The 515434-nt window shown below is 45.3% G+C and overlaps 3 protein-coding genes and 2 pseudogenes across 3 annotated transcripts; 3 read left to right on the top strand and 2 right to left on the bottom strand.

Moving 5' to 3' along the window:
* The first annotated feature begins 29319 nt into the window (after nucleotides 1–29319).
* Nucleotides 29320–283281, top strand: Wdfy3 (WD repeat and FYVE domain containing 3). Its single transcript, XM_028867282.2, is given in 69 exon segments — nucleotides 29320–29334; nucleotides 57274–57361; nucleotides 95365–95463; nucleotides 123031–123243; nucleotides 133998–134121; nucleotides 141621–141730; nucleotides 146261–146422; nucleotides 150708–150900; nucleotides 151977–152163; nucleotides 154719–154885; nucleotides 158771–159238; nucleotides 160050–160151; nucleotides 162555–162748; nucleotides 169840–170297; nucleotides 171662–171745; nucleotides 177547–177724; nucleotides 178615–178829; nucleotides 181545–181657; nucleotides 183545–183776; nucleotides 184798–184811; nucleotides 184814–184897; nucleotides 185018–185236; nucleotides 188595–188776; nucleotides 190095–190326; nucleotides 191848–192008; nucleotides 194094–194205; nucleotides 197102–197292; nucleotides 198547–198699; nucleotides 201494–201567; nucleotides 201649–201810; nucleotides 203065–203159; nucleotides 206604–206724; nucleotides 207095–207312; nucleotides 209409–209644; nucleotides 211041–211175; nucleotides 212659–212838; nucleotides 214391–214624; nucleotides 218049–218148; nucleotides 219803–219963; nucleotides 221776–222005; nucleotides 223077–223186; nucleotides 225415–225597; nucleotides 226160–226317; nucleotides 227070–227147; nucleotides 227417–227644; nucleotides 234202–234255; nucleotides 236054–236222; nucleotides 238923–239086; nucleotides 242363–242511; nucleotides 244252–244372; nucleotides 244835–244920; nucleotides 247183–247263; nucleotides 249783–249837; nucleotides 250076–250195; nucleotides 252407–252524; nucleotides 253380–253486; nucleotides 254931–255084; nucleotides 258605–258696; nucleotides 258898–259110; nucleotides 262366–262513; nucleotides 262597–262751; nucleotides 263564–263722; nucleotides 265606–265785; nucleotides 268277–268459; nucleotides 269860–269956; nucleotides 271870–272205; nucleotides 272466–272577; nucleotides 272925–273122; nucleotides 279938–283281. Coding segments are annotated over 66 exon segments (10599 nt in total). The 5' UTR covers nucleotides 29320–29334; nucleotides 57274–57361; nucleotides 95365–95463; nucleotides 123031–123063; the 3' UTR covers nucleotides 280068–283281.
* Nucleotides 283282–297008: 13727 nt separating this feature from the next.
* Nucleotides 297009–363128, bottom strand: Cds1 (CDP-diacylglycerol synthase 1). Its single transcript, XM_028867281.2, is given in 14 exon segments — nucleotides 297009–297557; nucleotides 301169–301272; nucleotides 302714–302833; nucleotides 304722–304874; nucleotides 308010–308078; nucleotides 310402–310489; nucleotides 311707–311789; nucleotides 313652–313710; nucleotides 324683–324822; nucleotides 326246–326343; nucleotides 331540–331636; nucleotides 346321–346448; nucleotides 362902–362930; nucleotides 362933–363128. Coding segments are annotated over 14 exon segments (1383 nt in total). The 5' UTR covers nucleotides 363018–363128; the 3' UTR covers nucleotides 297009–297427.
* A 54304-nt stretch (nucleotides 363129–417432) lies between these two features.
* Nucleotides 417433–417812, top strand: LOC114691854 (annotated as a pseudogene).
* Nucleotides 417813–433396: 15584 nt separating this feature from the next.
* Nucleotides 433397–433757, bottom strand: LOC114691867 (annotated as a pseudogene).
* A 22435-nt stretch (nucleotides 433758–456192) lies between these two features.
* Nucleotides 456193–462400, top strand: Nkx6-1 (NK6 homeobox 1). The gene is given in 4 exon segments (XM_028867449.2): nucleotides 456193–456664; nucleotides 456667–456876; nucleotides 458529–458701; nucleotides 460776–462400. Coding segments are annotated over 4 exon segments (1107 nt in total). The 3' UTR covers nucleotides 461028–462400.
* Nucleotides 462401–515434: the final 53034 nt, after the last annotated feature.

Genomic DNA, 515434 nt, shown 5'->3' with positions numbered 1-515434 from the left:
ATTTGGGGGATGGGAGACATGGGCATTCAAGCCATAGCTTAATACCAGTCATTTTAAGAAAGTTGTTAGAGGAAAACTGTATCAGACAGATGGTAAAGCCATGACAGAACAAACATGGACTATTAAGAAAAAACTAAGTGAGAAACTTTAGTAGGAGGAGGGCCAATGTGCCACCACCAGAACAAGGTGACAAAACCTGACCAAATAGTTCTAGCACTCGGGAGGGGGGGCAGAGGTAGGTGGATCTCTATGAGTTCAAAGCCAGCCTGACCTACATAGCAAGTTCCAGGACAGCCAGGGCCACATAGAAACAAAATAAAACAAAACAAAAACATGACCAATGATGAAAATTGTCGATCCATGCTGTGAGCCATTAGGAGCATGCAGTATGGAAAACATCACACTGATATTTCATCAAGTTAAAAGGTAAAAATGGTGTCTAAATAAAGCTTTCAATGTGTTCTAGGTAAGAAATGGAGAGGAAGACGGGTCAGAGGGGGACAGGTGGGGGGCGGGGGGGACAGGTGTGGGGGACAAGTTAAACAGAACTCCATGGAAACAACTGGACAACAGTACTGTCAGATATTTCTGAAGATGCATGACCCAGTTTTTCTAATAACTCAATGCTAAATTTAAAAAGAAGAGAAATGAGACTATTTAGACTAAATGAGAGCACATAATGTAAGTGTGAATTTCTCATGCACCCTATCAGCATGTCATGTGTGAATTTTGTTTGCCTCCTGATTCAAATAAACAGCCATGAAAAGACATTTTTTTGTACAATTGGGGGAAATTTAAATGTAGGTTATCTATTAAATGATATTAAGGAAATAATTATATTTTATATAATAATGACTATGTTTATATTAAAAGAAATGCTTGCTTCTTAGTGGTATAAAACTATTTGTGGACAAAATGACCTAACAGGAGAAGAATCTTTAGTGTATATGGAGAAGGCAGGAGACAGCCTGGCTGGTAGGTGCAGCACTTGCTTTAGGACCTGAGTTTGAATCCTGAGTGACAGGCGCCCCTGAAAAACCAGGCATGACTGCACATGTGCGCTGTTGGAGGTCAGAGCAAAGCAGATCTTGGAATCTCATTGGTCAGCCAGCCAACGAAAACATGACCTTCTGGATCAGCAAAAGACCTTGTCTCTAGAGAATAAGGCAGAGACAGACAGACAGACAGAGACAGAGACAGACAGATAGAGACAAAGAGACAGAGAAACAGACAGACAGAAGGAGTTGGAGGGAGAGAAAGAAAAGGTGGGGGACAGACAGAAAGAGGGAGAGAAAGAGACTGCACTTCCTCTGAGCTCCACACATGCTGGCATGAGCATACATACACCTATGGTGATATTTTATTTGTACTGAAATGTGATTTTATTTGTATGTTAATAAATAAAGTTGCCTTGAGGGTCAGAGCTAATAGTAAACCATAGCGGAGCTGGGCGTTCGTGGTGCACGCCTTTAATCCCAGCACTTGGTAGGCAGAGCTAGGTGGATCTCTGTGTGGTCAAGGATACAGCCAGCATGGAGACACACGCCTTTAATCTCAATACCAACCACAGCAGACAGGCAGTGACGAGGCGGTCATGTGGTTGGGTTTACAACCAATGAGAAGGCAGAACAGAAAGTCTAAACACACAGGAAGTAGGTTTCTCTTGGCTGAAGAGAATCGCTGAAGCAGGAAGGGTAAGGCTCTTAGCTCTGACCTCTTGGGCTTTTATCTTTACATTGGCTCTGTGTTTCTTATTTAATAAGACAGTTACTTCTACATACGCCACATACACACATGCCCCATTTTTAAAAAAAAAATAGAGAAAGAAGGAAGAAAGTAAGAGTAAAGGGTATGAACAACAGTGACAAACATTGATAAATCTTGTTGAATGGACAATGGAGCTTCCCTCCACAATCCCTGCCACCACAGGGCTTTACCACTTAGCAATAAAGTGTCCTGTGCAGAGGATAAGGAAGGGAGAGAGAAAGACCTGGAAATGTTACCTTTGGTGCTTACACTGTGTTCTAGTCTGCCTTCCTTACTCAGATGTGGCTTGGAACAGGGGTTGGAAAACTGATAAAGTGCCAGATGCAGCCAACTGTCTGTTTCTGCCATGATGTTTTGCTGGACACAGCCAGCTCAGCTCTTCTTTCATTTTATGAGGCTGTTTTTATGGTGCGGTGGCAGAAGTGAGTACTGTTATCATACCTGTGGACGTTCTTTGAATAAGTACAGCACCCTGAAGTATTTGCATTTCAATTATATGCATGACAACAAAATATACTTCAAGATAAATGGTATATTTGAGAACATATGCTGGATGTCGGTTATTAAGCATACTTTTTTTTAACTTATAGTATGTCAGTCCACTGAGGCTGCTATAACAACAAGCAAACGAAACACTTCTGTAAATGGATGCTTTTTTGTCCTGCCTGGCCACTTTTAAAATAATCACTCATGCCAGGCAGTGGTGGCGCACGCCTTTAATCCCAGCACTCAGGAGGCAGAGCCAGGTGGATCTCTGTGAGTTCGAGGCCAGCCTGGGCTGCAGAGTGAGTTCCAAAGCTACACAGAGAAACCCTGTCTCAAAAAACCAAACAAAAAAATAAAATAATCACTGAGAGGCTTAATATTCATTACAAACCATTTGGCCTGTTGTTCAGGCTTATTACTAACTAGCTCTTACAACTTAAATTAACTCATTTCTATTCATCTATATTTTGCCACGTGGCTTCATGGAGTTACCTGTTCTCTAGTACATCTTGTTGTTCCAGCTGCTCGCTAGCATCTCTCTGACTCTGCCCTTCTTCTCCCTGTATCTCTGCTTGGATTTCTTGCCTGGCTCTATCTTGCCTTGCATTAGTCAAAGCAGTTTCTTTATTAACCAATGGCAATAAAGCATATTCACAGCATGCAGAGGGGTTATTCCACAGCAATCAGATTAGGTGTTATTAGGTGTTGTTTTTTCTCTTTACTGTTTTGGGGGGCCCACCACTCACCTCCCAAATAAATACACAGAGGCTTATTATTACTTATAAATACCCGGCCTTAGCTTGGCTTGTTTCTTGCCCGATTTTCCTAACTTAAATTATCCCATCTACCTTTTGCCTCTGGGCTTTTTCCTTTTCTTACTTCTGTGTAATTTACTTTCACTCTTACTCCATGGCTGGCTGTATGGCTAGGTGGCTGGCCCCTGGAGTCCTCTTTCTCTGGCTACTTCTTTTCTTTCCTCCCAGATTTTTTCTTCTTCTATATATTCACTCTACTGGCCAGCCCTGCCTATCCTTTCTCCTGCCTTGCTATTGGCTGTTCAGATCTTTATTAGACCATCAGATGTTTTAAACAGGCACAGTAACACAGCTTCACAGAGTTAAACAAATGCAACATAAACAAAAGTAGCACACCTTAAAATAATATTTCACAACAATTAGGTGAATTTCAAACATGAGAGATTTATATTGCACATGCCCAGAAACCCAGATCCATGTACTGTCAGTGACTGTGACCTGGTTCAACGGTCTTTTATGCTGTGTCCTCAGATGAAGGCAGGGAATAAAGTGCTCTAGGCTCTCTTTCAGAAGCTCACCGATCCTGGTCATGGGTGTTCCATCCTCATGCCATGATCACCTCCCAAGGGGTTGCCTCAAATTCTCAAACTTTGGGAATCATGTTTCCTAATCTGAAGGATACAAACCCTGGCACACGGCAGCAGTAGTTAAATTTTTTTGGTGAGAGCAACAGTTCTGGAAAGACCTTCATGACTATTTTTTTTTCCTGATCTCTTTTTTTTTTTTTTTGTGATATATATTTTTTATTTTACAATTCCATTCAGTTCTACATATCAGCCATGGGTTCCCCTATTCTCCCCCCTCCCACGCCCTCCCCATACCCCCAGCCCACCCTCCATTCCCTCCTCCTCCAGGACAAGTTCTCCCCCGAGGACTGTGATCAACTTGGTAGACTCAGTCCAGGGAGGTCCAGTCCCTTCCTCCCAGACTAAGCCAAGTGTCTCTGCATAAGTTCCAGGTTTCAAACAGCCAACTCATGCAATGAGCACAGGACTTGGTCCCACTGCCTAGATGTCTCCCAAACTGATCAAGCCAATCAACTGTCTCACCTATTCAGAGGGCCTGATCCAGCTGGGAGCCCCTCAGCCTTTGGTTCATAGTTCATGTGTTTCCATTCATTTGGCTATTTTTTTTTTCAATAATTGAGTAAAACTGAAATTTGTTATATGCCACAGTCGTCCTAGGGACCTCCATGCTATATATATAGCCTCTATGGTTCTATGGGTTACTTCATGACTATTTTATTCTAATATTTTTTAACATAGTAACCTGGCAATTTTGATCTAATTTCATTTTATCCAGCTACTTAGATACACTTTCTATCTGAAGAATGTACAGCACCTTCCAATGCATCTTAATACAAAAACTACATCATTAACTACTTGCTAGAATAATTTCAGTTTAATCTACTCTTTAGAGAAGAAATTGTTGAAATTGGGAGTTCATTTTGAGCTTTGTGGTTTTAATTTTAAAATACCTTAGTAATCTCTTATTAATTTTTATAGGGTTTTTTTTTTTTTTTTTTTTTATAAATTAGTTCAAAGTCACTGGAACTCTTCAGATGGAACACTTTTAAGCAAGTTAAGAAAATCCATTTCCAAAGGTTTAAGTGCACAGAATTGTATAAGGTGATATGTTTTGCAACTTAAATTTTCAGAAGGTAGATGTTGTGTTTATTGGAAAGATGTGTTTCGGGGACCAAAGTCTGTAAAGAAGGTGGAAATGAGTGGAAAAGGGAAAAAGAAGCAGAAGGGTGTTGGGCCAGTGATGGCAGACTACCTTCCTCCAGTCTGGAGCGAGTGTGTCTCTGGCCAAGAAGGGCTGAGGCTTATACAGCCTTGCATCCCAGGAACACCTTGCTTCAATGGAGGGGCACAAACGCTGCAGCTCAGGTGACCCAGAAGGAGCTGACAGCAGGATGTTGACCTTGGTCCCCACAGCTGAGCAGCAAATGCTTCCTGGCCTGGGTATCTTCACATGCATCACACACAGATGGGATGTTCCCACATACTTTGTTTTGTGGTATTAGTGGTTAAAACCAGGACTTTGCACATGAGGCAAACAGTTTACCTCTGAGCTACATCCTCAGCACCCAGACATCTATGTATTTCCATGTCCTCTTCAAATTTCACTTCCTTAAAATCTGGGATTGATGGAGCATACCTAGAACTCCAGCACTTGGGAGACAGAAGCAGAAGAATCAGGATTATAAGGTCATCCGTGGCTACATATAATGAATTTGGGGCCAGCTTGGGCTACATGAGACCCTACTTCAAAATAACAACAAAATCATCTCCTTGAAAATGTGCATACTTCCTTTCTGTAGTAGAATATTTTAAAGTGTGTTACTTTTGTTTATGTTGTATTTGTTTAACTCTGTGAATCTGTGTTACTGTGCCTGTCTAAAACACCTGATGGTCTAATAAAGAACTGAACAGGCCAATGGCAAGGCAGGAGAAAGGATAGGCGGGGCTGGCAGGCAAAGAGAATATATAGAAGGAGAAATCTGGGAGGAGAAGGAGCAAGAAGGAGCCAGAAAAGAGGACTCTGGGGGCCAGCCACCCAGCTACACAGCCAGCAAGCCACGGAGTAAGATTTACAAAAGAGAATGGGAAAAGCCCGGAGGCAAAATGTAGATGGCATAATTTAAGATAAGGAGAGTTGGCTAGAAACCAAGCCAAGCTAAGGCCAGGCATTCATAAATAATAATAAGACTCTGTGTGTATTTGGGAGCTGGGTAGGGGGCCTTCCAGAAAAGAGTAAAAAACCCCAACAACACCTTTCTTATTGTTGAAAAACACGTTGAATGAGTAGATTAAACACACGTTTAAGTTTGTACTATCCGACAGGCTGTGGGGATGTCTGAGACCACCACACTCAGCAGAGTGTTGATCCACTTGAGACAAGATGGAAGTCCAGTTCAACACAATTCAGTAGCTAATAGTCAAACTTTGATAGTCAGATGCCAAGTAGTTTTTTTTAGTCATATTTAAGCAAAAAGTTTCTTGGTAATATTAATGTGCAAAATAAAGCTTAAGCCATGACTACATTGAAACTCTTTGTAAAGTACATGTGGCATCTTCCATAAAGATGGGTCCTGTACTTTGACACGCTCATGATAAGGGTCTGGGGGAGGATCCAGTGTGGTCTCATCACCAGGCAGTTATCCACATCTGCCTCCAGGCCTCTAGGCAAAAGACAGGTTACACATTCCTCCTCTTGAAGAGACAATTCTGTGTGTTTAACATTCCTGGTACCCCTAGTACTTAGCTGTGCGCACAAGAATCTCCCTGCTTCCCACAACCACAACAGGTAGCAATTAATGAGACATATTAATAGGAAGTTGCATTTGTTATATTGTTAATTTGACAGGAAAAGGCATTTTGTCCTTCTTTTGAAGGAAAATGGGTATCAGTTGCTGAGGTTGGGATCTTGAGTGTCCTCTGAGGATCTTGTGTCACTGGTGTTACTGTCAAGTACCCTGGAGCTCTTAGGGGGGGCCCATGGGTCACTGAGGAAGGATCTGTGGGACCCCAGCCCTCTTCTGTGTCCTCCTGGCCCTGAGGTGAGCCATCTTCCTCTGCCCAATGCCCCCCAGCTGATATGTCACCTCACTATAGGCCCCAAAGCAATGAGCCAACCTATCGTGGATTGGAACCTCCGAAGCTGTAAGCCCAAATCAGCTCGAGTCATTATAAGCTGATTTTCTCCGACTCTTTATGACAGTGATCAACATCTAGTCTACAAGTTCAGTGCTCTTGAAGTCTAGTACCATCAGTCTCACACTCTGAGAGATTTCACGTGTATTTTAATACTTACAGCTTTACTAGAAATTTTAATTTTTGTTACGGTAACCATGCTAGTGACATCTTCTAGCACTTTGTTTTGTAGGGCTTGGTGCTTGCTTGCTTGCTTGGTTGGTTAGTATTTTCCCGGAGTCAAAACTCAAGGCCTCATGTATTTGAGGCAAGCATGCCGTCACCGAGCTACACATACTCCTGGCCCTAATCATTATGCATTTTGTACACACATGACTTCAGCCTTGCTTTTGTGTTGATGAAGGATAGAATAGATGAATTGGAGTTATGTTGTTGCTAAAATCCATCTTTGACTTTTTTTTTTTTAACTCTAGGCAGTTCAACTTGGATAATACACAAAATTTTTCTATGAAATATTGTTTTAATTAAGAAGTTATATGTTTTTGAAAGACATGTTATCTGGGCTCATATTCTTTAATTCTTTATTATCATTATTGCTATTACTGTTGTTGTTGTTGTTGTTATTGGTATTTTGAAATAGGTTTTCATATAGTACAAGCTGACCTCAGACTTACTGTATACCAAAGACTGGCCTCGAACTCCTGATCTTACTGTCTCTGCCTGCTGACCACTGGGATTATAGGCATGAGCCATGCTCAGCCCTGACTTACATTCTTTTTTTTCCTGTGTGATTTATTTATTCTTATTATGAGCGTGTATATAGTCCTGGTGCCTGTGTATCCTGAAGAGGGCACCAGATCCCCTGGAACTGGAGTTATAGGCAGTTATGAATTCCTGGGGGAAGGGATACAGGGAACTCCACCCAAGCCCTCTGAAAGAGGCCCAATGCTGTTAACCACTGAGCCATCTCTACAGCCTATGTTCCATTTTTTTTTTAAACTGCAACTACTGTTTTTTCTTTAGTCTTAAAGTCATTCTCATATGTATACATAATATACACATAAATATATATATAATGATTAGTTTATATTTTATTTTGAATTCTGTTCCTATTCTATATTCCACTTATCCATGTAGTAATCTAGTCTAAAAATCACAATGGAGTAACCAATTTTAGACTGTAGACTCCCTAAACTGCCTTTCTAAACCAAACACACCACTTGCGTTTGCCACATGGAGGTTTAAATTCATGTGTATGTGATCTATTTTTAACAATGCTAACCCCTCCAAATGTGCATGCAGGGATTCCTGTTCAGAAAAGTCCATGGACCAGAAAGACCTAGGCCAGCAAATAAGGATGTGACACATGATCCATTTCTCCTGCTGGAGTGTAAGAATCTAACCGATGATTTTATAAAAACGCGTGGAAAAGTACGAGGGGCGGAGTCAGACAAATGCAGCAAGATTCGCCCTGGGTGAAAACACGGATGCTTCCCGCAGGTCCCAGACAGGAAGTGTGTTCTAAGGAACGGCTCTCGGGGCCTCAGGAACGTCCACATCATTTAACGCCCCTGCCGGTGGGTTCACAGCTATAGTAGGTGTTATGACAGCCGGTTTAATGTGAACTTGCCACAAATGAGAACCACCTGAGCAGAGAGTCTCGCCTGCAGAACTGTCCTGATTACCTTGATCAGTGGGGGAAGGCGCCTCCTCATGTGGGTGGCAGCCCAGATGGAAGGGCTAGGACAGGAGGAAGATCGCCTCACCTTCTGATTGCTTGCGTCCCTCCTGCTGCCCTGTTCATATGCCCTGCAGCTGCTGCCGGCTCCTTGGCTGGTGTCAAAACCAGCATTTCTGAGCTTTCATGGAATAGGGGCCAGTGATTCCGGGAGTTTTCTGGGCTTCCAGTGCCAGACTGGGACCACCGAGGCCCCTGCCATATGGACTGGTTGTTGTCCAGCTGCTGTGGAGGACCCACCTCCAGTACCCGGTTGGGGACTGTCCGCATCTCAAGTGCGACTAGGATCTCAGTATTTTAAAGATAATATATATTTCCTTAATTCTGTTCCTCTAGAGAACCTGACTAAAACAGGTGTATCATTTCAGCCATTTCGTTGGCAAGATAAATAGTCATTGCTTTCTATGACTAAATCAGAAATGCTAAATAAGATGCTCATTAATTTTATTCACTTTTAGGGAAACCTTGTGAAATCCGGAGGTGAATGTGTCTTCAAACATTGCGGGAGTAATGGTAACATGTGTCTTCATTTGTGTTCTAGATACTTAGTTGTAAAATGGCATTCTGTATTTAGCCAGTGTCTTAAGGCAGAATGTTCAATTCCCACTCTGTTATAATGCGAATCAATATCTTAGTTTCTCTATAGACTAAATTAGGCCACCTCACCTTCTATTTCCATGCATTTTGTAACATTATCAATTAAATTCTTACACTCCGGCGGGAGAAATGGATCATGTATTACGTCCTTATTTGCTGGCCAAGGTCTTTCTGTTCCATGACTTTTCTGCACTTGATCTTAGCCAAAAGGCCGAGAAGCGATCCATGGCCTTTTCTGAACACAAATCCCTGCATGCACATTTTGAGGGGGTTAGCTTTGTTAAAAATAGATCTCATATACAAGAGTTTAAAGCTCCATGCAGCAAACACAAAAGTGGAGTATCTTTGCACATTTAGTTTAGAAAGACAATTTAGGGAGTCTGCAATCTAAAATTGGTTACTCTGTTGTGATTTTTAGGCTAGATTGCTATATGGATATGTGGAATATAGACTAGGAACAGAATTCAAAAGAAACTATAAATTCAGCATTTATACATGTGAAGATTCATAATTGAAAATATCAAGCAAAAACAGTACTTGAGGTTTTACAAAACATGGAACAGAGGCTGGAGAGACAGACTGTCAGACCCAAGCATGGGAGACACACAGCTGTCATCTAAGCACTGCACAAGCAGAGGCCAGAGGATCAGGAGTTCAAGGTCATCCTTGGCTACATCATGACCTTGAGGACAGCCTAGGTGACCTGAGGCCCCGTCTCAAAAACAATTGACAAACCAGCAGACTTTCTACACTAACTAGACCATCTAATGTATGAGTTCTTATCACTGGGCATGTGCACTGAGGGTGAGAAGGCCAGAGACGCCCCTGGGAAGTTGCCTGCATCGTGATGCTCTCATAGGACCTCTGAACTAAACAGGGCGAGGCGCTTGACACCTGACCTAGAGACTGTTCTGCATTTGTTGACTTTCCACCTAACAGGGTCTAGGGTCATCTAGGAGACAAACCTTCAGGCAGGTTTATAAAGAAGCTTCTAGACCGGGTTAGTTGAAGGCGGAAAAACCCACAGTGATCGTGGGTGGCACCATTCCATGGACTGGGGTCTCAGAAGAAATAAAGGGGAGAACGGCAACTGAGAAGCAGCATTCTCGCTCTCTGCCTCCTCCCAGCTGTGGCTACAGGATGCAGCCGCTTCACAGCTGTGGCTTGCCATGCCTTCCCCACATGATGGACTGCGTCCCTTCAAACCATGAGACACAACAAATGCTTTCACAACAGCAAGAAAAGTAATTAACACAGAGGGTTCATCGGTAGGTTCAATATCAGTGAACTTAGCATCCGTCTTATTTTTAAATTTCAAATATAAAAGTGGGAGCTGAGTAGGTAACTCGGTTGGTAGAGTGCTCACCCAGCATGCGGAGAGTCCTGGGTTCCATCCTCAGCACCACATAAAGTCAGGCTTGGCAGTGCATGCCTGCAATCCCAGCCTCAGGGGATGGCGGCTGCACAGTAGAAATCACAGTCTTCTTCACCTACTCGGAAAGTCCGAGTCCAGCGTGGGGTGCACACAACCTGTTCTCAAAAACAGTAACAATTTCATAAATGACTAGTTTCTCACAACACGTAAGTTTCTTTGTGAATTCCTGTATTCCACTAGCAAGTCCTGTAGTTCTTTAAAGATCTGCTTTTATTTGTGTGTGTGTGTGTGTGTGTCTGTGTGTCTGTCTGTCTGTCTGTCTGTGTGTGGTGTATGTAATATGTGTGATGTGTGTGCATGCATGTGATGGATGCATGTGTAATGTATGTGGGTATTATATGTATGTGGTCTGTGTGTCATGTGTGGGAGTGATGTGCATGTGTGTGATGTGTGTATGTGTATGATGTGTGTGTGTTGGGGTGATGTGTATGAGTGATGTGTATATGTGTGTGTGATATGTGTGTGCATGCATGTGATGTGTGTGTGTAATGTATGTGGTGTATGTGTGATGTGTGTGAGTATGCATGTGTCTGTATGTACATATTATAGCTGTGTGTGTGTGTATGTGTGTGTGTGTACTGCATGTGTGAGGGTGCCTATGGGTACTAGAAGAGAGTATGGGATCTCCTGGACCTGGAATTATGGGCAGTTGTGAGCAGCCCAACATAGGTTCTGGGAACCAAACCAGGGTCCTCTGGAAGAGTACTAAGTGCTCTTCATTCCTGAGCCATTTCTCCAGCCAACCTGTCAGCTTTTTAATGTTTTAAAATTTTCTTATATGTAACTGAATTGCTCAACCTCTCTGAGCTTCATTTTACTCACCTTTAAGATGGCAATCGTAATAATGTGTGTCACACCAACAGATTTGCTATGATCATCAACTGGGTGCTATGTAAAAGAACATCATTAAACATTCTTTAACTGTTAGTTAATCAGAATAAACACTTGAGCAGGGTTCAGAAACCTCAGGGTACTGAGATAGAAGATGAGTGAAGAACTGTATGAGATGATCTGTGTGATGCCATTTGTGTAGAAATCTTAGTTTTTAAGACTTTAAAAAATAGACAGTAGCCAGATGTAGTGGGGCACACCTTTAATCCTAGTACTCAGGAGGCAGATACAGACGGATCTCTGTGAGTTCAAGGCCAGCCTGGTCTACAGAGGGAGTTCCAGGACAGCCAGGGCTACTAAACAGACAAAACTTGTCTCTTGATGGCAGATGCAAGGCTGAGGGATGTCTTTCTGCATGCTGTGAATGTGTTGCTCTGATTGGTTAATAAATAAAGTGCTGATTGGCCAGTATCCAGGCAGGAAGTATAGTATAGGTGGGATAAGCAGACAGGAGAATTCTGGGAAGTGGAAGGCTAAGTCAGGAGATGCTGCCTACCGCTGCCACTATGAGAAGTAAGATGTAAAGTACCGGTAAGCTACGAGCCATGTGGTAACTTATAGATGAATAGAAATGGGTTAATTTAAGATATAAGAACTAGATAGCAAGAAGCCTGCCACGGCCATACAGTTTATAAGTAATATAAGTCTCTGTGTGTTTACTTAGGTCTGACTGGTTGTGGGCCCTGGCAGGACTGGAGAAATCTACAGCTACAATGCGAGGTGACCAGCCACCTCAAGCTCCTGCAGCTGACTTTTCTCCACCATGTGGGACTGTGGACAGAAATAGGCCCTTTCTCTCTGAAGTTACATTTGTCAGTAATTTGAATTAGAGCAACAGGAAAAGTCACTAACATACACTATGAGGGAGGCATAAAATAGGACTAATGTTGGGGAATATTATTTTAAGGTGTGTTACTTTTGTTTATGTTGCATATGTTTAACTCCATGAACCTGTATTACTGTGCCTGTCTAAAACATCTGATTGATCTAATAAAGAGCTGCATGGCCAATAGCAAGGCAAGAGAATGGATATGAGGGGCTGGCAGGCAGAGAGAATATATAGAAGGAGAAATCTGGAAAGAGGAAGGAGTAGCCAGAGAAGGAGGAGGACCCAAGGACCAGGCCCCCAGCTACACAGCAAGTCATGGAGTAAGAGTAGAATTTACAGAAGTAAGAGGATGGGAAAAGCCCAGGGGCAAGAGGCAGATGATGGGGCTCATTTAAAGTTAAGGAAAGCTGGCAAGAAACAAGCCAATCTAAGGCCAGGTATTCATAATTAAGAATAAACCTCTTCGTGTGATTTATTTGGGAGCTGGGTGGTGGGCCCCACAAAAGAGTCAAACAGTGAAAAACAATCAACAGACTAATGAACACATAAAATCAGCTAAGGACTCTTGTAGTTTGAATTCACTCCACCCATGACCTTGGGTATCTGGCCTGACAGAAGTGGTGCTTCTTATCTGCCTAAATGACTGCTGAAAAGGGAGGAGAAAGGGAGTCGAGCTGTTGGGTGGTGAAGACGGGATCAGGTGGTGTGAAGCAGCGTGTGACCGGTCCCCAGCTTTCCAAGGACTCTGCAACTGGATTTACCTTATCCGTATCAGTGAGTCTATTTCACCCATAGAACCCCTTAATAAAACTATATATATATATATATATATATATATATATATATATATATATATATATATATATATATATATATAGAGAGAGAGAGAGAGAGATTTACAGACTCTGATTTATTTTTTTCCTAAAATTTAAGAGGAATGTCCCATATTTTGAGTATGAAAATCTACTTTGTCAACCATCAAGCCAAGAGGAAGGATGGGAGCTAACTGGCTACAGCTAAGAAAGATAAAACACATCAAAGTGGACAGAGATTTCACATCATAATTTAAACATTGTTACAACTCATCTATCAATTTATGGACCAGCAACTGGCTCTCCCATAGATGCTACTGTTTCTTCTGGGTTTGACCCCTTATGCCCTGATGAGCCCAGCAGTATCTAGTCTTTAATGTATTTGTAACCACTATGAGGAGTTGGGATCAGGATACAAGGTGTATCATTGATCCAATGGGCACTTGTTCTGCTCTTTGACCAAGATATTAATTTCAAAAACAATTACAAAAATTATCGGAAGTAGAATAATGGATGTTGCAAACCTGAGTAGTGTTTATGATTTAGTTGGTGGTGATCTATCATTTGTTACATTTGTAAGCCCATGGAAACAATCTAACAAGATAAAACTGTTTTCTCAGTTTGCCATACACACATTTATCTGCTCCTTGCTTGTGCTTGCGGGAAGACACACTTCTCATGATTTTTTAAGTAGAGTCAGTAACCCTTTTGTATTATGTAGAAGAAAACAATGATCGATATTCAGAGAGTAAGTGCAATATGTCCATACCAATAATGAAGGAGGAAATCAGAGACTGAGAAAGGACAAGAGGAGAAGCAGATGCAGAATAAGAACAGGTGTTTCACAGTGGCCCAAAGGAAACAGGAATGGAAGCAGACACAGAGATACATAAGCATCGTTTAGATGTGGGAGCCAGGCACAGGGATCCACACATGAAGAGAATGTTGCAGAAGGACGGGGATTGATGAGGCACCAGAGTACAGGGAAAGGCTCACATCCAGCGGCTGGGGAAATGGGTGGTGAGGAGAATGGCCCACAAATGCTGCAAACAGGTAAAGAGTCTTCTCCCAGTACTCCCCAAGGAGAAAGACACAGTTGCTATGCTTACTCACCTGAAGCAGCTACATAATTCTATCCCTGGAGCCTTATGAGGAGTTTCCGCCAACCATACGCTGTACACAATGAGCTATAAATATTTAGCTCTGTGCCTCAGGGAGTCCATAGCTCAGTAAGATGAACGATCCATGTTCACGTGAAAAAAAAAAATGTTCAGTGCCTCATAGTGCTCAAGTTCATTGTATAGAAGTTTCTATGTACTCCATTTACTGCTGCTTAATATTTGGCAACAATTTTATCTCTATTTTAGATTTTGTTTCTTGAGACAAAGACAAACTTTGGTGGTGGTGGTGGTGGTGGTGGTGGTGGTGGTGGTGGTGGTGGTGGTGGTGGTGGTGGTTCTGCAGATTGAACCAAGGACCTTGTATATTCTAGGCAAGTACTCCTCCACTGAGCTATAGCCCCAGCCTAGACTGATCATTTCTCCATGAGGATAACTAGAAAAGAAAGAAGGGGAGGCGAATAATCCAGGGGCCAGCTATAGACAATAGTCACTGGATTTGGTGGCGCACACTGTAATCTTTTGTCTTAGTCTGTTGTTCTCTTACTGTGCTCAAACATTGAACAAAAGCAGCTCGGGGAAGGAAAGGAGTTGCATGAGTTTCTAAATGTCTTTTAATAATAAAAAAAAAACTGAACCAGATATTGGGGTAAATGCTGAAAGATCAGAGAGACAAAGGAACAAGCCACTGCCACGTCTCACCTCACCAACTCCACAAATCCTCTGACTGAATGTGTCTGAGTCCTTAGTCAAAAAACCTCACTAGCCTAACCAAAAGGGCTTCCTCAACCGAAAAGCTCTATTTCCTGTCTCCACACGCCTTATACACCTTTCTCTACCCAGCCATCACTTCCTTCCTAGTGCTGGGATTAATGGCATGTGAGTTTCCCAAACACTGGGATTAAAGGTGTGTGCCACCACTGTCTGGCTGTTTCTCTCCTAGACTGAGTTAATCTCAGATAATCCAGGGTGGCTTTGAACTCAAAGAGATCCATACAGATTTCTGCCTTCCAAGTGCTATGATTAAAGGTGTGTGCCACCACTGCCTGGCATCTATGTTTAATCTAGTGGGTTGTTCTGTTCCTTGATCTTCAGGCAAATTTTATTAGGGTACACAATCTATCACCACATTTTACCCTTTTTGTCTAAAATAATAAAGGAAAGTTATAACTAATATAAGAAAAACTATATACAATAAGTACAATAAGTATATACAATATATACAGTCAAAAATTACTTAACAATGTCCAGTCCATTAACACTTGAAGATTCAGAGAAAATACTACATGATTTACCCAATTTTGGTGAATCCAAAGTGTTGTACCTAATTTACTTTCTATCCTAACTTGCATTACCAACTGGAAACTACTTTTTGATGTCTTTCAAACTTATACACTTTAAGCCTCTTTAGTGAACTTCTTTTCTGAATTTGTTAACAAGGAAAACTATAACTATCTAGTCTTTGACTCCCTCAGAGACCCGAGAAGGAAATAATATTAACTAAGTAAGCAGAAAGTGCAAACAAGCAAATTCCAAAAAATTTGAGAAATGACAGAAACAGCTGGCTGCCTGGACAGTTACCCAAGGTTCCTCTGCAACATTGGGGCATCCATCTTCGAGCTACAGGCCTAGCATATCTGAGAGACTTATCTGTGAAGCAGGATTTTCTGAAGGGCCTTCCTACTTGGTGTTGGCAAGGTTCAGCAGTCCTTTCTATTGTTTCCTGCTTGTCCACTTTGGACAGCATACTGTCAGCAGTTGAGGCAAAAGCATTTTCTTGTCCTGTGGCTAACTTTCCATAAAGAAAGTAAACTCCATATGGAGTTTCTTCAATGCTCATGATTTTCTCTGTAGTAGATTGGTGCTGCCAAGAACAGACATGTCTCATTGCTATAAAAATAATCTATGCCGGGCGGTGGTGGTGCACGCCTTTAACCCCAGCACTTGGGAGGCAGAGGCAGGCAGATCTCTGTGAGTTCGAGGCCAGGCTGGGCTACAGAGTGAGTTCCAGGACAGGCTCCAAAGCTACACAGAGAAACCCTGTCTCAAAAAACCAAAAAAAAAAAAAAAAAAAAAAAAAAAAAAAAACACCTATGTTATTAAAACATCTTAAATGCCATATTCTGTAGATCTCTGAAGTGTTTGAAGGTGACCTGTTTTTCTAAAATGTATCTGTTTGACTTTGAAAACATACCTAACTGGACTACAAGTTTGATTGTAATGACAAACTACTAACTTGCATTTCTTTATATCCTAATTAGTTTGTAATAACATTCAATGACTAGCAATTTGCATTGCATTGTTAGATGAACTGTATAGGTACAATATCTTGAACAATATTAGAAATATATGTACAGTATATTCTAACAAAATTAGCCTCAAATTTGTATCAATATACAAAATTTGTACACAATATACAAAAATCCAATCCAATGTAAAATATTTAAAACTAGGAGTTGCTTTTTAAAAGTAGATTCAATAATCTACCTTTTATCTTACCATATCCACATTCTCCCTTTTTCCTTCTCAGAATAGATTCAATAATCTGCCCTTTTATCCTATCATTTCTATATAATACATTTCTATATCATATCTCCCTTTCTTCTTTTAAAAAGAGATTGACTTGCCGGGCGGTGGTGGCGCACGCCTTTAATCCCAGCACTCGGGAGGCAGAGCCAGGCAGATCTCTGTGAGTTTGAGGCCAGCCTGGGCTACCAAGTGAGTCCCAGGAAAGGCACAAAGCTACACAGAGAAACCTTGTCTCGAAAAAAAAAACCAAAAAAAAAAAGAGATTGACTATGACCAGTAACAATTTTTAACCAACCCCTAAACAAAGATAAACATCAATAATCCATTTTTGGGATGAATGTGGGTGTAGTTTTCTAAGCTACTTCCTGCTGATTGGGGCCACTGGTAGTCTTATGGGGACACAAAGAAAATTTAGGATTATGGTCAAGTCCTGATTGGAGTAGTCTATGTATCATCTCAGCTAGCCATCTCGATGTTGTCCTGAGCAATTTGTAATCCAAAACCGATCTTTGGGTGGAGTTTGTCTGTTGATGTAACCAACCGTCTTATTAAATAAGAAACACAGAAACAATGTAAAAGAGAAAGTCGAGAGGTCAGAGCTCAGAGCTAAATCTCACCCTTCCTTCTGCTGTCCCAGCTTCGCGAAAAGAGATCTACTTCCTGTCGGTTAGTTTTTTTAAAGTATGTTGTTCTGCCTTCTCATTGGTTGTAAACCCAAACACATGACTGCCTCATCACTGTCTGAATGTACAGCCCCCTAGGTCTTAAAGGCATATGTCTCCAATGCTGACTGTATCCCTGAACACACAGAGATCTTATGGGATTAAAGGCGTGTGCCACCACCGCCACACTCTTGCTATGGCTCTAATAGCTCTGACCCTGAACACACAGAGATATGCTGCAGCCGCCGCAATGACCAGAGACGCTGCAGCCACCGCAATGACCAGAGAGGCTGCAGCCGCCGCCATGACCAGCAGCCTGTGAAGACGCCGATAAGCCACCAGCCACGTGGCGAGGTATAGATTTGTAGAAATGGATTAATTTAAGATAAAGGAACAGTTAGCAAGAAGCCTGCCACGGCCATACAGTTTGAAAGCAAAATAAGTCTCTGTGTTTACTTGGTTGGGTCTGAGCGGCTGTGGGACTGACTGGCGGGTGGCAGAGATTTGTCCTGAATGTGGGCAAGGCAGAGAAGACTCTCAAGCTACATTTGTCGGCTTAGAGGTGTTATCATTGTCCTGACGGAATTGTCATGGTGGGGTCTCATCATCTTTTTGGAGACTTCAGAGATTTAATTAGGTAAGATTATTCCTTTTCTTGGTAATTTTTTCAGGGTAGTTCTCCCTTGTTCTTTGGATGCTTACCTGTCCAAAGGTCTTTAAATTCCTGAAGATGGTTTTTCTTTTCCTGGAATGGCAAAAACAAAGCCCTTTCCCAAACCCTAAGTTTGGAGAGTTTCCAAATCTAATCTTTGTCAATTTTGATTTGTGGTTTCTCTTTAAATTTTTATTTTATTTTCTAAAGGTGTTCTATCTTCCAGAACAGTATGGTTTTGTTGTTGTTGTTTGTTTGTTTGTTTTTTGTTTTGTTTTTTTTACAATAGGCATTTGTTTATTTAATTGCTATGGGAAGGGGTTTCTTCTATGATGTCAGGAGAGGACTGAACTGAATTTGCCATGGGGGCCTATGAGAGGCCCCTCTGAGAGTTTTCCTGATGGCAAAGGCAAAGGATTACCTTGTCTGTCCCTTGTTGATCTACATTCATTAGTCCAATTTCTGTTTATACCATACCTTCTTCATATTCCAGAAGTGAGGGTTGTTCTGTTAAGATTATTCCTTCAAAAACTATTGTTTCTAGGAATGCCCTGTTCACAGTCCCTTTTTTAAGTGACCTTGTTTACTACAATTGAAACATTTGACATTATTATTTTTCTTCAAACCTCTGAAAATCACCTCTCCTATTCAAGTATTATCATGGTAATGAGATTCAATATTTATTGTATCTTGGATCTATTCTTCCAAGGGTGCTGATTGTGCCTTTAATGGCCTAATTACCTTTTTGCATTGTGCATTAGCATTTTCAAAAGCCAGAGATTCAATTACTATCTGCCTAGCTTCTGAATTTGGTATCATTCTATTTACTGCTGAAGTCAATCTTTGTAAGGAATCAGTGAAGGTTTCTTTGGAGCCCTGTGTAACTTTTGTAAATGACTCATTTTTTCCCCCTACTTCTTCAATTCTCTCTCAAGTATTCAAGGCTGCCATTTAACATAAAGCTACGGTGTGATCATCAAATAAAGATTGTCTTTGTATACCAGCACAATCACCTTCTCCAAGAAGTTGATCCTGGGAAATTTCCATACCTCTAGTCCTACTTCCTTGTTCAATGATCTTAAACTCATTCTTCCACCAGGTCCTCCATTGTAATTGGGGACCAACCTCTAAGACCACTGTAACCAAATCTCTCCAGTATTGAGGGATAATTCTATTACAAGTTGACCATGGTTTAACATCTGCTTCCCAAAAGGTGATTGCATACCATATGAGACTATTGCTTCCTTGAATCTCCTCAACTCTAACATTTCCACAGGAGTCCATTCCGCTCTTACAAAGTCTTAGGGATATCTATCATTTGGCAGTTCCTGTAAGGTTACTGGATTAAGGTTGGCTTTTTGAAAGCCTTAGGCTGTTTCTCTGTACCCTTATAATGCAATATTGAGATTGGTTCTCTCTTAAATTCTTCTGTTTTGGTCTGAATATCTCTATGATCTGTTTTAACAGGTTTTTCTAGAACTTTTATCTTGGCCCTCATACTAACCAACTTTTTAAATGATAAAACAGAAATGATCAAACAAATAATATTTATAATTGACATTACATAAATCCCATCAACATTAATTATCCTCTCACTTAGTCATTCCATTTTCAGACCATCTATCATCATCGTATTATCAAAGGGGAGACCAAACTCTCTGCATTGTAAAAATGTTTCCCATTTTTAATGTGGGAAAAAAACTTTCTCTTAACTGATTCCTCCCTTTAAGAAATCTTAACTGACCCGAGTCTGCTGGCAATGACATAAAGGGATTGTTTGGCTCACAGGTTACAGCCCATCCCTGAGGGATCCACGGTGGGAATTCCAAGCAGGGACTGAAGCAGAAACCATGGAAGAACACTATTTACTGGCACGCTCTCCAGGGTTCATTGTTTGCTTTTTTTATACAACCCAGACCATCTGTCAGATGGAGACACTGCCCACAGTGGGCAGGGCCCTCTCGCATCAATCATTCATTAATCAAGAAGATGCCCCATAGACACGCCCTCCGGCTGACCTGACAGAGGCAATTCCGCAGCTGAAGTTTCTTTCCCCAGATGACACTAGTTTGTGTAAGGTTAACAAAACTAACCCATGCATCCTAGTACCTGAGAAGCGAAGGCAGAGGATTGCCGTTAGTTTGAGGCCCGTCTGCACCACACAGTAAGTTCCAGGTCCACCTGGCCTACAGAGCCAGGCATTATTAAGAGTCAGGAGGCAGGCAGGGGGGCTCTTCTGCATCCACACCTAGAGAAAGGATCACAAATGGGGGCTTTTGCAACACTGTGAACACTGTGGCACAGCTGTAAGAAGGAAATGTGCACAGAACCTACAGCCAATAAATCCTGTTCATGTCCGACAAGAATGCTCCTTATGCAGGCCAAGATCCTCCACGTTGTTTTACCTCCTGAAATGTGGAAGGAGCTACAACATGACTTTGGCCTTGACATCATTGCCTAGGGAGTACAGTTTTTATTCACAGTGTCCCTAAGCCGGAACATTCCACTCTTCCATTGCTCAGTTTGCTCACTGAAGACAGACATGCACACATATATCCATGTTTGGGCTTTCCTTTCTTCCTAATTTCATGTGTTGTATTATGCCTCAACCATCCTCACTTCTTATGTACCCAACTCATCTTTCAGGACTGAACTCAGCTAGACATAGTGGTGCACACCTGTAATCCCATCACTCAGTGGACTCAGGCACCCTGATTGTGAGTTTGAGATTAGCCTGGGCTACATAGTAGAAACTGCCTCAAAAAAAAAAAAAAAAAAAAAAAAAAAAAAAAAAAAAAGTCTAGAAAATCTGTGAACCAAAGTGATTTGACATTTCACAAACAGTACATATTTATATACTTCACTTGAAAAACACCTACTACCTTTAAATATTTCCTTTGCACATGTTTGTTATTTGTTATCCATGTGTCTGTGTGCCTATACACACATGAGTGTATACAGGTTCCTGTGGAAGCCAGAGGAAGACACTGGCTCCTTTAGAGCCTCCTGATGTGGGTGCCGGGAATTGAACTTGGGTCCTTTGCAAGAACAGCAAGCCATCTGAACTGCTGAGCCCTCTCTCCACCCACCCCCCTTTAGTATTTTATATTGCCATCATGAATCATTTGCATTTTGAAATGTAATTATCTCGATTTGTCTGTCTCCCCAACCAGATCTGAAGATCTCAAAGTCTGTATAATGCAAGCTGGAGGTGAGCTGTGGTCTCTGTACTCTCCTGGCAGCTGTATTAATATTTCATTTCTACCTCTGCACACATCTGTACTGATGGTTGTGGTTTCATGCTATGGTAGGCAAGCAAAAGTGGAAGTTTTCAATGTCTCCTTTTTATTTCTAGAGTAGTTTAAACTGTGCTGTTAGCTCATCACCTGAGCAATCTGCACCCCCCCCATCCCCGCTTCTCCTTCAATTTCCCATCAGAGTGGAAGAGACAAGCAAAGGCACTAAGTCTTTAGTTTTAGAAGACAAAGGCCTGAGTCTAGAAACCCAAACAAGAAATGCGTCGACAGTGTGGCGTCTCCCTCCAACTGCATCCCTGGCACCTCACTTCTGTGCAGACAGCTTCTGTGTGTCCTCAGAGGTGAAGACTAGGAGGCGGTGGCAGGATGTCTGAGGTGACAAGCCATCGCCTTCCTATGGTGACCCTGTCTGTTGCAGCAGCGCAGTATTGAGAATACAGGAGATGTGGGTTCAGGTTTGGGTACCCCTGGCCGGAACACCATGAGGATTTTCGTTCTTCTTTTGTGGTTGTTATTGTTGTTTGGTTTTGTTTGTTTGTTTGTTTGTTTGAGACAGGGTTTCTCTGTGTAGCTTTGGAGCCTTTTCTGGAACTCACTCTGTAGCCCAAGCTGGCCCCGAACTCACAGAGATCCACCTGCCTCTGCCTCCCCGAGTGTTGGGGTTAAAGGCTTGTGCCACCACCGACCACCCAGTGGATTTTCATTCTTAAAGCAAACTTGATGCAGAGTGCCAGCGCTGAGACAGGCACCATGGGTGAGAACAGGTTAAGAAGAAGAGGATACCGGTTTTTAAGAGCTGAGGAGGAGCTGGGCGTGGTGGTGCACGCCTTTAATCCCAGCACTCGGGAGGCAGAGGCAGGTGGATCTCTGTGAGTTCGAGGCCAGTCTGGGCTACCAAGTGAGTTCCAGGAAAGGCGCAAAGCTACACAGAGAAACCCTGTCTCGAAAAAACCAAAAAAAAAAAAGAGCTGAGGAGGAAGCATCCAGAAGACAGCAGACTCTAAGCTGAAGGTCTGGATTATCGGATTATTGGTCCCGATTTGTACCATCTGTGTAGCCTGGGATTCACAGGACTTCTGCAAAGAGCAGTAGGGTGGCAGCATCATCTTAGCAAGCAGGGACTTGGGGTTAGGGGAGGTAACAGCCTTGGTGAAGGAGGCATAACCAGAGAGCATGCAGGAGAGGAACCAGGAAGGGGCAGTGTCACCTATATGAGGGAACAGAGGACCCCCTGGTGTGGTGGGAGATGTTATCTTATATTACACTTATTAGCTCATTGATGATGTTGTTGTTGTGGAATATTAGTTAAAGATGTGCTGCATTTGTCTGTGCTGTGGAACCTTTGTTTAATGATGCGAAGGTGTGTTGCATTCTTTTATGTTGCAGTTGTTTAACTCTGTAAAGCTATGTTACTGTGCCTGCCTAAACACCTGATTGATCTAATAAAGAGTTGAATGGCCAATAGCAAGGCAGGAGAGAGGAATATGTGGGGCTGGCAGGCAGAGAGAATAAATAGGAGGAGAAATCTGGGGCAAAAAGATCAAGGGGCAAGAGGAGGAGAGAGGATACCAGGGGCCAGCTACCCAGATACACATCAAGCCACAGAGTAAGAAGTAAAGAAAGGTATATAGAAATAGAGAAAGATAAAAGACAAGAGGTAAAAGGTAGACAGGATAAGTTAAAAGCTGGCAATAAACAAACCAAGCTAAGGCCAGGCATTCATAAGAAAGAATAAGCCTCCGTGCATTTATTTGGGAGCTGGGTGGCAGCCCCTTCCCCCAAAGAACAAAGAGAAAAAAATGACACTTTGGTGAGAGTTCCAACAGAGGAAAAGCCAGAAGTCAGTGACAGAATTGTAGAAGATATTGGAAAGGGGGGTGGTGTACATCTAGACCCTTAGAACTCTGCTGAGGCCGGAAGTCCCAAGTGCCAAACCAGGATGGCTCACATAGCAAGTCTGTGTTAAAAAAATACAGACACCCAGGAGTTATATGTAGTTATAGTCAGAGTTGAGTGTCATAGGTTTATTAGCGGGGGGCCCTGCAGAGATGGGGTGGGCCTATTTGAATGTCAGTCCCATCAGAAACACTCTCACAGGCAGGGCAAAATCATTTTTAACCAAATGTCTGGGTAATCTATGGTCCAGGGAAGCTGACACATAAAATTAGTCCTCACAGTCATTGAATTGAATTTAGATTTATTTGAAAAATATTTGGCATAGTGTGTGTAATGTAATTGATTTTTGCAGAACTTTAAATTGAATATAGAATTTAATTTCTCAACAAGGCAAGAAATCAGAACCCTTTCTATTGATGAATGAGTCTGTGTAGAAGCCAAAATGACTGGGGGAAAAGTTAAAAACACAGAGCTAGGCACAGGGTGGCGGGGTGGTAGGGATGGAAGGTATGCTCACCTGTAATGCCAGCACCTGGGCAGTAGAGGCAGGACTGTGAACCTGACGCCAGCTGGGGTTACATAAGAAGACTGTCCTGGCCTGCATCGTAGCGTGACTGAGTTCAAGGATGGACTGGTCAACATAGCAGCGTTCAGGCCAGTGAGGGCCGCATCGTGAAATCTTGTCTCAAGAGGAACGGGGACAGAAGCAATGGCCTAGAGGTTAGGAATGTTTGCTCCTCTCTCAGAGGACCCATGGCTAAGTTCCATACCCACATGGCAGCTCACAATGTGTTACTCCAGTTCCAACGGGTATGGCGTCCCCTTGTGGCCTCCGAGAGCACCAGGCACATGGGGCCCAGACATGCATGTAGGCAAGCACATGTGCACATAACATAAAAAGAGAGAGAGAAACCTGAGGCAAAGAAAGGGTGGGTTGTGTTTCTGGTTGTTTTATGTCATCGGGTCATTCTACTTCTCACTTTGTGGAAGTTTCAAAGGTTCCATGAAAAGGAAACTTTATTTTTAAAGGTAACAGATGCCCTGGCGAAAGGAAGAACAAACGATGAAACACCAAATATCAGCCATAGATCCAGAAAACAGCTAGGTCAGCATCTCACAGAAGCTTCCCAAATACGATACCATCCTAAAGACAGATTGCTTCCAAATTAGTGGGTGCCGTGATTTGCATAGCTGAGCCCAGGAGGCAGTTAGGAAGAAAACAAGTATGTTTTCTAGTCTTAGCACAACATATAGGAAAGAAATATGAACAAATAATTAACTGTGTGAATATTTGAATATTCCAACAACAGAGAGTAGCCTGTATTTAAGATCATCAATAATTCAGGATGTTCTATCCATTCATTAAACTAATGTATTTCATTAAGCTGTGATAATTTCTAATTGCTTGTCAACATTTTTCTGCTATGAGCAAGAGGTCTTTATAATGTAAAGTAGTGCTATCCAAACAGGAACAATGGAAGCTGGGCAGTGGGAGTGCACGCCTTTAACTCCGACACTCCGGAGGCAGAGGCAGAGGCAGAGGCAGGCAAATCTGCGCCTGGTCTACAGAGTGAGTTCTAGGACAGCCAAGGCTACAGAGAAACCCTGTCTCAAAACAACAACAAATGTAGGAAGTCAAACTGACTTGGTAATGGATTCCATGGAGAGTATGAGAGAAACCTGAAGTGTCTCGGGTGTTGCCTCCTGAGGTTTTTGAGTGAAGCAGTAACTCAAGAAAACCTGGAAGGAGAGATTGGAACACACACTTCGGAGACAGGCCTGGGCATCGTTTATGATTGTTACAGCAGGACTTTAATTGTGCACCTGTTGACAGTGCTCCACATGCACGGTTGGGGTAGAGCTGAGTATTCTGGTATCATCTACCTGGTGCTGGTGTGCCATTTAATAGTCCGGAATGTGAATACAAGAAGTGCATTAACTCTCTTCTTAGCATGATTAGTAGATATTGAGCAGGCGGGAGCTATGGCTAACTTGGTAGTGTTTGCCTAGCATGGGGAGGCTTGCTTGAAACAGGTGCAACCTGTAATCTCAGCTCCTTGCAGGCTGAGACAGGTGGACTGTGAAAATTTCAAGCCAACTAGGGCTACCTATGGAGACCCTTGTTTTAAAAAAAAAAGACAGAATGAATTCCTCGGGTTTTGTTTTGTTTTCCCTTGCTTTGAGATGTCTGAGTGGCCTTTTCATTCTGGCCAGCAGGTGGCAGTATTTTATCTTGTTTAAGTATGTGTAATCAGAGCTTTTGTTTTGAGTCCTCCAGGAAAAAACAAGGGCTTTAAGAGTTCGCCTCACATTCTTTGACCCCCAAACTCCCTCAGTTTACCTTTTACTTGTTTGTTGCAAATATTTGTTGTGAGTTTTGTAAATAGGAGGCCCTACTTCATTCTTTTCTTTTTTTTCTCAAAGTGACACCGTGAGGCTCAGGTTGGCTTCCAGTTCTCACCACCACGTTTATCCTCTTTATTCCTTAACATTTTTTTTTTCTAAAAAAGTCAATGATTATCAGAAATTCTGAAAAAATGCAGCTTCATGTATTTCATTGCAGAGGACAGAGTTAAAGATTTGACTGGTTTCCCCTTCCCACCAGAAAGATGAACCCCTTCATCTTTGTCTCTGAAGTCTCTGGATACTGTCTCACTCGATGGTGCATTGTCTATCGATGGCCTTTGATAAATTTCTTCCCTATATTTGTTTGATGCGTGAACTAAACCCAGTGCACGTACTGCTATCTTGCACCTGTGGAAACATCCCAAAAATGGTGGTTCTGAAATTCTAAACTCTTCGGAACTCCATACAGGAATATAAAGAAATGGAAAATCAACATACAGGTGGAGGAGCCAATTCTCAGCCTGTCCTGGCCCACATAGTAATCATCTCAGAACCATAAACAAGGACAAAATATGGAGACACTTCAACTGTATGCAGAACTGGGATTCCTTTCCATGACATCACGATATCCCATTTCCATTATCATCATGATCATAATGATAAGCAAGAGCAAAAGTGTGGTGGTTCAGTTCCCTCCTGTGGTCTTGTTACTCGGAAGCTTACAGAAGCTTCATTTGTATTATCTGCTAAGTATAAACAACATACCAACCTACAAGTCCCCCAAACAAAAGGAATGCTCCAGTACCTCCTTTGAATGTATGCACAGGAACACCAGAAAATGCCTCTAATTGGAACTTTCCAGAAGCATTTCTCCCCAATTAGAGTCAGTAATGACTCTAAATGGCACTGTCTTGGGGACAGCTCATCAGTTAATTATAAGGAGTCCTCTAAATTGAGGAGGGGAGAATGATACTTGGTTTTGATCGGTGCAGATAAATAAGGCTTGTCATTATTATTCACTTGATACTCTAGACAGTTCGTCAGAGGAAAACAAGGAACAGAAATAATTGTCTCTTACAAAGAACAGAGATTATGAGAATAAAGCTGAGTGTTTCTTAACTCTTGTCTGGGGTATGTTTTTCACAAATATACCAGCCACAAGATCCCCAGAGACTCCCATTTGCTTGCCCAGTTTCTCTTCCATCTGGTTCTTCTCAACAAGGGGAAACAAAATGGTAATTCCATTGTTGTCGCTAATAGCGACAATGGAATTACATTTTAAATATAATACTGACACAATTTAGCATATAAGTAAAATTTGAATGTGTCAAAGGTTAAAATCTGGGTAATTTTTGTCTTCTAGAATCTGTAGCACTCTATGTTCCAGTAACTTCTTAAAATTCTAGAATTTACTTGAATATATATGTGTATCTATATCTATATCTGTATACACACACACACACACACACACACACACACACACACACATATATATATATATATATATATATATATACATATTATCCCATTGGCTAAAGTTTAAATTAATCCTCCCGTTTTATAAATGTAACATGAAAGAAGCAACCGTTAAAGTAGCAGTTTTTCAGCGTACTCTTTATCTGAAGAGTTTTCAGAATTCTCATTTAAAACGTTCATTCTGCTCAGGTATTTTTCGTGGTTATTCTTTCTCCATCTTCTTCCACTCCTGGGTTTCTTGTTTGTGCCCCGAGTTTTCAGTCACCTTGGACGTGTGGCTTTCGCCTGCTGTCAGGCAAGGCCCCTCCGTCGCTATTGTCTACAGTCACCTCCTTAGTGAATGGAAGTTAGGAAGCAGGCTCCTGATGCAGAACTGTTTGGAAATGGCCCTTCAGCTTCCCCTATCCCCAGAGGAGTTTGCCGCACATGCCTAGAACCCCTTCCATCTGGCCTCCGCACAAAGGGCTGATCCCACTCTAACACGTCTTTGTTTTATGAGGGGTGTGAGTTCATCTGAGTGAACACATAGGACACAACAGTCATGTTGCTGGAGAACCTGCTCTGACCAGTATTTTTTTGTTTTGTTTTTTAATACTTAAACTCAAGACGACAGAAACCTCATTTGGCCGGCAACAAAGACCAAGGAAGGTAAGAGCTCTTGATGATGACAGCGTGGGCAGAGCTGGGATAAAGCAACTGGAAAGTCTCCTTTCCTGGCCATTCTTACAATGCCACACGATATTTGTGTGGCTTCAGTCGTGCAAGGGGAGGTGGCTCCATGTATGTCTGTGCACTAGAGTAAAATCCTCTGTGAGATGCTGTCTATAGGACACCAACAAGGAAGCTGCCACATTTGCAGACTGATGCACCCCAGAACTTTATCACAATGTTTTGTTTTTTTTTTCAACAGAAAAACGTTTATAATTAATGAACTAATGACTTAAATTTCATATATTTTCTTCTTTCAGTGTAAACCCAATTTCAATGACAAGGATTCAGAAACCTCATATGTAAGTTGAAAATCAATACTTGGTGGTCTCTGTCTGGACTCAACTGAATTTTCTCATCCTATGTATTCACACCATCCAATAGTTCTTTTCACCACATTCCCGGTCTTAAGAATCAAGGATTCTGTGGTGCTTTTGTCTAATAATAGACTGGAGAAACAAAAATCTAAAGGATAACCATCAAAGGGTCACAAAGGGAAGAGCATCCACAAGGAAATATAAGCCGGCACACCCCTCCCCCACACAGCGACTTGACTTTTAATGATTCATTTAAAACTGTGTTGTAGAACGCTACAGCAAAGACGATTTGGGTTTGAGAGTTCTGGAGATGGCGTGCCCCCCCCCCCTCTCCAGAAGACACCAATCTTGTTATTAAAGTGGGCTAAAAAAAGGGGAGGGATGTTCTGGCATATTCTTCTCAGAACTTAGTAACATCTAAATTTTTATTCTGTTGCCTGCTCCCTCTCTCCCCTCCCTGCCTCCCTCATCTCCCCCAGCCTCATCCCGCAGCAGCCCTAGCCTGGGCCTTTCAGGCATGGCTCTCCACCCCTGGCTAAGGAGCTGTCCCTGGCCCGCGGGTGCCCACAAGCAGCAGGAACTCTGGCCCCCACGGATAAAGCCTGGGTTTGCCAGGAGTGCTGAGTCTTGTAGCAAACAGCGAGTAAATCATTACAACTGGATCCAATTCCAAACACAAACCGGCTTTAAAAAAAAAAAAAAAAGGAAACAGCAAGTCCAAATTGCTTCGTTTTTCTTAGAGGAAATCCTGAAACTGCTGTAGATTGCAGCGTTGGAAAAAACAAGCTCATGTTTCCAGTTTCTGTAAAGTACCACTTCCCCACTCCGAGCTGTTTAAAGGAGTTCGAGCATTCATGCTGACTCAGTTTGTCCCCGTTGCCAGAACAGAAGTATGACCCAAGCGGTCTGCTGGGTTGACTAGGCACAGAGACAAGCGGATGCCCGCTTAGCTGTTTAGGTTTACCAGTGCATACTTACTAGGTCCAAACACTGTGTTGCTCACAACTATGGAGGTATAAATAATGTATCTTTCCAGAAAGGGCAAACCTAAAACCTCAGTTGATGGTCTCAAGGTCACTGACCCAGGACAACCCCGGAGGCTGGGCGCGTAACTCCTGGGTCCTGAGACCCCCCCCCCCACTCCCCGCCCCAAGAAGGTGGGGGGTTCGAGGCTGCGTCGTGGAAGAGCTAGCGTGGGCAGTTCTTTTGTACTCCAGCTGGAGTAACATGAACGCCGGCTTGCGTGTTGTCATCGCTGGTGACAGCATCCAGCGATGGGTGACGGGTTCAGGGGCGCGCAGCCGTCCTTTCTCAGCCGAGTCCCCCGAGAACCCCGCGGAGAGGGTGAGCACGGCGGGCGCCAGGGGACCCAGGAGCCCCGCAGCCGGGGACGAGGGGGACGCGGACCCCTGCGCGTGCGGAGGCTCCGGCCGGCCGAGGGTGCGGGGAAGCGGGAGCCGCGCGGGGAGGGAAGGAAGTAGGAAAGGGGAAGGAAAGGCGGGCGGGCGAGCAGGCGGGAGGGGCCGGCCCGGGCGGCTGCAATTTCTGCGGCCGGCCTGGTGGGAGGAGCGGGAGGAGCGGGAGGAGCGGGAGGAGGATCCCGAGCAGTCCGTCAGCAGGCGCGGGAGGTGGGGAGAGCGGGAGGAGGAGGAGGATTAAAGATGGCCACCAGCAGCTGCGGGAGACGGCCACCAGCCCTCACTTTCCGGGATGGTCCCCGCGGCCCGGCCCGGCTTTGATGGAGAGGAGCAGCAGCCCGTGCAGCGCCGAGGCTGAGGCGGCGGCGGCGGGGACCCGGCGAGGGGGAAGACGCGGCGGAGCAGGGACCCGGGCCGGAGGAGGAGCAGGAGCAGGAGGTGGAGGAGGAGGAGGGAGCAGCAGCAGCGGCGGCGTCGTCGCTGCCCCGGCCGCCTAGCGCGCCTGTCGCCCGGCGGCCCCGCAGCTCGCGGACTGCAGCCGGCGCTCGGCCCCGGCCCCGGCCTGGGGGTGCTCCCGGGCCCCTGCACCCAGGCTCGCCCGTCCGCGGTGAGTGCTGCTCGCCCGCTCGCCTTGCCCGCCCGCCCGCGGGGCGCTTTGTTCCTGCGGGGCGGAGGCGCTGTCCGCGCGGCCCCGCGCTCGCCGCCGCCGCCGCCGCCGGGGACAGGCCGCGGCCCAGCCGCTCCCCCGCCCGCGTCCTCCGCCGGGCCTGGAGAGGGCGCCGTCGGCGTCGGGTCCCGGGGAGGCTGGCGGAGGGGCGTGCGGGGGGCCTCGGGGACCGGGAGGGGGAGGCGGCGGCCGCCGTGCGGGGCAGGCGGGGGCGTAACCTGGCGGCGTCCGGGGATGGGGGTGGGGGTGGGGATGGGGGTCAGGCGGGTCCCCTCGGGCGGACCCTCCGGGTGGCCGTTCCCCGGATCCACTCCCCTCCCCTCCCCTCGCCAGGGCGCCGCGGAGCACGGCCTCCATCCCTCGGGCGCCGTCTCCAGGGCCGCAGGTCTCTCCTGGCTCATCCCTCTGCGCGCTGAGCTGGAAACCCTTCCCTGTGGAAAGGACCTGGGATGCTTCTTCGGTCCTGCATCGGGGATGTGGTGGCATCACCAACACTCCCGGTTATGGCGGGGTTTGAAAGGCAGCGGTGACCTTTCCGGCCGGTTGCATCGGAGGTGCTGCGATCCATTGATTTTTTTTTTTTTCCTTTTGATGATTTGAGTCCGAGAGACAGACTATGAGGCCTTCCTTCGTAGACATAATAGGATAAAATCAGATCTAACATGTTTACCATATGCATGGATTTCCAGTACCTCAACCGTGGCTAAGTGTTTTCTGTGGGAAAATGGTGCTTATGCATATGAAAAACTATTTTTGTTCACTAATAGGCATGGCCGGTCAATACCAAGTGGTTATTATGTTGTCTGAAAACCCAACAAAAAAGAAAAACAAAACCTTGCGCGTCGAGACAGCATATTTCCTGGCTGGTATCTATTAGGCAGATTTAGCTCAGTTAGTTTTCACTATCAAGATGTTTAACAAGTAAAAATAACAAAATAACCAAGAAATGCTGATATACAGAAAAACTGGATGTGGTGTTAGTGTATAGGTCTAGTAAAAATAAATCTTTAAAAAAATGAAAATAAAAACTTAGCTCATGGGACCCCGCAGTGTAAGAATTAGCTCGACATGCTTTTATGTTTAAAAATTCCGTTTTGCATTAGGTTTGAGAACTCAACAGTATTTGAAGCCAGTATTGTGTGTAATAATACTTGGGGCAGTTCTGTCTCAAGCAACTAGAAATACAGGTTTTTAAATAGTTTCTTTTCCTTAGTTGAGATCCATTCATGTAAAAATAGGCTTCTAACAAAATTTCTGCACAAATGTAATATGAGTTAGAAAACATGAGGCTCTGAAGTTACTTGAAAAATATGAAAGAAGGTTAAATGATAGTGTAATGTTCCCGTGTCAGGTTCTCCACTCGGAGGATCCTGAACTTGGCAAGCCTTAACTGTTTACATCCGGCACTCTTGATGTTGCTAATGTGGTTCGTTCAGTGGGGTCTTGGGATTTCCAGAAATTATCCTCAGAATGTAGCATTTGTTAGTGCCCCCTCCCTGTTTAAATGGGACCACAAAAATAATGAACAACTGGACACAGTAGTTAAGGACTATCCTGCCTGGGTGTGGTGGTTCACACCTGTTGTCCTAGTTCTTGGGCTACTGAGGCAAGAGAAGTAAAGTAGCTAAGCTTGGTTGTTTCAAGCAGGTCTGAGCAGCACATGTGACACCATTGCAAAAAAAATTAACTTTTGTACTTTCCAGCTGATTGTGTCTAATGTCTGTGATCGAGAGTGTGGCCGTCTGGCACAGTTTTTCATGCATTCTCATTCAAACGTTGGGAAAATGTTGATCCCATTGTACACATGGGGAATTAGGCAATTTTGAACTTTAGGGGACCCAAATGGTCTAACTTTAGAGCCAGTGATGACAGTTGGTAGATGTTAAGATGAGTAACTGATGTTTTAGGGCATCAATTACAAGTGAAAATGTATTGGAAAATTGTCCTAACATGGTATTTTGAGCCATAGGCTTGCTGTAGAGAGGGCTCAGTGGTAGGGACTGGGTGGCCCAGGTATGTGCACTGCCCTGTGACTACTCCCAATCCCAAAGCTGTTCCTCCAGCATCCTCCCCAGGATCAGGCACCCTCTGGCTTTAGTGTTGTCTGTGATTACTAATTCACCTTTCCCCTACATTTCACGTCCATTTCTGTCGTGTATAGATCTGCTAATCTGGTGTTCGCACTGAGTCCCAACCTCCTTCTGTATCTCTGATACATTTCTTGTCTAGAACATAATTCACAAATTAATGACATCTTTAGTTTTTTCAGGTAGGGTTCACTTAGGCATCGTCTCCGTGCAGTGAGGTCTTACCTCCACGTAGAGCTGGACGTTCTCTACTACAGATAAGCAGGACATTCATACCACCCCAGAAAGGCCTCCCATGCCTCTTTGCTGTTAGTCCTCAGCCCTTGGCAACCATTGATGTCTCCCCTCGCGCACTATCAAGATGCATTGTACAGAATGATGCCTTTCTTGTCTTCGGGCATTTGGCGTAGCCTGTGTCGTAGAGCAGTGGTACATGGAGGAAACGCTACCAACCTACTCTCCCAAACAAAACAAAACAAAAAACAGACCAGCCCTTGGCTTGTAACATTTGGGAATGACTGTAGTGTATTAGTCGCCGTGGCCTATATTAAGCCTCATACACCAACGTGGAAGAGTTCTGAAAACTCAACCCAGGCTCTGTTTAGCTGGTACCAGCCAGCTCCAGCATCCACTGAGTTTCCTTTTTCCCCTGAGTGCCATGAGTTTTTAGCATGGTCCCACATTTTGTCCATGATTGATAGACATTTGAGTTCTCGTTTTGGTTAATTATGCATAAAGGTATTTTGAACTTTGGTGTGCAAGTCTAGTTTTCTTGACTTAATCTACAGACAGGACTCCTAGGACGTATCCTGAGTACCAGTGTACTCTTATCAAACTGCCCAATTGTTTTCCACAACGGCCAGACCTTTTGCTCGCCTAGCAGCGATGTAGTACACTTTTGTCAACCCTTGTTTTTGCTAATAATGCTTTATCCGTTTATTGTATGTATATCATGTGCTTATATGCTCTTTATATTTTTTAGTTCTTAGTGCTTATTTTCAGTAGTATTTGAGACAACAGGAAGTTTAGGACAGACATTTCACAAAACACATTTTTGTCTTAGTTGTCAGCCATGATCTCACTTTGATGACCATAACTTAATTATAAAGGATGTTTCTTGGTGACTTAGTCTATACTTACCTTTAATGTTGTGAAATTAGCTTTTAGTAAAGAGGTCACTAATCTTAATTTTCAACTTTTACTCAGACTTGACAAAAAATTCCAAGTTGCTGTACTGCTTGGGTTCAGTTCAGCGTTGGCCTGAAGAGATTTCACTGAGGTTCTTATAAAGCTCACTGGACCAATTTCTTACAGTTCTAAAGCTGAAGCTAGGTGTGATCTCGGCACTTGGGAGCTAGAGGCAGGAGGACCAGGAGTTTCAGGCTAGCCTTGGCTAAGTGGCAAGTTCAAGGGCAGTGCTGTAGTTCTAGTGGAAGAGGTAAAGGGTCCAGTTGAATTATATGTGTTCATTATAAACATTTACAATTTTAAAACACTTATTTAAATTTAATTGTGTGTGTGTGTGTGTATGTATGTGTGTATGTGTGTATACACATGTGTGCAGGTGCCCCTAGAGGTCAGAGGCATGGGACCCCCTTGAGTTGGCATTCTAGGCGGTTGTGAGACTCATGTGGGTGCTGAGAATTGAACTCAGGTCCTCTGAAAAGCAATATGAACCCCTTACCTGCTGAGCCACCTCTCCAGCCCCCGAGCATTTAATTTTTAATAGTAAGACACATTTTTTATTTTTAGAAAACTATATTATCAATTAGGAATGGATTATAAGATACAATAGTTAGAACTTTACATATAAGTAGTTTTACTAGATTACAAGGAGAATAATCATACTCATAGTTTGAGTGCCTGCCATGAAAGACATGCTGTGTAACCTCATCTGTATGGTCATTGATTCATACCTTAGTTACACTCATAACAAACATCTTGTGCATGTTGCTTGCAAAATACTTGTCAAGGCAGAGCTTAGAGTCGAGTGAAAGAGACCATTGGACAGGGCCTTGGCGCCCAACATGGGGCAGGGCCTTGCCTAAATGTTGTCCTGGTGCATGTGAGGTGGGGAGCACCAAGAACTTGGACTTCAGCATGCTTAGGACTTCCTACAAGAGCCAGTGTCTTCCTGGAGATACTCAGGGTATAAGCAGGTGACTTTGGGGTGTCAGCAGACGTGCAGACACCCACAATGGAGGAAGTCTGAGTAGTGATGCTATTTTCAAGTAACTTGTCCTGCACACATTGCTCAATCTCACCTGTACTTAGGATGGCCAATAGAAGTACTTGAGAAGGGAGGCAAGGCGGGAGGGAGGGATGGAAGGAGGGAAGGGGAGAGAGAGAGAGAAGTACTTGAGAAAACACCAAAGAGCAAATGTGTACTCTTTTATTGAGTTGTTGTTTCGATAGTTTGCTGTCATAGGGGGCATCTGTAGACCGGATACATTTAATTATGTAGAGTTTGATCTTACCATCAGATTTTATAGAAAATATTAGTGTAGAAATAACTATGGCATTACTTTTTACATATTCTTGGTTAAGTATATTTGTTATTTATTGTTATCATCTTTTATCATTTATCATGTTTTCTGTTATGCACTATTTATCAACACGTAAAGTTATGATTTTGTGCTGATATAAGATGATATTTAGTTCTTCTTATGGAGCGACATATCTGATGCCGAGGCATTGACTTATGATTTTGAAATAGTATATGTGTGTGATTTTTTTTCCCCTCCTTTTGAGACATGGTCTCTCCCTAGAATTCCTGGGCTCAAGTGGTTCCTCCTGTATCCTCCTCCTGGTAGCCAGGATTCCAGTCAGGTAGCACTGTTTTTCCTTAATGTTCAGTCTCTTACTGTCATTTAAAGAAAACAAAGCAAAACCAGCCCACAGCATGCCGCTGAGTTCTAGATCTGCGCATTGGTATCCACCTGCTGGTCCATGCGTAGCCAGTGAGAGGGTGCTCAGGCCTGCCCTCCTCGGCGTGTCTGAAACTTCCCTGAAGTGTATCCACGTGCCTGCCCTTCTAGCTTTAAATGCTTCAGCTCCTGTGCTGTCACCAGATTGAGACCCCCAGATCTTCACCCATTCCTCAGTATCCCTCAGGTCCACATTCACAGACGCCCCAAATCTGATCACTTTCATCATCTAAGTAGTTCTCCTCATCAGCCTCTTCCTTATCCTCCAAAGCTGATTTTCAGTCCCCTGTTAGTTTGCTGAAGTGTTACAGAGATCTTGTTGTGGTCTGCTCTCCATCCCACCCCTTCCCATAGATACCTCTATATCTTGCACCTTTCCTTAGATCCTCTCCGTGATGAATTCTGTCTCTGTAAACTTTTAAAAACTGTGAAATTGCAGGCTCTCGGGTTGACTCTCCAGAGTTGGGGTCACATTGCTGTGATAGCAGTTGGGCCTGGTGAAGGCAAAGGTCCCTGTGACCCCTGGGACCTGGCCCCAGCTTCTCCGGTCCTATCTCTGTAGGACCGCGTGGCGTGGCTGCTGTCTGTCTGTTGTGCGCATGGCAAGGTGGTCGAGCGCTCTGACTCAGCTCACATGGTCTACGGAGGTGCTGGTAACAAGTGCCTCCTGGTGTCAGGTACATGGATAGTGACTTAATCCTGGATTCTGTTACAGTCTTCAGTAGAGCTGTCCCCATTCACCCGGAGTGCTGTGAGTGCCATGGAGGAACGGGCAGGGTTCAAAGGGTAAAGGCAGGACTGGGGTCTCTGCGGGTGGAATTGCCCTTTATGGAGGGCTGTGTGGGAAAGTCTCTCTGGACGAGAAGAAATCTGGAGCGCTCGGGGAGAGGAAAGCTGTACATCTGAGAGGAGATCTTGTGGCGAGGCTTGACCCAGGAGGATGTGTGCAGGGAAGGAAAGGGCTGGCTGCAGACTCCAGAGGGGATCAATCAGCAGTCCCTGACCTTGTGTAGGGACTTTGAGTTCTAGGCTCAGGAAGCTTTGGCCCAGGTTGCGTTCTCTGCACAGACAGAGATGCAGTCCTGGCTTCCACCTGGAGGTTCAAAGGCCAGTCCACCCCCACTGGCCCCTTGCGCCCCCTGAGCACCCATGTTACACTACTATCATTCATAGGTCATTGACTTTGGTGGAGAGGAGGAGGGCTAGATTTCTTTTTTTCCGGTGTCTGAGTGCCTGTTTCAGTGGTTTAGTGTTTGTGAAATCGTGAAGTTGCTGAAGATGGCATTTGTTGTTGATCACTGGGTAGTAGATACCCAGGCACGTTGTAGTGACTCATAACTCCTATGGATCTGGCATGTGCCGCACACCGAGGATTTGATGCTCGGGGTGGTGGGTGAGCTGTGTGCATAGGTGCTCAGTAAATACATGGTGAACAGTCAAGTGCATGTTCATGTGACAACTCTGTTTTCCTCTGCTCCCCTCAAGCGACATTCCGCAAATCCTGCACTGTATTTTACCACTGCCTTATTCCTACACTGAAGCCACTCTCAAGAAATGCCACACACTGGGGTAGGTGACCCTTATTAGTAAAGGAACACTGTGGCAAAGAAACAGAGAATTAACTACAAGCCAGATCCAGGGGTTCGTTACAGAGGCCGTGGCTCATTCATTCTCTTCTTAGCCTTTCTTTAGCGGGGATTTTTTGAAGTTAATTTTTTATAGCCTCATTTGTCTTTATTTGCAAACATTGATAGGTCTAGAATATAAATTCTGTATACAACTACAAACACTGGTCTTGCAGAATTTTAAATATCTGGCAACATGTTTTGCACCCAGTGGTGTTTCTTACTGTTTCATTTGGCTGAACACAGGGTTGTCCTGTAGTTTATTCACTCATCCCTGCTGGGTTAGGATTTTTGAGTCTAGATGTCTCAGATTCCAGCAGAGACCTTTCAACTCTGGGGCATTTTCGAGACACCCTGGACATTGAACTGTTTGCTACCTGTAATTCTAAGCCGCCTAATCCTTAATCCTCAGATTTCCAAAACTCTGAAGTGCCTGCTTGTGTTTGAACCTCCTGGGGAAGGACACTGGCGGGGGTGGGGGGACCTAAGGACTGGCTCTGTAGAGGCTGTAAGCCTGGAAAAACACCGGAAGTAAGGTCTGTTAGTAATTTGAGTCTTTCTTCCCATTATCATCTAACCAAAGACATCATGGCCAGTGGGTTGAGCGCAATAGCTCATAAATATTGGATTATTGATCTTCTGTAATGTGTTATATTTTGACCACCTAAGCTATAGATCTTGCTATCGGCTCCAGTACTGTTGTTTTGAGTGTGGATGGCGTCTTGACTTTATTTCCCTATCAGAGTGATCATATGTGAACGTGAGGGTTTTCAATAAAGATGTGATTTATTTGTTCTTTTTCAGTTTAATCTTTAGCCCCCTAGAATTTTTTCTAGCTTTGCTCCTGTTTGTGTACTAGTGTGTTGGTGGATGCTGTGCAGTTTTACACAATGCTACGGCTCTAGTCATTTCTAGATCATTCTTCTGGGATGTCCCACAAAGGAGCATTGTGTTGGTCAGAAGCTGCCATCCCCCAGCAAGCTCAGGACTTACACTGATTTCCAGCCTGGGGGGAGCTGGCCTCGTCAGGACCGCAGTTCCACATCTGGTGAGATCGCGGGCTGAGATTAGAAACTTTAATCAGCTAGATATTCGGGAAGCCACATAGATTTAGAGAGTGGTTCCTGTCATTTGGGTGTAAGAGGACCTTCGAAATGACTGAGCGTTGTCCAAAGGCGTTGCAGCTGCCCGACCCTCCTCTGTGGTCTGGCCTCTCAAGCATTCTTCTGTTACTACTGTGCCGCGTCCGTGCCGAAGCCCAGCTGAGGCTCCTGGCTCTGCCCTGTCTGTCCACAGAGCTGCGTTCCCATGTCCAGGTCTCCTCACCTGTCCAGCCTCCGCCAATCCTTCCCATTCCAGGCTCTCCACTTAATACTGATGGTTGAGCTCTTCCACATTGTCCCGCAGTGAACTTTCCTCAGTTTCGTAAGCCTTTGGTGCTTAGGCGTAAGTGGAGATCACATGACAAGGTAGTTTCTGACACATCAATAGGTATGTGGTCAACACGTAATGATCTGCACATGCTTGGTACCAGCCTGGCCCAGCTTCCTCTTCCTGCATGATGTTTCCTCTTGGCCTTTCCCCTAAGTTCCTCAGCCAGTTTGGACTCTGAGGAAGCCTACCATTTAAATAGGAACTTACGTGGCTTTTATTTGATCCCTCAGGAAGGTGGGGTCAACTGCTCTGTGTCGCCTGTTTTCCCCTGCTCTCACTAAAGGTCCGTGTATGGGAATCACATTTCATGAGCTGTGGATTGGGGAGTGTTACAAGAATTCCTGCAACTGTATTTTCTCCAGCTATGAAAATGACTTAGTATAGTTTAAGCACAAGTTTGGACAAACACTTTACCTGTTTTAATTTCACTGAACCTGTATTAAAACTGTATTCACTACCTCATTGATTGTTTTGAAGTATTTACAAGTGGGGGAGGGAGGGAGGGAGGGAGGGAGAGAGAGAGAGAGAGAGAGAGAGAGAGAGAGAGAGAGAGAGAGAGAGCGAGCAGTCTGTTGGTCCTGTCACTTGCCACCAGCCACATGCAGTTGGAGTAAGCAACTTGTATTTTATTATTAAAAGCATCTGGTCTCTTCTCTTGTAAAAGGCTGATGAGTACAGGAATGCTGATGTTTCATCCTCTGGGTCTCCCTTCTGCAGACAGCCCCCCAAAGGGGTTTCTTTCCTACCTTTTCGACAGAAAGGATGACAGTTACCCGGGCAAGCAGCTGGTTATTTTCAGCTTGATAAATCTGTTGCAGCCATGGACACTAGTCATGTAAAACTTTAATTACATGGCATTTCTTCCTAATTCTACTTTGTTAAGACTTCCTCTTTTAATAAGTACTAAATTGGCTTACTGGGTACTTTCATTTCTAACACCTAAAAGAGTACAGAGGAAGAAATAGTCATCAGTCAGGGATACTTAGTGTCTGTATATGCTTAGTATAGAGCTTTTGGGGGGAAGGAAGAACATTAATAGTACATTTAGATGAATTGATAAAGAACACTGTCACATAGGACGGGTCAGCACAACGTTGGTTTGTAAACGCCACATAGGCACAAAGTTGGTTTTCATTAAATAGTTGAGTAAAATGTACATACTATCACCATACAGTGTTCTAAGTCTTAGGAAAATACATGTTAAAGGCTTGAGATTGAGCCCACTCGGTAGAATCCTTGTGTAGCATGCACAAGGCCCAGGGGTACAGCCTCCTGCACACAGGGCATGCTGTTCCTCGCCCCAATTCCAGCCTGCGGGAGGTTGAGATGGGAGGCTCAGAAGTTCAAGATCATCCTCTGCTCCATTAGCTAGTTCAAGGCCAGCCTGGGCTTCCTGAGACCCGGTCTCAAAAGGATGAAATGCAATAAAATAAAAAATAGTTTATTGTCGCTCCCAGGGATTCTGCAGCTTCACTTGGGGGCGTGTTTTACATGTTTCTTTTTTCTGTTCCTCTTAGAAATCTCTAGGCAGATTCATAATCAGATTCCTTTGACTGAAGTCTCTATGACTTTTAATTCTAAATTTGTTCTTTATGATAATTGCTTTCAGAACACAGGATTAGGTGATTTAGATGCCAGATGTCGTATTTGTTTCATGAGGCGGGGTCTTGCTCTGTAGCACAAACTGTCCTTGAACTAGAAATCATCCTGCCTCAGCCTTAGGAGGGCCGGTATATGTAGACTTCACCACTGTGCCTGGCTGAGATGGTAAATGTCATATTTAAGTAAACAAGTGTGAAAATAAAAATAAACTTTATTTTTTTAATAATTGCTGTGCATAGATTGCCTGATAATTTTGCATAGCTTGATTTATTTTTGTAACGTGTAGTGACTAAATTAAAAGCAAAAGGGATTATCCTTGCTGCCTAGGACTCAATTGATACCACAATCCTTAACAGTAAATTCTATGATTCTTCCTAAATGTTCATCAACAGTGATGTCAGGACATAGTTATGCCACCCATACTTTTAGAGCACAGTGGAGATAAGAGAGTAAATATTTGCCAGGTGTGTGCAGAAGTTCTGTGGACACTTCCTGAGTTGAGAGGCAATCAGTGATGTGATTAGGAGAACCCTAATCATGATATTTGGTCTGAATGACAGAGGAGTGAAAGAATTTCCTTGGTAAAAACTGTAACATTGGGCTGGAGAGATGGCTTGGTGGTTAAGAGCACTGACTGCTCTTCCAAAGGTCCCGAGTTCAATTCCCAGCAACCACATGGTGGCTCACAACCACCTGTAATGAGATCTGGTGCCCTCCTCTGGTCTGCAGGGACACATGCAGGCAGAATGCTGTATACATAATAAATAAATCTTAAAAAAAAATTACTTATTCCAGGATTATAGAATTTAGAAGTTGTTTGGTTTTAGTCTCTGATTCAGGAGAGGCTTGGGGAGGGTACCCTAAAAATTAAGGAACAGAAATGAAGTAATATGCTTGGAAGAAAGATTGTTTTTACCATACAAACCTTACTTTTGCTTTTGAAACATTTTATAACTAGGTCATCATAAGATTATACTAAGTATTACTTCCCTAGCATGGATTCCTTTTTAAAAATAATTTTATTATACGTAAGGCATATACATGTTGTTACAAGAAGCACACATATTAAAATAGTTACTGTATGAAACCGTGTTACCATCTCGCATAGTTAGCCATTTTGTTTTTGTTTTTAACATTTTGTTTTTTTATTTAAAAATTTTATGTATCTGGTACTGTTTGTGGGTGTGTATGTGTGTGCAGATACATGTGCACAGAGATGGAAGTTCATGTACAGGCCTGAGGTCAACACTGCATATCTTCCTCAATTGCTCTCCACCTTATGCTTTGAGCTCTCCGATTCAGCTAGACTGCTGACTAGCAAGCCCAGACTCTCCATCTCTACCTCCCCAGCACTGAGTACAGAATCCAGTGGGTCCTGGGGATTGAGCAGGGGGACCCATGCTTGAATGGCCAGTACCTTACTGATGCAGTCATGTCCCCAGATCTTTTGTTTTATTTTTATGACAGTGAAGAGTAACTGAAATCTATTCATTTAGCAAGACTCTCCTATGCAGTGTCATTTTATTCCTTGGGTTCCTTATGTACATGAGAATCCTGGCCTTCATTGTGATCTGTTTCTTGGATCCTTTGGCCTGCGTCTTTCTGTCCACCCCTCCATCCTATAGTTGCCGTTTAAATTCCACCTGTGTGTTTAATCGTTGCTTTTTGAGATTCCACGTGCAAATGAAATCCTGCTATTTCTATTCTTTCTCCTTCTGTGTCTGGTTGGTTTACATAGAATAATGCCCATCAGCTTTATCCATGCTGTGACAAATGGCAAGATTCCTCTTTTAGGGCTGAATGATGTATGTGTAGATAGATAGGTAGTTGGCTTCTGTAGATGGTTTTTTAATTTACTCAGGCATCAACAGACATCTCGAGCCTTTCTTATCTGTGGTAATGTTGCAGTGAACATAACCACACCTTTGTGATGTCATTCATGGCTTTGGTAACCTTGCAGTGAATATACAGACAACCTTTGTGATGTCGTTCATGTCTGTGGTAACATTGTGAGGTCACCTCAGTTCTTTATATTTCAGAAGGATTGTTGGCTCATAAATAATCCTGATTTTAATTTCTTTTAGAAATATTTTTTTATTTATGCATATATGTATGTGCTTCTGTGCATGTCTTTGTGAATGTATGTCATGTACATGCGTGCCTATGGAAAGCCAGAAGAGGCATCTGTTTCCCTGGAGCTGGAGTTACGGGCACTTGTGAGCTGCCCAGTGTTGGTGATGGGAACTGAACCTGGATACTCTGCAAGAGCGGAAAGTGCTCTTACCTGCTGAGCATCTCCCCGGCACAGCCCTGGTGTTAGTTCTTAAGGAGCATCACACACTATTTCAGGATGACCACCTTAGTCTCTGCATTTCCTCAGGATCTGCTGAGGGTTAGCTCCAGGACTTCATGGATATAAAAATCTGAGGGTGCTCTAATTCTTTATAAAATGGTATAGTATTTGCATTTAACTTGCACACAGCTATAGATAAAATACCTAAAATAAAATACACAATACCACAGAAACACTAAGTGAATGCTCCTTGTACTATAGTGTTTAGGAGAGTATTACAAGAAAACAAAGTTTTTACATGTTCAGTGTAGATACATTGTGTATTTCGTGGCACCAGACATTGAATCCACGGTCTTGTATGTCTAGGGAGGCTCTCTGCCATAAAAGCATGTGCTGAGCAGTCTTATTCCCACCCTTTCAGGCTTTCCATCCAAGCTTGGTTGAATCCATGGATACGGAACCCACAGATATGTATTCTCAGGCTATACCTTTTAAGATAATGTAGTCTATTTGATAAATGATAGATATGTTTTCAGTATTTCATTTAATTTGTCAACCTACAGAATGAATGAGATGACTTGTGTCTCTGGCCAAAATGAAAATTGATATATTGCTGGATTTTTTTTTCTTTTTAATTTCTGAAGTTCCAGTGTGTAGAGTATTTTTATTTCTTTTAAGTAGAGTAGTACTGAGAGAATTTGAGGACTTTGTGGAATGTAGAGTTGCTGAGGTGACTGTCCGTGGTCCGCTTGAATGTCCCAGGGGAAAAAGCAAGGATGGTGTTGGGGGGGGTGGTGGCAGGTGACAGGAGGCGGGGAGGGCAGATGCATTCTTCCTGGGCTGCCACTCCAGCAGATGCCAGCGGGTACCTAGTCTAGCCTGAAGCGTATCCTCCAAACCTATGAAGACCAGAAATCTTTGGAGTTGTATTAGTTGTGCAACAGATGTTAGTGGGAATTGTACCATAATACCGACTGAGTTCCCCACCTCCTTCTCCACAGAGACCCAGATTAACATCTGACTCACCCGAGTAAATAAGCCGGGTGTCGCCCAGCTTGTCTGAGGTTGCATAAGCGTACATGGGCTGGCATAGGTGTCCATACTCTCTCAGAAGGAGGTGGGGAAGCCAGCGAGTCATGGCAGCTGCTGAAACTATGCTTCAGGGCCATGGCAGCCACTGGCATGCACCTGTGTGCCTGGGGCAGGAATAGGGGCGAAGCTACCCATTGCAGTTCCATGAAGATGCTGCATGGCTCTGTACCCACCAGCTTGGATTGGAGACGCGTGGCGTATCTTTTTAAGGAAGGCGCTGACTTGATGTACGTTTTTGTATATTTTGAGTTTTTCTCATCTTGACTGATTCTCTCTTCTCTTCCCTCTGCGGGGATCAGCCCTAAGGCTTGACACATGGGAGGGAAGCCCCAAAATGAATGAATGAATGTTCTTTTCCAACATTACGATGGTTTTGCAGTCCCTGGTATTGGGAATGGTTAGAAAGGAGCCCTGTCCTCCAGCCTCAGCTCTTAGCAGTGTTGTTGATACCCGGGTTAGCTAGAGTTGACCCCAGAGTGTAATTGTGGCTTTGTGCAGTGAGTCACCTGACTGAGAATGAAGAGTTCCTTTAAGAAGCACAATTTGAACAGAAAACACTGTTTGCACTCCACCGTCTAATTGTTACTTAGGTGTTCTTAGTGCTGATCGTGGCTTACAGTTAATAATAATCTTGAGTTTTGGTAAAGCTTGGGAATCTTCTTACATAGTCTGGTGTGTAAGTTGATGGCCCCGTTTATGCCGCCTCCTTTTTGACTTCCTTCTTGTACTGGTTGGCTTTTTTAAAACCAATTTGACGTGCACGGGAATCTCCTGGGAGGAAGGACCTCAACGGAGGAACTGCGCCTGTGGACAAGCCTGAGGGACATTTTGATTAGTGATTGATGTGAAAGGCCCAGCCCACTGAGTGTGTTGGCACCTTTGAGCAGGTGGTCCTGAGCTGCGTGAGAAACTGGGCTGAGCAAGCCATGGAGAGCAAGCCAGTGAGCAGCACTCCTGATCGAAAGGTCTCTGCTTCAGTCCCTGTCCTGGCTTCCCTCGGTGAGGTCCTAGTCAAACAACTAAGTGGTAAAGTAGACGACAGGGAAACTTTAAACAGTGTTAGATGGTGGAAAATGCCGAGGACAGTGTAACTTGGTCCTGGAAACCTGACTGGGGTGACGACGGAATAAAGAAATGAGAGACACCATAGAAAGGAGAGACGCGTGTGTGGAAAAGCTGGGACTGGGTGGGTTGTGTCTGCACTCATGGAGGACACACACTATGCAGCTGGATAGCGAGTCTCTGTTGGGGACCAGGCTCAAACTGTGAACACTGGGGGAAGAGGAAGCTGAGGTGGAGGCTTCCCGCCTACACTGCCAGCATGGGTCAGCATTTGTGCTTGGGCCAGGGGAAGGTCCTGCCATTTCCCGGGAACCTGACCCAGGAAGGCCCTGGGGTCCTGGGCGTGGCTGTGCTCATGCCAGATACTAAACATTCACTCAGGACTTGATCTGCTCTCCATAGGAAAGCATTATAGGAATGTAAAATTAAATGACAGATAATGACTTGACAAGAGTGTGGACTGTGCAAGTCTGTGCTGTGAGGTGCATTTTGCAGGGAACTGCTTTGGTGGGGTCCCGTCTTGGAGCTCACTCCACACAGCGCTTCTGAGCCCAGGTTCCTCCCAGTGGTTAGTTGTGTTTTAGGATGAGTGAGGCACCATGACTACCGCCTCAATCCTTTCTCCCCGAGCACGTGTTTATTAAGCGCCCACTTCGTGTGCTGAAAAATATGAGGTTGGTGAGATGCTGTTTCTTTACTAGTAGGCTCGTGTCTGCTCGTTTCCGTTATGAAGAATTAGCTGTGCGGCAGTACCTGCTCCCAAGTGTCCTTGGCTTCCTGCCTCGCTGGTGTGTGGCATTCCCGATTCAGCCTGTTACACTTGTTGTCTTGTGTGCTTCTTTCCTCCCTGGATCTTGGCTGCGTGGTGTTTCTTGCTTATACAGAAGAGGACCTCATTTGCTGTTTGTTCTTTGGATGGGTATCAAACTTATAAAGAAAGCCAGAAACTAGAAACAACATCATCGGCATGGTACTCATGAGAAAACAGAATTTTGATGAAGTTGTAGGAATCCCATTTGAAGGCTCTAATGGACTTAGAAGTCTTTACTTACTTTTTTTTTCTTTCTTTTTTTTTTTTTTTTGATACACAGTCTCATTATGTAGCCTGACTGGCCTGGATGGAATTCTGTATGAGGACCAGGCTGGCCTCAGACTCACAGAAACCCACCTGCCTCTGCCTCCAGAGTGCTGCGATTAAAGACGTGCTCCATCCTGCTGGACTTTCAGCACTGGTTGCAAGAGACATTTATTTATGTGGTCAAATGTATACATTATTCTATTGTTCCATTTTACCCTGTCTGTTCTGTATTAAGATTTCCGCTAAAACTTGAGAACCAGATGGTCATCTCAATATTCTGTAGAAGAATCATTTTACAAAATGTAATTCAGTCATTCAAATTCTCTCTCTTTCTCTCTCTCTCTCCCTCTCTCTCTCCTCTCTCTCTCTCCCTCCCTCTCTCTCTCTCTCCCTCCCTCTCTCTCTCTACACACACACACACACACAAAACCACTGTTTTTCTCTATATTTACAAATTGTAGTCTGGTGATTGAAAAATAAAACTTGGCACAGAAATATCCAGCAACCCTTCCTGTATTATGTTATTGTTTTCATCACACAGTATTTCAGTTTCATACCATTTAGATTTTTTTCTTTTTCTTTTTATGTTTGCATGTTTACTATTTGTCAGCTTTTATTAAAGCTTCATTGTTATTTGCTATTGGCCAGAACACAGGAAGTTTCAGAGCTGGGGAGATGGCTAGTGTTAGACTGGATGGGCTAGACTGAGGCAGAGAGCTGCAGCCCGTCTAATGAGTACAGGGGCTGAGGAGCTTTGGAGGCCAGGCCAGGGGCAGGATAGCTGGAGCCCTGCGCCCAGCTTCTTGTTCTTGAGAATTCAGGTGAAGACACACATGGAATCTGCAGTAGGGATGTGTGGATCCCTAAACACGAACAGATGCATAACTGTGTACATGGGCCTGTGTGGGTGGCCACTAGCTAGCTCTCTCTGACGGCCCTGGGTGGTCCTGGGGTCCTGGGCTCTGGATAATGGCTTGCCACCACTCTTTGGGATTGGGAGTGGTGATTGAAAGTAGGTCCGGTATTAGGAAGGGTCTAGACAGGGACCAGACTAGGGACCTCCAAAAACATAAAAACAGAACTTTACTTATCAAAACTTAGCTATGAACAGGGCTGGGGTAGCGAAAGAGGAACGGACAGCAGCCGTATAACAGAAAGATCTAGAAAACCCTGGTCATCCACCCTGGGGAGTATGGGGGAGAAACAGGGTTAGTTTGACAGCCTGTCCTGCAAAATGCCCTTTCAGGGTAAAAATCCGTCCCAGGGTTAATGAGTAACCGTGGGCCTGCCCTGTTGGCCCGGGTTCAACATCACGAGAGCGCTGAGAACTGCTGACGCTTCCCATTGCGCTCCTCGATGGGGAACTGGTGCTCCCAGACCCAGGGAGCTCTGCAGGGAATGTGCTCCCTTGCAGACTCAGAGGATGTGAGAAAGCACTTCAGGCCTGAGGTCCTCATGTCACCTTTCTGGAGGCGGACCTGCAGCTTGGCGTGACAGGAAGCAAGGGGAAGGCCTGGTGGTTAGGGCACTCCACGTTGAGTGTGGGCTTCCCAGCGCAAGGTTTGGAGGGACCACGTGGGAAGGTTGGTAGCAAACCCGGGGGGCTTAAGTGGCAGGAGCAAGAGCTGCTCTTGGGTCTTATTAGCAGGAGTTACTTATTCTTTGTTGAGATCTCACTCTGTGGTCCGGGCTGGTGTTGGGAGTTACGACCCTCCTGCCTCAGCCTCCCAAGGCTGTGGTTACAGGCCTGTGCCTCCAGGCTGGGCTGGGCAGCAGGTCTTAGACATAGCTTTTGAGTCCCCTGCCGTTAAGGTTGCTTAAGACTGGATTAGATCAGCCCTGCTCAGATCAGATATTGGTCCCTCCCAGAATAGGGATACAGAGATGTGATATAAGTCAGTAGCCTCGAGGTTCTTTCTTTGTGCATCGAGGGCCATTCCCAGCGAAGCAGAAATCAAAAGCTACACACCCTTCCTAGAAATGGTTGGAACATCTCTTTGGTAAGCCTTTTTTGTTTGTTGTTTGTTCCGATCCTGCTTACACTTAAAAAGAGAGCGATAACCCTGCCAGAGCAGCTTTCCTGTTTGTTTGGTTCATGGTTATTTCAAACGAGACTTTGCTGTCTAGCCCAGCCTGGCCTGGGACTCCTGGCGGCGCTCCTGCCTCAGCAGCGTGCACCAGAGCCCCTGGTGCTAAGTCGGGTGCAGCTAGTTGAGGTGCCCAAGCCAGAGGCCGAGCCGCAGTGCAAACAGATTCTGGGCACTGAGCATTCCAGTTCTCTTATGATTGTTTGTTGGTATTTTAGAGCTTAAACTGCGCCAGCTTGTTTCTGCTCGATGGAGGAGAGGGATGTGTGTTTAGAAAGGTGAGAGGTCCTTGATCTCCAGCGACCAGGAAGGAAACGGTGGCTGAGATCCTGCTGTTGCTCTCTGCACAGATCCCAGCCCGGGTCACCGCACCCTCTAGAGCTTGCTTTCTGCTACTGTTTGGCTCACGAGGGCCATGTTCCTCGCAGGCCAGCTCGGTTCTTCAGTCTCCTCCACCCCAGGCCTCTTTCTGGTCTTCCGGGACTCCAGGTGCAGTGGCGGCTCTCCCTGAATATCGGGAAGGCCGCCCAGCCTCCTCATGGGCGTGTTTCCTTTCCTCGCTTTGTCTGTGTTGGCATTTCCTTCCTCTTAAAACTGGAGATGGTGCCGGGCAGCTGGGGGCGCACGCCTTTAATCCCAGCACTTGGGAGGCAGAGGCAGGCGGATCTCTGTGAGTTCGAGGCCAGCCTGGTCTACAGAGCGAGATCCAGGAAAGGCACAAAGCTACACAGAGAAACCCTGTCTTGAAAAGAACCAAAAAAAATAAACAAACAAACAAATAAATAAAAATAGGGGTTGGGGATTTAGCTCAGTGGTAGAGCGCTTGTCTAGCAAGCACAAGGCCTTGGATTTGGTCCTCAGCTCTGAAAAAAAAATAAAAATTAAAAAAAATTGGCGATGGCTCCCTTGGTAAAGTGCCCGCTGTGTGGGCATGAGGGCCTTGGTTTGGGTCCCTAGCACCTGTGTAAAAGACCAGGCACTGCAACTTGGGCAATAATCCCAGTATTGGGTAGGCAAAGGCAGGAGGATCCCCGGGGCAGGCTGGGCAGCTAGTCCACCTCCATCGGTGAGCTCCAGCTTCAGTGGGAGATCTGTTTCAAATGAATGAATGAATGATTGAATGAATGATTGAATGAGTGAAGTAGGTGGAGAAACAGCTGGGAAGGCACCCACTCATAGCTGACCTCTGGTCTCTGCAGGCACCCATGTGCATACCACAACAGTTGCTGTGCGCTTACACACCAAACACAGGCTTGTCTGCTTTCTTCCTTTTAAATTGAGTTGGTGTTTTGTTATAGATGTTGAACACAGCTTGTTACGTGGTTGACAAATGCTTCCTCCCAGTTTATGGCTTCTTCTCAGTTATGGAAGTGCCTTTTAAAGAGTAGAAGTTCACTTTGGTGAAGTCAGGCACGGTGACCAGAGTGTGCGGGAGCCGGCCGCACCGCAGGTACAGTCCGGCCCAGAGAGATTCATTAGGGGGCCGGATTCTCCTTCCCCCCTTTTTATTTGGTCCAGGACCTGGCCCCTGGCATGGTGCCACCAATGTTCAGGATGATTTTCCCCCGACTCCATCAAACCAATCTGGGAACAGCCTCAGGGGCACACCTAGAGGTGTCTTTTCACGGTGATTCCAGATGCAGCCACAACAGCAGTGAGCATTAACCTTCACAGCCCGGCCACCTGCCAACCTGACACCTGAATGTGACGCTTTATATCCTGACGTTACAACCTGGCCACCAAAGTTTCTGTTCTGTCTCAGGATGTAACATGCGTTCAGCCCACCTCTAAAGTCCCCCCTCCCCAGTCTCTGCCAGTCCTAGTACTGTTCAAAACTCCTTTCTGAAGCTCTTAATTCTGATCTCTTAATTGTGAGTCCCTATTAAAAATGAACGAACAGGCAACACACTTCTAATACACACCAGCACAGAGTAAACATTCCCATTTCAAAAGCTGTGTAATGGGAGGATAGCGAGGGAGCATTGGGCCAAAGCAAAGCCTAAGCACACTATGGGCAGACACCAAACTGTCCCGCTCCATAGCGGGCTGCCGTAGCGGGCTGCCATAGCGGGCTGCCATAGTAGGCAGCCGAGGCAGTTGTCCGTCCGAGTGCCGGTGGCTGCAGGCCGCCCTGCCTTCCAGCCAGGCCACCTGCTGCTGTCAGGAGCATCTCTGTCAAACTGATTCCTGCAGCTTTCTGGGAGGATGTGCTATGGCTGTGGAGTCTTCTTAGATACACCCAGATTAACAATCACATCTGTGATCCACTGGGTGTTGGTTTGGCTGGTTTTTTTTTTGGAGACAGGCTGTCATTCTGTCGTCCAGGCTGCATAGTTGTATTGTGTGTTGGGTTTTTGCTATCATTGTTGAGATTGGTGATTTCATTTTCTCTTATGGTTTATACTTCTAAGTGTATATTGTGAGTTCTGGGTTGCTAACATTTTGTTGAATGTTCGGGCGGTGGTGGTGCACATCTTTAATCCTAGCACTAAGGAGGCAGAGGCAGGTGGATCTCTGTGAGTTTGAGGCCAGCCTGGGCTACAGATCGAGTTCCAGGACAGCTAGGACTATTGCACAGAGAAACCTTGTCTCAGGAAATAAAGCAAAACACTGTTTTGTTAAAAGTTCTTGGTGTGTGAGTCTGCGGGGCAGTGAGTTCCCCGTCAGCCCTTGCTGCTTGGCTTTGCAGTCATCCATTGCTGCTGTGTCAGGTGATTTACAACGACCTCCAGACTGCACAGCAGCATGAACGAGCGTCCTGAGATGTAGACAGGAGCGTGTTTCCTTGTAGGAGGAGAAGGGAAACAAAAGTGTGCACACATCAGCTTGAGTTTATCGGAAGACGGCACAGGCAGGGATGGGTCAGGGGCTTATGGAAGGGACTTGAAGGTTACACCTTTTTCTATAGTTGAAACTTTTCCAAGCCTGTTACTTTTCATATTTAGAGGAGAACGGGAGTTGGAAAAATCCTAAATTGCTAAGACAGGTGAACTAGATTATATTTTAAATTAGTACTGTGTTCGCATTAAAAAAATAAGTTACTTATTTACACAGTGCTTGAGCATTTACCCTCAGCTTGAGTGGAGGTCGGGGGACATAAAAATCCTCAATTCTTTCTATTATGTTTACTTTTTGCATTTATGTGGACAAAATATTTTAGGGACATTAAAGATTGAGTTTTGAAACTGTTGGAATAAAGGTTTCCTTGAGAAAGGAGAGATATACATATATGGGATAGGAGAAGGCAAAATTAAAATCTTTTGGGGGATGGATTGGAGTTGAAAGCACCAGATTAATCCATTATTTTTAAAACCAGTATATATTCATGCGTGAATATGTTGTAAAACATTAAAAATGGAATCTGTGGGACTGGAGAGATGATCAGTTCACAAATGCCTCTAACCCCAGCTCCAGGGGTCTGGCACCCTCTTCTGACCTCTACAGGCATCCACACACGACATACTCTCACAAGGACACACACATATACATATAAATAAAAGTTAAAATAAGCATTTAAATTAACAAAATAAGAATCCATACCATAATAAACTGATTGATAAGCAAATAAATGGGATGGGGCTCTGCTTACAGTAGAATTCAGATTCAGGAGCTGGAAGTCATCGCTTTGTACCCAGTTTGCATGGCTAGTGATGATTAGGAACGTGAAGGATCAAAACAAAACTGGGGGACACCGACCAGGGAAAGGTAATCCCATGGGCTTACAGCATTTCCTCACAGACTGTATTAGCTGCAAGGAATGAAATAGCCATTATACGTTGGTAGGATCCAGGAACAATATGGAACAGATGGTCACCGTGTGACTGCAGTTATGACACCCTGAAGGGACACATCCTCATCTCTTCCCAAAGTGGCATGACCTCAGATTAGGAGGAACCACCAGGCAAACCCTAAATCAAGAATGTTATAATTTTTTTAAAAAAAGGAGCAGCATGGAGAGAGGGCGTACTTTATGCATAAGTTAGTTCTGTAAATGATTACGACTGTAGAAGGAGCCTTATTCACATTAACGGCTATGAGATAAGCATGGATTGGCAGTGCGGTGCTCGTTTTACATTGGGTGCCTGATTGAGAGAAAGTGCTGGAAAGGACGTCAACGGATCAGCTGAGCAATTTGACTGCAAGACTGAGGGACAGATAGAGAAAGGTGTTATAACAACTTAGCTTAGCTCCAGTTCATGGCCAGGCTTTGAAGCAAAGGGCGGTGATGCAGGTGGCGCCTGAGATTTATCCTGGGGAAGGTGGGGTGGGTAAGAACAGATGGGCACAGATTAAAATAAAACAGGTAACTAGGGATAGGTGAACCTGGCTACTATTGTGGTTTTTTGTGTTATTAAACAGCTCTTGTAACTTTTCTGTAAGTTTAAAATTATTTCCAAGCAAATCATTTAAAACATTAAAAAAAAAGTCTGCCTTTTAATTTAGACCGTTCTTCTCTTTTTACAAAGACCTTGTTTCTTTGTCTGGAGTCGGGGTTTGGAATGAGCATTTTTACAGTATTTCCCTGTTTTGGTGGTGTGCCTCAGCAAACCGCCCATTGTCAGATGTGGCAGCAGTTAGTAGAAAATAAGCCATTCTGTGGCTCGCAGCCTCAGTTTGGGGGAGTGTTTTTCTACTGTGACTAAGGGCATGCCTGCTGTGTCAACTGCTGGCCTCAAGATTATCTTATATTTTAAAGGGATTTTGGAGCGATTAATTTACATCTTAAAAGTTCCACAATCACTGGGCAGTGGTGGCGCATGCCTTTAATCCTAGCACTCTGGAGGCAGAGCCAGGCGGATCTCTGTGAGTTTGAGGCCAGCCTGGGCTACCAAGTGAGTTCCAGGAAAGGTGCAAAGCTACACAGAGAAACCCTGTCTTAAAAAACCAAAAAAAAAAAAAAAAGTTCCACGATCATTTAGATGATCTTGTTTTTATAAAATTTGGCCTTTGTATTGCCCTAATAGTTATGCATTTGCTTATTAGCTGCCTGCCCTGGCTATCCTCTCTCCTGTCCTGGGTGTTGAAGATGTAATACCAAACAAAACAAATTTCTGCTGTCATGGATTTTGCTTTTTATGTCTGTGTGGGAAGGGGAAGTTAGGAAAAGCAGGAGCAGAAGTTAGCTCGTCATGTTGGAGAAAAATCAGGAGTGAGGGAACCGAGGGCAGACTTGGACAGACTGCCCGGGAGACATATGAGCAATGACCGGAAGATGGGAAGTCCTACGCAGAAATAATGTCTCATGAGGACGCTCATAGACAGCAGCCAGTGAAGGCCTGGAGGCAGGATGTGCCAGGTCCACAAAGTGTAAGAAAGTGGTGGAAAGTGACGGCAGAAGCAGGGGAGGTCACATTGACTCTTTTATGACAGTGTAGGTTCTTACTGAGGGCAACGAGAACTCCCCGTGAGATAGGGGTGTTCTACACTGTATGCTGTAGGCCAGGTGGTCTGACCATCCTCATTACTTTCATGAGAAAGGACTGGAATACGGCTGGTGCAGAGATCAGTAGGTCAGATCCCAAACTTGAGCGGCCATGGACTTTGACCAGCATAGGTACTGTGTGCGTGAAGAGATTCTGAGTGTACTTTGGGAACTGTCAGTAGTATCTGCTGACGGAGTGAAGGGAGGGGAAGAACTAGATGTTTAGAGAGAGGGATCAGTCAAGGAGGTGGGAAGGGGGTTGCCAGCGAATGGGATCAAACTAAGAGAGTGAGCAAGGGAAGGGAGGGGGTCAGCGGGTCAGCGTGCAGGAGTCATGCAGGCTGCCCATAGCTCAGGGAAGGTCGGTAGATGACCTTTAAGTTTCAGTGGTGTGGTGCTGGGGAGAAGTCTCATAGGAGTGTGCTCGGTTTGAATGGGAGGGTCCTAGCAGCAGAAACGACATGGATGTTAAAGGATGTTAAGGGAAAGCGTTGCTTATCTTCTAGTGATTGGAGAGCTGTTTGCCAGTCGTTGTTTTATTGGGAGGAGACAGCAGTGGGACTTACCAGCACTGCCCTGCTTAGCAGCAGGCTGGCATCTGTCGTGACAGAGGCTTAGACCCCATATGTGACCCTGAAACCTACACAGTGCGAGTGGGGTACCATTTGCTTCTGCAGTCCTCTCCTGATGGCTCATGGGCTCGGGCCAGCATGCAGAGGGCCACAGATTTCATGCGGGCTTTTGTTTGTTTCCTTGGTGCTTTTCATTACATGATCTGGCAGGTGTCCCAGAAGAGCCACAGTAGGCTATAAAATTGCTTATTAAAAGTTTCTTTCAGAAAATGAGCATTTTGTTATTATTTAATGGTTCACTTTGTTTAAACTCAGAGACCCCTGAAAATTGCTAAAGACTGAGAAACAGTATTTTTTTTCATTGATCTACAAACTACAAAGAGTTAATTGATTCTAAGCCCCTTAGACTTTACTGAGATCAAGGCATAGCTAACATTTAGCTAAATCTGGAGTCCGGGCGACTGCTTCTAATTTATATAACATAGTTTTGAAATTCAGATTTTATGTATGAACATTTGTGCATTTAAAAATACTCAACCCTTTGACACTGTACCAGATGTATTCTAAATCAGAGGTGAGCAAAGCATGAAATAAAAATATGTAAACTATAAGAGCTCAGTGGAAATACTGTCTAAATTGTGGCCTGTTGAAAACTTGACATCTACAAGTGGAATGCACTGACATCATTTCCTAAGCATTTCTTTTTTTCTGGCTGAACTTCTATTGAAATGAAAGCTTAGAAATCTCCATCAGCTGGATAGTATTTTATGTCTGTGCTTCACAGTGTCTGTGGATTGCATGCTGCTCAGAAGCATGGAGTCAGGAAAACACTGGCACAGAGCTTGCTCTCTCCAGTTGTCTGGCTTCCTGCTTCTACTTTATCTGATACCTGTTTGGGCCTGGCCACTCAGAACTGGCAAAACCAGATAATCAGCATGTGTAAAGTGGAGAGGAAACAACCCAGGAAGAAAGAGAGCAAAAGACAGAGACAGGCCTTTCACCAAAGAGAAGGCATGAGTTAGCCAATGAGAAAGGTGAACTATGCAGCATCATTAACGAGCAAGAAGATGCAAATTAAGATTGTAGTTGAATGCCATTTTATGTCCTAAAATTAAGGGAGCGAGAGGCTGTAACTAAACATGAACCATGATTGCGCCTGAGAGTGTCATTGCTAAGCACATTGTAGGGAAGAAACTTGGTATCATCATGAAAATTGAATGGATGAGTCTTGGAAATGTAATATTGGATAGAAACATGAAGTCCTACAAGACCAGAGCTGTTTGATGTCATTTTTATGGATTTACAAAGAAACTAGAATATCATCTTGTTGAAAGATACATCAATATATGATGTACTTAAAATAATGATGAAGGCAGAATCGACACGTGCAGTTACAGAGGGCAGGAGCTGAAAGTGGGGCCTAGGAGTAACTTACATTTGGTTCTGGAGTTGGGTGACCGTTACCTAGATGTTCTGTCTTTGTATCAGAGGGGCTCATGGAGCCCATGCTAAGCCTGCAACTTCCTATGTGGCTGAGGATGGCCTTGAAGTCTTGTTCTGGCCTCCACCTCCCGAAGTGCTGTTGCCTGTGGATATGGTTCATTGGCTTTTTCAGTTCAGAATGATACCGACCCCAAAGTACTTACTAATTCTTTTGTTAAAAATACCATGTTTTTGTTTTGTTTTGCTATTATACACATATATGCTAGGAAAGTTCTGGTGCTTATCTCCTGTTCCATATGTTAAAATTTCTCTGAAATATATACCTACAGATTAAGGAGAATGTGTATATTCAATTTTTGTTTGATGAGATTTAGAGGCATGAGCCTGGTGAATTTCATGTTATTAATTTGCTTTGAATTTAACTGAACACTTGCAAATAATTGTTGTAGGTATCAAATAATATATTTAAAATATAATTAAGCTCAGGTATAGTTCTGTTAGTAGAACATTTGTCTAGCATTTCTGAATGTTGGAAATGTAATATGGAATGAGAACATTAAGCCGTATAAGACAAGAGCTGTTTGGTATCATTTTTATGGATTTGTTTATGGGATCCCCAGCATTCTATAACGAGCCATGGTGACTCACTTCTATAAGCCTAGCACTTGGAAGGTGGATGCTGGAGGATTGGCTGCATAGCAAGTTCAAGACCAGCCTATGCTACATAAGACACAGTTAAGTCATACTCCGAAGTCACATTCAGGACACGTCTTCACTGTCTTTTTTTTTTTTTTTTCCCTCTACTTGCATTTGAATTCTTCATAGTTCTGTTAAGTTGCTGGTTTCAAGGTTTCTTCCCCAGGGAGCTTGTGTGTGTGTCTACCATCTGATACATCACACAACTAAGGCTTGTTGAAGGTGCAATATGAGGATTTTTAAAAGCGACATTTATTTATTATTTGTGTCTGTCTGTGGGGGGTGGGGTACCTGTGTGCATGGCGTGCTCATGGAAGTCAGAGCACAGCTTGCAGGAATCGGCTCTCTCCCTCCACCATGTGGGTCCCAGGGCTCCAATTCAGATCATCAGGTTTAGGTGCAAGGTACCTTACCTGATGAGCTGTCTTATGGGCTCATTAAGAAATAGCTTCCAATTTTTGAAGAGTATTTTTTTTTTTGTTCCAACTTTACCTTCTGATTAAGCACTAACCAGCCCAGCTTGTTTGGCATGGTGGTGTGTGCCTATAATCCCAGCACTTAGGAGTTTAAGGCTAGCCTGGGTTATAAGAGACCCAGTCTCAACGAATAAATAAATAAGCACAAATAAAAACAATTAACAACAATAAAAAGAAACAGCCAAGAAGTGAGATACTCATCATAACTAGATTATCTTTGAGTAACCGATTTTGTTTGAATTATTGTACTATGATTAGAGAGATTAAACCAGTAGTGAGCAGGAAAGCAGAATGTTACAACACGGAAACTTCCATATGCACAGAATGCTGGCCAAGAACGAGTGCGGCTTCAGAAGGCCTGTCGGTATTAGTGCAGGGGACTCATTTTTGTATTTCTTGAGACCAGGGAAGTAGGTGGCTAGGACCATGGGGAGTTTTCAGAGCAGAGTTGATGAAGTCCAGAGCCTGGACCATATCCGTATGCGAGGGTTCTCCTACTGAGATAGGGACTCACAGATAAGAGAGACATTTAAGTCACGTGTGTGCCGTGGCAAGTAACTTGAGGCCGGAGTGCGACCTGCGAGGAAGGATGGGGGTTTCCTTAATTTAAATTTGCACAAATCCATTTAGCGCTCCCGTCCATGTCTCTTCTGATGCTGGACGAGGACACCTCGGGAAATACTGGGTTGTTTGCTTGTTTGTTTCTCTCTGAAGGGGCGACAGTGTGTTCTGTGTTATGCAAGTGAGTACTAGCCCCAAAGGGGTAGAGCTGGCTTCACGGTCTGGCCCTGCCTCGAACCATGGTGTTGGCCCTTTGTCTTTATGTAAGTTCTTGGGGTCTCAGTTTCCTCACCAGCTAACAAAGCCAAACTGGGTGATCTGTGGCCAATACTTCAAGGAATCTAGTTTCCATGGATTTTAAGAAAAACTGCCAGCTCTATTTCCTTTTGACAGGCTTATTTTTACATTTTATTTACTTATTGTGTGTGTGTGTGTCTGCACACACATGCGCCATGCCAACCCCGTGGAGGTCAGAGAGAAGCCTGTAGGAAGCGGTTCTCTCCATCCACCACGTGGGTTGCAGGGATCACTCAGGCTGTGGTGGTCAGGGTTGGTGGCCAGCACCTGTACCCACTGAGCCGTCTTGCCAGTCCCCTTCAGGGGTGTTTAAAGGCAGGGTGTACCTGCCTTGAGTGGCGTGCTCACAGGTGTTAAAGGAAGGTGACAGGTAGAGGTAGCCGAAGATGCTGGGGCAGCTGGTCTTCCCAACAGGAGCTGAGCCTCTTCCTTCCTTCCTCACAGGTGTGATACTCTCGACATCCGCTTCCGGAAGAAAGTGCCTGCCCTTCCTGTCTCTCCAGGTTCATGCCAGCCCCGCACACAGAATCAGGTCGGTCTGGGGACTTCATTCGGCTGTTGATAAGGGAGCCTGGGACGGAATCCTTGAGTCTCCTGGGCTGGGATTCCCAAGACCAAGGTTTCGATCCCGCTTCATCCCTGACAGCTGGGTAAACTAGGGAAAGCCATTTTCTCTCCATTCTCACCCAAACCAGGTATGGTGGGATTCACTACCTTCAGCTACAGTTCTGGCTTCAAATACATCAGTATTTCTGTTGTTGGTACCTGTACATTGGACACAATCATGTGTTAGAGGCATTTCCTTTATCTCCTTCCTGGAAAGTATCATTGAGTTTGGATGAACTAACACATCATAAAGTGAAACTGTATTAGATTGTTAGTGCCCTCACCACGCACGTGGAGCGTCGTGGCCAGCAGTACAACGCACGGCAGAGCATCAGCCACCCCTTCGCTGCACTGACTGCCACTCTGACCGAGTGTGTTAGACAGTCAGACTGTTACACCGTCACTGGCCCCAGGAAAGGTCAAAATTCAGAACTGAAAGCAAGGTTTCTAGGAGATGTCCACTGTTCATGACACCGTAAAGTCCGCAGCAGTGAGCTGGGACAGTCTGCCGTCACTTCGGAGCACAGGTCTCTTTAATCAGTCCTGTTGTCCCCACGGTGAGTGACCAGTTTAAGTGATAAAATAACATGGCAAGGAGCGTGTGAATCCCGGGACTCCGTAGTGTTCCAGTTTGACTGTGGGGTTTTGAAATGCTTACCTTTTCACGGGCTGTCGGTCCTTCAGCGGTGTTCTTCACTTTAGAGATGGCGCCCGCCTTTGGGCCACGTTCTCAGCTGCTGAAAATCCCTCAACTGAACTTAGCTTGAGTTTTATGGGAACTCTGCCACGATATGACCCCAGACTTCCGTCCCACTGTACTTAACCCAAAAGGGACAGGTGTCAGGCCTTTGGGAGTTTTCCAGGAGACACGGATCCAAGGGCAGAAACACAGCCAGGCTGCACAATGGCAGCCCGGGGGCCTAAGCACTCCAGTTCCTAGCCAGCGCTCAGCAAAGTGCCTGTCTTCTGGACGCACGCACACACGCACGCACGCACTGTCCTCTGCACACATGTACATTTCTCTGTCCTCTGGACGCACGCACGCACGCACGCACGCACTGTCCTCTGCACACGCATACATTTCCCTGTCCTCTGGATGCACGCAAGGTTCTCTGTCTTCTGCACACATGTGCATTTCCCTGTCCTCTGCACACACACACTTTTCCCTGTCCTCTGCACACACATTCTTTTCCCTGTCTTTGTGCACACACACACACTTATCCCTGTCTCCTGGACGCATGCACGTTTTCTTGTCTTCAGCCCATCCTTTGTGATGGAAGCATGCCTAGCCACTCCTCCCCAGCTGTTAGTGGTTAGTTAGTCTAGACTCCCCTGGCAGGCTCTTCTACACCAGACTACATTTCCCAGAGTGCATTGTTCCTCACGCAGCTCCAGATAAGCTTAGAAGAGGGGCATTTAAAACCTCACATTGGCCTTTTGTTCAAAGCCTGTTCTCTAAAAAACATCTGACTTCTTCCTACTAAGATGCCAGTTATGATCGCCTGCCAATGCCCCTTCCAGAGCGTGCTCAGAAAGTCGGTGGTGCGGTACAGATTTAGCGTCGCCCCCAGTACCAAATGAGGGAACCAAAACCTCCAGGGAAGGAACTCAAGATGGTACAGGGGAATTTGTGAGTACAGATGTTGACCGAAGCTGAAAATGCCCAGTGTAAAAAGTTCTCATAATTAGAAAAAAAAAAAAAAAAAAAAAAAAAAAATATATATATATATATATATATATATATATATATATATATAAAATAGCATTGCTAATGCTTTAGGATTTTAAATTATGATTTATTTTTCTTTAATTTTAAGAAATGGTGGTTAAAATGTAGGACCCAGGAGGACTGGGTGTGTCTCACACAGTGGTAGAGCCCTGGCCTGGCATGCTGAAGGCCCTGAGTCTGGGCTTCATCACTGTAGGTGAACTAAGAAGTCACTAAGTAGGCAAATAATTTAGGACCCAGGAACGTTGAAAATTTTCATCACAACTTTATCTCTTGCTGTGGAAACTTGGTCATTTTCCTTTTTCAGTAGACTTCTGGCTTATTGAACAAAACCTAGGATTTGCATGTCCGCCTCACGGAACTGAGTTTTAAATCCTTAGTATCCTTAGTGGGTGCTTATTTGCTATCTTCATCCAAAGGGCAATTCCAAACAAACAAAACAACCCCTGTAGACTTTCCCAAGTGGTTTAAGAGTGAAGACCTGCCAGCCCCAGACACACGGCTCCTGTCAACTGTCTGTCTGTGTGGATTTCCCGAGCTGGTCTCATTTTCCCATCAGAAAAACGGCTCTGCTGCTGGTTCTCAATAGAAGTGTCGACTGTGATGACCCTTGCTCCTAGAGGCAGTGTGGTGCAGTGGGAGGCGTGTCTCTGCCCGACGCAGGGAAAGCAGCAGGAGGGGTGTGCATGTCCCCGTGGTCCCAAGGAGAGTGCTGGTCGTTTTCCCTGTGAACTGTTCTACCAAGATCTCTGCTAAAGACACTTGCTTAGGGGCCTCCTGAGGAGCTCATCTTTGAGAAAATGGATCTGTGTAAGTAAATAGCAGGGAGGAACTTGGCAGGAAGTCTCCCACACCCAAACACTTTGGCCTGATTCGATCAGGCATCAGACGTGTGCCCAAGCACATTGTTTTGTTTTCTTCTCCAGAAGTGGCTGGCACCCTTGTAATCTCAGCACCCGGAGGCCACAGTGAGGGGACAGAGTGTGGGTCAGCCTGGGCTACAGAGGGAGCCCTGTCAGGAAGGAAAAAAAGAACACAAATGAGTGTAATGGAAGTGCTTGGCGATGTCAGTGATAGAGAAGACAGACAGGAAGCGGAAGTCTCTGGAACACAAGCTCTCAGGCTGTTTGTTAGTTCTACCTCAAAGAAACTGGCCTAGACTCATCTTCAAAAGCCCAGGTTCAGGACTGAGACTACATGGATGCTGCCACAGGAGCAATCTGATTTCAAGAGAATTTCATACTGAGAAAGGCACAGAGTACTTTTTAAAACATTTCTTAGCTAATATTTTTGTTTTTTTCATATAAAAATTAGGATATCTCATTACGTAGCTCAGTAGATGCTGCTAAGAGCCTCACAGGTATGAATACTCCCCTCTGCCCCAGTTTTGATTTAGAAGTTACAATTTTAAAGAGCAGAGTTAAGATTTGGTTTAGTTACAAAGCATCAGTAGATAAGCCTTGTGTTTTTCTGTATTTGAGGATAGAATATTCAGGAACAAGGGTGGTGGTGGTGGTGGTGGTGGTGGTGGTGGTGGTGGTGGGTATGTGTGTGTTTCTTTGAAGGAAAACTGCTCAATGTTTTCAGAAAGCAAGCTATCCCACCTGAAAGAACGCCTCATGCCAGGCTGGGGGAGGGCGCAGGGGTGAAGTGCTCTGACACAAGCCTGATGACCTGTGTCTCAGCGAGACAGGATGGTGAGTGTTTGGGATCGCAGAGCTGCAGATTTGGAGACAGAGACTGTCTCAGAGAAGATAGAAAGCCAGGTGCTCTACCCAGGGCTGTCTTCTGACCTCCACATGCATGCTGTGACACACACACACACACACACACACACACACACACACACACACACACACGGGGTAGGGGGAGGTTTAAAAAACAGAACGCATCACGCCTGGATGTGAAGGTCCTCCCACACACTCAGGTTGTCTAGAAATCGGTGATTATGTTTTTTTGTGGGCTTATCTTGATCTCCTGTGCTTCTTGGATTATGCTTTTCAATGTTTTTCATTTCTTGCACCTGCTGAAGAATGGCCTGTTCAAAGAATTTTGTTTGATAATGTCACATTTATATTTGAAATCCACCCACTTCATCTGAATAATAGCTAATGGTAATAAAAACAGTATTATTAGTAGGTAGCATTTACTGTTTCCTGGGTTTTCTTTTCTCTTCCATATATTCCTTCATTTATTCTTTCTAACAAGTAGATTCCATTATTGTCACTCTAATTTTCTGCTGGGGTGATGACAGGCCCAGAGTTCCTGGCTGGCTCCAGTGCTCCTTCTGTAGCTGCTTGGGGATTATAGGAAGAACGTCTCACTTCTTCCTTTTTTGACCCTAAGAGGGCATGAAACATTTTGACTATGTGTGTATTTGGATTTAGTATACGAACACGATACCCTATGGGTGGCCATTTGTACCTGACTTCTCTTTTAGGCCACTCACCAGCTCCCATATCATGACACGGAGACTTAGTATTAGTTGTGAATGCTTGACCTAGCTTGGGCACATTTCTGGCTAGCTCTTTTAACTTAGATTAACCTGTTTCTCTTTATTTACCTTTTGCCTTGGGGCTTTTTACCTTTCTTACTTCTGTGTATCTTACTATCACTGCTTCTCTGTGTCTGTCTGTCTGTCTGTCTGTCGTCTGCCTGGCTTCTTGCCCCAGGCTTGTCCCTAGTTCTCTCCTCCTTCTTCTCTCATTCTTCTTCTCTCCCCTCTTGAGCCTAGATTTCTCCTCCTATTTTTTTGCTCTCTGCCCGCCAGCCCTGCCTATCCTTTCTCCTGCCCAGCTCTTGGCCATTCGGCTCTTTATTAGACCAGTCAGGTGCCTTAGGTAAGCAAAGTGAGACAAACTAGTATAAACAAAAGTAACACATCTTTGCCTAGTTAAGATAATATTTCACAACAGTCATTGTATTAAACACAAATTTCAACATCTTATTCTGTTGGTGAGAAAAATACAAATCTCCCTGGTAGGGAGGTGTTTGGGGCAGAGAGTTTCTTCCTGCTCAGAGCCTGGGTGGAAGTAAAATTCTATTTGGGGAAAAACCTACTGACTTGAAACTGAATCTCAAGCACTGCTAGATCTCACCATATTGTTGGTATTTAATGTGCTCATTAGTTTACTTGGGAACTCTCTATCTGTTTAGGTAGATGCCCATATTTCTCTTTCTCTGTAGACAGTGTGTGTATGAGACAGGATCTCACTTTGTAGTCCTTGCAGGTTTCAAACTTGCGATCCTCCCGAGTGCTGGGATTACAGGCACGTGCCTCCACACCTGGCTTTGAAGACTTATTTTGAAACCATTATCCTGGTGCCATAGACTGCAGAAGTCAAGTACAGGAAGAGCAGCCGGGCCGCCGAAGACGTGAATGTCTCTAGGCGCCTGGGCCTCTCTTTCTTTCCTAGAGTTGCCTGTGCTCTGGTTTTTGTTTCTCTGTGCTGATTGCTCAGCTGTCTTGGCATGTTCACGGTCCACCCCAGGACGAAGGCTAACTACATAGGTATCTTGTTGTTGTCCACTCAGTAAGGGGAAGAGGCCATGGGCCCTTTCTGAGGGGTATCTAGTGCCATTCTCAGAGGAGCACACTTGGGAGGAGAGAGGAGCCATGGCCCCATTCTGGAGGATGTCCCACAGACCTTCTCAGAAGGGTCCAGTTTAATGTTCCTATGAGAGTTTCCCACCCAGACCCGGGGAGGGGGAGGCTTCTCTGTGATGCTGTGGCGAGAAGAGTGTGACTATGTTTACTGTGGTAACTGAAAGGGAAAGTGAGAAACTTGTCCTTGAAAAACACATATGAAGTGTAAGCGTGAGTTTCAAGGTTCTTAATTTGGAGTACCTCATACGGTTTCCTGCATCTGTGGCTACTGGGTTTTGTGCTCGACTTTATTCCTATAGCTCTTTATGAGTCTGAATGAGAGTGTATATTCTACATCTCCTGGTGGAAACAGGTATCCACCCGAGTGCTCCAGCCATGCCTTAGAACTCTGTGAAAGAAGCAGTGGTCCTCACACCGCTCAAACCTGTCCTGTCTGAAGTGAATGGCAAAGCTGTGTGGTAACCTTTGGCGTCTTTTTTACTTTCGCTCCCAATTGGATATACCATTCCTTTTTTTTTTTTTTTAAAGCTTTATTTATTTTATTTTATTTTCTCAGACAATCCCGGAACTCACTATGTAGGCCAGGCTAGTCTTGAACTCACAGAGGCACACCTGCCCCCCGCCTCATGAGTGGTAGGGTTAAAGTTTACTTTTTATAACGTTCGCTCATTTGGTGTGCAAATGTACGTCCATGCGCTTACACAACATTGCAAGTGTGGAAGCCACGGGATGACTTTCAGGTGTTGGTTCTCTCTTGGCACCGCGTGGAGCCTGAAGGTGGAGCTCAGGTCATCAGGTTTATAGCAAGTGCATTTGCTCTCTGAGTCATCCTGCCAGGCCTGTACTCCTCCCTGCATGCTTTACCCGAGTCCTGGGTCTCAGCATGTTTGGGCTTTTTTTTTTTGGTTTCTCGAGACAGGGTTTCTCTGTGTAGCTTTGCGCCTTTCCTGAAACTTATTCTGTAGCCCAGGCTGGCCTCGAACTCACAGAGATCTGCCTGCCTCTGCCTCTCGAGTGCTGAGATTAAAGGTGTGCACCACCATCGCCTGGCACATATTTGGATTTTTTAAGAATTGGAAAACTGCTCAACAGGCATTGTCCATAGACAGTGTATGAGGCATTATAAGTAATTCACAAGTTTATAAAGACGCAGTTTAGTCCTCTAATTTTTGGTTTCCCTTGATGATACACTCCAGTGAACGTTGCTTTAAGGGGAGATGTGTGCAGTTCAGCCATGGTCTTCACCACTGTGACAGACGGTTCCGTGGCTCTGTGATTCTAGACTTGGTGCTGGCTGAGTCTTGTGCGTTTGTTTCCACGAGGAAAAGAGGAAGCAGTCACACTCTTGGACTCTTGTCGTTTACCCTGCCTGCAGTGGCCGTCCATTCTCAGAGTCAGCGGTGAGCACTCGGCTGGAAACTTACCTCTGCTCTGCCATGCGCACTAGAAATTCAGTCCAGGGATGTGGCTCAGCAACAGCATTTGCTTAGCATAGGTGAGTTTTGTTTCCAGGGATGCCAGAATCCCTCAAGTAAACAAAAAGCCAAAACCAAACTGGAGTCCTAGAAATCTAAAACCAAACAGAGAAGAATATCTGATTGTATAACTCCCCTCTCACTTTTTTTTTTTACTTTTTAGGACAGTCTTGCTGTGTGGCCAAGTCTGCATTAAGCTCACGATCCTTCTGTCTCAGGTCCCCTGCCCCACCCGCCACACACATACGCAGTCCCAGGATTGGAGGCATGCCATGCAACCATGACCAGCTGGCCTTCTTCCATTTATGACTACTCAAATAGTTCCAACTGATATTCTTAAAGAAATCCATATTCTTTCTCTGTTTCTTCCTGGAGTCTGCCTCTTGACATGGGAAAATATTCCTGTCATAGGAGCAGGAAGTCACGTGATATTGGGGCTGTAGTGAGCCCGGATCAGCATCATTTTCACTGGGAAGGCAGAAGAAGTTGTGTGCATTAGACATTTTGTCAGTTTGTCAAAAGTTAAAGGTAAAATTAATATTTTGCACTGCTTCTTGAGTTTTTTCAAATACATGTTTGGCACCGCGCTCTCACATGGGGCTGCGTCTCTGTGCTTGGCTGCGACGCCACAGGAGTGGGGTGCGACTCAGAGCAAATCCTGGTTGTCATCCGGTTTCTGTCTGCGCTGGGTCAGCAGCTCTGCTCGGGGCTTGAGCCTCTTGCCACTTCTTCTTTGTGGGGAGGAAGCAGCTAGCGCGGGGAAAGGGGCAGAGACGGCAGCCAGCAGACTGTCCTAAAATCCGCTTCCTCCGGGCGCTGGGGCAGGACCTGCCCATCTTCTCTGTCAACTCAGTAAATTAGTCAAGTGTTTCCGGTTCCTAAGACTGAAGGGGGCTTCACGGCTGGGGCTGCACATCAAAATCAATAGAAACAGGACTGATAACAGCTACATCACTTGATAATGGTTAGGGTTAAGGAGACCGTTTGTGAAAGATGCTAAACGTGGGCCTGAAATATGGCAGCTACGTGGGTCAAGCTAAATGGTGAAATAAATGTGAAATCCATTTGCCGAGAATACAGTCCCGTACAGAGAGACTTTTGCCCGAGAAATAAAATGTGGGTATGAGCCCGCCGGCATTGCAGAAATCTCTGAGTGATGGCGTCCTGAGAGAAAGAAACGGTAAATGCTACAAAGTAACATTTCTTTCTAGAAATCCATGGAAGAAAGCAGAGTGTATACTTAAATACACAACACGGAGAGTGTGTGTGTGTGTGTGTGTGTGTGTGTGTGTGTGTGTGTGTAGAATAATGATTCCTTTGATCTCTCAGGGTGGAATGCTGAAGTTGGAGAGCCTGTGTGACTGTATTTATAGTCTCAGTGCATTCCTTTTGATGTTGCTGAGAGGAAATTTGTTTTATTTTTAAACATTTTTGTACAAACAAAATAAGCCTGTCACAGAGCTTGCAGTTTGGTGGTACAGATGGATGTAATGCCTGGTTCCCAGGGTAAAGGACCATTGTCTTATCCAATTGGAATTTTAATTTTTGAAGCTTAGACCCAGCTGTGAAGAATATCCGTTCGTTTCATGAATTGGGAAGAACTTTACTAAAATCTGCCTTTTCCCTTGTAAGGAGACGAAATTCCAGCTCCGTCTTCCTCTGGCCGTGGCCGCTCCCGGTGTTGGTTTCCGTTGCTGTGGACACGGGGAAGGGAGCAACCTGAGGGGCCGACTGACTTTGCCCCTGAGGTTTTCTTCCGGGAACCGCTGCTCTGCTGCTCTGGGCTGTGCTGAGGGGACATCATGGCCGAAGGCATGGCGGAGCAGGTCTTGCTTTCTGGCAACCAGCAAGCAGAGAGCACTGGGATAGCAGGAAGGGGGCAGGTGTCCCGCCTCTCCAGCCAGGCTTCCCCTCCTCCCCTGTTTCACCTCTTTTCAATAGTGTCCCCAGCTGGAGACTTAGCCCATCACACCCGTGCCTGCGGGGGATGGGGGGCATTTGATATTAAAGTCATAACATGTTGCATGGTGCAGGAAATAAGGAGAAATTTCAGAAGGAAATAAGGGAACAAACAAACAAACAAAACCCAGCAGGAGCAGAACGTTTACATGATGAACTGAACAGAGTATTCAGGGGAGAGAATTGGATGAGACAAGGTGGCTTGCTTCTCTGGGGGAGGTGACTGGGGAGGGGTGTGGCTGGGACAAGGGCAGGGTCGCGTCTCTTGTCTAGGCTGGTTTCCCTTGTTTGTGATCATGCCTGGTTCTTCCGGCACAGACGGAACATTGTCCACACGTGGACTTTGTTCTCTGTGTTTAGCCAGACATGGCGGCTCACACCTGTAATCATAGTATTTCAGAAGTTGAGGCAGGAGGATTGCTGTAAGTTCAGGTCCAGCCTGGTCTACTGTGGTGGTTTGAATAGTCTCATATATTTGAATGCTTAGTCATCAGGGAGCGGCATTCTATGAGAAGGATTAGGGGACGTGGCCTTGTTGCAGTCGGAGTGGCCTTGTTGGAGGAAGTGTGTCTGTAGGGAGGGCTTTTAGGTTTCCAAAAGCCCACATCATGCCCAGTGTTCTCTTCCTCTCGGCCTGTGGATCAGAGTGTAGCTCTCAGCTTCTGCTGCAGCACCAGTGTGTACCACCATGCTGCCCCATCCTCACCATGGTGATGATGGACTAAACCTCTGAAACTGTACGCAAGCTCCCAGTTAAACGCTCTCTTTCATAAGAGCTGTCCTGGTCACGCTGCTTCTTCACAGCAACAGGACAGTGACTAAGCTAACTACATAGTGAGTTCCACGCCAGCCCGGGCTACAGAAAGGAGCCTATCTCAACCCGTCAATAAACGAGTCAGTAGAAAGAGAAACAGCATGAAAAAGTAATGTGCTTACTCTTTTACAAATGCCTTTAAACTTAGTCACCATGTCGGAGTGGTGCATTTTGAGTGACTTGTTTTTAACGTCCTTACCCCAAAAGACCAATGTGATTTCTCTCTCCCCCAAGAGGAGAGGCCTAACGAGGCAGGTGTTCTCAACAGCTTCCTAGCTGATTGGAAGCTGATCAAATGCGTCCACTTTGCGCTGCCTTTTAGTTCTTTAAGCGGTCTGAATGAAGAGCAAATTAAATGACTTGGCTGCATATAAAATTCTGGATTTTTGTTGTTGTTTTAAATCAGACACATTTACATGCTCAGACCTATAGAAATCCAAGCAAGAGCTGAACTAGAACTGAACAGATCTTGGATCCTTCTCTCTCTCCTTCCTTCTCCCTCCTTCCCTCCCCCCTCCCTCCCTCTTCCTCCCTCCCTCCCTCCCTCTCTGTCGTCATATACTATTTAAGTTAAAGGTTGAAAATCATCTGTTGTCCTATGAAAATACTCCCCAAAGGCAGGAGTTACTCCTGAGCGAGGTCCTGCTGCTGGTTGTGGGATCGTCATCCTTCCACGCAGCTCTCCAGCTTCTCCTTGTGTGAACTGGAGAAGATCTACCCCTGTCCCGAGGAGCTGAGACTCTGGATCTCAGCATTGGTCCTGTTTCACATTCTTAGTATGGAACGTCAGGGAAATATTCATGCTTATGAAATATTCCGAAAGTTCCTCATAGAAGTTATTTGAACCTGTTATCCAAAATCGGGGTCCTAGAAGTGAGATGTAGGCATGTTGTCCAACTTCGGGATATAATGGGCACAGGTTTATGTGTTTGTAGTTTTACTCATGTATAGTTGTGGTTGATTCCTTGAACTGGAAAACTATAAAACTATAAAATGAAACCGGTAGAAACCGCTCTGTGCTTATGTCCCAGCAGTTTCATTTCTCACAGAACATGTCGATAGGACCGTCCTGTGTCACTTCTGAGGTTCCGGAGAGTGATAGATAAGTGGCTGTTCGGAGTCAGCCGTGATGGTGCACGTCTCTGATGCCAGCGTTACCATGAGACTGACACAAGGAGTCTGTAAGTCTAGGCTAGCCTGTGCTACCTGGTAAATTCGAAGCCAGGTGTGCTACCTAGTGAGACCAGCAAGACAAGGATTGGTCTCCCTGACTGCGTTCAGTTGGCTCGTACGTCGGGTGACTGAAAGGGCAGTCAGTTCTCAGGATGCGCCGTGGTAAGGAGACTGGCGTCTGCGGCTGTGGAAGCCGACAGAACAGACCTGCCTCGTGGCCTTTGTCTCCGTTACCTTTTCCTTCCCTGCGCTGGTTGTCTCTACACCCTCCACTTCCCTTCCTTTCCTTTCCCAGAGTTCTCTCCCATGTAGTTTGTGAAGGAAGCCCTTCACAAACAGTAGTTGCCTTTAGAGTGGTTCCCAGAGGGCCGGCAAGATGGCTCAGCACGGAAAGCTATTGCCACCAAGTCTGACAAACTGAGCTCAGTCCCTGGAATCCACGTGGTGGAGGGAGAGGACCAACTCCTGCAAGCTGTCCTCGACCTGCATGTACACACACACACACACACACGCACACGCACACGCACGCGCGCACACACACGTGCACACACACATACATGCGCGCGCGCGCGCGCGCATACACACACACACACACTCAGTTCTAACTGTAAAGGCTTCTGCGGTTGTCTCCTGACTGAGTTTACACACTCCCTGGACAGGACTTTTGGGAAATTACAAAAGTCCCTGGGTGATAATTTTTACATATTTCTCAAGATCCTGAAGGAGGAAGAAAGACCCAAAAATATCTCTGTAATGTGTTTTGTCAGTGTTGTGACTTTTAAATTCATGAAGTAAGTTCTTTCCTGCCTAATTCACGACCTGTTAAGCAATCTAGAGAGGACCATGGTCAGCTCTGACCGCGGGATGGAACTCTGTAGCGGGCCCTATGCGGGGATTCTAGCAGCGTGCCGGTAGCTCGGCCACAACGAGGAGGGGACAGTAGTCCATCAGATACACAGTGCTCAGATCCTGGGCCACCTATCATGGAGAAAAGTGACAGCGGTCAGCATTCCCTGAGCGTGCTGCTTTGCATGTGGGACTTGAAGGCCAGGGAGGGAAAGTGAAAGCATTGTGCAATTTAGGTCAAGTGGCAGCTTTCTAGCTCGGTGATTGGTAGCTGTTGGCCCTGACACTGTGGGAATTAGAGGGACAGGTCTCAGTTTCTGAGGCTGTCCCTCAGAAATAATTTCAAACTTTTTATAGAAAAGTTGCAAAAAATTCTATAGAGAACACCATGAATCTTTTATCTAGATTTGCCTATTGCTGCCCTTGTCTTGCAGGGGATTTATTACTCATTTGCATATATGACTGCTTCTGTGTATATGTAAACACACACACACACAGCATGTAAGAGTTCTGTCAATATATGATAGCCCTTTTGCCATGAGTCCCTCAATATAGATTCCAAGAATGTAGATACTCTCATGTCAAGAGCTGATATGTCTGTGTACTCAACTTTGTTACATTAATCTACTGTTCTACCTTTTTGTAGCAGTTCGGATGTTCTGCGCAGCACTTTGCTGGTCTTCTGATGCATGAGCACGTCTATGATGCTGTGTTGATCCAGATGTTGTATTAAGTTGCCTTTGCTTAGCTGTGATCAACACTCTAAGAAAGAACTTAAGGAGGAAGGACATATTGGCTCAGGGTTTCAGCGGTGTCATCCCATGATTGGTTGGTCCCATTGCTTGGGCAGAACATCATGGAGGAAGAAGTGTGGCAGAGGCTCACAGGAAGCAGAAGAGGTAAGGGAGACCAGCCATCAAAGGCACACTTTGGTGACTGCCTTCTTCAAGCTAGGGACTAAACATTTAACGTATGAACCTGTTGGGAACATTTCACACTCAGACCATAACAAGTCCCAAGCATCCCTTCCTCTAGAATAGTTGTTGACAATTTCTTTGTCTTTTGTTACATGAACGTTTTAAGGGTGTGCACGTATCCTACCTTTTCCTCTTGTTTAATTATGGCTGTGTTGTCTACCTGCTGTGATTTTGAGTAAGCGTCCTGGGGTAGAATATTATATAAGGAACGTATCTTTATGTGTGTTTTGCCCATTATTTGAGGTACAGATTTCGACCACTTGTTTCGCTGTCTGATTTCCTTACTGTGTGGCCACCGTAATTCCCTGGCAGCTAGTGCAAAATCTGTGGGGAAGGAGGCACTCTAAGACAATTAAATGCAGTTAGTTCCTCATGTTTCATCTCCTGTGTGTACATGTGTTGGTGATGCTTGTTGGGATTATTCTATTTATAATTGGTTTGAATTCACAGTTTCCTCCCCCATGATTAATGGTTCACTATCTCTCTGCATTTTGGTTCTCAGACTGCTCCATGTCTCACTGTACTCTTCTGTCCTTTTATGTCCGAACAATTTTTTCTAATGAGCATGTCATTATTTTTACCCTTTATAAGAAGGCTTACCATGAACCTCAGTGCTTGGAGTTAGTCCTTGCCCTGAGTGGCTCTGGTTTCTCCTCACAAGAAGAAATCAAGATACAGACCTTGACATGTATGATAGTGATGGGTGCTGAGTTTCTAGGCTCCATCAGGAACACAGCTAAGTTCCTGATACATATACAGTAAGTATATGTATCTTTATACATAAAAACACATATGCATATGTATGTGCATAGGTATCATTTGTGTGTATATATGCTCCTGTTACATAGATAAATGCATAAACAGTTATGTGTGGTGGTGGTTTGTTCTTTTGAGACAAGGTCTTCTGTAGCCTCAAACTCATTATGTAGCCAAGGATGACCTGGACCTCCTGATTACAGGGGATTGGACTCAGCTGTGTTTTGAAATACGTGTTCAAGTTGATACTTCATTTGGCCCTTCCTATAGTGAGAGCATGATACCCACCAATACCAACATTTTTACTTATTTGTGCAAACTGAATATAAATAGGAATTTTTAATATTACTAATATTAATATTACTCCATTGTCTCACGATTTCCTTATTTCAGCTGTTCAACCCATTGTATATTAGTAGAGCCAGTCTGTAATATACATTGTCTATGTTTTCTTATTTGGCTTTTGACATTGCTTATAGTAGATTTTTGCCACTCAGGGATTTAAAATTTCTGTGTAATCCTATTTGTTAATGACTCTGTTATTACTCTAACTTTTTACATACTAGAAAACATAATAAATTTAAATGAAAGTGACTGTATAAAACAGGAAAGAAATTAAGTAGTTGTTTTCTAGAGAAATAGGAATAATTTACAATGCTGTCAGTATGCCATAGTCTTACATGTTAATGCTGATCCTAAACAAAAGTTATTTCAGTTACAGAATGAACTTACTTGACTTTAAACTTCTCCGTTATCTATCCTGTAGCTTCAGTAACCATCCCTTCTTTGAAAACCACCAGTCCACGTGACCTAGACCCCAGCTCTCAGTTACTCTGAAAAGGAGTTTGAGCTCCACAGATAGGCCTTGGTCTGCTGGTCTCACTGAGTCCCAGCCTCTCTTCATGTTCTCAGTACAGCCCTCCTCACCTCCTTCCCTCACCTCCTTCCTCCATGTCCATCCATGTCATCTGAATAAGACTGAAATTTCTAGAAAAGAGTTGACAGAGATCAGTGCAGCAATTCCAATGGCTTGTTAGATTAGAGCATTAAAATGATGTGACTTTGGCTGGGCATGGCGGTGCACTCCTTTAGTCCTGGCGGTTGGGAGGTAGGGACGAGGTGATCTTTGTGAGTTTGAGGACTGCCTGGTCTACATAGTGAGTCCAGGACAGTCAAGACTACATAGAGAGATCTTGTGTCAAACAAGCCCCAAATAAGTAAAATCAAATTGTATGTCTAATTTCAGGTCACGGTAAATGGGATTTTCCGGGGCGTAGGGAGGGAGGGAAGTTCTGAGTGAACGTGTGCTGTTGATGTGGACTCCCATGCCTCAGCCCTGTGGCGGTGGCAGAGCCTTCCCCCGGTGAAGCTCAGGGGTGGCAGGGCCTTCCTCGGGTCCAGGTGCGAATGACAGTGTGTGTCTGTGTGTCGAGGATGTCCTCCATAGCTTTCTCTTTCCAGATGTGAACGGCCAGAGAGAGACTGTGTCTGCCTAGAGCCGCTGACCTGCCTCCTTGTCTGTCCGCAGGGCACAGCCCCTCGCCCTTGTCAGTTGTGGGTAATAAGCACTGCTTCCAGGGTGCCGAGTTCCTCCATCAGAGAGCTTGGCCCCTGGATCCCGGCATTTCTGTCCGTCTGTCTGTCTGTTAGTTGTTCTCTGTGCTCTTGCCACCCCAGTTAGGCCCTGGAGCCATGTAAGGATGTCGCCTTGCACTTTGTTTTTGGTTTCGGTCAATAAATGGATCGATATTGTTAAAGTAGAACTATCAGCATCACTTATCTGGTGAGTCTTAAGAAGACAGTTTATAGACATTTGACAGCCAGAATCCAAATCCACAAGGTAGAGTTCTCAAACATTCCAATTTGCTCAATTTCCTTTGCCTATCATTTTTAGATTGTAGTCAAATCATTTGCTAACTTTCATAGGAATTATTTTAACTCTGTATATTCGTTTTTGTTTATCAAGAATCTGATTAATTTGTAAGATGAGAGATCACAAGAGCTCTGTTTTTCTCCCTTTTTTTGTTACTGATTTTGTTATTTGATAATCTCAAATATATGTACAGTGTACTCTGATTTCTCTTTCCTCACACCCTCTTACCTCCCTTCCATCCCTTCCCCAGGCTCGTGACTGATTTGTTTTGTTTTTGTGACTGGTGTGATTTAACTGGGGCCATCTGTGGGACCATTGAGTTGAGACTATCAACTGGAGCCTGGAGGTGTCATTAGCGGGTATAGAACTGAGGGCAGCGCTTCTCCATCCCCTTGAATCTGTCAGTAGCTAACGGTCCAGCAGTGAGGGTAAGGGGCCCCTGAAGCCCTCTTCCATCCAGGCCAGCCCGTCAGGGGCCCTTTGGGGCCAGATCCAGTGCAGGCATCCACAGCAGCTATGCATGTGTGACGGCAGTGGCTGTGTCATGCCGGGAAATGACATTTCGGAGCCCTTCTCCCTGTCCTCTGGCTCCCAGATTCTTTGTGTGCGCTCTTAGGCAGTGTTCCCTGAGCCTTAGTGGGTGGTCTTGTTGAGGGCTGAGCACACACCCATCACTGATTCTCAGCCATGAGTCTCTGTGTTTGCACTCTTTGCTGGAAAGAGGCTTCTCTGATGAAGGCCGAGAGTAGCCTACGTTAGTGGATGTAAACATAAATATTTAGAAGGCAGCTTGACATCATGTCAATTTACTAAGCTACAGTATGCAGCATCGCTGTTCCCAGGGGTCTACAATTTCCCCTCCCGTGGGTTTTGACCAGGCTTACGTACATGGGTGAATCCCTTCTGTGGAGTAGGTGTCAAATCGGTTCAGATAGCAGCTGGTTACCCCCATAGCAGTGGTGCCATTATTGTGTAAGTGGGCTTGTCTTGACTGAGGTTGGTCTCACAGATGTAGGAGTCACATCTGGGTTAACTGATGTTTCTCTGGTCCATTCACTGCCCCAATTTCTGGGACAGTGGAAACCATGTGGCAGGGAGGGGCGTCCAGCCCAGCCCTGGCTCCATCTCTCTCTATCACGTACCCAAGGTGTGTGGTGTTTTCAGCCATCGGGCCTTACCTAATTCCGACGGGCAACCAGGAAGCATTTCTGGAGCCTGTATGGCTTGGGACCTTTGGGGACCTACCTGGACAGTAACTCATAAGGAGGTTTCCCACACCTGCCACTGGGGCTTCTGGGAGCTTTTTTTTTTTTTTAGCCATGTAAGGTATCTCTCCTCAAACTCTACTTTTAACTATCATTCTAGCTCTGTTTTTTATTGTTGGGGTCTTGTTGTTGTTGTTGAAGACAGGGTCTCACTATGTAGCTCTGCCTGGCTGGAACTCACTATGTAGACCAGGCTGGCCTTGAATTCATAGATCCATCGCCTCTGCCTCCCCAGTGCTGGGTTTTAAGGCAGGGATCACGTCCAGGCTGTATTTTTAAAGTTTGAGTGTAAGACAGTTGTTTGCATAGTTTTTGCATTTCCCTTGTTTTAGTTAACTCTTCCCCTGCTCTCAGCTCCCCGTTCTCTCCTGTTCTCATCAGCACCCCCGCTTCACTTCTGTATTAGCTCTCTTCTCCTGGCCCCTCCCTCAATGCATCCCTCTTACAGTGACCTTTTTCTGGTTTCTGGCTTCCATAGGTGCTCAGAATCAAACACACAGAATTTGAGATTTGAAACTGGGAGTCGCAGAAAAGAGAGAGCATGTGGCTTTTGATTTCCATGACTGAGCAACATTCAGTATCATTTTCCTAGTTCTGTACATTTACTGTTGTATTTACATACCACATTTTCAGTGTCCATTCCTCAGTGATGGACATCCAGGCTGATAACGTGTCTCTTGTGAATAGAACAACAAGGCACATGAATGGTCCCTTGGCAGCACATTCTGGATACACTGAAGTGCCGGCCGAGTTCTGCTTTAGAGTTGTAGCCGCTTTCCTCTCCTGCTTAAGAAGCAGATTGCTTGCTGATAATCCTTGCTGTGACTCTGGAATTCTTCAGGGTTGGGAAAGAAGCTATTAGTGATTCACCTCATGCCGATAGATAAATCATTTGTACAAGTGAGTCGCACAGCTGGTCCCTCCTCACCGAGAAGACCATGACAGCACAGATGCCGGACAGGATGGAGTCGTCATGAGGTGCAGCTGCAGGGCCTTGGATCTGTTTTCCTGCGGCCATCCCTTGTGACTGCCCATTGGGACTAGTGTTACCTTTCCCTTCCAGTTCTTGACCTGTTGTCTGGGTTTTCTCATTTTAGTTTATGATGTTATTTACTCCTTCTCTGAAATTTCAGACTGCCCACAAAACAGATGGTTTTCTTAGAGCTAGCCAGACTGATAATAAAGCATGAACTTTTTGTAATGAGCAGTTACCCTTAGATGCACGGCAGGGCTCTAGTTTTTATGGTTAAGAACATCAGCTGTAATTCAGGATTAGTGGATTATGAAACGAGCTCTTGATTAGTTTGTGAAGAACACCAGCACTCGTGAGTAGAAAATAGCACAGAGGGCAGTTTGACTTGGCACCAGGCGCCAGACTCGTGGGACTCGGGGGTGTGTTTCTGTATAGCCAAGCCTTTTATTAGTCTACTGCCCCTTCACTGAGGCTTGCACACTTACTGTTTGTACTGTAACCCATGGGTTGTACAGGTTTGGGCAGTTTTCTTTTATTGTACACCCCCATTGTTAAATATTTGAGTGTGCAGACTTTCTCTTGGGGATCCTAGTTTTAGGCTAGTATAAGGAGAGAATTTGAGATGTGGAAATAGTAACGAAGTAAAAATAGAGGACTAGAGACCTCCAGCCTTCACTGACCTTTGCTCCTGTTGGTGTGCAGTGTCCGAGTTTCCCTTGTGGTTTGAAGACCAAGTTTGTGCTATCAAAGCAGGCTTTTCTGGGCCCATGTGGGGGTTTCCTTTAACATGGCCTAAGAATTGGGTACTCTATTTTAATGTCAATATTTACTTTCAACTTTATCAGTTCATGTTGGTTTAGAATTTTGTTGTGACAGGCTTTAGATTTGTTCAAATTCTGTGAATAATATTGTAATAAATGTATTTTTTATTGTGGTAGATTATGCATAATGTAGATGTAATTCTAAACAGTCTTAATAAATAAGAAACACAGAGCCAAATAAAGAGTTAAAAGCCCAGAGATCAGAGCAGTAGCCGAGAGCTAAGACCACCTTATCTTACCACTTGCTTCTGTCCTTCCCCTGAGAGAGAGACCTTCTTCCTGTGTCCTGTCTTTTTATTGCTTTTCTGTTCTGCCTTCTCATTGGTTCTAAACCCAACCACATGACTTCCCCATCACTGCCCGTCTATACAGACCTTCAGGTCTCTATGGTTCATACTGAGATTAAAGGTTCAGGTCACCACTTGGCTGTGTCCTTGAACACATAGAGATTCGGCCTGCCATGTGATCGGGATTAAGGGCGTGTGCCACCACTACCAGACTTCTGCTTAATGGCTTGCTCTTAGCTCTGATCCCCAGGCAACTTTATTAACATACAAATAAAATCACATTTTAGCACAAATAAAATATCACCATAGCATGATCTAAAAAGTGCCATTTAATTATACTTAGCTGTGATTTGTGATACATTATGCATTCAGAATGTTTTGAAATCATCACTTCCGTTTCCAGAACTTTCCATTATTTCAGATAGACTCTGCTGATTGGGCAGTGATTCTCTACTCCTCCATCATGGTCCTTGGTAACCTCTGTTCTACTTCTCATCTCTCTGTGTCTGCCTGTCTCAGAGATTTCATGTGTGATCTGAAACTATTTCCCCTTTATATATGGCTTTTTCACTTACAGTGTTTTCAAGGTTCATCCATGTTACTTCATGTATTGAACTTCGGTTTTTTAGGATAGAACAATACTTTATCATGAGAATATGCCACATTTTGTTGTACATTTCCTCCTTGATAGATAATTGAGTTATATCTACTTTTTACTATTGCGAAAGCCGCTATTGAGGATCTCAGACTCCGTCTGTGTTCAGTGCTTTTGAAAAGCACCAGCCTTTTGAGGAACCACTGACATTACTTTCCACATGACTACATGAGTGTTCCATTCCACAGTGTGCTGGGCAGCAATAAACAAACAAACAAACAAACAAATAATTCATGTATTCACTTCTTTGGCTATTTCAAGATTGTGTTCCGTTCTTGTCAGTGAGTTATAAGACATCTCTGTGTGCCCTGAATATTAAACCCTCATGAAATGTATCAGTTCTAAAGGTTTTCTTGTGTTCTACCTTTTTGCTTTGTTGGCGGGATTCTTTGATACACTGAAATATTGAATTTTGCTGAAGATCTGTGTTTCTAGTATATCTTTTGTTTTCTTGCTGTTTAAAACAAAACATTCCCAAATTCAAGATCATGAGGATCTATCCTCGTTTGCTTGTTTGAGTTTCATGGTTTCATCTTAAAAATTTACCTTTGTAGTGTGTTAGAAGTTAACTTTTATGCTGTTTCCATTTTTCAGAGTATGTTTTTGTTTTTTTAATTTCATCAGATTGTCCTTTTCCTGTTAAATTGTCATAGTTTCCCTGTTGAAAATCATTGGCTGTATATTGAAGTGTTTTTCCTGGGCTTCATGTACTGTTTTACTGGTGTGTGTGTCCATCATTGTGCCAATATTAACATTATTTTGCTGTAGGTCACTTCCTTTACTTCGAGTGTGTTCATTCATGTGAATGAATGTAGGCACCTCAGTTGTCCGATCCCACGTTCATTGTTTTTTGCTGTATGCACTGGGGCAGTGGCCCATGAGTTCTGTGGATTCAGCTGCCCATAACTCTCATCTCCCCATAGAAGACTAGGTGGGACTAAAGACACTCCTGTTATTCATCTGATCCACAAAGATACCCCCACAAAAGACTGCTGGCAGTGGTCGAGAGACAGCCGGGACTGACCTACTCTGGTGATGGGATGGCCAAACACCCTAATAGTTGTGCCAAAAACCCCATCCAAGGACTGAGGAATCTGGATGCAGACATCCACGGCTAGGCCCCCCGGTGGAGCTCTGGGAGTCTAATTAGTGAGAAAGAGGAGGGTTTATTTGATCGAGAATTGTTGAAACCAAGGTTGGATAAAGCACAGGGACAAATAACCAAACGAATGGAAACACATGAACTATGAACCAAAGGCTGAGGGGCCCCCAACTGGATCAGGCCCTCTGAATAGGTGAAACAGTCGGTTGGCTTGATCTGTTTGGGAGGCATCTAGGCAGTGGTACCAGGTCCTGGGCTCGTTGCATGAGTTAGCTGTTTGAAACCTGGGACTTATGCAGGGACGCTTGGCTCACTCTGGGAGGAGGGGACTGGATCTTATACGAGTTCTAATATTGTTCCACTGAGCCAATTCTCCAGCCACTGGAGAATTGTACTTAATATGTACTTTAAAAAGTATTTCTATTTCTAAGGTTTAGGATGTACTTCAGTGGGAGAGAGCTTGCCTAGCATGTGTGAGGACTAGATTAGATTCCCTGGGACCACACAGGCACACACACATAGAGACAGAGATACACACACAGAGAGACAGATACAGACACACACACAGACCCACGCACAGAAATACAGACACACACACACAGAGACGCAGACATAGACACACACACAGATACAGACACACATACACAGACACACACACACAGATACAGACACATAGAGAGCCAGCCAGCCAGACACACACACACACACACAAACACACACACACTCAGAAATACAGACACACACACACACACACACACACACACACACACACACACACACTCTTAATAGATTTATTTCTTAAATCACTCTCCTCGGGATCACTGAGCTCCAGTCCTGACTACTGGGGTTGCAGGCATGTCCACAAGTCCAGCTTAAGGTGTGCCTTCAGTACCATTTATTTTGTGGAGCTTCAGAAAGAACTCCAAGTATCATCATTATTCCAAATTCTGATGAGTGCCCTTTGAGGAAAATTAATGCCTGGCCCAGCAAATGCTTGGTTATTCAGCTGGTGCTGTGCTTCCTATGGAAGCTGATATTTAGAGCAGCATGGGGACAGTAAGCGATTGCTCCGTCCTCGGTACATGGTTACATAAAGAGCACAGGAATGAGAGACACTAACCATTTACATGACTAGTAACTGATACTGTGAAGTTAGTGCTTTGGTTTTGCTTTATTTGAGACAGATCTGTTTGCTTTATTTTTCATGCCTTTGAACCTTTTTATTTTTTCTGCATATGTCTGTGGTGTTTACTTGTGTCTCCATATGTGCTGTGTGTGTGCAGGAGCATCTGTGTGCAGGAACATCTGTGTGCAGGTGTATCTGTGCGCAGGTGCATCTGTGTGCAGGTGCATCTGTGTGCAGGAGCATCTGTGTGCAGGAGCATCTGTGTGCAGGTGCATCTGTGTGCAGGTGTACATTGCATGTTGAGGCCTGAGATCGATGTTGTCTTCCTTGGTTGTCTTCCCACCTTCTGTATTGAGTCAGGGTCTCTGCATGAACACAGATCTCTTACCATTTCTGATTCTCTGTCTCCGCCTCTGTAGCAGGAATCTTAAAAGTTCTTATTAATAAAATCAAACCTGAGGCGAGTTATTGGGGTCCATGCTGGTAGATCAGAGAGACAGAACAAGCCACAGCTATCTCACCTTGCCAATTCCTCAGCTGGTCTTGTCTCCTCAGACTGGAAGCCTCTGAGTCCTCATCCGGAATGAATCTCAGCTGAACTGTGTTGCTCCAAAGCCTGAAAGCTTAACCAGCCACATGCTTAACCAGGACAAAATCTTCTAGTTTCTGGTCCTCACGCCTTATATATCTTTCTGTTTTCTATCACCACTCCCTGGGATTAAAGGCTGGCTTTCTGGGATTAAAGGCGTGTGTCACCATGCTTGGCTTTTTCCAATGTGGCCTTGAACTCACAGAGATCCAGAGGGATTTCTATCTCTGGAATGCTAGGATTAAAGGTGTGAGTGCCACCATTTTCTAGCCTTTGTATCTAGTGGCTGTCTGTTCTCTGACCCCAGATAAATTTATTAAGGTACACAATATTTTGGGGAACACAATACCACCACATCTCCTCTCTTTTTGTCTAAAATTAAAGAAAGCTTATAACTAATATAAGAAAAACTATCTAATAAGTATATACAATATATACAGACAAAAATTACATTAATGATGTCTAGTCCATTAACATTTGACAGATTCAGATAAAAACTCCATTATATATATTAACAATGTCCAGTCCAGTAACATCTGATAAACTCAGACCAAAAAATTTTCATTACTTATCTTATTTAAAACAAGTAGTTCCTTTTTAAAAGTAGATTCCATAATCTCCCTTTTTATCTTATCATATCCATATTTTCTCTTTTTTCTTTTCATAATAGATTCAGTAGTCTACCTTTTATCATTTTTATATCTTCCCCTTTTTCTTCAGTGTAGATTCAGTGATCTACCTATTTATCCTATTATTTCTTTACCTTTTTTCTCAGAGTAGATTCAATGTCCTATCTCATATCTATATTCTCTTTTTCTTTTTGCTTTCTAGGGGTGAAGATATCTTTAGGGAATCTTGAGAAGAAAATTTTGGGGTTAATCATCAAGTCCTGTATCGTTTGTCCAGTCTCTGGATAATAGGAAAGTTTAGGGCTTGTTTTAAGTCCTTGTTTGAGTAGTCTGTCAGGCTGGATCATCTTAACTAGTCCTCTCAAAATTGTTCTGACTAGTTTGTAGTCCAAAGTCGATTTTTCCATGGTGTTAATCGGCCTAATGGCTTTATCATAGTCCATGTGGAATCATCGTTGTAGGATCCTGTCATCTTTTTGAATATTTCAAAGTCACTGTTAGGCATGGTCATGGTTTCCTGCAGACTTTTTTTTTTTGTGCCTCCTCTGTGGTTTGGAGCAATCACAGTCTGATAAATGTCTGTCTCTCGGAACCATGAACATTCTTCCCTAGAACAGAAAATCTTCACAACAATTTCTCCCCACCATTTTTCTTGCCAAACTTTTCCAAACTGACCTTTGCCGATGCTTTCTTGTAACACGATGGTCCTGGCAATTCTTCTCTGAACCAGCAGCAGTAAACCCTTCGTCCCAGGTAGCAGCATCACCGCAGTCACCAACATGATGAGAAGGAGCTGGCAACGTGGAGCAGTAGCCACTGCTTCCATGGTCCCACCACTGTTTGTGGTTCAGTCTGGGCTAAAGCTTCTCCCAAGCCTCCTAGGCCGGCCTCAAACTCGGGATCCTACTGCCTCTGTCTCCTTCAGCAAATCCTACCGGCGTGTGCCACCACCACCACGGGCTGAGTGTAGCTTGGGCCTGAGCTGGGGCTCACAAGGCCACAGGCAAACAGCTTTTTCATGAATTCGTAACACGAACGTTGGGCGCCAGATGTAGCAGGAATCTTAAAAGTTCTTATTAATAAAATCAAACCTGAGGCGAGTTATTGGGGTCCATGCTGGTGGATCAGAGAGACAGAACAAGCCACATCTATCTCACCTCGCCGGATCCTCAGCTGGTCTTGTCTCCTCAGACTGGAAGCCTCTGAGTCCTCATCCAGAATGAATCTCAGCTGAACTGTGTTGCTCCAAAGCCTGAAAGCTTAACCAGCCACATGCTTAACCAGGCCAAAATCTTCTAGTTTCTGGTCCTCACGCCTTATACGCCTCCCTGGAACCGGGATAATTGACAGGCAGCCGTGCGCACCTGGCATTTATGTGGGGTCTGGGGATCCAAACTCTGGTTGTCATGTGCTTTAACCATGGTGGCATCTCCCCAGCCCCCAACTTGAACTTCTGACCTTCCTGCCTCAACCTTTTGAGTGCTGGGATCAGGCATGGGCCACCAACCAAGGTTTCTGCCAGATGCTTCTGGAGATGAGCCCACGGCCTCCTGTTTGGAAGAGAAACACCTGTACCAACCGCCTGAGTTTTGTGCTTAGTGTCAGACAGTCTTCTGGGTCCAGATGCAGTCTGCCTGCTGCAGCCCTGAAGGGTGTAATTGGTATTCAGTGTTGCTGTCTAGTCAGGAACTGGCAGAGGCCCACTCCTAAGATGAATCTGAGCGATTGTGTTTAATTCTTTATCTGATCAATAACTAATTGTTTTTGTGTATTTCAGACTACAGAAAGGCTTAGGAAATTAGGAGAAGATCAGATTCCCCTCTCTTATTGTACTGGTGCACACTTTTATTTTTATCACGTATTCCAGAGTAAGTTTGAACCGTTTGTTATAAGGGAATATTTGGGTACTGGGACATAAGCCCAGTGACAGAGTGCTTGTCCAGCTGTGTGAGGCCCTGAGTTCAGTGCTGAGGAAGAAACGGAGGAAGGACCAGTAATTTCCCCAATACTTTTACCATAGTCTAGGGCAGTGGTTCTCACCTTTCCTAATGCTGTGAATCTTTATTGTTGTGGTGACCCCCAGCTATAACATTTTGTTGCTACTTCATTACTGTAATTTTGCTACTTCTGTGAATGGTAATGTGAATATCAGGTATGCAACCCACAGGTCTAGGGAGTTTGACATTTTTTATTCTATATGTTCATCTCATTTTACGTATAGGAGCGTTTTGTCTGCCTGTATGTATATGCAGCTGTGGCTATGGAAGCCAGAGGAGGGCATCCGATCCCTGGACCTGGACTTCCAGAGGGTTGCGATCCATCAGGCGGGTGCTGAGAATCAAACCCTGGGCCTCTCTTTGCAGAAGCAACAAGAACTCTTAACTACTGAGCTTCCTCTCCAGCCCCCAGCCAAGAGAATTTTTGGCGTTTTTAAAATTAAATATTTTGTAGCAAAAACAATGGGGTAATTTACAAGTCTCTCAGAAACTATAATTATATTTTAAGTTTTGAATTCATTTATTCCAGCCTGTGAATAAAATAGATGGCTCCCTTAATTCTCGTTTAAATTGCTTTTCCCTGATACAGTTTAGAAGTCTTACAACATTGCTTCATGCCCATTCTCGGTTTGCTTGTCTTTTTTTTGTTGTTGTTGTTTTGTTTTGTTTTTTGAGACAGGGTTTCTCTGTGCAGCTTTGTGCCTTTCCTGGATCTCGCTCTGTAGACCAGGCTGGCCTCGAACTCACAAAAATCCGCCTGGCTCTGCCTCCCGAGTGCTGGGATTAAAGGCGTGCGCCACCACCGCCTGCTTGTCTTCTTTGTGCCTGTGTTTGTGCTCGTTTTCTCTACTGCGTTGTTCTGAAATGAATAATAACAGTTCGGTATTTCAGAAGGTGTGCGCGTGCGTGCGTGCGCGCGTGCACAGTACTGACATGCTACAGTGTAGCGTGAGCTTGTAACTGCATTTGAATTGTTGCAGTGGAGCAGTTGTATCGAACTCAGTGATGGGATGGAAAACTGGGCACGTGACCTCTGACCTGTGACCTGTGACCTGCAGGGCTCAGGGAAGCCCCGCAGAGCGGAGGGTAGCAGTAACGGGACTCTCAGCTGTGACCTCACTCAGGTAGTCAAGGGGGCCTCTCCCGTGTAAAGAAAGACGAACCGTACTTGATAACCAGCAGTGAGATCACTCGGTGTTAGGATGTATAAATACCAAGTCTGTGGGCAGTGAGGACGGCTGAGGTTTGCAGCAGGCGGGTTAGAGGGACGCGGAGCACTCTAGGACCCAGGTCGTACTGAATTCAGAGAATTTACCTTCCATGTTTTGGACAATGTGATTTAAAGTTTGTATATTTAGGATAGGTTGTTGATTTTTTTTGAGATTACAAGTTATACTATAAATGAATACTATTTTCTTTCATTCTGAATATTGTCCTGTCAAGGGTTTTCAGAGTTCTTGAGACACTGGGGCGTGTAACTCAGCATCAGCGCCGTCTGTGCCTTCTGCCCGGGGTTGCTTCCCCACGCTGGCGCTGGCGTCGTCCGACGTGCCGGCTCTGCTGCCCGCGTGAGCGGTGCCTCTGTGGGCCTCTCCTGGGCGTCCCTGGGAGCCTTCCGGTGGACTGCAGAGCACACTCTGTGTTTGACATTCCGTGTGCTCCTGTCACCTCCGGCTAAAGCCCCGAGGACGGTGAACAGGAGCTTTCCTAACCCACAGAATGCTGTCCCCACCTCGGTCACACCCCACCCCCCCACCCCTGTCTCTTCCCTCTACTCTCCTTCCGGGGCAGCCTCTCTCCTCCCCCATCCTCTGGAACTTTATATTGTGTCCTCATTATTTTAGGAAAGATTTTATTACATTTGTTTATTTTGTTTTATTTATGTATTCATTATTATTATGGTTTATTTGGGAAAAGATCATGTTATGTAGTCTTGGTTGGCCTGGTACTTACCATGTCGTCTAGAATGGCCTCAGACTTACGGCAGGCCTCAACTAGGCCTTCCAAGTCCTGAGAGTTTAGGTGTGAGCCACCATACCTGGCATTTATCTATGTATTTTTAGAGCACTTTCACAGTGATGGTTCTTTCCCTCTGGGATAGTGTCTTAAGTTCCTACTGTTTCTATAGGATGTAACGGTGGAGAGCAGGACAGAGGAGGTGCAGGCCAGCAGTTACTAAATGAATAAATGTGTGTTAGTCATCTAATGATGTTACTCAAACTTGCCAGCTTAGAAAGATACACATTTATTATCCCAGGTCCTGTGGGCCGGGCTTTCAGGACGGGGCTAGCTGCGTGGGTCTGGTTCAGAGGTCTCAAGAGGTTATCTAAAGCTGTGACCCAGGTGGGGACTTTTCCTGGGTGGCTCATACCCATGGCATTGGCAGAGGCCTCAGTTTCTTGCCCTGTCTTCAGGAAGCCTGTTGTCTGCTCACATGGTCCCTCCAGAGTGTTGCTTGTGTGTCTGCACAGCATGGAAGCTGGCTCCCTTCAGAACAAATGGTGCATGATGGAGAGCCAGAGGAAGCCGCTCTTCATGAGCTAGCCGCACATTGCCACTTCTGCTGCGTTCTGTTCCCTAGACACATGCCCCTGTGTGGGTGTGAGCCACAAGTAAGGAGAGGGTCATTAGACTCTGAAGGAAGTGTAGGGAGTCGGTGTGTCAGTGTGTGTATTTTATAACCAACCCAGAACAGACAGTCATTTATACTGTTGTTTTGGACCTGACCACAAGGAATCATTTTCTTGATATTAAAAACAATGGTCCAGATAGAAATTAGTTTAGAAATTTGAAAGAACGATTTTATTAAAATATTTTGCTTGCTCTTGCATGATGCACAGTAGCCAGGCTACATATAAATATAATTAATTGGGTTGTTACCTAAATTTTATCATTTTGTTTCAGTTTTTTCACTGAGATTCTGGAAATTTGAAAGTCAACTGTGTTAAAGGAGAACGGTGCAAAATCTACAGAATGTTCAAGATGAACACTTCTGTCTGTGAGATGCATTTATGCATTTTATGGGAAAAAAAGTATAGTCTTTAGACTTTGTAGAATGGTTTAAAATAAACAAAAATTAAAGCCCTTTAAACCTTAGTTTCTTGCACATTCAGAAAATTCGGCTCCCTTACTGTATGTCAGGCATTTTACTAGGCACAACGTATTGGTGATAAGACAGGTGTACTCTGGAGTTCCTGATCTGGTAGGGAGCTGACTAATGCACAGGTATTTACCAATATTGATAAGTGTGTCCTGTGGAAAGACACAGGAAGACGAGGTGACCGCAGACGGGGGAGAGGTACACCTGCATTGTCAGAAGCCCCAGCAGTGAAGGGGACCTTAAAGCTGAGAGCTGGAAGAGTTCCGTGTGCCAGGAAGGCCCTGTGGTGTGAACAGCTGGTGTGTGAGGACTTGAAAGGATGCTGGGAGATGTCCAGCCAGAGAGTGGAGTGCAGTTGGAGAGGTTGGAAGGGATCAGATTGAGTCATGATAAGGAGTGTGGAATTTATTCAGTGCTCTGCAAGCCATTGGCAGATTTAAATGTACCAGTTAGAGGTTCTGTCTAACCAGAGGAACCTTGCTGCAAAAGCGAGAAATGACGGGCAGGAGAGGGGTTGGAAACAGGAAGGAGGCCTTCGTGGTCCAGAGAAAGGATGATGTAGCAGTGATGAGCAAAGGAGGAAGGATGGAGCTGACGTCAGCTCGTCGGTGGAGCTGAGGAGACTTAACTAACACAACATGAAGGAGACAAGAAGGGTGATTCCTGGGTTTATGGCTAGAGCAGATGGATGAATGGTGCTATCTCTAAGTGAGACTGGAGGTTGGGAGAGGGAAATCGTGAGTTTATTTTTGAACATGTTGATTCAGTGCAGTCTGCCTATCTGGAGAGAAGTCACTCAGTCCTAGAATTCAGGGGCTTGGGAAGAGACATGGATGTTTAAAGTTCTGGATGGGTCATACTGGCCCCAGGTATTGCAGCTTTGAGTGTGCATGAACGAGCCATGTTCTCACTTACTTTATGAACAATGAGAAAGGGCAGCATGGAAAGCTTGCTTGGTGCATGCATACACATATACAGAAGTGTGTGAGTTTATTTTCCTATTGCTCTGATACAATAACCCTACAGAAGCAACTTCAGGGAGAGGGTTTACATGACCTAGAAGTTGAGGTGTATAGTGCATCACCACAGAGTCATTTCACGTTGGTGCAATGACCACTCAGAAGCACCAGTACACATGCGTTAAAGTGTGTGTGTGCGTGCTAGTGCTTGGCTTGTTTTCTATGCATGTACACATTAGAATCTCCTTCCTAGGGAATGGTGCCACCCAAAGTGGGTAAGTTTCCCCACTCAATGAACATAACCCCCCATCCCCCAATACTGGTCACACATCAACCTAGTCTAGACCCTCACTAAAACTCCCCAGGGGATTCTAGCCAGTGCCAAGTTGACAATTAAAAACTATGTCACAATATGATGTGAATTTTTTTTCTTTTTAAAATTTTTGTTAATTGTGTAGTACATGAGAGAGATTTAAATGTTCCCACTGGCCTGTTGAGTGATCAGGTAGAAAAGCCACTTCCTAGTTGTATGACTTCATAATGTTATCATTGAGCCTCACTTTGTGTCCTAAAGACAGCAAGCATTTGTTTGTCAGGTTCAAGTGTGTAGGTCAGCCTGTTCATAGTAAACATAAAATATTCTTTTCTTTTCCCACTCTTTGCTCTCACTTTGTTGATGTGTCTGCATCAGATGTCATATCATTCAATACTCATTGTCTCCCTAGTCTCATGTGACTTATATTTGTTGTTTGTTTGTCTCTGAAACCTTGGCTGGCCTGGAACACACTGTGTAGCCCAGGCTGCCCTCAAATTCAAAAAGATCTGTCTCTCTCTGCGTTCTGAGTGCTGGGATTAAAGGTGTGTCCCACCATAGCCTGACCTCACATGTGTTTTTAGGTAGCAGGTATGGAGATAGGTTTTGTATATGAAATGTATGAAACTGTTCCTGAAATGTTCATTTGTAATTTTCCTCATGATTTTATCTGCCTGTAATAACTCTGATGCAGTGACTTTCAAGGCTATTACTTAAATAACAAAAGTCTTAAAGGCTTGTTTTGAAATATTTTTGAAGTCTGATGAGTAGGACAAATTAAAACATTATCATCAAGTTAGTTTTACATCTCTGTGTTAAGTTTTTAATAATTATTAATGTAAGACTCAATGTCGTATTATGTGTCCTGTGACAGATAAGTTGGACAGCGGTGTGTAGATAAGATGCTTGATGTGCTTCTAATGTCTTTCCTTTTTTTTCCCCACCATCCTTCACATCTCTTTCTTACATCTTAAATAGAAGGAGTCAGTTCGAACTGCCCTCACTGTAGAAAGAGCCCTAGTCTCTAGTAACTGTCCACAACCTGGAACCCTTCACTTTCTATTAGCAGCCCTTGGTTCTAATAGCTGTGAAGACAGTGTCAGAGGAAAACCCTTCACCCCGGTCTACCCACTCTAGAATGAAGTAGGAAATCGTGCTCAGTGACTCTATCATAACCTGCTTACATCATTTCAGAGTGATGTGGACTATCGTTACTTCTGGGACATACATCTTTTGATCACAATTTTAGAATTTTGGAAATAGAACACATTTTATCTTATTTATTTAGTCACTTAGAGACTGTTTTTTCCTCCCGCTTCTTCTTCTTGAGTGCTGTGATTATAAGTGTGCATCACTATACCCTGTTTATCATACATCTTCAAGCAAATATGATTGTTGTGTCATTTTTGAATTGACATTGCCTTTCATAGTGCATAAATAACAAAGTCTAACATTTGGTGAGGTCTTTGATGAAATATGGTAGCTCTCAAACTGTGCTTCTCTATACATGAGATCTGAGTCAATGTATGTTAAAGTAAGGGTATAGTTTTAATGGCCATGCCATGCTTTCCTGCTTGTTTTCTCCTTGTCCTTGGTAGGTGTGACTCAGTTTTCTTATAAAAGACTGTACTTAGTCTGTTTGGGCTGCACTAACAAAACCACCACAGATTGGGAGGGTTATAAACATCAGAAACATCTCATGATTCCCCAGGCTGGGCCTGTCAATCATCTGGCTAAGAGTCCACCCTCCAGGAAAGCTGACCCACCTGAAGACTTGCTAAGGAGATGGGGGAATAATTATCCCCCTAACAAAACAATATACTTATTGTTTCTAGAAGCCCCTCCCCCATGCAGAGGCATACAGAGCCTCCATCGTGTGGCCTGCTGACTTTTAGTGCACCTTTTCCTCCTTCCAGACACTGGCTTGGGCATGTTTCCTGCGATGCTCTGTGATTCCTCACTGATTTTCTGAAGCTCCCCCCCACACACACACATACATACACTTCCTCGAGTCCATTGTCACCCTTGTGGCTCCATTGCTTTGGGGACCCTTAACCAAAAGGCACACCTTTCTCTTCCTCTCGGGCACCTTCTCTTGGCACGTGCTGAGGTTTATTTCAAACTCAATAAAATTGTCTTCTAGCTTTCTTCTGAGTCTGGTTCTAAACTATTTTATAAAATTAGTAACCTAAAAGAGCAAACCCCAAATTCCTAGACAACAGTAGTTTATTCTATTCAGTCCTGTGCCTTAATTGTCAGGGTTGCAATCAAATTACTGTATTTGAACCTAAGAGGTGACATAATGAAGTTAGATGTGGTGATATATTGTGTGCCCTAATAAAATTTGCTTGAAGATCAGAGAGACAAAGGAACAAGCCACTGCCATGGCTCACCTTGCCAATTCCACAAATCCTCTGACTGAACGCCTCCGAGTCCTCAGCTGAAAGTTCTCCAGCTGAAAAGCTCTAGTTCCTGTCTCCTCACGCCTTATGTACCTTTGTCCACCCAGCCATCACTTCCTTCCTAGTGCTGAGATTAATGGCGTGTGTGCTTCCCCAATACTGGGATTAAAGGTGTGAGATCTCAAGTGCTGGGATTAAAGGCATGTGACTCCCAAGTATTGGGATTAAAGATATGTGTCACCACTGCCTGGTTCTGTTTCTCTCCTACACCGAGTCAATCTCATGTAGTCCAGGGTGGCTTTGAACTCACAGTGCTAAGATTAAAGGTGTGTGCCACCACTGCCTGGCCTTTATGTCTAATCTAGTGGCTGGCCCTGTCCTCTGGTCTTCAGGCAGATTTTATTAGGGCACACAATACGTCGCCCCAATTAGATGTAAAGAGCACTGTTGTGGGGGCCAAGGAGCCTGGCTTATGTTCTACACTTGCTGGTCACCTGACATGGGGCTAATTGCTTTACTACTTACTGTCTTAGCGGTTTTTCCTCTGCTGTACCAGGTACCTGGAACAGCATAACTTATAAATGATCCATGTTTATCTAGCTGAAAAGTCCAAGATGTTAGCAATGCCCTGGCAAGGGCTTCCATGTTGTGCCATCAGGCGGCAAAGGGCATCCCGGGCAGAACAACAAAAGCCTGTCCTGTGGTTACTTTAACCTATTCACAAGGATAGAGCCCTTGTGGCCACCTCCTCTCTTCATAACGTTATAGTGGAAACTAGATTTCAATATGATGCATACAGATGTATTTGCTAGTGAAAGTGTAAAATCCACTGTGAAGCCCAGTTAATTTGGGTCCAGTTAATTTCGATGCATGATGTTTTTTATTTTAAAATCCTCCAGAACATTCACTCTACGAACAGAGGAAAGAGGTGGATGTGGTCACAGAATCATGTTTACTTTATGATATGATAAATAATTCACATAACGTAGATTAAATTATAAAAACAGCTTGGATTGGCATCTTTTCATGTTTTGCTGATTTAGCAAATTTTGATTCTGCCATATACGGGTAAGAGGTAGAATTTTAACCAATACTTGTTTTTTTGAGTTTCCTCCCTTACCTTTTCATACTTTCTTTCTTCCATCAATCCAGATCATGTAGCCCAGGCTAAACGCAAAGTTATTTAGTCACAGATAAACCTGACCCCTACATCTTCCTACCTCTGCCTCCCAAGCGCTGGAGTCCAGGCCTGAGCTAACATGCCCAGCCAGTGTTTCTGGAGTCTCTTAAGAATAGGAACTTAGAAGCTTTGCTTAGCTACATGAGAATGATTTAATTTCTTCTTTATTCAGGTACCTTTAAACACAGTGATTACCTCAGGCTTCATTTTAAAATAACCCCATGCACAAGAGACTCAAACTCATTAGTGGGATATTAGGATGAAATCAAAGCCCATGGTCCCCAAAAGAAAAGAGAAGCTGATACAAACTTGGATGAAGGTTGTCTGTACCTCCGTCCATGGAATTTCTGTTTCAAAGCCCTTACGGTCTTTGTAGGCTTTGAGGAAGAGCACAGCCGCTAGCCCTCCATTCAGTCTGATGGAATCTGCCTCATACATGGTCAGTTCGTTGACATGCTTTCCAGGGTGATTTCCAGAACTGTCATGATCACTGCAATGTCAGCCTTTGTGTCCCCTTGTAGATCACACACCTGCACAACAAGCCAACTCTCCCTGAAGAGTCTGAGAGCCTGGTATATCAATCGGGAACTTTTACTAGTGTCCTCATCTGTGAATTCTGTAAGAGTAGGCAAGAGATACTTTCCCTTTAACTATAGTTTAGATTTGGGGATCCAGGCATCGTTTATGTGGCTAGCATGATGAATTTCAGCAAGCTGGTGAGCTTGCCTGAAAATGGCAGGTAGCAGCCCTGGGCTGGAGTGTTTCTCCCTGCACATCTCGTCGTCCATGACAAGGTACAGTCAGAGTTCTTCTGTCACCGTAAGTTCCCAGGACCACATCATCCGTGCTGTTACCCACATACCAGGTGATGAACTTACTCTGTTCCCCACTGTGAATGGAGTTCACAGGGTTAATCTAAGGTCCGCTTGCTCCCTTGCTGAGGGCCCGTGATGAGGCAGAGAGCATCATGGTCCAAGAGGGGCGGAGCAAAGCTGCTCATCTCCAGGCAACCAGGATGCAGAGTGTTGACTGACACTTTTTAACTAATTGGGGAACCATCAAGTGACTGATGCTCTGGCCGCTCTGACTCACAGAACGCCAGTTGGAGTGAACTCCGTCTAATCCCGAGTCTCCATTCTTTGTGAAATGGGTTGATTTCTGCAGTGCGTACCTTTCATTCAACAGCATAAGTAGATTTTTTTACTTTCAAATTCTGAGAACATTTCTTCAGAGAGAACGAGGGCTAAAAGGAGTTTCTTAGAAGCGGCTTATCATACTTACAATATTCTGGTGTCAAGGAAAAAACTTCCCATATGTTGTTTCTAATCTCAGTCATAAACCTGAAAGGAGAAGTAAAAGGCAGGGTTGGATGTGGACTCATTGATTGCCCGCTTTCCGAAGTCACACAGTGTCGGTCTCAACAATTCTTTATTAGGACCGCCTTGAGCAGCTGTCCTTTTAAAGGTAGGGGTGTGGGTTATTTGCTGACACTTTTAATCATCACAAATGGGCTGGGGACTCCTGGGTATACTTCTGTCACAGTGGGAATTTCATTCTGCCCTTTGATGCAGATGTAAATGATTTACCAAAGGTTAGTAGTCTCTGAGCTGTTATCTTCCGGGTTTTAGCCGTAGATGGGTTCTGTATACAGGAAGGAAGTGCCTGTAGAGGGTTTCTGTATACAGGAAGGAAGTGCCTGTAGAGGGTTTCTGTATACAGGAAGGAAGTGCCTGTGATGGGTTCTGTATACAAGAAGGAAGTGCCTGTAGAGGGTTTCTGTATACAGGAAGGAAGTGCCTGTAAATGAGTTCTGTATACAGGAAGGAAGTGCCTGTAGAGGGTTTCTGTATACAGGAAGGAAGTGCCTGTAGAGGGTTTCTGTATACAGGAAGGAAGTGCCTGTAGAGGGTTTCTGTATACATGAAGGAAGTGCTTGTAGAGGGTTTCTGTATGCAGGAAAGAAGTGCCTGTAGAGGGTTTCTGTATACAGGAAGGAAGTGCCTGTAGAGGGTTTCTGTATACAGGAAGGAAGTGCCTGTAAATGAGTTCTGTATACAGGAAGGAAGTGCCTGTAGAGGGTTTCTGTATACAGAAGGAAGTGCCTGTAGAGGGTTTCTGTATACAGGAAGGAAGTGCCTGTAGATGGGTTCTCTATACAGGAAGGAAGTGCCTGTAGATGGGTTCTCTATACAGGAAGGAAGTGCCTGTAGATGGGTTCTCTATACAGGAAGGAAGTGCCTGTAGATGGGTTCTCTATACAGGAAGGAAGTGCCTGTAGATGGGTTCTCTATACAGGAAGGAAGTGCCTGTGATGGGTTCTGTATACAGGAAGGAAGTGCCTGTTCTGACTAGTTTGCTTTTATGGAGCTCATTGTTTTCATGATTTTCAAAACTTCTTTCATTGGATTTATAAAATATATAACAATTTGTAAGTTCCTTTTAGTGTGTATATGTGTAGTGTGTAAGAGGTTTGCATGTATGTTGTGCACATGTCTATGAGTGTATACGTGTATGTATGTATGTATGAATGTATGTATGTATATGGAGACCCGAGGCTATGCTGAAAGTCTTCCTTGAGCCGTCTTCGGTCTCTGGCTTGCTCATTCTGATTGGCTCACTGACTCTGGGGATCCTTTGGCTCTGCTTCCCAAAGTGCCAGGATGATGGATGGGCCATCACACCCCCCTCACACTTCTGTGCTGGGGATCTGAAGTCTGGTCCTCAGGCTTATAGAGCAGTTTCCTGTTGTCAGAGCACCCCCCATCCCACCCCATGTTGCTTTTATGATAGAGTGTCGGTGCAGGTGGAGTGAAATGCTAACTCTGTTAACAGCTTGGGGATGGGAAAGAGCTGTCTGTGTGGGAAGGACTGAAGACCCCTGGGAACCACCCCTGTGTTGACAGCTGGTCTTCAGAATAGAAGGAAGGTACTCGGAGGTAACATGAATCCCAGTATCTCCAAGTGATGCATCGTGTGTGACAGGGAATGTGAACCACACTCAGATTTCATGCTCGCCCTTAGCTACCAACCTATCAAACTGCAGAAAAACCAAAGAAAAATTAGCCTAAGTTATTGATTTAATGCCCTGCAGTGAGTCAAAGATAACACCAGGAATGAAATCCTAGAGTGTGGAGACTCAAACTATACTTTCTATTCTGATTTTCCTGGGAAATTACTCAAATTCTCTGTCTAGAACTTAGCCTTCATTTTTTTGACTTATCTGCTCTGTTTTCCATGGATCACCTCTAGAATTCAGGTATTGAAACTCCGGGGCATTGGTGGCTGCAGGAGGTGATTAGGCAGAGCTCACCGACAAAGCTCTTACGAGAGTCTTCACAGTTCATCTCCCCCTCTTCCTCCTGCCCCGTGTGAGGACACTGTCCCTCCTCAGAGGGTGTGCTCAGGCACCGTCCTGGCAGCGGAGGCAGCCCTTGTCATCAGTGACGACTCCTCTGCGGCTGACACACGGAGCAGCCAGATGTTTGTTTTGGTTCTCAGACCCAGATGTTTTCAGTGTGGAAGCCAAAGCTGGAATGGCCGTGTCTATCCACAGCAGTAGCTCATCTTGTTGATGACGTCCTTTGCACAAGGTCCTGACGGTGACTTCAGTTTGAAGTCTTCCTGAAGAAAGACTTGGAAGGTTGTGGTTACATTTGACATGAAGAGCAGTTTGGGAACACCGACAGCTGATGATGCTGGGGTTGATGAGTGAAGCAAAGGAGGCCTGCTGGTTCGAGTCATTGTTACTTGTTTTTCACGTCCAGGACTGTGAAGGCATCAGGGCAGGGGAGGAGCAATTCTAGGAGGCCCGGTCCTGCTTGTCTGGGGGTCAGAGGCTGTAGTCTCGGGTACGAAGTCACTGTTGGTAGAATTTCATTTGCTTGTAACTTTGAAAAGCAATATCTTTCCTGGTTCCTGTTGACTTGGTATAGAGGATTGGAGCATTGTCCTGACAGCTTAATATAATTAATCTTCTTTGAACACTGATTAAAAGTCATAGACCGTTTTCCTAGAATATATTGACAAATCAGAATGAAGTTATTCCCAAGCTAACACTACCCCGTGTGACTTGCTTAATCACTGAAATGCCCTGCATGGTTTTATGTAATGGGATTGTCTCCAGCTGCATTTCACTCATGAAACTGAGGAAGTGGACTTCTTTTTTTTTTTTTTTTTTTTTTTTTGGTTTTTCGAGACAGGGTTTCTCTGTGTAGCTTTGCGCCTTTCCTGGGACTCACTTGGTAGCCCAGGCTGGCCTCGAACTCACAGAGATCCGCCTGCCTCTGCCTCCCGAGTGCTGGGATTAAAGGCGTGCGCCACCACCGCCCGGCTGGAAGTGGACTTCTTACCTAAGATATTGAAATTAATATGAGCTTAAGCCACATGTAGCTGGTGGCGGCCATATTGGACGATACAGACTTAATCCCTCCCAAGTCCTGAGGGTGACAATCCCTATAAAATAGATCTGTGGAGCTGGGCGGTGGTGGCGCACGCCTTTAATCCCAGCACTCAGGAGGTAGAGGCAGGTGGATCTCTGTGAGTTCAAGGCCAGCCTGGGCTACCGAGTGAGTTCCAGGAAAGGCGCAAAGCTACACAGAGAAACCCTGTCTTGAAAAACCAAAAAAAGAAAGAAAAGAAAAGAAAAAGAGGTGTGTGTGTGGAACTGATTTAGAATTTCATTGTTCACCTCACTTCTGAATATTGCAGCCAATCATAGTCCGACTACCTCACTGTTTAAGGAACTTGTGATATAGCTTTGTTTGGTGCTGTGTATGGGACCTCTTTGTCATTCAAGATTTAAAGGTGTTTTAGTGTTTGGTTCTGTCTCTCCTAGACTGCTGTGTCTGGGGTGGGCTTGTCGCAGGCTGTTATGTTTGTTAAGGTAATTTGAGGAGAACAGCTATAGAATGCTGTACTGGAATCTCGTCTGTCATTGTGTCTGTCCCCTGCTAGGAACACTGATGATTTGGAGTCCTTGTTTGCCCAAGTATTTTTAAAGTGCGGTTCCTAAACGTGAACATTACTTAGTAATAAGATTACAACTTCAGGAGCGATCTTCATAAAATCTGATGTTTTATCTCTGGCAATGGTTCTCAACCCTGGTGCGCTGAGAGGCAAGGAAGGAAGAAACTCTTACGCCCACCACTGCTCTAGCCCCAGGCTTCCTGGCTTGGGCAGAAAAGGGTGTGCACAGCACAGTGTTGAGCCGTTCTTAGGACTGGAGTAATTAGTAGGCCTGAGGCAATTAGCGGATGTGGCTTTCTATGTGGAGGGAAATATTCTGAATTAGAAACTAATTCATGATCTCCTTCCCCTTTCTAGTTGGAGCCCAGGTTTCAAGTCCCGAGTAGAGTGCCACCTGGGGATGGGCCCCACTGCGCTCACACACTCAGAAGGAGCTGTCCAAGGAATGCGTTAAAGGTCAGTGCCTGGAAGACAGATTAGAGGGCTTAGGTTTAATCTTTACTAACGTTGAATTTATAAGTAAATTGTGGTGATGAATTTACGTGTGAGTAGAAATGGCTTTTTAAATTGATTTGATTAATAGTTCTATCTTTATACATTTGATTATTGAACTATCTTAGGAACTATAAAAAGTCTTGGAATTACACTTGAACAGGCTATTTAAAGGAAGATGCAGAGTGCATGTTCACCCATGTGCTTATAGATGTGTAACGTGTGCAAGGATATTCAAGAAATTGGTGGCGGCGGCTCTGGGGAGGAGAAACGAGGCGTGCGGGGCTTCTTTTCACTCTGTACTTTTGTATTAGTACAATCTTTTAAAACCTATGGTTATGGTAAATTCCAGAACAAAAACAAACAAAACCTGTGCCTGAAAACTTTCTCATTTTTAGCAGTAGTTTTACAGTTTTTCCTACTAGGAAAATATAAAACAGCCGTGTTTTCATTGGAGTTGATGCCCCTGCTGATGTGGTTTGGATGTGCAGTTTAGGGGTTCTTCCACTTCCTTCTCCTGAACTTAGGACCTGGGGTTTCGTTTTTCTGTGCATCTTCTTATGTTCCATTTAATTCACCATGGCCAGGTCTGTCCCTTTAGATCTTTAACACTAATTCTTAGAGTGGGCTCTTGGTCTGGTTCAGTTCCTGGTTCTAGCGTTCTTCCAGCCACACAGCTGGGTGGCCGAGTCTTCTGCATCTGTCCTCTGATCCGGAAGGGCTGCCCGTCCCCAGGTTGATCCCATGTTGACCGCATCACTTGTCTCATTCGTACCCCACCTTTGTCAATTAAGCAGCATTAAACCATCCACCGAACACCAGGCGCTATGTTCAGAAATTATTGTTACTGCACACATAAGCCATTAATGATCGGTCTGTGTCTGCCTTCCTATGCAGGTCTCATCCCATCCTCCCCTCAGGTTCACCCCGTGTTCTAACTGTGCCCAGGAGTCAGTATGTGGTCTCTATTTTGAGTCTGACTCATAGGAGACAACTGTAGAAATAATGACATTTAGGAGATGATTTGGGCACCGGATATTAAGGTTGTCTTAGTTAGGGTTACTATTTCTGCGATGAAACACCATGACCAAAAAGCTAGTTGGGGAGGAAAGGGTTTATTTGGCTTACACTTCAGCATTGTTGTTCATCACTGAAGGAAGTCAGGACAGGAACTCAAACAGGGCAGGATCTAGGAAGCAGGAGCTGATGTAGAGGCCATGGAGGGCAGCTGCTTACTGCCTTGCTTCTCATGGCTTGCTCAGCCCTTCTTATAGAACCCAGGACCAGCAGCCCAGGGATGGCACCACCCACCATGGGCTGGGCCCTCCCCCATTGATCACTAAATGAGAAAATGCCTTACAGCTGGGTTTCAAGGAAGCATTTCTTCAGCTGAGGCTCCTTCCTCTTCACTCTAGCTTGTGTCAAGTTCACACAAAACCACCCAGTAATTTAGGGATCAAAGCTTTTCCTATTTTTATCATGATGCTCAGCCCGGGAGATCCTTGGGGATCTGATGGCTCCTGTGCAAACCCGAGATGACGCTGCCTAGGCATGCTGCTTAGCAGATCAGTGATCTGTAAGGGCTTCAAACTTTTATAGTCCCCTTTCCCCCTTCTCTGTATGTCTCTATTTCTCTATCACATCTTACAATGTAGCCCAGGCTACCCTCAAACCATAATCCTCAGCCTCAGCTTTCTGAGTGCTGGAGTCATAGGAATGTCTGTAGGCAGAATTTCTCTGTGTCCTGGCAGTCTCTCCCAAATAACCACCCAGAGGCTTATCATTTATTATAAATGCTCAGCCAATAGCTCAGGCTTGTTACTAGCTAACTCTTACAACATAGATGTAGCGAGCACATACCCCAGTTACAGGGGAGGAATAATCACTCTTGATTCAGACTTGGTATAACACTCATTTATTCACACAGTAAGATTACAAGCAATATTTATCCCGTCTTCCAAATGGAAGCAGGAATACCTCTCTGAGTGTAGAAGTCCAGACTTGCCACGTCTGTTCCTCTGGATCTTGGGTCAGCCTTCCTCAGATCAGCCACGTCTGCACTGGGGACAGGATCTCACGTCTCTGGCAGAGGAGAGTCGTCTCGCATGAGGGCCTGACGAGCTCTGTTGGTCGGGTCTGAGGCTTCATCTTTTATATTCTTTCCTGGCTGGGTTTCTAGTCTTATCCCTACTTCCACACATAGCTTATAGCTTATCACTACTCCATTCGTGGTTTACTTACGTCATTCTATTGCTTATCACTCCTGACCAGGGTTGTTCACCCTAGGCCTTACATGTTCCTTACAATAGATTAATCCATTTATATTAATCTACATTCTGCCACATGGCATTACCTGTCTTTCATCTTGAACCTCCTGTTTCCTCTCTGTGTCTCACTGGTGACTCTTCTGACTCCGTCCTGCTTCTTCCCGGTGTCCTCTGTGTCTGGCTGTCCTGCCTGTGCCTCCTACCTAACTGCCGGCCAATCAGCTCTTTTATTAAACCAATCAGAAGGTGCCTTGGCGAAGATACATCTTCACATGATACAATAAGATTATTCCATAACAAATGTCCCCTACTACTAACTGCCATATTTCATTTTTAAAGGTTATCGTCATTCCCAATGAATTTATAATAGACTATTTACAGTGTATTCCTTAAGTATAATGCCAAAACAAGATTTTGCTTGAGAAGAAGTACACATATATGTGTTGAACTTTGAACTGCAGAAGTAGTGCCCATTCCAGTCAGTTTAAACAGGAATGTTCTTACTAGAGTGTTAGTGGAATATAGACTCATGGAGCAGAGGGATCAGCTGTCCTGTGCCATGGAAAGACCTTTAAGGACAATTTTTAAAGTTTTATTTTCATTAGTGAATATGTGTATTTAGCCTGAGCATGTGTGCCCAGTGCCCAAAGATCCAGAAGAGGGTGTTGGATCCCCTTGAACTGGAGTTACAGACAGTTGTGAGCTGTCATGTGGGTGCTGGGAACCAAACCTCAGTCCTCTGCAAGAGCAGCAAGTTCTCCTAACAGCTGAGCCATCTCTCCGCCTCCCATTAAGGATGCTTTATGTATGATGGGGCAGGAAATCTGTAGGTGTGGCCAACTCAAAGTTGTAGTCCAGTTTTGACCTGTGACTTGTTTATGTGTTACTCGAACTGTGATTAGATTGTCATTTTTAAATATTCAAAAAATTAAAAAACAACAACAACAATGATTTGTGGTCCCAGTATCCATATATAAACTGTACTGGACCACACTTATTGCGTGTGACTGCTCTCACCCCACAATGGCAGTGTTAAGCAGTTATAACGAAAACTGCCTGGCAAAGTAGTTATTATCTGGCCCTAGGGGAAAAGGTTTGCCAGTCCTTGTTCTAGGATACACTCTAGGCCAACTCAGGAAGCTGCAGTTGTTGCCAGCCAAAGAGATGTGACAGGCCCTGGAATTCTAGTCCCACAGCTGAAAATATTCACAATGCAGTCTCTGCTCTCTTCTGGCCCTGAAAGCTTATGCAAGTAAGTTTGATCGGCTCATTCTAAATTGCAACCAGAACCTGTGTGTAGCCTGGGACCCCTCCCTTAGCCTGTGTGGAATATGAAGGCACACTACAGAAGCAGGGTAGAAGGGGTGGTGGGCTTCAGTCCCTACCACGTTTATCATACTGTGGGTATGACTTGGAAATACAGCATCCCTGTGGTCATTAAAAAGATAACTTCCACTGGGCGTGGTGGCTCATGGCTCCTTCTGAGGAGGCACTGGAGGAGGGTCTCAAGGGTGAGGCCCATGTGGGCTGCTCAGCAAGATCCTGTATCAAAGTTTAAAAGGAGAATAGGGGATGAGGACGTGGCTGATGTGTGCGGTGCTTGCTTAACATCCGTAGGTCTTGGGTTTGATGCCAACACCACAAAAAGCAGCAATGATAAGGGATCAATTTTTCACAAACTCTAAATCACACATTGATTAGCTATAATTACGATTATGTTCTAATTAGACACTGATTACCCACTGTGTGAGAGTCTGCTGTGGGATGTCTTTCTGCATGCTGTGAATATGTGTTGTTCTGATTGGTTGGTACATAAAGCTGCATTGGCCTATGGCAGGGCAGGATGGAGCCAGGTGAGAAAATCCAAGGGAGATTGTGAAAGGAGAGTGGGGGGTGGGGAGTCAGGGGGAGACGCCAAACTGCCGTCCCAGGAGCAACCTGTAATGGGACGCAGGTAAAGCCACGGAACATGTGGTGATAACATAGATTAATAGCAATGGGTTGATTTAAGATGAAAGAGCTAGCTAGCAAGAAGCCTCCCATAAGCCATACAGTTGGTAATTAATATAAGCCCCTGAGTGATTATTTTATAAGTGGCTGTGGGACCTCAGAGCTGAGCGGGACACAGGAAAACTTCCAGCTACAACAGTCCCAGGCATGTGTTGTGGTATTCTGTTCTCCTATACTGTCAAATATACTGAGGGAATTATCTGATTTAACTAACACTGAGCAAGGTGTGGTCTAGGGTGAGTTGATGACTTTTCCTTGTATTCTTTACTCTAGCTCTAATTACCAATAGTCTCAGCTCCAAGGGATCACGTGCCGTCCACAGCCACCACCACCCCAACCCCCCACATATGTAAAAATATCCCCAGAGTGCTCCAGCAGAGATGCTGTTGGTAAAGCGGCAGGCTGGGCTGATCAGACCAATAGGATCCAGGATCCATCTCATACGTGAATAGTTTTAATTTGTTTAGTTATAATCTCTGAACTTTTTAAAGCTAAATCTAAATCATTTCAAGGCCAGGCCTTTAAAAAAATTAAATTGGGGACTGAAGAGATGGCTCAGGGCTTCAGAGCACTGTCTACAGGTCCTCCAGAGGTAGAGAGTTCAGTTACCAGCAGCCACATGGTGGCTCACAACTCTCTGTAGTGGGATCTGATGCCCTCTTCTGGTATAAAGTTGTACGTGCAGATAGAGCACTCATACATTAAAATAAATATACAAATTAAAAAAAAAAACAAAATAATAAAAATCAAGGAGGGAGGGAGGGAGGCAGGCTGATCAGAGTGGGGACTGAGCTCGGTGCTGGATGACACTGGCCCGGGGATAGGGGCGGAATGGATCCCTGACTGTTGGCTGTAAGCCTCCTCCTCGGTGGATTCCCAGCAGCTGCTGCCTGGACTCTGCTCGTTCAGCTGTTCCCTTTGCAGCTTGTATGGTTGATTTGATCGGGACCAGCAGGTCAAGGTTAGGAGCCTCATGGACCAAAGAGCTGTCTGGGTTTCTACTTATGTTGGATATTTAGGGAAAATATTTCGTGAAACCTGAGTTTCATTTTTAAATCAAAGTGATTATTTAAAATAATAAGGAAAATAGTTATTGTTGCTGGGTTCAATTTTTTCCCCTTGAAGTTTTAAATCTCATTTTCTTATTCATGAAGAAATTAGTAAGAACTTTTAAAATGATATCATATATCCTGTTATATAACATATATAAATTATGTATAAATATAATAATTATGTTTAACTGCCAATAGGGTCTTTTTATTTGTAGTTCCCCCTCAGTGGATTCTGCTAGGGAATTGTTTCCTTAATATTCTGAGTGTTATTTATATTTGGGTTCAGGATGTGGTGCTTACAATCAGGGAAAACTAACTAAGAGAACGGAAACTCTCATGAGAGAAGAAAACGTAGCCAGGTGTGTAAAACACTTCCTGAATGTCAGCTGTGTCTGGAGATTAGAATTCTCTGGCAAGATTGTCCTCAGGACACAGTTCTTGTTTGTTACCAGTCTGGTTATAGCCTTGGTGGAACTCACAGAGTGAACAGACGGTCAGTTGGTCTCCCCTCCCTGTTCCCTCCCTCTCTCCCCCCCAACCCCGTTTGTAAAATCTTCTTTTTATATAAAAATACTTGATGTAATGACTTTATCTTAATGTTAAAGGAGGAACAAATCATACTGTCATTGCTAGGAATAGCTAGAAAATAAAGATCACTGTCTTTGAATAAATAATTATTTCCTGGGCTGAAGAGATGATTTGGAGGGTAAAATTTGCTGTGCCAGCATGAAGGCCTGAGTTCAGACCCCCAACACCCATGTAAAAGCCAGCTGGAGCCACGTGACCTGCAACCCCAATACTTGGGGACAAGTCTTGTCAGTCAGCCTAGCCAATCCGTGAACCCTGGGTTCAGTCAAAGACTGTCCAAGACTAAGGTGAAGAGTGTCTGAGGGAAATAACCTGTGTTAACCCCTTGTGTGTGTGTGCACTTGCTCTCTCTCTCACACACACACCCTGTTCCTGAGTTAGCTTCCAATTAATAGTCCAAGACGGGATCTGGAGTTCTCTATCTTTACATTTTAGCTATGACCGGGTTTTCAGTCTTTTTGGCAAGTTCCTGTAACCGTGTGTTTTTTCATCTGTCGTTTGTGGCGACACATCAGTCCCTTTCTGTGAAAGTACCTTGGACTGTGCGGTGGAGTCACTGGGTGACCCAGGACCTTAGGCTGCACTTCCTAAGTGAAAACTGACTCGGAGGCAGGAAGCAAGAGCTCCCTGGGGACCAACACCCGCCCTGGCTACTGAGTCCCTTTAGACTCCTAAAATGGCTCAAGGGCAGAAAAGCTGGTGTTTTCCACTTGGGCAGACTGGTTACCAGCTGGTGAGTGGAAAAGATTGGGTTTGAGTAGTTAACATAGGCGGTAGAGCTGCAGAAACCTGACAGGCTGGACTGGTCTGAGGGCAGGCCAGGGAAGACCGCTGGTTTCTTCCTGAAGGCCTGGTAAACATGTGCATAACCCTGTCTGACACGCTTTCACCCACAGCCCTGCAGCCGGGCAAGGTCCCCTGGCTCCACTTTCCCTTAGTTCTTGCCTCTCCGCTGTACAGTACTCACCACCATATCCCAGGGACCTACCTACCCAGGGAATGGTTTACATCCTGTAAATATGACTCTAGATCTAGTAGTGTAAGCCATCATTGAGAGCCACAATTCTTATAACACGGCCACAGGAGAATATGCTCAAGTGTGTGGTGACTCCCAAATACAAACAGGAAGTTGTTAAAGCCAAATTGGGGTCATTGAGTACTGCAGAGTCTGCTTGGTCTGTTGTTGGAGACCATGGGTAGGCCTGTGCTGGGAGGCCAGGATCAGATGGATTGTGTCACTAAGGTTTGCACAGTTTGTCCAGGTGCCACTTTAAAATAGAGTCCTAGTCCCCTTTCATCATCTGGTGAGAATCTTCCTGGAGTGGAGGGAGCCTGCCGGTCCTGCCACTCCCCCCTCTGGGGTCCTGAGCCAAACCTGTTTCCCTGGAGACAGACACTGCAGAGTTGTCCTTGCTGGCTGAATCCATCCCCCTTCCCCAGAGAGAGAGAAGCCTATCAGGAATTTATTTTTGTTTACATGATTCTAATGGCTACAAACATTTTAAAAAAACAAAACAAAAAACCTACTTCCAGCTAAGTATTTCTGCAGATGTAATATTTTTCTTGTTACTTTCTGAGCAGATAAATTATATTTTACTCAAGTATGTTTTGTTGTATTTTTTTTCTTTTTAGTTCTAGAATACTAAAAGGAATAAAAGGCTCACTGAAAGTACCTGAGAATCAGTTTAGACAAAAGTGTATGAATCCACCTCATTTTAGTATGGTTTAGTTGAGACTAACCTAAGAGATAAATTGGTGTTTAAGTATTTAGTTTTAGGTGTTAATCTGTTCTTTTAAAAACAGTATTTTATGTGGGTGTGTCTCTTAGCTGCCTGTATGTCTGTGTACCACATGCATGCCTGGTGCCCTTGAAGGCCAGAAGAGGGCATCGGATCCCCTCAGACTGGAATGAGCTGCCATGTGATTCCTGGGACTAGAACCCAGGTCCTCTGGAAAGGCAGCTAGTGTTCTTGACCAGTGAACTCTCTCCAGCCTCCATAAATAAATTCTTCATAAAGCTCATGTGTTGAGCCATGCCTAACTAAATTCAAAAGTATTACAAAGTAATTATTTCCTTTAAAAAGCTGTATTTTTAAAAAGGATTTCTTGTAAATTATGTGTGCATGTTTATGTCTGGGGCGGTGGCGGCGAGGTGGTGGTGGTGGTGGTGGTGGTGGTGGTGGTGGTGGTGGTGGTGGTGGTGGTGGTGGTGGTGGTGGATGTGCATGTCTGTGTTGAGTACTCAGCGCGGCCAGAAGATGGTGAGCCCCGCGGTGTGGCTGGGCACTGAACCTGTTCCTCTGCAGGAGCAGCCGGGGCTTTGGACTACTGTTGCTCAGTCTCTTCTGTCTCTACTTTTAGTTCTTTTAACAGTGGACAAGCACAGCTATTCCAAAGCGGGTGGTGTCAGCTGCTATTATTACTATGTATGTTTTTGAAAGTGTATTATGGGTGTGTTTTCTATTTCTAAAAACTAATATTATAATATATATCTCACCGTCTTCCTTAGTTCTTTTTACCTATCACTATATCCTTCCAGGATTCACATTACAAATGATGTGAATTATATCATTTTAAATGGCTCTGTGTGGTCGTGTATTATCTTGTTTTGTCTTTATTTGCTATTGAAAATTTTTGTTTTACCTTTTATTGTGTGTATGTATGAGTGTGTGTACATGCGTGTGTTCATGTGTGTATGTGTGTGTGTGTGTGTGTGTGTGTGTGCAGGAGAGAAGATGAGTGCACGTGGGTTCTTTCCTTTGGCTGTGGGTCCCAGATATCAAACTCAGGTCAGACTTGGCGCAGACCCCCTCCCCCGCTGAGCAGTCCCCCCGCCCTACCTATTCATTTTCCCAATGTGATGGCCTTGAGTAGCCTCCAAGGCCCCGCACCAGAAAGAGAGCACAGACCTTCTTGTGTAAGCGCTACACTGTGAGCATCTCTGGGTGCAGAGCTGGGGGAGAGGTCTTGAGGATGCAGGCGTGCCCTGGGAGTCCTCTGCCAGTGTGTCCTCGGTCTGTGGTGCCTGTCCACATAGACACTCATCTCCGAGGCATTGTGTGCACTTCCTTGTATAATCTGCTCCTCCTGGTGGCTGCTTCATTGAGGCATCCTGGTGTGTCTCGGTTTGCCTTTCTTCATTAGGATTGTTGTATCTCCCTGACTGGGGAATTTGTAAATTCTGGTAACTAACTGTCCAGTTCAGATCATTCAGATATCTCGTTCTGTCCAGTTCCCTCTCTTTGCAGTGGGTTCACAATATTCTTTCTACCTTACTTCATTTCAAATCCTTATTTTTCCAGAAAATAAAGTTTAATGTTTAAAAATGAAAAAAAAAAATCAGGGACTGGAAGGCAGGTAAATTTCATTTCAGTTGTTCTTTGATTTATTATCAGGCCATGTACACAAACAAACGAACAACAAAACAGTAAACTGGAAACTCTGTGAATACCAAAAGCAAAATATTGGTAACCTGCCGAGAATCACACCTCGGCATCGCGCTGTGCCAACGCCGCGCACCAGCGTCTCCTTTGTTTGGTGGTTGACGGGGAAGTGTGGCTTGCAGCCTCTGCCTGGAACAGAGACAGCACCGCATATGGCTAGCCCTAGAAACGCTCAGATCGACAGTCTGTCGTACAGTGTCTCCGGAACGCATCTCACTGTTGTGTCATGATACAGTTGTAGAATTGTAACTCAAACCACCCCGAGTTGCAGATCATCTGGGCAGTGATTTAAGTTTCATTACGTTGTATTTACTTGTGTGCGTGTGTAGGTCAGAGGACCACCTCTGGGAGCCGGTGCCTTCCTTCTCCCGTGTTGGTCCCAGGGGTTGAGTTCGCCTCATCAGATGTGTTCACCTGCTTAGGCGTCTGTGTATTTCAAGAAACCGATTAGAATACTAGATCACACCATTTTTATATTTAAACCAATGAAGAAATCTAATGCAATTACATTTAAATATTACATCATTGTACTTACTGACATGAATCAAGTTATTTCCGGTATATATGTTAAAAGAGTCGTAGTGGCTGCTAGAAGGTTAAACCCTTGTCCGTGCCCTCGAGGTAGCTCGGAAGGAACAGTGCTCAGAGGACCGGACAGTTGATTTAGGTTAAGTCTCAGACTGAAAACAGCCCCTGCCAAACCATGGTAATCAAACCAGACTGATACAAGAAGACGCCAGCCAAGGAGCAGGAGAGAGTTCACAGGACACAGGCACCAGGGTCGGTCCTTGAGGAACTAACACCACCGAGGAGACAGCGGCATGAAGCTGCAGCCTGGTGGCGGTCCATGAACTAGAGACCCAGATACGAGGGGAAAGGCTCAGCCCAGTTTGTCATTTCCGCAATGTATTTTTAATATGTATTTAACATGAGAGACTCCAAACATACATAAATATTGTGATCATGGAAATAGTATGTTCCCTGTGTTCCTGAGAGAAATTACATGATGAAATGAGCAGTCCTTTCCTCCACAGCCTGTGTTTTCTGTTTCAGCCTTTAGAATCACAAGCCCAGACATTAAATATGCAGTAGATTATTATTTTATTTTAGGTGTCAAATGCTGACTACCAGCCATGTTTAGCCTGTGTTTCAGTTGTACTTGTCTTTGCCCTTTTCCTCAACTCTGTCTGAGCTGTCCTCAGTAGGAGAAGAGACCAGCAAGGCTCGCCTCACCCTTTATTCCGGGAGCCGGTTTTGTATTTTATTGCCTGGCACTATTCCTTCTGAGAGGAAGATGGCCACTAGAAGAAAATAGAGTGAACTGACCCATGTGCTGCTGCACAGACTAACTTCCCCTACAAGTTAGAAGGGCAACGCACTTCAAGTGGTGTCGGTGTGTCACATGGGTTTTGAAAACACACTCTAGTGGATGGATGAAATTACCTTCGAAAGCAAGGCATGCTTGTGCTCTTCTTTAATCCCAGCACTCAGGAGGCAGAGGCAGGAGGATCTCTGTGAGTTCGAGGCCAGCCTGGTCTACATAATTAGTTCTGGGACAACTAGGGCCACATAGTGAGAACCTGTCTCAAAATTTAAAAAAGAGGAGGAGGAAGAAGAGAAATGGATGTGTGTGTGTGTGTGTGTGTGTGTGTGTGTGTGTGTGTGTGTGTGTGTTCCCTCTCCGTCTTCCCCAAAGGTGGTTTTTGAAATGAGCCCCATGTGACCCACAGTGAAGGGACGTGACTAGGACATGACTGTTTATGGTGGCCAGTCTTACATTTCCATAGTGTCGCAAGGGTCAGAGACACAGCTTCTCACTCATGCCCCCTTGGCCCTGCTCTGCTTCCAGTCCCCATCCCTCAGTCGTGTGAATGACACTGGTCCTCCCTCCCCAAACTCGAGACTGAAAATGTATTTTCCATTTGTGGAATATTGTATAGATCCTTTTGCTGAAACAGAGAAGAATTAATAGCTCTCTGATGTGGTGATATTAGTATTCTAGGAAATAAAGCTTGCCTGAAGATCAGAGGTCAGAGCCAGCCACAGAGTTAAACATAGAGGTCAGGCAGTGGTGGCATACATACCTTTAATCCTAGCACTCGGGAGGCAGAGATCCATCTAGATCTCTGTGAGTTCACGGCCACACTGGGCTATGTGAGATTGATCCGGTCGAGAGAGAAACAGAGCCAGGCAGTGGTGGCACACACCATTAACCCCAGTATTTGGGAAGCACACACGCCATTGATCCCAGCACTAGGAAGATTGAGATCAGAAGTGAAATGGCTGGGTGGAGAAAGACACATAAGATGTGAGGAGACAGGAACTAGAGAGCCTTTTTGGCTGAGGACTCAGGACATTAGTCTGAGGATTAGTGGAGTTGGTGAGGTGAGACGTGGCAGTGGCCTGTTCCTTTGTCTCTCTGATCTTTCAGCATTTGCCTCAATATCTGGCTCCGGGTTTTTATTATAAGACCATTTAGGATTCGTGCAACACTCGGATGCACAGTCTGATCCAGTAACGCGGGCCTTTTGTGTCTGATGTATCATTAGTAATGCCGCTTATATTTTAAAGAGTGTTTCTTTGAGGCTTTCATAGTACCCAGCCTTTCCCATTCACTCGTCCTTGCTGAATGGCTAAATAGTATACGTCTTCAAAATAATCGTGGTGGAAGATTTACAGAAAAAGTTTACTGTCAGCAAGAATGTCCTTTGCCTCATTCTTTCATGCAGCCCTGGTCTGTCACGTGCCTGTTAAGATGATGTGTTCAGTGCTAGGGAGCTGGCTTAATCAGTGGGGTGCTTATTGCTCAGGCATGAGAACCTGAGTTCAGTCCCCAGGACCTTGTACATGCTGGGCACTGCAGCATACACCCCCAGAAACCCAGTGCTGGAGAGGCAGATCCCAGGGGCTGGAGAGCCAGCCAGCCTAGCTGAAATGGAGCTTGAGGTTCACTTAAGGACCCCGTCTCAAGTCGAATGGCTCATGACTGAGAAAGACAACCAACGTTAGCCTCCAGCCTCTGCCCCTGTGCTCACCGGCACACGCACACACAGCATCCTTGGCGTGTAAGATACTGTGATGTCAACAACAGCAACAACAACAACCGAGCGCACTGGTCACTGATCTGACATGAAGTGTATTTTAAAGCAATTGTTGTAGTCACGTGTGCACTGGAAATCCCCTTCATAAACCCTGATGCTTTACTGCCCTAGTAGGTTGAGAAACGGCCTCATGGGTCAGACTAGGTCATGGACTGTTGGCCGCCAGCACATCCTGATGGAAGGGCTTGGTGTGGGCCGCCCCGTGCTCTTTAACAGGTAAGGAGCAGTGTCTGGATTCCAGCTAAGTGGGTGTGAGGTGATGGACGGCAGGCCCGCGGGTAGGATGCAGAAACGGGCGTCTTTCGAGCAGAGCTGTCGGAAGGCTGAATTCAGCTCTCATCCATGCTACCTAGCAAGGATTCCAGCTCCTGAAGCAGCTTTTCCCAGTTAGAGCTTCGCAGATTGCATGGAGCACTGTGTTCTGTGCTTTGTTCTGTAATTACAAAGTTGCTGTACATGCAGAGAGAGAGAGAGAGAGAGAGAGAGAGAGAGAGAGAGAGAGAGAGAGAGAGAGAGAGAGAGAGAAGCTGATAAACTGGTCTTAAGAGTTTTAGTAAGAGTTCAATAAAACTGCTCCATGGAAACAGATGACACTTGGATTTACCCACTCATCGTAAACGAGGTACGATGTGACAGGCTGAGAAAGAGGCTCGCTGTGTAGACAGATATTTGCCCTAGATGTCCTTTCTTCCTTGCAAGGTACTTCAGGAATAACTGTGTTCTTTATGTCTGAGATAAACCAAGGATATCCTTTTTCTAATAGTTTTAAGAAAAGATAATTTTTTCCTTTTATTTTATTTTACAATACCATTCAGTTCTACATATCAGCCACGGATTCCCTTGTTCTCCCCCCCCCTGCCCCCCCTCCCCTTCCCCCCAGCCGACCCCCTATTCCCACCTCCTCCAGGGCAAAGCCTCCCTCGAGGACTGAGATCAACCTGGTAGACTCAGTCCAGGCAGGTCCAGTCCCCTCCTCCCAGACTGAGCCAAGCGTCCCTGCATAAGCCCCAGGTTTCAAACAGCCAACTCATGCAATGAGCACAGGACCCAGTACCACTGCCTAGATGCCTCCCAAACAGATCAAGCCAATCAACTGTCTCACCTATTCAGAGGGCCTGATCCAGTTGGGGGCCCCTCAGCCTTTGGTTCATAGTTCATGTGTTTCTATTCGTTTGGCTATTTGTCCCTGTGCTTTATCCAACCTTGGTTTCAACAATTCTCGCTCATATAAACCCTCCTCTTTCTCACTAATTAGACTCCCGGAGCTCCACCCGGGCCCAGCCGTGGATCTCTGCATCCAGATCCCTCAGTCATTGGACGGGGTTTCTGGCACGACTGTTAGGGTATTTGGCCATCCCATCACCAGAGTAGGTCAGTTCTGGCTGTCTCTCGACCATTGCCAGCAGTCTATTGTGGGGGTGTCTTTGTGGATTTCTGTGGGCCTCTCTAGCACTTTGTCCCTAAGAAAAGATAATTTGCTATCAAACAAACACCAATGAATTCTTTGATCCCCTGTGACCTGCGAGTGAGGGGAGTGTCCACAGACTGAGAAAGGCGGGGGCCAGTAAAGTGACTCACGCAACATGTAGCCACTGATGTGTGTGATGCAAAAGTTTTCAAGATTTATAAGCAGCAAAGTCTGTTTCATGATATGAAAACATGGACGTGAGACTGAATTGGGAAAACAGAAAACACCCCCACCCAACAGTACTAGTGCTGTCCCTGTGCGATTCCGAAGCTGGGCTGCCTGCCTCCTGGGAGCTACCCAGACTCTCTGCCTCTTCCTCCCTGGCTTTGTGTGTGTAGGAGAATATGGACCACATAGAACAAGGTACATTGTAGCATCACACGGTCCCACAAAACAGTGTATTAGTACGGATGTGCATGTAGGGGGGGTCTGGTTTTGTTCTGAAGTTTTATTTCAAAAAGTGGTATTATGTAGCGTGTTATGTTTTTCTACATTTTAACTCCTGAAATGAACCCAGACTGTTCCGTCTAGTTTGTTGGCTTCCATTAGTAAGTAAATCACAGATTCTCTGCTCTGGATGGACACTTCTGCCAGATCACCAGTTCAGACTATGTCCGATCTCCACACATCCTGCACACATGCAAGAGTGTATCTGGGCGAGTGCCTGGGAGTAGAGCTGCTGGATGAGATGGCATGTACATGTTCAGTGCCGCTAGCTAAGGCTAGACCACTTTAATGTCACGCTGAACCTGTAGCATTGTGTTCTTCCCCCACTGTTGTGGAATTACCATGATCTTAAGTAGCAAATGGCAACACAAGTTGTTATCTTTTGGCCCTGGAGGTCAGAAGTCTGAAATTGATCTAACAGTGCAAAAATGCTGGTGTCCAGAGCTGTGTTCCTCCTGAAGGCGTCAGGGGCTAACCCCACCCCACCCCCTCCACCTTTGTCAGCTTCTGGGCCACCACGTTCCTGGCTCACGGCTGCACCTCCTGGCCTGCTCCCACAGCCACATCCAGTCTGGCTCTCGTACTCCTCCCTCTGCCTTTGTGATCGCACACAACGCTCTTCTATCCCAGCGTCCTTGACTTCGGCATATCTGCAGGGCCCTTTTTATTGATTTATGTTTTGAGGCAGATCTCACTATGCAGGCCTTGCCGGGTGGATTTAGTTGTGTAGACCAGGCTGGCCTGAAACTCACAGAGATGTGCCTGCTGAGATCAAATGCATGTGCTGGAAAGATGTCTCAGCAGTTAAGAAAGAGCTCTTGCTCACAGCTGTCTATAACTTCGGTTCCAGGGATCTCCGGCACCCTCTTCTGGCCCCCAAGGGTACTGCACACACATGGTGCACTTACATGCAGGCAAACCACTCATACACATAAAGTAAAAATAATACAAAATCTTAAAAAACAAACACTTGCTACCACATCTGTCCTTGCAAAGTCCCTTCCACCTGGGAAGCTACCAGGCATCCTAGGGATGACAGTACAGATACCTTGGCTGAGGCCTTACCTGCTTTATGTCAATGTGAAGCTCTTTTAGTTTCGTGGAGAAATATTTATTTTGGCTCACTGTAAACTTGTAGGTGTCACAGGTTGTTACCCCCTCCCCAGTTTGGGATATGTGTGTTATTAGTTTACTTTTCTTTTGTTGATTTGGATGTATAGTGGCTTTAATTTTGACAAAGCTGATTCTGTGTGTGTGTGTGTGTGTGTGTTAGTTTTGTTGAACTTTTTTTTTTTTTTACACTGAGCATAGGGAATGTTTTTCATCTTTGTTGTTGCCCACCCCGCAACACTCAGGAGATTGTGTGAGGCAGGAGGATCATGAGTTCGAGTCCAGTCTGGCCTACATAGCGATGCTCTTCAAAAACAAGCTTTATTTCCCATTAGTGTGTAATGCTGTGGTGGTGAAAGCAGAGAGGAGTGAATGGCTGCAGCTGCTCTTGTGGAGAGTCAGAGATAGAGAATGGGTTGACATGGATCTTGGAGTTAGTAACTCAAATTGCCTTAGGATTCAGAAGAATCAGGTATCCGTGATAAATTGTCAGGCAGTTAAAAATGTTGAGTTTTCATTTCAAGCAAAAGAAAGCCCCAGGTTGCAACATGCATATAGGTTCAGAGAGCTGCGTGCGTGCGTTCATCCAGATGTTGAGGACTTCTCTCTCTGCTTACAGTGGTCTGGCCCATCCAGATGTTGAGGACCATTCTCCTGGTTTATGGTGGTTTGGTCCATCCAGATGTTGAGGACTGCTCTCTTAGCTTATGGTGGTTTGGTCCATCCAGATGTTAAGGACTTCTCTCTTTGATTATAGTGGTCTGGCCCATCCAGATGTTGAGGACCACTCTCCTGGCTTATGGTGGTTTGGTCCATCCAGATGTTAAGGACTGCTCTCTTAGCTTATGGTGGTCTGATTCCTCACCTTTAAGACCAGTATGCATTGATAGTTTGGAACTTTGGGAAAAGGCATGTTGTTACACCGTGGATGGAGTGAAGCCTAGAGCTGGTGTTTCTGTGATGTTTTATACATAGCAGACACTCTAGGAATTCAATTTCAGCAAAGCCGTTATGGCTGGAAGTCAACAGTACTGACTGCAGTACATTGTGTCGACTTTAATGGAACTCTGTGCTTAATGGGCAGACACATTTTGAGGAAGTCTGGAACAAAGTCCCGTGAGCAACCTGGGCAATTCCAGTTTTGCTAAAGTAGACATAATGACATTGATATTCGCATGGAGTTTACATACACGCTGACAGCAATTTAGGTGAGAAGCAGGGACTCAGACAAGCTCTGTACCCAGGTGCAGCTTTAACTTTACTATGTAGTACAGCCTGGCCTTGAACTCACATTTCTTCTGTCTCCACCCACAGAGGGGGTGGAGCACCATTGTCTTTGCAAGGGTCTTAGACATACTAGGCAAATGCTCAGCTACTGCCCTATATCCCCAAGCTTCCAAATTTATTCTTCCTTGTTTTGATTTTTGAAATGGGGTCTTACCTTATCTCAGTCTGGCTGGATCTTACAATCCTCCTGCCTCAGACTCTTGAGTGCCAACATTACAGATCTACCAGGGTCTTGTAATGTAGCCCAAGCTGGTCTCCAATTTGAGATCTCCTTGCCTCTGCTTCCTGAGCTCTGAGATCACAGGTGTGTGTTACTGACTCACTCTAAATCACCCTCACTTGTCTTTGTCTCGAGATACCTTTAGTTTATTCATCTCAACTAGACTGATCATCTTTTACTTATGCATTAAACAGTCTGTCTGTCTCTCTGACAGGGTCTCACTATGTAGTCCTGCAACTAGCTCTGTAGACCACGGGGGTTGTGGAGGATTTTCATTTGGTAAGAAGTAGGGTACAAAAATTACAAGTTTAAAAAAATTACAGACTATAGTATTGAGCTTTTTTGTAAAATAATGAATGAATCTGGCCTGCCCAGAGAGTAGAATAACTTGAGGGAAAAAATCTTGTTTTCCCACTTAGTAAGCAAGTGATGTTTGTTTATTTTTTAACGTATTTGCCCATCCCAGACTGAACCTGAGTAAGATTTGGTTCCCACTGCTGAAGAAATTATTAGATTAGTGAGAGCAAACCCATTCATTAGTAAATATATCTTAAACAGATAATGATGATGAGGAGGATAATAATAGTAATAATTGTTGCTTGCTCTCTACTCCTGCCTATGACAGTTTATCCTGGAGCCACATATGAGTGACCGTAGCCTGGGAATACAGATTCCAGTTTCTCCAAATTCCGTATTCCAAAGTGGTAGCATAGTAACAGACATAACAGCACAAAGAGCCCTGTAAGCCGGGCGCTTAGAGAGCATTCCTGTCAACTCAGGCGGGAGCTCCAGGGAGAGGAGGGATCCCAGCAGCAGCCTCGGGGGCTGTCTGATGGCATTCTGAGCCTTTTGATTGGTGCAGTTAGTGGCCTGTACATTCCAGAGATTTACCTGATATGGCTAGTAAGGGCAGAGATAGCCCAAGATAGTTTGTAATTAAACCTTGCAACATAGCGACCTCTCCACAATCACTGAAGGTACAGTCATCCTGTGGTCAAGCGGGTGTGTCTTTTTTCCAGGAATTTTGGTCTACACTAAAGACAGAGTATTCTAAGTCCTACTATAAGCAGAAAGTCCCTGTGGATAAAGCTGCCTGGACACTTGGGGACCACTAAGCCCCGAGAAGGTGACCTCAAGGCCGAGTACTTTGCTGGTAGGCAAAGCTGAGGAGGGTGCATTCTTGGGAGAGATAACAGCAGTGCACTGAAAGTATGGCCAAGGCTAGGGTGGGGGCTTCCTTCCTGGGGAGTTTGGACATCTCCTGAGAGGCGAGGCGGTGGGGTACACGAGGCCAGGGAGTCTGAGAACTCAGATATTAGAGTTGTTTTAATGTATTCTCAGGAATAGACACGCAAATGTTGTGATGTCTGCTTTGCTATTCACAAGGTAATTCCAGAGTGGTGGGGGACACTGTTAAGACGGGGTACCAGTCCTGTAGTGTGAGATACAACTTAATTTTATCAGTCAGTTCAAAGAGCTAGGTTTTTGCTTGCCCGCCCACCCACCTGCCCTCCTTCTTTCCCTCCCTCCCTCTCTCCCTCCCTCCCTTCCTCCCTCCCTCCTCCCCCTCTCTATCTCTTTCTTTCTTTCTTTCTTTTCTTTCTTTCTTTCTTTCTTTCTTTCTTTCTTTCTTTCTTTCTTTCTTTCTTTCTTTCTTTCTTTCTTTCTTTCTTTCTTTCTTTCTTTCTTTCTTTCTTTCTTTCTTCCTTCCTTCCTTCCTTCCTTCCTTCCTTCCTTCCTTCCTTCCTTCCTTCCTTCCTTCTTCCTTCCTTCCTTTCTCTCTCTCTTTCTGTTTTTGCTGTTCATTTGTTTTTGTTTTTTTGAGACAGGATCTTATCACATAGCCCAGGCTGACCTAGGACCTGTGTTCAACCTCAGGAGTGCTAGACTTTCAGGTACAAACCACTGTGCCCAACTTTCTGTTTGGTTTTGGCTTTGGAGACAGGGTCTAGCCTCAAACTATGCAGTAGAAGGTGACTTGAGCTGAATCTTCTTGCCACTCAGTTCTAAGGGCTGGGATTACAGGTGTGTGACTACAAGTGTAGTCTTTGGGTTTACTGCATCTGGTCTTAACCTTGCATGGCCTGTGTTTGTTGCCCAGCGTGAGGTGTGCCCTGGTGGATGTTTTGTGTGAACTGAGAAGAAGGCATGTTGTTGAAGAGACTGTTCCATAAATATCAGCAATGGTCCCATTTGCTTGCTAGTACTGTTCAGGTGACCTGTGTCTTTACTGACTTCTGGTGCATGTCTTTTGAGATGTGGAGCAAATTCAGGGCCTTGTGGATGCTGGGCAAGTGTTCCACTACCCTGCAAGCCAGCTTGAAATTTCTCTCCTTAATTCTTGACTGTGCCACCACCACTGGAATGCTGGGATTAAAGGCTTGCACCAAGAGAAAATAAAGGTAAATCCTAGAGGGTTGATCTACCCAGTACCGTCTAAGGACTTCAGGTTCCCAACCGTCTCTGTCATCTCATTCTGTTAGTCCTGTGGAGCCTGCCTCATGGATTGGTAACTTTCACTCGGTCCCCTTTCCTCCTGACATTTTCTCCTGGTTCTAATGAAGACAGTGTAAGAAATTTATCTAGTTTTTCCATTTTTCCTTTTGATTGGAGTTCACATGGTATGCCTTTTCCATCTCTTGTTGTTGTTTGTTGGTTGGTTTTGGTTTTTAAAGTCAGAGTCTCACTGTGTAGCTCTTGCTACCTGTATCCAATGTATGGATCAGGGTGGCCTCTAGCTCTCTGGGGTTCCCCCTGCCCCTGCCCCTCAGTTCTGAGATTATAGGCAAGTGTCTTTACAACTGTGGGGCTTTTGCATCATGGCTTGTTATTGATCAGGATACAGTGATTCCAGCTATTACAGCTGTGCCGTTGTGGTGACATTAGTGTCTTCTGTGTTTGTAACTTTTCTCTGTTGCCGTTATCTCTGCCCCACACATGCACGCACGCACCCTTCTCTTCTCCTGTATTAACTCAGCACTCTGAATTTACCTTTCTTCAAAGCCCAGGGGCACGGTGACATGGTTGGGGACCGGCCCTTCCCTCAGGCCACAGAAGGCTCGGAGGAAGGCTTTCTCCTGGAGAGCTGGCCTTCCTGTGGGCAGGATTCTGGGTGGGACCTTTTCTTACTGAAAGTCTTCCCACCCTTTGCCAAAGGCAAACCCCAGGATCTCCCGTTCTGTCTCCAGAGTGAGACTCCTGGCTTGAAGCCTGGGCAGTTTTTGTTTGCCAGTCCTGAGACCACACACCTGGACCTTCCCTTTCCTGCTGGCTGCTCCTCCCTGCAGCCCCCTCTGTCACAGCAGCTCATCACAGTGAGGTTCTCACCAGCTCATGGCTCCACAGGCTTCCGATGGGAAGCAGATTTCACCCGCCATCCGAGTCCCAGAGTCTTTCCTGTTACTCAATGGTTTCTGCTGTAAAGGCAAGGATCTCACTTAAGATTTTTTTTTTTTTTTTTTTTTTTTGGCTTTTCGAGACAGGGTTTCTCTGTGTAGCTTTGCGCCTTTCCTGGAGCTCACTTGGTAGCCCAGGCTGGCCTCGAACTCACAGAGATCCGCCTGGCTCTGCCTCCGGAGTGCTGGGATTAAAGGCGTGCGCCACCAACGCCCGGCAAGATTTTTTGTTATGTTATGATATGTTATGGTTTTTTTGTTGTTGTTGTTATGATAAACTTTAGTTTTGCTTTCTTTGCAAATTTTTTCTGTCACTAGTTCTGCACACTAGTAACAACTGTAAGTTACGGTATTGGGCACACCACACCGTACTGTTACAAACCACTCACTCCACATGGTGGTGTGTGCCTATAAGCTGAGTCCTCACTAGCCTGGGCTGTAACGGTGGCGGCCCTACTAAAAGTCATGATAACCCAAAGGTCATAAAAACATGCTACACCTTGGATGGTACCTTTAGTACCATCTGAGAAACTAACCATGGGACTCTCATGTGGTGGTATTGTGTTCCCCAAAATATTGTGCACCCTAATAAACTTATCTGGGGTCAGAGACAGAACAGCCACAATGTTAAACATGAGGATAGGCAGTGGTAGCACACGCCTTTAATCCTAGAATTCCAGAGGCAGAAACCCATGTGTTCAAGGATACAGCCAAGCATGGTGACTCACGCCTTTAATCCCAAAAAGCAAGCCTTTAATCCTAGGGAGTGAGGCAGAAAGAGAAAGATATATAAGGCGTGAAGACCAGAAACTAGAAGCATTTGGCTGGTTAATCTTTCAGGCTTCCTAGCAGCATTTCAGCTGAGACCCATTCTGGATGAGGACTCAGAGGCTTCCAGTCTGAGGAAACAGGACCAGCTGAGGAACTGGTGAGGTGAGGAAGCTGTGGTTTGTTCTGTCTCTCTGATCTTCCAGTATTCACCCCAATAACTGGCCTCAGGTTTGATTTTATTAATAAGACTCTCTGAGATTCCTGCTACACTCTCAGATTGCTCTAACCAAGACAGTTGGCTTAAATTTTAATCAGTAATGTTTGCAAGTCTCCATTTTTGCTGTTCTAAGTATATTTATTTAGTTTTTATATTTATTATTTTAGTTTATTATTTAGTTTTGTCAAATTGATGAGCAATATTTGTTCTTTATTTGCATTTCTGATGTTCTTAATACCTGTGTAATGATGTATTCTTTTTACCTGCAATGGTTTGTTATTTTAATTAGTTGATTTGTAGTTTCCATTGAGATAGGTTCTCACTCTGAAGCCCAGGCTTGTCTTAATTCTCATGCCTCCTGGGTGCTGGGATTATGGATGTGAGCCACAAGGCTTGGCTGGTTTTTATTTCAGGCATATGTTGGTCTAGGGTGTTCATTTTTTTTTGGTTTTTTGTGAGTTTTGTTGTTGTTGTTGTTTGTCTGAGACAGGGTTACTCTGTGTAACAGCCCTGGCTATCCTGGAACTCACTCTGTAGACTAGGCTGGCCTCAAATTCACAGAGATCCTCCTGTCTCTGCCTCCGTAGTGCTGGGATTAAAGGCATGCACCACCACCTCCCTGTTTAGGTCTAGGGATTTTAATTAAAATTCCATAGATATTCTAGTTACTAAGACTTGATTAGACAATCTAAAGTATTTAAAAATACTTTAAATCTAAACTATTTAAAAATACTTTAAATCTAAACTATTTATTTTTTATTTGCTCATTTCTTTCTTCATTTTTTATTTACATTTCTCTTAGGACTGCTCCTGCTTGTTTTGTATGTCATAACTCTGTGGTATTTTTACTCATAAATTTGTCTTTTTTTAAAAAACATAATTTACTATAAGCTATAATCATTTCTTTCTGTACTTGCTACCAATATTTTGTTTACATTTATACCTTTGTTTAGAAGTATTATTTTTATTTATAAATAGAAAGAAGAAGAAATCACAACAACCCCTTTTTGGTTTTTGAGACAGGTTCTCTCTATGTAACCCTGGCAAGCCTGAAACTCTCCATGTAGCCGAGGCTGACTTCACAGAAATCTGCCTGCTTCTGCCTCCTGCAGTGTGGTGCCTGTCACACCCATTATAATTTGTGCAGTGTGAAGAGCTGTAGAATTTTCTCTACCTTAGCCCACAGCAGAAATTAGAAATGGGGAAATAGTGTGGTTGAGCTCATCCAGGTATGAATTCCAAAGAATTGTCTAAGATGAGAATGCAGAAGGGTTACAGCTGGACACACTGACCTGAACTTCAGCAGAAACATTTAGAATGCAAAATTTGTCAGGCAGCCAGGGTTACAGAAGCACTGAGCTGTAAAAAATTCTTTGGAAGTCCTTTATACGATATAAAAACTTGCTTTCAGAAAATGCTAGTAATTGTAGGTCTGACAAGAATTTATTTAATAGTGTAATCAAATTATACTAAGTAATACCAGCTAACCTTCATCAAGGTAATGTTCCTCTGTGGTGTCCATCAGTAATGGTTATCCTGACAGCAGAATATCAGTTGGAGCCCTAGCTGGAGGTGGTTGAGGATGCTAACCTAGAGATGCCTGCATATCTGCTCAGAGCTGTCTGTCATTTCTGAGTGTTCTGGGTGGTTCTGAGTTTCTCTGATATGTTTTCTCCTCTGAAAAGATGTTTAAAGAATTGAACGCATGATGAGTTTAGCTTGGGGAATGTTAGGGAATAGGTCTTAAAATATTTTCCTATAAAGGAGATGGATGGTTTTAGAACATCTCACATTGAGCTAAACTCTGATGACTGTCATTGAAAGGCAAAAAGTTGTCTTCAGAAGGTAGGAATTTGATTTATTATTGTTGTTGTTGTTACTACTACTACTATTGAGTGGGTCTCACTATGTAGCCCTTGATATCCTGGGTAGCCTTGAACTCACAGAGATCCACCTGCTTCTGCCTCCAGAATGCTAGGACTCAAGGTGTGGCCACCACACCCTTAAGAATTTAAGCTGCTCTGAACAAGTGACAGTGGCCCCTGGATCTCTTCCATGCTGGGGACTGATGCAGAATTTTAACTGTGGTTCTGCTGTATCTGTAGTTGTTTCCTGATTCACATGTTGAATCGCAAGCTTGCATGAAGCTTGTAGCACCCTTCTTGTAGTGTAAGAAAAATATGGATTTTTTTTTTCTTAGAAAACTTAGGAGGAAGCGCACGAGGAACTGCAGTTCTTGATGAAGCTGTTTCTTTTTCTCCTAAGATCGTCACTTAGCAAAGCTGTTGGAAGTTTTTAGACTGGCCTCTGGGAAGCAGCTGGTGACTGCACAAGTATATTAAAGGGCAGATTATTCACTTGGTCCTTGTGCTTCTGTGATGAATGATGAAAATCCTTTTAAAGGATTTTGTAAGGGAAGTGTAAAGTGGTTTTCAGGCATTAACATAAAAGGTTAGATTAAGGAATGCTGTCTGGATTAAGGAACATTATCCCACTGATATTTAAATACCCTCCTGTTGGCAGTACAAACACTTTTTCTTGTGGGAAAAAAAAATTATGATTTCTGTTAGAAAGCCTATTAAACACAATCTTCATAATAAAAAACTCTGTTAATATTCCTCCCCAAATATAATTCCATAGTTTATCCTCCCACTGTGCATCCTGCATATTTCTCTAATCTCTTGCTTTGTAATTCTGTTCTTTAGTTGGGCTTGGTTGCACAGGCCTATGGCCTCAGCTCTTAGGCGGCTCAGGCCGGAGGCTTGTCATGAATTTAGTGTGAGGCAAGCCTGAGGTCATACAGTAGCAAGACCCTGTATCCAAAAGCTAAACCAAACATGTACACGGATACAGCCTTGCACACTGTCGGTAGTCATGAACACTGATACAGCCTTGCACACCGTCGGTAGACATGCACACTGATACAGCCTTGCACACAATTGGTAGGCATGTATGCTGATACAGCCTTGTACACTATCTGTAAGCATGTACACTGATACAACCTTGCACACCATTGGTAGGCGTGTATGCTGATACAGCCTTGTACACTATCTGTAAGCACGTACGCTGATACAGCCTTGCACACTGTTGGTATACACTTACGCTGATACAGCCATTACAGAAAACAGTGTAGAGGCTCCTTAAAACCACCAGAATTAAAACTGTGCAATGATCCAGCAATTCTCTTCTAGATATTGACATGAAATTGATTTCAGGGGCCTGGAGAGATGGCTCAGAGGTTAAGAGCACTGGTTGCTCTTCCAAAGGTCCTGAGTTCAATTCCCAGCAACCACATGGTGGCTCACAAACATCTGTAATGAGATCTGGTGCCCTCTTCTGGCATGCAGGCATACATGGAGGCAGAACACTGTACATAATAAATTTGAAAAAAAATCTTAAAAAGGAAAGAAAAGAAATTGATCTCAGATACCTCCATTCCCATGCTTGCCTTAGAGTTGTTTACAATGGCCAAGATGTAGATGTAGAAACAACCTACATGCTTCTTGATGTGGTTTGAATGAGAATGGCCCCCATAGGCTCATATATATGAATATTTGATTCTTAGTTGGTGGATGCTTAGGAAGTATAAAGAAGTGTGACCTTGTTGGAGGCAGTGTATCATTGGGAGTGGGCCTTGAGGTTTGAAAAGCCCATCCCGGGCCCAGTCATTCTCTGTCTCTCTCTGTCTCTCTATCACTCTCTCTCCATCTTGTGGATAAGACACAAGCTCTTAGCGGCTGGTCCAGTGCTACCCCTGCCTGTTGTTGTGCTCCCCGTTATGGTGATCATGGACTAACACTTTCTTACGTGAAACTGCACGCAAGCCCCCAGGTAATGCTTTCTTTGATAAGTTGCCTCAGTCATGTTGTCCCTTCAAAGCCATAGAACAGTAACTAAGACGATATATAAATGGATTAAAAAGTGATAAGAGTATATATACCCAGTGGAATAGTATTCTGCCTTAGAGAACACAAACACCCTTTTATTTGCAAACAGTATGGATGAGCCTCGAGTATATTATGTTGCGTATGAATTGAGGTGTCTTTGCAAGTACAGACACTGCATGTTGCCACTTACATGACAGAGCAGCACAGTAGGGTGGTGGTTGTCTCGCCAGAGCTGGTGGGAAATGGAGGAGCTGTTGGTCAAGGGTGCAAAGTTCTGGACATCTAATACGCAGCATTGGGACTATGGTGGCAACGTGGAATTGTACAGTCAACATGTGCTGAAAGGGTAGATGTACAAAAGCCTCACTTTTTGTTTTTTTGGTTTTTTACAAGATTTTTATCTTGCTGTGTATGTGTCTGTACTCCTATGTGATTTTATGTGCACCACATGTGTGCAGGTGCCCACAGAGGCCAGAAGAGGGCATCCGAACCCCTGGAACTGGAGTTGGAAGCAGTTATAAGTGGCATGCCCCGTGTGCATGCTTACTGACCACTTCCAATCTTACGTTTCACTTAGAGATTTTTCAGGACTGTAAAATACCAGCACAGTAGTAGGCCTCTTGAATATATTTGCTGAAATCCTTTTATTAACATTTGGCAGACTTAAGTTGTGTTTCCCCAAAATGAATATATTGGACAGCCTTGAGCTGGGCTCATTTTTGTTTGTTACTGTGCGGTTAAATGTTTTCGTCCCTTTGCCTATATGTCCACGCACTCTTTGCTGCAGTGGGGCTCTTGAGGATATATGATCACAGTAGTCACTCCACAGAGCCAGCACCGCCAGATGCAGAGTTTGAGGCCGCCTGGCTGCCCCTCATCTGGGGGGCACCCCTCATCTGGGGGGGCACCCCTCATCTGGGAGGCACCCCTCGCCTGGGAGATGCCCCTCGTCTGGGAGGCGCCCCTCGTCTGGGAGGCGCCCCTCGTCTGGGAGGCACCCCTCGTCTGGGAGGCACCCCTCGTCTGGGAGGCACCTCTCGTCTGGGAGGCACCTCTCGTCTGGGGGGCACCCCTCGTCTGGGAGGCACCCCTCATCTTGGGGGTGCCCCTCAGGCCTTCTTGCCTTAGGGGAAGTAGAATGTTCAGGTGTAAGCTTGCACAGAATCCTCCAGGGCGAAATGCTTCAGATCCTTGTTCTCAAAGTTTCAAAATGTCAGTGAGATGTAGCAGGTGAGATCCTGCTTTCACGTGGCCTTTCACTTCTTGAGGTAGTACACTAGTTCATGTAACCACATAGCAGAAATAAAAGCAGGCCATGGCTACTTTTTTACAGACTGAAAACAAACTGCTTTTCATCCAGATTGTCCTTATCCATAATGTTCTCCCAGCCTTCCTGGTGCCTTTGTTAGATTTCCTGTTTTTGTGTCTGAGATAGGCTAGTTCCCGGCACAGTCTGAGTAACCGAACGGCTGTTGGTGCTGTCTGAACCTGGGGTTGATTCCCATTGCTTAGTTCACTGACTGCGGGTCCAGTGAGGGATGCACTTTACATAACTGCACAGTATGCACTCAGACTTCCTCACCTAAAATAGGCGACATCGGCCAGTAGCCATCCTTAGCACATCCAGCCCACTGGTTTCTTTGCGGCTTCTTTTAAAAAATGTCCGTCACTGTGATGAATTAACAAGACTTGACAGATGTTTCCAACCACAGTTTAAGAAAGTGGTCTTTAGTTCTATGATCAATCTTTTTATATTTATAACACATAAGGGATAGCATTCCATTTATGTATTTTTCAGACTAACAAATTGTTCATCACATCTCAAAATTCTTCATATCAAAGCATTTTAAAATTAAAACTAGTAAAGTTTTGGACTATGCTTCCTTTTGGCTTTTTTTTTTTTTTTTTTTTTTTTTTTTATGTTTTGAGGTTAGGGCTCACTTTCCGACTTCATTCCTTTTACATATGCTTGACTGTTAAGCCTCGTAGTGGTGAGGTTTGTGGTCCCTTCCTATGATTTGAACCTGATGTTAAATGAATGGCAAGCATTTCCTACTTGCCCCATTACATCCTGTGTAAATTGGGAACCAGTAGGAGGCTGAGGTTGAATGGTCCGTGGGGCTGTTCTGGGAAGTTTATCAGCCGCAGCTCTGCATTTACAGCCTCAGATGTCGGACCGTCCTAGGACTGTTCAAGTTCTCCGAGGCTTGCTTGGCGGAGGCACGGCGGGCACGTGCTGACTGTTCCTGTCTTGACATTTCCCTACAGAATCAGCAGCAGTGTGCTTCACCACCAGCCAAGATGAACATGGTGAAGAGGATCATGGGGCGGCCTCGGCAGGAGGAGTGCAGTCCGCAGGACAACGCCTTGGGCCTCATGCATCTCCGCCGGCTCTTCACGGAGCTCTGCCATCCTCCGAGGCACATGACCCAGAAAGAGCAGGAAGAGAAGCTGTACATGATGCTGCCGGTGTTTAACAGGGTGAGTCCACCTGGCTGAACAGCCCTTCCGGGACTGTTGGCCACCACGGAAACCTCAGTCAGGGTGGTGGGACGTCACCGGGAGATGACAGCATGGGCCTTGCTTTGTTTTTTTTAATTTGCTGTAAGCCAGATGGGCACACAGCTGTAGTTACCGCCCCTGGGAGACTGAGCAGATTGCAGGTTGGAGGCTAGCCTGGGCTAGCGTGATACCCACATCTCCATTTCTACAGCGAGAGGGGTGAAAGCTGGCAGAGTGCACTGTGCCGGCTTGGCCTCTTCAGCCTGGTGTGGGAATGGAAAGCACTCGCTCGGTTTTAGAAGAGGGGAGACTGTCACTTGTCTCCGTGTTATTCTGCCGCGCGATTGCTCAAGTCCTCACACGTGGGCACGGTAGTACGACCTTTAACCCCGGCATCCAGGGGGCAGAGGCAGGTGGATCTCTGTGGGTTCCAGGCCAGCCCGGTCTGCAGAGTGAGTTCCTGTCAGGCCGCCAGGGCTACATCATGAGACCGTCTCAGAGAAAAAAGGCATCACAGTTAGCGCTGGCCAGCCGGCTTTCTGACCTGTAAGCAGATAGTTACTGGCTACGGTGACTGTAAGGAGACTGTGACCGCCACTGAATCTGCTGCCGTCCACCAAATGTGACCGACTGCCACTGAAGAAGCTCTTAACTCAGCTTTTCTACTCCTTCCCCAATGTGTCCTTCTAATCGACCTCCCACTAAGCAATGTGGGAATTTGCTTCCAGCCACCACATGGGCAATCCCCCTGCCTCACACACTCTACTCTCCCCATCTCCATGTAGTTGTTCTGTTCTCAGTGCCTGGCCGCTGACTAAGGGTCCGTGTAATGCAAAGGTGCATCTTGGGGTCTGTCACCTTTTGCTCCTGATACCATAATCTGCTTAGTTTCTGACTCCTCCTCCGTCCTCACCCCCACCCCCCACCCCCTTCTCACTCCTTTCTCCCCCTTGTCTGTCTCTCCCTGTTTCTGGATTTCTCCCTTTTCTCTCCCACTGCTCTCCCCATTCCTTCTTCCTCCCGACTCCATCTCTCTGTGCCCCCATCCCTCTAACACACGCCCCCCATCTCTCCTCCCCCCTCCCTCCCCGCCGAGGTTCTGACTCACTAATCTTTCCTCGTCTCTGTATCATTCTGTCTGGGGCTTATCTTCTGGAAATTGTCCGGGCTCTTCTTTTCTCCTAATTGTCTGTGCTGATATTTAAGGATGAGATATTGAAAATAACCCTGGAAATTACGGGTGTGGAAAAGTGGGGCTTTTCTGTGGTAAGATGATGTGGCAGCGTCACCTAGCTTGCGTAGTTGAGATCCTGCCCAGGTGTAGTATCCACAGGGCTTATTTCCTGAACCTTCTGCTCTCTCAGGAGAATGGGGTCTTGATAAGCTTGACAGCGAGCGTTTTCTTAAAGCCACGCTGTGGAATGAGGCTGACAGTTCATATTCAGTCCGTAGACTTCCACCTGACCTGTCGGTTTCCCACACCACTGCCTGGTCCTCGGTCTGCGCTGGAGTCAGAACTTTAGTTGTTTACATCATCTGCATTTTCCGGGCTGTAAAATAAAAAATATATATATATATATATATATACATGCACATGTATATATATATATGTGTATATATATACATATATATGTGTGTGTGTGTATGTATATATATATTTTACCTGTAGTTACTTTTCTTATTACTGTGATAACATTCCAGATCAAGGTAACTCAGGGAAATCTTAAGGTTCATTTTGGGTCACAGTTTGAAGTCACAGGCTGTCATGGTGAGGAAGGCATGATGTCAGGAAATCCATCTGCAGTCAGGAGGCAGAGGGTGATGAATGCTCAATGCTCAGGTCGCTTTCCCATGTGCCACTCCGTTAAAGTGAGTCTTCTTACCTCAGTTAATATAAACTAGATGCCCAGAGGTCAACCTAACCAGACAGCCCTCACAGATGTGCCCAGAGACTAAACCAGCCAGCCAGCCCTCACAGGTGTGCCCAGAGGTCAACCTAACCAGCCAGCCCTCACAGGTGTGCACAGAGGCTAAACCAACCAGCCAGCCCTCACAGGTGTGCCCAGAGGCCAACCTAACCAGACTGCTTTCACAGATGTGCCCAGAGGTCAACCTAACCAGCCAGCCCTCACAGGTGTGCCCAGAGGCTAAACCAGCCAGCCAGCCCTCACAGGTGTGCCCAGAGGCCAACCTAACCAGACAGCCCCCACAGGTGTGCCCAGAGGCCAACCTAACCAGACAGCCCTCACAGGTCAACCTAAATGGGCTGTTACTTTTTTAGAATAATATTGTGGAGAAGGAGAAGTAGTAACGATTGATCAGCGTTGAGAGCGTGGGGGAGGTGGGAGGTGACGACACAGAACTGGGTCTTGTCCAGATTGCTGTGGTGATACATTTTGTACCCTAGTAAAATTTACCTGAAGATCAGAGAGATAAGAAACAGGCCACCTCTTACCTTTCGGACTCCTCCAGCTGAAAGGGACGCTTCTGCTGAAAAGCCTTTAGTTCCTGTCTCCTCATGTCTTATATACCTTTCTCCGCCCAGCCATCACTTCCTGGGATTAAATGTGTGTGTGCTTCCCAGTACTGGGATTAAAGGTGTGTACCACCACTGCCTGGCATCTATGTTAAATCTAGTGGTTTATTCTGTCCTCTGATTTTCAGGTGAATTTTATTAGGGTACACAATATATATCACCACAGATTGCCCTGCTGTGGGAAGTAGGAGCTGCCTTGTGTCTGAGGATTTGCTGGATGGTCAAGAATAGCTGGAGTGGAAGGTGCATGGGAAGGGTTAGCGCACACACCGTCTATTGGGTTGTGCTTGATAGAATACGGAGAATGAAAATGTCAATGCATTCAGAAAATAAACATTCACGTTTTTTGCTTTCTGCCAAGAATAATGCGAGAGGAGATGATAGAATAAGCCCATGAGGGAAGGGGGGAAAATGTTTAAAACGGGAGCTGAGGTTGGCTGTGAGCAGGGCACCGGGTCAAGCCCTGCTCCCACAGGTCATTGATTTTATTGGAACCGGTTGTAGAAGGCTCTTGCTGTTTTTCTGCTTTTTTAAAAAAAATTCGTGATAAGCTATTGGCTACCGATTAGTTTAAGGTAATTCCTTTCCCTCAGACTGCGAACATTTCCAAGGAACGGGGATTGTAAAACAGTCGCAAGAACTTCCTTCAGCTTTTCTCCTGCAGTTCCTTGGGTTGGAACTCAGAGCCTGCTGTGTGCTAGGCAAGCGGTCTACCCTGAGCTACCTGCCCAGCTGGCTTCTCAGCTCTCAATGTGAACTCTTAAGTGATACCTGACATAGGTCTCTGTTGCCTCCCCACCCCCAAAACTCTCTCCCTCTCTCTGTCTCTCTTCCTGTCTCTCTCTCCATCAGTTAGGCTTCTGTAGTCACTGGAGTCTGGGACAATGAATCTTAGAAGTATTTGCATTTGTGTGTGTGTGTGTCTATGTATGTGTGTGCTTGCTTGCTTGCTTGCTTGTTTTCAAAATGGATCCAAGACAGGTTATCCTCTGTTCATACTGATTGGTTTAATTTTCTCATGCCTGTGTTATTGTAAAGAAGTATCATCAACTAGCTATTAAATTTTCTTCACATTGAAAGTTTTTAATTAGCTGATTAGAAGTGCTGGTATATGCAGTCCCATAACCTCCTTATAATGAATTATTTGACCATCAGAAGTTTAGTACTCTCTGTCTCTCTCTCTCTGTCTCTCCGTCTCTCTCTCTCTCTCTCTCTCTCTCTCTCTCTCTCTCTCTCTCTCTCTCTCGTGTGTGTGTGTGTGTGTGTGTGTGTGCGTGCGTGCGTGCGTGCGTGCGTGCGTGTGTGTGTGTGTGTTGGTAGAACTTAAATCTGGTGTGGGCTCCACCACTGAGCTATATCCCCACCCTTGGTTCAGTACCCACCACCCACCCCGTGTTTTGAGTCTTTCTCTATCCCACCTGCCTGCTCCCAAATAACCACCCAGGGACTTCTTATTAAGTGTGAAAGCTCTGCCAATAGCTTAGGCTTCTTTCTAACCAGCTCTAATAACTTAAACCATCTCTATTACTTTACTTGATACCATGTGACTCATGGCTTTTCACCTCATCTCCTACATGCCATGCTTCCTCCATGTCGGGGCGGCGACTCTTCTTCCCAGCGTTCTCTCTGCCTGGAAATCTTGCCTAGCTATCGGCCTTTTGGATCTTTATCAAACCAGTCAGAGTGACATATCTTTACACAGTATAAAGGAATATTCCACAACAACCCCGCGTGTGTGTGACTGTAGTTGTGGGAGTTCTCCAGTGTGGGCTCCACTGAGCTCCATACCGACCCCTGTTTAGTGAACTGATTGTGTGTGCTGTTGGCTTGTTTTGCGTGTGTGTTGTGGGCAGGCTTCTTACCTTCCTGGGAAATTCCCAAGTCATGGAAAGAGTGGGTGTTATTTCTATACTGTTGTGACCAATTAAAATATATACAAATTATACTCACCGTGTGAACACTAACAAGCAAAAATTACCATTTCCATTAAAACCACAAATTGATAATTGTTTAATAACGTTTGGCCACGTGCGTGAACATTCTCCGCTAACGAGAAATACTTTTGGTGAATGAACGGCTTAGTATGGCCAACCAGTTCCCACAATGTTTGCTGAAAATGAGTTGATTTTTGTGACTTTGCTTAATGTGTACTGCATGCCGAGCAAAGCTTCTCCAGTTTGCTTGGAAGTGTTATTCCAGTGTGTGAGTGTTGACTTCTGGATACATGGGTTGGTATTGACCTGTGCTGAGTACATTCTTCTGGGCCTGGCTTCATGCACAGTCTTGAGATGCCGCCCATGGGTTTTATCATAGTCCTGCAGGGCGGCTGCTGTTACCCATCTCAGACCACAGATCATGGGGCGCCTGAGAAGAGAGGAATAAACTTACTCAGCATTCCAAAAAAATAATCTTTATGTCCAAGAACAAAATCTCACAGAGGAAACACTTGGGATTAAACTTTGTGAAATGAATAGGTTTTCATTTCATGTGTGAAATTTCATAAAATGCCATTATTAATAATTATACTATATCTTACTTTTATTTTGAAATTAATATTTATGAACTTGATCCTTAAGAATTTCTCTTACTTTTTTTTTTTTTTTTTGGTTTTTTGAGACAGGGTTTCTCTGTGTAGCTTTGCGCCTTTCCTGGAACTCACTCTGTAGACCAGGCTGGCCTTGAACTCACAGAGATCCACCTGCTTCTGCCTCCCAAGTGCTGGGATTAAAGGTGTGTGCCACCACTGCCCAGCAAGAATTTCTCTTACTTTTGAAATTATTTCCAATTTATATTTGAGAAGTGTCCAAGTTGAAGACAATGTCCAAATCCCTCAAGTGACCTTTGTTTTTAAAATTATTGGCTTTAGACAGGGGCACACATGTTAAGAACCAGGTACAAGAAAGATCAAATCAAACAGAGTCTGTTTTGTTGCATTTTATATCCATAGCAACTCATTTAAGGACTAATAGTGGAGAGTATTATAACAATTTTAGATGGTGACATATTTAAGAATCAAAAGATCCTGGTGGAAGATTTTGTAAACATCCTAACTTCTTTTATTAGTCATATCTTTTTATATTTAATATAATATTTAATAACAAATATAGACTGGGCTCCTACTTTATGCACATCATTAAATAGCACCATTAAATTCTTTTCTCTGAATATGCCAAAAATATTTAGTTCAAGTGCTAGGTAATTTTCAATATTAGGTGGATATTAAAAATTAGCTTTAAGGGGCCTTAGGGAGTAGCATCTCCCTCACATGTGTGAGACCCTGGGTTTGATTCACAACACTGCTAAAATTAGAAGATGATTAACCCATAAAAATAACCCTTTTAATAACAAGTCAAGTTCTGTTCCTCCCCTCTAAGGTGTACAGTATGCAGAGTTGCAGGAGTAGGCTCTGACAAAATTTAATTGAGAAAATTATACTGAATGCTTCTCGGAATCAGACTGGCCTCATTTCAGTCTTGTGCTCTTACCTAGTGGCAAAGGTTAACTTCACTGACCCTAGTTCCCTTAACTATAAGAAGAGGATGCTAACAGCATCTGTTCTGTAAGAGTTTAATGAGACATTAGTGATGCTAGAAACACTGCAAGTCCTTGTTGTTTCTAAGTATTGTTATTATTGACTGTGTTACAAGCGCTTTTGTTCCTCAGACCTATCGTACAACCATCCTTTTTTGAGTTGAGTGCTAAGTGTGTCTCCCTTGATGGGTGGAGAATTGTAGGCAGACTTTTCTATCCCACTAGCTGTTCCCCAAATAACCACACAGAGACTTATTATTAATTATAAATGCCTGGCCGATAGCTTAGGCTTGTCTCCAGCCAGCTCTTGCAACCTAAATTAACCCGTTTCTATTAATGTGCATGCTGCTCCAAGGCTTGTTTACCTCATCTATGAACTTCCCATGTTGCTTCTTCATCTGGCTTGCAACTCTTGGGACTCCCTGACTCTCTGCCTTTCTCCCCAGCATTCTCTCTGACCAGAAGGTCTTGCCTAGTCATCAGCCAATTAGCTTTTTATTAACAATGAGAACCCAACATCCTGTACAGAAGGATTATTCCAAAGGAGGGAATCACATGGAGGGAGGGGGGAGGGAATACGGGGGAGAGACAGAAACAGAGACAGACAGACAGACAGACAGACAGAGACAGGGAGAGAGAGAACCCAAATCTCCTGCCTTGAAGCTCCATGCTCTGTCCCAAAGACATTTGCATGGTGGAACTTTGGTTGAAGGTGGCAAAGCGTACCTCGTGTTTACAGATGAAGTTATTGCTGTCAGTTACAAAGAACACACTTCCTTCTGTGGCCCCTTATCTTTGTTTTCAGACGGAGGTTTTACTTGCTGTGGTCCAGGCTGCCTGGCCTCTTCACCCTGTACCACCGTGATGGCATTTGCCCTTCTGAGGTTTTTGTGAAGCTCTGCTCTCTCTGCAGCATCATCCAGGGCCATCCTTAGGGTCTGTAACATCCTCAGACAGGCCCGTAGAGATCCTTCCTCCACACTAGACCTACCTTTTCACTCTTCATAGCATGTGGTTATCTTCCTTTTAAAGATTGTATTTGTTCATTTAAAACAGGATCTCACTGAGTAGCTCTGACTGTCCTGGAGCTCACTGGTAGACCAGATTGACCTCGGACTCAGGGAGATCCACTTACCTCTGTCTCCCAAGCATTGAGGTTAAAGGTGTATGCTGCCATGCCTGGCTCTATTTTTAACTATGTGTATATATTCTTGAACAGAGGAGGGCATCAGATCCCCTGGTGCTGGAGTTATGGTGTTGGTGAGCTTCCTAACATGGGTGCTAGGATTGGAACTTGGGTCCTCTGCAAGCACAGCAAGTGCTCTTAATTGGTAGACCCATCTCTCTAGCCCCTTAAATTAATTTTCATTTCAATATTTTTATTTTTAATTATTTTTGGTGCTAGAGATAGAACTCAGGAATTCATACATTCTAAGTGCATGCCCTGTCACTGAGCTGAACCCTTAATTTTAATATTTTGGATTTTGGAACAGGATCTCTCTGGAGTTGTGAGCCTCTGGGGCCATAGGATTATAGGCATAAATTATAAAACTATAGATTGTAAAATTATAGTCTGTGCTGTGTGTGTGTGTGTGTATGGTATTAGGGAGTGAACTGGGTCATTAGAATTTTTAAGTTAATTTGCTTAACATTTGTCATCTAGATTAAAATATGAGCTTTGTCAACATTAGAATTTAGTCTTCATTTACCCATGAGTTCGCAACTCTGATACCTCTGCTTGTCACGTAGTAGGAAGTCAGGAAGTCTTTGTGAATGAATAAATGGGGGAAGAATCAGCAGTGTGGTTTCATTAGGCTAAGTATCACTTATGTAGAAGAAGCCATGCTTGTTCATTTCGGAGAAGCACCCAGAGCACAATTCTCTTTATCTTGAGAGGATCTCATGATAGAAATAAAGCAGTCAAATTCAAGTTTGTATAAGTTGGATGTGTTTTACTTGCCTGGTCTGAGGACCGCCTGAGTCACCCATTCTCATACTATCGAAGAAACAGCTGTTTATTTTATAAACTTTCTTCAGCTCTCACATATAAAACAATTCTTACAAGCAGAGTATAGTTTACGTCAATGTAATCTGTGTCTCAGGAAAATTTATCGACACCTTCATTTTAAAATTACATATTTATCCCTGAGTAGAGGTAAACAAGTGCTACTGCATCATTAGTCGGTGTCTGAATTTTTATCTTTTTTTAAAATTTGTTGAGGAATATTGGGTCGTGCTGGTGATACAGCCCAGCTGCTAAGAGTTACTGCCAGGCCTGCTTGAAGCCCTGGATTCAGACCCAAATGTCACACACACACACACACACACACACACACACACACACCAAAAAAAAAAAAAATACCAGAGCTATGGATCTTATTTAACAGGTGAAAGATTTAATTGAAAGTTCATTTTTATCAAAGAGTCATAGCGGCGGGGTGGAGTGGGGTGGGGGTGGGGGGAACAGGACTGGAGAGGTGGCTCAGTGGTTAAGAGCACAGGCCGCTCTTGCAGAGAACCCAGGTTCAGTTCCCAGCCCCACAAGGTGGCAAACAACAGACCATAACTCCGCTCCAGGGCATCTGGTGCAGTCTGCTGGCCTCACAGGCCCCAGGCAAACATGCATGGACACAATGCATGTATAGAAATACAGGCAAAACACTCATGAATAAATTAATTTTTTAAGTTTAAGAAACTGCAGGAAAGAATTGGGGAATTCTTTAAAAACAGTTTGTTCTTTGAAAGCGTAAAGATTCCTCCTGTGAAGTTGATGGAACAGATTATTCCTTGACCAGAGCAACCTTTGCAAAATGGTTTTTACTAGTTTCAACTTAATTTGAAACAGTATATTGTAGAGTTTACTACATATTTTACTAGGATCTGTGGAATAAAGTCTTTTATTATTGTACTGAGATGTTCAAATGCATATAGCGTACATGTATGACAGATGCTGAGTAGTCCACATGAATACATGTATGACAGATGCTTAACAAGTCTACATGCTTACAACATACATGTATGATAGATACTGAGAAGTCAGCATGCATGCAGCATACATGAGGGACAGATACTGAGAAATCCACATGCGTACAGCATACGTGTATGACAGATACTGGGAAGTCCACATGCATACAGCATATGCGTATGACAGATACTGGGAAGTCCACATGCATACAGCATATGCGTATGACAGATACTGAGAAGTCCACATGCACACAGCATACATGTATGGCAGATGCAGAGAAGTCTACTTTGTACATGTCTGACAGATACGAAGAAGTCTACATGCGTACAGCATATGTGTATGACGAACGTGTCTTAGGGAAACTGGATGGCCAACTAGGTGTGCTATTGACTAGGTTTTTGTCTTTCAAGTAATTGGTCCAAACTTTGTGGTCAAAATATGGGAAAACACGGAGTTCTTTGGGGAGTTTGAGTTTGCAGTTCTGTTGTGTTGCTCTGGTTTTTATTTGCTGGTTATTGGTGAAATTATTAAGGCCACTCCATGTAGTTAAAAGGGAGGTTTATTTTGTGGGGTAACTTACAAGTGAAGGGATAGGTAACAGGGTCTTGGAAAGGTGTAGCGCAGTCCGGTGGTGTTCTCTGGAGAACTCTGCTCGGTCTACCTCCAGCGTCCAGGGTCCAGGAACCAAGAGAGCTGGCCCATCCAGAACTCGGGTCTTCAGGGCCCTCTCTCGGCCCCGCCTTGTAGGCTGACAGTTACCGAAGCCTCAGTGGGGATTGGAACTTCCAGATCAAAGCTGGAATGGCTGCCCACTACAGCTGGTTGCTTTTTGTTTGGCTTTTGTTGTGAGACAGTGTCTTACTGTATGGCTCCTGAGCTGTTGTCCAGTTGTGTGTACCCGTTCTTCCGTTAGCCTTCCTGTTCCTTCACTAGTCTCCAGGTAGTGTGTGCTTACAGGAACAGTGTGCACATAAACAACCAGCCTTACTAGGGAGCGTCCCTGCAAATGCCTAGTGTGATGTTAGCTTGGGAAAGAATGTGAAAGTGGGCAAACTGTGTTTGCTCTATTTATAGCAGCCATTTGAATAGTAATAATATGAATATTGTATTATAAATGGGAAGTGTTATGACAGCTCAAAAGACAGACTTCCCTTTCAGCTGTAGAGAACAGTCTAAAAAAATTAAATCTGTCTATGTAGCTACTAAAATACTCTCTCTTCTCTTACGATGGTCCATCCTGTTTCATCCCTCCTCTGCTGAGCCCACACCAGTTTGTAAGAATTATTTATTACAAAGTTCATTTGTCCTAAATTTTTACGAAAGCCAGTTTGTCTATGAGTCTTCTGTTCATTCTTTTGTCTCCATCATTTTCATGGCAGCCGAATTTAGAAATGATTGTGGTTAGAATTTAGAAACTTCTGAAATATCACATAAAGGGAATGAATCCTCTGCTCAGCGTAGGTCAGTGTCTGCGTCTTCCCATAGGGCGTCTGACTCCATCAAAGGACCTTCCCCTCTCATGGCTTTTCTCTAAGTTTTCAAGTTAGATTCCCTCACAGAATGGTTACGTTTTCTGCTGGTTCTTTTTTTGCTAGGGACACTTTTCAGCTTTACCTAGTTAATTGTATCCTTAGCGCATTCGTATGTAAAAGGACACGTGGCCAGATGTGCTCTTTCAGTAAACACTTCTCTCCTTTACAGGTGTTTGGAAACGCTCCACCAAATACAATGACAGAAAAATTTTCTGACCTTCTGCAGTTTACAACGCAAGTCTCGCGACTCATGGTGACCGAGATCCGGAGGAGAGCATCAAACAAATCCACAGGTATTGACAGAAGCCGGCCAGGGGCAGGCCTAGGCAGGGGACCGCAGCTCTCTAAACATGTTGCTGGATGTCAGAGGAGGCAGCCCCACCGCGGGCCTGTGGATCTCAGCTGCAGCCCCTCCCGCCTCAGTCACGGCCACTGCAGTCTCGGCCACTGCAGTCTCGGCCCCTGCAGTCACGGCCACTGCAGTCACAGCCACTGCAGTCACAGCCCCACACACAGGCATCTCAGCTGCAGCAGCCCCCTCCCACCGCAGTCACAGTCCTCTGCTGCTTGGAGCATGGACTATCTGGAGCAGTTCCGCCCGAAGTGCCCCCGCAGGGCTGCTGGCCCCTCCACCCTGGCATCACTGCCAGCCTCAATGCAAATCCTTGAACCACAGGGTGATGCACAGAGCCGGTCTGTAATCTGGCCACATGTGTGCTCCTCTTCATTCTTGGTTCCCGTTCTCTGTTTTGATCAGAAAGAGCTATTGCAGGCTGCAGAGCTGACTCTGCTTCTGTTTCTGCACTTGGTATGTTCCTCCCGGAGGACAGTCCTCACCTCAGTTTGTCTAAATCTCCGCCTGGATTAAGTCTCAGTACCTTGATGAAAAAATTGTTCATAATTTCTGTAATCAAAACATTTTTTATTCTTTCAAACTACTTTTTTGTTTCTCATCCTCATGAGTGGTGCGTGCGTGCGTGTGCGTGTGCGTGCGTGTGCGTGTGCGTGTGTGTGTGTGTGTGTGCATATGTTATATAAGCAACTGAAGGGCTGTGCTGGTTAGTTGTTTTAATTTGACAAAGCTACTGTCATTTGAGAAGAAGAGCCTCAGTTGAGAAATGCCCTCACTAAAGTGACCTGTGGGGCATTTTCTTGATTAATGATTGATGTGGGAAGGCTCAACCCACGGGTCGCATTATCACCCCTGGACCCATGGTCTTGGATAGTATAAGAAAGCAGGCTGAGCAGACCAGTCAAGAGCATTCCCCCATGGCTTCTGCTTCAGTTCCCTGCCTTGAGTTCCTGCCCTGACTTCCCGCAGTGGTGGACTGTTACCTGGAAGTGCAGGATAAAATAAATCCTTTCCTCTACAAGTTGCTTCTGGTCATGATGTTTCATCCTGCAATAGAAACCCTAAGTCAGGGGTCTTTGTAATTTTGGGTAGTTGTTAGGCCAGCGAGGTGGTCTGCGGGAGCCCAGGGTGAGGAGGCAGGGTCATCTGGGACAATCTTGTAGCATGAATTGCATCAACCCTCCTAGTTTTGAGTGGAACTTGGTACTTTGAGTTCAGAGGAAGGTAGTCTTGTTGAGTCATTTTCGGGGTGCTTTGTCTTTTAATCAAAGGAGGATTTCCCAGAGAATTATTCAGACTTTTCTTAGAAGACATGATCTCAGACTTGGCATTTTGGAAGCCAGCATCAGGGAAAGGAGGAAGGTTGGGAACCTTCATTACATACACTTCTTCTTCATTCCTGTGTGCTGGTGGGTTTTCTCACGGCTTTCTCACCGTGCACTCAAAAGGGAGAGAGAAAGCTAGCCAGCCCTCAGGACTTCTCTACTGTGTGTCCTCACCCCGTTGTGAGGGACTACCCTCAGGACCCGATTCAACCCTGGTTCCTTCCCAGATGCCCCATCTGTGTGCAGCCTCGCAGTGAGCCTGCAGCTCAGACCACAACAGTGGCATTTCAGCAAATAGAGTTAAGTACACGATCTGAGATGTCTGTCTTAACCCTAGCCCATTGTGCAGTCTTTGGAATAATTAGAATGTCTTTAATTGAGGATTAAATCCATGCATTTGAAATGGGACAATAGGTAAATTGATGTGTGCATTTAAAACAGAGGTGACTTTGATTATGTTTGTACCTGAAAAATGTCTAATGAAAGGTCAGTTAACGTTTTGGCCTCATTCCCTCTCCTGTGCCCAGGGTGGGATCGACCCCTCTTTTAGTGCACACTCCTGATCCAGTTAATTTTGTGGAAGTGAAAATTTGTTATGTGAGGTTTATGTGGCTTTAGACAGATGGCAGGAAGGGAAATTTCTGTACACATTTGCCCCGTCATTGCGTTTTCTTTCTTGAATGACACCTGAGATTAGAACATAATCTCAAGACTTGATCTCACTGGCTTCACTTTCATCGCTGTTGCTGTCCTTTGAACACCTGAACCGTCTATGGAAGGACGTTCTGCTACACTTCAGATTTCTTTCCCAAACTCCCTTGAAGCTTTTATACCCATAAGACAGATCTTTTTCGTGAGATGACGGATGTCTTAAAAAGAGTGTGTCTCACTCTTAATTACAGTAGCAGTTACGCAAATATTTTACGTTTTAATTTTGAAGTATTCATAGCGTCGTGGGACATTGCAAGAATAATCCAGAGCATCTCCAGATGCCCTTCATGTGTCTCCCCCATTACTGGCATCTTCTTATTAAGGGATTTTTTGGTATATAGTGATGCTATTTTGTAAGTCCATATAAGTTTGAGATTTAACATTCTCAAGCTTATCTGGAGTTTCTAAGATTTCACATTCGTGTCTTGCCTCGCTTGTGCACAGTAATCTCTTCAGTTTGTTGCAGATGACTGTGCTGTGTATGAGAGGCTGCAGCTGGACCCCATAGAGTAGTTGTGAGTGCACCATGCCAGCGATAGAGAGGCTGGTGATGGCCGCAGTCCCCCAGTGGCAGCTTAGTGACTGCGGTGAAACCCTCATTAGACAACCCAGCCTTTCTTTCCAAACAGAAAAACAGTGTGCTGTGCTGTTCCCCAAGGATTTCAGAGCCACAACACCTTCAGGTAATTCCGTCCCCAAGGTGTGCACATGTGGTAGATATAAAAAAAAAAAAAAAGCAAGCAGAGAGGCTGTGACTTCTAATACCGTTTCCCAGCTAACTTTACAGGTGGCTTGTTTTTGAGGGCCAGGGCTACGCAGGGCTCTTCATTAATAGAACGAATGTAATACTGTGACTAACACGATTCCTGCTGCCATCCTGAAGCAGAGCTGGGCATGGCGCATGCTTTCAGCGGGCTTCACCTTTGTCATTGACATGTTGCATGTCCAGTTGCTCTAAATGTTGTCTTCTGGAACCCACTTGTAGTTTTTCTGTGTGACAGGAACTTACATCTGTCTTAAGGCTGTGTCCATCCTCTGCCTGTTTGATCTGAATCAAGCTCTACTACCTCCATGCATCTTTTTCCTTCAAGTGTTTATCTTGCTCTGCAGTGGAAAAGTTGAGACTTCCATCACAACTAACATGTGTCTTCATTCACTCTAGAACCTTTCAGTCACTATCAAACTTACATTTGTTAAACGTTCCTGAAATTAAAAGATCCTGACACATGTTTGTGACTAGAAGTAAGGGGTTTGATTTTCCACTGAGCGACATCCTCAGTCTAGACAAAAAGTCTTAGAGATGCCGCAAATGAAGTATATCTCTCCACGAGCTACTTCCTCACTTAAATACAAAGTGGAGGGTCTCTTTGCTTGATTGTCGATGACTGTATTGAAATCGGAAGGTGAAAGTCAATGATTCTTCTGCATTTATTTGTGGCATGAGGATGTAATTCATTGTTGTTGTTTAAGATTTATTGTTTTTAATTATGTGTGTGGGTGTGGGGGAGTATGTACATGTGAGTACGGATGCCTTTAGAGACCAGAAGAAGCATCTAAATAAACCCCTTCAACTGGAGTCGCAGGTAGTTGTGAGCCATTTGAACTGGGTGTTGTGACTTGAACCCAAGTCCTACAAGAGCACTGTACACAATTAACTGCCAAGATCTCTCTCTCCAGCCCTGATGATCCATTTAGCAGCAAAGTTTGGGACTTCCCCATATTAGCCAGCCACAAATGTGTCTAGACCTTTTAATCTGATTAAGTATATAGTTCAAAGCCAGGCACCAGTTAGCCCATACTGTCCATACTTAGGTCTTTTCTGTCTCAGAAAGTGAGCGTTAAACAAAGGTGCTCGAAGGACCCAGGGAAGGGTTCTACTGACTTCTCTCTTTTCGGTTTATTTTCACTTTTTACTTATTTGGCATACTGACCCACAGAGCATGGAATCGTGTTTACTAGGACAATGCCTGTCCCGTTGACCCTCACCCTTTTAAATGATGAAGACTGTCTTCATGTCCTCTGTCAGACAGAATATATAAGAAACACACCATTGCCAGGCATGGCAGAGGGGTCAAAGCAGAAGGATAAGGTGAGGCAGGCTAGTCTGGGCTGCATGAGAACCTGTCTCAAAGACAAAACAAAGATGGCCAACAAGATAGCTTGATTGGTAAGAGCCTGATGATGTAAGTTCAGTGTGCGGAACCTGTGGTGGAGGAGAAAACCAGCTCCGCAATGTTACCCTCCAGCTTCTTGTTCATGCTGTGTATGCCTGTGCACGCTTGCACCTACACACATCATAATCATAACGATGGCAATAATAATAAAGACAAAACAAACTGTACACCCCTTTCAAGTACAAATGCTTATCATTGTACAGATAAATAGAAACCAAAAGTATTCATAGTTTAAAATCAAAAGTACATTTTTGATGTGTTGGTTTAGCACCCTGTATTAATATCTGACAATCTTGAATAGTAGCAAAAAAAATATTTTTACCATTTTCTTTTAAAGCTAATACTGTTCATCCCAAATATATTCAAAGTCTGTGCCTATCTGTTGATTTTGGTCCTCTCTGCCAGGAAAATGATAATGCTTTGAGTTTTAAAGTTGATTGAGTTCTTTAAAAATGTTTTCCTTTCTCCTCTGTGAGTAATATAGGAGACATTAGCAAATCTTTTCATAAGTAGTGTTGTTACTAGGTAGTAATATGTTACTGTATTAGGTAACTAGACATGATCAGTATGAAAAGTAAAAGTCGTGTCCTAAAGATGTTGCATTAGGAAACTGGAGATGCACGGTTGAACATAAAGGCTGCCCAGTTATGAATGAGACATTTGGCCTGCTTTGGTCAAGAGTTTCAGCTCCCCGGAGGCGTGTGTGCTGTGTATCTGTTTGATTCTTCTCAGGGAAAGGGGTGTATAGTTCTCCTCCCTGGGAGTCGGCTTCTCCGCAGCCTTGCAGGAAACTTTCAGTTCAAGTTACACCTGTGCTCTCGGACTGCGGTTGCTAAAGTAGATTGATGAGTGGTATTCTTCCTTTTTCGTTTGTTCCCCTTGTGTGTAAGAAGATTGTCACACACTTGCAAGTACGCACATCCTGGTCACGTTACTCCCCTTCCCTAAATGTTACAGAATCCCTGCTGCCCAAGGTAAGCTGCATCTCGGTCACACTGTGTGCCGTCTTGCTATGCCCTGGTCTGGCTGCCCCTCGGGTGGGTACTTACTGAGTGCACACTTGCTGTCACACCCTGCCTGGTCAGTGACCAGGAGGACAGGGGCACAGGCTTCGCAGGGAATCTGTCCCTGTGATGCTTGTTCTCTGGAGAGGGCCAGAGTCTGTCAGTTAGTAAGTCAGGCACACCGTCCCAGGCCTCCTGTGGCATCTCAGCTAGCAGGTTTCTCTCGGCTGCTCGGGTTTTGCTGTTTGTGCACACACGTGTGGGGACAAGAGGCCAACCTGGGCTTGTTCTTCGGGTATTGCTCACTTTTTTTTTTTTTTTTTTTTGGACAAGGACTCTCAGTCTCTCACTGTCCTGGATCTCACCCACAGGCTGGATTGGCTAGTGACCCCCCCGAGAACCTGCCTGTCTCCACTTTCCCAGTGCTGAGATCGCAAGCCCAGCTTTTGTCCTTTTTAATTCTTTGACAGTCTTACTTGTACGTAATGAATTTTAGTCTTCTCCCTCCCCACCCTCCCCTCTCCTCTCACTGAACCCCTCCTTCCCTCTCTCCTCTCACTGAACCCCTCCTTTCCAGCCACCCCTCCCTGCTTTCTTGCCTCTTGTGTCTGGCCTGCTGAGTTTAACTAGGAATGCTGGCTTGAGCACAGGGAGGGGTCGTTTTCTAGCCAATAGGCAGGTTGGCAGTGTGTTTGCTGGAGAAGAAAGTGATGCCCTCAGCCCAGCCACCACCATGGTCTCCTAGGTAACGGTCGGGTCTCTTCCCCATAAATGTTGAAGGCCCACAGGTACCTGCTGCTGTCTTAGTTAGGTTCATGAGCCCAGCTTCGTGTACAGAGGACAGCTTCACACACACTCTGATTGTTTTTTTCACATGGATTCTGGAGGTCACGCTCAGGACCTTAAGCTTGCGTGAGTGACTGACCAGCTGAACTCTCCAGCTATCTCTCTCTCTCTCTCTCTCTCTCTCTCTCTCTCTCTCTCTCTCTCTCTCTCTCTCTCTCTCTAATATTTCTCCTTATTTCTCACAGACTAGACAGCTTGGATTTAAATATGAGCTCACTGTTGTCAAATTACTTATCTTCTCCATATTTTAAATTTTTACCAGAGGGGCTTATTAATAGGAAATAACTCATCCAGTTCTATGAAAACTGAATAAACTAAAACATGGGTACTGAAAACACTGCTGATACAGTTCAGACTCGGTAAAAAACAAATGATTGAATGTTTCCCGTTAAAATATTTCTTCAAGTGCAAGTGCATTAAGGTGAAATGTGTCCAGAACAGCGTCGTCTATAAAGTTGGCACTGAGTTATCTAAGCAAACACATTGGGCCGCGTTACACCGCAGAATAACAGCACACCTCAGAGCGGCCACGACCTCGTCTGCTTCCTGCTTCCTCATGAAGTGCTGGGTGCGCTCGCTCTGCTGTCTTGCCCAGCTCAGCAGGAGCCACTGGGAACTTCTGACAGTTTCTATTCGTACCAGATCTTAAAATTGGCAAACTGCTGATAAAATTCAGTGGATGTCTAGAGATTTCTCCACTTTCATTTCTCTCTTAAAATTCTTTAAAATTTATTCAGTTATTGTGATGTATTATGCATGTGCCTATAGTACCCGGGTAGACATTAGGGGACAGCTTGTGGGGGTCATTTATCTCCTTCCACCACGTGGGTCCTGCTGATTGAATCTGGGTCATCATGTTTATCAACAGACACGTTCACGTGCTGAGCCTCTTGGTTGTACCATTTTCACTTGGCTAAAGTCATAATCAACTAAATTGACTTTCAGATGTTCTTCTAACTCTACCCTTCTGTGAATGATGCTCATACGCCTTACTGTTTCTCTGTCCCCAGACTAGCCTCTCAAGTAGTCTCTGTGGGAGTCATGGACCCAGGCAGTGTCTTTTATCTTCTTACCACCGTTCTCTCTGGACTTGTAGAATGTCACACAGTGCTACTTCGTTGATAGTCTGAAAGTAGTATTTTCTACTTTGTCTCCTCTTACCCAGATCAACTACAGCCCTTAACTTGCCTTCCTTCATAATTGTGTGCATATATATATATTCTTTAAAAGATTGCATTTTAATTTTCTCATAGAGTACAAAATAATAATACTGCTATAAAATGTGTGCTTAGGAAATGACCCTTTCCCTGGTATGTTTTGTGGATTTTTAAGCTTATAAGTGATTCCCCTCCGTTTATTGATGTCCCTTTGGCTTTACAGAGGCTGCAAGTCGGGCCATCGTCCAGTTCCTGGAGATCAACCAGAGTGAAGAAGCCAGTAGAGGCTGGATGCTCCTGACAACGATTAACCTGCTGGCATCCTCTGGTCAGGTGAGTGCGCAGTGTTCGCGTTTGGTAACCGAACCCCTCAGTGTCCCGAGACTTCGATGCCGCAGTCATCGTTTCTGCCCTGCAGATTCTGCGTCCATGCCTCTCAGCTCTGTGAGCTGCCGCTTCTTGTTCCCAGATTTCTCATGAGGAAATACATGGCTCAAGTAGCATTTCCGTCTTCATCAGTCATAATACACATAAATACACCATCATGGAGCATAGTAGGCAACAAGATGGGCCACTGGTGGCCAGGGAGAACTAGCAGTGTATGCCTGCAGTGGGCATACCCAACACAGGTGTGACTCACACTGGAAAAATTCTGGCGTGTCAAATGTACCCATGTAATACCTTGAGCTAATGAATAAATGACATAGAATATTTACATTATTTCTGATTTTTACAAAAAATATGGAATAGTAACATCTTGGGTTTCAGAACAATGAATGTTTTCACCTGATTTATTCTTGAGACTGCTCTTTATTTCTCCTGACTCAGCTTTAAGTATCTGAGCTGAGACATGTCGAACAGACTCAATGAATGAGCCGTTTGGACACCTTACTTTTGTCCTTTGACATTGTTGGGATGTGAAGGTTTTCTCAGTTTTCTCTGTCTGGAGTATATTACCTATTAGAAGGAAAACCGATGCTGGGTATCTGTTGTCTAAACTCAGTGGACTTAGAGGATCCCAGCATCCTTAGCGATAGCGCTTCCAGAGTCACTGCAGAAACAGTGAGTGCCTCCAGCCACTGCAGTCTTAAGGCACTCAGCAGCCTGAGCGCTATAAAGGTCCAACTCAGCGCTTGGACCTTTTCCTCGGAACAGCCCGTGTTCTCTGTAGCTTGCTGGTTTGTCTGCACTCACTCATGACGCTTGGAGAACCTGCCAGACCCACTTATCCTGATTTTCAGAACTTGAGCTCTTTACATTTCAGCTTAGAAAGTGTTGCATCCCAACATCCCCCGAGTCCCAGGCCAGTCACCTAAATAACCTTCAGATAGTCCTAGCACAGACCACTGTTTCAGGGTCTGTGGCTGTACTAGAGACTAGCAGAATTCCCAGTTCCGTCTGCCATTGGTGACACCTGTAAATGCCCCTATACCTCAGTACCAAAATTCGATTTAAAGTACCATATCATTATATACTATCTAAATGTTACCATTTAAATGAAATAATTGCCATCAACACTTCCTATGTGTTAAGTTTGAATTGAAGTGTTCTGAATGTTACTAATACATTTTATAAATGCTTACGATCTCCTTATCGTAAGTGGACTGCACTACGGTAACACCTAACACAATAGAAGCTTGATAAATGTAGATGAACTTAAAACTCCATGAATGGGTAGGCAGCGTTTCAACTAAGAAGAGAGCCTGGCATGGTGGTCCGCACCTATAATCAGGAGGTAGAGGCAGGAAGATGGAAAGGGTGAGGCCAGCCTAGGCTGGACAGTGAGTTAGAGGCCAGTCTGGGCTATGTAATGAAACCGAGTCTCAAAGAAAGAAAAAGAATCCAATGGCGCCTTAATCACTTAAAACGATGACAAATGCGAGATACGTTTTGGCTGCCAAGTCATACTTTAAATCTACCAGTAATAAGATGAAAATGAAAAACCATATCGCTTTGCATAATGGGAAGGGAAAGCTGGTGGTAATTTGATTGGAAAATGGTGCATTTAAAAAGCAAATGCAGTGTTCTGCCTTGAGCTGCTGTTTGGGTTCGAGTGCCATTTTCTGCTGGCACCAGCATGAAACCAAGATGACTGTCGTCCTGACTCAACATACAGGAGACGAAGATACAATATAGCATTGCGAAACACAGCGATGAACCATGTGTAGCCCCTCAGCTACAGAAGTGCCAGAGTTAACATCCTGGGGTTGAGGGTTAGAGGAAGGAATGGGCTTTGGGGAATTGGGGACTGACAAAGACTTTCACTATGGACTATGCATGGTGGCACAGGGTGCTGAGAAGCCGTAAGCCGAGGCTGAGTAGAGCAGAGGCTTTGCAGGGAATGAGGATGTCTGGGTAGAAGTGGGCCAGACCTCGAAGGCATTGTTCTTGAAGCTTTCCCTCTCCTCCACAACTGTATCTGATCTGTTCATCTCTCCTGTGGCTTTCTGGATTAGTTTCCTTATTTCCTCGCCTCTGGCTGTCTCTGCTAGTTTATGAACTGTGCTGCTTCAGGCTAATGATCTGAATTCAGCTTCTCTTCTGTTTTGTTGGTAATACTTCATTGGGTGTCAGCCACCAGTTTAAAAAAAACAAAACTCAAGCTAGAGTGTGAGGCCATTTTCATGGACTATTGAGCACACACACTCAACTAGCTCTCCCACGTAAAGCAGGGTATGTCAATGATGAGTCTCGATGGTTCTCTTTGTGAGGACCGAACAGTGTTGAATCTGAGGGGTAAATGACATACCCCATGTACCTTTTGTTCATAGAACACTAATTAGAAAGTGGTCGTTATTGTGGCTTTCAGGCATCTGCCATTTTGGACTCTGTAGTGTAGCAGGAATCTTAGAAGGTCTTATTAATAAAATCAAACCTGAAGCCAGTTATTGGGGTGAACCCTGGAAGATCAGAGAAGCAGCGACCTCACCTCACCAGTTCCTCAGCTGACTGTTTTCTCAGACTGGAAGCTTCTGAATCCTCATTCAAATGGATGTCAGCTGAACTGTTGCTCAAAAGCCTAAATGTTTAACCAGCCAAATGCTTCTAGTACCTGGTCCTCACACCTTATATATCTTTCTGCCTTCTACCATCACTCCCTGGGATTAAAGGCGTGAGTCACCATGCTTGGCTGTTTCCTTGAACACACAGAGATCCACAGATGGATTTCTGCCTCTGGAATGCTAGGATTAAAGACGTGTGCTACCACTGCCTATCCTCTATGTTTAATATTGTGGCTGTTCTCTGACCCCAGATAAGTTTACTAGTGTGCACAATATTTTGGGGAACACAATACCACCACACTATAGTTCTTCATGTATGCCACCACGTGGTCTAGCATCCCAAGTGTCTTCAGGTGGTGTTCCCCCTACTTACTTTAATTATTCATAATTATCTGTTTCATTCCAGACATTGTTGATCATTCCCATTCATATTAAGTTGCATGTACTGCCATTGTCAGAGTTTAAATTAGAGCTGCTCATAGGTCTGTTAATGGTTATACCTTTTGGTCCTTCAAAAGGGAGGGTTTCTAGTCTTGGCATGCAGCTTTCCATGTACCATCTCACATAACCCCCCCCCCAGCCCAGTGGTTCTCAACCTTCCCAGTGCTGTGCCTCTCTAATTCAGTTCCTCATGTTGTGCTGACCCCAACCACAAAATTATTTTCTTTGCTACTTCATTACAGTAACTTTGCTACTGTTATGAATCGTAATGTAAATATCTGTGTTTTCTGATGGTCTCAGATGGCGACCCTGAGAAAGGATCATTCAACCTCCGAAGGGGTTATGACCCATAGATTGAGAATCTCTGCCCTAGGTGCTCAATAAATATGCTTGATAAGAAAGTAAATAAGTGAATTGAAAGATATTGCCAATTCCTATTATAGTATAACTTTATACCACACTGCACCATGGGCTTTTTGATAATTATATCATACTTCTTAGCAATACTGAAATGATTCATAAAAGATTGTCTATAATTTCTTCTTGTAAATCTTTGAAAATGATATAGAGTGTCATTTGTGTCTCTCGGATGTCCTTTCCATCCAAGAACATCCAAAAGAAATACAAATAGCCATTATAACAAAACATGTTAATACACAGTGTAGTGGCTAGTGAGTCTATTTGTTGATTGATTGATTCATCTATTTCTTTGGTATTGGATGGGACTCTTGCCCTCCAGGAGAGAATTCTACCCCAGGGTTATCTCCAGCCCTTGTTCTAGTTGGTCTTTTGAGAGATAGACTCTCAGTAAGTTGACCAGCCTGGCCTCAAGGTTACCTAGTTGTGCAGATAAACTTTGACCTTGGGATCCTCCTGTCTCTGCCTCCTAGGTAGCCAGGATTGCAGCCTGTGCCACCAAGCTTGACTTTTTTGTATTTATTGTTATTTTAGCTATCATATTTATCCAGAGATGTATGCATAGTTCTTGCTATTCATTGAGAGAGAGAGAGAGAGAGAGAGAGAGAGAGAGAGAGAGAGAGAGAGAGAGAGAGAGAAGAGAGAAAGAGAGAGAATGCACCCAGGAGACTAAGTAGTTTCACCATTTGTGATAATTAAGTGTGTGTTTCTTAAATTCCTAAAGTTCATGTTCTGTGAAACAAGCTGCTTAATAAATAAATATCATATTTAATAAGTAACTTACTGCATGGCCAGCAAACCAGTCTCAACATTTGATTAAAGCAAATTTGCCCAGATGGCAGACTGACTGTTTCTCAGTCTGAAGTCGGTTTGTAAGTCTTTCCTGCGTTCAGGGTGAGCTTGGTGTGTCTGTGACCCTCCAGCCTCGGCGTCGTCGCGATACTTTGGCTGTCCCGGCCAGTCATCCCATCTGTCTACTCACTTCGGTTGGTTTGTTTTCCAGAAAACCGTGGACTGCATGACAACGATGTCAGTGCCTTCCACCCTGGTTAAATGTCTGTATCTGTTCTTTGACCTTCCACATGTGCCTGAGGCAGGGGGAGGTGCGCAGAATGAGCTACCTCTAGCAGAGCGCCGAGGACTCCTCCAGAAAGTTTTTGTACAGGTAAGGGGGCGACTCCTGTTGCATTGTTGGTTCTGTAGCTGTCCCTACAGGGAACTCGGGCAGTTCTTGTGCAGACGGCTGTCTGCTCTCTTCTCTCTGGTTCTCCTTGTTTTAACACGGCTTTTCACTGGAGGCTCGGCTGACCTCGACCCCTAGCCTCCCGTCTCAACCCCACAAGCGCTGGATTGTAGGAATACACCCCCGTACTCGGGTCCTTGTTTTCCCTCTTCATAGCATTCTGTTCTGTTTGTTACGCTGTGGCAGAAGGAATATGGAAAAACTTTTCCGGGGTGTTTGAATGGGTGTTAGTGCATTTGTTTCTACCAACAGGTCGTGCTGTAAAAATTACATTTGAGATATCAATAATGTCTCTAAACTTAAATTGCTAAGGAAATGGTTTTTTTCTGAGTTTATCATATTGAGATTTGGGAACTATGTCTTAGAATGACAAGAAAGTCTGTAATTTTAATTGATATATAGGATTTGCCAAGCTTGTAAATATTAACTTAGAAAACATAGTCAATTATACTGTCTGTCCGCTCTGCTGTCCACTGTCCCCTCTGCTGTCCACTGTCCCCTCTGCTGTCCACTGTCCCCTCTACTGTCCACTGTCCCCTCTACTGTCCACTGTCACCTCTGCTGTCCACTGTCACCTCTACTGTCCACTGTCCCCTCTGCTGTCCACTGTCCCCTCTACTGTCCACTGTCCCCTCTACTGTCCACTGTCACCTCTGCTGTCCACTGTCACCTCTACTGTCCACTGTCCCCTCTACTGTCCACTGTCCCCTCTATTGTCCCCTCTACTGTACACTGTCTCCTCTGCTGTCCACTGTCACCTCTGCTGTCTGCTGTCACCTCCTGCACTGTGGAAATCCCTTCCCACCACTGCCGCTGTTCTTTTACAGCACTTGAGTAAACAGAGGTAAAAGGCCTTTTTAAAGCCTCCTCACACGGTCCCCTGTACGGTGTCTTCTGTGGGAGAAAATTCTTCAAACAAGCGGCCTACAAACATGTAGAAAGAATATAGTCTGTCCATGGACCTAATACAATTAGAAACTAAAACAAACAACACTTTGACCTCAAAGAGACAAACACTGAGTGATTGCACCTTTGTGAGGCATCAACAGTCTTCAGAGAATGAGAACACGTGGAGCGTGAGAGGGAAAGCGTGGAGGGAAGGGGTTGCTCTTCACTGGGTTCCAGGGGTCAGGTTCCCACGTTGTCAGGTGAGAACGAACATTCTAGAGGTACGGTACACATAGCTAACACTGCCGCCATCCCTCGCTGTGCTAAAGACGCTGAATTTGATAAGGTTTCTGAAGACTTCAACAACTAGTACATTAGTGATACCTTGGAATCTAAGTTTCTGAAGTTCTGTAAGTGATACAGATTTCTCACCTCCAAAGTGCAAAGAGTGTGTGTGTGTGTCTAAAGGTCTGAGTTTTGAGCTGTAGTTCTCTGCTTAGCACAGACTCGACCTTACATAGCAACCTACTGCTGCTGCCACAGGAGCAGGGAGAGGCCAGAGAGGACAGTGAGTCTATGCAGGATGAGGTGGCAGGGGTGGAGATGACAGTGGCCTGTGTGCCTCAGGTGCAGGTCTTCACTGCAAGAATGGCTGCCTTGAAAAGTTGCTGCCGCACCAGGAACGGAGATTTGGACACCAAGACCAATTAGAAGAGACGTGGATCACAAAACCAAACACTGTCTCTATGAATCTTTGGGGGCCTGCAGATGTAGCTCAGTTGACCAAGTGCTTGTCTAGCAGGTCGGAAGTCCTGGGTCAGTCCCCAGAACTGCATTAGCTAGGTGGTGCACACCGGTGATCCTAGAATGAAGGAGGGGTAGGATGAGGTCTTCAAGATCACGCACGCTGCAGGTGAGTTCAAAGCCATCTTAGGCTACGTGGAACCCTACATGACAAAAAAAAAAGTAATTTTTGAGCACTTCAGCTGTCACATATTTTTGTACCAAACTTTAACATTTCATCCCATGTCGCTTGAAGAACAGTGTTTAACCTCAGAGCTTTTGTTTTTCAACAAAGTGAATATATTGACAATTGGCAGATTGTAGTGATTAAGTGAAGGAATGCATCACATAGGAATTAAAGATTCTGTGAGACCTTGCTGATGAGTGGAGTGGGTTAATCTTGACAATTAGAGCAGTGATACCATTTCAGTGACACCTTTTATTATTAAGCAGTAAGGGGAAGCTGGTCTCCTAATTCTAGGCTCTAAGCAAGCACAGTGCTGTTTCTTTAAGAAGCTGACACCCAGTGTTTGAAAGGGATGGATGCTGACTTTAAAACAGTGGGGGCTCTTTCTTGTTAATGTACTGCAGTGGCTGAACTCTAAGGGGCAAAGGAAAGCATAGCTTCAGACTCCCCCTTTGCATTGTGGGAACTGACGTCATGTGGGAACATGACCCACTGCGAGCACTGTGGCAAGGGCCTCGTCCTGTCCCAGCCTGGTGCTCCTTCACTCCTTCAGTTCCCTTGTTTTCCTGCTTCATCCCAGGCTGCACACCCTATCTATCATTGTGTTCAGGAAACAAATCGAGATGAGCTTATTAACTGTTCCAGTTACGTGAGATCTCCGCGTTTGTATTCCACGGCAGAGGGTTTCCTGGGACCTCAGCCTTGGTGCTGCTTCCCACAGGCATTCGCTGTCTGGTAGATATGAACGGTTCTTCCTCGGCCACACCTGGTTGGCCTTAGTCAAGCTTCCCTATGAGAAGAAGCACTGTAGGGGAGAAGAGAGAGGAACAGTAGATGCACTTCCGGCACTGGGGAAAGGATCCGGCTAAGTGATTTGCAAGAGTCATTTTGGCAGTAAAGTTGAAAGCCAGTTATCTTAGGGTTCAGCAGTGACGGAATCATTAGATCTAGTCGACTCCGTGAGCAGGGATTTGGTTCAGATTTTATTTTCTAGTTTTTACTATTTTGGTTTGTTTTCTGTTATGAATTAGAGAAATGGCATCTGTTCTAATCTCATAAGGCAGCATCACAAGCAGAATCAAACAGAGCTGACAGCGTCCTCCTTAGCAGCTTAGCCTGGCTGTGTTTGCTTGTGCAAAAGACACGCACGCGTCAGTGGGTGCCCTGCACCCAGAAGTTCCTCCAGGCCTTTTGCAGAGAAGGTGCCTGTGTTGACTAACCATAGGAGCCTTTCACCTCAGTCCTCAGGGTAGGCAGGCATGAACTAAGAAGCCTTTGTTATTTAAGAGAGTTTGGGCTTTGAGGAGGACAAGGAGGACCTCGCTTTGCAGGTAGGGGGTGCTGTTTCATGTTCTCTGTTTCTTTAGTTCATCTAGCAGTGTTCTTACTGGCTTTAAGACACTCACAGTTTATGAAGAAGGTTTTTAAGTAAAGACATGATTCTGTGGTATCTTATAGCTCATAAAATATCTAGGTGCAGGAGTTCAGCACAGAAAAGTTGACTGTTCCTGACACTGAACTTGATCCGAAGGGAGAGACCATTGAGGGCAAAGTCTACTTGGACTTCCCTTGTGGGGCAGGTCCCACAGCAGCAAAGCACCGAGCTAGGGTGGGCCTGCAGGTCGCAGTTAGCTCTTCATCCTGGAGCTGACACAGTCTAGAGTCTCCATGGAAAGCCAGACTTGAGGAAGTTTCTGTCAGTTAGATGTAATTAAGAGATATTTTCAAATTATGGTGATTTATACTATTCAGACATTTCCTCCTACCTGTATATAAAATGGAAACAATTTAAAACTCACTTCACTTTTAACTGTCTCATTTGTCAGTTAAGCTATGCTTTTTAAAGAAGAAAATGATATTTCACCAGTGCAAATAAAGAGCCGAAGAACTCAATTCTAAAGTCAAAATGGCCAGTTGTGGTGGCGTACACCTTTAATTCTAGCACTGGGCAGGCAGAGGCAGGAGGATCTCCATGAGTTCCAGGCCAGCTAGGGCTACTACATAGAGAACCCTTGGCTCAACACCCCCACACAAAGGAAGTGAAAATTGGAGAATTAAAGTACTAACCCTGAAAGGCAGTACAGCAAGGCTGCTTTATCCCGTTTCAAGCTGAATTCTTCACAGATAGAAGGAAGAATGGACAGTGAATAGGTTTTTAAGTAAACCGTCTTTAACACATACCTAACCCCTAGATGTCTTTTTAACGCTCCTAAGAGCAGTAGTCTCGTGATTCACTGACTCCCCGGTACCCGCTTGGAAGCTTGAGCGAAGGTGGTCTTGTTGTTGGCTAGTCCCGCTTCCCGCCACCGTCTGTGTATTACACACTCTCTCGTTTCCTTTCACGTCTAGATCTTAGTAAAGCTCTGCAGTTTCGTTTCTCCGGCGGAGGAGCTGGCCCAGAAGGATGACCTGCAGCTCCTGTTCAGTGCAATAACCTCTTGGTGCCCCCCCTATAACCTGCCCTGGAGGAAGAGCGCGGGGGAGGTCCTCATGACCATCTCCCGCCATGGGCTGAGTGTCAACGTGGTGAAGTATATTCACGGTGAGGAGCCTGTTGTCTCCCCCTCTCCTGTCATCTCCGAGTTGTCCAAAGATTGGCCGTTAAACTAATGTGTGCATTTTGACCGGGAGATGGGATTCAAGGCCCATCCCAGCTACAAAGTGAATTTCTGTTGTGCGAATGTTTATTCTTCATTCAGTGTGGGTTATGTCGTCTAATTGTTTTTCTAATGAAAAAAGCAAGTGTTTTTAAGTGCTGTAGTTGCCAGGTGTTTCTGAAGATAGTTCACAAATACCCTGGTAGTCTTTCTCATACAGAATAAGTGGATTTTTTAAATAAGCGTTAGAGAGAATTCTCTGCCTAATATATAAACTGTATCTTCCGTCCTTTGAGGTGCTGATGTGATTGGTAATTCCTGCAGCCTCTCAAGTGGTTCACTTATTTTGTATGGATACACATATATGCTAAAGTGTCCTGAAATTCACGCAACTATTTTTTCGTGTGTGTGTGTGTGTGTGTGTGTGTGTGTGTGTGTGTGTGTGTGTGCATGCGTGCGCGCGTGGCCTAACACCCTGTCCTGAATTAGCTGCTGGTGTCTTCCTATTGCTCCTGTGTTAATCTTAGCTTCTGTTGTAGGATGTTGGTTGGGACCTCAGGGTTGCTGATGGGGTGTGACTGTTTTAAACTGGCAGTTTGTACTGTAAACGTAATTTTTAACATTTGGTCTCTTTAGTTACGCAAGTATTCAGTTGGTCTATATTTGCACTTTGAATACTTGATTTCTCTTCCTTCTTAATTTTTTAATCTTGTTACAATTATGTATCAGTATAAATGATCAAAAACCATTTGGCAGTGGGTAGTGATTTAGATTTTGTTTAATACTGATATCAAAGTGTGAGAAGTATGGTAAACATCAACTCGTTCTCAGCATGCTCCTATGTCTCCCTTTGTTACTGCTTAGGGTACCTTCCCATGAATCTGAAGCCTCGTTTCCCCTTAGAGAAACCACCATTACTGTGCACCGTGATACACGTACATTAAAATGTGATGCTTCATTAAACACCTTTTTCTTAAGCAATGGAGAGAAACAGTTCATACTTAATTATTCTTTCTCACAGAAAAAGAATGTTTGTCTACGTGTGTTCAGAATATGCAGCAGTCTGACGACCTGTCTCCCCTCGAAATTGTTGAAATGTTTGCGGGGCTTTCTTGTTTCCTCAAAGACTCCAGTGACGTTTCTCAAACTCTCCTGGATGATTTTCGGATATGGCAAGGATATAATTTTCTTTGCGACCTCTTGCTCAGGTAAACCCTACAACTTAAGACATTTTAAATGTCAGTGGAAACAGTGGGATCATCAGAAGCAATCAGGGAAATGTTTGCTTACTTAATGTATTCATGGGTGTCTTCTTGGCTTTACTCCCCTTTTACTCCTGGTTTCCATCTGAGGACAGATGGGGAATGTTGAGTGAGCCCGTCAAAGGCAGAGCAGGACATCGAATCGGGGCTTCGACAGGAAGGTGGAGCTGCCTCTTCCCTGTAACCACAGAAGAGGCTGGAGAGCCAGTTAGCGTGGCTCACGAGTATAAACTCTTCCCGCTCAGTTATGGTTTTGCTTTTCCTGCTGGTGTGTGTGTGTGAGTGTGTGTGTGTGTGTGTGTGTGTGTGTGTGTGTGTGTGAGAGAGAGAGAGAGAGAGAGAGAGAGAGAGAGAGAGAGAAATTAAAAGTTTAAATTGTTTTTTAGTTTTATTCTTGAGATTTCATTCATGAATACTGCATTTGCATCTTCTCCCTCTCCCTCTCTTCCCTCCATTCTTTCCATATCTCCCTTACTCCTCCCAAGTTCATGCTTTTTATTTTTGAATTATAGTTACTCACACAGCTTCTGGTTATTTTTATTGAGGTAATGGTAAGAACACCTACATAGATTGAGACTTTGCAAGTGTGTATATAAGACAGACTCGCCATTGCTAAGTGTTGTGCTCCCTCGCCACCCCCAGGGCCACACACAGAAAGTGGCCGGGTACACGTTTTCCGGGAACTGTGTCGCCCTCCCCATTAGCTTCCTTGGGCGCTCATTGTCTTCAGAATATTCGCTGGATCACGAGACGGCACGGTTTTGTAAATTCATTGTCTGCATTGACAGCTGATCAAGCAGTTTATTCTACTTACGATTGGCTAATATTAGGTGACCCCAAGAAAGTGTCTCTGCACCTATGTCCCCATCCATAAGAGGGGACATGTGACCGTCACCACTGGATAGTCATTGGTGCATCCCTTCACATCTTGAGACTCGGGCACAGTCTGTTATCTGTGTGAGAGGACGGGATTCGAAAGATGGAGGAAGTTCATTAGCATGTTAGCTGCCAAAGCCATGTCTGGCTTGAGTGACATCAGAAGCATGTTTCCGGAGGACACCTTATGCTGACGTGGAAGGCATGTGTAACGGTTGATGAGAAAGAAAAGGGGGCTGTACAGTTGTGAACATGGTGCGGAAGTGATCAACAGAGGCTGACTTTAGATGGAAAACACTGAAAGTCCACAGAGGCAGGCGCCAGTGGACGGCCTGAACTGTGCGTGTACAGGCGGTACTAAGTAGACGCTGGGTTAAGAAAGAGAACACAGGAGGCTGGAATGGAAACGTGGTTGGTGGTGTGGAAGGACTTGATCACGCACGTAGATCTATGAAAATCTCAAACAATACTTGAGAAGCACAGTGGAGCATGAAGCTGGTCATCTGTGTCACGACACTGATCAGATCTTTCCTCCTTCTCGAGTTTATATCGATGACAGTTAGTAATTTCTATCATAAGGAAAGTCCCAGCGTGTCTTTGTCTTCATGAGAATGAGATTCTTTTAAGCATCTTGTGTTGTCAGTAAGGCCATAGTAAGTCGGCGTCCTTATGACCTCAGACGGGCGCTCATGACCTCAGGCAGCGGCTCTTAGGGAGTCAGGTCAGCTCCAGGGTTTGCTTTGGGCTCTGAGAGCTTTCCCTGGCAGTCACCCCTCCACAGACCCCTGCATCACACACACACAACTCTGAGAGCTTTCCCTGACAGTCTCCCCTCCACAGACCCCTGCATCACACACACACACACACACACACACACAACTCTGAGAGCTTTCCCTGACAGTCTCCCCTCCACAGACCCCTGCATCACACACACATACAACTCTGAGAGCTCTTCCCAGAAATTTCATTTTTAAACATTGTTTACAGGGAAAAACATTAGGAAGAGTGATCTGAGGCAGGAGAGTCTCTGTGAGACTCTCATAGATTTTCATAGGTCCATGTGTATGCACTGTACACACAGCAGACCCTGTGTGATTAAAAAACAAAAAACAAAACAAAAAAAAAACCATAGTTGTCAAATGCAGAGCTTCAGGCCAGCCAGGGCTGCAGCGGGAAGCTGTCTTTTAAAAACAGTAAATCAAAAAACAAACAAAAAAACCCCAAAACTTTGAAATACATCATAATGTAGCATAATAAAATCTTTTAGATTTTTAAAAAATATATATATATGAGAAAAATGTAAAATACTTTGTAAGTACTTTATACATTTACTTCCTGAATCTGAAATTGACAAGTAATGCTATATTAATTAATTATAAGAACATTAACAAGGGCGGTGGTGGCGCACGCCTTTAATCCCAGCACTAGGGAGGCAGAGCCAGGCAGATCTCTGTGAGTTCGAGGCCAGCCTGGGCTACCAAGTGAGTTCCAGGAAAGGTGCAAAGCTACACAGAGAAACCCTGTCTCGAAAAACAAAAAAAAAAACAAAAAAACAAAACAAACAAACAAACAAAAAAAAGAACATTAACAAAAGAGAAAAAAATTCTAAATCTGACTTTTTCTAGATTGGAACAAGCTAAAGAGGCGGAATGCAGAGACGCCTTGAAGGACCTGGTGAATCTGGTAACTTCCCTGACCACCTATGGGGTCAGTGAGCTGAAGCCGGCTGGTGTCACCACAGGGGCCCCCTTTTTGTTGCCTGGATTTGCAGTACCTCAGCCTGCAGGCAAAGGTGAGTTCTGACTGAGTGCTCTGAGTGGAGGAGGGATGGGTTTGTCTCCTCAGGGGAGGTAGCTCCTGGTGGGGGTTACCAGTGTGAAAGTGGTTGCCCTTTTCCTGAGAGTCCTCTGCCCAGGGTTCAGCTGCAGGATGGTTCCCCAGTCTTAGTCTGATAGACAGAGTTGGAGACAGTGCTGTAGCACTAAATCAAAGTAGTTCATTTGAACTACTTTGTCTTCCGGATCTGCTTCTTAAGGTTGGCTCCTGTGCATGCCTTCCATGTGTGGAGAGAGGTCCAGCACACTCCTTTCTCCACACCTGCTGCTGCTGGTAGGGCTTCTAGATACACATGGAAAGCATGAGGTGTGAGTGTTTTTACTTCTTTTAAAGCCATACAAACCTGAGACATGATTTCATTTAGGTCAGAGAGTAAGTGTTCATAGGCTATGTTTTTCTAACATTTTGATCCTTGGGTGGTACTTTTTTTTTTTTTTTTTTTTTTTTGGTTTTTCAAGACAGGGTTTCCCTGTGTAGCTTTGCGCCTTTCCTGGAACTCTCTCTAGCCCAGGCTGGCCTCGAACTCATAGTGATCTGCCTGGTTCTGCCTCCCGAGTGCTGGGATTAAAGGCGTGCGCCACCACCGCCCAGCATGTAGTATTTTTTTTTTTAACTCAGTAAAACTTACAGCATAATTAAGAACATCTAATTATGAATCAAGTGTATCCATATCTACAATCCCAGCACTGGGAGATGGAGGCAGGGCGATGAAGAACTCAGAGATAATCTCAACTGCACAGCATGTTTGAGGCCAGCTAGGATTACATGAGACCCTGTCTCAAAATAAATGAACAATTATATAAAAATGTCAGCTATATTGGTGGGTTTTTTTAATACATAATAGCCAATCTCCAAAATTTAAACTTAGAGGTTTCTAATAGTTTCTTTCTGTATTTGGCTCTTTCTAAATATTAAATAGGATCATGATATACCCACGTAAAATTTAACTGATCAGAAATATCAACATGCCACGTTGTTTAAATTTCACAAATGTACTCATTCTTATGAAATCAAAGCTCTTTTAGCAAATGTGAGTGAATGGAGAATGGAACTCACTGATGTGCCTTAGAGCACAGGTTAAGCTTTGAAAAGAACCTCTGAAATCAATGTAGGTTCTCTTGTATTCAAAGCTCCATATTATGGAACACATAGTAGTCTCTCAAAAATCCAATTTAAAAACCTGTGTATTCCAGTGAACTATTTCTATGAGCTGATACAAAAATAGCTCAGCAGAAGCCAGCAAAATGGTTTACTGGGTGAACGATACCTGACATGCAAGTCTAGCAACCTGAGTTTGATCCCTAGGACCCATTCAAGGTGAAAAGAGAGAATCCACTCCCCAAAGTGGTCCTCTGACCTCCGTACTCATACTGTGGCACACACACTCAAGTGTATGTTCATGCACACACACACACACACACACTAGAAAGGATGTCGTTGCATGTGTTTTTATGTTGTATAGCAAGAAATCATAGAAGTCTCTGTTCTCAGCAGCAGAGGAGGCTGGGGTGGACTGTGTACCCTGTGGAAGTCAGAAGACACATTGTGAGAACTGGGATTCCTGATCCCAGGAATCAAACTGAGGTCATCAGGATTGGCATCAAGCACATTACCCATGACCCATCTCGCCAGCCCCTCAATTCTTCTTTTTAATGTATTCTTTAAAAACAACAACAACAACTCTTTCCCTTATGTTAGAACATAAACGTTTTCACATACTGTGTACCACTGATCTTCATTCTCAGTTGCCCCTCCATCACTCTGTCCCACTCACTCCAGTCCCTGTGCTGGTCCCCCTTTCTCCAAACAGAGCGCCTGCTTTCATGTGACATTTCATTTCCCTCTCACACCCCTCCTCTTCCTCTCATGAATGAGTATATGTACATGTGCAATACGTATGCACCCCTCCATATGTATATCTATAAATTTAAAGCTGCAGGCTCCACATGAGCGCAGTAGCATGCCATGTTCATCATGCTGAATCTGGTGTAGTTCATTTAACACAGTGAGCCCCAATGCCGTCCATTTTCCTACTGATGTCATCATTCCATTCTTATGAATGACATTCTGCTGTGTGCACCACACTTTCTTTGCCCATCTATTAAGGGACATCCATGTTTCTTCCATATCTTGGCTACTGAAAATAATGTAGCAGTAAGCATGAGTGGGCAAGAACCTCTGTCGAATGCAGACTTAGACTCCTTCAGACATTAATTCACGAGTAGTAGCTGGGTCATATGATAGTTCTAGTGTTTTGATTCCCAGGGTTGTGTACACCAGTTTCTATTCTTACCAACAGTGTTCAGCATTCCTCTTTCCCCACAAACTCATCAGCGTTTGTTGCTATTCATTGTCTTTTTCTTTTTTTCTTTCCTTTTGTGTATTTGTGACGGTTTCACTGTGTATCCCTGGCCCTTCTGGAGCTTGCTTATGTAGAGCCTCTAACTCACAGAGTTCTGCCTGCCTCTGCCTCCTAAGTTCTGGGATGCTACACCTGTCCCATTTGTTGTCTTGATGATAGTAATAAATATTTCTCAAAGAAAGACGTATAAACGACCAATAAATATTTGAAGTGGTGGTCAACGTCCTTAGCTACCAGAGAAATGCTAGCAGCTGCTGCTGAGAGACCCCAACTCACTCTAGCTCATCACTGTCTTTTTAGTAGGAGACCTACGCCGGCTCTTGCCGGTCCTATAATGTTCCCGTCATTTAGATGCACAGGATTGGGTAAGTTGGTTTTTAACCCAATGTGATGCTTTTCTCTCACAGACTATCAGGCCCTTACATTTGTATTGCCATAGGTCTGTCTGTCTAAGCTTGGGTTTTGGCTGACTATAGATAATAAAGTATGTTCTCAAGAGAAAAGCCACACTGGTAGAAAGTATTGAATATGAACATGTTTGGTTATTTTTTCATCCACAGGATAAGTTTGTGTTTTGTAGATGAACTGAAGTAATACATGTACTGTAGACTGGGGAACCTTTAGAAGTTATTCAGAAGTGTTCATGCTGACTAGTATTTCTGAGCGACTTTCTGGCCATTGTATGCTTTTCTAGTTTGTGTTTTACTTTTTCTAAAATCTTGTTTGTTATGTAAAGATTGATGTTAATTTTGTCACTCTTGCCAGTACTATATATTACTAATTATTACTACTAATTGTGAACACAGGGATAAGTTTTTTAGGAAAACACTTATTCTAATGTCCTTCAAATACAACTTTCTGTATAACTGTCATCATTAACTTCTATCACAGGAGCTATGTGAAAAGGCGCTTGACTTTTGCATTTGAAAATCAAGTTTAAAGTATCACTACTGGCCATAGGTTGCTTTAGTAAATATGTTCATATAAAGAAATTCCGATTTCAGCTTGAGAACAGAGCAAATTCCCAAATTAAAATTTATGAAAACCCCTGTGTTGCTAGAGTAGAATGTGGGAGAGCGCCCCTCCTGTCCCCTGCGGTCCCCCCTTCACACTTCCCTGTTGCCCTCACAGCTGTGTCTACCTGCCTGGTCCTCAGTCACACTCAGCCTACACTTACATCTAGTGGACTATTTCCACGTCAGAGGCCTGAGTGTGTGCAACAGGCTTTCCTTCTCTCTCAAGCAGTAAGTTCTCAAAATGAGCTCTTCCTAAAATGGATGCATTAAATGTTTGATAGGTTCTGTTTCTTTTTAATTAAGTATTTGTACTTGATGAGGGAAAATAAGGCCTTTTATGAAAACAGGACATTGTCTTGGAAAATACTTGTAATGGTGAATTTCATGATGTGTTGACACAGAATCTTTTACCATGATTAAAACATCACATAGCACCCACTTGTGTTTTTCTTTTCTATTTTAGGTCACAGTGTGAGAAACGTCCAGGCCTTTGCCGTTCTTCAGAATGCATTCTTAAAAGCAAAAACCAACTTCCTTGCCCAAATCATCCTGGATGCTATCACAAATATTTACATGGCTGACAACGCCAATTACTTCATCCTAGAGTCACAGCACACCCTGTCGCAGTTCGCAGAGAAGATCTCTAAACTCCCGGAAGTACAAAACAAATACTTTGAAATGCTGGAGTTTGTTGTTTTTAGCTTAAATTATATCCCTTGTAAAGAACTCATTAGTGTCAGCATCCTGTTAAAATCTAGCTCTTCTTACCGCTGTAGCATTATTGCCATGAAGACCCTGCTTAAGTTTACAAGACACGACTACATATTTAAAGATGTCTTCAGAGAGGTGGGCCTTCTGGAGGTGATGGTGAACCTTTTGCATAAGTATGCTGCCCTCCTGAAGGATCCAGCTCAGGCTCTCAGTGAGCAAGGTAAGCACCTCCCTGGTTGCCGCCTTTGGGAGAGGGGCCAGGGAGATGTCACTGTCTTTCATTGGAGGGTTGATATGAACAGTTTCCTGTTGTCTGTGATGGCGGTGTCCCGGTGAGGGTTTCCCAACATCAGCTTTTGCTTCACCTTTTGTTAGGAAATTGGGTAAGGGGAGCCTAGAATTATGTTGCAGTAGTAGGAGGGAGTTCAAAGTAGACATGTATGGTCTTCATGATCTGTGTTTATTACTTTCTCTGAGAGATTTTTTTTTTAATTTCTAGAAATAATTGAAATTTTTATTAATTACAACTAATTAAATACAATTAAATGGGTATCTCAAAATATTTTCATTCTGTGGAACAAATACGTCTATTTAGTGATGTTTCATAAACATTGTATGCGTTTTTAGTAAATATGATAAAGTACTGATGTATCTAGCAATTGACAAGTTTTAATTGTGATTTAATACATGTTGAATAGATAGGTGAATCATAAGTATCTTTCTTTTTGTATGTGATAATTCTCCTGTTGGCCTCGCTGATTAGAATCTCCATGAGAAAGCTATAGTTACTTTGTTTGGTCTTTTCATTTTCAGTATTTGTCATATAACTAATTCCTCCCCTGCTAAAATCTGTTATTTGGGGTTATTTTCGACAGGTGCTGGACACGTGTTATTTTAAGGGGTGTATTACTAGCAGTTGGGTTAGTGGGGAAAGTGAATGTTAAAGGCATAATAAAAGGAATTAATTATTCGAGTAAAACTGGCTCAAAATACCCCTTTTTGTGATTTGGACCTTTGAACTTATTTTCTAGGGGACTCAAGAAATAACAGTTCAGCTGAAGACCAAGAACACTTGGCTCTGTTGGTGATGGAGGCCCTGACCCTGCTGCTTCAAGGCTCCAACACAAACGCAGGTAACAGAGAGCACAGCGCGTGTCGGGAGGGGGTCTGCTGTCTCCCAAGCTCCTGTCATTCAGTGGAGAAACGCGGCTTCGGTAATGGCACAGTCCAGCCCTGCCAAATGAGACCACTTTGCCCGGTTCAAACACTGCCCCGACAAAACCTGTGCTGCTGTGACTGTCTTGAAATATTTTCTGCTTTTTATGGTATCCTTTCTGTTTGGCTCTTCTTTCTTTTTCCCTTTTTTTTTAAAGTTTTATTGCGTGCTCTTGTTCAAGTGATTGCCTTATTAAATTATTTCTGAAGTACTTCTTCATAACTGTGGTTCATAGGTGTAGTAGAGCAAGATTTTAATCCTAGCACCCAGAAGGTAGAGGCAGGCATATCTCTGTGAGTTTGAGGCCAGCCTGGTCTACAGAGGAAGTAAAGGCCAGCCACGGTTACATAATGAGACCCTGCCTAAAAAAACCCAAAATTCTAAGACCATATGTTCAGTACAACTCGAGAGGACTCCATGAGCAGAAGTGGACTCAGGTTTGTGGGCAGGCTCCCATCATGGAGAACCTTCTTAGGAATGTGCAAGAGCTCAGACTGGATTGTGGGTGTATGGGGAAACACCATGGATGAGTGAACGAATGAATGAATGAATGAATGAATGAATGAATGAATGAATGAATGAATATTATATAAAATGCATGACTGTTAGGGGGAGCACAGAGAAACTCTACATTCGACATATTTAAATGTATTGTGTCCCAGCCCACATACTAACCCAGAGTGATGAAAAGGTAATTCTTTCCCCAGGAGAACAGCCAAACTGAGAGAGATGTAACACATAATTATATAAGTAATTGTTTAAATACAATTTGGTAAGTGCTGAGGCAAAGCTGAATAATAAATTTAGTAGGTAACTGAAACTATAAGCCTGATGGCATTTCCTGGGCTCTGTAGGATCATTTGTCTATTGTATAATGCATAATATGCTTATTGCCACTAACTAGATTTAGTTGACTGAGATACAGACACAATAAATAATGAAAAACAAGAGTTTGTCAAATTAACTTTCTGTAGTGTCGTGGGAAGTTGCACAGGCTGGGACCAGGCCATTCTACTCTTACAGACTAGAGACTTCCCCAGTCATTGACTTGGCACCTCCCAGGCACGGGCATGTCCATGTGTTCTTTAGTGTCTTTTCCTTGTTGGGTAAGATATTACAACCCTTGTAATCTGAGGCTCTGCTGTGTCCACAGAAAGTATTCTTCAGCCGCCAGCCATTGTGAACACATCAGCCATCAATGTCATCTCTTTTTTTTTCTTTTCTTTTCCTTTTGTTTTTTTGAGACAGGGTTTCTCTGTGTAGCTTTGGAGCCTGTCCTGGATCTTGCTCTGTAGACCATGCTGGTCTTGAACTCACAGAGATCTGCCTACCTCTGCCTCCCAGGTGCTGGGATTAAAGGCGTGTGCCACCACTGCCCGGCTCAGTGTCATCTCTTAAGTACATGACTTAACAATCACTTCAAGGTTTTATAATTCCTATAAAGTTGCAAATGGAAAGCCACTTAAATTGAGGTGACAGCGGTCACCAAGACAAAATACAGTGTTATTCAACTGACATATTTTCACTGAAACAAAATGAGAAGAAAATCCAAGCTTTGTGGGTGATCCAATATGTAAATAATGAGACTGATAAAATTATAATGGAACTATGAGATATTTTATAAAGAATGATTATAAGAACTACTTACAAGAAATACAAATTGGTGAATTCCATGACTTGATCTGGTTTGTTTAAAGGTTAGGGGCAGCACTTGATCTGAGAACAGGATCATCAGTGAGTGGGAACTGGGTTGTGGTGCTGTGGGTAAACATCAACCCTGCTGTCACTGACCAGCTGTGACTTTGGATTAAATAATACAGAGGGCAGGCTTGGGAGCTGTTCCCATGACTGATGTTTTCTGTTGTAGGTTTTGCCTTTTTGGTTGTTGTGGTTTGCCTTATTTCCTTATAATTTTCCCATGGTATTTTATGCTGTTCTTTCCCTGCACTGTTTTGAAAGCCCCTTCAGGGCAAATCTCTATGATGGAGTATCGTTCATCTGAAAACCTGTCGGGATATTCCTTTCAGTGCAGGATCTCCTGGTGCCTACCTGTACAATTTTCAAATGTTCTAGAAATGGACATGGTGACTCTATCAGGGCATTAATCTTACATTAAGAAATCTAGAGAAAGGGTATATGTATGTTTCTGACATCCCACAGTACAATTTTTATATTGTAATATAAAAAGTAAAATAGGTATGTCAGCTTTATACACATTTGTTTAAATTATGTTCCTACAGAAGCAGTTGAATGTTAATTCACTTGATTTGCCCTGAATGTCCTAAGTTCCTCCACATTGTCCTTTTTCTCCTTCCTTTAGGAATATTCCGAGAGTTTGGAGGGGCGAGATGTGCGCACAATATAGTGAGGTACCCGCAGTGCCGGCAGCATGCCCTGATGACCATACAGCAGCTGGTGCTCTCTCCAAATGGGGATGATGACATGGGCACACTCCTGGGGCTGATGCACTCAGCTCCGCCCACAGAACTGCAGCTGAAGACTGACATCTTAAGGGTACAGTCGATAAATCTACGTCTGCTTTCTTACTGTTAAAATCTAGGGGCCTGCTGAAATTAAATGTCCTTAGTTTCATCAGGGAGCTTCTTTAAAGAGATTTATTATGTATTCCTTTTTAAAATTATGTGTTCAGGTGTATATCTATGTGTAAGTGTGTGTCTTGACTGTGGGTGCCAGTGAAGGCCAGAGGCGTAAGAACCCATGGAGCTGGAATTGGGGGGGGTGGGGGGCACATGTGATGCCAGGAATTAAACTCAGGTCATTTACAAGAACAATACACATACTTTTAACCACCGAACCTATAGCCTAAAAGAGAAATTTTAGAAATCCAAAATAGCAAAACCTCCACAAATTATATATACTAGGGATTTGGGAAAACTCAGCTGTGCCTTTCAGTGTATGTGGTCCTTCTGCTGATTGACGTTTGGAACAGTTATCCTGCCTTATTAGAATCATCTGAAATTAGTAAAAGCTAAATACATATATTATCTATTCAGTTCCAGTCGTCGAATGCTGTGCATGTGTGAAACATGTAATACTGTATGTACACATTTGTGTGCTCCCGTCTGTAATGGTCTAGTAACTATCCAGCAGTCCCCTTGGAGTTTCATGTATACATTGATCATTTCGTGTCTCAGCAAGCCTGCAAAGCAGCTAGCACACCGATCTGCAGAGGAGATGGGAGCTTGGCATGTTTCCCTGTGCAGGGCCTTGGCACACGTCCTCCTGCCAGACAGTATGCCTCACCAGGGTTTATGCGCACAGATTTTCTCACTAGCGTCGCCATGTAAGAAAACCTTAGAACTAACTAAAATTAAACATTTTCCCTTTAATTTGTTTACATGGAAGTTCAGAGACTCCAAGCAAGGTATAGCAGATAAGCAAAGAATATAAAGTGGCATATGAAACCATTTTTCTAAGTACCAGAAAAACATCTTAATTATAACAGCAGCTAGCGCTGTTTGCGGTGTGGTAATACTGTTCTGTACATTCCTGTGCATCCACTTACATAAGCCTCTTCGTAAAGATAGATGCTATTAGTGTCCCTGTGCCATTTTACTTAGTTTGACTTATTTTCTGGCAGTTCCTTGGGCATGTTGGACCAGCCTCTGCCCCCGAGACCCTCCCTCTTTTATATACTGTGAACTGAAACACACCTTCATTCAGCAGCCTGAAGTGGGAGCCCAGTGGGTAGAGGAGCCAAGGTCACAGGTAGCTAGTCTCCACAGAACTGAGGAACAGTTTTAATGAAGAGACTTAATGATTTTTTACTAGAAACTTCTTTTTGCATTTAAGTAACATTTGCATAAATTAGAAGAGACATTAAAATTCTTATGTTTTCATTAATTTATTGATCGATGATTTCTGAATACCATTTCCATTGTAAGCCAGCAGGTTCCTTGGAGAAATGGGGATTATATAGCTGAGGCAGATAAAGAAACCAACTGAGCCCAAACCACTTTATTTAGCCAGAGAGTAGGGGAGAGAGGAAAGTAATAAATGAGGATGTGAACACAAGCAAGCAAAGCGGGACAGCTCGTACTTGCTGTCCAAAGGTGTAGAGAACACGGTTTGCATCCTTTCCTCGCTAACAGCTGGGTCATCGCAAAGCCAGCACCGGTGGCTGAGGCCCCTGCACCGGTGGGAACGTGCCACGGGCTCGGATTCAGGGCCTGCTCCTCAGTGCTGGGAGGCAGTCCGGCAGGATGTGGGCTCTCCACTTCAATTTCCGTTTCACTGCATTCAAAACTGCCGCCCTCCCTGAGCCTCCAACTGCGTCGAGTACATGTCTGCTCATTTACCTTGCAGTTACTTATGCACAAACCTGAAATCCTGTGTTTTCATAATCCTGCTGACACACACATTGAATTATATGTATTATTTATGCCAAGTAAGTGATACATGGTGAAATTTTCTCTAGTTAGCTCCTGGGATCCAGATCTCATCATAACAGTATTATTCACGCTCATTATCATTTATTGGTTTGAGCAAGAAGTTGCTGCCCTGGCACACGAAAGTTTCCCAATATTCACTGTACTGTGGCACGCTGGTGTGGATGAAGGAGGAGACAAACGTGTCCGAGAATGATGACTCTTAGACTAAGAAGTTATAGTCACTGTTTTCTTACCCTGTCCAAATTCTAACTAAGTATGAATATTTTTCCTAACTCTGAAGTCACCCATCGTCATCTGTAAAATTGTAGTCATATTAACAGGGCTCAAAGGTCCTGGCACTGTTTTCATTGCACCTTTCCTATGTTTAGATGTGTTCAGACACACAAGGGTTTCGCTGTCTACAGGACTCAGAATGGTAAGATACGTGGAATCTGAAAGAATCTATCATACCTAGCCTTAGAGTATGATAGACTGTGCGCAGGGGAGTGACAGTACAGTGTTCACGGTGTACACCCACTTCAGTGTGTTCTAGGCTGTGTCCACAGGCTGTGACAGTACAGTGCTCACAGTGTACACCCACTTCAGTGTGTTCTAGGCTGTGTCCACAGGCTGTGACAGTACAGTGTTCACAGTGTACACCCACTTCAGTGTGTTCTAGGCTGTGTCCACAGGCTGTGACAGTACAGTGTTCACAGTGTACACGCACTTCAGTGTGTTCTAGGCTGTGTCCCCAGGCTGTGACAGTACCGTGTTCACATGTACACTCACTTCAGTGTGTTCTAGGCTGTGTCCACAGGCTGTGACAGTAGAGTGTTCACGGTGTACACTCACTTCAGTGTGTTCTAGGCTGTGTCCAGGACTGTGACAGTACAGTGCTCACAGTGTACACTCACTTCAGTGTGTTCTAGGCTGTGCCCATAGGCTGTGACAGTACAGTCCTCACATGTACACTCACTTCAGTGTGTTCTAGGATGTGCCCCCAGGACTGTGACAGTACAGTGTTCACAGTGTACACCCACTTCAGTGTGTTCTAGGCTGTGTCCGCAGGACTGTGACAGTACAGTGTTCACGGTGTACACTCACTTCAGTGTGTTTTAGGCTGTGTCCAGGCTGTGACACTACAGTGCTCACAGTGTACACCCACTTCAGTGTGTTCTAGGCTGTGTCCGCAGGCTGTGACAGTACAGTGCTCACATGTACACTCACTTCAATGTGTTCTAGGATGTGCCCCCAGGACTGTGACAGTACAGTGTTCACGGTGTACACCCACTTCAGTATGTTCTAGGCTGTGTCCCCAGGCTGTGACAGTACAGTGTTCATGGTGTACACTCACTTCAGTGTGTTCTAGGCTGTGTCCAGGCTGTGACAGTAGAGTGTTCACAGTGTACACGCATTTCAGTGTGTTCTAGGCTGTGTCCCCAGGACTGTGACAGTACAGTGCTCACAGACAATGTACACTCACTTCAGTGTGTTCTAGGCTGTGTCCAGGCTGTGACAGTACAGTGTTCACATGTACACTCACTTCACTGTGTTCTAGGCTGTGTCCCCAGGACTGTGACAGTACAGTGTTCACAGTGTACACTCACTTCAGTGTGTTCTAGGCTGTGTCCAGGCTGTGACAGTACAGTCCTCACAGTGTACACTCACTTCAGTGTGTTCTAGGCTGTGTCCCCAGGACTGTGACAGTACAGTGTTCACATGTACACTCACTTCAGTGTGTTCTAGGCTGTGTCCCCAGGCTGTGACAGTACAGTGTTCACAGTGTACACGCACTTCAGTGTGTTCTAGGCTGTGTCCACAGGCTGTGACAGTACAGTGCTCACGGTGTACACTCACTTCAGTGTGTTCTAGGCTGTGTCCACAGGCTGTGACAGTAGAGTGTTCACGGTGTACACTCACTTCATTGTGTTCTAGGCTGTGTCCGCAGGCTGTGACAGTACAGTGTTCACAGTGTACACTCACTTCACTGTGTTCTAGGCTGTGTCCGCAGGCTGTGACAGTACAGTGCTCACAGTGTACACTCACTTCAGTGTGTTCTAGGCTGTGTCCAGGCTGTGACACTACAGTGTTCACATGTACACTCACTTCAGTGTGTTCTAGGCTGTGTCCAGGCTGTGACAGTACAGTCCTCACAGTGTACACTCACTTCAGTGTGTTCTAGGCTGTGTCCGCAGGACTGTGACAGTACAGTGTTCATGGTGTACACTCACTTCAGTGTGTTTTAGGCTGTGTCCAGGCTGTGACAGTACAGTGTTCACAGTGTACACTCACTTCAGTGTGTTCTAGGCTGTGTCCGCAGGCTGTGACAGTACAGTGTTCACAGTGTACACTCACTTCAGTGTGTTCTAGGCTGTGTCTGCAGGGCTGTGACAGTACAGTGTTCACGGTGTACACTCACTTCAGTGTGTTCTAGGCTGTGTCCAGGCTGTGACACTACAGTGTTCACATGTACACTCACTTCAGTGTGTTCTAGGCTGTGTCCCCAGGACTGTGACAGTACAGTGTTCACGGTGTACACTCACTTCAGTGTGTTCTAGGCTGTGTCCAGGCTGTGACACTACAGTGTTCACATGTACACTCACTTCAGTGTGTTCTAGGCTGTGTCCAGGCTGTGACAGTACAGTCCTCACAGTGTACACTCACTTCAGTGTGTTCTAGGCTGTGTCCGCAGGACTGTGACAGTACAGTGTTCACAGTGTACACTCACTTCAGTGTGTTCTAGGCTGTGTCCGCAGGACTGTGACAGTACAGTGTTCACGGTGTACACTCACTTCAGTGTGTTTTAGGCTGTGTCCAGGCTGTGACAGTACAGTGTTCACATGTACACTCACTTCAGTGTGTTCTAGGCTGTGTCCAGGCTGTGACAGTACAGTGCTCACAGACAATGTACACTCACTTCAGTGTGTTCTAGGCTGTGTCCAGGCTGTGACAGTACAGTCTTCACAGTAGGGTCAGTTTCATCTCTCGTCCTTGTTAAAGTTACGCATGACGTGTACTTGCTGTGTTTTTCCCCTAGTGTTTTCAAAGAGTGATAGGTTTATGTGCCAGCCACTTTACAGACCAGTAAATTTTGGTTGGATTCTTGTGAGGTATCATTGTCTCCACTTGACTTTATTGAACACCGTGGCACAAAAAGCTGACGTAATCAGTGTGATAAAGCGATTGGCTGTCAGAGCCAGAACTAGAATCCAGGCATTCTGGTTCTGTGGTCTGCACTACTCTCCAGGATAACTTTAAGATTTTTAAAACACTGAATTTTCTTAACATGCATTATAATTGTTACGAATAAATATAATTTATTAAACTTGATATTGTGGAAGTGATATTGGTACAAAATTTTTTTTTTTTCTTTTTGGTTTTTCGAGGCAGGGTTTCTCTGTGTAGCTTTGCGCATTTCCTGAAACTCACTTGGTAGCCCAGGCTGGCCTTGAACTCACAGAGATCCGCCTGGCTCTGCCTCCCGAGTGCTGGGATTAAAGGCATGTGCCACCACCGCCCGGCTTAGGTACAAAAAATTTTTAAGTGGAAATTAATCCCAAGCAAAAGAATGGAAGGGATATACTATGTTTTTATGTTTTAGTAACATACACAGATTATTTTCTTTTAAAATAACAAGTCACAGTATACACAATGAAACCCTCATCACCCCTGAAGCAGTGTGTTTCAGAAGGGTGGTCACATAGTGTATGTAGCTATATCCTATGGTAGCCCATAGACTTCCATTCTCTGGCTGCCCTTAGAAACGTGAAATAGTTTAAGAAGATGGCCTTCTGAAATGTGATGACTGCTAAGATGAAAATGTGTCTGAAGTGAGGGTAGACACTGACCTACCGTGTTACAAGAACTGAAACGGAGGAAGCGCCCATTGCATGTCACCAGATGTCTGACCACAGTTCAGGACAGTATAATAACATGGTAGATGTATTTGGGGAACTAGAATTTCCTGGGTGTAAATCCTACCTTTGCTGTTTACTTAATATAGTGTAGAGTCTTTGATCATTGTTTTTACCATGCCATATTTTATTCATCATCCAATAAGAATAATAATATAGGTTGAACTTCCCTGTTTTGAAAATCTAAAATAAAATTAAAAAAAAAATACAAATTCTAAAACTTAAAAAAAAAATTAGGGTTTGCCTTCATGTATGCTTGTGCCCATGGTACCCATGGAGGCCCAAAGACTCAGATGCCCCGGAACTGCGGTTACAGCTGCCATATGAGGCCCCCCACCCCCCCAGTGCTGGGAGCTGAAGTACCCTTGCAAGGGCATCCAGTGCTCATGATTGTTGAATCATTGTGCCATTCTCAAATTCTAGAACTTCCTGCTACGATGCCCGTGTTGAAAATCCCCTACAGTAGAGCTTTGTTTCATACATGCAATTTTTAAAATTGTTCAGGCTGTCTCCCTAAACCACATGTGAAAAACACAAGCAGATTTTCTATTCAGACTTGACTCCCATACCCATGGTATGCCATCCAGTGTGTGTGTGTGTGTGTGTGTGCGTTCTGAAAACAGTCCACAAAGTTCCTGGACCTAAGCCTTTTGGATAAAAGGCACTCACTTTACATACGTAGCACACAACACTGTTGAGCAGTTAGAGAAGGCAGTTAGGAAGGTCCTTACTACCTCGTATAGTTAAATGGCTGATTACTCTTAGGTGATGAGTCAGGATGACGGGATGATTCATGCTTCCTTTGGTTGTCAGATCATATGGCTGACCTTGGACAGCACCTTTTACTGGTCTTCAGGTCTAATTCATTTTCTAAGTCTTCTACACCTGAGAAACTATGTGTATGAATCAAGGCCCTCAGTTCTTGGCTGCTCCTCCTCCTAGAATAATTTATCTTTGATACACTTACACAGTCCCAAGTTTTCAGGCGCATGTGATGTTAGACTGCGTATTTTACTTATTTAATACAATCATTCTGTTAAGTAATTGAATTCATCGATAGCTTTATAAGTTAAACAAGGTAAGGCTTTTAGCCATTGTTTGGATCCATCAGGAAACATGTGGCAGTAATAACCTGAAATCATATTCTGCTGCTCTGTGACGTGCTTTATAGAACTATTTATTGGTTAAATGACAAAAGCACTCATATCAAATAGTCACAGAATGACGTTCCCCTTTGATACTCCTGCATGGCAGGTTTCAGTTTTGAAGGTGAATTAATTTGTTTTCTTTTCTCCTGCAGGCCCTCCTGTCAGTCCTCCGAGAAAGCCACCGTTCAAGAACAGTTTTCAGGAAAGTTGGAGGCTTCGTGTACATCACATCCTTGCTCGTAGCTATGGAGAGGTCTTTGAGCTCTCCTCCCAAGAACGGCTGGGAGAAAGTGAACCAGAACCAAGTGTTTGAGCTCCTCCACACCGTGTTCTGCACACTGACGGCAGCCCTGCGCTACGAGCCCGCCAACTCCCATTTCTTCAAGACAGAGATTCAGTATGAAAAGCTGGCAGATGCTGTGCGATTTCTTGGCTGCTTCTCGGACCTTAGGAAAATAAGTGCCATGAATGTCTTCCCCTCAAACACACAGCCTTTCCAGAGACTGCTTGAGGAAGAGGCGGTCTCCGTGGACTCGGTGTCTCCCACTTTGCGGCACTGCAGTAAACTCTTCATCTATCTCTACAAAGTAGCCACCGATTCTTTCGACAGGTACGGGCCTGCTTCACCTCCTGATGGGCAGGGTGTGCGCCACGCAAGGTCAGCATTCAGACTTGAGTTAACTGGAAAGAAAGTGAAAACCAATAAATCTTCTGTGTGCTTGAGGTCGGTCCCTCTACTCAGGACCGTTACTATTGCCCGGATGTTGAGTTTGTAGTGCAGGAGCCCGTGTTTGTCAGTAAATGAAGGTTCAGTTAGTTTCTGTTGCACTTCATGAAACAGCTTCTACGCCATTTCCTTTCCTGGCATGTGTATTGTTCTTTCCTCTGAAAAATCACTAGGTGCATTGCATGTGGACATGTTCATACTGGTTATCAGCTGGAGAAACGGTTATTATGATTCCTATTTCCAGGCTGATAGCAGATAGCCTGTCATGCTTCATATTTCATAGTCTAGGGAAATAGCATGGCTCCCTAAAGAGACACACGGTGTCTGGAACCATTCCTGTCAGGAGCCCGTCAGAATCATTGCCTCACTCCTTCAGTAAACAAATGCTTGGTGGAGACCTGCTACATGCCAGGTCACTGTCCGTCCAGGCACTGTGACTTGAGCTCGGCCACTTGAGCTCGGCCACCTGCTCGCTGATAACGTACACACATAAATGTTTGCAGCGTTCAGTGATGCATAATGCTCTGGGAAAACCCAGGGTCCCGCACAGAAACACAGGAGAACAACTTTACCCAGCATCATTCATTTTCATCGCTTTGACTGTGTTTTCAGTTAACTTCCCACTTTAAAAATAATGTAGTCACGCTCTGACATCTCTAGTTTAAGCATTATCATTTTAATAGTGTCTCGTTTTCTTTCATATAATAAAAGTGAACTTTCCATTTCAGCCATAAATAGACCAAGTAACCAGGGATTCTCATACGATTTATATTTTTTGTTCTTGGAGTATCTACCTTTAAACATATACTGAGATGTTTCCTGCTTCTTAACAATATTTCTTAGTTATTACTAGGTTTAGAACTCCAGGTACTATAGATTGTTTCTCATCTTGCGGTTAATTATTAACTGAGGACGCAGGACGTGGTGTATCCCTGGAGGCAGGAGCTGTGTTTAAAAGTGTATAGACTCTGTGCTCTCTTCTCCTCCTTGCTGCTGAGCCCAGTTCTTACCCCGGAGTTAGTGGCCTCTGTTTAACAAGATCCGCCTTAACACGGGGAGGCGCAGCCTCTGCCTCCAGCAGCTTTCCTGTTCTCGTCGGTCTGTGTCGTGCTCCTCCTGGTCCTCGCTCCTGCAGAATATGAAGCTGCCTCTCCTGACTCTGACCCTGCATCTGTTGTGAAACTAACTGGCTGCCGGCGCCGGCGGCGCTCTCCTCACCTCTAACCCATCTGTTTTGTCGTCTGTAGTCGCACAGAGCAGATCCCTCCTTGCCTGACAAGCGAGTCTTCTCTCCCCTCTCCTTGGGGAACGCCAGCTTTGTCCAGGAAAAGGTACGGGCCTTACCCGAGAAGTCCATCTGGAATGCTGGGGGTTTCCTGTGCTTACTTATGCGTTGATGTTTGTGCTTTGTAACGTAAGGTTCTTGTTTCGTTTAGGCTTGCTTTGGGGGGCGTAAAAAAGTACTTTTCAGGTTTTCAGATTATTAGATTCCCTTGAGTATGTTGATGAAAATAAAATGTGTTTTGTCTAGAAAAGTACGGGGGACATGTAGTACAGTTTTCACTGTTACTGTGATCTGTAGAGCAGGCATACCGTCTATTGAGAATATCGTCCTTGGGCTGGGGAGACGGATGGCTCAGTGGGTGACGGGCTTGCAGCATGAGCCTGATGGCTGGAGTTCGGATCCCAGAACTCCTGGGAAAGCAGGTGTCTGTAATCCCAGTGTTAGAAGGGGAGATGCGAGGCCGTAACAAGAGACTCTCCAGAAAGTTCATGGGTCAGCTAGCTTGGCAGGCACAGTGTAAACAAGAGAGACTGTCTCAAACAAGGGGGGTGCAAGGACTGGTACCTGAGGCTGGACTTGACCCCCCCACACACACATGCATCATGCAGATGTGTGCTGTGTTCCTTCAACAAGGGGGTGTGTGTGTGTGTGTGTGTGCAAGGACTGGTACCTGAGGCTTGACCTCCCCCCCCACACACACACACATGCATCATGCAGATGCGTGCTGTGTTCCTTCAACAAGGAAGGGGTGTGTGCAAGGACTGGTACCTGAGGCTTGACTCCCCTCCCCCCCACACACACATGCATCATGCAGATGCGTGCTGTGTTCCTTCAACAAGGGTGTGTGTGTGTGTGTGTGTGTGTGTGTGTGTGTGCAAGGACTGGTACCTGAGGCTTGACCCCCCCCACACACACACATGCATCATGCAGATGCGTGCTGTGTTCCTTCAACAAGGAGGGGGTGTGTGCAAGGACTGGTACCTGAGGCTGGGCTTGACCCCCCCCCCACACACACACACATTCATCATGCAGATGCGTGCTGTGTTCCTTCATACCGCCTCTTCCACCCTCCTCACACAGCATGCATGCCACCAGGAAGCTGTGCATAGAGATGCTTACCCTAACCATGGACCATCTCGCCATGCTGCAGGGGCACTTGTGCTGACTCCTGCTCTCCTGCAGTGTTCTCTCTTAAAGACAGAAGATCACTGTGGGCTAATGCTCCTTTAAGTAGGCTGCTCCCCTTTCTCATGAGGGATTGCTGCAGACATTCGGGTTTTACTGGTATTACAAAGTGAACCTCATAGCCCTCGAAGGAAATGTGTATTTTCTCAGTCAGGTTCAACTGGTTGAAATATGAAGCTGTAACAGAGACAAAGCTAAATTTTGAAAAGGGGGAGGAAAAAAAAACCTAAGTTTTTACTTTCATATTTCCCGTGAAAATGTATAAGCTGGTCCATTTTATTGCACATTTAAATGTTATGAATTAAAGAAAAAAGAGCAAAAGAGCAGGTGATGAGCCGAGAAGAGTTGAGATCCGTGTGAGAGTCTGTGAGCAGCTACCTGAATCTGATCAGCCTGTGCGGTTGGCGGCACGCATGCTTACTTCCTCCTCTGCTGACCTCACAGGCTGCTGCCGCTCCTCGGCTCCTGGAGGAACATCTCCAACTGGGGTGTATGACAATGAATCTGAGAGTCTGTCTTATTAATGACAGTTGTTCAGATTACAAAACAAATATAATTGTGGATGAGGGATCAAAAATAGCACACATTCTGTATTTTTTTTTCTCCGTGCCAGTAAGTTCAGTCAACAGATTGGAATTTTGGTTTTTATTGAATGCACATGAGCTTTTTTCTTCTTATTCCATGAGCAATATAGTCCAAGAACTAGTATTGAATATGATAAATAATCTAGGTAAGAGAACGTGCCTAGATTACAAGCACATGTTACCCATTTATATGTAAACTTTGAACATGCATGGAGTCGGCTCACCAGAGGGTCTACTTCTAATCCCCTGGGATAAGCAGGGCCAATTAAATCCCTATTGAAATATCCATTAGGGAGGTGAGCATACCATTTTAGTTTTTGTCTTAAATTTATACTGGGGCTTGTGTCCCATTACAATTAATCATGAATAGTTTTAAATAAATGTTGCTTGTTCAATATATTTGTACCCTCAAATGTCTTTTTCTTGTTTGTGTGGTACTATGAGTAAATAGGGCTTTATGCATGCCAAATTATTTTCTCTTCAAGAATTGATCTTAATTCAAGAAGACATGCATTAGATAAAATTGAGTTAATTCAGTACAGCTTTCTGTTGCAAAGTTAAAAATATTTAAGTTTGAACATTAATGTGTTCATGATCTCAAAAACTAGTAAATATTAGAGAAAGAATTATATTTATGAGGTAGAATGAAATTTTTAGTTTTAGTTTTCATATGAAATTACTATAACTCCTGATTTTAAAATGACTATATTATAAATGATAAAGACCTATAATTTGCTATGTTCTAAAATATTTAGTCCTAATATGTATTCGCTGAAACTCACAGAGTAGAAATTGACAGTCTAAAGAATATATTTCTTTTAAAAAAATCTGGAAGTGTGTGTTATTTAAATGACAGTTGACAAAGAGAAATGCTTCTGTCTAGAGTTCCATGTGGCTTTACATCAGAGTACGTTTTCATTGTTTGCAGTGCAGCTCTCTAGACATACGGGGACCTAAGGGAGAGCTGTCACTCAGGCAGCAGAGTGTGTGTGAAGAGCCCTAGTCATGTGCATTCTCCATCAGTCTTACAAACCGCTGCCACCTGACGCTCTTCATGCCAAAGTCAATGTAGCCCCGCCCCCACCGCTGCCCCGCCCCCACCACTGGGGATGAATCATGGCCACTTACACATGCCAGGAAAGCTTTCTCCCACTGAGCTGCATCCCAGCCCCCATGCCAACAGTTTCAGGGTGCTATTTAGGTCAGGTTGTCCCCTCTTGAGTTATAATCACAAGCAAATACTACAATATATTTATTCACACATCCAAATATAGTACATCTTGAAATTAGAATAGTCATTTGTTCACATTATTTCTAGAACTCCTCAACAAATTACATCAGCCCATGGGCATCTCTTCCTTTTGGCCTCACATGTTGAGTTTGTTGGCAAAGGACAGACCAGCCTTGTACTGTGTTTTCCTGATCAGCAGAACATCCCAACACTAAAGAAGTTTGAACTTCTGATCCTTGTCCTGCATGAAAAACCTGGGGGTTGTCTCTACCTTTAAAATACGAAGAACTAGTCAGCCTCGTGTTTGAGGAACTAACACATGTGACTTTCTCATTACAATAAGAGAAATAGTAGGACAAAGTTATAGTTGAGCAGTGTTGAGAGTTAGAGGAAGCAAAACACAAAATAGTCAAAACTATTCAAAACAGATCTGTGGGGAAGGTTGCAGCCATTAGTTACTGTACAGATACGTGTACCTTCAAATACCTGGTAAAAGCCAGATAGACTTTGAATATTTGACTACCAAAACAGGCTCACAAAACTTAATTGAATGGGAATTTAAGTTGGAGTATTAAGTAGCAATTTCTAGTAGTTAAAAGTTATTACAACATTCATATTAGTTGATGTTTGAAATATCATTTTATCCCCTTTGCAAACAGGTCTTGCTTGTGAATTAACTATTTAATAAACTTACCATAATCCATAATTAAAGATTGGTCATACCTATTATTTGGTAAGAATTGTTACTATATTTACAGCCCTATAAAACACACATAACTTTACTGAATTAAAAAAAACACATTTTAGGTTTTTAACAATGTTTGCAGTGTTTTCTGCTTATGACAAATATTGTCATATATGGTCTGTGAAGTTTGCTGCTGTAATACTTATCCATTAGTGAAGAGTTTAATTTCTAAAGACAAAAGGTATCTTTGTGAGTATGGCCATGATTTAAGTTCAAATTTGAATCAAACTATTAATTCAGAAAAACATTTCAAAGGAAAGCCTATATGTAAGATATACAACTGAAATCTTTGTTTTCATCAAACTCGATTTTTCTTTATAATGAAAATACTTTTTATGATTTTTTAAAATTTCAGTGGATAGGGGGATCTCTGTTACACTGTAGAGAAAGTGTAATCTTTTTTTTTTCTAGATAGATAAAAGTATTTTTTTTCTGGTTTTTCGAGACAGGGTTTCTCTGTGTAGCTTTGCGCCTTTCCTGGGACTCACTTGGTAGTCCAGGCTGGCCTCGAACTCACAGAGATCCGCCTGCCTCTGCCTCCCAAGTGCTGGGATTAAAGGCGTGCGCCACCACCGCCCGGCTAGATAAAAGTATTTTTTTTTTTAAAGATTTATTTATTATGTATACAGCATGTATGACTGCAGGCCAGAAGAGGGCACCAGATCTCGCTACAGATAGTTGTGAGCCACCATGTGGTTGCTGGGAATTGAACTCAGGACCTCTGGAGGAGCAGTCAGTGCTCTTAACCTCTGAGCCATCTCTCCAGCCCCCGATAAAAATATTTTTAGGAATAAAGAGAACAAATACGAGACAGTTACCTGTTAGTAAGATACACTTAGAAATCTTAGCTCTTCCTCTTTTAGAAGTATTTTTACTTTATGTGTGTGAGTGTTTTGTTTACATGTGTGTGGGTACACTGTCTGCTGTGCCTGGTGCCCGCAGAGGCCAGAAGAGGGTGACAGACCCCCGGAACTGGAGTTACAGACAGTTGAGAGCTGCCCTGTGGCTGCTGGGACTGAACTGGAGGCCTCTGCAAAAGCAGCAAGCACGCTTAACCTCTCGGCCGTCTCTCCAGCCCAGAAATCTTTCTTGATAAGTTAGAAGTTACATTTTTCTGAATGTATCCAGCCTAATCCGGGGAGTAGAACCATGAATGGGTCCAGGATTGCTGACTTAAACAAAGGGAACACGTGCGCAGCTGATGCTTTCCTAGAATTTCTGTAAAAAGAGAATAGTACGTTTTTTTGAAAACGTGGCAGTGCCAGTTCTTTTTTACGAAGTCACCGAAGTGAGGCATCTGTTTCCCAAGCTGCTCCTGAGCTGGAGAGCTGGGACAGCATGCCTCTGAGTGACAGAGCTCTCTGCCTTAGATTAGGCTGAGACACACCCATTGGAACTAGAGCGCCCACAGGCCATGGCTGGTCCCAGGTGCTGGACAGCAGAAACGTGCACTTCCATGAATTGTAGATGAGTAGAGTAAGAGGTGGAAGGCGGAGTCAGGGAATGGCTTGACTGTCCATCTGAACGAAGCGTGTTGTATAAAAGACACCTGCTCGGTTCATAAAGACTGAGTGTTTTCAGTAACAGTGGAGAGACACACAACTGTGAAGGTAGCTCCAGGTAAGCCCAAGACTTCTCAGCTGAGCCAGCACTCACTCGGCTGCCTCGGCTAGAGCAGGCCACTTACATTGTGGGCTCACGGGTCTGTTGCCCTTGAGTCAAGGGAAGATTCGCACCACACAGGTAGTTTCAAAAGACTCTCATTGGGTGACGCAGTTTAGTTAGAGATCATCCAAACGGTTGTCTTCTTAGACTTGTGACCCTTTCACCTGCCGTGATTTAGAACTATCTTCTGGTGCGGGTGCCACTGTTGAATGGAGTAACCAAAGAGTAGATGGTGCAGACAGTATCAGCCAAGAATCGATAATTTGCCTCCATAACTCAGTGAGGTGGTGATACGTTGCCCACTCATCGGGTCTTTTCTGACTCCCTGAATGGCAAGGCTTTCTGCTTATCAATGATTGAAAATGATAGGACAAGAGGAACATGAACCAGGCGTGTGACTTTAAGCGGATTCTCAACCAGCCTTACTTTTTTTGTAGGCATGCATTTCATTGCGTTTCGACTCCTCCTGTGTATCCTGCGAAAGGTGTCACCGACCTGAAACTTGATGTGACAAGTTCACCGCTACAGAGTTCCGACGCCGTCATCATCCACCCTGGAGCCATGTTGGCCATGCTGGACCTCCTGGCCTCTGTGGGCTCAGTGACACAGCCAGAAGTAAGCTGGGTTATGGTAGTTCTTTCCATGTTTAGTGAATTGAAGGAAAGTGTGTTTTTACGTGAGAAATAAGGACCAGGAAGAGCATGGAATACAGCTGACCCATCACATCCTCAACAGGAAACCCCTGTTTGAGCCATGCTTTCCAGATATTGGCTATGTTTTTGAATAGTTCATTTGGTACCGGTAGAACCCAGATGGTTGCTTCTGGTATAAGAGCCTCTCTGTTTCCCCTTGTAAATCTTGATCAGTGGTGCCAATGGCTAAGGGGTAACACAGAAGGAAAAACTGCCTGCCTACAGGTACCACAGGAGCCTGTTTATCTCTTCTGTCTTGTAGCACTCAAAAGTTTGGGTGGTTTGCAGTTGGGGTGATTATTTTTGCTAAAATGTTATATGGATACTAAGCCCCAAAGTGTCACAAATGTGAATGACAAACTTTCTTTAAGCTACTTACCTACTACCATGAAAAAGACTTCATGCCCCAGACACTCGAAAGGCAAAGGCCAGCCAGTTTCTGAGTGCTCAGCCAGCGTGTTCTAATTAAGTTCCTGGCTACACAGTGATACCCTGCCTTAAAGAAAAGACAAGGAGACTTTACACCTGTTTCTATGGAAACAGAGCTACTATTATTGCATAATTGTGTTCAAAAAATGTCAAGGAGAACAGAGTTCAGTCAAGTATGCATGGAGCGAAATCAAAATGAGATTTCTGCTTGACCTTAGTCTTCCATTGCTGTATTTATTGCTTTGAGCTAGTTTCCTAATTTATGTGAGTATGTTTTCAAGTAAATAAAATGAGAGATTACAAGTGGAGCTTCATGTAGAAGGAACTGCCCCCTCCATGTCACTAAGGATACCCTGATGGCATGCATCTTTTTGTACACTTCAGCATGCTTTGGACCTTCAACTGGCTGTGGCCAATATTTTACAATCACTGGTGCACACAGAGAGAAACCAGCAGGTCATGTGTGAAGCTGGTCTTCATGCACGGCTGCTACAGAGGTGCAGCGCTGCGCTGGCTGACGAGGACCACTCGCTGCACCCACCCCTCCAGCGCATGTTTGAACGCTTAGCCTCCCAGGCCTTGGAGCCCATGGTGCTGAGGTGAGTGAACCCTTTTTCGTATTTACCCGTTTGTAAAGGCAGTTCTTGGAGTCTTGGCATTTGAGGTGAGGGTCCTGTGCCCTATTCTGACCCTGTGGTGCAGGCCTGCAATCTCAGACACTCAGGAAGCTGGAACAAGATGGGGAGGTGGGTCCCAAACAAAAGCCCTGACTGTTGGTGATAGCCTGGGGACCTGAGTGCCATGTTGTCTCACAGGGAAACATGAATGAAGTCTGAGGATGTACTCAGTGGTAGAGTGCTCACTTAGCATGCAGAAGTCTTAGGTCCAATGCCCAGTACCACAAAAAATAAAATGTTTCCTTTCATGGACGTAATTAAACAAAATATGGACAAACTACAAAATGAACTAACTCTTTAGAAGTGGTAGGACTCCATTTCTGGCACTTATGAGTCTGGGGCAGGAGGATTGTGAGTTATGGCCAGACTGGCTACCATGGTGACACCTTGTCTCCAACATTAAAGAAATAAATGGGCTGTGTGTGCTTTATGTCATGCACATGCTCTTATCCTCCCCATCCCTAATCTGTGGACACCACTACTCTGTACTCTAGCACCATAATTGTGTCAGCTTGCACACACACACTATAGAATATGTGACATTTATAGATTGATCATTTTTATTTATAGTGTTCATGAGACACATGCAAGTTTTTAATGTATATCATTAATTAGTTACTTTCTATTTATTGTTAAATAATATCCTGTGGTGTGAACATACTACAGTTTGTGACTCACTCAAAATTGTATGCGTGTATTTGTTTGTGAGTGTATGTATATGCGCATGCACACATGTGGGGGGGGCAGGAGAGGGGTAATGCTGACAACAGCCGAGGGCCTCATGCATGCTGGACAAGCACTCTGCTTCTGAGCTGTATCGCTAGCTCAAGAAGAATGTATGTTTCAATTCAAGAGGGGTCAGTTTTTAAACTTGTCTGGGGCTAGTGAGATGGCTCAGCAGTTGAGAGCATTGGTTGCTGTTACAAGAGACTCCAGTGTGATTCCCAGAACCCGCATGGGGACTTAGAACCCCTCTGTAACTCCAGGTCCAGGGGATCCAAAACCCTCTTCTGGCCTCTCTGGCACCGAGTGCACATGTGGTGCACAACAATACACAGAGGCAAAATTCCCATACTCATAAAATTAATATAGGTAAATCTTTTTTAAAAACATGTTTTTCCTGTTTTCTTTGAACTATAGCCAAATAGATCTGGTAATACATTACCTTGTTCCTTTATTTTTACAAATGTAACTATAGTTTATCGTTCTGAGACTGTATACTGCTCTGTGATTATTTCTGTCTTGTGTCAAAGTACTGTTATCATGAAACTTGAAAAGCTTTTCAAAATCATGGCTGAGATGTTATATGTAATTTTTGAAGCACATTGCAAAATTACTGTTAAGAAAACCACTTGACGTAAACATGTCAAACAGCATTGTGTCGGGTACATGACCCCTCCATGACAAGGTTCTGAAGGACTGCTACTGTGTGTGATGCCTGGACGCGATGCTGGATGTGTGCACACAGCCAGGGGGACATGCTCCACAGATCATCTCCTAGCCCTTTGCAGTATTCTACACTCCTTCTGGTACTAAAATAAGAACAAGAAGTTAGCCTGATTTGTAACTGTTACAGGGATGAGATCTTATACCTATTATTACATGCTATTATTTGAACCCTTACTCTATGTGAGATATAAGGAAAACATTGGTAACCAGATAATGGAAAGAGCTTTATCTGAAAAAAATGTACAGCCTAGGAGAGGAATATAGTCACATAAGCAGGAAATTAAAATACTGTGTAGAAAATTCTGTAATAGCAGTGTTATAGAATATACTTAAAGGCAACTTACCCAAAAATTTTAGGGAGGGTGGCACAGAGCCAGCTGGCTTTTTAAAGGATGGCAATTTAGAAATAGAATACGGAAGGCAACCAGATGAAATCCAGGGGCAATGCCCTTCGCAGTGAGAGAGACAGACGTGATGGTCCAGTGCAGTGCAGCACTCCTGTGATATGATGACCGAGCTAGATTTGTGGGTGGAGAGAAAGAGGGTGCCACGAAGCCCAAGCGGAAGGCAGACATCATGTCACCTGTGGTGTTCCATGCCAGCCTTTGGGGAGTTGGGGCTTTCACCTGCTCAGAAGGAACAGCCATTGAAGTGTTAGCAAGGCAGAGACAGTCTGTAGGCTTGAATTTTGAAGGACAGTAATGAGTAGGTTGTGTTAGGACGAGGTGGGAGTCACAGGACATAATGAAGACTGCTTCTAGAATACAAAAACAGGGTGGTTGGTCTGGGTAATAGTAGAGGACTGGGAAGGAAGGAGCAGATTAGGGACAGTTTGGGAAAGTAGGATTAGCATGATTTCGGGATTTTATGAATGTAGAAAGCAAAGTAAATGAGAAGAATCCAAACACACTTCAATGATGTTTGGGTAGAAGGTGATGTAGGGAAGTGGGACACACTCCGGAACCTTTTTTAGGTTGCGAAAAATGTACGTTAGGAAATGCATGGTAGATGTACAGGCATATAGTGGTTACAATATGAAGTCAGCATCACCTGCTGCATCATAGCAACTCTCTCTTGTGTTGTAACCGCTCTATTATAACTCCGTATGCCCCACCTCCACCCCTTGACGTGATGTGGTGTTCTGTAACACTCTCAGCCAAGGAGTGACTTTGCCTTTCTCTTCTTCAGGGAGTTCTTACGCTTGGCAAGCCCTTTGAATTGTGGTGCCTGGGACAAAAAGCTGCTGAAACAATACAGGGTTCACAAGCCAAGTTCACTGAGCTACGAGCCGGAGATGAGAAGTAAGCTGAGTTTTGGAACTCCTTGTCTTGGTTTATTTTGTTAAGGAAATCCATCATGGGTATTTGTGATAATTTTCAGAAACAGAAGAGTTTGTTGCTGTTTGAGCAGCGACACAAGAGAGCAGTTGAGGTTGTCTTGATGTGAGGGGTAAGGAGCGATGGGTAGTGCGAGGATACAGGCAGAGTGGCCCCTGGTGCGGAAGAGGGAGGACCCCCATCTCAGAGGAGGTACGCTCGCTTTCCCAAGTAGCCCATGCTGTCCAGACTGGAGATTGGATCGTTTAAATGGAGCAGTATGTTTGCAGGACAGCTGAAGCATGGGAAATTAGAACTCAACAAATACAACACCTGGACTGTGAGGGAAAGAGGGGATCAGACGGCTTCTGGAGGAAGGTGGTCCTGTGGGTCATTTACGGGAACCAGTCAGCTCACCCGCTAAATAGCTTGAATGAGCGCAGGCAAGCTAGAATGGAATCAACAGAGGAGCGAGGAAGTCCTGAGGAGATGTGGTCTCCTAGACAACTGTAGTAGATTTGCTGATAGCCTCCAGGGAGATGCCATGCTGAGCGGAGGAGCAGAATGTAGGCACTGCCCACTAGCCTGTCGGTGTCATGGGACGCCAACAGACACCATCCACCCAAAACTGGTGAGAAATAGCTCAGTGGAGCCCAGCTGCACCGGATTCCATCCTGTGGTTTTTGGATTTCCTTCCATGGTTAATTCTGTGGTTTTGTGCATTTTTTCCTTTACGATTCCTTCTGGATCATTGCTGGCCATGGTGGTCCAGCAGGTAAGGAGGACTTAGAATGACCATTAAGTAGACAATGCCAGTGCAGAGACGGTCCTTAGGAAGCTGGAGTGACTCCTTTTCCTTGGCTTTTGATGGCCGGGGATTAACCCTGTGCTGGCAGCTGCTCTGTCCCTGTCTCCCTATGCACTGCAGCTGCTTTGAGCATATACATCAGGATCATTCCCTTCAGTTCTGAGGTGAGACTTCTGAAGTTAGATTATCAACCTGCCACCATTGTTCCCTGCCACCAGTCACCGCCACTGTTACTGCTGTGTTATGGAAACTTAAGACCTTTTGAGTTCCAGCCTGGTTTCATGGGAAGGCAGGATATATTACAGTTTTTCATGCCCATTAATATACATCCCCTTTATGTATTTTTGTTTCTTTTTGTGTTTTACACAGTTCTTTAAAATTGAGTTGTAATTTCCTTTCTTACAATAGAGATAAAAGTAGTCCCTAAAGAAGTATTAAAACATGATCATGGTTGACCTTGCACCGGACACACTGAAGATACCACATAGTTCATCTTCAGAGGGAACGCTTTCTTTGTTGCATTTGAGATGTTCCCTGGAAGAACAGGACTGTTTATCAGCACTTGTGTACACATAGGGATCCTTAAACTCAGTGTTTTTATGATCAAATCCCGATAGATCTGAGGATACAAAAGATGGGGAAGACAGAATAGAGTGTTGCTCTTCATCTCTGAGATCCTCGGTTTTTTTCTGTGACGGTGCTCTTGAGCAAAACTGTTTTCCTTTCAAAGAGAGATGATGAGAAGCGATGTTGTGAATAGAGTGGCGCACACCCCTCACCTGAGATGTAGTTCGTTGTGGGGGGTGGGGGTGGGGGTGGGCTTGAGCGCTGACCGCGGGCACTCAGATCCTTTTTAATTCTCACTGTCTGGTGTGTCTGCAGTGTGCGTGCTGCCTTGATGGTAAGGGAAAGAAGGAGAGCAAGCTCTTTTAGTCTGAAAGGGAATATACAACATTGCAACTATAATTGGTCCTTGGTATCAACCAAGAAAATTCTAGGGTGTGACATTAACTCATCTGGTAAAGTTGCTTTGAAATTCAGCATGTTTTCCCGCTGCCTTGCAGGCAGTATGGTCACCTCCCTGGAAGGTCTGGGCTCTGACAACGTTTTCAGTTTACATGAAGATAACCATTACAGGATAAGCAAAAGTCTAGTAAAGTCTGCAGAAGGAAGCACTGTGCCCTTGACCAGGGTAAAGTGTCTCGTCTCCATGACAACCCCTCATGACATCAGACTGCACGGCTCATCTGTTACGCCAGCGTTTGTTGAATTTGACACATCCCTTGAAGGCTATGGGTAAGGAAACTGCAAAGCAGCCGGACCTGGCTCTTAGGGCCTTGCTCTGGCATCGTGAGCCTCGTTGAGATCTTTGCAAACAGACTGGATTTAAACTGCTGGGTTAAACTATGCTGTGATACATTCTGGACTGCGTGTTTTCAAGTGATTCCAGTTCTTGGAGCATACTGTTTCTAGGTTCACCTTTCTGAATTATTTATCATATTAACTATATTGGTATAATAATGGAGTTCATAATTGAGGGCCATGGTTGAATAAGGTTTTCTAAGTGTGATTGTGGATGAAATTGCCTTATTGGGTCACATTCAGCTCATTCATGTATTTTCTCTGAGTGGCAGAATTGTCTCATCTTAGATGGAAGCTGCTGGAATAGAGGAAGTGTCTTATCGGGCCCCTTCCAGAGAGTTAGCCAACTCCTGGTTTAATAAGTATGAGCTGTAGATAATAGATAAACTTAGATGGAAAGCTCTGATTGGGTCTATCATCTTGTCTCAAACTTACGTAGGATAATGTATGAGTGCATGATTGATAATGTCAGCTGTCTATCTGTCTACTCAGTGACATCAGTGATATCAGATGAGTAACTAAATATCCTGAGACTGTTACAGTTACAAAAGCAGAAATAAGATTCTATAGTGAACCTCCAAATTTGTGAAGTCCACTGGCCTCAGAGTATCCACAAACATGTCCAGTTGCTGAATTATGATGAAGCATTGCAGGAAGTTTTTTTTTTTTCTGCGATAATGAAATTACTGAGTGTTTGATTGAGATTGTATGTTTGTTTTACATATGCAAATTTAACCATAATTGTAAGTAATTTAAATTTTACACAGTACTGCCAGGGGTTTGAAAGCCCATCATTTGATGTTCTCACGTTATTGAAAGGCAGGAAGGGCTCTGGTCGCCTCAGGTGTATCTCACACTCTCTAATCTCCAGCTACAGTTACATACTTGTTTTGCAAGTTTTACACTTGTGTAAAAACAGAGTGGATCTCTCACTCGGGTGTGTTTTCTTCACCAGCTGCCTGTTTCTGCCAGCTTGGCTCCCCATAACGCCCCGACCAATAACGCTGTCACGACGGGGCTCACTGATGGGGCCGTGGTCAGTGGCATTGGGTCCGGTAAGTGGTGTTCCTTTCTCAGGAGATACTTTGACTAACAGCTCCTGTGCTATTCCTGCCTCCTGAGAATGTAAACGGGAGCCACCAAGCCCCTTCGTTCTTTCTCTCCTCTGGCTCTAGGTGAGAGGTTCTTCCCGCCTCCTTCTGGCCTAAGCTATTCCTGCTGGTTCTGCATTGAACGCTTCAGTTCTCCTCCAAATAACCACCCTGTCAGGCTCCTCACGGTTGTGCGGCGGGCGAATTCCTCTGAGCAGCATTATGTGTGCCTGGCCATAGTTCTGTCTGCCAAAGACCGGTCCTTGATCGTTTCCACGAAGGAGGAGCTACTCCAAAATTACGGTTGGTGTCAGCTTCTTTCTGTTCATGATTCTACAAGAGAAAAATCCACCTTAATTAATATTGGTTTGTAAGTTCAAAGTGATCATCCTCATCTGGCTTCATTAGGCTAGTGTAGAGCAGGTTATGTGGATTCTTGCATATATATTCTTGGAGAATTTCCTACATGTATGCTGTGTCTTTTGGTCCTAAGTACACCCCGCTTAAGGCACTTTGAAAAGTGAGTTAGAAACCACCAGAGGCTGAGCCTGACTGAGGGTGCATCCCTCGTACTGGTGCTCAGGATTCTGCTGGGGCAGCTCTTGGTGTTCGCGCTGTTTGGCTGAAATGATGATTGACTGAGTGTGCTGGGTGAGTGGTACTCATAGAGCACCGGGGTACTTAGGGGCAGCTCTGTGCTTCTGTGCTGCACATCTCTGTCACTTCCCCGATCATTGACCTTGAGGCTTGCATTTTTATAATTCTGAATTCCCCCAACATGCAGTCTCTGACTCTGGTGTGCAGCGGAACTTCAAACTCAAGGCATTCGTGAAGATCTTCCTTCTTAAAAAATAGAAATTACATTATAAACATAAACCCCAGACTACTCAGTTTTCTTTGTTCTAAATATAAAAATTAAAAACACAAGAAATTTTATCATCTAACTTTTGTTCTTTTAACCAAAATATTTCATTGATTGATGTAGTTATAACAAATATTAATGGAATATGCATGTTAACTTTTAAGTATAATTATGAGGTTTCTTAGTGTCTTCATGATGTCTTACACAGCACTGAGAATCAGTGTAATTAATTTCAAAATTCTTATCGTCAGCACTGAGGATGATTTCTGAAGTGGAAGCCGTCCATGAGCTTCATGCCAGCGTAACAGTAAACAGTTAAATACGAAACTCATTGTCGCACGTCATTTGCCCTCGGTGGCGTGGGTTGTTGGCTTCTTCCTCACAAAGCTTGGTCTGGTCTGATCTGATGTTGTGGGGTGCCCATTTCAGCCCCTCACTGTGTTCTCCACCCTTCCTCACACTCCCCTGGATCAGTTTCCCTTGCCTCTTCCCTTCAAAATTAATATTCTTTGGTCAGTCTGCTCTCCTGCGGGGAGAAGGGGTCATCATTTCTGTTTGCTTAAGGCTACTTTACCCCAGGAGCCATGAAATCATTAAGAAAAAAAGTCTATCTATGTCCTCCACTTAGTGTTTGAATTCCACAGGCCTAGCGGACATTGCATTTAAAGACTTGAGTATTCTTCTGTGCAGGCCCTTGCCATTTATTATAAAACCTACCTCTCCCCTGTTTCTTGTCTTGATGACTGATGACCCATAGCTAATTAGCCATATGAAGCCTCGAGTAACCCTCCATAACTGTCATGCTTTGCCTGTCCTGCTGTGGAGCACATCCACCTTCCTCCCCAAAAGTGAAACTCTCACACCGTTGCTGTTGGTTCGCTTCTGAGATGAAATCTCACTGTTAGCCCAGGCTAGACTGGAATTCCTGATCCTCCTGCCTCTGTCCCTGGTGCTGTGATTACAAGCATGCACTGCCATGTGCAGTGTTAGGATTGAGTCCAGGCTTTCATGCATGACCAGCAAGTACTCTAGGAACTGACCTATCAGCCCCCCCCCTACACACACACATCTTAGTTAGGTTTTCTATTGCTGTGAAGAGATACCATGACCATGGCAACTCGTATAAAGGAAAAATATTTAATTGGGGTGGCTCACTTACAGTTCAGAGGTTTAGCCCATTATCGTCATGGTGGGACATGGTGGCATGTAGGCAGATGTGGCGCTAGAGCGGTAGCTGAGACTTCTACATCTTGCATAGGCAATAGGAAGTAAGCTCTCATTGGGCATGGCTTGTACATATATGAGACCTCAAAGCCCACCTCCACAGTGACACACTTCCTCCAGCAAGCCCACACCTATTCCAACAAGGCCACACCTCCTAATATTGCCACTCCCTTTGGGGACCATTTTCTTTCAAACCACCACACACCCCATAGAATTTTTTAGTAATATCATCTCCAGTACTGGAGAATACTTACTGTTTCATACTAGGGAAGAGGAAGCACAAAATTTCTCTCTGGTGTGCCTCTCCGGGGTGTGCAGGGGAGGTGTCTGTGCCACTATAAATGTACACAAGTCAGTGCAGTAGTTAGTTCCACATGTGTCCTGGGGGTCAAACTCAGGTCATCAGGCTCAGTAGCAAGTGCCTTTACCCAAGCACCTTCTTACAGAGCTGTTTGTGTGTGTGTGTGTGTGTGTGTGTGTGTGTGTGTGTGTGTGTGTGTGTGTGTATGTATGTATGTATGTTACTGTGATCTCCTGAGACCCTCTCCACTTTCCATGTGGTCTCTCGGTTCTGCTCCTATTGTACATCACCCAGTGGATCGGCAGCTGTGGTATCTTAACTCCTCAAGGAATTCTCATTCTAACATACAATCTGATGTTTCACTGTAATAGCTATGTTCATAGGCCAGAGTAAAACTTGGCGTTTTGTTTGTATTTATTTCATATAATTGCAACTTGACTCTTAAATGTATTTATTTGTGTGTTCTTTCTTGTCTGCTTTAAGTTGTGTGGTTATGGGTTATGTTAGCTCCTTCCTACCCCCTTTCAAATGTGGTTTTAACCTTCTCCCTGATGTCTGCCCCCCTACAAATAGTAAGAAAAGGTAGGATTGAGTTATAGTTCAGGGGAAGACTATGTGTTGACACGTGTCCTGCTCTGGATTTGACTCCTCGCATCATAAAGAAGAACAAACAAAACAAAAGACAGTATGTTAATTTTCAATTAGATGAACATTAAAATAAAATTCATATAAACCCATTGTTTCTTTTTATTCTTACAGTTGATCAAATTTATTCTGAACAGTTTATTGGGAATGGAGACGGCAAGGGCCCGGGAGGGGTTGGGGAAGGAGAAAGGGAAGGGAGTACTGTCGTAATTACATTACAACCTTGAGAAGAACGTTCTCACTGGCCTGTGATCTTACTGTTTACATATGAGTAAGCCTGCTGTTTCTTAGCACAGTGTGGCTACTGCTACTTATCAGGCAGAAGTGGGCAGAGTTAGCCAGGGAAGCCGGCAGGAGAGGATAGCTGCAGCACCGAGTTCTCCCGGCAGGCAAGAGCATGGACCAGTGGATGCTCTCCACACTGTGCCACGCAGCGCCTCTTCCTGCCGCTGCTGTCCTCAGGTTCTGAGCGGGCAGGACGATCACAGACCAGCAACGGGTCTGTGGGATGGGCAGCGTGCCTTCCTCTGAGTCAAGGACAAACTGTCAAAATGCGCTGGTGTAGAGATGCAGATTACAGAACAGGGGCCGTGTGGACAAGTGCTCTGACTCTCTCCCTCCTGCATTAGTTGATGATTTCAGTGAAGAATCCTCCTTCTATGAGATCCTCCCATGCTGCGCCCGCTTCCGATGTGGAGAGCTGATCGTGGAGGGACAGTGGCATCATCTGGTCTTGCTGATGAGCAAAGGCATGCTGAAGAACAGCACTGCGGCCCTCTATATCGATGGGCAGCTCGTCAGCACTGTCAAGGTGAGCATTCTGCACCAGGAAACAGCTGTGCTCAAAACAGCTCCAGAGAGAAGATGGTGGGGGATGGGCGTGCGCATGCAGCTGTGTGGGACGTTTGAAGTGAGTCTGTGGACTCTCCAGTAGGGTGCTTCTTATTAATATTATTGAAAATTAAAAACGTCAGCTTTTAGGATTGAGGGGTACACAGCATTATGTGTATATGTGCACACACAAACACACACACACAGATATGCACATACACTATATATAATCAGGGGCTAGTGTAGCTGGAGTTTTTCTGTGTCCCGCCTGGCCTGCGGTCAGGACAAATCTCTCACCCACAGTCCTGAAGCCTTTTATAAAATAGTCACACAGAGGCTTAATATTATTTATAACTGCTCGGCCTTTAGCTCAGGCCTACCACTGACTAGCTCGTACATTTAAACTCAGCCAATCTATATGTCGCCATGTGTTCAGTGGCTTTACCTCTGTGCCATTACATGCTGCTTCCTGGACGGCAGACTAGCATCTCCTGACTCAGTCTTCTTCTTCTGAGAATTCTCCTCTCTGCTTATTGTGCCTATACTTCCTGCCTGGCTACTGGCCAATCAGCATTTTACTAAACTGGTATACAAAATTATTATCCCACAACAGGTTAGTATGAACATGCGGGTCTTCACCCACATGCTTGTGAACACGCCAGGACCATTATTTAATATACATAGAATGACAGATGTGATTTGAAGTTGGCTGATGTTATGAAAAAACAAGTCATCGGAAATGTCCCTCACCTGTGACAGAAGCCACCTTTACAGGCAGCATCTCAGTTCCTCATCTCTTACACTCTACCTAAATATATATTTATTTAAAATGAGTTGATTGATAATTAAGATGTCTCATCAGTAAACAAAAGCATTTTCAACTCTAAGAATGTCAATCAACCATGCCCATCCCCTGTGATAATATATGTGCATATAAATTATAGATTCTATTTTTTTAAAATAGTAAGATACTTTTAGTCAGTAATTTTAATGAGGCTCAAAAGCAGTTTTAATTGTAGAACTGTGAACACTACATTTTCAGAGAAGCACCATTAATTTGATAATCAGACCACAGGCAGTGAGCGATAGTATCCCTATATTTAATTGTTGCTGTTTATCTAATTTACTTGCTGAGAATTTGATGGCAGATTTCATAGTACTGCATTGAATGCCCAGTTGCAGACCCTAGAGTCTTGCCCTCTCAACTCTGGAACGCCGTGTGGCCGGCCTTGAGATGCGAACGCGGGTATTCCTGGTTGAGAGGTTGTCTACGTCTCCCGCGTCTGTCTTCCTTGCAGCTGCACTATGTCCACAGCGCCCCTGGGGGCTCAGGCTCTGCAAACCCTCCAGTGCTGAGCACAGTCTACGCCTACATCGGTACTCCGCCTGCACAACGCCAGACCGCATCCCTGGTCTGGCGCCTGGGACCCACTCATTTCCTAGAGGAAGTTCTACCCCCTTCCAGTGTCACCACTATCTATGAACTTGGACCAAATTACGTCGGGAGTTTCCAGGCTGTCTGCGTGCCGTGTGAGTAACTTACCCTGTCGGCACATAACTTCTGCACCATAGATTCATGGATGTGTAGGACCAGTATATGTTTGCCTGGGAAAGTGCTTTTCCCACTTAGCTTCTTCAGGATAATTTTATTGATCACTCCTGTTAAAAATGTTCTCCTCAAGCTGAGGCTATAGCTCAGGGTTAGAGTGCTTTGCTAACATGTCTGGGCCTTGAGTTCAATCCCCCCCCCCCACTGCAAATAAGGAGATAGAGTAAAAAATATATAATGCTCCTTCCCACAATCGCACTGTACTTTTCTTTTCTGACAGGGTTTCTCTGTGTAGATTTAGTACCTGTCCTGGCTCTGTAGACGAGGCTAGCCTCGAACCCACAGAGATCCACCTAGCTCTGCCTCCCGAGTGCTGGGAATAAAGGCGTGTGCCACCACTGCCTGACAACACTGTACTTTTCTGATTCATTATCTACTCACTAATTAATTTTCCCGGTTTTCTTCTTGGAATAAAGATGAGGGTATTTACCCTGTTAGAGGCCAACCTCAACCCTGTGTATTTTTTCTGTTACTTCTATTACATGAAGCAATTTAAATGTTAAAACAGGAACAAGTGAACAAAAACATATTCTCAAGATTAAAGCTGTCCTTCCTAATAGTCCATTTTTTGAAATCCCTTTTCCCAAAAGAAATATAGAATAAAAGAAAGTGATGTTTGACTGCAGTTTATTTTTGGCACCCAGATGTGTTACATCTGCCTTTTTCTAGTTCTGATTCCACTCATGGTCTCAGAGAAGTTACAGCAAATAAATTCCAAATGTTCACTAGCTTGATGATGATTGAGTACTTCATATGCTTGCTCAGCATTGATTTACAGTGTCTAATAAGAGCTGACCCTGGGAACTTCCCATGTGCCACGTCCGTTAATATACCCAAAAGGCATTTGTGTTCACTGCTCCTCCTCGTGTGTATTTACTATCTCAAAACAGTGTGTTAGCTCCTACCATTAACACTTTCATCAATGAAGAAACTGAGGCAGAGACAGACAAATAGATTTACCATGTAGATTTACTAAGTAGTAAAGCAAGATTCCAAAATGTGTGTTTTTTCCCCCACTCTGCCATGCGGTCCTGTCCTGAGAGGTGTGGGAGGTGTGGGAGGTGTGGGCGAGCGTGCTTGACAAGCAGAGACCCGAGTCCCACTAAGCTGGAGACACTCATGCGTTCTCACGCCTTTCCGTGTAGAATGAAGTGTCTGGTGGTTGTTAGGTAACGGTTAACACTCTTCGGCCTGCTCTGCAGTAGCCCTATGGAAGGTGCTGTAGGAGTAAAAGAGTGTAGAAGTGTGTGTCTGCCAAGTCCTCTCCTATACTGTCCTCGGAGAAGCAGACCAGAGCTAACAAAGTAAAATGGCTTTGGAGTCTGGCTGCCTTTACTAAATATTGAAATCTGCCCAGGCAAACATGGCAGTCGGCATGAGCACTGTTCTGAGGGTGTGGAAGACTGCTGGCCGTTGTGAAAAGAATCCTTCTTCTTTTAAAGGTAAAGATGCCAAGTCTGAAGGTGTCGTCCCTTCGCCGGTGTCCCTGGTTGCAGAGGAGAAGGTGTCCTTCGGCCTCTATGCCCTCTCCGTGTCCTCCCTAACGGTGGCGAGAATTCGGAAAGTCTACAACAAGTTAGACAGTAAAGCCATTGCCAAACAGGTAAGTTGAATGCTCTCCTGGTGAGCATGGCGGCTCTCACTGGGAGGGGAGTCCCGATGGGCGCAACTGAGTCACAAAGGTCCCTCGGAGGTGAGGACCAATGTCGTAGAGTGGGATGCAAACTGGGGCCATGGGCCATCAAATGCGGGCGGGAAGAAAGTGGGTTGTTGGCCACACGCGGTACAACCCTGCCAAGGCCTTCGTTTTAGGCAGTCAGGACCATGTTTTACATCAGATCTTCAGAACTAAGAAAAAGTTAATGCTGTCATTGACTTGGTGGTAATTTGGTAAAGCAGCCATGAGGTTGCTGTGGTCTTCCTGCCTTTAGGGCAGCTTTGCTGGATGTCATCCTCTGCAATGATGGGGATTCTCATTCAGTCCTTCGCTGTTCATTTCCTGTTGGGGCATCTTTCTGTTGCCGACACAGCACTTTGACCAAAAGCAGCTTATGGCAGGAAAAGGTTTATCTCTTCTTTCAGGCTTCAGTCCATCATTGAATCAGGGCAGGAAGTGGAGGACACTGCATGTTGGCTCCCTCACAGATTCATGCTTAGCTAGCTTATTTATATAGCTCGAGATGACCTGCCTAGGGGTGGTACCACCCACAGTGGGCTAGCCCCACCTGCGTTGGTTAGTATGACCTGCCTAGGGGTGGTGCCACCCACAGTGGGCTAGCCCCACCTGCATCAGTGGGTACAGACAGTTCCCCACAGACGTGGCCACAGGCCAGTCTGATCCAGACCACTCTGTTGGAGGCTTTCCTTTCAGATGGTTCTAGGCTGTGTCAAGTTGACAGTTCAGTCACACCACAATACTTCCTTTGCTGTATTGTTGTCTAATTTCTACAGACCTGAAGTGACTGTTCTCTGTGTGCTTTCATTTTTTAAAATATTTGATCTCTAGAAATTCAAATGTGATATACCTAGACTTTGAAAAACTTGTTCCCTGATTGGGTTCATTGACTCGCTTGAACTATAAATTCACATCTTTCACTAACTTTCAATAATTATATTTGCAAATACCTTTCTGCTGCATTTTCTTAGTTTTATTCTGGGATTCTAATTAGCATATTTCCTATTTTTTTTTCATATTGCCACCCTCGTGCCATTTATATTTGGTACATTTTGCTCCTAATTTAGGCCAAACATATTTAAATATTTAGCTTAATTGGGAAAGTGGGAATATCTTGCTGAGCATCAAAGTTTCTGTTGACAATTTAGATTTCAGCCATGCATGTAGCTCAGCCTTAGAACATTTACCTGGCACACAGTAAGGCCCCAGGTGTGTCCCAAGCTCCACAAAGTTAAGAAGTTGAACCTTATGACAGTAAAGAACACAATTTCTGGTTTGGTAAGTGATTTGGTTGGCTGGTTAGTTTGTGGCTTTCTGAGGCAGATTCTCGCTATGTAGCCCACCCACATCCATCTTGACCTGGCCGTCGTCCAGCCTTAGCCTCTCAGATACTGAAACTTTAGGCTGGGATCACCACATAGACGACGACTTCTTCTTCTTCTTCTTCTTCTTCTTCTTCTTCTTCTTCTTCTTCTTCTTCTTCTTCTTCTTCTTCTTCTTCTTCTTCTTCTTCTTCTTCTTCTTCTTCTTCTTTTAACTGATGTTAAAGTTTAAGCAAATAAAATTTTTAAAAAGGGGCAGGGGGATATATCTATGATTCTGGCTCTATGGCAGAAGAGCCTAGTCTGTGTGTAAGATATTTTTTATGTAGTCACATTTCATCTCTAATCTTGGAAATTTTATTTGAAGCTGATTGGATCTAGAATAAAACTGAATCATCAACAGTATTTGTCTGCAAGGCACCGAATAATGGCCAGCCTCCACGCCACGGGGAGGTTCGTTCAGGAAAACTCAAATATCTCGGCCATCTTTATCTCTGTAGACTGCATTTAAAATTACTTTTATGAAATTTCACACTTCGGAAGTACTTGCCCAATTAAAAGGAAGAATTGTAGAGAATGCTCACACTTTCCAGTAGGCAGGAGAAAGGGTTAGTTACCTGTCCTGAAAGGGGAGGCGTCACACTGCCAGGCCACCGTCTCTGATCACATTCTTCTCCTTTCCTGTTTCCAGTTAGGCATTTCCTCCCACGAGAACGCCACCCCGGTCAAGCTGGTTCACAATGCCGCGGGCCATCTCAACGGGCCAGCGCGCACAATTGGGGCCACTCTCATTGGCTACTTGGGTGAGTACATGGTCGTTCTTGTTTCATAGTCTTTACTTGCTTTCAAATTTGCATTTCTTTCCTTCATATAAAGAGGGGGGGGGGGTTAAGTTTATATCTTGAAGCACTTGACCTGTAATGTTCCTGCCATGTTACGAATGAGTCCCACATCCTAATCAGATTTAAAAATTATGAGCTCTCACGCAACCTCACGCGCTTCTGTACAAACTTCAGGTCGCGTGTGGAAACAGGTGTGGAAATCAAAGCACTGATTTTCGTTCAGTGCTGGTTTTGCTCGTGCGTCTTTCTGTTACTTAGAAATGAGCTAAAAGAACATTGTAGCCCCATGGCAGAGCTCATCCCTGTCACGCAAGAAGCCGTGGGTCCGATCCCCAGTGCCTCCAGACAGCAGCAGAAAGAGCAAAGAGGAGGAGCTTCGGGGTGTAGACACTGTCCAGCTGTAGGAACATCAGAGTTGCATCTGCTAGAGCTCCACACGGTCTGTCTTAGAGTTGGAGTCTGTGGTTAGGCAGGATCTAAGACAATCCAGTCAGGCCACCCAGCCTTTAGAAGTGCGTACGTGCAGATTTGTGCGTGATGCTGGTTCCGTTTGAGAGTGACCCACGTTTTGCTGGGCCACCTCCTGTGTTTAATCAGTCTCTGCAGTTGTTAGTGCTCCGTGCTCGCCATATCCTGACTGTGCTTTGCTTTTGAGGTAATAATGCATTATTAAAATAGTTCCCTGCTTGATAAAGCACATTATCCGACTCCACAGATACTTTAGGAGCACTGCTTTCGTTCGGGACTGCTGTTTAATGTTCCTTCCAGCACCCCAGCACAGGTGATGAGCGAAGCCTCCGCAGACCAGGGTCCAGTTCCTGCCCTCGAGCTCAGTGACTCAGGCCCGGCATTTAACCTCTTTACACTTCAGTTTTTTTCCCTATGAATAACACTTGCCCTGGTAGCCTTAGATAGTAGTTTTCAAAATCCAGGGTTCTCATGTATTAAAATGTTTTTACAGGCTTTGCAAAGCCTATAAATATTAAGTTCATGTTCATATGTGGGTATATTTATATTAGCCTTTTCCTTTTTTATTTAATTAAAATATTATTACATCATTTCTCTCCCCCTCCAACCCCTCTCCTGTCTCGGGGGCCCTGCCTCCCCACTTCCTACATTCATAGCCTGTTCTTTACTCACCATTGTCGTTACATATTCATAGAAATGAATCAGCGTACAAACACAGCCTACCGAGTCTGTTCAGTTGACTTGCATGCATATGTCTTTAAGGCGAACCACTTGGTATTGGGTAACCAATCAGAGAGCTCATCTCTGGTGAAGCATAGTTCTTCCTGTCTCAGCAGCTGTTAATTGCCTGTCACTCTTTATCAAGGGGTGAGGCCCAGTGAGATTTTTCTTCTATATACATTAGGATCTCAACCTTTGTTGGGATTGTTCAGGTCTTTAGGGAGTCGTGTTGAGATTTCATGAACATGGTTTCTCTGCCACTTCTAAAGGACATAGCAGACTTCCTGATCTGCTGACTCTTCTGTCTCTTCCCATCCTTCCTTCCACTATGTCCCCTGAGAGATGCAGCAGTTGGGGCTGGGTACCGCATGGCCAGTTGATCTGCCTTTTGACCAGTGGTGCCTTTCCATGTGGTCTCTTGCTGCTGCAAAAAGGAACTGGTGAGGAGTGAGATCTACGCTCATCTGTGTGTGTAAAGAGGAGTACGCGGACTGCAGTTAGTACACTGGCTCAGGAAAGTGCCACGGCAAGATCCTCCTCTGATCGCTGGCCTCACCAGCCATGTGTAATCGGCTAGGCAGCACTTCAGGGAGAGCTCGCCCTGTTGGTCGCTGTGATGGATCACAGCTCGCCCTGTTGGTCACTGTGATGGATCACAGCTCGCCCTGCTGGTCGCTGCAATGGATCACAGGGGCCACACCTGCCTAGGACCCTTTCCCCCCTTAGCAGCTTGCGCGTCCCCTCTAGGACTATGAGAAATAGTCCTCAAGAAGCGGGTGTTTGGGTCGGTTCCAGCTCAAACCCTCCAAGTGTGTGTGGTGTCTTTAGCAACAGGGAGGCAGGAGCCATGGCAATAGCTGTATTGTTTTTGGAATCTCCCAGTGGACTCACCAACACCTTGAAAGGTTTCCCGTGCCTGGTACTGAGGGTTTGTTAGATAGTGTGCGGGAGGAAGGAGTATGGTCATCCCATACGACGTCATTTCATTTGAAGTGTGCGTGTGTGTGTGTGTGTGTGTGTGTGTGTGTGTGTGTGTGTGTGTGTACGTGCACATACACTTATATGTATCATATTCAATTTTAGCTCAGTATAAAATAATGATTCCCTGTATCTTTTATACTGTGACTGATCTCAGAACCCTGGGCTCAAATGATCTTCACCCATTCTTCTTAGTAACAGGGACTAGAGCTCGAAAATACTTTTATTTTTAAAGACTTTTTTTTATTTTTAATTATGTGTATGTACAGGTGGTGAGGTGCACATATGTTCAGGCACAAACATATTGGATCCCCTGAAACTGGTGTATGAAGGCTAAGAATTGAGCTCAGGTCCTCTAGAAGCATAGACTGCACTCTTAACCACTGAGCCACCCTCCAGCCTCTAGTTCTGTATTTTAAAACCTCAGTCCTAAAGAGCAGGCAAATACCATTCACTCAGAACATTAATAAATGCTTCAAATACCATAGTGTCACCCCTGCACTCCATCCATAGTTTCCCCAAGTATGTTCCCAGGGGAAACTAGTAAGGATCTTTCTTACCTCACATTGCATTCCTGTGACCTGTGTGTTTCTAGGCAGGCTGTCACCCAGCGCCGTGGACTAGATAACTGATATCTGCTCTCAACCCATTAACACTTATTTTAATTATTTTTCACTCTCTTTTTAATCAGGAGTAAGAACATTTGTCCCCAAGCCTGTGGCCACTACTTTGCAGTACATTGGAGGAGCTGCCGCCATCCTCGGCCTGGTGGCCATGGCCTCGGACGTGGAAGGGTTATATGCTGCAGTCAAGGCCCTGGTTTGTGTGGTCAAGAGTAACCCACTAGCCAGTAAGGAGATGGAGAGAATCAAGGGCTATCAGGTTGGTAACCATAGGCTTTCCTCGCTTCACTTCACACCAAATTATCTAATTTTCATTAGTCATATCTGATAAAATGGAAGAATTATATTGTCCAAGTAAACTTAGAAGCCACTGGCATATATAAAAAGTAATTGATCAAGTGAGAAGAATACGTGGCTCTATTTAATTTTGGTTTTTCAGGTTCGCTTCTTTCACTTTGTCTCACGTCTTCTGTGACTGCATTATCTCAGCCAGCTCTGATGCGTACGAGGCACTGGACCTTCACTGTCCTGTGGAATGGTTCCAGATCTCCCCTTGTCTCACACACATCTCATCAGATCATATTGCTCTTTCACGTAACCTAGGTGTACCTACTCGTGTGCTGAACTCATCTGAGATGCTTCTCACTCCTAATACAACGTGAATGCTATGCTACAGTTATTGTATAGTGTGCAGTGGTTAGGGGAGAAGTAGGGGAATGTCTGTACAAAGTTTTTACAGAGAATGTTTTTGACCTCTGTTTGACTTAATCTGTGTGTTTAAAAGCTGTGGACAGAGAAAGCCAACCATAGTCAGATCACTGCTTGCTTTCTTGGATGGTCTTTCTCTTCACACAAAGGGGAATGAAGTGAAATTGGACGTATTAGCTCCTGCCTGGAGAGACTCAGGGTTGGAGATCCATCAAAGCTCTTCCCATTTTCTTTATGGCTTCCCCCCTTCACATGCCTTCTCTTATTTCCTCCAAGTGTGCAAAACCACAATCAGTGAGCATACACTGCTGTCCCTGACAGTTCAGATGGAGTTGTAAGATAGGCACGTGCTCAGTTGTGTAGTCTGTGGGGCAGAAAGGACTCAAGTGAAACAATTCAAAATCAATATTTGAGGCAAAATCGAGTCTCTGCTAGTCAGGGTGTTGAGGTTTTGTCGCTCTCCCTGAGGGGGGAAAAAAACGACATAAAGGCAGGAATGCTTTCTTTGCCTTGTGATATTGAAGTGTGGCCCACAATTTGTTTGCTCTGTAACTATTGGCCTGCTGTAAAATAGGACATCGGGGTGGGGAGCATGTCCCTTTGAGGAGAATTGCTCGTCTCATACAGCCAGGAAACAGGAAGGGACTATGGACTGTCTTTCCGGGTCCATCCCCGGTTGCTCATTTCACCCAGCGAGGCCTCGCCTGCCATGATGCCATCAGAGAATTAACCCGTTGACTAGTTGCGGTGCGCGTGCTGCGGTCGGAGGGACGTCTACAGCAGGCCTGATCTGTTGTTCTTCCAGTTGCTGGCAATGCTGCTGAAAAAGAAACGCTCCCTTCTCAACAGCCACATCCTCCATCTGACCTTTTCCTTGGTGGGGACCGTGGACAGCGGCCATGAGACCTCCATCATTCCCAACTCCACTGCTTTCCAGGACCTGCTCTGCGATTTTGAAGTAAGTATACACAATAACTGGTAATAGAAACTTGGTGGATGTATTTATTTTTCTCTACTACGAGAGAGTTAAACTGCTTTATCTCAAAGATATGTGTCTGAAATTGTGTAATTTTATGATCATATCAATATCAGTTAGTAAAACATAAGAAAATAATTGTTTCCTTTTCTCCAAATACATCCTGTTCTACAAATGTTACAGAAATTAAATGCTTAATATATACCCCAAAACTGCCCATTTCTACTGCAGCAGGCGATACAGGCGGGAAGCGTTCCCATTAAGCTCTTCTGCAAGAAACTTTTCTGCAGTCGGGAGAATCTAGACGTGTAATCTGGATTATTAGCAGCTACATAGTAAAAGAGTGTTTTCCCTAAACTTGGAGGTTTTCCCTTCTTCTGTCTTACTTTCTCTGTCCCTCCAGCATGCCCGCCCCCTGTGCTGGCTGATCTCCCCATCATGTCACCTTTAGTCACTGTGCACTGAATGTTCACGTGACATCCCTTGGCAATGGGATCTCTGGGCATCGTGAATGAAGAGCCTGTCTGTCTACATCTTTGTGTCTGTCCCACACAGGGGGGTACCAGGACCTAATGATGGCAATTGCACATTCAGCACGTGTAATTGCTCTGCTCCTGCGGCTCCTCCATCTTTTGCCAGCTCTCAGGCATCACCACCCTGGTCCTTTTATCTCTTTCACTACTCTTCTGTCTCTGTGACATTTTCATGACAAGACTGTCACCTCTCGGCTTTCTTTGTTCCTTTATCTTCCTTGGGCTCTCACTTGACCCCACAGCTTGGTCTCTGGAGTTCACGGTCACTGTCACGTCTGTCGCTAACTTTGGCGTCTCACTTCAAGACTTCATTCTGACTTCTTGCTCAGTGTTCACATTGTTGTAGCCTAGCAATGCCTCGGCTGAACTTGACATCCTTGCCCCAAATTAGCACATCCGTCTACCTTCCCTTTCTGTTAACAAGGCCCCGTTCCTTAGGATTGGAATAATGCAGTCAGCTTCCGCCCTCCCCCTGTCTATAAACAGTCTGCCATGAAATCCTGAAGATTCCGCTCTCCCTTTGTGCAGTGTCTGCCCTCTCGGCCTCCACCGCATCCTAACAGGACCTCACCAGCTCTCCTCACATGCACAGGATAACTGTCACTTCTGTCCTTCCCTAGGCTGTGCTGCCCACCTTTGGAGGTCTCATTCTTTTATAGAGACATAATTATTTCACATCTTCAGCAATCTGTAGAGTCTCCCCTTTTCCGCACAATAAAATAGACATTTCTCAGTTTTCAAAGTTCTAGTTCTCAGATGGCTTTGAAGATGATGATGGTCACCATCATTATTATTTAAGACAAGGTCTCACTGTATAACTCTGGCTGGCCTGGAGATTACTATGTAGACCAGACGGGCCTCAAAGTCACGAAGATCCTCCTGCCTCTGCCTCCCGATTGCTGGGATTAAAGGTGTGTGCTACCTTACCTGACTGCCCTTTGATTTACCTAAACACTACTTTAGTTACTAAAGACCTGAAAACAAAAACTAAAGCACACAGCCCACGTCTCTAGGCCACTAGTCCATCAGAAGAGAAAAACAAAGAAATAAATAAGTAAATAGTTGCAAAAGATCCAAGTTAAAAGGCTGCAGAGGGCGGCAGACCTAAGAAGACCATGGAAGCCTGCTGGACCGTGTTTCCTCCGGGAATTTCCTCTGGTTTCAAATTCGTGATTAACATTTAATATACAAACATAAATTTAGTTGAATACCAAATTCTGGCTCCATCTGACAATACCGTTATACTTCCTGGCTTCCTAGAGCATCTCTTATTACTAAGCCACAAATAGTCTATAAATAATTCCTCCCTCTTTTAAAAACAACCATTTTACAAATTTAGTAAAATAATCATACCAGCATACAAACATTTTCTTTGATATTTTTCTAGAATCTAAAATAATGTGGTTTGTCTTTGAAGAATATTATACTATGTCCATTTCCTCTTCCCTGTCTTTCCTTGTTTTTGTGCTTGTTTTCTGTTTTATAATCTCCAAAATAGTTTATATTATTTTCACTTTAAATGATCAGGTTTTTTTTTAATGCATTTCAAAAGAAAACTTTTCCTTTGCCCGGATGTATCATCTTTACAACTCTTTATCTTCTTTTAAGATTTTATTTTTATTTTTTATGTAATTGTATACGTGCCTGTGTGCACTACCCAAGAAGACCAGAACAGGGTTCCAGGGCCCTGGCACTGCAGTTCCGGGCAGTTGTGCACCATCTAATTTGGGTGCTGGAACTAAGTTGTGTCCTCTGAAGAGCAGCAAGGGCTTTTAATAGCTGAGCCCTCTCTCCAGCCAGACAACATAATCTCTATTTGTAAATCTGGAGTCCATTCTGTACCTGGATTACTTTTTTTTAACATGCATGTAATCGAGGTCTGCTGGCAATGAGTTCTCCCATCTGAAGAGGGGTTTCTCCTTTTTTTCTTTTTCTTTAAAGATGCTTTTGTAGGAAATACACTTCTAGTTGGCCATCTTCATTTTTCTGCACTTTAAAAATGTCATTGATCATGTTCGCCTTTCTGTGACACATAGAATATTTATAATAGATTTTACAAGCATACTACTTCCATTTTTTTCTCCTTGGGTCTGTTTATAGTGATTGAGTTTCCTCCTCCATTTTCTGCTGTATCTAGTTAATTGTGTAACTAAAGTATGTTCTATGTGCTGTACTTGATTCTCTTGTACTGACCGTGGGGCATGTTCAAGCTTAAATATCCTGTTGTTCATATTTTGTTACAGGTCTGGCTCCATGCACCATATGAACTTCATCTGTCTTTATTTGAGCACTTTATTGAACTACTGACAGAGTCCAGGTATACTTAATATTCACATAGCTGGCTGTTCAGTTATGAAAGAGATGCTCTTACGATGAATTAATCATCTTTCTCTTACAGTGAAGCCTCCAAGAACGCCAAGTTAATGAGGGAATTTCAGCTAATCCCCAAGCTGCTCCTGACTCTCCGAGACATGTCCCTGTCCCAGCCGACCATTGCTGCTATTAGTAACGTGCTGAGCTTCCTGCTGCAGGGCTTTCCCAACAGCAACGATCTGCTCAGGTGGGTTTGGCGGAAATCGCCAGTGAGGTTGAGATGAGATGAGTGGGATGGAACGGGTCCCTATGGTCCCTGTGCTCGGTGACAACTGTAATGTCAGTATCCTGCGAGTAAGGCGTGGGAAGGGGCCGGAAACATTGGCTGCCCTAGATAGATACCCAAGTTTTCGGGATAGGACTTGTCAGTCCCCGTCCTTCCTCTCAAGGCCTGCTGGTTCTCAAGGGTGTATGTCACACGCATGCGCACGGCCTTCCGCCTTTCTCTTGGGTCTCTGTCACTCATGGATACTTTGTTGTTGAGTACTTGAATGGGTTCTGTGATTTGAGCATCGTCTGAGTGACTGAAGAGGTGGCTCCGTGGGTGAGAGCATTTGCTCTGCAACTGTGATGAGCTGAGCGAGCCCCACATAGCCAGCCAGCAGGGCCTGGGCCCCATCGAGGTGGGAACAGAGACAGGGGTCACTGGTGCTGGCTGGCTGCTCGACCAGCTGCCACCCAGGAGCACCAGGCTCAGGAAGAGACCCTGCCTCAAATGAGGAAGGCAGAGGATGACAAGGTAGGACAGCCAGTGTCATTCTCTAGCCTACTTACACCTACACACACACACACACACACACACACACACACACACACACACACACACAGTTGAACATGTGTGCCATGGGCAATAATTTCTTTTAGCATAAGGGAAATTCAGAGCTTTTCCTTCATGGAGTCCGCAGAAACTTGTTTTACGTTTTCAACTTTTAAATTTTTAACTTTTCCACTTCCTTTGTAAGTGAACAAGGGCCCAGGGAACTTAAGCTACTGGTCACATTGTTAAAAAGTCAGTGTGTGTGTGTGTGTGTGTGTGTGTGTGTGTGTGTGTGTGTGTACGTGTACACATGCATGCACACAAACACATATGTATAAACTGCCCTACATTTCTAAAATACATGTTCTCCATCCCTCGGCTCAAAAGGATTCATACAGATCAGCAGAGCATTTTAACTTGACCAGTCACACTGTTGAGCTTGTTTAGGCCACGTGGCTTAGTGCACTAAAGAGCTCACACTTCCGAAAACCTGGATTCTTAGATTTCAGAGACCTTGTTGTGTCGATGTCATTAGCTGTGGGCAAGAGGAAGCAAACAATACCGTCACCTAATGAGCCAAAGAAGTCAAAACAATGCATATGTGGGTTTGTTTTCTCATTTCTTTGTATTTTGTGAGTTAGGGAAAAGAAAGATGAAACTTTTTATTTTCTGCTTTATTTTCAGGTTTGGCCAGTTCATTTCTTCTACGTTGCCAACCTTCGCAGTTTGTGAGAAATTCGTGGTTATGGAAATTAATAATGAAGAGAAACCCGATGTAGGTGAGTTGAGCAAAGAAAATGATCAGCTAAGTCCTCTGCCCTAATATGACACAAATTGGACTGAATTATATGTGAAAATGTTGCGTAACATTCCCCTTCATGTTACTTTCTGGGGTCTTCTACTGGTATGTCCATCTTATGTTAAATCTGTGCGGTGTGCCGGAGTGTGGTGTGGTGGCCTACCACATGTGAAAGGTACGGAAGCTTTCCCGTTTCAGATTCATGGCCATCCTCTTCTGGTGTAATTGAAATCACTTCGTTTTAAAAGTTACGTCCATGTCACTAGTGTCCTCATTCTCTGTAGCTTTTTGACTATAGTCTTCAGTGGTCATTGAGAGAAATATCCTCCCCCACCCCACTGATACTGCGAGGATAGTCTTTGTGCAGCATTGTTATGGCCTTATTACATAATTGGAAAATCTATCACATGCATGAGTCTTATTACTTACAAACGTACAGAAGAGAATCATAAGAGAAAGTGGTGTAACCTCAGTGTTCAGAGGACAGACAGAGAGACTGAAACACTACAGACCACAGCCTTCCACTGACAGACTCGGGACTAGAGCTCCTGCTGGTCCCTGCTGCCGGTTCATTTGGAACCACCTTGATCTGTCTTTGGTGGAAACAGAATTGTGAGGAACAAACAACAAATGCCCAGACGAAGCCTTGCGAGACGAAACCCTCCAAATATACAGTACCCTTGGCTTCGTCTTGTGTGGGCCGTCTGCTGCCTGACATAGGACCCGCCCTTAAGTGTGGTGTGTTTCCCCAGGGAGACGGTTAGAAAGAACTAATTTTCCTTTGCGGTCGCTTATCGGTTGGAATGCCTCTGGGTTGACATGGGGGTTGTATCGGTTTCTCCTCTCAGCACTTGAACCCCATCTGGCTCAGACCCACGCCAGCCCTGTGCACACGGCCACAATCTGAGTTCATATGCATGTCAGTCTTGTTATGTCTAAGAAGGTCTTGTTTTCTTGATGTCCTCCATCCCCTCTGGTTCTTACTCTCTTTCTACCTTCTCTTTCCCAGAGTTCCCTGAATCCTGAGGGGAGGGAGTTGATGGAGACATCCTGTTTAGAACTGAGTATTCCAAGGCCCCCTGGTCTCTGCACATTGTTCAGTTGTTATCTCTGTCTTTGTTCCATCTACTGGAGAAGGAAGCTTCTCTAGTGGTGGCTGACCTATAGTATGAGTTCATAGATCAGTATATAATACTGATCTATGAGTTTAAAGAATGTCAGGCGTCCTTTCACTGCTGTGCGCCTTTGGCAGAACAGTAGTAGTATTTGGTTTTCCCCTTAGTCCATGGCCTGTCGAGTCTCAGGTTCTTGCTTGGGTGCAAGCAGTGTCGCGCAGGGCTACGATCTCATAGCGTGACCCTTCGATCCAGGCAGTAGTGGTTGGTTACTTCCACGACATTTCTGCCACTATTGCATCAGCGTATCTTGCTGTCAGGTCACCATTTTAGATCACAGGGCTTATAGCTAAAAGGAGGACACTTCTCTCCTGCATTGTGTGCAGAGGACCTTCCTGTACCGTGAAGGGTCAGGGCAGGCACCAGCTTGACTTCTCCGTGCTCGGTGAGGTGTGCAGGTGTTGTCTTCAGCAACAGAACCTTACTTACCACTAGTGTGTGGAGAGCAATGGGTATCCTTGGCAACTTCCCGGATTGCTTGAGGCTTTCCATGCTTTGGCAAACAACTTGTTAACTATGACCCATTCCCAGTGCTGTAGGTTTCACTTGGTGTGGAGAGATGGCTAGTTGGGCCTTTGTTTCCCGGCTTTTGGTGATTCCAATTTAGATGTCCTCTATGTATGTATTTTAAGAAGCTTCTGCCATATTAGGTTTCCTATGACCCATGTGTTTTAGCTGTCGCTCTCTGTATTCTCTCTCCTGTCCCTTTCCACTCTCCCCCTCCCCATTTGATCCTCCCATATTGGGTCCTGTCTCTCCCCTAACCCCACACCTATCCCTGGTACATCAGAACAGATCTCCATAGGAAGGGGAAATTTAAACTTTTAACTTAATATGCCATGTTCAAGCATTATTTTTAAGCTCTGCATTAATATCTGCTGAAGAAATATTGATTAGAAAGTGAAAATGCTTCAAAAATTGTTGAAAATATATGTTTATTCCAATTATACAAATGATGCAGGAAAAATAATTCTCTATTTCCCACATATTTTATAGCCATTTGATTCAATAATCACAGAAGTGTTGTAAGTCCTTGATGGTGAGTGCTGCCCTAAGGCTATACAATTAGCTAATTTTCTGTTGAGAAGCCAAGTTGATTAGCCTGGTCTCATCACTTTGTGCCATTTGAAGTAATAAAGTTTGTGGGTGATAGTCATTATTTGTTCACCATGAAATTGTACTAAATATGATATGATATGATATTCAAAAAAACACATTTTTTTCAAGTAGTATTCAGGATACACACCTACCAAAAAATAGCTTGGGTGAAATGATGCCAAACATTGATAAAATTAGTGTAAACTAACATAAACAGTAAGTGATGGGGTTATGAGCTGTGGAAAAACAACAGTTTGGGAGCTTCTTTCAAATGGAGCTTTTTTCAGATAGAGCTCAGTGTTATAAACTATATTTGAAAATCAGGGGAGGCATAATTAATACAAAGTCAAATAAAAAATAGTAAGGATTTTGAGAGAGTTTTAATTTTCTGCATAATATTGTCCACTTCTAAGAAGTGATTCTTACGGCAGCTTAAGGTCTCAGGTTTGATTTTGCTAGCACTCTAACTGCTGGTGTTTGCCACTTGGAATAGGGGGTCCTAAGTCCCCGTTTGTGAACCTAAAGCTTCATAATGAATACAGCAGTAAATTCCCTTTGTGTCTGGGGTATATGGGGGTCAGGGTCTCTCACTTTGTATCTTTGGGTAACCTAACCTTGTACATAAACCAGGGAGCCTCTGAAGTCGTGCACCACTGTACCCAGCTAAATTCACTTTTTTTCCCCCACTGTGTAGCCCTGAGTGGCCTGGAACTCACTACGTAGATGAGACTGGTCTTGAACTCACAGACATCAGCCTGCCTCTGCCTCTAGAGTGCTAGTTTAAAGGCATGTGTGACTACACATAGCTAAATCCACATTTTAAAAGACAGTCTAAAGTTTAGAGTAGTCCATGGTCCAAGCAGGTAGAACCATAAAACCACAGTGAGTTCAGGTGGGCCCAAGTGCTAGCAGAAATGGAAGCGTGGTAGTGACCAGCCACACAGCTTTCCTGAGGTGCAGTATGCCTGGCACTGTGGACTAATGACGCCCCAGCCCTGGCCTTCTGGTTCATCTTCTTGTGTCTGCTAGAGTGGAAATCACTTGTAAAGAAAATGTTTCCTAAAAGGTTTTGTTTTCATGATTTCAAGGAACTGGATTGGGTATTTTATCCTCTATCCCTGGGGTATTTGATGTGTTTATCTCTCTTTTAGGAGCAGAAGAGGAGTTTGGGGGTCTTGTGTCTGCTAACCTTATACTTTTGAGGAACAGACTTCTAGACATCTTGCTAAAACTCATTCATACATCGAAAGAAAAGACAAGCATTAACTTGCAGTAAGTGAAACCTTTTTAGAATTGATAGTCCTAGCCAGGTGTGGTGGCGCACACCTTTGATCCCAGCACTTGGGAGGCAGAGGCAGGCGGATCTCTGAGTTTGAGGCCAACCTGGTCTACAGAGACAGCCGGGACTATATAGTGATAAGCTTTCTCAAAAAAAAAAAAAAAAAAAAAAATCAAAAAAGAAAGAAAGAAAAAGAACTGATAGTCCTGTCAAACAGAAAGAGACTTCCATAGACTTCAGAGGATTGACTTTAACCCTGAAATTGATAGCATCTCAAAAAATGAGGCTGAGTCAGTTTTCTAATTTGAAATCTGAGTTCCTGAAGCTGATTTCCTTCCTTTGGCTCCATCTGTCTTTGTACAGGGCTTGTGAAGAGCTGGTCAGGACACTGGGTTTTGACTGGATCATGATATTCATGGAAGAACACTTGCATCCCACTACAGTGACAGCCGCCTTGAGGATTCTTGTTGTCCTGCTGAGTAACCAGTCCATCCTTATCAAGTTTAAAGAAGGCCTCAGTGGTGGAGGATGGCTGGAGCAGACAGATTCTGTGCTGACTAATAAAATAGGAACTGTGCTAGGTACGAGACTTCAGTCTTCTGTCTTTAAATGTTGTGTAAGCGTGTGCACTCCGGTTTATATCATAGCCATTAGGAGTTGTGAATTTTAATAACAAAAAAAGAAAAACTTAACACTCTTCCAGATTCAAACTAAAGCCAGAGATAGGATTTTAAGATGTGAAAGCGCAGAGACCTGGTTGTGCTTTTATTGTTACACACAACCTTCTTTGGCCTTGAACTCAATACTTAGCAAGTTACAGTAGAAGTGACTGCTAAAAGTGGTAGTGTGCATTCCACACTTACGGCGTCAGTCACTACACTTGCCATGTGGCTTGTGTGGTTTGCACAGTGACTGAATGATATGTAAATGTATCGTCCATATCTCACAGACTAAAAGGCGAAAACACAGGGCAGACATCAGTCACACAGTTGGGACATGTCAGAATGTGCGCCCCATTGACTCAGATATGTATGGCAGGGTCTAAGTCACATGATCATTGTGATTCAGAAATGAAATGATGTATGCAAGAGAGTGGTAAATTGCTATATAAATTTTTCTTCATGAGAGGATATTTCAGACAATTAATTCAGTCACACTGAGCAACTGGTTAAGATACATATACTTAAAAGCAACCTAGACATTAGAAATAAATTGTTCTTATTGTGTTAAATAATAATTATTCTTTGTCTTTGAACAAAACTGGAAAAATGTGAATCTTCATTGGAAATTTTAATAGCTTCGGAGTGAAAGTTAGTCACTCATGTATGGGCTTTGTTCACAGAAGATGTCTGTTGAACTCTTGACTGACATTCACTCTGCACTGAGCTCTCCACTAGGGATGCAGTGGTAAAGGACCACATTTGAGTTGTGTCTGAAACCCCTGTGTGATCAAGGACTCCTGCGGAGACAAAATTCCCAGATACACATACGGTCTTAGACACATCAGCCGCTCTCTCCTGGCTGTCTCCTGGCAAAGTTTCGGAGGATGGTGGGTGGCCCACTCTGCTTGTGGAGAACACAGCCACAGTGGGCATGGATCTGCCAGCCCACTCAGCTTGTGGAGAACAGTGGGCAGACTGTGTTGTGTAAGGAAGGCATTTTTTTTCTTCATTTAGCCTTAAGTCTGAATCTGTATATAACTTAAGGTTAAGAAGTATATGTTTTTTTTTTTTTTTTTAAGGACATGTATTTTTTTTATTGGCCATTCATTTCTTTATTAGACCATCAGGTGTTTTAGACAAAGTATCACAGCTTCACAGAGTTAAACAAATGCGATATAAACAAAAGTAACACACCTTAAAATAATATTCTACAACAGAGAAAGAACAAAAGAAAAAAACCCTGCATTTTTTTACATAATGTTGAACGCTTTCTATATTCTTGGAGGAGGTCTGGCTGGCTGTCATGGATTTTCCCATGAAGTCTGGTTACTGCATTGCAACTTGGCTTTTTTTTTTTTTTTTCAATGCCTAATGCCGTTTATTAAAGGAGAGAGGAGGTCTTAAATACAGACTTACAGCGCAAGGGGAGAACCCTGGAGGGCAGAAATTTGCTACTGATGTTTTACAATCTTACATCTAAGCTTTTAATATCCAATATGCAGAATACGTAGACAAGGAACTTCCCTTAAGCATTCAGGAGGGTGGAACCCGGCAGGGAGGATATCAAGGTCAAGGTCTGCAAGCAAGGCAACAGTTACCCAAAAGGGGGCCAGGGCCCTACAGGTCCCCCTTTTACTCAAAAATGAGCTTCTGACTTAGGTTGCGTGGGACATAGAACATGTATTAATGAAATGTATTAACTGCTTTTTACCAATTTCACTTAATTCTTTTGGAAGCACGAGCAGGGACGTCAGAGCTGTTTTGAAGTCACTCTTGTAAAGAGTAGCGCTCGTTTCACTGCGAGAAGCACTTGTAGACTTGTCTCTGGTAGTCCCAGCCCTCTCTCAGAACCTGTATCCCCCTGCGAAGATGCGCTGAAGATGGGGTCAGTCGCTGGCCGCTGGCTGGCTTTCCTTGTGTGAGCACAGGACAAGTGTGTCACCCCCTCACCGTCGCTGGTTTCTTGTTAAAGTGGCACCGTGACGTTTCCTAACTCTCTTCCTCCCTCCTTTTAGGATTCAATGTGGGCAGGAGCGCCGGAGGGAGATCCACAGTCAGGGAGATTAACCGGGAGGCCTGCCACTTTCCTGGTTTTCTGGTCCTTCAGTCTTTCCTTCCTAAGCACACGAATGTCCCTGCCCTCTATTTCCTCCTCATGGCCCTGTTTCTGCAGCAGCCTGTGAGTGAGCTGCCTGAGAACCTGCAGGTCAGTGTGCCTGTCACCAGCAGCCGATGTAAGCAGGGTTGCCAGGTAGGAACTACCTAGTAAGGTGTCACTGTGAAACCTATTGATTCTTTTACTTCGTGCATTTAAAGTTTAATTTGGGAATTTCAAAACCCTGAAAATTTGTTAGGTAATTTTCCTAAAACGTCATCCTTTGTCACTGTTAATACCTTCTTCTCTTTCTGGTTGCTCTGAATAATTATCTATGCATGAGGACTTTGGATGACATTAATGATGGTCTCAAGGGTTGTTTTGAGTAGTCCAACTTTACCTAGAAATATGATTTCATTCCAGATAATTACAGGTGAAGTGGGGCCTGGGAAGGTGGCTTGAGTCTGTGTAGCACTTGATGTGTAAGCTTGAGGACCTGGGTTCAGAAACCCAGTAAGAAGCCACAATGGCTGTACATCCTCAGGACCCCAGCCCTGAGTAGGGGAATGGGCAACCCCCGTAGCTCATTGACCCTCTCAAGCCAAATTGGTAAACCTCAGGTTCAATGAGGAGACTTTGTCTAAAACGTAAACGTGAAAGATAGAAAGTGATCAAGGGGAGATACCAGACATCAATCTTGGGTCTCCACACACATCTGCTTATTTTGTGTGCAAACACACACACACACACACACACACACACACACACACACACACACACACAAATAAAGAGTAGGTACAAGTATTGATTTGAAAAATATTCTTAATTCTGTAGTGATATATAACATCTACATTTTCAGGAAACCAGCAATAATTTATTTGAGTTGTCATTGAAGACTATTAAAATTGTCTACATATAGCTTATATCTGTGGCTTCATAAAGACTTACTTTAGCTTTTAAATTCAACTTTGCTTCCATCCAACACCAAATGATATTCAAAACAGTTTTAATATTTGACCAAACCTTTTCCATGAAATCTCCTAAGCAGTACTCTTAGATTTATGCTATGTGGAATTTGGTTTTCCAGGTCCTTTTGAATCACATGGCACCATGGTCATAAGTGTTATGTAAAGCTGATCTCAGTCAATCTCATCATCCACTTACTTTGTCAAATCTTACTCATAAGTAACATAACTTTGAGTCATTGCTGAGTCTGGGGAGTGAGGTCATTGTGCTCCTACAAACATCTTGCTTAAGACTTATCACATTTATAATTTCATCTTGTTGCTAATTACCATGGGGGGTTGGGGCCATATTTTGTCTAGAAAAAAAGGAATAGACTATTAATTGAAAGTGTAGGTTCTGACTGAGATGGATAATGGTACATACAATATTTACCAAGTTTCGATGTATAGAATGGAGGTTACTAGTGATCTGTTGGTCGTTACTCAGTTAAAATAAAAGTAGTTTCAATGAAATTTGAGAATATTAGAATGCCTAGGGGTCTCCTGGGAAATGACTAGTGACTGATTGTTGCCCATCTGGTCTACAGTTTGACTTGGATTCCATCTGGACATTTATCTTTGGAGTCCCTGCCTCCAGCGGAACAGTGGTGTCTTCCATCCACAATGTGTGCACAGAGTCTGCCTTCTTACTGCTGGGGATGCTGCGCAGCATGCTGAATTCAGTGAGTTATAGAGGGCTGGCATCCCACAGCCCTGTGTGATGTCGGCTGCCTTACAGAGAAAGCTCGTTCTAATTTACCGTAGCTGTCTGTTTCCCTGTGGCTCCAGACCCCACCCTATTTTCTTAACCTCTAAGGTATGGACAGATAGTGTAGTTAAGACCACAGAGTAGAGGCTGGGAGTGTGGCTCAGTGGTAGACTATCAGCCCGCCAAGTATGAGGTGGGGTTTGATCCCCAGCACTTCCAGAGACCGGAAACCACGGACTCTGGAAATGAGGGTCCCACTCCTGGTACTCCAGATGTGCTAGCTTCTGTCTGCCACTGTTTCCTATGTTTAAACATCTGGTGATAACATTTACCTCATAGGGTTGTTGTGAGGATTTCATGAAGTAACATACACAAAATACTTAAAAGAGTATCATAAGTATCTACTAATATCACCAACATAAGATATATAGTAATAGATACACATATATAATCATAGTATCTTGTATATATGATATGGCTACTCATTGAGATTCTGAAGTTATTCTCATTTAGATGTTAAAACATTAACAGAACAAATTATATTTTCCTTTACACTTTTCTGCTCTAATTACTTTGAACTTAGGGAAGAATAGTAATTGCAAGAATAATGACAAACTCCACTCCTGTCTGTCTCACAGGCACACTGAGAATGGTGGTGTAGCTCATTACACAGCTTAGAACTGTGCATTAAGAGAAAATGCTAACCTAGATAGATCCCTGAAATCATACATATCTGATGATTCTCGTCTAAGAACAAAATATTGGGGGGTGTTTCCTTTGCTGCTGGTCCATAAACAAATGTAAAAATCCATGTTAAGGAAGAAGCCTTTCAGGACAGGTCTCAGGAAATACGTAGTTCTCAAACACTTATATATGCACATGATCTTCACTGATCCCCGAGTGTTTGCCGTCTGGTGCTTCCAGGTGGTGTACCAGGTATGGTACTATGCCTTCGTGTCAGGTTCACAGGGAGAAAATGACGTCTGCATCTTCATCATTTACTCCCGATTTCCTGACAGGATGCTCAGGACCAGTGAAGGCAAAGAGCTACTGTGATGCAGACCGTGTTCATGTTGATAACACCAACTGTTCTTAGTTGAGCTGTGGAGAGAGCTGGGGACAGTTTCTAAGGGTGTAGTTGTCCTTCCGGCTATTAGATTTGTTTACGTGTTTGCACAAAAATCTTTGCTTGTGTATGATTTATGAGGTTTTGGATCATTGATATGTGCTGTGTAAGAAAAATAATAAATAGTAAATCCCCCTTCTTTAATTTGAGACAAGGTCTCATGTAGCCCAGGCTAACCTTAATATCTCTGTGTAGCTGAGGATGACCTTAACTCCTGATCTTTCTCCCTCCACTTCCCAAGAGCCGGCTTGCAGATGTTTGCACCCAGCCCAGCGTACGCCCCTGTGGAAGGATCGGTCTCTAACGCTGTTGTTCTTCTCTGCCCTGTTAGCCGTGGCAGTCAGAAGAAGAGGGGTCGTGGCTCCGAGAGTATCCGGTGACCCTGATGCAGTTTTTCAGATACTTGTACCACAACGTTCCAGACCTTGCCTCCATGTGGATGAGCCCTGACTTCCTGTGTGCCTTGGCAGCCACCGTCTTCCCCTTCAACATCCGCCCTTACTCAGAGATGGTAAGGAAGGAGGAGGCGTGGTCAGCTGGCGGAAAAGAGGCGTTTGGTTTCCTGCGCCCCGGACGGGCTCACCTGTCTGTGCGCGCTGTGCCGGGTCTCCTGCGCCCCGGACGGGCTCACCTGTCTGTGCGCGCTGTGCCGGGTCTCCTGCGCCCCGGACGGGCTCACCTGTCTGTGCGTGCTGTGCCGGGTCTCCTGCGCCCCGGACGGGCTCACCTGTCTGTGCGCGCTGTGCCGGGTCTCCTGCGCCCCGGACGGGCTCACCTGTCTGTGCGCGCTGTGCCGGGTCTCCTGCGCCCGGACGGGCTCACCTGTCTGTGCGCGCTGTGCCTGGTCTCCCTCACTGCTGTCAGAGCTCCCCACACAGTACTTGTGCTCTCCCTGAGAGCGCCGCGGGCTGTGATTCTGCTTCCTGTCTCCAGCTCTTCCAAGCCCATTGCTGCTGCCCCTGGCCAGGCAGCTACTGTTGCATGCCGTTCCGTGAGATGCTGGCTGTGTGCTTAGAAACTGCTCTGTAGCGGTCACAGGACTCTAGCCAAGCCAAACTGCTTCCTTTTTTTATTTTAGACAGTAGGTGTTTGCTGGATTTAATTGCTAAAGTGATTTAGAGAGTTGATTTTGTTCATAACTGATAAAATGAATGTGATTCTTCTGCTCAACTTTTCTAACGTTGCTCAACCTTTTATTCTGTACTAACTTAACAGGAAAATATCAGTCTATAATCAGACATAGTACTAATATTTCTGTCTTTTCAAACAGGCCCAAAGGGAGAGTTCATAATTCTCGTTCCTATCATGTATTGCAGGGACTGAAGTAAACTTCCTTCTTCATACCAATTTTACATTATAGAAATGTAAAGTGCTCATTCCAGACCTGTAAGGAGAGACAGACAGATGACCCATAACCTTAACACTCTGGCTGGCTTATAGTTTTAGAATCCCTTGGTTTGGTTTAAAAAGTGTGTGTCTGTGTGTGTGCATGTGTGTGTGTACATGTGTGAGTATGTGTGTGTGTATGGATGTGTGCATGCATATATAACTTAAAACACTGCCTTCCCATCTCTTTGTCAACATCTAGAATTTGTCTATATCTCTTTCTGGCTTGGCTGAAACTTGTTGCTATTTTGCTTATTTAGATTTTGTTCACCTGCAAAAAAAAAAAAAAGATCAACCCTTAGGGGTCACCGTTATAGAGATTCTTCTCTGACCTGTGACATTTGGCTTCTCAGTAGCTAGCTTCTGATATGCAGGTACAGCCGCCCTCATAGTATCACTTCATCTATCTGAAGTGTTTATAATCCCATAAAGCAGATACATTACTAATGGTCTCAGAAGTGTCGAGTGGCGTGGCATAGCGCCAGATGACTTGCTGCCTTGAAAGCAAAGCCTGAAGAGTGCAGCCCTGAGCTGAGTAGCTGGATGGGAAGCCAAGGCTTGGGGAGGTGGCTCTGCTTTGGATGTCACCGCTGCAGTTGTGTCTTGCTGTCTTAGCAAACATGAAAGTGAGGTGTCAACATCCGCTCTAATGAGATGGCACCTGTCCCCTCCGTTAGGTGACAGATCTCGACGATGAGGTCGGATCTCCAGCAGAAGAGTTCAAAGCTTTCGCCGCAGACACAGGAATGAACAGGAGCCAGTCGGAGTACTGCAATGTGGGCACCAAGACGTATCTGACCAACCACCCAGCCAAAAAGTTCGTGTTTGACTTCATGCGAGTGTTAATGATCGACAACCTCTGCCTCACCCCTGCCAGCAAGCAAACTCCACTAATTGATCTTTTGTTGGAGGTAAAGACAAAGACATGTACATACCATTTGCTTGCATTGTTTTTATAATGAGAACGTTAATAACCAATTAAGTTCTATGCAGAATACTTTTAGACTTCTAATTCTTCTAGATAATGTATAGGCAAAAATAAGAACGTACATGGTTTTTAATGCTACATATATCTTGGATTCTGTCACTTTGTTCCATTTTTTTTCCCCTTCTCTTAAGCATGTTTCTCCTTTAGTCCTTTATCACCTTTTTTCCTATGGCAAACTTTTCCAATAAGGGCCAATTAACATCTCTTCCCCACCACCACCATCCTCCCACCCCGTTTTTCAAGACAAAGTTTCTCTGTGTAGCTTTGCACCTTTCCTGGATCTCACTCTGTAGACCAGGCTGGCCTCGCACTCACAAAGATCCGCCTGGCTCTGCCTCCCGAGTGCTGGGATTAAAGGCATATGCCGCCACCACCTGGCAATTAACACTTCCTTTAAGTTGGTGTCACAGCTCTTCATCTGTGTCATTTTACTGTGGACAGAACTCTCCAGAGAAAAGGCAGGATGCAATGATTAGGGCTATGCTCCTGTAGAATGTTATCTGCGAAGCAGACACAGGCTGGATTCAGCTCACAGGCAGCAGTGTGTGTGTGCCAGCCCCTCTAGACATTCAAAACACTGGCGGTTTTCCTCACTCCTAACTTCAGTCAGTCACACTGCCACCTATTCCTGCCACTGTCCAGTGCATCTTACAGCATGCTGTCACACATAGAAGATACTCAGCACACACCCAGTGACCTCCCAATGGCCGCAGCTCCTGGTTGTCCCTCCTCGTGGTGAGTGAGAGGAGTCAGTGGCCCAGGAGAAAATGAGACTCTGCAGCTGGAGTGGTTTCGCTGCTGGCTGTAGATGGGGACCATCCCTAAAAGCCACTTTCAGATGTTCATCTAGAGTTGGGCGTGTCCCTCTGGTAGACTGTACAGGGCTGTGGTCTCGATTCTAAACAACAGTGTCAAATGACCCAAACCAAATAGTCATCTGCTGACATCACTAAAGAAAGTGGATCAGAGAGAGAGAAGCTACGTGACTCATCCCTTGCCTGCTTCTTGTGAAGGGTGCCAGAGTCCTCGCTGTGCAAGGTGTGAGGTTAGGATGTGTGGGGACTGCTCTCCTCAAAGAGGGTGATGGGAATATGTCATGTGCTTGCTCTCAGCTTGACAAACAAAGCAGGTTTCTCTGCTCCCTCTAGTGGCTACTGCAGTTAACTTGTTAATTGCAACTTCAAAACCGTGGAAGGTGTTTATTGCAACTCCTGTGAAAACATCTCCGTTTGGCCAATTAAAAGGTCACTTAAGGAATTTAGAAGCATCTTAACCAAGACCACAAGTGTTTAGAATTGGCGGAGAGAATAATGTGTCAGCAGTAAACCACATGATTAAAATCTGCCTGATAGGACTTGTCCGTCTGGAAACCTTGAGTTCATAGAGCTGGGTCTGGAGCTCTGTGATGGAGATCAGTGATGGAGATCAGTGATAGAGTTTGGTGAGCGCTCCGTGATAAAGCCTGGAGATGAAGCTCAGTGGTGATCAGTGAGAACTCCATGGGGATGCTCCATAATGGAGCCTGGTGATAGAGCTCAGTGTTGAACAAACAAACAACAGCTCAAGAAGAGAGATGGTCAGTACTTTAGCATCTAGGGTGAAAACCTAGAAACGGAAAACAGAAATGACAAGATGGTATTCAGCAGAAATGTGCAAGAAAGGATAAATGCCTCAAAGATTAACATACAGTAAAAAGGAATGGGCGAGTGTGCCTGGCCAGTGAGAGCATTTCTTAAGCTTCTAAGCACACTGACAACTACGTAATTAGTCGTGAATAACTTAAGGACTTCTGGTTTGTTTGCTATGTAAGCAGGAAGTGCTTCATCTCCCTGTGTCAACCTCAAGTATGGTTCTCATGATGGGTGTGTGCAGTTGTACCTTTTGGACTAGAGAGCTGAGTGTTAGGATTGTAGTCTGGGAGCCACAGCAGTGTCAGATTGAAGCCCCAGGGAGATGCAAACTCTTTACAGCTATGGGCAGGTTTCCCTGTCCTCATCTCCAGTAACAGGTGGCCGAGGCTGTTGGTGTGCTGAGTACTTCTTACTCACTTAACTCTTGACTACATCCTTGCCCAACAGGGCGATACAACACCATCTTAACTAGAAAGGCTGAAGCTTGTTTTTAAAAGCCAGAGATGGAGAGCGAGCTCAGGCGCCATACATGGCCTACATGAACATACATGTAAATGAAAGTAACTTGCTACAATAAAGAACTTTACACACTTATATAATATACGTGTGTGTGTGTGTATATATATATATATAAAAACAGGTTAGTTAATATTGCGATCTCTAAAACTAAGAGATTCCCATTTATATAGAACGGTTTGGGTGTGACATGGTGCCCAGGTTCCCTGTTCATATGGAAGGGTCGAGTGTGACAGAGACTCCCGTTCACATGGAAGGGTTGAATGTGACACAGAGACTCCCTGTTCACATGGAAGGGTCGAGTGTGACAGAGACTCCTGTTCACATGGAAGGGTCGAGTGTGACACTGAGGCAGAAGCTTAGCTGAACCCCACTCTGAGGCAGTCGAGGTACCTCACTTCCAGGTGGCCAGGCACTAGGGATCCTTTTGTGGTCCTGGAACGCCAGGCCCTGACCCACGACAGCTCCAGCTGTCGTAATGTTCTTGATTTGTGTCTGCAGGCAGAGGCACACTATTGGTGGTTTGCAGACAGACGGGAAACACAGACCAGCTTTGCTCTGCCTGCGTTCTTATACAACCAGGGCCACCTGTCCGGGGATGGCACAGTCCACAGAAGCTAGGCCTGCCCACATCAATCATTAGTCAAGAAAATGGCCTATAGGCTACAGGCTTGCTCACAGGTCGGCCTGGTCGGGGCATTCCCTCCATTGAGAGTATCTCTTCCAAAGCGACTCAAGGTTTGTGTCAAGTTGACAGAAACCAAGAGTCACACTTTGTCTCTATTTCAGAGTGGCATTTGCCAGTTAAATGACATAAAATGTATATACCAAAGCACATAAGAACACTCTAGTGAATTATTTGGAAAGACAGTGTGATGCCTGAATTCATAAAATCTCAAGTTCCTTCAAAGTTTGGCTGCTCTGAGTCCTACCAAGACCATTTGAACTAGGCAGCTAGGGCCAGTAACAAATGTAAATTTCATCATCACTTGGAAGAGTCAGAAGACTAAATTCCTATAATGATGAGTCACCATAAATCCTTCTGGAACTAGAAACGTTTTTGTGTTTTTAATAAAATGAAGTACTGAGAAGTGGTGAGACACTTGAGTTCACCAGCACTGGCTGCTCTCATCAGGTGGGACCCATCTTTGTGTAGTTAGGTTTCCTTCTGATTCTGGTGTGTATTGTTTTAATACTTAGGCTTCCCCTGAAAGATCTACAAGAACTCAGCAGAAAGAATTCCAGACGCACATTTTGGATAGCGTGATGGACCATTTGCTTGCAGCTGATGTGCTATTGGGTAATTCTGTGTTTATTTTTAGATTTTAAAATGCATATATTATCACTTTCCTGTCTCTAAACTCCAAGCTCATCTCAATCTTCTTTCTTTTTAGTCTGACCTCTTACCACTCACGGTTTTTTAACGTTTGAGATGAGATGTTCATGTTCTGCATACAGCAGCTTGTTGTCATCACTAGACAGTGTTATGTCAAATGAACAGTTGCTTATTTATATTATTGTCGGTAGATACATGGAAGTTTCCAGCTAGAGGCAGCTCCAAATAAAACCGCTATAAACATTCTTACTCAGGTGCCACAAACATGTTAATTACATGTGTCTGTTGGGGAGTGGAATCTCAGGTATGTGCACGCTGTTCTTCAGGATGTGCTTCAGGTCGGAAAGTCAAAGCGCACTGGACTAATTGTCTTTCAAAGCATCTGTATTGAGTTGGAATACGAATGTAACACTTGAGAGAGGCATTTACAGTAGAGACATCACTTACATATCAAACAACATGAAGATGTTTTAGTGCAAAGCCAGGACTAGTGTTGCCTGCCTGTCGTCCAGGCATGACTCCAGAGCTACAGCAGGATTGCGAGTTCAAGGACAGCCTAGGCTCCCTAGTGAGACCCTTCTCAGAAAGCAAAAATATGAAAGTTTTAGCAATTTACCTTCGATACTATTCTGAGCGATCATATGAATCTTAGAACCTCTCTGTTCTGGTAAATAGTTTTTACAAAATGGTTTGCCAGGACATCTTAAATATTGTCTTAATATGTAACTGAATTTTCAAAACTAAGCATCAAGTCACGTTTTTGTGCCAATTCTTATCCACTGAGATCATCTGTACCATGTGAACACAGAGGATGAGAGCCTCCTTAGAAGTCAGAGTAACTGGTGGTCTGTACCACGTAAAGACACAGGATGAGAGCCTCCTTAGAAGTTGGAGTAACCGGTGGTCTGTACCACGTAAAGACACAGGATGAGAGCCTCCTTAGAAGTTGGAGTAACTGGTGGTCTGTACCACGTAAAGACACAGGATGAGAGCCTCCTTAGAAGTGGGAGTAACCGGTGGTCTATGCAGAATCTCCACAATGCAGTGGGGTGTGGAAGATGGATAGTCCCAGGACTGTGTTTATTTGAGCCCCTGGGGACACTGGGGTCGCTTGGTTCGGGAGTCTGCACTGCTGACCATGGTTATCAGTCGTCTGCCTGCAGCTCCTCCTCGGTGTCACATGTTTTCTGAATCTCATGCCCACGTCACTTCGTGGCTGTGGGAAGTGCACCACAAGTAGAGTTTTGTTTGAAAGGCTTTCCCCCCTCATTCTTCACACATAATCCATCTTTAATTGAACTTTTTTATGGGGTGAAGGTGTTCTGTTGCTGATGGTTCTACCTGAAGAACCATTTGCTTCTCACAGATTGTATTTAGGTGTGAGAGTCTTCACAGGGACTTTCAGCCCTCAAAGCTTGTAGCCTGGTGAAAATATTCTTTGCAGTGTTTATCCTGACTTCTGGCCATGGACATCATTTTCTGAAAACACTCCCTGAGAACATGTGGTCATATTTCATAAGGACTGTGGGTACACTTGTCTTGCCTTAGCCTGGTGTCTTTGAGGTCTTGTGCTGGTAGATGTCAATTTTCTTAGATATTTTTTTCTATTGGGATTTAGGGGAAGATGCATCTCTGCCCATTACCAGTGGAGGAAGCTACCAGGTGCTGGTGAACAACGTGTTTTATTTCACACAGCGTGTGGTGGACAAGCTTTGGCAAGGCATGTTCAACAAAGAATCTAAGCTTCTTATAGATTTTATAATTCAACTCATTGCACAGGTAATCCATCATTTCTATTAACTGTGGAGCACGTTTTTCTCTGATAAACTTTTTCCTATGCTGTCAAAATTATTGGAAGTAGGTGTAACTAATAGGATAATGAATATTAACATTTGACATACCCAAGCTTTGTAAGAATGAATTGAGAAGTACGTGTCTGGACTCCTCCTCCTCCCTTAACTGCTGCCAGTGCTCTGCTTACGAAGGTGCCTGGGTTTCACATTGATCCTTCTCCAGCCAAGCCTGCCCAGCCCAGGCACTTCACATACCTTAAGTTGATACGACTCAATAAGCTTTTATAGTGTCATTGTGTGAAGACTACGGGCCATGAGCGTCCACTGAGGAAATGTTCCCTCATCAGCTGGCCTCCACAGTTTATCAACGTCTCTATTTCTTTGAGAATATCATTTACCCCATGCATGCTTGACTGAAGAGCATTGGTCACTTGACACACATCTTACTTACTTTACAGTGTAAAAAAGTGGGAATACTTTTCCATGTATATTATGGTTTCTGAGTTTGTGTTTTTATGGGTTTTGTTTGTGTGTTCATGGTTTGTGTGTGTGTGTGTTACTTGTGTTTTGTGGTGATATATTATGTACCCTATAAAATTTGCCTGAGGATCAGAGGACAGAACAAGCCACTAGATTAAACATAGAGGCCAGGCAGTGGTGGCACACACTTTTAATCCCAGCACTCAGGAAGCAGAGATTTATCTTGATCTCTTGAGTTCAAAGCTACCCTGGACTACATAAGATTGATTCAGTCTAGAAGAGAAACAGAGCCAGGCAGTGGTGGCACACACCTTTAATCCCAGTACTTGAGATCTCATGTCTTTGCTACCAGTATTTGTGAAGCACACACACCATTAATCCCAGCACTAGGAAGGAAGCGATAGCTGGGTATGTAAGGTGTGAGGAGACAGGAACTAGAGTTCTTTTTCAGCTGAACCCCTTTCGGCTGAGGACTCAGAGATATTCAGTCAGAGGATTCGTGGAGTTGGCAAGATGAGAAGTAGCTGTGGCTTGTTCCTTTGTCTCTCTGGTCTTTCAGGCAAGCTTTATTTGATACACAATATATCACCACAGTGTTTTGTTTTGTTTTTATTCTGGTTTGGGTTTTGTTTGTTTGTTTGCCTGTTTGTTTTCTAAAGAGAAAGACAGAAAGGGTGTGTAGTTGAGTGGGTTTGAGAATCTGGGAGTACTTGGGAGAGGAAACCAAGGTCAGAATCTATAGTGTGATGGAAAAAAAATTCAGTTAAAAAAAAACTGCAAATTTCTTTTTCCAATGACATGTGATGATTATTAACAAATTCAAAGATGTAAAAAGTAAAGGGAGAAGATTCTCATCTCTATGCCAAACTGCAACACTTGCTCTGTACCTGTTCAGCTGGTATATGGTAGAGTGTAAGAGTGTAGCATTCTCTCTGAAGACATGCCCTTGTAGTTAAGCGGAAGAGACAGCTCTCAGGTGAGGGTTGGAGCCAGCACACCAGGACAGCTCTCACTAACATCCGTGGAATTTCTTCAGTTGCTGTAAAGATCATGCATGCTAACAAAGGTAGCTTGGTCCGCTCTTCCTCCGTGGTGACATCTGTGTGACATCAGGGAGGCCATGCACAGGCATGCACTCCCCTCACTGGGGCTGTTTGTACGAGACGCTTCATTCTTAAATTGCATTGCTGTGTCTCATCGGTTTCCGAATCCATATAGCAAGAGCTGGGTATTTTTCAGCTAAACACTCTCAGGACTGAGCCTGACAACGGGCTTTACAGTTTTGTCCCGTTACTAAAACCATCTTTCGTTTCCGTAGTCAAAGCGAAGATCTCAGGGATTGTCGCTGGATGCCGTTTACCACTGCCTCAATAGGACCATCTTGTACCAGTTCTCACGGGCACACAAAACTGTCCCTCAGCAAGTAGCTCTCCTTGATTCACTCAGGGTCCTTACTGTAAACCGGAACTTGATCCTTGGACCCGGCAACCACGACCAAGAATTCATTAGCTGTCTTGCTCACTGCCTGATTAATCTACATGTTGGAAGGTAAGTTTCTCTGATACCGTTTGCCCTGTTGTCTTTAATAACATCGCATCAGAACTCCTTTATGTTCCTTTTCCTTTTAATTAGTTTTAGTTACTGCTTTATGAAAAAGGTTCAGGGCGAGTGTTGCGTTTCAGCAGCGATAATTAGGATTTTTTTCTTTTGATTTACTTTTACATCTTTAAATTTGCTAATAATAACCATATGTAATTCATATAATTGTAAAAAGATATTTGCTTTTTTATTGAAAAAAATTGTTTTCATACAATAGATTCTGGTCATGGTTTCTCTTCCCAACTCCTCCCAGATTCTCCCCACCAACCCAACTACCACCTTCTCTCTCTCTCTCTCTCTCTCTCTCTCTCTCTCTCTCTCTCTCTCTCTCTCTCAAAATCAAACAAGCTAGTGAAAAACCAAACAAACCAGAATTAAAAGAAAACAGAGAGAAACACAAGAAACACACAGGCACGTGCATACACAAATAAAACGCACAAAAGCACAAAACCAGAAACCAGAGTGTACAAACCAAAGACCAGTAAGATTCAAAGACAAAATTCCCAAAGCAGTACGAGACACCACGGCTGTAAGAATACCGCTGGGTCTTTGTGTGTTGGCCAGCTACTGCGGTGTTATGGAGAACCGTGTGTGTAGTTACCTCCAGGAGGCAAGAGCTTGGCTCCTAGGGCAGCTGCAAATGAAACAGAGAGAGAGAGCTACAGCCTGGAGAGGACCCTGACATGCAACAGCGCTTTTAGAGAAGTGACCTCTTTGTAAATTTAAGATAAAGCTGTTAATACTAATCCAAAATCCTTAAATGTTACATGATAGTCTTGACCCCCTAAAAAACGCTTGAGCTATGTGTAGCCAAGTGCATCTGTGAGCTCACCCCTTAAAAATGGCACCTTTGTGTGAAACGAGGAGCCCTCTTTTTGTATCTGCGCAATGTCTGTCTGCCAGTAGTGGAGTGAGGTGCTGGGCCAGTGCTTACACGTGTCTGCAGGGTAATTCGTGGTCACGACAGCTTTGAGCTCTAATCCTTTCTTCAGCTACTTGACCCTGGTTTGAATGTTTCAGCAACGTGGAAGGATTTGGTCTGGAAGCAGAAGCACGCATGACCACGTGGCACATCATGATTCCCTCAGACATTGAACCGGACGGTGGCTACAGCCAGGATATCAGTGAAGGTAACCGTCCCTCACTGGTTGTGGATGTGTTGTTGTTCATCTCCAGCTTTTAGACATAACGTTGGTTTCAACAACCACTAACATATCCAACCTGTCCCCTCACCAACCTGCACACAGACCATCTGGAATGCCAAGATGAGTAAAATAGTGAGCCCGAAATGCTGACCTTCTTATGAAAGTTGGTGGCATTTGTGCTGCAGATACCAGCTTGGCATTTTCTAGAAAGAAAAGTGCCTGTTGCTTAGGTTGGCACGTTCCCATTAGAGGCAGATGTCTTCGGAGGCAGGTTGTCATTGGTACCGTTTGATCTTTTTGTTTATGTGTTTATTTTTGAGACAAGGTTTCATTGTATACCTAGGCTGACCTTGAAAACTCTATGTGCCTCAACCTAGCCCTGAGATGGCAGTGATCCTCCTGCCTCAGGTTCCCACATCTTATTCTCTTTTAGAATCTCATTTTTCTCAGTCCTATAAGCATCATGTATTGAAGCCTTTGTGTAGATTGATTTCTTACTTCATGTGTTCTAGGTCCAAGCTGAGATCACTCCATAGTATATATCTCCCAGCAATTTCATGGGATGGCATTATGTGTGGTCTTATCCTGGGGAAGGCTAGAACTCAGTTCTTCCCTATTCATTTATCTAAGCAATCAGTACTTCTGTCTTCTACCAAAACGTCTTGATCCCCCCAAACTGAGGTTCACCCACCACCGGAACTGGAAGTCTAGAGACTTTGTTCCTGCAGGGTGCTCCGTAGACCAGCATCTTCCGTCTCTCTTGGAACTCCTAAGACTGGAGATTGTCGACCCCCGTCATCTCCAAGGGCTGACACTGGCCATCTATCACGAGCACTCAGAGGGATTCTGAGGCTTGCTAAGGTTGGATGGGCGAGCTGCTATTGGTGGGAGTATAAACCGATGCAGCCACCATGAGAGTGGGTGTGGAGATTCCTCAAAAAACCTAAAAAAGGAAGCCAGTTATGGTAGTGCACACCTTTCCTGCCAGTACTCAGGAGGCAGAAGCAGGCAGGTGTCTGAAAGTTCAAGGCCAATAGCCAAGGCTGCATAGTGAAGCCCTGTCTCGAAAGAAAAAAGAAATAGAGCTACCTTACCTGTACCTCTCCTGGGTGTACACCCAGAGATCCAAGTCAGCTAACTTAGAGATATTTGCCCATCCATTTTCATGTCTGTGCTCTTCTGCTGCACTAAATAGCCAGGAAACAGAACCAGCCTAGAAAATAAAATATGTCCATATGCATGATAGAATTTTGTTGACCATAAAGAAAAATGAAATCTTGCCAAAAGATGATACTGGAAAATCGTTGTCAAGTGAAATAAGCCAGACTCAGAAAGAAATACTACCTGTTTATTCTCATGTGGAATCTAGATTTACATGTGTGCATATGTGTGAGAGGCAGACAAATGGAAAAGCCGAGGTCATGAGATTTAAAGGGGTCACCATGAGAGAACAGGGGGAGATCGTAAAAGGGAATAAGGTGGGAAGAGTGAGGCAGGGTGCATGTGACGTGAAAACAGACTGGGGGTAGGGGAGTCCCCAAGGGGGAGGAAGAGTGCCAGCAAGAGGGGGGAAATGGGAGGCTTGAATAAAGATTACGTGTGTGTTTGAAGGTGCCATGATGACCCCTCTCGTTTTGTGCTCTAAGTTTAATTTATAGAAAGAAAATAAAGTAAAAATTGCTTTTCAGGGCCTGAGGCTATAGGCCTGGCACAGTACTTGAGTAGCACAGACGGCCGTGGATTCAGATGGGGGTAAAGGACAGTCTGAGATACCGATCCTTCTCTGGGAGCTGGTCCATAAATGCTTGTAATTTTCATTTTATAAATGAACCGTATATCATTTTCACATGGATATAAAGATGGGGGGGGTTGAGACAAAGTTTCTCTGTGTAACAGTCCTGGACCTCACTCTGTAGACCAGGCTGACCTCGAACTCACAGAGATTTGCCTGCCTCTGCCTCCTGGGTGCTGGAATTAAAGGCGTGCGCCACCACCACCTGGCTAAAGATTTTTTAAAATGTTTTCCACATATACAATACTTAACTTTGGCTTGTCTAAATTAAGTAATTCTCTTCGTTGAACTGACAATAATCTAATGGTAAAATTTTGTTTTACAATTGAATACAATAGTTCAAATTCCAAGATGGAAAGCTTGGGGAGAAGAGCGGCCTTTGTGTTCTCTCTGGAGCCTTTTCTTTCTTTCCCTTCTCCAGGGCGTCAGCTTCTCATCAAAGCTGTCAACAGAGTCTGGACGGAGCTGATCCACAGTAAGAAGCAAGTCCTGGAGGAGCTCTTCAGAGTCAGCCTGCCTGTGAACGACAGGGGCCACGTGGACATAGCCACCGCTCGGCCACTCATCGAAGAGGCTGGGTTGAAATGCTGGCAGAATCATTTGGGTAAGGAGGCCCAGAGACCCTGCAGCTTCTGCCCCGGGTGCAGGCACACTGTACAGCAGAGGCTCTCACTGTCCACACTGCTTAGTGAAATTGAACGGTGATAGATTTGTACTGTGGTACACACGTTCACATTACATGATAGAACAGCCATAGCTTTATGCTGTGGTAGACACAGTCACATTATGTGATAGAACAGCCATAGCCTTGTACTGTGGTAGACACAGTCACATTACGTGATAGAACAGCAATAGCCTTGTGCTGTGGTAACACATTCACATTATGTGATACAACAGCCATAGCCTTGTACTGTGGTAGACACAGTCACATTACGTGATAGAACAGCAATAGCCTTGTATTACATGAATGTGGTCTGACTTTCACAATTGAATTTCTTGTTGCACTGCAGTCATATTTTCAGCCTGTGATTGACCACTGAGAGCTGCAGATCCAGGAAGGGAATCATGGATAATGGGGAGATAATTGTGATGTGTAACCACATGAAATAGTCAAGGACTAATAAATACATGATGAATTGTACAGTTGCCAAATTTTAATTTTACAGCCCATGAAAAGAAATGCATAAGTCGAGGAGAAGCCTTGGTGCCTACCACACAATCCAAACTGTCCCGGGTCAGCAGCGGCTTCGGTCTTTCCAAACTGACAGGGTCGAGAAGAAATCGAAAGGAAAGTGGCCTTCATAAACACAATCCTTCCACCCAGGTACGAGGGTTGGCGCCATGGTTCCTACCTTTAGGATTTATAACTCCAGGTCTAGTTTCGATGTTTTCTATAATACTGCTAACATATGCAAGCAAGTTTGATGTAGAACTTTTCTATGTTCTGCTTTAGAAGAGAGAAGTGACAGATTCCAGAGTGTCTTCATTTTGTAAAATGCACATAGCACTGAGTATGTATATCCATTTCATAACTGGACCCAAGTGACAGTCAGAGACCGATAGCCTGTTAAATTTTTTTCACAATTTTCTGACTTTGAATAATACCCGCAGGGATAATATAGAAATTCTAAGGAGTAACAGAGGCGTGTTTATCATCTAGTTGCCAATGCTTGTGATTGGTTTGTTTCAATCTTATGTACCTCCTCCATTCACCCTTCATCCTCATACAACCCTTAAGCCAGTGGCAGTGTGAAGAAGGTCTGAAAGAGCTGGCATGTGCCCATCCTCCGTGTGCCACACTGGGCTTCTGAGAAGTGTGCAGGAGGGGATTAGGGAATGCCCTGGGAATCCATCCCTACGGAAAAGCGAAGGGAACTGGTGCTGGGAAGTATCAGACTATAGCGTACTTCGCCCTGCTTGGCTGAAGAAGAATCTAGGCCACCCTGGTCTCTTAGAGTTAGTTGGCTCCCAATTTTAACTCTTCTGTTCAGAACTAATTTCAGGCACTGTTAGCTCATTTCTTTTCCCCCAAAGAAATCAAGAAAATTTTAAGGCTCTTTTCTTATGGTTTGTTAGGAGATTTCCCAGTGGATGTTTACACACATCGCTGTTGTGCGTGACCTGGTGGACACACAGTACAAGGAATATCAGGAGGTGAGCATCCGTAACCCTAGCAGTGGCGTGTATGGCACCTTTGGGTGTGATGTTTGCTCTCTGTTTTAAATGTCACATTCTTGGGTCACCGCAAACCCCACTTCTCATGAAACTATTAGCTTTGTTTCCTTAAACTATACATAAAATAGGACTTATATTTACTGAAATGAGTTGGATTGAGTTTGTCTCCCAATTATAACTTCATTTCAAGCTATTTGTGTTTTTGTTTTTTTCTCGTTGGGAAACCACCCCGGCCTCTTTCTCTGCAGCGTCAGCAGAATGCTCTCAAGTACGTGACTGAGGAATGGTGCCAGATCGAGTGCGAGCTGCTGCGGGAACGGGGGCTGTGGGGCCCCCCCATTGGCTCCCATCTGGACAAATGGATGTTAGAGATGACGGAGGGGCCCTGCCGGATGAGGAAGAAAATGGTGCGCAACGACATGTTCTACAACCACTATCCCTACGTGCCGGAAACAGAGCAGGAGACAAACGTGACGGTGAGTTCACGTCCGCCTGTATGACGGCTCTCTCCAGCTCTTCACGCTCGTGTTTCCCTGTTAGCTGGTTACCTGTTGGTGAACTGTGACTGGAGGGCTGTGTCTGCAGAACCAGTGACATCCCCATGAGGGGTGCAGGACACACGTTACGTGTTATAGAACCTCTTTAGTTTTCCACGTTTATGTTTAAAATTGGGAAGCGAGTTCCACGTCATAGGACTGCTAGGAGGATTACGTCGGTGGGGAATGCTAAGGGAGGAGTGTCTGCCACCGAGGAAGCCCCCAGCACCAGCTCTTGTCTCACCTGTGGGAGTCCTGGCTCCATTCATCTTGAACTCGGTGGTTTCTACCCCCGTTCTAATGCTGCCTGGAATGCAGGCCTGAGCGTCAGCATCAGTGGCCATCCGCAGATAAACATCCTATTCGGATGAACACCGAGACTGTAACAGGGAGGGAGTGCTGTCTTCTGTTAACACCTGGGTGTATTTGGAGACGTGCTGAGGGAAATAAGGGAGATGCAGAGAGTTCTCCCCCCCCCACCCCCTAGTGCGGCGTCTGAGGTAACCAAGCTCACAAGCAGAGGGAGCGTGCAGGTCAGGGAGTCCGGGCGTGACCCGGCTGTAGTGGGGCACTGACCACGCTTTGCAGACCTGGTACGCGCAGAGGAACTAGAGGTAATGGTAATGTATGTTTCAGGATTGGTGAGGGTTTCATGTGTTCGATACAAAAGTGGTCAAATGTGAAGTGACCATATTTTTTTAGGAGAATAAGGATCTTAGACTCTACTAATCATCAAGACTATTGAAAATGGTTCTTTAAACCCTGCTTTTCTCAAAGCTGTTAGTTCCATCAAGAACACCATACTGTGCCTTAAAGCACTGTGCCTTCAATGTGGACACATTGCGAACACAGCGACACCCTTCCCATATTTTGCAGACTCTTGTAGCACCTGCTTTTGTGAGAGCAGAGCAGTAATCTTTAAATTTTGGTTATTTCCTCCAATTATTCCTTAAGGGTTAAAGCCTACAGCAACCTGATACAATGCTTAAGTGAGTGTTCTTTTATTTTAACAGCTTTCAGAAATGCCGAGCTTCCCAGTTAAAATACATCCAAAAGCCATCAACCTGAGGAAAGGAGAGGCAGGATCAAGGAAGCGGGGGAAGAAGGGTGCAGGGAGGGGGTAGTCAGAATACGTGCCACGCAGAAACTGTCTAACAACAAAATTAATCAAGATTCTAAGCTATAACGTAGATGTAACATGTAATCAGCTCAGGATTTTGCTTTAAGTGAGGCATACACTTGTGGGTTATTTTTTTTCTCATAACTATTATACACATTACTGTATTTATACTTCTTGAACAGTCTTATTAATTTATACAATTATATGAAAACTTCAGTATTGGGAAAACAAAGATACTCAAGGTTCATATGTGTCTGTAGTTAGAGTTTCTATTGCTGTAATGAAACACCATGACCTAAAAGCTAGCTGGGGAGGAAAGGGTTGATTTGGCTTACATTTCCACATCATAGTCATTCAAGTAAGTCAGGAGGGGAACTCACACAGGACAGGAACCTGGAGGCAGGAGCTGATGCAGATGCCGTGGAGGGTGCTGCTTACTGACTTACTTTCCATAGCTTGCTGAACCCAGGACCACCTGCCCAGGGGTGGCCCCACCCACAATGGGCTGAGCCCTTCCCCATCAATCACTAATTAAGAAGAAACCTTACAACCACGTCTTAGAGAGGCATTTTCTCAATTGAAATTTCCTCCTTTCAGACAACACTAGTTGTGTGTCAAGCTGATATAAGACTAGCCAGAACAGTACCTAAGCCTTTTACCCAAGCAGGGGAGCCCACCAGCCTGTGAGAGCTGAAGAAGCATTCCTAGCAAGAATGTGCCATATGGAGCTAGGCTTTTGACAGACAGACTGTGTGTTAGAAACTACAAGGCAGGTGAGAAATGTTGGCTTGTTTACATCGAGTGAAGGAGTGGGTGGGAGGGAGAGACAATTATAGAATACAGAGTTTGTGTTACACATACCATGTTCAAGTCAAAAGTTAACCTGGGATATGGTGAACTTTTCTAAATGAATACTTTTTATTTTAGTTTTAATAATTTAAAATCTGATAATTTTGAAAGGCACTGCATATTCACTTTTATTATATGGAGCATACAACCTGTTGTTGAGCTGCACCAGGGTGTGTCTGCAGAGTAGTCAGTTGATGCTCCACAGAGCAAGTTAGAGCAGCTTCATTCAAGTCTCACAGGAGCCCTTCAAGGTCCAGTTAGTATTATCCTGTGTTCCGCACATGGAACCAGTTAACTTCTGAAAGGTTAGAGCTGTTAAAGTGTAGGGCGCAGCATGAGCCTAGACCAGCCAGCCCCCTAGTACTCAGATCACATGACAACTTCCATTCTGTGTGGTGGTGCAGGACTGTAATCACATCACCGGGCAGCCACAGGCTGGAGGCTCAGGAGTTCGAGGCCATGCTAGACGACATCGTCACCCTTGAGTTATTCTACACAGAAACTGTTGGCTAGGTTTCATCTCTGTTGAGGAATGCCTTCGTAGTTAAACACTGAGCTACGGGACCACCAGTATTCTGCCCCCCTTTAAGTTATAGGTTTGTTTTTTCATTGCTTCTTGTTCAGCCAACGTCAAGGAAAATTTTCTTAAGTCTGAAGTTTTTCTACTGTCAGGGAACCAAAAATTTTGGAGGATGGGTATGAGAGTGAGGGAGCCAGTTTAATGTGTGTGGAGATGAGCAAAGTCTAAATGTGTGTGGGTGGATGGATGGATGGATGGATAGATAGACTGTATGTTAACCTAAATAATAAAAACTAAAATTGAAAGATATCCACTAAGAAGGGTAAGAGCCAGTTTTCCGGGCCCTATAGTTGACATGGCATGGGAGAGCCTTTCCTCTAAGAGGAGGACTGTGGGATGCAAATAGGACACTGTGGGGTGGGGTGGGTTTGGAGAGAGCCGTAGAGGTGTGCTCTCTTGAAGTGTGAGCGCCATATCCTTAGAGTAAGTGCGCCCTGCCTTCAGCCACATCAAGTCTTTGGACGTAGACTTCACTTGACCCTTCTTTCAACTTTCTGAATTCATTGCCTCCCAACATATAAAACACAGCCAGAGCACTTGCAGTTAACAGGTTGTATCAACCAGAAAACTGCTCCTGGAGACTGGTGACAGGCAAGACGGACTTGGCTGGACCTTGTTTATCAGAAGTGGTTGTCGTTTTGTTTCTAAGTAACGTTTACATGGTTTGTTGTATAAGCTGAAGAATACAATGATGATTAAAAAGCTAATTCTATTTTAGATCTTTCTGTTATAAATTAGTAATTATTTCTGTAGTTTATTGTGTCTTGTTCATTAAACCTTTGAGGAAGGGGCAAGGAGGTTGTTTGGGGGGAGGCAGATTGAGATGGAGTCTCATTAGAGCCCAATCTGACCTCAAATGCAAACTCTTCCTGCCTCCACTTCCCAAGTGCTGAGATCACAGGTGTGAATTTTATTTGAATGAGTGTTTTACCTACATGTATTTATGTGCGCTGCGTGTGTGTGCGCGCGCGCCTGATATCTTAGGAGGCTGGAAGAGAGCGTCACGTTCCCTGCAACTATAGTAACGGATGGTTGTAGCCACCATGTAGCTGTGAGGGACAGAGGCCGAGTCCTCCCTGCAGCCCGCACCCAGATGGCTCTCCAGCCCTGATAATACAGTGTACGATATCTTAAAACAGTTTACCTGCTTGTCTGACTTTGAAGTTTGTTTCCAGAATGCACCATATGTTTTGGTGGGCCGTGTGCCGCAGGCTTGAAAGCTTTTAAGTCTTGTCAACTAAAATTATTCTAACAAGCAAACCTAAATAATTACTGTTTTGGAAGAACTCAGTCAAAACCGACCCTCTCTGCACAGTGACTATTTTTTTTTTTGGCGGGGGGGGGGGGGGGGGGGGGGGGGGGGGGGGGGGGGGGGGGCGGGCCGGCACTTCCCATAATGCAAGGAGCTGCGTTGAATGGTGGTGCCGTGTGGATTATGTATCCTCACAGCCGATGATAGGAAGTCAGCATAGGTTATGATGAAATGAAAAACCTGGATTCATAACTCTGAGTCCTCAATCAAGAAAACAAGATCCTGGCCTGGCAAGGTGGCCCAGCACGTAAAGGTGCTTACCAAAAACCTGATGACCTGGGTTCAATCCCTGAACCTTCACGGTAGGAGAGAACTAACTCTGGCAAGGTGTCCTGTGTCCTGCACACATGCACTGGGATGCATGTGATACTACACATGCACACATGCGCATGCACACACATACACATAAAATAACTATTTTAAAAATTAAGTTAGGTTGTATTTTGCCATTTAAAATACATCATTAAATACCACACTAGTTTTAATTGTATAGGCTTCTTGTTTTTCAAATTAAGAACTTCAAATAAACCTGCTGTTCTTTGCAGACATCAGTGTGGTAAGAACTAGCTGCATACCTGTTAACATGGGGTAGCTCCAGGCAGGACGCTGACTTATTTTACATTTCCCTTTCTGACTAGGGAGTCTCTGGTAGCTGCCTCATAGATATTTTCATGTAGATCTCCTAGGACTTGAAAGTAAACGGCTCATTTGGGAAAGCCCATCACCAGCATGTTTTAGAGATAGTAAAGTTAAAAGGTATAAAAGTATTTTCTAGAAATTTTGAGTGAAAAATTTCTGTATGACCATAATTATAATAATTTAGTATACTTTTTCTGTGTAAAGAGAATTGCGGTAATGCCGTCTTGTTGGCGTGGTATTCGTGTTTGCCAGTCACTTCTGGACTCACTATTGAAAGTCAGCTCAGTCAAGAGTGGATGAGCAAGTGTGGAACGCAGCACTGACTTGTACACATGTTGGGTGTGTACTGCCCACCTTCCGGCTGGGCCTCTGTAGTAGAACAGACAGCAGATACAGAGTTTCGAGGCTAGTACCTGGTCCATGTTGTTGATTTATCATGTATCTATCCTGCAGGGCTTTTCCTCTTTATTAATTTCAATATTGATCACATGTTAAAACAGTTCTGTTTATTATGAATTTGGGTTCAGTGTTTTTATAACTTTTTGTTGGGGTAAATCTTGCATTCGTTGAAGTTCACAAGCGTTAGGATCAAGCCACAGTCTACTCTGTCACCATACCGCTGAGTTACACACCTGACCCCCTTCTTTCTTTCTCAAGGTTGAATTTTAGGACCAGACCTTTGCCTTTAGAGTGGTTTTACTTACTGCTGGGTATGGCAGCTCCGCCCTCCAGGATTTGGGAAGCAGAGGCTGGAGAATTGTCCTGAGCCAGTGTAGTCCACATAGAGAATGTCCAGCCCACCAGAGCTGTATAATGAGACCTTGTCTCAAAAAACAAAACTGAAAACGGAGACAGTCTTTCCTTCTGTTGTCAGTTCAGTGAGTTTGACAGTGTTTACCGTACATTGCACCCAGACCGGTCCTGATGTAGGAATACTGCCATGTAGTTTACGGTGATTCTCTGGTGTGAGGCACTTTTCATTTTCTTTTAAAGTACAAGATCCACTGAAACCATGTGAAGTACTTGAAAGTCTGCCCCTACCCAGGGTCTGCTCTGCCTAGGGAAGGGACCATGGTAGGACGTGATTACCACAGGGAAGTAAAGACATGAGTCCTCAGACGGGAGTCCTGGAGAGCAGGAGGGCTCGGAAGGCCTGCTGGCTGTTTCCTCCCTGTAGCTGGCTGTTTCCTCCCTGTAGCTGACTGTTTCCTCCCTGTAGTTGGCTGTTTCCTCCCTGTAGCTGGCTGTTTCCTCCCTGTAGCTGACTGTTTCCTCCCTGTAGTTGACTGTTTCCTCCCTGTAGCTGACTGTTTCCTCCCTGTAGTTGACTGTTTCCTCCCTGTAGCTGGCTGTTTCCTCCCTGTAACTGGCTGTTTCCTCCCTGTAGCTGGCTGTTTCTGCATAGAAACTACACCATGTGCCCAGCAGAATTGCCTCTTGTCAATCAGGCAACTGCTAATTCTAAAGTACTTTTCAGAAAAGCTTTTACTTGGGCTGGTGATACCATCCACCTGCTCCTGGTGCTTTTCCCAGCTTCTGTCTGTAAGACAGTGAAGGGACTGTGTTTGGGCTTCTGAGGCAGGGTGGAGGTCAGTCAGTCGGCCCTGGTTTTATGTGTAGAGGTATTGTAGATGACAGTTTACGACACAGGTCTGGGGGAATGTGGGGGGAAGAAACGTGGAAGACACGAGCTAGCACATGATTTGTAAAGTCATCCATGATAACAGCCCTGCTGAAGTTTTGTGACTTTTATGTCTGTCAATTGAGGGTACTGAAACTTGTGGTATGTTTAAATTTTACTTAAAACCCTGATCATGGTCATGGAGGAAATAGCCACAGAGGCTCAGTGGTTGTGTAAGTAGCTGAGTAGGTCACGTTAATTCCCTTTGAGCTGAGTGCATCTTCTGTATGTCTGTGGTCCTCAAGAAGATTTTGGTTTTGATATGTTTATATGCTTTTTTCCCCTCATGTGTCTATACTTAATACCCTGTTTTCAGTCTGAGGTCCCAAGTAAACAACCCGAGACCCCCGATGATGTCATTGCTCAGAAGGTAAAGCACAATTACCTCCAAAGAATGCAGACCACCTGCAGCTTTGTTCTTAGTGCACGGTAGATGGTAGCAGACTAACTAACGTTGAAGACTGACTGAGTCTTGTGTGAGTTCTCTCGGGTGGAAGACGGGCTGTCCGTTGTGTGGAGACATCCTCCTGTCCTCGGCTGTCCTGGGCACTCTTGGCAGGGGTTTCTGCTGCTCACTAACAGGCGGGGCTCTCACCACCCGACATGTGCCGCTTCGCTCGTGACTAACCAGTTGTGAGGCCTGTTAGTAATGGGCAGCCGGGCACCCTCGGCTTTCTAAAATAGACTGTAATTACTTTAAATGCTGAGGGGGCAAGACGATTAAATTGCTTTATAGTCAGAAGAAATTAATCTAAAAACGAAGTGCGTGATCACGTTTTTAATTGATATACATTTTTCATTTTGTTTGTTTATTTTCCAAAAAGATTCAGTACTTTTAATATGGATACGGAAATGGACCCCAACACCTTTTGGGAAAAGACGGTAACCAAATCTGCATCCGTTAATCCATTACCTTGCCCATCACTAACTAGGCCATCATCTGTTACAATGTTAGCAGTTTTGGCGGGGTTACCACGGTGACTGCCTCCTGCTCCTTGCTGTCTACTAACTTTTCCTCTGTGTTAATAAAGTTTAAGCAATTGTGAGTTGAATGTGATCATTTTGCTTCATACAGAAGAACCACAAAGGTACTAAGTTTGTTGTCTTCTTTGATTGAAAAAGAACACTGTTTTCCTTGTTAGTGTGTCCATCAGCTGGACTTTCCACCCCCGTGAGGTCACTCGGCATCTTCTGAGTCTTTCCAGGGCAATGTGACGTTTTCCATCTCCACATACTGTGTGGCCCTCCCCAATTTGCTCTCTGAAGAGGAAGCATGTTTCAGATTCCTCATTTTTTGGAATCTTTAATCTGAAGCCTAAGTCTAATCGTGATTTTAGCACTCTACATTCATACACATTTTTAGAGATGCTGACCATTACTTTGTCCTTGTATATGATATCAAAAAGGAAAACAATTTTAGGTCAATTGGAAAACTATTTAGGGTAAAGATTATTCCGTGAAAGAAATGTTCTGTTGTATCCAGAGTATTGACTCTCTAGGTATCTATTTCTTCATCAGAATGAAGTTATGTCTGTTCTTTAGTTAGATGTTACCAGTTAGTGCCGGACAATAATACAGATAGGAGGTACCAGCTCATCCCGCAGGCCAGCCAGAGAGCGCCACCTAGTGTTGACTGTGTCTTCTGTGCCTAGTCAGGCTGCAGAAATGGGTAGGTGTGGGCTGTCCAGAGTCCTGTAAAACCCAGGGCCACGGAAAGGCACCGCATAGTTCTTGCTCTCCCTGCAAGGTCCCAAAGGAAACACTTGAGACTGCCCCAAGGGAACAAGCGCCCTTCAGTCCCCTCAGACTGGACAGCCCTGTTGCAGCCCACCGCTCTTCATGACGGGCATGCTTTCCTCTCCTGCCCCGGAAGGTCAGCATACACAGAACTGACAAGGAGCTTCACCAGCCCAGACATGCTGTTTGGTCAACATGGTCTCTTTCTCTTGGGAAGAACAAAACTGCCAGTGTTGTTCAATATATTGTCATTTCACAGACTGTGGCGTTTTTAATGGAGCAACTTAACTTAATGGAAGTCTGTGTATTTAGTGTTTCGTCATCTAGACCAAGCAAAGCCTGTGTACAATAGGAACACAGGGAAGTCTTGACAAGCTTGCATTGTACTTGTTGAAAATAACTCTGAGTCATTTTCTCTGGTTCTTTCTTAGAAACCTGCTCGGTACAGGAGAGCTATAAGTTATGACAGTAAAGAATACTACTTACGCCTGGCCTCTGGGAACCCGGCCATTGTTCAGGATGCTATTGTAGAGAGTTCAGAAGGGGAAGCCACCCAGCAAGAACCAGAGCATGGAGAAGACACCATTGCCAAGGTCAAAGGTCAGCTTCCTCTTTGATTTTTGATTTAAAATCATTTTGGAGCATTCCTTCCATGTGACTTCATATGAAAATATGAGCATTTGCAAACAGGGGTCCAACTGTAAACATGTCTATATACACTCAACTCACAAGATTGATGTATCAATGAGAACTAGAGACTGGATCTGTTCCCTGTAGATGTATAGGTCAGTCCTAGAGCCATTGGCTCAATAACTTTTCATTGTATTTGGCAAAGCACTCAGAGAAACCTGACTTCAAGCAGTTAAATAAATAATTACAAACAATTATTAGATATATCATCAATGTAGCTGCGGGGAGTCATCTCACATTTAGCCTCTGGAAGGCCACCTGTTTCCCGCGGCTGTGGTTACGCCCCTCCCTACAGCACATGCAGGAGGTGAACCTGACAGGTACCATCCCCACATCCTACTCTGGCCCTTGTCCTGACCCTGCCCAGGGGTGGGGCTTTGCTTCTCTCACACACAAGGCACAGTGGTTTCGTCCTCGCTGCTGCTTATCTCGTTTAAATGCGTGAGTTTTCTCAAAGGCAGAGATCGTTTCCTTCTGTGTGGTGTGTGAAAGTGCACGTATACACAGTTATGTGTGGCGCAAGTACACGTGTGTGCTCATGCACGTGAAAGCCTGAGGTCATCCACAGTTGGAGCTCTTCAGAAGCCATCCACCATGTTCTCTGAGATCTCTGTCATCGTTCACTGATTCTGCTAGGCTGACTGCCAGCAAGTCCTGGGAATGCTCCTGTCTCAGCTACACCAGTGCTAGGATTACAAGTGTGCAACATTACACAGCTTTATATGCGTGGGCTGTCGGTCATTCAGGTCCTTGCTTAGCACTTTACCAACTGAACGCTCTCTCCAGCCACAGATTCTTTTTTTTCCCCTTATTCCATTGACCCATTCCTAGAATAAAAGGAAGACCTAATATGTATAAAATCCATAAATTAATCCTTTGTTTTCACTTTTTTTGAGTGTCTGAATGACTACAAACTCAAAACTTTTTTCCTAAAACTGAGCCTTGAAGTATAAATTAAGAACTTTAATTAAAAATTTTAAAATTAAAAGCAAGTAGATTAAAATTTAATATTAAAATTGTCAATAAATTAAGACTAAACTTCAGAGCTGGAGAGATGGCTGAGTGGTTAAAAGCTCTGGCTGCTCTTCCAGAGGACCCGTGTTTGATTCCTAGCATGCATATAGTGGCTAGCAGCCATCTGTAACTCCACTTCTAGGGGATCCGACACTCCCTTCTGGCCTCTGTGGGCATCAGGCACTCATATGATGTACGGACATGCATGCAGTCAAAACACTTAAAATTAATTTGAAAAAAGAAAACTAAGCCTTACATCCAATGGATTAAAAACTAATTGTATCCAACAAGTTACACTAGACATGGAGTTGGAGGTTGTGACTCGTTAACCTGAAAGTAATGCGGCCAGAAGCCCCGGCCCTCGATGGGTGTTCTCAGAGGCTCCGTCTCCTGCTTGTTCATACTCTGCCAGCGCCTCTGCTCACCAGTGTTCAGTGGACAAGAGTTTCAGCAGGGTCACTTATGCATCCCCAAATGCTAGTGCAGTGTTGGTAGCAAGTATACTGTCACTTTTGATGGTACAAATAAGGAATATGAAGACACTGAATATGTGATTTATAGTACATTTTTAAGAACATCTAATATTTTAGGATCTCATTATTTCTTGTGATTTTTCATGAAATTATGCAAGTACAAGCAATAAAGCATTTTCTTAATTAATCTACAAATTAATGATCTCTTCCTATGTTGTTGTTAAAGAGTTCTAGTCCTGTTCCTCATGGCCCATTGCTTGACTAATTTCATTCATGTATGAAGAATCACATTCCTACTTTGAATGAGTGGCACAGCCACCATGAGCCCTCAAGTGAATTATAATGCGTTGTGTTATGCCATCCTTAGGTGTGTGACAGGGGCTTGTCAGTTAACCATTCACTCACAGTGCCTCCCCAGTGCTACCCGTCTGTAAACAATGCTTTCTTGCCACTAGTTATGCTCAGCATCTGACTTCCCTGAGAATTGACTGTGTGAGATCGTGGTCCCAAGGTCTTCACATTCATCATCCGATTTAGCCCTCCAGCAAACCTCCGAGCTAGCTAGAATCCTCCCAGTTTTATAATGGAGAAAACCATGGTTCACAAAAGGCAGTAACTTCCCAGAGCTGTGTAGGGTTTAATTCCCAAGCCTGTGCTGCTGACCCTGGAACAGTGCCGCTGGTCTGTGCTCTCCAGAGCTCTCCTCTAGACTGTCCAACGGGGACTGTGTATGAGGGAGCCTGGGCTGCTGTGGTACTGTGTGACAGGCAGACTCAGAGAGAGTAGAGGTCTTAGAGGCTTCTCTTGTGGCCAGTGGCTACTGTCGTTTTGAGGTCTGTGGCAAGACAGCAGGTACCACGTGGGAGAGCAAAGCTGCCCACCTCATGGCAGCCACAAAACAGATGGGAAGGGGCTGGGTCTAAATACCCCCTTCCAGGGTGTGTCTCCTAATGACCTAGTTTTTCCTACTACTCCCTACTCTGAAAATTCCACCCCCAACCCCCATCGCCATACTGAGGATTGAAGCTCTAGCCCGTGGGCCTGTGGAGGCCACCCGAACGCCCATAGCCAACTCTCAAACTCAACTGTTCCCCTTTGTGGCCGTGTTGGTTTCTGTATGTAGGCCTGGTGAAGCCTCCCCTGAAACGCTCTCGGTCTGCACCTGACGGGGGAGATGAGGAGACCCAGGAGCAGCTACAAGACCAGATTGCTGAGAGCAGCTCCATAGAGGAGGAGGAGAAAACGGACAATGCCACCTTGCTGCGCCTGTTGGAGGAAGGGGAGAAGGTACTGTGCTCCCGAGGAGGGGGGTGTGCTGAAGTAGCATCATAGGCAAGACAGCAGAGCCCAGGGTGAATGTGGGTTCTGCCTCCCTGCCCTCGACAGTGCAGACTCTGCTCAGGACCCGAGTTCACGGCTGACACCCCCTTCACTCTTCCTCTGTGCCGTTCTTAGACCACAGCCTCTCCACAGGTCTGCAGGCAAGCATCCAGCCTTGATGCACCTTTCCCTCTGCATCTCCATACCTCTAGTCATCGTGTACAAACTACACCAGCTGATCAGTGCCCTCACAGGAAGCCGGCTGCCATGCCTCCCTGTTCTCTCGGCTTACAGCGTGCACGCCTTGCCCTCACTGTGGTGTTAGCTCTGAACTTGACTCATACTGTTTCTTCTGACAGCGCCCCCCCCCCACCTTCCCTTCACTGCTGTAGAATCTAGGCTAGTAACTCCTATGTATCTATCAGTCCAGAAGTCTGGAGCCCACACAGCAAACTTGCCTACTCAGCCTCCCTTAGACACCCCTCCCTCCGTGCTTGTAGACTGTCCGTCTGTTGGGTACCATAGCGTATCTGCTTACTGTCATCATTTGCTCCTGTATCTTCTCTTCCTGGTAGCGTGTTTATACTCAGGCACTGTTTCTTATCCACACCCCATTACCTTATCCAATTCCGATCATAATAGACCAACAACCCTTCCTCTAGTCATTAGCTATAGGAAGAACGGTAGATAAATTGGTTACTGTGTCATGAATTTGAATATCACCCTTCTCAAAGGCTATTCTTATTTTTAACCTGTTGTATTAAGTCTTGATATAGCCCCTGAGATCTAACCTACTTCAAGAAGTAGTAATGAGAAGCTGGTGTATAATTAAAACAACACTGTTCAGATCTGTGCTCTGAATAATTCTGAATGAAATTATAAAAAGGAAAAAACCATGTAACTATGAAAATACATCCATTCAGAAGATAGCCTGAGAGGGAGGCTCCTGTGGCCCTGGAATATTCAGCTTCGTCACCTGGATGCTGCTATCTCGCTGTGTTCTTAACGTTTGGAAACTCAGAAAGCTCATGTGCCTATGATGTCCGTCTCTTCCCCCGCCCCATTTTCCTCCCCCCCCGCCCCCCCCCCCATTTACATTGCAGTAGTTATTTTAAGTAAGTCGAGAAGCTGAGGGCAGAGACCAGTGGTGGAATAGGTGTCTAACATGCATGGAGCTTGGGTTTCATCACCAGCACCATAGGGAAAGCAAATGTGTGCATGTTTATGCCTTGGGATATGGCTCCTTTTGTAGAGTGCCTAACCTGGCATATGGGAAGTCCTGGATTCAGTCCCCCGTCCTGAATAAATGGGATGAAGTGGTATCGGCTGGAATCATAGCATTGAGGAGGTGTAGGTGGGAGACTTTGGAGTTCAGCATCATCCTTGGCTGCCGAAGGACTTTGAGGCCATCCTGGCAATCTTAGGGTTTCCATTGCTATGAAGAGACGCCATGACCACGGCAACTTTTATAAAGGAAAACATCGAATTGGGGACCTACAATTTCAGAAATTTAGTCCATTATCTTCATAGTGTGACATGGCAGGATACAGACCTGTATGGTGCTGGAGAAGGAACTAGAGTCCTACATCTTGACCCACAGACTACAGGAAGTGGTCTGGGACACTGAGTGTGGCTGGAGCACATATGGGACATTAAAGCCCGCCTCCACAGGGACACACTTCCTCCCACAAGGCCATACCTATTTCAACAAAGCACACCTCTGAATAGCCCCACTCCTTTTGGCGGCCATTTTCTTTCAAACTACCACACTGGCATACCTGAGACTTACGTTTCAAAGAGTTAAAATAATTTTTAGTGTCTAGATTTCCCTACAAACAGCCCACTCCTTTGTTTATTTGTTGGTTTTTCGAGGCAGGCTTTCTCTGCATAGCTGTGGCTGTCCTTGAACTCTCCATGTAGACCAGGCTAGCCTCTAACTCAGAGATCCGCCTGCCTCTCTGCCTTCTTAGTGCTAGAACTAAAGGTGTGCGCCACCACCATGAACCTCTTTTATTGTTGAAATGATGCAGATGTGCAATAAAATTGACTTATACTTAGATATTTGAGAAAATGTATTAATGCTTTCATCTTTACATTTTACTTCTAATTGACAAATAGTTGTGTACATCTTTAGGATATAATGCGGTGTTCCTGTCTATAAACATAGAAATATTCAGTCAAGCTAAGAAGTACATCACCTCACCATAACAAGGTCATCACTAAAACTCACCCTCCACTCCACATAGAACTTTGTGTCCTTGGGAAGCGTTTTTCCCTTTCTGGTGCTGACTCCCTCCCCTCCGGGAACCAACCTGGACTTTTCTGTTCATTTCTCAAGCTTTCACTCTCAGGAGTGTGCATTGTCTCCTGCAATCATTTCACATCTGCAGGAACTACATTCCAGCTCGCATTTGCTTGACCTCTGTCCCACCTTGATCTAGTTGCTGACTTCTCCCTCTGACTTGAAATCAGTTGCAGCAAGAAGGAATGTTTGCTAGCCTTTGGGAAGGAGCTGTGCTCACACAGAGAGCCGCAGTAACCTACCCTGTGAGGGACGAACACCTGCCAAGCTGGGCTCTCCCCAGTGGCCTTACAGCCTGGCAGAGTCTGGGACCAGGTGGGGACACATTCAGCCATGGTGGCTCCTGTTAGGATCTGGAGAAAGAGTGAGCTCTGGAAGAGAAGAGAGCTGGCAGTTCTAACGTGGTGCTGGGCTTTATCTCACGTCAGCCCCACGGCAAGCCCAGGCTGATGTTAGAAATAAAGTAGCAAGCAGAGGCTCCGAGAAATTCAGACGCCCTGAGCAAATCTACAGACGTGTGAGCAGCAGAGCTGGGAGCTTTCCGGCCACTCACAAGCCCTAGCGGACGTGTGCCGAGTGTCGTCTCGCCTGTCCTGATCTTTCCATGTGCATACTTCAACCCTTGGCTCTGCCAGACTTTACTCTGTGCCCTCCACGAGAGCAAGAGCCTCAGCTAGCTGATTTCTCACTTACAGACTCTAACACAAGTGCTCCTGCATAGGAGCGGGTCCTAAGTTGGGTCTTAAGTGGGTGATGTGGGTGAATGTCTCCTATCACTAAAGGCATCTGCAAGTGGAAGTGAGTGTAAGCTGTGTCTTTGCTTGCTTGAACTCAGGTTTAACATGCTTAGCTTGGGGCTTACTATAACAGTAACAAGAGAGAAATTAGCCAAAAAAAAAAAATTAAAGTTAAAGAAAGAATATTTGTGACTTTCTTTGTAGATTCAGCACATGTACCGCTGTGCTCGAGTCCAGGGCCTGGATACCAGTGAAGGCCTGCTGCTTTTTGGTAAAGAGCATTTTTATGTGATTGATGGATTCACCATGACAGCAACCAGAGAAATAAGAGACATTGAAACTTTACCTCCAAAGTAAGTAAATGAATGAAGAGACACGAAGTAAAGCTGCCTTTAGATGACAGAAAGTACATTTGCAGTATTTCTTTTTAATCCCAAGCCTGTGTCCTAAGTAACGTTATCTCCCAGTTCATGTGTGCCTCAGGCCAATACTGCCATTTCCACTAAGGAAAAGGGTGCTTGTTCATCAGATGGTATTCCATTTTATGTCTTTTCATTATTAGCGTTAGATTCCAAGTGGCAGCCATCGTCGTTAACCTGGTGTTTTAGTTAGTTGCTCTCTTGCTGTGATAAACAGCATAACCAGATTTGGGGAGGAAAGGGCTAATTTGCCTTTCATTTCCCTGTCAGAATCCCTCATTGAGGGAAGACAGGGTGGGAACCACGGAGGGGCATATGCAGGAACCATGGGGGAGCGCTGTTCCTGGCTTACTCCCCAGGCCACACTCGGCTTGTTTTCTTAGACAACCTAGGACCGCCTACCTGCCCAGGGGATGGCACCGCCCACTCTGAGCTGGCCCCTCCCACAGAAATCATTAATCCAGAAAATTCCGCACAGACCACTCTTCCGGACATGTTTTCACAGTTGAGATTCCGTCTTTCCAGATGGCTCCCGCTGTGGCAGCTGACCAACTAACCAGCGCACTTGTATATTCATAAGTTCATTCTGAATTTGTACGATCGCCCGTGAAATTACCGATACAGAGCGGGGAGATGGCTGAGCGGGGAAAGGCGCTTGCTACCCAAGCGTGAGGGCCTGAGCTCTGATCCCCAGCACCCACATAAAGACACAAGCATGGCTCCACAGGCATGTTATCCCAGTGCTGTGGGGACCAAGCTAGGGAAATGGCTAGGGCTCGGTGAGAGACCCTGTCTCAAAGGGATGAGGCAGGGAGTGAAGTAGAGCCTAGTGCCCTCCTGAAGTCCTCCACTGTGCCTGCAGCGTGCACATGCGCATATACACCACACACGTACACCCCAAAACACGCGCACACACGGTAGGAACACGTTCAAGAACAACGCTAAACCAAAAACCAACTCTTGTACTTGGAGGACCCGGAAGTGGGGGACGGAAGCCCACACGGGATGCCTAGCCGGGTTCTTCTCCATCTTCCTTCCCTTCCCCAGTCGCGGGGTAACCGCCGCTAACGGATCACTTTGTGGTCAGAACACGCATGGGGTCTTTTGTCTCCTGCATCAGCGTTCTGAGCACCTAACACTCCTGTTAATGAGGCAGGGTCTCTCTGCGCTCCTAGAGGAGGATACTGCAGACGCTTTCTTCACCAGTCACAGGCACATGGGGACTTTCATGAGCCCTTCTTTTGTATAAAAAAAAAAACTTTGTAATTATGTTTCATGACTCTTGAAAAATCAAGTAAAGCCAATGTTTTGTGACTCCTGGTATAAAGTTAGGTCTATATTAAAATATTTTACGCCCTTGCTTTTTATTCTGATTTGGAAAGAAATAAAATGTTTTGGGGGCTCCCGAGTATGTTGATGGCCTAGACCCCCTGCTGTTTGATAGCAAGGCTGGTCCTAACAAAAATAAATGTTTGAGTTATGATCTTCGAAGGGATTTCCTCGTCCACTGGGAGATGGTAGATTATTCTCTTAATCATATTTCTAACGGAAAGTTCTGACACGTCATCTCCCCTCCTGGTCTTATGTTGGAAATGGCGTATGCTTCATTGATCCCCGAGCCTATCTACCCACCTTTGTGTTTCATTTGCCTCCTTCTCTCCTGGCTTCTCCTAGCATGCACGAACCGATCATCCCCCGGGGAGCCAGGCAGGGCCCCAGCCAGCTCAAGCGGACATGCAGCATCTTTGCCTACGAAGACATCAAGGAGGTGCACAAGAGGAGGTACCTCCTGCAGGTGAGGGGCGGCACTTAATGTTACCCCCTTTCTCAGTTCCGAAAATGGATCGCTTTAAATGGATCGGTGTTGTGATAACCGTAGCGTCCATGTTGCTGCCCTAGAGACGAGCATCCCAAGGGTCGCGGCACTTTAGGATGCGTCTGTGTTTTCTTAAACACGGTCTGGATTCTGGTGCTGCCTTCATTATGCATCTTCGAGTGAACATTTTGCTTTTTCCTATAAAAAGTACATCCTCATTTTAAGAACATAATTTTTAAGTTACTATTTATCATTCTGTTTTTAAAGATTTCTTTAAGCAGAATAAGAGATTTCTTTGATTGCATGGCTTAATATTACAGAGAATTCATGAGTCTAAACTATTTTCCAGTCAAGAAATTCATCGTTGTGGAACTTGGCAGTGGGAAAGTTAGCGTGTTTCTTATGATCTGTTTCATCGTTTACTTTCTCTCTCCATTTCAGCCTATTGCTGTTGAAGTTTTCTCTGGGGATGGACGGAATTACCTCCTGGCTTTTCAGAAGGGAATTCGGAATAAAGTCTACCAAAGGTCTCGTTCATGAGGAATTCCTTATATGTGGTTGTGGGGAGGGATGGGAGGGGCCCATTGACAGCCTGTTCAGCTAGGTGCTTAAAATCCAGATTCCAGACCAGTGAGTCAGCGCCTTCGCAGGGTTATTTTCATTCCCAGCCTCTGGAAATGTGATTCCTCCAACTAGCGTTTAGAACGGTGCCAGCTCCTTATACAATAGCTTTTCTCCCTTCTGGCAAGTTATAGTGAGAACTATCAAAGGCTATTTATCACAAAGGCCAAGAGAAAAAAAGTCACTTAAAAAATAATGCTTTAGTGGGCTGGAGAGATGGCTCAGTGATAGAGGAGCCTGGTACCAAAGCCCGGTGACAGGAATTCAATCCCCAGAACCCACACAACGCAGAAGAGAAGCGACTTCACAGGCTTCCCTCTGACCTCCACGCGTAGGCTGTGGCACCTGCCTGTGTACATACGCAATGATGATGCATCAAAAAAAAAAGTTGAAAAGGAATATTTTGGGTTCAAAATGTTCCACCTTTCTCTTACCTTCCGGTGAGGCTCCAGAACTGAGTTCCCTTAGAAACAGGATCCCCGGGAGAGTCTTTGCTGCCCTAGAAGGAAAGTTAAATGCCTTCGTTGTTGAAAAAGTAGCATGGTCAGTTAAACTACTGATCAGTTCTAAGCATGTTTTGTCGTTGGTAAAAAGATCTAAAAAGGTACATGCTCGTGGTTGGTGGTTCTGTTAGACATGAGCATGGGAAGGGACCAGAGGCCTCCTTATACGAAGGATGGGGTAGTTCCTGGCACTCCCTGGTTATCAGCTTCCTGATTACGTTACTTCCATGAGGACTAGCTAATATCATGCCCATGCCATTGCAGTGCAATACCACCTGTCCCCTTTATACGTGGTGGCGCCTGCAGAGAGCACTAAATCCTAGATCTACTTCCTTGTAGCCTGTGTGCCCATCTGTGACAAAGCTTACCTTGTGAATGGGGCAGAGTAATGGACTAACAGCAGTAAAAATAAGTTGAAGCAACCACAGCCATGTGTTGTAATGGACGTTGTTGAAAACACAGGAATTTTTTATTTCTGGAGTTTCCCATTTAATACGTTTTGGACTGTTTTTTTTATGTTCTTTAGTTGGCCATAGGTAACTAAGTGGCAGAGACCAAAACTGTAGATAGCAGGAGACCGCTGCAGTGTGTGAGCACAGAAATGGCATGTCCTTTAAATACAGCCCCTAGACCGCTGCTGATCGATCCCAAACTCTCTCCCGTGTGAGAGGGCTGATGGGGTGACCGGTCCCCTTCCTCGTCTGACTGAGCAGTTGCACAGGCTATACCTTTCAGCATTCACAGCTGTGGGCTGCTGGGGAGAGGAGAGTTTGTCTTTCAGGAATTTCTTTGCGCATCCTTTCCAGGATTCCCCCCACGATTTAAGGCATATACTGATGTCATGAGCAACTCTGCATATAAAAGTTGTCTCTTGCGTGTTTCTGTTCATTTCATGAAGTCTAACGGGGGTCAGCTGTGTCTTGCCTACTGTCAGGTGATTGTTTAGTTGCAGTCACTCGTTAGCACCTCATCTGTTGACTGGGGTCCCCTTCCCCACTCACGTGATAGCGCAGAAACAAGGAAGATGGAGCTGTGGGCCTTTCTAGCAGCATCCTGGTTACATAGTTGTCTCCCGGAAGCATCCTGGTTACATAGTTGTCTCCTGGTGGCATCCTGGTTACATAGTTGTCTCCTGGTGGCATCCTGGTTACATAGTTGTCTCCCGGCAGCATCCTGGTTACATAGTTGTCTCCCGGCAGCATCCTGGTTACATAGTTGTCTCCCGGCAGCATCCTGGTTACATAGTTGTCTCCCGGCAGCATCCTGGTTACATAGTTGTCTCCCGGCAGCATCCTGGTTACATAGTTGTCTCCCGACAGCATCCTGGTTACATAGTTGTCCATCCTGGTTACATAGTTGTCTCCCGACAGCATCCTGGTTACATAGTTGTCTCCCGACAGCATCCTGGTTACATAGTTGTCTCCCGGCAGCATCCTGGTTACATAGTTGTCTCCCGGCAGCATCCTGGTTACATAGTTGTCTCCCGGCAGCATCCTGGTTACATAGTTGTCTCCCGGCAGCATCCTGGTTACATAGTTGTCTCCTGGCTGCCATTTACAGCTATGGGGCAGTCAGGCAGCAGGAAAGCTATAAGGAAAGGTCCTTGTTTCTTAGGGCTCCATTAGGTCCCTGCTGAGACTTCATTTGCACTTTTAAATTCTTTAGGTTCCTGGCAGTTGTGCCCTCTCTCACTGACAGCTCAGAGTCTGTCTCCGGTCAGAGACCAAACACCAGTGTGGAGCAAGGGTAAGTAGTGTGTTGCTTGCTCAATATCATTTCATGGTGAAATTAAGATGACTTATATCTAGATAGAATTATTTGGTATTTTTCATCAGTTGTTATAGAAAAAATTTGAATTCTCGAAATATAAGCTTTTATTCTTACATTTAGTGCTACATTTGAATATTTCTCATCTTCAAAAATCTCTTTGGAAACATAACCTTCAGTCACTCACCTGTTCATTATATATATAAAGTATTCTCTGATCTTTTGATGCTACCTTTCCCAGGTTTTCTTATAGTACTAAAATGCGATTCCTCTTTGTTTTGAGTAGACTGTCTAAAATAAAATGAAGTGTGTAAGGCTATTGATACACAAAACCAAATTGATACACAAGAAATTCTCCATCTGTATCGTACCCTTATTAGATTGGTTTGCTTGACTCTGCATTAATTATTTAAATTTCGGATTTTATGAAGCGCTTTCTTGTGCAATTGTGTATTTCACTGAGAGTACACTTGCATTCTGTTTGTCAGCTGATGGGCTCCTCCTATCTTGTGCCTGCTCTTCCCTGAGTTCTTGGTTAGAATGAAGTCTTGGTTAGCCTCTACTTGTTACAAATTTCCCAGCCCTCCTTGCTCTGTTGTTCTCTGGTGGTTACATTTAAACTCTCTGGCTCTGTGCGCAAGCCCATCACCCTCCAGCTCCCTCATAGCTCCTTTAACTCAGAGGTCCCTCTGGGTGCTGCAGCCTGGAAAGAAGCAGTGTTGAGGGATTGACTAAGAAATCACAAAAGATGTGAAAACTTAATAGAGAGTCTGTCTTTTACAAATGAATTGTCCTTTCAATCTCTCTTGCCAACATGTTGGGCGCCATTTATAGCTAGAGTTTTCCTGCCTTGCCCATAGTCAGGACAAATCTTTGTCACCCGCCAGTCCCACAGCTGCTCAGACCCAACCAAGTAAACACAGAGAGACTTATATTGCTTACAAACTGTATGGCCGTGGCAGGCTTCTTGCTAACTGTTCCTATAGCTTAAATTAATCCATTTCCATAAATCTATACCTTGCCACGTGGCTCGTGGCTTACCAGTATCTTCACATGCTGCTTGTGATTGGCCACTGTTATTGACCAATTAAAGCAATTTGACATACAGACCATCCCACAGCAAATCTGTGCACATCAAAACATAGTAAGTTAATAAAAAGTTGCTTTTATTTTTCTTTAACCTGTAGCAAATCAAAAACCCTAAATATGTGCTTTTGTTAACCTCAGGAACAGATTCTAAGTTCCAGACGTGTTTGTTGTTAACATAAATACATGAAGGGAAAGGTTTTCCTCCTCTGCTTTCTAGTCCTGCGGAATGTTCTCACTCCTCTCGAGAGACAGCTCTGCATGTTCACTTTGCCTGGTTGAAGGACTGTATCGATGTAGAATATAGATGGCACCTGTGGCACTGAGCAGACTCAGTGTGTGCCGTCTGCTGCCCCTTCAGATAATCAAGGGTATAGCCAGTGACTCTTGAGCTGGTGATTCATGTTCAATACTGTAGTTCTGATAACCTTAAGTAGCATTTTGTAATGCTCTGGCGGGTGTACAGAGCAGCAATGCTGTCCTGTTATAAGTTCTCATACTGTCAGTCGCTTATTTAAGATGTTGCAGGAGTTGTATACCTTCTCTGTGGAAATCGTTGCACACTCCCATTTTTTTGGTAAACATCTTTGGATCTGTTTGCAGGGGTTTGCACTCTAGTGTGAATTAGAGAGTTGGAGCAGATCTGGGGTTTCCAGGTCTTGACCTGTGATGGATAATGACATGTATACATTGTACTATGTCCCCGGGCACTTAGAACCCAGGTCTTATGTAACACGAGTTCTAATAGGTCTTATAATAAAAACCCAGAGCCAGATATTGGGGTAAATGCGGAAAGATCAGAGAGACAAAGGAAGAAGCCATTGCCACGTCTCACCTCGCCAACTCTATGAATCTTCTCACTGCATGCCCCTGAGTCCTCAGCTGAAAGGGGTCCAGTGGAAAAGAGGCTTCAGCAGAAAAGGCTTATTAGTTCCTGTCTCCTCACGCCTTATATACCCTTCTCTGCCCAGCCATAGTACTTCTTCCTAGTGCTGGGATTAAAGGTGTGTGCCACCGCTGCCTGGCATCTATGTTTAATCTAGTGGCCTGTTCTGTCCTCTGATCCTCAGGCAGATTTTATTAGGGTACACAATATACCAACACAGTCTTTACCCATGATGGATAATGGCATGTATACATTGTGCTATGTCCCTGGGCACTTAGGCTGAATCATGAATAGTGAAACACAGTTCAGAGAAAAATGCCTCCCTTGGTATATTTGGTGCCTTCTGAATCATTTGGTTCAGATGTTTAAAGTGCTCATCACAGCCCTCTAAAGTGATATCATGGACCACATTAACAGATCCACTGTGGGCTGGAAAGGACTTGTAGACAAGTGACTGAAACGTGTTGGTTGTAAAGCTGTTCAGATTTAAAACCCTAACCTATAACTGAGTTTCTTCTGTGTTTAGATCTGGATTACTTAGTACTTTGGTTGGAGAGAAGTCTGTGACTCAGAGATGGGAGGTAAGCACTAGCATGTGGAATGTTCCTCCGTACCTTGTGGGTCATGGTCCTTAAAGGTAGACCGCAGAGGAGAGATTTCTCTTTGGTGTGTGTGTGTGTGTGTGTATGTGCGTGCGCGCGCGCACACGCGCGCGCTGAAATCTTCTTTTTCTAAATGTCCATTTTTGCATATAAAATTTTTTAAGCAGCAAAAACAATTTATCGCTCTAAGATGTATCTCTTTCTTGTCTTTCCTAAGAGAGGTGAAATCAGCAACTTCCAGTATCTGATGCACTTGAACACCCTGGCCGGCAGATCTTACAATGACCTTATGCAGTACCCCGTCTTCCCCTGGATCCTCGCAGACTACGACTCCGAGGTGAGCCGCGAGTCCTTGGCTGACTGTGATACATTTTCATAAAGGAGAGAAATCTCAGTTCCCCTGTGCCTGCTCTGCAGTCTCCTGTTCCCTGATCAGCACAGGCACTTCCTGTGAAGAAGGCAAGAGGAGATGTAGCTTGCACACACTGGGAATATCACGTGTAAGGTTAGGTAATGGAGTCCCTCCTGGGGTACTGGGCACTGACTCACAATGTCTGTCCAGTTTTCCTTCAGTGCTAATCAATTTGCATCCACCGGAAGCACCAGAAATTGCCTTTGCAGTTTGAATTGGTGGCTAGGAAAAAATGGGAAGTGACCCTTTCTACAGAACATCACTGCTGCACAAAAGGACTATTTTCTGCTTTCCTGAGAAGCATGGGGGATTTCTCATAACTTGGGACTCCAGATCCATAGCATCCGATGTTCATGTCCTCACTCCTCTCTGCCCACGCCTCCTGTCTGGTGGAGATGAGGCTGGCCCTGCTAAAGCAGGAACCAGTGGAGTAATACAAGATTGGCATTTGTGAGAAGCATGAGAAAGATTAGTCACTCTCAGAATTCCAAAATCCATTTGACTTTGTCTCTTGCTAGAATCAGAGCTGCTTGAATGATCAGAAATTTTATGTGTTATATTCTGGAGAAAATTGAAGCTTTTGTCCTCAGAAAAATGCTAGTTTTCTAAAAGAATACCAATCTCCCCTGTCTGCCTAGACACAACTAAGGTGCTCTTGACGTGTGAGTCTGATTCACGGCTGAGTGGATGAATACATCCTACAGGGTGGTCAAGGGGAAAGACTCACAAGATGAAAATGTTCAAGTTCATCTGGAGAAGAAAGTTTTACATTACAGAGGGTGCATTTGTGTGGGGAGGTCATCAGGCCCCCCACTTCTCCATCCAGGCACAACCGCAGCTCCTTCCATGCGTCTGTAGGGCGTGCCTGCCTCTGCCTTCCGTCCGTCTCCCTCGGCTTTCCCAGCACCACTTGCGTCTGTGCCTCTCCCTGGATAATTGCCCCAGGCTTCCTCTCAGTTCCCACACTCTCCTCCCTCCATCTGCTCTGTACGTCAGGGTCCTCACAGAGTTAATTGGCTTACACCTGTCTAAAGTAATTCCGTGGGACGCCCAAGCCCCTCCTCTCCCGCAGCAGCTTTTCCATGTGGTCCAGCCTGCCTGGAATTGTCCTGTGAGCTTTCACGTTTCTCAGCACCTGGCTAGTCTGAGGTATCCTTTAATCCACACACAAGCGCGCCTCTCGAGGGGAGCGCCCTGGCCTTCCTCTCCCTCCCTGCATCAGCTGGGTGTCACGGTTCTCGTCCTGGTTTTCACTCGTTACTTTCATTTACAGCCAGGTATGGTCATACTTGTGTGGCCCTGCCTGTCCGTGGGGTCCGGAGCACAGAGGCCCCTGGAGCCCGCCTCTGGAACAATGGCTATCACTCGGCAAGCCTTGCATCATTGCTGAGTTTAGTGTAGATGAGGAACGTCTCATAGAGACTTCGTGAAGACACAAGCAGACTTGTCTTCCTTAGTGTGGATCAGTTTCTTGTGCCTAAGGCTTCTTGAATGTTTGGCAAATTTTTTAATGCTCATGATGTCCTATAAGAAGGACATATATTAAACATTTCACAAACATGTATTTCAAATTCCTACCTTTAAGGACCATAATTTGGCTTAGGGTAAATTTTGGTTTTCTTTTGAATGTGTGAATTATGTCAACTAGTGATATACTTTGAAAATAGTCAGTTAGAATGAAAAATTGATTGTATTTGGGAGTCACTTACTGGGGTGTGTGCACTGATTGCTGAGTGTTTTCATTTACCTCACTTCTAAACCATCTACACAAAGAAAGTGCTCAGGAATGATGTTAGGAACTAGGAGGGGGTAGGAGAAGGCCCAGAAAGACTCCATCCTCCGGTTACAGGAGCCACGGAGATACTGCTGAATGGGAGCTTTTGTGTCTGCAGTGTCTGCTGTGGCCTTGTTAAAAACTAGAGGTGTCTCCCTGTGAAATGCATAATTTCCAAAACACTTGTCAAGCGCTGCCACTTGCCAAGCCTTGCTTCGGAATGTAAGGTGTGTAAACAGTAGACAAGCTGGTATTTCTGAGTTCTTTCCACAGATGGGGTCGCTGCCCACTACAGCCACTGCATCTCCTCCGGGGAGAAGGGTGCCTGGTAACCTTGCAGTGGGTTTGGTTTTGTGTTTCAGGAGGTTGATCTTACGAATCCCAAGACCTTCAGAAACCTGGCTAAGCCCATGGGCGCCCAGACGGACGAGCGGCTGGCCCAGTACAAGAAGCGGTATAAGGACTGGGAAGACCCCAATGGTGAGGCGCTCCTTCTGCCTTTGGCTTTGTATTTCGGTTTCGAAAGTAAACACTGGTTAGTGCTCTGACACCTGTGGGTGCACCTGCGAGCTGCGGCTGTTCCACGTGCACACTTGCACACGTTACGTGTGCACACGTTAGTACAGCAGAGACTCGGTTTTCATGCCAGTCTGTGGCCATCTCTGTAAGATGCTTGTAGCTGTCTGCAGAGCCCTGCGGGAAACTATCTCCTCTGTCTTGGTCTCTGATAATATTTAGTCTGGGAACTACACATTCATTTACTGCGTCCCTTTTTATTTCATTTGGGTACTTTTTTAAAAGCCCTTCATTTAAAATTATGAACTGATGTTTGTAAAATGTACACTTTGTTATATCTAGTGGCTTGTTTTTCTCCCTCAGATTCATAAAGCGAAGAGGGAAAACCTTGAATATAAGCTTATCAGTATGCCTGTGCCCATAGTCTTTCTCTCCCTCTCATCCTGTCTGCCAAGGAAGATACGCAGTAACGATACGTACTATTGCGCTGCATCTGTAGACAGCGATTTAGAGAACCAGTCATAACTTAATAAAGACAAGTAGCTAATGAGTTGGTATTCTCCTTCCGTGGAAGATGGCTTGCTATTAGAGGGAACAAGACCCCAAAACTGACCGTGGGAGATGCACTTCTCTTTGGAGAGACCCCAGCAGGCTGTGTCCCTGAGGGTTGTGGGGTGAGGGTCCCTGCCGTCTGACCTGGAACTAGCTGCGTTTGCTGTCACAGTTGCCAGCATTTCCAGACCCACTGGTTTGATTAACACCAAGTTTACGTTTCATTTCCTCTTTTGTTTTTAATGATGCCCCAACTGTCTGGAGCAGGGGAGACTCCAGCGTACCACTATGGCACCCACTATTCATCTGCAATGATTGTGGCTTCGTATCTTGTAAGGATGGAGCCTTTCACACAGATATTCTTACGGCTTCAGGTAAAGCTCGAACTTCGAATTTTTACCAATCTCATTAAGTCTGCTTTCATTTCAAATTGTCATAAAAAAAAACAAAAACACCTCACCTCATGAGGAACACTGGGGAGCTTGAGTCCTGACAAGCTGGTCATTCAGAGCTGAGCTGAATTCTGCTAGGCTTAAGCTGTTAAACTAGAATTCATCTAGAGTGAAGTGCCAGGACCCTGTATTTAAACAGCACACACACTGCAGCCGGGGAGAGGGTGTTTAGTCTCAACTAGCTGGACTCAGCGAGTGTTTTATTTTAAAGGCCCTCTGCTGTGTCCACATTCTCTCTGTGCTTCAGCCATGCCTGCCCACTGCCCCCTGTGCACTCGTCACTGTTTGCCTGTTCGGAAGGACGTCAGAGGACAAGGACAGATCTCTGTCTCACCATTTCAGGCTTTTAGTGAAGGAGACAGTAGCTACACGTTGTTTTTTAATGAGTCGGTTCTGAAGTGGTTTTAGAGTGTGACCAACTCTATCAGAAAAAAATGTGAATGATGAGTGGACAGTGGGGGAGGGGGAGGCAGCTTAACCCAGGGGTGGCTGAGGGAGCTGAGGGGCCCTGCGAACACCTGAACACACAGTGGAATCTACAGGAGGCCCGAGGCAAGCGTGGGGGTGGGGAACAGCAGGGGGCCGGGGTACCCAGAACAGAATGAGGAAGTAAGAAAGTCATAAGCGAGGAATGAAGGAAGAAACAGTGCAGAGCAGGGCAGGCCTTGGCCGCCGTCCGTGGCCTTGGCGTTTCCTATAGCACCTGCCAATGACCGCTGCTCCGTGTTCACTGGAGCAGTCAGGGTCTCATGACAGAGGAAGCTGATGAGTCTCGGAGGGTTCGTAGGTAAAAATGATTCCTTCCCTAACTTGGTTATCAACCATTAACCTCCGAAAATTTCCCACTCAGCCTCATAGCTGTGAAAACTTAGATGTTGTGTTAATTGATGTTAACATGCACAAGGAAGTCAGAGCATCAACCAGAGGCAAATATGGATGAGACTCCTGTACGGAACTCGTTACCCTGTGAGCTAATGTAAAAAGCAGAATTGGCCAAACATCCATTCATACGTAGTAACTTCACTTTCCAATTACATGTGGTTTACGTGAGAATCTTTCCTCGGGGCTTCATCATTTGTGGAAGAATTCTTACTCCCTTATAGTCTTGATGTCTATCTAAAGACTAATATTGTAAATGAGTTTTACAATGTTTCATAGTTGAGTTGTACTTTGATTACAAAACAGTTACACTGGGCATCTTTTGTAAAGAATACACCAAGGAGAAACAGATTTTATGATTATTTAAAGTTCTGCGAAGAGACAGGGATATGGACAAGAGTGTTGGAAGTGTTGTAGCCCTTGAACTTGACAGACTTTGTGGCTCAGTGTTCCCTAATGGAGAGGTGCCTCCTCCTCCTGCCCACAGGGCGGACACTTCGATCTGGCAGACCGGATGTTCCACAGCGTGCGGGAAGCCTGGTACTCAGCGTCCAAGCACAACATGGCGGATGTGAAGGAGCTTATCCCGGAGTTCTTTTACTTACCGGAATTCCTGTTCAACTCCAACAACTTTGACCTGGGTACGTAGAAGTGGCGCTTCTTAGGAATGTTAGCCGTCGTCCTTATAAGGACTGTCCACGGGGCTTCCACAAGAAGCTCCCTCTAATCCACCCTGCCGCACTGACTGCTGTGCTTGGAGTTGTGGCTAAAGGAAACACAGGAAAGCCGTTTCATGCCTCCACAGAGCCAGTTCCAGTGGGTGTCGGGGAGACATTTTACCCTGACACAGACGGCACCCAGTAGTCAGGGTTGTGTTGTTTCAGGGAAAGCAAAGTGGAGTCAAAATGTATTTGAGAAACACTACTGTTGAAAACCTATTGATGGCCAGGAGTGGCCTACAGAATCTTCTGAGTCATCTTAATCTTGTATGTTACCTGAGGCATTATCAGTTTAGATGCTCATTTGTTTTAAAACGACAGTTTAAAAATAATTTTAAATCATGTTTCTTTACCCCGTGACTGTCTTGTTGTCCAGGGAGGGAAAAAGACCAAATCAGCATGTCTTAAAAAGAGAGAATTTCCATGTGTTTCTCCTGTTACCTGCCAGTTAGGGGAAGCGCTTGACTTCAGTTACAGTTTTGTAAATCACAATGTGCTGATCTCTGTTTCTGAGGGTTTCTTTGAAAACAGCACAAGTCGATTGTTCCTACTTTAGACTATTCCAGCCAGCTGCTCTTCTGTTTGCCTTTTTTAATAACCTGTTTTCCGTCAGTGTTCATGGTTACCCAGCATGCTGTGCACACTTACAGTCCAAGCACTTACGGGGGCGGGGGGGGGGGGGGGAGGATCGTCAGTTCCACACTGGCGTAAACATTTGAACATGAAGGCATTACATGGCTTAGTGGCTCGCTCCTAAAGGGACAGAATGGAAGCCAGAGGCTCAGGCGAGCACACGTGTGTGAGTGCCCTTGTGGCTGAACACATTCTGAGGCTCAGATATGAAATGTTACTCATCCCACCCAACAAACACCTAATCATCAGCATTGGAAAAGGCTTTGGAGATTTCAGCCTATGAGAGGGAGGCATCACAGCAGAGGCTCATGGCGTAGAAAGGCCGTTCTCCTGCGTCGAGGAAGCAGAATGAAATGAGTAAGAAGAGACTGGTGCTCGCTGTTTCCTCCAGAGCATGCTCCGGTGACCAGAGACCTACCCCTGAGCCCACCCCCTTAAAGTCAATGTCACCTCCTTGTAGCACCAGTCTAGGGACTGTGCATTTGACCAAACAGGGACCTCGGGGATATATTCCAGGTCTAGTGAAGCAGTAGGTGAACCTCAGAAACCTAATGCTTAGTGGGAAAATCCAGCACTGAAGCCCATCATCACACAATGCGTGATGCTTGGCAAGCCTCAGAACAGGCAAATCCACTGACACAAGACACACTGGTGGTTACCACACGCAGGAGAGAATAATGAACCGCTTCATGGTTTCTTGGGGTTGATAAAAGTGCTCTGGAACCACAGAGAATGCTAGCTGCATACCTGCTGAATTACTAAATGCCGTTGAATTAGTCTCTTTAAAATTGATTAATTTTGTTGTATGGCTGTTACCTCAAGAACACATACAAAAACAAACCACCGCCAGTTGCCGCCCTCTGAGCAAAGATTAGCGATGTGAAAGAGTGCATCTGGGTTTGCTTTCCCGTTGTTCTAGCGCTCCTGTTCCGAGGTGTTTTCCTTGGGAGGAGCAGCTGCAGAATACATAGACCAAGGATTTCTCTGCGACCGCACTGCATCAGATGTCTTTAAAATGACTGGTAGTTCTGAGGAAATATGTCTGACATGAGGATCCTCTAAAGGCAGATTGTGTCTCAAAGAGGCCTAGGGATTATTGCTTGTTTTTTAATCATCAAAAAATTAGGTCTGAAAAAAAAAATTAGGTCTGTGGGGCTTGAAAGATGGCTCGATGGTTAAGAGTGAAGACCATCTTGACAGAGAATCCTAGCTCAGTTCCCAGCAGCCATGTAGATCGGCTCACAACCGTCTGTAATTCCACCTCCTGGAGATCTGACTCCTCTGGCTTCTGTAGGCACACATGTATGCACGTGCACGCGCGCGCACACACACACACACAGTGGGGGATCATTTCAGGGGCTTAGGGAATGTGTGAAGTGTGTGGTCACTATAATGATTTGACTTAAGTCATATGGTAATTTCTAACCCAAGCAACACATTGGTCAGTAAACTGGTTTTTATATCCACCACATTATAAATAATCGAGTCCCAGTGATGAGCACGTGATGGTTTCTTCTGCGGGAAGTATTTTTCCTGGCTTTCTCTTGGAGGCAGCCCAGGGCTCTGAAATCTGAAAACTGATCTACTTGAGGAAACTTAACACGCCATTTATCTAACCAGCTGCTGTGAAGTTCCCCAATTGTTTATTGTTTACACTTCTCACAGTGCTGATCTCATTTGTACCTATGGGTGCTGTAAGCTGAAATGACCTTTTAGAGTTATTTCATTAAACATAAAAAGAACCTGTTTTTCTAGATGAGAATTCCAATTAATTTTTTAAACCTCCTAGCAGATGGTTTCTTTTTCTTTTTTTTTTTTTTTTTCTTAAAGTTGGAAATCTTATTTTCTAGCCCAGGCTAGCCTATAACTTGCTATGTAGCATAAACTGGCCTATAACTTGCTATGTAGCCCAGGCTGGCCTATAACTTGCTATGTAGCCTAGGCTGGCCTTTAACTTGCTATGTAGCCTAGGCTGGCCTCCAGTTTGCAGTCCCCATCTCCCCTTCTTAAGTGTTGGGATTATAGATGTGTACCACTGTGCTGGCCTCAAATTATTTCTTTAATACTTTCAGATTATCTCATATAACTTAAATATGTTAAACAGAGTAAGTACCAATATTTATTGCAAAATGATGTTTTTGTCTCTGCCAAGAAGCTCTAGTTTTTTTCCAAGAATTTTCTTTTAATGTTGCAAAAATTTATTGTTTCAGATTTTATTTTTTAATGAGACTCATCACTGCAAAATATCTGTTTTCTATGAGTGCCTTAAGTGTCAGCCAGGCATGGTGGTAGGTGCCTTTCATCCAAGCACTTGGGAGGCAAAGGCAGGTGAATTTCAAGGCCAGCCAGAGCTACACAATAGGAAGATCCTGTGTTAAAAGTCTATGTGTACATTTTTTAAATATCAAAAGATGAGCAAACTCATGTACTGAAGTTATCATAACATGTGCCATTGAAAGGGAATTTGCAGCTGTCAGCATTCTAGAAAGTGCTGTGTTGTTCTTAGAGGACAGTAAGCTTAGCATCAGAGCCCGGGAGTCTTACCAGGGAGAAACTGTTTACCTTTGTAAATCGGCCCTCCTGAGAGACACTTGGGAGAGTTTGGCTTGTTTTTTTTTTAACAGTTGGCAATCTTTCTGAGGCTTGCTCTAGGGAGCCAGCCTTGGAGAAAGGCCACAACACAGACTCAGGAAAAGGGGTGGGTGGGTGTTCTAATCAATCTGGTGATGACTCTAACACGATTTCTGTCTCTTTAGTGGGAAGCTAACCCCTAAACTCACACTTCCTTCCTAACTGTCCAATTCCACAGGCTGTAAACAAAATGGCACCAAGCTCGGAGACGTTATCCTTCCACCGTGGGCAAAGGGAGACCCAAGAGAGTTCATCCGAGTCCACCGGGAGGTAAGGGAAGTTGGGGTTCACCTGCCCAGTGACCACAGCATGAAGAGAGGACCCTGAGGAGTGTGCCTCACATTCTTTAAGTTACTTGTACTATCCTTGTGATCCTTATTTTAATTCCTGTTGACCTCTAGCCAAGTTTCTTTTACTGTGGGAAAAAGTAGTAACAGCCAGGCAGTGACTCAGCCTGTTTTGGACCCCCAGGCTCTGGAGTGTGACTATGTGAGTGCCCACCTCCACGAGTGGATTGACCTCATCTTTGGCTATAAGCAGCAAGGCCCAGCTGCCGTAGAGGCTGTCAACGTCTTCCATCACCTTTTTTATGAGGGTCAAGTGGATATCTACAACATAAACGACCCACTGAAGGAGACGGCCACCATCGGGTTCATTAATAACTTCGGTCAGATCCCTAAGCAGGTATGGATGCTCTTATCATGGGTGCGTTTGTTTCCCTCTGTAGGCGTGGGAGATGACTGTGCAGTAGTAACTGACAGCCGACCACTTGCCCATGAAACTCACTAGATGGCTCATTATTACTTTCCTTCCTGTTACACAGTCCACGTACATAGGGTTTTTGTTGCTTCATAGTTTTCCTTCAGAAACTAGGTACATGTTCATGTATTGTGCTCAAGACCTACCAGGAGGTGCCTTGTGGGCCACAGAATATGGAGATGGGATTTCATCTTGATGCCAGTCCAAACCCAATGGTGACCATAGGCAAGGAAACGGCATGGCTGCATTTAACTTCAGTGTGTTCATTATAGCCGCCCACACACACACACACACACTCTCTCTCACATGCGCACACACACACACTCTCACATGTGCACACACACACACATACACACACATGCATGCATTCTCATTCTCTCTCTCTCTCTCTCTCTCTCTCTCTTACACACACACACACACACACACACACACACACACACACACACACACACCTTAGAGGAACCGTGATGGGAACTGAAGACCACTTAGTGCCTGTCCTAGTGTATGGCTGCTGCTGTGATAAAGTCCCCAGACAAGAAGCAGCTTAGAGAAGAAAGAGCTGATGTTAGCTCACAGTCCCTGATCACAGTCCCTCAGGAAGTCAAGGCAGGAGCTTTGAAGCAGCTGCTTCACAGATCGCATCCACAGTAGAGAGCAGAGAGAAATTAGTGCTTAGTGCTTAGAGCACTTTTTCTGCTTTTATGCAGGCCAAGGCCAAAAACCTGAGGATGCTGCCACTCGGTTTCAGGCTGGGTATCCCAGCCTCATTTAAGGCGATCAGAATGATCCCCACAAACATGCTCAGAGGCCAGTTTGATGATTTTGATAATTCCTCATTGCGACTTCCAGGTGACTCTAGGTCTCAAGTCAGTCGTTATAAGTAATCATCATGGAGGTCTGTTGTGACTGTTTGGGCCTCAATCTCAGTGGAGATAGGAAAAGGGCTGTGCTGAGGTAGGACTGTCTGAACAGACAGTGGCAGCTTCCCCAGATCTGAACACTGGGAAGAAAGACCCACAGCCCCCAGACTGGAGACCACTGCATTGAGCCCAGTGAAGAGCAAACCTCCCTCCTCCATCCCCACAACACCATGGCAGACACACCCAGGGCCCGGCTGCTCATGCCACCCGCCTGTGACAAGGCCTGCTGCTCGGCACTGAGGGCCCTGGCCTCCTGGGTCTTGGGGCAGCTGTTATGTCTTCCATAGGTTTGCCATCTCCAAGGTTTCTAGTGTTGACACTGGGGACACACGGAAGAATGGCAAGCTCTGCACGTGGAAAAGCAACGGAGGACTGTGGGACAGCCAGTCCTGTCCTTCACCATGCAGCCCAAGTCTGCCTCCAGAGCAGAGTGATGCTGAGACCTCCCTCTCCCCCTCCCCCCCACCTGTTGCTCTTTCCTGCGGGTTACAGGGGCAGGATATCTGCAGGAAGTGCATGTATTGAACAAACCTCAAAGACCTTGCACCAGAGAGTTCAGTTTCCAGCCCTCCCCCGTTGGGTGGTTCACAGCCATCCTAACTCTAGCTCCAGGGGACTCTGACTCCCTCTTCTGGTGTCTGAGGGCACTGCAAGTAACACACACACACACACACACACACACACAATTTTAAAGACCCTGTACTATTGTAAGATTGCTGTGTTGCTTTGGTATAAGAAGCCAGCCGAGTTATTTCTAAGACATTCCTTTAAATAAAAGAGAATGCTTTCATACGTAGGTTGTATGGTCACTGTATGCACATAACTTTGTATGCCTGTGACTCTGCACAGTACCATAGCCTTCGTCAGACCTCCTATTGCTGTGATAAACCCCATGGGCCAAGAGCAAGTAGGGTGGGGGTATTTTATCTTACAGCTTGTAGCCCATCATCCAGGGAAGTCAGGACAGGAACCTGGAGGCAGAAGCTGATGCAGAAACCATGAAGGGGTGCTGCTTACTGGCTTGCTCCCCACGGCTTGCAGAGACTGCTTTCTTATACACACCAAGAGCGCCTGCCCAGTGGGCTGGGCCCTTCTGTGTCAATCACTGATCATGAAAAGGCCCCACAGGTTTTTCTCACAGGCCAGTCTGGTCAGGGCATTTTCTCAATGGAGGTTCTTTCTTCCCAAACGACTGCAGCCTGTCTGGGTTAACAGAAAATGAACAAGAACAGTCTTCATGTAAAGTTCTTCCATTTCTAGGCATGCTTTGTAGTGTGTGTTTTTGTTTTACAATGTCCAAATCTGTAGATACTAACAGAACCCTGGCCCATGTCCCTACATATATCTAAACTAGAAACAAGGGTCTCAAAGGCTCAGGAGTCTGCACCTGGATTCCTGTATGTCAGGTGTTTTCCCCATTTTTTTCTCCAGTGATCCCAGTAAGGTCTCCTAGAATATGGTTGTGGATCATTGTAAGAGCGCAGACACTTTTTCCCAAATACCAGTTTCCCAGCATAAATGACAATATAAGTACTTCAAAGAGTTTAAAAAAAAAACATTAAGTGGACTTTTAATATTTTTGATCTTGTAGAAATAGTGAACAAAGAAATGCCAAAGTTGTTTTCTTCTTTTAAAGATTTGTTTTATTGGGGAAAAAAAGTAAGAGTGAGCCTGACAGAAAGCGCTGTGATACAAGTCCTGCCCCTGACTACTGTGTTGTGGACACTCACAGTCTTCTTAACCTCTTCGAATTTCTTTCCTCGAATGCAAGATGGATTCATAAATTTGCAGCAAGAGCACCTCAGAGACACCAAAGTGGCGTCGTCCGGTCACATTAGGGACAGCTGTGCGGGGCGCAGCATTGCTGAGTCCCCTTAAGGATGGCTGTGCCGAGCAGGACCACATCCTGTTACAGTGTCTGCCTTCAGGGACAGGAGATCAGGTCATGGAGAACTGCTTGCCTTCTAAACACCACTGGACAATAACTGTCAGTCAGTGCATAGTTTGAGTAATGACATTTTCTCAGGAAGTTAATTCAGCTTTGTGTTGGGTATGGTGACCCCAGCTCCGGCGCCATAATCCTGTCCCTGCTTACTGTGGTAAAGTCTCCCAGTCTCAGCCTCTGACCCGCTATCCTCAGGTGAAAACTGGGGATAATACAATATATAATGCATGTAAATCTTATGTCAAGAAAGCCATGATGCTTGGCACACAAAGTGCTGAGTACATGTCGTCCTATAACGTGTGTTATCCTCTTCAGTTGTTTAAAAAACCCCATCCGCCAAAGCGAGTGAGGAGTCGGCTCAACGGAGACAACATGGGGATCTCCATCCCGCCGGGAGTCACGGGTGACAAGATCTTCTTCCATCACCTAGACAACCTGAGGCCTTCCCTGACCCCAGTGAAAGGTAAGATGGTGGGCACCAGATCTCGGGGTGTGAGCCTGAGAGTCCGGGTCCCCATCTGACTTCATGCAATGGTTCCTTCGTAGAACTCAAAGAGCCCGTGGGGCAAATCGTCTGCACGGACAAAGGCATCCTCGCAGTGGAGCAGAACAAGGTCCTGATCCCACCAGCCTGGAACAAGACCTTCGCCTGGGGCTACGCAGACCTCAGCTGCAGGCTGGGGACCTACGAGTCAGACAAGGTGCGCCTTGCTGGCCTGCTTCAGCCTCGCCCCTTCGTGGTCTGGACAACGGGGCTGAACAGCCGGGGAGAAGCTAGGCCAGCCTCTGTCAGCAGCTCCTCCAAAGGCAACTTCCTGCTCCAGATCAAGGAGCGAGCTGCAGAAGAACGAGTGTTTCTTGGAAATCTGTGAAGCGGGTGCAGACAGCTCTCCTCCCGCTCCCAGAATTCTTCTAAGAGACCCTAGCCAGCAAAGGGCTCACCCTCTCTGCAAACTGACTACCCTTTTTTTGCCAAGTAACGATCTGGCCACTTACCATATTAGTCCCCTAAAGCAGCCCCGTCCCCCAGCACAGACGCTGCTGCTGTGGCCTAGAAAAGCAAATGGGTGATCCTTTAGTGGATGTTGCCCTCTGCTGGCTCCTCCCACTCTCTGGTCACACTGGGCACTGTTCTCAAACAAGCGTGTTTTCCCTATGCATGCTTTCAGTGGCCACAGCGTACAGGCCCTTTTGACCATGCTACCATCATCACACAGGTTGAACATTATCTTCCCAAACTGGATAAAGATCAGACTGTTACGCACACGGTCTCTTAATTTTGATACTTAGCAGCTTCTGTAGTTTAGACATTCTTGGGCAGTTGGGGTAGAACGTCAGAGAAACTGTCACTAACTGAACCTTGTTCACTGTAACTGAACCCGGCTCAGGGTGGGAGACAGTGCCTGCCTGGGCTGCCTCCCACGACCTTCTCTGGGAACTCAGCTCTGCCCCTTGTGTGGCTGAAGTCTGCAGCACTTGGTGGCATGTGTCTCACGTCCACTTTGTCTCACAGGCGGTGACTGTTTATGAATGTTTGTCCGAGTGGGGCCAGATCCTCTGTGCCATCTGCCCCAACCCCAAGCTGGTGATTACGGGTGGAACAAGTACAGTGGTGTGCGTGTGGGAGATGGGCACCTCCAAAGAAAAAGCCAAGCCCCTCACGCTCAAGCAGGTAAGCACGCAGCGGGCAGAGGGTGGCCACATTCTCCTGCTCAGCTGCCAGGCTCCAGAACATGCTTGGGGAGGGTGTCGTTCAGCTCTGAGGGGTGAGGCTGGGTACTCTAGGCTGTCTTCAGACTCACGATCCCCAACCCCCTGGGTATGGAATTGCACCTGACCCAAAACAGGTTAATTTACTAGACAGGCTTCTCAATAATTAGAAAATGCTGTTTCTCAAAAAGTGTCTTAAGAGCTAAAGGAAGTTGTCTTTGACGACTGTTTCTGCATACCTAAGAAATACAAATGTTTCTTAGAAATTACTTGTACACTGAAGTGTTTTGCCAGCCAGGTATATTTTCTGTAGATTCATGTAGATGCTCTCCCACGGTGGCGCCGCTTCGCTGAAGTACCACGTCTAGTCGCCTCTTTTGTCCCTTGTCCTTCCTGAGGCCATGCAGGATGTACACCTGTGTCCAGCAGAGCACTGATGGTCTTGCTGTCAAGTATTTCAATTACTTCATCTTTATTTGATTCCAGTTTTACTTCATGCAAAAGCTTTTTGTTTTTTATTTTGCAGAGTCCATTTTCTGCTTCCAACTTTCCGTGGCTTCTGAGGATTGAATTTGGGGCATAAGGCTTGTGCTTAGACTCCTTTGCCCACCGAGTCATATCCCTGGTAGTAAGCTATGTTGTAGTACTTCATCTGTGATGGTTTTAGCGCAGATGTTTTTAAAATAAGGAGGATACATCTATGTTTTTAGGATGTAATTTGAAAAGCAGTTTATTAATAAAAATGTCTCATTTGTTCATACAGAACTCGGAGCCTCAAGTTATCCAAGGTAGTTACTGTGTCTGGGAGTGAGGGAGCACATCTTAGAATACAAAGCATGCCAACATGACCTTTGCGACAGATAGAGCCAGAACTTAAGTTCAGATCTGACTCCAAGTCTGTTTTAAAGCCAAAATCAGTGTGTTAGCTATGTATGGAAAGAATTAAGTTACCTGTCCAGCAACCTTCCACAGACCAAGGGCTCCTTAGACGCCCCACTGAGCTGAGCGGTGTGAGGGCATTCTCCACGGTGTCACAGATAAGGCTGCTGGTGGTTTTGCTGACCACACTCTCTAAAGGAACTGCTTCCCATCAGCCAACGGGTTGTGAGCTTATGTGCCATTGGTGTAGATTTAGGACTTAAAACAGCTTTCCATGCTTACTCGGCATACCTCCAGATGTCTGTATGACCAAAAAGTTAAGGCAACTCCTCATTTAAATGAGCACGTCCCGCTGGGGACAGGAGAGGAGGCACGTTTCCAGTAACTGGAACTCCTAACAGTGAGCAGAGACTTGTCTTCAAACTCTTCCCAACCTCCACACGCTGCAGTTCCTGGGTCCTGTTAGCTCTCTTGCTGCAGTCAGTTTGAAGGGCCCCCTCCGCCCCAACACAGACACCTCCCGTGCAGGATAGCGGACTCCAGCACGGTGGCCGTATGTCAGGACCATACCTCTCCCTTCATCTTTTAGGACCACAGACCACAACCGTGCCATTTTAATTTCTTTTTTTTCGTACACTTTTTAAAATCGTAGGTGCTCACAACCATCTAAATAAGCGTTTATGGCAAGAGAATAGAAACTCTCTACTTTGGGCCCATAGTCAGTGTATGACCACTTGGGAAGAGTGGATAGAAATCCACGTCAGTTGCGGCGGACATTCCTTCTTCCTTCAAAAGTCGAGGCCACCGTTTCCTTCCTACTGAGAAAAATGTAAAGATGGAGAGAAGGGTCTAGCCTGTGGCCCCACCCTGGGCATCCGGCTCGCTGGTGATGAGCCTGTCCTGTCTTCACAGCTGGGAGACCCCCCATTGTGACTGGCCTGACTGCTCGCTTTTCTCTTTCCGTAGGCTTTGCTGGGTCACACTGACACCGTCACCTGCGCCACCGCGTCGCTAGCCTATCACATAATTGTCAGTGGGTCCCGAGACCGCACCTGCATCATCTGGGATTTGAACAAACTGTCGTTCCTAACCCAGCTCCGCGGCCACCGAGCTCCCGTTTCTGCTCTTTGTATTAATGAGTTAACCGTAAGTAGTATATTTGGGAAATATACGGGCCGGACTAAACAAGACTGGAGTCTGTGTTGATGGATATTCACGGTGTGGAAGACACTGCATTCTGCTTGGTTTATAAATTGCTTGAAAAGCAAATGGATATTAAATTTTATAACCAGACAATAGTTTTATCCTAAAACAATCCATTCACTACTGCACACTTTAAAGAGAGCAAGAGTTGGTGAAAATAAAACATTCCAGAGTGTACTTCTCCAACCACGAGGAAATTGTGGGACTCGTTAAAAGTTTAAGAGTTTTGTTGAAATTTTTAATTACAATGTACAGTAAAAAGTGTTAACCCCTGGGTCCATGAACAAGAGATAAAATAATTATCAGGCTACTTTAAAAACCAGGTTTCAAAGTTACCAGAAGGTACTAGCTTTTTTAAAAGTTAGTGTTTCATATATAAATAAATGAGTCAGAATAAAATGAATACATTGGTCCAGAGTCTCCTGACAGCCAAGGCCTCCTGAGGTAGATCCATTGCTGAGTGGGGATGGTAAGCCAGGGGAGCCCAGTTGTGGGTTTACAGCGGCTGAGGCCTGCCTGTGAACACCCTGTGTAGGTGGTCCTCCATCTGCAGGTCGGTCCTGGGAATTACAGCGGTCCGCTCGTTGGCATCTGCAGATCGGTCCTGGGAATTACAGTAGTCCGCCCGTTGGCATCTGCAGATCGGTCCTGGGAATTACAGCAGTCCGCCCATTGGCATCTGCAGATCGGTCCTGGGAATTAAGAGCAGTCTGCCCGTTGGCATCTGCAGATCGGTCCTGGGAATTAAGAGCAGTCCGCCCATTGGCATCTGCAGATCGGTCCTGGGAATTAAGAGCAGTCTGCCCGTTGGCATCTGCAGATCGGTCCTGGGAATTACAGCAGTCCACCCGTTGGCATTGCAGCTACACCTGCTCACTGGCATCTTACCCCGGCCCTGCCCTGGGCTTCCCGGTGTCCTCACTCGCATCCACACAGCCTTTCGTTTGGGAGGCCCCCTCCCGCTTTGCTTCTCCCCAGATGATACTATTTGTAATAATGGTCTCAACCTGGTAACCAAATACCTGACAAAAGCAGGAGAGAAAGGTTTGTCTTGGCTCGTGGTACCTAAGTGGACGTAGTCCATCTTTGAAAGGAAGATAACAGCGGCTAACCCAGTCTAGTCTACGGGCTGAGAGTGGGTATAAGGCAGTTGTTCTACTGAAGTCTCTAAGAAGCAGAGAACTCAGGCCAGAGCAGGCCTGAAGTAGAGCCAGGCTGTAACCCTCAAAGGCCTACACTACAGTGATCTACCTCCACACATGTGCCTCCTGCCTCACCCAGTGTATGAGTCTGTGGGGTACATTTTACACCCAAACTATAACACTGAGTATTATTAACTGTGCGTTAGTCAAATAGTCTGTAGTCACTTGAAGAAATTCCGTTCTCGTGAATAGCCAACCCAGAGTGCCTGGTTGCTAGGAATAGGCGTGCTCGGAGCTGGGACTGCATGGGGGTACGCACCGGTGGAAGTATGACTTTGGGGGGCTTGTAGGGATACTGCACCTAAAAAACTTTCTCAGACTGTGAGCCCAACATAACCCCGAGGCCTTGGTGTTACTTATTGAGGTGCTTGATGCCGTGATTCATAGCACTGTAGTCTGGGCTTGTTCCGAAGTAGGCAGAACTGTGTTTCTCGTCTGTTGTCGAAGCCAGTGTACACACACTGGCTTGCAGCCAGTGCTTCTGGCTGTACGGAGCCATTGGGTTGGTTTTGTTTTGTTTGCTTGTTGAAGTTGTTCTAGAGGGGCTGGCTCAGAGGTTAAAAGCACCGGTTGTGCTTCTGTAGGACCAGGGTTCAATTCTCAGCATGCACATGGGGCCTCTTAACTGTAACTCCAGTCCTAGGAGATCTGAAGCCTCTCTTCTGGTTCATGTGGGCAGCAGGCAGGCACACATGACCCACAGACATGTGTGCAGACAAAACACTCGTACACATAATCTCTAAAAGATGGCTTGGTCATGTCTAAGTAACTTGTGGCTTCCCTTCCATCCACCCACAACTCTCTGTCCAGCTCCTTAGTGAACTGCATGTACTTCCTGCCTCTCGTTAGAAACCCGCAGGTTGGTTGGTGGCCTCGCTTGCTGTAGACACAGGTTTTACAGTAGCCGTTACAGTACTCTGTGGGGTCCGTCTGTCCTCTCAGTTACTGAGGAGAGATGCAGCACACCCAAGCTCATAGTTTCCCTCTGCTCTCCGGTCTTGGTTTTGAGTTCATTACGCCTCCATGTGTGATGCCTGGCTCCGGCAAGGACTCGGCTTTCAATTCTTGAAGAAGCTTCTGTTGAAGATATTTATATAGCAAGAACTGACTTCTAGGTTGCCTCAGAAATCATCCAGCCAGAAGTCCTCAGGACTAAAAAAGGTTTTGAGAGCTAGACGTGGAATATGAAGCTCAGCGTAAAGAGACTGACAGATTCCCCTTCTTCTCCTCAGGGGGACATTGTGTCCTGTGCCGGCACGTACATCCATGTGTGGAGCATCAACGGTGACCCTATCGTGAGTGTGAACACGTTCACAGGCAGGAGTCAGCAGATCATCTGCTGCTGCGTGTCCGAGATGAATGAATGGGACACACAGAATGTCATCGTGACGGGACACTCAGATGGGGTGGTTCGGGTAAGTGACCTCAGAAAAGCGTCCCGCTGTTCTCAAATGCATGCACACATGCGCACATGCACACATGCACACGTGCACACACGCCTTGAGGCCTTACATCCATGCTCAGGCTGGGGCCTACATGATTTCTGCTGAAACCTAAATGCAGTACATGTGTTTTGCTGCTTTCTATGTGGGTTGGCATCACACAAAAGACAGAGTGTGTGCTGACCTCTGTAGTCACTCAGGTGCGTGTGCTGACCTCTGTAGTCACTCAGGTGCGTGGCTTTCTCTCAGGAGAGTTTCCTTTTCTTTGTAACTCTGTTTCCCTTAATTGCGCCCTTTGTCAAAGCAGGGTGACTGATCATCAGCCTGCTTAATCATAAGCTCAGGCTTAGAGACCACGAAGCTGATAGCCCCTCCCAAACTACATGCCTCAGACAGCAAGCTTGGGGTGGGGGTACACACCTCTGTCTGCATTCCTGAGGCTACAGCCTCCACCACCAGATGTTTAAGGCACTACCAAAACTGCCACAGACAAATGTGCTTGGAGGTGGGGTTTGTAGTCCTGTATGCAGGACTTAAAGGGGTCTTTGTGGGAAACAAGTTTACTTCCCCAGTCACTGTCTTGGTTACTGTTACCATTCTGTTGCTGGGAAGACACCATGACCAAGGCAGCTTGTAAAAGAAAGCATTTAATTGAGGGCTTACCATCTCAGAGGGTGAGTCCATGACCATCGTGGCAGGGAGCGTGGCAGCAGGCAGGCAGGGCACAAGAGCATAGCTCAGAGTTTACATCCTGGCCTCAGATTGAAGACAGAGGAGAGAGAGAGAGAGAGAGAGAGAGAGAGAGAGAGAGAGAGAGAGAGAGAGAGAGAGAGAGAGAGAGAAGAGCAGAAACAAAATGGAAAGGAGGCAGAGAGAGAGAGGGGAGAGAGAGAGGGGAGAGAGAGAGAGAGAGAGAGAGAGAGAGAGAGAGAGAGAGAGAGGGAGAGGGAGGAGAGGAGAGCAGAAACAAAAAGGAAAGGAGGCGGCCGGGAGAGTGCCCGGGCCTAGGGTGAGCTTTTGAAGCCTCCTAATAGTCCACCAACTGGAACCAACCAGTCACATACTGTGGAGCCTCTGAGGCCCATCCTCACTCAAACCACCACCCTGACCATGATTCTAAACTGTCTTGACCCTCCAGTGAGGGATAGCTACCGTGTGAGGCAAGCGGTCTCCCAGCTTCAGAAAAACCTGTTTAGAGGCAACCATTGGAACCGTCCTCCTGGCCCTCAGAGCGCACCCTCATGAAGTAGCATGTTCGCGGTTCTCCGGTGTGACCCTGAGTGGTGTTCGCCGTCTCCGGTGTGACTCTGAGTGGTGTTCGCTGTCTCCGGTGTGACTCTGAGTGGTGTTGTTTCCACATCATTGTATTACAGTTCTGGAGGATGGAATTTCTACAAGTTCCTGAAACCCCCGCTCCTGAGCCTGTAGAAGACCTGGAAATGCAAGAAGGCTGTCCTGAAGCGCAGATAGGTACTTACCACTCTGATTGTCTAGGTCACGGGGCGGGGGGGGGGGGGCGGGGACGACACCTCACGCCGAGTAGCTTCAGGAGGCAAGGCTGGGTGCTGTGCACAGCACTGCATCTCTGCTACAGTTTCTGTGGTCCTGTGGCCAGGTGTGCCTAGTTCACCAGTGCCCTCTGAGTGAGGCAGGCTAGATACGGGAGTGGTTTTCCTGAAGTGCCGAGTCTCGGTTCTGGGGACATGGTGTTCGGTAAATCAGACAGCTCCTCACCTCAGTTCTACAGCTGCTGTGCCCAGCTTGTGGGGTGCAATGTGGACAGAAACAGGTGGGCGCCAGGCCCTTAAATTGCTCATAAGCCAAACATCAGTGCTCAGGCTGCCCACTCCTGCTCGTGTGGACACTAATTCCACCTGAAGACTGTTAGCTGTTATTTCTGATGTCTCTACAGAGCATCTGGGGACAGTGCCATGAAGCCAGCGGCATCCTGCCCCATGCCGCTGTCTCCAGAGGCTTCCCTTCCTGGTCTAGCACTGATGACTTACTGGAAAGAATCAGTTTCAGTCTGATGACCTCACGTCACCTCTGTAGTTAGTCTCTGCACACTGAGAATTGAATGACTTTGGTGATAGAAGGAAAAGGCACACTATCAGAAGAGCACACAGTGTCCGCTTTCTGTGCTGGAAAAAATAAATCCCATCAGCAGGACATCCTGGTGCTTGCGTTATACTGATAGTGGGAATTCCTACGGGCTGACGTGTAGCCTCAGAAGAGGTGATCTGAAGTGTTGGTGGGGAAAACATAAAATTCGGGAAAGTTTGATTCAGTAACTGTTTGGGGTTGCTGTTTTATCTAAGGCATTGGATTGCAGGGTCCAGGGAGAAGTGAGTCACTTTTCTTTAATGAATAACAGTGAACGATGAGATGGAAGGAGGGTCGTCCACGGGGTGAAGAGACATCCGTGTGTCATCGTCCATGTCTGTTGTACTGTGGCAGGTTTGCAGGAAGGAAAACAGTCCACAGAGAAGGACTGACTGTGCCGTGTCCCAGGGATGAGGCTCAAGGAAGGCGATCTGGGCTAGGCTCCCGAGAGGTCAGAGCCATCCCTCGGCAGCTTGGGATAGGACCTAAGTCTGCGTGTGTCGGCAACATTTGTGTTGCTGTGTGTAGCGAGCTGCCGCCTAAGTGCTTGTTATCAGTTTCTCTGTGTGTCTGTGCACACGGTTTCCTATTTATCTCTCTTTGGGAGGTGTTACCGAAGGAAGTAGATAATTGGTGTTAGGACATGTAAAATGACAATGGGAAGGAAAGATTCAAAATGTAAACTTTCACAAGGAACTTACTCGTCTTAGAAGTCACGTGGTTACCGACGGCCGCAGCCAGGGCCCTGGACTCGGTCCTTCCTCTGCTGTTGGTAAACAGAGTACAGGGCTCATAGTTTAGAGGACGTCGAATACAGAGGCATGGCAGGGAGGAGCCTGGGGGAGGGAGGAGATGCTTTGAGGAGCTGGGCAGGATTTTAGACACAGAAGCCGTGGGATTGGGTCCCCACGTCAGGTAGCACCAGTTCACACCGACGTTGGGAAGACAAGTGGAGAAATGGTGTCTGCAAGTCCAAGTGAGGGGAACCAGGTTGTGGGGAGAGCCAGAGCAGCCACACGGTGTCAGGGAGCGTGTGCTCTGGGTTCCACTCTGAAGGGTAAAATGCCATGCCACAGACGTTCTCAGACGTGGTCTAGCAAATGGAACTCTAAGGCAGATCCTACACTTGGTTACTGTGTGTAACCTTACTGGAGATACTTGGCTCAGAGTGCCCTGCCAGCTGTGATTGGGCCTTCCACCCACCGGAAGGAAAACGAGCAAGGCCCAAAGTGAGTCTGACTGATGCGTCTGCCGTTTCTCGTCCCCTCGTGCTTTCCCAGGGCAGCAAGCCCAGGATGAAGACAGCACGGATTCCGAAACGGAGGAGCCGAGCATCAGCCAGGACCCGAAGGAGACGGCCAGCCAGCCCAGCAGCACCAGCCACAGGCCGCGGGCCGCCTCCTGCAGAGCCACGGCCACGTGGTGTACGGACAGCAGTTCCGACGACTCCAGGCGCTGGTCCGACCAGCTCAGTCTTGATGAGAAGGACGGCTTCATATTTGTGAACTACTCTGAGGGCCAGACCAGAGCACATCTGCAGGGCCCCCTCGCCCACTCCCACCCCAGCCCCAACCCCATCCCCATCGAAGCACGGAATTACAGCAGATTAAAACCTGGTAACTTGAGATCTAGTATCTTTCTCCCTGCCTGTGAGTGGTGTGATAGGTTGTGTGTTTTGAGCTCGGGGGGTCCAGCTCCTTTGGGGTCCAGCTCCCTTGACCAGCTCTGTGGCCCGGGCACAGACAAAGGCCTCAGACAGCTCCCCTGTAGATCAAGCGAGGCATGTTTTACACAAGAAACCCCAGTCCAAACCCTGCTTTGATGGATGGAGCGCCCTGGGTCTAGCTGGTCTCTGTCTCCCACCCCTCCGTTCCAGGGTACCGGTGGGAGCGGCAGCTGGTGTTCAGAAGCAAGCTGACGATGCACACGGCCTTCGATCGAAAGGACAATGCGCACCCAGCTGAGGTCACCGCATTGGGCGTCTCCAAGTAAGGGCCAGGCTTCTCGGAGCCCATTTGTCTTCCTGGATCCTTGGCATAGCTAGGGACCCGGGTTTCGACCCCATCCTTGAGACCTGTGTTATCCTGTGTGTCTGCTCTGCTTCTTCTGGTCTGAAACTTGGCGCTGTGTGGATTTTAATTCCCAACAAATAAACCAAATGCCACCTGTGTGCTTTAAAGACACAGCAAGGCTTGAGCCGAGGAAAATAGAAATGGGAAAATAAATCCAGGCCGGATTGATTTTTGTCTGTTTTAACTAGCTCCCTCTGAGGGAATCGGGGCTTCCTCAACACCCTGAGCCCTGGACCATCTTTTCCTTCTCGTGTTCTCCACAGGGATCACAGCAGAATCCTCATCGGCGACAGTCGGGGCCGAGTGTTCAGCTGGTCGGTGAGTGACCAGCCCGGCCGCTCTGCCGCTGACCACTGGGTGAAGGACGAGGGCGTCGACGGCTGCTCGGGCTGCTCCGTGCGCTTCTCCCTCACCGAGAGACGGCACCACTGCCGGAACTGTGGGCAGCTCTTCTGTCAGAAGTGAGTGTCCCGACTTGTGCGGGTCCCAGGGGGAGGGCCGTTTGCTTGGGCCTGGCGCCAGCTCTGCCTGGCTTCGGGCCCCCCGCTCTAGGATGCCGGTTTGGTGTAACCGATTTCAGCTCTGCCCTCCTCTTGTTTCTATGATTAAGAGCTGTCATAGTAAGTACAGAAATCATCCAAAAGAGCTGTCACCCTGACTTGAAATGCACATGTTCACCTCGTCACGACTGTTGTGGAGGCACACGGGGTGTGGGCACATCCACACTGCACGTAGGCCTTCAGTCCAGCCCACCCTCGCTGGTGGCATTTGTACACACACTATTGTTTCTCAGCTCTACACGCTGCACTGTTTGCACTTTCCTGTAAAGTTGTCCTCAGCCTTCTAACCCATTCACAGATGACCATTATTCTAGTATGTTCGCTTTAACAGTGTGCCGGGGATTTTACTTCAGGACTTTGTAGGAACGTGTTCCTTATCCTTGCCTCCTAAGGAGTCTTGGTGTTACCTTTCCGTTTTGCAAACACTATAAATAATGCTACAGAATATTCCGTTCTAAGTGCCGATCCTCCCCCCAGGAGACAGGATAGATCAACTCTGCAGGTCTCTGGCTTCTGTTTTAACTTTGCATTTGTACTGTCTGGTGCAGAGGCTTCAATTTTGGTTGCATTTATTATACATGCAGTTTGTGCGTGTGTGTTAGGATGTGTGTGTCCTAAGTTTGATCAGACAGGAAACTAGTGTCTTTTAAAGTTTCCAAGTTTTACTTTTTACATTTAATCTTTGATCCCTTTGGAGTATAGGTTGGCTATGATAAGGCAGGATGAAGGTGCTCACACGAGCAGGCCTCCCTTGCCCTGCACACACAGGAGATCCCTGCACATGCCACTCTGACGCCCACATTGCCTCACTGTAAACACTTCCACAAAAGACACCTACATAATCATTTTCTAAGGCAAGTTCTGAGGTTCCTTAGGCAACATATGGTTCCAGGTGAGGAGGTGGCGGCCATTCCATTGACTCTGGCCAAACGCTCACAAGTTACTGAAGCCCCCTGAGCTTGTCTGTGTGTGAAAGATGGATAAAGACAGCCTGCTTTTAGAGCTTAGAGAGTACCCAGTGATAGCAAGTGCAGAGACAACGGATAGCTGGGATTTAAGGTGTTCTAATTACTATTTTTTCTAAAAGCCCTGTTCTTGGAAGTAGATTGAAAGTGAATTAGCAGGAATGTCACTGCCAGCATTTCTGACTGGAACTTGTATGAGGTGGGGCAGAGGGTCCTGCCATGTAGCACTGTGCTTTGATTTCTTAATTACAGGTGGAGCACCCCAGTGTGGTGCTCAATACTGCCGCATACCTGTTCCTTGTAGTGTTTTCAAAATCTTAAGTATAGGTAATTTGTTAAATTATCCATGGCTTTCAGATGTGTGGTGAAGGCTATTGAGAGCATTGGCTAAGTGGTAACTGCTGACTAAGTGAGGCCCAGGAGGAGCCTGGGGAGGAAGGAGCAGCCTGGCCCGCAGCCTTCCTGCCCTCTGCTCCTGATGGTGTCAGTCCAGTGACCCTCTTAAGCACTTGGTTTAGTTTCTGACAACCAGGTAAACAATGTGAATCTGCATCTCTGTTTTGTGAGAGTCCAAGCTCAAAGTGACTTTTAATGCCATGCCTGGCGGCATTTCCTACTTTAGTGTAAGAAAAGAAACCCTCAGTACTTTTGAAAGACAATGCTGAGTGGCCTGTGCAGGCACTGCACTTAATGAGAAAAGCCAAAGAAATTGCTTTTAAGAAATGATTGCAGAACTGGGGTGCAGTCTACTTGCTAGCATGTTTGGGACACGCTGTATTCCTATTTATGAGGAACCGACAGTCTCACTTTCCAGGGTTCGATCTCCAATACAGAAGAATAAAAATGATCAGCTGGGTGTGGGAACGCACACCTTTCATCCCAGCACTTGGGAGGCAGAGGCAGGCGGGTCTCTGTGAGTTTGAGGCCAGCCTGGTCTACAAAATGAGTTCCAGGAACAGCCAGGACTACACAGAGAAACCCTGTCTTGAAAAGCCAAAGAAGAAGAAGAAGGAGAAGGAGGAAGAGGAGGAAAAGAAAAATGGTCAAGGATATAAGCAAAATGTTGAAGGACAAAACTTGTGCAAAGCGCCCTTTTAGACATGCAGTGGTTAACCAGCACATTGCTGGTTAGAACCGCCCAGTATTTACCTGCTTCTCCACAGACCCAAAGCATCATGGGTATCACATCCCGAATTGAGTGGTTGTGAGTGAACGCTGGAAATCAACAGGAGAGAAACGGAAACCTCATAAAACCTTGAGATTTGAGGCAAAGGCAACATAGAAGAAACTATCCCAGCATACCTCTCCCCTTGCCCTGCGCTGCTGTGGTGCCGGGGAAGAGAAGTCTGCCCTCTACCTGGAAGAGAGGAAGGAGAATCACAGCAAAGCAGCCAGGCAGCCATGGGAGATCCCAGGAAGCGCCGCAGCCCATACAGGCGTGCAGCTTAGCTGGCCTGGAAACCTGAGTCTGCACAGGGGCCTATCACTCCAGCTCCCATTGAACCACCAGGAGCCATCTTGAAAAGAGACCCGTTAACTGAATTTGGACTGCTCCAAGGTCAGAATACCATGAATCAAGACTCCACAAATACTCCGCCACATTGGCTCCTGGGTAGCTGCCTCAGGAACCAATCATGGGTCAGCAGAGTTACCCTGACACCCAGTGTTAGGAGTTATTAATTAGAAAGCAGATGTCAGCACAGATTGGAAGAGGCATCAAGGATAGTGGAGCCTGCCCTCCAGGGTGTGGCCAGTTGTGACGAGTTTTACACGGGGACCTGGACAGAAGGAAGGCTGTTGACACACTGACTCCCACCCTCCCACAGAGTTCCCAAGAAAAGAAAGAACTCTGTGGTTCCACTGTTCCCACACACAAAGGACCCTCCAGAGGGCCTTAGCAGAGCAACAGCCACAGTCCCAGCCACGGGACACACAGCCTCTGGATGCCTGGACTTGGCCAGCGATTTTTGTATTCTACTCTCACCCACCCCTGCAAGCATTTCTGAATCGGGAAGGGGCAAGCTCCCAGGTCTTCCCGGATGACCCCCATGCACAGGGTGGGGAGGGAGGCTGCAGTCTCGTTCTGTGCAGGCTTGATCGCAGTAGCAGCAGAGGGGGTAACAGCCCCTGCTGGCCACACAGCTATGGTGGTCCCTGCCGTAATCATAGAAACACACACTGTCTGGTCGTGCACCGCTGACGAAGGGGGGCGTGAGGGCCGTGAGGGGGTGAGGGCCATGGGGGGGTGCTCTTCCTCTGAAACAAGCCGGGCCGTACCTCAGTCAGAGGAGGGCCTTCAGACCCCCGACTGCACACGGGTGCCCCCAGTGACAGATCCTTACAGGTGGCAGTATCTGCAGCAGTGCCTGAGAAGACCTCCAGCCCCTTTAGCAGTCACCACTCACCCCCACTTCGCCATCTACTCCACACCTGACCACACGCCAGCCTCCATCCAGGAGGTCCTGGCCCAGCATCACTAATGAAAGCCGGAGAGGCCACCGCAAGGCTGCCGTATAGCGCTTATCTGGACATAAACTCAACACTGCACAGTGGATACTCCAAGACATAGCCGTAGAATTCTCCCTATCTCGTGAAAGTGGTAGAGACATTCACCCCTGTCCCAGCTTGCTTTTCCTGTTGCTGTGGTAAATGCCATGACCAAAGCAATTGGGTCAGAAAGGGTTTGGTTGGCTTATACTTCAAGGTTCATTTCTGAAGGAAGTCCGGGCAGGAACTCACAGTAACTGGGGAGAACCGTGGAGGAAGGCTACACGCAGTTGGCTTCCTCTGGCTCACGCTCAGCTAGCTTTCTTACCCAGCCCGGAGCCACTTGCACAGAGATGCCCCTGACCACAGTGGGCTTGGCCTTCCTGTCTCAATTAGCAATCAAAAAAAATGCCCCATAGACACGCCCGCAAGCCAACTGGATTGGATGAAGGTCCTTCCATTGAGACTTGCTTTCCCAAGTTGCGTCGGGTTGATGATTAAAACTAAGCGGTACACCTCTCTGAGATGTACAGATCTCAATATAAGAAGAGGAAAAGCATGAAAAACCAGTGTAATGTGATGTTTCCTCAGTGGCATAGCTCTGAAATAGCCAGCTTCAAACATACCAAAGCATCTAGATGAAGGCAGTCAGAATGGCAAGCTTCCATACCTGGGAATCAACAACTTGGGAAGTGAAGACTGGCTAAGGAGACCCTTCGGATGATGAGTGGTTGCCATGGAAGCTGGAGGACCAGACTTGGACCCCAGGATCCACATGAGAAACTGAGCCTGATGCTACAGGCGCTGAGGGACCAGCCAGCCTAGCCTGGTCTGTGGTCTCCAGAAACCTAGTGGATGGCTCCTAAGGAACAGTACCTGAGGTTGACCTCTGCCCTGCACACACACACACACACACACACACACACACACACACACAGTGAAAATCATGAAACACTGAAGGATGACATGGAAGAAGACAGTAAAAGCCTGGAAGGCCTCCCGTGCTCACGAACTAGAAGAATGAATATGGTCATCTAAGATGTCCATGCCACCCAAAGTAAGCTCAGATTCATGGTGGTCCCCTTCAGAATACCAATGGCATTCTTCATAGAACTAGGGAAAACAACCCTAAAATTAATAAGGAAACAAAAAGAAATCAGCCATAATAGCTAGAGCAGCATGGTGCTGAAATAAAAGACTGGTGGGCCAGCGGGCTAGTTTGCAGACACATAGGTAAGCCTGTGCACTGTGGCTGACTGGTAAGTTGCCAGACACACACTGAAGATAACAGCCTTTTCAACCCTGGGTTTGGAAAACCAGGTAACCACGTGCAGGAGATTAATGCTTGACCCTCCCTAGTACTTTGTATGGAAGTCAGCTCAAATGACTCTCAATGTACCGAAGGAGAACACAGGAGAGATACTTTAAGATACTGATTTAGACTGGGCGGTGGTGGCGCACACCTTTAATCCCAGCAGAGGCAGGCAGATCTCTGAGTTCAAGGACAGCCTGGTCTACAGAGCAAGTTCCGGGACAGCCACGGCTACATCAAAGGGGAAAAAAAGTTACTGGTTTAGGCAATTTTCTAGATCAGACTCCAAAGCACCAAAAGCAAAACGTGACAAATGGAATCTCATCACACTAAAGATTCTGCACAGAAAAGTATGCAATGAGCAATTGAAGAAACCGCCTATAGAACGGGAGAAAACCTCCTAGCTATTCACACAGGATTCGCATCTAGAACACATTCACAAAAACTAGGAAATCTAGATTAAAAACTGATCTGAATAGATACTTCACAGATAACCAGTAAATATATAAAATAATACTCAGTGACATTAGGGAATACAAATCAGAGTGACAGTGAGATTCCATCTGACCCTAGTCTGAATAACGGCCACCAATACAACAGTAACAAATGTCCCTGAGGACAGGAGGACACGAGGCTCTCATGTACTGTTGTGAGATGTAAATCAATGCAGTGGATGGAAAACTAAGAACGGCCACGTGGCCCAGCTATCCTTGAGTATACATCCAAAGAAATGGAAGTGAGCCAGCACATGAGAGATCTGCATAGCCGTGTTCATCGTAGCTTTAGTCACAGACGCCACAGGTAGGGTCGGCCTAGGTAGCCAGCAACGAATGAGTGGATTCATAGTTACAAAATGGCTGTAGATGAGCCACGTGAGCCGAGTTCAAATCTAGGGACCCACATGATGGAAGATGAGAACAAACTCCCAGAGGTTGTCCTCTGGCTTCCACGTGTGCTGCACACACACACACACACACACACACACACACACACACACGTTAAATAAAATGTAAGGATGGCGTAAATTTCCGGTGCATATGTATACACACCGTATTAGTTGTCCTTAAAGGATGACGGAAGGAAGCTGAAGGGCATTTGTGCTGAGGTAGGCCATACAGAGAAAGACAAATACATCACACAGCCAAGGCCATATACTGAGACTTAAAAAGTGAATAAATGAAAGTTGGCCTGACCTGAAAGTAGTGATGAGTAGATAGTAGTTAAGGAGCTGGGGGTGGAGACAAAGACAGGAGAGATGAGTGGTTAGATAGTGCGTGCTTGCACGTGTCTAGAAATATCCCTGAATGCCATCGATAAATATGTAACTAATATAAATTGACAGAAATAAAATGAGCAGTTCCTAGGAGGCAAGAAATTCAAAACAAGGAAATGCATCTAAGTGGGCAGTAGGGCAAGATGGCCATTGAGTCTTCTGATCAAATGGGAAAGGTTAGGTTCAGTGACGACATTGCCACACCTGCCACACCCATAGCCAGAACCTGGGGGACCGCCCGGCTCATGTGAGGTCACGGGAAGCTCGGCAGTGGTCGGTCTTTTACTTCCACCTTGTGGAGCTCAGGGGTGAGACTCCGATCGATCTCCTGGCTGGTCATCAGGCTCCCCTCCACCACCCCCACCAGCCACCTCCCTGACGCAGAGCAGGGGTTCCCAAGCAGTTAAAAGCTCCTGGCCTCAGGGTGGACGCAGTTTTGCAGCCCCGCTCTGTTGTGTTTTTCTCATTTTCTCCTGGCGTCTCCGCAGGCTACTCACTGCGGTGTTCTTTGGTCCTGGGCAGCAACATGAGCCCAACCAGCGTGGCATTGGGCGTGTTCCTGTGTCCTGCTCTCTGACGCCAGGCTGCTGCTTCCCAGCCCAGTCTCCCATTCCCCGCGTCCTCACCACAGGTGGCTCATGGAGAGGATCCGTGACTAAATTCTCTTCCCTTCCTTCAGGTGCAGTCGATTTCAGTCAGAAATCAAGCGCTTGAAGATCTCCTCTCCCGTGCGAGTCTGTCAGAACTGTTACTACAGCCTGCAGCACGAGAGAGGGATGGAAGACGGACCTCGGAACTGCCGGGACTGAGGGGGCTGACGCGACCGTGGCCTGGGGAGCTCCTTGGGTCCTGCCATGGCTGTGAGGACATGGAAGCAGGCTCCGTTGACCCACCTCTTCAGGCTGAGTGTTTGAAGTGTCGAGTTCAAAGGGATCATGGATCACGGGTTCGAGGCCGGTGACTGGCAGGCACTATGCAGTGAACAGCACACGCTTTTTGGAAAGCAAGGTGGTTCCCAGGAGTGTTTCAGAACCCGGGCCACCCATAGTGTAGCTGTCTCCAAGAGCAAACGCCGTACTCCCAGCTGTCTCCTGCATCTCATTTTTATAGAGCTATTCATCCTTATTTGGAAAAAAATCAACAAAAACTTTTAAAAATAAGGCTTCTAGAAAACGGTTGTAAATCTGACTTCTTTGCAAGCAGCTGTGTATATTGTAAATAGGTATAAAGGCCTTTTTTTTTTCTAAATAAGGACCTACTTGCCTGTAACATGAGACTTCAAACTAAGCCACTAACTCAATGAACTATTTAAGGTTTGTCTAACATCTCTCAATTATAAATATGGGTTTTTTTTATCCTCAAAGACATTATCTGTAATATTTTTTTCCTGTTCAAACCAAGCCTGTGTGCCTGATACCATTTCTTTGAAGTTGCCCACAGTATCTCCACTTAAAAATAGGCTAGTAACCAAAATATTGTAGCCCTGCTTTAGGAGCTAGTGTGGGAGAAAAGAAGTGTGGTCATGAGGTAACCTGCAAATACCTGAGCATCATGTTCTGGCTGCATACCGCCACAGTGTTGTTCTGATGTGACGGGCCCCGTAAACTGACCTGTGGGCTGCGTGGTCCCAGCACACCTCAGCATCGCCTAGAGGGGATCAGGTGACCAATGTCAGGCAGAGCACAGCCCTGCCTCAGCTAATGGAAATATATTTGCATGTGACCCCAAATTAGCTTCTCTGCATAGAGCATAACAAGTGTGTGTCTTTGGAGACACTGTGTTCGACTACATCTTATTTTCAAAAAAGAGTTTAAAAGAGTGTACAGAATTAACATTTAAACCTTGTAAAACTGGATCATGTCAGAACTGCTTAAAATGAACCTTCTCCATTTAAGGCCATCTACCTGAAAACAGTGAGATTTATACTGTATCGATGTCTATTTTTTTGGTTTTGCTATGAATATAATTACAGTATTTTAATATTTAGTTATTTAATTTGTTCTACTAGTTGGATACAGAACACACAAATCCAGGAGGATTAAAGCTGGTGGGAGCTAAGAGATAAGTTTATAGAGAAACGGCTTTGGTGGTGGGATTTTTTTAAAATGTGTGTTATGTACATAAATATAAATATATATATATGAAATCAAATAAAACAATTAATCTAGATTTTAACATTTTCAGATACTTAGTGCTAATAATATGAACAACTCTAAAAGCCCTGTGATTTGAACAATGTAGAATCACTAATGGCCCAAGAAGGACAGGCCGTGGCACCCCCACAGAGGGAGGCATGATTCAAAGGACAGTGGCTTTGGCTTCCCTAACTCTCCATCTTTAGCCCTGGTGACAGGCACACTTATGCACTAAAATGCACATATATGCACATGTGTCCAGAAATAGGCATTTGGTACAACAGTGACCTTGTACCCGATGGGCTGAAAGCAGCTTCAGAACAAGCTTGTTCTTCCTGATCAGCAGGTCTCCAGGAGAAACCGTGACGTGACGGCTGCTTTAGTGCCTTATGTTTCCCAAATTTAAACCTTCCTTTCGAGGTTTCAGCCTGCAGTCTCTGATCCATAGCGAAACTGACTCCGGCGCTTCCATTTCTAAGCGCTCAGCTAGACGCGGGGAGGAGGGTGGTTGGCATTAACTCTTCACTTGAAGAAAAGTTGCTTTTGCTTTGTTTTTCTTTCTGTCTCACGCACCGCCATCTCCCCATCGAGTTCTTAGACGGACGCTGGTGTTCCCCAGTTGCAGAAGCTGCTGCTGCTGCTGCTGCTGCTGCTGCTGCTGCTGCTGCATGGTGGTGGGCTGGCCCTGTCTGCCTCTGGACGCTTTGTAGCAGTGTTACTCTGCACTTTTGAAAAGAAGCGCCCTCCTTTGGCCCATGACCCACGTTTCCCCACACCCCATGGCAGAGGTGTTCCAGGACTGGACTCTAGGAATGTGTGTGAGCCACCTGAAGCTTGTTCCTCTGTCTAGCCCACAGTTCTACGGGATGAATGCTCTTACACTTTCAGACACAACTTCCATAACTCGTATGTGGGAACCAAACCCCTCACAATAGTATTTCCTCTGGCAGCTGGTGCTGTGGGCAACTTTTTTGTTCCATCAGCTTTGGTTTTTGTTTTCTTTTCACTTCTGCAGAACTCACAGTCATTCACACAGGGTAGCGCACGCACTCACGTCCGCTGGCTCATTGCTTCTCTGGTAATTCCTCTGTGTTCTGTGCCAATCTGCTTAGCAACATTGTGTGTGTCCACTTTCCTGTGGTCTATATTCTTTTTCTGAGTACCTCACGGGGCTCCAGCCTGATCTCTGTTGATCCTTCTACCCATCCATCCATCCATCCATGCATCCATCCCTACGCATCCATGTACTCTGGCACATCCGTGTGTAGCGTGCAAGTGTAACGTCATGCTTTTGAAGACGAGAAGTAGCTGCCCGTAGCAGCCAGCCCTCTGGAGAATAGCAAAACACTCTAGATAAGTTATTTTGCACTTTCTTATGTATAAAGGTGGTAGAAACTTATTTTTGCTTTGTATCATTTAAATACATTTTGTTTTGGTAAAGGAACTGTATAAACTATTTATGCTGTTAAAATGTTTTTAGAAAGTATTTTTAATTTCAGCAAGTTTGGTTACTTGTTGCATGACCATTATTAACAGAGCTGACTTTCTGTGTCAGTGCGATGTATATTTTTGTCCCGTTGTTAACTTGTGAGCCCTAGTACTGGCCAATTATTTGTACAGCAGCAGAAGTAAATTGAAGATACTGGCTACGACTGGATTGATTGTGGACTTTTGTACTGTATTGCAGAATCCAATATCTGTTTCTCCGGTGGTTATGTAAAAGGCCTGCAGAACTCCTATCTGGTGTGCAGTCTGTGATTCTGAGTGTTCACTGTATCTCTGTCTGATGCAAAAAGGTAGACAAGTACAATCCATGATTAAATGCAATAGTCCAGGTACTTAAGTATTTTTTTCATTTCAAATAAATACCTACTATTTACCACAAAAAGAAATTTAAGTTGTTTTAAATTAAGTTCTTCAGAAAAGTAAAACACAAGTGATTCTAACTCTCCTCCATGCTTATGTAATGTTTTCCTGGTTGCTCGCGTTTCTTTCCTCTCTGCTTAAATTGCAGAGATGAGCCGTTAGGGTCACATTAAAGTTCCCGTTTGATCCACACTTATGAACCAGGCCTTCTACATCCTCAATTCCCAGCCATACTGGGTTCCCCAGGCTGGTGACTGGGGGGGAGGGGTGGCAGAAAAGGGAGGCCAGTGGTTTCTGGGGGACATGCTTTCAAATTTGAATTGGCCTATCAAAAAAAGACCTTTTTGCATGATTTTGGTTCTTTTTTTCTGAGCATTGTTTTCTATTTGTCATTGTAAAAAGCACAACTGTGTGTGCGTGTGTGTCCGTGTGTGTGTGTGCGTGTGTCTGTGTCCCATCCCACCTGTCTTCTGAAGTCCTGCAGCCACTCTGAGCAGCTGTGCCTTCCAGTTCACCTCCCAGCGTTGAGATTCACAGCCCGTTACTGGTATTATCATTATCCTCATCATTAGCCATTTGGTTTTAAGGTAGCAGCATTCCCAGGAAAGAAACAAATAGAGAACGCTCTTTAGGTTTATTTAGACGGTCTCAATTTTTCATTTGTTGAATGCCCTCCACATACAGAGCACGGGAGAAGAACACACAGCTTTTTAGTCTTAGACTTACCCCTCAAATAGCTTTTTCTCATATGGTTAGTATACATCAATATTTAAAGTCTTGTAAAAGCCAAGATGTAAAATTATATTTAGTAACATTTAAAAAAAAAAAAAAAAGAAGAAGAAGAAAATGCAGGGCCAATGCATCAGTAGCCCTGGCTGATCTGGAACTCAGAGATCCAACTGCTTGCCTCCAAAATGCTAGGAATAAAGGCCTATGCCACCTGCCCTGGCATAGTAACTCCTTTTAAAGTAACAATGATGAAACCATGTTAACAAATTACATGTGTCTATAAATAAAAAAAAAAAGGTGGGGAGGAAAAAACCCACAAGTGCAGTGATTGAGCCATCTTGGTTCTAGAGAAACAGACAGGCTCCCCGGGCTCTGTCCAACTCTAGCCAAATCAGCTTCAAGCTCGATGAGAGATCCAGCTCAGAAAAATGAGCTGAGGAGCAGCTGAGGAAGACCCTGATGTCTACCCCTGGCCTCCACCCACAACCCCACACAAACAGAAACAGAATGGAGCTGTCATTATTGTGTGTTGTGTGTACGTGGACGTCAGAGAACTCTCAGTTCTCTCCTCCCACCAGGTGGATCCCAGACATCGGGCTCAGGCTGTTAGGCTTGGTGGCATGTCCCTTCTACCCACTGAGGTGTTTCTCTGGCCCAGAATTGTTTTGTAGTTGTACAAAGCTCTTTCATGTCTAGCTTACTAGGGGGCAGGTGGGCTCTCGGGTCTGCCTCTGAATTCCAGCTCTTCTTTTACTCTTCTTCACTGAACAAGTGAAAACCAGGCTAACACATGTTCTAATAACTTTCCCTGATAAGTGCTTCTTCATAGTTTTAAGCTTCTTTCTTTGGAGGTTGTTGTTTGTGGGGGTTTTGTTTAGGGTATGTGTATGTTGTGTGTACATATGGGTGTGCAGATGCAGAGGCCACAGATCAACATCAGAACGGAGCCCATAAAGGAAGACTTTTATCTTTGCACTTTATCAAAGCCATTATCTTAGATTTATTGCACCCGCGCACGCACACACATGCATGCACTCAAGCACCCTCGAGTGCATGTATGCCATGACTCATATGTGGAAGCAGACAACCTGGAGCGTCTGTTCTGTTCAGGTTTTCAGGGTTGGCATCAACCACCGTTAGCTACAACCATCCTCTCCTTTATCCTTTGAGACAGGCTCTCACTGTACCTAGCCAACAAGCTATGCTCTCTCTACCTCTCAAGCGCCGTGGTCGTGGGCAACCATGCCTGACATTTACATGGGTGCTTCTGAAGATCCCAATTCAGAGCTCATGGCTCATGGCAGACATTGCCACTACGCCAGCTTCCAGCCCCTGATTTGTTGTTTTATAGAGGGTCTTGCTATGTGGTACAATCTGACCTCAAACTCACAACAATCTGTCTCCCTCAGGCTCCCAAGTACTATGATCACAAGTGTGTGTCACCACACTGGGCTCTAAGTTTCTTGAAGACTGAGTTTTATCAAGAATCCGTATCTGTGACAACAAACTTGTCATAACATCTGTCTGTCTTGTGTCCCTTTCCATAACCATAAAGCCTCATGACGACGTGCTACAAGAATGCTAGTGGCCAGTGTCACAGGGAGCTGTGTGCTGCTGCTGCAGAATCTGAAGACCCACCAGGTGCTCATATATTCCATTATGTGATGTCCCCAAAGGTACAGTATCATATAGAGAGCCAAAATATTACCAGCACCATAGGAAAGTCTGAGTTCTGTGGCAGTAGATACTTATTTTCCCAAGATTCTAATTCTTTCCCACCTACACGTTAGTCATTAGCCATCAACACCGTCTACTGTTCTCTTTGAAGTGGCAGGCTCATCTCTGATCATGTCTGCCACAGAGCCAGAGTCCGTTGTTTGTTCTGTGGTAAAAACAGTGTTCTGTAAGAAAGGGGCCAGTCACTCTACAGGTCAACCCCAAGAGCTTCTCCAGAGCATCTGCCGTGTCACTGTGACTCTTGAAAGGTCAAAACTGAACCAAAGTCCTCATTTTTACTGTTTCACCAAGGCCATTCTTGTTTGTTTGTTTCCATGGCTGTCCTGGAACTCACTCTGTAGACCAGGCTGGTCTCGAACTCACAGAGATCCACCTGACTCTGCCTCCCGAGTGCTGGGATTAAAGTTGTGCACCACCACTGCCCAGCTCCAAGGCTGTTTTTTTTTTTTTCTTTTTTAAAAATTTATTTATTATGTATACAGTGTTCTGTTTGCATGTATCCCTGCAGGCCAGAAGAGGGCACCAGATCTCATTACAGATGGTCGTGAGCCACCATGTGGGTGCTGTGAATTGAACTCAGGACCTCTGGAAGAACAGCCAGTGCTCTTAACCTCTGAGCCATCTCTCCAGCCCCTCCAAGGCCATTCTTAATCAAAGCTGGCACTTGTGTTTTGTCGCCAGAGCTTGGTGGTGAAGACATGCTCACAAATGGTTCATGCCACCACTACTCCAGTTTTCTCCAGCACTCCTGCACTGCAGGGCAAATATCAGTACAATGATTAGAGTGAATCCGATATCAGTATTAGGAGAGCAGACCTCATGCTAACCCACCAAAAAGGTTTTGGGACTCAAGCTGTGAAGACCTTAGAACCGCTAATTCAAGGCAAAGATGCAGGAAGTGGTGCCTGCACTGTGGCATGCATGCATGCAGGCAATCTTGTTTGCTTGCTAATTAGATGCCAGCACATTCTCAGGGCTCCCACCTGCCAAATGTAAGACCAGACCCCATCACGTTGGACTGGGCATTGGCAGCTACAACCAGTTATTAGAATTCCCTTCTATAACTTGAAGCAATATGAATAGCACACTTTGGAAGTATTGGTTTATCTAATAAGGACTTTTGAAAATCACACTATTTTCCTAGACAAGACCAAAATTTTGATCATATAAAACTGTTAGTGCTACCATTTAAATACTGCATACAGCTCTCATATGTTTAATATACTGATCAGGCCAGGAGCTGTTTCTGTTCTTTCACTTGAGTGAATGATTTCTCTGTATCCGAGTTTCTTATATGAAAATTTATTAAGACGTTGCTATGGGATGTCTTTCTGTATGCTGTGATATGCGTTGCTCTAACTGGTTAATAAATAAAATGCTGATTGGTCAGTAGCCAGGCAGGAAGTATAGGCAGGGTGAGCAGACTAGGATAATGCTGGGAAGAGAATGGGCAGAGTCAGGAGATGCCATCACCACCAGGAAGAGCAAGATGTGAAAATACCAGTAAGCTACAGCCACATGACAACTTATAGATTAATAGAAATGGGTTAAGTTATAAGAGCTAGCTAGCAAGAAGCCTGAGCCATTAGGCCATCCAGTTCATAATTGATAAAAGCCTCTGTGTGTTTACTTGGGTCTGAGCAGCTGCAGGACAGGGCGGGACACAGGAAAACTTCCAACTAAAAGACATCTCCTCAAAGAAGTGCCCTAAAGTTTGGGTGTTTGGTAGCTAAAGAGCAAAAGTATGTATGTCCTCAACACATTAGCATTAATTTGGAAATTGTCTGATTAGAGTTTCTATTGCTGTGAAGAGACACCATGACCACAGCAACTCTTATAAAGGAAAACATTTAATTGAGGTGGTAGCTTACAGTTTCAGATGTCTAGTCCATTATCATCATAGTGGGACATGGCTGCATGCAAGTAGATGGTGCTGGAGAAGTAACTGAGAGTCCTACATCTTTCAGGCAGCAGGAAGTGGTCTGAGACAATGGGTGGTGACTTGATCACATAGGAGACCTCAGAGCCTGTGTCCACAGTGACATACTCCCTTCAAAAGACCACACCTACTCCAACAAGGCCACACCCACTCCAACAAGGCCACACCCACTCCAACAAGCCACAGCTCCTACTTGTGTCGCTCCCTTTGGGGGCCATTTCCTTTCCAACCACCACAGACGTCATCAAGAAATGGTGTGCTGAAATATGAAACCCAAAGGCCAATCGATAGAGAATTGATCGCCCATCTGATCTACTGGATGAAGTGGAAAGAGCTCCTGGCAGCCAAAGCCCACACAGCCTTCCTTGCTTGGGAGCAATCTGTGTTCCCAAAGTGTGATTCCTCCCTCTTCCATCCAGTGTCTACTCCTAGCTCTCACCTTTCCCAGTGTCCTTTTGGATGACTGCGGTGAAAAGTCCACTTACAATGATTACCATATCATCTGTGCAGAATCACGTCTGGCCCTATCGGGAAGATAAAGCATTAGAACTTCAACCCTGACCTTCATCCCTCAGGCTTCCCGCTCAGAGGCAAAGTGAAACTGCAAGCTTCATCCCAGGGGAGAAAGAGATAAGAATTGTTCCAATAAGAACAACTCGTTTGTGGCCTTACCTTGACTACTACTACTACCAACTTCCAACAGACGATGGGGCTTGAGAAAGCTTAGCTAGGAACGCAGTGTGCAGTGACGGAGCATGTGCTTAGGCGCAATTTCCAACTTCCACCCCCAGTATCAAAATATAATAGTCACCGTGCATTTCTCCTCATAACAGGAAACCATTCCTTTGCAAACTGATTTGGGAAAGTACTGGAGCAAAGCTCAAAGCAAGCAGGCTGTGACTGTGCAGCTGTACATCAGTCTATCATGTCTGCCTTTGCTGCCTGAGTTGGCCACATTATCGAAGATGCTTCTAGTTCAAATTCAAATCCACACATTGAAAATGCTGCTTTTTCACAGGGACAAATAGCCAAACTAGCAGAAACACATGAATTGTGAACCAATAGCTAAGGAGCCCCCATGGAACTGGACCAGGCCCTCTGGATAAGTGAGACAGTCGATGAGCTTGAACTGTTTAGGAGGCTCCCAGGCAGTGGAACCAAGACCTGCCCTTGGTGCATGGGCTGGCTTTTGGGAGCCTGGGGCCTATGCTGAGACACTTTGCTCTGCCTTGATGCAGGGAGGAGGAGACTAGACCTGCCTCAACTGAATCTACCAAGCTGGGCTGACTCCCCAGGGGAGACCTTGCTTTGGAGGAGGTGAGAATGGGGGGTAGAATGGGGGGAAGGGGAGGAGGAGGGAGGACAGGGGAATCTGTGGCTGATATGTAAAATTAATTATAAAAATGTTTTAGCCGGGCATGGTGGCACACACCTTTAATCCCAGCACTCGGGAGGCAGAGCCAGGCGGATCTCTGTGAGCTCGAGGCCAGCCTGGTCTACAAAGCGAGTTCCAGGAAAGGCGCAAAGCTACACAGAGAAACCCTGAAAAATAAAAATAAAGAGTTTAAAAAAAAATATTTTAAAAAAAGAAAAGAAAATGCTGCTTTTCCTTTTAACGTGGCAATCTCTGTGTTCATGCTGATATACATTCAGCTGGGCCATCAGCAAGTAAGACAGAAACCCTCTTCTAGAACATTCCTACGACAGCCTGGCCTTTACATAGCAACTCCAGTTAGCCTTCCAATGTCTGTCTTTTCCATGCCTCACTGTTAACATTCACTGAAGTGTTCTCTGCCAGTGTGGCGTTTTGTTGTTGTTGTTGTTTTGGTTTGGTTCTGGCTCTGCAATCTTCATTTTCGTAACATCTTGTTACTCTGATTTTGACCCTCCGTTGAACTGCTCCTGTTTTAAACAGTCAGGATACAAAGCCTTCTCGTATGTTCCCAGGTCTCTTTCCCTCTCAGACAACATGCTTTCTTACCTGCTTGCCTTTATTCATACAGTGATTTTCATCTTCTTCTGTCCAGGTATGGCTCTTCCACTCACTTTCCACTTGCGGGGATAGGCTGTTCGGGAACGGCGTGAGTCTCAGAACTGCGTGCTGTGTGTCTGTGTGTGTGTGTGTGGGGGGGGGGGGGCGTCTGCTTGCTTCCCAGCAGCTCCTCCACAGATCAGCAGCAAAGCCGTATCGTCACTATGCCGATTAAAATCCTGCCTGGCTTCTGTATCCCCAGCTCTCCATTCCACAGCTGTGCTGTGCTCCTTCCTCATCTGCTTCAGGTCTTGGATGGCCCTGCAGGGGGATGTTAGTGAAGCTCTCAGTACGGTTCCAGCACTCCTAACGGCAGGGGGTGTTCTGTGGTCCCAGCGGTTGCCACATCCCTGCACGCCTCCCCACATGCCCCGCCCTGCAGCCGTTGGTCAGCTGTGGAAAGGTCTAGAACTTCAGCCTGTCCACCACTGTGCAGAGCTTCTACAAGCATGCCTGGCAGGGTAGCTGCTAAAGCTTGAATGCAGTTTTCATAGAAATCTTAGAGCATGTGGCATTGGATTTGAGCCTTCCCATGTCTAGATCCCATGCCTGAAAACCCATGTTCGAAACTCTCACAGACAACTGATTCTAAACCTACAAAGTCCTTTAGTCCTGGAGAGGTCCGTGAGAAGCATGCCCATTCTCTCAGGGACAAGCATCTTTGCCCAAAGCCAGAAAAGGAAGCCTCCCCACCTTTACTAACCCTGCTCAAGTGGGAGAGTGGACTATTCTGGGGCAGCCCTGCCTCCACCCGGCCCAGTCAGCCCACATTGTCTGCACCTGTTGCAGGTCTGTAATGGGGTCAGCTATCAGCCCTCCAACCCTCAGTCCTGGGTGCCCCCGCCCGTTCTGCCTGTTTCCACACCCCATAATACAGGTACCACGATAAGTGATATGAATAACTTTGAGATATCCTCACCATAAGCAGGCCTGGGGGCCCACACCTGTAATCCTAGCACCCAGGAAGCTGAAGCTGGACGGTGACGAGTTTGAGGCTAGCCTGGACTACATACAGACTAACTAACCGGACGACCAGGGCTATAGACTGAGAGTCTCGAGTACACAAAATTTAGCATCTGTGTTCCTACAGATCTATAATGTATATTTGTGATTGGTCATCCACGTTGCAGCATGTATCTGTGCATCCCTCACCATCAAGCAGAGGCCCATTGTGTAACTGATACACCACATCTGATTTACCCATCAACCAGCAATGTTTCTACTGTTTGCTCTTGTGAATAACAGTCACGAAGACTGGTATACAACTTTTAGTGTACGTTTTCCATTTTCGTCAGTGACTCACAGAGTGAAACTCCTGGCTCATATATTAGCTATGTGGCCCCTCTTCCCATCGCCCCCAGCGGGTATCCAGTGGGCTTTCTTCGCAGGGACCAGCACCACCCCACCCACACTCCTTTGTGCGGCTACTAAGTACCCATTACAACACATCTCTAACCCGGGAACGGTCCACTGTCCAGTATTACCTGCTAAGAAAGTAGGTGACAGTGGCAGGCTGTCCCAGCAGAGTGTACCAGAGTTTTCCCTGGTACCCTGCTCTTCACGCCCATCACCCCTAACGCCAGCCAAGGTTAGGAGCCCTTCCGGAGTAGACTGCAAACCTAGCATCTGCTCCAGGGCTCCCCAGCTGACCTGGAATGTTCTGAGGGCAGAGTGTGGATTTAGCTACGTGAGTACTAAAGTGATGATGCCCATCAAATGTTGTTTCATGCACACTTACTGAAAAAATGATATCCACCCTTCAGCAACTATGAGTTTGGGAATTGTCTTAGTTAGGCTGAAATCACAGTCCACTGAAAGAAGTCAGGACAGGAACTCAAACTGGGCAGGAACCTGGAGGCAGGGGTTGATGCAGAAGCCATGGAGGGGTGCTGCTTCCTGACATGCTCATCATGGCTTGCTCAGCCTGCTTTCTTATAGAACCCAGGACTGCCAGCCCAGGAGTGACACTACCCACCATGGGCTGAGCCCTCCCCCATCAATCACTAATTAAGAAAACGCCCCCACGGGCTTGCCTACAGCCTGATCTTATGGAGGCATCTTCTTAATTGAGGTTCCATCCTCTCAGATGACTCTAGCCTGTGTCAAGTTGACATAAAATTACCCAGCACAGGGATGGTGGGAATGAATATTCTTAACAGTGTTATCCGCACCCCACCCCCGCCCCCACCTCCAACCCCCATGCAACGTATTTTTTCTTTCCTTTCCCTTTACAGGTCTCTCTATGGAGCCCTGGCTGGCTTCAACTCCACAATCCTAGTTCTGCCTCCAGAGTGTTGTGTTTTCAGGCATGGGCCAACGACATCAGGCTGGAATGAGATGTTTTTCTTCCTGGTGCCTACAAGTGTTCTCTACTGTGGAAAATGGGGAACTCAGTGGTCCTCTGCTGTCTGGAAGCTGGAAGAACGATGTCTACTTCAGTGTGCACTCGCCTGGAACTTCCTTCCGTCAAGTCCTTCTGGCCTAGGCTTCCTGACATTTTTTAATGTGACTACATTCTACTCCTTACCCAGGGTCAATGTATTTGAATTAGGATTCGTTCCCCCTCCCCTAAAAACAAAAACACACAGAACAACCAAACCAGAACTGTCAGAGTGGGGCTCCTAGTTGTATCTGACTTAAATCTAAGCCAATCCTCTCCCTAGAAAAGTATAAGATGGAAAACAGAACCAAGGCCTAGGACAGAAAAAGGCCACGGAGTGCTTGTCCTTGGCTTTCCCCTTACGCAGGCTCAGCTGCTCTGTCTCTTAGTTTGCTTTCTACTGGTGTGGTAAAACCCCAGGGCTTATCTACTTATGTGTCTATCACAGTCCACTGCTGAGGCCTCAGGGAAGGAGCTTGGAGGCAGGAACTGACGCAGAAGCCGCGGAGGAATGTGTCTTTCTGGGTCGTGAGCCTCGCCCTTCTGGGCTGAGCCATCTCTCCAGCCCGCAGCCTGCTTTCTTACACAATGCAGGGGCCCTAGGAGGCACCACCCTCACGGAGCAAGGCCCCGACCAGCTCAATCCTTAATCAAGAAAATGACCTACAGACTTGCCTACAGGTCCCCTCTCCCCAGGTGACTCTAGATGTGTTGGGATGACCAGAAGCCAACCCTGACAATGACATACATCAAGGACACAGTGATAACTTTTGAAATAGCTAATTTTTCAGTTTTCTACTTCAAGCAGTTAAGAGGAAGAATGATCCTCCCTTATTGTCTGAAGTTTCTAGCACCAAGTCATTAAGAAGACCCCATCTATGTGCTGAACCATGAATTTTCCTGTGTAGTGAAGCTTAAACCAAAGGGATAGATAGCCTGGTATCACATCTCCCTCTGCTCCCTGGTTCTTCTGTAAATTCCAAGTGTCTGGATCCCAGAAAGGACCCTACACACACACACACACACACACACACAGACACACACACACACACACACACACACACGTCATGAGAAACAGCAATCCAACACTTATCTCCCTACCCCAGCTTTCCTGCCTACTCAGAAGCTCGTGGAGAGCAGCATCTTCATGGTTTCTTCCCTTAGTTCCCCATGCTGGAAATAATACAAGTGCCTATCAAGTGGTAAATTGGTTGTCCAATTCAATATCCACGAAAGGAAAGCAGTAATACGTGTGAAAACATTATGCTGGACACAAAACACCGCATACCCATGATTCCCATTAATACATAATGCCCACAAAAGGCAAGTGATACAGGTTAAGCAGCTCAGGGTCAGTTAATAGGGGTTAACTGCAAATGGACACCAGGAACTTTCGGGAAGAACATGAGAATGATTCCCAACTGCATTTAGAGATGTTTGAATGAGTTTGGGTACATAAACTACTGCTTTTCTTGTTATTCTGAAGCAAGTTCTCATGGAGACCCAAGCTGCTCTGGAAATCACTACATAGCTGAGGCTGACCCTGAACTCTTGATTATCCTGCCTCTCTCTCCCTAATGCTGGGATAACAAGCATGCATTATCATAGCCAGTCTGGCGTGTAAATATATATTTCAACAAAGTTTCTGGGGGAAAAAAGGCTTACCAATGAATATGTCCATCTTACCTGGACTGGCTGAATTTTCTGGTTCTCTCATCCCATCACAACTTTGGAGGGATTTATCAAACTAATAAAAAATGTATTTACAGGACTTTTCAAGACTATTCCACTAACTGAGCACTCTTCTAGGCCCCATCTGAAGGTGAGAAACCATTGGGATCTACTAAACTCAAGTTTGACCCACAGTAGAAAGGAGACTGGACGTTTATAAACAGCCCAAAGCCCATACCTTGTGAGTTTGGGCGGAGAGCGATTTGGGGCCCTGTTCTTCCACTGAAGAGGACAAAGTGGCTTTCCATGCTCCCAGTTCCTCGGACAGCCGGTCTGTCTCGAGGATTTTGGCTGTGGACAAGGCCCTTTATCAGCCATACCCCCTTCTACACTTCAGGCACCTGGACCGATTCTCCCTGCTCCTTTTGGAGAACTCTGCACCACTGTCACAGAATGTGCCTGTCACTGATCTCCACTAAGTGACCCGGGATGTGCTACTGATGATTCCACAAAGCACACTACATCTGTTCGTGAAGACACCAGGCAGGCTGTCAGGATGGCTACTGGTTTAGGGTAAATTGTCTAGACCTGATTTTCTTTGCGGCAACTTCATAAGCTCCCAAATACAGAGGCCCTTTCTCCACGAAGGTTCCAAAAGGGAAGGAGATTCTCAAAGGAGCTCATGTGGAACCCCATCTCCCAAGAACCTGGGGTTTGTACCTGTCGCCACTGTCCACCCCCTCCCCCGCCCCTCTGAGCAGGGCAGAGAACTCTAAGTCCCAGTGTGCTGTTTCCAGGACGCACTGTACTACGGGGATTACTGGAGGCATCCCAGGTTTGCTCAAGTGAAGACGGAGCCAGCTGTCTACCCCTCAAGAAGCACTTAATCCCACCGGAGCAGCCACAGCCAAAGCAGCACCTGGTCTTCAGCTCAGCCCTGCCAGCCTGACCTTGCCCACTGGATACCGGCAGCAGGGAGGCACAGGCAGGATCACCAACCGGCCACTCCTCGATGGACACAAATCAGGGCCCCTTCGAGCTGTCTCACCAGCAAGGGACAGGGAAGCTCACCTTAGAAGCATATAAAATCAAGCCGGGCACTGGTGGCGCACGCCTTTAATCCCAGCACTCGGGAGGCAGAGGCAGGCGGATCTCTGTGAGTTCGAGGCCAGCCTGGTCTACACTCTGGGTCAAGGGATGGGGCTGTCCCAAAAAAAGTGAGAATGGGGCAGGCAGTTGTTCTTTTAGAAACCCAATTCTTCCAAAATGCTTCTCCAATGAGAAAAGGGCACAGCAAAGTCAAAATACCATCGATTTTTTATTATTATTTTTCTATCCCAGTTTCAGTAAAAAGATCCAGAGAACTGATTGACACACATCATAAACTTTCACCCATGTACAGTGTATATACAGTGTTGCTACCGATGAACTAGGTATCGTTACCTTTGTTCAAAGCAAAGTGCGAATGAGGAGAGAAGGATAACCGAAAGGAGATGGTCTTTCATCTCAGACAGTGACCGGATGGCGGCCACCACGAGGAGAACAGGAGACATCAACAGCCCGCAGGTGAAGAAGCCAGACAGTGGGTACCAAACAGCAGATTTCCAGTGCGGGCATCACTGTGCGTTCCCAGTTCTCATTTGTCCACCTCATCACTACATTAGCTGAGGCCTCTTCTGGTGCAGATAGAATGCCGATCAGAGTCTGGCTCTTCTGGTGATTGTCGGCTAAGATAGAGTCCATTTTTATATACATGCTATAAAAGTGTGCTAGAAACGTTCATCTTCAGAGCTTTGTTAAAATCAAGAACTTGTTTTTTATATGGCATGATGTACACCCAAATCTAAAAGTCTACTTGAGAAAAGCTTTTACAGAAACCCCGATAGTCTTTGTTTAGGAGAATATTGGTTTTTAATAGGTGTGAATATGTAATGCTCTCATAATTCTGTCCCGCCATGCCTCACCAATCCCGTAGAAACATGGTGGGTTAGGAGACCCACATCACCCTCAAGCAGCTCTTGCTTGTGTGCACGGCCATATTTTCAGTGCGTGTTCCTATCACACGGTTTCCGCCAGTTCTTGGGTGCCTGTGACTCTTTGTGGTCAACCTCTGGAGAAGGGAGTGGGACTAACAGAAGCAGGGGATGCCGGACACAACTCACATGTGGCCCAACTCAACAGTGGCACCCTCTGTGGTAGTGCTGTCATTAGCAGGGCAGCCCCAGGTCACAAGACCAGACCTGACAGTGACCGCGTTCTCGGATCGGGGTCACCCTCTGCTGTGCTCACCACACACCGGGTGTGAGTGCAGTTCTCAGGACGGCTGGAGGCTTGTCCTCCGAACCCAGGCATGTCTGCAGTAGGAAGGAAATGCTGATAACCGAAATCCATTTCTAATTTAAACAAAATATTTACTCTTTTCATTACCAAAATAGTCTTTACAGTGCCTCTATTTCCCCCTCTGAACACTGATGACAGGTCTAGATGGTTGCCGAGTGTGACCAACCACCTCGGATGTGCGGAGCATGGCTGTGAGTACAGGCAGCGACAGGAGCCTACGTCCAGGGCTGAGAGCAGGCTTCCTCCAGGCGGCCACAATGTCCGGCCCGCCTCAGGAAGGCTTTTCTTCTCAATGGCTATTATTTCTGCCTGATTTTTACTCTTGGATTTGATGGCATGATGGAAAGAGCAGTCGCCACCAGGGAGTCGGCAGGGCCTGGGTCTTCTTTCCAGGTGAGGTGTACAGAGAGCTGGAGGCAGGCCCTGGACTGCCAGGAGGTGCCTCACCCCAGGCAGCCTGCCAGCACTCCACCTCAGCCACGCCCCCGCCCCCCTTCGTGGGACTCAGTGAAATCAGTTTCCAGGGAACTGAGAAAAGCAGAAGCTACCACCAAGCCATGGGAAGCTGGGTTATGTTTTTCAAAAAGTTTCATCAGAAGTGGATTCAGACACCCACTTTTAAACGAATCAGTATCGGCATAGGCTTCAGCCTCTAGCCTCGGAATCTTGAAACTACTTAAAAATCAAGATGTTTTCACTCAGCAGACTGTTACTTCTCAGACAGGCGGTCCAGCCGGAATGGAGCCCAGGGATGGAGTACCTGCCTGGTGTGTATGAGACGCTGGGTTCCATCCCCAGTACCATGAACAAACAAACAAAAAGGAAAAAAGAAAACAGAAAAAAGTGGACAATCATTCTTTTTTAATCTAACTCAGGCCTTCAGAAATACTTGAGTCTCTAAGGGGAGGAGGCCCCGGAGACCTGGCTCCCTTGTGCCTGCAGCAAGCATCCGGCCACGGAGAGGCAGTCCCCAGTGCAAAGGTCAATGTCTGTGCAAAAGACCACACTGCCGGGCACAACCCTAAGAGGGCCTCAATTTATAGTCTTTGACTCTTTAAAACACAAGTGTCCTAAATTATGGAGCCCAGCAAGTGAGGGCAGAGAAGTTAACATTGGAAAATCCATCTGAGAAAAGTCTAGTAGCTTTCAAGGGCGGATGCCTGCTATGCACTCATCACTTAGATCACGTGTTTGTTAAATATTCACAGTAATTTCAGAGAAAGAAACCTTCGCATCTGTAAAACCTGCATCTGTCAAGTTTTTAGCCCCACGCCGGCTCAGTGCAAGACTTCAGAGCTGCTGGGCCAGCTCCTCCTTGGCAGTCCATCCTCTCCGGGCAGCTACACCTTCAAGGTGGGCTGCAAGATTCCTTTCTCAGTGAGATGAGTCTTCAGGGTTCTGTAGATGTTTAACTGCTGTTCTGGTTGAAGCACCAGCAGCTGCTGGAGGACCTTGCTGGGATTCGGACCCCTGAGGATGAAGCAGAGAAGACAGGGTCACACTGTCTGCATGGGGGGGTGGGGGCTGAGTGAGCAGGTGCTCCCGAGAACCCGTGCTAGGCAACCATCTTTACAGAACTGAAACAGCTCTTCACAGGATCCCAGGTGAGTGCCCAGCGCTCCTGTGGAGGGGAGCAAAGGGCCAGAATGACTGTGCCATGAGATGCAAGGGGAGTGGGCATGGAGGGAAGAGCAGGCACAGGACAGAGACCTAAGTTCTACAGACAGTCTCTTAAGGGCAACTTGATAAGAGCAAACCCGCAGGGCAGGAGACGCGGGACAAACAGAAAGGAGCGCACACAAAGAAATTTAAAATTCTTAGCCTCAAAGAGACTTCTAGACCATGGAAGGTGCTTCGCTGAGGAAATACCATCAGGGAACTATGACCACTCATATGAGAAACAAAACACTAAAGTCCTGCTCCAAAGCCCCTACCCAGAATGCACCATGGTGTCAATGCTTTCTTCCAAGTCCCAGGGAAATGCCAAGAAGCAAAGAGTAGGAAGACCCCCTCTGCTCTTTGAACAGAGGCCCGAGGAAAGCCCTGGCCTCTTGCTCTTCTGCCGCAGCAGTCCATGCAGGAAGAAGGGACCCAGGGAGCAGCTACGTGACCTCTGGGCCATGACCCAGCTCACCACCCCTCTCTCCTTGGGCTCACTCTTCCAGGACCCCTGCCCCAGCCTTTCAGTGTACAACCCAGCTGAGGTACAAAGCGCTCAGAGGAACTCCAGGCAGGGGTCCCGTCTTCACACCCTGGCTTCTGGTAACACTGCCGCAGTCATGGGAATGCAACTGCCCACAGCCGGGCCTGGAGAGCTCACATTTATACATTCCATATGTGCTTTTGTAAAACAACGGTCTGTGAAGTAAGACAGACATAGTAGCTTACACCTGTAAGCTCAGTACTGCACATGCTGAGGCAGAAGAATTACCACGAGTTGGAAGCCAGGCTGTACTATATAGTGAGTTCCAGGTCAGTCTGGTCTACAGAGTAAGACACTGTCTCAAAAAAAAAAAAAAAAAAAAAAAAAAACCAAAGCAACCCCCCCCCCAAACCTATCACCTTAAAAATATCTGTGTATAATTATTGCCATTAAGTCTTCCTCCATGCATTTGCAGAGTGGTGCATGTGCAAACAATCGTTGAGATTTAAATGGAAAAATCCCATGAGCAAAATAGGAAGGAGTGGCACAGAATTCTGAGACACACATTAGAAAAAGGTAAGTAAATGACTTATAAGATGGATTTTAAAAACAGAATGGTAAGAAATGGAAATTCCAGCGACACAGAAATGCCTTCTATAGAATTATCACAATGGGGGAGGACAGAGGCACAAGTGACTCTGAAAAATCTTTGCCTTCAACAACAGCTACACCAGAGCACAGAGCAGCAGCCGCCCAGGGGTCACCTTCCTATCTCAAGGCAAACTGGCAGAGCCTGTGGCCGTGTGCCCCTCACAGGCAAAGTCCACTCAAATTACAGCCCGGCTTGTCTCGTTATATTCCATGGCTTAACCTGGAGCAGCCGCCCACAGAGGAAGGAGCCATCCCAGCAAGCTCAGCTGAATGGAAAGTGATGTCAGCGGGCGGTTTCCCGGCAGCTGGATCCAGGACACAGCTGCCTTCCAAATAGGCCGCGGATCTGCTTTCAGAAGGCAGGGACATAGCTCAGCGTGACTTTGCCGCTGAGAGAGCACAAGATAAATTCCTTTCTAAACAAAGAGTGTGAATTCATGCCTTAAAAACATGCCATCTTCGGAAAAAATGAAGCTGCTGTTGTTTTTGTTTGTTTGTTTGTTTGTTTTTTAGGGACTTGGTCATAAATGACTAATGCCAAATTCCATCTACAAGGAAACGCCATATAAAAAGACAGAGACCACTGGTGGAGTCACAAAGAAAGAAAACAAGCAGAAAAGAAAGACACTGTTGAAAATGAGCACAAGGGGATGAAAAAGATAGAGAACCAGCGTGCTAGCACTAGAGAAACAGAAGCTGCTGGAGCGTCCTCAGGGGGCCGGCGCAGACAGCGCGGCAGGCGGGGAAAAGATGGCGGCACAGCGACCAAACGAGGAACACCACAGAGAAACCACGCTGTGTCACCGCATCGCAATACCACCTCAAAAGAGATGATTTCCAACTTACACATTGCTACCAAAGCAGAGAAGGGAATGAGCCGACCATGGCAGGAGAGCCAGCCCACAGCGCTCTGTTAAGGTGCAGCAAGCGCTCCCAACGCAAACGACCACACTCGGCACTCAGCAGAACTACACCAGACACAGTGTCGCGTCTAAACGCTGCAAGGTGGGCCTCTGCCTCTGTGCGGACGCAACGTGTACCAGAAAAGATGATGTGCTGAGCCACGAAGCAAGGTTCAAAAATTAAGTTCTTTTAACCACAATGAGACTAGGGCAAATATCAATAAAGAAAGAACAACAAAGTCTTGCTTTGTTTGGAGATCAGTCAATATACTTCTAAATAACCTGACTGTCGGAGGAGAAGGTGACACAGGAAACTGAAGAACACTCACCACTGCCTGACAAAAACGAACACGCTACAACACACAGGACGAGAATCAAGTGCGTCACAGAGGAGCTCTGATTCAGCCTTAGATAAGGAGGTGAAAAATCAGCCACCCAGGCTCATCTTAAAATGGTAGACAAGGAACAAATTAAAATTTAAAAATAGAAAGAAATGAAAAAATGAGTATAAATCAATGAGGGAGAAAATAAATAGACCACACAGAAAACTAATAACCTCTTGGTTCTTTGAAAAGGTGAAGGAAGTTGGTAAATTTTAAGACTGTAACCTCCCTCCCCCAAAAAACTAATACAAAAATTCATACACTGGTATGGATACATAGTTTTAAGTGTACATTTATGAATTTCTAAATGTAAGTTTCCCTCTCAATAACTCTGATGAAAACTTTTCTTCCGTGGCCTCCTGGGCCCCTGTGGAGACCATGGAGATCATCAAATCACTATGTTACTTCTGTTGGCTTTCCTGTGCTGACCTGCCACTGGCGGGCAGATCTGAAAGTCTTCTCTACTAACAAGACCAAGCGTTTACGAAACAGCCACCTCCTCTGCCCCTCACACAGCCAGCGCTAAACTCCCTGATACCTCTCCGATCACAGCAAGCAGCCCGGAAGACAGGGGTCCGCTTTGCTATGTTCTGTGCTCTACTCATACCTAGACATGTCACACCTAGACATGTCACAGACACTCATGTAAGAACTGGGCTGAATGGACTGTCCTTCTCTTCCTTAGCAGCGTTCAGTGAAATACCCACAGTAAAGAAATGCAGTCTGCTTGTACTTTGAACCTAGCATGAGTCACATTAACTGGGTCTTTTTTATTGAGTCTTTTAATTGAGTCTGCTAACAATCATGGTGTATATACTACCTTAAGTTGCTCAAATGTATTAAAAACAATGAAGATTGGACCCTACTACTTAGCGCTACAATTCCATGTAACTTGACATTATAAACTGCCATTGACAGAAGCAGTTAGTTTAAACCAATGGGAATTCAAAAGAGTGAGTCATACAATGAAAAGTTTTGGTTTTGTGTTTAACAGAACAGTACCTTATGAAGCTTGTGATGTACACATGCACGAACGTGGCCATCAGATACTGACAATCGAACCTGTCCATTATCCCGCCATGTCCGGGAATGGTGTTTGCAAAGTCCTGCAGAAACAGACAATGTGCCAAAGTGTCACTTGTGACAAATCCTGACCCGTGAATGTCTTTTCAGCTTGACAGACTTCACAAGGAAAACAACTTCACTATTAACTTTTTCTAACAAATACAAATAAATTAGAAAATACCACCAGATTAAAATGGTATTTTTCAACTCTCCGCTCCCTGTCTAATGATTTCTGAATTGGCCCACAGCACTGAAATAACACTAAATATTAATTAAGTCTAGCACTTTTTCTCATTAATGTAATTTTTCTAAATTAAAAAGTCTACCAACTACCCTTATCTAATTCTGTAACTGCCTATGCCCCCACATGGCCAGAAGCCGTGTGGGAGCTGCCTCGGTGTGTCACAGATGCACAAGCATTTCCACCTCATGTTTACCCAAACAGCTCTTGTTCTGGAACACACACTGCAGTGATTAAGAGACATCAGTAAGCACTGAGGTAAGCGGAAGAACCGCGCAGCGGCTCACTGAGAACACCTCAGCCAGCCTGAGGTGAGGCTAGGGGGTGAGGTTTCTGCAGCCGCACTCACTGCCTGGACCCCAGAGAGCACAAGTCACTCACACAAGTAACTCGTGGCTCTTCTCACACACCATGGCACCTAACAATCAACAGCAACTGTACCTTCAGATGTGAAAGAGGAAAAGACCCCTCTCTTCAATGAGGAACCTTAGAGACCGTTGAAAACAAAAACAAAACCAAAACACATTCTAAACACCTATGACTGATTTCTGCCAACCCACTTCCTCCCTTCTCTGTCCACGGAGGCATGAGGGAGCCCCAGAGGCCTGATCCCACGGCAAGGCAGTTACCCCCCCCCCCCCATGCAGCCTCAGTTAGCTGCCACTGCGGACTGGACTGTTTCCCACCCTCCCCCCATGGGGAGGGAGCATCTTGTAGGCTTTGTGGATTATCTGCCCGGCTCCCCCAACAGCACCCTGTGCAGGGCAGAGGCTCCCTGAGTTCACTTACTTCCCTGGCCGTCCTAAGGTCTAATGTGGTCGGGTTTCCAAACACTGTGCTCTCAGGCCTTCTCTAACACAGCCGCTCTGTCCTTGCTCCCCTTCGACAAACAACTCCCTCCTTGTCCTCACTTCAGTCTCTTCCTCAGACTTTCCAGTAAGACTTACTCTCTTTTTAGATCTCAGCTCCAATTCCACCTCCTCAGAGCACCGTTCCTGACCTGTTAACACATCTTCAACAGCCATGCCAGCCCTTAATGAGCCAATGCTACCTTAACCCGGCGAGGGAGGAAGGCCATGAAGACATAGCTTTAGGATGACCCTGCTCTACTAAAGCGTAGGGCCAGCTTTCAGCGAACCGGCTCCCACAGGCTTAGTGTGGCCAGTCGTGGACCACATCCCGATGACGAAATGGCTCCTAATGATGTGCACTAACAGCGTAGCAGAGAATGTAAGACACACCTTGATTTTGAAAGCTCTTTTGAATCCACTGGCGAAGAAGCCTCCAAATGGGCCAATCAGTGAGGCAAACGTTGAGAGAGCAACGCTGTGTATCTGGAAGGGATACAAGCTCACGGTGTCCTAAGGAGGAAGAAGTGGAGAGGAGCAGCCGTGTTAACACCGCACTCATTCATGCTATGTGACCCAGGAACCACGGCAGACCCAGGAGGTCAAAACAGGCCACATTTTCTGTCAACGTCTCATGCCTTAAAGACCACGGGATAAAAATGCCATCATCGGCAGTTCCCATGCCCTGCTCATCACCCACAGCCTCACTGGCACACCTGGTAGAATTCTAGCTCATCCAGGGCTTAGGAAACAGCTGTGTGGGGGATTCACACTTTAGTTTCCGTTTGCTCTTTGGGCCATAACACTTGGTTCTTATAAGTATAGGATTTATTTTAATTTTATATTTTATAATGCTAGCTAATTTTAAATGATGAAATAGCAAAAAGTTGTCTTTATCGCCAAAACTAAGTTGAAAGCTATAGAAACACACAGAAATAAAATTCTTTTCCTCTTCTTTCGTTTTTTAAAAAAATTAATTTTCAAGACAGGGTTTGTCTGTGTAACCTTGGCTGTCCTAGAACTTGCTCTGTAGACTAGGCTGACCTCGAGTGCTGGGACTAAAGGTGTGTACCACCACTGCCCAGTTCAGAAATGAGTTTCTTAAAAACTGTCAAGGGGTAGTGGCGTGTACTCTGTAAGCTGACACAGAAGTACCTTGAGTTGAAGGCCAGCCTGGGCTACATGGTAAGACCCTGACTCAAACAAAACAAGACCTGTCCAAATGAACATGAACAAGATGATTGCCAAGGATTTAGTGAAATCATCTGAACAGAATTTTATATTCAAATTAGTTGAGTGTACAGCTCTTTTCCTCCTTAAGTAACTATGAACTAAAAGCAGCACATGATGAATATGGTTCAAAAAGATGTTCAGCCCACAAAGTTTTGGATCTGTTCTCAAAGAACAACACTGCTCCAAACTTTAGACTGGTACCAGCCAAAGGTTTATTGAATAGAACAGGAAGCATGGATAGTGAAAAAATGTTTGGAAACGAAACATTGAGCACTCAAAGAGATAAATTATTTGTAGGCTAACTTGTTTCTAGCAACTTGCGGCTGTGAGTCTGAAGCACAGTGTACACACACATGTATGTGCACACAGTTACTGTATGTCCTTGCTAGCGTTCTGCTGCTGTGAGGGGAAGCAAATCTGGCTTACAGGTTATACTTCATCACCAAGGCAAGCCAAGGCAGGAGCCTTAGGGACCCTGCTTGCTCAGCTCCTTTCCTCAGGCCCACCTGCCGAGTGATGGCACCGCCCACAGTGGGGTGGGCCCTCCCCATCAATCAGCAATTAAGAAACTGTCCCACAGACAAGCCCACAGGACAATCTGATGGAGGCAATCCTTCAGCCGAGGTTCCCTCTTCCCGTGTGAAAACTACTCAGCCCACCGTCTCCCACTTTGAGGATGCAACAGCAGACAGGCGGGGTCTACGGGAGAGCACACCAAACCTTCTGGGGACGGCATCTCAGGTGCTTTAAATGGTGGCAATGGGGAGACTCATTTTAAGAAGATTTCTATATTAAAATGACCCCTAAAAACAAGGGCTCTTTCAACTGACGGGTCTTAATTAAGTTTTATACTTACTCAAATCATGTCAGTAACCTGTATTTATTTATTTGTAAAAATCTTTATATTTATTTTTAAATTTTATTTATATTTTAAAATACTTTTAAAAACATAAAGTAAATTACTATCAGTATTTAAATCATTATGCAAATAAATTCCTAGTGCACAAACATACGCTTGGAAATGTTAATACCCATTTGATGTTTAAGATGACGACAGACATACAATCCACTTCTACATCTTTTAAAAAACGAGCCAGAACACCCCTTTGAACGGAGCTCAGTCGAACGGGTAGTTCTCCAATCACATTAGCTAGCCATTTGCTCTTACCCGTCTCAACACCGCCTTCAGGAACGGAGGGAGGGAGTAACTCTGAAGTTGGAAGAGTTCTGAGGGCTCACATTCTGTCACGAAAGAGTTGACGTCGCTTCGGTATTCCACTGGGCACACAAAGTACTGGTATTTGGACAACACGTAGGCAGCCTGAAGAACAAAGCAGAATGCATGAGATATTGCCCAAGTAAAAGGAGCTGAGTGCCACAAAGGACGGAGCCAGACCCGAGTGTCTTTGCAATGGCATTCGGCTAGGCAGTCACAAAGCTAGGTCAGGATGGTCCCAGGAGAAACCCTGACTGAAAGCCGTGAGCGCTCCATACAACCTCCGAAGGGGCGGGGCTGACGGTCTTAAAGGAGCCGTCTAGGAGATCTTACTTTTAAACTTTATCTTATTACTATTCTAAGTACGTGTGCAGGGTGTGTGTGCACCTGCCAGGGGACTGCTCTGTGGACTCAGTTTCCTCCTTCTCCTTTTACGTGAACTCTGGGGATCAAACTCGGGTCCCAGGCTCTGCACAGACAGTGCCTTTACCCACAGAGCCATCTTTCCAGCCCAAGACCTTACTTTTAAAAGTCTACGTAGTCACTCTTAGCAGGGCCTAAGAAGGCACGGTAAAGGGGTGAATTATGAAGATGTGGGCTGTGCAGAGGGACTTACTAGACATAACGAGTTAATCTCATCAGCTGATACACAATCTCTAAGCAAACAGTGCACAACAGTGCAGGTGAGAGGCACCACTGTCCCTTACCAGCCCAGGATGCCTGACTCAATGGTTCATCATTGAGGTCTTTAAAATTGGCCATCTCCAGCCATGGAAAAGGAGACCAGATAAAACATCTTCATGTACATTTGATCCCACTTCTCTGGCAGCAACTCACTCCACTGTTTGGCTCAAGAACAGCGGGAATTCAAACTTGCTGCTAGGAACAGATTCCAACTGCTTCTGCTTCCCTGTGAGCCAGTTTCTTATCTGGTTGTACGTTACATTTTAAGGGCTCTTGCCTTCTTCCAGTGACAGGGCTTTCCATATAGAATCTCTAAATAATAAACTCTTACAGTATTATTTAACTTGGTATTTTATTTTTGATACATAAACCTTAAGCAGGACTGGATTCTCTAGATGTATCAGTCATTACTAACATTCTACCTCAAAACTTGCTTTTTTTCCTCCAAATTCTACTAGAATTTTCTTTGAGAATGAATTGTTTTTGAATTGAACAGAGGGGTAGTTTCCTCATATAGGACAAAGCCACACTTATTTACATGTTTACTCTCCCAAAGCTTTGTGTTGTTATTATTACACTATGCCTGGCTGTGATTTTGTATTATCAACTATAGTTCTCAGGGACTAGACTTAAATTTTTGAATTCCCTAACAGTAATCTTTTTGTATATTTTTCTTTTATTTAGTCATGTACAGTCCCTTTATTGATACCTTTTACTGATGGGGAATGTCTTTCTGTACGCTGTGAATATGTGTTGCTCTGACTGGTTGATAAATAAAGTTTTGGCCTATGGCAAGGCAGCTTAGAGGCAGGTGGGAAATTCAAAGAGAGAGACAGGAAGAAGGCGGGGAGAGATGCCAGCAAGCTGCCCAGAGTACTGGTGTTTGGACAACACAGGCAACCTGAAGAACAAAGCAGAATGCAACATGTATTGGGACGCAGGTAAAGCCACGGAACACATGGCAATACACAGATTAATAGTTATATGCTAATTTAAGATGTAAGAGTTAGCTAGCAAAAGGCTTGAGCCATGGCCATGCAGCTATAATTAATATAAGCCTCTGTGTGTTTACTTGGGGGGCGAGAGTGGGAGAGATTTGTTAAGTGGCAGGCCGGGACACAGGAAATCGTCCCACTACATTTTACTGTAGTAATTGTATTGTTATTTGCAGAGGGAGGTTGAGACGGGGTCCCGCTGTATGGCTCTGGCTGTCCTGGAACTTGCTCTGTAGACCAGGCTGGCTTTGAACTCACAGAGGTCTGCCTGCCTCTGCCTCCCCAGTACTGTCACTAGATACCTTTAGTTAAACCCCAGCTCTAGGGCTAGGGATGTGGCTCAGTGGTAGACCATTTGCTCAGCATGGTCACGGTCCTGGGTTCAATCCCAAGCACCAAAACCAAATAAAACAACACTGCCTCAAACCCTCAACCGCGACCTGATATTTTAACCAGGCTGGGCTCACGGCAGGACCTACTCATTGAGCCGGTGGGCACCGTGTGTCGGGAGGCAGACCTGAACACCATCTGCACCCGGCTAGTACTCAGAGGACACCTGTCCCAGCATCTGTACCCTCCTAACAGGCAGAGAAGCTTTCAGAAAGGACCAAAACAAAGGGCACCATGTGGGCCTACAACGTGGAGGCACTCTGGAACCACCTGACAAAGTCCAGCAGTCTGGATCCCTCTGGGACACAGAGTTTAAGCTTCCACGTGACCTGCTCTGTAGCCAGAGTGACAGGTACTGGTGTTCAAAGTTGGTTATGCTTAGTAGGTTGGGGTTTTTGTTTGCTGGTTTGAAGCATTTCACACACGAGTACATCACTTCCAGGCCTCCTGCTCCCTTCTCCAACTCCTCCTGTGTCCCCCCGATCACGTCTCAAATTCATAACTCATCTTCTTCAATTACACTGTTTTACACGCTCACCTACACACACACACACACACACACACACACACACACACACACACACACACACACACAAATGCAACCTGCTCATATGTATACATGTTTAGGGCTGATGACTTGGGATGGGATGACCTGTAAGGGTCTCGTCTCTCGAGAAGACTGATGCTCCCTCTTTTGGCAGCCATCAATGGCCTGCCCTCCTCATCTAGGTGAGGCCTTGTGAGGTTTCTCCTGTGTGTGCTGTCATTGTTCAGTTCTTGTTTAGATGATCATTGCTAAGATTTCATGGGTGCAGCTCCCTGGAAAATATGGAAGACACTATCCTGCAGCAGACATCCTGGCTCTCTCCTTCTTCGGCGATGTTCCAAGAGTCTCAGGTGTAGAGGTGAAACTGTAGATGTCCTGGTGGGGACAGGCAGCCTGTCTTATATCTACAGGTAAGTGTGGCTCTCACTTCTCATCAAACAAAGTTCTTTCTGCAGCAGACGGAGACCACCACAGAATCAACACTAATCAAAACGCAGAGAATGACTGACTATGGGTGCCTATGTAGTAAGTTTCAATAAAAATATGACTAGCATTTTAGAAAAAGCTAAAACCTAACATGAGTTTTCAGAGTATAAATAAAAGTAAAATCCCAGTAAAACTCACAATGAATCCAAATATGACTGTGGAGAAGAAACCGCCAATGAATCCTTCCCAGGTCTTCTTGGGAGATAGCTAAAGGGGGTAAGATGGAGGGTTGGTAAATGTACAAAGCCAGGGAGCGGAAGAGCCCCATTGAGTTCCCCCAATGCCCTGCACATCTCTTTCCTTTCCTCTCACTAGGACGGGCTGAAACTCCGGTTGTTCGTGGCATGGTCATGACTGACCTGAGCAAGCATCTCGAGCAGCACCCAATGCAGACAGCCCCTCAAACTCCCGTGATAGACTGTCAGCATCTATTCACCTCTGCTCAGCAGCCTCAAGTTCGTTCCCTTTTTTTCCTTTCAAAGGGCTATAAATTCAATATTGAAATAATTTCCTCACGACTTGCATGCTTCTCTTGGAATGAGATTATTAGTCGTCCTACACAGACATCGCCAGTCCTGACCTGCTACTGACCAGAGAAGAGAAGGAACACAACAAGGCACGGACGGACGGACAGACGGACGGACGGACGGACGGACGGACACTCAACACTCCAGGCTGTCTCTTCGTTGTCAGGGAGACTAGGGAGATAGGCCCCACTATGGAACCCATTCTGGTCTAGAATTCGCAACCCTCCTGCCTCAGCCTCTCAAGTCTGAGATTACAAATTTGTACTAGCCTGCTCAGCTCAGTCCTGATTTACAAGACATATGAGATTTCCTTCTGAAATGAAATATTCAACAGCCTTAAATTACGTACCCACCCCCGGAATCTATGTCTACCTTTAGACAGAAAGGAACATATTGTGCTGCTGAGAATAGACACTGGGTATGTTTCACAATCTGGCTATTATTTCCCAGTCAACGAGACATTCGGGGGGGGGGGGAATCTGGAAGTAAGTCTGGAACTTGGTAGTGTAAAGGGACAGGAGAGAAAACTCTGGTCCTAACTGCACCAAAGCTGCCATGGAAGGTAAGCATTAGAATGTACATGACCAGTGGGCTGGTAGGGACAGCATTAACTCTCAGGGGGAAAGAATGGGTCACAGCCCCAGCTACCTGAGCTCCTTGTAGACTTCTTATCTTGAAGTTGAGAAACCTCAAAGTTAAACTAGTTGGCAGCAATGGTTTCTTAACAAATCTGGTGACGTTTTTACCACAAAGAAGGAACCACTGCACCTTTTCCTGGGATAATCCCGTGTCTGTATTAGTGCCATCGAGTGGACTCAAATTCAAAGTGTCTGCTGATTACTTAAGAGAGCTTCAAGCTGACTCATACCAGATCACAAGTTAATTGCCCAACCTTCTGGGCGTATCATACAAATAATCTTTGGTGAAATCACTTGAAAGGTATTCAAAACCAGTCCCCAGGATTCCTGTGTGGGTCTTAGTCTCTCAAGGCACGCTGGTTTAGAGTTCAGCCCATGCAAGCACCGTGAACACGCTGTCTTGTTCTCTGCTGCAGCAGCTTTAGACATTTCAGAGATCCACACCGTGCCCGCCAGCAGCCCTGCAGCGGGGCCTGGTGCTGTGTGACCACCCACAAGTGGAGAGTTGATGGCGGCACCCTGAGGGGCGGGCCACCCACACCCTCCCCAGGAGCACTACCCTTCCTCACACCGCTCTCAACAGCACAAGGCTAATCCATACTCCACCAGTTCCTCCATATAATTGCTTTCATCCCAGCCAAGGAACATACTTGTGAGACTCCTTCCTATTAAACACTCTGTTCAGTGTGGAAACTGACTCCTACATCAAGTCCCAACATAAAAAGCTCTTTAAAAAAATAAAACCAGTCCTAAGAAAAGGGAAAAAGGGAAAGGTTGGATTTTTCATAAAGAAATGGATTCTTTCTTGCCCAAAATGAGATCTGAATAATTTAATCCACGTCCTTGCCTCCACGATCCATACACAGAAGAAAGGCTGTTCACACGTGCCTTCCTCCCTTGTCCCGACTTCCCACCGCTGGCTGTGGGACCCCCGGTCTCTCACTTATAATGAACTTGGGAGTCTTCGGATGACAGTACAGAAAGACCGTGCACCTTGCTCTTTTAGGAAGTTTGGGGAAGGACGGGATAGCGAGCTGTGGGAATGCTGGGAACGGGTTAAAGAACTAACTGAGCAACTGTTGGGGAGGAGAAACCAGCAGAAAGATGAGTTCTCACAAGTGAAAGAAAATGGAGTCCGGCCCCATGGAGGACCCAGCTGAACACCTGACAGAAACTCAGAGCGAACTCCTAAGACAGTAGCTAACCGCCCTGCACTGTGGCAAGCTGCTGCATGTGGGAACATCAAGGTGGTGGCCTAGAAGTCAAAAGTGTGGCCTAGAAGTCAAAAGAAGTCAGACGCTTGCAATGTTCTGTGGCCTGGATTGAAGTCTATGGGAAGGGCTTCCCTCTAACATTTCCCATTACCTTAATTAAAGGAGTTCTTCCAAAAAAAAATCCGAAGAGGTAAGCAGTGATGTCATTGCAGATGACACTTGATATTGGAACAAGGAACCTTTAAAACATTAGCAGAGAAAAGTGTGTGATTAAACAATTTATAGCTCAGAATGAACCCACACGACGACCCTTTAGATCACACAGTGGACAGCGCAGAGCACAGCCCCATGGCAAGGCCCAGGAGAGGCAGAAAATATCACACAAGCCTGCTTAGTTAGCCAGGAGATGGAACAAAGCCTACCACTAAACTAAGACACTTGGAGAGCGCTGCTAAGGAAACTATTAAAGAACCAATTGCTATAGTTACAAACATTTAAAATGTAATTATATAAGGAACTACTTTCAAGAAATCATCATTTCTTTTAAGAAGAGCAGCCTTGTGAGATGCAAGACAAGTCACTTGTGCAGCCAGAGACTAAAGTGACAAGCTTATACACGAAGCTCTTAATGCAAATTCTCTTTCAGGAAAATTATTAATTTCAGTTCTATCTTAGCCTACGACTGTGCCAAACTCTGATAAGTTTGCAGAACCTATTTATATAAGCAACATTTCTCCCTCAATTTAAAGGTTTTACATGGCATCCATCCCTAAACTAGATTGTTTACACAAACACATGCACATTTTGGTAAGCTGTCAGGAGGGTAAAACTTATGCTGGCCAAACTCCAGTTAGCTGCAGAAGATTCTACTTGCTGACTTCACGACAGATGTGAAGGAAGAAGCCTCATTTTCATCATCTATACGCATGTACAGAGAACTTCACTAAGCCTTTCTCCATTCCAGATCATCTCTAATTATTAATTTGGATAACTTTTAATTAATAAAAATGCTGTCTGCAGTGCTGTGGAGCACACAGCTCTGCACATACACAGTCTAGAAGCTTGCTCGTTTCCAGACGTGAAGCAGGACCCACCCAGCTGTCGCCCGGAGAAAAGGCATTTATCCACCCCACTTACTGAAAGCCACATGCTCCACATAAATAACATCCAATCTTTGTTTCTTAAAAAGTAATGCTGGGGCTTATTAGCATCGAAAAATGGAAGTGGGTCTTGAGGAAGACTTTCTGCCTTTTATTTGGAACTAAAAGAAAGGTTTCCAATCATTAATAAAGCATTTTGTGATCAGTTGTCAGAGAGTAATTAAAACTCGGTAATTTTAATGGGATACAGCAAGTGGTTCCCGTGTTGTAGCGGAAACCGCAAAGCTCCTGCCGGTGTTGGGGGTTAAAGGGCAAGACAGAAAAACAGAACGCAGCATAACAACATAATCCCTTACCATATCATGCCTTCAAACAGATTTTGGATGACAAGATGTGACTGAGTAACGGTTATCAGTAAAGTGACATGGGTCCATGCGAACTGTTAATAGCCCAACAACACAAAAATTAGCAAACACAGCTCATTAGACAGCCAATTAGCAAGAGCAATTTTGAAACACAAATTTTCTGCCGTGACTTCTGATCAGAATTTGTAAGATAAGGTCATATAAACAAAACAAGTGTGGTTAGTAAATTACACTGTCTGCTAAAGCCTGAAATAACGAAAACGTTTAGCAAAATAATTGTCATTTATACATAAAGGGAATGCAACTACCAGCGAGACACACTATTGCGTTTTTAGAAACACGGAGAAATAAAGCATGGTCCTGGATGACTCCATTTAAATTGCTGAGGAGCTGACAGTGTTGCTGTGGTGTGTGGAAAACAGTGGCGGTCTCTGAATGCTTCGTAGTTGGCATGCCGAAGCTCCTTTCTTTCCTCAGTTTCCTGACAACCTCCCCTGGAAAGAGTTATTCTAACTCTAAGTGCTTAAAACTCTCAGGATTCAACTGCCTTTTCGTGCTGAAAGTTGATCTTTCTGGGTCTGTTCAATGACATTATGCAATTTCAAAATTTGCAAGTCCTGTGCTGTTTGCCTCATCACCATCCCCACATCATCCCTCCCCTCCCCTCAGCCTGAGAGATTGCTGTTTCAGTGACTTTCAGGACAATTACTGTGGGCAGAATGTGAGCCCAAAGCAGCCATTCTATGTACTCATCTGACAGACTTGATCGGCAATTATGAAGTGACTTTTCAAATAATTCAGATTCTTATTTACTCTTAAACACTATTTTTCATTTCAGCACGGTATTTGATGTCGGTTGTTTTCTTCTGCTCCACTGGTACACATTTAAAGGAACCAAGCACTTTGTACTAGTTGCTTTAAAATACAATTTTTCAATAGGCAACTGGCCCTATTATATTATAGATTTCGCTCTACATCCAGTAAGTCCTACACCCATATTCAGGAACCATGCATACATGGATCAAAATGCACACTTATTTTTTCTTGCCACTGTTCCCTAAGCAATAACGATTTCCATAGGATTTGATGATGTTAAGTCTTGTAATTAACTAGAATGATTTCAAGAGCAGGGGAGGACACAAGTGGGCCACAGGGAAACAGAAGGTCTCGAGCATGCATAGAGTTTGCTATTCACAAAGATTCTAGAACCAAGTTCCTGATGGGAGATTGGACTATTTCCAATTTGTCTTGAAGATTTTAGATTTCATTAAGATTTTACTCTAGGACCACCTGAAATTAGAAATGTAGGTAGGAAATACTACAAATTTCTTAGCAATAATAATTTGTAGAATGTTTTCTTAAGGAAAAGCCCACGTGGGAAGTGTGATCCAACCTGACTAAGCCTTGCTGACCCATGAGTTTGTAACCTCTCAGTACTCGCTCCGCTTTAGGAAGATGAGAAGTTCACTGTGTAAAGTAATGGATCTCAGGAAACACAGACTACTTCTCTCCAGTGAACAAGGTATCTCGGTGCAATGGCGACCTGTGACTGACCCTAACGACCACGAAAGCACACGCTCTGCACTAGGCTGATGCCAACAGACGGTGTCCAAGGTCAACTTCAACAAAACCACACGGCACATACTTGCCAGGCTTCAGCAACTATCCCAAGGATGTTAAGGGGTTCAAACAGATCACATATTTTTCTTTGAAAATACTTAAAAATGTTTCAGGATCACTTTAGGGACTGCTGTATGTCTTAAATCTCAAAACCTTTTCAACTTCAATATTTTGTAATCGAATGAACAAAAAAAAAAAAAAAAAAATTGAAAAATTCTCCGGGCTCAGGCAAGACCTTAACTAGTTAATGGGACTGTTGTCTCTTCGGGTCCAGGACAAAGGATGAACGCGGCTTATGGAAAGCTGTGATACACACCATGTAAAACTGCAGGCGGTAGTGTTTCTTCACCAAGCTCAGCACAAACATGCAGAAACCTGTTCAAAAACAAGAGACATGCTGTGTGATTCTACATGGAGTACACGATTCCCTGAACACCACGCCCCCCAGAACACCAGTTTCCTGTATCACGTCCAAGCACACTTTAGCCGTCACTCAACGCTACCTCTCCTACTTAACAGTAAGCATTTTAAGTAGCTTCCTGGAGGAACGATTTTGAAATCTCTGAAGTGCCAAGTACACTCCATGAGAAAAAATTCAATCACTATCTCCTACATTAATTAAATGAATTAGTCCCTTGCTAATATGGGAACTGGAAAAACGTCTTAAATTATCAGGTTATCAAGAGCAAGCTGGTAGGTCAGTGGTCCACTGTTTGCCTAGAGTGTTTGGGGGCTCTATACTGGATCTTCAGCATAGCAAATCCCACCTCATAAAATGTCGATTGACTTGAGAGTATGTACAGATTGTGTTCAATGCCTATACAGCAAAACATGAATGACTATTATGGCAGCGCATGCCTATTAAACACGTTATGTTCCTAATTCCCATCTAAGCTTTTCCATGTATTCATTCGATCCCTCCAATATCTTGAGTAGCTAGCCTTCATCATCTCCTCTTCACAAATGAAGAAAAAGGGTTTGTTTCTTCACTGAGGATTACAGAATTAAAAGAAATGTTTAGATGCCCCTGGCCCTCAAGGCCCAGTTCCATGGAAACTCAAGTAACTTGAAGTACAAAGAGCAACTTGAATTTCTCAGACCAGTCGCATGAATGCGGCAAAATATAATGCTCTTAAGTCATTTCTTATTCCCAGGGTTTGAGTTGCATCATACATTTATTACGAGGAAGATGTGCTGCGGCTGCCCGTTCAGTAAACCTCCCTAATCATGTGCTAACACAACGAGGCACTTTCTCAGAACACCAGGAAACTTATAAAGACGTGTTTCTAGCAGAGGTGGATACTGAAAATGAATGCAGAAGCCCAGTCTAATTTAGATAAGCCGCCACACTCCGCAGTGCGTTTAGAGAGAATCTGACGCAGACACTGAATCTGTGTGTCAACTGACCGACACCACACGAGACGAACACTGGATTTTGCATCTCTGGACTCAGTTTACCAGGCATTATAACCAAGGATGCATCTCTCCTCAAGGCAGAGACCCAAAGAGCAGCTGCCTCTGTGAATTTGACAACTGACTTTTAAATATCCAACGTGAAGGATTATGGCAAAGTAAAGGCAGTGGGAGAGTGACCACAGTTCCTACCTCCGTTTGTCAGTACAGAGTAACCGGGCTTCCTGGACTGCAGGGCCATGGGAAACACCCAAGAGCTCTAACAACATTGGGGGGGGGGGCAGATAGGGAATGAGCACTAGAGGAAAAGAACTAAGAACACGGAGTCTGTCTGCGCTGCGGCGGCTGCCAAGCGTGGAAAAGTCTCGCTTCACAGTTACTGCCTTTAAGCTTTCCTTCTGGGATGACCAGATTCTGCTTCCTTTATTTCTTTATTGAGAATTTCGTATGTGAATGCTGGAGTTATCACTTTCCCTCTCTCTAACTTCTCTTACAACCCCCAACTCCTCAAATTCGTGGATGTCCACATGTAGACAAAATGGGAGCCTTTCTATCACACTGTACAAAATCAACTCCAAAGGCATCAAAGACCTAAATGTGGAACCTGAAATGCTGAAGCCACTCCAAGGAAACACAGCCAGTACCCCACAGGATGGGGGTGAAGCAGAGTACTCTCTGAAGGGGGCTCTGTCTGCCTAGGTGCTAAGGCCAAGAATGGACAGACGGGACCTCACAGAACTAAAAATCCCATACAGTAAAGGAAAGAATCGTCAAGTCCAGAGAAAGCCACGGAGCAGACAGTCTGTGACAACTACTCCCCCAATAAAGGGTTAAAACCCAGAACATACAAAAACGCACAAAACAGTCAAGAAAATAAATGACCCAATTAAAAACCAAGCCAGGGATCTGAACAGAGAGTTCCCAAAAGAAATAAAAATGACTAAGAAATATCTCAAAAATGTGTTCAAGATCCTTAGCAATGAGGAAAATGCAAATCAAAACATTTTGAGATTTCATCTTACCCCAGTAGAATGGCTAAGATCAAGAAAACAGAGCCAGACAGTGGTGGCGCATGCCTTTAATCCCAGCACTTGGGAGGCAGAGGCAGGTGGATCTCTGTGAGTTCAAGGCCAGCCTGGTCTACAGAGCGAGTTCCAGGACAGCCAGGGCTGTTACATGGAAAAACCTTGTCTTGAAAAACAAAAGAAAACAGAGAGAGAGGAGAGAGAGAGAGAGAGAGAGAGAGAGAGAGAGAGAGAGAGAGAGAGAGAGAGAGAGAGAGAGAGAGAGAGAAACAGAGAAAAAGAAAGAAAAGGAAGGAAGGAAGGAAGGAAGGAAAGAAAAGAAAAGAAAAGAAAAGAAAAGAAAAGAAAAGAAAAGAAAAGAAAAGAAAAGAAAAGAAAAGAAAAGAAAAGAAAAGAGCTAGCAAGAGATGCTAGTGAGGATACAGGAAAGGAGAGCCACACTTCCTTGGTAGAACTACAAGTTGGTGCAGCCACTTGGAAATCAATGTGGACAATTCTCAAAAAGCTAAAATCAGATCTACCACATGACCCGGCTAGCCACTCCATGGCATTTACACGCCCAGGAAGACAGAGGCTACATAGTCTCTTATCTACAGATCCTAGCTCCAGTCTTCAGGTGTGAGCATATTATCTGCAGTAACCACGGAAACCAGGGAGTAAGGGGGGAGGAGCTCTAGAGAGGACTGGAGGGACACAGGTGCCATGGAGGGGAAATGGGGGAAATGGGCTGGGGGGAGGACTCACCTGGGGAGGGAGAAGGGAAGGAAACAGAGGGAGGGGGGCAAACAACACTAAGGACCTGTGACAAAGCCAAAGGAAATGGAGAGTGTGTGGTGTGTGTGTGTGGGGGGGGATATGTATGTGTGTGTAGTGTCGTGTGTATGTGTGTGGCAAGTGTGTGTATGTGTGTGGGGTGTGTTGTGGAGTATGTGGTGAGTGTGTGGGGTGTGTGTGTATGTGTGTGGTGAGTGTGTGTGTGTGGGGGGTACATCTGTGTGTGGAGTGTGTGGGGATTGTGTGGTGAGTGTGTGTAGAGTGTGTGGCAAGTGTGTGTGTATGTGTGTGGGGTGTGTATATGTGGGCATGGGCGGTGTATATGTGTGTGTGGCATGTGTATGTGTATGTGTGAGGGGTGTGTGTGGGGGGTGCAGTTTAAATGAATTCATGCCTCTTTGGTAACAATGCTCTATCCAAAGGCCATAAACTACGGTGGCTACTTTTAATTGGTGATTTGACACAATCTACAATCACTTGAGAGGAGGATCTCGAAACTCTAGCTCAGGTGGCCTGTGGGCAACTCTTTTATGTTAATTGGCTCCTGGACTGTGTATGTGGAGAGAGGGCGCTGAGCACAGGCAGGCATTTTCCCTCTGCCCCTGCTGTGGGGTGACTAGCTGCTTCAAGTTCCTGTCTTGACTTCCCCAAAACAGGGGACTGACCAAGAACTGAGAGCTAAAACAAAGTTGTTTTTTTTTTTTTTGGTCAGGGAGTTTCATCACACAACAGAAATAAAGCTGAAACGCCTCCCAGAGCGGTGGATCTAGCTTGCAGTGTGGTCGGAACGGGACCTCTGTGCACCGCTGACTGTGCTTGAAGCTGCATGTCCACGGCCTGGATTCAAAGGCTAATGGGGCCAGGCAGAGCTGGGGACTGCCGGACTCCCCTCTCTGCACAAGCACATCCCTCCGTCCCCGGCACAGCATCAGGAACTTCTTGATATCATTAGCTGAGATGCATCAAACAAAAGGATCAGCAGAATCATTCGGCACTCTCCTAACGGACATTTCACCCAAACAATCCTGACCATCCATTTTGACTGGTCCAGTCTCACCCACAGGATACAGATACTCAAGAACTAAACACATCAAGACCACACACTTCTCTGACTTCAGGGGAGGAGGTGTAAAGTGTGATGGTTTGATAAGTATGGCCTCCATAGGCTCATATATTTGAATGCTTAGCCACCAGGGAGTGGGACTGTTTGAAAGGATTAGAAGGACTAGGAGGTGCAGCCTTGTTGGAGGGGGTGTGCCACAGAGGATGGGCTCCTCAGCCTGTGGACCGGGATGTAGTTCCCAGCGACTGCTCCAGCACCTGCCTGCCGCCATGCTTCCCGCCATGATGACAACGCACTAAGCCTCTGAAACGGTAAGCAAGCCCCCAATGAAATGTTTTCTTCTGTAAGTGTTGCCTGGGTGGCGGTGTCTCTTCACAGCAACAGAACAACGACTAAGACATCAAGTTTATCTGAAGCTAAATATTTTTAAAGAAAAGCATTCTTTTTAAAAATAAATGTAAGAATCATTATCATTCAAAACTACATGGCTATGTGAATATTTTATGATTAAAACATAAAAGTGTGTATATATTATATCTTAATAACTCTAAGGATAATTTATACATTTGGATCCAGTCATACCTTTTCCTTCACTAAAAAATATTTATACAGCTGTGTTATCAATAAAAATCATAGGCTTTATTACATCACCACCAATAACAGCACTCACTAGAAAGTCTGCTATGCTGGGCAGTTTTCGTTAACTTGACACAAACTGGAGTCGCCTAGAAGGAGGCGCACTCAACTGAGGAACTGCCTCCATCAGATTGGCTTTGTGGACACGTCTGTGGGGTGTTTTCGTGATGAATGACTGACCGTATGAGTGACACCCCTGGGCAAGTGGCCCGGAGAGTATAAGAGAGCAGCTGAGCAAGCAATGAAGCGAGCCACGCCCTCCGTGGTCTCGCTTCACCCCGGGCCTCCAGGCTCCAGCTCTGGCTTCCCTCAAAGATGGAGCCCGCGCATGAAATACAAACCAAAAAAAACTCTTGCTTCCGCAGGTTGCTTTTGCTCAGCGTTTTAACACAGCAACCGAAGACAAACTGGAGCAGGTCCCTAACACACTCAGCCGTGAGGAACAGCTCTCAGTACAGTTGTGTGGAGCTGTGCTGGCTGAGCTGGAGGTGCTGACACAGATATGAGCATCCTGCTTCCCATCCCAAGCATTCCCCAGGTGGCAGCAAGGGCCGGTTTCCAACAGACAAAGAGAAGGGTCTACAGCAAAGAACAAAAGCAAATGAGATGGTCCAGCAGGTTCTGAAAAGTGAAGGAAAAACAGATATTGGAAAAGCCCAAGAGACACAATACAGCAGCTTTCAGAAAATGAGTTAACAATTTAACAACTTATCAAGCATTTATGAAATTCCAGATGCAAGATACAAAAAGAAGTGAGAAAGGGCGTGAGAATTACAGAGATCGCTGTCCAGTTAAAGAGATGGAAAACAGAAAACTAAAACTTTAATATTAGTGAGTAAGCACTCAGTAAACATGTGGCGTCATCAATTCTGCAACAGCCATGAGGAGGGGCCAAGTGTGACCAAGGCGCTAACGGACTCACTCCTCCTCACTCTTTACTTGGCTGCACTACTTGCCAAAATGCAAACTTGTAGCATCATCTTAAATAAGTTCATAGGCACACTGCATTGTGTGGTCTAGTCACACCCAGACTACAGCTGTGCCGTCCACACACACTGCACTGTGTGGTCTAGTCACACCCCGACTACAGCTGTGCCGTTCACACACACAGCACTGTGTGGTCTAGTCACACCCCGACTACAGCTGGGCTGTCCACACACACTGCACTGTGTGGTCTAGTCACACCCAGACTACAGCTGGGCTGTTCACACACACTGCATGTGTGGTCTAGTCACACCCCGACTACAGCTGGGCTGTCCACACACACTGCACTGTGTGGTCTAGTCACACCCCGACTACAGCTGGGCTGTTCACACACACTGCACTGTGTGGTCTAGTCACACCCAGACTACAGCTGGGCTGTCCACACACACTGCATGTGTGGTCTAGTCACACCCCGACTACAGCTGGGCTGTCCACACACACTGCACTGTGTGGTCTAGTCACACCCAGACTACAGCTGGGCTGTCCACACACACTGCACTGTGTGGTCTAGTCACACCCCGACTACAGCTGGACTGTTCACACACACTGCACTGTGTGGTCTAGTCACACCCCGACTACAGCTGGGCTGTCCACACACACTGCACTGTGTGGTCTAGTCACACCCCGACTACAGCTGGGCTGTTCACACACACTGCACTGTGTGGTCTAGTCACACCCCGACTACAGCTGGGCTGTCCACACACACTGCACTGTGTGGTTTAGTCACACTCAGACTACAGCTGGGCTGTTCACACACACTGCACTGTGTGGTCTAGTCACACCCCGACTACAGCTGGACTGTTCACACACACTGCACTGTGTGGTCTAGTCACACCCCGACTACAGCTGGGCTGTCCACACACACTGCATGTGTGGTCTAGTCACACCCAGGCTACAGCTGGGCTGTTCACACACACTGCACTGTGTGGTCTAGTCACACCCCGACTACAGCTGGACTGTCCACACACACTGCACTGTGTGGTCTAGTCACACCCAGGCTACAGCTGGGCTGTCCACACACACTGCACTGTGTGGTCTAGTCACACCCAGACTATAGCTGGGCTGTTCACACACACGGCACTGTGTGGTCTAGTCACACCCCGACTACAGCTGGGCTGTTCACACAGAGGTTAAATGAATTGGAAATTCAAAAACTGATTCACAAAGAGTCACATTAACTGAATTTTAAAGGCAAAGCTGCCAAAGGACACTGATCAGATAGCTTAAGGATTTTAAAGGAAGCAAAAGAAGCACATACGAATGTGAGCAGAGAGGTCATCTGCTAAAACAACACCCACGTGACTGCAGTTGCTATGTTTTGGGGTCAACCACCCCGAACGCATCAACCCACCATTACACAACCTGTAACCACACCCTTGCTCTCAGTCTACACAGCCCAAACCCGAGTCACCAAGCCGCCCGGGAGATGTTCTTTCGTCTCTGGAGAAACCTGTGTGATTTTCAGTCTTGCTGACTTTTTTCTTATTAGTCAAATTCATTTTGTGACAAGCTTTTCTAAGTCAGATACTACTCAGTGAGTCACCTTATATGACAGGAAGCAAGTCATTGAACGTCATGGCCTCTGATGAGGGGGACAGAGATATCTACATTTTATTTCAATAAACTTTAATGTCCATGGAACAGCTTAGGTTGTCTTTACTTTTAACATCAGCAAAGACATACACTTTCCAAAGCCCTTTGGTCACCGCAATAAAGCCAGCGTTCCACAGCGCCCTTTCACACTATCACGTGAACAATACAGATAAAAGAACACGGCATGCCTCCTATTTCCTTATACCATTTCAAAGTCCAGCTCCGTCAGTTAGACCCACAATACTGCCTAACAGTTTAAAGACTCACTTTAAGACAGCAAGCAAGTCAGAGAGGCCAAGGCAACAGCGCTCCAAAGCATGGTGTGTGAACCCACACATCCTCAGCCTTCTAACAGATCAGCAAACACAAAGGTATTGGGAGACTTACTGCCAGCCTCAGCAGAGCACTCTGGGAATTGAATAAATGAGAGCCACACAGTTGGACCTAATAGCTCCCAGCTCACTTCCAAGCTGCTGTGTGTGGGGGTTTTGTAGAACTGTAACAGTATCTATCTCCTATGCAGATGTGAGAGCTTTCCAGAAAGCTACATTAGTGGAAATTGGGCAAAATCAAAAGGGAAATGCTAATTCTTTGTTGTTGTTTTCTTTTGTTTTTTGAGACAGGGTTTCTCTGTGTACTTTTGGTGCCTGTCCTGGATCTCACTCTGTAGACCAGGCTGGCCTCAAACTCAGAGATCTGCATGCCTCTGCCTCCTAAAGGTTGGGATTAAAGGCGTGCGCCACCACTGCCCAGCTAATTCTTACAACTACATGTGGATACAGAAATATCTCAACTAAAAAGGTACATTTTAAGCCGATAACCAGGGACACAGAGCAATTTTTTCATAGATTATCATAAAATAGTGTCTGGGTTCCAAGGACCAGCTAACTGTCCACTGTGGCAGTTTATATCCCTTGGTGCTGAGTATAAGTCTGCAGGGCTCAGGTTCTGCCTCCTCGCTGCTCCCCTGCTCACTGCTCCCAACCCATTTCTCACTTGGCCACAGATTTGCTTTTATCTTCTCTTGGCATGGAAACCCCACGTGGCTTCCCTGGGACAAGTCCAAACCCCTCCTGGGACACAAACGGCTTCTCGGGACTCAAGCTTGGACATGCCACCATCTCAGCTCTGTCCCTGGCTCCGCTACCTGGTCCCAGAACGAATACCAGAGGTCCACCTATCCTCACTTTTCACGGCACCAGACACCTCTTTTCCGAGGTTTCCGAGGTGGCCCAGCCCTTCTCAGAGCAAGGCTTCTTCTTCCTGCTCCTCTTAGTCCTGGTCGGTCATGTTTCCACAGTGAGCTGGTGGACTGAGAGTCACAGGCTTTATACACGGGATGAGGTCATCCGCTATGTCCCCTCACGCCGCGCTATGTCCCCTCACGCCGCGCTATGTCCCCCCCCCCATGCTGTCAGTACCGCCACACTCAGGCCCTAGCATTGGGAAGCACGGGAATGTTTGTTTACAAAATAAATGGTGACTTTCAAATGAGCTTCTGTGATCACTGAGCCTATTACCTTGGGGTAAAATACGTCTATGGCAGAAATCACTACAGCAGTGGGAAAAAGGATAAACAGTTACGTTATGAGATTCTAAATCTTTAATGTATACAACAGTCACTGAACGGGAGTTAATTGGGAGATGATATGTAGAATGTATAACAGAAACAACAAGAAAATCAGCCCACTGTCTGTCTCTGCCCAACAGAGGCCATTCTCAAGCACGAGCTACAGCCAGCAACAGTGAGGGGAGGGGGAGGAAACGGCTACCTCGTACATGCGGACATCACACCCGTCCGTACTGCAAGCTGCAATCCGGTACAACTACGGATCAGGAGATGCTGGGATTGATTTAGATATATTACTATTACAACCACCCGAAGCTACGTTAACTGGAAATGATGGGCCTCAGAATAATCGCCTCTCATCTGTCTAAGACAATAGGTGAGGGAAGACAGGGGTGTACAAGCTCGAATGCTCTGGAAATATCTAGAATTTATTCTAGCATAACCTCAGCAAGCCCCTGGAGACTGGAAGTAAGGCTCTAACGCATCAAGATGATCTCACGGAATACTCCTTTGTTTTCTGAATGTTTACTATGGCACATAAAGTATATATATTTTAAAACACCCTATCTTTAACAAGACGGCCTTAGAATCTTGGCAAGCTTCTCATTCCTCCACAGCCCATGGGGAGGTACAGAGCAGGCCTCGGTCAGCAGCGGCACAGGCACAGCTCTGCCACACTCCTCAGACTCCCTTGACTTTAGGGGCGGCTAGGTTAGAAAAGCTGCCTATCCCGGCCAGCCCCCAGGACTGAGAACCTGATGGACACGTGAAAACATGGAAGAATGAAAAGCGGGTAAAGCATGTCCACTCATTTCTACTCAGCCCTGGCAGCTCACTGAAATGCCGCTGACAGACACGAAGATGGAGACCAGCCAGAACAAAGAGAATGGAAGGCAATCCTCTGCGAGACTCAAAAGCTGGAGTCGGGTAACTTCTGCAGGATGAGACAGCAGGCTGACCAAAGGTGTTTTCCAAAACCCACACAGAAGGTCAGTGGGGACAAGCATCAAGTAAGAGGACTAGCAGCAGGCACAGAGCCCGGTCACTCACGGCAGTCAGGCACAGACTGAAGAGACTCCAGGACCTCATGAACACATGCATTCTCCTCTGCACCATTTCACAGGACACGATTTGAGGCCCTGCTTCTGCGGGGTGGGACCTGGGAAAGTCATGAAGGCAGGTACCCCGAACAACTAGCTGTAAGCCAGCCACCATGGGCACGCTGAGACGGGAACCTGGGTCCCCAGCAGGAGCAGCCAAGTGCTCTGAACCACTGAACCATCTCTCCAACCTCCATTAATAACCTCGCTCGTTTGGTTTTTGGAGACAGGGTTTCTCTATGTAGCCCTGGCTGTCCTGGAACTCACTCTGTAGACCACGCTGGCCTTGAACTCAACGATCTGCCTCCCAGAGTGCTAGGATTAAAGGTGTGTGCTATAACTTTTTAAATTAAGGGAAGAAATCAGAAAACAGATCGGATGAAGATAGATAATGAGGGAATCCTTTAGGAAAAGCCTTTCATTCTCTAAAAGTCCTCATCATCATTCCACACTGTGTTCCATGTCCTGACATCCCAGGGTCAGAGGCTAAGGACAGAGGGACCTTACTTAAAACTAGAACTCTTCCTTAGGCAGCTGACTTTTAATCTACAGCAATAAAAAAGGCCCTGGCGTCCTGGAAGCAAACTTGCACACATAATATGCCGTGTCCAGCAGACCACTTGATTCATCTAGAACGGTGGTTCTCAATCTGTGGGCCACAACCCCTTTGCCAACCCTCTATCTCCAAAAATGTTTACATTAGGACTCAGAACAGTAACAAAATGACAGTTAAGAGTTAGCAATGATGTGATTTTATGGTTGGGGGTCACCACAACATGAGGAGCTGTATTAAAGGGTCGCAGCATTAGGAAGGTTGAGAACCACTGCTCTAGAAGAAACCTTATTCCCAAGGGACAATTATAAATACATATTTGTAAAATTTTCTCTGTAAATTATATTTGATTAGCAAAAACTCTATGTTACAAAGTTTTTTTTTTTAATTATAAATTGAAAAGAAAAATTTCAGGAACATGGAATGGTATAATTATGATTTTTTTTTAATTACCACTAGGGAATAAATACTACTTAAGACCACAATGGAAGAAATAGCTTTATATATGAGAAATAATCTAAAGAGAGCCCGGAATAAAATGTAACAGAAAAAAACATAAATGCACTTAGATAGCCTTAGTAAAAGCAAACATGGAAAACATTAACCGCAGGTCCCTCCAGAGCGACCTCAAGTTACCTGCCAGGTAGAGGGCGAAGGATATGAACCTGTGGTAGCGAATGAGGAACTGCAGCTGCTCCTCCCTCTGAACAAACGTAGCAAAGTAATCCGCCACCGTCTCTCCATAGAAGAAGTAGTTCACACACAGGAGGAAGTACCTGCAATTCAAACCCATGAGCTTGATGCATCGGAAGGCTTTCCCCTCAAATGTGACAGAATCACTGCCTGCATTTTGATGGCAATACTAAGATAAAATCAAATTCAGGTGATAAATCCAAAATATGCTCCACCAAAATGCTGTTTTCTCATTTTAAATTTAATTTCAAGCCCATCAGCCAATAGCAACCAGCAATCCACCAAAGACAATTCCTGTGTTTAACTCAAAATACAGTATCAGAGATGACAATGTCAAAATAGAACAGTACACACACACACACACACACACACACACACACACACACACACACACACAGTGTTAAGTTTATAATGGACAGACAGATGCACACACACACACACACACACAGTGTTAAGTTTATAATGAACAGACAGATGCACACATGCCTTGTACACACATACACAGTGTTAAGTTTATAATGAAAATTAACTCCTGGCTGTTCCGTGGTCTCCTGTTTGATAACTAACAGCGAGGACACAACCCCACCTCATGAAGCAAGTTAAGAGGGCAAAGAGGGAGAGGTGGATGAGCATCTCCTCCCTGCCGCCATTGCCCTGCACATAGTTCTGATGTCTTTCTCAGTTCTTCTCAATGCCCAGGAGGACCCCGATTGAGCAGTGGTTCTTCTTATTTTGATTTAATGTGTGCATGCGTTTCCCATATATTTTCTGAGAAGTGGAGAAAAGCGCTAGGATAAATTACCTCATAAATATCAGCACTAACCCCTCCACTTTCCTCATCTCTACGATCTTATTACCTATTTCAGGCTGGCCTTGACCTCTCAGGCTGGCCTTGACCTCACAGTCCTCCTGCCTCAGACAATCAGCAATTGAGCCAGTTGCTGTGGTTTGGATCCCAGAACCAGGGTCACAGTCACAAGACACCACACTCAGGTTAGGAACTACTTAGACTATTCTAAGCCCCAAAGGTAAGATACATCTGTCTTAGGAAGACAGTGACTTCCTGGAAGCGTTACGGAGTAACTTCCTTAAAGGTATGACCACACAGCCTGACTAGGATCTATTGTTACACAATGTTTCCTACTCAAGGTCTTGATGGCAATGAGTGCCTGAAATGTTTAAAAAAATACATAAGGCAAACTTTATACATATATGCACATATCAAATATATTGTGTTCTCTCATCAACTGGGAAAAAAATAAGAAAGCTTTTCATAAAATTATGGCCAGGAAGAAAATAAAATGGCAAATATATTAATCATTAATTCGACATCATTACAAAGACTGAAAGGCAAGCTTGCAGCAGGCTGTGCTGGAGGAGGAGCGAAGGTTATTTTCTGTACAAACACAGTTCCAGCGTGCTTCTCTTTCTCCAAAATCATTCTGCAATTTAAACATTTAGAAATGAATCAGATCTGCATAACCAGAGCAGTTCACAGTCACTCACCAACTCAGTGTTCTAAACCACGGAAGGTCATAGGAATGGTAGACTCTGTACCCAATGGTGATGATCTCGTGGAAGCATTTCACTTGGATGCCCAGAACCTGCAAATAAGACGAGGTAGCGTGAGTTCCAGTGTTTGTTTGTGCTATGTTACTTTAAAGCAACAATTCTTAATCTACCAACTCCTACTAAACGGCAATAGCAAAGAGGCAACATCCACTCTTCCAAGGGAAACCGTGCCTAATGGGGCAGCAAAGGGATATTCAGATGAAGGCCTGAGATCTTCCCAGGAGAGCCAGGGGCAGCGTCTCCTGGGCAGTTGGGTGGCCCTTATCCATTTATCTTTATGATTTATTTCCATGTATTCACAATTTCTCAAGGTGGATCCTCTCTTTTGAGACGGGGTCTCACACTGCAGGGCAGACTGGCCTCTAACTCCCCCGCTCACTTTCTCGGCCTCCTGTGTTACGATGACAGGTACGACACGTCATTTCTGTCGCTTGGATTACTATAGGAAAACGCTGGCTTAGCCAAGTCTGCCTGTGCGTGTCTATCTTTAATCACACGTTCCAGCACACTTAGAAAGATGATGGCATGGCCCTTTCATCTTGGCACACAAGAGGCAGGGCAGCAGATCTCTGTGAGTTCAAGGCTCTCCTGGTCTCTACATAAGTGAGGTCCAGGACAGCCACAGCCAAATAATAAGACTCTACCTAAAAAAAAAAAAAAAAGATGATGTCCAGGATGAATAATCACACCATCTTCCACTCTTCCTTCTCAGAGCTGAGCAGACTGTCCTACAGCCAGCAACAGTTCTGGTCATTGTGAGCAGAGTCACCATCAGTCTGGCACACGTGCACACTTTGCCCAGACAACAACCTTGGTGGAGTTTCGTTTGCAAGGCGTCCTTGTGTTCATGAGTTGATGTTCTGCTCATGGCCCCTCCCAATGACAAACCCACGGATCTAGGTGCAGCTTCAACATCTTACTCAAGCCTGGCCAATTCCAAGACTCAAACAGCACGATGAAAACCTCTGAACCAAAAGGGAGAGTCTTGGTGAACACAGCAAATTATTTTCCATCCTCTCAACAGCCACAGCCAAAGGCTTATGACTGTGCAATCTTGTACAAGAATAAGACTTTTATAAGCTTAAAGAGTTTAAAAATCAAAGATTATAACACACCAATTTGCAACTTAGAATGTAAAATACTACTATTTGGCCTTTCACTGAAAAAGGTTTCCGAATTCATGTTTGAAGGTTTGATGTTTTGAACATTTCTTGGGGTCTGGGGAAATGAGTCGGTGGGTAGAGAGACCCACTGCTCAAGCGTGAGGACCTAAGTTGACTTGCATGAAGTTCAAAGCCCAGCACCGGGGGAGGGGCGGGGCAGACAGCAGGTGCATCCCAGGGCTCGTGGGCCAGGCAGCTACCGGAGCATCAAGCTCCACCTCAGGGAAAGTCCTCTGTCTCAAAACAGAAGGCGCAGAGAGACAGACTGACACTCAACAGCCACCCTCCACCTCCAGGATGCACACACAGGAAAGTGCACACACAAAAGTGCACGTGTGTGCATGCACACAAACATGCACACAAGTGGAAAGACACAGAGAGAGAGATTTCTATAAACTAGCCTTCTCAAATCTGTCTTTCAGGATATTTTTAAGCTATTCTACCATCAAATATTTATTACTTGTCCAATCATATACTTTAAAAAAGTAAATGTTCTCTTTTGCCATATAATAAAGAAGTATTTATTATCCCAAAGTACAAGAAGTACTGGTAGCACAAGTCATTAGTGTATTACAAAAACAAAGAAGATTGAAAGGTCATTCTTCAAATAATCTTTGTGTAAATATGAAATAAAAGGTTATTTTCATATAAATAATCACAGAATGGGGACAAAGTTCAGTGTGGAGACAAAATGGCAAAACCACACCGTTTACAGAACACAGAGCTTTTAAAATATCCAGTGTCGTGATGCAATCTCTATGAACACACCCACTCAGCACTACACCGACTCCTAAGAGGAGGAAAAGAGGGGCTTTATTTAACAGCCATGTTATCTGTGTGCTTATCATTACAGCTGGCAAGGAGAATACAGAATGTCCGGGAAAACCAAAAATAAGGAATTCAAAACACTAGAGTCAAAACTCTTTAAAATATATTTACAGTATTAAGGACTAGGAGATTACACAGAAATTGATACATCATGCCACTGAAACTGGTAGAAATAAACACTGAAAGAACTCCACTGGTCCAATTAATCTGTTTAAGAGCCTTAAAAACAAGAGCCAATTCTTTAGCAGCCCACTTTACTAGCCATGAGGACTCCTGGAAACGCTTCCTGGCATTTGCTTCCAGACGGAGTCTGTGAAGAAGCATGCGACTCTAATGGCATGTGGAACTAACCACACACACCTGTGGTGGGGACAGATGGACAGCGGCAGCACCAAGGCACAGAAATAGACAGTCAGTGTGTCTCGGATGACTGAGGTATGTGAGGGTATGTCTGGATGACTAAGGCATGTTAGGGTATGTCTCGGATAACTGAGGCACGTTAGGGTACGTCTCGAATGACTGAGGCCCATTAGGGTATGAATAAGTAGTTCATAGCTGTGAGGATACACAGTGGTGGACGGTAGCAGAGGAATGACATGAGAAGACATGAATATTTGGGACAATGGGGCGGGGACGGGGCACTAATGAATGTCAATGTGGCAAAAGCAGGCAGGCAGTAGTTCAGGTTGGTGACATGACCGAACCAGCAGAGCATCACGGGGACGTGGAGAAACTAGTCAGTGATGATGGAACCTGGGAATGTGCCGCCTGACAAAAACAGCAAACAAGAATTTATTTCAATGTTTTAGATCAGACTTTTGGGGATATGTGGTGAGGTAAAACATCAAGATGGGGGGTGGAACAGAGCCGTTCACTCCAGCAGGCCAGGCCCAGAATGAGACGCAAGAGACAAAGACAAGATACAGCGCCAACAGCTGTTCTGCCTACCTCCTCCAGCCGGCCCTCCTTTCAAAGTTTCCACAGCTCCGGAGGACAAGTCCGTCAGCTGGGAACCCTGATTAGGTCAGACCCTGGTGATCACTCTCTCTCGGTGATTAGATCACCGGGTGGAAACCAAACCTTCAACCTAGGAGCCTTTTAGGGGACATTAAACCATAACAAAAGGGCTAAGGATGAGGAGGGAACACAGAGTGGAAAGGAAAGCCTGGAACAACGGATTTATGCAGGACAGCTGGGGGTCACACAGGACTGTGGGCTATACAAACAAAAATGCCTATTTTTATTCTAGGAACCTATTTTAAGAAGATAATCTGATTTATTACATCAGAACTTATTTGCACTCAAGTATGTTCAAAATTAAAGATGTTCTCATTCAAGAAACAGAACATAACCTGATTGTTTAAAAATAGCATAGTGACTTAAGAAAGACAATGCTTCACGTTCCATTATAGAGCAGAAAAGGTTAAAAAAAACACCCTAAATACTTTAGGCAGGTTATGATTCTCTTTTTAAAAATCAGGATCCAACTGAGCATGGTGCACACACCTGGGATCCCAGCACTGTGGAGGCCGCAGGACTGCAAGTTCAAGGCCAGCAGGGGCCATACAGTGAGATGACCATCTCTAAGAGTTCTGAACTTCATCACGGAAAAGCAGTCTGGCCCTTCTTGGGAGCAGCATGATCCCCTGACTTCCTGAGCTGAAGACATTTTTTTTATTGTGACTAATTTTACTTTCAAATGTACTTTTAATAAAAGGAAAACCACACCAGGTTGCTGATAATCACATCCATTCTCAGCAGGACACGGGAATAAAGGACAGGGAGATGGGTAGATCGTTCGTGCTCTGCTGTAGGCAGGAGACGGGGGTGGGGGGGGGGGGGGGGGTAGGGTGAATACATGGAAGAGGCTGAATGAGCTGAGCTGAGCTGAAGAAAGCAACAGAGTAGAAAAGGGAGAGTCTGCCACTGCCACAGCCGCCTGGTACACAAGTGTGTCCCCGGAGGGCACGTGCCACGGTGGGAGCAGTAGTGACTGGCCGGGGAGGGGGGAGGGGGTGGTGAACAGTTTTATCCTGAGAGCTCGTCACCTTCTCAGCTTCTCCTCACATAGTAATAATGAAGGACACTGTGTGCACCCCCAAGAATGGCCGTCACTATTCACTGCTAAGCCATGCTCGGATCCCTGGAAACACTTGGATCAATCTGTTGAACAAATGGATTTCTCCTGGCTCCCACAGCCGAGGTATACACTCTGTGAGGAAGACCTCCACTCCCAAGTCCTCTCACCACCCCTTGACTCCTGTTCAACCTTCAGATGGAAGATCAAGTGTTGGGCAATGCTTCCAGAGGGTCTGCCAATGCCTTTTCTGCTCTTACAGTACTGTCTTTATTTAAAGCACTGCAGTTGGTCATTAGAAGCAGCTAATCAGTTCTTTACAGTGTAAACAGCCAGCACCATCAAAACAAAGCTTGGTATGTTTTCCTCAGCAGCAGCACCATTAACATACCCCGGTGCTACGGTCATTCCTGGTGCACACCAGTCACCTTGAAGGCATTTAGGAATGAATGAAGTAAGAGCTTAATTTGTCTGCTTGCCCTCATGACTTGTTTGGCTTCCCATACACAACACCTAAATCTCTCAGAAGGGCGTCTACTCAGCTCTCCAGTCTCATCCCCAGCAGTCATCCACAGGTCAAGCCGGATCCTGTGAGGGCGGTAACACCTTCTCAGCAGCCCCTGCCTTGACCATGGCGTATCCACCTTGAACTCCACCTTGCTTTCTCTGTGTAATCTTCAAGCTTAGGCATCATCTCTCTGTAAGCCCTTTGCTAGCCCTCTTTTAGACCGGATGACATGTTTCTCCACCCTTGTGCTCAGAACATGGCCTGTCACAAGACTTACCGCTATGTAGTCCTCTGACTGACTGAGTGCTTCTGCTGTTACACTAAGTTCCTTCAAGTCAGGGAGCTAGTCAGATATAAATACGTGGAAGTGGTATGTGCGTTTCTGCCATACCTAATCCTCTGCATGGTACTGGACACACAGATGTCTGTGTAATAAGGCACACTTGCTCTCTGCTGAACGGGCACACTGAGGGACTATTTTGCAAACAGTAAAAGATTAGTCTGAATCATTTCATGAACTAGAAGTTGCTTAAAGGAACTGAAATTGCTGTTCCAAGTCTCGGGTTACCTTTTTGTTATTATATGCTCAAATTACTTCAATGGTATATAAATACTGAGAAACCAAGGCCTTAGGAAGGCGTCGATCACTTACCAGAAGCATCAGCATGAAGGACCCCATATAGATGATCAGGAAAAAGAGGGAGATCATGGTGAGGGTGAGGATCCCCCGGACCCACCAGTTCTTCCACCTACAAAGAGGTTTATAGAGTCAGTGTTCAATGATGTGATTTTAGAGCTTTGGGACGTGTGGTTTCAGTACCTAACTCGCAGATTTGGGCCTTTCTCCTAACTGTTCTTTAAGGATATCTTATTTCATTTTATATAATAACAGCAACAGTTGAAATTTTACATTATGGGGGTTGGGGATTTAGCTCAGGAGTAGAGCACTTGCCTAGCAAGCACAAGGCCCTGGGTTCGATCCTCAGCTCCAGGAAAAAAAAAAAACAAAAAACAAATTTTACATTATGTTAAGTGAAGAAAGAAGGTGATTGTTGCTACCGATGAGTGGGGATAAGTCACAAGGATGGGGAGTTAGGTGGTCAGCCCTGATGTGGGGACAGGACATCCCAATGGGGATTTTGTGAGGTGGAGGAGCCTAAAGTGAGTCCTGGAAAGGAAGATCCTTTGGTGGTACTGACAGCAGAGCTCCCACCGGGAAACTCAGGGTTTGTTTCTTAGAGCAGAGCATCCTGGCAGCAACAAAGGGCTAGCTCCTGCCTCAATGAGGACCCATCTCCCTGACACCTCTGCTTTAAGGACGAGCACCCCTCCCCTCGCATGCTATTCCCTAAAAGAATATCCTTTGGAGGGAGGGGTCCTTGTACTATTTGATCATGCCATGAGGTACGCTGGCAGACACTATACAAAAAGCTACGGATAATTCTAATCCATGGACTGTCATTTGTAGGTCATGTTAGAATCCCTGAGACTGGGTTCAGTGTCACACACCGGTCATCCCAGCTACTTGGGATGTAATGATGAGAAGACCACTTGAACCCAGGAGTCTGAGGCCAGCCTGTGCAGCACAAGACCCTGCCTCACAAACAGATTCTGAAGGCACCTGTATATGGATCATTCCAGGTCCAAACTCGCCGCTGTTTTTCTTTATGATTGTAGTGATTTTTACCACATAGGCTTTAGGCTCCACAAAGTGGGAGGATCCCATGGATTCGAACGTCTTCTCCTATGTCCCCTGAGTCAATACAACCTCCATCAGTTTCACCAGCAATCTTCCTAAAAACCAAGGTCCTCAGCTCCATGTGCTGGATGTGTATTGTGCGAATTCAAAGAGCATTTGAATACTGAACTGAAGGAATGATTTGTGGAAGTTGTACATTGTTCTCTGCACGCGGACTCCTCCTTTGTTACACTGTCTGCTGAGGGCGTGGCAACAAAATACAAATGCATCTTGTATAGAGCATTTGCTCAGCAAATATTGGATGAGATACTGAGCCAACCAACAGGTTAATAAAAATATAAGACATTAAGTTAAAAAAGATTCTCAGGCAGGACCAGCAAGATGGTTCTGCAGGTAAAGGGGCTTGCTGTGCAGGCCTGGTGAAGGCGAAAAGCAGGAACAGACTCTAGAAAGTTGTACTCTGACCTCTGACCTCCACACAACAGTGCTGTGGCTCATGTGTACATGTGCACATACATAATACATTTTAAAATAATTTTTAAAAGATTTTTATTAGTTGTCACAGCAAACAAAATCCCCGACAAAAAGCAAATGGGGGTGGGGGGGACCCAGCATGACAAGAAGGCGTGGGGACCTGAACAGCCATGTCACAGGTGATAAGCAGAAAGCAGGATGCCAATGCTTTGCAGGTGTCTTTCTTTTCCCTTTCCACTCAGTCCAAAAGTCCAGCCCAAGGACCATGCTGCCCATGCGCAGGGTGGAGCTCCCTGCTCCGGCAAGGCTCCTGTAACCTCGTTACAGCCACACTCCAAGTGTCTAATGAATGCTCTGGGGGTTTGTGAATCTAACCAAACTGACAATTAAAGTTAACCAGCACATAGGACTTTTATTAGTTCCAATAATAACATTTAATTTATATTGCAAAAGATTTTGATTCAATTTAGTCTAGTTCATGCGTTTTATTCTAGGCACAGGTCCTCTCCCTTTTTACAACAGAAGTGTTAGCTGATTTCAGCTACTTATAAAATACTGGCTATATCGCTTGCTTTCAACCATTCTCCTACATTAGGTGACTGATTCATTTTTTTAGACACATAAAAAACCATGAAGCTGGGCGGTGGTGGCGCACGCCTTTAATCCCAGCACTCGGGAGGCAGAACCAGGCGGATCTCTGTGAGTTCAAGGCCAGCCTGGGCTACCAAGTAAGCTCCAGGAAAGGCGCAAAGCTACACAGAGAAACCCTGTCTCAAAAAACCAAAAAAAAAAAAAAAAAAAGAAAAACCAAACCATGAATCCTAAGTGTAGCATTTGTGTGCATGGGGGGTGTGTGGCACTGGGGCTCACATGCAGAAGACCCATGCACCGCATACTAGACAAGGCACAGCCTCACCCCCATCCTGCACAATTTAGACACTTCCTCAAATAATCCTTCACTGTCATTTCTGTACTCAAGGATCCAAAACATCAACAGCATGAAAACCACAGCCTTTGCTAGCTTCCCAGGTTTCCCCTGAGGCACTCAAACTGGGTTTACCCTACCATAGTTCCCTCTACTGTTTAGTAAAATATGTAGAATCACGATTTCTCTCATCAGACTTTGAACTTCAGGCCTGAACTAAAAGTCAGCGTACAGTCAGAAAATGCAACTGAAAGGTTCTGTTTAGTTTTAAAGACGTTACTCTGCAGATTAATGAGTGGATTAAGGAACTGGGCTAAGTCATAAAGCCAGGCAGAGGCAAACCAAGGGCCTTAACTCAGCCAACGGCAATAATCCTGTCCTGTCTGCATGAAACCCGGAATCATAACTAGCCTTCCCCTAGAGAAGTATCAGAAGCCAGTCCTGGATGGGAGCCGCCACCATTCAGATGTTAGCCATGTCTGGTCTGAGCTGCCGAGAACCAGAATTATCAGGAAAACATCCACTCTCTTCTCATCATCTTATAATTACAGTCACCACAGCCTGGGCCCTGAAGGAACACACTCTACTCTGTTTAGCCACTTTTAAAAAAGAGAAAAGTTTTGTTGGTATCCAAATTAATGAGTATCACTGTGATACACTGCTGTTTATGCATTATACTTAATTTTTAATCCATCTCCCCCCCCCCGTGCCCTCCCCTTCCTCCCCACGCACACATTCCCACTCCATTCCCATCATATGTGCCCCCCTCCTCCTCTTGTTCCCCTACTCACACCCACACCTGCCCCTCTTCTTTCATGGTCTCTGTGTGTACACACACATCCAGAGACACACACGCACACAAGACCACACTCACACACACACCTGCCCCTCTTCTTTCATGCTCTGTGTGTACACACACATCCAGGGACATACATATACACAAGACCACACTCACACACACGCCTGCCCCTCTTCTTTCATGGTCTGTGTGTACACACACATCCAGAGACACACACGCACACAGGCCCACTCTCGCACACACAAATTTAAAGCTAGCTTCCACATTTTCTGAGTCTGGCTAGTTTTACATAATGCAACAATCTCTGGTTTCATCCATTTTCCCACAAATATTACAACTGTATTCTTTGCAGCTAAACAGAATTCTCGGGTTATGTGCACCACATCTTCCCGATCCGTTTATCTGTTGATGACATCGTAGCTACTGTGGACAGAGAGCAAGATCATCCATATGGACACATCTCTGCATGGTGCTGACTTAAGAAAGAGTCCTGCTAGCACACACCCAGGGTGGTACAGCTAGGTCACATGGTAGTTCTTTTTTTTTTAAGATATTTATTATATTTTTATTATGTGTGTCTGTGTGGGGGTCCGTGCAGGCATGAGTGCAGGTGTCCATGGAGTACAGGAGGGGGACTGGATCCCCTAGAGCTGGATCACAGGTGGTTGCGAGCTGACATGCGTGCTGAGAAACAAACTCAAGACCTCTGTAAGAGCAGTAAGTGTTCTCAACCACCGATCCATCACTCTAGCCTCTTTAAAAAATTTGTTACATTGTATTTATTTTGTGGATTTATTTTTGTGCATAGTGAGAGATCATGGGTCTTGCTTAAGAAAAAGAACACCTCACTTCAAGGACAAGGTTGGAAGGATGCATATTCAGGAAGGGGGCATTCAGGTCAGTTCTAGCTCAGGGCCCTCTCAGTCCCCGTTCTGCATGGTGTCTAGAGCAACAGGGACTTACCTTCACCTCTGCGGGCAGTCAAGTCCAGCAGCAATAGGCTGTATGCTCTGGGAGTGGCTTGGACAGCCCTGGCCAACCTTTCAAAGGAGGAATGCTCATGCCTGCTACTAGGGTGTTTGTCAGCTGGTCTTTGTCTCTCGGAGCCATCAGTCCAGATGAGGAAAGTAGCTACATACGTAGATTTATACGTGGATTTAAATGTATACCAGGGTTTTTTAGTAAACAGTTAATGGTATGACTCCTTGTGGCTTTTCCACAGATATCTTGTCGTTATTTTACCCACCTCGCTCCCCATCCTAACCCCTCTTCCCTGTCCGATCATTTCTATCCTGCTATTCTTCCCTCTTGCATGGTAAGTGCTTAACCACTGAGCCATCTTTCTTGCCCCACTGTGGAAAGCTCTATTGAGAATCTCTGTGTCTACAGTCCTCAAGAAAATGTGGCCCCCAGTTTTCTTTGTTCTTAGCTCATTTGGATATGAATATAATCACAGAATGATTTTGTTCAAGTTCCTTTCATGGAGCAGTTAGAGGATATTAGAAGTTAGTTCTTTAAAAGTTTGGTAGAATTTGGTGGTGAATGCACTCACTCCTGGGCTCTTCTATGTTAGCAGACTTTTTGTTTGTTTGTTTTGTTTTTTTCAAGATAGGGTTTCTCCATGTAGTTTAGTGCCTGTCCTGGATCTCGCTCTGTAGACCAGGCTGGCCTTGAAATCACTGAGATCAGTCTGCCTCTGCCTCCCCAGTGCTGGGATTAAAGATGTGTGCCACCACCGCCCAGCTGTTAGGAGACTTTTAATGACTATTTTCATCTAATAGCTTGTTGGTCTGTTGTGTCTAAGAATGTATCGACTTCTTTGGATTTTCCAGCTTTCTGAAGCACAAGTTTTGAAAGTATTCCCTGATCACCCTCTTGATTCCACTGGAATCTGATGAATCTCCCATTTTTACCTCTGGTTTTATTATTTTGTGTTCTCTCTCTCTCTCTCTCTCTCTCTCTCTCTCTCTCTCTCTCGGTTAATTTGGCTAGGGGTCTATCGACATTTACCAGTTCTTATAAAGATCCAATTCCAGCTCTAACTCTACACCTCTCTTTAATCTCCGCTGTATTAACTTCTGCCTTGGTCGTCTTCTTCCTGTGTGTTGCTTTGGTTTGGCTCACTCCTGTGTTTCTTGACGTGTATAGAATAAGGTTTTGTGTTGGAGCTCCATCTCAAAGAGACGGGGCTTTATTTTTCAATATAAGCACTTATATTATAAGCTTTCCTCTTATAAGTTCCTCAGCTATATCCCAAAACTTCCAGGAAGTTCTACTTTCATTTGATTGTAGGAATTTTTAAATTTCCTCTGTTTTTTTTTTTTTTCAGTGAGTCACTGGTCATTTATGGGTGTACTGTTCAGTTTCACAGTCATACCTGCAGTTTATATAAAATTCTTTTGCTATTGATTCCTAGTTTTTTTTTCCCACTATGATCTGCTCAAACACATAACAAAATTATCTTTGGCTGACTTGTGTACAATGTTACTTTTTAAAGTTTGTGTATTTTCAGAGCAAGGGGACCAGACAAGAATGAAAACAGGTGGCCCAGGTGATCCAGCATCTCAAAACGCCCCTGTTACAATCTCCTCAAAATTCTGCATCCAGAACAGCTTCAAGGATGCTGACTGAGATGATCCAGCCTCACAGAAATACTCCAGTCAGGACTTAACTATAATCCTAAATTTTCTCAGGGTCCCCCAAAGATAACAGCACCCACAAACAACAGGAAGCAGTCTAGAGAACTATGCCCACATTCCCAAAAGATGGGTTATAGTTATTTAATATCATTTAAGGGGGATTGGTTACAAGTTGTTATAATTGTCAGGAAAAAAAGCTAAACAAAGGAGATTAGATTCAGGGATCTCATTCTAAAAAGAGAAGGGGGATATAGAAATGATAAGATAAAAGGGTAGATTATTGAATCTACTTTAATTCAAAAACAACTACTAATATTAAATATTTCACATTGATATGGATTTGGGCTTATTGATACAAATTTAAAGTTAATTTTGTTATACTAGATGTATATTTCTACGCTTGTTTAAGGCACTGTGTTTTTGCAGATCATTTAAAAATATAATGTATATAAAAATACAGATTAGCCGGGCGGTGGTGGCGCACGCCTTTAATCCCAGCACTCGGGAGGCAGAGGCAGGCGGATCTCTGTGAGTTCGAGGCCAGCCTGGGCTACCAAGTGAGTCCCAGGAAAGGCGCAAAGCTACACAGAGAAACCCTGTCTCGAAAAACCAAAAAAAAAAAAAAAAAAATACAGATTAATAGTCATCTATAACAGTTAAACTTACAGTCATGCTAGGTATGTTTTCAAGGTTATACACAGATATATTTAGATAGAGAGATGGTCTCAAACACTTCAAAGACCTATAGAATATGGCATTTAATATGCTTATTAACCTAAAGCTTTTCATAACAGTGAGACATGTCTATTCCTGGCAGCACCAATCTACTTCAGAGAAGATGGTGGGCAATGAAGAAACTCTGCATGGAGTTTGTTTTCTTTATAACAAAAGCTAGCCATGTGGGCAAAGAAACTGCCCTTGCCCCAATTATTGACAATATACTGTCCAAACTGGACCAGCAGGATGCAAGAAAGGTGACTGCCAAACTCTGCCAAGACAAGGTAGGACAGTCCTTCAAAATTCCCTGCTTCTCAGAAAGGTCTGTCAGATACTCTAGGCCTGTAGGCCAAAGTAGATGCCCCAATGCTACAGAAGAACCTAGGGTGACTGTCCAGGTGGCCTGGTGTTCCTGTAATTAGGTAACATTTGATCCTTCTGGGGTCTTTGATGGAGTTAGGATAAATTTGATATAAAATATTAGACTCACAGAGATAAGATAGATAATAAAATATTTTCTCTAATTTTGTCAAATACAAATGGACTAGATATTATAACTATAATTCATACTTAACTGGGTTTTTTTGTACATAATCTTACTATATTAAAGTTAAAACCTTCCATTTTAATTAGACAAAGAGGGGGAAATGCTATGGAATAATCCTTTTGTACATTGTGAAGATTTGTCACTCAGATTGGTTTAATAAAAAGCTGACTGGCCAGTAGCCAGGCAGGAATTATAGGCAAGACAACCAGACTAGGAGAATGATTGGAACAAGGGTGGAATTAGAGAGACGCCAGCCAGCCACTGGGAAAGCAGGATGTGTAGAAAATGAGGTAACAAGCCATGAGCCATGTGGCAAAGCATAGATAAGAAATATGGATTAACTTAAATGTAAGGGTTAGCTAGGAACAAGCCTGAGCATTTACAATTTACATTGTCTCCAAGTCAATTATTTGGGAAGCAGCTAACAGTTATTTGGGAACAGGTGGTCAGGACAGGAAAACTCTGCCTACTCTTCTTATTTACTGAATCTTAACAATTTTGCTGCCTATTTTTTCTGGCTAGCTGGGTTGTTTGTTCTTTTCTTTCCCCCTTACTAACAGGAGGGGGTCTTCTGGTGTACCGTGTTGGACATAATGAATTTCCTTTGTTCAGTTCTTCCTTTTACATCTGCACAGGGTTTCTTCGAGTCTCTTCTGCAGAGCTGGCTCAGGGGTCATGAACTGCCTTTGTCTTGAACTGTTCTTGTTTCTCCATCAGTTAAAGATGCCTTTGCTGGAAACAGCAATCTTGGTTGGCAGTTATTGACTTTTGGGTTTTGAAATATATCCTTTCATGCTTTTCTGGCTTTTAGGTGGCTGGTGAGATATAATACTTTTTATAAGTTTAACTTTACTGAATTGTTTTTTTTTTTTACAATTTTTAATATTTGAAAAATAAATATTTTTGATATTTCAACTATAAAATGAAGATTCTTCTCTTCATGTCTATTTAGGGGTACCCATTCCTCCAGATTTGGGGTTTTCTGTCAAAATTTTATTGAATATTTTTTCTCTCCTGTGGTTGATCTAGGTTCCTTCTTCCTTCACATGTATTCTTAGGTCTGATCTCTGTGTGTAACCCAGAGGTCTCGGACATTGTGACTGTGGTATTTATTTTCTTTTTTTACTGGTGTCTGAGTGTGGAATTTCCTTAACCTTGCCCTCTATCCCTGACATTTTTTCTTCTGTTTGGCTGAGTCCATTGGTAATGCTTTCCACTGTGTTTTTATTGGCTTCATTGAGGTTTTCATTCTAAAACCTCTTCTTTTCCCACCCTAAAGACCTCACTTCCTGCTGACTCACCCCTCAGTTGCTTTCTTTTCCACGTCCCGGACGGACTCGTCTGTTTGTGGCTCCCAAGGTCACCGATCATTTCTACAGGTCAGGTTTGGGAATCTCCGCCTGGCACATTAGCTACACCAGAATCTTCGGGTTCCGGAGCCGAGGAGAAGCCACGGTACCATTTCTTTTGTTCCCGTGTCACAACACGCACACCTGTTGGTTTGGACATCCTCTGGCTGCGCAGCCTATTCACGTGGGCTCACTCACCAGCATCCCGCAGCGAGGACAAAACCCATGTGGCCCGTGAGTCTCCTGCTTCCCTCCCACCAGCCGTGTGCATAGCCGTGTGCACCTGCCCGCCTCTTCTGCCTCATCCATCTTTTTCTTTATACACCCCAGGGATCCTACCTATCACACTCCATGAACTTCCAAAACCCTTCCTCTGTAAAACTCAGTGTTTTTATCCTCCTCCTCCTCCTCTCTCCTTCCCCGGAAGCAGTGGGAGCACCCAGTCTCACCCAGAACCATGTTTCATTGCATACTAATTCTTCTCCCAATAAGATAAAAAATTCACTTAATCTCCAGATTTTCCCAAACTACAGTTAGAAGGTAATCCCCTATCAATCCGTACTGTATGTATCAGTGTGTCTTTGGTCCTCTTTCTGCTGCTGTAACCGAACACCTGAAGTTGGGTAATTCACGAGGGACAGAGATTGACTTCTTACGGTCCTAGAGACTGGGAGTCCAGGATCAGGGTGTGGCATCTGGGGATGCTGCCACTTCAGCCTACAGTAGCGACCAAGGGCAAGCCACCAAGAAAAGTCCTTTGAGAACAAGACTTCTTTTACGATAACTACCCCCACCCCATGTCAATGGCACCCATCTACTCACGGGGGCTCTTATGAGGCCACACCTCTCAGCCCTGGTGTACGAGGGGTTGAGTTTCCACACATGAAGTGTGGGCAACACTTGAAACCACATCCTCCTGCAAACAAAAACTGCCTTTCAGAGTTGAAATACTCAGTTAAAAAACATAGCACGATATGGAGGGCAGGAAATCACTGCTGCTAAACTGGAGTGGATGGTCTATATTGGCTTTCTTAGTAATCATCTACATCAGTGGCAGAAGACCACACCTGGCTCACCTGATGTCCTGATTCAATCCCTAATACAGCCAGGGAAAAAGAAGCGATCCTTTTAAGTGGTTACATGCTGATCAAATCACAGTCAGGCTGTTAATATAACCAGTAAGTCGGTTTTGTTTCAAAAGTTAATGACATGTTTTAATTATTTTCCTAGAGGCACAAGCATCATGAGTCATCAAGAACTTGCGTGGCCACGCAGTTTACTTAAACCAAGGATACGGACCTAGAGGCGGGCCTGCAGAGCAAGCAGGATCTGTCATCTGAAGGAGAGCAGGAGTTTGGAGAAAGCCCTTCTACCAGCCTGGAGCAGAGGTGGACAGGAAGTGTGTGGGTTCTCAGAGAAAGGCGATGGCAATACAAAGTTCAAGAGTGCCAGTAGGCTTCCCTGGATCTTTCCAGGGTTTCTGTTGCATTAGCAACACCCTGGACCGGATCACTCTGTTATGAGAGCCTCCCTACTGAACTGTCCAGGTCTGTTCTCACCACCAGCTGTCAGCTACTGTGCTGACACGGAACACTGCCACATGTCCCCAGAAGAGACTCACTGAGAGCTAAAACTACCTGGCTGATGAGCAGACCCTTCAGAGCACACTCACCCACCTGGCTAATGGACACACACCCCTCGGACCACATTCACCTACCTGGCTAAGAATCACACCCCTCAGAGCACACTCACCTACCTGGCTAATGATCACACCCCTCAGAGCACACTCACCTACCTGGCTAATGGACACACCCCTCAGAGCACACTCACCTACCTGGCTAATGGACACACCCCTCGGACCACATTCACCCACCTGGCTAATGGACACACCCCTCAGAGCACACTCACCCACCTGGCTAATGATCACACCCCTCAGAGCACACTCACCTACCTGGCTAAGGATCACACCCCTTGGAGCACACTCACCTACCTGGCTAATGGACACACCCCTGGGGCACACCTGGATGTCGAAATGGCTGAGCCAAGTGCAGTGAAGGAAACTTTTCAGGCCTCTCCCAGTTTCAAAAGCATATATCTTTTGAGGCATCACAGAGCAAGGGGTCAGAAATGAGCCTGAACCAAGGCCAAGCAGTTCCACTCTTTAAGAAAATTATGGATTCACTTTAACAAAATCATATGTTTCTAGGAAAAAGCTAGCTACAAAAAAAAAAAAGTTTACTATACAGATGTTTTTCATTGTGAAAATTCAGAAACGAATTAATTGCCCCCCCAATGGGTAGAAGATATTTAAGGATAGGAGACATTGCTTCTAACTATCACTGCATGAAATGAGAATAGCAAGGTACAGGATATGATCCCGTTTCTGCAGCACACACATGCACACACACAATGCACAGAAGCGAGGGTCTAAGAATACACAGCACTCCAACAAACAGATGTGCTGGAAAGTCACGGCTTCCTCCCACAACTCAGAAACTTCCACACAGCGAGGGTTTTTAACCCTCCAGATCTACAAACTCCAGTCTCTACAACATGCTCTCATTTTGGTTTATTACACTAGAAGAAGACTCCAAAGTGTACGTTGTACAGGAGCATCCATGTACTTTTTACAGAGCAATCCCCTGAGATTAAACCCGCAGACCACCTACTGTTCCGGTTTTCAGAACAAAGTCTCTCATAAACGGTGTCATACAATCTATCTTTCTGATTTTGAGGACCATCCCCTCATGACACAGCACAGGTGAGAACAAGGCATGGGTTCACCATGCTATCACAATGCCTGGGCTCATATTATTTCTCTGCCCCTCAGGTTCCTCACGTACAAAACAGTTACAAGCATAACCATGGTGCAGGGCCACTGTGAGAATGTATTAGTATGTGTTGGAGGTGGTGCTTAGCACGCAGTGCATGCTCAATAAATCGCTGCTATTATTTCTGTTGGTGTAGATTAAAAAGTAATTACTGAGAAAGACACATGGGAATTCAGCATCATTATTACAAACCATTGAACTAACGCACACACACATATGCATTTATATATATCACATACATATGCACACGTATGCGCGCGCGCGTGCGCACACACACACACACACACACACACACACACACACACACATGGTGTGACACAGATCTGATGAGATTTTTAAAGCAAAGATATATCTGTGAACTAGGTCACAGAAACGATTGGGAACAAGGACTATTAAAATCACAATCATGCTCTCAATAAGATAGCATATCTTTGTTCCATCAGATTAAACTAAACCAAACAGGAAAACATTGCTTTGAAATAATTGATCCTACTATGGTTATGGTACTGTGACAGATTTTTCCATTTTCAACCACAGCTCCAGGTTTACCTCCCAAAGTCTTTATTTTCTCAAAGACTAGATGACTGCTGCCTGGGGAGGCCTCCGATGCACGTCAAAGGGCAAAGCTTTCCACTGCTTTCACCTGCTCCTTTCACTGCTCCTTTTTGTCTCTCAAAGGCAGGCCACAGCAACCAGACTTTTTCTTCTCTTAGGTAGGTCACAGAAACTAAAAGTATACTCTAATTTTCCTTCAGCTTCCTGTCTTAGGGCTGGCTGTAAGGAAATACTCTACTCCATCTTGCCTGGAAGGGAACCAGTAGACCCCCATTTGAGGAAAGCCCTAGCGTATCCCGGGAGAGAGGAGCATTGTCCGCATCCCAGGAGGGAGGAGCACTGTCCGCATCCCAGGAGGGGGGAGCACTGTCCACATCCCAGGAGGGAGGAGCACTGTCCACATCCCAGGAGGGGGGAGCACTGTCCGCATCCCAGGAGGGAGGAGCACTGTCCACATCCCAGGAGGGAGGAGCACTGTCCACATCCCAGGAGGGAGGAGCACTGTCCACATCCCAGGAGGGAGGAGCACTGTCCGCATCCCAGGAGGGGGGAGCACTGTCCGCATCCCAGGAGGGAGGAGCACTGTCCACATCCCAGGAGGAAGGAGCGCTGTGTGAATCCCAGGAGGGGGGAGCACTGTCCACATCCCAGGAGGAAGGAGCACTGTGTGAATCCCAGGAGGGGGGAGTACTGTCCACATCTCAGGAGGGGGGAGTACTGTCCACATCCCAGGAGGAAGGAGCACTGTCTACATCTCAGGAGGGGGGAGCACTGTCCACATCCCATGAGGGAGGAGCACTGTCCACATCTCAGGAGGGGGGAGCACTGTCCACATCTCAGGAGGAAGGAGCACTGTCTACATCTCAGGAGGGGGGAGCACTGTCCACATCTCAGGAGGGGGGAGCACTGTCCACATCCCATGAGGGAGGAGCACTGTCCACATCTCAGGAGGGGGGAGCACTGTCCACATCCCATGAAGGAGGAGCACTGTCTACATCCCAGGAGGGAGGAGCACTGTCCACATCTCAGGAGGGGGGAGCACTGTCCACATCTCAGGAGGGGGGAGCACTGTCCACATCCCATGAGGGAGGAGCACTGTCTGCATCCCATGAGGGAGGAGCACTGTCTGCATCCCATGAAGGAGGAGCACTGTCTACATCCCAGGAAGGAGGAGCACTGTCCACATCTCAGGAGGGGGGAGCACTGTCCGCATCCCAGGAGGGAGGTGACGACAACTCACAGGGACAGACTCTAACAGCGGGACACGCAGACCTCACCCTCTGTACATCTTCAACTACTCTGTCAGAAGTCCAGTAAGACACTTTACAATAAACCAGCAGTGCGAGCACCTCCTCAGGGTCTGTGGGCTGCTCTGAACTGATCCCAACGAGAGGGTTGACGGGAACTCATCCATGTCTGGTTACTACGTGTCTAGAGTTCCGAAGGCCGCGATCTGTGATCGTGTCTGCAATGGGAGCCCACTGTGCCTCAGCCCATTGGCACCTCTGCTGTCTCCAGGCAGACAGTGTCAAAGCAGACACCCAGTGGGTGATCGCTATGTAACCGCTTACCTGATGGTGAGGAGAGCACACACACGCACACGCGCACACACACACACACACACACACACACACGGCTCACAGGACTGATCCATGTTGTGAGGGTAGGTTAGGAGAGACTGAGTTGAATATGAGTCTCCCTTTATAGCCTCAGAATGGGTATCTCCTAATGCAAACAAGCAAAGTCGGACCGCCTTGACTCCATGACTAGACCAGGGCTGTTAGAATGGTGGGCTGTGACCTGTCAGGGAGAAACGCCCATCATTTCTTGTTGAGTACCAAAGAACAGCATCAAGCAGAAAGGAATCAGAGGCTCTCATACAAAATAACAGCATGCAAACCTTCAGAGCATGTTTGTGTCTATGCCCCTCGGCTGTGGTGTGGTGAAAAGGTGTCGGTGAAGACTGTCAGTCGGCAACACTTCCCACGGTAACCTGGAGGAAACCGAACATTTCCTTCACCTTCATAAACGTTATCATCTAAACTACCGAGGCATAGAGTGCAGGGGAAGATAGAATTCGCTGAAATCCCATGGTCATAAACACTTTAAAATAGCACAACTACAAAATGGTAAAGTGTTGTGGAGTTAGTTTTAGGCAGTAATTTTAGACTCGGTTAAAGAAAGAAATTCTGGAGGCTGGGAGATGGCTCAGGCAACAAGCCCCTGCTGAGCGAGCACAAGGGTCTCATTTGGATCCCAGCACCCACGTTAAAGCCAAGCCCAGTGGCACTCTGTAGAGTGGGGGCGGCACGGGGCGGGGCAGGGCAGGGGGGGAGGGGAGAGGGGGAAGGGGGGAGGGAGCCATCAATGAGCCCCAGGCTCTGTGAGAGATCCTATCTCAAAAAATAACTGGAGAACAGATCAATTTAGACACCTGATGCTGATCTCTGGCCTGTGCATGCATACACACACACACACACACACACACACACACACACACACAGGAACATATACATGCACCATATGCACACACATATATACATTCCCCACACACACACACAACAACAACAACAGTCATCAAAGAAAATGATAACAATTACTTCTTTTTTCCTGGCATTTGAAGAACACACAATATGTGATTTTCATTATGAGGGACTCGACACCACAAAGTCTAGGAGCCTGGGCTGTTTCTGCAACCTCCACCAGCCAGCCTGTCAGACTTGGTTCTCTCACTGCACATGGTCGAAGAGTGAAATAAAGATTGCCTGCAGATTGGCCTTCTTCTCCCGGGGCCCCAAACCCACAAAAAGCCAAACATGATGTGTGGACGCGCCACGGTAACCTGGAAGCACGTGCCTGTGCTGGGCAGCAAGAGGGACTTGTCCTCACCCATCATACCTTGAAGAGAGTCCAGACAGGGCTTTCTTGAGGATCTCGGGGGTCCTGTCTGAGGCCGGTGGGATCTCGGGAACATCAGAATCTCCCCTGGCATCGAGATCTCCATACCTGTCATCAATATCTGTTTCCTAAAATTAAAAAGAAGAACTGTTTACAAAGTATTCGTATATATGTTTATTTTGAGATGGGGCCTCGGAGAGGGCCCCAGGGCTGGCCTGGAGTTCACTGTGTCGCCCCTGTGGTCCTCAAACTCTGACTTTCCTGCCTTGGCTTACCAATGTTGGGATTTAGGTGTGTGTTAGCGCTCCTGGGGCAAAGTGTGTTTTTAAACAGCACGTGCTTGTCACTGCATTCTCTCGTTGTTTGGTGTGCCAAAGCTTAGTTACCTAATCTAAGACAAAGACACTACTATCAGCCTACACTGAGTGCCCAAGCACTGCCATGGTTTCTTGCTAAGGAAGCTTTATTGTCTTTGGTAAAATTCCAAAATAAAGGATTACCTTAAACAAAAGACATAAGAACAGCTCAGATGATTTCTTCTTAAGTCAGATGCTTACTGACAGGACCAAATATTTACTGTTTGCTTCTCGACTGGGAGAACAGGGCTGCTTCTGTAGATTCTAATCAGCACTTCAGTCTGCTTGTATTTAACTAAGATCCCAGCGTCGACAGGAAGAAGGCTCTCTTGCTTGGGTGTGGCAATATGGATTTTAACATCCATCATTTTTATTAGCTCCCAGTAAAGCAGGTCAAATGGACGCTGTATTTTTCCAGCAGATGAACGTGATCAAAAGTGTTATTTTAGTTATCAGACTTAAGTCATTTGATATGGAAGAGGGCACATACACAAGCACTGTGTTTGTGCGGTGGGCCCTGGGGGCTCTGGGTCTCTGTGACAAAGGCCACCCTAGAACTTTCAGGACAGGGCAGCCAAGGCATTTGTAAGAACAGACACGGCATCTGCTGTTCCATTTTGACATATCCTTCCCTCCTCTACACCCCTTCCTCCTAGCCCTGCATGCTCCTGCAACCAACAACCTTCTTGATTTCCAGATGTGAGAAGGAGAGGGAGCTGAGTTCAGGGGAAAGGCACATTCCCAGCGGACAAGGACGGGCATGGGGCAGAGGGTTTGGAAACAACCCAAACTCAGCCTTGGCCAGCTCCAAAGCTTCAGCAAATTTTATCGCCATTTTAACTGCACCAACATCCAAAGAGGAAGCAGTGAGCAGGACGCCGAGGATACAGTAGAGTCCAACAAGCAGCAGGCTATCAGGGTTAAATCAAGTCTTCCAGTCCCTCAGGCGGCTTTCCATAGGAAACGTTAGCATTTAGGCAGAATGTTCAGACTTCATACAGTGAGAATCAAACTTCAGACTACTACACACAGCTTTGTTATAAAATTACATGTGTCACTATCCAAAAATGACAAGTGAGACAGATGTGATCCCCAAACAGCTTCAACAGAGAAGTGCCGACTGGTCACAAGCAGACTGACATCGACTCAAGAGCCTCCGGCCACAGGTGGCCAGGGGGCCAGGTCACCCGACTCGGCGGCGGGCTGTGGGGCAAAGCACTGGTTTTTCCTGACACTTTTCTGACCCCAGTGACCCGGAGAGGTTGGGGGAAGAAATGCGGACGGGGACAAAGGAAGTGACTCCCCAAGGAACCACAAAGGCGCAAAAAGAGCACAAGAGCAGGGGTCAGGAGCTTCCAGGAGCCATCCTACCTCGACCCAAATGATCAGTGTAACACAGGCCAACCCCTGAGCCCAAGGGAATGAAGGCTTCAGTTTCTACTTGCAAATAAAACCATTGGGTTGGAATTCAGGTCATTTTCTTCAAATCAGTGACATTTTTGCAAACCGCATCCAAGTACAGTTGACAGTGACAGAATTGTGCTCAGACTTCACCTCCTGTGCTGGCTAGTTTTAACTGTCACTTGAGGCAACCTGGAGTAACCCGGGAAGACAATGCAAAAGAGGAATTATCTAGATCAGACTGGCCTGTGGTATGTCAGTGGGGGCCTATCTCGACTGCTGGTTGGTATGGAGACCCCAGACCACTGCAGGCAATATCCATTCCCTGGGTAGGTCCTTGCGGTGGTCTGAACGAGAATGCCCCCCATAGGCTCATATGTATACATCCTTGGTCCCCGTTGGTGGAACTGTTTGGGAAGGATTGGAAGGTGTGGACTTGTTGGAGGAGGTGTGTCACTGGAGGTGGGCTTTGAGGTTGCACAAGCCCATGCCAGGCTCAGCCTCTCTCTCTTCTCTGCCTGCTGCCCGATGATCAGGATGTAAAGTTTTCAGCTACTGCTCCAGCGCCATGTCAGCCTGTCACCATGCTCCCCACCATTATGTTCATGAACTAACCCTCTGAAACTGGAAGCCAACCCCAATTAAGTGTTTCCTTTAAAAAGTTGCTTTGGTCATGGTTTTTCATCATGGCGATAGAACAGTAACTAAGGCAGCCCTGAACGGTCTACGAGTAAAGAAAGGGAGCCAGCCAGCAGGCAGACAGCAGGGGTGCACTTATTTCTCTCTGCTCTTGACTGTGGATGTGGTGTAGCTAGCAGTCCAGGACTCCGACCTCTGTGACTTCCCTGCAGTGACGGACTAGAGGATTCCAAACTAAAATAAACTTTCTCTTAGCAACATCGCTTGTTGTCAGAATATTTCTTTACAGCAACAAAAATGAAACTGGAGTACTGCTCTGTCCCACCTCCATGCTGCCATGCTCTGGAACACTGCCCTGCCCCCCCCTCCATGCTGCCATGCTCTGGAACATTTCCCTGCCCCCGCTCCATGCTGCCATGCTCTGGAACACTGCCCTCCCTCCATGCTGCCATGCTCTGGAACATTTCCCTGCCCTCCCTTCATGCCGCCATGCTCTAGAACATTGCCCGCCTTCCCTCCATGCTGCCATGCTCTAGAACACTGCTCTGTCCCCCTCCATGCTGCCATGCTCTGGAACACTGCCTTCCCTCCATGCTGCCATGCTCTAGAACACTGCCCTCCCTCCATGTTGCCATGCTCTGGAACACTGCCCTCCCCCCATGCTGCCATGCTCTGGAACATTGCCCGCCTTCCCTCCATGCTGCCATGCTCTAGAACATTTCCCTGCCCTCTCTCCATGCTGCCATGCTCTGGAACACTGCCCTCCCTCCATGCTGCCATGCTCTGGAACACTGGCCTGCCTCCCTCCATGCTGCCATGCTCTCAGTTACGTTTCTAAAGTTCTAGGTTTTATCTTTCTTCCTTTAGAGAAACACAATTTAAAATGTAAGATTTAATTTCATCCTAAATAAGGAATAAAAAGTAATTCCCAAACCCAGCATATTAGACCAACAGTACTCAAGCATCAGAACTGAATCCTGGCATGGATCCTCCGCTACAAAGACAGTGAACTTGAAAGGACACCAGGTGAATGGACAAAGGATCACCTCAGACGACCAAGCAGCCACCCAGCACTAAAGCGTGCTGTGGAGATTCAAACCGTTTTGAAAAGCAACGTGACAGCTGCTTTTTGCCAAGCCCATAGTTCAGAGATGGTTCTCAAATGTCTTTCCATCTTGGGCCCCTAATTCCAAAGCCTACACAGCTTTCCTCTCATCTCTCTGTACACCGGGGACCTGCACCCAGTCTGCAGGTCCACGTATGTCTCCATGACAACCACCAAGTATGCAACAGAAGCGACTGGCCTGCCTCCTCTGCCAAGCCTGCTGCCTCCTTCCCTGTTTGCTGCTTGGTGGAGAAGCCGCAGGCAAACCAGTGAACTGATGGGTCCAGTCGGGAACTCAGCATCTGGACGGCAAGGTGGCTTGCCAAGCAAGCCTGATGACCTGAGTTCAGCCCCCAGAACCAACAGTGGAAGGAGGGAACAGAGTGCTGAAAAGTTTGTCTTCTGTTCGCAACACACATGATAGGGCATGTGCACACACATGTGCAGGCACACACAAATAATAAAAGTAAACTACATAAAAAAAAAAATCTGAGCAGCCAGGCAGTGGTGGCGCACGCCTTTAATCCCAGCACTCAGGAGGCAGAAGCAGGCGGATCTCTGTGAGTTCAAGGCCAACTTGGTCTACAGAGTGAGATCCAGGACAGCCAAGGCTACAGAGAGAAACCCTGTCTGGAAAAACAAAACAAAACCGGGCATCAGTTTGGGGGGGGGCATTTTCTTTTGTCCACATATTCAGCACCAAGCCTATCTTTCGGCTTCCCTCCATCACCGTCAACCTTCCTGGGCATCCCCCTCTTCCCTGTGCCTCAGCCTCCTCTCGCCCCCTTGAACCTGCTGCACACACTGCAGCCAGGACAATTTACAAAGCCACGTGTCCAATCCTACTGCTCCCCGCCAAAACCACCAGGATGAAGCCAGATCATTTAGTGTGGCTTTGGCTGTTTCTACAAAGCGACCCTTATCCTGCAGGCCTCCTTCCTGGGCGCCACTTTTTACAGTGTCCTCCCTCTCTCCTGCATGTGGATGCTCATTCTCTGTACGAAGTGTGAAGTCACACCCTCTCCTGCCCGTTGTTTCTAAGCTCCCTGACCATTCCTCAGGCCCGGCTCCTGCAGGGCCATGGTCCGACCTCACCATCAAGACCACATCATTAGACTCTCATCTTCTCTGACTCCCAGCTCTAGGTTAGCTACTCTTGAACTGTGCTTCCAGAACTCTCTTTACTACAGTGACCTGTCTGCTAGCCTGTATTTGTTACTAGTACACCCTTTGTGGAGAGAAGATGTTGACTGACTACAGGCTACTACAGCTCCCGATTCCAAGGAGTTGGCGCTGAGCAAGGGCAGGCTGAAGGAACCGAGTCTGCTGGCTCTGCTGCAATTTCACACTAAAATAAATTCTCACCTGCTCTCGCTACAGGTGATCTTCGGTAAATCGCCCGGCTCGGGACCTATGTCAGGGGGAAGGAGGACTTCTGAGTAGGGGCACTACTCTCATCCAACTACAAAGCCCACATAAAAACTGTCTGAGAGCTGAGTGAATTTCCCTGATCACCTGCAAGTCTGGCTCCTACAGTGAAACTAATTCTAGAACATGGAGCAAGATGCTTCCAAGATATTGATTCATTTATGTGTACGATCACCAAAGGAAATAATCGTTTCCATTTCATAAGTGAGAAAATCTAGGCTGAGATGCTAAGCAAAGCAGTCATGTACCCAGCTCTCGGTATGCTCCCAAATCAATCTGTGCACTAACACTAAGCCTGGAGGCAGCCTAACAGGCATACCTAAAATAGAAGAGCCATGCCGGGCAGTGGTGGTGCACGCCTTTAATCTCAGCACTCAAGAGGCAGAGCCAGGCGGGTCTCTGTGAGTTCGAGGCTAGCCTGGTCTACAGAGAGAGATCCATGACAGACACCAAAACTACACAGAGAAACCCTGTCTCGAAAAACAAAAACAAAAAGAAGAAGAAAAAGAGCCAAGGCAACTTTGAAAGAACAGAGCTAAAGGTCGTCCGGTGCTGGTTGTCGAAGTTCTTAGGAAGTCACTGTCATCAAGAGCATGTGGCACTGGAACAAAAGAGAATCACCACGGGCACAGGAGTCACCTTGCACATACATACTCAACTGTCTCAACAGCACTGTAAAGACAATGCAGGAGGTTGGGCTGCAATAACCACAAAACAGACCTCACAACACAGACAGAACCTAAGTAATGACGGGTCAAAGAATTCCTAAATTCCATAAAATCTCTAATCCTGGATTAGGTCCCAAAGACTTTTCTTAAATATGGCAACAAAAGCATGATCCATAGAAGAAAAAAGAAAACAAAATTTACTAAATGATTTTTGAAAGATGCTGCTAAGAGAATCAGAAGACGAGACAAAAACTAGGAGAGGGTACCTGTCAATCACACAGCTGGCGATGGCCTGACAGCTAGGACACATAAAAGACTCTCAGAGTTCAGTAAGAACAGTCAACAAGCACAAACCAGGAACAAATATTTCAGCAGACACTCTCTGCCAACAGTAACACACAGATGGCAGAGAAGCGCAAGGGGAGACGCTCAGCACCATCACTCACTAGGAGATGACAGTCACAGCCCGCAGTGACAGGAATGAGGCGCACCAACCGAGTCCCAGCGGGCGGAGGTGGGAGCACTGAGAGGCTAAGGCCAGTCTGGGCGACACAGAGACCCAAACGCACGCACACACGCACGCACGCACGCACGCACGCACACAAGTATATACACACTCACACACACATGCACACACACAAGTATACACACATGCATGTGCACGCGTGTGCGCATACACACACACACATGCAAACAAATATACACACACTCATACACACACACAAGTACACACACACACACACACTCGCGCGCGCACACGCACACACGCACACACGCATACACCACACTAGGTGCTGGAAACTGTGAAGTTCTGCCCCTGCATGCTGCTGGTGGGAATGTAAAAGAGGGTAACCGCTTCCAAAAACAACTTGCCAGTTTCTTGGAAAATGAAATGTATATTCTCCAGATGACCCTGCCATTTTATTCCTAGGCCCTTCCTCAAGACAGGTGCAAGGATATAGCCTACTGTACGTGGCCATCTGCATACACAGACTCATAGCAGCCGTATTTGTAGTAGTGCCACACAAGAGACAACCCCAAAGGCCCAGGTGAAACGGGCAGACTGTGTTTTCCATGCAGTGAAGTGCTCACTCTCCCTGTGAACTAGCGCTACACGGGATGTATGGGTGGAGCTTTAAAATAATCACACTAAATCAAAAGACCTGATACCCAGGTGTGGTGACATGCCTATAATCCTGGCTGTGGGGAGGTGGAGGCAGGGGGACCAGGGCTTCAAGGTCACAAAGCCAACTAGAGGCCAGCCTGAGTGACATTAGTTCCTCTCTAAAAAATTAAAAAATAGAGGGCCAGTTGAAATATGTATGTATATGTATATGTATGTGTATGTGTGTGTGTGTATGTGTATGTGTATGTGTATGTGTATGTGTATGTGTATGTGTATATGTATATGTATATATATAGCACTCCATTTGTGTAAAACCCCAGGAACTATATATAAACCTAACTTAGAGTGTTAGAAAGCACTGGGCACCGGGGATAGTGCGAGAACCACAAACAGGACAGAAGACAATGCTCACTATTTTAATTGTGGCGATGGCTACACAGGAAAAAATACATCAGAACTCCTCAGACTGTAGCTGCTCTGGATTGCTTGTCTCCCCCTCCCTCCTCCAGGTCATACCCTGCTGCTAACCTCCAATGTGAAAATACTGAGGTCACAGGGTGGAGACTGGAACCAGTTCATGACTGGAACTAATGCCCTCTCTCTACCACGTAGACAGCCAGTGCCTCCTGAAAATCTGAAGACAGCATCCTCACCCAGGACCACAGCAGCCACAGCGCCCATGTTGACCTCCAGCCTCCAGAACTGTGAGAAACAAATCCTGTTATTTAAGCTGGCCGGCCTGTGGCATTCTGTTACAGCAACTTGAACTAACAACACGGCATTCGAAATGTGTTCAACTTAGTGAGCATCACTGGAGAGTCTGAAAGGAACGGTCCAGACAGGGCTAAGGTTCTCCCCCACAGTGACCACTGAGAAGATCGGAACGAGGGCAGGACCAGGTAGTGAAGGATATGGTCCATTCAACATGGAGTCCCAAAGAGATGCCCCTGAGCCCACAGAGCTAAGCATGGTTTAGAGTTACACACAGATTAATCTCTCAGCCATCTGCGTCCTAAAGCCTGTGAACACATTATGTTACAGCGCAAGGGAGAAACACAGTGATGAAATTTGCCAAGGAACCAACCTTGAGATGGAGAGGTTATCCTGGACTATCCAGGTGGGTGACATACAATCCCAAGGGGAGAGAAGAAAAAGGAGGTATGAGAGCAGAAGTTAGTACAACGGGTTTTGAAAATGGAGGAAGGAGCCACAAGCCACTGTATGCAGGAAGACTGAGGAGGAGAAGGGGCCAGGAAACAGGACTTCCCTTCAGAAGCAGCCCGCGGACAGACACCCTGAGTTCAGTCCGTGAGGCTCATTTCAGGGAGAGGATTACAAAACCGCGAGACAGTGAGCTGCTGTTGTTTCAAGGCACAGTTTGTGGCGGCAGACACAGAAGTTATCAGAAACGAGACACCAAAAAGCGCCCGTAGTCCTATCTGCCAGAGAGAGAACCCCTCCAGCAACCTCCTCTCTGTCCAGTTTACCTGACTCAGTTCTCTGGCCTCTCCACCTGCCAGAGTTCCACCCACCAGGGCTTTGCTTGCACTTGAGGACTGGACATGCTGAGGGGCTGGTGATGGCCGTCTCTGTGACAGACGTGAGGAGGTCCAGCCTCCTGGGCGGCCACACCACTAATGCCATGGGCCGTATTCACATCCCACCCAATCTCAGGCCCTGTTCTAAGACGTCCCTGCAGTTCCAGCTCGCTGTAACCTTTCCCTGGAGACACGTCATTCTTAAAATTACACTATGTCTAATGGTGTCATTTATGTAAGTCTCAAGTCCCAAATTAGAACTAAGATCCCTTGAGGGGACAACGTAGAGAAACTCAGACAGCTGACTGGCTTCATTCAAATGCTAATATCCATTACGATAGCAAATGTGTGCTTTACCTGAGTTTTTATTAATGCTTCTCCAGAGACATCACCATTTTCTCATCACTACACTGTCAACAAACAAACAAACAAAAAAACCCAGTAAATCAACAAAGAATCACTAAACCTGCTCCTGGTACTCTCCCACTAGGATCCTGATTTGGGGGAGGGGGGGGCTCTGAACGAAGCACTGGGGACAATTAGGAGACTAGAATATGGATTTTTTTTAAATGGGTCTGTGTTGCCCAGACTTGTCCTGTACTCCTGGGCTTAGTGATCCTCCCATTTCAATCTCCCAACAACTAGTCGGAGGTATGCGTGTACGCCACTGTAACCAGCGACATGAGACGTGCTAATTTTTAAACTTGTAACAGTATCGTGACTATGCAGGAAGATGTCTTTAAGAGATTTAAGGCTTAGCTAGCCCGTTCATCCCAGTACTCGGGAGGCAGAGGCAAGAGGATCAGAGTTCAGGGTCATCCTTGCCACATAGCAAGTTCAAGGCCAGCCTGGGCTACTCAAGTCAGTGTCAGAAAGAAAGAAAAGATAGATGTGTGGTTCTGCTCACAGTGAGTGTCCAGCATATCTGTAACTCAGTTTCAAGCCATTCACCAATAAATATTTGCAAGCCCACATCACAGGGCAAAACAAACTTAGCAGACTATTTATAATTACTTAAAACTAAGGGCTAGATATTGACGATGAAAATTATGTGTAGATCTGGAGGAAGGTTTAAAACTAAACAATGCACTGTTTCAGGATGCAAACATATGTGGTGAATCCATCAGGAGAAAGAATAAGAAAAGTCACCCATGTAAAGGCTGGAAGGTGCCAGGCATCAATCCTGCATTTATTAAATGTAGTGCAAACAGTAGTGTGTGCAGAATTCCAGCGAGTGCCACATGCACTGGATCCACATGCACTGGATCCACATGCACTGGACTCCACATGTGCTGGACTCTACATGCACTGGACTCTACGCACACTGGATCCACATGCACTGGACCCCCATGAACTGGATCTACATGTGCTGGATCTACATGCACTGGATCCACATGCACTGGACCCCACATGCGCTGGACTCGCATGCACTGGACTCCACATTAGCTGGATCCACATGCGCTGGACTCACATGCACTGGACCCCACATGCACTGGACCCCACACACACTGAACTCCACAAGCACACCATCCCATACAGCTGCTAAAAGGCTCTACCTGCCAGTAAGTAGGTCAAAGAAAATATCTTATTTCCTCATCTGGATTTCTACATATTGAGATGAAATGCTAATTCCAAGATGAGCTTAATAAATATTTACTGCCCACAGCACCTCCATGTATTTGAAACGACCTACTTGGACCAGGAAAATGGCATGGCAGTGAGCCCTAATCTTAATGCCAACGGGTTCGGTGCCCTGTGGGCCAGGTGATGATGGAGTGAGATGAGCTTCAGTACCCCACACTGAGCGTGAGTCAGCCAACCAGGAGTCCTAACACACAAAAGGACAGCCACCACAGCCAGGAAGCAGCCTTCAGGTTCACAAAACATTTAAGATAGATTGGACTCTTCCATTCAGTGCATTTCAATGTTGTATTTTAAACAAAATTTAAAATTTTGGTAGTTCTGACAAACTCTTAAGCAGACATAACAATTACTAGAAGAATAAATCTGAGTCCCCTGTGGGTAAAAAATATATATATATTTTATATAGATCGAGACAACTAATGCCAGCACCCTTCAGGAATGACCCAAATGAACTGGTCCTCTGGGAGTTCAGGACACAGCACGGTGAGATCTGACCATAGGAGAGCAGAGCACACCAGTGCTGCAGCACAAGTCCATGCGCTGGCTGGTCTGAGATGCAGGGCTGCCCTGTCACCACCCCATGCCTCTCCACTAAGGGACGTGCCATTTAAAATCGCCCGTCTCGTGAAGGACTCCCAGCGATTTGCCTACCTGGGACTTTCTTCCACAGACAACCAGCAACCTTTGGTCATGTCTGTGTCAGCCAAGAAGGTGGCATCTCACCTGAGCCTTGCTTAGAGAGGCACGTAACCATCATTTTCCCACGGCACAAAACCAAATTAAGTCTCAGAGAGCTGGTAAAGATCCTGAATGGCCTGTTTCAACGCACTGAATTAAAATATTTTTAAGCAGAATTCTCAAACACAGAATAGTTGAGGGAAAACAGACACAGCCGACCCATGTATTTAGCTGAGTCGTCCGTCTATGACTATGTTTGTCTGTCTGACAAGAGTGCAGCTATGTCAATACATAAACACAGAGTAATGATCTCTGTTGTTGTCTATCAGTGTTTACAAGATCATTTCCTAGGACCACTCTAAACTGCCCCACCTCCTTCTGGCCAGGACGATCATCTTCCAGTAAACTGCCAAAGTGACCAACACAAAGGGAAAGGGAAGTGTGGGACATGTGTCCTCCAGAAACACAGGGTGACACGGTGCTAATGAGGACCCAGGAACACTTCACAAGGATGCCCCATAAATGTCACCACGATGGGACAGGAAGGGGCGGCGCTACTTGCACTGTTACGGTAAAGCAGGATTCTTGTCAAGAGAACCAATGGTTGTGGACCATAGTTAGCACTCCAAGAGCCAAGAGCATCGTCAATTAGTGAGGAGAGGCGGTCATGGAAAGGAAGGAAGCAAAGAGGCACTCGGTCTGGCCCACATGCCAGCCGGCTTCACCTAGAGAAGCACACTTGGCAAGAACCAATGGGAACAAGTCCGAGCCGCTGGAGACCAGCCCCTATGAATTCACAACACAGCAGGTAGACAAAAATAAAAGACCTGTAAAGTGTGAAAAAAATTAACTAAGTAAACAAAATGTCCCACCTTTCCCTGGTACAGTTATGACATGCACAAATATTGGTTGCTTGCATCAGAAAGTGTACTCTAGTGGAATAGATAATTTGTTATAGATAGCTGATAATATTTTGTGGGAAATTTCTCAAAATGATAAGATGAATTACTAAAAGTCAAGACCCAACACGTAAAACTTCATGCAGTAACACCAGGCTGCTCTTTAGAAATCCCAAATATTAAAAAAAAAAAAGACTTTTAAATGGCCAAGGACCAATCCTTACCTCCCCACAGCTTTCTGTCCACACATCCACAACTTTAGAACTGACTGTAGTGGCCTAGCTTATTCCTGAACACACTTGCTCAGGAAGGCCCTGATCCTCGGAGGACCTAGAGGGAGCGTTTCAATGACACATCGGCTGACAATCGGAAGTGCTGATGGGCAGAACATTCGGTTGAAAGATGCTGATCTTCCTCAATACCCTCCTGGCCGTCTCCACAACTCCACACATCTGTATTGCAGTTACCCATCATAAGCGAGTCTTCACATCGAGAGGCATCCCAGTTCTGTCACACCTGCTCTCCCGCTGCGGGGCACCAACTGCTTTTCCCCTCAGCTGTTACTCTGCACACACTGTAAGGAGCAAGTGAAAAAGCCCAGGACAGCCTCGGAACTGAGCCCCCTCACAAACATCAAATGCTGAGACTTACTTAACAACCATGCGGATTTGGTGCTAACAATCTGCACACATCTGTTAACCGCTTCCTGGTCATTTAATGTCCCCAGTCTTAAAAGGGAAACCACCAGTGTGTTCGGCTAAGCTCGTTTGTTTCTTAGATTCATGAGTGCTCACTGGTTCTAAGTCCCTGATGGACGAAGAAAGTGGAGGGCCCAAGGCAAACACCTGGATCTTTGCTCTTCTGCTTTTCAAAATGGTTCTGGACTCTATGTCTGCTTTTTTCCCTCAATGAAGAAGCGTCCGTCCGTCTTTGCTTCCCTGGTATATATGTACACTGCCCTGTGCTCTCCACTCATTCCTGCCCAGTGCTTAGGCCTCCTCACCCATGTCAGCACCTCATCTCTCTCTGACCTCTTTCTAAGAACACATCTCCCTCCACCGAAAACAACATCTTCCCTTATCCTTTTGTAACGAAAAAAAAAAATTTCATACAATATAGTTTAATCACATTTCCCCTCCCTCCATCCCTCCCAGTTCTTCCCCACCTCCCTAACCACCCAACTTTATGTTCTTTCCCTCTCTCTCAAAACAAAAAACCAAAGTGAAACAAGAAATCCACAAAACTACCACTGAGTTCATTCATTCTGTGTTGGCCAACAACTCCTGGACCTGGGGCCTGCCCGGGGATACGGTTGATACACCCAGTGACACTCTACTGGAGAGAGCTGATCTTCTCTTGGCAAGTAGGTATCCGATGCTGATAGTTTCCTGGTTAGGGGTAGGAGCCTGTGTCTACTTCCCCCCTCTCCATGCTGGGACCCCATGCGGCCTGGACCTGTGCCGGCTCTGTGCATGTGGCCTCGGTCTCCAGTGACTTCACACGTGCATAAGTCCTGCGGTGAGCCATCCATCCCCTCCGGCTCTTACAGTCTCTCCACCCCTTCTTCTGCTCAGCTCCCTGAGTCTGGAGGGCTGGTCCTCCTATCTTACAGCCCTACACTGTCACCTCCTCTCGCTTCCCTAGCACAGAGCCTGGTTTCCACTAAGATCTTTGGCTAACCCCTGGGTGTGTCTCGGCTGTATTCTAGAGCGCTACTGGGGACACCTTCCATGTCCCTCCTCTTTTTTTTTTTTTTAAAGATTTATTATGTGTACAGTGTTCTGTCTGCACATATCCCTATAGGCCAGAAGAGGGCGTCAGATCTCATTAGAGATGGTTGTGAGCCACCATGTGGTTGCTGAAAATTGAACTCAGGACCTTTGGAAGAGCAGTCAGTGCTCTTAACCTCTGAGCCATCTCTCCAGCCCCCCAGTCCCTCCTCTTTTAGCCTTCAGGATCTTCACCTTTGCTACTCTTTACATCCCTAACTCTTTTCTAACACGGGCCCTCTTTCCTCAGTCTTACCGTGACTTATGTCATGGTCCCACCACCACCTTTTGACAGAACGTGCTTTCTCTCCACTGTAGGACACCATCTCCCCGAGACTGACCACTGGCCCATCAATTCCCCTAGACAGCTCTGCAACACCCTCCTTTTCGGGGTCCCCCCTTCCAGCACTTTCTAGACCATTGCTCTTGAGCGATGCATGTCTCTGCAGAAGTTTCCGGTGGCAAGAGAGGTGTGGTGGTACACACACACACACACACACACACACACACACACAACCCCAGCACCAGAGAGGCAAAGACAAGAGGATGGTGGGTTCCAGCTCAGCCTGGACTACACAGAAAGAGCTACTTCAAAGGAAACCAGTAACCAAAGCAACAACAAAGCTCAGTGCAGCAGCTTCCCAGAGTCCATGGGTAAAGAGGAACATCACAGGCTGCAAGGCTGGCCAGCGCTCAACCCCACCTTCTAAACAGGCCGAGTTTATGCCCTGGGATTTCCAAACTAACTTCTGGGTTCTGTCCCTAGAACGCTGAGTCAAGAAGCAGTTCTGTATGCCTTTTGCCTAGAACACCCTGCCCTAACCCCTGCACTAACCCCTGCCCTAACCCCTGCACTAACCCCTGCCCTAACCCCAGTCCTAACCCCAGTCCTAACCCCTGCCCTAACCCTGTCCTAACCCCAGTCCTAACCCCTGCCCTAACCCTAGTCCACATGACTGAATTCCCAGGCATCTTGACTTCCTACTTCAACCCTCTTTAAAGCTTCTACATTCTCCAAGTAGAGTTCATTCAGGCCCGAGATGCTTACAAGGTCTTCACAGCTGTCTACTGAATCTAACCCACACAAGGCTCCAGGGTAGGGCTGGGCGAGGGGGTCCTTGTTCTCTGTCGGGTACTGCTTGGCCATTTCAAGTCCTGGTACATTCTCCTTGAGGTAAAGGAGCACTTTTTTTCACACGTTAATTCTCTGGGACACGGAGCTTTCTCTGGGCAGAAGTCTCGGGGTCCTGAACAATGGAAATGTCAACTTAACAATACGATTATAAAGGCTACAAAATGGCAAAGCTCGGGAGTGCATTTTAACAGCAGGATAGAAAGCACCTCCTCCACTTCTTGCATTAATTTCAAAAGGTTTTTTTTTTTTTCCTTCTTCTTGACTGGCTCTTGAACAGAACAGCACTTAAAGAGTTTCGATGGACCAAATATTAACCAGCCTCCAACAGGCAACTGATTTAAAAATAGCCCTTGACCTGGAAATATAGGTGTGTTCAAATACACACCCCGATAAGAAAGGACAGACAGAGGATACAGCTCAAGGCCTTAGAGCCTAGCGAGTCAAGGGCTCCTTGAGACAGGGATCTGGAAGTACAGCGACATTTCCGCACAGTTTGAACACGCTCACCCTCGTCTAAGAACTCATGACAGAACCAGTTACGGATGGACACACTTCATCTCGGAAAGCCACATCCACCAAAATCTCTATCAACGACAGCTAACAACACAGCACTCATACAGAAACACACAGGCCAGCGGAGTAAACAAGTCACCGAGGGAGATGCCGAGGACTCTAATGAGTCCAAGGACGCCACAGACGCCATTCCTATCTTAAATACACTATGGTGTTTGAAATGTAAGAAAATAAATTCAAAAGCTATTTTATGCACTGTTTCCCGTTTTCGGGGACATGCTTTGTCTTAATAAGAGCTCGTTAGCTTTCTCCAGTTAAAGAAGTCAACTTGAGGAGGCTGGTATTTCCTTGATTCCAAAGGATACCAGTGCTAAAACAAAATCCCAACCTAATTAATTCTATTTTTGGTCTAGTTTCCAAGGCAGTTTTCACAAAGGCTGTTCTTAGCCCACTGCATCCAGTTTTCAACCTTCCAGAGCCGGGAAATGCATTTTGTCTATTTCCTTGGCACATGTACTTCCCAGACTTCCCAGACTCTCACTTCATCCTCATGCCCCTCAAGAACAGGAAAGCAGCTGCCAACTCATTGAGTCTGAAGTTCGGATCCTAAAATCACCTTCCTATTTATTGCTTCCGTGTTATCTAAGCACAGATTTGTAACTCAAGCTCCATCAAGTTCATTAACATAAGTTTTGAGAGGAACAATCAGGCTGCAAGGGTTGTCTCAGACGTAGATGGGAAAGTTGGGTTCCAGTACCAAAACGCAGTGAGCTTGACCTTGGGCCATCCCAAGACAACTTGAGTAATTTGTTTGTTTGTTTGTTTTTTGATACCAGGGCCAGCGTTGAGCTTACTACAGAGCTAAGAACGATTTCCCTGCCTCCACCTCTCCCTATCCCCTAGTGCTGGGACTACGGGCAAACACCACCACACCCGATCTTCCACAAAAGAATTCTAAGAATGATTTCAAAAGTTTTGAGTTTCTCAAGCAGAGTGGAATTCTGTAAACATAAGCTTTTATAATAAATGCATTCTCTGGCCCAATTTCCCAATCTACCTATTTCATACGGTGATAAAACTGCAGGGTTTTTTTTCCTCCAAAAGTTCTTACTGGCACCAGTTTAGGAAACACACCTAAACTCTTGACACTTTGTAGCCTTAACTATAATAATGATACTACCTCTGCATGCAAGGTTAATCTATTTTAAAGGTGAGGGGTACACAAAGTCTGGAATTAGCCTGTTCGCTTAAATGAAAACCAGGGGTGGGACGACTACTGCCCTGAGTGCCAGGCACTCACGCGCTCCCGGTGCACGACAGCCTCAGCCCTCCGGAATCTATCTGCCCGGAAAAAGAACAGAGAAACGAAAGCGCAGCTTGGAGCAGCTCCAGAGCCCGTCTGCGTCAGGCTCCAATGACAGCCCGGAGCCCAAGGTGCCCGTCTTAAGTTTACTCCCAACTTTGTCGCCCTACCAAGGAAAGGAGAGAGAGGTGGCGGCCACAAGACAGCCGGGGCGCCCGCGGTGACGGGTTCCATCCCGACCCCGGAGCGGGGAGGAGTGGAAGGGGGGGATCGGGGGAAGAAGTCCCGGGAGGCGGGGTGGGGGACGGACACGCAGGACCCCCGCGGCACGCCCGCTCCGGGGGGCGCGGCCCCGGCCCCGCCCCACTCACTCACTCACTTTGTCGCTGGTGCTCTCGGTTTCGTGTCGCCGCCGGCCGCCTCTCCCTCGCGGGGTGGCGGCGTCCCCGCTCCCCCGGGGCCGGGGCAGCCCCCGCGGTGCCGCAGCTCCAGCATGTCCCGCTCCCGCGTCGCTGGGCTGGCGTCGTCTAGCGCCCCGCCACCGCGGAGCCGCGCCGGGTCACCCCGAGAACGGCATCAACGAGCGAGCGCTCGAGGCCGCCGCCGGCAGGGGTGCGGGCGGCGCGGGCGGCGCGGGCGGGCGAGAGGCGCGGGCGGGCGGGCGGGCGGGGACGCGGCGCCGTTGCCAGGTGCGCGGCTCCACGCACTGGCCCCAGAGGGCGGAGGAGCAGCCCGGCCCTCCTCGCGCCTGGCGAACCGCGCCACCCTGGCCGGCCCGCCCGCTCGCCGGCTCGCCCGCCCCACCTTCCTTCCCGCCGCCCCACCTTCCCGCCGCCCCGAGCTCCCGCAGCACGGTCACGCGCCGCAGGCCCCGCCCCTCGGCGCTGCACTGCGGTGCCCGAGGCCCCGCCCCGGGCGGTGACGTCAGGGCCCCGGCCCCGCCCCGCGCGCAGGTGGGGGCCCGGAAAGGTGCGCCCTGGGCGCACGGGACCCGGGCACGGGCCGGGGGCTGGAGGACCGGGAGGCGAGAACCAGGGACGGGAAGCCCTCGACGGCGCCGCCGACTCTTTCAAGGGACTCGGCCCAGCTAGAGACGCCGCGGCGTGGCGGAGCTTCGCAAGGCGTCCCCAAGCAGAAACTTGCTCGGCAGGACAGACCCGTCGGCTCCGCGTTCCAGCCCTTGCTTTGCCACCCCCGGTGCCTGGGGATGAGTTGGCTAATAGTTTCAGTGTCGTACCGAGGTTCTGTACCGGGGAAACTCGGGTGTTTGAATCTCACAACATGTTCGACCCTAGTAGGTCCCACCGAGAACCTTGGATGCCTTAGGGCGCCACCGCCAACCTTGTCTCTGAAAGACAAGGACCTTGGGACGCTAAAGCTGGAACAGGATGGACACATGATCTGCCTTAATTCCAGGCTAAATCCTGTTAGCAGGTGCTTAGTCTTCTTTACATGCGTCTGCTAGCTGGTTATTAAAGACAGGACACGCCTTCCGCGAAGGGTCAAAGGAGCACCTTCATTGTAACTAGTCAACAATCTCCCAGGTCATTACTGACAAGGTGAAAATGAGGAATATGTTGTTCTTAAATTCTAATAACTAGCCAGCAAAATTCAAACGTCAGAGGAAGACACAATGAGAAACAGATTGGCATTTCTTTGCCTGGCCCAACAGATCTTTAAAGCCGTCAAGTTCAGCTAGGGTTACCAGCTTCACTTTCCAAAAGTGTAGAGAAAGTATAATTTGTTCTTTGGAGGCAGGGTAGCAAAAATGATTGAGAAGGGTTGGAGAGGGCTCAGCGGGTAGAGACATCAGCCAAGCCTGAGGACTCAAGTTCAGTTCCCAAGCCCTGCCTACCTGGGGGAAGTAGAGAACTGCCTCCAGAAAGCTGACCACTGATCTCTCCATTTACACTCATACACGTAAATAAATATCACTTAAAACTAATGGAAGGTATGAGAATAAGTCCTGCAAGTGATATACATGTTATGTGTGTATATTTGGTTTTGGTTTCAGGGTTTGTTTTGTTTGTTTTTGTTTTGGTAAAAACAGAAGACCTCGAGTAATTAGGCTAATTGTTCTACATTTTTGGAGATAAAGTACTTTCATTTAAATCTTTTTCTCGGGGGGGGGGGGGGGGGGGTGTTTTTTGTTGTTGTTTTCCCGAGACAGGGTTTCTCTTTGTAGTTCCCGAGTGCTGGGATTAAAGGCGTGTGCCACCACCGCCCAGTTGAAGTACTTCCATATAGGAAGATAAAATAACAGCAGAAGAGGCCACAGAAGGCTGTGGTGGGTTGACTCTTTGGCTATGGATTCCATCCAGCCGAAAGGAGGATTGTAAACTTTTCCACGAAGTTGGGGAGCCAGTGTTCTAGCTCCAGCAGTGCCCATTATCTCTGTGGCCTCCAGTAAGTGGATAAGCCATCTGTAAAGTGAATAGTAAGGAGGCTGGCCTCCTGGCCCCTTCTAGCTGTTACAGACTCTAGCCCTTCATCACCCTGGCTCAGGGAGGCAGCTCAACACTTTCCTTTCCCTCCCCCAGGCAACTCCTCGGGGTTCTCTTTCTGTCTTCCCCCTCTGCAGTAGGGTGGGGGTAAAGCCTACTGAGAGGGACGAGAGAAGACAGTGAGCTTAACAGAATAGTGTTTTTCCACCCAGGGAAGAGGGACCGTGCAGAGCCCTTCGGTGAGTTCTGCCACTCCCTGTATTTGGGCTGAGATGGTAATTTATTTCTGTCTTCATTATAGATATTGACTCTAGTTGAATGATCGATAGAACCACAGACTAAGGTCTTGCCACGGAGCCAGCTCTTACCCTCAGACAGTCAGCAGTGTCTGCTGAAGAAGTGAATGAGAAACAAATGGATAGCAATGTATGGCCTGGTGGGAAATTATTTGGTGTTCATGTTTTGAGTTTTATGTTTTGACATATATGGTGTGATGGCTAATAGTGATTGTCAACTTGACTACATCTGGAGCTAAAACCCTGTGAGGGATTGTTTTTCTTGATTGGATCACTTGAGGTAGGAAGAGCCACCTTAAATCTGGGCCACACCTGGGGGCACCCTCTGTGAAGAACACAGGAGGAGGAAGCTCTCACTTGAGCTTGCTCTTGCTGGCAAGTTCACTCCTTCACTGCTGTAGGAGCCTTCTTTGGAATTCCTGAATATACTGAAGACCAGCTGAGACATCCAGACTCATAGTCTGAACAACTTTTGTATTCTTGGACTTCACATCAGAAGACAGCCATTGTTGGAATATTCAGAACATATCCTGCAAGGCACTCTAATAAATCTTATAGGTAGGTAGATAAATAGATGATAGATGGTAGGTAGATGATAAATTATAGATAGATGGTAGATAGGTAGATGATAGATAGATGGTAGATAGATGATAGATATGATAGATAGATAGTAGAAAGAGATAAGACAGATTAATTCTATTAGTACTGTTTCTCTAGAGAACTTCGACTAATACACATGGGTATTCACTTTTCTTAATTTTTCACTTTACTTTTAAAAGGACATTAAGTTTAACATGTATTAAAAGAAGCTCTGGTAATGATTTCATATTTTAATTAAAATACATTACAATGTATTCAACCATAACTGGCTTTAATGCACTTTCTCTTTGCAGACTTTCTTCAAGGTCTTTTTTCTTTCCTTTTTCTTTTTAATCCTTCATTTTTCTTCACTTACTACGTTTGTGTTCCGTGACACAAAATCTGACATGCAATGATTCCCACGCCTCGCCTGTCGCTCCTGCTATGGTTTGACCTGCTGAAGGGTTTCCAGGAGTCCCGGAGCGCATGGCAGACGCTGGACCAGGAGACACTTTTGGCTAGTTTGAAGAGATTCCACGGCAGTGGTCTTAGAATTACTTAGCTCTTAGGAAGGGATTTGCTGGGCAGTGTGAGAGGCAAGTGATGATGGTGTTATTTATTTATTTATTTATTTATTTATTTATTTATTTATTTATTTTTCAGTTTTTCAAGACAGGGTTTCTCTGTGTAGTTTTGGTGCCTGTCCTGGAGCTCACTCTGTAGACCAGGTTGGCCTCGAACTCACAGAGATCCGCCTGGCTCTGCCTCCTGAGTGCTGGGATTAAAGGCATGTGCCACCACCGCCCTGGCAATGGTGTTATTTTTATGGCATCTATTTTGGCTTTGGTGTTAACTTCTGTTTCCCACAGTCATGGGGACAGGGTGTACAGAGACCTGCTACTGCTCCCCCAGAACTGCTTCCCGAGGATTCAAGACTGAGGAAAGTTGCCCTCTTAGGTGGGCATCTGAGCTGCTTCCCACATCAGACCGTCCTGAGGGACTTGCCTGTGCCATCCCAGCTTGCCAAGGGAAGAAAAGCTCCGCCTCACCAAGTGTTCCTGGTTGCCTGCATACCCTTCCTATAGCTAGCTTTTGTGGCCTGACCTATCTTCTCTGCTACCTCTTCCAGCTCTCTATATAAGTTGGAGGTAAGCATTTCTGATTTAAAGGGGAAAAGTTCAATATAGGAGGAGGGAGGGAGAGAGGTAAAATAACAAAATAGATGGCTAAAAAAGCCAAAAGGAATCATATGATTAACCATTTCCCTAAAAATAATACATGTAATTTGATTTGAATGCTTAGTCACCAGGGAGTGGTTCTATTTGAAAGGATTAAGAGGTGTGGCCTTGCTGGAGGAAGTGTGTCGCTGGAGGGGGCGGGCTTTGAGATTTCAAAGGCCCAAGCCAGACCCAGTGGCTCTCTCTTCCTCCTGCTGCCTGTGGATTTGATGTAGAACTCTTAGCTACTTGCTCCAGCACCATGTCTGCCTATGTACCACCATGCTTCCCACCATGATGATAATGGATTAAACCTCAGAAACAGTAAGAAAGCCCCAATTAAATTCTTTCTCTTATAAGAGTTGGCATGGTCATGACATCTCTTCACAGCAATAGAATACTGACTAAGACAAACCACTAAACAAAACCCCAGTACCTGATGGGAGAAGCCCTCTTTTGAGGTGTTGGCTAGGGCTAAGAGACTTCCAAATATAAAGTCAGTCACTGTTACCCTAGGTTACCCCCTAGAAGTAGAAAGTGAATCCCTATAGCTAAAGACATCATGCACCTCAGAAATAGGACCCAAAGGTCCCTGAGCAACCTACCTGAATGCCCCCTCCCTAAGGAGGTTCCTTTTATGGCTTCAGAAGGCGCCATGCATCTTCCAAAGAAGAGAAGCAACCAACAGTCCCACCCAACTATGACACCTTCGAACTACATCAATAACCACCCGACTGGTGCAGTCCTCTAATTGGACTTAAGACCCCTACAACAAGAGAGATTCCATGCCTGGTACAGAAAACCTACCTAGTTAACCAGTGCTAGTGAAACCATGGTTATTGGAGGAGAATCTTTAACCACTGATTTACAAAACCAGAATAATCCCTAACAATAACCTATAAACATTTGACCTTATGTGCACATGTAAGTGTCATCTTCCTCCCTCATCAAGTATATGTCTCTTTGTAACAGAAAGAGACCACTACAGAAAACCATGAGTCGATATGGAGAGTTGTGCAGCCTGGTCCCAGTGGATCCTTGTGGAAGACGGGAGTTTGTCTTCTAGTAGCATGGGAAGCCACGCCCATAAAATCTCACCAGCGTGACTGCCCAAATGTGAGCTAAACAAGGATACCGGTGAACCTGACAAAGCACACAGAACAAAGCCCCGAAGGCCTTGGCCCTACCCCTACGCAGAGAACTACAGGCCACTGAGTGAAGCCGGGAGCAGGAGAGGTGGCCCTCGTCAGGGCCGCCAACCGTTAGCCCTGAAAACATACATACGTGTAACATTATATGGATTGACAGGTTATATTTAGAAATATTTATGTACATGCAGATACATCTATGGATAATAATAACGATTAGTGAAAACAGAGGCCATGAATTTGAAGGTGAGCAGGGAGGGGTGTGTGGAAGGGTGTGGAGGGAGGAAAGGGAAGGGAGAAATAGTATAATTAAAATCAAATCTCAAAAAAAGGTAAAATAAAATAAATTAATGAAAAGCAAAAAACCCCCCAAAAAACCAGAATTTCTAATTTAAGCCTGTCAACAAGGCATCTTATGGGAAAACCTTGAAAGATAATTGGTGTTCACAACACTCTTACTTTCAAGGAAACTGTCCAGGGAAACAATGGCGAGGTGTGTGATGTTACACGGACAGGGATCAGAGGTCAATGCAATGGGGTGGTTAGAAGCGTGGGGTTCACACACCAATAGCCCTGAGTTTGGGGTCATTGCTCTACTCACTGTCTTCAAGCTTTGACCCAGCTTACCAGCATTTTCATATAGCATGGCCGAAGCCATATCCTAACCACACCTCATCCAAAGTACAATGGCTCTTTGGGTTAAAACACTTTACAAAGAACCTTCACATGCATCACTTCACTTGTTCTGCTTCGCCTACGAGACACTGCAAATATCGTAATTATTCATTCCCATTTACAAGAAAAAGGTCAAGAGACTCAGAATGATAGGTTTCTAAAGGAAATTTTGTGTTGAAACCTTTTTTTGCAAGGAGGGGCTAAGGAGGGTCCTGGGACCCTCACCTGAGTGTGTACCCACCCGTCCCAAGTTGTTGTAGGAAATTCTGTCATAACTGAATGTGGCCTCAGACTCTGAGAAAGGCTAGAGGCTACAGATAGGGAAAGCTGGGGGGTGGGGGAGGAACAGCCACCGGGGAGTCATCATGCATACATGCGTGCTGGGTACAGACCTTGTCATGCGGCAGCTTTTAGAGTCATCCATGTTCCAGTGTAGCCCCTCACACACTGCTCTGTAAGCAAGCCTAACAAACTCACTGGTTCCCCAGAGTGAACGTCAGTGGAATCACACCTCCGTTTGTCCTTGGGATGTAGGAGAAGGGAGCTGATGTTGGTGATGTCTCCCCTCAAGAGAAGGAATTTTAGCAACATGTGCTTTTAATATGTTGACAGGGTCTGTAGGATTTCCCTACCAAATGGTTGTGCCAGTTTTATGCTGTTTCAGGACTTCTGAGGATGGTGTGGGGAGGGAGGTGAGGATGGGCATGGGCAGGATGAGCTATTAACTTATCCGATGGGTGTGTGGGTTCTTCCTTTCTCCAAATGCAGTGCCCACTGAGAACTGTGAGTTTTAGAGCTTCCGTTTGAGAAAACTGGGTCCAAATGCATGACATTACAGCCCTCACTCCCCTCAACTCTTCCTCTCTTGGCTTCAGAGACTTGGGGTACAGAGCATGCCCCCATGCCCAGTACTGACTGACCCACAATGGCAGGCTTGTTCAATTTGAGCCATTATACACCTAACAGACTACCATAGACTCAGGCAAATTCTTTTCAACTTTGTGGCTCACCTTTCCTCTAGTTTCCAAAGTCCTCTTTTCCCTTTTTCCATCAGACACTTCATCAGAATGGCCTGTGACATCTATTTCTGTTCATGTGTGAGATTGTTCATATAATCTTAAAGACAAAACTTTCTCTCCAGATCCCCATTTTTTCTTCTTTCCTACTGATACAATGACTATCAATGTTTTTATTTCTATCAGAATTCCCTTCATGATTGAAGCTCTTTCTAAAATATACTTCAAAATTCTTCTGACCTCCTCCTCCAATGCCTCATGCATGTGTGTAGTTAATTACTTCCAACTGCAGAGTTTTATGGACTGGGTAGCTCAAACAATAAAAATATCATTTTCTTGTGGTTCAGAAGGCAGGATCAAAGTGTCAACACGGTTGGTTTCTGGGGAGGGCCTCCTCCTGGATTACAGACAGAGACCTTCTTGCATGGTCTTACATGGTGAAGAAGGCAATACTGCTCTCTGAAGTCTTTTCTCAAGAATGCCTATCCTTTTGGACTATCATCTCACCCTGATGGACTCAAGTAACCTCAGTTACTTCTCATTTCAGAACAAAATATTTAGAACATGAAGTAGAGTGAACATGAACTGCTAACCAGTTGTGTGTGGAACAGTTGCAGGTTTAAGAACAGTGGTATGCCAGGCGATGGTGGTGCACGCCTTTAATCCCAGGATTCAGGAGGCAGAGCTAGGCAGATCTCTGTGAGTTTGAGGCCAGCCTGGTCTACAGAGCGAGATCCAGGACAGGCACCAAAAAACTACACAGAGAAACCCTGTCTTGAAAAGAAAAAAAAAAAAAAAGAAAAGAAAAGAAAAAAGAAAGAAAGAACAGTGGCATGTCTTTTAGGCAGGCGGCCTACTGTCTGGTGGCACTATTGCTGGAGAAGGAAGGGGGGGAGATGGGACTAAAGGAAGATGGAGAGGAGCATCTAGAGGTACCCACAAAGCACCAAGCACTACAATCACTTTATATACAATGTCTATATTCCACAGGGGTATGGGTTATCCTGTTGACTTTCTGGATAAGGACATGGAGAGACACTTGAACAAGCTGAGACAAGAATCACCAAGGGAGTCATGTCCGCAGCCCACACCTTGGCCTATCGGCTCTGCCCATGTGTCAATACTTGCATATGGTAAGTTGTAGGAAATTTTGCTGCACAGGGGGCAAGTGACAACAGGAATGTGGACTTTCTGGTTTTAAGAACTGGAATATTTATCTGGAAACCATTGTAAACAATTGTGGTAAGAGAAATATTGAGAACAAGTCAGAGGAGTTCCTTATAGTAAGTCAAGATGTGCGCACGTCAGCCATACTTTATCTTCCATCAGAGGCTCCGGGTGTTTTGAGGAGTTAGAAATAGCAATTAGATGTAGTACAGTGGAAGAACTCTTGCCTAGCATGGGCAAGGCCTTAGACGAAACCCATGTGCTGCCCAAAGTCAGTGCGAAGCACAAGTCAGCTGAGGTAATGTCCTTCCAGATGCAGTAGGAAATCCACTGGATTTTTAATAAAAACGTAACTAGAACTTTGAGATGGCCTATTGGCTCCTGGCCTGTTTCTGAGCATAGTAGTTTACTCAAAGGAACAATTCAATACTTATTTTTATAGCTCTAATTGTTGCTGTTTTATTCACTGCTGGTTTTTTGGGGGGTTCTGAGACTCAAACCCAAGGCTTTGTATACAGTAGGCAATCACTCTGACGCTGAGCTGCACAGCCTGCCCCTTCCGCTTCAGTAGTGTCCTCTCTCTTACGTTTTTAGAGCTGTCTTATGAATATAACTTAAATGTATTGTATTTGAATAACCAGGCATCCTAAAATGGTCCTAGTTATTCATTCACAACTATTAATTTAGTTTCTTTTGTGTGTGTGTGTGCACACGTGTGTGCCTGCGTGAGTATGTATGTGTGTGTGTGTGTGTGTGTCACATGTTACTCGAGGTACTGGACTCTGACAGTTATATCAGGAGACAAAAATCCCTTCCCTCTTGGGGCTTATATTCTTGGGGTACCTAGAGAGTGTCAAGCATGTCTGTTGTTTCATAGATCAGTCTATCGATTTTCTGGCAGAGGACATGAAGTGAGTCACTTGAGCAAGTCTAAGACAAGGATCAGCAGGGGAGAGGGGACGGTAATGAGCAAGTCGGCATATGGCGCATTGGGTGGTGAGGCAGCCTATGGAGAAACCAACAACTGGATGAGAGACTAAGGGATTCTGCAGGAGTGGGGTCGTGGGGGCAGTGCAAGGGTATTCTGGTCTACTTAGAGCTCTCAAAGGAGACAGGAAGTGAAGGTGTAGGTCATGCAGATGACCCCAGTGAAGAACAATGCAGGCAGAGAAAACAAAGCTCAAGAACAACCCCCCCCCCATGGGAGTCTGCTAAACACACCCTAGAGCCGGCCCAGAAAGTTGAGGGGCTGTAGAGATGGCTTAGCCATTAAGAGCACTTGCTGCTCTTCCAGAGGATCGGGGTTCATTTCCAGTTGCCCACATGGCAGCTCACAATGGTTTGTAACTCCAGTTCCAGGAGATGCAGCATGCTCTTCTGGCCTCTGTGGAAACCACATGCAAATGTACAAGATATACATGCAGGCAAAGCACCCATACACATAAAATAAAAAATAAATAAATAAATATGGTGATATATTATGTCCCCCAATATATTGTATACCCTAATAAAGCTTATCTGAAGATCAGAGGAAGAAGCTAGCCATTATATTAAACATAGAAGTTTAATGGTAGCACACACCTTTAATCCTTGCATGGGGGGGTGGGGCGCAGAGATTCATCCGGATCTCTGTGAGTTCAAGGCCACATTGGGAGCAGAGCCAGGCGTGGTGGCACACATCTTAAATTTCAACATTAGTTAACCATAAGGATCTGGAGGTCTGTACAGACAGACAGGAAGTGACAGAGCTGGGCAAAAAGAGGAAGTTATGTAGCTGGGTGGAGAGAGGAAGGGAGATGGCAGAATAGAAAGGCCGATAGATTGGGTATACAGGAAGTAGGTCTCTTTGGAAGCTGAGGAGTTGGTAAGGTGAGGTTGGTGGTGGCTTGTCCTATTCCCTGATCTCTCAGTTTTCACCCCAATATCTGGCTCTGGGTTTTTATTAATAAGACTGTTCAGCAATTCATCTTACAAATAAAGGATTTTTAAAAGAAGGTGGGTGGAGTATGGCAAGTGTCACCAGAGCAAGGAAGCCCTTGGAGGCTCTATTATTATGAACTTGGGTTCTGAGTAAGCCAGACACCCAGAGTTTAGAAGCCTCTGGAACTTTGAAAGGGGGTGGCACATGGTTAAGTTGTAAATGGATGCTCTTGGTTCCACGTTTAGGATCTACTCTGAGAGTTAAGGCTGAGTTAGAGAGCCAGCCAGGAGGATTCTGGGATGCTGGCTGCTTGTATCAGGGTTTCAAGGGAAAGGTAATAAAGATGTGTCAGATTCCTTAGGATTCGGAGGGAGCACCAACATATTTTTTTTGGTTGCTGTTGCAGAATGTGACAGAATGAAGCAGGTTGGGCACAACACCCAGGATTTTGGCCTGTGTGTTGAAATAGTGGGTTTTCCCTTGGACTTACAGACATGGGGCAGGCCAGATCGTGGGAGCAAGGGCCCTGCTGCAGAGCTATACATCTTACAAGTCCGTCCTCACTCATGTGGTAGTCAGGAATGTGAACGGGAATTCCTGGGGGTATCTCCAAAGCGGATCAATCACAACTTCAGTGCTGTGGGGAGAGGTTAGAATGTTGCAGCTCAGAGCCCAGCTCTTTTGGGATGTAGTCACTTAACAAAATTTTAGTTTTCCACCGGTCAAAGGACTAAGAGTGCAGACAGCAGCATCGAAGGCCTGTACCAGAGCTCTCCCCGTCCTGCTTTAGCTCATCTACCGGATGTACCTGTCAAGGTACTGGAAGAGTATCTTGATTTATGACTTTTCTTTGCAGTGGTAGTACAAGAAGATCACAAAATTGTGACCTCGTAGAAGTATGGAACTTGGGGTAATAATCTGTGTCCCTAGGTTGAGGACACTCATAGTTGGCTCTAGAATAAAGTATCATACTTTTTTTTTTAGGTAAGAGCTGTGTTTTGTGTCAACGGGAAGTTCGGGAACATGAAATTCAGCCTCTGGATGAACCACACTAACAACCACAACTCTGGGCAATAGGGACTGGCCCTGAAATCTAAGAGGCAGAGGAGAGCTAGTTTTCTATAGCAGCTCCGGTGAACTCAACCAAAGGTCACGGTCCAGGGCTTTGAGCTCAGGGTCTTCTAAAGAATGACTGTGTTTGCCAAGAGCAAGGGAACTGAGGATAGCTGTGCTTTCTCCCTTCTCAAGAGAAATCAGCTGGACGGAGCTGAGAGATATATCTCAGGTAAGCAAGTTTGGGGGTCAATAAGACATCAAAGTAAAACATGAGGTCACGGGAGGAATGTGAGACTGTGGTGCAAGCAGGGGAAGAGCCTGAATATAAACGTCAGGAACTGCCAGCAAGGAGGTAGGAACAGGAGAAGAGATGGAAGACATCCTTCCCTAAGACAGGGAGGAGGGAAAGAAGCCAGGATTGACAGCAGGGCTTGGAGAGGGCGCAAAGTAAGAAGACAGAAGGCAAGGAGGAAAACTGCTTAGCAATTCTCAAGGGTTTTCAGTCTTGAACAATGGCTTCATTGTTTCAGTTAAATTAAATAAAATTTTTCCTCCCCGGAATTGCTTTTGGTCATGGTGTTATCACACCGACAGAAAACAAACTAGAACATTCCCTGCAAACCCATTCTCCTCCAGGCCCTGCTGCCCACCGCTCAGTGTGGCTTATTTCACTTAACGTAATGTCCTCCAGATCCACCCATGGTCACAGAGGAAAGTATCTTTATTCATTTCAAAAATTGGCTTACAAGTAATAAGGTTCCTCGGCGGTTTTCATACACACTTCATTTTGATGGGCCCTCCCTCCCCCTCCCTCCCCCTCCCTCCCCCTCCCTCCCCTCCCTCCCCTCCCTCCTCCCTCCTCCCTCCTCCCTCCTCCCTCCTCCCTCCTCCCTCCTCCCTCCTCCCCGGTCATCCCACCCCTCTTTTCGTCCCCACGTTTAACCTTCCACTTCCACATATTCTGTTGTCTTCCCTACCTCCCCCCCACACACACACCATGGGCCCCTTTCTAGCTCCCTGGTCTTTACCCATACTTACTCCCACCCACACACATAGAATTGACAATTATAAACTGGGATCTGCATGTGAGAGAGGACATATGGTGTTTGTCTTCCTGAGCCTGGGTTACCTTGCTTTATATAACATTTTTCCATTTCATTTTCTTGCAAATTTCACATTTCTCTGTAGCTGAACAAAAGCTCATTGTATACATGTATCACACTTTCATCCTTCATTCTTATGTTGATGGACATCTCCACTGAGTCCATTTCCTTGCTGTTGTGAAAAGGGCAGCAATAAACATGGATACGCAACTGTCTCTGTGGTAGGATACAGAATTCTTTGGGTATATGCCCAGGAGTGGTATGGCTGGGTCACGTGACAGCTCTATTTTGGTTTTGTGAGAAGCCTCTACACTGGTTTGCACATAAGCTTGTTCTCCCACCAAGAGTAACTAGGTTCCTCTTTCCCAATACCCTGACGACATGTTGTCATCTGCTTTCCTGCTGGGAGCCATTCTGACTTGGGTGAAATGGCATCTTAAAGTAGTTTTAAGTTGCAACAAATGGCCAGGCGGTGGTGGCACACGCCTTTAATCTCAGCACTCAGGAGGCAGAGCCAGGCAGATCTCTGTGAGTTCGAGGCCAGCCTGGTCTACAGAGAGAGTTCCAGGAAAGGTGCAAAGCTACACAGAAAAATCCTGTCTCAAAACAAAACAAAAAAATGCCACAAATGGCAGAATTTTCTTATTCATCAAGACAAACTAGTATTGTATATATAAACCACATTTTCTTTATCCATTAACCCATTAATAATCACTTAGGATAGTTCCATATGCTACTTACTACCCGTAAGTATATTATCAATATACTAGTGTACTCAGTGGCCAACATCTGCAGACCATTCTCACTGGAATGGTTCATGTGCTTGCTCTCTGCAGTTTACTCACCATCTAAGAAAACGATCATGCCCATTTTAGGACCTCCTGGCATTCCTTAACCCCAGCAGGGAACCTGAAGTCTCTGCAGGACTCAGTCGCCTCAGTCAATAGGTTGCAGTTGGAAATGGAAGGTAGCTGACTTAATTAAAAAATATTAATCGTGTAGTTTAATTTTCCTTTTGTCTTCATTTCTTCTCTCTGGCCAAAGTCAGGACAAATATGAAACATTTTCTGCTGCCTTCTGTATTAGTGTTCCATCCTTTCCCCACTTATGAATGAATAGGGAAGCCACAGATAAAATGAAAAATAGTGTGTCTATTGAGACGAGAATAATGTAGGCTAGCCAGCAAATAAACCAACTTAAATTTAGAATAAGCCATAAATAATCTTGTAGTAAAAACATGTCCTGTGCAGTATTTGCAACATAACTAAAATAAAAATAGATTTTCACTGTTTATCTAAATTGAACTTTAAATGGGTCTCCTGTATTTTACTTGACAATTCAACCAAAGTATGAATTTTGATCAGTTGTTTTCTGACTTAGCAGTTCAAGTTAGTTCAAACTAACAAGCCCATGTTGTCCCTGAGTTTGAACTCACCTGGAACTTCTCTAAGCCATGCTTTGAGTACTCTGATATATTAGGTAATAGGAGGCAGGATTTCCCACACCCCAGAGAACTTAGTATGGAAATGTAGTTTTGTTTTTGTGTGTGTGTGTGTTTTTTTAATAGCTCCTTGGAGGCCTCCCACCTAGCTCCCAGATCCCAAATAAATACATTGAGACTTATTCTTACTTATGAATACCCAACCTTAGCTTGGCTTGTTTTTAGCCTGCTCTACTAACTTAAATGATCCAGTTTTTCTTTAACTATGTTTTGCTTTTGGGCTTTTTACCTTTCTTTATTCTATATATTCCTCTTCTTACTCCATGACTGACTGTATGGTTGGGTGGCTGGCCTCCGGCATCCTCTTCTCCTCCTTTCCTCAATTCTTGCTCCTCTCCTTTCTCAAGTCTAGATTTCTCCTATTTATTCTCTCTGTCTGCCAGCCCCACCTATCCCTTTTCCTGCCTAGCTATTGGCCATTCAGCTCTTTATTAGACCAATCACGTGTTTTAGACAGGCAGAGTAACACAGCTTTGCAGAGTTAAACAAATGCAGCATAAAAGAATGCAACACATCTTTGCATCGTTAAACAAATGTTCCACAGCATAAACGAATTTAACACATTTTAAACTATACCCCACAACAGTAACTAACACTGAACAGAATGATATTTGTGTTTGCTGTGGTGTGATGATTGTGCCCCTTTCCCCTGAAATTCACATATTGAAATCCCCACCCCCTCAGGGATGTTAGTGGGAGGTGGGAGGTGATTATTCATGGAGGCAGCACTCACAAACAGGATTATCTGTTTTCATAAGAGTCTCAAGAGACATCCCTCATCCTTCCTCCATACACAACAGACAAGCCCTGACTATTTGCCATGACTGATCTTTCACATGAAACTGGATCTGCCTTCATCCTGACGTTCCCAGTCTCCAGCACTGTGAGAAATGAGTTACTGTTGTGTATGAGTATTCTTAGTTTGTGGGATTTTGTTAAAGGCACTTAACAAAGGACCAAGCATTGTCATTGAGTCTGGCTGGCTTGTGGCTACCTGGTTTCACAGTGAACTGGAGCATTACCTGGCTAAATCTATTTAATTGAAAATTAGTATTAAGTCTAATTTTTTTTTAATCAGAAGAATAGTTATTAAAAGCCCCCACCTGAAGGGTCCTCTTCTTAGTTTTAAATGTCTGAGTTAAGTCTTCATGTAGCCTGATTGTCTATTGAGTTGTTCTTTCTCATAGAGATCCACCTGCCTCTGTGGCTGCCTCCCAAATATTCACTTTTTAGTGATCCTTTTTTTGCTTTTGTTTTTTTTAAAGATTTATTTATTTAGATTTATTATGCATACAGTGTTCTGTCTGCAGGCCAGAAGAGGGCACCAGATCTCATTACAGATGGTTGTGAGCCACCATGTGGTTGCTGGGAATTGAACTCAGGACCTCAGGAAGAGCAGCCAGTGCTCTTAACCACTGAGCCATCTCTCCAGCCCCGATCCTTTTCTTATATGTAAAATTATTAAAGGTATCTGATGAGAAACAAATGTGCTTACAATTGAAATGGGTAGAATATGTAGGCTGTTGTATCATTTTCCTAATTTTAGTCTTCTTTTACTTTGATAGGTTGAATATTTTTATATACTTTGACAATAAAGAATATCCATTGTAGGGACTGGAGAGGTGGTTCAGTGGGCAACTGAGTTGGATCCCAGCTTGTATATAAACAGCTGGGCATGGTGTGCATACCTGTAACCAAACACTGTGGCTTGGGGTGGGACAGAGACTGAAGGATTTCTGGTCACCAGTCTAGCTTCAAGTTCAATGAAATATCTTGTCTCAAAGGAGTAAGGCAGAGATTGACAGAACAGGACAACTGATGTTCTCCTCTGGCCTCCACACGCATGTACATCTGTCCTGACAGAACAGGACAACTGATGTTCTCCTCCGGCCTCCACATGCATGTACACAGGTACATGCGCATGCACACACACACACACACACACACACACACACACACACACACACCACCAAACAACAAGAGACTGTCTATTGTATATCAGAGCCATAGACTTGCCTACATAATGTATATACTCAACAAATAAATCCAAAGGGGAAATAAACTGAACTAATTGCCATTCATTTATTCAGATAACAAATATTTCCTGAGTCCATTCTGGATACTTCTGTGCATATGAAAAGCTGATGGTTATTTGTGCTGTCTATCCTCTTACCAGTGCCTTTCCATGGCATTCATTTAGTCCTCAAAGCACTCTCGATGACCAGGTACTTCAATAATCATCACCCTTTGGAGAGGAGAAGCGAGCCAGGATGAGGCTGGATAACTTTCCCAACGTCACAGGAAGGAGCAGAACAATGCCCTCGTACACAGAAGACACCTGCACTTTATCTGGGGGTTCACTTTCTGCAGTGTCAGTTACTGTGGCTGGTAGCAGTTTGAAAATATTAAATGGGGAATTCCAGAGCAAAAAAGTGTATAAGTCTCACACAGTGCCTCCTTCTGAGTGAATCTTGCACTGTTCAATCTAAAGTACAAATTGGTCCTTTATCCAGCGCATCTGAGCTGTATATGCTACCCACCCGTTAGGCACTCTGCCTTGTTTTTCAGGTTTGTTGCTGTGAGGTGGCAATGCTTTTGTTTAAGTAACTTCTGTTTATTGTAACTTAATATCCCCAAACAGGAGCTCGATAGTACTAAGGAGGCACCCAGTCACAGAACATGGAGGATTACTCTGGAACTCTGTAGCGATGTTGCAGGGTCCTTAGGGCACAACGTGGGATATGTAGGCCTTGTCAGTCAGTTTCAGCCATCCACAGAGGGTCTCAGAGTGCATCCTCCAAAGATCTGGGGGTGGGGGTGGGGGTCCTATGCTTTAGAGTAAGTACACCAGCTTTCTCATGAACAAATCAGGCCTTGCCTATCCTTAGGAAGTACACAACACTTGGAACTGCCCTTACTCTCAACATACTTCCTGTGTGTAAAACTCAACACTGATCAATAAAAAGGGAGTATTGTCTACTAGCTTTTAATGGGTATGGATATGTGTTTGGAGGAGTTTGTCCTTTATCTCACAGAGAAGTAGCATTTTTATTTATCTATCATCTATCTATCTATCTATCTATCTATCTACCATCTATCTATCTATGTATTTATTTATTTATTTAGTGACAGGGTTTCTCTGTGTAGCTTTGGCTGTCCTGGAACTCGATATGTAGACCAGGCCGACCCGAATTCACAAAGATCCGCCTGCCTCTCTGCCTCTGAAGTGCTGGGATTAAAGGCGTGCGCCACCGCACCTGGCAAGAAGTCGTAATTTCAAAATCACAGATATTGGTAAAATATCGAATAGCTCTATGTCCTAGAGGGCTCATGTTTGATGTGTGTATTCTAAAAACGAGGAAAAATTGAGAAAGACTCTGTGCTAGCTCTTGTTGTTGTTGCCTGGCAATAGCAAGTTAAAGGGGGAGGAGTTCGCTGGGGCTCACACTTTGAGGGTACAGCTCCTCATGGAGGGGAAGGCATGGCGACAGGAGCGTGAGGGAGCTGGGCACACTGCGTTCATCATCAGGAAGCAGAGAGAGATGAATGCTGGTCTCAGTTCAATGTCCTTTTAGTTCAGTTCAGGATCTCAGCCCTTAGAATGGGCCCCCATTGCTAGGATCTGTCTCCCCTCCTCAAGAGAATCTGTCAAACTATATAAACAACACTCACAGGCTTGCCCACAGCTTTGTCTCCCGGTGATTCCAGATCCTGTCAAGTTGACAATTAACACTACAATGTAATTAACTTCAGCTTTTCATGACAGTGTTCTTATTAAGGTGCCATCTTTGCATAAAACACTTCACAATTACTTGCAATAAAGGATAATTTAGTAAACTGACTTATCACTTATGCATTGCGTCTCCCTACTAAGAATTCTTAGATCTTTTTTCAGTAAACAATCTTATCTAACTTAGCCCAAAGCCACTGAACTTTTGGAATCGACAATAGGTGGTAAATAAATCTACCTTTTTTTTTCCTTCTGGAGACAGGGTATGTCTGTAGCCCTGGCTGTCCTAGAACTAGTTTTGTAGCCCAGGCTGGCCTTGAACTCAGAGATCCGCCTGCCTCTGCCTCCGGAGTGCTGGGATTAAAGGTGTGCGCCGCCGCCGCCGCCGCCGCCGCCGCCGCCGCCGCCGCCGCCGCCGCCGCCGCGCCGCCGCCGCCGCCGCCGCCGCCGCCGCCGCCGCCGCCGCCGCCACCACCCAGCAAAAATCCACCCTTTTAGTCAGAATAGAAGAAGAGTTCATCCAGTACACCGCAAAAGAGTAGAGGTGCGGGCAGTACGTAGAGAGCATCACTTACAGGAAAGGGCAAGGGGTCTGAGGAGGGCGCCTCCAATTTAGGAGACGTTCTTAAAGAGGATGCGCTTTATGCAAGAGACTTCCTGCATGTAGTTAGTACCGTGTGAAGGAGTATAGTCCAGACCGGCTGGTACAGTTCTGGGAGGTTAATGTGAGCCACTGAGCACATACTTTCCAGTCGTGCAGTCTCCACTGTGCTAATCAAAGCCCTGCAAGCAAGGGCAGTCCTGGTCAAAGGGTTCCAAGGTGCCTGGACACAGCTCCACAGCGTGTTGTCATAGAATTCTGTGGCTAGCAGTTTGGCGTCCCTGAGTCATCCTTGTGAAGATTCTCTATTGGGGTACCAGATCCATTTTCTAGCCTACTAGTGGCATTCATTCCATTTACAGGTATGTCTGGCTAGCTCATAAAACTTACTGGTTTACTTGTTTACCTAGAAGAACTTACTCCACTCCCTTCAGGTGGTGGTGGCACATGCTTTAAATCCCAGCACTCGGGAGGCAGAGGCAGGCAGATCTCTGTGAGTTTGAGGCCAGCCTGGACTACAGAGCAAGTTCCTGGACAGCCATGACTGATACACAGAGAAACCTTGTCTTGAAAAACAAAAACAAAAAACAAAACAAAAAGTTGCTTTTCTATTTTTTATTTTTTAGATATCTGAGTTTTACTTTTTAAATAAAGCAACTCCTATTTCATAATTAATTCATCTTGTCCTTTACTTTTTAATGCTCTAATTTCTGGCTTCTCAATTCTGGAATGTTCCTTACAGGAGTGTATTTTATGTACTTAATCCAAACTGAATATTAAGAAGTTCAAATTAAACCACCACTATCACACACACAAATGCATACATGTGCACATGAGCACACACACACACACACAGACACAGACACACACATATACACACACACACACACACACACACACACACGAACACACACATGCATGCATACAGTCACTGCCTCCTGGGTAATGTTTATTTTCACCGACTTTACAGAATAAGCCCCTCTTGGTTTATCTTCAATGCTGCCCTAAACTCATACTTTAAGGATTCTTTTCCCAGCCTCAGCCCTCCAGGCATCAGAAGAGGCTCCAGTGGTTCTGTATTTGCCTGTCATCATTACCAGTGTGAAATAGGGCAGTGGTGGAGGAGGCAGGGAAGGCATTGGGAAAGGCAAAGGTGGGAAGATGTGGCCCAACAAGCCATGCTTTGTGAGTGGCTGGCTGCTAGCAGATGACTGTGGTAAGGCCTTGTAATCCAGTGGCCTGGGGCTTCCCCTGCAGGCAGCCCTGGCTTCTGATTACCGCTCTGTTACCTGCGAGACATCTGGCTCTGAGCCAACTAGGTAATCTCTACAAACCCATTTCCTCATCGGTAAAGTTATACAAATAGCACTACAGACACACATGGTTGCTGTGAAATTCATAATCTACCAAATAGTTCTGTTTGCAACATTTGAAGCTTGTTATTATATCCTCATGAAATTGCTAATTAGATGAAATTAGCAATTCCATATACAGGTGTCATTATGGAATTATGCTGACTTGATTGAGAAGGAGGAAAGGGTGATTTTAAGCTTATCTGGTAAAATGTTATCTCTGCAATACATTTTTTCTGCCCCCTCTCCCCAGCTGCTCCCACTTCTGGGAGAAATCCTGCAGCTGTGAGAAATCCTACAGCACAAACAGCCACTCCAGGAGGAAGATAGTAGATCCTTACAGTCTATCCTCTCAGTTCCACAGAAAAGACTGAATTCAGAAGTATTGCTTCTTGTATACAGGAAAAAAAAATAATACTAGGAGTCTGCCTTTCTTTCTGGCTGTTGGAATCTTTGTGGCCCCCAAAAAACTGATCTCCAGGATCAAGAAGCCTAAGGCTGGTTTATCTCACAGATATTACGATTATTTTGATTTTTTTTCCAAATATAGACTGTCCTTTATGGGGCTTTGGTTGGTAACTTATTAAGAGCTGGCTTACAGATGCCTATTTTCTTTGTCAGGTTCTGGATTTCTGTGAGATAGTAGAAAAGTCTTACTTTTAAAAAGTAGAAGGTATTAAATATTGACAACAACTATAGCATACACCCCAAACCCCACGAAGTTAATCCTACATCCATGGAATTACAGCCCTAGCCTCTGCTAATTTCACCTTTTAAAAGGTGTGTGTGTGTGTGTGTGTGTGTGTGTGTGTGTGTGTGTGTGTATTCATATACTTTAATCCCTTTACCCCTTTTTACTATCTCATAATCCTTTTCCCAAGCAGAACTTTTGGGGACTGTACTGCATACAGGATTTCCCTGCCCTTCTGACAATCAGAGAGAGGCAGCACCACATCTGAGGCTACTGTGAGGGTCTCGTGGTATCAGTGTGCTCTACTGCTTGTCCCTGGTTCCCACTCACCTACCTACCCTGAGAGGACATTCAGATTCACACAGCCTCAGTCTGCTTGGTTCAGTGGCACAAGCCTCCTTCCCCAAACAGCTACCACCCATGCTTGGGGTTGTCTGTTTTATGGTGTATTTATCAGACTTTGGGGGAGCTAAGAGCAAATGGAAGAAGCATGCACCAGCCAAGTTCACTTTTCCATAATGCTCAGGTCCAGCAACCTGAAGTATGAGTGCCATCATTATCTACAGTTGTGTTGAGGCAGAGGGCTTGCCCAGAGAGCACAAAGCCCTGGGTTCATTCCCCAGAACCACATGAGCCAGGCATGATGGTACCTTCCTGCAGTCTCAGGACTGGACAGAGGCAGAGGCAGGATCAGGAGCTCAAAACCATTCTCAGCTACATAGTGAGTTCTAGGCCAGCCTAGGCTACATGAGACCCCTTCTCAACAGCAGCAACAACAAAAACAAACAAAACAAAGCACTAAAATCCTGGAACAAAGCCAGACATGGTGGTGCAGAGCTCTAATACCAGCACTTGGGCACCTAAGGCAGGAGGGTTGCTAGGAGACCAGCCTGGGCTACAAAATGAGTTCAAGACTAGCCTGGGAAACAGCAAAAATCCATGTCATTCCAAGACAAGACAGAAGAAAACAATGAAGGATGGAGGAAGAAAAGAGAAAGAGAGAGGGAGAAAGAGAAAGAGAGTGTGTAAGTGGTTCTCGACCTTCCTAATGCTGCCGTCCTTTAATACAGTTGCTCATGCTGTGTCACTTTCAATCATAAAATTACTTTTGTTGATACTTTATAACTAATTTTGCTACTGTTATGAATCGCAATATGCATATCTGTTTTTCAATGGTCTTGGCGACCCCTGTGAAAGGGTCACATCCCACAGGTTGAGGATGCTGCCTTAGACAGTTACAGCTAGTCCTAGTCCCTGGAGCTGGGCAAGCAAGAGAGCTGTCGCTGACAAACTGGGGTAGCCTCGTAACTGGGGTAGCCTCGTAACTGGTCCGCCTCCCTCACTGCTGGACTTTGTCACTATCTGGCCATGTGGAGAGCTTTTCCCCAAGAGGAATTTTCTGGTGTTCTGCTGCTGTGGGATGTTCGGTATGTTAAATGTGTTGCTCTGATTGGTTAATAAATAAAACACTGATTGGCCCGTAGCCAGGCAGGAAGTATAGGCAGGACAAGCAGAGAGGAGAATACTGGGAAGTGGAAGGCTGAGTCAGAGAGACGCTGCCAGCTACCCACCATGAAAAGCGAGATGTAAGGTACCGGTAAGCCATGAGCCACGTGGCAACTTAGAGACTAATAGATATGGGTTAATTTAAGATATAAGAACTAGATAACAAGAAGCCTGCCGCGGCCATACAGTGTGTAAGCAATATAAGTCTCTGTGTGTTTACTTGGTTGGGTCTGAGCGACTGTGGGACTGGCGGGTGAGAGAGATTTGTCCTGACTGTGGGCAAGGCAGGACTGGAGAAAACTCCAGCTACATTCTGCCTGTGCTAAATCTGCCTCCTCTGCACTGGAAGCTGATGGACATGGACATAAAGACCATGGATTTGGAGATCAGAGATTCCCATAGCCATTTTCATTTTTATCCTTTACCGTTGTTTGAGCCCCCCACAGGTCTATGCTTTGAATACCTGTTTCCCGGCAGACGATGGTACTTTTCAAGACTGCAAAGCCTTTCAAAGAAGTACCTGATGAGTGGACATAGCTTGTAGGGAGCGGGCCTTGGAAGGTTACAGCCTGGCCCTTGGCTCCAGTCCCTCTCTCTGCTTTGAGCCTTAGGGTAAGAATGGGGGGCACATAAAAGCCCCAGTTTGAGGGGTTTCTAATGGCTTTTTGCTCTAATTAACAGACAGTACTTTCTGTTTCTTTGTGGCTTTATCTCCAGCAGTAGGTTTCTTCTCTAACACACAGCCCATTTCCCCTCACGTATAGTGGCTTTCTCTATACTTCTCATACCACGAAGAGCAGAGGAAGTTGGCATGCCCACTCTTACCCCAGATGATCAATAATTACAGAGAGCCAGCCCCTGCCATAGTCAGGGGCTCATAGATTTTTCTAGACCAATAGAAAAAAGGAGGGAGAATCACCTGGACTCAAATAAAACTAAACCCCACTTAGAGTTGCTGGTCTCACCAGCTCTGAGAGGGGGCCCTTTCTTCCTGAGAAATCTGTAATGCCTGCCAATAAACCTGACTTTCACTCTGCACTGAGCTGTTTTCCTGTCCTAATTCTCTAATAGGTGAAAAGGAGCCTGTAGATGTATCCAACCGTCTTATTAAATAAGAAACACAGAACCAATGTAAAAGAGAAAGCCGAGAGGTCAGAGCTCAGAGCTAAAATCTCACCCTTCCTCCTGCGGTGGTCCTGGCTTCCCAAAAGAGAGCTATTTCCCTGTGTGTAAGTCGGTTCATAGTCATTCTGCCTTCTCATTGGTTGTAAACCCAAACACGTGACTGCCTCATCACTGTCTGTATGTACAGCCCCCCAGGTCTTAAAGGCATATGTCTCCAGTGCTGGCTGTATCCCTGAACACACAGAGATCTATGGGGTTAAAGGTGTGTGCCACCACCGCCACACTCTTGCTATGGCTCTAATAGCTCTGACCCCCGGGCAACTTTATTTATTAACATACAATCAAAATCACATTTCAGTACAATTAGAATACCACCACAGGAGCCCTCTTGCTAGCCAGCACAAGCTTGCTGGGCTGTGGTGATGTGAGACTTCTCTGCCACTCGCTCCCACCACTGTGAATACGACTCTGCGTGCCTTCCCTTCTACGATGGACTTAAAGCTCCTGAGACTGTAGGACAGAGTAAACCCTTAGCTCCCAGGTCCTTTCCTGCCCGATCCTGGCGGTGCAGAAGCAGCTCATACAACTGCCTTGTGCTGTGCCCAAAGCCACTCCACAGTTCAAAGCGAATCAGCCTGTTAACACCGGAAATGGATGGTTCCAACTTGTCTCGTAAAATGTGCAAGGGTGGGTACCTGGGTTCCCTTACAATTCTGTTTGCTTCTTCTCTGAGCTGTCAATCCATCCTCCAGTGCTTCCCCGTATTCCTGATCCCACCAGCAGACATGCCAGGAGCTCCCAAACCATCCATCCCTCGGACGGCAGAGGAGGGGCAGTGTTAGTGCGTGGTGGTAGTGGACATTTCTAAATTGGCTTTTCCTCTAAAACAGTCAGATTTTAATGTTTCCTGCTCCACCGCCATTATCTGCCTCCCAGGCTCCAGCTTGTGTGGCCTTTCTCTGTGCTTTCCTCTCATCTCCATTTCTTCTGGTGTTTTTTCATCTCCTACTTTACTTACTTTTATTTTTGTCACCGTGTCTTTTGAATTTTTTTTTAAAAAATAGTTTTAATAGAGTCTTACTAATGGTGGTGATAAACATGGTATTAAATATGTCTATTGCAATATGACTTCCATTAATATTTATCAAGAAGACTCTAGCCCAGCCTTTGTTTATTAAGGGACACAGTCAGCATGCCTAAGTGTATTGTACGGAGTTGCTGAGCCAGGCTCCAGCAAGATCAGGTCACTGACTTCAGCATTCCTGGATGATTGCTCAAGCTGTGCCTCATTTAATAGCTTGCTTGACTAGTGTATGAGAGCCCTGCCCAGAAGAAGATGTCCTGGCACTTAAGAAAATATGATGCTGAAGTGTGGGCCTTACTTCTTAAAACTTCCAAGGAACATAGATACTTCAATGTGTTTTCACTTCTTATCCTAATTTTGAAAGTTATTTATTGTGTCAATACAGAGCTATGATGTTTCTTGAGGTTTACAAAATATTTTGTTAGGAGGATGTGGATAAAATCCAATTTGGAGGTTTGGAAAGACTGGAGGTACTGTGGATTTGTGGGAAAATGATCTCAAAATGTTCAGAAGAAATATAAAGGCAAAAAACAATAAAGTAATTCATGTAAAATTAATTGACATGTTTAGCTTGGATAATGGACTATGAAAAGTACTTTTTTCTGTGTGTGAGAGATAGTATCATTGTGTGGCTCAGGCTACCTTCCAACTTTCCCTCTTCCTGTGTCAGACTCCCAAGTGAGGGACTATAAGAGCACACTGCCACTCCCGTCCTGAAATTTCATTTCTGGCTGTCACTAAAGATGAGGGAGATGGAGAAGCCATCCAGAACCTGCTCCAGGGAGTCCCTGATTGATGCTAAAGTCTAATCGTTCTCAGATCCTTGATGAACATGACCCCAATGACTGGTCAGATAAGAAACCAGATTTGTTTTCAAATCTCCCAGTGGAGGAGGCGGAGGGAAGAGAGTGGGTGGGAGATTAAGCAAGATTGGCCACATGTTGGTAATTGTTAAAATTGACTTGATGGTATCCTTCTAGTCTTTCTGCTTTTATGATTTTCCATAATAGATTTCTTAAAAGGGGACTCACTCTGTGAAAGTTTATTTTTTATATGTTTTAGGTTCACAAAAAACAGCAGAAAGAACAGAGTCCTCACACCCTCCTCCCCCCACACATGCAGCCTCACCAACTGGGAGTCCTCCTACATGTGCAGCCTCAACTGGGAGTCCTCCTACATGTGCAGCCTCAACTGGGAGTCCTCCCCCCACATGTGCAGCCTCAACTGGGAGTCCTCCCCCCACATGTGCAGCCTCAACTGGGAGTCCTCCCACCCCATGTGCAGCCTCAACTGGGAGTCCTCCCCCCACACATGCAGCCTCAACTGGGAGTCCTCCTCCTACATGTGCAGCCTCAACTGTGAGTCCGCCCCCGACATGCACAGTCTCATCTGTGAATGAGTCATCTGTGCATTCCTCACAGCTGACCAACCTGTGGTGGCACGTGGTTACCACCCAAAGCCCTTGATTTGCATTGGATTTCATGACTTCCATTATGCATTCTGTAGGTTGTGATAAATGTATGACATGAGTCCATTTTAATACCAAATAGAATAGTTAACTGCCACGTCACTAATCTTTTCATTGATTCCTTAGCTTTGTTTGGTCTTTTTCAGATTACTATCACTGAAAATATATATCACATTATTATAATTGGGAATTCCCCCCCCCCAACTTTTTTTTTTGTTCCCTATAGTGCTTGGGATTCAACCCCAGGCTTGATGCATGATGGGTAAGCAGTTCTACCACTGAGCCACACCCTCAGCCCTAGAAATCACTTTTAAAATCATTCAGGGCCAGCAAAATGGCTCAGTGGGTAAAGGAGCTTCCTGGACAAGCCTGGTGACCTGAGTGTGATTGCCACATAGAAGTGACATGTGAGAATTTACTCCACAAAGTTGTCCTCTGACCTCTGTGTGCACACTGTGACAGCCATGCACACACATGCACACACACACATGCACACTAAAATTTAAATCATTATTAAAAGTTAAAATCAGTACCTAGTCATATCACATGCACTTATACTAAAATGGAAATACAATAAAATTTAAAATCTTTTAAACCTCATTTTCCCACATAAGCTTGGGTAGGAAATATGCAAAGAATGATCCCAGAGAGCAATGCTCCATTCTAGAATGAACACAAATCCACCTGATTGCTCACGTGGAACATCTTCTCTCATCTCCCAAGAGATTTCCTGATTTTTTTTTTTAGGCTCTTTGGTTGGAGGCTTGCACTGGGCTTGTTTGATTGCCAAATATTAACCCTGTTCTTTAAGACTTGACTCGGGGTGAGGGACCTTGGTAAGATATCTGCTCAGCTCTTTATGGCCGAGTAGATATCAGATTTAAAAAAAAAAAAAAGTTCATGCCTCTCTCAAAAAGTTCCATAACAGTGCTCGATGCCTAGTCGAATGACCTGAGTTCAGTCCCTGGAATCCACATTGCAAAGTCAACTTCATAAGTTGTCCCATGACCACCTCCACATGCATACATTGGCACACACTGAAAGAAAGAAAGAAGGAAAGAAAGAAAGAAAGAAAGAAAGAAAGAAAGAAAGAAAGAAAGAAAGAAAGAAAGAAAGAAAGAGGAAGGGAGGGAGGGAGGGAGGGAGGAAGGAAGGAAGGAAGGAGGAAGGAAGGGAGGAAGGAAGGGAGGGAGGGAGGAAGGGAGGAAGGAAGGAAGGAGGAAGGGAGGAAGGAAGGAAGGGGGAAGGAAGGAAGGTAGGAAGGAAGGAAGGAAGGAAGAGTTGAAAGGGGAGAAGAGCTGGAGAGACAGCTCAGCAGTTAAGAACATGCATTAGTCTTGCAGAGGACCTGAGTTCAGTTCCCAGCACCCATGTTGGGAACTTCACAACTGCCTGTGACTCCAGCTTCAGGGGTATCTGGCACCTCTGGCCTCCACAGGCACCTGCACTCATGTGCGTATACCCTCACACAGACATACATACACATAATTAAAAATGAAACAAATCTTAAAGGGGGGCAGGCTGTACACTAAGGAAGGACCTTGTTTGCCCTTTGAATATCTATGATATTCAATACCATAGGTGTATAATGTTATAAGAAGCAGCATTTGAAAAAACAATGTGGATTTGCCCTGGCTCCTGGCCCAGCTTCCACGTAAGGGTTTCACCACATGCTCCCACTGTGGACCCTTCCATGCCAGACTGAAAGTATGAGCTGAAAGAAACCTCTTCTGTTTTTAAAAAGGTTTAGAGCTAGAGAGATGGCCCATCAGTTAGGAGTGCTGGCTGCTCTTGCAGGTTCAATTCCCAGTATCCACATGGTGGCTCACAAGCATCTATAACTCCAGTTCCAGGGGACCCAATGCTCTCTTCTGGCTTCCATGAGCACCAGACACACAGTGGTGCTCTGACATAAATGTAGGAAAAACACTCGTATACATACACTATAGGAATAGTGTACATTACGATAATATATAAATATAATATATATTTTAAGTTCAACTCTCTCTCTTAATTTAAGGCAATGTTCTAAATAAGGCAGTTTTTGCATTGTTTCCATTTCATATTGTTTCATTTTCATATGAGACACCAGGGTGCAGAGGTTAAGTAAGTTTACTCTTCTTTCACGCATATGAGGCACGTGAAGTCCGGATGAATGAACCCCAGATGAGGAATTCAGACACTGTGCTCTCCTCTCGCCTGGCTAACCGGGTGCTGCAGACCTGATGCTCATGGCTTAGACTAGCACGGGATTATCTCTGGGCTTCTATTTAGGAACACTTCTTTTCCTTCATGTCGGAATCCCTAAATGTCATTTTCTATGTTCTTTGAGTAAGATTTATGACTGTCAAGGACAATTTGTTCCCATGCAATAAGGAAATCCTTTCTGAAATCTTGATTTTGAAAGTATAACTCATTGTAAAATTCACCAGTCTGCTATGCAAGACCATGTCTGGAATCCAATATCAATGATTTGTTAATTCTTTTTTTTCATTTATTTAACTTTTGTTTTATGAGCATTGGCATTGGATCCCATGGAATTAGAGTTACAGATGTAACACGAATCTTAAAAGGTCTTCTAATAAAAAACCCAGAGCCAGATATTGGGGTGAAAGCTGAAAGATGAGAGAAGCAGAACAAGCCACTTGCTTAACTCAACAAAATCCTTAAACTCAAGAGAGTGAGTACATGTTTCCTCATGCCTTATATACCTTTCTGTGTCCTGCCACATTACTTCCTGGGATTAAAGTTATGTGTCACCACTGCCTGGTTCTGTTTCTCTCATGTAGCCCAATGTGGACTTGAACTCACAGAGATCCAGATGGATCTCTGCGTCCCAAATAATAGGATTAAAGGTGTGTGCCACCACTGCCTGACCTCTAGGTCTAATTTAGTGGCTGGCTCTGTCCTCTGATCCCCAAGCAAGCTTTATTCATGACGGTTGTGAGCTGCCATGCAGATGCTGGGAATTGAACCCAGGCTCTCTGGAAGAGCAGCTAGTGCTCTTAACCACTGGGCCATCTCTCCAGACCTATTGCTAGTTCTTTACTATGCTTTTAGCTTAGTGTTTTTGTGGGGCTCCTCACAGTGGGAGCAGATGTATCTTGACTCTTTTGCCTGCTCTTGGGACTCTTTTCCTCCTGTTGGGTTGCCTGTCCAGCCTCCAAATGAGGGCCTTTGCCTTGTCTTATTGTATCTTGTTTTTTCCTGTTTGGCTATTGGCTCTTGGAGGCCTGCTCTTTTCTGAAGAGGAAATGAAGTGGGAGTCGACCTGGGGGAGAGGGGAGGTTGGTGAGGGAAGCTGGGAGGAGTAGAGGGAGGAGAAATCATGGTCAGGATGTATAGTATCAGAGAATCTGTTTTCAATAAAAACAGATTTTTTTTTTTTTTTTTTAAAAAAAATCTTTTCCAGGAAAAAAAACAAGCAAAAATGTTCCTGTGTTAGCCAACCTTTAGGATATCCTCATGACACACGTTTTTCTGGGGTGGGTACAGCTATCAATAGTATTCCTTTTCAGCTTCAAATTTGCACTGATAGCCATATGCTCACTGTGGGTAGACCAAACCAACAAATTAGTAGTCATCTATTTCCTAACAACACCAGCTCCTATATCAGCCAGAGAAACCTGCTTAGCATCTATGGAACTGACTCTTCATTCTCTTGTTGGTCCTGGCTGGGTCATGCATCCTCAATGAATCCTTGTCTAGGAAATCTTCAAGTGCATTCCTGCCGGGGAAAGGGTAAACTCTGCTGACAAGCAAGTCTGCCCTCGAGGCCCAGTTCCACAATTACTGCTTGTAAAGAAATGCATCCATGAGAGGTCATTAATAAAAAAACAATGTATTATACATCCGACCAAAGTGAAAACATGTCGGAAGCTCACAGCATGCACAGCTCAAATGAGGACAGTTCATGCCCCACTTTCAGAGTTTTCCGAAGCCCTATTTTGACGCTGAACTTCCCCAGGTCCTTTTCTCTTCCTCCCTTTCTCAGTTGACTTTGCCTGTCCTCTCTTGTCCGACCTGCTGCTTTCCGACCTGTATATGTATTTATTGACCTTTTAGGGGATGGAGCCAGAAACCGACTTCAATAAATTACAAGAAACAAAGCCAAATAAGTTGGGAGATGTCTGGATTTCTTAAGCTGTACACCCAGAACCCTGTCTTACTGCATTCAGATTGTCATGGATGAGGGATTAGGCCTGGGTTTAGAGATTTTGTGTCATGGCCAGAGGGTCCTAGAGCTGGTCTGATGTCTGGGTGCTGCCCACCTCATGAAGACACATTAGCTGCTTATCCAGCTACATCTCCTTTCTAGGACCCACTCTTTACCTCCTGATACATGGCTACCACCTCCAAGTGGTACACCCCCCGTTCCCACTGCTGTTAGAGATGTTCAGAGAAAGAGAAATAGAGGCCTAGGGTGTGGCTTTGTACATTATCTGTGTATGAGAGAGGGAGGGAAAAGGGAGAGATGGTAAGGCACTACCTACTCATGCAGTTGCGACAGAGACCCAGAAGTCTAAAATCTGCCAGGGTAGAGTTGATGACTCAGTACTAATTCAAAAGCAGTTTGTGGGCAGAATTATTTCTTCTTTGGAAGCCAGTCTTTTCCTACTAAGTCCTTCAACTGATTACATGAGGCCCACCTGCATTATGGAGAGTAATCAGCTTGCTTTGGGTAAATCATCTTTAAAAAGTACCATCACCTAGACTCTAGGTGAATATCCTGCATATCACACATTTACATTACGATTCATAACAATAGCAAAATTGCAATTATGAAGTATCAATGAAAATAATTTATGGTTGGGGTCCCCACAACATGAGCTGTATTAGGAAGGTTGAAAACCACTGCCCTAGAGGCTCTGGGATGGAGGTGGGAGTTGTCTAGTCTGGAGCAATGGATGAACTCAGCTTCAAGCAGCCAGACCTTCTGGGCCCACACTCACTACGTGGAGCAGGACACAGCGGTGCTGACAGCGTTTTTTCTACACTATCACACGGCCCACTGCAGCCTCCTCACCCTGTGGCCATGAGAGCTGCCTGCCCTTTCCTGCTTCAGGCAGCTGGCTCCTCTGCCCCAGCTCCTGTACTATGTATAAACTATATCCAGTACAACCACCACAGTGACCAGAAGGACCCCAGAGCTACTATGATTATCAAGAGGTGAGTCTTCCAGTCCCCCCACCACCACCAACCCCCAAGGAGCAGTCCCCAGTCCCAGTCCCAGCACCAAGGCCCACAGGAAGTCATCCCAGCCTCCACTGCAGAAAAGCAACTGCCGAACCCAGGGAACCTGGGCCTCTTGACTGCTGCCAGGAGCAATGCTGGTGCAGCCGTATCTCCTGCATCCACAAATCTTGTAAACAGTGTCTCAAAGAGGTCTGTGCCCACAAGGAGGTCCTGCAAGCTGACCGGTGCCGGGACATGTTCTTTAAATGTGGCGTGACGGCCTGCAGCAGCCTGGGCCCATCCACAGCCATCTCCTGCCTCAGGAGCTGCTGCCGCCCATCGGATCCCGTGGGATCAGTGAGGTGGACCATGGTGCTTTCTTCCCTTTCATCCCACACAGCAGAGGGCTAAAGCCTTAGGGGCGTGGTCAGAGATGCTCATGCTCGGGGGCTCCATCCCTGGGCAGTGTGGGCTCCTGACTGCCCAATCTCTGCCCCCTGTGTGGGGGACATCGGAGGATTTTGTCTGAAGCTAGACTTTTTCAGTCCCCTAAGGGACTGTGTCCCTTGTCCAGGAAACCTGCGTGGATTTCCTACAGTCCCCAGGCACCGATCACTTTTTGTTTTTTTACAAAATTAAAAAGGTTTTACAAAAACAAAACAAATAAACAAAATGCCACCTCCATAGCGGTTGGGTAGTGCCCACCCCACGATGATGAGATCTTGAATTCAGATCCCCGGCATCTGTAAAAACGGGGTGGGGCCTGCGTGTGACAGAGGAGAGAAGCAGGCGCAAAGGAGGAAGAGAGGGGCCACCAAGCTAGTCAAAATGCCCAGTGCCAGGATCAGTGACGGACCCTGTCTCAAAAGAGAAGGTGACAGGCTGATGAGATGGCCCAGTGAGTGAACACTTGCCAGTAAACCCGATGGCCCTGGGCTGGATCCACAGGACCCTAAAGAGACTGTTCCAGTCGTCGGCCGGCCTCCACATGTGCATTGTAACATGTGTGTGCACATGCAAACATAAACACACACAAATAATAATGACCAAGACCTTCCCACACTAAAATTGAAATGACTTTTCTGTTATACCTCAGGGGAAAAAAAGGTTCAAAAAATACATTAAAAAAATATATGCTGTTTTGACAATATATCTATCTGAGTGCTATGCCCAGGCTAAGTTATCACATAAAAATAACTATCACTCTATTCTTCTTTTCTTTCACCAGAAGCCTCCTGGCACACTCTCAGCACAGTAGAGGGAGAACTGGTCCATTCTTGGAAACTTGAGACCCCTGGCAGTGGTGCATATTAATTTTTATGCTCTGGTTATTGGGCCCTTGCATTAGCCTGGGCAGATTTCCGCTACCAGGAATAGGGATGTAACGGACTAAAGAGAACCGATACACTTAGCGTTTGGGTGATCATTGTGAGTGTCTCTGTCTCTCTTGTTGGACAAGAGCCCACGGGGGGGGGGGGGAGGGGGGAGAAGAGTCTGGATGAAAGGGACCTTCCTGCTTTTCCCTGCATTAGAGCGAAGAAAGGGAGAGAATGTGTGTATGTCAGGAAAGATCCAGTATTGCACATGCAGTTATGTTTCGTACACGGGGTAAAAGGTTTGTGGAGGGTAAGGCTATCCATCCATGGACGCCGGGGAATTCTGCCATACTGAGGTCACTGTCTACTGGTGGGTAAATGGCACTTTTCTCTTCGTAAAACTTACTGACTAAGTGCTAATTTGGGGGCACTTAAGAGCAGTGGAAAATATGATTAAAAGTTCAAATCTTCTATAAATATAGTTTACCAAGCACATAATATTTTTAAATCTGGAATATATGTATATACATAATACACACACACACACACACACACACACACACACACACACACACACATATTTGAGACAGGGTTTCTCTGTGTAGCCCTGGCTGTCCTGGACCTCACTCTGTAGACCAGGCTGGCCTCAAACTCAGAGATCCACCTACCTCTGCCTCCTGAGTGCTGGGATTAAAGGTGTGTACCACCAATGCTTGGCTTAAATGTGAAAATTTTAAATCAAGCCGGGCGGTGGTGGCACATGCCTTTAATCCCAGCCCTCGGGAGGCAGAGGCAGGTGGATCTCTGTAAGTTCGAGACCAGCCTGGGCTACAGAGTGAGGTCCAGGAAAGGCACAAAGCTACACAGAGAAACCCTGTCTCGAAAAACCAAAAAAAATTTTTTTAAAAATCAAATTAATGTTTAAATACCACCCACAGGTTAAATTTTTACAGTATGTTGAAAAGCCATATTCGGTTTACAAAAATATAATGATATGAATAAATTTTTGAGACGTCATTATGACATTTTTCTTTGTTGACATGTGAGAAAAAAAAAAGATATGTACCAGGCTTTTTCTTTGGGTCCACCAACCAGCTCCCAAATCATGACACGGAGATGTCTTATAAATGCTCGGCTTACCTTAGGCTTGTTTCTGGCTAGCTCTTTTAACTTAACCTGCTTCTCTTTATTTACCTTTTGCCTCAGGTTTTTTTTTTTTTAACTTTTCTTTCATTCTCTATATATCTTACTTTCACTGTTTCTTGTGTCTGTCTGTCTGTCTGGCACCTGCCTGGCTTCCTGCCCCAGGCTTGTCCCAGTGTGTCCCTCCTTCTCTCCTCCTCTCATTCTCTTCTCTCAAGCCTAGATTTCTCCTATTTATTCTCTCTGCCCACCAGTCCCACCTATTCCTCTCCTGCCTAGCTACTGGCTGTTCAGCTTTTTATTAGACCCATCAGGTGCCTTGGGCAGGCAAGGTGAAACAGATGCAACACATCTTTACATCCTTAAACAAATGCAGCATAAACAGAAGTAACACACCTTTACACAGTTAAAGTAATAGTCTGCCGCATAAACAAATGGAACATGTTTGTTTAAACACATTTGTTAAAATAATAATATTCGGGGACTGGAGAGATGGTTGGGCAGTTAAGAGCACTGGCTGCTCTTCCAGAGGACTCTAGTCAATTCCCAGTACCCACATGGCAGCTCACAACTGTCTGTAACTCCCAGGATCCAACACCCTCACACAGACATATGTGCAGGCCTAACACCAATGTATACAAAATAAAAATAAATAAAATTTAAAAAAATTAATGAAGTAATAACAAAGAACATTTTAAGATCAATCCGTTAGTCTCCATCCAAGAGAAAAAGAATGGCAGATAATAATGACCCATTAAGAGTGGGAGCAAACCCTCCCGTTTCTCTAGTAGGGGACTGACCAGGACTGGTTTGCCAGCTACTTCCTGTCATGAAGATGGGCCAGGAAACAGACTCCTCACGTGGAAGGAAGGCTGTGAGGTATGTTGGTGCCCTTTGCACTCACAAGGGCATGGGGCCGTGGAGTTGGGTGTGTTCTGGTTTTTGGCCGTAACACCCCTATGACCTGTGAGGGCTGAGCACCTTACATTAGAGACACAGGGAACAGTCCAAAGCTGGGGAGATCACAGAAAATAAATACAAATGGCCCTACACACAGGAAGAAACGATCCCAAATAAGGCCATACCAATGAAAATGAAAATTATAGGTCCGTTCTGTGGATGACCCCCGAGGGAAACCGTCATTACCAAGTGTAGGGGTAGAGACTGCAAAAATGATGTCACACGTTTGTCAAGGACCCTGGAAACCCCCACCAGGTGGAGAATTCACTTTGTGTGTGTGTGTGTGTGTGTGTGTGTGTGTGTGTGTGTGTGTGTGTGTGTGTTTCTGCTTTTGTCTTTTCTCTCTTTATCTTCTTCTCTTCCCTTCTCTGTGATGCTCTGGACCATGGGAAGTTAATCACCATTTGGAAGGCTTCATTCACACCCCTTGCAAGCTGTGTTAAAAACCACAACAATAAATATTAGAAGACTAGTTTAGCTCATGAGGTCATGGGCAAGTCTGCCACATCTGTCCGGATTCTAATAGCATGTCTTCTTGCTGAAAAGGTCAGGGTGGGGGAAGTCCCTGGCGAGTATTTTCCCTCAAGTTTGAGTTACAGTCTCTAAACGTGAAATCCAAGTAAGGTCCATCGAGGGTGAGTGGCCATCAGAAACACCCTGGTCTCAGACCCACAGGGTCCCAGAACTCCAGGCTGCAGGGCTAGCTTAAAAGATGCATGGCCTCGCCGGGCGGTGGTGGCGCACGCCTTTAATCCCAGCACTCGGGAGGCAGAGCCAGGCGGATCTCTGTGAGTTCGAGGCCAACCTGGACTACCAAGTGAGTCCCAGGAAAGGCGCAAAGCTACACAAGAGAAACCCTGTCTCGGAAAAAAAAAAAAAAAGATGCATGGCCTGGTGTGCCCTTTGTCCTGGAGCTGCTGCTCAGGGGATTGCCCAGATGTGAGTGTGCCCTCCTAAAGGTCACAACGGCAACAGAGCAAGGGTTTTGTGGTGGTTGCTGCAATTGGGTACTGCTCTAAACATTTTGGCTAGCTCATCACGTTTCCCTTGTAACCAAATACAGCATGGATCTCTATCACCTCAACCCTACAGATGGAGAAACTGAGGCATGAAATGATGAGTGGCTTCCCTGGGATGACGCTCACTAGAAACAGTCTCTCAACAAAGGCCATGGGTGTCTGTTTGCTAAAAATAAGAGTTCTGTGGTCAATTTTGCTGTTATTGTTGCTTTGAGACAGGGTCTCACTCACTTGGTAATTCTGGCTGGTTTGGAACTCCCTGTGTAGACCAAGCCGGGCTTGAACTCATGGCGATCTCCCTGCCTCTGTCTCTCCAGTTGCTAAGATGGTAGGTGTGAGCACCATGGCCACCTATGGTCAATTTTTTTTTTTTCTGTTTTTGGAAATCGGGCTCTGTCTCGGACTCACCAATGATAGGATATTAGTGCAAAGCTTTGAAAAGCCTTTCTGTAAATAATCTACTTAACATCAAATTACCTAACATTTTTAAACTTATCTGTAGAACCCTTTTATGTGTAATGGTTGTTAACACTTTGAGGTAATTGTATTCCAAGGTATATAATTTGATATACATCAATGCAGACAGAGTGTTTTTCTGCTTTCCCCCATTTTCTGAGATAGGGTCTCACTCTACAGCTTAGGCTGGCCTGAATATTTTTATGTAGCTTAGGGTGGCATCAAACTCACTAATCTCCTGCCTCAACCTCCTGAGTGCTGGGATTACAGGTCTGCACCCCCATATCTAGCCTAGGTGTCTTGATTATAATATTTTGCCATTTTCATACAGTGTAGAGGTGAAGGCAAATATCTCCACCTTCCTCTGAAGGCTGGCTGAAATGAAAAGACCATAGACAAAGAGGCTGGAATACGAGTTTGTTAATGTGCAGAGGGAGAAATACCACAGCGTGGGGCTATGGTGGGAGTGTGATAATTCTCTAAACCGTTGTGACCCAACAACACACATACTCCTTTTCCTACAGGGGAACTGAAGAATGGGAATGTAAACAGTTTTTAGGGAAATAGTAAATGATTTTAACTCAGTGGGCTTGGAGAAGTCACAGGTGACTGGGACAGAGTCCATTACGCCTACGGAACAATAGGCTATAAGTGATCCTGTGTGGGTGAAACAGAGAACACTCTTGTCCAGGTGTGGGGACAAGCTTGAGTCTTGCTACACTTGAGTCCAGCTTCTCTGGAGAAGGGATTTCAGCAAGAAGGCTGAAGGTGACTATGGTCCTCTGTGCACTGATCTAGTTGGGGAGATCTGGGAACTTTGAAGAAGAATCCTTCCTTGCCATGGCAGGGTGGAAAAAATGAATGAGTATCAGAGAGACTTGGATTTGGAAGTTGGTTGTAAGACCTTTTAGCATGGGCCATGGATTATCATTTTTGATCCTCAACCTATAGAAGGTGTTTTGGACTTTACCTGGAATCCTGAGATTAAACCCAAGCTCAGGTTCTCACTCCTACCCATTCTATCATCACATGTTTCAACATCTTGGATCTCAGCTGCCTTGTGCCCTTTTTCAGTGCCCACATGTTAACATTTATGACTGTTAATGAGACACTCTGTCGGCAATGCTGAATGGACCCATTTATTTTCACTAAGAGGCTGGCCTTTAACTTTATAGTAGGGGCAATATAGGTGCGTTTTGAGAAAAATGATGTGGACATAAGGAATTTAATACTTAGAAACAATTCACCAAGAAAATGTTCTATTTGTAATGGCAACATAAAGAGTCCATGGCAGGTTATTGATCTCCGTGCCTCCTCATGAGACAGTCCACACCCCCACCCCACCCCACTGACACCACCCCACCCCACTAATACCACCCCCCCAGCTACCACTCCAGGTGGTGACCCTTATTGTTCCCCTTTTAAAAAGAGGCTCAGACACAGGTTAAGTGACTTGCCCAAGAAGAGCCAGTAAATACTGAGCTGAGAATCCAGTCCCTTGCTTGTAATTCTAGTTTCCAGGGTAGAGAACCTTCTGCTCAGACTAGACAGGGGCCCATCCACTGGACACAAGATGACCTTTCTGATGGAGAGGAGTCCCGACACTTTTTAAGAATTTTCTTTCTTTCTTTCTTTCTCTCTTTCTTTCTTTCTTTCTCTTTCTCTCTCTCTCTCTCTCTCTCTCTCTCTCTCTCTCTCTCTCTCTCTCTCTCTCTCTCCCTTTTTTAACCCTTTTATGTTTTCCAGTACAGACATATGTACAGTGTGGATCATATGGCAATTGGAGAATCTACCATAGAGCTAGGATTCAGTCCACGGTTAACATGATGGCGATGTTAACTATATTTTTCATTACGTACCCGTGATCATCAAAGTATTGACAGGTCTTGCTCTTATCTTATTAGCTCCAGCTAGGATACATTTCATATTATTTTTCTGAATTATTAATCACCAGACTTCTACAACCTAAGTGAATGGATGTAGGATGTTTTTACTCACAGTGATACTATTTTGCCCATAAAAACTGTACTTGGGCTTGTGAGATGTCTCATTCCATAAAGGGGCTTGCTGCTAAGCCCATCTCCCTGAGTTCAATCTCCAGGAATGTCATGATAGAAGAAGAGAACTTACTCCCTGAAAGCTGCCCTCTGACCTCTGATGTATGCTGTGGCATGTACACTCCCACATAACAGCCCCCCATATAATTAAATGAATATTATAAACATAGACTTGGCATAACACTGGAAAGCTGCAAGTCAGTCCTTTCAGTCAGGTGTTTGCCCTCTGAGAACATTAGGGAATTTTAGGGCTGGGAGTGTAACTCAGTGGGAGAGCCTCAGGGAATTTTTAACATTTTAGTTATGGAAAATTGTAGGATGTACAAAGGCAGAGAAAAATAATATGAACATCACCACAGTCATTTACTGCTTTTTAAAAATACTTATTTGTGTTTGTGTATGTGTGTGTGTGTGTGTGTGTGTGTGTGTGTAGGTCAGAGGTTTTAGTGGTTTCTTCTCTCCTTCCACATGGACAGAGACTGAGCTGAAGTCTTCAGCCTTGGCAATGCCTTTGCCGGGTGAGCCATCTCTCCAGCCCTGTTATCTTGCTTTAGTAGCGTCTTAGTTACTATTCTATTACATAAAGGGACATCACATCACCACCAAAGCAACTCTTATCAAAGGAAGCATTTAACTGGGGCCTTGCTTACAGTTTTAGAGAGTTAGTCCATTATTGTCATGGCAGGAAGCAGATAGGTGCTGGAGCAGCATCTGAGAGCTTACAAAGGATCAGCACACAGAGAGACAAAGAGACTGGGTCTGACATGGGCTGTTGAAACCTCAAAGCCCACCCCCAGTGACACACCTCCTTCCCAACAGGAAACATTCAAACATGAACCTGTGGAGGCCATTCTCATCCAAACCACACAAGTAGTGACTAACCCTGACTGTTTCCTGTATCTATATCCCCATCTCAAGCTTGTCCCTATCTTGTGCATCCCATGAATCACATGACTGATTTCATTCTAAGTGGGAAAAGTTTTAAACATTGAAATTTTTAGCTAAAAAAGATAAAACAAATGATTTTGGAAAACATTCAATACCAGCGCAAACATAATTCAAAACTAATTTCTTTTTCCAGAATGCTTGATAATTGACAAAATGTTTTCAAGTAGTCAATGTGCAGAATAAATGCAATCTTGTCTCGTTTTAAGGATAAGTGGGTGAGGCTCAGAATCTACATAACCAGAGTCAACCATGGATTAAAATTTAAATTTGTCTTAAGTTCAGATCACTTTCTTCTGCAACACTCTTGGAAGCAAATGTCAGTGACAGATAAATTTGTACAAAACTGTTCTTATTGGTGATCCTTGTGGAGGGGCCCCAAAACAGCTTGACCACACAGCTGCCATGACAGGCTTAGGGGCCCAGACACAGCTTCTGTGACAGGCTTACTGAGGCAACACCCAGACCCAGGAAAAGTCATCAGCTGACACTACCCAGAGATAGGGAAATACCTAACATCCTAAACATTCCAACCATTAGATAAGGTGGCCAGTTGTCCTTGAGCCTAGCACACACCATTTCCCCTTCTTATCAAGATACCCCTAGACAACTGTCAGCCAGTCAGGGTCCTGAAGCCTGGAAATCCCCTCACCCCAACCTCTGCTATGATAAAAACCCCATCCTACCTGAGCTTGGGGCTCTGCTCACAGCTGCACCAGACAGACAGAGGGACCAAGCCCCGGAGCTTGGAATAAAGGCTTTTTGCTTTTATATGTGAGATTCGGTCTCCGTGGTGGCCTTTTGGGGGTCCCCGAGATCTGGGCATAACCACCCTTTGTCATGAATGATGGAATACCAACATGAGAAGCCGAGGTAGAGGCTGCAGCTCAGGGAGCAGAGGTCATTCTTGGCCCCCAGGTGCTTGGGTGGCCCACACAGTTAGAAGCCCACCACTTGCTGTGTCTTGATTCTGCTCTCACTTATTTTGATCCCATTCTTGGACACATCATTTCTTCAGGCAGCAATGATGATCGGTAACTCCAGACTCACATTCCTCCAGGTCATAAACCTTAGCAGGAAGGAACTCACTAATAGGCCCCAGCTGGGTCCACTGCCCATCCCTGGATTATGAACTGATTTAGACCTATCGAGGCTGTGCCATTTAAAAGGAGGTAAAGGTGTGTCAGGAAAGGATAACAACAAAACCCAAACACAAGCCCAAACCAAGAGAAAATAGTCGAAAGCATCCCAAAGGAATTGGTGACTGTCACGAGCCACGGGTGTGTAAAGGGAGGATGAGGTCATCCCTCGGTGTCTTTCAGGTTGCTCAGATTTGTTCTGCAATAGGTATGTAAAACATTTATAGTGACTGGAGAGATGGTCAGCAGTTAAGAGCACTCATTGCTGCTCTTCAAGAGAATCCCAGGTTCAATTCCAACATCTGCAGGGCTGCTCACAACCAGCTGTAACTTCACTTCCATGGCATCTGAGGCCCTCTACTGGCCTCCACAGGTACCAGGCATACAAGTGGTGCACAGACATGCAGGCAAAGCACCCAGACAGCAGCAACAACAATAATAAACATGTATAATAAAAACGTGCAGAACCAGGAAAACCAAGAATGTTTAATGTTACTCTAATTCATTAAATCCGGTCTAGAAGTTTTACCTACTAAATAAACCAAGCATGCTTCTAAAAGCTGAAGGCACATTGGTAAATAAAACAGACAATAAAACATAAAAACAAAGACACTGGGAAGAAGTAAAACAGTTATTATTGGCAATAATGAGCACTCCAGAGAATTGCCTGAGAAACTGCTAGCACCAAGACTTACTCATAGTAATGTGGTCCATGCAAAATAAATTCCCATAACAACATTGGCTTTCTCGTAGCAGAGGCAATATCATTAAAATATATGTTGGGATAAATGTAATGATTTGGTAGAAGAACGTTTTCAGCTTACAAATCCAGAGCACGTGGCCATGATTCCTCTTACTTGCCTAGCGTTATCTCTAGCTGTGTTTAGCAGCGTACTTTGGCATTTCTTTTCTCTTCTTCTAGTAGCATCAGCTGGATTTAGGGAAGCATGTGATGCAGACTGGCTCAGATGAATGGGTCCCTCTGGAATCTGGGGTAAATAAGGTGACACAAAGCTGGGAATCTGAAACCCTTACATCTGTAGGTAGTCTGTCCCTACTGGTCAAAGCTCTGGGGCCACCAGAGTTCACATATTCTCCTTGTCTGTCTGTCAGTCCACTTTTTCCTGTGTCTGACAGAGCCAGTTTCTGGTCTAAAGAACTATTATCGCTTGCTATTTAGAGTGATCTTTTACTCAACCAATTTTAAATTTCATCACAACTCAAATTCCAGCTGAATAAATAGGCCATAGACAGAATCTGGGCAAAATAAAGGGGTTTGGTATGCAATAAAGCAAAAATGTACCATGAATAAATGAGAAAAGGACAGGATGTAGTAGAAAATTTTTGTAGTTTTGGAAAAAAATAGTTACCATAATTAATGTCAGACATTAAATCAAATAAACCCCATGCTAGGTATGGAGCCTCATGGCTGTAATCCCACCACTCAGGATGCTGAAATAGAAGGATTGCATTAAGTTCAAGGCCAGCCTGAACCACATACACAGTTCCAGAACAACCTAGGTTACAGAGGCTCTATCCCTAAAATCAAAAGGGGGGCAGGGACATGGGGTGATGGTTCAGTGTGCTTGCCACACAAAAATGAGGACTGGAGTTCAGATCTGTAGCACCCATATAAAAGCTAGGCATTGTGGTGCATATCCCCACCTCAGGTAGGGTGGTGGGTAAGTATAGGGTGGGGAAGGAACAGAGACAGGTGGATCCTGGGAGCTCAGTGTTCTGCCCAGATATCGGGGACCCTCAAAAGACCACCACAGAGACTGAATCCCATGTGTAAAAGCAAAGAGCCTTTATTTCAATGTAATTTCCGTCTGTCTGATGCAGCAATGAGAGCAGAGAGCACCGAGCCTGGGCAGGGTTAGGGTTTTTATCATAGTAGGAGTTGAGGGTGAGGGGATTTTCAGAGTTCACGACCCTGATTGGCTGACATTTGTCTAGGGGTATTTTGGCAAAAGGAGATAGGTGTGTGCCAGGCTCAGGGACATCTGGCTATCTTACCTAATGGTTGGAATGTTTGGAATGTCAGGTACTTCTCCTTTGATGCTGGCCCATCCCTGGGTGGTGTCAGCTTATAGCTTTTCCTGAAACTCTCAGGCCTACTTTTTAGCTGGTTTTTATCAAGCCTGTCATGGCACCAGTGTGGCCAAGCTGTTCTGGGCCCCCCACACTCAGCAGAAAAGGCAAGCTCCAGGTTCAGTGAGAGATCCTGTCTCAAAAAATAAAGTGGAGGCTAATCTCTGAAGATACTGACATCAACCTCTAGCCTCCACATGTACACACATAGGTGAACACATGCACACATGCATGCATGCATACACACACACATACACATACACACACACACCGTGTACAACAATGATAAAAGAAAAATCCCAAGTGGGTTAAACTATCCATCATCATCATCATCATCTTAGTTACCATTACGCTGCCATGATGAGAGACCCAAGTCCAAGACAGCTCATAAAAGAAAGTATTAAATGGGGGTGGAGGTGGGAGGCTTGCTTACAGTTTCAGAGGGGTATCCATGACCATCACAGTGGGAAGCATGGCAGCAGGCAGGCAGCAGGCAGCATGCAGCAGGCAGCAGGCAGGCAGCAGGCAGCAGGCAGGCAGCAGACAGCAGGCAGGCAGGCAGGCAGCATGCAGCAGGCAGCAGGCAGGCAGCAGGCAGGCAGCAGGCAGGCAGCAGGCAGCAGGCAGGCAGGCATCAGGCAGCAGGCAGCAGGCAGGCAGCAGGCAGCAGGCAGAAGGCAGGCAGCAGGCAGGCAGCAGGCAGGCAGCAGGCAGGCAGCAGGCAGGCAGGCAGCAGGCAGCAGGCAGAAGGCAGGCAGAAGGCAGCAGGCAGGCAGCAGGCAGCAGGCAGCAGGCAGGCAGGCAGCAGGCAGCAGGAAGGCAGGCAGCAGGCAGGCAGCAGGCAGCAGGCAGGCAGGCAGCAGGCAGCAGGCAGCAGGCAGGCAGGCAGCAGGCAGGCAGGCAGCAGACAGGCAGCAGGCAGCAGGCAGGCAGCAGGCAGCAGGCAGCAGGCAGGCAGCAGGCAGCAGGCAGCAGGCAGCAGGCAGCAGGCAGGCAGCAGGCAGCAGGCAGGCAGCAGGCAGCAGGCAGCAGGCAGCAGGCAGGCAGGCAGCAGGCAGCAGGCAGCAGGCAGCAGGCAGCAGCAGCAGGCAGCAGGCAGCAGGCAGCAGGCAGGCAGGCAGCAGGCAGGCAGGCAGCAGGCAGCAGGCAGCAGGCAGGCAGCAGGCAGCAGGCAGGCAGGCAGCAGGCAGGCAGCAGGCAGCAGGCAGGCAGGCAGCAGGCAGCAGGCAGAAGGCAGGCAGCAGGCAGCAGGCAGGCAGGCAGCAGGCAGCAGGCAGGCAGGCAGCAGGCAGGCAGCAGGCAGGCAGGCAGCAGGCAGCAGGCAGGCAGGCAGCAGGCAGCAGGCAGCAGGCAGGCAGGCAGCAGGCAGGCAGCAGGCAGCAGGCAGCAGGCAGCAGGCAGGCAGCAGGCAGAGGCAGCAGCAGGCAGCAGGCAGGCAGCAGCAGGCAGCAGGCAGGCAGGCAGCAGGCAGGCAGGCAGGCAGGCAGCAGGCAGCAGGCAGCAGGCAGGCAGGCAGGCAGGCAGCAGGCAGCAGGCAGCAGGCAGGCAGGCAGCAGGCAGCAGGCAGCAGGCAGCAGGCAGGCAGGCAGCAGGCAGCAGGCAGCAGGCAGCAGGCAGCAGGCAGGCAGCAGGCAGGCAGCAGGCAGCAGGCAGGCAGGCAGCAGGCAGGCAGGCAGCAGGCAGCAGGCAGCAGGCAGGCAGGCAGCAGCAGGCAGCAGGCAGCAGCAGGCAGGCAGCAGGCAGCAGGCAGGCAGCAGGCAGGCAGCAGGCAGCAGGCAGGCAGCAGGCAGGCAGCAGGCAGGCAGCAGGCAGGCAGGCAGGCAGCAGGCAGCAGCAGCAGGCAGGCAGCAGGCAGGCAGGCAGCAGGCAGCAGGCAGCAGCAGGCAGCAGGCAGCAGGCAGGCAGGCAGGCAGGCAGCAGGCAGCCAGCAGGCAGGCAGGCAGCAGCAGCAGGCAGCAGGCAAGCAGCAGGCAGCAGGCAGCAGACAGGAAGGCAGCAGGCAGCAGGCAGCAGGCAGGCAGCAGGCAGGCAGGCAGCAGGCAGGAAGGCAGCAGGCAGCAGGCAGCAGGCAGGCAGCAGGCAGGCAGCAGGCAGGCAGGCAGCAGGCAGGCAGGCAGCAGGCAGCAGGCAGAAGGCAGGCAGAAGGCAGCAGGCAGGCAGCAGGCAGCAGGCAGCAGCAGGCAGCAGGCAGCAGGCAGCAGGCAGGCAGGCAGCAGGCAGCAGCAGGCAGCAGGCAGCAGGCAGCAGGCAGCAGGCAGGCAGGCAGCAGGCAGCAGGCAGCAGGCAGGCAGGCAGGCGCAGGCAGCAGGCAGGCAGCAGGCAGGCAGCAGGCAGCAGGCAGGCAGCAGGCAGGCAGCAGGCAGGCAGCAGCAGGCAGCAGGCAGCAGGCAGCAGGCAGGCAGGCAGCAGGCAGCAGCAGCAGGCAGCAGGCAGCAGGCAGGCAGCAGGCAGGCAGCAGGCAGCAGGCAGGCAGGCAGCAGGCAGGCGGCAGCAGGCAGGCAGCAGGCAGCAGGCAGCAGGCAGGCAGGCAGGCAGCAGGCAGGCAGCAGGCAGGCAGCAGGCAGCAGGCAGGCAGCAGGCAGGCAGCAGGCAGCAGGCAGCAGGCAGGCAGGCAGGCAGCAGGCAGGCAGCAGGCAGGCAGCAGGCAGCAGGCAGGCAGGCAGCAGGCAGGCAGGCAGCAGGCAGGCAGGCAGGCAGCAGGCAGCCAGCAGGCAGGCAGGCAGCAGGCAGGCAGGCAGCAGGCAAGCAGCAGGCAGCAGACAGGAAGGCAGCAGGCAGCAGGCAGCAGGCAGGCAGCAGGCAGGCAGGCAGCAGGCAGGAAGGCAGCAGGCAGCAGGCAGCAGGCAGGCAGCAGGCAGGCAGGCAGCAGGCAGGCAGGCAGCAGGCAGGCAGGAGGCAGGCAAGCAGCAGGCAGGCAGGCAGCAGGCAGAAAGGCAGCAGACAGGCAGCAGGCAGGCAGCAGGCAGCAGGCAGGCAGCAGGCAGGCAGGCATGGTACTGTAGTAGTAGCTGAGAGCTTACATTTGATCCTCAAGTTGAAGGCAGAATGAGTTACAGGTGTTTACCACTAAACAACAACTTTAAAAGGTTTCGACCCTTGGACTGAACTGCTGCTCATTGCTAGACACTGGCTAGTATACATAAGGCTCCTGGTTCAACCTCTGACACTGCAAATACAATAATAATGAGGATGGTAGTAATCACTGCGGTGGTTTGAAGGAGAATGGCCCCCATAGGCTCATAGATTTGAACGCTTGGTCCCTAGTGGGAGGAACTGTTTCAGGAAGAATTAGCAGGTGTGGTCTTGTTGGAGGAGGTATGTCACTGGGGGTGGGCTTTGAAGTTTCAAAAGGCCAGTGCCTTCCCAGGTCTAGGCTCTCTCTCTCTCTCTCTCTCTCTCTCTCTCTCTCTCTCTCTCTCTCTCTCTCTCTCTCTGCCTTCAACTTGAGGATCAAATGTAAGCTCTCAGCTACTGCTCACCTACAGAGACTACTGTACCTACCAAAATTATAAACCCGCCTCCCTGTTCAGCTGTATATACTAACTCCACCTCCCTGTTCAGCTGTATATACTAGCCCTGCCTCCCTGTTCAGCTGTATATACTAGCCCCGCCTCCTTGTTCAGCTGTATATAATCATCCCTCCTCCTTGTTTGTCTGTATATAGTAACCCTGCCTCCTTGTTCAACTGTATATGATAAGTAGCCCCTCCTCCTTGTGTGTCTGTGTGCAGTCTCTGCCTTCCTGATCAACTGTACACAATAAACATGCCGAGTTTCTTGTGTGCTTTGGCTTATCCGTCAGAGAGCTCAGTCCACACAATTCCAGCTTTTCTGTCCGTTCGTCTACGTCTTTTCTTCATTATCTCATTTCCTCTAATGAGTCTTGCAAGGACTTCAAACAACTCCCCAGTTCATCACCTTCCTCAATTATGAGAGCCAAGGCTGATGTACTGTGGTGAGGAATACATAAAGTAGCCACAGCACAGGTTACGGACAACAGCGTGGTTATGACGACGACGATGGTGGTTGTACAGCAATAATAAGAAAATAGTCAAAGGCTGGGGTGTGGCTTAGTGGCAGAGTGCTTGCCTGACATGTATGAGACGCTGGGTTCAAGACCCGGCAGTGTAAAACAAACACATAATTACGCAGTAGGACATTTGATACAGGGTTTTGTTGTTGTTGTTTGTTTTTGGTTTCTCGAGACAAGGTTCCTCTGTGTAGTTTTGGTGTCTGTCCTGGATCTCACTCTGTAGAGCAGGCTGGCTTCGAACTCACAGAGATCCACATGGCTCTGCGTCCTGGGTGCTGGAATTAAAGGCGTGCGCCACCACTGCCGCCCTCCCTTGTTTATTTTTTTAATCACAGATGTTTTCTCGCTTATCCTCTTCCACTCTTGCCTCAGAAAAGCTACAAGAATGTGGTGTTGACATTGAATACCACGTCCTGCTCTCTCAGAACCTGCCACTGCAATACGATACCCTGTGCATATGTGTTCTTCTCGATTCTTTCTGAACCAACAGAGTGGATGCCAGGACCGTGACCTTCCAGCCTCCACCCTCCGCCGTGAAGGATAGCCTCTTCACTCCTGTAACCTTGGTGCAGTGATCACATTCAGGATATTTATCACGGTGCTAGCTCGTGAATGGGTTCCAAATGGATTTTTTCCCAGTTATCCCTGTTCTGCCCCTTTACACAGGCCACTCTTCTCCGGGGCAGGACCATCTGGAAGCACGTGCTCAGTTGGGTTGCTGCTTCTCTTCCCTTCACGATGACAACTACTCAGGTTTTCTTTGCTTTTCATGCAGTGAGTCACTCAGCCCCATAGGTCCTCAAATGATCTTTAAAATAAATAAAGCATCTCTCTCCCTCTCGCCCAACCCCAGGCTCTGTGTGCGTGTGCACGATGACCCGTGTTTGTGAGTGTGAGTTCAGACTTGTGCATGCCACAGCACAGCAGTGGAGGTTGGAGAACAACCTGGAGTCTCAGTCCTCATCTAATTTGAGACAGGGACTCATCCTCCTATCCACTCTCCCTATACAAGCTGGCCCGTGAGATTCTCTTGTCTCCCATCTTACTGTAGAGTGTGGGGAGCCACACCAGGCTTTACAAGGGTTCTGGGTTTCTGATTCCAGGTCTTCGTGCTGTGTAGCAAGTGCATCATCCGGTGAGTTATCTCCCCAGCCCATGGGATGGACTTTTCAATTGGAAAGAGCACATGCATTCAGAATCCTGAGACTCCAGCCGATGAGCCACCACAGGTTGGGGGGGGGGGGCATTTGCTTTCTCTCAGGTGCTTTTTCCTTTGTTAAAATGGGCAGGGTATAATGTTGTCTGTCCCCTCTCATGGGGTTCTTTGGGAGCTTCGATGAGGAAGGGGATACGAAATTACTTCAAAATTGCAAGACATTTACTGTTAGTCACGAAACAATAATACTACAAAATTCAAGGTGTCATTATTTGTATGCATTGGTCTTCCTACTAGAATGCTTTCTGACAGGTACGGTGCCTGCCACCCATCCTAGCACCCAGGAGGCTGAGGCAGGAGGGTCATAAGTCTGCAGCTAGTCTGGGCTACCTAGCCAGCATATCTCATGAGAAGCACGGGCAACACACAGCGTCTACCATCTGTCTTCCCTTCGTTCTCCTCCTGTCTCTCCTTTTGGGAGCAAGGACCTAGAGTCTGCTGTGACTAAAGGCACCTACACTTCACTTGGGCCTGGAGAAGTCTGGTGAGTTCCTAAGGGCAGGAGAGAAACTGGCCACATGCTGCAACTCTCTCTTCTTGTGAGCCACCTGGGATTCTAGGAGAGGACGGACAGACAAATACCTGTACAAGAGTCGACATTGTACCCTGGCGACTGCACCCTTCTGATTGTGCTTCACTAAGGCCTCAGACAATGGTCAACCCAGCCAGTTCCCCCAAGGCTGATCAGAGCTTTGTGCTTCCTCTGACTCCGTTCCCTTCCCTGGGTAACGTGGGGGCTCTTGCCAGGGCCTCTGAAGAACACTGACAGCAGCGGTCCCCCTTCCTTCCTGCTTCTCACAGTCACTTTCTCTGTTGGGGTTTTTGGTGAGCGGCTGGACCCAATATGCTGGGATACCCAGAGTCAAGCCTCTGGCCTAGGATTGCAGTGGCATTTTCACACACACACACACACACACACACACACACACACCCTACTCTCATATCCTTGGAGTGCTCCATAATCACACCAGTGGTCAAGTAGCAAGATAAACAGTATCACGATGCTCAGTGGCTCAGATCATCACAGACATGCTCCAGTGGCTTCATCTTTGGCTCTGCTCTGAGGGGTGGTAGGTGTAGGATATAAAGTCGTTATGATGGGGATAGGAGGGACCTCACTGACAACTGGAGCTTCTGGATAGCAGCAGGGACTCAAAGATGTCACATCCTTGGGTGTGAGGAGGACACAGCACATACTTTGGCCATGGCGACCTGCCTCACCACAGGCACAGAAGCAAAGCTGAGAGACCTTGGCCTGGCACCTCTAAACTATGACACTGCACAAGCTTTTCACCTTTCCAGTAGTTTTCCTCGGGTATTTTGTTTGTCGCAGTGACGACAGACTGACTGACACCCCCACTTTGCCCTGTAGCATTATTATTTGTGCACTCTGTATTTCTGCCATCTATTTACAATTTTATTGTCCCTCAAGCTTTAACATGCACTGTCTCAACCGCTGCCAGGTGCACTGTTCGTTGGCATGAAGGGCCTCGCCCTGCATTGATGCCACCACGGCTGGCCATCTCCACCCCTTTAATCCGCATTTTTCACGGCCTTTATCTTTTATGATTTAGACTGGCTTTTGGTTTCCTTATGTTTTTGTAGAGCTGGAGATTGAACCCCAAGTCTTGTGTGTTTTAAGCAAGTGTTCGACTATTGGGCTTCATCTCTGACCCTGGTTTTGATAGTGTCAAGGATCACTCTCCCCTCTTTCAATGAGGCAGAACATTCGTCATCGTGGCTTTTCTCAGTGTCCTTGTGGTCCGTCTGCACTGTCGGCAGGAGCACCTCACACGTGCATCTGGAGTCACACCACAGCCATCTGGTCCCTGTTAGCCAAGTGACCCGAGCCCAGCAGACCAAGAGGTGACCTTAATAATCCTGAGGGTTATTATTACCTTTTCTTCCCTTGTAGCTACAAGGCAGGAGATGGGAAGACACTAGTCCTCATCAAAAGTTCTCTTTAGATTTGAAGTCATCGCTGACCTCATTAGGATAGCTGTGAAATGTTCCCTTTGAACTCCAGCATTCTTGCTTTTCCTGGTGTGCCCTCAACAGTCTCTATCAGTGAAAGCCTGGATTGGTTACTTCTCTGTGATAGAATACACAGATCAAAAGCGAATTTAGGAAGAGACCATTACTTCCTCTCAGGGTTCCAGAGGGAGAGTCTGTCAGGATGAGGATGAAGGAGAAAAATGGCTGATCATATGAAAAGTTATGAGAGAGAGAGAGAGAGAGAGAGAGAGAGAGAGAGAGAGAGAGAGAAGAGGGAGGTCAGGGATAAGAAAGTGGGGTGCAATTTTAAAACCTCACAGCGCACTCCCATTGATACTTCCTCTAGTAAGGATTCTTCTCCTGAAGGCTCCACAACCTCCCCAAACAGTGCCACCAAAGAAGGAGCAAGTGTTTAAATATATGAGCATATGGAGGACATTTCTCATTCCAATCACCAAGGAGAAGATGTATAAAATCAGTCTGTCATCTATGCATCTTCTCTCTAAATCTATCATCTATCTTTCTAATGTACGAATGTAGCTGGAGTTATCTTCAGTCCTGCCCAGGCCCGCAACCACTCAGACCCAAATAAACACACAGATGCTTATATTAATTAAAACTGTTTGGCCTAATGGCTCAGTCTTCTTGCTATCTAGTTCTTATATCTTAAATTAACCCATTTCTATTAATCTGTAAGTTGCCACATGGCTTGTGGCTTACTGGTACTTTACATCTTACTTCTCATGGCAGTGGCTGGCAGTGTCTCCTGACTCGGCCTTCCACTTCCCAGAATTCTCCTCTCTGCTTATCCTGCCTGTACTATACTTCCTGCCTGGCTACTGGCCAATCAGTGTTTTATTTGTCAATCAATCAGAGCAACACATTCACAGCATACAGAAAGACATCCCCAGCATATGAACTCATGAATTCTTCACTTTCTGTGTTTTATAGTTGTTGCTTGGTGTTCTCATGGTCTCAGATTTGCCAGGAGAAGTTGACACGTGTGGTTTCAGGATTAGTGACGACTTCTTCCTAACTGAGTGGCAGCCGCAGAATGGTGCAATCGGAACTGAGATCCTGGACAACGCTGGGCCTGTCTGTGACATAAGCAAAGGAGAATGGATGAGTGAAGCAATCATCTAGCAGAGAGGTTTGCTATTATGAGGAAAACTGGGTTGGAGACATCCAGGGGCCATGTCAACTCAATCCTGTGGCCTGAGGCCTGGGTCAGGCACCCTGGGTTCACATTTTAGCTCCCACCTGCACTTCTTTCCATCTGCAGAAGGTGATTAGCAGTGGCACACTATGAAGTAACACAAAGATTACGTAAGTAACTGTGTGAGTGCTGAGGGAGGATCCGTGGTCCGTGCAAACATTTCCACGCCCCTCAGTCCACATTGCCACTTCTGCTTGCTGGAATCTTTGTTGCTGTCTTCATTTTTCTTGTTTCAAGTGAATGAAAGAGTGGGCCCTGTTCCTCTCAAGATGAAAGGAATTGTGCTTATATTGTTTAGTTTTGTGAACACGTGTGAAACTTAAAAGATCATTTGGAGACATGACTTTTGTTTACAGGCAGGAAAAGAATTTTCTTTTAGTGCTTTTGAAACAGGTCTTGATATATATATATATATATATATATATATATATATATATATATATATATATATATATATATACATCAGGATGGACCAGAGCTTGAGGCAATCCCCCTGTCTCAGCCTCCCAAGTGCTTGGATTACGAGTATGTGCCACCCTGCCTAGCTCTAGGAAAAAAAATCCAAGTAACAAACCAACTATTAAAATGAACACATCTAAAGGGTGTGTAAAGCAGTAATGAAAATATTCACTAGGGGGCGCCATTATAACAAAGTATGTGACTCTCCTTTTAAAAATATTTATGCAAGCTTCATAGTTTATTGATAGTGTCTTTCCTGTGAAGTGAAAGCCAATATGTATGATGGTGTCCTTTCATCCTACCATAAATACGACAGCTGGCTGTTTTAAAGATAAACATTACTATAATTTGAAATGAACCAATATTTACTGAGCTCTGGACAGCCCTAATGTCTCTTGTTCTGTGTCAGCCAAGAGCTAAATAATCAGTAGATGTATGTAGTTGAATAAAGTATATTAAACACATTAAATAATGAAATAAGAATGAGCCGTTTATAACAGTGGTTAACCTTCTCTGAAATGGTAGTACTCATGCGTGGTAAAATAAAAACAAATGAAATTTAGAGGTAGCTCCTCTAAGTGCTTTTCACATTTCAGTGAAAAAGCAGTGTGTTTGAATTAAATGTGAGCTGGGAGTCTAGAACTTGATGTGGTGTTTCAGTAGAGAAAGAAGGCTGTGTGACAGCAGACCAGTCTGGGCTTGGGGTCCTCTTCCCTCTTCCTTGGCCCCCTGACAATCCTGTCTGCCTCCGTCACTACTTCTCTAGGACGAGGGACCAAGTTCAAAGCTTGCTCCGGTCCTGGGACCTCCTCATATCTTTGGCGTCCCAGTCAGATGCCCCTGCACCAGCACCAGAGTGTCATTAATTTATGCAGAAGTTTCTAACATGTAAATCATTGCTTTTGTATGAGGTTTTTTTTGGAGGGCAATAGAATAATTTCCTGACTAAGCTGAGCTGAAGGGTGTTGAGGCCGGCTATGTTGGCACTACTGGAAGAACAGAGGGACTGAGTTCATCCTGCAGAGCCAAGGCAACAACAGACAAGAAGAGGTAGACAAGATTAAGATTTTGACTTGCAGTTGGGAGGTGGTGGCACATACCTTTAATCCCACAGAGACAGGCAGATCTCTGTGAGTTCAAGGTCAGCCTGGTCTACAGAGGGAATTCCAGGACAGCCCAGGCTACACAGAGAAATCCTGTCTCGAAAAACCAAAAGGAAAAAAAAAATTGTGTTGTAGAATATTGTTTTAAGATGTGTTACATTTGTTTATGCTGTGGAACATTTTTTTTTAAAGATTTACTTATTGAGCCACCATGTGGGTGCTGGGAATTGAACTCAGGACCTCTGGAAGAGCAGTCGGTGCTCTTAACCTCTAAGCTATCTCTCCAGCCTGAATATTTGTTTAATAAAGCAAAGATGTGTTGCATCCTTTTATGTAGCATTTGTTTAACTCTGAAGCTGTGCTACTTTGCATTTCTAAAATGCCTGATTGGCCTAATAAAGAGCTGAATGGCCAATAGCTAGGCAGGAGAAAGGATAGATGGGCCTGGCAGACAGAGAGGATGAATAGAAGGAAAAACAGAGGATCAAGGAGCAAGAAAAAGAGAAGAGGATGATGCTAGGGGCCAGTCACCCATCCACACAGTCACACAGCCAGTCACGGAGTAAGAGTAAAAGTAAGATACACAGAAGTAAGAAAAGGAAAAAGCCCAGAGGCAAAGGTAAATGGGATAATTTAAGAAAAGCTGGCAAGAAACAAGTCAAGCTAAGGCTGGGCATTTATAAGAAATAATAAGTCTCTATGTGTATTTATTTGGGAGCTGGGTGGCAAGTCCCCTAAAAAAATGAAGAGTAAAAACAACCAATAATAATTTTGTACTTGTAGCTGAAAACATTTGTGTGCATTGTGTGTGTGTGTGTGCATGTGGTGCGTTTATGAGTGGCTGTCCTAAAACACATGCCCAGCAAAGCTTTTGTTTGAGAATGTCCTCTTCATATCCATTGAATCAAGTTTAAAACAAACAGCTCCATAAATTTGATGAGAAAGAGTGTGTGTGTGGGGGGAAAATCCCATTCTCAATAGCTTTAAAACCAATAAAACACCTTGGGGAGATACCTAAACAAGGAGCTGAAAGACCTCTACCTCTCCAAGCAACTTTTAGTTGCTAAAGAAAGAAATGGAAGAGGACACTAGAGGATGGAGTGACCTCCCATGCTCATTTAGCAGATTTAATCTATAGAGTCAGAATAATCTCCATTAAAATCCCAATGACACCCATCATAGAACTAGAAAGAGCAATCCTGAAATTCACATGGAACTACAGAAGACCCCAGATGGCTAAAGCAATCCTTAGCAGAAGGGGCAATGTGAGCAGTCTCAAATACCCAAGCTCAAATTCTCTTACAGAGCCGTAGTAATGAAAACAGGCACAAAAGACACATAGACCAGTGGAATAAAATGTAGGACCAGAAAATAAGGCCACTCAGTTGCAGTCACCTATTTTTTGACAAAGCTATAAAAATTATATGCTGGAGAAAAGGCTTCCTCTTCAACAGATGATGCTGGGGAGACTGGATTTCCACATGTAGAAGATGAAATCAGATCCACACCTCTCATTTTGAACAAATTGGAACAATTGAAAAACGAATCAAAGATTTTAATATAACACCTGAAACTGAAAAGCTGCTAGAAGAAGACCTAGGAAAAAAAACAGTTCAAAGTGTAGATATTGTTCTAGTTGGGGTTTCTGTTGCTGTGATGAAACCACAGAACCAAAAGCAACTCAGGGAGGACAGGGTTTGGTGCATCTCACACTTCTAGGTAACAGACCATCCCTAAGGAAAGTCAGGGCAGGAACCTGGAGACAGGAGCTGATGCAGAGGCCATGGAGAGGTGCTACTTACTGGCTTGCTCCCCATGGCTTGCTCAGCCTGCTTTTTTATAGCACCCAGGACCACCAGTCTAGGGATGGCCCCATCTACAGTGAGCTGGCCCTCCCACATCAACCATTAATCATGAAAATGCCCACAGGCCAACGTGGTGGGACATTTTCCTTATTGAGGTTTCCTCTTCCAGAATGAGTCTATCTTATGTCCAGTCAACATAAAACTAGCCTGTGTGGATACAGACAAAGGTTTCCTAAAAGGCTTCAGTGTCCCAGGAAGTAATTCCAAGAATAGACAAATGGATTTGTATAAAATTTAAAAGCTATGTCACAGAAAAGAAAACTACTTGAGTGAAGAAACAGATAGAACAAAATCTTTTCTGGTCATGTACCAGATGGGTTTAATATTTAGACTACACAGAAAAATGGAAACTTCAAAACACCAGAAAACCAAATAATCTAATGACTTCTTTCTTTCTTTCTTTCTTTCTTTCTTTCTTTCTTTCTTTCTTTCTTTCTTTCTTTCTTTCTTTCTTTCTTTCCTTCCTTCCTTCCTTCCTTCCTTCCTTCCTTCCTTCCTCCCTCCCTCCCTCCCTCCCTCCCTCCCTTCCTTCCTTCCTTCCTTCTCCCCTCCACCTCTTGTTTCATTTTGGTTTTGTTTTTTTGAGACAGGATCTCTCTACATACCTCTGGCTGTCCTAGAACTTACTATGTAGACCAGGCTGGGCTCAAACTCAGGGAGATCCACCTGCCTCTGCCTCCCAAGTGCTGGGATTGAGGTATGAGCTTCCAAGACCAGAGACAACTCTTAAAAGAAGAAAAAAAATACAAATGATCAACAAATACTTGACAAGGCATTCAACATCCTTACCAGGAGAACACAAATTAAAATTCCATGTCACCCTAGGCAAAGTGATTTTCAATAAGAAAACAAAGGACCATCATAGTGTAGAGATTTCCTGAGTGCGGCCTCCCTACCATGCTTAGAAGACACTATCTCTTAGGAGTTATTCTTGTCTTCTTCATCAAGAAGAGAGATGCAAATTTATGGAGATTCTCTCCCTCTGCCCCATAATGTGTTTTCCTTTCTTTCTCTTCTCTTTTTCTGCTGTCACAGCCTTAGCCATGAAGATGGAGCTGTACAGTTTCAGCAGGTACAAGATATACCCCAGACATGGGTGGCACAGCACCAGGACCGACGGGAAAGAATTCTTGACAAATAAACAGGACTGCCTTCCACAGAAGAAAACCCCCCAAAAGGACAGTCAGACGAAATTTAGAAGAAAAGACCCCGCTGCACAGCCAAATTCCGGCGGGCCATCACTGATGCATCTCTTGTGGATATAATGGTCAAGAGGAATCAGAAACCGGAAGTTAGGAAAGCTCAGTGAGAGCAGGTGATCAGGGCTGCCAAGGGAGCAAAAAAAATGGAAGCCGCATCAAAGAGGAGAGCAGTGGCTGCCGCCAAGGCCCTCACAAAGGCAGCATCAAGGAGAAGATTGTGAAGGCTGTGAAGGTCCCGATCCCCGAGTCATTGAAAAAAAGCTAACTTGGTAGATCGGAGTTTTAAATGAAGATCCATTTCTAACTCTTAAAAAGAGGAGGAGAGGAGAGGAAGAAGAGGAGGAGGAGGAAGAGGAAGAAGAACTAGAAGAAGAAGAGGAGGAGGAGGAGGAAGAAGAAGAAGAGGAAGAAGAAGGAGGAGGAGGAGGAGGAGGAGAGGAGGAGGAGGAGGAGAAGAAGAAGAAGAAGAAGAAGAAGAAGAAGAAGAAGAAGAAGAAGAAGAAGTAGTAGTAGTAGTTATTGTGCTGACTAGGTGGTTACCTTGGCTCTGATTTCTCCAACATGTGTGAAGTGCCTGCGTGGTGATGGCTTCCTGGAGTCCCTTCTTCCGGCCTCTGTCCCATCCCTCTCCATCAACTCATCCATTAAGCCCCCAAGGTTTGTCTCTCTTACTCTGGGCTGTAGTGTGGCACTGGAGGGCTGGGATCCTGTGGAAAGTTAATGAACTATGGCATAGGGCCCATCGCCCTGTAGTGCAGCCCTGCCAAAGCCAGGGATGAAGAAAGAATACAGGACTGGAGGCCATCTGAGCTTACCATATGAGAGCAGCAACGTATTTTTGGTTTGTTTGTTTGTTTTTACAGAGGGTATGGCCCAGAGAAGTACCAGCCCAGACGTGGAGTTAGGAGACAACCAGCAAGAGGAGCTTAGAGGCTGGAGAGATGGCTCAGAGGTTAAGAGCACTGGCTGCTCTTCCAGAGGTTCTGAGTTCAATTCTCAGCAACCACATGATGGCTCACAACCATTTGTAACTTCAGGCCCTGGACATCTAATGCCCTCTTTTGTCCTCCATGGGCACTATATGTATGTGATACACAGACATATATGCAAGCAGAACACACCTATACACTTTTAAAAAAGAAAAGAAAGAAAGAGGGATATACACACACACACACACACACACACACAGAGAGAGAGAGAGAGAGAGAGAGAGAGAGAGAGAGAAGGACTTGGTGCCAAGGTTGCTGAGCCTATGGTCTTCGGCTCTGGCCTATACTCGCTTCCCCCGACAGCGCGGGCCTCCCCACTCTTGCTGGTGCACGGTGCTCTTCTGCTCCAACACTCCACGCGGCGGTCGCCCGCCTGGAGCTGCCCCTCCCACCTTCCCGACTACTGCAGCCATCTTCAGCCTGGCTGCCGTAGAGCCTACCCGTGTGTCAGTGAGCAACAGTGAAGGAAAAGACAGACAGACAAATGTGGTACCTAAACTTACAAGTGTGTGTGTGTGTTTACACGTGTTTTTGTGCAGAGGCCTGTGGAGGCCAGCTCGGGGAAAGGCAAGTGAGGAGTCTAATGGGGTACACCTATGGTGACGTCATGGGGAAAACGAAAAAATTAAAAACACACTACTCCTATTCCAGCCAGACTTTCTTTTATGCCGTGCATCACAACAATAAGGAGTTTTGGATAAGGTGCTTGTAAAAACAAAACTTGTAACTGTATCCCTCCCTCTTTTCCTTTCGAAGATGGTGTGTCTACAGGATCCCGATCTAAACTGATATATGTGGAGGCGTTTATGGAAATGGGAAGAATATTTGCTAGAATTAATGACCTACTCTGATTTTAAGTGTGAAAATGACAATATGATGTTTTAATGTTTAAAAATAGTCTCTTTCCAACGCGTGCAGTGAAATAATTACAGATGTAATGATGCTATGTCTGGAATTCACTTCAAAATAATTGCTTCCAGTAGTCCAGTACTTAGGAGACGGAAGCCATAGGGGGACATGGAGGCAATAAGCATGGCTCCGAGTCGGTAATTATGGAAGCTGGGTCCAGAGGATGATAAGAGTAAGGTCATTATGTATCCTTTCTGTACTTTTGCACCAGTTTGAAATTTTTCATAATAAAAAGTTAAAAACAAATCACATGCCCCAAAACTCCCAAATGTAACTGTCATTATTTAATAACTTTGAACTTAATGTGGACCTAAGAAGCCATCTTTCACAAGAAAAAAATTTGCAGTTTCAAGTCTTTTTCTTGATGATCGGGTCTGAACGTGTTAATCAATGCTGCCCTGTCATAGCCCCTGACATAAGAAAATGCTGAAATGTGATTTTTAAGTCATAAAAATGTGCTCATCGTAATAGCTCCATCTTTTGCATAATATTTAAATCAATGCATTGATTCCCAGTTGCCTGAGACTCTTATTTCAGTAACAAAATAAACGATACATCGTTGAGGAAAAGTTGAATCCATTTGGGTTCATTTGTGCTCAAAGTCTGAAGCTAATTAAGGCCTGCCTATCAGCTGTCTAGAGAAAGTTATCAGGTGGCCAGTAAGGCTGGATTCCTCCCTTCCTCCCTTCCCTCCCTCCCTCTCTTCCTCCCTTCTTCCCTTCATCCCTTCCACTTTCTCCCTCCCTCCTCTTTTTTCCTCCCTCCCCCAGTTGCTAACTGTGTTCGTGAAGAGAGAAATTCCCAGTCACATTGATACCCAGCCTTGACAGTGTCTCTGCAGATCAAGAATTACTAATACATTCCGTGTCCATAGACATCTGTCTTTAAAATTCCCCCCAAGCAAGAGTTCTTGGCTCCCTAGTTCCACTTCCCTCTCTACTCTTGTGTCCCTTACAGCAAAGCTATGGAGTCCCCTTCACCTCCGCCTCCAGCTCCATTTCCCTGTGCTTTCCTGAGCTGACCTCAGCTTCAGCAGTACGGTGGTCACCCAGCTCTTGCCACAGTCAACAGCTCTCCCTTGGTAAACCTGTCAGCACTTACTCCTCCACCTTGTCTCCCTGGCAGCACATGGCAAGGTCCCTGCTCTCCACCCAGAGGACTGCTGAGCGAACCTTCAGATCATGACCCTCCCTTCATTAAGGGTAGCAATGACGAAGGCAAGAGAGTGCGGTGGTTAATACTGACTGCTGATTCCACAGGATCTAGAGAAATCTAGGAGTGAAACTCCTAGACTTATCAATGGGGGAGTTTCTCGATTAGGTTAATGAAGGTGAGAGGATCCAGGCAGCCACCCTCACTGTGGGTGGCCACAAGCCGAGCACCAGCCTTCGTCTCTCTCTCTCTGCTTCCCGATTGTGGGTGCGATGTGACACCTGACACACCTGGGGCCGTGACCTCCCCACCATGGCGGCTGGTCGTACCGTGGAACTGTGAGCCCGAAGAAGTCCTTGCTTCCTTCAGCTGCTTCGGTCAAGTAGTTTGTTGCTGTGATGAGAAAAGTCATCTTATCAAGCCCCTTTCCCATTCTACCATCTGTGTAAAACAATTCAGAGTTTGATATAAAGTCCTTCATACATTGTGACACCCCCCCCCCCCATGCATACCTCACAACAGCCGTCTGAACAGGCAGTATGGCACCCGGGTGCACAGGAGGACTCTGAGACTGGGAGACGGGGAGGAGTTGTCCCAGGCTGCCTAGCTGCTTAGTGAAGGAGACAGTAAGAGAGCAGCCAGCATTCCTGAGGAAGACACGCCAGCTCCTGCATGTGAGACTGCGTTCCTAGGGCCGGCCCCACAGCTTAGCCGCAGAGAGCTTGCCTAGTGAGTGTGAGGCCCTGGGTTCGACCCCCAGGACTGTAACAAAGCAAAATGAGAATGCTCCACAACTTTGGTCAGGTCACATCGGGTCTGCACATATGACACCAGTAAAACCGAATTGAAAACGCAAACTTCTACCAACGTGTTGTTCACACTTCGGCATGACATTCTCTGTTAGGTTCTATGGCACAGAAACAGCCACAGACCTCCGCTGTGTTATAGAAAGGTGCTGGAGGCATTACTCAGTTCGCCATGAATTTTTTTTTTGGCAGATTTGAAACAAGAACAGGATCTCCAGACTGATGCCCACTGTGAGCCTTTCTTGATCCCGCTGGACTCCCTGTATGGTGTGGTGAGCACTAGCCCAAATCAGGGCACAGTACAAGAAGGGTAAGAGTTCCCTGCACACAAACCTCATCATGACAGAGTGCAGAGTGGTTGCAATGAACTACAAAGCTGAGTTTTAAAGAAATCTGGGAGTACGCAGAGGGCCGCACCGGAGGTTTGCCTGTGTTGAGGACGACTGCAGTGCGAAGAAGGCCAACCCTCAAAAGACGCATGCTGAACTAGGAGGAGACAGAAGCGGGCAGTGACTCCATCCTGGCTTCCTCTTCTGTTTCATTTTGCAGACAGTGAGATCCCGAGAAAGAATAGCAATAGTGAACACTGCCAATCCCCTCACCACACTGAGTAGACCTGGCTAACAGAGGACGGGAAAGTGTTTGAAGGCCTCCAGAATGAAGTGACTCCGCAGATGTCACTGGTGATCTGCCATGATAGTCAATGCTGTGGTTGGTTTTCTATCAGTGGAGGAGAGAAACATGGTAACACCTGAGCAATTTCCTGCACCCAAGGGAATTCGGCAAAAAGAAGATCTGAGCGAAGTGGTTTAAACCACTTCCCCTGGTCTTTTACAGGCACGGCTCCTTGGAGACCTTGAGCAGCCCTTCTGGGCCATTCCTCCTCAGCAGAAGTCCAGCTGAGCAAGCATCTTTAATGACCGACTTAGTGTCCAGAACACCGAGAAGGAGGTAGGGTAATGGGCTTGACTTTGAACTGGATTCCAGGCATGCTGCTTTGTGGAGACACAGGAGCTAAGCAAGCTCCTCCCTGCTCTTTTTGGGGCCCTAAGGTGCTTTATGGATAGGCTGCTCCAGTTCACACCTCTGCTTTACTCCACAAGGGGGCTTCCTCTTTCTTCATCTGGTCATGTCACTTCTTGGCAACTTTGTGATTGGTTGGGGGAAAAAAACCATGACGTGGGTTCAGTAACCAGAGGCCAGCACCATGGTGGGAAGTGGGGGGGTTGAGGCTTCCTCTAGCTATGAGAGAACTACTTTTAGCATGCATAAAGGTGGAGAGAAGAGCACATTCAGAAAAATCACCAGTAGACCCTCACCTGGAAGCACTGAAGACTGGGGTGACTGTGATTGTCAACTTGACTGGCTTTGGTATCACCTAAGAGACAAACTTCTTGGTGTAGGTATGAACGTGTTTCCAGGGAGTTTTGCCTGAAGTGTGTCAGTTAACTTTCTACTTCTAGAAGAAAAGGTTTGTTTGGACTTCCGGTCCCAGAGGGTCAGGGTCCGTAGTGGAAGGGGCAGCATGGCAGGAGGTGGCAGACGCAGTGACTGAGCTGGAACCTGAGAGCTGAGCACTCACATCTCTCACGGCAAGTAGGAATCACAGAGCAAATTGGGAATGGCTGGTGGCTCTGAAACCTCAAAGCCCACCCCCAGTGACACACTTCCTCCAGCAAGGCCACACCCAAGTCTTCCATAACAGGGCCACCAACTGGAGACCAAGTGTTCAAATTCCAGAGCCCAGGAGGGACATTTTCACTCCAACCATCACAAAAGAAGAGTCATCCTGAATGTGGGTAGCACTCACCCGTGTGCCGCAGTCCTGGATGGAATAAAAAAGAAGCAGACAAGCTGAGAAGCGGTATTCATCTCTCTTTGCTCCTTGACTGAGGACATAGTGTGACCAGCCACCGCCTGTTCCCGCTGCCTGGACTTTCTGGCATGATGGCATCCTGGAACTGAGAGACAAAATAAGTCCTTCCTGGAGCTGTTTCTGTCAGCCATTGGATCACAGTGATGAGACCATAGAACAGGGGCGGCTGGTTTGATTTTATTTTATTTTTTTAACTCATTTGAGACATGGTCTTGCTATGTGTCCCTGGCTCCTCCTCCCTCAACCTCTCAACTCTAAGATTATAGTTCTGCATCTCTGTAGCTCAGCAAACAGTTTGTTGTGTGTGACATTAAGTCAGAGTCTGTAAGCTGGGTAAAAGTTAGCCCGAGAGAGAGAGAGACAAGCAGGTGGCAGAACAAGATGCATCATCTTGTCTTGTAGAATGAGGAGCTGGACTCTGTGCGGAAGGCTCTTGGGAACACAGCAGGATTCCTAGAAGGGGATCTCTGGGATCTGGGTCTACTTGCCCACACACATTTCTAGTCTTTCCCCTGTAGCATCTACTCCTGCAGGCATGGTCATGTTCTAGGGCCTGCTGGTTTCTGATGTGTTTGGTCAAAGGGAGATGACTGGGTAGGCAGAAATCAAGAGTTCTTGCCAAGATTCTCCACTTCGGGCCAATGATACTAGCTGCCATCTCTCCCCTATGACCTCGTCTTTGGACAGGTTAGATGTAGTTCCCAGTCCTATGAAGTGACACCACACTCTGAGCTGTAAAAACCATCATATTTTCCCTTTGGTCCTTTATCCCTGGGCTGTCAGTGACCCCTCTGCTACTGGGTGGCTTTGAAGTCTTCTCTCCAGCTTCCAAACGTTTCTGCCATCCATGTTATCGATGTAAATTGCATATATTTTTAGAGTGGTTTATTTTCTGGATGGATCATGACTGATATAAAAATCTGCTATAAAATATGACTGATATAAAAATATGACTGTTGAAACTTTGGGAAGATCGCCACAACTTCAGGGAAATGTAAACTGCATGGAGAAGGAGAGCAGCATTGAGAGCAATGGGTTATAAAAGTCAAACAGAAGGGATGTGATGGGCGCTTGGATTCGGGCAGAGAGCTGGGTATGGAGCTAAAGGTGCTGGAGACGCAGCAGAGTCATCCAAGTCTGGTGGTGCAAGCCAGCGCCTCCCGGGGTCAGGGGGCATGGAAACAGGATGAAGAGCAGAGCACAGGACTATAGCTGTAATTCCAACGCTTCAGTAAAAGGTCAGAAGACAAAGAAGAGGGAAAGGATGTAGGTGGGAGGACGCGTCAGGAGGACTACACAGAAGGCTTTCTGTATGTTTGTTTTCTTTTTTTTTTTTTAATTTTTTTTTTTAAATTTTTATTATGTATACAGTATTCTGCCTGCATGTGTCCCTGCAAGTCAGAAGAGGGCACCAGATCTCATTACAGGTGGTTGTGAGCCACCATGTGGTTGCTGGGAATTGAACTCGGTTCCTCTGGAAGAGCAGCCAGTGCTCTTAACAGCTGAGCCATCTCTCCAGCCCTGTATGTTTGTTTTCAAGACAGGATTTCTCTGTGTAGCCCTGGCTGGCCTGGAACTCACTCTGTAGACTGGGCTGGCTTCAAACTCAGAGATCCACCTGCCTCTGCCTCCCCAGGATTTCAGAGCCATGTTTCCATCCACTAAGAAAAGAGAACACAACACCATAGTGGTGCCCCCGGCTCCTCAGCTACGTGGTCACAGACTGTGCCTACAAGCTGTCTTGGCAACTCACAGCACGGAGTCTGCGCTGGCTGCGGTCCGGTCTCCCTGGTCCACGCCACTCCTGGTGCCGCCTAACTTCCTTTTCCCTTGTGTGTACACTTGCTTGTATTCAATTGTATTCCGTTGGTTACAAACCCTTCCATGCTCCCCCTACAATGCTTTTACTCTTACTAAAAATTCCATTTGCAGAACCCAATTTATTCTGAGCTTAACTTCATGACATTAAACCCAGTCCCTTGATATGCGCTAGATCTTGTCTTCATTAAGGAGCAATATTAGTCACAGAAGTAGAGCAGCATAGAGGCATTTCATATTTCAAGTGACTGTCACATTGGTCCAGCGAACACTGTAACTCCCAGCACCCTTTGCTTGGTGACGATGGTGAGTGGTCCAGGTGAACCAGCATAGTCCTTCACTTTTTCCTGGACACCGTCTAGGCTATGTATACTTTATGTCTAAATAACGCCTCACTTCACTCAGAATGTAATTGCATTTGTGAGTTGGTGTGGCCATATGCATCAACAGACAGGGAGAGGTGTCTCTTTATAGAACTGGCAGCATCTTCTAACTGTAGAAAGAGTGCCACTGTCAAGTGCTGCAGAGACCTCTGAGCCAGGGACAGGAAGCAGGGATGCCAGGTTCAGTTCAGACTGGGCTGTCTGTGGCCCCAGATCTTCACTGTAGTAGGAATCTTAAAAGTTCTTATTAATAAAATCAAACCTGAGGCCAGTTATTGGGGTGAATACTGGAAGGTCAGAGAGACAGAACAAGCCACAGCTATCTCACCTCGCCGGATCCTCAGCTGGTCTTGTCTCCTCAGACTGGAGGCCTCTGAGTCCTCATCCGGAATGGGTCTCAGCTGAATAACTGCTCAAAAGCCTGAATGCTTAACCAGCCAAATGCCAAATGCTGCTAGTTTCTGGTCCTCACGCCTTATATATCTTCTTTCTACCACCACTCCCTGGGATTAAAGGCTGGGTTTCTGGGATTAAAGGCGTGTGTCACCATGTTTGGCTATTTCCAATGTGGCCTTGAACTCACAGAGATCCAGAGGGATTTCTATCTCTGGAATGCTAGGATTAAAGGTGTGAGTGCCACCATTTTCTAGCCTTTGTATCTAGTGGCTGTCTGTTCTCTGACCCCAGATAAATTTATTAGAATACACAATACCACCACACTTCACCTTATTGGTGACTTAAAAATTAAAAGGCAGCTTTGGTTGCACATACTTGAGAGGTGGAAGCAGAAGCATCCCTGTACATTTGAGCCCATCCTAATCTCCACAGTGGGTATCAGGCTAGCCAAGGGCACACCGCCAGATCCTCTTTCAAAATGAACTCTAAAGTAAACTAGAACCTGGCGTTGGGTCCCTTGCAATGAGTGTGGTGTGTAAGCACAGGTCCCAAGGCCCCTGTTCTGCAAGAAACTTTTGGGGTCTCAAAGAAGTAAACAGTGAGATGTGGAGTCTACAGAGGACAGCAGCTCCAGTCCACCCCAGAGTTATTTTACATTGTTTTATCTTCTTTCCTGTTAACTGCATCTTAACTAGGGCTCAATCTTAACTTAGTACTCAAGAGGATGTTAGGAATTTCTGTCTTGACTCTGTATGAAGCCACAGATAATAGGTTTCAGTTTAACTCGGCTGTTGGCAATCCTGAATGTAATGTGTAGCTGTAGTCATCAAGTGAAAGTGTGATGGAGGAAGAATATTTAATTGGTGATAGCTTTAGGCTACTTAAAAAACAGCCCCTACAAGGATGGATAAAAACAATTACATTTTTGCAAAACCTGTATGTGTGGTGGTATTGTGTCTCTGACCTTCCAGTATTCACCCCAATAACTGGCCCCGGGTTTGATTTTATTAATAAGAACTTTTAAGATTTCTGCTGCATGTATGTTATCTGGGTGGGGTGTCTTATACTAGGCTAAAATATTAGAGGCAGGCTAGCTTTATAAAGAGATGAAAGTTAGAGATTCAAAGTCCAAGATTGGATGGCCCCTTTGGTCTGTCTCCTGGTTATGGCATTCTCCCTGGCAGAGTCCCAAGGTGACCCAGAGTACCATGTGACAGGATACCACATAGTGTATGAGTCTGTGTCTACTTCTCTCTACTTGGAAAGTCACCAGTATTTAATCATGTCATCTCCATCCCAATTATCTCACATAATTCTAATCACTTTCCCAAACTCCATCTCTAAACACCACAGCCAATTAAATTCCCACCTTTTTATACAGTTGACCTATGCCTCCATGGATGGGGTAGGGGACAGTTATATTTGAGCCATAGCAATCTGAGGTGGAGAGTCTGACGCAGCAAGCATGTAGGCTGAGCCTAGACCTCGAGTGATAGAAAGTAGGCAATAGGCCGATGAAGGGAGGAGGGGCCACCTCCCTGGGTCTGTAGCATCTGCTCTGTACTCACCATGCCTGCATCCCTGAGTGGTCTAGGTTCCCAACCTGCAGAGAGTGTTGGATCACGGCCATCCCATCCTGGGGAAGTTCAGGAATCCATTGGGATACTGCAAACTGTGGCTGAGTAAGCCTTAATTCCCCTCTTAACTTATCCACAAATCCATCTCCACAGCCAAATTTCCTTTCTTCTCCCATTACCAACTCTTCCTCAGTGTTGTAGGGACATTTCTTGCTTACCGGGCAGAAAGTCCATTTCTCCTCGGCTCTGTCTTGAGCTTTGTGTTTCTCTGTACTGAACCAATTCTCCAACCCTTCAACCTCAAGAAAAGGCTTGTCTTCTCACCTAGTTTCTCCTTCCTGGATATTTCTTAATCATCTTCTTTTTAGTATCTTCAATTTCTTCCTCTTCATTTTCTTCCTTTTAACTTTCTGCAAAAATGAACCAGGATAGCTAAGTAAGGGGGAACTTAATGCATGCTCAGAAGCAAGATGGCCTGCTTTACCTCTTTTGCAACTGTCTCTCTGACCAGAATTCTCTTCCAGATGCCTCCCACCCACAGTTCTGGTTGACTGGGCCACCGGCATGGTGCTTACAGCTCTAAGTATGACTGTCTTGAATTGCTAGCTTTCTTTTCATGTGTAAAAGCCAAATCACTAGCATGTTCCTTTAAAAAGGGACCAACTTGAAGCTAGGTGCTGTGACACATAGTGATCCCAGGACTCAGAAAACTGGAGCAGGAGATCGTGAGTTCAAGGCCATCCTCCTTAACAAGCCAGGGCTCATAGTGAAACCATGTTGCAGCTCTTCCCCTCTCCTGAGAGAAGGGACCTACTGTGTTTGTTAACTCTCTCACTGTGTAGCTGATCTGAGACAAAACTGGAAGTACATCATTCAAGTGAGAGATGAATGATGGTCTGGAGTGTGTGCAGAGAGCAAAGAAAACAAAACCCTAGTATTGATACTGCTGAGATAGGCCTGGCAGAGGTAGACTTGCCACATGACGAGCAAATGTTACTACTGGAAAGGTCCAGGGCCCCTCCTTGGCCCAGGGAAGTTCTTTCTTCCTTTATCCATCACTTCAGGCCTCAGGAATTGGCCTCCAAACGTCTCTTCTTTGTGGCTGATGTCACCCATTCAATCACTTAGACTCAGGGCCTCTCCATACTTCTTTCAGTCTTTAAAAGTATCGGCATATTAAAGACTAAGTGAATTCCAAAATAAGATAATAAAAACGTCTAACAACAAGTCCCTGGGGCATGCTGGACAGCCAGGTGGGTCTTATCAGTGAGTTCCAGTCCAATGAGAGGCCCCATCTCAAAGAAAAGGTGGATGGCACCTGAGGAGCTACAATCGAGGTTAACTTCTGCCCCCCATGCATACATGTATACCTGCACACACATGTATATACACATGCATATATGCATGAATGAATACACACACACACAGCACCTAACACTTTAAGACTTTTAACATATGCATCAGTATCCACAGGATAATTATAAGATTCATTAAATAAATTAGTGTAGAGTCTATGTGGCTGGACAAGTGGTATGGTGACTGCCATATTCTTTCCGCTGCCCAGTGTATGTGATCATCTCAGTTGTGTAGCTATCATGGTATCTCTGTATCTTCAGAGGACACATGCCTGGACTCCCACTGGATGCTCAAAGCACAGAGGAACTGAAACCCATGGATGCTTCGTTTTCCTCATTATATGTATACCTACAGTAAAATCTAACCTTTTAAGTTAGGTATAATAAGAGGTCAATAAAAACCAATAATAAACAGAATAGTCATAGACATGAACAATAATAAAAGTCCATGTGGATTTGTTCTCTCTCAAAATGTATGATTCAAAATTGTCTAAATTCATCTTCCTTGGAGGAAGTGAGTGGCATGAAGGACATGGGTGTTGTAACTTAGCTTTAACTACTGCAGTGGGGTTACCTGAGCATGGCCACAGGGATACTGCCATAGAAGGTGTGATACCCAGGGCAGAGCCAGTGACAGAGGCACACAGGAGAAGTCTGGACAGGATGCAGCAGGATGGCATGGCACTTCCTCATGCTACTCAGGGCAGCCTGCCACTTAAAATGTGTGAACCGTTTATTTTGGACTATGTTACTTAACATTTTTGGACCATGGTGCATGCATGCATACTGAAGCCACGGAGAGTAAAAGCATCGAGGAGGCTATTGTACTCCATCTGGAGGCAACGTCTGAAGTCTACATTTGAAGCCTTTAGTGTGTGGGAGCTCTGGGCCAAATAGCCCCCCTCTGCTGCCTTCTCCAGGGCACACAGAGGCACATTTGGAGGCACACGAAGCTTAGCAATTAGCTCTAGATTATCTCAAGTGATGGGAAGTCTTCCAAGAACAGACACAAGCACACACAACTGCTATGCTTTGAGAGGGAATAAAAAGCCAGGCATGATCGTGTTATTAACTGGGAACTGTATACAGGTGCCTCTCCCTGACTTGCAGGGACAGGACGGGACTTGGAAGCCATGGGGTTACATCTCTACCACTAGTCCTCTGAAGGAAATGCTTGTCAAAGCTATTCCACTCATTTTCCTCCCTCCTGCTTGCAGAACCTTTGCTCCAGCCTGGTCCTGTTCTCTGCCTCAGATGCTCTGTTTAGCCGCAGTCTTGGAACTCAGCTGCCATTATTACAGTCTGGATCTCAGGAACGAAGCTGCTGACTTCATTACGCCTCCAGTTATGGAATGCAGAGCCATCTTCTTCGGCTCTTCTGGGGACCTTGAATTTTAACCAAAGCCAAAGCCTCACTTTGAAGCTCTATAGGACTATGTAGGGTGCAAACGACCTAAGCTCCTTACCTAATATATACTGTAAGGAACTTTAAATTCTCATCTAGCCAGAATAACCAGGGTTTTGCTTCCATATTCCGTGTCCTTAATGTATGGAAATAATGAAGTAGGGCAAACTCATCTAGAGCCAATAAGGTATATTTATCTACAAAAGAATGACGGTGGGATTCAAATATTGTTGCACGAGTCCTCATTGGTCTTATAGTAAAAAGCTGGAGCTGGATATTGGGGTAAACACTGAAAGATCAGAGAGACAGAGGAACGGGCCAGAGCCACTTCTCACCTCGCCAACTCCTCACCGGAAAGAGGGAGCTCCTGTCTCCAGCAATCCTCAGACTGAATGCCCGAGATCCCGTCTCCCCCGCCTTATATTCCTTTCTCTGCCCAGCCATATCACTTCCTGTCTCAACCTTCCTAGTGCTGGGATTAAATGTGTGAGCCATCACCGCCTGGCTCTGTTTCTCTTTTAAACTGGATTAATCTCATACAGCCCAGGGTGGCCTTGAACTCTTGAACTCTGCCTCTGTCTCCTGAGTGCTGGGATTAAAGGTGTGTGCCACCACTGACTGAGACATCTAAGGCTAACTAGTGGTTTAGCTCTGCACTCTGATCTTCAGGTAAGCTTTATTTGTTAGGGTACAAATAAAATATCACCACAAAATAAGTCTTTTGCAAAATATCCAAACCTTGAGGAGAAAGGACACAGAACCTAACATGCCTGTTCAGAATTTTAATGATAAACTTTATTATGGCTTAGTGTGTTCTTGGTTTACCATTCTGTAATTTTACAAGGAATTTTCCGTTTCTACATATCCATTGAATATCCTATTCTTTTTTTTTTTTTTTTTTTTTTTTTTTTTGGTGTCTCACAGCTCTATCACTAGCAGACCATCGTCTACATTAGACAGGTGCAAGAATCAAATGTGACTAACCTATGAAGCATCTTTAATTACCATTTCCTGCATGTTTTTGAGGAACCGGGAGCAGAACAGGAGAACCTTGGTATTACAGAGCTCTGCAGAGCAAGCACATGGATCCAGGTCATTCATTGCCATGGGCAGATTCTCCTGTATGGAATCTTTCAATATCTCCATTTTCCTGCTCTCAAGGATGCTATAATTGGTACATTTATAGGGTGGGTTTTGAGGTCCTGTTTTCGTATCCATTCTGTTAGCCTGTGTCTTTTTTTTTTTTTTTTTTTTTTTTTTTGGTTTTTCGAGACAGGGTTTCTCTGTGTAGCTTTGCGCCTTTCCTGGAGCTCACTTGGTAGCCCAGGCTGGCCTCGAACTCACAGAGATCCGCCTGGCTCTGCCTCCCGAGTGCTGGGATTAAAGGTGTGCGCCACCAACGCCCGGCAGCCTGTGTCTTTTTATAGGTGAATTAAGTCCATTGATAATAAGGGATATTAATGACCAGTGATTGTCAGTTTCTGTGATCTTTTGGTGGTAGTGTGTGTGTATTTCTCTTCTTTGGGATGTTCTCGTGGGTGTATCTGGCTTCCTTAGGTTGGAATTTTTCTTCTAGTGCTTTCTGTAGGGCTGGATTTGTAGATAGGTATTGTTTAAATCTAGTTTTGTCTTGGAATGTCTTGTTCACTTCATCTATGGTGATTGAAAGTTTTGCTGGGTATAAGTATTTCTTATCTAGGGGACATTGGAGGTAGTATGACTCATGGACTTTATGGCTCTGCAAGGATAAAGAGTATCAAAAGTAATATTGTCATTTTTCTGTCAGCCAACTCCATCTTGTTTACAATCGAAAGCGTAAGGCAACGGAGGAGGAACAGCAGTTAAAGGAGAGCCATGGTTTCCTGTTGCTTTCTTAGGTTTTTACTTGGTCCCAGGTCCCTCTTGGCATGTGTCCTTTGTGCCCTGCCCATCACACTTCCTGGCCCACCCAGTCCCCTCAGGTGAAGATAGCAGTGTGTCCTGCCCACACAACACACCTTAGTCCTGCCTTTGCGTGCTTTGTCCTTTGACCCAATCCCATTTCTCTTGATAGTTTTAACGGTTTTAAGGAACTTTGTTTTCATGTACCATAGAATCCTCCGATGACTACGCACACAGTTCAAGAGTTTTCAGAAGATTCGCAGTTGGGCTATTATAACTAAATTGTCCTGCACCCCCAATAAAGTCACCTGCAGACCTCACTTACCTCCAAGTAGCCACTAGTTAGGTTGACATCAGAAGTCTTCCTCAGCCCCTTTTCACCTTTTCATTGAGCTGGGGGTCTATCAGTGGAACCCAGAGTGAGCTTCCCCTGTCTCCCTTCTGAGCACCAGAGATATAGGGGAGTCACCACACCCACCCAATATTAAGTGAGTTCTCGGGATTTGAACTCTGGTCCTCAAATTTACACAGCAAATGCATTTACCACTGAGCATCTCCCCATTCTTTTTATTGCTGAGTAATATTCCGCTGTCTGACTATATCACATTGATCTATTCATGTATTAGTTGGTGAATACTTGGGTTGCTTCCACTTGTCTAGTATATGTTCTGCTTGCTAGGGTGAAACTTTCTGTATAGGCGCATATTTTCATCTACTCTTTTAAAGATGAAGGAAGTCAGATGGAAAATGCTAGAATCAATGCTTGCTGACTCTTAATACGTCACCCTGTCAATTCACTATAAATCCAGGAACATTAAAAGTGCAAGTTAGCTTTAAAATTCCAATGTTGGGGTTGAGGGCATAAAACTCAGTGGTAAAGTGTATGTTGAGCATATGTGTGCAGCCCTGAGATGGATCCCCAGCACAAATAGGAAAATGAACAAATACACAAATAGATGGGCTCCAGCCTTGTCTACTACCTAGGTTCTTGATGTGATTTTTATCCAATGTTTTGGAACACATTTTGGGTTTTATCTGACATTTGGATACCTTTGTATTTGTCTAGACCATTTCATTTGTTCACAGCCCAATATGAAAACAAGTGACATCCTTCGAGTAAATCTCAAATCTATTGGCTGCAACATGATCCCTGGACATTATTATTATTATTATTATTATTATTATTATTATTATTACTATTATTATTATTATGGATTTTTTTGAAAGTAGTTCTCCAACTTTATTTGACACTCACAGCTTAGTTCTCATCCACATTGACTGTAGATTTTTGAATGTGGTAAGTTACCAATGCATAGAGCTTGTTTGGTGAGTCCTCGTCCTCATTACGTTTTCTGGAAAATGTACACAGATACAGTATGGAACATTTCTTATTCCTTTGGCCCAGATGGCTTTATTGAGCCTGGTATCAATGTGCACATCTGGAGTCCCCATCTCCTTCATGGCAAATTTCCGGATTTCTTTGAGTGCCCTAGGGGCACGCTTCTTGAAGCCCACTCCATGGACGCGCTTGTGAATGTTGATGGTGTATTCTCGGGTCACCACCTCATTGATGGCAGAATGGCGCTTCTTCTTGCCACCCTTCTTTGCGGGAGCCATTCTGCCGGGCCCAAGTTGGAAAGGTTATTTTGGTTTTTTGAGACAGGGCTTCTCTGTGTAGCTTTGCGCCTTTCCTAGAACTCACTCTGTAGCCCAGGCAAGCCTCAAACTCACAGAGATCTGCCTGCCTCTGCCTCCAGAGTGCTGGGATTAAAGGCGTGTGCCACCACTACCCGGCTAATCCCTTGACATGAATACTTTTGAAAGGATTCTATTGAGGGTCCATTCATATGGAGTGAACCAGCCCTTGTCACAGGCTCAGAACACTAAGGAAATACATGCTGTGTAAACGAGTTGGCTGTAACAAATCAACCTAACTTGACCTCTATCAAATTCAAAGAGTGCCCGAGCCAGCTGTGGTCACATGTGTGCTTCACAACTCTAAGTGCAGGGACTGCCTGTGGCCCTCAGGCAGTGACCAAGAAGGCAAGGCCTTTGGAAGTCAGACCCCAGCACTGTCCTGCAGGATTTCCATATGTCCTTCCTCAGTGCTCCGGGCTTCCTCGATTGTTTCTTATCCAGCCTCATAATCTTTAGACAGGCCTGTCTTCATGTTGTCTTTTTGTGGGTACCTGAGTACTGGCCAGTTAGACCAAAGAATATGAGCGTTGGAAGGCAGCATAAAAGGACCATCGGCCAACAATCTCCTTATTTGTTAGTATGTTGAAGAATAAAATTAGGTCTACCCTGGTGATTTCAGGATTCTGGTCTCTTAAATTCCAATCCATGCTAGTCCTGGTACAGGAGGGGTTCATGCTGATGAGTCATGGCTGATTATAAGCAGTGACAATTGTTCTCAGAGTCATCTGAATGATTCTCTTTGGCTTTGACTCTTGAGCTGGTATTCTCAAGCCTGGCTTGGGCAACTACCAGTCTGTTTTTAGTAGTTAATGTCCCGCTCCAATTGACTTCTTTCACATGTATGTGTACGTGTGTGTGAGGTGTATGTGTGTACAGACATGTGTGAGAGCATGTAGATGCTGATGTTAGGTGTATTCCTATTGATGCATTTGGCTGGTTAAGCATTTGGCTGGTTAAGCATTCAAAGTTTGAAGCAGCAGTTCAGCTGAGAGCCATTGGGATGAGGACACAGAAGCTTCCAGTCTGAGAAAACAGGACCAGCTGAGGAACTGGCAAGGTGAGATAGCTGTGGCTTGTTCTGTCTCTCTGATCTACCAGCATGGACCCCAATAACTCCCTCGAGTTTGATTTTATTAATAAGAACTTTTAAGATTCCTGCTACATATTCCTCTATTGATCTCTACTTTATTTTTGAAGCAAGGTCTCTAACTTTGAGCTCTAGGGATCTGCCTACCTCTGCCCCTCCTGCAACCTCTGGCATCACTGATGTGCTGTGGTGCAGGTGTTTAATGTGGGGTGTAGGGATCCAAACTTGGGTCTTGACGCTCATGTGGGAAGTACTCTACTGACAGCCGTCTCCCCCACCCATCTCCCCCACCCATCTCCCCCACCCACCTCCCCCACCCATCTCCTGCTGATTGGGACGAGCTTTAGATCGAACTCTCCAAGCACTGGCTGAGATGCTCCCGTTCCTCCTTAGTCCTACCCTAGCCATCTGCTTCAGTTTCTTTCCCCTCCTGTTGGAGGTGTGGGCAGTTGAGTGACACACAGCAAATCCAGGGACTAGTTTCAGCCTCTATGAAGGAACAGCTTTCCCATACTTCCTCCATCTGTGTTGAAAGCCCAAATCCAGCACTTGGTAAAAACTAAGTGCATTCTCTCCTCCTTGCCGATGTCACACTGATTTTTGTGGTTGTTGTTTGGTTCCTTGGTTGAATGTTCCTTCCACTTCCAGAGCAAGAATCCTGTTCACTCTCTGAACGCAAACCCTGCCATTCCCTCGGCATCCCTTCTCCCCGAAGTTTCCGCTTCCTCGTCGCACCTTTCAGTGACACTCTAGTTCTCAGTGTCTGTAGCATTTAGCTTACATTTTTCAAACACACTGCAAAATAATACAGAAAGACATCCTAAAATTTTGTATATGTACCCCATTTTTCAAAGACAATGAAACAATGTCATGTGCAAGAACTATGCTTTAACTGGGTGTGCTGGTGCATGCCTTTAATCCTAGCACCGAGGAGGCAGAGGCAGAGGCAGAGGCAGAGGCAGAGGCAGAGGCAGAGGCAGAGGCAGAGGCAGAGGCAGAGGCAGAGGCAGAGGCAGAGGCAGAGGCAGAGGCAGAGGCAGAGGCAGAGGCAGAGGCAGAGGCAGAGGCAGGCAGATTTCTATGAGTTCAAGGCCAGCCTGGTTTACATGGTGAGACAGTGAGTTCCAAGACAGCCAGAACTATATAGTGAGGCCCTTTCTTTTTTTTTTTTTTTTTTTGGTTTTTTCGAGACACAGGGTTTCTCTGTGTAGCTTTGCGCCTTTCCTGGAGCTCACTTGGTAGCCCAGGCTGGTGAGGCCCTTTCTTGCAAAACAACAACAACAACAACAACAACAACAATACACACACACACACACACACACACACACACACACACACACACACACAGATTTTTTCATTTTATCAGCCAAGTTTTCATAATAGTACTGGGCACACCAAGTGGTAGCAAACACCCAAACTCTAATTTCACCTAATTTGTAACAAGTTGAAAATTAATCACATGTGTACTCGATATGGGAGCACATGCACTTTCATCACCAATGCTTAATTAGGGTCAAGAAGACATGGTAGAGGAGGTGGTGCTGACTGATGGGTGTTAGGCACTGACGATGATCTGGGTTCTGGGTGAGGTACCAGGTCTGCAGAGATCAGGAAAGCACAGGCCTGCTCTACAGAAGCATGCAGTCTGGAAAGAGAGAGTCTGTGAGCACATAGATTCAACAGTGACAAAGTAGGGCATTCTAAGCACAGGAAGACATAAGAGAACAGAGGGGACTGGACATAGTGTGTGTGGACTGGTAGCAGTTTACTCGAAGGATGGGCCATATGGAGGCAGTTGAAAGTTTAGTAATAAAACAGGTAGTCTACCAATGCTGTCTGACAGGGTCTGTCTCTGTGCTGTCCTGTTGTGGGATATTCAACTACACCGTGAACCCCAAGTTTGCTTTTGCATTAATTAAATAAAATCAACATCTGTAGTTCTCAGTGTCATCATCAAAGGATGCTGTCTTTCAGAGACACCAGCAAAAAGAGGTTGGCTAGTTGCTATTCAGCCTCTCTGAGTTAGCAGGTTTTCACCCCAGACTTTGACTCCCAAGTCTTATTGATAAATAGAATGATAGAGATTTAATTAAAAGCTTTATTTGGCAGCAGTGACATACCTGATGCCTTTGGGGACAGTATTCCCAGCAGGCTGTGGCCTGAGCAGCTAGGCTGCCTCCAGAGAACTAGGCATATAGACTGAAGTTTCTTGGTCCTGCCCAGTCCCACCCAGGCAGCAGCTACTTTTATAAAATAATCACTCAGAGGCTTAATATTAATTACAAACTGTTTGGCCTATGGCTCAGGCTTATTGCTAGCTAGCTCTAAGATCTTAAATTAACCCATTTCTATTAATCTATGTATCGTCACGTATCTCATGGCTTTACCTGTGTTCTATTACATCTTGCTCCTCGGTGGCAGCTCATAGCATCTCCCCTGACTCCGCCTTTCTTCTCCCTGTCTCTCTCTTGGATTTCCCAACTGGCTGTTTGTCTTGCCATAGGTCAAAGAAGCTTCTTTATTAAACAATGCTAGCAACACATATTCGCAGCGCACAGAAAGACCATCCCACACCACAGGCCAGTAACTGGGGAGCTGCATTTCCTGGCTAAAACAGCAGCAGATTTAAAGCACAGTTTCTGTGCTGATGGAAAAACAACATTTGGTGTCCAATGCATGGCAGGACCACAACAAGAGAGAGTTCACATCAGTAGGCTGCCACTGCTTGATGCTTTCAGGACTCTGGAAAGTGGGCTTGTGCATGGAAATTGCAAGAGGGTCCCAAACCCTCTGCTGATGGTGCTGTTGCTGTAGACAAACTGAGAAGTCAGCAGATTTGGTCAGACACTTGGGAAGTCCTTAAGGAGAGAGTCTAATAATATTAAAAAGAAAAATCTTTCCCATGTTAAGAATTGGAAATATTTCAATGCTTGGAGTTAGGACTATGCTACTATGGATGACTTGCAAATGGAAAAAATAAATGAGGAGATAAACCATTTAGCTGGGATTGACATAATGCTGACTGTAATTACTATCAGTTTGGTACTTCATATTTTATCCTTTAAAAAGTGGTTTGATAACTGTTCCAAATATGAAAATTCGACTGTTAAGATACAAGCCATATAAAGACTTACTATTGATAAGATACAAGTCATAGAAAAACTTACTAATGAAAATAATAAAAATTTGACTGTAAGATACAAGTCCTTAAAGGACTTACTATTAATAAGATACAAGTTTTAGAAAGACTTACTACTGATAATATACAAGCCTTAGAAAGACTAACTAATGAAAATTAAAAAAATAACCAGACACAGAGGAATTTAGAGCAGAACCTAACACACCATCACATTATAAAACTAAAAAAGAGCAGCCTAAGGCTATTAGAAAACTAACCTTAATTTATCCAGTTACCATACAAGAATGACCACCAGATGGCATCCTCAACACTATGCAGAAGTTAACTGGGATCCTGTAGAAATATTAGATTTGAAGAGATTTAAGGAAGCAGACATTTCATATGGAAAGAATTCACATATTGTGAAGCAGATGTTAAATTCATGGGCAACTCAGAACAGAATTATTCTATAAGACTGGAAAGACTTAACTACAGCAATATTGAAAGTTGGTTCTCAGTTACAATGGAAAATATGGTGGAGAGAGGAAGCTAGGGTCATAGAACAATGAAGTAGGGCTAGAGGTATTGAAATTTCTCAGGATCAACTCAGTGAAAGCGAGTATGCTGATTTGCAAAGACAGTTCACATTTGATGATCACACCTGGGCTCTATGCTGTACAGAAGTTTTGAAGACTTGGGACAGGGTTGAAGAATCAGGAAAGAGGAATGAGTCATTTACTAAAATTATAAAAGGTCCAAAACAAGCCTTTACTGATTTTTTTTTTTACAAATATTGACTTTAGCTATAAATAGAATGATATCAGATCCAGAAGTTAGACAAATATTAATTGAATATTTGGTTCTTGAAATGCAAATTTAGAATGCAAAAGGATGAATAGGCCTTTAAAGTCAAGATCAGCACCCATAGGTGAATGGATCCAAAATACAACTGATATTGGATCTCACACTTACGATGATATGTGGATAGAAGCAATTATTTTTAATTAAAAAAAATGTTAGATGTTTTAAAATTGTGGTAGCAAGGTCATTTGAAGAGGGATCACAGACAAGGTGTTCCTATAAACACTGTTTTTCTAGAGATAACCAAACAGAAGATCCCAGCCTTCTGGACTATGCAGAAGGTGGGGCAAAGACTGGAATTGGACTAATGTATGTAGATCAACAAGAGGTAGGCAAGGTAACCCTTTGCCATTGGGAAATGCCTTGAGGGTCCTCCTGCAGGCTCCAATATAAAATTTGGTTCAATCATTCCCTATCAACACTGGAGAAACTCATCCACAGAGCAATTAAAAGAGTTAATACCTGTTGTTAAAAAACATACTGCTCTGAATGTAATCAAGGATAGAACAGCTTCAATAGATACAACAAAAAAATTCAGGAGAGACCAGAAAGTAAGTATTTTGGCAAACTTCTTTAAATGACCAGAGTCCAAAGCTAAAAATACATGTAAATGGCATTGAAATTGAGGCTTTAGTGAACACAGGTGCAGATGTAACAACAATTTCACCAAAATCTTGGCATCCAAATTGGCCTCTTCAGGAGGTAAATGTTCAACTTCTAGGGATTGGAACTTTATCTCAGGTAAAACGATGTGGAAAATGAGTCAAGTGTATAGGGCCAGAAGGACAGAGAGAAAAATTAAAACCATCTGTGGCTAACATAGCAATGAATTTATGGGGACATGATTTGTTGCAGCAATGGAATACCCAGATTAACATTCCTTCAATCTCAGAACAACCCATAAAATTAAGAATACTTCTGAGAGAAATATTAAAAGATATTCTCAAGAGCAGTCACAGACTGTTCATAATAAACAGAGCACAACAGCTGTTGATCTTTCAAAAATACCAACAGCCCTACCCTTAAAATGGTTAACTGACAAACCTGTGTGTGGACCAATGGCCTTTGACACCAGAAAAATGACAGGTACTAGAAGAGCTGATTTAAGAGCAGCTAGATGCTCAGCATATTGAGGAATCGACCTGTCCTTGGAATTCTCTTATATTTATTATTCAAAATAAATCTGGAAAATGGAGAATGTTAACAGATTTAAAAGCCATAATAAGGTGACTCAGCCAATGGGCTCTTTACAGGTTAGAATTCCCTTGCTTTCTTTATTACCTAAGGGATGGCATATTATAATGATTGATTTAAAGGTTGCTTTTTTACTATACTTTTACAAGAACAGGATGGAGAAAAATTTGCCTTCACAGTGCCTACTTTTAATAATTCCCAACCTGTTAAAAGATATCCCTGGAAAGTTCTTCTATAAGAAACATTAAACAGCGCTCTCTCTCTCTCTCTCTCTCTCTCTCTCTCTCTCTCTCTCTCTCTCTCTCTCTGTTTTTATATATATTGGTATATATATATATATATTATGTATATTGGTTTTTCAAGACAGGGTTTCTCTGTGTAGCTTTGGAGCCTGTCCTGGAGCTCACTCTGTAGCCCAGGCTGGCCTCAAACTCACAGAGATCCGCCTGCCTCTGACTCCCAAGTGCTGGGATTAAAGGTGTACACCACCACCACACAGCTTTATGTCAATATTTTGTACAATAGCCATTAGAACTAATTCATAAACAGTTTCCTCAATCTATGGGTCTATCAGGCCTTCTAGCACAAGGAAATAATGAAATTGATCAGCTGTTGGTAGGAGATATATTAGAAACTTCAGAATATTTTAGGAAATACCACATTAACAGCAAAAATTTAAAGAAAGATCTTTTTTTAATCACTTGGCAAAAAGCCAAGGAAATTATAAGAAAATGTTCTATTTGTTCTTTGTATAACAAAACTCTATTACTTTCAGGAAGTAGCCCAAAAGGTACTCAAAGAAATGTAATTTAGCAAATGGATGTGTTTCATTTTACAGAGTTTAGAAAATTAAAGTATGTACACCATACCATAGATACATATTCAGGATTTCAATGGGCAACTGCTTTAAGTCCTGAAAAGGTTGATTCTGTAATTACATATTTATTAGAAATCATGGACATTATGGGGATACCTGTACAAATTAAGACTGACAATGATCCAGCATATGTTTCTAGTAAAATGAAACAATTTTTTTACACATTACAACATAAAGCATATTACAGGTATACCACACAATCCTACAGGACAAAAAGTTATCGAAAGATCTAACTACACTTTAAAATATATGCTTAATAAAGAGAAAGGGGTAATAAAGACCTCCAGAGAAAGATTACAAAATGCTCTATTACCATTCAGTTTTTTAAATGCTAATGAAAAAGGGATAATGACTGCCGAGAGACAATGGATAATAGAAAAAAATGCTAAATTAAATCAGCCTATATATTTTAAAGATGTGTTAACCTCAGAATGGAAACCAGGTTATGTGTTACATTGTGGAGGAAGTTTTGCTTTTGTTTCTTCAGGAGAAGAAAAGCTATGGATACCATCAAGATTGATATAGATTAGATTCGAACAGGAGAGACCTCTTGATTAAGAAAGGTAATAGTTCATCAAACAACTTGGGCATTCAATCCAAACTAATTTATAAGACTAACAATTAATTTTTATCATTAAAAGATAATACTTTTGCTGTTGCCAAAAAACATTTTGTCTTAACAAAGATATAACTCGCCAAAAAAGGAACTCTCCAAAGTTAGGGCTGGGGTTATATTTTTTTTCTTTCCAGGAGAATAAAAAGTACCCATCTAAGGAATCTGAAGACCACTGGACAAATGAGACATCTGAAGAAGAAAGAAGAATAATCCAGAGAAAATTCCCCCCACAAAAAAAAGAGTAAAATTGTCCTAATGGTACAGCACATTTCCAACAGGATAAATCTCCCCAAATATTTGTTTCTGCTGCTCTCTACAGACATAAAAGGCAAAGATCTTTTTGTGGTCTCAATTCAATTAAAAATCAAAGCTGGCTTTGGAGTTGGAGTGTGGCTCTCTCCTTCTCTAACCTCAAGCATGTTTCTTAAAGGAAAACCCAAAATCTCTGTCTCATGTCAGAAGAGCCACCTGGTATGGGACAGATAAAAACCAAAATTTAGGCACTATTCTATTGTCAATAATCTCATAATCCTTTGGTTTCATTTTGACTCTTTAAAACTTTTCTTAAGGTATAAACATTATCTCTAAATTTATAAGATTATATATATATATATATATTCAAACTTTCTGTCATGATATTTCTGGTCATGTAGAGAACTAACTAATTCTAGAAATAGGCTTCAATGACTTTGAAGTCTCCAAAAAGATGATGGAGCCCCACAATGACAATTCCACCTGGATTTTGGTAATGCCATTAAGCTAACAAACACCACCCAAAGATCATTTTCAGACTACAAACTGCTCAGAACAACTTAAAAGCCTCACAGACTACTCTAGCCAGTACTTCAGATAAGCCCTGCACTTTCCCACCACACACAGACTGAACAACAAATGTTACAGCTAGTTTTTCCAGGACTTGGCCATTATCTCAATTTTCTCAGGATCTCCTAAAGATGCTCTCATCCCCCAGACAACAGGAAGTAATTTTAAGAACATGAACGTGGAGTAGGTGGATTTTGGTTCTGTGTGGGTTATGGATGTTTGGCATCGTGTAGGGCAGTTAGTTGCAAATTGTTACTGGTCATGGTAAGGGAGGAAACTAAGCAAGGGAGGTTGGATTTAAGGATCTTTTTCTGAAAAGAAAAAGGAGGATATAAGAATGATAGGATAAAAGGGTAGATTATTGAATCTACTTTAAACTAAAAAGCAACTATTTGTGGTGATATATTATGTACCCTAATAAAATTTCCCTGAAAATCAGAGAACAGAACAAGCCACTAGATTAAATATAGAGGTCAGGCAGTGGTGGCACACACCTTTAATCCCAGTACTAGAGATCTCATACCTTTGCTTGGGAAGCACACATGCCTTTAATTCCAACACCAAGAAGGAAGAGATGGCTGGGTAGAGAAAGGTATATAAGGTGTGAGGAGACAGGAACTGAAGCTTTTTCAGGCTGAGGAGTCCTAGAGGTAAGATGGGGCAGTGACTCGTTCCTTTGTCTCTCTGATCTTTCAGCCTTTACCCCAATATCTGGCTCTGTTTTTTTTTTTTTTAATTAAAAGACCTATTCAGTTTCGAGTTACACAGAACACTCTCAGAGATGCCAGCAAAGTTCACCTAGTTGCTCTTCAACCTCTCTGAGCTAGCAAGTTTTCACCCCAGCCTTTGACTCTTGAGTCTTATTGATAAATAGAATGATAGAGATTTAATAAAAGCTTTATTTGGCAGCAGTGACATAGCTGGTGAGTTCCGGCCAGGTCATGGCCTGAGCGGCTAGGCTGTTGCCAGAGAAGCAGTCCAGTAACTGAGGAGCCACATTTGCTGTCTAAAACAGCAGCAAATTAAAGCACAGCCTCTGTGCAGATGGAAAAACAGCACAGGCTATTCTCTCCACCCTGTCTCCCTCTTTCTCTGGCCTTGAACTTCCCATCTTCTATCTCCTTCCCCGAGTGCTGGCATAACACCAGGTTCATACATCTCTTGGGCATTTGAACCTTGCCAGTTGGCTTAAGAAAATGAATTTTAGTTTAAATTAATTTAAATTTAAATGATGCTTCTGGTTCCTCCTTAGTCCCATCCTATATGATTTGGTTCTATTTCTTTTCTTGGCAGGAGTGTGGGCAGGTTCTTAGGGAAAGAGCTATGGTTAGATAGGCAAGTCCATGGCAGCAGAGTCCAGTTATGAACAGAATCACATGGGTTATTCTACCTTCATTCCCTATGTTTGATTAGGATGGGTCTGTGAGATGAAAAAGATTGCCTGTTGTCTTAAGAGTTTTTATTGCTGTGAAGGGACATGGCAACTCTTATAAATGAAGACATTTAATTGGAGTGGCTTGCTTACAGTTTCAGAGGTTCAGTCCATTATCATCATGGCAGGGAGCATGGTGCTGGAGAAACAACTTAGAGTCCCATATCTTGCAGGCAACAGGAAGTCAACTGAAACACTGGGTGGTATCCTGAGCATAGGAAACCTCAAAGCCTGTCCCCACAGTGACAGACTTCCTCCAACAAGGCCACACCTCCTAATTGTGCCACTCCTTATGAGATTATGAGGGCCAGTTACATTTAACCTACCACACATGTGGTGACTTTGGTTTCTCACATCAGTTTCTGAGTCAATAAAATGACAATAATAATGTTCTGTCACATGTTTGGGGGATTAAATAGAATGCTATGTGTGGCATGGCTCTGTATCTTCACATATGAGAAAAACTTAAAACTCTATGATATAAAATGATTCTTAGTGAGAACATGTGATAATCTGAGGATATCTTTCCCTGATCAGCTTGGTTAGGGGCAGCATCAGCAGTTAACACCAGGGTAACAGCCAATAGACTAGATGTTTATAGTCCATGTCCTACAAAAAAATAAACTTTTTGAATTTTCCAATGGAAATTTATATAGGAAGCAAACCTTATTACTACTAAGCCTAGGATGTACTGATACACACACACACACACACACACACACACACACACACATTCAATGTTTATAGAAACTATATAACTATATAGTTTGGATGTATATATATATTCTGTAAACATTGAATTGCCCAGGAAAGTACCATCCATGTAATTTAGAACATAATTTACATTATTCATTATTTCTAGATGGTACTTCCATGCTAGTGGCATCCATATTTGAATCTCCATAGCCAACCGGTATGAGTAGCTATTGGTGAAATTATTATGGCCACTCCACATAGTTAAAAGGATATTTATTTAATGGCGTAACTCACAAATTAAGGGATAGGTAGGTCGCAGGGTCTGGGGAAGGTGTATCGCAGTCCAGCGGTGTTCTCTGGAGCTCTACACCGTTCAGCGTCCCGGCACTGAGAACGATCACCCATCCAGCTCTCGGGTCTCCAGGCGCCTCCCCTGGCCCCGCCTTGTAGGCGTGATAGTTGCCAGAGTCTCAATGGGGTTGGAACTTCCAGATCCAAGCTGGAATGGCTACCCACTACATCTCCCCCTTTTTGTCTAAATAAGAAGGTTCTAAACTAATACAAGACTATATATAAAGGAATGGTTATCAAATATTGTCCAGGAATAATGAGGGATAATGACCTAGATAAAATGGAACTACAACCAATGCAAACAATATCAAGCAAGAAACACATACTAAAATCCAGAGAAGTATAGAGCATAGGTAAATGGCATGTTATAAAGATCATTCTAAAAAGTGTCCTATCCTAAAGAACCTGAATCTAATACTTAATATGTTCTATCTAAGATATTATATATACTAAGTTGTAACTATAACTAAAAAAAAAAAATGACGGAGAGACTTTAGGCCTGTGAGCTAAAGACAGATGCCCCAACTTTACAAAGGAACATTAGATGACTGTCCAGGCTGTCAGCTGTCTCTGTCTATCCTGTAAGACTCCCGAAAGTTGCTTATATCCTTCTCCCATTTCTCAGGTAATATTATATCCTTCTGAGGTCTTTGATGTGGTTAAAGACTAGATAGTTGTAATTTCCTTAGTTATGATAAAAGATAAGTTAGATATAAAACCTTAAACTCACAAATATAAGGTAGATAGGACATCTTCTTTAATATTGTAGCTGTAATTCTTGCTCGATAATTGTTTTGTTATATGTAATTTTACCATGTTAAAGTTAAAACCTTCCTTTAAAAAAAAGAAAAGGGGAAGTGCTGTGGATATCACTCTATATAAATAAAACACTGATGGCCAGTGACCAGACAGGAAGTATAGGCAGGACAAGGAGAGAGGAGAATTGGGGAACAGGAAGAAGGAGAGAGAGACACTGCAGCCTATAGCAGGAATCTTAAAAGTTCTTATTAATAAAATCAAACCCGAGGCCAGTTATTGGGGTCAATGCTGGTAGATCAGAGAGACAGAACAAGCCACAGCTAACCTCACCTAGCCAACTTCTCAGCTGGTCCTGTTTCCTCAGACTGGAAGCTTCTGTCTGTGTCCTCATCCCAATGGCTCTCAGCTGAACTGTGTTGCTCGAAAGCCTGAAGATTAACCAGCCACATGCTTAACCAGCCAAATGCTGCTAGTTTCTGGTCCTCATGCCTTATATATCTTTCTGCTTTCTACCACCACTCTCTGGGATTAAAGGCTGGCTTTCTGGGATTAAAGGCGTGTATCACCATGCTTGTCTGTTTCCAATGTGGCCTTGAACTCACAGATATCCAGAGGGATTTCTGTCTCTGGAATGCTAGGATTAAAGGTGAGTGCTATCACTGCCTAACTAGTGGCTTTTCTGTTCTCTGACCCCAGATAAGTTTATTAAGGTACACGATATTTTGGGGAACACAATACCACCACAGCAGCCACTGCCAGGACAAGCAACATGTAAAGACACTGGTAAGCCACAAGGGACATGGCAACATATAGATTTATAAAAATGGGTTAATTTAAGATATAAGAACAGTTAGCAAGAAGCCTGCCACGGCCATACATTTTTTAAGTAATATAAGCGCCTGAGTGATTATTTTATATGTGGATTGTGGGACTGCAGGGCTTGGTGGAACCTGGAGAGAAGCCCTCCAGCAACAAGTAGCTATTGCATTTATTTTGACACTACAGCTGAGTGTAGCTACTACATACTTATGTATAGAACTGGGTGTTCTTACAACTTATCTTTCTGTTAGCCTTTCTCTTATAGACTGGGCTCTCTGTAGCTGTATCTTCATTTTGTGTAGCAGCAGTTCATATTACTATAAATGTCATTTCAGAGTACTAAAGGATCCTTATTCATTATTCAAAGGTAGTCTAGTTCTGAGGTTGAGAACAACTTTTCTAGGCTGATATGGTCCCTGTCATCATTATCTGCAGCAGTCTCTGAACTCCATCAATACACTCTCTATTTCTGTGAAAAACACAAATTGTGACTTCTTATAGCCTAAGGTAGGCAACACTTCTGTGGTAGAAAGGAAAAGTCACTGGACTTCACAGCCAACCTAGATGGCCTAGAAAGTTTTCCCTATAACATTCTGGCCCAGGTGTGAACTATGGGTCCTTTTCTTGTTCTCCAGAAGAACACTAGACCATCGACACAAGCCTTACTAACAGTACAGGGAAGCAATGTGGAAAACGAGCATCAGGGACTGAGATGAACTAGTTTCTACAAGGGACTCACAGTCATGGAGAGTCCCTGTGAGGAGTTCTTCTTAGATTAGGTTTTCTCTGCACGCTGCTGCATCTATTGGGCCTCTACTGTGCAAAGCACCCTGTGCAGCTTGAGGTCCCAACAAAAAGAAAGAATTGAGGAGAGAGAATTGTTTGTTCTTGCTCAGTCATCTAAGCTCTGCCTCTTCTTCCTTCCCAAGGATGGGCTTTTCTACAGATGACAGACATCAGGAAGTCTTGGTTCCTTTTTATCACATAGGTGTAGTCAGAAGGTTTCTCTGGTCCCACCCACCCAGCTGCATTCCAGACAAATCTCTCTCACCCGAGGTCCTGTGGCCACTCGGACCCAAGTAAACACACAGAGGCTTATATTATCTACAAACTATATGGCCTATGGCTTTAGCTGCTTGCCAGCTAGCTCTTTCATTTTAAATCAACCCATTTTTATAAATCTACATGTTACTCATCTGCTGACATCTTATTGCTCCTTCAGCAATGGGCTTGAGTCTCCCCAGACTCTGCCTTTCTCTTTCCTGTTCCTCTCCTTGGATTTCCCACCTGCCTCTAAGTTGCCTTACCATAGGCCAAAGCAGCTTATTTATTAACCAATGGGAACAACACACATTCACAGCATACAGAAAGACATCCCCCAGCACATAGGGGGTCTTCCAGAGTGTCCAGCCATTTCCATGAAACAGCTTCCAGAGAAAGACACCTTAAAGCCAGCACCTTTTCAAAAGAGTGACCAACTTACTAGCCTGACAAAGTACCAGTTTCCAGCAGAGTAATTAACCTCACCAAGAGCATAGCTGGGAAGATGTGCATTGGCATTAAGGAGTTGAAAGATTTCTTTCTCTATATCTCAGGCAGATAAACAGTATGTCTCCCTGGATCTGGTGAACACCTTGATTTTAGTATTTAGGGGGCTGAAACAGGAAGATTACAAGTTTGAAACAAGGCTTGCCTCTAAGACAAGTTTGACACTGAGTTCAAGGCCAGCCTGGGCTACATCAAAAGACCCTATCTCAAAACAAGCCATCAGACTTTCCAACAGATAGGGCATCCCTTCTGGTTAATTGATGTCAGTGGCAGCACCCTTTCTAATTGGTTGATGCCTGTAGTGGCGTCCCTTCTGATTGGTTGATTCCTGTGGAAAACTGACTGACAAATGGCTTCAGAATTGTGCCTCTGCAGTAACCATAACTCCATCACCTGAAGTATACCAGGTAACTGAGGATTTCCTTGGTAGCCAATGGATTAGTGTTCAGTGAATTTTTTTTAAGTTGGTTAGTTTGTTTTGAAAGTACCTGGCCATTGAGCATAGATGTCTTCAGCAGCTCTATGACCAGCTTATGAATCTGGCTTGTATGTATTTAGAATGAAAAAAACTTTTAAAGGGGCCAGAGTGCTGTGGAACAATCTTTCTGTACACTGTGAATATGCATTACTCTCATTGGTTGATAAAGATGCTGATTGGCCTATAGCAAGGCAGGATAGAGTTAGGCGGGACAATCAAACTGAGGATGCTGGAATCAGGATGGGAGGGGTGAGAGAGTCGCTGGTAGACACAGAGAGAGCAAGGTGGGCACTCTGTGCTGAGAAAAGGTACCGAGCCTAGATAAGAAATATGGATTATTTTAAGTAAGAGTTAGCTAGTAACAAGCCTGAGCCATCGGCCAAGTGTTTATAATTGATATTAAGTTTCAGAGTCAGTTATTTGGGAAGCGGGTGCTGGTTATTCAGGAGCAGGCGGTTGGGACAGGAAAACTCTGACAACACAAGAGATGGCAGTCATACTTACGTCCTGGAACTTAGGAGAGCCGAGTAGGAGGAATGCTGAGAACAGCTGAGGGTTCAAGGCCAGCCTCAGTTACAGAGGGAGACCGTTTTAAAAATACTAAAAATTAAAAATGGGTCTCTTGAAAGCCTGAATGGGGCATGTAGCTTGCAAGTAGGATGCTTGCCTGGCATGTGCAAAGCCTGGAGTAAGATCCAGAAGACCACCAAAGCAAAAAAAGAAACAAAAACGCGTGCTGACGTAAATAACAAAAATTAAAATGATTTTGAAACTTGGGAAGAAAAAACATTTTGGACCGTCTCAAATAATAATAATTTAATCTCTGAAAATAAATGCCTTTGGCTTACACACAAGTCAAGTACCTAAGACATGGGGAATTATGTTTTCACTGTAATGAATACGTAGAGTTATTTAACAATTCACAGTATTCAAGTTGCTGTCATATGCTCCCCTATTTTTTTTTTCTAGAGCTGGGCATGGAACCCAGGCCTTTGAGTGGCATGCTGGGCAAGTGTTCTATTGTTAAGCTACATCCCCAGACCCATGCTTTCACATACATTTAAACTTATTATTATCATAGTCTGCAGAAGGGCAGTAGAATATACCAATTAAAAAAGTATGGGTGACTTGAGCCAGATTGAGGTGTGTGTGTGTGTGTGTGTGTGTGTGTGTGTGTGTGTGTGTGTATAAAAATTCCAGTCTTCCTATTTAGCAATCTTGAGCAGAATTCTTAAATTCTCTGTTCCACAACTTCATTCCACAGGAGGGTGTTTATTTTGCCTAATTTGTTGAGCTGTTGAATTAGTGCCATAAATACTTTGACCACTAAACATTTCTAAGCTATTCTTCCTGTTACTGTCACAGCATGCTGAGGAGTCATGGCATTTGAAGGGGTTGATGGTGAATAGAAAAACCAAGGAAGGTGAACCTTGCCACTGAAACCATCTCCAGGCAAGATTACCGTTTGTTAAGGTGAGCGAGGTCTTCTCACACATGCCCATGGCCCTTCTCATGAGAGGCTAGTTCCCAAGTCAGGCTGGTCTCTGCTTCTATAAGTAAATAAAGGTTATAAAAATGAACTTAGATGTACAACTCTATCTCCTTCCGTATGCTCTCCACATTAAGACCAGTGAGCAGATATTCAGTCACAGTGTTAGCATGGAAGGTAGGATTGTGGGCCACTGTGTTTGGGCGTATATGCATTTGTATATCCTCTGAACTTTGCAAATGTGCCCAATTTGGAACAAAATTCCACTTGGGAATAGAGATGAAAAGCAAAAGGCCAACATAATTCCGATAAAAGTGTCAATGGAGCCAAGTAGCTGTGTGAAGCACAATCGTTAGGAAGATTTAAAAACTAACTGTTCATCCCAGAAGGGTTGTGGTACTCGAATTAAAGCAAGACAAATGGGCCCATCCCTGGCGTCAAGAATTTGGTAGGTCATGTAGAAACTAAGCGAATGCTGGTGGGTGGCACAGGCATCCACGGGGATTACCCACAGGCAGCCTGTGCCCCTGACAACCCAAGGGAATGGTCTCCAGTTCTTTGGCTGCTAGAGAAACGCTAAGAATTTTTTTCCCCACAAGAGGGCGATAAGTGCACAATGTTTCACAAGAGCGTGTAGGCCAAGCGGCTTCAAGAATAAAGTAACTTTCCGGTCCCCACCCAGGACCTAAGAATGAGAAGTTGCACCCGGGAGACCGAAGCGAGGACCCACGCCCACCCACTCAGGCGCTCACTCCCACGGGAGGAACCGCTTTATGGAGTCTATCAAAAAGCATGCTCGTTGTTCGTCCTTATGTCTACCATAGCTGTGCACATCAGATCAAATATGAGGCGTTAGAGGAGCCCAGCATTTTCTTCTGTGAGTTAACTCTGGAAACCAACGGACATTCCTTCAAGCGTATCACTCTCCACCTGCATATATTCCAGAATATATACTTCAAAGCAGTCCAAGATTGCAAACCGCGGGTGGCAAATAGGTCAGGGGGCGGGGAGAAGGGGGATTTTCATTTGAAAAGAGATATATTTGCATCCCTACGTATGGCTACTTTGTTTGCAGACATTTCTGGATATTTGGGGTTCTGCCCTTTCGCATCTTCTGGGGGCCTTTCGGAGTCCTCCATTGAAGCACTCCAGGTCTGGTTCAGCGGGGGACGCCCGGGCTGCAGCTGTTTTGCTTGGGTGCTGGGATGCGAGTTCCGGGGAGGGCAGCCCCCAGGGGGGTTGAGGCAAGCCCTGGAGAGTGGTTCTGGGTTTTTTGGTAGAAGAACCCTCCAGGCATCTGCCGGCGCTTCCTCATGGGTGAGCGGGGAGTGCAGAGCGCCCCCCTCCCCCGCCCTCCTCCCCAGCCTTCGCCGGAGCGTGGATTGACCGGTTCTAGCTTGGGAGACCTAATGATCTCCTTTGACAGAACTTCCAGGTCTGGTTACCACCTGACGACACTTAGCGTCAGCAGAGAGACCCATGCATGCACGCCCGCTCCCCCCCCCCTGCCCCGCCCCAGTACCCGCGTGCTTCCGAGAGCAGGCTTGGCCAGCCTGGGGACGTTCCTGTGTCTTCCTCATATTTCCATGTAGCCACTAGCTCGACCCCTTTTGTTAACAATGACTTAAAACCAATCTTTCTCTTCTTATTCAGCCGGATCCTCGGAGAAGTGGAGAGGGTTCAAGTCTTCCAAACGGTTCGATAAACAGGTTCCGAAGAGACTTTTTCTTGTTTAGTATATGGGATTGTTTGTTTGTTTGTTTGTTTTGCCCGAAACACACAAAATTCCCCTTTCTCCCTTCCCTCTGTCTGTAGCAATAGCCCTTCTATAGCACCCTGGAGCATCCCGACTTTTGACACTAAAATAACTGGGGCAGAGCCGTTGGCGTCTTTGACGAGACTACATACAGTTAGCTGAGGTTTCACTCGCCTTCACCCGGTGTGTCACGGGGGATTTAAGGGATGGGTCCTTTCTCTTAAAGCAGACGTATCAATAGCGCGTGGCGCCCTGCCTCAAAGGTCAAGGAAGAATGCGGAGCCCAGTGGATCCCGCAAGCCACGGATTCCAGGAGCAGGCTGCAACAGGAATCTAGACACCCAAGCGCCACTGTCCTCAGGCTCAAAGTCCAGGGGGCAGATCATCTTCCTCAACGCGGCCCTGTGAACCTTTCCAGAAACCTCGGAGTTGTCAAAAGCTTTCATTTATTTTTAATTAAAATGCAAATCATTTGCTTTCAAGCACAGCCTTGCCCCCTCCCCGCAATGTATACATACAGAAACATAGTGTGGGATGAGCAGTGGCCGGCGCCTAGCTTCCGCTTGTTTGGGAAAGCCCGGCTTTATTGGGAACTGTGCATTGAGCTGGGAGGCCCGGGGAGGTTACCCCAAGGAAAACCAAGTCCTGAGTCCCAAGAGCATTTGAAAGCAGTAAACACTGAGCCCACCAGACAGTTGCCTGGCAGGACCCCAGTCAGAGTGGACGAGTGGAGGGCAGAGCGATCTCTACCCTAAGGAGCCGAGCAGCTCACTCTCCAGGGATGCTGGGGGCAGATCCTCCACAACACCTGGCTAGAGGCACCGGCCTGTCTTCAGAGGCCGGCAGACTGAGTCTGGAAAACATGCTGCTGCCGCTGCCGCTGAAGGATGAAGGATTTGGGCACCCGGATTCACCCCTCAGGAATCAAGAACACAGGTCCCATAATTTTTTTATTGTTAGAATTAAGAATCATACTATTTTAAGTCTACAACGTGAATGACAGTTATAGAATCAATGGATGAGACTTCTTCATCTCAAACCCAGCCTTGCAACTACAGAACACGTTAAACTGGAGTTGACCTACACTCATCTCTGTCTTGCTGTCTGTCTGTCTCTCTCTCTCTGTGTCTGTCTCTGTCTCTATCTCTCTGTCTCCCCCCCACACACCGTGTGTGTGTGTGTGTGTGTGTGTGTGTGTGTGTGTGTGTGTGTGTCCTTTTGTCTTTCTCTCTCAGGTCTCTTTTTTACATCTCCTCCTCAACACCAAATACTAAATTCTCAATAGAAAAATGATTTTTCCCCTAGAACTACCAGTTCTTTCCCGATTACAGTGTCTACTGGGATAGCTACTTCTTGAGCAGTTAGCTTAGAAAACCAGTAGCTTGGTTTTCTCAGTTCCTACCTAGTCCCCGAGAACGCTCTTCCGGGAGGACCTGAGCAGATGGCTGGAGGCCCTAGATTCGGGTTGCAGGCTGATCTTGTGTTACCGGGGAAATGCTGGATCCGAGTGGGAGCAGTTTGTGAGGAAGCCAGAGGCATCGAAATTCCAGCGCCAGAATCGGAGTCCTTGGCGGCACCGCCGCCACCGTGGCTTCCGAAGCCTCCCTACGAATTTGGCTGGCTGCTCGCCTCGGGTTTAGGCGCAGAGGCGATCGGTCGGGGCGTGGGAAGTGCAGAGAGTCCCCACTGCAGCTCCACTCCGAAGCTGGAGGCTGGCAGCCCCTTAGCATGCCTCCCATCCCTGCAGAACCCTGCCTTTCCTAGGTCAGATCCTAAAGTCTATGAAACGACGGTGTGAACCAAGTCTTGAAGTTAATAAAGGTGGGACAGATAGAGGAAGACAAATATCAGTCCCTCGACTCACAGTGGATGAAAGGAGCAAAAGGTGAATAACCTTTGCTCTCACATTTCAAACTCCACCCCAGGTTGACACCTGTACAAGACTAAGCTTAGGAAAGAAAGGTACAGGGATGATTAGGGCCTCCTGCTTGAACTAACAAAGGCGCCTTGACGTTCAAGCTCCCTGGTGTAGCTCAATTTTTATTCTTGGGTGGTTTGTTGTGTCCATTTCTGTTTTCTCAGCCTTAAATTTGGGCTCAATAATCTCATGCAGATCTGTGTGGTGGCACCCCCCCACCCACCCAGACACTGGTGCATTAACTGCCTTGTTCTTCAAGATCGACCCAAGCGCTTTTCTCCTCGCTTAGGTCAACCCTGACCAGAACTTAAAGGTCAGCCACAAGGAGCAAAGCTCCTTTGACCATGGCTCCTAATCCCAGCCTACAAGTCCCGGCATCTCCAGCTTCCTCAACAGCCCGGGGCTGAGAGTTGGACTAGACATTCTGGAGGTATTTCTGTTTCTAAAGTTGTCGCGTGAATTTTAGTGATTCTGCCTCGTGTGAATCCAACTAACAAAAATAGAGAGAGGTTTATTATTATTATTATTATTATTATTATTATTATTATTATTATTCACCTCATTCTTCTTAGGTTTAGACTCCACGCAAGAGAAAATTATTCCCATTTAGCTGATTTCGTTCCCAGAGCAATGAGACCCCCCTATAAGTGATAACGATGTGTGTGTGAGGGGGGCAGGAATGAAAATAAACATGGAGAAGAAACAGAAAAGAGAAGGAGGTGGAAAGATGGGTCAGGATGACTCTTAGGCCTGAGAGGGGATTAAGGACATCTATAGGCTTAAGGAGCAACAAATTAATTTACACAATTCTGGAAGAGCCCAGATGGTCTTTAATTAATCCCTTCAAAAGAAGGAACCCGGCCTGGGATGCGCCCGCTGCCTGCTTCATTAGCTCCGTTTCGCGAGGGTCCAGACACCGTTCGAGGTGAGGCGCCGAGAGCTGGTGGGGGAAGTGGAAGAGGATGACGCGAGCTGGTGTGGGCGGAAGGGACGAACTTAAACTGCTTTTCCATAAAAGGGCTGGCTTTTCATTATTCCTCTCTTTAAAAAGTAATACCCTCTTCGTCCCTGCTCCCTCCTCCCCTTTTCCATTTTATTTTGCACAATTAATTGAGCCCGGCCGCTGGCCGGGGGGCTGGAACCACTCTTCTCGCCAGGTCCCTCCCCTCTTGGCTCCGCCCAAGGGACGCTGGGGCGGGGACTAGGAGGGCGCGGCCTTACGGCTCCCTAGCTCTAGCCAATCAGAGGATGTGGCGCTCTCTGGTGGGCGTGCCCCGGGAGCGAGGCCCGGCCGAAGCGGAGCGCTATTGGAGGCGGTGGTTACGCCCCAGACCTGCGCCCCGCTCCTCAGCCCCGCCCCGGCGAGCCGCCCCGGAGTGACGTCCCCGAAAGTTCTCATTTTGGCCCCCCCACCGCCCCTCCCTTGCGTCCCCCCAGCTAAAGAGCGGCAGGGAGGGGTGCAAATGTTTTATTACCTTTGAGAGCTTCATCCGAACTGTCAGGCCCGGAGGGAGCGAGGAGAGAAGGGAAGAGCCGCCGAGAGGGTCAGTTTGGCCAGAGGACAGGGTTTAGAAGAGCCAAGCCTGGAAAGCCAAGGAGAAATGCCAGAGAGGCGAGAGAAAGGCGGAGAGTGAGAGAGAGCAAGAGAGGGCGCCGGGGGGTGGGCGGGCGGGGGTCGCTGGGCCGGTTTGCAGAAGCGGACGGACGATCGGAGCGGGAACCGACCCGTCAGACTTTTCACACTTAGGTTTTTGTCTTTTTTTTTTTTTTTTTTTTTTTTTTTTTTTTAAAAAATAATTCCTTTTCGTTACCGCTACTCGGGCGCCGCGTGGCCCAGAGGGGAAGCCGGCGCGTGGGCGCGCCAAGTCCCCGGGCCGCCGGAGCGGTGGCACTGCCCTCTCTGGCGCAGTAGAGAGCCAGGCCCGCGGCGGTGGCAGGCGCGATCCCCGCGCGGGCCGGCTGCGCTCCGTGGTCCCCCGAGCGAGCCAGGGAGCAGCGAGTGCGAATCAGCTGCGCCGCGGCCGGCGCTGAGCTCCCGAGCCAGCTTAGAGGCGCGCACCGGGCGGAACGCGGCGCCCTTTGAAGCTCCCCAAAGCCGGCGCGCCAGCCCCCACCCTCCAACATCAAAGTGTACGCCGGGTGGCTCCCAGCGCTGTGGCAAACTCTCCGGGACCAGCTCCGGGCGAGTTTTGGTGATTTCCCGCGGGGGGACTGGCGAAGAGGAGACGTAGAGCGCTCTGAGCGCCGGGAACCGAAGCCGCCACTCTCTCCGAACCGAAGCCGCGCCGAGCCCGCCCGCGCTCCCGCCGCCCTCGCCGGCCGCAGCCTCCCGCGGGGGCGCTTGGACATTTCTGCTGCGCATCCCGGACAGCAACTCCCGGCGCCCGCGGCCCCGGGCTCCCTTGGCCGGTGGTGGCCTCCGAGTGAGCCGAGCCACACTCCACTTGCGCCCCCTAATCCCCGGCGCCTCGGGCTCTCCGGAGCGCCGGCGGGGCCACCGGCCTGCGCGGCTGCGGGTTCGGGCCTGGCTGTGGGATGTTAGCTGTGGGGGCGATGGAGGGCCCCCGGCAGAGCGCGTTCCTGCTCAGCAGCCCGCCCCTGGCCGCCCTGCACAGCATGGCCGAGATGAAGACCCCGCTGTACCCCGCCGCCTACCCCCCGCTGCCCACCGGGCCCCCCTCTTCCTCCTCGTCCTCCTCGTCCTCGTCGCCCTCCCCGCCTTTGGGGGCCCACAACCCAGGCGGCTTGAAGCCCCCGGCCGCGGGGGGCCTCTCGTCCCTGAGCAGCCCCCCGCCGCAGCTCTCGGCCGCCACCCCGCACGGCATCAACGACATCCTGAGCCGGCCCTCCATGCCGGTGGCCTCGGGGGCCGCCCTCCCTTCCGCCTCGCCCTCGGGGTCCTCGTCCTCCTCCTCCTCCTCGTCCGCCTCGTCCGCCTCCGCCACCTCGGCCTCTGCGGCCGCCGCCGCCGCCGCTGCAGCCGCCGCCGCCGCCGCCGCCTCGTCGCCCGCGGGCTGCTGGCCGGCCTGCCCCGCTTCAGCAGCCTGAGCCCGCCGCCGCCGCCGCCCGGGCTCTACTTCAGCCCCAGCGCCGCGGCCGTGGCCGCCGTGGGCCGGTACCCCAAGCCCCTGGCCGAGCTGCCCGGCCGGACGCCCATCTTCTGGCCCGGGGTGATGCAGAGCCCGCCCTGGAGGGACGCACGCCTGGCCTGTACGCCCCGTGAGTACTGTCGCGGGCCCGGGTCCCCGCGTTCCTACGCCTGCTCTCGGGTCCTGTCCCCTAGTGTGCCGGAGGGTGGGTGGGTCCTCGGGGCCACCCCCCCAGGAGTTTGACAGTGCCAGATCAGCAGGATGGTGGCTGGGCCCGGGCGTCTAGCAAGGGACGCAAGCTTTCCTGAGGTCGTCAAGCCTCGGGCAGGCCTGGGCTCCGCGGGAGAGCGTGTGTCTGGATAGAACGCAGCGCAGTGGGCGAGTTTTTGTCTGGGCTGTGCGTGAATTACCCAGCTCTGGGTTAAGAGAGTTGGGAAGCGGGGTGGGTGGGGGGAGAAAGGCCTCTGCACCCCTGTTTTTCTGGCTCTTTCTTGCCAACCAGAGCCTCCCTCAAGGCTTCAGAAGCCTGACCCGGGTTTTCCGCAAACCCGAGAGCGTGGACAGGGCAACTTCCTACCGCCCCAGGAAAAGCAGGCATCCCCACGCACACCTCCTTCCTTGACGTCTCTAGCTCACATTTTTTTTGGCCATCTCCCTGCACACCTCCAGTACGCTTGTCTACAGCCGGCGGTTCCCAGAACCGGGGCGAGGAAGCTTCGGGGCCTGGGTCTTCCCTACTCCTGGACCCCAGGGTCCTGTGCAAGTTTGATCTGGGCACATTGAGGAGGAATTTGACACTCAATGACCTAACACAAGAAAGGAGAGGGAGAGAAATGTGACGCGTGACAGAGCAGTAAAATGGAACTCCCAAAGACTTTGTCTGGGTCAACTCAATGGCCTTGGTAGTCTTCTGGCTAGTGGGCCACAGCCCCCAGAAGGCTCCTAGCCCCCAGATGGCGTCCAGGGTCCGGCTCAGATCCTCTTCTCACTCTGTTCTTTGCTGGTGACCAAGTCGCCCCCGAAGTTAGTCCAAGTCACTGGAACTCCATACTTGAGGCTTAGTGGCAATAACTTCAGTAACCGAGGGAACCAAGTGAGGCTCTCTTTGGGAGGTGACTCCTCAGGGTTATTGGGGTGTCCGGGACACGTATTAGTGTTGACTGTAGGGATCGCCAAAAGCTGTGTCCCGCACCCCCCCCTCCCTCTCTCCCCCCAGCTCACAGCTGCCTCAGACTAGGGACCTGTTAGTTCACAACTGTGCAAAACACAAGGAGCCTTTTGTGGCCCAACACAAGTTAGAGAAGTGACCAAGGTGTGTGTGTGGGGGGGACGACAAAATATAATATAAAATAAAAACGTAGTTACCTTCATACCAAACTACTTGTCTTCCCTGCGCACAGGGACTGACCCCGGGAGGGAAGGGTGACCTTTCTCATGCGTTCCTGCTTAGTTTCAGGGTGTGTGTGTGTGTGTGTGTGTGTGTGTGTGTGTGTGTGTGTCATTTCAGTCCTGAACTCTTCAGCAGTGGTCTCCCTAGCTGTTTGGCAATGTGGTTAAGCAGAAAGTATTTACTGCTGCTTGGACCGCACCTGGCTTTGACAAAAGTAGCAGGCACAAGCCGCCAAAAGGACGTGCTGGGTGCGCTTCTGGTGCAGGCCACGGATAAGCGTCTACTATCAAAGCATGGCTTTGCCAATTCGCTCCCTGTCCCCCCCCCCCCGCCCCGTGGAGCCCTGTAGCTGATCATCTGGTCACTCTCTGTTATGATATCGGTTCTTGCAGATCAGGGATCCATTTTGTTGGACAAAGATGGGAAGAGAAAACACACCAGACCCACGTTCTCTGGCCAACAGATCTTCGCCCTCGAGAAGACTTTCGAACAAACGAAATACTTGGCGGGGCCAGAGAGAGCTCGCTTGGCCTATTCTTTGGGGATGACGGAGAGTCAAGTCAAGGTGAGTGGACCTTTGACACCCCCAGGGATAGCATTCCCCAGACGGACGTGCGTGTGCGTGCGTGCGTGCGTGTGTGTGTGTGTGTGTGTGTGTGTGTGTGTTCACGCACACGCGCCTGTGTTTTCCCCCTCGCCAAACTAACAAACTAGGTGGGGGTGAGTGGCGCTCTGAGGAGCCTGGGGAGAAGTGGGGAGCGGAGGAGAGAGTCCCCCCCCCCCCCCAGGCCCTGGGGTCTTTTGGAGGCAAACTGTTGATGAACAAAAGGATTCGAGTCCCCGCCTTAGAAATTAGGCTAATCTAGACTGCAGCCGGTACTGGGGGAACTCGCCTTTATCAGAGAATAAAAGCACTAAGGAAATATATCTGAGCACAGATTGAGCCGATTAGAAAGCTTGATTTGCTTATTTGTAAAGACACTTAAGCTTTTGTTTGCCGATCCAGGCTCCACTAGATATATAATTTCCTAACGGTTATCAGCACCACAATACTTCTATATTAACTTGTAGATTAGGGGTAAATGAATCCAGAGGAACTTAACACTGATAAAGCTTGCTTTTGGCTTAGATGAAGATAATCATTTTGGAATAGTAATTTTCCAAATGAGCTGACAAGATTTTTAGGGTATTATGGGGTTGAATTCTGTTTAAAGCAAGTTTATCGGCAGAATTAAGATACTGCAGTTTATGAAAATTTGCAAGTAAGATGTCACTTTGCTTATAATTGAGTTGTATACTTTATTTCTAGGAAATCAAATTTTAGAAGTCTGTCTCTGAAAATAAAGGGGTTGAACCCGCTGTGTAAATTCAATCTGATGGTTTACTGGGTTTCTGTGTTCTCTTGGTCCAGTTCAGTTTGTTACACTTGTTTCTTTATGGTGAGAGTGTGTGGATCTGCTTTCTTTAGTTATATTGTTTCTCATTAAGGAGCAACATCATTAAGTCTGATACTTTATTTCCCTGCTAGCCAAACATCACACAATCTATTTCAGCCGAGATTTTTCACGTGGTCATTAGAAAACCATCACATTTGAAATTATTTTTGTAGTGGGTGGCTAGAGAGCCCATCACCTTAATCTGGAGGTCTTCATCTGTCACCATAAATATGTCCATATGGCCGGAAGTGAATTATAGCAATATAAAGAAAACCACTTTTCCTAACAATTCTAATTCCCTGAATAAAATGCACAACAGATCAGAAGCATAAAAGAGAGGGCAGTTCAAAATGTTCAGAAAATTGGTTGTTTATTCCTGATCCTAAAGATAAAAATACAGGTGTCAGACCCGTGTCAAACATCATGAACAGACTGAACGTATTTGTATTTCCAACGAATGTCTTAGGCAGTAGCAATATTACACTAGTGTTTGAAAGAATAGACGAGACCATAATATTTCACCTTTGGTTTTATGAACATTGAGGGTAGGGAAAGAAACTTAGCACCATGATGATTCTGACTGGGACGTTAAATGTCTCCACGCCTCTGTATTGGTTGCTATGAATGACCTGAAGTTGTCGTTTTATCAGAAAACTTGGGATCACGCATCTAAAGTGTTGTGGAGAGGAGAGAGGGGGATCGAGCAATGATGTTAGTGCGGATTCAGGCCTCAAATAAGTACACAGTCAAGTGTTCAAAAGTGAGAAACACAGCAGATGTCACTGGATTTAATACTGTGCTCTTACGGAAGATAAATCACAAATCACACGGCACTGTAGTTGTTTGAAAGTTCTCAATCTACGATTACAAGTTAAGGACTAAAATCTGCCACGACGGGAAAACTAAGCAAGTGTTCCGTTTCCAGTCGGAACGTAGGAAAAGCAAGTTTATTTTTAGGGAAGCTCGACCCAAGTCTTGTTTTCACTCTTTCGGAGAAACGGCTTAGGGCCGGCCTCGGCGCTCTTGTGTTACTATCGCTATGGCAACGGCGGTGGGTTAGCGAGGCCGGCAGCCTGACTTTGACGCCTGGACCCCGGGGGCCCGCGAGGGAGGGTGGCGAGGTGGGAGCCTGGGTCTCCCGGCGCTCAATTCTCCCCGGCCCTGCCTCTGCCCTCCCCTCCCCTGCCCTCTCTCGGAGCTCAGGTCTGGTTCCAGAACCGCCGGACCAAGTGGAGGAAGAAACACGCGGCTGAGATGGCCACGGCCAAGAAGAAGCAGGACTCGGAGACCGAGCGGCTCAAGGGGACTTCGGAGAACGAGGACGACGACGACGACTACAACAAGCCTCTGGACCCGAACTCTGACGACGAGAAAATCACGCAGCTGCTGAAAAAGCACAAGTCGAGCAGCGGCGGCCTCCTGCTGCACGCCTCGGAGGCCGAGGGCTCGTCCTGAGCGCCGCCCGCACCGCACCGCGGGGATCTCGGCCGCCCCGAGCGCGCCCCTCAGCCCGTCCCCCACCCCCAACCCGGGCCCCAGCACCCCGCTGCTCCCCGGGCCTTTACTATTTTCTAAGATGTACATATCTATTTTTTTAACCTAGAAATTGTGGCGGGGCTGGGGGGGGGTGGCGTAGGACGGCGCGTGGATGAGAAGGGAGCCCGCCGACTGCACTGCGCAAAAAACAAAAAAACAAACCCGCAGCCGAACCCGCAACCCCGCGGCTCCCCAGGACCCTTCCCAGCCTCGACGTCAGCACTGCCCCCCCCCATCCCCCTGCTCCCCATCCAGGCTCGGTCCCTTGCTCTGCGGTCCCTGAGATCCCGGTCGTGTTTCCGAAGAGTCGCCGGCCAGCGCCTGGTGGGATTCTCCGAGCCACGCAGGGCGTCGCCCGCCGCCTAGGAAAAAAGGGGACCGAGGCTCCCGCTGCCCACAACTGCTCTGCCCACTAAGTAACCTGTTGAAGGCTCTATGTAAATAAATCGTGAGTCACACTGACTAGAAGTTACTTTATTGTGAATATTTAAAATGTAAAATGCTTTTTGGAATTTGGTATAAAGAGATGGCTACCTTTCCTCCCGTTGGTTTTAAGAGATATTCACACCACTTGGCCGTCTTTCGTTTTAACTCGGGAATCTCAGAAAAGAATGTCATCGCCCTCCCCAGACACCTCCCGACTCACTCCTCTTACGGCTCTGGATCTTTCCTAACCGTTCATCCCCCTTCGCCGATTCTAGCGAGCCCGGCCAACCTCGCTGGGCCCCAGGGCAGCCCCAGGTCCCCCGCCCCACCCCAGGACTTAAAGCCTGAAATTGCAGGACCTGCGAGCTTCTCACACCAGCTTCTGGGTTCCCTTCCGAAATTGCACAGTCGTTTGTTGCTATTTATTAGTGATTTAAAGAAAATATTGGGGAGGGAGGGGCTACAAGACCTTGTATTTAATTTAACCCCTTTCTGATAAAAATGCGTGTTAAAAGTAGATGGTGGGAATTGTTACAAGCGCTCTGGGTCAGAACATAAGAATTCCATTTAGTTGCTGTAATTAAATTCGAAGTGTTTTTGTATCATAAGAATACTATAGAATATGTAAATTGTTTTCTTTTTAAGCTAATAACGGTGATATATTAGCCTCTTTAACATTTATTAATTTATACCAGGAATTCGGTTTGTAAAGAAAAGGCAGCCCCTTTGCAAGACCCATGAAATGTAATGCACTTTCTGTTTTAAAGGATAAATCTAATTAAAAACAGCAACAAAAAATAGTTTGAATAGAGTCTGTTGCCTTGAATGAATGGGTACAGATCACCTGGCCTCATCAGACATTTCAAATAGAAGCCAAGAGCACAAAAAAAGTGTTATATAGACTTCCTGGGTAAAGTAGCTCCACCTCCTCCTCCTCCTCCTCCTCCTCCTCCTCCTCCTCATCATCATCATCATCATCACCACCATCATAATCATCATCAGTAGCAGCATCTCCATCATCTGCTTACTGGAACTGTCTGGTGGATGCTTCTGATGTCTCTCCTAATTTTTCTCTAAACCCCCCTCCTTTACCAGGAAGCCCCTGGGGAGTCTAGGGAGACCTCATCTCCTTGTGTGGGGTGCAGTTCCTCAGGCAACCCCTGATTCAATTAGCTTAGGGGGAGCAGGGAGCTGGGTGCTGCCTCTCTGCCGTAGTCACCTAGTTCAATGCAGAAAGTCAGGAGCCCCGAATTTACCAAGCACTATAGTGAGCAGAGAGAAACCTTTTTTAAATGACCAGATCTGTCAGCCTTTAGCGTTACAGACACAGTGCCCCAAGCTTCTCCGTGAGAAAATGTGTTAATCCGGGGCATTGGAGGGCAGTTACTGTCTTGGGTTTTTGGGAGGGGCATGGGCATAATTTTATTTTCAGACACTCAGTTATAGGTCCAGGGAGATATATATATTTTTTCCTTAATGATGTAGGCTAACAAGCTTGTGTCCAGAGAAAGACAGATCAGTGGTACCTCCATTCCTTAGTGCAGGGAAAGCAAATATGAGAACTGTTTGGCTTTCTAGAGAATGCATATTTTAAAAACATCTTTTTCTCTCCAGAAGCTGGAATGGCTAATGGTAATTCTTGTGATGTATATTCCTGATGGCATGCTGGAAAAGAAGGAAGGAAATGAATCGTCCCCTTTTATTGTCTCCAGTTTGCAAAGTTCTCCAGAAGTTTCCAATGCATTTTGGTTTCTGTGTTCTTAGCAAGACTGAGATATTCATCCTATAGAAAGGCAGCTGGATTGATTGCCAAGAAGACTTTGCTGGAGTGATAGCCGGTTAAGCCTAACTGTGAACAAACAAGGAACCAGCCTCCTTTCTTTTCAGATTTTCCTTCTTCTCTTTCTTCCTTCATCCTTTGTCCTTCGACCCTCTTCTCTTTCTTTTCAGTATTTTATTATCTCCCTCCTGCTGTTCAAATTCTTTTTCCTCTTTTTGTCAATTTTCCTCCCTCTCCCCTCTTCCTCACTCCCTCCCTCCCTCCCTCCCTCCCTCCCTCCCTCCTTTCCTCCTTCCCCCCTCTGTCCTTGGCTTCACTGTTTTTGAGAAAGGGAACACACAAGTTTGCGATTTTGCATCGACACTTCATTGAAACAAATAAAAAGTCCTTTTCCCACTGCGCTCTTGTCAACTTTTAACCTCTCTGCTGCATGAAGAAGCTAGGAAACAAAAGGGGAGAAAAATTCACACCACAATTAAAAACATCGGTTCTGGATGATGACAGCAGTAACTGGGAGTGGGAGAGATGATGTGGTAGTAATAGGAGTCATAGGAAACTCTTGAGTAGGACGGAATGTGTTCCTCAGGAAGTAAATCATCTGAAGGCCGACAGTGTTTATTTCAGGTTGGACTTGTGGAGAGGGTCCTGTCACGATTCTCTGTGCCCTGCACCTTTAGATGTGAACACATGGGGGGGGCTGCGGCTTCCACTGTACCCCACCCCTAAGACAAACTTGGTGGCATGAGGTTCTGCAGGGAGCTGACTGGTGGCCCTGGGCTCTGGGGCCACACTGCACTGGCATCCAGTTTTTTTCCAGTTGCCCGCAGCAGGGACTTGAGGTTTCCAGTTAATTTACTTCCATCCCAAACTCCAGCTGGCCACCGGTCACCAATGGCCCCCGTACAGATGGTAGGAAGGGAGAAATGGATGGGACAGTACCTCTTCAACTTTCCTTTGTCTGGGTTGGTTTAGTTTCTTTATGTATATGCAAAAAGCTAATTTCTTCCTAAGACTTAGTTGGTGGGGAAACTAAGGAAGCCCCCCCCCCACAAGCAACTAAGGGGAAGAACCCTTTGGTGTTTTGGTTGTTTTTGTTTGTTTGTTGTGGGGTTTTTTTTTGTTATTGTTGTTGCGGTTCTTCATCTCAGCTTAAAAATGTTATGGTATTAACAACCATGAGAACCTGGTGAAAGCCTCCAGCTAGAGGTTCATCACTGAAAGTCAGAAAAAAAAAATGTCTCAAGTGACTTGACAGAACACTGCTTTAATAAGTGTAAAGAACAAAGTGTGTGTGTATGTGTGTGTGTGTGTGTGTGTGCGCGCGCGCGCGCGCGCGCGCATGAAATGAAATGGAGGGTACCATGTTTTGATTTTTTGTTGTGTGTGTTTCTTTTCCTAAAAAGGAAGACATTGAGGAGACTAGTTGAGGGAGGGGGACATGCAGTGGAAGCCATGCTCCTGGCTTCTCTCTTCTTGATCAGTTTTCCTGTGCGGTGATTAATTTTCCCTTTGGGTTACATTCGGGATTCTGAAGTCATACCCATATGCTTTCCTTCCAGAAGCTGGGGTGAGGGGTGCTGGACGTGTTTCCAAGCCTGTGAGCACTTTAATCCACTTTTCCTTTCCCTATTGAGAACAGTGGGAAGAGAGGGGACTCAGAGTTCTGGAGCCCTGCTCTTTTTGGACATACTGTATGTTCTACATCACAGAGGCTAAGGGTGTCGTTGAAATCTTCTGCAATCCAGGGTCAAGAGAACTTGGAGAGGTCTCCCTCCCCTTCAAGCTGGTGGAGGGGACTAGGAATGCACACACACACACACACAAGCACACACACACACACACACAGAGAGAGAGAGAGAGAGAGAGAAGAGAGAGAGAGAGAGAGAGAGAGAGAGAGAGAGAGAGAGAGAGAGAGAGAAATTCCACTTGGGAACTCCTAGCACTGAATGGCTTAAAGAGACAGTGGCGCCTTTGTTAACCCTCAACAATGGGATGGTGTAACAACAACAGAGGTAAGTGTTGATTTCATCTATAAACTCCATCTTAGGCTAATTTGAACAGCCTTCTCTGCTTTCAACACCCCTCCCCTTTACCACACACGGGCAGACGTGCAGGGAATACTCCCCCACGCCCACCTCAGGACCACTTTTTTTTTTTTTTTTTTTTCTAAAAGCCAGTTCTCCAGTACATCTCCCCCTCCTTTCCTTGGGAAAGTGCTATTTCGTTCTGAAGGATTCAGATGGCTACTTCAGAGAGCGATGCATCTTTCCTGGGGTAGGGAAGGCTTTCTTTCCCTTTCCTCTTCCTTCCTCCTCTTCTTTGCCTTGCCCTCCTCTGTGTTCATCTCCTCTTCCCTTTGTTTCTGCCGCTTTTCTCCCCACTTCTCCTTCTCCTCTCCTTCCGGTCCCCCTTCCTCTTCCTCCCCCTCCCCTCCCCTTCTCTTCCTTTCTGAGACCCTCTCTGACTGGCCTCAAACTGGAGATTCTCCAGCCCTTCCTCCTGGGACGGTGGGCCCATGCCACCACACCAACCAGGTCCTCTTAAAACTCAGCACCACAAACCCTCCCACTTATTAATAGAAAATTAGTGGAGAGGAGGAGGTGTGACTGGGGTGACTGAAGGGTTAGGGGCGTTTCCCTGAAGCTGGCTTGGAGTTGTTCCACAAAACTGGAGCTTAAGCTCAGTCTCTGGCTTCCTTTCCCATCTAACCCCAGTGGCTGGAAGATTAGTTTTCTAAACGTGTATTACTTGTTCTGAGGCCCCCAGAGCAGACATTACGATGGAGTAACACATTAGAAACTTTGAAAAATATGATTTTCCCAAGGCGTTTGGTATCCACTCCAGCCAACCTGAAGTAGAAGCCTCTTTTCTAGCCACAAAGTCTTCTTTGGAAAATAAGAGCTAGTTCAGATAAGGATTTACTTAAAGATAGATCCCTTCTACATTGTATGGGGGAGTTTTCTACCATGCAGTTTAGATAGGTGCATCCTATTGTTATAGGGGATCTCTAGTACTTTCTAATGCGAATGCCTTTATATTTCTTGGGGGCAACCAAGAGAAACATTGAGGGATAATGACATGATTTGGCAGACACAGGAAGTTCAAGAAGGAAGCAAGTGAGCAAGTTCCTTTCGCCTCTGTGCACAGATTTTTAATTGGTCAGGGTATATAAATTATGAAAAAAATTGCCAGGTTTTGGGAGGCAAATCTCCTTGTGTTGCACAGAGAAAGTTAAGGTTCCTGGAAGTCAACTCTCTTAGTTATTATCAGCGTAGGGCATAGATTGGCTACAGTCATCTTCAAGCAAAGGCTTTTGAGGAGTCCCCATGCCTCTGATTGGAGCCTCACACATTGGCGCAGTTCTCAGTCACCTTTCCAATAGTCAACTGCAGCACTGGCCTTTCTTCTTAACAGTATGGTTAAGCTCTTAAAAACAATTTTGTTAAGCCTCTCTTCCTGGGGAAGTGTCTTCTTCCCTTCCTGCATCATTCACGTTGATCTATCAGGGCTTGCCAAGTTTTCTCCCTAAACCCTAGGCTCCAAGAGAATGAGAGGGCCTGAGAACTTTTTTTTTTTTTTTTTTTTTTTTTTTTTTTTTTTTTTTTTTTTTTTTTTTTTTTTTTTTTTTTAACTTTGCCACAGTCACGAGACCGCACAGCTGCCATCCTGCTTGGCTGTGCAGTGTTGGTTAAGTGACTTGCGTCTTCCCTGTGCCTCAGTGTTCTTGGCTGTGCAAAGGGATGCCAAGGGCACTGTCCTCTCAGAGTTTGTTGGGAGAATGCAACCTGTCAGTTGGTAAGAAGCTCTGAGAACAAGGCCTGACACAGGTAAGTGTGGGAGCCAAACCTTTATCACCATCAACCTCGTCTTCTTCTTCATCAATCAGAAGCATCTGCTGGAGCATCAAGAAATGTGTCGTCCAAGGTTACTTTTAGCTCTGATGCAAGATAGATACTCGGTCAGGAAGAATCATAAAATGGAAGTGAAAACATTCTTGAGGGCAGGGTTTGTTTTTCCCTGGGTGAAATATAAAGTGCAGCTAGCTGAGGTGTTCTTAAAGGATTTCCAAAAACTCTGGGATAGTCCTTCCTTTAAAAAGTAGAGCCTGGTTGCCCTAGTCCTAAGTGGGGGCATTATGCTGATTAGAGAATATGGCTGTTCTCCCTTCTGGCTCCCTGCCTGGGGCAGTCAGTGGCCTCTTGTCTTAGACAACTCTATTGAGAGGTTCACATGGTCAGGAGTAGGGAAGCTTATGCCAGCAATTTATTTTAACAATCTGGGTTTTTGTTTTGAGGCAGGATCTCCTGTAGTTTAGCCTGATTCTTCTTCCTCTGCTTCCTGGTGCTGGACATACTGCTCAGCACTACCACACACTGTTTTAGGCAATGCTGGTGATTAAACCAGGGCTTCCTTCATGGCAGGCAAACCCTCTATCAGCTGAGTGACATTTTCAGCCCAGAGTTAAGTCCATATGAGTCCTAATGATCAAAGGGTGTAGGTAGAGTCTGGAGGCAGATCCTCCAGCTCAGGGACAGCCAACCTCTTGATGGCTACCTTCTTTGAGTCCCTCAGTCAGAGTCACCCAGCTTTCCTGGATTTCTGACCTACAGTGTGCCAGATAATAAAGGTTTTTTTGGTTTTTTTTTTTTTTTTTTGATTTCTGAGACAGGGTTTCTCTATGTAGCTTTGCGCCTTTCCTGGAGCTCACTTGGTAGCCCAGGCTGGCCTCGAACTCACAGAGATCCGCCTGGCTCTGCCTCCCGAGTGCTGGGATTAAAGGCGTGCGCCACCACCGCCCGGCAGGTTTATTGTTTTAATCCACTAATTTTGGGGGTAATTTGTTATATAGCACAGAAAACTAAGCATCTAAAAGATTTATTTTTGTTCTTTGGATAAAAAGTCATGTATTGAAAGGAAAGACTCGGAGCATCTGTACTGATCACTTAAAGCTGTTTGAACATACTTCAGAAGGACACTGAAGAGTGAAAAGGAAAGCACCACTTAATTTCCCTAAAGCAACATCTGAGCCCCAGGAATCTTTTGTTCCTTTTCCTCACTTTTTTTTAAAAGATGTATTTATTTTATGTGTATGTGTGTGTGCACTTGAGTGTATGTGTGTGCAGGTGTGTAAAGGCAGAAGATGGCATCAGATCCTCTGGAATTGGAGTTGGTTGTGTGGCACTTGATTTGGGTGCTGAGAACCAAACCTGGTCCATGCAAGAGCAGCAAGTGTTCTTCACCTCTGCACCATCCAACTTAATCTCAGGTAAATCATGTGACTTTGGCAACCTTCCTTTTCTTTCCCTGTAGAATTATGTTAATATAAGAACAGCTCTTCAAGGTTGAGAAACTCGACTACATTACTTCCTGTAATATGGCGTGCAGTTGGGCTATATAAATAGGACACCATGTTTCCATTATGAAACCTCAGACATGGAAAGATGCTGACAGGGCTTTGCATCCTGCTTGTCCCTATTGTTTCTCCCATGGCAGGAGACCAAAGACACACTTCATTGCTTTGTTAGGTGCCAGAACACACACACACACACACACACACACACACACACACACACACACACTTACTTTTAAGTTGGGCACTCCATTACCTTTCCCTTTGATAACCAGGGCTGTGGGACTTTTTAAGTTATGGTGATGAGGTGGGAAGGGGAGTGAGAGATCCTGCTGAAGTTGCTGTGACCTCCTGAGAAGGAATGAAGGGAGGAAAGCAGCAAACTCCTAGGAGAACAGAAGCCCAGATGTGAGCAGACACTTCCTCACTCAGTAGGACTGTTGACTACTGAAGCTGGTTGGCAGAAGGCTCTTCCTTCTTTGATTTTTTTAAAGGTGTAAAAATAAACACATGAATTCATTCATGACACAGCATTCTTGCTATGTGGCCCAAGCTAGGCTGAACTCAGGATTCTCCTGCCTCAGCCTCCAAAGGATTGAGACTATAGGCAAGTGCCATGATGCCTCGTTCACTCACATACTCTATTTTCACACTCCCCTCCCAAGAGAACAAGCAGAGAGCAGTCAGGGGACCAGGCATAGAGCAATGCCAGCCAGACACAGCCCAAGACTGACCTCCATCACTCGCTGGGTAAGAAGCAATCCCTGTGCCTGCCCAGACAGTCTGACAAAGATCATCATAGTGAGTAAGGGCTCTCGAGAGATAAACATGAAACCAGCATGCCATGATCATCCGTTAGACAGACTGCAAGGCAGAAGTGGGCAGAGTTGAGTGCCCTTTGCCTTCAGCATGACTAAGGTGACTGACAACCAAGGATCCATGCTCCACCTGAAAGGGTTTGATGACTTGCAGGTGGACAGCGTTTTATTTCTACTTTTTCAGTTTTCCTGTGTGTTATCTCGCCAGGGAGACAAGTGAGCCTTAGATAGTCTAGAAAGGCCCAGAGGATAGCAGCTTGGACTGTACTGTCACACCAGTGCTCCTCGGAAAACAGAAACCTGGAATGTCTCTCTACCAGAACATGAGTCATATGGTGCTTGTTGACTGTTGTGTGAGTCTCATGTAATTCAGGATGGTTTCAAACTTGCTATGAGGGTAGCCTTGAACTTCTGATCCTCCTGCCTCCACCTCCCTAGAGTGCACCCCACGTCCAATTTTATATGATGCTGGGAACTGAGTTTAGGGCCTCTTGTATGCTAGACAAGCAATTTATTAACTGAGCTACAACATTAATCCAAGGAATACGTCTTGATCTTGTACATGTGGGCACACACACACACACACACACACACACACACACACACACACACACACACGCACACGGGGGGGGGGGGGAGGTAGATATGAAAAGAAGCCACAGGAATGTTGCATTCTCCTGAATGTTTTAAAGAAAATGAGAGAAACTTTAATGCGGCTCTCATTCCTGCCCCCTGGAAGGAAGTAATTCTCAGGCTCCCAGAGTCTCTTCTACAGCTTGTTGAACTTATAAATAGCAGACAAGTTGTTGTAAAAGCAGGCCAAAGTAATAGATTAACGAGTTTAATGTCAAGATGTTCCCTGGGAGAAATGGAAGACCAAGAAATGGTATTTTAATTCATACATTTAGAGTTGCTTTAAAATAAAAGTTTCAGCGGAGCCATTTTGTAGTGTAGTCACATAGGTTAGGGTTACATGAAGGACAGTAGGACACAAGAAGGGAGCTCACTGGCCATCTCCAGGGTTCACTGCTGTGAGATTCACACCTCATTCACTCACCCAGCAGAGCATTTGAAATGGTAAACTTGATTTCCAGTAACATTTTCTTTGGGGACAAAAATTTGGAATACTAAACACTAACACAACTAACTGATCTCTACACATTCTAACTACAGGCCCCACCTCCTGCAAGTCCTCATTGGGAGCACTCGGGTCACCTTCCACGTCTACAGCACACTGTTCTTGTTCTCCGTGCCTAGAAAGTCAGGAGGCAGCTGGAGAGCATGCAGAGACCCTTGCGTTGGAGGATTCCTGCAGGACTGTGAGGCTCAGGAGACCTGCAGGTAGAGGTGTACCTGGTGGTCCCCTGAAGTCAACTTCCTTCAGCCTGCTGGCTAATGTTGCAACACGGAGAACATAAAGCATCTTTCCCTGGTCCTTCAGGATACTTACGAGTCACTGTGCCCATGGGGTGTGTGCTTTCCCACACATAACGGATTCATCTTTCAGTTATTCTCCTTAGGTACTTCTTCTATCATACTAAGCTTACTGTAAAAGCCACCTGCTCTGGAAAAAGGCCTGTGATGGTGACAAAGGTCCAAAGGTCCAAGAGTCTGGTCCTGTAACGGACCAGAAAGAGGAGGAGTCAGGGAGGGGGTGTCCCTCCCACCTCCCCTGCTCACTCACACAACTACAATCGGGCTGTTTTAGTTAACCTAGTCATCTCCCTTTAAAGGAGTTGTTCCTGGGATCCTGCTTCTCTTGCCAGACACTCTGACAAATAAAATCAAGAGCGGTTAAAGAACAGAAGAAGGGAACCCGGTTCTTTGGTCCAAGATGGGAGGGTCACATCTGATGTGGGAAGACTTCTTCCACCAGCGCCATTGCTCCTAAGATTTGGAATATCTCCTGAGGGCCAAGGAAAGGGAATGCAACAGTCTCTCCGAGTCTTGGGGAACAGGATTTCTTGGCGACTCTCCTTCCAGGGAGCAGAGTAGTGAAAGACTCTGTGGCGCCCAGCGGGAGGCGCAGCTCTAGAAGATTCTTCCGGTCGGTCGTGGACTGGGAAAGAAAAGATGCCAAATTTGGGGGCTGTTGGCCCTTTGAATTCCAGACAAAAGAAATACAGATAAATCAGAATTAATCCGAACTCACTGGCAAGGGAAAGTAAAAGACTACCGCGGAGCTGTTCCTGGTACTCTCATCTCCCTGGGAAGAGGACCGCAGGCATCTCCACCCCTCTTCACGCCCCCCAGGCTCAAGTCTCTCCTTTCTCTGCGCTTCCCCCCCCCCCCCGCACATCTTGGCCATGGAGTCTTACTCTGCAAAGCAAAGGCAGGCCAGTGCTTCCGGGTAGGGTGGGTTTGGCAGCTGGACTCCCTGTGAGGGTGATCCGGGGCTGACTGAGGCAGTGGGTGTTAAGTTCATTCGGGACCCCTTCTTCAGCGCATTCTGCTTAGCTAAGAAGAAGAGGCCACACCTGCTAGCAGAGGGGGCAGGAACAGCTGCCACAGTTCCCAGATCTTCTCAGAGAATAGAATGCCTTCCTCCACCCCTCCAGGGCGGGGAGAGCCAGCGATGGCCTCTGCCTCCTCTGTCCACTGTTCTCTTAGGTTGTCGAGCGTTCCTTGCGCATCTCTGCTTTGCACGCTCACACAGTTTGAAACGAACCCTCACTGGGTCAAGGCCGTTTTTTTGGGCTATCATTCACTATACTGTAGTGCCGAGTCCCTATCTTCTAGAGGGGATTTTCAGTTTTCAAGTGGTAGAACCGCGTACTTCCTTCTCTGGCCCAGTACGCTTTTTGACCTCTATTGAGTCTGGCCCACCCGAGACTGGGACTCAGGGTATGACCACTCCTGGGCCTGTTTCCCTGGTGTCGAGGGTGTCCTCTAGGGGCAGACCTTTGGTCAGCGTGGGGGGCAGGCTTGTCTGAAGCCAGCTGCATCGATTGCTGCACCACATCACACCCAGTCTGAGTTTTCTGCCCAAGAAACGAAGAGGGCTCAAGACGTCAGTGCAGGTCCTTGGCACTGTCTGTCCTGGGTGTCGCTGTGCCCAGAGCCCCATCTGAGAGTCCCTGGCTGCGCGTCTTCAGAGAGAAGAGGGGATTGGAGTGTCCAGAGTAGAGCTGGGTACAGTAAATCACCTTCCCTGGTTTACCCTCACTCCCCACGACACCCGCACACAACCTCCCCCAGCCACCCCCCCCCAGCGCGAGCTCACTTCGGATTCGGGGCGCGCCCCTGCAGGCTGGAGGACTGCGCGGTTACCCGGATCTGGAGCCCTTACAGACCCTGCTGTGCCCACCAAGGCACACTGTTCCTCTGGGCCGAGGGCTCCTTAGCACCCTTCACACAGCTAGTGCCCACGCCTTGTCGCCGCCCATCTCCGGGAGGCTCGAGCCGTCCTGGCCTGGGGACCACCGCTGCGGCTTTTGCATCCGCGGACCCCAGCCGGTATTCTCTGAGCTGCTGCGACACAAGACACCCTGGAGTCCTCGCTCCTTTCCTCAAGGAGCTTCTAGCCTTTTCTCTCCCTTGGTTGGTCCTACACTGGGCAGTCAGGACGAGCTCCCTAAACTGGATCCGACCGTTTCTCACGCTGTGAGTGACACAGAAGAGTGTGTAACACATAACACACGCATTAATTTGCCCCTGCGGGTCCTTCCCTCTCCTCCGCAGTTCCCACCAGGTTTGTTCTAGAACAGATGCAAGTTGCTGGCGCGGTCCACCAGCTGTCCGCGAACATCAGTTACAAATCTCCGCGAGGGACAAAAACATCTGCTCTGACGAGGACCGGGACTCCAGGCGTTCGGTGTCCTGCAAGGACACGCCACGCCCTGGGTGCTGAGGTCGCAGGTGCCCTGTGGCACCCTCTCCAAACTCGGTCCTCGACTCACCCTTCTCCAGGTTCAGGAGGAGGACTGCCCTCCAATCTCTTTTCAGCGTGCGACGTGGCCATTTGCCTCTGCGGCTGTAACAGACGCAGCTGGCTGGTCGCGGGAGGAAGGGCATGGAGCGGTGGCGCGCGGTCTGCGTCCCCAACCCGGGAAACCCGCGAACCAAGTCCCAGAAAGCCCAAAGAGCTGAGGCTGGGACGCCTTCAATTTTTGATCAGTTCGGTGTACCGTTTATTTCTGTTTATTTCGAGAGGACGTGTACGTCGTGAGAATGCAATAGGACGCACACCTAGCCGGCGTTCGCAATCGCAGGGGTTTTAACTAGAGTATGACCTCGGGGCGGTGTATATCCACAGCCCTAGCGGATGGATCCAAAGTCGTCCTCATTCACCGACTAGTCTAAACTGGTGATTTCTTACTGCGTGTGACTGCCTGGGAGAGCGGTGGCCTTTCCCATCCACCTCTAGGCTCATGTAGCCAAGAGGTTTGTCAGTTCAGAGGAGAGGACGCCAGGTATAAAAACGCTCATTACGACTACTTCAAATTTAATGTGGATGAGGGTATACAGTAGGGGCTCATTTTTCTTTTCAATTCCCGATTCCGTTTACAGTTAAACGTTACTAATGATTAATAAAATGTGGTTTGCGATCGTAATATGGGTTCAGCGTGGTCCAATAAATGTCATAACGCGCAAGACAAAAAAGTACCTTGCGATTGTGCGCTGGACTGTATCACTCCGGGTTTTAGCCACGGATGCACTAAAATAACTGTTAAACACACACCAAAGTGCATCCTATAATAACCGTCTCCATCACTTATTAAAAGTCGTGTCAAGCAGGCCGGTATAATTCATCTCTATGCAAATACATCAATGTCAGGCCATTAGTGTATTGCTCAGGTTTTTATTAAAGTGCATTCTTTTTAATTCAGCCCGTAAAATACGAGCCCCATTGCTCAAGAATTATAGCAACTATTAGAGTAACATATGGGCAACATGCACTCAGAAAATAAAAGCAACAGATAAAGTGGCTGGGTCACACAGCAGAGCAGACACTTAACAAAATGGCAATAGGTAATAGATTTTGTTTCCTCCGGGGCCTTTGGTGAAAGGGTGTCACAGGCACGGGCACCTCCAAAAAGGCAGACTTCAAGTCATTTTTTCCTGCTCCAATCCTAGAGCCTGCTGGGAATCGGAATCCTGCGAGCGAGGGGAGCATTAACTTCCGAGTCTGTCTGTGAGCATTTTCCATCCTTCCGGAGATTTCAGCACCCACCAGAGAATACTTCTGTGTTTCTTAAGCAAAAAAAAAAAAAAAAAAAAAAAAAAAAAAAAAAAAAAAAAAAAAAAAAAAAAAAAGCCCCAGAGTTCAGTGTCTACTCTGCGGCAGACACTTTAGCTCTCTTTAGAATCTTTTCAGGGGTACTTCTCTATGGCGAACCTCAAATGGGAGCTCAGCCCGTTCGGTGGAGGCTCTGGGATCCTTCTGGCACCTGCCTCAAGCACTGTGCTAAGGGCAAAGTGGAGCTATCTATGGAGGGCCTCTGAGCTTGCCTGTACATTTCCCTCTCCGGTGTGAAGCACCGCCCCCCGACCCCCCCGGGGGGGGTTGTTCCGCAAGAATCTACCCCTAGCTGAAAAATAAGGCTGCTGTTTAGCTACCTGCTCGCTCACTGTTTCCCTTGGTGCTCTAGGCCATCCCAGATTTTCACTAGTCAGATCTCATTGTTTAAATTTTTGCTTCAGCATAGAGGAAGCACCTGGTTCGAGGGCAATTAGGTTATTTTTACGTAAGCAGGCCAAAGGAAGGAGGTGGGTAGGGCTCGGTCTCCATTTTAGTCTACTCCTAAGATTGGAGAGGAAGGGAAGAAGAGGATGGGGGAGAAGGTGAGAGGGGGATGGGAAGAGTGAGGGAGAAGGTGAGAGGGGGATGGGGAGAGTGAGGGAGAAGGGGAGAGGGGATGGGGAGGGAGAGGAAGAGGAGGGAGGGAGAGGAAAAGAGCAAGGATCCATCACAAGTTTCAGTTTAAAAATTTTAAGCTGTGATTACAGCAGTCAATTTTTAGAGCCCCCCAAATACACCACAGATTCTAAACATCACCGAGCACACCCGGAAAAATACAGAGAGTGGAAAAAACTCCGAAGAACAATCTTCCAGATTTAATGAGAGTCGCCCACACCCTCATCACCCCAGCATGGTAATTGAGCAGATCTATTAACTTGTTACACTAGATTTGTTTAAAAGAGACTATTACACAGTCATTTAATCAATTTGTTACACTGGAGGTCCTGACTTATGAGACACTTGCCTTATGATTCCTTAATGACTGAATTAATTTGTTTTAATAAAACCAACATTGTGTACAAGCACATTTCTAGAAATGTAATTTTGGAGACAGAACAGTCCAATGCTTCATCCGATTAGGCCCTTTCTATGGTTTATCGGAGTCTGTACTTTCTGACATAGCTGTGTGTGTGGAGTATTTTTCTTCTTTATAGCGCCATTAATTTAATATGGATCATTAGTTCTTTATACACATGCATGTTCTGACAAATGTACCCAATGAATAATGCAGCTAATGTGCTTAGGCCCAAATGCATCACATCATAAACAGAGGCCTCTGCAAAAATAACACAATGAAATAAAGCCCTGCTGCAGTCTCCATGGTCATCGTCTGGGTAGCATTCCGAGTTACATAAAAGTCTTGCCTTGCAGAGCAGGACATGCTTGGCCCAGGATTATATCAAGATCACCAACTGGGTCTAACTACATAGTGAACACAAATAGATTTATGGTGAATTAAGGCTGTCTTGAGAGCAGACACAAGACAAGAAAATCGGTTTTGCTCTTGATGGAAACTGACGTGTGTGGAATAAAATGTAAATAAACAGAAAGTCTCCAAGAAAAAAGGCCTTGATGTTATTGATTATGTAGAATAATTAGGACATTATAAATGGTGATGCTCTCCAAATAACTGGCCTTTAAAGCTTCATTTCTACAGGAAGAAATGGCCAAAGGATCTGACACAGCAACAGGAAGAATGGGGCATGGTCCAGGGTGATCAAAAATTAATAACAGAGTGGCTGAAATGATCAGCATGTAAGCAGTAAGTGGTATAAATGGTAGCAGAACAAGCCCTACTGTGGAGACAAACATTTGAACTTGGAGAAATATAAGGTGGAGTGATGGCCCTGTGTGAACACTCATGGCCTCCAGACAGGCACAGAAGCCAGGTATTGATTAAGCAAGTGGCTTTAACAATTATTACAGGGAGGAGGGAGAGCTGCAGATATTCTCAATAAAGAGATGCCTTATACATCTTCCTTAACCATACTGGACAGGCAGGCATCTGAGCTCGATTTCATTGCAAGCAAAGACTTCAGACTGCACCCATATTAACAGTGCAGCTGAATGCTTTGGTGATCTCCTTCTGATGTGTCTTTCAGCCAGAGATAATCATGTGGGGTGGTGAATGTAATTTATAAATAAAAAGACACGGTTACTTCTGTATCAGAAACAATTAGACTCTGACATACCAGTGAGATTCAGAATAGTTATATGTACAGAAATTTTCTTGCATAGTAATCAGAAAACAAACACAAAAACAAACCCACAATCTACCAAGACTTCAGTGTGAGGCACAACAATCCGATGGGCTGTGTTTTGGCCATGGTTAAAGTAACACAATGTTATTTATGGTTGTGATTCTGTTTTGAAACTAATCTTCCAAACACAGTTCTGTTGGTAAAATAGGCTTGGTCATTCATCCTAAAGTTTGATAACATGAAGATGTCACTAGAGTTTTGGCTTTTGAAGCGTAAATATTTGTAAAATGAGAAGGCGTTTCAGAAATCAGACAGTCGCTCAGTTCTGACATTTCCACACTCTGCATTTATCTTTTCCATTTCACCCTGGCTCAGTGATTTCTCTGCTGGGGCAGGGAAGTTTATGATGATAAATCAGTGTTGTTTAATTAGATCCATCTTTACTTCATTTCAGTGTGAGCTGGAAATATTTTCTTTAGTTTATAAAAATGAATAATTTAATCTCTTCCCAGTATAACATAAGTGGTGTGAGACCACAGATTGATAGATCTTTTTTTTAAATTTTATTTTGAATTTTATTCTAAAACACTTGTGTAATCTCTTACCTTCTTATTTTGGGAAATGAATTATATGCATTTCTTCCTATTTATAATCAGCTAATGCCAAATGTGTTGGCTATTTATTACACAGTAAATTAATTTGACCTTTTGCCGATTTCTCTATACGCTATTTCTGACCATCCTAAAAACCCCATTTAAAGTCAACAACATTAAGCATTTGAGGTCACAAGACCAATTCAAGGTCACCTTAATACTGGCAAAAGGTTAATTAGATTACTGTGTTGGAACAGGAGTAGACTTTTTTACTCAGTTCATCTAAATAAACAGAGACAGACTTTTTGAGCATTCCAACTTTCTGTATTTCTTCAAAAAATGAAGTCTTGTAAATGTAAATTTCGATTTGAAATTTCCTTTACCCATTTTAGTAATATTTGTCATTTATTGGGCACTTAGTGCATATCAGGTGCTGTATAACACACTTCACATCATCTCATGGAACTCCTCAGCAGCCCTAGGAGGTCATCACATTCCCGCTTTACACACCAGGCTACTGAGACCCAGAAAGGGACCAGGGTCAACAGAGGTGTTGATCCAGACGCAAATTCAGGCTCTCAACTTTAGACTGAGTCTACACTGTTGCATGGTTTGTCTTCAAGAAGCACAGCATGCACGGCGTTAAAACCATATAGCTTCCTTTTCATCTGAATTTCCACAGTTACTTGTTTTTGTTTTTCTCAGTATGGGAGGGATGTCAAGGCCAAGACCTAGTGCAGGCTAGACCACCACTCTCTCATTGAAATACACTTCCAGCACTTGCACAGTTGAATACGATGGAAGCAGAGGGCCCAGGAAATCTTTGCAGCCACTTTGGTTCTAAGAACAATGAAGTTTTGCACTAGTCTGGTACGAGACTTCAATAAGTACTGAAAAGGATGACCAAGGGCTTAATCGCAACTCTCCCGTGGTGTGTGTGGCAGCAAAAACGGTCTCCAATCTCCATGGCTAAATCAAGACATTCCCAGAGCCCGAGAACAGATCCTGGCTGGCTGTGAGCACTCGGAAAAGGTAATTTACCAAATCATTTCTTGTGGCTCCTGAACAAAACCACCCACACTCTTCAAGGGATGGCTTCTGACCAGACACTGCCATTTCTAGAGAGAATCTTCCTTCCTCCTGATGGACCTATGGGAGCTGGGGACATCAGCTCTTGGGGGTGTTTTCAAGATGTGGCCCCGGCAGTGAAACTCCCCATAAGACCTGGGAACCGGAAAATCTTCAGCCAAGTACCCCGTTTTAGAGTTTCATTCAGACTCCTTGTCTCCGTGGTGTATTGTTTTTATATTGGGCTCAACCTGCTTATGAACAGTGCCTACTTTGCCGTGTAAACTGAGCTAAATATTCTCTCTCTCTCTCTCTCTCTCTCTCTCTCTCTCTCTCTCTCTTCTCTCTCTCTCTCTCTCTCTCTCTCTCTCTCTCTGTCTCTCTCTCTCTCTCTCTCTCCATGCATATGTGTGCATGTACAACACCCCCACACATCAGCTTATGGGCGTAGTAAGGAGCACAGGGTTAGAGAACAGTCAACAGTCAAGCTGTCTACTTGAGTTTTACTTCTAGCCTGTGCCTTCTTGTTTTTTCCTTCCTTCTTTCTTTCCTCCTTCCCTCTCCTCAATTCACTGCTTTTTTTTCATTTGCGTGTGTGTGAGTGTGTGTGTGTGTGTGTGTGTGTGTGTGTATGTGTGTATGTGTGTGCATGACACCTCTCCTCTGTCTCTTCTTCCTTCTTTCTCTTCCAATTCTTTGAGACAGAGTCTTGGTGTATAGCCCAGATGGCCTCAGATAGACTTGCTGTGTAGCCCAGGCAAACCTCTAACTTAAGCCCCTCCTGCCTCAGTTTCCCGGGTACTAGGATTAAAGCACCTTTCTGGATTAAATCTTTTTAAAGGAGAGACCAATGCCCTGTTCTAGTCTTTCTTTAACCTATACCATATTTTCAGTTTGCTTCTGAAATGTAATTTTTTTGGAACCTTGCAGCCTCAGATCTCAAGAACAATCTCCTGAAATGATTTCTAGTTTCAGGATGCTGAATATTTGTCAGATGTTACAGGATGCTTTTTAGTGGAATGGATGTGGGATCAGAGGCCAATGGAGGTTCTCTGCCCTCCAACTCTCTGGGACAGGGTTACAAGGACACTGAGGAGGAGGAGGAGGAGGAGGAGGAGGAGGAGGAGGAGGCAGGCGAGGTCAGTCAGTGAGCAGCAAAGTCAGGCTGGGAATGATAGGGGTGGAACCCAAGGCCCTGCTCAGAGCAGCTGACTCTCCACCGCTGAGTTACTTCCTTTTCTAAAATGCAAAATTAATATAATCAATATGCCCATTACTCATATTCTAGAACTTTCTTGGTTTCATTAGGTACAACTTAATTCTCATTCATTAGATGAGGCACATCCCTACAACTCACTCTAGGGCTGCCATGTGGAACCACAGCTTCCTACCACCTCCCCGAACTGAAGAGTGCACTACCAACTTGCCTGACCACAGAAGCAGCGGGTTCCGTTTCTAAGGTCTGTGTGTTCAGACTGTCTAAGTTGGTTCTTGGCCCACTGCTGTTCAGCTGCAGCTCATGAGGTCACCTGGACAGCCTGGTGGAGGTGAGCTCCAAGGCACACTGCTCCAATTGTGCTGAGTGAGAACTGCAAGGTAGACCGGGCTGCGAGATCCCCCCGCCCAGGCTTTTCTGCTGCTTCTGCTTTGGGGTCCAGGCCTACTCCTTCACTGTTCCCATGGACTCTTGTGGAGCACTACACCCCACCTTGCAATCTGTACACTGTAACCAAGTTCCACGTTGCATGAAAATGGGGTGCCTTTGGTCCTTGCATTTTGTGGCACAACCGAATTAAATGGTGTAACACGGGCCATGTTTACAGTAATGCCTGGCAAAGAGTCCTTGCACACTGACCGGTAGTCCCATGGCTTTGCCATTGTTGGTGATAATGCCACGTTTCAACAGTAGCAATGACCATGGAAATGGTGATCTAATCCATTCAGTTCCTAAGCGGGACTTCGAATTCTGAAGCGTCTTACTCTGAGCACAGTGGAGGGGCTGGCATTTAATCTTGGTACTCCACAGACACAAGAGTCAGTTTGAAGATGGGTTACTATGTGCCCCCCACCCCACATTCATTTTATAGGGTAGCAATAAACATAGCTGTATCTCATTAAATTTAATGAGCCTTCATAAAATAACTATCACATTTTGAAGGTAATGAAAGAATAGCTTTGATGGTTAGTAAATAAACTGCCAAGGGCAGTCCCATCACATTCTAGGGCTACAATTAGGTGCAGAGGACACAGGAAGGGGCTGTGTGTGTGTGTGTGTGTGTGTGTGTGTGTGTGTGTGTAAAAGGCAAGAAGCCAGGGCATGGTTAGCTCAATGCGTATGAAAGCCATGATGCAACACTCCTCATTTTGGCCAGGGCTTTCCTTATTACACCTTGGTTGTGAGATGTTATTAAACTGATTGGCTTAAAACTTCCTAAAGAATTTTACATATATCACATCACTTATATTGAATTTGAAAACTATTGTACTAGGTTAGACTAAATAATTTATCTTATAAACATAGAGGTAGAGCAGATTGAACAGTGTATGCAAATTTATGTAAATAGCTCTACAAATTCAAACTCTTCTGATCCAAGAGCTTGGTACTTTTATAAACAGGGTGGGAACATTGTAAATCAGGAGTTATTAGTTTGTGGTCTACCACCTAGTAGGGTCTTTAATTTATGTGTAAAATGGCATGAATGTGTTTTTCTAGAGAGACTTCCTAGCATCCAATAGATTCTTAAAAGCAATTCACTACTAAAAGAGTCTGGGAAATGCTGCACAAAGCATGTAGTCTAGAGCTGGTCAAATTAAATAAATAGCAGGTATGGCTGTTTGTCACAAAGTATTACTCTACTAGAATAAAAAATGTTACTTATTTTATGATCTGGTTAAACTAAGTTTTTTGGCAATTTTGTGTTCGTGCTGTGTATGTTTCATGCATCTGAGTTTTTCTTTTTTGACATTCAGATTTTTTTAGCATACAGAATAACGGCACTGTGACATTCCATACATGCATCCTGTGCCCTGTGCATTTCTCCTCCCTCTACCACCTTCTCTCTTCCTCTTTCCGCCCCCAGGCCTCCTCTGTCTACCCCAAACTCCTCCCTACTTCAGCTTTTACACCACACACACACACACACACACACACACACACACACACACACACACACAGATTGTCTGAATTCACCATAAGAAAGAGACACACATTTCATGTCACACACACACACACACACACACACACACACACACACACACGTTCATATTTAAATCTAGACTATGCATATGGAAGAAAAAGTTGTGTCTATCTTTCTTGGCCTGACTTATTTCATTTAACGTGATGGCCCCTCCCAGCTGTCCATTTTTCTGCAAATATTATGGCTTCATTCTTTTTGTGGTGGCATAAAAACCCACTGGAGACATGTGCCCCATGTGTCTTAACCCATTCGTTTGTTGATGGGCATCTAGGCTGGTTCCTCATCTTGGCTGCTGTGGACATTGCAGCAATAAACATGGATGTGCAATTATCGCTGGCTTAGATCCCTTCAGGTGCAAACCCAGGACTTACACATGAACTTTTCTATGTCCTTCCTTCTCACATCAGTTTTTTTTTTCACTCTCAGGATTTTTTTTTAAAGATTAATTTTATTTATATCCTTGTGCATGTATGCACATATATGCACAAGATTCCCCTGGAACTGGAGTTAGAGGGGTTGTGAGCCACCACACTTGGGGGACAGGAACTGACCTCAGGTCCTCTGCTACATCACAAGCACTCTTATCTGCTCAGCCACCTCTCTGGCCCCACTCGCCGCCGTTTTGGAAATCACCACTTCCAGTCTGTATGTTTTGCAGGGTTGGATATTCAATCCTGGGTCTTGTATGAGCCGTCTAATGACTCCACCAATGAGCTAAATCTCCACTTTTTTCCCCCTTAAAGACATGGTCTGTCTATGTAGCCCGGGGTGATCTATGTATTCAGACTTGTGTACGCCACAATGCCAGCAATTAGTCTCTATTTCTTAAAGACATTTTTGACGCCAGCTCATTGGGAACTCTCGTCAAATGTGGTGTGTCTGAAAATAGATTAAATAGGAACAAAGAAAAATGAATATATGGGTGGTGGTTTTTTTTGTTGTTGTTGTTTTGTTTTTGTTTTTTGGTCCGTTTTCCCTACTGTCATTTAGGTACATTATGGATTTCCCAAATTAATTCAATAGCAACTTATGGAATTCAGATGGGCAAATGCAGCAGGAGGGCCTGCATCCCTAGAAACCCCCAAGAAGTGCCGAGCAGGGCGGCAGCTCTGTTAATGATGGGGTCTCCAGTGGCAAAGCAAAGTCACCAGAGAAGTTCAGAGCTGGATGGGACCTTTGACATTGCTGCAGCACTTTACCAAACTGAAAGAGAAGATGTTGAACTAGAGCTCAAGCCTCCTAAGTCTCACCTTGTTTATGACACTGCATCCCCCAAGGCCACTAGGCGAGTGTTTGTGATAAAAGTAAGCATAGAGCTGGGCCAGGGTGGTGCATGTCTTTTTAATCCCAGCACTCGGGAGGCAGAGCCAGGTGGATCTCTGTGAGTTTGAGGCCAGCCTGGGCTACAGAGTGAGATCCAGGACAGGCTCCAAAGCTACACAGAGAAACCTTGTCTCGAAAAACCAAAAAAAAAAAAAAAAAAAAAAAAGTAAGCATTGAACTCATTCAGCATAATGTTCAATTTGACTGTTTGATTTCTCTATTGATCTATCTATGTTTCTATGTATCTATCTATGTATCTGTGTATCTATCAATCAATCAATCTATCTATCTATCCATCTATCTATTTATCTATCATTTATTATATCTATCTCTCTCTTCTATCTATGTCTATATCTACATCTATCATATCTAGCTATATGTATGTATGTATGTATTTATCTGTCATCTATCATCTACCTACCTATCATCTATGTACCTTTATAATTCATAAGACAATCTATGTATGTATGTATGTATGCATGCATGCATGTATGTATGTATGTATCATCTATTTATCTATCATTTATTATCTCTCTCTCTTTTCTATCTATGTCTATATCTACCATCTATCATATCTAGCTATATGTATGCATGTATGTATGTATATATGTATCTATCTATCATCTACCTACCTATCATCCATCCAATATCTGTCATCATCTATTCTAGCTGGTCTTATGTTAACTTGACACCCAAACTAGAGTTATCTGAAAGGAGAGAAAAGCCTCCATGAGATCAGGCTCTAAGGCACTTTCTTAATTACTTATTAATAGGGTTGGATCCAGCCCATTGTGTGTGGTGCCATCCCTTAGCTGGTGGTCAGGAGTTCTAAAAAAATGAAGGCTGAGCAAGCCATGTGGAGCAAGTCAGTAAGCAGCACCCCTCCATGTCCTCTGCATCAGCTCCTGACTCTAGGTTCCTGCGCTGTTTGAGTTCCTGTCCTGACTTCCTTTGATGATGAACAGTGCTGTGGAAGTGTAAGCCAGATAAACCCTTTCCTCCTCAACTTGCTTATTGGTCATGGTGTTTCACTGCAGCAACAGAAACCCTAACTAAGCCATCATCTACCCACCTCTCATCCACCTATCCAATTTCAGCCTTATAAATATAAACATAAAAATGAAATTATATGAAGTCCTGTTTGATGTAGTTAGGATGGATTGCTTCCTTTTCTTAGATGCCAACCAGTTTATTTTGGGGTGATTATTTTACATGTATGGCTGTTTCACCTGTATGTCTGTGCAGCATGTGTCTTCCTGGTGTCCATAGAGGGCAGAAGAGAACACTTCATCCCCTGGTGTTGGAATTACAGCTGGTTGTGAGCTGCCATGTGGGTGCTGGGACTTGAACCCAGGTCCTTTGGAAGAGCAGCTAGTGTTTTTTTAACAACTGGGATATCTCTCCAGTCCTATAAACAACTTTTTTTTATAAGCAAAATCTTCTTAATTTAGTATTACCAAAGTATTCTCAAAATGAAGGTATTTGTGGTCAGTCACATTATGGGAGTCAGAGTTTTACTACACTTGGTGAAAGTAGTTTTCACTGTGTTAAAAACTATAAACTTACTGGACAAGGTGAGGAATAGAGGGTCCTTCTCCTTCTCCCCCTTCTCTTCTCCCTGCCTTCTTCTTTGACAGTCTCATCATTCGGGGATACTTATCCTCTTAAGTGAGTGTGTGCCCAGCCTGGTACCAATAAGTGAATGATATTATTTGAGATAAAACATAGCAAAGTCTTTGTTACTTACATATCTCTTGATAACCATTGGCTTATTACTAATTGGAAACATGTCTTTTGATTAAGCAATTTAGAATAAGTCATAGTGTCTTTTCTTGTGCTGTGCCTATGAAACATGGTGAGGAATCCAGTTGACGTCGCTCAGTGCATGGAGCCAACAGCATCCTCTCAGTGCATGGAGCCAACAGCATCCTCTCAGTGCATGGAGTCAGCAGCATCCTCTCAGTGCATGGAGCCAGCAGCGTCCTCTCAGTGCATGGAGCCAGCAGCATCCTCTCAGTGCATGGAGCCAGCAGCATCCTCTCAGTGCATGGAACCAACAACATCCTCTCAGTGCATGGAGCCAACAGCATCCTCTCAGTGCATGGAGCCAACAGCATCCTCTCAGTGCATGGAGCCAACAGCGTCCTCTCAGTGCATGGAGCCAGCAGCATCCTCTCAGTACATGGAGCCAGCAGCATCCTCTCAGTGCATGGAGCCAGCAGCATCCTCTCAGTACATGGAGCCAGCAGCATCCTTTCCCTGCATGGAGCCAGCAGCATCCTTTCCCTGCATGGAGCCAGCAGCATCCTTTCCCTGCATGGAGCCAGCAGCATTCTCTTCTTAAGAAGCAGAGATTTTAAATTTCTGAGCCTATGGATTTATACTCCCCATATGCTCCCCTTCACTTCTTATAACTCTGAATGAAAGCCTCTGCTTGGCAGTTGGAGGCGAAGCCTGGTTGTGATTATGGGTGACTGTGGGCACAGCTGAAAAAGGCCTAATTAGGCACACTGGATCCCATTTGGAGAGATGTCCCTGTCTCTGCGTTGTGGCTGGGTCTACTTAAACTAGTCATGGAAGGACTGAAATCTCCTGTCTTTGTTCTCTGAACAGCACTCTACCTGTTGATCCTCCTTCCTTGAAACAGCTCATGCATGAACTTCCAACTCTTCTCAACCCACTGGACAGACCCTGAGCACCAGGACATAATCTGACCATCGTATTAGTAATTGGATGATGAAAATAAAAAGCACCCCCCCAAGTTTTGTTTTCTGAATCCTAATGATTCATAAGGGGCTACATACTTGTAAAGATTACTACTTTGCTTTAGCATTTCCAGTTCCATTAAAAAAATCAGTTTTCTATCTTTGCAGTAGGCACAGATTTGAGCCCATTCACAAATTAACACTCACCTTAGCACCAGTAAACAGATACATAGGAAACAGAGACAGACCACAACAGCAAAGTATGTGTGTGCTGCAAACTATTAGCTACGTATAAAATAATTATTATTTTATTGTAGCATGGCTGTAATTTTTGTTGTATTATAAATACCCCAGATCCATTTTTTTTCTACTACCGCAGCACTTTCTGAAGACATGGAAGCCCATCGTGTTATTACTCTCTAATCTAGTTGACGTGATGAAATAGAGCCAAAACTCTCATTGCAATTTCATTAGCATATTCATGAGTCGCACTTTTGCAGTGTTGCAGAAACAACACAAATTGGTTTGTGGATTGTGAACTCCCCTTCTTCTCCCCTCCAGAAGCGCAGGCTGCAGATTAGCAAATCAAGTTGGCTCACAAACTTCGAAGCACTGAATTGCACAAGTTTTCTGCTTTGCTTTTTATTTCCATATTTTATGATTCTTTTATTGAATTCCACGTGAGTGGACATGCCATCCAATGCAAGAGCAAAAACGGGGCCTTGAAAGGCTCAGAAACAGGAAAGTTCTGGAAAAGTCAGACTAAATTGTCCTGCTGGCAGAAGAGAACATCTTCCTTCCTTCCTTCCTTCCTTCCTTCCTTCCTTCCTTCCTTCCTTCCTTCCTTCCTTCCTTCCTTCCTCCCTCCCTCCCTCCCTCCCTCCCTCCCTCCCTCCCTCCCTCCCTCCCTTCCTTCCTTCCTTCCTTCTTCCCTTTCTTCCTTTCTTCCTCCTCTCGTCCCCTTCCTTCCTCATTCCCTTCTTTCTTTCCTATCTTTCTTCCCTTCATCTTTTCTGTCCCCTCCTTTCCTGCTTGAATGGGTTTTAGATGTGGCATGCATGTGTGTGAGGAGTCCTCTCCTGTATGTGGGTTCTGGGAATCACACTCAGGTGGTTTGGCTTGCTCAGCAAGTGCCTACACCCTCTGAACCACCCCGGAAGTCCAAGGGAGCTCTTGGAGACCAGGCTGTAGTGCGCCACGCCAGGTTCCTGTTTCTCTTTCATGTCCCTGAACCAGACACCACTATGGGCCTAAGCTCGAGCCAAGGCAAAGTGGATGCGGACGACAGCACACGGTACACCCCCATCTGAGCCACAAACACTGCCAGAACGCTCCCCTTCCAACTGCCGCGGCTGGCTGGGAACATTTGGGGATAACTTTGACACCCAGCAGCTGAAGATGCCAAAACCTCCATCATCCTGCCCCCTGAACGGCCCCGTGGAATTCCTGCCCCCTCCCCCTTCTCTCTGAAATCAAAGCGAAGAGGAAACTTTGTAATTATCTACTGAGATTTCAGGTTTTATTTTTGAAAACCTCTGGTGTCATGTACTTAATACAGTGGCATTTTCAAAAACGATTTATTTAAATTATGTGTAGGTAAGTGTGAGTCTCTGTGTGGGTGTGTGTGGGCGCATCCAAGTGTGTGTGTGTGGAGGCAGGCACAGGATTCCCTGAAACCGGAGGTCCAGGAAGTTGTGAGCCGCCTGTCGTGTGTGCTAGAGACGGAGCAGGGGTCCTCTGAAAGGGTAGACTGTGCTCCTAACTGCTGAGACATCGTTCTAGCCCCTTCAGTGATATTTTTATTATATAGATTTCATGTTTGGAATCTCGATAGCTTTTATTGAAAGTTTTATTTGACATGAGGACTGGACCCGTGCTTCCCCTCCGCTGCCTCTTCCTTGGCTGCGGTCCTGTGTTGAGCTCCGCTTCACCTCCCTTCTATGAGTCACGTGCCGTAGGGAGCATTATATAACTAAATAAACCCTGTTCTTCAATCTCTCATAGCAAATTAAGCATTCGGGAAAATGTTTTGGAGCATGTTGAAGCCACTAGTACTAGTGACCATTAACGTCTACCATTTTGTTAACTAGAAAACCAGAAAAGTCAACTTTGCTTAGCACACAACACATCTTAGAAGCCAAACACTGGGAATGTGAATACTTTCTACAGCTTTTGTGGCACTTTTGGCTTTTCTAGTTACTCTTGCCTGCATGAAAATGTGAGGCCTCATGGATGTTTTCTCAGTGCTTTGAAAGCTTTTGACAGATTTTTTTTTGAAGATGAAGCTCACAGTTTAAAAGGAAAAAAAAAGCTGTATTGTATCACAGGAAAAAAAAATCACTGTTAGCACATTGAAAAATTCATCTTCTCCTAACCTTAGAAGGCAGCTAAGGAAAGTCCCCCAAGGTGACCATCTCTTTAATGCTATACCGTTTTTGATTTATATATTACATTCCTATGTACTTAAAAAAATGATGCTACCAAGCTTTGTGTTAGGAACTGATGGGGGATGATGAGGCACACTGAAAAACTGTTATTGGGAATACAAATAGACACTATGTAAAAGTTGGTGTAGAAGCACAGAGGAAAGCTAAGTCTGGGACTTTCTAGCTTATTTGGAAGACTTACCACAGGTGAGCCAGGATGAAGTTTAAATATTGTAAAGTTCCCTATCACCACTTCCGTCCAGTCAAGAAAGACCTCATTATATTTAGAGTTTAGAGCTATTCTAAGCAGGCCAGTCAAGTATGAGGTAGCTCATGTTTTTATACATCTGAATTATAAATGCTTCATTTAATTGTTCCATGGGAAGATTGGCATAGACACGCATTGTTCACATGATATAATGCAACGTAGCTGATTTGATTAGAGCTGATTTTCTTGGCTGCCTATCTCTGTACACTGGAAGAAGATGGAAGAACACCCTCAGAAGCTTTTCACAATGTCATCGACAGCTGCAGAGTACACTCCCTTTGCTTTCTTTCGGGCCTCAGTTGATTGCTCGGTTTTAGTATAGAAATGCTGCTTGTCCAAGACTCCTTGACACATGAATTCTGTAACAAAATATCAGCACACCCACTGCTTGGATTCCCAGTTCCTTTCTTGTCCAATATGCAGCTAATCCAAACAACAGCTTCCAGGTTCGTTCAGTTCTGCTGGGCATCCACACAGTGGTTTTCTTTAAACCAGAGGGTCTGTTAAGGTTTTAATTCTCCTTTCTTGGGCAGAAAAAAGTAGATGAGTCCTATATTACTTGATAAAAATAATGTTATTGAAACCATGGCGTGGAAGAGTGGGGTTCACAGAGTCACAGCTACTGCTGTTTTTGAGATCAGCAAGGCAGCGACCTCAGAACACTCAAGGAATAATGTGGAGGGGTGTGATGTGAGAACTCAGGGTGTTTCATTAGTAAACGTTCACATCCTCTTGGAGAAAGTTGACTTAAAGGGGAAGAAATTCTTTTTGTTGACTGTTCCATCAGCAGTGAGCTGAATTAAAATGGAGAGGAAAGACATGTTTAGTTTTCATTTTTAAAATAGCATGGGAAATTATGGAAATATGATAAAAATAAAGGAGTCAATTTCTTCTTTTGCTTTTATCATTTTTTAATTTTGAGATTATCTGATGTTAATTATGAGTGATTTCATGTTACAATCACTGTAAAATGTTAGTATACCACCTAATAGACCCCTTTCTTGCATATTTAACACGTATTAAAAAAATAAATATCTTGGATGTACTATTACTGATTGTAAATAACTACACTGTTCCAGACCTCCAAGCCATGAGTGTGTATAATGAGTAGGCATTGTAATAAGCCACCAAGTTTCGGGAACTTTTGCTATACAGCATCAGAGCCCTAACACTGACTGAGATTCCAGTCTCTGAGAAGGTAAGAGATATTTTCATGACAATGTGTCACTACAGGTGCCAATTTTCCTACCTTCAGATTCCTCATCTATATTAGCTTCAGGGAGACAAAAGTCTATGGTGGTATTTTATTTGTACTGAAATGTGATTTTAATTGTATGTTAATAAATAAAGTTGCCCAGGGGTCAGAGCTATTAGCAAGCCATAGGAAAGCAGGGCAGTGGTGGCTTACGCTTATAATCCCAGCACTTGGTAGGCAGAGCTAGGTAAGTCTCTGTGTGTTCAGGGATACAGCCATCATTGGAGACACACACCTTTAGTCTCAATACCATAGAAGACCTGGAGGTCTGTACAGACAGGCTGTGACAAGGCAGTCATGTGGTTGGGTTTACAACCAATGAGAAGGCAGAACAGAAAGACTATATAAAGACAAATACACAGGAAGTAGGTCTCTTTTGGAGAGGTAGGACCACCGCAGGAGGAAGGGTAAGGTTTTTAGCTCTGAGCTCTGACCTCTTGGCTTTCTTCTTTGCATTGGTTCTGTGTTTCTTACTTAATAAGACGGTTGGTTACATCTACAAAAGTCCAAACAAATGAATTTCAAAATTGTAGACATATAATGTATTTCGTTGTTTAACTATACTTGCTGAGCACTGTCCTCTGTCACTCACTGTTCCCACAATGGAGGATATACCTGTGAACACAGAAGACAAAATTATAGGTGGTCAACTTCTTTAAAGGGGGGACAAGAGAATTATTAAGCATAATAATAATAAACTGAAGCACATAGTCACACATGTTACAAAGAATTTTCTGCATATACTCTAAAATTTTAATTAATACATTGATTGCACATATTAATGAATTTTAGAATATATTTACATGCATGCACAGAGTTCTTATTCTGTTTCTCATTGAAACTGTAACTTTTGCTATGAGACATATATTTCTGTTGTTCTCTCTCTGTCTTTTAAAATGAGTATGCTGGGCAGTGGTGGCTCATGCCTTTAATCCCAGCAGTCAGGAGGCAGAGGAAGGTCTACAGAGTGAGTTCTAGGACAGCCAGGGCTACACAGAGAAACCCTGTCTCTAAAAACCAAAACCAAAAAAACCAAAACAAAACAAAAAACTATACAAGCTCACACTTCTGCTCTGGAGATTAAGGATCCCACAAGCTCACAGAGATGCTATTGCAAAAGCTAGGAGTTTTTGCTTTTGTATCATGACCTCCAGCCCTAGAGAGCCAAGATTCAAATCCTGGGTGCATGACTCCAGGGCCCATATTCATAGTCACTGAGCTAGCTTATCCCCAAGTCAAGCTGAGAGAGATATGCACTAATACTACCTGTGTGGTCTTTTAGTGCTTATGTATACTTTGAATATTTTTTCTTTTCTTTTCTTTTCTTTTCTTTTTTTTTTTTTGAGTCAGAATCTCACTGTGTATGTAGCCCTGATTGGCCAGGAACTTGCTTTGTGGGCCGGGCTGGCCTTTAACTCATAGAGATCTGTTTGCCTCTGTCTCCAGCATTCTGAGATTAAAGATGTATGCTATTATGTCCTGCAAACATTTTTTTAAAGTTAATGTAAAAAGTTTTTATGTGCTTGCATGTATGTATGTCTGGTACCTGCAGGTCTGAAGGGGTAAAGATCTTCTCAAACTGATTTGCTGACTGACATGTGGTGCTGGGAACAGAACCAGGATCCTCTGTAAGAGCAGCCAGTATTCTTAACTGCAAAGCCATCTCTCCACCCCAGTACTTTGAATACCCATTTATTAGCATTTTCCTTCCTTCCCTCCCTCTTCTCTTTGCTTTCTGATGACCTAAAGGATTTCATTAGACTTGTTGACAATGTGTAAAATGTGTTTAGTCCAACTTCAAAAGTGCCCACGATCTTTCACAGTCTCTTCTGAGACTCAAGGCCATCTCTTAATTGTAGTCCTCTGTAAAATGAAAAAAAGCAAATTACAGCCTCCCAACATATTACCATTCTGAATGGGAGGAATTGGTGCATAGTGAGAAAATACTGGACCAAAGCAAACCAAACCCAGTAGGGCAACCTAAACCTTGTAGCTCTACGTCCAGTGTCAAGGGGCTTAGATTGTTTTAGCTTTGTTGACTGCGACACACTTCTTCTCCGGGGTTGTTCTCACTCCCTGTGTGCAGCAACTCTCCTTGGCAGCCCACCACTCTGGGATCTCAACAACACAATCCAGGCTTCACTTTCACAGCTTCACACCCTGGTTTCTCTGGGCCTCTACACACCGGGCTCTCCTTAACAGTAGAAGCATACTCCACAGCCCCTTGACGCCAATGTCCTTCAGGACTCTAAAACAGAAGCACATGGCCAAGGTGGCCAAGTCCTGCTTCCTGCTGCACTGGCACTTGTCCCCTCCTTGAATCACATTTGCATACGAATTGATTTGTTGTTGCTTTTTAGGAACAGGTGATTCCTTAGGCCTTAGTTTTCACAGTTTGCAGGTTTAGCTGGGTGGGGTCTTGCCCTGAAGTCTCTTAGCTCTTTCTGCACAAACCATGGCTCCAACATTAAATGTCCTGTCTTCTTTTTCTTGCCAAATTGAGCATTTTGTACTTCTTTGGCCCCACTTGCCCTTTTCCATTGTAGATTTGCATAAGAGTGATTACTAATAACCACGCAACAGTCAACATTTGGCTGTCTGGAAATCGTCTCTGCCAGCAAAATTAGTGCAAAGCTCTTCAATTTCACCTTCAGTTCTTAGGGTAAGGGCAAAAAGCAGCCATATTCTTTGCCACAATATCACAAGAACGGTCTCCAGCCCAGATGCTAATATTGCTCCCCCTTGAAGCCCCTTGAGCTGGGCTTCCATAATCCCCATGCTTCTCAGCACTGCTGTCTTGCAGACTCCTACTAGCATGGCCCACTGTGCCCCACTTACAGCATTCAACTACTCTTCTAGACCCAAGTCCCAAAGTCTTCCATATTCTTCCAAAGCAGCAGCAAGGTCAGGCCTGTCAGCGCAATGACCCTGAGTATCAACCTCTCAGCTACTTTTCCTGTTGTGTGAAAAGACATCATGACCAAGGCAATTTATATAAGAAAACATTTAACTTGAGACTTGCTGACAGTTTAAGTCCATAATCATCATCATGGAGAACACAGCAGTAGGCAGGCAGGTATGGCTCTGGAGCAGCAGCTGAGCTTACGTCTTTATCCAAAGGTAGGAGGCAGAGAGTTAACCGGTAACATCTTGAGCTTTTGAAACCTCAAAGCCCACTCCCGGTGACACACCTCCTCCAACAAGGCCACACCTTCCTAATCCTTCCCAAATAGTTCCATCAACTACAGAACAAGTATTCAGATATATGAACCTATGGTAACCACTCTCATCCAGACTACCACAGAGCCAATCTTCTGTACACCTTGTGCTGGTGATCACAGTTGCAGTGAGATCAGGAGGGCAAGAGTAATGTCCTGCTCTGGGGACAATACTCTACCTCACTCCACTCCTTGCTCCAGCTCTTACATCCTTTCTGATCTCTCTTCCGTGACATTCCCTGAATCTTTGGGTATGGTGGTGATGGTGCAGAAGTTCCAACAGTGGCTGATCAGTCAATCTTCCTGTTGTCTCAACACTTTGGCCAGTGATGAGTCTCTGCAGTTACCTCACTGCCAAGACTGAGCTTCTCCAGGAAAGTCTGACAGTGACTTAGCATGTTAGGCAACACAACTCTCCTCTCCACAATTCTGCCCTCCTAACAGCTGACTTTGAATGGTTACTGGTGATTGGATCTGTCTCTTACAAAGATTATATATCTTGAAGAGAGAAGCATTTCTCTCATATCTAGTAGTGTTCTAGACATAGCCTGGGATGTCTTCAATATGTTAAATCAATTTATCTCAACATGTATTAAAATTGAACAGAGAGAGGGAAATAGAGGGAAGGAGAGAGAGACAGCGACAGAGAGACAGAGAGAAAGAGAGAGAGGAAGAGAGAGACAAAGAGGAAGGAGAGCGAGAGGGAGAGGTTTTTCTCCTTAGTCGGCTTATTCTTTGAAAGCAAGGATTTCCACATTAGCTGTCTTCTTTCTGTTGCTGTATAAAAAAACTCTTTCCAATTTCAATTGGTGCTCTGGTGTCCTAGGGTTTGATTAATGAGTCCACTCAAGCTGTCTATTCCATTTAAAATGATAATAAGTTTGATTGTGCTCTCTCCAACCTTTGTCACTAAAACTAAACAATCTCACCTAAAAAAGTTAACCACACGGCTACACTGGTAACTGCCTCTTCACTATTTGTGAAATGGTCTTTCTTTAGGGCTGTGTGTGTGTGTGCGCGTGCGTGCGTGCGTGCATGCGTGCGTACTTGTGTGTGTGTGTGTGTGTGTGTGTGTGTGTGTGTATTGGGGTATAATTTATGGAGTGATACATAGGTCACATAATCCTTCCTTATTTTATTTACCATGACCTTTGGGTTGATGTTTAATACTCTTATACTCTTGACTATTCGGGGCCCTGAGAAAGGTTTGCAATGATTTGATCTGTTTCCCGAGCAGTGACACTTTGCTTTTCTGATAGACTAACCATTTTAAAATTAAATGACTGCCCATATCCCTTTCAATACTTTTTTGGTTATTTATTAATCTTTAATGCAAGGTCTTGCATGTATCCCAGATTAACCACGAATTCACAGTCCTCCCGACTCAGACCCTAGGAATGGCTGGGGTTAGAAGCCTGTAACACAGCACTCAGCTTTATCGATTTTCAAAGTCTATCTAGTTTGTATTAACACTGCCCTCTAATCTTCTTATGCTTACTCTTTGTGGGGTAAATATCTTTCCATCTCTTTGCTTTCAATTTACATCATTATATTTAGCTTAAGACTTCCAGACAGCATATAATTTGGCCTTGTTTTTTTTTTTAAATTCCATCCTGCCAAGATTTACTTTTAATTAGAATGTTTGGTGTATTCATTTCTAATGGCATCACTGCCATGACTGACTCTTGCCCACCGTGTATTATTTGATTCTCATTTATCATCTCGCTCACACTCTTCTCTCCCGTCCTTGTTCCATTCTTTTGAACTCATTACATATATATGTAATATACATAGTTGTATTTAAAATTGCCCATTGGGCCGGGTGGTGGCAGCGCATGCCTTTAATCCCAGCACTCGGGAGGCAGAGGCAGGTGGATCTCTGTGAGTTCGAGGCCAGCCTGGGCTACCAAATGAGTTCCAGGAAAAGGTACAAAGCTACACAGAGAAACCCTGTCTCGAAAAACAAAAACAAACAAACAAAAAAAAATTGCCCATTGGTTTTTCATATAGCTTTATGATTAATTTTAGCATCTTCCTAGGAATTACATAACACACCCTTTACCTTTCTATACACTTGGAGTTAATGCACTACTTTTCTTAAAATATAGAAACTCTTTTGGCAGTAGACACACTACTTTTTCGTCTTTATACTATGATTACAAAGTATCTTATATGTTATATCATAGAATCCAAGATACAATTCTTAATTTTTCCTTTGGACAGTCACATATAATACCATGGATCAGAGGGAAGGTGCAGCTCAGTGAGTATTTGTTAATGCCATTTAGGCTTCAGGGAACCTGTTCAGGCATCACTTGCTCAGTGATTTTTTTTCTGTTCCCTCTTCTTTTTCTTCCTTTGCGGGATTCCAAACTCATATTTGGTAGACTTTTTGAGTACTGCAGACTCTGAGACACTGCTAATGTCTTCCGTTGTTCCTCTTTCTGTTGTTCGGATTGTCTGATTTTCCTTCAAGTACTGATTATTCATCTTCATTTCACTATGCACACACCATGGGTTCCTTTTTACTTTAGATGTCCTCTCTTCTTCAGTTACAGAGCATTCATTGTTTATAGTTTCTGTTTCTGTGGTGGGATGGTCTACTTTTTAATTCATTGTAAGCATAGTTTTATGGCTTAGTGTATAGTCACATAACTGCTTGAAACCTTAACCTGTTAATTTCAGTAGAAATAATAAATTGCTGGACATTGTATGATTGTTTTAACTACTCTTTTTTTCTCTCTCTCTCTGATTGTTCTAATTATTCTCTCTCTCTCTCTCTGGTTTTTCAATACAGGGTTTCTCTGTGTAACCCTGGCTATCCTGGAACTCACTTTGTAGACTGGTGATAACAGAGTTTCTCTGTGTCCTAGAAGCCACTTCATAATAACCATACTGAGCCTTAACATTAATTATAAATGCTCGGCCAATAGCTCAGGCTTGTTACTAACTAGCTCTTACAACTTAACCCATTTCTATTAGTCTATATGCTTTCCTGAGACTTCTGGCTTTTACCTTTATACCATTTTGTGTGTCCAGCTCATTTTCCATCTGGCTGGCAACTCTTCTGACTCTGCCCTTCCTCACCCCATCATTTTCAGTTTGGCTTTCCTGCCTAACTTTATCCTATTCAGCTATTGGCCATTCAGCTTGCTTATTATACAAGTCATAGTGACATATAATCACATAGTGTACAGGAGAATTATCTCACAACACAGGGGATTAAACCATAGCCTAAAACTCACAGAGATCCTTCTGTCTCTTCCTTCTAAGTGCTGGGATTAAAGGTGAGCACTACCACTGGTTGGCCTCTATTCTTTCTCTTGATGAGGCATCACATCTTTTAAACATTTTTGTGAGTTGAATAATTTTGTACTATATTCCAAATATTATAAATTACACATTGTAGGAACTCTAGATTCTGTTACATTTTTTTTCTGGCAAACATTTAAATTTTTATTAAAGTCAGGCTTCATTTTCCATTTTTCCTGTCATAAGTAGCAACTTAGATTTATATTTCATGTTCTTAGTCTTACTTGGGTTACTGACACATACATTGTGTAGGTATCTGCCGGGAAGTTGTCGATATATTCATTAGAACTGGAGACTTAGGAATCTTACCGACGCTCACTTGTGTGGGAATTTCCGTCATCAGTTGTATTGTTCTTTTGGTTCTCAATGGCTCAACTTTCCCACAATAGTTTCCCAAGGTAGATACTAGGTTTATTTTAATGTTAATATAACAACAACAACAACAACAATAATGATAGTAATACTGACATCCTTTCTCTTTGTGCCTGTTAATGTCTCAATGCCTCCAGGTAGTTCTTAAAAAAATATTTTTGTCTATAACTTATAGACATTGTCTATAGCTGGTGTCCTTTTAGCAATTGTCTCATCAGGAGTAGAAAACATTGATAATTGAAGTTAAAAATAGTAAATATGTTTTGTAGAGCTTGTAACATTTCATTAAAATGTTAGCTATGGAATAATGATGGAATAGGGGAAATGAAAAGATTTATTATGTTTGATGAATAACATTGTTTGCAAAGAGGCTTTGATACATTGAAGAGGCACAGCTTAAGTTATAAAGCAACAACAGGCATGGAAGCCATGAGGCTGACCTAGCAGGACAACAGGGAAGAAGAGATGAAATCCTAAATGTACTCCTCCCAAAGTGGAAGCAAAGTAATGATGGAGCAAAGAAGTGAGGATGAGCAGGATAAAAACACAAGGGGGTCCTTTAAATTCAACTGTATTGATGATCTCCTTAAAAATAAATGTTCATATATTCCAATCAAAATGCCAGAGATTGTTAGATTGGAGGATAAAATAAGACCCACTTACGGCTAGCTATATGAACTGCACCATATAAAACAAACAAACAGGGCTGGAGAGATGGCTGAGCGGTTAAGAACACTGGCTGTTCTTGCAGAGGTTCTGAGTACAATTCCCAGCAACCACATGGTGGCTCCCAACCATCTGTAATGAGATCTGGTGCCCTCTTCTGGCCTGCAGGGATATGTGCAGACAGAACACTGTATACATAATAAATAAACAAATCTTTAAACAAACAAACAAATAAACAAACAAACGAAAAGTCATGGTAAGAGTCGAAGGATGCAGTGCCAACCCCAGCCGCAAAGAAGATGAGGATGCTTCATTCTTATTTTTAATGAAGACACCAGAGCAAGGAGTGTTATTAGAGATAAAGGATGCTTCACAATGATAAGAAGTCGGTTTATAAAGAAGTCATAACAAATATGCACTAGAAGTGGAAACAGGCCATCAATAATCATAGCCGATAGAAGAAAGAGAATTTCCATAAATCACATAGAAAAGAACAAATTTGTTTGTTGAGGGCAGAGCACATGTGGACAAAAGGACCAGGAAGGCACATTTTGGAATCATGGATGTGTTAGATTATGGTAAGATGTGAGAATATGTGTTTATGAAGTTGTATCAAAGGGGATACATAAATTGGGAATATACATAAATTGGGGTATACATAAATTGGGGGTGTACATAAATTGGGGGTGTACATAAATTGGGGGTGTACATAAATTGGGGGTACACATAAATTGGGGGTGTACATAAATTGGGGGTATACATAAACTGGGTACATTTTGTAAATTGATCAGTAAGTTCAGTGAAGATGATCCAAAACATTTTATATTTGGATGGGGATATGGCACAGTGGCAGTGTATTTATCTAGCATGAATCAAGAATTCAAGCAACAAACCATTGTAAGGACTGGAGTGAGTGAAGTCCCTAAGTGAGTGAGGTCCTGACTGAATGTGTGCTGTTGACGTGCGTGGCCATGCCAAGGACAGCCAGTGCCTCACCCCTACGGGAGTGGCTGAATAGAGAATTCTGAGAGTTATAGTTGATAAAACAGTGACCTCTTTTTTAGATTTCACTGGGTTTGTTAAATGTAGAAATTGATTGTTCAGAACAATCAAAGACCATTTCTAGATTATGAAGACTATTATTAAAATTACTTTATTTGTATAAGTTCAGATTCATGGATGCCAGTGGAGGTGCCCATGGAGGCCAGAGGTGATGGGTCCCTTGGTAGCTGGAACAAGAGGCAGCTGTGGGACCTGTGACATGGGTGCTGGGAACCGAACCCAGGTCCTTTCCAAGAGCCGTATGGGCTCTGAACCGCTGGGTCATTGCTTCAGCCCTGAAGACTGTTCTCACAGAGACTGTTAGAGGCTTGCTTGCCACAGAGACTGTAGATCAGAAGGTTTGCAATGAGTTCATTGTTGCCATGTCTTCAGCAAAAAGGGGACCAAATGACGTGGAGTCCAAGAAGGCTGACAGCCAGCCTTAAATTATTTTGCAATGTGCGATCTTTGCATCTATAGACTGGCGACAATTGCTCATTACTCATATTGATTTATACCAGGCTGTGCAGTGAACATACAATTAATAGTTGACTTCATTGGCAGCCAGCTGTTACCTCCATAATTTACTACGAGAATGGTTTGGTCTAGGATGAACAAGAATTATACTGGGAACTGTATTTTTTAGCATTTTAAAGGTCAAACTCAACTCTTATTAATTTAGTCAGAGGTTTAGTTTCATTTAAAAAAGGGTTTTTTTTGCTGATGCAGAGTCTCTCATATGCTAATGTGAGGCTAAGCTTGGCAAAAATCTCTTTTATCTTTGACTTTAAAGATGCTTTTGATTTTAATGGCTAATGAAAGCCAGATTTGGAATGGGTGCACAATATGTCAGCATACTCTTGGAGAACTTTCGGAGTCTCAGAGAGTAAGAAAGGCAGTTGTCACTTTTGTTGGTATATTTTTAAAAAAATTAAGTATTTTTTTAAGCAATAAGTATTTTAAGAAAAATACCTAAAGCTACACCAAAGAGAGGATCATGTGATCACAGCATAGATGTAGGTAAATTAAACATTGTAAGGTTTTTTGCTTGCCACACCAGCACTCAGAAGTCTGAGGCAGGAGGATTAGAAGTCCAAGGCCAGCCTGGGTTACATAGGGAGATCTTACCTCAAGATAACAAAACAGAAAGCAGGAGTAAAAAGAAGGGGAAATGATGTAATTATAATTTCAAAACATTAATTTAAAAAGGCAAAAACAATGAAAAACAAACAAAATAAAACATCACCACCAACAAAATGTCTGAGATAAACAATTGGACACACACACACACACCACACACACACATACACATACATCACACATACACTATACATACAAACACACATACATGTATACACACATACACACACACACCACACATACACTGCATACATACACACACCACATACACTACACACACACATACACCACACATACGCTACACACACAAACACACACACACATACACACACCACACATACACCACACACACACACACATACACCACACATACACTATACACACAAACACACATACATGCATACACACACACCACATACACTATACACACATACACACACCACATACACTACACACACATACACACACACACATATACCACACATACACTACACACACACACATACACACACACATACACAACACATACACTACACACACACACACACACACACACACGCACACACACATATACACACATGAACACACTCATAAACAGAGTGAATAGGTTTTCCCAGGGTGTACTGGCATTAACAAAAAAACATGGAGGGACTGGAGAGATGACTTAGTGGATGAAGCCTCTGCTTTGCTGACCTGAGTTTGAATCCCTGCACCCACACAAAAAGCCAAGCATGGCTCAGAGGACAGCTTTGGGGAGTCTGCTCTTTTCTTCTGCTCTGTGGGTGGGAGGGATTGATCCCAGGTCATCAAGCTTGGGGGCAAGCACCTTTACCTACTGAGCTCTCTCTGTATGCCACTGCCCCAGATTAAATTTACAATGGAGAAGCAAAATGTTTCAAGTTAGGATCACACTAAAAAGTGCAAACTGCAGGCTTTTGAGTCCTCTGTGCTTGAACAGACACAGCCTTCCTTCATGTCAATACTGTCAAAAGGCACAACCTGCTTCTAACTGTGAGCGAGCACCAGCAAAACCAAGATGAGGCGGCTTCTGGGTGATTAGTCAGTTCTCGCAAGGATGGCCGGAATAATGAAAGGAATATAGACAGGTGAACTATTTTAGATCAATTGAGATTAAGAAGCCATTACAACTAACTGCAATGCATGATAGATAACGATTTATTTCCTGGAAGGGTTGTTTTTGAGATACTTGGTAAAATATGAATGGGTTCTACAGACCCGGTTTGCAGTGCATCTGTGTTGCTTTCTGGATTTTGGTCATTGATTATAACAGAGAATGCCTTTGATTGGGGAAATACACACCTAGGTATTTAGAAGTGGCAAGGCATCAGGTCTGCAAGTTGTTCTTGAAAGGCTCAGGAAAATCTCTCTCTTACACATTCGTGCACACCTGCATGCTCACACTCATGCACGGATGCCCCCATAGGCAGGGGAAAAGTAAATTAAGTATTGGAACATGTCCTAACTGGAGAATCTGGGTGAACTATGTATAGCAGTTATCTGTATTGTTATTTCTAAGCATTTTCTGTAAGCTGGACGCTATTTCAAAACAAAAAAGTTAAAATCATTCACAGACAGTTTTAAGTTCACAGAGTCAATAAACTCTCTAGTATGGATTTGTCTGTATTTTTGCTACATTTTTATTTTTATGATTTTCTTCATTTACTAGCTAAGCTTTCACAACTACTCACAAACTCAGTGTCTCCCAGGGAAATAAATTTGTCCTGAACATGTTTTCATGGAGGATGCTAGCATTTTTAACTCAGGCAAATCCACTTTGTCTGTGAAAGTCCGAGGCAGTTTCAGCGGTGTTAGAGATCACAGAAACTGTAGAGTGTGCTGGACAGCACTGCTGTTCTATTCCCTCTCTTCTCTGTGATCACACCCATTTCCGCAGGGCTCCAGAGCTCCTCCAGTACAGGATAAGGTCTGACTTTCTCTCTACTTTAGTCTTGATCATGTGACTTGCTTTTGGCCAATGGGATGTTAGTAGATGAGCTGCGGTAGTCTGAAGACTGGGTATATCCAGAGGTCAAGGGTATTCCCAGAGCATTTGCCTAGTAGAAGTACATGCCTTCCTCATAAAGACATCGTTCCTTTAGAGAGGACTTGGATTCTGAAATAAAATGTCTTCTAAAATGTCTCTTCTGGAATCATCTCAAGAAACTTTCAAGGAAGAGACATGGAGTTCCTAAGGCACAAAAGTTAATTTTCAAAAATGAGCAGAATCAGTTTTGAAATTCTGAACACACATTTCCCTCCGGAAGAGCAACTGCCTTACTCCAATGTAAAGAATAAGCTTTTCATCTCACCCACCCCTTCATATATCAAACGTTTCAGTGAGAGTCAAGCCCTGTGCTAGGGCAGACATAACAGTGACCACATTAGTGAGCCAGTGACAGGCCAGTGAATGCCTCTAAAAGACTCCAGACACAGGGCAGACACCAGGCAAGATGTACCCAGCCACCTCTACTCAGAGATGGGAGAAGGGTCCTGGGGGATGTGGGGGGGGGGAGGTGATCAGGCTTGAATAAAGCTGGAGCCATGGGTTGGCCCAGATTAGGAGTTCCCATCCCTCATTACCTCTGTTGCCTCCAGAGGATGCTCTGCTGTCTCTGCCTGCAGAGTTCCTCCCTCAGACCTGTCCCTGCTTGGCTAACTGATTACCATACAGACCCCTGTCCAAAGAGCGCCTTTCCAGAGAACACCCTGATTACTGACGTATTTCATTGATTTATTTTCGATGTATCTGAAACGTATGGGCACATGTATTCACCACCTCCTCCTTTCTTTCTTCCCCTCTTCCTCCCCAACTTGTTTTTTCTGCATGCTGGATACCGAACCAAGGCCGTGTGCATTCTACATGTGCACCCTACCACTCAGCTACACTGCTAGCCCCTGTTTTCTTCTCCTTTCATGCTTTTTATTACCACTCTAGAAAGCAAGTATTCAGAGGACAGGGTTAGATCTACCACCTGCCCTGGTATCCCTACACCTGGAAGAGTGCCTAGCAGAGACAAACAGAAGACACATGTCCACTGTGGTGAGGAATTTGGACTGTCCTATGGGCACATGCAACCATGTGGGAACTTTAAACAGGGACATGAGGGCCAAGAAGAATCACTCGGGCTGTCCTCTGGAAAACTGGGCTGGGTGGTTTGCAGAGCTGGTTGGAAGGAGACTGGCACCCAGAGGGCGACAAGGATGGCTTGAATTTGGGCGGTGGCAATGGAGATAAAAGGAAATTGGTGTTGCTGTGCCCAGATCTCGACCCCCCCCAGAGAGACCACCGAAGATGAGCACACTGGAATACAAAAGCAAGGTTTAATTCAGGATATCCAAAAACAATACAAGCCTGGGCAGGGACTTTGTCCAATACATCCAATGCAGTGGAGGCTGGAGGAAGCGCCCACCTGTCTGCAAGCTCAGTTTTTAAAGGCAAAAACCACAAGGTTACATTAGTTAGGGGCGCTAGTATGGGTACAATTCTGATTGGCTCGCTTCTAGGGACGTTCTACAAATCATGGCTTAATCTTACTTCTAAGGGGATGGTCGCCAGTCACCATTTCTCATTGGCTGCCCTCAGGTGGGGACATTTCTGTGGTCAGTTGCCCTGGAAACCAGGCTTGGAACATTCCTTGGTTAAACAGTCATCACCTAATGAATACCTTGTGACTCTGTACCTTGCTCTTTCTAATTTCTGGAATCTGGGTTGACTGGTTCCAGTAACTCCAGGCCTAGACCTAAAATGGGGAAAGCTTAGGCCTTATTTCTAAGATGGAGGCATTTTGTTCTCATTTTGGTCTCACAGTGTAACCTACAGCTACTTTGGAGTGAATACTTGGTTTGGGTTCTGAGGAAGCTGGCAAAGGGGTCCTGGCAAACATCTACTAAGTCGCCACTCCAGGAAGAAGAAGAAGCCCCTGTTTGTATCGTGTGTTAGTTTTCATGGAACAGAGACTCCCATCGGGGCCAACCTCAGGCTGCCAATATGACGCCATCGAATGTGGAGCTGATGAGTTTTGGGAGAAATCCACCCAATTTCCTTTTTTTTTTTCTCTTTCTTTTTTTTTAATTTTTAAAAAAATTTTTGAAGACAAGGTTTCCCTATGTAGCTTTGTGCCTTTCCTGGAACTCACTCTGTAGCCCAGGCTGGTCTCGAACTCACAGAGATCCACCTGGCTCTGCCTCCTGAGTGCTGGGATTAAAGACGTGCACCACCACCTCCCGGTCTCTCTTTCTGTTTTTGAACCAGGGTCTTGCTATGTAGCCCAGGCTAGCCTTGACCTCTTATTGTCTCAGCTTCCCACATCTCCCAACTGCTGGGATCACAGATGAGCATTACCCTACCCGTCTTTACTCAAACATGTGTGTGTGTGTGTGTGTGTGTGTGTGTGTGTGTGTGTGTGTGTGTGAGCATGTGTGAGGAATACATTCAAAGAGTAGATGATAAGATTTATTTGCGTCATGCTGCACTTAAGCTTCAAGATTTTGTGGAAATTGTTCTTGACTTAAGGACAATGCCAGTAAGGGATCTGGGGCTGGAGATGTAGTTCAGTCATGGCACACTTGCTTGGCTTGGGTGAGGCCTCTGTGGATCTGCAGTATAGCAAAAGCCTTTGTGTTAATCTTCAAAATCTTTAGGGACAGCAAGAGAAGGGATTGTTGGGAGCAGAAGCTGGAGTTAGCCAGAGATAACAACAGAGGATGGAACTCAGCAGCATGCTGTGCTGAGCTTTGCCGAAGCCCATGGGGGGCCTGCCTCTTTCTGAGAGAATACAAAAGAGGGGTGGATTGAGGAGGGGGGGGGTGCAGAGGGTAAGGTGGAGGGAAGGAGGAGAAGGAGAGGTGGGAGGGGAGGCTGTGGTTGGGATGTAAAATCATAAATTAATTAAAAAGAAAGAAAATGGAATGGAGAGCTGGTGGCCTTTGTGGATTTGAGGTTAGCCTGGGCTACACAGTGATACTGGAGGAAGTGCCCATCTGTCTGCAAGCTCAGTTTTTAAAGGCAAAAACCACAAGGTTACATCAGTTAGGGGCGCTAGTGTGGGTACAATTCTGATTTCCCAGGAGAGAGGGAAAGGATGATTTTGATGAGGGGAATGCTTGGCTAATGGAAACTGACCTGGGAATCATCGGCTTGAATTTACTGAGACAAAGGTTGCAGAACTTTCCAGGTAGCTCAGTTCTTTCTAGCAGCCTCCATGCCTTGGGATGCTCCTCACCCTACTGTAGCAGCACATTTTGTGTTAGGAAGGGGCCAGGCAAGAAAGATCGAAATGCCCAGTCGTCAGAAGATACAGATTCTAAGTGGGGCGTTTGGTTCTCAGTCAAGTCTTACTGAAGCAACAGCTCCCTCCCTCTGTGCTTTTGATGGTGAGCTCACCACACCCGTTTCTTTCCCTTCCGATGGGAACACAGAGGAACGGTATTTCTCGGGGTTCCGGTGTTACACAGACGCACACTAGGCCCCTGTGGCTGAAGCAGCGTGCTTATGCATCCCCATTGATTGGATCATGACTTGGCATATGTCACACATCTTGCCTGCCGCTCTGTTGGTTTCAGGTTAAATAAATGGCACAGAGACAACTGTCAGCAAACAGATTAGCATTTTCTAGATATGCTCTCAATAAAATATGTACTTTTTGTTTAAAAAAATGGTCGTATTTTGGTGTTATATTAGGTGGTGTTAGTCCTACAGTTTTTGTATTTTAGTTTGTTACATACCATTGTTTTCATTACGTTTTGTAACTATATTGTTAGTATGTGGGCAATACAAACGTCCCAAATGTATCGCCTCTCCAGTTAATTTGATTAGGTTTTGTATTTCCATTGTTATTTATAAAGGATATAAATTATTTCGTTTCCCCTCTCTCCACTTTCAAATGGTTATGCCATTTACTTCCAGTTTACAAACTACTCAGTTATTTGTGGCAACAGGGGCAGAATTTTCTTGGTTAAATAAAACAGCCAATTAAGACGTTAAACTCACTTTAGCCTGATTATTTTAAATTCGTCTGTCAGCGTCTTTGTAACATAAGGTTTCTTACTTGTGTGTGAGCTCAGTCTTTTTTTCTGAGCAGGCTGGGACAGGGTTCGGACAGGAGGGAGGGAGGTGTAAGCAGCTCACTGGAAAGGAGCAGAGCCAGCACGGCCCTCACAGGTTTCCATCACCGTCTTTTCTTGCGGCTCACGTTTTCTTCATGCTGTTGGGATTCTTGAGGAGCGTCCTTCCTTCCACAAAGGCTACTCCACACCTCGTGCCCATTTTGTTTTTCTGCTTTGTCTAGTGAAATGTTGTGCTCCCATAATGCTGTTTTTTCTTCAGCCTCTATTCTATCATGTTTCTCCTCGGCCACTTCATGTCTTGGGTACATCCCATGGCTTACCCTGCCCCCCCCCCCCTTGCTTAAATAGCTTTCTGTGTTAAAAAAACAATATCGTTTTTGTGGTTAGGATACTTTGGGGATATTAAAAAGTTCCATTTGAAAAAAGCTAAAGTTTCCAGGACAGCCATTTCTCTTTTTAGTGCATATTAATTAACTGTACAAAGATTTATTTATGACAATCCCATGGGTGCAAACACCGTCCTGAGACCACACCCACCCTCTATTATCATTTCTTATCTCCCTTTTCTTTTTTACTTCCACTTGCTTCTCAGCGGCACACTCACTTTTAATCTGCTGTCCACTGGGTCTGGCTCAGCCCTGAATGAGGCGCTGGAGACCGAGTAGGAAGGGAGTTTGCTCAGGGCCCTCCCCCTACTCCATGTTGGGTCAATGTCGCTTTCCGCTGCTTTCAGGCTTCGCCCTTCCAGTTTCCAGTCACCCACATGGTTGATCTCCCGAGGGTGCTCTGTGGGGTATGAAGAACCTCTCCGTGGGGACCTGCCCATTTCTCAGAGGGGAGCCACCCACTTTCAAGCATGTTTCTGGTGACCTTTCTTCAACTTTGTCTCCCCACCAATTGAAGCCTCTGACTTCCCGGATCCGCTTATCCCAAGGCATCTGTTGAACTCAGCCACCAGTCAGGGCCTCTACTTGGTTCATGGCCAACTTAGCATCCCGGTCACGTAAAACCCCAAGAGTGTGGTTTGCCCGTTTGTTGCCTCCCTGCTCTCATCCTTCGATGTGGTTGACAACTGTAGGGAGGGTGTCTGCAACGTAAAGTCACCGAGAAAGACGCACGCGTCGATGTCTAGCTTCATAATCTGGACCCTGGGAGACATGCTGATCGATCGGTCTTCAGGCCTTCCACACTGGGCTTTCCCTTTGGTCCTCTGGCCGCACTGAGCTTGGACATTTTGTAGCCTTGTAAACAACTCTCTGGAAGTGGAACCAGTCAGTTAGACTCAACCGGTCAGAGGGTTAGGCATAGTTCACATTTTATTTATCTTTGTTTTTGCAGCTCTGGGATTGCATTTAGGGCCATCTGTGTGGTGAGCAAGTGGTTTACCACTAACGATACCCAAGCCCCACTTCTGTTTGTGTGCTTATTATTTATTCATTTATTCTTTATTTATTTTACACCCCAACGGCATTTCCCCTCCTTTTTCTCCTCCCTCCCTCCCCTCCTCCACCTCCCCATTCACCCCCCGAGTCTGCCCCTCCTCTGTTTCTGTTCAGAAAAAGCCCCACATTTAAAATTTAAACAATTTCGTTAAATTTTGGTAGAGAAGAAAAATCTTAGGATCAAAAAGGTGGTTCAGTGGTTATAGGGGCTGCTACTATCCCAGAAGACCTGAGTTTGGTTTCTAGCACCCACATAAGGTGGTTTACAACAACTCCAGCTCCAGGGGCTCAAACACCTTCTTTTGGCCTCTGTGGCAGACAAGAGCCAGAGCATCCAGAGCCCTCAAGGCTTGGTTCTATCTGGAAAACAGTGAGAAATCAATTTTAAGGGTAGGGGAGAGGACAGAGGGATGGGGGTGATGAGATCACTTTGTGTTCTTAAAAGATGACTAGCAAGAACAGCTAAGTACCAAAGAGATCATAATGGGATGAATATGTAATTTGGAAGACAAATGAAGGTTAAGCCAATATCTGGTGAGACATGAGGGTGTTTTGGACTTGAATTATTGCAGTGTATAGGAATAAGTAGATAGGCACATGTATATATTGGCACATGTCTATAAGCCCCTTCTGCCCTCTGTAGGTAAAGGCAGGGAGACTGAAAGTCTTGCCTGAGCTACATAGAAAGAATCCATCTCAAAAAAAAAATTTTTAAGTAACAAAGAAAAATGCAGATCACTGCCAGAATGTTTTAGAAGTCAGTAACGCAGGTTGTAGAGTTGGCTCAATAGTTAAGAGCACTGACTGCTCTTTCAGCGGACCTGAGTTTAATTCCCAGCACCCACATGGAGTACCAGGGGATCTGGCACCCTCTCACACAAATACACACAGACAAAACAATACACATAAAATAAAAGTAAATGAATCTTTTTTAAAAAAGAGTCAGTGATGTAGGAGATAAGTGTAGGAAAATGGAGAAATGGGGTGGTAGCTCTAGTTACAGTTGTGGGTACTATTACCTCACTCTGTCAACTCATGGTAAACCCCACATGCACATATTGCTTTGTACTAGAAATGTCTATGACATCTCCAAGAGAACCGAATAAGAGGTTCATCCATCTCTCCATGTCCTAAGCATGATCCCGCATCAATACAGAAAGATGGAGGAACATGACCCTGCATTAATGACAAAGTATTGATCGCCATCAGCTTCCTTTGGTGAATCCACACCCCTTTCTTCCAGAGCTCTCCACGAATCTACAAAAATAGCTAGTGATTTCCTCGCTAAGACCTCTGGGAGCCAACAGTCTTGTGTGGAAACACCAGAGTGAAAGGGAGAAAGACTTCTGGACAAGTAGTCACCTCTGAGCAGCATCCTCTGATTCCCGGTCCGTTTTAACACTGAACAAAACATTCACACACTGCCAGCCTTCACTTGTACACCTAAGTCCACCTCGTTTTCTCCTCCACATAATCCAGACATGCTGAGTCTCTGCTCAGTAACCTGTGCTACTTTCAAGAGCCACACAGGCTTGAGCACGAAAAGCATTCCAGAGCTACTTTGAGGGAAGAGTGGGAAAAATAAAAATTATAGAAACATAAAAACCCTCATCAAATCACAGAAAAGAGGTTTTATTAATTTTTTTAGGTTTTTGGACAGGTATATGTTGCGTGCTGAACACATTCCCAGTTACCCCCTTCCCTCTTTCTCTCCTTCCTTTCCCATCAGCCCCTTTATTTCCTGTGACAGGTTTACCGTCATGTCATATGCACATAAATGATTTTATGTATCTATTTAAATTTGGGGGCCACAAAAGAGAAAAAAACATTTTTATCTTCCTGAAAAATGACATAATTTTGTTCTTTTGGATGAAAAAGATCCATTGTGGGTATAGACCACGTTTTTTTGTTTGTTTGTTTTTTTCATCCACTCCTCTATTAGTAACGGGTTTTTGTTTTGTTTCATTTTATGACTGGAAAACGAGCAAAGCCAGAGAAAACAGGGGGCACTCAGAGACACCCTCTCTCTTCAGGACAGCTTTTGAGTGTGTCGGTGGGCCACCACATCCTTCTGCAGTTTTGGTGTAGATGGACCAGGAGACAGAATTAGCAGCTACACGTTGACTTCTATGTCTGGGTCATATCCTCAGTCCTAAAATCAGGTTGGATGCCACAATGCCCGTCTCCAACTCTTCCTAGGGAAACTGCTGCTCTGCTTGCTCTCTTTGACTCACAAATGTGCCCAGATGGCTGACAGGGAGTTCCAAAGAGGGGCAGAGCCTAATTTCCCCCTTAGAAGTGACCCTTGCCCAGATAAAGGATCAAAATGGGAGCTGTCAACTTCAGTTCTTGGTTACACCAGTGATATTCAAGGAAGAAGCAAAGTGCTTGGAAACAGGGATGGCAGCCTTGGTCTCAAACCCGTGATGTGTCCTCACCGTTTGCACGGTTCTTAAGAAACTCCCCACAAGGAGGGTTATGTGCTGCAATCAGGAAAGCTGCTGTAAGACATCAGAGCTGTTTGCAACCCCGATCAGCAAAGCTAAGGTAATGCTTAGGTTAGCCCTCCCAAATGCCTGCAGTGTCCCCATCTTCCAAACTTCCACATCTGGTCGTTTGGCTATATAACTTTTTTTTTTTCTTGAAGAAATAGGAAGGCATAATTTCCCTAACCCTTTCACATTTCCACAGTCCATTTCCCAAAAGCCAGTTTACTGTTTTTCTAACAAACTCGTTTGTGCATTCCTTAACAGTTAGGAACTAGAGGTACAGAGAGAAATAAAAGAAACAGTCAACAACAGAAATGTGAACATGAAGTCTTAAAAATTACTCGAAGAAAATGGAATCAAACTCTTCTGCTAATATCAAGATGAGCAAAGCTTTGGTTATATAACCGATGATAGCTAGAAATAAAAGACTGACGTCATAATCATAAAGATGACAAGGACCGACGGCTCTGAGAAAGAAGTGAATTCTAAAAATGGATACAAAGTAGCAATGACAGTAACAAAATAAATGAGGTGAAAGGTGAATGACAGATAGGAAAAACTATATTTTGAATTCCTGTGCCAGACAATGAGTCTATGGCCTAACACAAGGTGTGAGTACAGGTGGCCGGGGCAATGGCTCTCACATCAGGAGGTCCCCACCTGCCTGAAACTGCAGCTTTGGGGGGTCCGACAGCATCTTCTGGCTTCTGCAGGCACTGCACACACATACACACATGCATATAGAGACACACACATACACACGATTTGAAGTGATACAAAATAAACCTCTTAAAAAAGAACGAATGCAGAGCAGTAAAATGAAAAGGAGAAATGGGCAAAGGGCGTGATCAGGAATCTTGAACTACAAAAAAAAAAAAAAAAAAAGTCAGCTTTGAAATGATTCAGCCTCTGGACATGGTGGTGCCTTCCTGTAACCCTAACACTCAGAGGGGAGGCTGAGACAGAAGTATCTCAAACTGAGGCTACCTTGAGCTACACGGAGTTTAAGGCCAGCCTACATGGGCTACAGAGTAGAACCGTATTTCCAATAAACAAACAAACAACGATAAATAAATAAAATGGCTCCACACGATTTAAAATACAGCTTAGTGCAAAAATTCAATTTTTTTGTTAAATATTGGGAAATGAAGGGTTGAGAGCGTCTAAGAATCAAACAGCGTTGGGAAGGGTAGACCAGAATGGAAGAGCAGCGGGGAGGAGGATGAAGAAACGGTGGCGTCCTGCTTCAGGGAGCCATGGTGAATCTTAGAGACAGGAGCTCCACAGAGAGCTAGTGAAGAAGAAGCAAAGGAAGACGAAGTCAGGCTTGAGGTTTGAGGTTTGAGGCTAGAGCGAAAGAGGCTTCACTCGATTGCATCAATCCAGTGTGTGCGCGCACGCACGCACGCACGCGCGCGCGCGCACACACACACACACACACACACACACACACACACACACACACACACACACACGTTAGACCCGGCCGGTGGCCTCTTTGCCAGTTCTTTACTCATTCCAGCAGGTGTGCCTCTTTAGTGAGCAAGCGTGTGTTCGATTGGGTCTAGACTCAACATAATACAGATAGCAAACACTTGCTGAATTACAGGCAACAGCAGAGTCCCCGAGCAGGTCCAAGGCGAAAAGAACTCTTACTGGGTCCTTTGGAGATGGTACAGTAAGATTAGACAAACTTAATCTATGTGAGGAAAAACTGCTTCTCAACCGCCAGGATGGCCACATGTGATTTTATGTATGTATTGCGTCTAGCTACATTCAGGTGCGATCAGGAGAATAAGGGTCAGTGAGGATGTGGAGAAGCTGGATGGATCGCCAGTGTACTGCTGACGGGAGAGCGGTGCAGGGTCCACGGAAAAAGTACAGCAATTCCTTAAAAAAATAAAAAAGGGGTTTCCATACTTTCCCATGGTTTCCCTCCTGGCACCACCTAAAAGAACCGAGGAAGGGTTTTAAAAAGGTGTAGGCATCCATCTCTTTCCATAGCAACCTTAGTCACAGTGACCAAAAGATGGAATCAGCTCCACTGTCCCCTGGCAGGTAAATAATGAAAGAGTGTATAATGAAATATTATTTGGTCTTAAAAACAATGTTCTGGCACCTGCTATGGCATGAATGGGCCACGAAGACATTCTGCTAAGTGAAATCAGCCAGTCACAAAAGGATGAGTGTTCTGATTCCATTCGTCTGAGTACCCTACAGGAGTCGAATCCCACGGACAGAAAATACAACAATGACTGCCAGGGGTTGGACACCAAGAACAGGGACCTTTCAGTGATGCAGTCAGTCTCAGAAGGAGGTCTCTTGGAGGTGCCAAAGACACCACATGACAATATGGATATATATAATATCTTGGAAAAGGGGATAAAATGGTAATTTAATATTTTACAATATTAATATACTATACCATATTGTTAAAAATACAAAAAAAATGAAGAGGATAAAAATAAATGGCGTAAAAGGGATTGCTTACACGTCCCTTGTAGGCTTTATATGTTTTGATCTTCAGAGTGGCAAGGGACGGTTTGTTTTCTAGAGGGGTCTTGATAAGGTTCAGGAAGAAGAGCTGTGCTCTGGGAATGGGTATGATTCAGCTTTGTGTCTACAGGGTGGCCTTACTCTAGACATGTAATTGTCACACACAGCATGGCAAAAACCCTCCCTTACGGACTTAAAATTGATCCCAGCATCCCAGCCCACGACGACGATGCCCATTAGCTTGGCTCTGACAAAAGTCTCCCTTTCCCTCATCCCCAGAGACGGTGGGGCTTCTAACACCTTTTGTTTCTTTGTCTCCTTCCCACTCTTTCATTTGCCAACAAAAGAGTTGTCAAAAGTAATGTTTATAATAATTTAACGGATTATTTGCTTATTAGATATTAATCATTCTACTGTGCCCAGGGCCCATGCTAGTGCTCTGCAGCGAGAACAGCGATTCTGATCTCAATTAGATTATGTCTCTCTCCTTTACCTCCCCATAAATCATTCCGGCAAACTGAAATTAACAGCTACTGGAGCGCATTAATAATCTGCCTCACACATTGGAAAATGCATTAGCCGGAACCTCCCATCGCTCTGACTGCTAAGCACATCATTTTGTTTATGAAATATAAACATTTCATGGAAGAGCTCTCCCACATTTCTCTGGGCCTGTGACAGCTAAAATGATTGCACACAATTGCCAGTCAGTCATGCGCCCAAATAAAGTTTGTTTAAAGTCATGGTTCTGTGACCGCCCCATTTTCTCAGGCATTTAAAAACCTACATTTAAAATAAAAAAAAATCCTCTGTGGTCATGAAAATAATAATAATCCCTTAAAAATGATACCTCATGTGAGTACACTTCTTTGCATAGTTTACAAAGTGCTCTCACTTTTGTACCTGCCCCCGAGATGTTGGGATGTTAGGGTTATTCACACTTTATTTTCCCCCGTAGGGAAACTAAGGCTGAGGGATGGAATTGATTGAGGTCACAGAGCAAGTTGTGGAAGGCAGGCTGAGTGCCGGATTCGGCTGTGTGCATTTCATACTTCTCCCAGTGCTCTGCATTCTGTCTCAGAGACCAGACTTTCTCAGTGTCTGTCTGTGTTCCCCATCTTCCTGTGTGTTAAATGCATGCACATCGCAGCGAAGGTGTCCTTCATAGATGGATAAGTTGACCCGCCTTTATGCTAACAGGGTAGAGAGCAAAGCTAAGGAAAGTCAGAGGGGAACGGTCATTTTCATTATTCTAATTTACGGTGCCTACTCCCCACACTCGTTATGTTGTGCTGTGTAGCTTAGCCGTGATGTGCACCGAAGAAGTCAAGTGACACTTCCTACAGCCAGCATCTTCTCATCCCTGTGTGGCCAGGCTTGCTGCATGATGCAAGCACTCCAGCATCCTTTTACCCAACAGCAAATGCCTTAGTCTTGATGGCAGAAAAAGCCAGCTGGCAGCGAAGTGGACTTGTCCTTGGTTCTGGTGGTAATGCCCACACAGCCTTAACCATGGAGCTACGAGCATTGCTGCTCTGTCTGTAGCAAGAGCATCGCAAATGTGGATGGTAGCATGAACAGCAGCCCCAGCTAAGGAATGGAATAATAATAATAATAATAATAATAATAATAATAATAATAATACCTGCACTTGTCAGAATGTTTTAAAAAAGATTTATTGACAATCACAACTTCAGAGAAATGTTACTAAAGTGCCACTGATACCATTTCTTATTGTTCCTGTGTTCCGTTCTGGCTCTGGAATTGTGCCATCCTCTCCAAATTACAGCTGATACGGAAATAAGGATAAAATTCATACCATTCCTACTTCAGAATTTCTAGGCAAATCAAGTGGGGAAATGTGAAAAGACATATCAAACAATTCTTCAGACTTACACACAATTTTAATCAGCTGTGGTATGTATGGTCAAACCAATGTGTTCTTTTAAGGGGCGTCTTCCCAAGTCTAGCAACCCCAGGCCTCTCTTGACTGATCATAAATGGGTGTTACAAACACATCTCTTATCCTTCCCATCCACAGACTCACCCTCTCATTGAGTTGTCTGTAACAACAACTGACAGGTCTTTTGTTTGGCTCTTAACATCAGTTTCCTGAGCATCTGTTACTAGTGAGAGAGACACCTGATGAAGCCTGAATATCAGCTTAGACGATACAATCTGCCCATCTGAAACTAGTAGTACCTCGGTGCCATGCCTGGGTGTCCACATGATCACACCTGGTGTGAATGTCCGGCCTGCCTCGGTGAGTATTCACTTCACGCATCAGGACCTGCCCCTGGACCAGTCAGGTTTCCATTGCCCAAGGCCTCTGTCTAGGCTCCTGTTTTCTTAATGCTGCTCTCAGCTGAGGCTCACAGAAAACAACCACTTCTGACTTTTTTCCAATGGGTCTAGTTAGCTGACAGAAATCTGTGCATTCGGAAGTGCATTTTAGAGCATGTGGGATGTTCTTGTGGTGTTGGGGGAAACTACAGGGGCAGTTTCTGTGAACGCTTCTTAAACATTATTCTGATTTTCATTATGTTCTTTTATGTCTCTGGGCCTCGCTAAAAATCGTAATTGTCGTTTTCCAAGGTCTTTGGTGGAGAGGTTCCCGGAGCCTTTCGGCCAATATTCATTTGGAGGTAAATAATTACTTTTTGAATGATGCATGAAATTAAGTAATTTTTGTACAATCTATGCTACTCTTCAAGAAAATTTTAATGAGTGCAATATAATAAAGCAGTAATTGAATTGGTAATATATTTGTCATTTCTGTTAAAAGCTATTTCCTCAGCCCAGCAATAGAAAAGGGTCATTTGGCAAGTGGGCATTAAGTATGCGTGGTACATACCACATTGCACGGTGTAGCCAAGTATCTTTTGGAGCAGCAGCTTCTATGCATGTGTAATAACCAATTTTTAAATGTCAAAGTTGCAGCCGTTTTAAGAAAGAAATCCATATTTTGGACTAAATGTCATTTCAGATAACCAAGCTATTTGAAAGCTTTACGAAGGTTTAAGATAAAATAAGAAAGGAGAGGAGCCAGAGCCCGGTAAGATCTGGCTTGTTTATTTTTGCATTTCCATAACTTGATAACGACAAAACCAAACTTCCCAGAAAACTCAGCGCCAAATTGTGCTTTCAGCCGAGACCCGGTGATCCTTGCTTCACTCTGCAAGAAATCTTCAGTTTAGTTATAAATCCCTGAGAATCAGGTTTTATAATGGAAATGCCGAGGGCCTTTCTGCCACCCTAACAGGCAGAGCCGGGCTGCTTTGAAGGATGTATGTGCATATAATATGCATATATTAAGAAGCGGTGTTTATCTTCACCGTAATGAAACATGATGGCACTCATAAAAATTAGCCTCGGAGTCCGCACAGACTTTCCTTCCTCTCTGGATTTCTC

Source organism: Peromyscus leucopus, chromosome 10 (assembly GCF_004664715.2).
Source record: "Peromyscus leucopus breed LL Stock chromosome 10, UCI_PerLeu_2.1, whole genome shotgun sequence".
NCBI lineage: Eukaryota > Metazoa > Chordata > Mammalia > Rodentia > Cricetidae > Peromyscus > Peromyscus leucopus.
This window is presented reverse-complemented; position numbering and strand designations above follow the sequence as displayed.